At 36.0% G+C, this 405,665-nt stretch overlaps 1 protein-coding gene and 2 pseudogenes across 7 annotated transcripts; all 3 read left to right on the forward strand.

Moving 5' to 3' along the window:
- Positions 1–77,178: 77,178 nt before the first annotated feature.
- LOC150109296 (upstream stimulatory factor 2-like) lies at positions 77,179–337,921 on the forward strand. 7 transcript variants are annotated; one of them, XM_090407146.1, is made up of 11 exons: positions 77,179–77,621; positions 90,396–90,504; positions 111,408–111,465; positions 111,764–111,825; positions 134,079–134,161; positions 203,181–203,303; positions 215,897–216,073; positions 249,801–249,944; positions 262,984–263,078; positions 309,574–309,810; positions 337,812–337,921. In XM_090407146.1, the coding sequence occupies exons 5-10, from the start codon at positions 134,149–134,151 to the stop codon at positions 309,799–309,801; spliced, it is 780 nt and encodes a 259-aa protein (XP_090263272.1). In that variant the 5' UTR covers positions 77,179–77,621; positions 90,396–90,504; positions 111,408–111,465; positions 111,764–111,825; positions 134,079–134,148; the 3' UTR covers positions 309,802–309,810; positions 337,812–337,921. The 7 variants fall into 7 exon arrangements, with proteins under 7 accessions (XP_090263272.1, XP_090263265.1, XP_090263289.1 ...); XM_090407139.1 differs by lacking the exon at positions 134,079–134,161; XM_090407163.1 differs by lacking the exons at positions 90,396–90,504; positions 111,408–111,465 and adding an exon at positions 147,163–147,241.
- LOC150109297 (U2 spliceosomal RNA) lies at positions 142,187–142,312 on the forward strand (annotated as a pseudogene).
- On the forward strand, positions 145,940–146,112 carry LOC150109298 (U2 spliceosomal RNA; annotated as a pseudogene).
- Positions 337,922–405,665: the final 67,744 nt, after the last annotated feature.

The following is a 405,665-nucleotide window of genomic DNA, read 5'->3' on the forward strand; positions in this document are numbered from 1 at the left end:
AGGATTTTTTCTCCTGGAAACTTGGGTTTTTCATCCCACATACAGGCAAATCAGCCGTGAGATTTACAGACAAAAAATATTGTTGGTGGTGGGGGGTAGATGCCATTGATAGTAGTAGTGTCGTTGTATGTATTTTAGAATTAAGTACTAGGGATGTGTATAGTAGAGTAGAGTAGAGTAGAAGGCCTTCCCATGATGAGTCCTTGGAGATGTCACATAATAATAATAACATAATAAAGTATCTTTTTTGCCTTTCTGTAGTTCACACTCATCCCCTCCCAGAATGTATGGTTTACCAAAAATTTGCAGAACTAATTATCCTCTTAGCCATACAGTAGATGTTACTGATTATCACTCTTATAGATTATCCAAATAATTAGTGAAATTCTTTCTCTGCTCCTCCTCACTGGTCATACTGCTTCTTACATAAAAAATTCAACGCATTTTAAAGCTTCTGTGAAGAATTTAATTGTAAATATTGGAGTCATGAAAAAATGGTCAATAGAGAAAGCTAATAATGATATAATTTTTTCATTTAGTACTATCATAATAACCTGTATATCTTCTGAGGGTACATAGCAAGAATTTGATGATAAGTTTGATGTACTGGTCAACTTTGGGATCACTTCACTGGTTACTGATATTCCCTTGAAATGACACCTTAACATTTAAAAAACTTTTTCTTCCTGATATCTGTTTTCTTTTACCATCCATTTTGGTTAATAAATACTCTTGGAAGAACAAAATGTGCACACAGAGGATACCACTATTTCTCATGGCAACTTTTCTCAGAAAATTTTAAAAATCATGCTCTTGACTCAGCTCTTCTTAAGTTTTCTGTTTGAGATACATAGTTCATGTGCTCTCTGTCTGGCCTCATATCCTAGACACATTAGTGCTTTCCTGCTTTGCCTCATTGGTCAACATATCTGTTTCATCGAAAAGGAAATTAATAATAGTCTAGCCTTTCTAGACACCATAGTCGTACATCTTCCTGATGGTAACCTTTCTTTTGCAGTATAGAGAAAACCCACCCACATGAGCAAACATATTCACAAATTTTCCCCTCATTCCCTGTCCTCTTCCCCTTCAGTAGTATGGTATTATGCAAACTAACCAATAGAATCAGTAATCTTTGTTCCAATGAGGTGTCTCTTACAGCTGAACTCAATGTTACATGCTGTGCCTTTATATATCTATCTAATGGCTATAGAATCAACATAATACTTTATGTTGATTCTATAGTCTTTATGTTGATTCTTGAGTTTAACATGACCTTAATCAAAAGAGGTGCCATAGTACCAATTTACTGTAATAAAAAATACAACTTACAACTCCATGTATTCTGTTTCTGCTATTTATAAATCAAATTCAGTGATATTAAAATGTGACATGGAAAAAACATGCCTCATGATTGCATTACCCATTGCTTGCCAAAAAAAATTGAACCTTTATCTTCCACACAATCCTCAGCCTTCTCTTCATAAAGATTATAGTAGTGCTATTGCTATTCCCTGTGTCCAGGATATATCTGAAAAAATAACTAGTATTTTATAGAAATCAGCCTCTGCGCTACCTTCAAGTCTTACTTGAAACTGGCTAGCTTTATCTGCTCTCCTAAGAATCAACTTCCTCTCTTAGTTCCTGGTTTGTATAGAATTCCTTGTTCTTACAGGTTGGCTTACTATGCACAAAACAGGAAGATTAACTGCCATCTGCACAGAAGGACATAAAAAAAATACATCTATTATCACGACTATGAACAATCAGGTCTAGCAGACCATGATTTAGATACTCCACACAGAATGAAATGGGGGGAAAAACCACTTTGCTCCATTGCAGTAAGTTTAGAAATGAAAGACTTTTTTTAGAGTCTGCAACTTCCCTTTAAAACCAATTCAATCTGAATAAATGTGGATGTGTTAAGCTTCCCAAAATGTGGCAAGTATTAACTCGTAGGGATCCAATGTTACAACTGAGGCGTTTGACATGCCTACCTAGTTAGGATTCTAGACCTGTATTTATCAAGTTTCACTTTGTTTTTGTGATGCCTTGTATATGCGTGTTATAGTTTCGTGTTGTATTTCCTGAAAATTTCTCTGTGACTGAGATGAAATATTGGAGATAATAATTAATCCTTTCTCAGTGTTGCTTTCACTCTGATTAGTATTTAGGATATTTGCTGGTTTGAACTCATTATTAGGTTTTATGGAATGAATACAGCACAGAGAAATAATTTAATACAAGTTTAATGAATCCTATATTTTCTCAGCCACAGAAACATCATCAGGGATACTCTTAAAATTATAAAAGCATACACAAAGTGGAAAAAGTTAGACTAGAAGTTGATACATTTATGGCATGTTCTATTTGGCCATATAGCCTGAGACACATTAGACTCCCTCTTCCTCCACTTCAATAGCCAGTACCCCAGAATCTAGTCATTATAAAAAAAAAGAAAATAATAATAATAGCCTGCCTTTTTGAGATATTCTAATCATGCATCTTCCCAATGGTACTGTTTTTCTCAGTATATACAGAAAACCACCCACACAGGTAGATACATACACAAACTTCCTATCCCTCTGCTCTCAACAGTATGGTGTTATCAAAATCCTTGTCAACATAGCTTCCAACCAATACTCCACCAGGTTGAACCCTCCTTTATTTGCCAGATCTTCCCATTCACTGGGAAGATCTGGAAAATCTGCCAAAACATACAGACTCCACTACTACTACTGCTATTATATTCCCTATATAACAGCCCAGAGGGACACTTCAGAAAAAATAGCCAGAACCCTAAAGAAATATAATCTCTGCACTGCTTTCAAACTTTCAAAAATATGGTCAAACTGGGAGATCTGATAGCACTGTTTAGATGAACACAAGAAATGCATCTTCCACTATAGTTATGATCATTCAGGTCTAGCTGACCATGCATTGGATACCTTGCACGGAATCAAATGGGGGGGAGTGAAGCATAGCAATGCTATGCTTCACTGCAACAAATACAAACTTGAAAGACTTTTTCTTTTTAGAATCAGCAACAGATTTGAGAAACCAGCCTAATCTTAATAAATATGGTTATTAAACTTTTCATTCTTAGTTCTTGCATCCAAAGAGAGCGCAGGGTAAATACATGCACAGGTAGCCCCCTCCACACACACACACACACTCTTTAATAGAACTTGAAGCTTGTAGTCTAATTCTTTCCACTCAATTGTTTTGTGTGGGATTTTGCAATTTTAATATTATATCCCAATGATGTCTCTGTGATGGAGATAAAATATGGGATCCATTAAACCTAATGATCAGTTTTAATTCCGTTAAGCCTCTAACATGACCTTAATCGAAAGAGGTGCCATAGTACCAATTTACTGTAATAAAAAATACAACTTACAACTCCATGTATTCTCTTTCTGCTATTTATAAATCAAATTCAGTGATATTAGAATGTGACATGGAAAAAACATGCCTCTTGCTTGCATTACCCATTGCTTGCCAAAAAAAATGTAACCTTTAATGGACGGATGACTTGCAATATATATAGCTTCTCCCAGTGAAGTCAGCTTGCCTTCCCATACCATGGAAAGGCGAGCTGGTCCCAGAAATAGGGCTGTAGTAAGGCAAGTATTGTTGCCCCAAATATATCTTCTCTAGTTGGAGAGAATGCCAGCTGGACCTCTAGGTGACAAATTCCTCATTGTCCGTAAAAATACCATACCTACTTACTGGAGGCATGAACTCGCTACTACCAGGTTTCATCTCCAGAGTAGAGTCTCCTTTTTTCTCACAGGTAGTACATGATGGACTTGCTGGGTATGCAATAAATAATGAAGTAGGGAACCATTTTCATTCGGTATAGCAGAAAGCAATTTTGCTGTCAGCTACTCAGTAGTACGCTTGAGCAAACGATGGTAATGCATCTGGAGGCTTCCTAATCAGCTAGAAAGTAGTCCTATTGATGCTTATTAGGAACATGCTTATTGATGCTTATTACATGGTCTTGACAGTGCTCCCCCCCCCCTCCTGCAAGGATCAGAGACCAGGTGCCTAAGTCCTTCACCTCTATGAGGGTGGTCTGGAAAGTTCTCAACCATGGATGGCAACACTATTGGCAATTCCACTATATGCATGCGTCCTCTATGCTTACCGTATTAATAAGCAAAAATGGCGATAAAAGCCCAACGGCAGAGCTCATTGGGATTCGCCAATGCAGCAAACTCGAACACTGACAAGATAAGTTCATGCAGTTGCAGACCAGACATCGCCGTTGGATCTTATGTGTGATTTCTGTGTCAGATTGCATGCTTCCACTGCAGATATAGACGAATCAGTACATGAACTGCTTAACAACCTGAACCAGCCTTTTTTTTTTTTTTTTCTGTGAACGTTTCGTCCCTACAGTAAAACAACTGAACTTCGGAAAATCTTCTATTGCTGAAAGCAACACCTAATCATTATAAACGAGTCTCTTCCCCTGCAAAATCAAATCACTGGAAACCAAACTTGAAGTAGTAGGTGATCAGCACTTCAATGTAAATGCACCAGCTGCAGAAAACACTAACAGTCTCTGCTATCTCATTTCATCGACTAGATCGAGGAAGAAAATGAGTTCAGTACCGCCATTCATAACTTTCATGCAGAAAATGACCGTGCCCTAAGGAAATACATCATTAATTAGCTAGTGAATGTCTGCGATTCGGCAAAAATCGTCTTTTTGCACATAGCTTCCGACCCATGAATGAAAGAAACAGAACAAACCGTACCTCTTAAAAGTGACCTTTGAAACCGATAAGAACATCATGTTTAATATTGGCAGCGAACAAGTTCAAAGGCAATTCTCCCCAATCGCGGGTAAGGTAAAAAAGGGATATTAGTTAGAATATATAGTGTTACTAATAACCACTGTGAAAACTGTAACATAGGCGCTGCATAGGAAGCGTGTAAGACCCAAATTTGGACTTCAACAAGCCCCCCCCCCCCTCAGAACCTTCAAATGCACTTGAAAAATACACTTAACACAATCTTAAATTTCAACCCCTATAGCACTACTCATCTCAGTTTTTTCGCCAACACACTGACTCCTTTCAACTCAACATCTGTACATATATTTGCTCTTACAAACTATGCCGGAAAGCATCCAAATTAGAGTTGCCTGACTGATGATCTTTAAATCACTCCACACTCAGTGAAATTACTATGTCGTGCCACCAACCATTCTGAACTGTTTGCAGAAAACACTAACAGTCTCTGCAAGAACTCTGAATTTTCTCCAGTTCCACTTTCCCAACAGCAAAGTTATTTCCCTTCTTTTTTAATGTTTACAACACCAGCTGGCTTTCCTCCAGTAGCACAAATTAAGCAGTTAGAAATGATGAGATATTTGCCATCACTAATGACTTTATGCATATTGTTGACATACCTTCTAGAATACCAGATTACCCCAACCATTTTCCTAACACTGCAGATTTCTTCACTAGTGACCGATCATACATCGTGCCTTCATTCTCTAGATATTTCAGACCACAATTTATTGCTTATCACTTCTCCCATGGAACAACAATCAGCCGCTCTCTATAAATAGTTGTCTGGTGCTATAACAATGCTAATTTTTAACTTCTATATCTTATTCCCTTAGTTGGACTCGACTTTCAAATCAAACGTTTGAACTGAAAGCATCACCGAAGTTATTCTTAGTGGTATGGAAACATATTCCCCACTCCACTATATGAGTGGAGTAGGGAATAAGCCTTTCCAGAACGTGCACTCTGTACACACAAAGAATCCAGAATATTGCAACTGGCTTTTATCAAGTATTCCATCTTCATTCACCTCTTATACCAGTGCCCAAAACAGCTGCAAGAAAACTGGCTTTGAATCCAAAAGGTCTCCTGCCAAAGAGACCTTTTGGATTCTGGTCTCTTGCCAAAGCAATTGGTAATAATTTCTCTCAAACAAAACCTTTTTGATACATTCCTTCCACCCTTGTTACACCAGGTGGTTCTACTGCATCATAACACACAGAAAAGCTAATCTCCTGGCTTCATTCCTTCCCCCAAATGCACAAATAGCTGATCATGGTAATGCCCTCCCCCCAATCTTTTCAAATGCTCAAAACTCAGTGTCCCTCTGTCCTTTTATCAGAATCGTCGTATCCAAATTACACACCCAAAAGTCTGCTGGTTCCAGTGACATTTCTCCGATTGTCCTGAAGATTTGTGCTCCGGAGTTGATTCCTGTCCTATGCTGTTTTTTTTTTTTTAATGATCTTTTACTTTTCCTGCGTTTATCACATAGCTCTGAAAAGCAGCTATGCTCAACCCATTCCAAAAGTACAACAAATTCTCGATATAAAATTACTGCCCCAATCTCTCTTACCTCAATCGTCTTCAGAGTAACGAAAAGAACTATCAACACTCAGCACTTATGCTACCTTGAAGATGACCGAATAAAGAACGACCACCAGTATGTGTTCTGTCCCTTCCAATTAACAGGTAATCTACAGGGTGTTCGGGATAAATTTGACAGTTTCGTAAGGAAAAAGAAAATCTTCTTTGTATCTATTAAATTTAATGAATTGACAAAAAAACATTACAGGCAGAGTTAATTACAATACTATCAACAAGATTTACTCAAAATAACCACCATTAGCATCGATCACAGCTTCAATTCTGCTTCGGAACCTCGAACAAGCTGATGCTACAGTCTCCCTGGGAAGGGCCGCAAAAACTGTTTTAATTTTATCCATTAACTGGGCTTTTGTATTACTGGAAGTGCGATTGGTGTCTTTTTCAACTGCGCCCCATACAAAATAATCCATGGGGTTAAGGTCTGGGGAGTTTGGAGGCCAAACATTTGGACTGGTGAAGTCATAGAAATTTTCAGACAACCATTTTTGACTTTTCCCAGAGGTGTGGCAAGGGGCCGAATCCTGCTGCCATACATACGGCCTACCATTGGCTACCCTTGTTATCCAGGGCTTGACTACAGTTAGCAGCTCCACGAACAAAGCCCGAATTCCAATGCCAGGGTTCTTCAACACCTGTTCCTGCAGATTTGCGAGGAATTCTGCTGTACGAACGCAATCAGATCGTCTGCTAGGGATCTTTCTTCTTGCTACATCCTCATAGTCACCATTGCAAGTCTCTAGTTCATGCCTGATTGTTTTTACTGTATTCAGGGAGCATTGGGCAGCAGTCGTAATATCCTTATTTTGATGGCGGGCACGAATCATCATGATACAAGTTATTCTCTTCCATGATGCAGGTGGGTTCCAGCTATCCATCCTTTCTGACATCTTGTATATGAATGAAGAAGGGTCCAAACTTTTAAATGAAGAGAAGTGTGTGTTAATACATGTAACTTACGGAAAAATATAATTAATTATAAATATGTCAAATTTATCCCGAACACCCTGTATGTGTATGTACATCACTCGTCTCTGGAATAATACAATGGGAAACGTGAATCTCAAGTGGTTGCACTGGACATCTTAAAGTCTTTAGAGCAGATCTGGCACAAAGGCTTGTTCCATTATTCTCCCTGCCCCATGGCTTCTACATCCTTTTGGACTGGATGCACACTGCGTGTGACGGTGGATGGCTCCTTAAACACTTGCTATGCAACTAATGCTGGGATTCGATTAGACAATATTTTCCCAACCGCTATATGTATATATCAATGTCCTACTTAGGTTGATGACCAACTGAATACACAGTTTTACTGATGACAACCTATTTCTTTCTTCTTTTTCTCTCAACAACCATTATGTAATACAAATGAACACATCTTATAGAGCAGGGTTTCTCAAATTTTTTGTATGATGGAACACTTCACAAATCCTGAAATTTTAACGGAACACCTTGGTTAGAATCGAGTATCATCGGTCTCGTATTCAATGTAAATCTAAACGCACGCTATAGCCGCAGCAGGCTGTATCGCATCGCAAAAATGCGACAGCGCACACCACAGGCATGCCATGGCCGCATCGCATCGCATTGACCTTGCTGGTGACCGCATGTTTCCTAGAATAGATACCTCCGTACTTCAGTCGCGCTCGGAGGTGTCGACAATCGCGGGCTGCTGAGTCAAGGCCAGCACTCACTGTCCTTAATAGCACAGTCCACATACAAAGTGAGGATAGCCTGATTTTCAAACATGTTTGAACTTGTCACAGCATTTAAAACCATTCCAGGCTCATATTAATTTTGATAATTTTTCACGGAACACTTATTCACTATCCACGGAACACCAGTGTTCTGTAGAACTTAGTTTTGGGAAACGCTGTTATAGAACATCAACCTACATTACCCTCAATTCTTGTGTCCAAGCTATTCTTCAAAGGATGTCAAGTAACCATATCAATTACAATGCAAGAAAAGCACAATGCTGCTTTATTTTATATCAAAACAAAATTCTTCTAGTATTACTTTAGACAATTCTCAAATCTCTAGGCAACATGAAATTTCTCTTCTTGGCATTACCCATCATCAAACCTTTCTTGACATATACAGAATACAAATATTGCCTCTTCGACCTCCAAGAAAACTTGATAGCGCTTCTTTGCTTCGAACATTATCCTTGTACAAATTCGCCCAACTATCGAATATCGTTTTCACATTTGATGTCTTTTAAGATCTCCCTAAAAATACTTGGCTCAATGCAGAAGAGAGTCCTTAGGTTAATGCAAGACCCATTTCTTGCCAATTCAATCCACCAGCTTTCACACAGGCATTTGGTTTCTTCCGTAAATAGTTCCACGGCAGCTGTGCATGTGAATTAACATCAATAATTCCACCACTTTCTACTAAATTCATTGCAACATGCAAAGGCGTCCACCCCCGGTGGCACTTTGAACCTTTTTGAACTTTTGCAGTTAATTCTAAAATACAGTCCCAAGAACTCATTTCCAAATATTGTAATGCTACTGCGAATTTTCCTCACAATTGCTGTAAGTGTTGTTAGTTGTGAGAGGGGTTTTTCTAAATAACATTTATTAAGAATTACCTACATTATTATGAAATAGACTTCGCCAATGTCATCGATGATTTTACTAACAGAGAAGCCAGAAAAATAACATTTTAGAATGTTGAAATTAAAGTTTTACTTCAAAAATAAACATATTGTTTTAGTTTATTTCCCTATACGTCATTTTAACCTTTTGTAGTATTTTTGGTGTGTATTGAGAAGGGTGGAAAACTCAGGGACCGCCCCCAGACTGCAAAAGCTGTTTATTGTTTACCTACACCACTGGCACATGGACAGCTGCTATCCAATATCCCCTTCAAAGTTCAACTCCTAATTCATGGAACACATTTCTTCCTCCATTCCTACTACTGCTATATTCTGGCAGTGGCGCACCGAAGGAGGTGGGCCTAGGGGCCCTGGCCTTCCCCTAAAAGAAAAAGTTAAAATACACTAAAAATTTTCCAAAATACTTTTCCTAATTAAAATTCATTTTTTTATTTAAGTTTTGTCATGTCTTCTGTTTCTATACTACTAATGAATTAGGGGTCACATAAGGTGAGAGTACCCTATATCAGTGGTTCTCAACCTGTGGTCCATGATGATGGGACAGGTGGTTCACAGGCAGACTCAAATTAACCAAATAGATCTATATATTTTAATTATCCAAAGAAAATGAATTAAAATTGAATAAGTAAGTAAAAATTACTGAAATAAAATGGATACTTAAAAAATAAAATAAAAATAGCGGCAGAATGTTCATGGAATGAACATTCTTCCACTATTTTCATTTGTAGCGGCAAAATGACGAGTAATAAAAGAGGGATTAAATGAACAACAATATGATTTTATTGCTTCCACTTTACCTCTGTTTTTTCAGATTTGAAGTGAACATATGTTGTCCACATGACCACATTTCAACCAATTGCTTGTTTATTGATTTTTATTGTTGAAGGGTTTCCTCCTTCAACCAAGGCTCAATATATCTTCAGAAGTGCTAAGTAATACTTGGACAAAGTGTGTTGTGAGGTAACCCCAGGATTTATATATTTTTAGGCAATTGTGCATATGAAAGATAAAAGCAAGCTGCCAGTTGAGTTGAAATGCTAATTCTCTTCAACCGAATTCCATACGTGAAACTGCCATAACATTCACTATATATATATTTCTAACTTTTAACACATTTACGAATTTTAACACCTTTGGTTGAACTTTATTGCTGCTTTGGGGCAGCGAACTCGCACGCATCTAATTAATAACAATAGTTTTTGGTGAGATACTGTGTTTGCCAGTGCAACATATGGTTTTGCTTGAGTCTGTACAGCATAGTTTCTGTATGAAAGGACATGTGATTCATTAATTAGTGTCATTTTTATCCCAGTTGTCTCTAATTGTACTATTTGTTGAGAAATATATTACACAGACTGCTGGTACCTTATTCACTGACATAATAAAAGTACTTGTTTTTCTTGCCTCTACAGTATAGTGGCTATTGGGGAGGGTGTGTTGTTTCCCATGGGAGCAAATTATTATCCCCTGCTCTAAACGTGTCTCAGCTTTTTTTCATTTGCGAGGTACATGCGAAACTTTTTAATTTCTTTTTTCAAAAAGTAAAATCAGGGGTGCAAGTTATATGCGAGGGCGAGTTTATTTGAGTAAGAACAGTATTTCAATTATGGATAAGTAAATTCGTACCTTCCTTAAATGGAAAAATAGCTCAGATGACAGTGATAATACAAAACGAGTTTGTCAAGACAGTTTGTGTGTAGTTTCTGAAGAGAGAGGTCTGTAACGAATCCACAGAAACAAATCCCATCAGTTGCAATGTGATAATATTAATATACTGAACGAAAGGAAAGATTTGCTGACTTGCTGGACACTCGACCAGTGGATCTCATTCAAAGGTAAATACAACTGGTTATTTTGTAGGAACATTTTTCTGTTTTGTGACTTTTCTCCCTTTACGGTAATCATACCTACATTATTGTGTTATTCAACAATGGTTTACAGTTTTGAATGTGTATATAAATCAATATCAGCAGTAGCCTGATTACGAATGCATGATGAAAGGGATGGGGAGGTTTGGAGCTTCCCCAGATAGTATTCAAAAGGTAAATACAATTGGTTATTTTGTATAGGGCCCCGAAACTTATTAGTTTAGAACTTAACCACTGAGAAAGCATTTGAGTTCACCTCAAAACTGCAACAGAATTTGGAAACATTTTCCGAATAACTTTTATAAGAAATTTCTGTGGGTTCACAATCCATTTCAGGCTTGCAGTCACGAGAACGACCTTTCGCGAAAAAAGAACAACTAATTGAGCTTTCAAGTGACAGTGGGCTTAAAATGCAATTTGGATCTCGCCTTCACTGAGAAGTGAATTTCCCGAATTATCTGAAGAAGCATTGAAAATCGTGCAGTTTTCTACAACCTATCTTTGTGAGAAAGGATTTTCATTGCTCCTTCAAAAATAGAAACAAAATACAGAATTTGTCTTAGTGTGTGTGCCGATCTTCGACTGAAGTTGAACAATATTGAGCCAGATATTCAGCAACTCTACGATGCCGAGAAGCTTATCCATCTTATTGAAAGAAAATAGTAAATAATTATATCATATTATAAAAAAAAATCAACTATCGCCTTTTATTCCTTAATAGGAGTAGGCGAGGCCTTTATACCCTATCTAGCTTTTGGAGACTGAGTGGGCAGTTCAATCTCCACTGGTAGCCAATCAGAGATAGCTGGCCAATGTCAATCACTAATTATAGCAGCCACCGATGAAGAGGCTGGCAAACAAGTGCTGCCATCTCTTGGTACCTAACCCTAACAAGATATGTCACTGTTTGAAATAATGTGGGTACTACAGTCGATTTTCTTGAGTTTACGGGACGAAAAATCCAAGTTTCTGGGAGGTAAAACCCGCTTGCCTGTGCCAGAGATCGACTAACTCGGGAACCGGTTGAAGATAGGCTTAGAAAAAGTTCCTCCAGTCAGTGACTAGAACCTAGGTCTAACTTCAAGCGACCAAGTGCAGAGGATGCAAGCATCACTTCCACTGAGCTACACAGGCCTTTTGTTTAATACAAATTAAAAATTTGTTCGATGATGATACACTTTTACTCGTTTACTTCCAAGTTAATTATGTTTCCATATACAGTATATTCAAAACATGCTTTTAGATTTATTATGTTATAAATGGCACAGTTTTTCCCAAATGTTGGTAATCCCACATACGTTTTTAAAAAAATTACATAACTTAGTGGTCCATAGAATTGTTTTAGGCATTTCACTTGTCCTTGGGCTTAGAATGGGTGAGAAACGCTGTCCAAGCCAGACCAGGAGGACACTGGTATCATGTATTGGCGAATCATTGCAGATGCTCAGTCATAGGTCATGTGCGATACGCTCGTGTTCTGTGCTATTTTGAAATGAGTTTGTTGAAAAGCATGTCTTCAACTTGAAACTTCTTTCCATCTCTGAAGAGTAACCTTACCATACGTAAATTCTTCAATAACATTGAAGTTAAGTTAAAGTTAAATTTGTAAAAGATTTTATTTTGTTTTTTGGATTTTGTGCTTCAAATTATGGCTGAAAAACGTACACAGAGTATTTTATTGAACTATTTCAAAAAAACCATAAAAGGATTATTCAAATGTTAGTAGCAATGTTGGTGCTATTAATATTGTCATTACCGATTTTGATTCCATTTCCCCGGTCGTAGGTCTGACAAAACCATCGAATTATCCAGAGGAAAGTACTTCGATAGTTATTAATAATTCTCACGACATCGTATTTTGAAAGAACAAACATTTAATTCTGACGATAACTTAGATATTGTGAAATTGATTCGCCACAACAATTAGTCTCACAGGTGTTCAATGAGATTGAAGTCAGGACATTGCAGAAGCCAGGACAGTCGTTTAACACCTCCATCAATTCATACCATTCCATTACAGCTGCAGTTTTTGTGGCCTGGGGTATGTAGTCTTGAAAGTTACATGGGTCTGTTATATAAAACTCCACAGTGTAGATGGCACCTGATTATCCAGAATATCTATGTACTGAGCTGTCTTCATGGAACCATGAACAGCGACCAGTGGTCCCACTCTAAACTAGCTGAATGTACCAACACCATTACTCCTCCACCGACAAACTTTACTGTGAGTACAAGACAATGTAGTAATACGCGTTCACCATGCTACATCCACACCCTGCCGTCAGACTGGAAACAGGTGAACCTTGATTCATCGTTCCAGAGTACATTTTCCACTGGTCAATTATCCAGTTCAAATGCCCTTTGCACCAGATCAGATGAGCAACCTTGTTGTTCTTTTTGTACAGTATTAGTGTTCATCATGGTGTTACTGGCGCTCTGGAACTCATCACAGATGGTCTCAGACGATTGCAGTCAGTTTTTGCGTGCCATCCATTGTAACAATCTCCTGTCCCTGTTAGTATTTTTTGGCGGTCGCCCTGGGTGTTTCCCTACACCAGTGATGCCAGAACGTTTCCATTTGTTGATCACATTGCCAACCGCTGATTTTGGATGCTCCAGTTGAGCGGCAATAGCACATATTGACATGTCACCAATGTGAAAACCCAAGATGACACCTCTTTCGAGGTTACAGAGTTCACGTCCTGTTGCCATACCACCTGTATTCAACTAGTATGATGAATTACTGCTTCCTACTATCTGTATACTGGTTTTTATGTTATTAACAAAACCTAGAATGTTCCATAACTTCATATAACAGGTGTCTCTGTTATATGAAGATTATTGGTGGATTGGATTTTGTGTGTGTGTGTGTGTTAGAATTAAATGACTGGCAAAACGAGATAAGAAATAAAACAAATTTTAATGGCACGACTGGTTTCCAGACTCCTTCAGGTGCAAAAAAAAATATAAATAAAATAAACAACCAATAAGAACCGTAAAGGAAATAATTCTAAACAGCACAATAAAGGATAGTGTATCCATTTCAACGTTAATGTGTTGAAATGTATGCGCTCACAATCTCGTGTACGCCGATATTGTATAGCAGCGCAGTGACAGTCAGACACTGTTAACTTTTATGGCAAGATGGATGACAATCCCTTGGATTTTTATCCCTCTATCGCTAAAGAGTTGATTAAATGAAGAAAAATTATCGAGCACCTGGCTCGCCCAATTTAGGGCCGTGTGAGAGCGTTTGTGCCGATGAGCTGAGCTGCTTTTGGGTGTTTGTTTCCATCTGTCGTTCTCATCGTAGTTGGATGACTCTTGAATGAGTTGATTGGGGGTGGAGAGCTGCCTGAGCGAAGTATGTAGAGGCAGTCCCACGAAGCAACGTGGGTATATCCGGTATGTTAACATCTCGATAAAGGAGAACATTTCTAACAAACCACGGAGCATCAAAATTCATACAGAGACACTTGTTTTGAATTACTTGTAGTTTTTTTATGTGGCTGGGGGGAAGTGTGACCCCCCAATCCATATGTTAAAGTGGGCCTGATTATTGATTTATAAATCCATAGATTGTTTTCAGTGCTAACTTGGCTTCTCCAGTTGAGAAGAGAATACAGTTGGACAATTGCGGAATTGGATTAATTGCAGGTATATACAATATGAGGGTTAAAACTGAGGCGATTGTCTAGTTGTATACCTAGATATTTGAATTTGGATTGCCATGGAATAGCTGCATTGAACAGTTTAATTTCTCCGCAATGAGATGCTTTTGTTCTTGTAAAAAGTATGGCGGTGCTCTTGTCACCATTGACATCTATCCTCCATTTCTTAAACCATTTTTCCAGGTTTCTTGCTGCATTTTGTTATCACTGTGTAGCTAAGTGTGGCATTAGAGATCGGTTCAAAATTGCCATATCATCCGGTAGCAAGCCATGGTGGTTGATCCCGTGCTTGGGACGGCTGCAATGTAGATGTCGAAAAGCAGCGGGGATAGCAGGGAGCCTTGGAGAACACCTGCAGTGATTCTTTTAGCAGAGGATCTGAGTCCGTGCAACTTAACTTGCAATTTCCTGTTTTTCAGATAAGAGTCGATGAGTTTAGTAAGGTATACTGGAATTTTGGCTGTTATTAATTTGTAAATAAGGCCTTTGTGCCAAACCTCATCAAAAGCTCTTGCAACATCAAGAAAAATAGCTCCTGTATGTTGCTTCCAATTAAAACCAGTTGTTATAAATTCTATTAATCTGTGGACTTGCTGACTTAAATTGAATTGTGAATTGAGTTTTGGTTTTGGAGTCGGATTTCGGGAATGACTTTTGTAAGTGATACTTGTTGCAGATGAGTCCTGAAGATCTCGCTGTTTTATGCTAGTGCTTTTATCCTAGGAATTCAGAGTTTTGTGAGGATACTGGCCAAACTACAACTGCACGATAAGCGGTTTTTTTCAGCTTTTGACACTTCACATTGATAGACTTGAAAAAACAAATAGACGAGACGATATTTGAGGAAGCATATCGTGAATTATTTCACGATATACTCAGACTAGGTGAGCTGCTTAACAACAGGGAAAGGTGAAACTTTATGATACGTTTCCACCCTGCAAGCGTCACAGGCGATGACACCGCTAAAATGGAGGAACAGTTGGACTCAGCGATCTCTACTCCCTCAGATTTTAAAGAGGTTCGTGTCGAGATTCTCAAGGACAGCTTCTATTATTTCGTTCACAAACAGCCTTGTCAACCATCAATTCTTCAATATCTGCAGACGAAAAATCATCAAATCCTTCTCTGCCAACTGCATGTGCTAATCTGGTGATATTGGGATATTCAATTGCGTGCAAAGGATAGAGGATTTTTCTTTTTCACACATTCTGGCTAGTAGCTTTCCAGCATGCATTTAAAGTTGATGGTTTAAAGTTCTGATAACGCCAACTTAGCAAGTTTGATGCAATCTAAAATAGAAAATTTCTTCCACACCATAACTGTCACTAAATTATCCTTAACTAATTTATCCAAAATGTAGTGGAATGTTCCTCTTATGTAGAAAGTTTTGAAAGTAGTGATCACATCCTGGTCTTGTGGTTGTATTAAGGATGTTGTATTAGGTGGCAGAAAACAAAATTCCACATTCCGGTGTTCTAAAACATTATGGTTATGCGCATTGTCTATGATCAACAAAAACTTTCAAGTCCAGATTTTTTTTCCCCATCAAATAGTGTTTAACTTCTGGAACAAAACAATGATGGATACATTCATTAAAAATTTCTTTTGTAACCCAACCTTTTTTGTTTGCCTTCCAGTGCACTAGTAATGTGATAAAATCCACACCTTTCATTGCCCGTGGTCTTTGGGATCGATTAATAAGTAATGGTTTTAAACATTTCAAATTGTAAACAAGAAATGATTGTTTAGCAAAAAACTGAACTCCTTCCAACCTGTTTTATATAGGTGGGCCTCCAGTAACACACCAACTTAACTTTGAGGAATCAGGGAATCAGCATAGCACCCTTCTGCTTCCAGGAACCAATGGCAAGTGAATATAACGGATCATCTGTCGGCTTAACTTAGGGGTATCGTAATTACAGAAATTGATTTTTTTGTTGGCCACAACGGTCTGCATTCTGTAGCATAGAGTAATCCTTGATATTTAAAACACCGAGGGGGTTTCCCCAAAATTCAAGTTTAAGTACATATGTACTGTTCTAAGAAATAATAGTTATAATGGAAATACCCTTTTTAACAGAACTGACAAACAGAAACTTTAAAAATAAGCGCCATTTGAACCGTGTAAAATCAACATATGCCATGTAAAAAGATAATTAGCTGTATGTATATTCCAGGGTGTCTCTGGAAACTTTCCCGAACTTCTTCCACAACAGCACATTGGCAGCACATGGCCTTCCCGTTGACAGTGGATGATGCAAAGCACATCCTCTTTCCACAAAATTTTTGTACCACGTGTAGATTGTGCGCCTACTAGCAGGTTGTTTGCCAAATTGCATGCGGAAATTCCTCTGCACTTGTGTTGCAGACTTCGTTTTCTCAACTCAAACACGCTCGCCCTGTACCATCGAAAATCACAATTTTCAAATGGTGTGACGTATCCTGCCATCTAGTGTTGTCATTTGATAATAATGTTAGGTGACCAAAAATTAATGCGTTTCACTACATTATTACACTCATTCAGCTTTCTTCCGAGTAATCCTCTGTTCTCCTGCAAAGTTGTATACACCCTTTTGAAACACCGTGTTTATATATCCATGGTACTCAAGTAGTACCAACCTTTTGTGGATGGGATCAACACACACACACACATCATGGGCGTATATTCAGAGTGTGGTGCACACCCACGGAATGGCAATATCACCAATATTATAATTTTGCATTTCTTCCTGTTAAACATTCCCCAAATTGTTTCCTGGTCTCGCATGATTCCTAAAATGAAACAATATACTTCGAAATGCAAACATTGCATCACATTCGCGTTAATTCCTGGGTGTGCGGTTACAAATACGAACATCTTGGACCAGTACCGTTTTAACAGTATTGTAGGCCCCTGAGCAAAGCAATGCATTTTTAAAATTAATATATATATATAAAAAAATGAACTAATGCCTTTTTACTCCCGCATATAGGGAATAGGCGAGGCCATTTAGCCCTATCTAACTTTTAGAGACTGAGTTGGCAGTTCAATCACCACTGGTACCCAATCAGAGATTGCTGGCCCAAGGCTATCACTAATTAAGCTGCACGTAGTCAAGACAGAGATGGCTCAACAAGTGCCGCCATCTCGTGGTCCCCAACCCTAACACAATATATTTAATATCTGAAATAATGTAGGATCTATGGTCGATTTTCTTGAGTTTACGGGATGAAAAACCCGAGTTTCCAGGAGAAAAAACCCACTTGCCCATGCCAGAGATCAACTAACTCGGGAAGCGGTCGAAAAAAAGGCTTAGAAAAATTTCTTCTAGTCGCCGACTAGATTTGAAACCAAGAAGTCTTCCTTCATTCGGTCAAGTGCCGTGGTGTTCAAACACCACATCCACTGAGCTACACAGGCTCAATTTGATTTATAATATAGAATTGAAAGTATTTAGATATTGACGTATAGTGCGCCGTCTCCAGTTCTCTTTCTTAGCTCAATGTTCCAGCAAGAGTTCGAGTAATTTATACACTCTGCCAAGAGATCTCGCATGAACAATATGGCAGTAAACAATATGGCAGCATGGGGTACCCTGCACAACTGACCAGGGTGCCCATGCCTTAAGACAGCCCTGCCCTGCCTTGTACCCCCTCCCTTAGATAGATGGTGCAGTGGGTCAAATCCTTATAGTTTTAGTGGATTTTAAACCACCCAGGTGAGACAGGGTGTGCACTGAGAAAATAGCACCAAGAAATCAGTGACTGTGATTGGTTATTGTGTGAACTAATCCAATTGAACGTTATCATTAATTGCTGTTTTTTGTTTTCTGAGGTTGATCTGTTTTGTATGTGTGAACTGTGAACTGGCATGTTTGGGACACCAATATAGACCTGTAATTTTCTATAAATACACTATTCCCCATTTATTCGCCGGGGGATGGTAGTCGATAAGATTGATATATGAGAATTGTGATGGCAGTCAGTCGAATTGGAATGACTTTTGTAAGTGATACTTGTTGTAGATGAGTTCTGAAGATATCACCATTTTATGCAAGTGCTTTTATCCTAGGAATTCAGAGTTTTGCGAGGGTACCAGCCAAACTACAACTGCACGGTAAGCATTTTTTTCAGCTTCTGACACTTCACGTTGATAGACATGGAAAAACAAATAGATGAGACGATATTTGAGGAAGTATGTTGTGAATTCATCAAACTAGATGAGCTGCTTGTGCTTAATAACAACTGGCCTGGAAAGGTGAAACTTTATGATATGTTTCCCCGCCCAAAGATAAAGAAATGGAACAAGACGTCCAGTTTCAGACTATTTCTCCCAAAGAAAAGCTGCCTCCGTTCATACTAAGAGAAAAATACTGATGGTCAGCTCTAAGATCTACTATGTCCAGTTTATAAATTATTACACAAAGGACAAAAATGTAGACGAGGGTATCAAGATATAACCTGCAACGGTGACAGATTATAGAAAATCAACAAAGGAAATGGATGTCAGAGGTATTCAGTACCATACCATCTCACTCAGTTCAGAAAAAAAATTAAAAGAGGTGCCACCTCCGTGGCATCTGTGAAGACATTAATCCATAAGAGATAGTTGCTGATCTTAACTTACAGGATCTGCTTCCTAGAAAGGTCAGCAAAATGTATAGATCTGACAAGACTTCCATGTCGTGAGTCCTTGTAGAGATCCACAACATATACAAAAATATTTACAACTTAAAATCAATCTGCAGGCTCATCATCACACCAGAGTCACTCGGGAAAAGAGCATCTTCTGGGGAATGCTACAGGTGCTAAAAGTTTGGCCACCCAGAAACTGCTTAAAGTTGAGTTTAAATGTCTGAAATGTGGGGATAGCCACCCAACCAATATCTGTACTGAAACCACCTCGGGTAAATGTGCCAACTACGGTGGCTCTCACCCAGCCAACTATAAGGGATGTATTCAACACCCAAAGAACAGACGGTTGGAGACAGCTAAACAGTCTTCTTCCTCTAATACACGAATACCAGAGGCCCATGCACCACAGCTGGAGGCTCAGCTGCCATAATCAGAGGCCTTACAAAATAATGAATACCTAAGGCAAAGAAGAGTTATGCAGATGTGTCCCATTCAAACAAGTCAACACCAGAACAGAATCAGCCAACAGCACCTACAAACCTGACAGCTGTTATTACTGCCTCTCTAGCAAACATGCTACAAGACTTCAGCCTGTCAAACCCTTCAGCAACCTCCACTAAAAGATTCCTATGTAAAGCTCAAGCCATCCTCACAGCACTTACAGATGAATAGAAACAAACTAATTCCATCCTCTCTTCAGATTATTGCATGGAATGCAAATAACCTCAGAAAAAAACTTTTAAAGCTCAACGACTTTACCCATCTTATATATATCAGCCAAATGGTATTCTAATAAGCGAGACTCATTTAAGACCCTTGGACAGCCCTAAAATAAGGGGTTATCTTTTATACAGAACCGACAGGCTAAACTATAGAGGCGGTGTGCCTCTATAGTTTAGCCCGTCGGTTCTGTATAAATGTTGAAACCACATCCACATTTTCATTAAAAATTATATCAAGCACCATTCTGTAAAAAATCTTCCAATCACTAACCTTGAGGTCACAGGCGTGGAAGTATTCACTAGCTCAGCTAGCAGATTGAAACTCTACTCAGCTTACAACCCACCCTTAAAAACTCTACTGCATTCTGATCTAAATGCCATCTTAGGTGTTAGAGAGTCCATCATTATTGCTGGAGACTTAAACTCCAAACACCCTGCCTGGAATTGTAGAACCACCAACAAGAATGGCTGTATCCTTTCCAACTACATAGAATCAAGCTATGCTGTTGTGGCAGGCACCACTGAACCAACTGATCTCAGTACGATTCGCACTGCTGACATCCTGGATATAACTATCCTGCAAAATATTAAACTTTAGTCCAGCCTAAATCATTGAACGAGTTGTCATCTGATCATAACCCAATTCTACTACAGCTGGGAAAACAAGAATACCTGTCTCCTCCCTCTCACTCATTCATATCATGGGAAAATTGTCATAAGTACTCCAGGACTTGTTCCTCATATAAGTTTAAAAGTAAATGTTGAAACCACATTCACAAGCCTCACCCAACAAATTAACTCTGCTATAATGGCAGCCACCTCCTACAAATCTGTCCCCAAGCCTGGTCGTCTGCCCGAAGACATTATGAACTTCATCAGAGAAAAAAACAGAGCAAGGAAAAGATTTCACAACACCCACATGCCACAAGACAAAACTGTTCTTAATAGACTGAATGGTGCAGTGAGAGATGCATTCAAAGCATACAGAAATGAATTATGGAAAGAAAAGTTAGCTTCTATCTCACCTGCTGATCACTCTATCTGGGACTACTAAGGAATATCAGAAACAAAGGCAGATCCCTTCCCCCCCCCCCCACTGTACTGTCTGATGAGGGCCTTGTTCACACAGACATTGAAAAGGCAGAAGCCATAACAAAAAATTTAGAAGAGCAGTGAAAACCTTCATATGAAAACTTAGGCTTCGATCATTTGTATAAAATTCACAGACAGATCAGACACTCATTAAAACTCCCTGATACCAGTGTTGACTATATTGCACCCACATCATCTGCTGAAATATATGATATTAAAAAATTTAAAGAACAAAAATGCTCCTGGTCCAGATGACATCACAAATAAAGTGAACAAGCTGCTGCCCTGAAAAGCTGTAGTGCACCTGACCATAATCATAAATGTAATCTTTATGTTTCACTATATTCTTGCCACTTGGAAACTGATTGATGTAATCCCTCTAGATACGCCAGGCAAGGACCCACACCTGCCTCAAAATTATCATCTGATCAGTCTCATCTCCAACCTGGGTAAGGTTGCAGAGAAGGTCATCCTTTCATGACTTCAAGCTTCAGTAAATGAACTAAACATCCTTCTTAAAATTTAGTTCTCAGCAATACCATAGTACTACCCAGCAAAAACTTAGAATAGTTGAATATATTACCTCCAGCTACAACTGGCATCAATACACTGGAGCTGTTTTTCTTGATCAATCCAAAGCATTTGACAAAATATGTCACTTATGCTTCTCCAGCCTGGAGCCATACCTCCAATACTAACATTCTCAAACTGCAGCATGTACAACACAAGTGCTTGTGAATGATTCTAAATGCCCCATGGTTCGTCAGAAACAATCAACTTCATCGAGATAAAAATATTCCTTATATCTTCTCTTTTCTACACTCTTTAGCAACAAAGTTTTTCTTAAAACATCCATATATCCCAATGATCTACTTCAGCAAGCTGTAGCCTATGAGGCAACGGATATATTTAAACATAAAAGACCAAAAGCCATTTTAACTTCCTGTAGCGATATATAATCTCAATGCCCATTCAGGGCGAGCAAACTGCTCATAAAATTTTTCCTTCACTGTAACTGTAACAGATAGCAGGGAATATGAAAAGCATCTTACTTCACCCCTAAAGCCATTAATGTCAATTGTCAATCCACCAGGGATGCGTTCTAAGACACTATAGATAGTAGCGATATATATAGATATATTTATATACTGTATATCCTATGTTTTTTCCTATGATTTAATTTAATTTAAAGTTTAATTTATAAATTTGGCACAGTAAGAGATTATCAACAATAACTAATAATAGATTAGAATAATTACTGAATAATGACAACAATATACTGTAATAAAAGTAGCGCTTTAGATTATGATCATCACAAAGCAGGGAAATAGATCATTGTTCACCTGGTTGCTGAAGGCCAACTGTCAGGTGAAAGTGTACATACAGTTAATTCTCACCTTCCAGTCCTAATCTTGAGTAGTGATGACAGTCCTTTCATCAATTCAGGTGAATGTGTGCATAACAGTGTATTGTCAGTTTCTGATGCTACAGTTAATTCTCACCTTCCAGTCACAATCTTGAGCAGTGATGACAGCCCTTTCATCAATTCAAGTGAATGTGTGTATAACAGTGTATTGTCAGTTTCTGATGCTACAGTTAATTCTCACCTTCCAGTCACAATCTTGAGCAGTGATGACAGCCCTTTCATCAATTCAAGTGAATGTGTGTATAACAGTGTATTGTCAGTTTCTGATGCTACAGTTAATTCTCACCTGCCAGTCACAATCTTGGGTAGTGATGACAGCCCTTTCATCAATTCAGGTGAATGTGTGTATAACAGTGCATTGTCAGTTTCTGATGCTACAGTTAATTCTCAACTTCCAGTCACAATCTTGAGCAGTGATGACAGCCCTTTAATCAATTCAAGTGAATGTGTGTATAACAGTGTATTGTCAGTTTCTGATGCTACAGTTAATTCCAACCTTCCAGTCACAATCTTGAGCAGTGATGACAGCCCTTTCATCAATTCAGGTGAATGTGTGTGTAACAATGTTTTGTCAGTTTCTGATGCTACAGTTAATTCTCACCTTCCAGTCATAATCTTGAGCAGTGATGACAGCCCTTTCATCAATTCAGGTGAATGTGTGTGTAACAGTGTATTGTCTGTTTCTGATGCTACAGTTAATTCTCACCTGCCAGTCACAATCTTGGGTAGTGATGACATCAATCCTTTATTTTCTAATTTTGTTATGTCATCTGAGTCAACCATTTCTTCTGTAGTTACTAGGGATGTCAATGCAGATTACTTAACATCTTTATCAGCTTGTGTTTCTATGGTATCCCCTCTTGAATCTGATGTCAAGGTAGAAATGAAAGATTGTGCAGTCCATTTCACATCTTCCAATATATCAACTGTTTTGCCTGTATTAATTGATTCGTATGATCACAGAAGTTTTAGTGTAACATATGATCATACATCTGGTTTGACTAATATCCCAAGTTTAAGTGATCATCAAGACTTCGCAGTTAGCTACCATCAGCCTCATAGGGAACATACATGTTTTTATACAGCCATATCCCAATGTATCTGGTAGAAGCATGTGGAGTAGACTGTGTTGTGCAAGTTCTCCTGAAACAAATGAATGGACATTTTTAAATGACTGTAATATATTTTATAATTTTGATCGGACCAAATTGTATAATCTATCTTTCAGAATGCCAATATATTCTAATGTTTTTTATGGAATAGAAAGTATGGGGGGATTAAGAATGACAAAGTATGAGAATGACAGAAGTGAATATGTGCATGGAATAAATAGTGCAGAAATAGATACACACAGATTGCTGAGTGATATACTAAAGAATGTGAGAGATGATCAGGGACAAAAACAAGCATCAGTGGGAGTAAACTATGTCAAGTTAAGAAGAAGCAAAAAAGATGTGCTGTATGGGAATTCTATAATTAAGGGTGTGAAGGATGATAGAGTAATTAAAGCATGTTATCCAGGGTCAAAGATTAAGGATATAACGGGCTGTGAAATTGCAGAAAGAGTGAGTGAGATTATTGCAGTTATAGGGACGAATGATCTAGGTAGTGAAAGATTTTCTGTAAGACGGGATTTGAAGGATTTAATGATAGCAATGAATGCAAAGAGTGAGAGTGGAAAGATCACGAGTCTGCTACCATGATTTGGTAGTGATGAAATGAACAGAAGAGCTAGTAACTGGAATGGTGTCAAGATTGTGTAAAAGGTTTTGCAAAGAAATGAAACTGAATATTCATTTCATGAATGTCTGGGATGAGTTTGATAAAAGGAAGGAGTATTTTAAGAGAGATGGTTTGCACTTAAATGGATTAGGTGCTTGGCATTTAGAACATTTATTGATAAAGGACAGAGTAAAGGGTCATAAACAGGGAAATGGGATTTGCTAGGGAGGCAGGTGATAGAGTCAGCTGTAAATAGTACTAAGGTCATTAATCGCTGTGAATTTGGGATTAATTATTCGCAGAATGTTAACAGTATACAGAGTGGGCTAATTCGCACACAGGGAGAATATGGGAGGAAGGGAGTATTGCACTTTATGTATACTAATGCTCGAAGTATTAGGAATAAGTGTGAAGAATTTTTGTCATTACATAGCACAACATGGCCAAAAATTATAGGAATTAGCGAAACTTGGTTAACCAATAATGATATAGTTATTGGGATTGAATGTAAGGGGTACAGCATTTTCAGGCAGGACAGAGATGAAAGAATGAGGGGAGGGGTTTTATTTATGATAGATGAAACATTAAAGCCAAAAAAGATAGAAGTACCTCACTGTGACAGGTATGTAGAGGACAGTTCATTAGAGGCTGTTTGGTGTGAGATAGAGATTAACAAGGCAAAATATGTAATTGGTTTTTGCTATAATCCAAGGGGAATAAGGGAGAATGTAGATAGTGTGTATTGGCAAATTGGCACGATGAGTGAAGGTCAAGTAATTATTATGTGGGATTTTAACTTTGGGGACATAGATTGGGGGAAGGAATGGTCATAAGGAACAAAGGAAATGGGGTTTATACAGTTAAGAGATAATTACCTGAGACAGCATGTGATGGAAGGGACAAGAGATTCTAGAGTGTTAGATCTGGTCATAACATCGGAGAACATATCAATAAGTACTTTAGTTACAATGTCTCCACTTGGGGAAAGCGATCATGTGGTCTTGACCTGGGAGATTGTAAGATGTGCTGAATATTCTATTAAGAATGGATATATGTGGAATTATAAGGCTGGTGATTATGACAAGCTGAGAGGTCAGCTTTCAGCTGTACTATGGCATGAGAAATTCAAGGGGAGAGATGTTGATGGTGCATGGGAGATACTCAAGGAGTATTTGAAGAAAGCTGTATCAGACTTTTGTTACACCTGATATCTTGAGAATATAATATCCTCAGTTATCATGGTGTAACATGAAAAATAAATAACATAAATAAAAACCCCTGCATAAAAGGAATAATTTAATTAATAAAATATTCTTGCATCCAGTATAAATTGAGTAAAATGTAAAGGTCTATTGTTTAGTTAAGATAACAAAAGAAAAGAATGTATTAAGATGTATTATGACTAAACAAGGAATTTGTATTAAATAAGTAGCTAACTAAGAATTAATATAGTAATGCGATTAAGAATGAAAGAGTTAAGTACATAAGTAGAAAAGAATGAGTCATGAAATATGCTATGTGAGAGGCTACAGATTAAGCATTAAGTAGAATTCTGAGAAAGGTATTTGAAAGGGGTTAAGATAGAGGCTAACAAGAGAAATAACGGAATATCGCTTAGGGCCTATACCCGGATAGAAACTTCGTTGCGAGTTGCCGATCAAAATGACGTATGGCGGAAAAATGCTACCCAATTGGTAGGCAGACAGAAATCAAGTAGGAGGCGGGAAAAAGAAGTAAGAAAGGGTGCCGTTAGGGAGGCAGATATAAAAGGGTTGGTAAACCCCCCCCTCGAGGCTTTTCAAGGAGTAGGCACTTTTGGTTTTTTGGGGAAGACATTTAGATAGTCAAGGAGGCTTGAGGCCTTTTTGCCTTTTGCCAGAGGAGAAGAAACGTTTGGATAGTCGCGGTGGTTTGAGTTTGGTTTTCTAGTGGATTTCACGGTGTTCCTGAGTGTAGAGATATGGTTTATATCCTCATGCCACAACAATGAATTGAAGGTGAGTGGGAAAGCTATTCCCGTATTCCTATGTAGAAAGCGAAATATACCATAGAGTCATAGGAAGCTGTGAAAATATCGATATCCTCGTTTCGGATAGTACAGCCGACTGCGCAGATGTTTATATAGCCCTGAATTGCATGAAGTTATAGAAGCAAGTTCGTTCAGTAGAAGGTAAAGGCCTATAAGTGAAGCTAAAGAAAGGTATTGTGAATTTTGTCTTATGTTAACTAGAAGTTGTTTGTGATAGGTACCATTGTCATAATACGGAACTGTTAAAGTGATTAGGGAGAAATTATAATAGGACTTTAGAATTTGATAGTGTTAAAAGTAAGCTAGCTAGTGTTGATAATTTGTGAATAATTAATTGTCCTAAGAATCTTGAGTGCCTACTATATTGTAAAAGGAAAGTTAATGACATAGTTGTGTGTTAATGAAGTAAATGGTTTTGTTAATATTGAGTTTGATTAGTGTGAATTGAGTAATCAAGTAGCCTGAGGAATTTGAATGCCTAATGTGATGTGTAGAGAATCGGAATTGTCATAGGTATGTGCTAGAGTAGTTAATGATTTTGTTAGTGTACTTGAAGTTGGATAATCTAATAGTGTGTGGTAATCTGATTTGTCCATGTTATGTGAATTCATGTTTTGTATGAAATTTTGTGGCGGCATGTTCGTAGTAACTTTTGTCGAATCATAGCCCAACTACTTGTATTAAGCTAATTTTAGTGTGTAAGTAATTTAGTTGAGTATTTTGATATGTACCATGTTTAGAGAAATAATAAACCTTTTGCTTAATGAAAAAAAAGTTGTCTGATATTGCTAATCCAATGCACTGCTTAGAAACATTCAAGCCAAATCACGCGGGGAATTATTGTTAAGAAACGGGAAGTTTAAGGAATTAATGTTGAGTAACAAGAAATAGTGTCACGACTGCAATAGTTACACTTTCAGATATTTGAGTTCCTTTTCTCTGTTTATGTATAAAATATCTTAAACTAAATATCCCAAAGGGCGCAGTTAAAATACAAATACTAGGGATACTACAGGGAACAATAACTCAGGTATTAGTAGGAATTTTGGTGATGTCTTGAAAGTAGAAGTTAGAAGAATATAGACGAAGGAAATTTGTAAGACAAACAAAATCATAAGATAGAATAGGACATAACACTGTATTCCCAGAGTCAGAAGGAGAAATCAAGTAGGAGTAAAATGGATGAACAATACTATTAAACAGGAGTTGCAGATAAAGAAAAGGTTGTGGAGGACGTATAAAGAAAAAGGTGATGAGCGTTCCAATGAGCAATATAAGGTACAGGCAAAGAGAGTAACCTGTATGGTAAGGAAAGCCAAAGCTAATTATGAGAGGAAGCTAGCTGATGAATCCAAAAGAAACCCTAAAGAGTTCTTTCACTATGTGGCTAGTAAAAGTAAGAATATCCATGGAAAGATTACTTTAAAAAGTGTTGATGGTAGTGAAATTACTGAAGCTAATCAAATAGTTGAGTTGCATAGTGATCATTTCGCAAAAGTGTACCATCTTCGTAGTGATAGTGCTGTGTCAAATGTGCTATTGACTGATGAGAGTATAGAGATAGACGAAATTGAGGTGCTCAATATATTAAAGAACCTTAATGCTAACACTGCCATTGGGTTAGATGGCATATCGGCCCATGTGTTGCGAGAATGTGCAAGAGAATTAGCAACTCCTCTAACCAGGATGTTTAATTTAAGCCTCAGTTCTGGTAATGTGCCAATAGAGTGGAAAGAGGGGAAAATAGTTCCATTGCACAAGGGAGGCTCTAAGACAGAGGTTGCAAATTATAGACCAATCAATATATCTGGAGTGGTGGTTAAGATTTTGGAGAAATTGGTTAAAATTAGAATTCAGGACTGGGTGGACAGCAGTATGATACTTTATAAGGGGCAACATGGTTTTGTTAAGGGTAGGTCTTGCCTAAGTAATTTGCTTACTTTCTATAATAAAGTAACAGTGGAGTTGGATAAAGGAAATCCTTACTCAGTGATACTGCTTGACTTTGCAAAAGCTTTTGACAGGATTCCACATGGAACTCTGTTACATAAATTAGAGCAAATGGATACAGATCCGAAGATGGTGATTTGGATTAAAGGATGGCTGGTGGACAGATATCAAAGAGTGGTTTACGGAGGAGCTGAGTCCAGGAAAAGGCAAGTGACTAGTGGTGTACCTCATGGCTCAGTGCTTGGTCCTCTATTGTTTAATTTGTACATCAATGATATTGGAAATACCTTGAATGGAAATATCCACTTGTTTCTGATGATGCAAAATTGGGAAGAGCGATAATCAATTCAAATTATGTAAATATTTTACAGGATGATGTAAATATGTTGACGGTATGGACTGAGGTAAATGGCTGACAGTTCAACGTGACTAAGTGTAAGGTGATGCACTTCGGGAGGATGACATCGCATGCTGTCTATATTAACGGAACTGAACTGCAGGAAGTTGATGAGACAAGAGACTTGGGAGTTATTGTGGACAGAGAACTTAAGTTTAAAGGGCATATTGCAAAGATTGCCAAAACATCACATCAAATTACATGGTTGTTGAGGAACACTAACAAGGGGATAGGGAAGTTATTGTTCCACTCTATAAAGCATTAATAAGGATGCATTTGGGCTATTGTGCACAGATCTGGTCGCCAGGATTTCTTGGTGATGCGGAAGTGGTGGAGAGGATTCAGAGGCGGGTTACAAAGATTGTTGCAAGTCTGTGGGATGTTCCCTATGAGGATAGATTGATGATCTGTAGGCTCCAAAAACTAGCTGATAGATGTAGGTATGATAGAGGTATTTAAATTGTTAAAGGGATTTTACAGGATTGATACTGATATTTTTAAGATATTTATGATATTTATGATATTTTTAAGACCAGTGCAGGATGTGAAAGAACGAGGGGCCATCCCTGGAGATTGTGTAAGAGTGTGGTTAACAAGGGTGTTAGGACTAGATTTTTTACTTGGAGGGTTGTGAATGGGTGGAATGCTTTGCCAGAGGTGGTTGTAAATGCTTCAACTGTGAATGAATTTAAGGAGAGGTATGACAGGTATTGTGTAAATAATGGTCAGTGTGTCAATGTCGGGTCTCTCGCAATGAGTCTTTTGACTCCATGGAGACACCGTTAAAATAATAATAATAATAATAATAATAAAAGTTATCTGAATGTGAATGGAATATTAGAAACCTTAGCATACGTTTTATTATTATTATTTATTTATTATTTTATGAAGTCGAGAACTTTCACCTTTTCAAGTAAAACAAAGCAATTTACGGCTTCTCTTTGGCAAATTCGAATTTCCAGAATCACTACGCTTGCATTTTGGCCACTATTAAGTAAAATAAGGTTTACTTGAACACAAGCACTGTGATACTGCAACAGTCGATCTGATAACCGACTACTCCTCACAGCGTCGCACAATTTGAAACTTATTAATTGTTAATTTCTAAAATTTTTCATTTAATATTTTCGGATGGCTACTAAGTGACTAACGGGCCAGTGGTGTATACAGTACCTCGTGGATATGCTGGACAAAGGGATAATTCACGCAGAACGGTACTAGATTTCATTACGTTACTCAGAATAGCATGCAATTTAAAACGTATAAATTGTTTATTACTAAAACAAAGAGCCATAAGGTTTCATTTTGGCAATGTAAAATTACATAGGCAAAGTGGATACATAGTCTCCGACATTATTTCAAAGCGAAACATTTGTAGAAACTATGAAAGTTTCGTAAGTTGACATGAGAGCTTATGAGAATACAATCCTCGGCATCCCCAAGTTACTGTATCTTGCACTAGCACAGTGCAGGTGCCGAGGATTGTATTCTCGTAAGCTCTCGGGTCAACCTTACGAAATTTCCATGGTTTCTACAAATGGATCTAGTATCCACTTTGCCTATACAATTATAAATTGTTTATTTCTGAAATTTTCCATTTAATATTTTCGGATCGGGGTTGACCGGGATTAAGGGAGAACTATGGTATGATAATTTATAACTTTTTTGCCCATATTTACAATGGGAAACAGTGTTGACAATCTACTGAATGTCCCATTTTTTGCCATAGCTTTTACGGATTATATGATTATAGTTTAAGGAGGTTAGACTGTTGTTGTTGTTGTTGTCATGTGAGATTTTCTCAAATTTCCCCATCTATCCCATAGGACTGGTTGAGCCCTCCAATGAGGGATTTTAATAGGTTTTTTTACTGTAAATCCATGTCTTCAGAGGCCAATTTGCCTGTTCTGAGGGGAAAAAAAACCAAGTTTCTTGTAAAAAAACCCTCTACCTCTACAGGCTAACTCACCTTTAGTCATAAAGAGACCAGGTAAAGGTTCCTCACGTCATGGATGGGGTATCGAATCCAGGTCTTTCAGACCGAAGGGTTTCCTCTATACCGACTGAGCTACGAATGCTCTAGGAGGTTGGACTCGTGTCTATATAATAAGTAAAAATTATTTTATCCTTTCTTTGGTTAAATAATAATTTCTGGAAAAATAATAATTTCCCAAGTGATTATTTTTTCCAATTTCTGCACATATTATGTGGCTGTATTTAAAAATTGTATCAAAATTCAAACTATCACTGCAGTATTTGCCAATGATAATCTAAGATCACTACGAAGCATAAACCCTTTGTGCTTCTCATAAACGGTGCGAGTGAAGCATAGCTACTGTTCATTTGACCTTCATGCTTCCTATGCTTAAAATTTTATTAACTGATAAATTAAAATATTAAAAATTATTCTACAATTAATTGCATTGGACCAATTAAGATGAGCGCTGATGTCCTCTACACTCTTAAAACTTTCATACACCAATAAAAATGCAATCATATATCTTTCAGAGTAAAACGATGTAGATAGAAGATTGGGGTATTGTACTCTACCGGTACAAGAAACACTCTATCGGTCTCGTCATTGTATCATTTTCAAACAAATTTGGATAGTTGTTTTTTACTTGCTTCCAAAGGCTCTCTTAATTTCTGCATAACTGGATCAAAATGACGGTGGAGGTCATAAAGGAGAGTGAGAAAAGTAAGATATTCCAGAGATATCTACAGGCTGCATTACTGAATTGATTTTGACAATTTATTCATCAAATGTTTGTCTTATCTCATCAGGTAATAAATCATCTGTTTCATCTAAAAACCAGTGAATCTGATATGCTTAAAAAAAGCCAAGTACCGAAGAATGAAGAGGGTGGCGCTGCATTTAAATGTAGCTGCTTGGCGTACATTATTGATTTAATTGTCGAAAATGTAGCGGGGTAGCAAAAAGATTGCCAATAATTGTTTAATATAAGGACAATAGTAAAGTAAGTGATTTAAAAATGGCCATCTTCCTCCTTCAACAATACAGTCAACTGACTTTTGTACATATGTGTATTAGAAATTTTCTTAAGAGATACAATAAGCTGCTGTGATAATTATCAAAGTAAAGATTAGGCTCCATTTAAGGAAAATTAAACTGCTGAATTATTATTTTTTTATACCACATGCTTACGAATTCATTCAAGGAATGATTAACAAAATTTCTATGAGAGTGGAGTTTTTTATATTCCTTAAGTCAAATATGAGACGTTGTCAGTTTGTCCTCTTCTGAATAAATAATTATTATAGGATAACATGCCTTGGGAGAATTTGGTGTCTGCACTGGAAAATATGTAAGATATTGTCTCTTCTTCGTTTTGTTTATATACGACTTTATATATGATTTATATATGTCCTATCCATATATAGGACAACTGTTATGCATCAATAATTCTACTCAATGCAGATGGTATGTGGATTGTTGATGTAGAAGAGATTATTTGTTTCTATCATGAAAGGCGTTGAGTTGGCTTATGGAAAAGAATTACAACACCAGAGGAAAACTCACGGAAACAACTTTATTAGCATAGAATTTTCGCCGAAGTATCCTTAGCATCATCAGTACAAGATTACAGAATGCAATTAAAAAAATTAACAGTGATTTCTAAAAACCGGCACATAAGTAGCTAATGTAAGACAACTATAAAAGGACAGTAATATTCTAATATTTCTCAAAATTTGCCATGAAAGGGTCAGCTGAAGGAGGAGAGAGAGGAGACAGTCCATAGCAATTCCAAATATTTGTTTGTAAAGCATGTTCCACTAGAAACAATTGGACTGGGGGAATGTTCAAATATCAGTGACGTATGGTGGAAAGAGGTATACGAGTTTATTTGACTCTAGTTGAATAAAGTTTATAATGAGAACAATTTATATAATGCAGAACAAAGTTTATAATGCAGAATAAGTTGATAAGATTTATTTTAATTGACAACACGACATGTCATCCTAAATGCACAGGATTTCTTCAGGTCTAAATATACAAACTAGTAAACTAGTAGCCAAAACAGTAAGGACTAACAAAGGTGACAACTGTTACGTAGTTATAGAAGAGACTGATTATTTTTAAAATATTTCAGATTGTTCAGAACGTTGTGATTGTTTACGCATTCAAATGAACCTGTTTGACTAATGAAGGTTTGGATATACTGAGAAGACAAGTTAATACTTTGGGTTAATATTGAAATGTTTAGGATCTAATGCTATTACCAAAGACTCCCAGATTTTTCTCTCCGTTGTATTATAGCAACTGTGTAATATTTCCGATTTATCCCATAAAACTTGTCTCATGTGTGAAGCGTCTTATGGGTCCATTGAAGAGAGTGCATGTGATGACAAAGCTGTGGCTTCACTTCTTTGGTATTCAATATCTCGAACATGCTATGCAATTGATTTTTCTTACTATGGATTTTTCTGTCCATAGTAAGATGACTGGCAATCGCACCACAGCAGATAAACACCCGAATATTGAAGGGGGCTAAGTCGAAGTTTTGTGGATCTGAGTAGTGATCTTATCTTGATAAAAGGAGGTAAATATCATATTGATTTTATATTCCTTAAGTATTTTCCTATTTTTATGAATGCAGAGTTAATGAACAAGAGAAAAGACTCATGCCAGCTCGGACGTTGCCCGGTCAAACAAGGTCTGCATCCCCAATCGAGTAATCAGGGTTGGATCAAAAATCAGTTACTGAAAACAAAAACCAAAAAAAAATCAAATTCAGGCCTGTAAAGGATGGAATATCAAATGGTACATGGAATGTCTGTACACTCTGGGCAACTGGAAAATTGCAGTTGCTTCAAGAAGAAATGAAGAATTATAGATTGATATATTGAGTATTTCAGAAATGAGATGGACATTGTCAGGAGAATCAAATGGTGGAAGAGTTCTCTGGTCAGGAAATGAAAGTAAGCAAGAAGCAGGCATAAGTTTCCTGCTAAGTAACAAGGCCTGTCAGGCAATGATAGGATACACACCAGTTAGTGAAAGAATAATGGTTGCGAGATTCAGTGCCCAACCATTTAATATCATGACCATTCAAATATATGTGCCCACTGCAGAGAGTGCAGATGAAAACATTGAGAGATTTTACAGGGATCTACAACTAGAAATTGATGAGCTGCCAAAGCAGGATATACTCATCATTGGAGGAGACTGGAATGCAAAGATTGGCAAAAATAACATAGGTTGAGAAAAAAGTTATGGGAAATTTTGGATATGGCGAAAGAAATGAACTGGAGAGATGCTTCTGGAATTTGCCACGGATAATAACCTAATGATTTGCAATACTAAATTCCAACAAAAAGATTGTCGTAAATGGACATGGCGCTCCTTCGATGGCAAACACAAGAATGTGATCGACCTGATATTAATAGACCAGAAATGGAGAACCTCAGTTCAACAGTGCAGATCGTTGCAAGGAGCTGATATTGATTTGGACCACAGCTTAGTGATTGCGAATATAAGACTAAAACTGAAACAGAATTACAAAGGAAAGTTCCAAAAAGCTAGAGACATCTCAAAACTAAATGAAGACAGGTTAGAACACCATATCATAGCATATTGGAAACTAAGCTTAAGACCCCAAGTGAAAAACAAAATATAAATACAAGAGCAGAACGATTGACTACAGTGTTAAAAAAGGCAGTAGAGGAAGTAATTTCTGAAAGAGAAAAGGTCAACAAGAAATGGATAATTCAGGAAACTTTAAAATTGGTACAAGAGAAAAGAGAACTAAAACTTAAAAGAGATAATTCAGAGGCAGCAGATGAGTTATACTGTCAAACATGCAATGAAGTACGGAAAGCAGCAAGATCTGATAAAGCCAAATTGTTGGAGGACCAGTGCAAAGACATTGAATAGTACTATGGAGAACACAAAACTAGAGAGATCTACAAACTTATAAGAAATGTCAATAGGAAGTGGCAAACAAGATCAGTAGCAGTCAAAGATGAAGATCATAAAGTATTGATGGACAAGACAGAACTCATACACAGATGGACAAGACAGAACTCATACACAGATGGACAAGATATTGCAGCGAACTATATAAAAATCATTTCAAAGATCTATGCTGGTGGAGAGATTGCTTAAGTAATCAAAGAACTAAAGCAATCGCTCCACCAGCATAGATCTTTGAAAATGACATCTTGGAAGAGGAGGAGAATAAGGCTATAAAACATCTCAAGAACAACAAGAGTACTGAAGATGACAACATAATAGGCGAGATGCTAAAATATAGGGGAGAATCAGTTGTAAAAGAAATGCATAAGCTGTGTAATGAAATATGGAGATCAGGGTATGCCCCCGAAGAGTGGAAAAAATCGGTCTCGGTTGTTCTTCATAAGAAACGTAGTGCTTTAGAATGCACCAATTACAGAACTATTGCATTAGTCAGTAATCTTGGCATGCTGATGAAAATACTAACAGAACGCCTGAAGGGTCATATGGACGCACACCTTCCTGAGTAAACGAGTAAATGCGTAAGAACCTGCAACGGTACGTACTGGCGCTTTGAATGCGAGAGAGGCCGATAACCGACCTAATACATTTAGGTGATGAAAAGTAGGCGATGACAACTGCCTAAAACAAATGAATGCTATATGCGTCATAGCGGACAAAGAACGATCGAAATCAGTCAATCGTTAATCGATCGTGAAAGTATGATGAACGCTTATAACGTTTCAATAAAGTCTGTTTTTTTTTCTTGTTAATTGCATGTTAGTCGGCAGTACGTGCCGCTGCAGGTTCTTACGCATTTATTCGTTTACTAACAAGCGAGAGCGGTGAGCGCTCCGATTCTGATTTGCGCACCGCTTTGAATAATAGGCTATATCTTCGGGAATTTATCGAATTTCTTGATAAAAAGTTAGGAACAGATTTCTAAAAGTACATACTTTCAGAAAATAATATTAAAAGATCGAATTTTTTGATCCTCTAAATAGTACTGCCTCCTTAAAACTATCAAAAACTTACAAATTAGCAAAAAGAAAATGCCATAGAGGAAAAACCTGACGTGATAGAGAAAAATGAGTTTGATATTTGAAATCAGCGCACCCAACTTAGTAAAAAACAAGTCTCATATAAAAGTCAGCAAAAATTGTGTTGGCCAGTGTTATCAGTAAGAACATTGGTAAACAACTTAATTGCATCAAAGCTTGCTAAAATGTCATGCCCATCAAAGATAATATTGCTGATGCTTGAAACAAAATGCTCAGAGATTTTAACAAAGGGTGGTAATTGTCCTGTCATATCCTTTGTAGTTTATCTAGGTGATTGGCAAGAAGTTATGTCGGAGAACCTTTCCTTCCACTACTGGATGTAGAGATGTGTCTACTTAAGGGTTTCTCGAACTTTTTCTATGACGGAACACTTCACAAATCCTAAACATTTCACGGAATACCTTGGCTATTTTATAATGTATTAATTAATAATTAATTGGTAATTTAGCTGATTTATTATTAATAATTAATAATCGAAAATTAATTATTAATTATTAATTAACTAAACATCAATTAAACCATCATTAAATTAATTTGTGCTGATTTTCATTGGCATATCCTATTCTGATCACCAAAAATTTATATTATAAATACTTACGAGTGATGCAGACTTTTTCTCCTGTGTGCTGGAGTTTTCCCCTCCTTTTGTACATTCTGGAGATCTTTGTAGGCTTGAGGTGGATGACTCAGTATCTGTTCCATCACAAACACCTTCAATAAGAGATTTCTTAATACCAAAATTAAGCAAAGCGCCTTGTCTCTTATTCATGTCAGAATTTATATCTGTATTTCTATTACTTTTAAAAAATCACGGCACTTCGATTTCGAAACTTACCCTACAATACGAACTTGCGAAGAAAGTATTTAGTATTACTAGAGTTTAAGAACTGGATCTTCAATTCTAGCGGAAAAATTTTCTTTATCTTTTCCTACGACCGAACACTTCACAAATCCTGAAATTTTAACGGAACATATTGGTTGTTTTAGGGTAGGTAAATATAAATAATAAATAAAATAAATGAGTAAATCTAAGCGTTAAGAAAAAACAAACATTTATTGTCAAATGTCAAATGTTAATTATTAAAAACAAAATACATAAAAATAGTAAAATAAACTAGTGTATATACACATATATTGCAAATTAAGTTCTTAACGACTCCGATGTTTTTGGATCTTTGAATTACAAATTCTTTTGATATCAGGCACAATATTAGAAAGTTGAATTCTCATATTTGGTGTAGCATCGAGTCTGTTTCTGGACTTTGATTTGGTTGCAGCATAATGTGAAAATCCTGTCTCGCATAAATATGTCGTTGTAGAAGGAAGTAAAACAAGAATAGCTAGTTTTGACACTCTGGGGGTACTCTTCTGTTAAATTTGTCCAGAAATCATTTATTGGCAGTTCCTTGTATTTTTGTTTTAAATCAAAGTCACTAATTAAGTGAATTAGATTTTCACAATCACTTGCGCTGAAGCCTGCTGGCTTAGCTGTCACTGTAAATGGATTCAGAACTCAGGAATTGTCCTCATTGGATTTTGGAAAATATTACAAAGGGTTGATTGTAAGTCATGCAAGTGTTCTAAAATTACGTTAGAAACGTCTTCATTTACTTTAGAATTTATTTCAGTCAAAAATTCATGCAAGGTAGGAAAACAATCAAAATTATTTTGTTCAACAACTGTAGAAATCCAGAATTGCAACTTCCTATCAAAAGATGCAATTTTATCTCTTGTATTAAAAATTGTAATGTTCTTTCCTTGTAATTATAAGTTAATTTCATTGCACTTTGTAAAAATATCTACCAGATACGCAAAACTCATTAACCATGAAGAATTTCTTAATAATTCAATGAAATTTTGTCCTAAACTATGTGACGTCAAGAAGACCATTAACTCACTACGAAGTTCAAAAAGCCTCAATAATTTTCCTCTGGATAGCCATCTCACTTCAGTATATAATAAAAGTGCATTATGTGCACTACCTATTTCATCGCACAAAAGTTTAAATAATTTGCACTGAAGTGGTCGAGATTTTACATAGTTGATCATTTTTACGGCTTTATCCAAAATAGTTTTTAAATATGAAGGAATTATTTTTGTTATTAGTGCTTGTCTATACAAAACACAATGACTTTTGGTGGTTCTTGTAGGTACTTGCAGGATACGTGTTACGACTCCCTTCATCTTTCCTACCATTGCTTGAGCACTATCTGTACAAATATCAATACACTTCTCCCAATCGATTCTCTGTTTTTTAATGTAATTATTAATACAGTTGAATATATCTTCTCCGGTAGTTTATTCTTGTAGATATTCGCACATGAGTAAATCTTCTTCAATACTTTTATCAAATATATAACGGGCAAACACTAGTAATACAGCGAGTCCTGCGACATCTGTATATTCACCCATTTGCAATGAATATTCACTGAAAGTCTAAGTCGATGAATTAGCTCTTTCTCTACGTCAGCAGAAAAATCTTTGATGCGGCGTGAAACAGCATCATTTGATAATTGTACTGCATCTATTTATTTATAAACCTGCTCGTTTAACATGCATGATACAATGTCTTTCACACAAGGCTTAATGAGCGTCTCACCAATTGTATGAGCTTCACCATGAAGTGCAATGCAGTAACTCACGTGAAAATATGTCTCTGTTGCATTTTCAGTTGAAGCAATTGTAGCCATTTGAAGTTTAGATTTTCCTAGCGAGTCACGTCGTCTCTTAAAAAAAAATGTATATCTTTTCCTTTGTAATCAGTGTGTTTCGTTTCGAAGTGCCTACGAAGTTTAGCTGGGGCCAAAGAACTGTTTACTAGTATTACATTACATAAAACACACATTGCATTAGGAGCATGTAATATGCCAATACACGTAAATCCATAATTTAAATAACTTTCATCGTACTTCCGATTTGGTCTGTTCTTAGATGACTCTATTTTTTAATATTAGCTTTTGAAGAAACCATAGTTTATAATTCCATATCTTCTCCAATCATACGAGTAGATGTGTTAGCAGAAGTACTCGCTCCTCCTTGTGTTAAACTTCCTGTCTTTAAACAAGAATCCATGGTTAATTTTTGAATAATATTCAAATTCCAATATTTGTCAGAGCTATAATAAAATCAAATAGAACTGTGTTGTTAAGGTAACTTTAGTATGAAAAAAAGTAAGATTATAAATAAGAAATGTCGAATAATATAAAAGTAAACGAATAATGCAAAATAGTAAAAAAAGACTGCAACACACAAAAGTAAATATGAATTGTAACAATACTTGTAAGAAAAGTACTAAACCGTGTCAAATAATGTAAAAGCAATTGTAAGAAGAATGATTTGATAAAATGTTCAGTAACAAAAATTAAACAGTTCGAAATAAATCAAAAAAAAAAAATCAGCTAACGCCTATTTGTTCCCGTATAGGGAGTAGGCGAGGCCGTTTTCCCTATCTAACGTTTGGAGACTGAGTGGGCAGTTCAATCTCCACTGGTAGCCAATCAGAGAGATAGCTGGCCCAAGGCTATCACTGATTCATCGGCACGCAGTGAAGAAGGCGGCAAGCTAGTGCCGCCATCTCGTGGTCCCTAACCCTAACACAATATTTTTAATGTCTGAAAATAGTGAAGGTTCGACGGTCGATTTTCTTGAGTTTACAGGACGAAAAACCCGAAGTTTCCGGGAGAAAAACCCGCTAGCGCGTGCCAGAGATCGACTAACTCGGGAACCGGTCGAAAAAAGGCTTAGAAAAATTTCCTCTAGTCGGTGACTAGATCTGAACCACCAAATCCTTTCTTCGTGCGGTCAACTGAGCTACACAGGCTCTTCGAAATAAATCAGATATATTAATTATAAAATTAGTTAAAAGAGTAAGAAGAAGTCTTTTTTAAAAAGACGAGGGCCCGGTCCCAAGAAATTTACTCACAAATACCTTTCCAGTTTTTTTTTAAAGTTAACACATTAGCATAAGTATTAATAATTAATTATGGCATAATCATAAAGAGTATTAGTACACTTATGTATACGGTGTGGCATGTTGACAAATATAAAATTACATTTAAATTAGTTATCAATTACTGGACTAATGAAATTTTGTAGCATATTGTAGTTTCCCAGGCCAACATCATTAAATTAATTTGTGCTGATTTTCATTGACATATCCCATTCTGATCACCAAATATATTTATAATATTATTACAAGTACTTACGAGTGAATACAGACTTTTTCTCCTGTGTGCTGATAGTCCCCCTCCCCTTTTCTACATCCTGGAGATCTTTGCAGACTTCAGGAGGATGACTCACTATCTGTTCCATCACAAACACCTTCAATAAGAGATTTCTTAATACCAAAATTAAACAAACTGCCTTGTCCCTTATTCGTATTAAATTTTAAATCTGTATTCCTATTACTTTTAAAAAAATCACGGCACTCCGGCTTCAGAACAAGCACTTACACACTGCAATAAGAACTTGCAAAGAAAGTATTCAGTATTAATAAATTTGAGAAACTGATACAGACTACTTTGATCTTTAATCTCAGTGGAAAAATTTTGTTTATACTTCCTTGCTGATTGGTCACTGACATTTACAAGACAGATGTTATTTCGTTCAGTTTTGAGAACACGCCGCCCTTGTTATAATCGGCTTTCAGGCAATTTCTATGATTGGTCATAAACGGCGGTACTCTCTTTCCCGATTGTTGAAAGATTTCGATGTTTGAAAATTAACGATAATTCATGAATATTTCCATGTTTAAAATTATGCCGCTTACTCCCTATACGGGAACAACATAGGCGTTAGCTCATTTTTTTTTTTTTTTTTTTTTTTAAAGGTCGCCATTCTGATATTTGCACACATCACTCTACGTGAGACTGCCTGCCATTAAAGAAGTTTAGCCTCGTATTTAGTGTGGAATACTATGGCTACTCATTCTTTTTCTTGATTGTCATTGCCTGAATATAACATTTTGTATTTATTGCTCAAAAAGATCATACCAGTTTTTGTCTTTTTTGTTTCACTCACCCCTATTATGTCGATCTGGTACTTATCTAATTTCTCAGCTAGCTCCATATCTTTGCCATTCAGGCTTTTTATGTTCATAGTATACATCATAGTATCTACCAGAGTTAAAGATGGACTAAAGATAGTCCATCTTTAACTCTGGTGATGTTGAGTTGGGGTGTGCTTTCAGATTTGCTCTAGTAACTGACTTTTCGCTGTTCGCTCTGGTTCCCTGGCGAAAACAACGGGACCTTGTTTAACCGGGCGACGACCCAGCCGGCATGAAATTTTTTCATGTTGTACCATCATTTTGTATTTTGTTTTAAGCCAATAAGAATACAATTTGGTCGGCTAAATTCCAAATTGCCAGCCCATCCTCGTTCGATCAGTATCCCAGTAGATACCCAACAGGATGCACCACGAGTAGGTGAGGATTGGACATTAGTTCAGAAGCCCTGATCGGTTCTCCGCATTCCTTTAAAGGCTATGTGGAGGTCTCCTCTCAGTTATACAGCTTTGATCCTTAAGCGCCCCACTATAAAATATTTATTCATAAAAAATGCTTAGAAAACTAAAATGACAAATTCCAGAATTTCTCGCGGAACACCTGTTTACCTTCGGCGAAATACTAGTATTCCGCAGAACACAGTTTGAGAAACTTGGTCTGCTTTATGAATTTTGGGTGTTACATATAGATGTGGAGGAATCGTATGGGAGAGCTAGTCTGTTTCTAAGAGGTTACCGATGCGCTTATTTATATATAAGATGCTTGTAGACGATATTGAGAGAGAAATTAACCAAGTGCTTTCTTATATTACCATCAATATTCCACCACATGCTAAGAATTCTACCCATTTTAAATCTAATATATAAAATCTTATCCTTAGGATTTATGTGTAAATGACCAAAATGGTGAACTTATCCTATGAAAAGCAGATGGGAAAGTTTTCGGACCATAGAGTGCAAGTTACAAGCAGAAGTCATAATAGAAACATTCTACTGAAGGGATTTATAGAACCGTCGAGAAAGAAATTGTCCTTTATGATTGGATAGAGACAACAACAAGAAGAACTCATCCCTAGAAGCTGTGTAAAATGGCGGTTAGATATTTTTGCATGTGATGATCTGGATATTTCTCTATATAATTCCATTAACACCAAACAGCTTTTTTGTTTTGAAGCGTCTTCCACCAGTACTTCGCCTTTATACTTGGGTTCCTCTTGATTATTTGCTGGGGGGAACTCGTGCACAGGCACTGTGAAACTGCAGTACCCCAAGTTTTCTCGATATATATATATATATTTATTAATTTATTTATATTTGCTTGTAATATTTAATTTTATCATCAACAATCCTATACAATTCTCTTATTTTGTATAAAATATAATAAAAATCCATCTTATAGCACTTAGGAGGGCGAAGGACGAAGGATGCTAGCAGCATTGTGTTTACCACGGTGTTATATTGCTGGGCGCGCAAGCATGTGCACTTCATAATGAGATGTGGGCTATTAGCGTAATGCGGCACTGTCCGTTGCGCAGTTCCACTGTTTATATGCGGTTTCCACCAGTAGTAGAGTTTTCGTAGTGCTTATCGTGTTTACTCTGTCTCTTTAAATATTTGGCCATTACAATTAAAGGATTTAATTGTAATGTTAATTTAATTTAGTTGTAATATTACAATAATTACAATTAAAGGATTTAATTGTAATATCCATAAATTGTAAATCCATTCCTTTAATTACGATTAAAGGAATGGATTTTATTTTTAAGTAATTTTGAATTATACTAAACCGTATAATTTTATCGATAATAAACAATATATTTTGAAACAAAACAAGAATATATTTTATTTTTAAGTAATTTTGAATTATACTAAACTGTATAATTTTATCGATAATAAACTATTTTTTCATGAAACAAAACAAGACGAATATATTTTATTTTTAAGTAATTTTGAATTATACCCAACTGCATAATTTTATCGATAAGAAACAATTTTTTTTCATGTTTAATTTTTTTTTTTTAATTTTTACCATAATTTTGATATTTTATCCAAACACGTATACGCTGTACTTACAGTGTATACGTGTTTGGATAAAATACGTGTATGTATATTTCGAAAGTTGCAGCACCCCCACGATTTCAAGCCACGAGCCGCCACTGATTATTTGTCTTAAACACCTTGACAACCAATACTTGGCCGAAATCCAGCTCCTCAAATTTTACCATACATGTTTTTTTTTTTTTTTTTTTCGTCTTCTAATATATGTACAGATCGTTGGCGAAAAACTCGGCAAAGAAAGTCATGTTAATTTTCACACTGTTTTATTTTCCGTCATCCTTATGCACTCGGTATTTTTCACATAATCTTTTCTTATGAATCTCTTGATTAATTAGATGACACGACTGTCTCTATAGGACAGTTCACGACTATCCTATAGAGACAGAATAGTTACATCTTTAACTAATATCCCTTCTGACACTATAATCAGATCTCAAACTCTTTGACCTCGAGTTCCTTTTGTCACATGTTGCTTGAGAAAGTTGTCTCGCAACAACTCAATAAATTCAGATCAATTCTTTTTATGCGATTTTCCAGCTACTCAATCAGTGTTCGGATAATTAAATCTTCCATTAAAATTATTCGTCCTCATCCATAATCTTTCTTTGGTAAAGTATTTCTTTCTCACTAGCATCAGATATATTAGGTCTGTAATGGCACTCTACAATGTATTTGATCTTGCTAGATTCGACCCAATACTAGATGGCTTCAAAATCAGTGCTAGGTGAAAATTATTAGTATTCATAGTTCTCTACTCTAACTGGATTCAAGTCATCAAATATCATTAGTAACACAATCCCTTCTCTCCTATTACAGTCTGTCCTTCTTAAAAATAGTGCAACCTTTACACTCGATTTCAGTCAACATACCTGCTTCTGATAGCAGGTCTCACGGATACCTACAATATGAGGATCCAAAGTATTGACCAAGGCAACAAACTCTACCCCTTTGTTTCTGATACTTCTAGCATTCGTATACAGATATAACAAGTTAACTGCATGCTTTTATGCATACTCTTGTCTGCCGTCTGCATGATACAATTGGGCAGTTTCTTTTTCTCTGTACTCATCAAGTGCCTTACTTATGAAGACATCTTTACACATACTTGGTAGGTCGGAACCGGATGAACACAAAATCGTTATCTCCTCACTCCTAATACCAAACGCATTCAAGTATAGGTAGTCCCTTTTATACGAATCATTCATCCCTCAAATCCACACTACACATCCCAACACTCGCATCCATTTCTTCTACACAGACTGCACATCGAATCGTTCGCCATCATAGCCCTTCTTAATTCATTTCTGCCATGCCGGACTTTCTTTTCGAACCCTTCACCTTCGCTTCTTCCAGCAACCTTTTCAGATCCTCTCTCATACTGAATTTTCGTTAGTTCAGTCGTTCGTACCTACTAAAATTACGATCTCTTTTGCTTTTATTTTCTGTTTTATAATTGCATGTGTGCTATATTTTTAATTTGGAAGTTAAAACTTCAAGTTATAACCCACTCATCAATGCATGTTTTATGATAGAGTCTCCATACCAAATAACATCCTTTTATTTACAAACCAACTTTACTTACCTGATTTTCGTTACGCCTTAACTTACCTGATTCCGCTTTGTTGTTTTCCATTTGGATGCCTAACTTTCTTATTCTGTCCGTATTCCTCTAAACGCCACACGACTTTCTATAATTCCCTCTTCGTATGCTATTTTGGAGGTTAATTTATTTTCAATATCCTCTTCAGTATTGTCTTTAGCGTGAATAGCAACTTCTTCTTCTCTTCGCTGTTGTTGTTTTTAGCGTTCCGTTTCTTATGTTTTTGGTACCATTTTACAGCTGTAGTTAATATTACTATATCGCAATAAAAATGTGTTATGAAAACACTAAATATTCTAAAAACATGAGAATCTACTCTAAAATACTACGAAACATCAATTTTCTAAGAAAAAAAACACAGGGAAAAAAATCACCAATTTTTACACCGATTATTCACAATCATTTATTTATTTATTTATTCTTCATTTCAGCTTGATTATAGAAGTAAATTATATTTGACAATTAATTATATTATTGTGAGCCTGTGTAGCTCAGTGGATGTGGCGTTTGCCAACCACGGCGCTTGGCCGCACGAAGGAAGACTTGGTTTCGAGTCTAGTCGGCGACTAGGGGAAATTTTTCTAAGCCTTTTTTCGACCGGTTCCCGAGTTAGTCGATCTCTGGCACGGGAAAGCAGGTTATTCCTCCCGGAAACTCGGGTTTTCATTCCTGTAAACTCAAGAAAATCGACCGTAGAACCCACATTATTTCAGACATTAAATATATTGTGTTAGGCTTAGGGATCACGAGATGGCTGCACATTTGAGCCGTCTCTCTTCACCGAGTACCGCTTAATTAGTGATAGCCTTGGGCCATCTATCTCTGATTGGTACCAGTGGAGATTGAACTGCCCAGTCAGTCTCCAAAAGTTATATAGGGCTAAATGGTCTCGCCTACTCCCCGTATACGAGAATAAAAAGGCGTTAGCTGATTTTTTTTTTATATTATTGTATAATTCTTTACCCATGGGGACACTTCGTGAAGATAATTTACTCGCCAACCTTGTTTGCTTACACTTGGGAAGTACTACTAATGGAATCTTAATAAAGTTCGAAACCGCTGATGCGAAGTCATCGGGCTCTCTCTCTCTCTCTCTCTCTCTCTCTCTCTATATATATATATATATATATATATATATATATAGAGAGAGAGAGAGAGAGAGAGAGAGAGATTATATACATATATGTTAAAAATACCAAGCAATTTTTAAACCTGGTTTTACTCCATTTCCCAAGTAAGCAAACAGACAAACAAGTCAAGTTTGCACCTGCAAGTGATGGAAGTCTAGCTGATCCTACAGACAGTGCAGGACCAAGGCAACTCGTGGTAAAGGTGGAATAAGCTCTGATCACTAATCTTAATATTTACCCTTAATGCCAAAACATATCTCCAAGAAGGGGGATGTATGATGTTTTGTATTAAAGGCAAGGGAGCCACTACCCAGACCGGTTTCGACCTTTATTGAGGTCTCATCAGTGGGTGCCAGGCTAGAAATACCAAGATTTTAGTAATACAGAGCATATATGTATATATATATATATATATATATATATATATATATATATATACACACACCTCAAGGGCTCATTCTAGTGAATACGTGCACGGTGAAAACCTGAGACACCTGAAGCTGGACCACGCCTTACTTCATGTAATATATACCTGTTATATTATCTGTAGACTAGTCCCTACTCGTTTTTCCCTCTGTATTACTTTTCATCTTGCTCCTTTCCCCTAATGCTATTAGACTATTTGAGGGCTAGAGGTGATTCTTTCTTATTTTCATATTTTTCATCTCATGCATGTGCCCATCCCCAGTTATAAATGGTGAAGACAAATCAGAACTCTATACAGCATCGGTCGTCGCGCGGGTTACCAAGGACCTTACTGGATGTTAGTCTTCCTGGACATCCAGTGACAAATGGGCTACAGAAGCAAGATCCACAGAACTCGAAAGTAATTTCTAGGAAAACGTGGAGCATGGCCAAAAATCGACAAGTCATGCAATGCTTCTACAGCTCCAACCCCTCAGTCAGGAGATTTCAGAAACAAATGTTCCAACTTTGGCTTGAACGACGCAGCAACGCAGCTTCATTATCAAACGCAAGATATTTAGTGAACTTGAGCTGGAAGCAGTGAAACCTCAAGCTGTAAAAGGAGACTGTACTGACCCCGAAGTGACCAAGAATATGAATTGAGCAGAACCAGATTCCTACGTGCAGATTGCTGAGAACCTTGAAAATATACAAATAGCTGAAAGGAAGCTATCAGGGAAGAAACAAGAACTCGCAAGAAAAATTATCGAGCAAATGAACAGCAACCTGGAACGAGTTAGATTTCCAGTATTGAGACAAGTACCTGAACGAAAACTGAAGGAACTCCTACAAGAGGCCAATAAAGCTGCAAGGGCTATTCCTACTGGAACTATTGAAACGAATCAACTTATGTACTCAATAGCCTATGTCGTAACCTCTGAATTAGGATATTAAATTAGTGAACCCAAAAGCAGTAAAGCTCAGAAACCAAAATGGAAGCATCGACTGGAGAATAAAATTCTTAAACTCAGAGCAGATGTGAGCAATTTGAAAAACCTTAAGGAAAAGAAGCTAAAAAACACGAAAATCCGAAATAACCTCATAAAGAGATATAATACTGGAACACGACCTATTGATGAAGTATTAGAGGAACTGAAACAAAAAAATAGTTGCAGTTGCAGCTAAAATAAGAAGATATAGTGCACGCATTGAACAGTACAAGCAAACTTCGATGTTTCACGCAAATCAGCACCAATTTTACAAGAAAATTGATTGCTGCAGGAATGATAATCATAAAGAAACTATAAATATAAATACCAGAGACAAAGAAAATACACTTAAATTCTGGAAAAACCTATTGGACAATCCTAAGAGGCACGATAACAACGCAAAGTTGATTGAACAAATTACGAACGAATCTCAAGAACGAAAAATGGATCAATTAAAATAACACCTGAAATGGTTCAAAAGCAAGCTAAAAAGATAAAAAAAATTGGTCGACACCCGGGAAGGAAGAATTACATGGCTACTGGTTGAAATATCTAACAGGCTTACACGAAAGACTTGCTAACCAATTTTATGATGTTTTAGAAGGGCAAAGCAAAGAAGAGTGGCTCACAGCAGGGAAAACGTTTTTAATCATAAAGGATAAAGAAAAAGGTCCAAACCACCCAGAAAACCTCCGTCCAATAAAACCTGCCTGCCAACAACTTTTAAGCTACTCACAGGCGTACTAACTGATAAAATTTACAGCTATCTTAAAGCAAATTCTCTTTTCCCAATTGAACAAAAATGTGACAGCAAAAATTCAAGAGGCACAAAAGACCAATTGCTGATCGATAAAATGATTCTGAAAAACAGCAAACGTAGAAAAACCAATCTCCATATGCTTGATTAGACTATAAAAAAGTTTGATTCGGTGCCTCATAGTTGGAATTTAAAATGCACAGCACTATTCGGTATTAGCGAAAACGTTGCAATCCAGCATGAAAAACTGGAAAACAACGTTGGTTCTGAATACAGAAGAAATTGGAGAGGTAAACATCAAAAGGGGGTATCTTTCAACGAGACTCATTATCTTCTCTATTGTTTATCTTGTCATTGATCCCCTTAACCAGAATTTTAAATAAAACTGCTCATGGTTATCAAACTGCGCAAAAAAGTGCAAAAATATCTCACGTTTTATACATGGACGATCTGAAGCTGTACGCAAAATCAGAGAATGAACTCGGACCATTGCTTAATACTGTGCACATATTCAGTCAAGATATATCAATGGATTTTGGCTTAGACAAATGTGCAGTTGCTGGAATAACAAGAGGAAAGTTTGAAGATCTGAACGAAATTGAGCTGTTCAATGGTGAAATAATCAAGCCAATAAAATACGAAGATAGCTACAAATATTTGGGAATTTTAGAAGCATCAGAAATTTTGCACAATAAGATCAAAGAACGAACTAGAGCAGAATACATAAGACGACTAAGAAAACTCCTTAAGTCAATGCTTAATGCTGGAAATTTGATAAAAGCAATTAATACCTGGGCCATACCTGTTCTGAGATATTCAGCAGGCATTGTTGAATGGACGCAGCTAGAGATGGAAGATTTAGACCGAAAAACTCGAAAATTAATGACAATGCACCATGCCTTCAATCCTCGCAGTGACATTGATAGGCTCTATCTATCATGCAAAAAAAGGAGGCAGAGGATTATTACAAATAAAGCAAGTTATTGAAGAAGACAACGAAATTTCAATGATTATCTGCAGCAAACTACGGAAAAATTTCTAATTGATGTAAGGAAAGAGGGTTTATTTAAACCTATGGAGACAAAATTGGAACACAAAACCAACCAAGTAAAAGTGAGAGCTGAAAGATGGAAAAATAAGGCATTGCATAGAAAATACCTTCACGGCATAGAGGACGGCGCTGATAGCAACTTGACCTGGCAATGATTGAGAAATGGAGCACTAAAGGTAATTTTTGCAGCACAAGAACAGGTCATTAAAACCAACGTTATGAAAGCAAAAATACAAAAAATTCAAGAAGACAGTAAATACATATTTTGCAAAGAAAAGGAAGAAACGTTAGACCACATTATAAGTGGTGCAGCAAAATCGCACAAATTGAGTACCGTAAAAGGCATGATAACGTACCAAGATAATTCACTGGCATTTATGTAAAAAGTATGGGTTTAAAGTGTCTAAAGATTATTGGAAGTATAAAGTCCACCAGAAAGTGGCTGAGAATGAAAAAGCTAAAATACTCTGGGATTCCAAAATCTAGAGTGACAAAAGCTTGGAATGTAATACACCCGATATAACAATTGTTGAAAAAAGTGAAACAAGGGTGGTAAGTTTACCGAAATATCAGTACCAGGAGATAGTCGGATTGATCACAAAGAAAACGAAACAAAATTACAAAGTATCGCGATTTGCAAGTGGAAGTTGAACGAATCTGGCAAAAGAAAACGAAAGTTGTTCCCATAATAATAGGTGCTTTAGGCGCCATCCCTAAAATATTGAAAAAACATCTAGAAGCACTCGAGTTAGATGGGTTAAAAATTGGGCAGCTGCAAATAGCCGCTTTGTTCAGCACAGCATTCATTTTCAAAAAGTATTTCCACAACTCATAGGCCCTTGGGTATGGTTCGAATTAGGAATATAACCACCCTTTTACTTAAGACTGAGGAAGCAAATCAAAACAAGCTTTGATGAATATTATATACGTAGGCTGTTCAATAAGTTATAAGACTATACTTATACAGAAAACAGATTACCTTTAATCGTCATCATTTACATGGTATTTTTCGAAGTAACTACCGTGAGACGCGATGCATTTGTCCCAACGTTGCGTCCACTTCTTAAACACATGTGAGAGCCCGTTTTTTGAGAGTTCTTTCAAAACTACCTCCGCAGCTTTTACACATGCTTTGTTGCTTTCGAAATGGCGGCATCTTAGTGGTTTCTTGAGCTGAGGAAACAGCCAGAAATCGCACGGTGAGAGATCAGGACTGTATGGAGGGTGTGGTAGGATATCTATGTTGTTCTTCTGCAAAACGTCCACTACACCACCAGCAATATGTGGCCTTGCATTATCGTGGTGCAATAAGAAGCCATTATTCAGCAATGGACGCTTCCTTTTGGCGTGCTGTACCATTGTCCGTAAAACATCCGCATAGTATGAGCAGTTTACAGTATTCTCGGGTTCTACAGCGTGTTGGTAAACAATGCCTTCGTAGTCAAAAAACATTCTGGTCATAACTTTACCAGCCGATTTTACAGTTTTTGCTTTCTTGGGAGTAGGCGAAGACGGATCTTCCATTCACTGCTTTGTTGTTTCATTGTAGGGTCATAGTGATACAATCAAGCTTCATCTGCTGTAGTGATGCGTTTTAAGAAGTTGTCGCCTTCTTGTTACAGTCTTTCTTCCCATTCTGTGCACACATCCACTCGATGCTGCATTTGCTCCAGTGTCAAGAGTTTGGGAATCCATCGGGCGCAAACACGTTTCAGTCCCAAATGTTCAGCCATGATTGAGTGAACACTTCCCACAGAAATATTCAAGATAACATGCAGCTGGCATACTGTAATTCTGCGATCCTCCTTGATGATAATCGCTGCTGTGTTGATCATTGTCTCTGTGATGGCCGTTGAAGGTCTTCCCTCACGTTCAAGATCTTCCACATTTTGCCTTTCTGCCTTAAAATTTTTATGCCAGCGAAAAACACTTGCCCTCAACATTGCTTCATCGTGGAAAGCTTCACGTATCATGTTAAAAGTGTCCGATGCCGATTTTACAAACGCACACAAAAAAAAATTAATCGCATAACGCTATTCCAAGGACGCTTCCATTTTGACGACTGGTCGCGGTTCGTAGGCGCTCCGATGAGCACTTGCGTTTAGTCACGTGACACTCTGGCACATCAGCCCGAATATGCCATCTATCAACCTCTTTTGTTAATACAGACAGCAACATTTCTTCATTCCATAGAAATTAATATTGTGATGAGTGAGTGATTTTTTCGCGACAGTAAAATTGGTCTTATTACTTAATGAACAGCCCTCGTGTATATATATATATATATATATATATATATATATATATATATATGTCATCATCATTATCAGCCGTTGTCGGTCCTCCACTGCTGGATGAAGGCCTTTCCAAGATATAAAGTGAGAATTCTCTTTAGCCTACTTTGGGAAATGAAAGACATCATATGTTTGTGTTTTAATTTCTAATATTCCTCAAATTCAAACTAGAATTTTCAGGATATATATATATATAGGTGCTTATTCATTGCTTCTTCAAAGGTGAATTGGATAATTTTTTTTAATAAGTTAGGAAATTACTGACCTTTTATGCACATATATTTGATATATATTAAAATAACATAAATTTAAGAACGTTTAGCTGAATTAAAAAGTATCATTTCCACAAAAGGGATAGATGTAGACCAACCGGATCTGTAAGTTAGGGCAGTGAAGTAAAATTTCACAGGCTTCATTTATAAACTCTTGTCTTGTTCCAATGTTTAGTTTTGATAGCATGCTTCTCAATTTTAGACTGTTCAGGCTCATGATATTTAATATCAGGTTTGTGTAGCCAAATAAAAACAGGTCTTCCCGTCAGAAATAAGAAAACCCACAAGAGCAAGGAATCTAGTAGACTAGTAGGAGAAGCGAGAAAGATGGAAACTTTCTGATGGGGCAAAAAGTAACAAGAATATTCAATGGTTTTAAAACTTTCGCTGTGCTTTCACTGTGAGATTGGAATCCAAGTTTTTATTTCTTCTGTATGTGAAGAGGTAGAGATACCAAAACTGTTAAAAGTTCTTTTGTTCAAGCAATGCTTAAAACCATTAGATAAAAATGTGGAATTGATATGCTGTAATTATTTCTGTAATAGTTCGTCTGAAGAACATAAAGAATGGGCAAAATGTACTAGTGTTTTAATAGTTCCATCCTCTTCAGCATGGATATAACGGTCTGTGTGAGTCTTCTTCCTAAAAACTGAAAATTGTACGCCATCATTTGAGTAACAAAGAATTAAAAGATCTGAAAAGTCTAATTGCTTATTAATATTCTTCTCATAAGCTGAACTGGAAAAAAAATTTAATAAGTTAGAAAATTAGACATTATTGTCCTTTTATACACTCGTATCCAAAATCTAAGGACGGCCACTATTTCTGAAGATCACAGACCCAAATTCAGAGGAATCAGCTTGTGACAAATTGTGCAACTTAAGATTTCAAGAAGAAAGTGGGTTCGCATTCAAATTTTCGAATCGCGCGCAATGGGTTCATGTGGTAGCACTCAACAGGATAAAAGGCAAAAGGCTGTGCTAAGAAAACAGTGTAATGTCTCAAAGACATCATCTATATCATTTCGCGCTGGGTGGAATCATTGGAAAGCTCGAAGAAGGACACAGAATTGCTGATATCGTCAGAGAGTTTGGAATCTCACATAGCATTGTATCCAGGCTCTGGGAGGGTTTCAGACCAATGGAATGTCTTCCAGACGTTTGCTACAAGGCTGGCCTCGCAATAATATGCAGCACAAAGACAGAGTTTTGGTTATAGCATATCATCTATCCTGTGGATACTGTATTTCAGTGGAGTTGTATCCATACAAGTTGGACTGTACACCAATGGGCTAATGTACTTCTTATAAATGAGGCATTTTAGTCTTTGGTCCGATTCTAGTCAACATTTGATCCGGTGTGAAAATGGTACTGTTTACCATCGTGAGAATGTTCTTGAAAGAGATTGATACAGAAGTACTGGAAATGGTATGCGGAGGCGTTATGCTTGTTGGACGCACCAAGCTACAAGTGGTGAAAAAAAAACGGACTATGACTGATGAATGCTATTGCAGCAAAGTTCTTCAACGTTATGTTCGATGGTTTCATCGTGCTGCAGGCAAAGAAGTTATTTTTATGGATCGCAATGCCACACCACAAACAGTGGAGATACTTCTGGAGACCAAGGTTATTATCAGATGGGATGGCCAGCACGCTACCTAAATCCCATAGAACACGTTTGGGACGTAATAGAAAGACTCATTTGCTGCGAAATTCCCCTACAGAAAACAAGCAAATCATTATAATTGCTCTGATGGAGGATCGATTCAGTTTGCCTCAAAAACTCCTGAATCCCTTGGTGATAAGCATGTCACGACGTTGTGAGAGCTGCAATGCAATTCGCGATGGACATATTTCACACAATAGGATAACACATATGCCACAGTAAATAACTTGCTTTTTGTGTAAACATTTTGTCTTCTCTATCATAAGACATCATCCGTACAATTATCGAACAACAACTGCAATTGAATTAAAAAACAGTAGCGCATACTTTAAATTGGAATACCTCTACCTATATACAGTCGCATGGATTAACACTAATTTGCTGAAATTAAAACTAATTAAATTAAATTAAATCAAAATATAACAGATAAATTTATTTAATACGATTCAGGATAAAAAATTCCCAAACTTTTGGAATAGTGAAGCAGTCGTTCCGATTCGGATTAGGTCTATGAAGTTAGGCTTCACCACTCTCTTCATATAAACGTTTATGTTTATATATGGATCTATGTAGCAGCTTAGGGTTTTGCCATTGGATCCTATGGTAAACGTTTTCAATTCCGTGTTGTGCAAGGCCAGATTTGTGAGCATCAATAAGACGGATATGGTCTTCATGTTCAGAGATACGTTTATTCATAGATCTTGCTGTTTGTCTATTCCATTCCATTCACGTATCATCTCCTATCTAGGAGGTTGACTACCATGATGTGACTCATGGTTAACTATCGGCGTAACGACATGTGGTGAGGACTCTATCTCTTCCACATATTGTCGTAAGTATTCATTATTGTAATCCGTGTGTGTGTTTCACGAGACCGGTTTGCCTGTTCTGAGAAACGAAAAACCCGAGTTCCAGGTGGAAAAAAAAAACCTCTACCACCGTATGAGACCGGCTAACTCACCTTTAGTCCAAAGAGACCAGATAAAGGTTTTTCACATCATAGAAGGGAATCGAACCCAAATCTTTCCGACCAAAGGGATTCGTCTAAACCGACTGAGCTATGGTGTCTCTGTTTGTCCATAGTAAGACAAATTACATGAAAATGGTACTTCGTATATGCAATGTAGAATCATTGGTGACAGTTTCTCCTTTGGAAAAGGTATCAAGCTGTGTATTTGATTGACTGGTTTACAAGTAGCAATGAGTTGATATTCTTTCATAATTTTTACCACATGTTTAGAGATGCCTTTAATATATTATTACTATTATTATTACTATTATTACGGGCAACTCCAGGGAGTCCTTAGACTCATCTAGGGAGGCCCTAAACATCATGTCCACACAACTATTCGACATTCTCACAGCATCTATCATACCTTGCCTTGAACTCATTCACTGTCATAGCACCCACAACAGACTCTGGCAGCTTATTGCACTCATTTACCACTCTAAAAGTAAAGAACCCAGCTCTAACACCCTTGCTAATCACACTCTTGCCCAGCTGTCATAGATCTCCCCTAGTTCTCCCACCACCAGTTCTGATCTCAAAAATATCCTCTGAATTAATCTTATGGAAACCCTTCAATAATTTGAATGTCTCAATCATATCTCCCCTCTTCCGCCTATTAACTAATTTCTGCAACCCACAAATCGTCATCCTGTTCTCATAAAGTTCATTCCATACACCTGCTATCATCTTCGTCACTCGCCTCTGGATCCTCTCCACCTCCTACCCATCAATAAGAAACCTACGTGACCAAATCTGGGCACAGTAGTCGAGATGAGGTCTTATCAAGGCTCGGTACAGAGGTACAATAACTTGCTTGTCTCTGCTCGTCAAAGTATTTTTCAGCAACCAAGTGATTTGATGAGCTGATTTAGCCACTTTTGCAATGTGTCCCCTAAACGTCGTCTGCCTGTCCACCAACTCCCAAGTCCCTGGCCTCATCAATCTCCTGGAGTACAATTCCACCAATGTGGTATACTGCTGCTAATCTTTTCACTCCAAAATGCATAATCTTACATTTTGTCACATTAAATTGACATTCATTTTCCTCAGCTCAGAACTCGAATCTATCCAAATCATCCTGCAAGATTTTGACATCTTCTGCATTCACTATTGCCCTACGCAACTTTGCATCATCAGCGAACAAACGAACCGTTCCTTTTAGATCCTTCCCTATATCGTTAATGAACAAATTAAACAGCAGTGGTCCAAGAACATAATTACCACTAGTCACAAGCCGTCTATGGTATATGGTATCATAGTCCTGTGGGATTCTTATTGCCTGGGTTGATTTACAGAAGGGTGTCTGATTATTATTTTTTTGTGTTATTCTTGGATTATATCCATTTAGTAAGATTTTTCCTTGATAATTTGCAATTTTTATTTTAGAGATTCTTCGAATAACAAATCTTGTGTGTTCTTGATACTAAAGATTTTATGATGCTATATTTTTGAGATGGATGGTGAGTTGATGTATTGCGGATTTTTTAATTTAATTCCTATTGTTGTTCTATCATTGTACTGATGAAATTTTATGATGCATAAGACGAAATATTTGCATAAAAAAGTTATTTACTATGGAATGCATGTTATTCTATAGTTATGGATACTCACAGGTTTTACTATATAAGAAATATTCTGCACTGAAATGTCTCTCCACATAGTTTTCTATAAGCACTGTACATTATATCCATAACTACAACCTTATGCAATTTGTAACTTTTGTCAAAACGTATTGCAATTTAATTTGCACGAAATTTATAACACATTCTTTGTGTAATATAATTTACTTGTATGATACCAATAAATTTATGCCCTTCTTAGTTAAAGGATTGAAAGCCGATTTTATTAAGTCGTAGGAGAAATAAAACTTGTGTTAGGTCCAAATACCTGACACAGAGAAAAATCAGCTGAAAAAGTAGAGAAGATAGTTCCTTGAGTTATCAACTACAATCAAGCCTATAATGACGTTTTAAATATAAATAATTAATTTAAAAAAGGCCTGTGTATCTCAGTGGTAGCGGCGCTTGCATCCAATGCACTAAGCCGGCCGAAGATAGACTTATAATTCAAGTCCAGTCGCCGACAAGAGAAACTTTTTTCTAAGCCTTTCTTCGACCTGTTCCCGAGTTAGTCGATTTCTGACACTGAAAAGCGTTTTTTTCTCTCTCGGAAACTCGAGCTTTTCGTCCTGTAAACTCAAGAAAATCGATCATAGAATCCACATTATTTTAGACAGTAACACATCGTGTTACGGTTAGGTACCAAGAGATGGCAGCACTTATTTGCCAGTGTCTTCATCGGTGGCCGCCTACAATTAATGTTAGTCATGAGCTAGCTATCGCTGATTGGCTACTTGTGGAGATTGAACTTCCCCCTGAGTCACCAAAAGCTAGATAGGGTTAAAAGGTCTCTCCTACCCCCTATAATGGAATAAAAGGCATTAGCTTATTATTTCATTATAATTAATTAAACCCTCTAAAGTCTTTTGCTACCAAATAATATACACAGAACACTTAACCCTCAATGTTTGAAGATTATAGGATCAGTCCCCAACTTGAACGATCATTGATGGCTTAGCTTGAGGTATCAATTAATCAGGACTTTAGACTTTCAGGAAAAAAAGATTTCAACAGACAAATTACATAGTACTTGTCATATATGTTTTTATCGCGTGTCTAAAATACCATTAAGTTATAATCTATGTATAAGCTTACTGCCCATCACTATATCAGCTCTATTTATTGTATTACCTTTTATATTTAATTTGATGTTTTTACAAAAAATGCTACCTAAATAGTTAGAATAACTACCCTTTCAATAAATTCACTATAGACAATTCAGCCGAAGTTTGATATTTCCTTTCCTTTCCTTTCCTGTATATTCAATTATGTTATCATCAGTGGATCTGAATAGAGTCGAGCGACTTATGAGTGGTTTTTGAAAAGCTAATGGTTGTCATGAGCTGAACAGCATAGTACAAAAGGTTTCCATCTTCAGAGTCCCTTGCTGCTTAATGCCACTGTAAACAATTTCCATTAATGGTGTTGTTTGATACTCTTTTCCTAACACTTCTGAATCAATCAACATTAAACTTCTCTAAGCAGGTGTTTCTGATATGATTTAACCAACATTGCATCTCTTCAGCAAGATAGTTTTGAGAGATGGTCGAGCGAACCACCTATGAACTTCATCATTGTCACTCCTCCACAAAGTCCAAATCTCTCTGAGATACAAAAGAAAGGACTAGAATATTTTACAGGACTTTGTTCTGAGTGCTGTTCTGGTATCTTACTATACGGTTTTGAACATACTACATTAGCCATTCGTATATTTTCTCACTTAATTTCTCGCCTCACCAATATCAGTTACGTAAATGTTCTGGGATAACTGACGGAGTAAGATACTTGCTCTATACTGTATACTTGAAGAAAAACAGAAGATTCATCTTTACAACCTGTTTGAGTTACTTTTTAATACATACCGGATATCATCGATTTCAGCAATATAGGATTCCTTTTCTCCAACTTATTTGAGAATAAGGCGAAATCATCAGCAAAGTCCAGATCAAATGCTGTGAGATTCTTAGAACACTTTGGTTCCCAGGTTCCCAGTTCATTTGCAAATTTCTGTTTAAAAAAAAATCAACTCCAAGAATAAGTAGAAAAGATAACACGATATGTTTCTGTCTTACATCTATTGTTATTTTAAACTATTCGCTGTATGCGTAATCAACTTTGACACAAGCCTCTGTAATAGTATAAAGTAGTCCTAATACTGATATGTTTGCTATATATTCCATAAGATCCACGAATATTACCTATTAACCGAATGAGCAATCTTTTGGAAGTCATCAATACAGATTTCTGAATTCTGAACATTGCTCTATCTCGCTCAGTAAAATTATTTGTATGAATAAGTAAGAAGTGTAAGAAGTGTAAGACGGGTATGAATAAGCTTCATACCCTTCTGAAGGGAAGGAGGGGGGAAGTGCTTATATGCTACTTCAAATCATTTACTGTCTACACATTCACCACCTCTTAAACAATGCAGCTATGCATTTCCTATCAGTACGTCCAATATGTTGGGACATGTGACTAAATGGAGCCGACATAAAGGCTATCTCTTAACTCGCAGTACAACAGTAGAGCTTGGAATAGTTTCTTCAAAATGCACTGCGTATAAACTGTCCAGCGAGTTGACTCTAGAGTGCCTTTTATTGAGGTACTTTTTCCATTGAAAGGATGTACCTAACATATGTAACAACTGTATAGTTCTGTGAATGCTGAGGAGGAAAGCGATTTTGTATTACCTGCTAGAAAAGTCCGTAAATGTGATATTCGGGAAGAATGATGTATCATTGGAACTGACAACGTTATATGAATAATTTAGGATTAAAATTGGGAAGGAAACTTTGATATAAGAGTTTTTTTTATGTTTTACTTTGTTTTTTCTTTGTATGAGAGCACGTGGATTACGAAAGGTGAACAGTAATCCACCCAACTGCTTGGTTTATCTGAAAGAAAGGAGAAGAGGGATCAGCATTAATATACCCTGCATGGTCTAGAGAAGGTTATTTGGCATGATTATAGTGTTTTCATCAGCTAAAATCTTTATATTTTGTTTTTTGCTGCAATACTGAATGTATTAATTATTCTCCCGAAATCGTCTTCATCTTAACACAATTCTAGCATTATATCAGCATTCTCAATTCTTCCTCTTATTTTTATTATTATTATCACTACACAAACCAATTAAAAATAGGCATTAGAAATCATAAACAACAGAATCTCAAGAAATTAAACAGAGGTAACGTAGAGTAGCTACATTGGCCAGAAACAACTAAATCTGTGAAGCTGATGTACAGAGTGAACAAAATTAAAGTATCCCTGTTTAAGGCCTTGTGGAGCGTCACCCAGTGATCCAAATTCAGCAACACTTTGCAGAAATACCTTATGCTTCATGTGGAAGCGATATGTGAGAAGAAAAAAAAAAGAATCAAAAATTCAACACCAGGGGCGCTGTACAATGTACCGAATGTAGATATAGTAAGTATTTTTGTGTGTGTGTGTGTGTGTGTGTGTGTGTGTGTGTGTGTGTGTGTGTGTGTGTGTGTGTGTGTGTGTGTGTGTGTGTGTGTGTGTGTGTGTGTGTGTGTGTGTATGAGTATATAAGAAGGAGAAAGCGACACAAGCCTAACTAGCATATTTTAATTCACTTTATTTATTTATTCTTATGGCAAAGCAGCTACAGGTCAATGTCCAGACAAGAAAGGCAATCCAGGTACTCATCTGTCACTTTGTGGATGTCCTGGAGGCCACCACCATGAAATTGGCGCTTTGGGCCGTGATTCACAATATGAGTACCGGTAATTGTCTGGGCCACAGGGGAAACACTTACAATAAGGGTGGTCTGACAGTCTCCATTTATGCAGTAGGTCAGCGTTTCCCAAATGGTGGGTCACGACCCAGCGCCGGGTCACGAGAGCTAAATTACGGGTCGCCTAAAAAAACTCTCGAAAACCTAGGTGTTTCGTTTTTGGGGTTTCTTTTTTCAAGAAACTCTAAAATACTACTAAATAGCGTTTAATCGAGACTAATAAATAAATAATTTAATTAATAGAGTTGAAAAACGTGCTCCTTCCTCGTCCGCGTCGCCATTTCACATTCTCTTCGTTTGCTGTAAAGTAGCTCAACTAATGGCGAAGCTACGCGGCGGCAACCATGCCACCAATCGAATCGTTTGGCGGTATGGCGTTCGTTTTACTCACTCGCCAGATATATCATTTTTTTTTATTTACTGATTACGTGTACCTTGCCCGGTGGGTTCAGCTGAACAACCATAATTATTATAATTGTTTCTAAATAATTTATTTCATTCTTTCTTCATCTCGCTTGCCATTACCCATTTAACGATGGATAACTGGGTAATAAAACAACAAACAAATAACGTGGCGGTTACAAACTCTTCGATTAGCTCCAATGAACAATCGAGTGACGTGCAGCCGGGCACGAGTTCTGAGAACAGCACTAACAAACGGCCGCACAATGTGTTGTCTACTACTCTTGCAAAACAGAAGATGTACTGGACCCGATAGTATTCTGAGGATTACATACAATTCGGTTTCATTAAGGGTGCTGATGACAAACCATTATGTGTTATTTGTTGTGCGGCACTTTCAAACGAGTTCATGAGACTTTCAAAGTTGAAGGTCTCACGGACTCGATAGAATTGAAACATCCGAACTACAGCTACAGTAATAAGCCAATAGATTTCTTTATAAATAAAAAGAGAGAATAATAGCTACCAAGAAGACTATTGTCTTCTAATTTTTCTCAGTGAGCTCAGTCTGAAAGCCTTGTAATGGCTTCTTATGAAATATCAAAATTAATTGCTGAAACTGGTTATCCTCACACATTGCCGAGAAATTAATAGTTCCAACAATGAAAATGTTAGCATCTCGAATATGTGAAAAAAAAACAGCAGTGCCAAGTAAATATGCTGACGCTATCAAATAACATAGTGAAGCGTAGAATCATGGAGATGGCATATAATATCGAAGAAACTGTGATAGTTCACTTTAAAGAGTGCAATATTTTCCCCTTGCAAGTCGATGAAAGTACAGACATATCGGATAATGCCAATTTAATCTGTTTTGTGAGATACGATTGTGACAATACAATTCACACAGAATTTATTTTTTGTAAACCTCTGACAACAAGAACAACAGCTGAAGAAATTTTTAATTTGATTGCAAATTGCATTAATGAAAAGGGCATTGAATGGAAGAAATGTGTGGGACTGAATAGCGATGAAGCGCGCGCAATGGCAGGCGCACGTACTGGACTTTTTTCCGATGATCAAAGCCGTAGCACCAGACTGTGTATGGGTGCATTGTAGCATTCACAGAGAAGCATTGGCCATATATCAATTGGTAAAAATAATGCCATTGATTTTAAATGCAACTATGCAAGAGTGTATACAATTTATAAAATTTATAAAATCTCTTCCATTGAATTTAAGAATATTTTCTGCATTGTGCAAAGAAATAGGGAGTGAACATGACATCTTCTTTTACCCTGCGAGGCGATGGCTGTCAAGCGGGAATGTTTTAAGAAGACTTATTGAAATGAAGGATGAAGTTTTAATGTTCTTAGACCAATATCCCCCAACGGCTAGGGATTAAAAATCAGAAAAAATCAGCTAACGCCTTTTTATTCCCGTATATAGGGAGTAGGTGAGGCCATTTAGCCCTATCTAACTTTTGGAGACTGATTGGGAAGTTCAATCTCCACTGGTACCCAATCAGAGATAGCTGGCCCAAGGCTATCACTAATTAAGCGGCACGCAGTGAAGAGAGACGGCTCAACAAGTGCCGCCATCTCGTGGTCCCTAATCCTAACACAATATATTTAATGTCTGAAATAATGTGGGTTCTACGGTCGATTTTCTTGAGTTTACTGGACGAAAAACCCGAGTTTCCAGGAGAAAAAACCCACTTGCCCATGCCAGAGATCAACTAACTCGGAAAGCGGTCGAAAAAAAGGCTTAGAAAAATTTCTTCTAGTCGCCGACTAGATTCGAAACCAAGAAGTCTTCCTTCTTGCGGTCAAGCGCCATGGTGTGCAAACGCGACATCCACTGAGATACACAGGCTCTAGGGATGTAATATTTGAATTCAAAGACAGTTTTCATGATGTTAATTGGTTAATCAAAGTTGCCTACCTTTGTGACAGTTTTGATTTTTTGAATAATTTAAATCTGACATTACAAGGTAGCAATGTAACTGCATTTAAAGTGCAAGAGAAGGTGTAAGCTGCAACAAAAAAACTCAATTTGTGGTCCCGTCGTGTGGAAGCAGGGAATTACAAATCTTTTACAAAGCTAAAAGAATTACAAAAAGAGTATAATATGAGTTCCATGCCGGATGAGATTTCAGCTGTTATCAAGCAACATATGCTAGGACTGCAGGCAAGTGCGAAGGAATATTTCCGCCAATCAACAGCAACGAAGCATGGATAAGGAACCCTTTTAGAGTGAACACAGAATTTGAGGCAGTATTGCCGGATTCAGATATTCAATCTATAATTGAACTGTCGTGTGATAAGGCACTCAAAGACATCTTCAACACAATAACGCTGATGGATTTTTGGCTGTCTTGCAGTCAGGAGTACCCAATTTTAGCAGAAAAAGCGATAACATTTCTAATGCCTTTTGTCACAACCTATAAGTGTGAAACAGGCTTTTCAACACTGGTTTTTCTAAAAAAAAAATATAAAAATCGATTGGAAGTCCAACCGGATTTAAGAATAAAGTTATCATCTTTTCCTCCAGACCTGAAGTTTCTAATTAACAAACAACAGCATTACACTTCTTATTAATAAATTACTTGGCTTTAATTTAATTTCTTTACATTTTTGTAGGAGTAATTGTTTCTTTATTATAATAATAATAAATGAAAACTCTATGAACATTCAAATCTTTTTTATTTTACCTATTGGCCATAACAATTTTAGTGGGTCACGAAGATGAAGAATTAAAATAACCGGGTGTCACGGAAAAAATGTTTGGGAAACCTTGCAGTAGGTAATCTGCGATCCTGTTGAGGGATGACCAAATTTTCTTAGGGAGGGCAAAACCAGGCTGCGGAGCACAGGGATCTTCAACCAGGAAACCATTTCTTAGAAGATTTTCGGACCAGTGTTCTCTCCGCATGTCAGGTGTTGATGGTAAGGCAACTGAAGAGTTCGTCCATGGACCAGAAAGTATTTCATGATGTTATACGAAGACTAGGTAGATTTGTGAAAGGCTAGTGCAGGGGGAGAGAGAGAGTTGCTCATTACTTTATTAAATACTTTAATCGAGGCTTGTCTTCTCCATATGTTTGGTGGAGCAATGTTAGATAGGACAGGCAGCAAGGGGAGAGGCGGTGCTTCTCAGTGTCCCATTAATTGAGTCATGGTAGAGTTTAGGTGGGTGTCTATATTGCTAGTGTGCGCACTTCTTTCCCAGACGGAGGCACAGTATTCTGTTGCAGAGAATGCGTAGACTAGTGCAGACGACCTTAAGACCAGCACCACAACCACAGTTTGTTCTATCAAGCCGTGAGATGATATCATTTATTCCTTTAATTTTGTTGGACAGGTTGGTGATGTGCCTTTTATAGATTAGGCTTGTATCTAGGCTCACTCCAAGGTATTTCGGGTGACGTTCATGTTCTACCATTCTGCCACAGAAAGCAAGTTTGAGGTGTCGATTCGCCTCTGCAATATTCAGATAGCATGCTGTAGAGACAGACTTTGTTGTATTTGGCTTCAGGTACCACTGCTTGTAATACGCCTCCTGGATGTTCAGTTCTGTGTTCAAGTTTGTTTCCAGGTAAAAAGGAGGTAGATTGGTGTAGGATCGCGAGATCATCGGCGTATATATATTTGCTTGAGCTGGTATGGGGTAAGTCAGCATGTAGCTGTTAAATAGTAGAGGGAATAAGACAGAGTCCTGTGAACATTGAAAATATATTATTATTTTTTTTTTATTCACATAATTGATACACAGTCAAAACAAGATATCACATAAATAAAAAATATGACTGGTGATTCAGAACAATTCAGATTCTACCCAAGAATCTAAGAATAGTCCGTCAGGTAGCGTGGTAAAATATGGACTGTTCCAAATAATGCTGTTTTTCGAAGGTCATATGGGATCACTTCATTGATTATTAATTGCTGTAAATAGTTGGACAGCTTCTTTGAAGTGAACCAAGTGAACCGATAACTACTGGAATGACTTTGGTGTGTTTAAACCACAGTCGGCCAACTTCCATTGCCAGATCTCGATATTCAGTCATTTTTTTCAGTTCTTTGTTGTTGATATTGTTATCACTAGGTACTGCCTTATCAATAATCCAAACCTGTCGATGTTCGATAATTGTGATTTTAAGTCCATTGTGTTCCAAATGCCGATCAGTTTGTATTCTAATGTCCCAGAGAATTTTTGCTGTTTCGTTTTCCAATACAGTCTCTATTTTATGCTGCCACCAGTTATCAGAAGAAGGAAAGCCATATTTTTTGCATACATGCCAATGAACTATTTCGGCCACTTGATCATGGCGGTATTTATAGTCAGTTTGAGCTATTTTGCTGTGGGCACTGATTAGATGTTCTACAGTCTCATCTTTCTGATCGCATAATCTGCATTTGCTGTTATTATTGATGTTGAAAATTTTTGCTTTGATTGCATTAGTTTGTAATGCCTGTTCTTGAGCTGTTAGAATCAATCCTTCTGTTTCTTTTTTAATGTATCGGTGTTGTAACCATTGCTATGTCTTGTTCACGTCAATTTTGACCTCAATATCTCGAAGAAATTGGCCATGCAAGAGTTTATTTTTCCAGCGCATATTTTGTTGTTCCTTTTTGTAATCGGATTTGTTTCCTGTTGCTTTTAGAAGGCCCTCTTGTAATTGCTTGAAGCATTGGCTCAGAGTTATTGTCGATGTAATTTCTTAAACCAATTTCTTCTTCTTCCACAGTCTGTCTCACTTGCAGCATACCCCGTCCACCTATTCTCCTCAGTAGGTACAACAGGTCAACATTACTTCGTGGATGTAATGCATGATGCATAGTCATTAGTTTTCTAGCTTTGCGGTCTAGTTTATCCAGGTCTTCTTTTGTCCAATTTGTTATGCCAGCTGCGTATCGGATCACTGGTATAGCCCAAGAATTCACTACTCTAATTGTGTTTAATCCATTTGGTTTTGTTTTCAGAATATTTCTAACTCTTTTGATGTATTCTGATGCTGCCTGTTGTTTAATTTTCGAGTGGAGAATATCATTGGCTTCTAATATTCCTAGGTATTTATAGTGTTCATCAGCTGAAATTGCTTCTATATATTTCTCTTGATCAAAATTAAAATTGCTAGTGTCATTAATTTTTCCTCGTTTAATACATAAAATTGCGCATTTATCTAAACCAAATTCCATTTTGATGTCCTGACTGAAAATACGAAGTATGTTCAATAAAGAATCTATTTGCTGGGCCGATTTTACACATAGCTTCAAGTCATTCATATACAACAGATGGGAAATTTTAACATTACATTTGCGAATTTCATATCCAAGTTTTGTTTTCTTCAGAATCATAGACAAAGGTATCAAAGAAATGTTGAAGAACAATGATGACAAAGAATCACCTTGGAAAATTCCACGTTTAATGCTGATATCTCCAAATCCTTCATTATTCACTATTAACGTACCAATTAAAAATCAGAAAGCGGTCGTTTTTCTGCCAATTTTTTGGGCGAGGTTTGGGCGAGAGTGATTTGCTGGATCAAATTCATTATTATTTGAAAAATAATGATGAATTTGTGCAAACACAAACGAAATAGCCGATACACGCCGTTGGCAACTTTTCTCGGCTGAAAGGAAATAGGCACAAGATTGTCTAGCGTTTACATTCGGTTGTATTTATATGTGAAACCAAAATTCAAAATCAATTTTGGTGCACTAAACAAAAGACGTGTCACAGACGTTTTTGTATGTTAAGGGGTTAATGTTGTTTTCCATGATTTTATGATTTCATAGCAGTAGCCAGAAACGAACATATGTTTTTGCTAATTCCGAAATATTTTTAGTGATTTTAGGATCCAGGAGTGTGGAAGGGAATCGAATGCTTTCTTGTAAACTATCCATGCCATGTTTAAATTTGTTTTTTCGTCTTTTTGAGTTTCTGAGAATTATTTTATTAATAATTAAAAGAGCGCCTCCGTAGCGCAATTGGAAGAACGACGGTACATTGCGCCCTTCGATTGGAATAGGCCTAAGTTCGATTCTCGTCGCGACGGGAAGAATCTTTATCTGGTCGATTTCAATCGATGGTGAGTTAGCCGATCTCATACGGAGGTAGCAGGGTTTTTTCTCCCGGAAACTCGGGTTTTTCATCCCGCATACATACAAATCGGCCCTTCAGAACACACGCAATTTACAGACAAAAATTACTAGTTGTGGTGGTGTTGGAGGTGGGCGGTAGATGGCGTTGATTCGTAGTAGAGGTAAGGTGTAGAGACAGTTGAAGATGTCCTCCCGCGATGAGTCTTCGGACTCCTTGGAGGTATCAGGAATAATAATAATAATAATAATAAGGATCTGGTCTTTTGTTCCTCTAGATTTTTGAAAATTGCCTTTTTGTTCAATCGTATAAATCTGATTATCTGATAAGTAGTGATATATGGAATTTGCTATGATTGCAGTGAACAGTTTAAGCATAGTTGGTAGGCATGTTACTGGATGATAGTAACTTGGTCTGCATCCTTATCCTATCTTTCATGAAGAGAAAAGATATCATCCACTCTTCCACTAAGCCAGACTGCAACAAATAATTAAATTGTTCTGCCATAAGATCTTGTAGACTGGTTAGATGTTTTAACCAAAATCCATGTAGTTCGTATTTGCCAGATGCACTCCAGTTTTTTAATTTTCTAACTTGAGAACTGACCATTTCTTTAGTGAAAATAACATTTTGCATTTGATTTTGTTTCATTTCTGATTCTATTTCATTAATCCATGAAGCATCTTTATTGTGTTCAATAGGATTATCCCAGATTGACTTCCAAAATTTGCGTGTTTCTTCTTTTCCGGGTAAATGATGGTTTGCATTTGTATTTCTCTGGAGAGACTGGAAGAACTGACGTCGGTTCTGTCGAAATTGCATATTTTGTACATATTGGTTTATTCTTCCTTCATATCTTATAATTTTCTGTGCAGTCGCTGTAATTCTTTGTTTTTTAGCTCTTCGGTAACTTCAGCAATTGTTTTGTTGGCCAAATTATATGTTTTAATCAGTTTGTTTTTGATGTTATTATTTTTCAACCGTCCTTCTTTAAAACTCTTTAAGTTGCTTAGATCAGCTCGAAGCCTGTTGACCTTTCGTTCTAACCGGATTTTCCATGGTGCAGATTGTTTCATCCTCGGCTTTTGCTCTTTCGGTTTGCAACCAAGCTTCACTGAAATGATATAGGCTGTGCTGTATAGGATCTGATTTGTTTCCTTTATACTGTTGGTTGTGATGGTGTCAATTACAGCATTTGCGTCTAAGAGGAGCTGTTTTAGCTTAGATTGTCGTAAAGATTTTAATGGTGGTAGTCTTATATGGTCGTTTATGGAGTTCATATGTTCCAATATCCCTGACTTCATTTTACACTGCCCTTCTGTCAAAACATTCTGAGGTATGTCGTCAGTTTGATGTTTACTGAGTTGAATTCCAAAGTTTGATGTAGCTACCTCCTGATGATTTTCTGTTACTGGAGTTGTTGGTTTATTACATAACTCTTGCAGCTCAAGTTCAGTAAATATTTTGTTATGGAAAATGAAATTCTTTTGGTCCATAAATCTTTGTTGTGTTATTGCATATTCTGGGAATTTTTATTTCCAAATTAAATGCACACGCTTTCTGAAACCTCGCTTTTCTGGTGTTGATCTGTAAAAACATTTCATAGTGTCTCTGTTTTCTTCTACAGTCCATTTTTACGTTTGGTTTCTTCCGGTCGATTTTCAGCTTCCTGCCTGATTGCCCAGCAAGGAGAGCTGGGTCCTGTAGTCCACATGTCGCCTGATGCCCAGGATCCCCAACATCTGACTCAGTCCTTGATGACCTGGGCATCGACTGATCCGGTATGGATCTCTTCGTCCTTTTCACCATTAAGATGGGGAATGGAACACTGTTAGTCTGCCTCCTCATTTGAGACCTGCCTGACAAGGGTGGCCCTGCTGGCAGCTATGCAACCGCGAGAATAGCTCTCAACATCATTGAAGCATGCAAGCCCCTCTGCCACGACAATGCCGTGTCTCTTCGGGGGATTATTATTATTATTATTATTATTATTATTATTATTATTATTATTATTATTATTATTATTATTATTACAGGCAACTCTTTGGCATTCGCACAGTATACTTTGCTTTGAACTAATTTACAGTCATGGTACCGACAAAAACTCTGGCACCTAATTCCACTCATTTATCACTCTCTAACTAAAAAACCTAGTTCTAACACCCTTGCTAACTACACTCTTACTCAGTTTCCATGGATGGCCCTTAGTTCTCCCATCACCTGACCTATTCTGAAAATTTTCATCTGAATTAATCTTGTAAAAACCCCTCAGTAATTTGAATATCACAATCATATCACCCCCTTTTCTTGTTATCAACCAATTTCTGTAACTCACAGATCTTCAACCTGTTTTCATAAGGTTCATTCCATAGACCAAGTTCATCTTGGTCATTGGCCACTGGATCCTCTCTACCTCCTCCCCATCAGGAAGAAACCCAAGGGGCCCAGATCTGGGCAAAGTGGTCAAGATGGAGTCTTATCAAGGCTCGATAAAGAGGAAGAATAACTTGCTTATCTCTGCTCGTCAAAGTATTCTTCAGTAACCAAATGATCTTATGAACTGATTTAGCCACTTTTGCTATGTGCCTCCTAAACTTCAACTCCCTATCCACCAACACCCCAAAATCTCTGGCTTCTGTTAATTTTTTCACCCCAGAATGCATAACCTTATACTTTGCTATCATTAGCCCAGACTTCCAATCTATTCAAATCATCCTGCAAAATGTTGACATCATGTGCATTCACTATTTCCCTACCCAACTTTGCATCATCAGCAAATAAATGAACAGTTCCCCTCAGATACTTTCCCATATCATTAATGAACAAATTAAAAGCAGTGATCCAAGAAACAGAACCCTGTGGCACACCAGTAGTAACAGGCCTTCTTTTGGACTTCACTTCTGAATAAACTTCTCTCTGATATCTCTCCGTCAACCATGCTCCTATCCATCTGACCAACCCTATATCCATCCCCATGTGCTGCAGTTTACTGATTAGAATTCCATGATAACCTGTCAAAGGCCTTAGCAAAGTCCTGCAGTATCACTGTACATCCATTACCCTTATCCAGTTCAATAGTCACTGTATTATAAAACGCGAACATGTTACTGAGGCATGATCTACCCTTCACAAAACCATGCTGTCCTCCATACAGTATCCCATTTTCATCTATCCATTCCTGGATTTTGATCTTTACTAATATCTCCAAAACCTTGACAACGATTCCTGATCTGTCGGTAATTTGCAACAGCAGTTTTGGGACCTCTTTTATGCAATGGAATTATTTTCCCCTCTCTCCACCCCATCAGGACTAGACGAAATTAAAGTAAACAATATGGTCAAGGGAACTGACAATTCCTTTGCCGCTTCACGTAAGACTCTAGCTAGTGTACCATCCAATCCCACAGATGTATTTACATTAAGGTCCTGTAATATACTATTCACCTCCATTTCATTCACTTCAATTCCTGTATCAGCCATTCGTTCTCTCATTCCTGCAACATCACAGCCTGGATGATATACTCTTGTGAAGTGTTCACTTAGTAATTCTACTATTTCATCTGATTCAGTTACCTCCCTGCCATCAGGATTCCTTAGAATCATTTTGCCGTGTACATTTTTTTTTCTTTTACTTGGCATATCGAAAGAACGTTTGGGATTCACTTTAGCTTGCATTGCTAATTTACTTTCACAGTCTGGTTTAGCTTTTCTTAACACACTATTTACCCTTCTGGCCTGTTTGTGTACCTGAAAGCCACCTTTCTCCTTAAATTTCATCCACAATTGTTTCTTTTTTGTAGCTCAAGTTTAATGGTGATATTCATCCATTTAACTCCCACGTGATTTACTCCCCTGACTTTAGTTATGCAGTCAGCCCTTACCTCCGACAAACACTCCTTAATGACTTCCCATGTACTATCAACATCCAGCCCTTGCAGTTTATCATGCCATGGCACTAATCCAAGCAATTTCCTAAGCTCGTCATACTTACAAGCCCGGCAATTCCACATGTACCCTGTGTTAATTGAAAATTCCACACATTTAGCCACTTCCCAGCCCTTATGATCACTCTCACCAATTGGTGGCAATATGGTGATATTCATAATAGACATTTCTCAGATGCAATTACTAGGTCAAGCACTCTCAAACTCCCTAGTATATTCCATTATATGCTGTCTCAGGTAGTTATTCCTTAGTAACTGCATAAAATACATTTCCTTCCTCCCATTTGTCCTCTCCTCCCTCCAATCAATGTTACCACAGTTGAAATCACTCCCCCCCCCCATAATAATTACCTGTCCTCCACTCATTGAGTCTATTTGCCTATGCATATTGTCTCCGTCATCTATTCCATCGCCTGGTCTATAGCAGCACCGAACTGTATTGTTTTGCTGACCTCAATCTCACACCAGATAGCCTCAAATGTGCTATTTTCACTATCCTGAAATTGAACTTCTATTCTCTTTTGCTGCAGTTCATCAGCTATTATTAATACCCCCCCCATTCTTTTCTCTCTGTGTTTGATGAATACACTATACTCCACATTCTATCTCACAAATTATATCATCTTCTGTTAGCCGTGTCTCACTAATGCCAATAACCTGTGGCCAGGAAGAACTAAACAAGGCCAAAAATTCCCCCTTCTTATTCCGAATATTCCTGGCATTAGAGGACATAAAGTGCAGAAGTCCCCTACCCCCCACCCCTATTTTGATGCCTTATACTAACTATCCCATTTACGTAACATAATATTTAAAAAAATAAGTTAGCGCTTTTTATTCCATTATGTGGAATAGGCGAGGCCTTTTAAATGCATTACTAAAATCAGTGAAGGCCTTTTCTTTATAAACAGATTACGAGATTTTTGTGATGGATCTTGTCAATGAACCTGACGTTATGCAAATTTTACCATTACGTTTAACGAACCTAATGGTCAGATTGTTGTCCTTGGTTTTGAAGATGTTATTAAGATGTTCTTTGAAGTTAATTTAATTAATCAAAACATTTATATATTAAAAGTTAAGAGGCATACAATTAATTCATACGAGTGGTTGCCTACCTAGCCCAACATCTACTTTTGAGAGTGAAGTCTGGAATGTGAGAAAAGAAGATGAGCAGATATTTACATAAGCTGAAATTAACTTTCTGAAAACTGCGAGATTAGATATTACTAAATCAGATTAAAAAAATATAATAAATAAACAAATTATTTTCCAGCCTAATCGGTGGAATGGTCAGCGTATCTGCTCTCCATTCAACTGGGCTCCGGGTTTGAATCTCGCCATGGGAAAACATTGATGAAGTTACCTTCAGGTGGAAGTTCAATTTCTATGTCTGGTGTAAGACTATTGCTGTGCTGATTGGAGGTTTAAAGGATCCATGTTTAGTTTAGAGGACAGAGTTTCGGGATTATGTTAAAAAAATTACATAAAATATTAAAAGAAAATATATCCAGTTAAGTGTTTTATTCCTCAAGGGTAGGTATGCACGACCAGTTAATCCTAACTAATTTCTGAAGACTAGTTGGCAGCTAGCTGGCCCAGGATTATTAGTGATCTTCATTTGCAGGCGGAGAGTAATATATTATTGTCCGAAAACGTCAGACTACACCCATAGCACCAAGACTATGTATTGTCTGCAACAGTCTGAGCTCTACTTTTTTTTTAAGTTATTAGAGGAAAACCCACTTGCCTAAGCCAGAGATTCACTAAATTGCAAACCGATCGAATAAAGGTTTAGAAAAAGTTTCTCGAGTTGGCGATCACAATATTTTTTAAAATGATCTTTCTTTAATTTGTCTAGCGCTATGATGCAAACGCAATTTCCACAGATTTAAAAAGATCTTCTTATATAAAATACCTAAAAAAATAATAAATTACTGATGCTTAAAAGGGCGTGACAAGACTCATATTTAATCTTTATGACAGGCTTTCAGCATTAGATAAAAATAAGTACCAAAATATAAAAAGAAAATATATTAAATTAATAAAAAGGGAAAACGTTTCTCTCCCCAAGAATAGATGTACAATCTTTTGTAAATGTGAATCACATTAAAATATTATATAAATATAATATTATATTAATATTATATAAGCGCCTCTGTAGCGCAATTGGAAGAACGATGATAGATTGCGCCCTTCGATTTGAATAGGCCTAAGTTCGATTCTTTATCTGGACGATTTCAATCGAAGGTAAGTTAGCTGATCTCATAGGGAGGTAGCAGGGTTTTTTCTCTCGGAAACTCGGGTTTTTCATCCCGCATACAGACAAATTGTTCCTTCAGAACACACGCAATTTACAGACATAGAACAGCAGTTGTGGTGGTGGTGGAGGTGGGCGGTAGATTGCGTTGATGGAGATGATTCGTAGTAGAGGTTCGGTGTAGTGGTTGAGACAGTTGTATCAGTCAAGACAGTTGTAGGTGTTCACCCGCGATGAGTCTTCATACCCCTTGGAGGTGTCAGGAATAATAATAATAATAATATAGAATATAAATGTATTAAAATATTAAAAATCTACAATGCAATATATTCAGAAATACAGTCAAAAATTGTTTGCAGCATGTAAACGAAATGAATAGTATCAGGTACATGCACAGATTCTTGGATACATCGCAAAGGAGAATGATTGTCAGAATACCGACTAGGAAATGGTTTGAGAGTGTAGTAGCCTATTACTGTACATGATAATGATCATGTATCGACAGATGATAACAGAAATTTATTACTTTAATTAGAATATTGACTATCTCTCTCCCCCCCCACACACACACAGCGATTATTTAGCTGAGATGCAAATATAATAATTCTGATGGTCACTGAGAGTCTTCGAAAGAGCTTGGATATTGAGTGAAAAAATTGACTCCATGAGAATTCAGAAACACTCCACGAGAAGCTTCTCAGCTTCTCCAGGTACACGCGCTGAATTCCTTCAGTTCCATCCATATTGTATTAATTCCACCATATCTCAAAAATGTCTTGAGCAGCATGTGACTGAAACAATTAGAGGCTTTAATGTTTTGGATTTGTAATTGTAGGCACAATCTGTAGTTGTTAAAGTTGTTAATATCGTCACCGGTTGGTAAGTGCGATCATGAAGTACCTACTTGTTGGTGAAGTGGTGAAACAAGAAAAGGTTACCATCAAAAAAAGGATATATGTGGAAGTATAAGGGCGGCTCATTATGGTAAGCTCTGTAGTCGGTTTGTATCAATATGTTGGATAGATGAGCTGTACAGAAAAGATGTTGACAGTGCATGGAAATTCATAAGGCACTGTCTGACACATGCAGTGTAACTGCATACCAATAGTTAATCGATTAAATATGGTAGAAGTGAAATAGATGAAAAGTGAATTCAATCAAGCTGTGTTGGAAAAGAAAAGGTTGTGCAGGAGGTACAGGATAGCTGGTTGTAATCAATCTATGAAGAGTATAAAGTGCAGACTTTAAAGGAGATGGCAATATTAAAGAAAGAAAGAAAGAAAGAAAGAAAAAAAGAAAATGTGCAGTATGAGAGGAGACTGGCTGGTTAGGCCAAAGTTAATTCAATGGAATTTTTTCGATACATAACAATCAAGAGAAAGAATAATTGGGGCAGGTTGACACCAAGATAGTCATGGCAGCAGAGTGAATTGCAAAGGATGTAGTAGAATTATTGAATGAGTAGTTTATCAGTGTAAATCATACTAGTGTAAATGATGCCATGCAACATATAGAAGGGAGGCAGTTATTTGGAGAACTGGAAGTGAAATAATCATAGGTATATCAGGTCTTGATTGGGGTAGATGTTAATAAGGCTGTGGGAATGGCATGTCATTGCGTATTCTTAAGGAATAGGCACAACAGTTAGCTATGCCACTGACCTGGTTGTTTAATGAAAGTTTTGCAGAGTAGAATTCTTAAGGAGTGGAAACAAGGCAAACGAATTGGAGAGAAGTTTCCAGTTACAGACCATTCTGTATAACTGCATTGTAGTCAAGATTTTGGAGAGATTGTTTAGAATAGAATACAGCATTGGGTTGACTGATAGCATTCTTTATGATGGTCAGCATGGATTTCTAAAGGGTAGGTCTTCTTTTAGCAATTTACTTGCATTTTATGATATGGTAGTGGTTTGTTAGATAAGGGAAAAATCATCATAATTTCCTAGTTTACGCTCACGCGTTGACCTACATTCTTTACTGTGTAGGCATTCGGAACTGAAATCTTACGGAATAGGTTGGTTACTGCTTATTCCTGATAGTATCCTATGACTGTAGCCTGTGTGTTCACGGAGCCGGTTTGCCTGCTTTGCTGGATAAAAACATAAGATAAACTTGGGGGAAAACAATGCTGACCATGCCCAAGACCGGCTAACTTGGCTATGGCTGAGGAAGATCCTTGAGCACCTCACGTCGTCGACAGGAATCGAACCTAGGACACTCCTTCCCCAGGCATATGGTTGCGAAGCGCACAGCCACTAGGCTAACCGCACAGACGGGAAAATCATATGCAATGATATTCTGGGACTTTTCAATAAATTTGATCGATTACCACAGGAAACATTGGTGTACAAGCTGCACCAACGATGGCAATAGATAGTATATTGGTTAGATGGATGATTGATACCAGCAAGTTGTGTAAAAAAGGAGGTAACCAGTGGCATACCTCAGTGTTCTTGGGCCCACGTTGTTTAACTTGTTTGTAAATAATATGTCTTATCGACTGACTGGGGATCTTCAATTGTTTGTTGACGATGCGAAGTTAGGAAAATTATAAGTGTTCTGCAGATATTAATTCTCTTCAGGGAGACCTGGATAGACTTTTGTCCTGGAAAAAGGAGTGAGGTTGTAGTTTAATATTAATTAAGTATAAAGTGTTGGAGTACATAAACATAAGGCTGCGTACTATACTGTTGGTGCTGCACTGCAGGAAGTGGATGAGATTCGTGATTTTGGATTGATGGTCGACAGTAGACTGTAGTTTACGGGGCATATTTTCAAGTGTTGAAAAGACTGCACATTGTAGTACTGCTATGATAAGAAGTGCTCTAACTTGTCGGGATTAGGAAGTGGTTGTGCCACAATATAAAGCACTGGTCGTTCCACACGCGGACTGTGGTGATTAGATTTGATCACCTGGTTTTCAATGTAAATATCAGAGGATCCAGAGATGAATGACTAAGACAATATCAGGATTTTGGAATGCTGGCTATGGAGAGAGGTTGAAGGAATATGAATTACAGAGTTTTGTCGATAGGATGAAAAGAGGTGATTTGAGAGAGATGCTTAAGTTAGTGAGAGGATTTTATTGTTTTGCTAGATTAATCCAGAGGAGATTATAAAAAGAGTAGAAGGCGAGAGGGGAAGAACCGATGTGTAGTAAAGATGGGGGAGGGGGTATGTGGAATAGATTTTTTTACATGGAGAATTGTCAGTGAATGGAATGCATTACCAGAATATATTGTAAATGTAAGGTGTTTTAAGAATTTTAAGATTCGGTATGATAAATATGTTGAATGATTGAATCAGTTGAATGAATCTCCCATGATGAGTCTACCGATCTCATGTAGGATGCAATAATAATATTATTATTACTACTATGTGACACCTCCAAGGAATCCAAAGACTCATCGAGGGAGGGCACCTACTCTACAATTCTGTCTCCACCACTCAATCCACCAACTACAGCGAACCGCATCATCTACACCAGGGTTCGCCAAAATTATTTGCCCGTCGATCCCTTCAAGAGTTTCTTGACTTGTTATCGACCCCCTATATTTTTCTATTATGTAATTATAATAGGACAAGCAAAAAAAAGACGCTTTTGTGAGTTTTTAGATTGTTTATTTTATAGTTACAGTGTTTATTGTATGTATAATATAGTATATATTATTATATTACTATTACTATCACTAGTAATATTACTGGTATTACTAGTGATATTAATAAACTACTGGTATTAATATCACTGATATTACTACTAGCGCTGCTCAACTCTTCAACATAGAGAAGTTTAGTTCGTGAATGAATAACGATTGAATTATAATATGTATGTTGATAAATTTTAAAACATTAACGCTCACTTGTATATCGATGCGCAAAAATGAGACTGGGATCGAATACTTGTGAGTATCAGTAAATAAGAACCACGCACGTGTTGCAATCTCGCTTAGTATTGGTAAATTGGTAAATACGTAATTTTGGCCTACTTGATTGGCCTCAGTAACTATTTTCATGACCTTACTCCATCTTACAGGTCCATGAATAGGACCTGTAAGATGGAGGTACTGATCCCACGATTCACTCTTAATTGCGTTGTCATTACCTCCATGTCTTTTGTCATGGAGGTAATCCAAGTTAACCGAATTAAATATTACCCATACAATGATGTCTTATATTTTTCTGTCGACCCCTGAGCCCGAATTAACCCCTAACAATGTCATATCGATCCCTTTGGCGACCACTGATCTACACCAACGGCATCTACTGCCCACCACCACTTCCACAGACAATCACAAACATCCATGCCCAAAGTTTGGTCGATTGATAGAGCCTCTGCTACTAATATCTCAGTTAAGTAAGTTTGAGCGCGGTTAGTAGTTGGAAGGGACACAATCGTTCGATGCTGTTGCGACTCTCCCTCGATGAGTCTTTGGACTCCCTGGAGGTGTCAAATAATAATAATAATTATTTATTATTATTATTATTATTATTATCGGAAGTCTTGAGCTTCCTGTGAAGACTGCCCGCTCAGTCTGTTAATGTTAAAATAGGGCTAAAAGGGCCTAGCCTCTTTCCTATAAGAGACTGAAAGGATTAAGCTGATTTGACACCCACACCCACACCAGAGCTATTCTACCTACTTCTTTTAGGACTAAAAGTGTTAAGGAATTAATTTTATATTTGAAGTATAATCATGAAACTATGAAGTCATTATTTAAACTGGTGTTGGTTATACTCAACTTGGCTATCCTTTTTTTTTTTTTTTTTTTACTTTCTTTTGAAATATGCTTTTTAAAGAACTGAATAAACAACAACCTTACTTGATATTTCGTTAATTACTTTTTCTCACTTTTCTTTCCCCAGTAAGAAAATATAATAATAATACTAACTCTGAGTGGAAATGCGTAGATTTTTCCTTTTTGATTTGATTGACGATCATGTATATGTGCCATGTGCTACTTATTTTTCGTATTTTTTTTTATTTTTTTATAAATGAGTGTTTTATGTAATAAGTAATATTTATTTTATTGGTAATTTAATTGAATATAGTATTATCCGATACTTTCAAATATGCGAATTAGATGTATCTTCGATGCCCTAGATTTAATATCTTTATATCTCTCTATATGTCTTTACTCAGACTGAGCTTTTCCGTATTTTTTTTTTTTTTTTTTTAACTACGGAACTGCATTCTGAATATTAACGAATATATGTAATTCATCTATTATATCCAAGTCTTATAGTAAAGAAGTTTATAAGTATGACAGCATAAAAAGTGATGGTTGGAACGATGTGATGATGTAATTGTGCAAGTACCACATCACTACAAATGTTTGCTCGCTAAAAAGTACGCAATGAGAGAAATTGTGTAAGTGATCATTGTGTTATACTTCACTTTGGTATAATTCAAAAATTAGTTTCTCCTAAAGCCATGTTAGTAATTAAAGACAATTCTTAAATGCATAAACAGAGTGTTAACTGAGTATAACCATACGTTGCCAAACAAATTGTGGATAAATCTGCTATATTGTAGTTAACTGGCTTGGCGGATTGATACTTCGGAATCTGGACGGAAAGAAGACGTGGAAAAGTCGCCATATTGTCACATGTTCATTTTCGCTGCTCACATGACCTGTTGTTTGGCCCCGTGATCAGCCTTGCTCCACTTCCTGGCAAATTCAAAATATCAGATCTTCAAGTTTTTACTCACATGGATATGTTAGATCAGGCTTTGGATACGAGGTAAGTATCGTATTACCGATTTTTTCTAGGCAGTATAAGGTTGTTCTCGGCCTAGGTTCGTTTAGTTTTACGCATACGTTTTGGTGTTGCAACAGTTGAATAGCAGTCGGAAATAACACGCATTAAGCGATCCTATGTTTACAATTGATGAACTTTGCTTTTTTGATACAAATAAATAACCATTTCGTTGTATGTGAATTTTTAATTCTCAGTAATTGCATTGATGCCTATTCTTGAAGGTTGAAGCTTCCAGATGACTGGTATGAAAGAAGCTAATTTACGTTGGTGATCCAAACTTTTTTTTGTAGTCTTTTACTATTAAAATAGTGTAGGTGTGGCGGTGCAAAGAATGAGCTGTATTATTATTTAAAGCAACGTGAAGAAGATCTTCTATAACTTCAGTAATAATTCCAACGTGTCATATGGTTATGTAAAGGAAATTGAGTTTTATGTTTGTATCTCAAAATGTGTGTTGGCTGTGATATTACGATGAGAAATTTTTTGTCACTGTATTTTTATTTATTGTATGATTCACTTCATTTCGTACACAGCCGTGTAAGAGTATGCGATTTCAAAAAAAGGAATACACTGCAATGAAGCAAAAATAAATCCAGATTCTAATATGTAGAATGAACCGTTTACATGCCAGTTTGCTTGTTGAATATTTCACTTGTTGTACGCACTATTTGAATTGAGATAAAGCTTAAGAATGAGGTAATAGTGATAAGGAATTGGAAAGCGTTGTTATGTAGAAGTTTTAGAATATAAGATATCAAATAAAGCAAAGTAATAAATGATATTTTTACTTAAGAGATATTTCGAGTAGGTACACTGATCGCCAATCTAATACTAACGCCTTGAAATTGAAACCTAGATTTAAATATACAGTAGAAGTTTTATAATAACTTTTGGTTTAAATCCTTATTTCATAATCCATTTGATTAAAAAAAAAACTATGTTTTTGAATATTACGTAACTTTTTTTCTAATAAGTAGAATTTTAACTGCATGAAATGAGTCATGTGTAAATATGAAAGGCTACATTTAAATGAAATTATGGCCATACTTGTTCAGGAACTGATTAGGCTTTGATCCATACAGATCTTTGCATCTACTGCAGCTGCCTTTCCACATTTCAGATTTTTGATGGCGCTTCTACTTTGTCTGTTAATATATGCCCCCAATTGCAATTCACCTTAATATGTTCTGCCATTTGTCTGTCACTTGTTTTATTTTTAACAATATTTCAAAATAATTTAATTACAATAGATACTCAGAATGTCTTATCTTCAGCTTTAATGCTAGTTCAATTTATCACCTTTGATTTCCTTTATAGTGCTGTTTCTTCCATTTCTAAACCTTTTCACCATCTTCCAGAACATTTTGCTCTCTTTCTGATATTTATCTTTCCAAAATCTTCCTCTGACTTTTTAGCTACTTTTATGCATTCCTTGCTTTCTTGTGTTTTTTTTTCCTTCATTCTCTCACAGCACATGTTCACTTACTTGCTAGGAACTTTTGATATGCTTTCGTCTTTTTTATTTGTTTGACTGCCTCTTTAATATCTTGAGTTCACTACAGAGTTCTGATTTAAAAAAAAAAAAATCTTGTAGGCATGCTTTTCTGGCTAAATCAGTCAAGTTTTTTCTTAAGAGTCTGCTGGTTGATTGTTTTCAAAAACTTTTTTTTTTTCTTGAGTAGTATTTTTATACTGTAGTCTGTAGTTCACTTCTGAAAGCTGCTTGACTTTTTTATGTATTTTTCTTTTCAGTATGATATTTAGTTTTATTCTGCTTAAAACTAAATGGTTGTCACTTCCTATTTCAAATCCATTTTATACTCTTTCATCCTATATTAGTGTGAAGATATCATTATCCATAACAGTCAAGGAGACTTTTCTCCATGTAAATTTGTGCACAACTTTATGTCAGTGTATGTGTTAGTGATGACTGGTCCATGTCTTGAACAGGAATCTAATAGGTCTTTACCATTCCTTATAACTAATTAATAATGGAATCACTTACATTAAATATTTTATTTGTAGAATTTTGGGCTATGTTTCATAGCCATTTTCAGTATGATTATAGCAAAACAGTTGCACAAAAAGAGAACACCAGTTCAGTTGAAAGCATGTGATATTATATGCACTATTGGCTGCAATAGAATAACTCTATCTGCATTAATAGATATCCAGAAATAATTACAATTTATGGAACACATGAATGGTGAGTATTGGTTAGTATAACTTCCCAAAATGGAGAAAGTTCAAGACAGTAATTTTTGTTAAAAGTTTGGATTGTGAATGTACACTTCACAACTTTCTTTGTAGAGTCTTTTCAGAAGGAAAATTAATGTTTGTGTAATGCTTTGGTTTTGTTCCACTGAATCCTGTTCTGTAGATGAGTTGTTTGTGTAGATATTGAGATGAAGTTGTGTAGAACAACCAGTCTGGCCGTAATAACATGAGCTGTAGGAGCAGGGAATTCTGTAAACTCCAGGATGAGAAGGGAAGAATATTTGTCTTTAGGAGAGATAAGGAAGATATTAAATTTACAAACAGGACAGAAAGAGACTTGTGAGTCAATCTGTGAATTAGTCTTGCTATTTTTTCTGAAAGTCCTTTAACATATGGAATACAAATTCTTGTACTTCTTGAGGCAGGTTAAGATGACATCTGTAACTACTGATTATGAAACAAAAACTATCAATAAAATAGTCACTAAATGCCACACTTTATCTACAAAACACAGAATTCAGTGGAACAAAACCAAAGTGTTACGTAAAAGTTATTTTCTTCTGGAAAGACTGTATAAAGAAATATGTGAATCACACATTCACAATCCAAATCTTAACAAACATGATTGCCTTAAACTTTCTCAGTTTTGGGAGATTATACTGACTAATAGTCACCATTCATGTGTTTTCTGTAAATTGTAATTAATAACTTATTTATTTTATTGTAATTATTTTTTGATATCTATCAATGCAGATTAGAGCCCTTCTCCTGCAGCTGATAGTACATATAATATCACGTGCCTTCAGTTGAATTGATGTTCTATTTTGTGCGCTTTTTTTTTTACCATAACTGTATTGAAAATGGCTCTGAAGCAGCCAAAAATTCTATAAATAAAAATATTTAAATTAACGTAAATGATTTATTAATTATTTATAATGAATTCTTCTACTTATGTCTCGATTTTTAGATCAAGTGTTTACCATTATTATTAGCTTTGTTCTTTTCTCCAAATTTTCCTGAAATATTTTTGTCTGGTATTCATTTCCTACTCGCTGTTTAGATCCCCAACAAGGACAAACTTTTTCTTTGTCATCTGTCTTCTCTAATGACTTAAAAAATTTCCACCACTTCTTGAGACCATTGGCATGAATAAGTCTCTTTGTCCAATTTCCCATGTTGATTTTTATCCATATCACTACTTGCTTAGCTTTCAACATTATCCTTGTGTTTAGTGTCTAATTAAACACAAGGATTACATGGTGGTCAGCATTCTTAGTGAAAAATTTATGGAGCCAAAAACACACACATATTTGGAGTAATTACTTATAATTAAGAAAATAAAATTTAATGTTTCGAAATCAGGTCATCATCAGGAAAACATGCACAGGACAAAAGCTACATGACATTACACAAAAGTAAGGTAATTCAGAATGTTTTGTTAATTTCTATTTATGGAACACAAACATAGAATTAACAATGTTTTGTTAATCATTTACCTTAACCTGATCTCTGGTGAAAAAAAAAAATAAAATAAAAATAATGATGATAAAATATATATCAAAATAATTTTTTTAATACATAATTTTTTTAATAATTTAACCAGTATTCTTGTAGATAAGTTTATACATTGGTTACACACACTTGTAATTTTTTAGGAAGTGACAATGTAGGCTAAATTATTAATTATAAAATTTTAATTAATTAATAACTACCCATATAGCTACTTATTATTCCTTGAATCAGCTTCAGCTGATTCAAGGAATAATCTTTTATACTTGTACTTGCTGTGGCATAATGAAGTGGCCTTCTTCCGTTATATTCTGTTGTGGGTGTCCAATTCATGGTCAGCAAGTCCTCTCCCAACAATATTGGATTATGAAAACTCTATATAACAGGGGAAAATTAATCATTTCAGATAACATTGCCCTAACTACTGAAAATTGCTCTTCGTGTTTTTAACTATATCCTTAATACCTTTTTAGCCAATGGCTGCAACCCTAAAAAACATTAAAAGCAGTTTACCACAACTCCCCCCCCCTCATATCAGAGATTATTCTAAATCTATCACTATTCTATATATCCAGGGTACACCCGAAAAACTAGCTAAAATCCTATGAAAATATAACCTCATAAGTATTTAACAAACCACATAAGAAATTAGCATCTCTTATCTGCTCTACCAAAGACCAGCCACTTCTCCTAGACCTACCTGGAGTATACGAGGTCCCTTGCAGCTACAAACTGTCCTACTACAGGCAGAACAGCCAATATCAGGATATCCAAACACAAGGACTACATCTGGTTCCACCAGTACAGCCACTCAGGACTTGCTGACCATGCATTGGACACCCACCACAGAATACACTGGAAGAAACCCCACTTTATTGCATCGCAGAATACAAGTACGGAAGAATATGCAACGTAACATTGTAAAATATAGGTGCTTATTAAAGTTTTTACCTTGTCATTTTCCAAACAAATTAGATGATGGGGGGGGGAATTTCTTGCTGGAATGATGGTCTTCATAAATAAACACACACACACACACACACAAACCTAATTCTTTGATTGCTTAAACTTGAATAAACAATTATACTTCACAAGTGTCTCACTTTTTGGTATAATTCACAATATATCCCAATCCAGTCGCAATTTTTCTCCGATTTAATTTCTACTAAAAAATATTAAGGTTGTGTAAAATTTACACATTCACTTTTATGTGGTTTTTCCGACTGCTATATACTTAGATGTTACACTACTGTATATGTTGTTATGTGCATGTGCTCAGCATATTACCCTGTAATGATGGCACTACTTCACAATATTGCATATATAGATAACAGAATTTGGACATAGTGTGGACAAGGGTTGACTATGGGGATTAGTTTGCTGCAGCCAGAAAAGCTTACAAAACACTGGTCTTAGTGACCATTTATGCATCATCATCAAATTCCTGACATTTACTCTCAGGCTGTATGCATAATAATTATGATAGTGCTACATATAAAAGTTGTACTTTTACTAACTTGTGATCAGAATTTTCCTCCAAATTATCTGTTATCTTTCGCCAAATTATACAGTAAAAAGTGCCATAATATTTTATGGCACTTTTTACTGTATCAATCCATGTACATCTTTGTCTTCCTCTGGGTCTTTTTCTGGTCAACCTAGCAAAAAACTTGTTTTGTTAATTTTTCCATTCCCATTCTGTTTTAGTGACCATACCACCTGAAATTAGTTCTACTAACACATACTGAATGCTAACAATGGCAAGTTCTTATCTAAAATCCTCATTTTTAATGTGATACTGCCACTGATGCCATCTGTTCACTCCACTATAATCTTTCTCAGAACTCTCATATCTGACTCCAGTTTTGATCAAGTGTTTTATTTCTAACCCAGTTAACAAATCCAGAAGTTAAATTGGTTTGAATACTATCTTATATACAGCCTAGTTTAAAGTTTTAACAAATTTCTTTCTTATTCCATATAAATGTATTCAGCTGACTTCCTACTATACTAATTCTGTTATTGATTTCTATAATTTTACCTTCACTAAAAATTATGCTTAAATTTCTGGAATGTTTTACTTGATCTATAGGTTCACTATTCGGGTTACAGTGATGTTTTCATTGTTTCTGCCTATTTTCATTGTCTTTGTCTTTTTATTGCTGATTTTCATACCAAATTTATTACAACAGTTATTCAATTTATTCAGGAAATCTTGCAGACTTGTACTGGATTTATTCAGAATTATAACATGTGCATAAAGTAAAGAGCTAAGATTAACATTGCCAATTTTGATATCAGATTTAATACCACTTTCCTTCATAATGAATAGCAGTGGAGATAATGTGCACTCTTGTTACACACCTGATTTAACATCAAACCATTTTCCTATACCTCCTTCAATTTTAACTGCTGACTTAGAGCTTAATTAGAGACTATGTACTGCTCGATATTATTATCAGGGACGGTTCGTGCATAGGCACTGCGGAACTGCAGCACCCCCAATTTTTCTCGATATATAAGTATATTTATTAATTTATTTATATTTGCTTGTAATATTTAATTTTATCATCAACAATCCTATACAATTCTCTTATTTTGTATAAAATATAATAAAAATCCATCTTATAGCACTTAGGAGGGCGAAGGGCGAAGGATGCTAGCAGCATTGTGTTTACCACAGTTTCATATTGCTACGCGTGCAAGCATATGCACGTCATAGTGAGATGCGAGCTATTAGCATAATGCGACACTGTCCATTGCGCAGTTCCACAGTTTATATGCAGTTTGCACCAATAGTAGAGTGTTCATAGTGCTTATCGTGTTTGCTCTGTCTCTTTAAATATTTGGACATTACAATTAAAGGATTTAATTGTAATGTTAATTTAATTTAGTTGTAATATTACAATAATTACAATTAAAGGATTTAATTGTAATTTCCATAAATTGTAAATCTATTCCTTTAATTACAATTAAAGGAATGGATTTTATTTTTAAGTAATTTTGAATTATACTAAACTATAATTTTATCGATAATAAACTATTTTTTGAAACAAAATAAGAATATATTATATTTTTAAGTAATTTTGAATTATACCAAACCGTATAATTTTATCAATAATAAACAATATTTCTTCATGAAAGAATACAAGAAGAATATATTTTATTTTTAAGTAATTTTGAATTATGCCAAACTGTATAATTTTTTCATGAAACAAAACAAGAAGAATATATTTTATTTTTAAGTAATTTTGAATTATTCCAAACTGTATAATTTTATCGATAATAAACAATGTTGAAAGTTTATTTTTCACTTTGTTAGACTAATAAATTTAGTTTAATCCTTTATCCAAGTGTGAGCAAACAAAGTTTGCGCCTGATAGTATCTTCAGGATTGGGGTAAGGTGGCACAACACCGGGCAACTCGTTTTTATTAACTGAAGATCGATAGATAAGCAGTCTGCACAGCATTATGTATCACATGTGCAGGACAACCAATTTCAGTTAAATTGTTCATAGTGTTCTTGCATTTTGAAGTACAGACTACTTCTTTCCCTTTATGGCTAGTAGTTTAGAGTTCATAGATAAGTCTGTTATTTTATTCTTATTCAAGTGGACTTGGAATAAGGATACTTAGCATCTGTGGTGCAAAAATGGCTTAAATATTTCACATTTCTTAAGACTTTTTTTTCCTTCCTTTTCATGAAACAAAACAAAAAGAATATATTTTATTTTAAAGTAATTTTGAATTATACCAAACTGTATAATTTTATCGATAATAAACAATATTTTTTCATGAAACAAAACAAGAAGAATAAATTTTATTTTTAAGAATTTTGAATTTTACCAAACTGTATAATTTTATCGATAATAAACAATATTTTTTCATGAAACAAAACAAGAAGAATAAATTTTATTTTTAAGAATTTTGAATTTTACCAAACTGTATAATTTTATCGATAATAAACAATATTTTTTCATGAAACAAAACAAGAAGAATATATTTTATTTTTAAGAATTTTGAATTTTACCAAACTGTATAATTTTATCGATAATAAACAATATTTTTTCATGAAACAAAACAAGAAGAATATATTTTATTTTTAAGAATTTTGAATTTTACCAAACTGTATAATTTTATCGATAATAAACAATATTTTTTCATGAAACAAAACAAGAAGAATATATTTTATTTTTAAGAATTTTGAATTTTACCAAACTATAATTTTATCGATAATAAACAATATTTTTTCATGAAACAAAACAAGAAGAATATATTTTAATTTTAAGTAATTTTGAATTATACCAAACTGTATAATTTTATCAATAATAAACAATGTTGAAAGTTTATTTTTCACTTGGTTAGACTATAATAAATTTAGTTTAATCCTTTATCGAAGTGTGAGCAAACAAAGTTTGCGGCTGATAGTATCTTCAGGACTGGGGTAAGGTGGTACAACACTGGGAAACTCGTTGCAGAGGTGGAGTAAGCTAACATCACTCCTATCTTAGTATCTCCCATAATTCAAAACACATCTCCTTGCAGACATGTATAATGTTATGCATTAAGGGCCACTACCCAGACTAGTTTCGACCTTTATTGAGGTCTCTTCAGTGGGGTTTGCTCACACTTGGATAAAGGATTAAACTAAATTTATGATAATAAACAATATTTTTTCACGAAACAAAACAAGAAGAATATATTTTATATTTAAATGATTTTGAGTTATACCAAACTGTATAATTTTATCAATAATAAACAATAATTTTTCATGAAACAAAACAAGAAGAATATATTTTATATTTAAGTAATTTTGAATTATACAAAACTGTATAATTTTATTGATAATAAACAATATTTTTCCATGTTTAATTTTTAAAAAAAATTTACCATAATTTTGGTATTTTATCCAAACACGTATACACTGTACTTACAGTGTGTATGTACATTTCGAAAGTTGCAGCACCCTACGATTTCAAGCCACGAGCCACCACTGATTATTATTATTATCATCTCAGACCTCTAGGGAGTCAAGAAATCATTGAGAGAGGCTATCATACCTTCCTTTAAATTCATTCACAGTAGATGCACTGACTACCCATGAAAAGTGAGAGAAAAACCTAGCTCTAAACTCTTCGCTTGACTGAACTAACTTAACTTTCATATAGATAATGAATTGCAGTGGAGATAATATGCTTTCCTCTTGGTACATTGTCATATGCCTTTTCCAGATCTACAAAACTTAAATAGAAATCCTTGTTATATTCCCAAGATTCTTAACAATTTTTTTAAAATGTAATTCTAATCCTGACAACCACTGTTTGGCCTGAATCTTGTTCTTCACCAAGCTTCTCTTCTGCAAATTTTCTTAGCTGTTTCTCAAGTATACTTACATAAATCTTACCAGGGAGATACCTCTTTAGTTCCCACATTGAGTTTTATTTCCCTTTTTATAGATGGGTACTACAAAGCTTGTTTTAGTCATCCTAAATTCAACCCTCTGACCAGTCCTTTTGAATTATGCAATGCAGCCACTCTAAGACTTTTACTTCCATATTTGAGCATTTCTGGTGTTGAATCTCATCTACACCAGCTGTCTTTCCACATTTCAGGTTTTTGACTTTTTCTACTTCAAATATGGATATGTCTTCCCGACTGCATTCCTGTTTGGAGTTTTCTGCTACCATGCTGAGACTGCTTGTTTCATTTAGCAGTCTTTCAAAGTAATTATTCCAGACATCTTGAATATCTATTTTCAGTTTTCATGTCACCTTTATCATCTCTGATTCCTTTACAGGAATTTAGCTAGTTTTATACAGTGCTCCTCTTTCTTAATTTTTTTTTATTTTTCCTGTATTCTCTTAAGAACACAAGCTGAATCACTTGCCAAGAACTTTCAATATGCTTTCTTCTTTTCCTTGACTGCCTCTTTAACTTCCTGAGTCCACCATGGAGTACTGATTTTTATATCCTTTCAGACAACCTTACCACGTGCCTCTGTCTGAGTAAATGTTTTCTCAGTTTGCCATTGCATCTCCAAGGTCTGGAGATGTATTTGAGTCTACAATTCACTGTTGAAAGATGCTGAACATTGATTTGTTTTAAAACTTTCATACACACTCTTTTTATCAATATGAAATTCAATTTTATCATGCTCAAAACTAAATTTTGCTTATTATTACTTATTACAATGTATAAAACCATTTATACATTGTACTCAGGAAATATAATTTTATGTACAGGTAACCCTCGATTTATGTGGACTGTGTTCACCATCCATGATGGCCATTCTTCACTCAAGGACAAATAAAAAGCTTAAATATTATATTCTTTTAATTATAATTAAGTGCATTTGTAAATTAAAGATGAAATTTTATTCATAAAAAATGTAATCTTTTATCTTAAATTTTATTTTAAAATATTAAAATATCTACAAAAAAACTGAAAATAAAATTAAATCCAGTAGAAAAAAAGTTTTTTTTTCTTTTATTAAAATTTTTAAAGTAGTGTTTGCTGGAAAAATTTTTTCTGATTCAACAAGAGTTGAGGAAATGGTTTTCTGTATTAAATAAATTCATCATGTTCGAAATTCTTTTACTTATTGTCTCATATAATAGTTCTCACCTGAAATGCTCATTTAAACTTTGAGCCTTATCAGCTTCAAAAGAAATAGAAAATAAATAAAATAAAGCAAAGCATTAAATATACCTTACACTGTGGATGATGGATAGGTGAATCTATGGACAGTATTGCTAGAATATCACAGCTTAAATATTGTACTCAGAAAATTAATATGATTTTATGTGCAGGTAAAAGCAAATCAACATAAACTCCCAATTTATGTTGATTTGCTTTTACCTGTTTTTTTTTCCCTGCCGACCTATTTGTAGATGTCATGCCAGTGTTTATTTTTTTAGCATTTTTTTTTTTCAAATACAATTATTTCATTTTATTTTGAATAACAATTATTTGTTTCAAGATATTTTGTACACTGCATTAATATGAGAAGAAAAAAATCAATCAATAAAAACAGTCAAAAAACACATGAAAAAAATTTATTTTATTTTTTTCCATTTAATTGGTAAATTTGCTTTGCACAGATTTCTTGGCACTTAAAACTAGGTTACCAGTATTATGATTTAGTAATAGTAGCACACCTTATTTTGGTTGTAAAAAAAAAAATTAAATTTGGATTTATCTAGTTTGTGGATTTTTCAAATCCAGTAAAACAGGCAGGAACCTGCTTTCCCAGAGAAGAAACCCTAGTAGATTATTATTATTATGTGACACCTGCATGGAGTCCAAAGACTAATCGAGGGAGAGCACCTACTCTTCAACTCTCCATCTCCACCATCTCAATCCACCAACTGTACAACAAACCGCAACTACCATCTTCCACACCAGCGGCATCTACTGCCCACCACCACTACTACTAGTATTTTCACAGACGATCACAAACATCTATGCCTATGGCAGGATTTGAACCAAAGCCTTTTGACTGGAGAGCAGATATGCTAACCACTTGGCTATGTATATCAAGATGTGTATCAAGTTTTTGACATTAAGCTGTTTACCTCCCTCCCATTTTCTGGAATGTGTTTGTTATAAGCTGGAGATTGACTTTTTTGTACTTATAGATCAAATTCATATTTAGCTTCCTAATGGATATTAAGTGACTATTAGGAGAGTAAGCAGGAATGGGGTGGGAGAAATGACACTGATTTGTAAACTTATGTACAAGTATACATCTACATTAGGTACACTACTTGGAAAGAAAAAGTCAATCAATGGACACCATAGTGTGAGAAACAAACAGCCATGGCACCCACCTTAATAAGATGTAGGACCTCCTTTTTGCTGTGATGACTGCAGTATTCCTATGCCATACTTTCCACAAGTGTATGATAGCAATTAATGGGAATTTTTGGACCATTCTTTCTGTAGGCATGTAATGAGGTCCTGAACTTCTGTGGAGCGGATGTCTCTTGACCTCATCTGATGCTCAAGCTAATCCACAGATGTTTAATAGGGTTGAGATCAAGGCTTTGTGGAGCCCAGTTAAGTGTCACGATGTTTATGTCCAGAAACCACACAGGTACACTAGCAGCCTTATGACGTGGTGCATCTTGCTGAAAGAGGCAATGGTCCATTCTGTAGAAACTCCACAAAATAGGGAGCATTGCATTGCATTGTTTATACCTCTCGGAGTTCAGTTTTCATGGCACCACAAATGGAAGTCTGAGGCCAAAAACAGGATCATTCCATTGTACCCATCCATCTCTGCATTCAACATGTCTGCCAACAAATGGCAATTCAGTTCCCTTCTTGCAACCATTTCATCTGGACTCAGTTGCACTGACTTGGGAACATCATATTCCTCCAATTTATACTGGCTACAAATGTGACTCGTTATATGGCCCAATGCTTGCCCATGGGTTGACTTCTTTTCGAGTAGTGTATTATGATTACTAAATATTTTACAGTTTTGTTCCAGAATTAACTGATGGTGTAATAGCTTCAACAAATAAAGATGCCAAGAAATTTATTCTTGGTTTCATCCTTTATCCTAGTGTAAGCAAACAAACAAACAAAATGTAGGGGTAGGGATCTGAATGTTAATAGATACATAAGATAAGAACATGATAAACACTAAACTGGTTAGATTTCAGTACTTTAATTTCAAGCAAAAGTTTCAGTCAAGTTTCTAGACCATGTTTTAGTACATATGTATATGATATTTCCAGTTCATGTTGGAAGTTGACAGAAATAATCATTAAGAGAAACTTGGCTGAAAAATCTGAGTAAAATTGAAATAATTACACACCCACCGACCCACACTTACTAAACTTAACATTTTTAATTTGCTACATATTCAATTTAGCCTTTAGATTATGTATCAAAAATTAAAAACCTTAAGTTTAGTAATTAATGGGAATTTTGAGGTTGAACATCTGACTAATTTGTGTATATCAGCTTTTAAACTGGAATTCAAATGTGTAAGACTTGAACAATATTTATTTTTTCAATAGTTCATCATGCAATCACTTACTCAGAAATCTAAGTGCTACTCAGATGATGTGATAATTTTTGTGAATATCTTGATGTTGAAGTTTTCAGGGAGCCCTGCATAAAACTGAGGTAGGTTTCCCACAATGGAAGCATCATTCAGAGTTTATTTTGTAGTTCGGTTGTTCATGGGCCACATAAATTGGACTGAAGATCATGTGGGCTGTGTATTGTCTAGTCACTTCCTCTAACTTAGTGTTTTGGTGTATCATTTCAGAAGTTTAGTCCAGGGTGTAAAGTTTACTCTGATTTGCAGTAGCAGTTTTCCTCTGATATAGCAATGCCCTCACACAAACAGTAGAGACTCACTTTATCTCAATAGCTAGTACAATTTATTCCCCCCCCGCACGCACACACTCTGTTTGGAAAGAAGTCAATGGACACCTTCACGGAGCAAGGTGCATTATGCCATGTAATGAGTCGCATGTTTGTAGCCGGTTAAAATTGGAGGAATATGATGCTCCCAAGTCAGGGCAACTATATCCGGGCAAAATTGCTGCAAGAAGGAACTGATACTTTGAAAGAGGCATTGTGAAGGATGCCATGCTACAGGCCTATCTGTTCAGCAGATTGTTGACAGATTGGGCCAATCCAGGTCAACAATCAGTGATACTATATTGAGATGGAGTCTACTGCACCCACAGCAGATGTCCCACCACACTCACTGAATGTCACTGTAGGGTACTACGAAGGATAATATGTACAGACCACCATTTGTTGGCAGACACGTTTAATGCAGAGTTCTGGGCATCAGCTGAAACACAAATCTGCACAAAAACATTCATAACTGAGGCTCACAACACGTGCTTCCCTGGTAAGATTGTAATATGCAAGCCCCATATTATCCAAACCAACATGCATCGTCTTCAGTGGTGCAAAGAACGTGTACAGTGGGATGTGGAAGCTTGGAAAGCTGTATTATGGAACAATGAATCACAATACACCCTCTACTGAGCAGATGGATGAAAGTGTGGTGAATGCCTGGAGAATGTCTCTTACCAGAATGCGTAACCCCAGCTATGAAATTTGGAGGTGGCAGTGTGATGGTATGGTCCTGTTTTTTCTGGTTTTACCTTGGACCTTTGTGGTGCCACAATTGTTGAACTGCAAGCGGTATCTGAACATTCTGGACAATGCAACTTCCTACTTTGTGTCGTTTCTATGGAACTGACCATTGTCTCTTTCAGCAAGACAATGCATCATGTCATAAGGCTGCTACTGTAACTGCATGGTTTGTGGAGTGGACGCCACTACATTTAACTGGCCTCCACAGAGCCCTGATTTCAACCTTATTCAACATCTGTGGGATGAACTGGAGCATTGGGTGATGTCCACTCCACAACAGTCCAGGACTTCATTACATACCTACAGAAGAGTGATTCGAAATTCTTATTGATTGCTATTGTATGCTTGTTGGAAGTATGCCCTGTAGGATTTCTGCATCCATCGTAACAAAAGGAGATAGGTGGCATGCTATTTGTTCTTAACACTATGGTGTCTATTGACTTCTTTGCAATGTGTGTGTCTAATGCCTCTTTATTTCCTGCTGACATTAGTTAGCATTCCTTTAGCTTTAACTTTTAGAGCACAGCCATTACCAGTAGCTTTTGAAATCATCAGTAGCCATAGGGCGAGCATATAGATAATTGTCACTGCCTCATTAGCTCAAAAACTTTTATTTCAAACCTTATTGTTTGAAATAGAGTTCTATGATTGATTTTTGTAAGTTGTGGTGATTGTACAAAAAATCATTTTAAGAAGGGTGGGAGGAACCTAATCACTTTCATGAATGATTAGCTAAGTTTGAAAAAAAAAAAAAACAACCTTAGGGCACAGAAAAAACTAGTTGGCAAGCAGGATAGAACTATATTGTTTTTTCTTTCTTTTGGTATTCAAGCAACAGCAACATTATGATACTAGAAATGTTGCCACTAGGCTATATAGCTCAGTCTTGGCTATCTCCCGTTTCCATCTCTTTTCAAAACTGAAAGTGCAGTTGAAAGAATAACACTTTATCAAATGATGAACAACTCGATACTGAGGTGAGATCTGTCATCAAGATGCTCATGTTCCATTATAACTGACTTGTGAAACTACCTATCTAACTGTTGGTTGATGTGTGTTGGCCAGGGATGGTTATATAAGTTGAAAAAAATAAATTGTAAAATTACAAAATAAACTTAAAAGAAAGTATCTGCTTTAGATTTAAAGCAATATCTGCTTCCATTACCAGAAAAAGAAAAAAAAAGAATTAGAAAAAGCACTTGGGAAATTGCATCTTGACACATGTCAGAAAATCACTTATTCAGACAACTCAAGGAATAGCATTTTCTCACACTTGACTATCTCTCTGACAGAAGCAATTGTAAAATTAATTTTATTTTGTGTGTCAAAGTCTACTAAATTATAATAATAATCTGCAGTACTTTTAAGGCCCACAGCCTATCTAGATTTGGCTTTTGTAACCATATTTTTGGATTAAGTGGTTACTCATGCCTAAATATATAATTTTGTGAGTAAATTGCATGTGTTTTCCTGGCCAGTTTGCTTAGCTGTGGGATAAAATGTGAAGTTTCTGGATAGATATTGCCTCCGTATGAGACCAATCTTTCAGTTAAAAAGCTATGATAAATGCTCTTCACATCTTAGGTGAGATTGCAGCCCATGCTACCATCAAATCTGAATTAGCTATGTAGGCTCACTAAATTCTAATACCACATGATATTAGTTTTTCTTTTTTTATCAGCCATACTCTAACCACTCGGACTCGGCCAGCCAGGCTGGCCGAGTGGTTAGCCTATCTGCTCTCCAGCTGAAAGGCTGCGGGTTTGAATCCAGCCGCAGGCATGGACGTTTGTGATTGTCTTTGGAAAATACCAGTGGTGGTCGGCAGTAGATGGCATTGGTGTAGTTGCAGTCAGTGGGTGGATTGAGTGGCAGAGACAGAGTTGTGGAGCAGGTGCTCTCCCTCGATGAGTGTGGACTCCCTGGAGGTGTCTAATAATAATAATAACATAAAGAAGAGAGAGAGATGTTTCTATTTGCAAAATTTCTGTTGTAAATAGAAACATAGAGACTTAAATGATTAAACAATGGAAAATTTATATAGGATAGAAAAATTATTTTTTGTAAGAACTTAACTCTGGCATATGAGACATTACATATTTTTCATATAATTATAGAAAAATTACAGTACAGATGTGAAATCATGTTTGAAAGACCAGCATGGCATGATTATACATATGTTCTAGTAATTGCAGAGGGGATGAGAAAGCAAAGTTCATTAATTGACGTGAGAAATTCCTTGTGCCACTTAGCTGCATATCTACTGGAATAGCCAAAGTATCATAAACTACAGATTAAGAGGATCTGTTAAATATAGGAAAAACCTTTCTTTTTGTCAAACCTGTAAATGCAAAGAAACCAAAGTATCATCCTAACATGTTCAAATGTACCGTATTTGCCAGCGTATAAGACGCAATTTTTTTCTTTGAAAATAGGTCTGAAAAACAGGGTGCTTCTTATATGTTGATATTCAGTTTTTTATTATTTTAATTTCTGGAAATTTTCTCTGTTCCGAGTTACGCGATTTCTTTATTGCTTCCTTGTGTGTGCGAGAGCATTCCAGTTACGTAGAGCAGTGTTTCTCAAACTTCAGACATTGCGTTCATATGATTGGTGCAGTATTAACAAAAGATCGTGCTACTAAATGACAAACACAAGCCGACAGTTGAGTTGAAATGCTAATTCTCTTCAACCGAATTCCTTATATAATATCTGAAACACATTCACTATATATTTGTTCGTTTTAGCACATTCACTCAAACAAAACCATATGTTGCACCTGCAACATATGGTTTTGCTTGAGTCATACAGCATTTACTGTGGGAGGGGGACATGGAATTCATTAGTTAGTGCCGTTTTTATCCCAGTTGTCTCTGATTGCACTGTTTGTTCAGAAACATATTGCACAGCCTGCAGATGTCTCTGTTCCTTATTCAGTGATACAATACGAACATTTTGCGATCTCGAACTTCATGGATACATTTAATTTTATTCTATGCGTTAATGATGCTTAGCCGAAAATTGCCACGGATAATGATGCTTAGCCGAAAATTGCCACGGACCCCCCTGAGGACCTTTCACGTACACCCGGGGGGCATGCGTACCACACTTTGAGAAACTACGTAGAGTTCAGTGGATGCGCATGCGCTGTCATCGATGATCACAGCTGTGTTCTGTTCGTCTAAACTTTCCGATTGTTGTCGCAGTTGTGAACGGTGATAAATTTCTGCCGTTAAATTTTCTCTAAATTTCTTGGCAAATTTTGGCTGAAAAACATCGGCATTGTTACAATATTACATACAAGCTACGTGTGATTGCATATGCTAAAGAACATGGAAACAGGACTGCAGAGAGGCATTTCGGACCGCCCCCAACTGAGAAAATGATAAGAACTTGGCGGAATCAGGAAGAGGATTTAAAAAAAAGCAATTCACAGTAAACATAACCTACGAAGTGGAACTGCAAAATGTCCTGAACTTGAGGCAGAACTGAATACTTGGATTTTAGACCACAGAAAAGCGGGACTTTCAGTGTCTACAAAAATGATTATTCGTCAAGCGAAAGCGATGGCCACTAACAGAGGGATCGCAACTTTACTGGATCAACATCATGGTGTTCAAGATTCATGAAGAGAAACCAGCTATGTATACAGACTAAAATAAAAATCTCACAAAAGATGCCAGCTGAATATGAAGAAAAAATGATTGAATTTCATTGATTCGTCATTAATGCAAGGAAACGAGAATATTTTGAACTTGCGCAAATAGGAAACATGGATGAGGTTCCGCTGACTTTTGATGTGCCCTCAAACAAAACTGTAAATTCCAAGGGTGCTATAAGTGTTACTATTAAAACTTCGGGGCACGAAAAAACTCGCTACACGGTTGTTTTATCCTGCTGTGCTGATGGGAAAAAATTGTTGCCACTATTAATTTTTAAAAGGAAGACGCTACCCAAAGAAAAACTGCTTAAAGGAGTGCTTGTACATGTTCACGCAAAAGGCTGGATGGATGGAGGAGGAATGAAGTTATGGATAGATAAAATTTGGTCTAGGCACCCTGGTGGACCGTTGAAGAAGCCTGCCATGCTAGTATGGGATCAATTTCGTTCTCGTGGAACAGACGATGTTACAAATAAACTCAAGGAATTGAAAACTCATTTCGCTGTAATTCCAGGAAGTCTAACTAGTCAGCTTCAATCTTTAGATGTCTGTATTAATAAACCATTTAAGGGATTTATGAAGGAGAAGTGGAACAGCCGGATGCAGTCTTCAGATTTTGAGGTTACGCCATCAGGAAGAAGGAAGAGGCCTAGCATTTCGCAAGTTTGTGAGTGGGTCAAAGCTTCATGGGATGCTGTGAAAACTGAGACAGTGGTTAAATCATTTAAGAAGTGTGGAATTAGTAATGCACTGGATGGTGCAGAGGACAGTTTGTTGTATGAGGACTCAGATTCTAATTTAGAAGAGGTTTCAAGTGTCTCTTCATTTAGAGAAGAATTTCTGGGTTTTGATGATTAAAAGGTGGGTACTCTTTTCTAGTTAGATTAGGTATTTGTTGAAAGTAGACCTACTTATTACTTTATATTTGAAATACTATAAATTCATTATAATATTCAGTGATGAAGTTTTTTTCCTAAAAAATGTGTACAAAAAAGGGGGCGCATCCTATATGGGAATAAGACTCATGGTATGGTGAAGATATAGAGGCCTAAGTATCTTCTCACTATGATAGGATATGTCTTTAACACATTCATGTCAGGTTGTGGTGCACATACACTATTGCATAGAAGGGTCTACATTAGGCACAATATTTTTACAAGTTTGTGAACATGTGTCCTGCCTGTTTTTCCTGTAGAATTTTCATGTAAAATGAGTATTTATAAACTATCTTGATTGTAAAGAACATCTCAGATATATCAAGTGATTAAAAAAAAAAATTAAAAAATTGTAATTTTGACCATCATCCTTAGAATCAGCTGTGTGATGTACATGTTGTTCAGATAAGTCTTTATTTTTAGTAAATATTCACGATATTGCTAATAATTGTTAGTGATGTTTAATTGTGACTATTATTACACATTGTTGTTTCAAAAGCATTCGGTGTTCATGGCACTGAGGCATATCAGAAAAAGGGCTGCCAAGACTGATATTCATTGATATCACTATGCAGGATTTAGTGTGATGTGGTGTGTGTTTAATATATTAATTGCCTAGAGTGAATGGTTTGTGGTATAAAAAAGAGAGTGCAGAGAGCATGTGTTAGCAATGTGTCATGGGCGAGCACCAGAAATTACAGTTGTGTCGAAAACAGGAGAATAGCTGATGTGATGGATGTTTTATGCAGGATTATCAAAGTGTTATAGAGAAGCAGAGAATGATAGTTTAGAAATTATGAATCAGTAAGGAAGTAGATGAAAATAATAATATAGATGATAAGGTGACAGTGTGGAGCATGATAATTGGACAATTATCATGCTCCACACTGAACAAAATGTGAGCTCATGCAACTGGAGAAATTACTAGTGTGTGTGTGGTACAGCAGGCAGGACAATGAAAGAAAAAGTGGATGGGAAAAAGTATATAAAAGAGTGTGAGAAATATGCGAGAGAGAGAGGATATGAAAGAGTTGCTGAAAGAAGAAAAATGAAAAGTAAGAAAGTAAAGATTGCTGAGTCTTCTGCCTCGGCATGATAAGACAGAATCGAGAACGACCATGATTGCCATATTGCTATTTTATAACTGAAATAGCAAGCGAGTCGATGAGAAAATTGTGCAGTTTATAAATATATTGAGTGAATTTGATGGATGCATGGACTTATATATGTCTGTTGACTTCATTTTGAATGGTTTTGGAGAAAGTTTTGTTTAAGGAAAGTTTGGAAGTGCAAAACTAGGGAAACTAGAGATATTTGAATGGGGGAGAGGGACAAAATCAAGAATGTGTCTGGCCATACATGGGACAAATCGGTGTGAGTGCAGGAATGACTGAGCAACTGGCTTTAGTTTCCCAGGTTTCAGATCTAAATGGGCTAGTAATGACATTCAACTATAACTGTGGGTCCAAGGGGATGCGAAATGCTTATACACAAATGTGCCATAAATGAAGGAGTTTCTGGCATTGGTCAGCTCAACTTGGTCAAAAATTATCAGCATCAGCAAGACCTGGTTGACAGAATTATGCAGTTACAAGGATCAAATGTAAATGATTTTTTTCAGAGAAAAATAGAAGAAATAGGGCAAGAGGAGGGGTGTTATTAATGATAACTGAAGAACTTCAACCATCAAAAATTGAAGTAAGGTTTTGGTTGCTGCTATGGACCTGGTGATCCAGAGGGTGTGAATTCCATGCATTGGCATATTAGCATAATGAGTGCAGGCTAAACAGTTATCACTATGGGGGTTATAGATTGGAAGGAGAAAATGGCACATGGCAAGATGGAAATGTAACTTATTCAGTTACTAAGGGATAATTATCTAAAACAGCATGTGATGGAGAAAACTAGGAGTTTGAAAGTGTTGAATTTGGTAATAGCATCAGTTGCTATTTTATAACTGAAATAGCGACTCTACCTCCAATTGCAGAAAGAGTAGTCTTGTTTGGGGGAGTTTCTCAACATGTGGAATTCAGTCAAGAAAGGTTCGCATGGAACTTCAAAGCTGGTGATTATGACAAACTTAGGTGGCAGCTTGGAGCAGTGACATGGCATGGGATGTGGTCAGGGATTGTATGAGAGAGGCACTTTCAGACTGCATACCCAGGGTCATGAGGATAAACTGAATAGGAATTAAATGGAGGAGTAGCAATATAAAGCAGGAACTGCAAAAAAAGAAAGCATTGTGGAAGGAATATTAAAAGAAAAAAAAGTGATCAGCAAGCTCATGAGCAGTATAAAGTGCAACCAAGAAGGATTATAAGTATGGTAAGGATGAATAAATCAGATTATGCGAGAAAATTAGTTAAACAGGCCAAAGTAAATTTAACAGGTTTTTTCTATGTAGCAAGTAAGAGAAAGAATGATTATGAAAAGATAACCTTACGTAGTGCTAATGGTAGAAAACTGACAGAATCAGAAAAAATAGTAGAGTTACTATGTGATCACTTTGCAAGGGTGTCTTCCATGTAAAGACTGCAGCTACTATGTGACAGAGGCTGATGTTAGAATTGAGGTAGATGAACTAGAGGTACTCAACATATTGAAAAATATCAGTGTCAATACAGCAGTAGGACTGGATGGCATGTGCAAGAGAGCTGACAGTGTTCCTAGCAAGTGGAATTACATAAAGGCGGCTCCAAGACAGAAGTAGCAAATTACAGACAAATTAGTATCTCTGGAGCAGTGATTTAAGTATTGGAAAAGCAGGTTAAAGATAAAATTCAGGAATGAGTAGATAGGAATATTGTACTCTATAGAGAGAAGCACAGCACTGTAAAAAAGTAGGTTTTGGCTTAGTAATTTATTCCCATTTTATAATAAAGTGATAGCAGAATTGGATAAAGGAAATGGCCACACCATAATACTGCTGGACTTTGCAAAGATGTTGGACAGAATTCTGCATGGAAAACTATTAAATTAGACCAAATGAAAATGGACAGATCAGAGGGTGGTGTATGGTGGAATGGAATCAAAGTAAATGAGAGTGACTAGTGTATTGCCCTAGGGCCATTGACCAAGCTGGTGATACTAATTTGTACTAAGGTTACTATTTAATTTGTATATTAATGATATAGTGGAAGATTTAAGAGGAGGGGTATATTCAGTTATTTGCTAATCGTGGAAACACTGGGTAGTTGAGCAGTTGATAAAGGTGATGTAGATATCCTACAGAATGAATTAAATAAATTAGCAGTGTGTTGACAAAAGACAATTATTGTCCATTTAATGTTGTAGAATGTAAAGTAATGCCCTTCAGGATGAAAAGATTACATACTTTGTATCACATTAATGGGGATTACAGGAAATTGATAAGGCTAGAGATCTTGGGGGTGATGGTGAACAGAGAGTTTACAAAATAGCTCAAACTATTACTTAGATTTTGAGCACAATGACAAATAAAGTTAGGGAGGTCATCCCTCTTTGGCCAGGATTTGGTCACATCTTGACTACTGTGCACAGATTTGGTCATTGGTTTCTTTTGGAGATCATGAGGTGGTGGAGAGTTCAAAGACCATTGACCAAGCTGGTGACAATTCTGTGGGATGCTTAGTATGAGGGTAGATTGAAGGTTTGTGGGTTGCAGAGTTTAGTTGATGGGTAGAGGAGAGGGGACATGTTATCAACTTATAAGTTATTAAAGAGATTCTATAAGATTGACACAAAAGAAATTTTTCAATGCAATAGGAGTAGGGTGAGAGCAAGGGTTTATCCCTGGAAGTTGTGTAAGAGTAGTTAGAAGGATGTTTGGAATAGGTTCTTTGCTTGAAGAGTGGTGAATGGATTGCCAGCAGGACCGGCCTTCTCTATAAAGGGGCCCGGGTGCAAGAAACCTTTTGGAGCCCTAAAATATTTTTCAAAGGTAAAAATTAAAGGATTTGATATAAACGTATTGTAAAACCTCTTACTTGCAAATGATTTTGGCATGGGAAAACAAAAAACACACATTCGAAATATAACAGGTTAACATAATGTTTACTGAACACAAAACACTAATATAATAGAGAAACACAAAGATATTATTATTACCGGGGGCCATAAAATCCTGTCGATGAAATCCCTTTAGTTATAAGCAAAATTAGAAGAAGAAACAAAATAAAATAAAAAATATGTTTCCGCAAATGTGTACCGACTGTGCCACTCGATCTTGGGGCCCGGGTGCATTGCACTCAGTGCACCCCCGAGATGGCCGGCCCTGATTGCCAGAGGTAGTTGCGAGTATCCCAGAAGTAATTAAGGTATGATAGATATTGTGTGGGTCTCCTATAATGAGTCCATTGATTCTATTGAGATACACATATAATAATAATAATTGCTTATAAAATTATGCATTTCAAACTTCAGTTGGGTTTTTGCACTTAAAGTTGAAGGCCTGTAGCTCAGTGGAAGTGGCATTTACTCAGCACTAAACTGCCTGAAGAAAGTGCGTCATGAGTTTGATTCTAGTCGCCGACTAGAGGAACTAAGCGTTTTTTGACTTGTTCCCCAGTTAGTTGATCTCTGGCATGGGCAAGCAGGTTTTTTTTCTCCCGGAAACTCGGGTTTTTTATCCCATAAATTCAAGAAAATTGACAGGAGAACCAACACTATTTTCAGACATTAAAAATATTGTGTTAGGGTTAGATACCATGTGATACCATGCAGCACTTGTTAGCCATCTCTTCACTACTTGCTGCTTAATTATTGATAGCCTTGGACCAGCAATCTCTGATTGGCTACCAGTAGAGATTGAATTGTCCTCTTAGTCTCCAAAAGTTAGGGCTAAAAAACTGCCTTGCCTACTCCCTATTCGGGAGTAAAAGGTGTTAGCTGATTTTTTTTTAATATATGTGAATAGTGATATTTCAGTTTTATATCTTTGTATGTTATCTACAAAAGCAATAATAGAAAAATAGTGGTAATCATTATAGTTAGTATTCTCATCTCCTTGCCATTATTATTAACCATGTGACCACTTATATTTTGTACAACTGGAGATTTTTTTTTTTTTTAATTTAATCAAATACTGTGCAAAATGTATAAAAGCAGTCATTAATTTTATAAATTAGTCGTGTACTTTTCATGAATTCAATTACCAAAATATCAATTGTTATGATATTTCACATATTTCTGTATCAGACTTCAGGTATATCTGGTTTTGACAGGAATTAAAGTCTCACGATTTCATGGAAGACCTGAATATTGTGACGTAGCTAGAGCTGTTGCAGCCCCTCTCAATACACACCAAAAATATTACAAAAAGTCAAACCGATGTATAGGGAAATAAATTAAAGCACTATGTTTATTGTTGAAGCAAAACTTTAATTTCAACATTCTAAAATGTTATTTTTCTTCCATTTCTGTTAGCAAAATCATTGATGACATTGGCAAAGTCTATTTCATAGTAATGTAGGTAATTCTTAATCAGTTTTATTTAGAAAAACTCCTCTCACAACTAGCAACACTTACAGCAATTGCGAGGAAAATTCGCAGTAGCATCACAATATTTGGAACTGAGTTCTCGAGACTGTATTTTAGAATTAACTGCAAAGGTTCAAAGTGCCGCCTGGGGTGGTCTGCACCCCCCTAGCTACGCCACTGCCTGAATAATGATAATAATAATAAAACGTTTCTTATCTAATAAGTCGCTATGCACTCTGTGAGAATAAAAAGAAATGCATGGAAAGCTTAAGTCTATAAAAGTAGCAAAAAAAGTCATGGAATATTTTGGATCTAATTTGAAAGATTAGAACTGGAGGGAAACGTGCCATAAAAGGAATTATAGATTGTGAAGGTAATAAAAACTGAAACAAGAAATAACCATGTGCTTTTAGAGAATTAAAAAACTGAATAAAGAATCTGAGTTATGTGTAAAAGTAACTAAACAGCCATGGAAAATTTTGGAAAGAACATAGAATGTAAGTATTATGAGTGACTGAATATTATGGAGCTAATGACAAAGCTTAGAAATGGAGAAAACATTACCACAAAAGGGTTCAGAAAGGTGATAAAAACTGAAGTAAGGATATTTGGGATTTCTGAATAATTAATTTGAAAAATTATTAAATGACACCAAACTGATTTCACAGTTTGGTGTCATTTAAAGTTAAAAAAAAATGATGAAATGAGATGTACATATCAGTATTCTGGGACAAGATAATCATATCAGGTAATACATGGTAGAAAAGTCATAAAAAATCTGGAATGTGAAAAGATAATTGATCTAAAATGGAAATAAGGTGGTATAAAAGTTTTGCATTGGCTGCACTGCATAATCCAAGGTCAAATCCCAGATGTTTGGAATAGTTTTCATCATATCAATTTATATTAAAAAAAGAGAAATAAAACAATATGAGAATTAAAGGAATTTCCTTAAGTCGAGTTCCAAGAATATTTATACAAGCATATTTGTGAAGGTACCATGAGAAATTGTGAAAATTGAAGAGCAATCTGTATTTAGGCTATGCCAAAGTTATGCTTTTATCTTTATAGTTGAGAAATCCTAGAAAAATGACAGTGATCTGTATTTAAGCTTTATCTCAAAAAAAAAGTATATATGGCAATGCAACCAAAGGAAAAGGTATTCAAAACACTGAATCTCTTGCTGTAAATGGAACCATATACATAGCAGTCGATAGCTTATACATAAAAACCTTAGAACTTTTCTTGTTAAAAGTCCATAAGATTTAATGATTAAAATTACCAAGAGCCAACAAGTTTCACCATTGTTTAGCATTTTCAAGCTGTACTGGTGTGAAAACGAATGCATCAAGTTACATGAAAACATGCACTTTAGTAACTGCTAGGCCGTTACATTTGATAATTCGTGTTTGATGGCGTGCATGTGTTCGAATGCTTCAGTCAGAATCTGGTACATGACCATGTGTTGTGTAGTTTTTCGCATATTGTAGTTCTGTTAAGCTGAGAGAATTGATGAGATATTTCTATATGTCTTTAAGAATAGCACCTTGATTTCTATTTAAATTATTGCCTGTGCATGGCACCACTGCTGCTTCTTTGAAAGTTCTGTGTCTGTAGTCATTCTCGATGTAAGGCATAGAACTGTTTTTCCAATCTATAATGTGATTTGATGTTGAGAAATGATGAGCTAAACTAGATGTGATGATTCTATTGTGATTGACATCCCCCACATGTTCCTTCTGTCTTATTTCAAAACTTCTACAGGTCTGTCCAATGTAAGAAAGGCTACATGTGCATGGAATTTCATATACTCCAGGAAATTTGAAAAAAGGTACCTCATCTTTGGGTGATCTTAAGACCTCTCTGATCGTGGTAGTTGGTTTAAAAATCACTCTGATGTTATGAGCTTTTAACTTTCTCGCCAATTTTGTGGATACTGAATTAATATATGGAATGACAGCTGTGGACACATATTGGGACTCTGTTCCATGTTATTGGAGGTTGTCTTTAAAAAGCAGTTTGTTTAAAATGTTAGAAGGGTATCCATTCAAAGATAGTGTTAGCTATTTGTAACAGTTCTCTCTGTATATCTACTTCTTTAGAAATAGACCTTAAGGCTCTATTACGGAGCATATGACTGATGCTGTGTTTTTGTGATCTATGATGGTTAGACGAATAACGTAGATATCTACCTGTATCTGTGGGTTTCTTGTAAATGGACAGTTGGAATAAGGACACTACATCTAGACTAGCCATAATGTCCGTTTGTGATATTTTGACTCTTGATTTTTTTCACAAATTGTTGAGAGTTTTTAATGTAGGTCTCTGTTTGTCTAATTTTTCCTTTCATTAAATTTGCCAGATGCTTTGCTAGTAGGTACGTAGGTGAGGATCTTTCATCAACTATTGCACGAAGTGGTACGTTTTCTTCGTGAATCTTCGGTGCACCATAAAGGCGTGGAGTAATAGGGTGTAAGGATTTAAGTTGTTTTTTTAGTTCATCCGACCAACCAGTCATATTGCAGATAAGAGCGTTTAGTCTCCAGATGATTACTCATGATGGCATTTTTATCTTAGACTTGGTAAGTGGAACTGCCTGCTAGTAACAAGTTAATCTTATTAAAGTAATCTTTCAAGTTGAGAATGACTGTTGAATTTCCTTTGTTCGCTTTGGTTATTATAATGTCTTTGTTGTTATGTAATTTGCGGATTGCTTTCTTATCATTTGGAGTAGTATTAGGTATTGGTGGTTTTGCTGAGGCAAGAATAATCGTACTATTGAATCTGATAGTATATGCTGTAGTCTCTGGAAGATGATAAAGACTTTTTTCTATCCCACATATGAAATACATTTTAGGAATAAAATTTGGGGTGATAGCAAAGTTGAAACCCTTTTTAAGGATTTCTGATTCATGATTAGAAAGCCTGTAATCTGATAAGTTGAAAATCACTTTGTTGTTAGGGGGACCGTGGTGCGACTGGAATTTGTTTTATAAAGTACATCAAATTTTTTAATTTGTGTGATTTTGCTCACTCTGAAAGTTTTTTTGTAGCTACGATGTAATAAGTGGTCTATTATACTTATAGAAATAACATATAAGTAATATGTTATTCCAAGTCATGTAGTCCAAACTGTTCTCTGCACTTCGCGTCAATAATGTTAAGCTCATACCTGGTATGGTGTATCCTTTCTCTGATTAACGCTAACGAAGTCTTGTAGTATATTCTTTTGGCTGTTGCAGATTGAACATGTCCTTTTACTACTAAGAACTTCGGGATGACAGCAAAATCTCTACATCTGTTCAGAAATGTAAGGTGGTTTAGCAACTTAGCTTTTTTGCATTTGTCCTTTTCTAAGCGCCGAACTTTGTTTCATATGTGGAATTATATTGTTTGTATTTGGTCTAATGTATTAAAACTCATCATCATCATCATCAAATTCCTGCAATGTACCCTCAAGGGGTGTACAGGATATGACAGTACTACATGAAAAATTACATCATTACTAACTTCCTATCTACAATTTTCCTCCAAATCAGTGTGTTACTTGTCAAAACTCCAACATTATCAGATCTTATATTTCTATCATCTAAGGCACTTTGTACCGTATCAATCCACCTATATCTTGGTCTTCCTCTGGGTCGTTTTCCTGCCAACCTGGCAGAGAACACTTGTTTTGCTAATCTTTCCTCTCCCATTCTATTTAAGTGACCATACCATCTGAGATTAGCTCTGCTAACGCATTCCTGGATGCTGACAATGTCAAGTTCTTTCCTAATATCCTCATTTTTAATATGATATTGCCATTGATGCCATCTGTTCACGCCTCTAATCTTTCTCAGGACTCTCATATCTGCGGTCTCTAGTCTTTGGTCAAGTGTTTTACTTCTGACCCAGCTCTCAGATCCATAAGTTAAAATTGGTTTGAACACTGTCTTGTATACAGCTAATTTAGTGTTCCGACTAATTTCTTTCTTATTCCATATGAATTTAATCAATTGACTTCCCGCCATACCAGCTTTGCTGATTCTGTTGTCTATTTCTATATTTAGTTTACCATCTTCAGTAAAAATTGTGCCTAAGTAGCTGAAATGTTTTACTTGTTCCACAGGTTCTCCATTCACAATGCAGTTGATATTTTTACCAACGATTCTGCCTATTTTCCTTGTCTTTGTCTTTTTATTGCTGACCTTCATACCATATCTATTACAACAGCTATTCAATTTAGTCAGAGAATCTTGCAGACTTGTAGCGGATTTATTTAGAAGTATAACATCATCTGCATAAAGGAAAGAGCTGACATTAACATCTCCAATTTTGATATCAGGTTTAATACCACATTCCTTCATAATGTGATCCATATAGATAATGAATAACAGAGGGGATAATGTACATCCTTGTCTCACACCAGATTTAACATTAAACCGTCTTCCTGTACTTCCTTCAATTCTAACTGCTGACTCACAACTCAAATAAAGACTAAGTATTGCTTGATATAATGCCCCATTGACACCATATAACTGCAGCGTATTGAATAGCTTCTCTCTTGGCACCTTGTCATATGCCTTTTCCAAATCGACAAAACTTAAATACAGATCTTTGTTATATTCCCATGCTTTCTCGACTATTTGCCGTAAAGTGAAGATCTGACCCTGACAGCCTCTATTTGGCCTGAATCCAGCTTGTTCTTCACCAAGCTTTTCTTCCACAATTCTTCTCAACCGTTTCTCAAGTATACTTGCATAGATCTTGCCAGGAACACTCAGTAGGGAAATACCTCTGTAATTCTCACATTCAGTTTTATTTCCCTTTTTATATATGGGTACTATGAGAGCTCTACTCCAATCATCGGGAATTCGTCCCTCTGTCCAGGCTTTCTGAACTATGTAGTGCAGCCACTGTAAGACTCTTATACCACCTACTTCAGCATTTCTGGTCGAATATCATCTACTCCTGCTGCCTTTCCACATTTCAAGCCTTTGATGGCTTTTTCTACTTCAAGTATGGATATGTATTCCTGACTGCATGCCTGGTCAGTGTTTTTTATCACTGTGCTGTCATCACTGCTTGTTTCATTTAGCAGTTTTTCAAAGTAATTACTCCATACTTCAAGGATATCTTTTTCTCCTGTTTTCATTTCACCTTTATCATCTCTAATTCCTTTTACAGCACTCTTTCCTCCATTCCTAAGCTTCTTCAACAACCTCCAGAATATTTTGCCACCTTCTTGATATTTATTTTCTATATTCTTGCCAAAGTCCTACCATGACTTTTGTTTAGCTGGTTTTACACATTGTTTAGCTTTCTTACATTTGTCTCTGTATTCTGTAAGAGTAAAAGCTGACTTATTTGCCAGGAACTTTTGATATGCTTTCTTCTTTTCCTTCACTTCCTCTTTAACTTCCTGTGTCCACCAGGGAGTTCTGATTTTTTTATCCTTGCATACAACCTCACCACATGCCTCTCTGGCAGAATCAATCAATGTTTCCTTCAGAGTTTGCCACTGAATCTCCAAGGTTTGATTCCTGTTCTCAAACTCTTTCATTTTCTTTTCAATAATATTTCTGTTTTTTAGTCTACAGTTCACATCTGAGAGCTGCTCAACTTTTATTCGCTTTAAAACTTTCTTACATGTTATTCTTTTCAATATGTAATTCAATTTTATCCTGCTCAAGACTAAATAGTGATCACTTCCAATTTCAAATCCTCTGTACACTCTGGTGTCCTGCACCAGGGAGAAAACATCACTATCAACAATAACATAGTCAATGAGACTTTTCTTATTCCTAGCCTCTTCTCTCCATGTGAATTTGTGCACATTTTTATGTTGGAACATGGTGTTAGTAATAACCAGTCCATGTCCTGAGCAGAAATCCAACTAAGAACTTTCATTTTCACTTTCACCATAAGATTTAATGATTAAAAATTCAACGAGCTAACAAGTTTCACTAGCCACTGTCTAGCATTTTCAAGGCTGTACTGGTGTGAAAACAAATGCATCAAGTTACATGAAAACATACACTTTAGTAACTGCTAGGCTGTTACATTTGATAATTCGTCCATGATGGCGTGCATGTGTTCGAATGCTTCAGTCAGAATCTGGTATATTACCATGTGTTGTGTAGTTTTTCGCATATTGTAGTTCTGTTAAGCTGAGAGAATTGATGAGATATTTCCATATGTCTTTAAGAATAGCACCTTGATTTCTATTTAAATTATTGCCTGTGCATGGCACCACTGCTGCTTCTTTGAAAGTTCTGTGTCTGTAGTCATTCTCGATGTAAGGCATAGAACTGTTTTTCCAATCTATAATGTGGTTTGATGTTGAGAAATGATGAGCTAAACTAGATGTGATGATTCTATTGTGATTGGCATCTCCCACATGTTCCTTCTGTCTTATTTCAAGACTTCTAGAGGTCTATCCAATGTAAGAAAGGCCACACGTCCATGGAATTATTCACTAATGTACCAGTTGTAGAGGTGGTCAACATTCTAAAAGATCTCCTCCATCAGGACATCACTCTGTTGTTTCATCATTGCCTGAAATCAAATTTCTTCAAAGTAAATAACATAGTATACAAACAATCGGAAGGTCTAGCCATGGGTAGCTCCCTGTCGCCACCATGCGCTGACATATTTATGAAAAAACTTGAAACGGATATTATTTCCACTATTTCACCTAAACCATCGATTTGATGGAGATATGTCGATGACGTGTTCATCATCTGGAAGGATACCATGGAAAACCTCGTGTTTCTTAATAAAATCAACTCACTACATAATAAGATCAAATTCACTATGGAACTGGAGAAGAACAAAGAACTACCCTTTCTTGACATACTGGTGAAGAGTGAAGATGACAATGTCCAACTATCCATTTACAAGAAATCCACAGATACAGTTAGATATCTACATTATTCGTCTAACCATCATAGATCACAAAAACACAGCATCATTCATACGCTCCATAATAGAGCCTTAAGGTCTATTTCTAAAGAAGTAGATATACAGAGAGAACTGTTACAAATAGCTAACACTCTATCTCTGAATGGATACCCTTCTAACATTTTAAACAAATTGCTTTTTAAAGACAACCTCCAATAACATGGAACAGAGTAACAATATGTGTCCACAGCTGTCATTCCATATGTTACTTCAGTATCCACAAAATTTGCGAGAATGTTAAAGGCTCATAACATCAGAGTGATTTTTAAACCAACTACCACGATCAGACAGGTCTTAAGATCACCCAAAGATGAGGTACCTTTTTTCAAATTTCCCAGAGTATATGAAATTCCATGAACGTGTGGCCGTCCTTACATTGAACAGACATCTAGAAGTTTTGAAATAAGACAGAAGGAACATGTGGGGGATGTCAATCACAATAGGGTTCAGCTCATCATTTCTCAAAATCAAATCACGTTATAGATTGGAAAAACAGTTCTATGCCTTACATCGAGAATGACTACAGACACAGAACTTTCAAAGAAGCAGTAGTGGTGCTACGCATAGGCAATAATTTAAATAGAAATCAAGGTGCTATTCTTAAAGACATGGAAATATCTCATCAATTCTCTCAGCTTAACAGAACTACAATATGCGAAAAACTACACAACACATAGTCATGTACCGGATTCTGACTGAAGCATTCGAACACATGCACGCCATCAAACATGAATTATCAAATGTAACGGCCTAGCAGTTACCAAAGTGTATGTTTTCATGTAACTTGATGCATTTGTTTTCACACCGGTACAGCCTTGAAAATGCTGGACAGTGGCTAGTGAAACTTGTTGGCTCTTGGTAATTTTAATCATTAAATCTTATGGTCTTTTAACAATAAAAGTTCTTAGTGTTAATTAGACCAAATATGAACAATTTAGCTTATATATAAGTTGTAAATCTGCAATAAAAATTGAAGGATGCTAAAAAAGATAGAATATGGTTTTGTGTTAAACTAGGTGTAAGTCAGGGTTCTACATTATTCAAAATACTGAATCTCTTGCTGTAAATGGACAATACAAAAAAGACATACAATACAAAAGAGAACAAAAAATGGGTCTTGCTTTCCATACCACTTCCACTGGACACAATGTACTCTGGCAAAAAACGATGATGTCATACATAGAAAACAACAGTTATATAAGAAAATTTAAAGAAGCTGCTAATATGCTGAAAAACCCAATGCAATAAAAATCGAGGTTTAATTCTCCATCAAGTATGGTCAGTTCTAATAAAAAAATCTACCTCAATCTGAGCTCGGACTGTATGAACGAGAACAAGAACACGAGACATCGTCCAGTATTGTTCAACGTCAATAACGTTTTATATCTGCATTCTGTTATTTGAATTTATGAATAGCCAGACAGTTATGATTTGTATTTATTAATTCTCTTGTTTAAACTTTAAGTTATACTATTTACCCCCTGATGTAAATCCTACGATTTACGAAACTTGCCGGAACTATTATTTCAGTATTTTGTATAACTGAATAATAAAAAATGTGGTATAATCACCGAAATATATCTTTTGATATCAAATTTTGTCAAAACTGGTTAAACAATGTGAATTGTGGAGATGTTTGTAAAAGAGGTGACTCCCTGTTCCTTTATCCTTTTGAGCCAGTTGTTCAGAATTTTCTAGAGAACATTAAGCAGCATCAGAAACAAGTACATTCCATATTTGAAATGTGTTGAATGATGCAACATATGAGATCTATAGGATGCAACCCCTTCACTTTAGTTATATTAAGCTGAATTTTTCTGAGGAGGAACAATGTTAGAAATTGCAGCTATATTCTAAATTTGATTGAAATTGGTTCAACTTTATATCACCAAATGTGAAATATAGTTGTTTCTTACATAACTGAAGATACATGACAAATTCACCTTAACTGGCCATAAAGATTTCACCAAATGTGAAATATAGTTGTTTCTTACATAACTGAAGATACATGACAAATTCACCTTAACTGGCCATAAAGGATGTGGGAAGGGTTCCTCCATAGATATCTGTGTAGGATGCACTGTTAACTATGGAGGAACCCTTCCCACATCCTTTATGGGAAGGGTTCCTCCCATAAAGGATGTGGGAATTTGTCATGTAAAAGCAGCTGAGGAATAAAAATCACACTTGATTTGCTTTCTTCATTAAGTTAAGGGGATAATAAATCCCTCATTATTTCAAAGCCGAATAAAAAACTCTAAGATCGAAATTTAAGAGTTGCATGCCGAAAAACATACATTTACTGTATTCTTTCGTTTTTTTTTTTTTTTTTTGCATTTATTATTTTCTTTCACATTTTTAGTCTTCACAAAGCTAAATTATTATCCCCTTAATTTAATTTACGTCGCTGAAAAAAATAGCCTCTTGGCTCTTTATTATAGTAATAATATATGAGTATACCTTTCTGGCAGTTCATATAGTAAAGTATGTAAGTTCTGGTCACTTAAACCTTGGTATTATCCAGGTCTACCTACTCACTGATGAGACCTCAATAAAGGTCAAAACCGGTCTGGGTAGTGACCTTCCCTCATAATGTAAAACAGTAATACATCTCCGTGGAGCTGCATTTTACATTATGAGAAAATATTAAGGACAGTGATCGAAACTTGCTCCCCCCTTTCCTCTGAGTTACCTAGTGTTGTACTACCAGGTGTTGACTTATGCTTTGACTTGCCATACGTTCTTCGGCATGAAACGCTTAGATTTCGAGTTTCTTATTCGGCTTTGAAATAATGAGGGATTTATTATCCCCTTAACTTAATTTATGTCGCTGAAAAAAAAATAGCCTCTTGGCTCTCTATTGTTGCCTTTTTCATTTTCTAGTAGTTGATTTAATGTTTTGAATTTTTCAGTCTGTGTCCTGTTGAATACCTTGGTTGAATTTTGGCCCTGGTGAGTCTTGTAATAACGGTTAGTCAGAAATACACTACAGTATTTGTTTTGAAAATTATTGCCATGTTCCTTGATGAATGTAATAATGATATATAATTTTCATTGCATTCTTCAGTTTATCTCAGATAAGAGAATAGATAAAAATAAATAAATAAATACCTCAGTTTTAGTAAAAAGGTATTTTCAATTTAAATTGGTTAGCATAGTCAAAATATAAAAGTCAGTATATTTATTGCTTATTTAAATATCTTTCATTCATGATGTTTAAATAAAAATTATTTTTAAGGAAAAAATGTTTTTTTTTAACATTTCACAGTTCTCCTGAAAAAGGTAATGAGTCAGCAAACTCTGATGAACCATCTCAAATGACACCAGAAGGTGAGTGTGTCTTCTATGCAGAGATTAAATGTTGTTATTGCTTTACTACTTCAATTTTCCCTCCATATTAGTTAACTTATTCCAGAGTAAGTTTTATATGTGTAAAAAATGCCTTCAGTTTCATATTTTATTTAAAAAAAAAATATGAAGGACTGCTACTCGTGTTAGAGATTTGCCTATTGCTGCAATATAAACCAGCGATATATAGTGTTGTGTAATTTTTTTTTTCTTTTGTTTTTTTCTCTGCCATGAGGGCTTATGCTGTCTTTTCTTAAGTATTTCGATATCTCTGCACATCTGAAGTGAAAGATGAGCCAGATATATATGAAAAACGGAATGGGTATGAAAACTAGACAAGTAACAGATAATGTATCAGTATTTGCCAATATGGATTAATACAAGCAAGTTGAGTTTCAGAGAGGTTTCATTATTAAATGCCATGGTAGCAGTTTGTTACTGAATGATATAGCAAACTGATTAATCCTTAAAGGTTAATAGTGGAACAGTGTTACTAAAACATGGAAGATCGAGCGATGGTGTTAAGAAAAGATTGCATAATTATCATCCATTTATTATTTTGATGTAAGGTCACACCATACCATTTAGATCTTTCAAAACGTCATGGAAAGGATTAATAAGGGTGTAAGGACTGATCCTTATTCTAATACAATAGTCTTTTGTGTGTCTTATTGCATGTATCCTCTCTCTCTCACAATTTTAAATGTGAAAAAACAATTTCCTGAAGGAAAACCTTGCCCACTCCATATAAGGAATGACTGCTGTTACTTTAGATCAGTTGTCATTTTTAGTTTTTTTTTTTTACCAAAAAACTAAAAATGACAACTACTAAGCTGTGTGAGTAGGGGAGTGAGAAGCAGGTTTCTTTCATGCAGAGTTGTGAATGATTGGAATGCCTTGCCTGAGAGTGTGGTGCCTGCAGAGAATTTGAGTGTGTTTAAAGCATGGTATGATGAGTTGTGTGTTTGATAAAAGGACCTCCTAGATGAGTCTTTGTCTCCATGGGTCTTGGGTAATAATAATAATAATATATATCTTTAAAGGGGTAGGGTACATGATATTCTAATAGTGCTACATGAAAAAGTTACATCATTGCTAACTTCCTGTTGGCAATTTTCCTCCCAATTAATCTATCTGTCAGGACTCTAGTATTGCCCGATCTTATATTTAGTCTTCTAAGGCACTTTTTACTGTATCGATCTGCCTAGGTCTCAGTTTTGCTCTGGGTCTTTTTCCTGCTATCCTGGGAAGACACTTGTTTTGCTAACTTTTCTCTCCCATTCTGTTTTAAGTTACCAACTATGCCACCTGAAATTAGTTCTGCTAACACATTCCTGAATGCTAACAATCAAGTTTCTTCCTAATATTCTCCCTGATTTTTCTCAGAACTCTCATGTGTGGTATCCAATTGTTGATACTGCCAGTTTAGTATTCTGACTAATTTCACTCTTATTCCATATCAATTTATTCAGTTGACTTCCTGTTATACCAACTTTGCTAATTCTGTTATTTGTTTCCATATTTAATTTACCATCTTCACTAAAAAATTGTTCTAAATAGGTGAAATGTTTTTAATGTTCCTGCCAGTTTTAAAGTATAACTTATTATTGCTGATTTATGTAGTGTTTACAGCAGTTATTTTGTTTCATTACAAATCCTGCAGACTTGTACTAGATCTACACTGGTTTCCACAAATTAAGGAACAAAGAGAAATCATGATAACTCAAAAACTTCGATGAATTTTTATACAATTTGGTGAAGATTGCATGAAATTTCACTGAATCTTATGCAAAATCCACCGAATTCAGTGAAAACCCACAAAAATTGTAAAGAAATTGTTCATCATCATCAAATTCCTGCCATGTACCCTAAAGGGGTGTACAGGATATGATAGTACTACATGAAAAATTTACATCATTAGTAACTTCCTATCTACAATTTTCCTCCAAATCAGTCTGTTACTTGTCAAGACTCCATCATTATCATTATCAGATCTTATATTTCTATCATTTAAGGCACTTTGTATCATATCAATCCACCTATATCTTGGTCTTCCTCTGGGTCGTTTTCCTGCTAACCTGGCACAGAATACTTGTTTTGCTAATCTTTCCTCGCCCATTCTGTTTAAGTGACCATACCACCTGAGATTAGATCTGCTAACTAACACATTCCTGGATGCCGACTATGTCAAGTTCTTTCCTAATATCCTCGTTTTTAATATGATATTGCCATTGATGCCATCTGTTCACGCCTATAATCTTTCTCAGGACTTTCATGTCTGCAGGCTCTAGTCTTTGGTCAAGTGTTTTACTTCTGATTCAGCTCTCAGATCCATAAGTTAAAACTGGTGTTGTATACAGCTAATTTAGTGTTCCAACAAATTTCTCTCTTATTCCATATTAATTTATTCTATTGACTTCCTACCATATCAGCTTTGTTGATTCTGTTGTCTATTTCCATATTTAATTTACCATCTTCACTAAAAATCGTGCCTAAGTAGCTGAAATGTTTTACTTGTTCCACAGGTTCTCCATTCACAATGCAGTTGATATTTTTACCAACGATTCTGCCTATTTTCCTTGTCTTTGTCTTTTTATTGCTGACCTTCATACCATATCTATTACAACAGTTATTCAATTTAGTCAGGGAATCTTGCAGACTTGTAACAGATTTATTTAGAAGTATAACATCATCTGCATAAAGCAAAGAACTGACATTGACATCTCCAATTCTGATATCAGGTTTAATACCACTTTTCTTCATAATGTGATCCATATAGATAATGAATAACAGAGGGAATAATGTACATCCTTGTCAGACACCAGATTTAACATTAAAACATCTTCCTGTACTTCATTCAATTCTTACTGCTGACTTACAACTCAAATAAAGACAAAGTATTGCTTGATATAATGCCGCATTGACTCCACATAACTGTAACATATTAAATAGCTTTTCAGGTCGGCTCATTGAGCGGCATGAAGATCAAATGCTGTTAACGATATAGGCTTTTTGAAAGTGGTTTGATGTCCTGAGTGCAATGCAACATGTATGCGTGACAAAATGTGAAAGTTTGATTGTAGAGAGACTGAACAGGAGGCATGAGAAGGTATGAATTTGTAGAAAGTATGATATTTTGTTAGACTGAGTTAATGCAAAATGGACTGAATTAATGAAAGTCAGCATAAATGTTGGAAACAGAACAAAGGCTAGTGAGACTGAGGGTGTGAAAGAATGCAAGAATGAAGAAGCAAAAGTAAGTCATATGGGAGTGAAAGGATGTATGAATGAGGAAACGGAAGGAAAGAGCAGCAGAATCAGAGGTAGTGAGACTGTGGAGCGACAGACTGAAATTGCTGGGATGCAGATTGCATATGAATGACTTTGGAGTGAGTGAGTGAACTGGAGAAACTGTTTCTAGTGTGCAGTACAAGCAAGAAATAAGAATTGCATCTGATCTGTTGTTTGCATCTCACACACACACACACTGCACTGTCATCAGGAAAGTAGTATGTAAGCAACTGAAGTACTTGGCAATGAAAACAGTAGCAGTAGTAATATGAGAGATGAAGAGAGAAAACGGGAATGCAAGAGGAACATGGAAATGAAAGGAGCCTGGGTGGACAGGCAGACATGGCATAGGGAGAGTGGATGTAGGAAGTAGTAGTGAATGAATGAATGTATGGGATCAGATAGAAATGGAATAGATTGGAGTCTGAGTGGGGAAGTTGAGACCGAGCAGATATATGTGATAAGCAGTGATAAAGGTGATTGGGCAAGGGCAGGTGTGTGGTGGGAAAATCACAACCAACATGTGGCTTTGGTAGGACTAGTTATAGACCTAAAAGTGAACTGGTATGTTTATTTACAAATGCCAGGAGTATCAGAAATAAGGGAGATCAAATTGTTTCACTGATTGAATTTATTTGTCCCAAAATTGTTATAAGAAGTGAAACGTGGTTGAATGAAGATGATATCCTAATGGGAATAGAAATGGAAAGGTATGGAATTTTCATGAAAATAGAAAAGACAAGAATGGAGGTGGAGTGCTGCTGATGACAGCAAGAGAATTATGTCCACATAAGGTAGACTTGAAAGAGGGAAATAGTGGCAATGGTTTTGAGGCTGTGAGGTGGAGGTTGACAGGAAGAGGTGTGGCTATTAAATAGGAACGAGGTGTGGCTATTAAATAATGAGACTGGTTGCAAAAATGTGGTTTATTATTACAATTGTACAACTTAATTGTTATCCCCCTTCAACGTACTCTCCCTCCTCTATCTATACATTGTTGCATACAAATTTTCCATTGTTGGAAGCTGTGCTGCAAGTCATCAGGTGTTATCTGCTTCAGTAGTGCTGCTGTTTTCTCCTTTACCTTATCCACTGCAAGTCTGCATCAAACAGCGGAGCCTGATTTGCAGGAGAAGATCATTCACATATGATGAGACGTAGATTTTCCAGTACAATCCAGAAACAGAGAGACAATTGATGCATTGGAAAACTCCCACATCACTGAGAATGAAAAAAGCAAGAATGAGCAAGTCAAAACTGAAGGCAATGCTGATCTTTTTTTGATATCAGTGGCATGGTAATGGTTGAATGGGTACCAGAGGATCAGACAGTTAACCAACATTATTACCTTGAGGTTCTGGCCAAGCTGAGATAACAAGTGAGGAAGAACAATGCTTGATTCTCATCAGTACAGTGCTCCAACCCACAGTGCACTGTCTGTAAAGCAGTATCTGGCTGATAAGAAGATCCCAGTGTTGGACCATACACATTACTCGCCGGACTTAGCTCCATGCGACTTTTACCTTTTTTCCAAAGTTGAAATCCGCATTGAAGGTCAACCGTTTTCAGTCAGTGGATGAGGTAAAGAAGAAAACGGCAGCTCTACTGAAGCAGATAACACCTGAAGGCTTGCAGCACTGCTTCCAGCAATGGAAAATTTGTATGCAACAGTATATAGATAGAGGAGGGGGTATGTTGAAAGGGATAACAATTAAGTTGTACAATTGTAATAATAAACCACATTTTTGCAACCAGTCTCGTTATTTAATAGTCACACCTTGTATTTAGTTGGATCTTGCTATAGGCAGGGAATGTGGATGGTGGTGGTGATGAAGAATGTATAAGCAATAAGGGAAGTGTAATTATTGTGGGAGATTTTAATTATGCTTGTATAGATTGGAAAGAAGCGATAGCATTTGGGAATAAGGAAAATTAATTACTCAGTTTTTGTGAGATAACTATCTCTGGCAGCATTTAAAGGAGGGCATGCGAGGATCAAGAGTTTTAGATCTGATCGTTTCATCAGAGGATGTAATCGTAAGTGGGGTTTTGCACTTCATTCCGGGTAGTAAGAGATCACGAAGTGATTTTTGTGGGTTGTGGCTAGCTATATGAAGACTTCTGTGAGGAAAGATATATGTGGAAGTACAAGCTAGTGATTATGACAAGCATAGGAGACATCTTGGAGCTATAGCATGGAATGAGGTATTGAGTGGTAAGGAAATAAATAAACTGCATCAGTATGTGAATGTATACTAATATCAAAAGGCTGAATAGTGTAGTTGTAAAATGGTTGAATAAGGGGATTAATCTCCCTACAGGCCAGGATGTGTACACTATGTTGCCTCTCCTGTATGACACAGATCCACATCTGCAACACTATATAAGCATAGGCATTAGCAGTGTAGACGTTCTTTGCTGTCAGGATGAGTGGATGAAAAGAATAGAGTCCATTCAAACATTGCATGATAGTCTTACCCCCATGAGTTTGGTGATTTCTCTGAGATTCCAGCCACATTGCACGTGCCCTAGTCTACTCTGTCAGCGAAGTTGAAATGTGATGGAATCATTAAATCCCTCTCCAAACTGTTAGGCCCAAGTAACTAACAAATTGTGACTAGTGAACTCTCAAGCATGTTGTCACAGTAAATCATCAGTCAGCCGTAGTGACCATTGCAAACGATTTACACATGAGCTCTGGAATGGATGCCAATGACAGAGCTATTCACCAGAAGGTATTTGCTTTTGGTTTTCATGGTCGTGCTGCAGCTCAGCTCACAAGCCCTTGATTACACCTGCCAGTGTATGCCGTTGTCTGGAATGGTACAAACAACATGTCATTGGACCGTGGAGTGGTGAATTGTGGTACATAGTCTTGCAGTCCATTTGGAGGTGGTAGCATAATGGTCTGTTGCTGTTTTTCCTGGTTTGGACTTGGCCCATTGGGTTTTGTGTCTCGATCTTTAAATCTGATGCCTACCCTGACATTCTGAATTGTTCTGTTCTTCCCACACTGGGGCAACAGTTTGGAATAGGCCCTCTCCTATATTAACACAATAACAACCTACTCACAAAGTAAGTGCCCTAGCTCTTCAGTTTGAAGACATGGAGGTGGATGAACTAAACTGGACAGCCCAAGACCCAAGAAACAACAGTTCCTTGCTGTATGCTGGTTAACTGGAATCTTAAGTTATAGTAGCAAACAAATTAATCTGAACACTCACATTTTAAAGAAAAAATTTAATTTTGCAAGAAAATAAGTACAAAAATAAACTCCAACTTTACCTAATAATTTATATATGCTCCTCTGTTCCTAATAAGTACATTAATTCGCTTAGACAGGGACTCTACCAATGTAGAACAAATTTTTTTTATTTTTGCATCTTCAAACCATACTTTTATAATCGATTAAGTTATCCTTTATTTTCTGTGTTATGTATTAAGTTATCCTTTGTATCACAATTAAATTTTCTAAGTCTCTTTTTCACTATGGCCAAATTTTTCTAGTGGGTTAATGTCAGGAGAGTTACCTGGCCACTGAAGCAAATGGATGTTGTGATTTTTAAGGAACTTTTTTTTAACTTTTTTTTTTTTTAAGTGTGGCATGGAGCAAGATCCTGTTGGAAGATGAGTTCTTTGTCTTTCTGGATCTGTGGGACCACTCTTTTCTCCAATATTGATATGTATTGGTCACTTTTCATCATACCGTCAACAGGTACAAGTGATCTTGGATCGTCATGTGTAAAACAACCTCAGAACATCCTTTTAACTGGCTGTTTATGAGCTTGTTGAAGGTGGGCAGGAGAAGTCTTCTCAGTTACTGATTTGCAAACAAGAGAGTACTCGCTCTCCTTAGACAAAAAAGTGACTCTCATCTGGGAATATGACCTTGTTTCACTTCTCAACAGTGTAATCTTGTACACTTTTGCCCACTGGAGCCTGCATAGCCTTTGTCAACAGCCGTTTCTTTTTTTGGTCTGTGGGCAGTCCTCTTGCTTCCAACAGTCTTTGATGGATTGTCATATTAGAAACATTAATCCCAGTAGCTGCCAAATTGCTATTTAAGTCTACAGCAGAACAATCTTCAATTCGTTTTGCTTTTCCTAACTAGTAAACAATCTTGAGTAAGTGTAATTTTCCTTTTTCACCCACATTTCCTTTTTCTAGCATAAGAAAAGCAGTACCTGTCTCTTTAAATCTCTTTAAAATTGCATTAACACTTCCCAAACCAACACCGCACTCATTGCCAATTTGTTTTTGAGTCAGCGATGTGTGTGTGTGTGTGTGTGTGTGTGTGTGTGTGTGTGTGTGTGCTGAGAAAGAGTACATATTTTTGAACGATTTCTTGGAGATCTATCCGTTTTATAGCTACACAAAATAAATAAAACACTACGAATGTCAATGTCAACTTATTTACACTATTAAAAATGCACAACACTATTAATAAGCATCTTAGACAGTTAAAACATGCAGCACTCAACCAAAATAGTGACTAAAACCAAAACCGAAAATAGTAAACCAAAACCAAAATTATTGTGAACTGATTTATTTCATTTATTGTATAATTATTGCTTTTAATGCCAGGACAAGATCCTTTCATACATTCTTCACTTAAATATTGCATCATGTTGGAAAAGCAATATCATTATCAATTTTTTGTGATAATTGTATCTAATCTCTAAGTTGACAATACATTTATTTGTTCTCGAAGAACTTTATTCAAGATAATTATTTTTGTCAAACAATTATTTTATAATTTAATGAAAATCTAATCTTAAAAAAAAAAAATGGTCTCATATGTTCCAAAATTAAGCATTATTTATTTATTTATTTTTATTCATAATTATAGTTCTAAGAATACTTCACAGGTTGCTTTGAAGGTCTGTACTTCTACGATTTTTCTTCTAGAGATCATATCACAAAATGTATAATCTATAGTGTAATCTGCAGTTCTTTGTGCTTCAACTTTCTTGATTTCACAGAATTGCTCAATACAAATTGAAATAATCAGTTATGAAATAAATTGTTATGTATATATTTTCTGTTACTGGAGATATTTTTCAGCAATTTTGAAGTAGCAATACTTTCACTATAGTTTATCATTCAAAATATGTGTAGGTTCATGTGTCAAAAGTGAATTCCAAATTTCTGCACAATAGAATTATAATTAGTAGTAGTATTATTTTACTAAATGCAGGATAAAGGGACTCTTTTTATGTACATAAACCCCCCCCCCCCCCAGATCTGTAGCCTCATATCAATTTATATCAGAAAACTTTGTGTTATCATAAGATAAAATGTATTCTATTATAACAGTATAACAATATTTATAATATTCTGTTAAGCTTATTGACTCAGGAAGAGTGAATGAAAGTAAGATTAACTATTAATGTCATTATCAAATTTCATTTCTAATGGAAAAGAATGAAAATCATTTATTATTATTATTTATGTGGGCACTCCTTAGTGTCAAATGATGTGTCGTGGGAGACCCACTCTATTTATTAATACAATACCTATCATACATCTTCTTAAACCTATTCACTGTTGGGCACTCGCAACCATCTCTGGCAACCGATTCCACTCATTCACCACTCTCCAAGAAAAGATTCTAGTCTACACACACCCTTACTAACCAGACTCTTGGACAGCTTCCAAGTGTGAACCCCCCCCTCCTCTTTTCCTCCCTCTACTCCCCATGAATTGAAAAATTCCTTCTATGTCAATCTTATAGTATCTCTTTAGTAACTTATAAGTTTCTATCATATCCTCTCTCCTCTGCCTATCTCAGATGTAACATTACACAGACCTGTCACCAGCTTAGTCACTCCTCTCCAGATCCCTAAGAAAGGTAGGTATGTGCACAATAGTCAACATAGGCCAAACCATAGCGTGCTCGCCTCATATTATTCTTTATAAAGAAGAATAATAATTCCCCTATCTTGTCAATGTGCTCTTCAGCATCTAAGTAATTCTCTGAGCTACTTTGCCAACTCTTGCGATATGTCCTCTGAATTTCAAATCTATGTCCACATCACCCCAAGATCCGTAGCCTTATCAATTTCCTGTAAGCAAGTACCATCAATATGATACAAAGTATGTAACCTTTTCATCCCATCCATTACCTTACATTTTACAACACTGAATTGACAACCATTCTGGTTTGCCCACACTACCAATTTATTTAAATCATCCTGCAAGATATCTACATCACTTTATCAACTATTATCTTCTCTAGTTTTGCATCATAGGCAAATGACTGAATGTCCCCCCCCCCTTCTGTTCTTCTGTTATATCATTAATATACAACAGAGTAGTAGTCCTGGTACAGAGCCTTCGGACATTCCACTAGTCACACTCATTCACCTTGATTCTAGTCCACCATACATTACTCTCTGATGTCTGTCTATCAGCCACTCCCCCTATCCATGCCACCAGCTTCATATCCATTCCCATTTGTTCTAACTTATGTAATAGTTTTCCATGCAGTATTCTATCAAATGCCTTTGCAATGCTCAGCAGTTTTATGGTGTAGCCATTTCCTTTATTCCAGTACTTTAACCATCACTCCAGAGATGCTAATTGGTCTGTAATTGTCTTGGAGCCACCTTTATGTAATGGAACTATCTTATCCTCTTTCCACTCTGTTGGAACCGTGCAAGAGCTGAGACTTAGATTAAACAACTTTGTCAGGGACATTGCCAGTTCAGTTGCATTCTTGTAGCACACAAGCTTGACATATCCAAGCCTACTACTGTATTCATATTGATATTTCTCAATATACTGAGTACCTCCAGTTCATCTACCACAATACTTAGATCAGTCTCTGTCACATGAATAACTACAAAGTCACCACCTGGATGCAACTGGTTTTTGAAATTTCCCTATATAATCGGTTTTAATAAATAAAAATACAGTTTGCCGATAGTGAATGTTTGACTTCGAAATTTTTATAGCATGTGTACTACAGATGAGAAGTTTTGAAAGTAGCACTAATATTTTTATTACAAAATAGCAAAGAAGAAAATAATGTTATGGCATATTCAAATGACAAAAATATTCTTTATAAACAGAAGTGCAATCTTTTTTTAAGGACAGAAAATAGCATTAACCTTCATATCTAACTTTCTGTCATAAAGGCTTTTTAAGTAGACAGTAACATGTAATCTACACTGCTTAGAAAGAAGTCAATGGACACAATATTGTGAGGAACAAACAGCCATGGTACCAACCTTAATAAGATGTAGGACTTTTGTTGCGATGACTGCAGCAATCCTATGAGGCATACATTCCACAATAATTCCAGGGTTCTGTGGAGGCTAGTCAAGTGTCATGATGATCATGTCCACAAACTATGCAGTTACAGCAGCAGCCATATGACATGGCTGCTGCTGTGGCTGTGCATTGTCTTGCTGAGAGAGACAGTAGTCCAGAATGTTAAGATACCTCTTAGAGTTCAATGTTCATAGCACCACAAACAGAGATCTGAGGCCAAACCAGGAAAAACAGAACCATACTATTACACTGCCACCTCCAAATTTAATAGTTGGGCTTACACACTGGTAAGAGTACACCAGGCATCCACCACACCCATTCATCTGCTCAGTAGAGGGTATATCATCATTCGTTGCTTCATAACATGCTTTTCAAGCTTCCACATCCAACTGTACACACTTTTGTACTACTGAAGATGATGCTGAACATTGGTTTGGGTAATGTGGTCCTACCATGGAAACTTGGGTTGTGAGTCAATTCTGAATGTTTCTATGCAGATTATGCCTGAAACTCTGCATTCAACATGTTGTCGACGGTGGAATTTTTACATATTATCCTTTATATCACCCTACAGTCATGTGCAGTGAGTGTGGTTGGTTTTCCACTGCAGGTAGCACTTGCAGTTGACTCCTTGTGCTCACCAATTGTTGACACCTGGAGTGGTCCAATTTGTCAATAATTTGCCACTGCAACATGGCATCACAATTCCTCTTTCAAACTTTCAGTTCTCTTCTTGCAGCCATTTCACTCGGACATAGTTGTGCCAACTTGGGAGCATCATATTCCTCCAATTTATATTGGCTACAAATACGTGACTCATTATATGACACGATGCATCTTGTCCATGGGGGGTTGTACATTGACGTCTTTCCAATGGTGTATTTGTAAAAAATGCCATACTTTTACTCATCACAATTCCCTAAACAACTGAATACTGGGACTCAGAGAGAAAAGAAAGTAGTGGATGGAATAATCAAATAGCAAAGAAATAGTATGGATATAGATAAGAGAATAATTATTTTATTTCATTTCTCGACAAGTAAACAGAAGTTATATATTTCGTTTACTGAAATGTGAAATACACACTGTGAAAAGTATGAAATATGAAAGGATGAAGTGAATATTTATAATTCAGTTACTGTCTGTCTTGACAAGTGTGTGGAGAGATGGGGTTGTGATTGGAATACTTCAAAACGAACAAAAAATTTAAATGAATTCTGCATGGGACATATCTCAGATAATTTTCCATATATTTTACAGTGACTAAGAAGGTGAATTATTTTTAGTGAAATTAGCACTCTACAAATAACTACAATAATAATAATAATCTGTTTAATTTTCAATTGGGAGTTCATTTGAAATACTACTGAATATAAATTTGTGGTTTTAAAAATTATCCTCAAAATAAGAATGTAATGTAATTTAACATAGTTTCTTGTTAAGAAAAGTAGAAAGTATAAAAACTGCATATCTAAATCTGTAAGCATAGTGACATGACGTGCATATTTCGATATATCAAAAAAAAAGTGTTGTTCAAACCATATTTATTTCAATAAAGGATGTTTGCTAGCATAGTTTTTTAAACAAGTTTTACATAATATTTCAGTAACACATTTTCCAACATGAATATCTTGGAAACAACAAAAACGTTTCCTTGGAAATTCCAGGTGAAGCAGTTCACTCTTCAGCTCACGAGGTCATAATGTTGCAACTCTGCTATAGTTAAATTTCTGATGTTTAGTTGGTCAAAATAGCAACTTTCCACAATGATTCCAGGGCTCTGTGGAGGCCAGTCAAGTGTCTTGATGATCATGTCCACAAACCATGCTGTAACTGCATGGTTTGTGGACATGTAGAAAATAATCATGCACACTTTCTTTTCAAAAATAACCAATAGTGTTATCAACAACATTTCATTCTGAACCTCAATGAAAAAGAGAATATGACATATTTTCTTTAAATTATTATTATTATTTGGTACTTTCTTGTAGTATAAAGAAGAAATCACTGCATATTTGAAAAATACATTTACTGCTAATTTAGATGTTGAAAGTTTTGCACTTGGTTATACTATAAATTAAAGATGCCAAGAAATTACATTCTTGGTTTCATCTTTTATCCAAGTATAAGCAAACAAAGTTTGAGTGTGAAGTGACTTCACAACTGGGCTACTTGTATATAGAGGTTAATGACTTCACATCAATTGCCTTAGTATCTCATAATGTAATGCACATATTCTTACAGACACATATAATGGTGTGCATTATAAGAATGGCCACTACCCAGATCAGTCTCGACCTTTATTGAGGTCTCATCAGTGGGCGCCAGACCAAGAATCGATACCAAGGTTAAAGTAGTGCAGAAGTCATATTTCCATATAATGGTCAAAAGGTGCCACTCCTTATTACTAAAATATTCTGGATTAAAGTTAGATATTGAAAAATATACGAGCGGCCCAGTCTTGAAGTTACTTCATGGACAAACTTTATTTGCTTACACTTTGATGAAGGATGAAAACCAAGAATATAATTTCTTGGCATCTTTAATTTATAGTATAACTAAGTGGAAAAAACTTTCAACATCTATCTCTAATTCAGAGTATTTTAGTAATAAGATGTGACACCTTTTGACTAACTGTATATGGAAATATGACTTATTCATTACTTCAACCTTGGTATTACTTCTGAGTCTGGCTCACAATGATGAGACCTCAATAAAGGTCAAACCGGTCTAGGTAGTGGCCCTTCCCATAATGCATAGCATCATACATGTCCGTAAGGATATGTATGTTTTATTATGGGATGCTAAGGCAATTGATGAAGTTATTAGCTCCTATATACAAGTATCCCAATCGTGAAGTTACTTCACACACACAAACTTTGTTTGCTTACACTTGGATAAAGGATGAAGCCAAGAATATAATTTCTTGACATCTTTAATTTATGCTAGTTTAGATATATGGCATGTTTGAAATAGCTATACTTTTATTACTGATTTACACTAAAATTTATGAGCATGTTCCCCAAGTGAATTTGCATTTGTCTTGTGAACGCTTTTGAAAATAAATACCCCCCCCCCCCCCCCCAAATAAGGAAAGTTAAATGCTTAGGTTAAAACATATGCTTAAAAAAAATCAAATCCTGTATTTCCAAGAAAACTGTATCAAATAATTTATAATTTCTCGATAATAAAAGTGTAACTGATTATTATAAATTAAGAAATAATTTATGTTAGCATAAATATTGTATTAGCATATAAAAGAAATATCTATTTGTGTTTAGGATGTATGCTAATCAATCAATTGGAAATGAAACAAGACATTGCTGAGGCATTTTGCACTGGTGTTTGAGGCTCTTTAGCGACTTGTGAGGAACTGCTCTTTCATTTCTTTCTCATTAGCAGTGAGAGTAACCCAAGCTTATAGCCTTTTCCTCCAGATTATTATCTAGCATTTCTAAGATATAGCTTATTTCAGAAATGACAACTAAGCAGCAGCAGTAACACTACTGAACTTTCTTTTCTGTGGTAAAATTATAGCATAGTATTTATAAAACTCAAAATAATTTCAGTGGACAGATGAACAACTGAATATAGATTGCCAAGAAATAGTCTGGAATTAGAAATAATTCTGGACTATTCCTGCTTCGACAGATACAACAATATTATTGCCTTATTTCTTTCATCAGTACAGTAAAATGAAGTAGTAGGTTTTGAATACTATCTGTGATATTTATAATTCAATTGTAGAAGTGGAGAGAGAGAGAGAGAGAGAGAGGTAGATACAATTGCATATCTAAATTAGCATAAGTTTTAAATCTATCTGTATCCGATATCTTTCATCTATTAAAATACAAACTTATTTAATACTGACCATTTACAAACAAACTTACATTATAGCCTACCAGTTTTGCCAGCAAACTGTCTGGCTTTTTCAAGGCGTTTACGGAACTTGTACTGAAACTAGTACAGAAATGATGTGCTAAGCCGGCTTAGCACATCATTTCTGTACGTCTAACCATACGATAGAGTGGCAAAACAGCTCCATGCCATATCTGGATGACGACTACAGACATTGTTTATTCAAGGAAGCCACAATAGTGTTAATAACTGGTAGAAACCTCAACAGAAATCAGGGTGCAATCCTAAACAGTTCGTGGAAAAACCTGATCCCCTCTCTAAATCAATCTGAACTACAGCTAGCCAGTAATCGCATTATACGTTTACAACAAACACACATGCATGATAATGAATAAGAACAATAAGTCCTCTCTGTCACGCGAACGTGTAACCTTAGCTACTAGTTGGTTTACAACGTTTTTTATGTTCCTTTCAATTTGCATTTACTAGTTTTTGTCTTTCCGTAAACGCCTTGAAAAAGTCAGACAGTTTGCTAGCGAAACTGGTAGGCTATAATGTAAGTTTGTTTGTAAATGGCCAGTATTAAATAAGTTTGTATTTTAATTATAAAATGTCCAAATATGTTTAGTTTAAACATCTTTCATCTATTTTCATTGCATCTACAGTGGTTAAGCATTGGAGCAAAGGTTGGTCAATTGGTAGAGTCTCCACTACTAGTGGCTCACCCAAAAAGTTAAGCAAGTTTGAGTGCGGTTAGTAGTTGGAAGGGATCAATCATTCGATGCTGTTGGCACATTCTCCCTTGATGTGTCTTTGTACTCCCTGGAGGTGTCACATAATAATAATAATATTATATGAATTTGCACCAAACAAAGTAATTTTTAAAAAAAAATGGTCTTTTGCAATTTTAAATGAAAAGCATAGGCAAACGAGTTCATGATGAAATATCATTAGATATAAATTTTTGATTTTAAAGTCTCATAATTGGAAAGCAAGTAATGCAATTTAACATCATTTATTAACATCGTAATGGTATTTTTGCAATGACAGAAAACAAAAGTTCATATTTATTTTAATAAATATTATTTGGGGTAAAAAAATTACTATGGTTTTCAATGCAAACATTTGAAAATAGCGTGAAAGTAATTTCTGTAATATTGTCAGCAAAATGAAAAAAACATAAATTGTTTTGTTCTACTGCACTGATTTGAAAAATAAATGGCAGAAAATTTACTACTGATACTACTAAATAAATTCATTGCGAAGGCTGATTTCAGGATTGATTACCTAATTTCACATGTGAAATTCATTTTCATATTGGAAACAGACAATAAAATAAATTGTGCCACAAAATGTTCAAATATCAAAGGACAGCGAAGAAATTCCAAGTAACAGAGTATCCTTAAGTGGTACAAAGGTTGCTCCATTAGAGTTAATCCACTAATGGCGCTACAGTCATCGTTAAGGGATTAACAACAGAAGAGACTAATTACATGATGAAAAGCAAAATGCCAATGTAAGGAGTATTTCATCCACTTTGGCTAGTTGGGAGTTAAGTATGAAATCTGGAAGAAGACACTTTTTCTTTCTCTTTTTTTTTCCCCTCCCTAAAGATGTGAAAGCATGTGCAAGAGAGAGATAGGCAAGAAATTATATTTCTTTTGGATTTGAGTCTTGCTTTCACCTTTCTTATAATGCATTTGTCAAGTAGCTAATATAGAGAAATCATATATTTTGCAACATCATTAATGTTGGTGAAGCAATGTTTTTTGAAGCTTGGTACTGGAATCATCTTAAAGACCATGCTTTTGTGCTGAATCTGTGAAGTTGATGTTATTAAAGTCCTTGAGCCATTTATCTTTCCTAGCCTTATCAAGAAGGTATAACAATTCACCCTCATAAGTATTAAATTTAGAAAAATTAAAGATGAAAACTTAAACTTATGTGAAAGAAATTTATTAGCTGTAAAATTTTTGCCTACATAATAATAATCATCTTCAATATGTTGGAACACGATAAAAAATTACATATAAAGAATAATTTTTAAAAAGTGCCACTGTAGCATTAATAGGACAACAGACAAAATTTCTGAGTATTTAAAAATAATAATAAAAATAATACACTGTAATAATCAGGAATTTGCATAAAAATGATGTAATAATATTTCCCTTAAAGGGGATAACTGAAGACCATGAGATCTATATAAGTTCAATCGGTGTAGAAAGGTCTCACAACTCTCTCTCTATAAGGAAGAAAAGCTTGGTTTTCTTCTAAAATGTTATGTCGAGATACAGGCATTTCTGGTTCATGGTACTGGATGCAATATTTATGTTCTTCACAGCAGATGGCTCCAGATCTGCCAGACTTTCCAAAGTAAAACAAACCACAGGAGCATGGGATCTGGTAAACACTTGGAAAGTACAGTGAAGAAAGCTTGTCTTTAGTTGAAGAAAGGAAGGTAGAAATCTTCCTGACAGGATGAAGAGGCTTTGGGAGTGGAATCCGAGCGTTATCTTTAGGAGATCTGGAGACTGGTTGTCTAAAGCTGTTAAAGGCTTTCTCAATAAGAAATTCATTAAAGCCATTTTTCATAAAAGCAGATTTGATATAATTTCAATTCTTGTTGTAAAAGATTTCAGTGGAAAAAAATGAGTACAATATAACAGTTTTATGTACCTATATTAAAGCAGAGGTATTAAAGTTGTCTTGTAATTCTTGAAGTCTTTCACTTCATTATTCCATCCAGGAATGTAATTTCAGTAACCTCTTGGAATCTTGGTAGTTCCCACAACTGCAAAGAATTTCTCATTACTACCATTAGGTTTGATCTACCACAGAAGTTGGAGTCAGTTTGCTTTGCAAAAGATCTTCAGGTCTAGAGACTGAAAAAATGGCAAGCTTTATAAAAATTCAATCAAAGTTTGGCAGTAAACTCTGTAATCAGAATAAAATTTCCTACTATGTAGATGATAGAAAAATGTTATCTCTTCGGAAAGACAAGTACTTTTCTGTTTATAGGGAGTCATCTGTGATCATTGTTAAATGTGTAAAAGCAAAGAACAAGATTGTATCCTCTTTTCAATTAAGATGAATGTAAGCTTGGATTGTCTTTAGCATTGAAACCAAATGTAGGTTGTGACTTGACTTTCATCGAATTAACTAGCATGTCCCATTAAGGAACTTGGTATCATCATAAAGTGTGATGGTTGTTGAAATCACCAAGAAAATGATTGGGTGATGATGCTGATGAAGAACAGGATTATCCAGAGACCTCTACAGAAGTACTATAGATATTGGCATTGAAGTTGGTTGATAGACAGTATAGTAAGTGATATTATTCTTGAGGTATATTCCATATTTAGGATGGTTGCTGTTAAAGGTCTAGATATATCTGAGAATTTTTTCGGAAAACAGTGAATATCACTCTCTGTAACCCTGAAAGAAAGTATCATCCTCTATAAGTTTCTTGCAGCACAATAACATCAGTTTGGTGGTCATTAAAAATTTTTGTTTGGGTAGCCACATTTAGTTCTGGAATGCCTTCTATATATATTCAAGATTGGTCCAACATTCTTGGCATTAGTCTTCAAGAGTACTGTTTTCACTGATGTAGACTGTGGCTGTAAGTCCTGGACATTATTTTTGCATTATCCAGAGTGCACCATGAGGAAGAAGTCTGTTTTGCACCCAACAACCAGAATAAGAGTTGAGGCACTTGTGTTTTAGTTTGTAATGTGTATTACTTGACATCAAAGGTGCCAAACACTTTGGTACTTAAGACTGCTGCATTTCAGTTTCTGTGGTTGATTCAAGGATAATTTTAGAGGTTTGAATGTGGTTCTGATTTTGTAATTTTTGAAATTTTCCTAACTTGGTTGTAATGAAAATGATGTACACAAGAAGGTGTGTGTGTGGGGGGGTTCCTTTTTATTTCACTAGTATGAGTTTAATAGCATGTTTCTTGATGAAATAAAAGGCTTATATATATATATAAGCAAAGGAATGCTTATAATGGAATATATAATATATATTCTATTCTTCTGGAATGTCATAGCAAAAAAACTGAGTTATTTGGTTAATTTTTTTTTGACAGTGTGTTTGGGTTCCTAATGTTGATGAATCCTAGCTTTGCAATTTTTAATTATAGAATTGGTGAGAATGTAACATCTATTGGTGTGGGTTAGTTTCTTATATATTGTAATCTTAGCTTGTCCAAAGATGGAGAATTTCTGACATCCAGAAAGGGAAGTAAACAATGGTCTCCAGCTCTACTGTGAACACAATATTGGTTGTTCAGATAATAAAATCCCATGGAGGGTGTCTTAATCATAATTCCATATCAAGAAAATATCATCAAGATATCTTTACATAGTCAGTGTGCAATGTTTATGGTTCTTTTTCTTCAGATGTTTCACATCAACATTGGCAAGCACTGGAGATAGGAATTCCCCATTGTTAGACCTGATAGCCTGGATAGCAATGCTTTAGGAATGGCATAACTCTCCAGAAGAGTTGTCATTCCTGAAATTCATGTTCTAGTAGTGTTATTCCTTCAGCAGGTCTATATTTTTGATATTGGTCTCAGTGGATCATTTTCTTGGTATATTTTGAGTGCACTATTATAGATAAGGAATGAATGGATGAATATATCTTAGCAACACACTGGAATTCTCTTCTGAATTCCACTGTCATCTTGAATAGATTATTGGTACAATTTTGGAATAATTGTGTAGTATCTTTCTTTAAAGTTTTGAATAACTGTCTGTGTCAAGTAATTGCATCATTTTACAGTCCTCTATATCGAGAATTATAATGTCTTTTATCTTCTTGGAAAATAATTATTTGCAATATGTCTTATACTTTTAAGAGCTCTTCATTTTGCAATAATAATGTCATCTCTTTGTAATCTGACATTGTAATCTTTCATGCCATAATGAGTTTGCCTCTTGTGATATAAAGGTGGCTTTTTTTTTCTTTTTTTTTTTGACAGTAAATATTCTTCTAGTATTTTATATAGATAAATGGTGAGATCAAGTCCTTTGCTTAAGAATGTTTTCTTCTTCTGTTGTTAGATATTTTGACTTGTTTATTATGATGTCCAGTTTTACACAGTTCTTACTTTGTTTCTGTTCTTTGAAAGCTTCAAATTTTCTAATTAATTTGTCTTGTTTGCAAAATGAATTCTGCTAGTCTGGTGTTTAGCATACTTTTTGTATGCTACCTCATGTTGGTGACTTTTTTTTTTTTTTTGTAGAGGTTGAAAGGTAACTTTAAAACTATGTTGTAGGACTTTTAATATTTTGTCTGTAACATTTCTCATGTAAGGTAAGGAAACCACACTTTTGTAGTTATCAGGTTATTGTCTTGGAGTGTCTGATGGTTTATTCTAGATGTTAATAGTTTGATGTAACTTTTTTTTTTTTTTTTTGAAGAATATCTTTAGTATAAGATATTGTTTTGATATCACAGGGAACTCGCTGTTTAAGGACTTTGATGATGCCTTGTTTTTGTGCTGGCAGGAATTGACAACAACCTGATGACTACTAAGGCAGGGAAGGGAGAGAAAGGAACTGGAGCTGGAGTTCCTACTCTGAAAAACAAACATGACATAAGTAGAAGTACTTGTGACTTCTTACACTGCTATGTTATTCATGGGCTTTGTTTTGCAAATGGGTGCAAATACTCAAATGAGACTGACTAGTTCATTTCTAGTTGAGAACTCTTCTTTACATCCTAGCCATAGATTTGAAACTCAGATCTCTTCAAGGGCTGAAAGGTCTTGAAATGCCTTTCTTCAATAAAGCAGAAGTTCTTGTGACTTCTTATTCATGGCCTTTGTTTTGCAAATAGGTGAAAATACTCAGATGAGACTGACTAGCTTATTATTATTATTACACCCTCCATGGAGTCGACAGACTTATCGTGGGAGGTTCATTCAACTGACAATATATTTATCATATAGAATCTTAAAATCCTTAACACTCCTTGCATTAACAACACATTCTGGTAATGCATTTCATTCGCTGACAATTCTCCATGTAAAAAATCTACTCCTCACACCCTTCTTAACCACACTTTTACATGACTTCCAGGAATGACCTCTGGTTCTTCCCCTCTCGCCTTCTACTTTTTTTATAATACCCTCTGGATTAATCTGATAAAATTCTCTCTAATTTAAACATCTCTATCATATCACCTCTCGTCCTACTATCCACCAAATTCTGCAATCCACATTTCTTCAACCTTTTTCTCTCCATAGCCAGCATTCCAAACTCCTGATATTGTCTTATTCACTCATCTCTGGACCCTCTCCAATGTCTCCACATCACATTGAAAACCAGGTGACTAGATCTGAACATAATAGTCCAAGTGTGGACTTGCAACACTAGCAATATGCCCTCTAAACTTCAGTCTACTGTCAGCCATCACTGCCAAATCTCTAATCTCATCCACTTCCTGCAGTACGGCACCATCGATATAGTACACAGCCTTATATTTCTGCACTCCAAAATGCAACACCTGCACTTATATATTAAAACTACAACCCCTACTCATTTGTCCAAGTAAAAAATCTATTCAAATCTTCCTGGAGGGATTCAGCATCAGCAATGCTACTTATAATTCTTTCCAACTTTGCATCATCAAACTGAAGATCCTCAGTCAGTCTGCATGATATATCGTTTACAAATAAGTTAAACAGCAGGAGGCCCAAGAACAGAACCCTGGGGCATGCCACTGGTTACCCTTCTTTTTTGAGACACTGCTCCATCGTACACAGCCTGCTGCTATTGTTCAGAGAGCCAATCTCTGAACCATCTAACCAATATACTATCTATTCCCTCTTCTGCAGCTTGTACACCAACTTGTCATGTGATAATCTATCAAATGAGTTTGCAAAGTCTAAGAATAACACACTTTCATTCCATCATAAATTGCAAGTAAATTAATAAAACAGGACCTATCCTTTGCAAATCCATACTGACCATCATAAAGAATGCTATATCCATTAACCTATTTCAGGTTGAGAACATTCTTTACATTCTAGGTGTAGGTTTGAAACTCGGATCTCTTCAAGGGCACATACTGTTGTTTTCTGTACTATGGACATATCCTGAGATAAATACTGAAGAGTAATCACCTTAATTTTTTTTAATACTTTGATCGCCACAGATACAACAAATGGATAATAAAATGGATTTTATTATCCATTGCCGAACTGAGGAATGCATAAACTGTCTCTACATGTGTGTGTGTGTGTGTGTGTGGTAATTATAATTTTGTTTCAAAATAACTATTAAACAGTCATGTTTAGTAGTTACTTTGAAGATTCAGCTATCAAATAGCTGAATCCTTAAGAGCTTTGTTATGTACTAGTATAGTTTGGTCTGTTATTTTTACCTTTGGTTTGTATATTTGTATATGAACTGTAAATACTGATGTCATGTTTCATATACTCACCATGAAATCAATAATAAATGAGTCTGGATTATTTTATAGAATTATATTGTACTTGTACTATATCTGGTCAGTGTATCTGCTGAGTTATTTTGTCTTTAATAGGATGCTGAAGTCCAAAAGTATGAATAGGTGGATGGATATTTGAATTCAGATTATTATTAGCATTTTATGTCAAGGGTCCTTTAAACTTAATAATATGCTAATGGTTTTGTAGATTTTATTTCCCCATAGTATGTACGTGATGCAGATTTCAAAGAGCTATCCCATACATAGTAAACAGTATTTAATGTCTTTTATGCTGCTGTTTGTGAAGTATAGTCCAAAATATCTGTCATCTTGCTATTATATTTTAGTGTTGTGGTAATAAAATGCTCAATGAACCTAAGGATGCCAGCATGTCTTGAATTGCCCTAGAGAAGAAAAATGGAAGGCCTAGGTATGTGCATTCATTTACCAGTCAACTTGTCATTGCAGAACAACAGTGTATATTTACCCCTTAGACATTTTCTGAATACAGTTAATTCAGTTTGCTTGCAGCTTGGAATTATCTTGAATGCTTGAATTTTACTTTTGAGAAGTACAATGCCAACTGTAAGATTACAGCAAATTCCGCTTTACTTGCTTGCCTATTAATTGGTAGGAGCAGTTTCAATTTACATAATATTTTGTTAACTTTATTTTATAAATTAAATTCTTGACCAGGACCATACAAAAAATTTTGAGAAAATTTATTAACAGAGGCTTGCAGAGTTTAATCTGATTTTCCATTTATGGGATTTCAAGATTCTTCTTTGTTTATTGTTACACAAAATAATGCTGTTCATTTTTTTGTCATTTGTTATTGCAATCTGGAAAATAGTGAAATGGTGCTTTATAATACTATGTTGTGTTTTTCCATTTTGCATTTTTAAAAGGTGGGTGGCTTAACCCTTACACACCTGACAGAGGAAATGGTGTCAGAACGATCTGTCTAGGGGCATTAGGTAGTAGCCCTCCCACTGGACTTAACCCAGTGATAGGCTAGTAACCCCCTCCTAGAGAAATTTTATATACTTTCAACTCTCAGTCAAAGAAATGCCAAATGGATTATCAAGGGAAAGATAAATGAAATTGGAAGAATGAACACATAATTAAAATTGCAACATGGAATGTAAGAAGCATTACACACAAAGGAGAACTTGAACAGCTAAACCAAGCCCACATGAGAATATATGTAGTAACAGAAACAAAGAAAAAGCAAAAAAGGTACCAAAAAAGAATTGTGGAATAAATCTATATTGGAGTTAAAAAAAGAACAAAGAGCAAAGGCAGATGTAATGATCATGATGCATAAAAATATGAAGAAAAATATTGTACATTATACTGGAATGAAAGATTAATAGAAATTAGACTCCAAACATTGAGGACATGTAATAATAATTGGTACTTGTGCACTGGAAGAGAGGGCAAGAAGACAGTAATACCTTTTATAAAAAAATTACAGAATGTCATAAATATTACAGACTATTTACTTCTAACATGAGATTTAAATTTCAGAATAGGAAACAGAAAATACAAAACAAACATAGGGAGATTTGGTGAAGATATCTGTAATAAAAAATGGATGAAACTGTGAGATTTCATCACTTATAATATGAGAATAATGAACTCGATGTATGCACATAAAGAAACACATAAAATACATGGTCAGCCAGAGGATATAAATCAGTTATTGATTGCATAGTTAAAATATTAAACTAGCTTGAATTGATCCTAGATGTAAGAGCATATCAGGGTTTTGAATTAAACTGAGCAAAAATTTAATTTAAACCAAAATGATTAAAAATAAATAAAATGGAAAATATTTATCACCTGAGTTACAGAATTTCTTCATTACAAGCTTTCCATAATACTACACAACAATACCAAAAATGCACCGATGAAAAAATTGAAACCATACAAGAATCTAGTGACGAGAAATGAGAAAATCTGAAACAAATCTTGACAAAAGCAACAACAGAAAGCTTAGAAATAAAGAGTAGATGTAATAGAAAATGATGAATGAAACTGGAACACAGAAAAAGATGGTTACCAGAAATAGCCAAATTCCAAGAAATAGAGTACAAAAAAAATGGTGAAACTGCAAAATGAGAAGTAAGGAAAGAACAGAGAAAGATGGAACCGTTTTCTAACAGAACTAGAAAGAAAAGTATACATGTAAGTCACAACCACAAACCTATAAAATAATAAAATACGTGAGCATAGAAATAAAAGAAAACATAAAAATATGAACGATAGATTTTCAAATTCTATGAACTAGTGATAATAAAGAAGCAAAATTTTATGAAACAAAATAACCTACCAGAAAATATTACAATGTCAGAACTATAAAAAAAAAAAAAAAAATTACAGTAAATAAGATAAAAAATACGGAAACCACCAGGAGAAGACAGTATAATTATGGAACTATACAAAAATACAGGTGAAAATTTAATGAAAGACTCCTGAAATTCTTTAAGGTTGTGTTTTTTCTGGAAAAACTCACTCTTGGGAAGGGGGAAAAGAAAGAAAATAAAGATGATTGCAGTAATTATAGGAGAATTAGTCTATCAAATGCAGGGTACAAAATATATGCAGGAATAATAATGAAGAATCTAAACAGTGTTATAGAGGACAACTTACTAGAACAAAATAGATTCTGAAAAGGATGATCTTGCACATTCAATTTTTACTCTAAAATTAATAATTGAAAAGAGATGGAATTTCAAAAAGAAACATGCAACCATTATTGGTTACAAAAAAGTCTTTGATAAAATTGACCCAGCAAAATTTGTTTAAAATATTAGCCAATTTAAATATACCAAACCAGCTGATATAGTCTATTCAAGAAATATATGCAGGAAATAAAATCAAAACAACAATTTACAAAAATTGGTTGTCATTCAATAAAATTTCAGAACAATATAAGATAAGAATATCTCAAGTAAAAATTGCTTTCAAGGAGAAAACCCAGTAAGAAGTAGAATAGTCATAAATAATAAAATATTAGAATAAGTAAATACTTTCATATACCTAGCCTGTGATTTATCATATGAAGATGAAAAATGTATGGACATTAAAATATGAAATTTTGTTAAAGAAAATGACATAATAAATAATATTTATGCCTTCCCTGGTACAAAAACACATTTGAATCAGGCTGTATAAATATCCTGTCTAAACTAACTTTATTATTTGGAAAATAATGATAAAAATAAAATAAGAAAAATGAATTCAAACAGCATAAATGAAATTTTTCGAAAAGAAAAAAATAGTGATAATACCAAGTGAGACATAAAACAATTGAAGAAATTTTAAAATCCTTGAATATAAAACAAATTAACTATTATATAAGTAAATGGAAACAAAAATGAGCAGAACATTTAAATGAAATGGGCTATAGCTGACTGCCAAAAAATACTATACAGATATTAAAATAAATGGAAAAAGAAGAATTGGAAGACCATGAAACTGATAACATGAGACTGAAATAAGCCGCTTGGCCTAAAATCCATGATAGGAAGAAGTAGATGAATTTTTACAAGATATTTGTGAGTAAATAATATTTTGTTATAGTGTAGCAAAATGAAATGGCAGAATCAGTTAGTTGAAATTACATGATATTTGTAACAGAAATCAGCTCTGCTGTTTGCAGTATCATCAACATATAAGTGCCAGATTTTGCATGTTCTTGTACTAGACCATCACTGCCTATGTTGGAGTGGGGAAAACATACAAGTGCCATAAACTTTGCACGTCCCTGTACTTAGATCATCACTGCCTATTATGCATGCTTATAATATTAAATTTTAATCCCAAAATTACTATCAGTATTAAGACTAACCGCTTTTTGACAAACAGATTTTTATTTTAGAGACCAGTCAGATTATTACATAAATTGCACTACTCTCATAAAACAGAATGATAGTATAAATACTGAATATTACTACACATTTTCTACTTTCCCATATTTATGTATGTATTTATTAAGTATAGGTATGAAACTTTGTTTTTATTTTGAATTTTATAAAATTCAACAAAGTATCCAATAAAATAATGTTGGTCGGTCATGTTTAATGAGTAAAATCTTTATAAAACGCAATTAATTTTCTTAAAGAAATACTCAAGCAATCTTTATTGCATGAATTATGAGAGAGAGAGAATGTCGTTAAATGCTATTTCCTTGAAAGTAGAGATTATTCTGATCAATGTAGGAAAAATATAGTACAGAGGAATGCATAAGTAATAAGAGTCTACATCTGCTTTTTGTATTCTTCCCAAGGTAGATTGTCTAGCAAAAAAAACAAAAAACTTTGTGTTATGTTTTCATTATTTATTTATTTTTATTTTATTATTACTCTTTTTTCATATCCTCAAATTTCTGTCAGGCTATACAGTATCATTGTTTCCTGTAGCTCTTTCTTTTAATTTTCCCTTATGTGCATCTTTCAAAAATTGATTTCTTTTTAGAATATGTTCCATCCAGTTTATTTACTAAACAAATTTCTACTTGAACTCAGTTGGAATAGCTTAATATTTGTGATTTTAATATTCAAATTTATTTCTTCTTTTTTTCCACGTCTTTATTTATTTTGTGTGTGTGTTTACTATTTTACTATTCCGGTTCTCAAGCAGAACTGCTTTGGTTTATTATACCAATTATTAAATTTGGGGTGTTTTGATTTAAGTAAATCAGACCAGTCTTTATGACAAAATTAGGCAAATTCAAAACAGTATAAAATTGTTATGAATCACAATAAATAAACTGTGTGCAATTTTTTATATATATTAATCTCATACATGAGAGGTTGAAGGATTTATAAGCACATTTGTGCAAGGTGGATGAGGACTGAGATAGAAGTTTATTGATGCTTGGAAGAGTTCTAGGTTGTAGTTGTTTGGGAGTACTTCATGAGGAAAACTCTTCCAGCAGATAGAGGTGGATAGAATAAAAGAGGATGAATAGAAGCAGATCAGTGTGTTTGCATTTGCAGTTAGCAATATGTGTGAGTCTAGAGAGAGAGAAGGGGGAGACCACTTTTTTTGAGAGCTGGAGTTAATTCTTATGCAATAGATGTGCAAGAATGTTCAAAAAATAGAGCTGGATGGAATAATGGACGTTTAGTGCTGTAGCTTATATTCTTACAGGCTTTGAAGAAAGCAAAAGTATGGCGAATCATAATTTATGATTATCTTTTAAAACAGTCATATTATTCAGGCAATCTTCATCCTTTATCTCACAGATCACCTGCAAGACAGCTATTGAAGAGCATTCATGGGGGAGGGACATCATCAGTAATTTGTAAGGTAGTTTTATGTACACTGTGAACAGTGGTCCAGAAATCTGCTTGCCCACTCACCAGAGGCGAGTGATCAGAGATAATTGAATCATAATTTATGATTATCTTTTAAAACAGTCATACTATTCAGGCAGTCTTCATCCTTTATCTCACAGATCACCTGCAAGACAGCTATTGAAGAGCATTCATGGGGGAGGAACATCATCAGTAATTTGTAAGGTAGTTTTATGTACACTGTGAACAGTGGTCCAGAAATCTGCTTGCCCACTCACCAGAGGCGAGTGATCAGAGATAATTGACAGGTGAATTATTAGTCTCCTAATTGCATTAAAAATATATTATGTTCTTCATATAATTTACTTTTTTTTTTTTTTTTTTTCATTTTAAAATGTCCAGCACTTTTATTTCTATATGAAAGACTTCATAATATCTGCTACTGAGTTCCAAAAATTACTCATTTCTCTCACAGCAGTATTACAGTGTTCTTTTCAGTCGTGAAGCAAGAAAAATGAGCTACCATTACATGTTATAGTTAGGGCACCTTACTTGAAAATAGTAAACCTCACACACACACACACACTGATTAATGAATTACAATAAGGGTCAAAGCTGTACAACTGAGAGGAGACCTCCGCATAGCCTTAAAAGGAATGTGGAAATCCGACTAGGGCTTCTGACCTAACGTCCAATCCACACCTTCTCGTGGAGCACCCTGTTGGGTATCTACCTGGATACTGAACGGATGAGGATGGGCTGGCAATTTGGGATTTAGCCAACCAAATTGTATTCTTTTGGCTTAAACCAATTATACAAAATGATGGTACAACATTACAAAATTTCATGCCAGCTGGGGCGTTGCCCGGTTAAACAAGGTCCCTGTTGTTTTCGCCAGGGCAAACAGCAAAAAGTCAGCTACTGGAACAAATCTGAAAGCAAACCCCAACTCAACATCACCAGAGTTAAAGATCGGTACTATCAACATAAGAAGCCTGAATGGCATAGAAATTGAGCTAGCTGAGGAATTAGATAAGTACCAGATCGACATAATAGGGGGTGACTGAAACAAAAAAGACAAAAACTGGTGAGATCTTTCTGAGCAATAAATACAAAATGTTATATTCAGGCAATGACAATCAAGGAAAAGAAGGAGTAGCCATAGTATTCAACACAAAATACGAGGCTAATTTTGAATGGCAGGCAGTCTCAAGTAGAGTGATTTGGGCAAATATCAGAATGGGAAACTGGACAATGAGACTTATTTGTGCCTATGGTCCCACAGAAGGTTCTACTAAGTGGAAGAATATTTTGATGCTTTAGAGAAAGCATCTGACACAATGAAAAAGGAAAAGTTGGTCCTTGTTGGGGATTTAAATAGCAAAGTAGGAAATGATTGTCAGACATACAAAAATATTTTGGGAAAATTTGGAGAAAAGAGCAAAGCTAATAATAATGGCAAATACTTGTTGGATTTCTGCTCAGGACATGGACTTGTTATTACTAACACCATGTTCCAACATAAAAATGTACACAAATTCACATGGAGAGAAGAAGCAAGGAATAAGAAGTCTCATTGATTATGTTATTGTTGATAGTGATGTTTTCTCCCTTCTGCAGCACACCAGAGTGTACAGAGGATTTGAAATTGGAAGTGATCACTATTTAATCTTGAGCAGGATAAAATTGAATTTCATCTTGAAAAGAATGACATGTAAGAAAGTTTTAAAGCGAATAAAAGTTGAGCAGCTCTCAGATGTGAACTGTAGACTAAAATTCACAAAGATTATTGAAGAAAAAATGAAAGAGTTTGAGAACAGGAACCAAACCTTGGAGATTCAGTGGCAAGCCTTGAAGAAAATGCTAATTGATTCAGCCAGAGAGGCATTGTGCTCTTAGAGGATACAGAGACAAATGTAAGAAAGGTAAACACTGTAAAATTAACTAAACAAAAGTCATGGGAGGACTTTGGCAAGAACATAGAAAACAAATATCAATAAGGTGGCAAAATATTCTGGAGGTTGTTGAAGAAGCTTAGAAATGGAGATAAGAGTGCTGTTAGAGGAGTTAGAGATGATAAAGGTGACATGAAAACAGGAGAAAAAGATTTCCTTGAAGTATGGAGTAATTACTTTGAAAAATTGCTAAATGAAACAAGCAGTGATAAAAAAACACTTAACAGGCATACAGTCAGGAATACATATCCATACTTGAAGTAGAAAATGCCATCAAAGGCTTGAAATGTGGAAAGGCAGCAGGAGTAGATGATATTTGACCAGAAATGCTGCAATATGGTGGTATAAAAGTATTACAGTGGCTGCACTGCATAGTTCAGAAGGCCTGGACGGAGGGATGAATTCCCGATGAATGATTACCGCTCTCATAGTACCCATATATAAAAAGGGAAATAAAACTGAATGTGAGAATTACAGAGATATTTCCCTACTGAGCAAAATTTATGCAAGCATACTTGAGAAACGGTTGAGAAGAATTGTGGAAGAAAAGCTTGGTGATGAACAAGCTGGATTCCGGCCAAATAGAGGCTGTCAGGATCAGATCTTCACTTTACAACAAATAGTTGAGAAAGCATGGGATTATAACAAAGATATGTATTTAAGTTTTGTTGATCTCCGTAGACGCCTCCCTGGCACCTACGGCATCCCACCCCACCACTCCCGAGTTCTGGACTGGTAGGCCAGTTCTCCTTGAATTCTGATGACTTTAATTTTGAAGACTCGACACTCAGGGTAGCCTCCGAGTTTCAAAACGTTTTATAAAAAGGCTTATCATATAGGGTAGATAAATTCACCTTTCATTATGAACATTAAATGACAGAAAACAAACTGAGTTGTGATGAGCTGTGTTGTGCCATATACACCCTTCCAAAAAGAAACCAAACTTTTTGAAAATAGAAGAAAGTAGGTGCCACCTGTTGTATCTTTTTGTCGTCGAAAGCGGCAACCTTCATTAGCATTGTGTCATCTGTTTATGACATTTGTTTCATTAGAAGCTGAGTTATAGTGCCAAGAGCGACAGTGTTTTTTTGACGAACGGTCGGAAAATGAATTTCAAACAGAGATCCGTGATTGACTTTTTGTGTTAAACTTCGTAAAAGTTTTACCGAAAAAGTTTTCGGATCGATGGTCATTTTTGCTTCTCGGCCTTTTGGCTAAGATCAAAGTGTAGTATTTGTTCTTATCAGCTTAATATCTGATACGGGTTCCATTGGAGCCCAAGATGTTAAACTGATTTTTACATATAAAGATCAAACAATTATCCCTAATACAGTCGGAGTGCCCCGAAAATTAATCAGAATTCAGAGAGTAGCTCTTGAATTAAAAGATGACTGGATAGAAGAAACCTTAGCCGAGTACAGCCAGAAAATAAGTATCAGAAGGCAAAAGCATAAAGATTTCCCTTCCATTTTTACAGGAAACGTGACAATCGCTATGTTAATGGAAAAACAAGTCCCAAATATAGTCACAGTAGCTGGGTGGAAGTTAGTACTAAATTACCCAGGGGTAGTACGACATTGTACCAGGTGTAGTGCTATTGATCACCTAAGTACAGACTGCCAGGCAAAAAAAATGGGATAAAAATGATTGAGACCAATTTAATAGCAACAACAGAAGAGGAGGGAGGATGCGAAAAAAAGCACTGCACCTCTTATGGAAAGCCCAGAAACAAAAATAGTAGAGGAAGAAATGGAATCCGGAGAACAGTTAGAAAACAAAGACCAACCTAAACTCAAGATACTGATATTGAGACTAAAACAAATCGCAGACCAACCCACCAAAGAATCAGCAAAGAATAAGGAATTAAGAAAGGCAGACAAGAAAGATGTAGAGAAAAAAGGAGAGGAAGAAAAGCCCTCTAAACCAAAAGCTAAGGAAAAGGAAATGATAAAAGCAACTCAAGAAGAGCTTACATCCCTTTACAACGATGAAAACATCACCATCATGAATATAGGAGATATAACCATGAAACATTTCTCTGAGAAACGAACAAGTTTTTATAAACTAAAACTTTTAACAGAAATTAATGGGAAACCTTATCTTTTCATCAATGAAGAGCGTTTTAATCAAACCGTAGGATTAGTATTGTCAGACCTACTATTCTCCGACGTAAGAGTAATCAGCCCTATCCACCTTTTCGGGTTTGTGCAATTCCCCCAGAAGAAATAATGGAGATATACTATACCCTTGACAAAGTAATAAAAGACAAAACATTAGATTTAGTCCAAGAGATTGTACGGAGCCACCATGAAAGAATGTTAAAGCGTGAAAGAATGACAGAGGAAAAACTAAACTAACCAAGTAGTCAGATACATGTAAGAGTGAGTTGTTTTAAAAAAAAAAAAAAAAAATTATTTAATACTAAAACTGTGTGCAAGGATAGAAAAATCAGAACTCCTTGGTGGACACAGGAATCTAAAGAGGCGGTGAAGGAAAAGAAGAAAGCATATCAAAAGTTCCTGGCAAATAAGTCAGCTTTTACTCTTACAGAATACAGAGACAAATATAAGAAAGCTAAACAGTGTGTAAAACTGGCTAAACAAAAGTCATGCGAGGACTTTGGCAAGAATATAGAAAATAAATATCAAGAAGGTGTCAAAATGTTCTGGTGGTTGTTGAAGAAGCTTAGAAATGGAGGAAAGAGTGCTGTAAAAGGAGTTAGAGATGATAAAGATGACATGAAAACAGGAGAAAAAGATATCCTTCAAGTATGGAGTAATTACTTTGAAAAATCTGCTAAATGAAACAAGCAGTGATGACAGCATAGTGATAAAAAACACTGACCAGGCATGCAGTCAGGAATACATATCCTTACTTGAAGTAGAAAAAGCCATCAAAGGCTTGAAATGTGGAAAGGCAGCAGGAGTAGATGATATTCGACCAGAAATGCTGAAGTATGGTGGTATAAAAGTCTTACAGTGGCTGCACTGCATAGTTCAGAAAGCCTGGACAGAGGGACGAATTCCTGATGATTGGAGTAGAGCTCTCATAGTACCCATATATAAAAAGGGAAATAAAACTGAATGTGAGAATTACAGAGGTATTTCCCTACTGAGTGTTCCTGGCAAGATCTATGCAAGTATACTTGAGAAGAATTGTGGAAGAAAAGCTTGGTGAAGAACAAGCTGGATTCAGGCCAAATAGAGGCTGTCAGGATCAGATCTTCACGTTACGACAAATAGTCGAGAAAGCATGGGAATATAACAAAGATCTGTATTTAAGTTGTCGATTTGGAAAAGGCATATGACAAGGTACCAAGAGAGAAGCTATTCAATACTGCAGTTATATGGTGTCAATGGGGCATTATATCAAGCAATACTTAGTCTTTATTTGAGTTGTAAGTCAGCAGTTAGAATTGAAGGAAGTACAGGAAGATGGTTTAATGTTAAATCTGGTGTGAGACAATGATGTACATTATCCCCTCTGTTATTCATTATCTATATGGATCACATTATGAAGGAAAGTAGTATTAAACCTGATATCAAAATTGGAGATGTTAATGTCAGCTCTTTGCTTTATGCGGATGATGTTATACTTCTAAATAAATCCGCTACAAATCTGCAAGATTCTCTGACTAAATTGAATAGCTGTTGTAATAGATATGGTATGAAGGTCAGCAATAAATAGACAAAGACAATGAAAATAGGCAGAATCATTGAAAATGTCAACTGTGTTGTGAATGGAGAACCTGTGGAACAAGTAAAACATTTCAGCTACTTAGGCACGATTTTTACTGAAGATGGTAAATTAAATAAAGAAATAGACAACAGAATCAGCAAAGCTGGTATGGTGGGAAGTCAATTGAATAAATTCATATGGAATAAGAGAGAAATTAGTCGGAACACTAAATTAGCTGTATACAAGACAGTGTTCAAACCAGTTTTAACTTATGGATTTGAGAGCTGGGTCAGAAGTAAAACACTTGACCAAAGACTAGAGACCGCAGATATGAGAGTCCTGAGAAAGATTAGAGGCATGAACAGATGGCATCAATGGCAATATCATATTAAAAATGAGGATATTAGGAAAGAACTTGACTTTGTCAGCATCCAGGAATGCGTTAGCAGAGCTAATCTCAGGTGGTATGGTCACTTAAATAGAATGGGAGAGGAAAGATTAGCAAAACAAGCGTTCTCTGCCAGGTTGGCAGGAAAACGACCCAGAGGAAGACCAAGATATAGATGGATTGATAGGGTACAAAGTGCCTTAGACGATAGAAATATAAGATCTGATAATGTTGGAGTCTTGACAAGTAACAGACTGATTTGGAGGAAAATTGTAGATAGGAAGTTAATAATGATGTAATTTTTTCATGTAGTACTGTCATATCCTGTACACCCCTTGAGGGTACATGGCAGGAATTTGATGATGACTAAAACTTACCCAGAGGTAACTACGAAAAACACACTTCTATAGTAATCACTCAGATAGTATGTAAATTAGTTATATAGAAGTTTTGAAGTAATTTTTTTATTTAATTACTAACCTCCTGATTTATCATGCAGTCTCAAATTTAATCTGAGAATGCATGGCAGACAGAATCCAGGACAGGGACTGGCACCTTTTTCTGGAAAGAACCTCAACCCAAGTAAAGACAAATGTCTTAATAAATCCCACCATGCCCACCCTCTTCAAGCCCAGTTTTTCTTCAGCTTTCCTATCAGTCTTCTCACTTCCAGACCATAGTTTCAACAGAGCTCCTAGGTCTGTAAAGTCTACAACTCCCCTCTGCTGAAGCATAGCCAGAGTGGGCAAAGATGGAACAGACCAATGGGAGACCCAAAGAAGTAAAATGGTAATTAACAAAAGGTATAAAGTGTAATTAAAGAAGAGGAAGCTTAGGCTGAAACTTCAATAATTGCATTCTATCAATGAGGATGTCTAACAATAGTTAGATTAAACAGAAATGATACTCAAACAAGATCTGTTCTTATCAGCTTAATATCTGATACGGGTTCCCTTGGAGCCCAAGATGTTAAACTGATTTTTGGAAGCCGGCGGAGTGCTTGGGGCTTGGGAAATGCTTCAAAAAGCATATGGTGATGAATGCTTATCCCATACTCAAGTTTACGAGTGGTTTAAGCAATTTCAAAGTGGTCGTGAGACGCTTGAGGACGACGAAAAGCCGGGCCTTCCAAAAACTTGACTGAGCGAAGTTAACATCCAAAAAGTGCGTAATTTCATCAAAGAAAACCTGAAATTGTTCATGAGATTGATTGAAGATGAATTTGGGATTCCAAAATCAACTGAGCACAAGATTTTGACTGAGAGTTTGGGCCTTCGTAAATTGTATTTGCGATTTGTTCCCCACAAATTGACCGACGAGCAAAAAAATTGATCAAATTGAACACTGCAAGGACCTCATTAAAACCGCTCATAAGAGAATCAAACTTCCTTGAAACAATCATTACTGGTGACGAGTATGAGCCCGAAACAAAGCATCAGAGTGCTGAGTGGAAACTACCAGAAGAGGGGCATCTGAAAAAAAATCGCTTGGAGAAGTCAAAAGTAAAGAAAATGATGAATTGTTTCTCCAATTTCAAGGCCATTATCCACAAAGAATTCATTCCGCCTGGCCAATGGTGAGTTTTATCTTGAAGTTTTGAAGTGATTGATAGCAAGAACTCGTCGCTTTCGGCATGAATATCGTGACAACCGACCGTTCGTCAAAACACACTGTCACTCTTGCCACTATAACTCGGCTTCTAATGAAACAAATGTCATAAACAGTTGACACAACACTAATGAAGGTTGCTATTTTCAAAAGTTCGGTTTCTTTTTTGAACAGAGGGTGCATTTTAAACACATTAAATTAAAGCATATTTCTTTATAATTATGTATAATGAAAGTTAAAGAATGTATTACTTTGTTTATCATCATGATATTTATTTATTTTTTTAAAACATCATCTAATAACAATATTTATATACAAATTTGACCACTACTTTAGGCGAGTAAAAAAATTTTTTTGTGCCTAGTGGATTTAAGTTGTATTTCTGGAGCACTGACCATGCATATTTGGTATTAGATGTAAGTTTAAGCAGATTTAGGATGTGTACTTAAATAATTCAAGTGAGATGAACTTGATCTTTTTTTATTTTTCACTCTAGAGCAGAAAAAGATCAAGTTTTTAGGAGACCTAGAAAGCTATGGATGTATGATATATTTACACCAAGAAAAACTAGAGTTGTAAGTTAGCCAGAAAAGAGAAAATATATAATACCTTTAATAATACCTAGTTTATCACTGTAAAAAGCAGGGCAGTGTTTTGATTAGAATTAAAGTTTATTAGATTTCATTTCTCAATTGAAGAGAATGTCTTGGAGATTAGCATTTGAAGCATTGATTGTACATCTTGAAACTTGGAATGTTTCAGTACTTCAAGGTTTATGAAATAAAAAGATAGAATGAAATATTCTATTTTAAGAAAAACCTTAGAATTGGGGAAATGACGGAAAAAAGTAATGTCACGTCAAGGAGGGATACACAATGAAACAGAGCCCTTGGACACTCCTGCATTGGTTGGGAAATCTAAACATAATGATTGGCAACAGGAGAAACTATCTATCTAGTTGAAAAGAGTGAAAAGTAGATCGTAGTATGGTACAGTGATGTACCATTTATTTGACTCTGAAATAATTGGAACCTCAGGTTACCAATCCTCAAATAGATTCACTTGTCAGCCAACTCCTAGAACAGTACTTTGTAAGCACACATTCATTTAACCAACTAGCAAGTTAATTTCAATGTGAGTTCTTTGGTATCTGATTATCTAAAGTCTTTTAGATATTCAGAGATCAGTGTAGTTTGTCATAATAGAGATCAGGACTATTATGTCAGATTGATAAAATGCCTTGGAAGCATCGAGCAACAGCATGAGTTTCTCAAATCTTTCCATGGCATGTAGCTAGAAATGAATGATGTAGGGAAAGAGATTTGCTGTAGATCAAGAATGATGGAATTCAAAATGATTAACTAATGGCTAATCTTTTAATATATTCATTGACTGTTAATATGATTCCATTATTTGGAGATAACTGAGATCAGGACAGTGGTTTTATGGCAATTCTCCTTTTTTGGAATGTGATTATGAGCTTTCTTCTATTTTGTCATGGAATAAACCTATATTCAGTGATAGAGATGATAAAAACAGATGTAACAGTGGCTAGGCATTGCCTTGGGGGGCCCCATTATAATAATATGTCTCAAACCTCTAAAACAGAAATCTTGTCTTTAGTTAAAGGATGGGTGTTAGTTTCAGACCACAGGTTTTTAGCACACTTGTTGAAGAAGTGATTAGATGAGGATTAGAAGACTCTTTGTAATCTCATCTGCTCAAAATTCTTTTGATGTCCTTTTTGATGAATGATCATAGAGGATAAGCATTCTTTAGGTGGCATCAGTGTATGTGAGAAAGGCAGAATCATAGAGTACACTTAAAGGTATTTGCAAGGGGACCAGAATGCATGATAACCATTTGCACTCTAGGCAAGTTTCTTTATTTCAGTCTTTCAGAGTTATTGAGAAATTTGTTGATGCATTTCTTACAGCTGACACAAGCTTCAGTGTAAAGTGAAAGTGATGCTAAAACTTTTTTCTCTTATGCTGTATTTCTTGCTTGAACTCCTTGGCATGACACACTGCTTGCAGAACCAAGATTTGGATTGTGGATGGTGATTTTGAATATAATTCTATCAGGGTATGTGTTTGGATCAGGGAATAGAAATAACAGCAGACTCACAAAACTCATACAGAAATTGATATAGTTTGCTATAGTGAATTTCCTTAGAATATCATGTAACTATGACCTTTGATCCAGAGATTTTTGGTAGTTCATTAGAGTGAGCAAGTTTGTTATAACACCATTTGCTGTAGTGAGTTTTAGGCTATAATATATGATTGTGAAAAGATAGTCAAAATTGTAGAAGTCATTTCACTTCACAAAATTGTATTGCCAATCAATATGAGGCTGAAAGTGACTAAGTGTATGTAAATATTAATTAAGTATACTCTAAATGTGAGTCCTCCTGTTGGTAGTTGACCGCACAAGTGTTCTTTCCTAAAGAACTCCATTGATATTTGCAATCTACTTAAATGGAGAACTAAGAAAAAAAAAAAAAAATCAGTGTTGTGAGAGTGGTGAGGATTGTAGGTAAGTATTCTGTAGGTAAGTGAATGATTTGTGTTAAGTCATTGCAAACTTGGAAGGGAGAAACCAGTTGGAGAACTGCAATAAATAAAAGTTGAAGTGGTTTATTTCATTTTTTGAATTTAGTGATCAAAGACAACAAATGACACAGAGTATACTTAATAAATGAGACCAAATGGAGCAAGAAAATTTGGAGCCCAAAGGGGGAAAAAAAAGCAGATGAAGAAAGAAATCATACAGTGTTTACGTTAAACATTTAAGTCCAGTATAAATTCCACATGGAGACTCTTTGACAAATTATTTTATTGAGGTTTAAGCTTCTGCTGCTTTCATATTCATTATAGTACACTTCATCAGAAGAGTGAAAATAAATAAAAAAAAATACACTAAGTTAGCAATAAATTGGCAGACACTGGAATACAGAATATTTTAAACTAACCATTGTGGGTGTGTAAACGATTATTGCATTATGATGGTAGCAGCATGATGAAAAGAGTACCAGAGATCTTCATGTATCAGATTTTTATGAAAGATGACTATACCTTATGTAAGATTATACGTTTTTCTTGTTGCATTGTTTTTTTAACATTTCAATGCAACAAGAAACAAAGTGTAATCCTGTAGTTATTATGTGTTTATTTGTTTTATTTATTTTATTATTTGTGGTATTTCATAGTGTTGCAGAAGAGTGGAAAATTAGGCATATTCATAGATGTCTTCCATGCTGGATGCCTAGTGTTCCTATATAAAATGTAGCTTGAAAGTGACCCCCCCCCCCCATATACTACTTGGATGACTCCTCAGAAACATAGAAAAGCTTAGTTGTTGGCAGTTGTTCATCTTTGATTTTTTTTTCAGTTTAATTCACAACACAAAATAAGATATTTATTTGTAGATAATTCATAAGTAGACTTGCATGAATAATAATCAGATTTTAGCTCATAGATGTTTTTTATTTTTTTATTTTAACATGTTTCTCTGTTTATGGGCTAACAGTATCTCGAGGAGGTTGTTCCTATATAAAATGTAGCTTGAAAGTGATCCCCCCCCCCTCTATATACTACTTGGATGACTCCTCCGAAATGTAAAAAAGCTTAGTTGTTGGCATTTGTTCATCTTTAATTTTTTTCTGTTTAATTCACAGCACAAAATAAGATATTTGTTTGTATATAATTCATAATGAGTAGATTTGCATGAATAATAAATAATCAGATTTTAACTCGTAGATATTTTTTTTTAAAAAAAATTTTCTTGACATGTTTCTCTGTTTATCGGCTAATGATATTTTGAGGAGGTTTGCTTAACATAAATAAAAAATTAACAACTAAACATTTTCCAGTAGCCCCTATTTCTATAAATTGAAAAGACTGGAATGATAGTTTATTCACATGTATCATTAGGCATGTTACTTATATTCTCTACTTTGTTGTGTAACCTCTGTGTTTGAATACTGGCATAGGAGGTCTTGAATGTTACACATATTAATTAATGATTTCCAAATGTCATGAAAGATCATTCAATTCTTAGCATCTGGTTTTTTTTTTTAAATCTTTCTATGGCTCCAAATTTCCTTGCCCCATTTCATCTCATTTATTTGCTCTGTTGAAAAAATCTATTATTAATAAAAAAAAAGTCTGATTTAAAACCTGATTATTTATTATTCATAAAGATATTTATTTAGCTGCTAATATTATACTGGTTTATACCAGTATAATATTAGTATCTTTAGAAATACCAGTATCTTTAGAAATATTACAGCTAAATAATTAAATATTTTATTGAAACGTGTATGGTCTGGTAAAACATCCAAGCTTGGTGGTAACCTGTACATAGGTGAATTATGAAATAGCTGAGGAGAAAAGACTTATGCATTACTATCAGGTTTAGTGTCACTTAAAATCTAATGACCATCTTATGGAATCACTACCTTCCCCTCCAAGTAAGATGCTCTGGTTTTCCAGATATGTTTGGCTTGCACTTGAAGCTTGAAGACCAAAGGTTGCATTAGATATGAGGTGTAATAAGCAAAGTGGGGCATATTTTACCAGGGGATGGTTATCTGCCATTTAGAGGTCTTGTAGTTCAGATTTCCTCCAGCTGAGAAGATATGCTGTGCCAGCAAGACTCATCTGATTCACCATCATTCCCCTGCCTCTCCCCCCCCCCCCCATTTGTAAACCAGGGAACATTAGCAAGGTGAGGTTGGCTCATCAAAGAAAAGCTGTATGTTAATTTCCAGAAAAAAGTTGAATTAAAAGACTAAAAAAAAAAGGGGGGGGGGTTCTAGGTTTCATTGATAATGAATGACATCAATGTGCATGAATGCTGTCAAAAAATGGATCTTATGTTTATCTTAGATCATTTTTTTACTTGCTCCCTTAATGACTTTTAAAATAGATATTCATCTCATATTCCAGGTAAACTGTAATTATTCTGTCAAATAGGTTTTTAAAGACTTGCTTCACTCTCAGGACTTTGTCATTTGTATGTCTCATTGCCATAATCTATTTTTCTCACTGAACCTTCTAATATAACCCTTGCCATTGCTTCTATATTATATTAAAGAGGTGCAGATGATGCTAACATCATCATGACTTTCTCTTCCACTAAAATTCATTCCAATTCTTCTATTCATATCTTCTGTAACAGTTCATCCCACATGTAGTGAGACACCTCAGTCTCCTCTTCCAGTCATTTTCATTAGCAACATTATTTTATCCCATCTCACCATGTCAAATTCCTTTTCAAAATCAGTAATGAACAAATAATTATTTTCAATGTCTTTCTCATATATGGACCCTTAATATTCCAAAAGCAGGCCTCTGTTCCTTTTTTAGCTTCTGAATCGAATTAATCTTTGCACCTTTCAAACAGTGTAGTTGTGGTGGACCTTTGTTTCGAAGTATATGTCTGGTTCGGATAATTGTCCTCAGGGACTCTGTTTAGCGAATCTCTGTGGGTTGACTCAGGGCTGCTATACAGGATGATCAAATTAAAGTATCCCTGTTTAAGGCCTTGTGGAGTGCCACTCAGTGATCCAGATACTGCAAAACTTTGCAAGAATACAATTGTGTGTCATGCAGAGATATCTGAAAAGAAAAAGTAGTTCAAAAATTCACCACCAGAGATTGCTGTATGATATACAAAATGTGGATGTAATTTTTCTGTGTGAGTAAGGAGAAAATCGACACAAGCATAATAACACATTTTTATTCACTTCCATTCATGGGCTGTACTGCCCTTCCCATATGCCACAAATTGCATCCTTTGCATAGGCAGAGTGAAATAATGTTGGAGGTTTAATGGATTTTTTACAACACTCAGAAAGGATTAAAAAGAATTTAATTTATCGTATGCCCAACGCACAGCTCTCCTGATAAAAGTATCGTCATCACCAGAGCGGATAAGGGTAATGCCACAGTCGTTCTTAATACCAGTGAATACAATCACAAAATGAATATTATCCATTGTTATTATTATAATTACAGCCATTTTGCCTGCTTCAGTTTAGGAGTGCCCCTGTTAAAATGTCATTGGCTATTTACTCATGGATTCTTAGGGCATTGTGGGTGTAAATGTACCAAAAAGTATATGTAGCATAAGGAATAGAAATTTACACATACCTTTTTCTGGGTGTTGTGGCTTTTCCTCTCTTCTGCGATGTCGAAAAACTACTGAGTGTGTGTGTGTGGGGTAGGCAATTTGGTAGAATTAAGTTAGAAAAACCCGGGTTGTTTTCCCGTAATATATATAAACATATATATTATATAGGGTGGGGAAAAGGTGAAAGGGTTGATTTTTTAAAATAGGGAGGGGGGAAGGGGAAAGGTGGTTGACGGGGTGCGGTCCGTTTCAACTATTCGTGGTCGTCATCTGAACACATTGGGAAAGTGGATGCTATGTCAGGTCGGGTAGGTGCTTCTGATTTTGAAGTGTTTGTGTTGTCGCCTATTGGTCGGGGTTGTGACCTCAATTTTATGTTGTGAAGCTTCCAAACCTCGGAGATTATATAGGGCCTGGAATATTTTATCTTTAACAGTTACCTCTGAAGGTGAATATTTGATATGTTATGCATTCTGGAATTGAAATTTCACATATCCAATAAAAATTATCTATTACTCAACAGGTCTGCATGCTGTGCAAATTGCTTATCTTCATCAAATTCCTGTTATCTACCCTTTTGGGAAGGGGGGCATACAGGATATTATGATAGCACTACATGAAAAAAAAGTTACATCATTACTAACTTCTGTCGACAATTTTCTTCCAAATTAATCTGTTATTTGTCATGACTCCAACATTAGCAGATTTTATATTTCTGTCTTTTAATCCACTGTTTACTATCAATCCACCTAGATCTGAGTCTTTTTCCTATCTTCCTAGCAAAGAACTCTTAGTTTGCAAATTTTTCCTTTTCCGTTTTGTTTGACTATACCACCTGAGATTAGCTCTGCTAACACATTCCTCAATGCTAACAATGACATGTTCTTTCTTAATATCTTCACTTTTAATATGATACTGCCATTGATGCCACCTGTTCACTCCACTAACCTTTCTCAGAATTCTCATACCTCAAGTCTCCAGTTTTTGATCAAGTGTTTTCTTTCTAATCCAGTTCTCAGATCCATAAGTTAAAACTAGATTGAACACTGTCTTGTATACAGCTAATTTAGTGTTTCAACTAATTTTTCTCGTATTCGATATATTTATTCAGCTGACTTCCTGCTATACCAGTTTTACTAATTCTGTTGTCTATTTCCATATTTAATTTGCCATTCACTTAAAATTTTGCCTAAATAGCTGAAATGTTTTGCTTGTTCTATACATTCTCCATTCAGGATACAGTTGATTTTTTCAATGTTTCTATTTATTTTCATTGTCTCTGTCTTTTTATTGATAATTTTCATACCAAATTTATTCAATTAATCTTGTAGACATGTACTGGATTTATTTAAAAGTTTAACATCATCTGCATAAAGTAAAAGAGTTGAGATTAACATCGTAAATTTTGATATCAGGTGTAATACCACTTTCTTTCATAATGCCATCCATATAGATAACAATGGAAATAATGTGCACCCTTGTTGCAAACCTGATTTAACATGAGACCATTTTTCTGTACATCCTTTAGTTCTAACTGCTGAATTATAGCTCAGATAGAGACTGCGTATTGCTTGATATAATGTCCCATTTATACCATATACCTGTCATGTTTTTAACAGCTTTTCTCTTGGCATACACCTTTTGATTTTCAGATCCTTATTATATTCCCAGGGTTTCTCAACTATTAGTCATCAAATTCTTGCCATGTACCCTCAAGGGGGGGGGGGTGTACAGGATATGATAGTATTACATGAAAAATTACATCATTACTAACTTCCTAATCTACAATTTTCCTCCAAATCAGTCTGTTACTTGTCAAGACTCCAACATTACCAGAATTTATATTTCTATCGTCTAAAGCACTTTGTACCGTATCAATCCACCTATATCTTGGTCTTCCTCTGGGTCGTTTTCCTACCAACTTGGCAGAGAACACTTGTTTGGCTAATCTTTCCTCGCCCATTCTGTCTAAGTGACCATACCACCTGAGATTAGCTCTGCTAACGCATTCCTGGATGCTGACAATGTCAAGTTCTTTCCTAATATCCTCGTTTTTAATATGATATTGCCATTGATGCCATCTGTTCACGCCTCTAATCTTTCTCAGGACTCTCATATCTGCAGTCTCTAGTCTTTGGTCAAGTGTTTTACTTCTGACCCAGCTCTCAGATCCATAAATTAAAATTGTTGAAAGTTTATTTTTCACTTGGTTAGAGTATAATAAATTTAGTTTAATCCTTTATCCAAGTGTGAGCAAACAAAGTTTGCGCCTGAAGTATCTTCAGGACTGGGGTAAGGTGGTACAACACCAGGGCAACTCGTTGCAAAGGTGGAGCAAGCTACCAACACTCCTGTCTCAGTATCTCCTATAATGCAAAACACATCTCCTTGCGGATATGTCTAATGTTATGCATTAAGGGAAGGGCCACTATCCAGACTAGTTTCGACCTTTATTGAGTTCTCTTCAGTGGGAGCCAGGCCCAAGTTGAGATACCAGGCAGAAGCATTAGCAGGTCATCTCTACCTATAGGGGTTGCCAAATGGTGTGCCACCCTTTTTTAATAAATTACTCTGGATTTAAAAAAGGGTGGCACACCATTTGGCAACCCCTATAGGTAGAGATGACCTGCTAATGCTTCTGCCTGGTATCTCAACTTGGGCCTGGCTACCACTGAAGAGACCTCAATAAAGGTCGAAACTAGTCTGGATAGTGGCCCTTCCCTTAATGCATAACATTAGACATATCCGCAAGGAGATGTGTTTTGCATTATAGGAGATACTGAGACAGGAGTGTTGGTAGCTTGCTCCACCTTTGCAACGAGTTGCCCTGGTGTTGTACCACCTTACCCCAGTCCTGAAGATACTTCAGGCGCAAACTTTGTTTGCTCACACTTGGATAAAGGATTAAACTAAATTTATTATAAGTTAAAACTGGTTTGAACACTGTCTTGTATACAGCTAATTTAGTGTTCTGACTAATTTCTCTCTTATTCCATATGAATTTATTCAATTGACTTTCTACCATACCAGCTTTGTTGATTCTGTTGTCTCTATTTCCATATTTAATTTACCATCTTCACTAAAAATCGTGCGTAATTAGTTGAAATGTTTTACTTGTTCCACAGGTTCTCCATTCACAACACAGTTGACATTTTCAATAATTCTGCCTATTTTCATTGTCTTTGTCTTTTTATTGCTGACCTTTATACCATATCTATTACAACAGTTATTCAATTTAGTCAGAGAATCTTGTAGACTTGTAGCGGATATAGAAAGTATAACATTGTCTGCATAAAGCAAAGAGCTGACATTAACATCTCCAATTTTGATATCCTGTTTAATACCACTTTCCTTCATGCGATCCATATAGATAATGAATAACAGAGGGGATAATGTACATCCTTGTCACACACCAGATTTAACATTAAACCATCTTCCTGTACATCCTTCAATTCTAACTGCTGACTTACAACTCAAAGGGAGACTAAGTATTGCTTGATATAATGACCCATTGACACCATATAACTGTAGCTTATTGAATAGATTCTCTCTTGGCACCTTGTCATATGCCTTTTCCAAATCGACAAAACTTAAATACAGATATTTGTTATATTCCCATGATTTCTCCACTATTAGTCGTAAAGTGAAGATCTGATCCTGACAGCTGCTATTTGATCTGAATCTAGCTTCTTGTTCACCAAGCTTTTCTTCCACAATTCTTGTCAACTGTTTCTCAAGTATACTTGCATATATCTTACCAGGAACACTCAATAGGGATATACATCTGTAATTCTCACATTCAGTTTTATTTCCCTTTTAATATATGGGCACTATGAGAGCTCTACTCCAATCATTGGGAATTCGTCCCTCTGTCCAAGCATTCTGAACTATGCAGTGCAGCCACTGTAAGACTTTTATACCACCATACTTCAGCATTTCTGGTCGAATATCATCTACTCCTCTGTCTTTCCACATTTCAAGCCTTTGATGGCTTTTTCTACTTCAAGTATGGATATGTATTCCTGACTGCATGCCTGGTCACTGTTTTTTATCACTGTGCTGTCATCACTGCTTGTTTCATTTAGCAAATTTTCAAAGTAATTACTCCATATTTCAAGAATATCTTTTTCTCCCGTTTTCAGTTCACCTTTATCATCCCTAACTCCTTTTACAGCACTCTTTCCTCCATTCCTAAGCTTCTTCAACAACCTCCAGAATATTTTGCCACCTTCTTGATATTTGTTTTCTATGTTCTTGCCAAAGTCCTCCCATGACTTTTGTGTAGCGAGTTTTACACACTGTTTAGCTTTCTTACATTTGTCTCTGTATTCTCTAAGAGCATAAGCAGACTTATTTGCTAGAAACGTTTGATATGCTTTCTTCTTTTCCTTCACTGCCTCTTTAACTTCCTGTGTCCACCATGGAGTTCTAATTTTTCTATCCTTGCAGACAACTTCACCACATGCCTCTCTAGCTGAATCAATCAGGGTTTTCTTCAAGGCTTGCCATTGAATCTCCAAGGTTTGGTTCCTGTTCTCAAACTCTTTCATTTTTCCTTTAATAATCTTTGTCTATTTTAGTCTACTGTTTACATCTGAGAGCTGCTCAACTTTTATTCGCTTTAAAACTTTCTTACATGTCATTCTTTTCAATATGAAATTCAATTTTATCCTGCTCAAGACTAAATAGTGATTACTTCCAATTTCAAATCTCTCTCTCTGGTGTCCTGCACCAGGGAGAAAACATCACTATCAACAATAACATAGTCAATGAGACTTTTCTTATTCCTTGGCTGTTTTCTCCATGTGAATTTGTGCACATTTTTATGTTGGAACGTGGTGTTAGTAATAACCAGTCCATGTCCTGAGCTGAAATTCAACAGGTATTTGTCATTATTATTAGCTTTGCTCTTTTCCCCAAATTTTCACAAAACATTTTTGTATGTCTGACAATCACTTCCTGCTCTGCTATTTAGATCCCCAACTAGGACCAACTTTTCCTTTTCATTGTATCAGTAGCTTTCTCTAGAGCCTCAAAAAATTCCTTCACTTCTACCTTAGTAGAACCTTCTGTTGGACCATAGGCACAAATAAGTCTCATTGTCCATTTCCCCAGTCTGATATTTGCCCAAATCTCTCTACTTGACACTGCCTGCCATTCAAGAAGATGAACCTCGTATTTTGTGTTGAATACTATGGCTACTCCTTCTTTTCCTTGATTGTCATTGCCTGAATATAACATTTGGTATTTATTGCTCAGAAAGATCTCACCAGTTTTGACTTTTTTGTTTGTCACCCCTATTATGTTGATCTGTTCCTTATGTAATTCCTCCGCTAGCTCCATTTCTTTGCCATTCAGGCTTCTTATGTTGATAGTACCGATCTTTAACTCTGGTGATGTTGAGTTGGGGTGTGTTTTCAGATTTGTTCCAGTAGCTGACTTTTCGCTGTTCGCCCTGGTTCCCTGGCTAAAACAACTGAGGTCTTGTTTAACCGGGCAACACCCCAGACAGCATGAAATTTTGTCATGTTGTACCATCATTTTGTATTTTGGTTTAACAAATAGGAATACAATTTGGTTGGCTAAATCCCAAATTACCAGCCCATCCTCGTTCGTTCACTATCCAGGTAGATACTCAACAGAGTGCACCACGAGAAGGTGAGGATTGGATATTAGGTCAGAAGCCCTGGTCGGTTCTCTGCATTCCTTTAAAGGTTTTATTTATTTATCTACACAAGAATTCCTTTAAAGGCTTTGTGGAGGTCTCCTCTCAGTTATACAGCTTTGACCCTTAATCACATCCAACTATTAGTCTCAAAGCAAAAATCTTATCCAGACACCTCTATTTGACCTGAATCCAGCTTGTTCTTAACCAAGCTTCCCTTGTGCAGTTTTTCTTATCTGTTTCTCAAGTATATTTGCACAAATTTTACCAGGAACACTCAGTAGGGTAATACCTCTGTAATTCTCACATCCAGTTTTATTTCCCTTTTGGCACATGGGTACTATGAGAGCTCTGAATCAATCATCTGGAATTTGACCCTCTGACCAGTCCTTCTGAATTATGCAGTGCAGCCACTATAAAACTTTTATACCTGCATGTTTGAGCACTTCTGATAGAACTTCATCTACTCCGGCTGCCTCTCTACATTTCAGGTTTTTGAAATATTTCAGAAACATTTCAGACTTTTTCTGCTTTAAGTATGGATATTTATTCCTGTTGAATGTTTTCTACAACTGTGTTGGCATTGCTTGTTTCATATAGCAATCTTTCCAAGTAATTACTCCAGGCATCTATACATATCGGCCACTGAATTTAGAAACCTTTATGCAGATATATGCAAATGTCACGCAGCTTATATGCAAAATACTTGGTCACATGAGCCACCATGTGTTCTAGGCAGCTATTTAAGAATGCTGCTAGTGAGTAATCGTCAGTAGTGTTGATCATAATTGGGGTAAGGGAATCTTTCGAAGTTTGATTAAGCGCTTCTCATCATCTGGCTGGAGCCACAATTTTGAAAACAACAAAGCTGACTGGTTTCTCAAAAGGTGAGATATCCTAGGTGTTGAATGACTGGGAAAAAAAACCACATTGCTTGCCTAAGAGGTGTAACTGTGGTCCTAAGGCAGTCTGTCAGGAACAAGGTCACCGTTATCTGAGAAGGCTTCTACAGACAAACAGAACTTCCTGTGTGAAGCAATTAACCAAAGCATTGAATAAATGTTGCTCCTGACCCACTTTCACCAAACTATGCACAGGGAATTGAAGAGGATCAGTAGAATATATTTATCTTCAGTTTTCATGCCACCTTTATCATCTCTGATTCCTTTTTCACTAATCTTTCCTCCATTTCTAAGTTTTTTCAATAGCCTTCAGAATAGTTTGCCACCTTTCAGATAATTATTTTCTGTGCTCTTACTCAAGTCTTCCCATGACTTTTGTTTAGCTAGTTTTACACCATGCTTTGCTTTCTTAAATTTTTCTCTGTATTCTCTCAGCACACAAGCTGACTCACTTGGCAAGAACTTTTGAAACACATTTTTCTTTTCTTTGAATCCCTTTTTAACTTTCTGAATCCACCAGGGAGTTCTGATTTTTGTATCCTTGCAGATTACCTCACCATATTCCTGACTGGCTGAATCAAACAGTGTGTTCTTCAGGATTTTCCACTGAATCTTTACATTTGGTTTTTGTTTTCAAACATTTTTAATTTTTTCTTGAATAATGTTTGTGTTTAAATGGCAATTTACCTCTGAAAGTTGCTTAACTTTGATTTGATTTAAAACTTTTTTACACACCCTTCTTTTCAATATGAAATTCAATTTTATCCTGCTTAACACTAAATGTGATGACTTTTGATTTTAAATCCTCTGTATACTCTTGTATCTTGAGGCAGTTGGAAAACATCAACAATAACCTATTGAATGAGACTTCTTTATTCCTTGCATCTTCATAAATCTCAAACATGTTGCATCTTCTCTCATGTGAAATTGTGCACATTTTTATTAACATTTTTATTGAACATATCTAGTTTCATGATCCATCCATCCATCTGTTCATTGTACATTAACAAATGCCATATGTCACTATTGTATGCTTTTCTGGAGGCTTCAATTCTCTGAAGATCGTTCACTCCAGACACACCATTCATCCATCTCATTGCGGGTCTACCCCTTCCTCTTTTTCCAGGAACTTTACCTTCTATTACTGTTTTGATTCCAAAGTATTTCATCTTTCTTCTGTCAGTATCCTTAAGGAGCCTTAAAGTTCTACGGATCCTTTCTAGCACCCATCTATTTGTCTGCCTTTCAGTATATGATATTCTCAATAACCTTCTGTAATACCACATCTGAAAAGCAGCCTATCAGACTTTTTTAGTTTCCAAGTCTTGCATCCATAAGTTGTTGGAAAAACAGCTGCATCTAAAATCTCAATTTAGTTCCCATGGAGAGATCCATCCTTCCAGATTTTAGACAAGTCTCTGATTGTCTTTAGCCATTGTGTTCTCAGGATTTTCCACTGAATCTCCAGTAATAAACTAGTCCATGTCCTGAGCAGAAATCTAGCAGGTACTTGCCATTATAATTAGTTTTGCTCTTTTCTCCAAATTTTCCCTAAACGTTTCTATGTGTCTTATAGTCATTTCCTACTCTGCTATTTTGATCTCCAATGAGGGCCAACTTTTCCTTTTTTGGTATGAAAGCTCCAGTGACTTGAAAAATTCCTCTATTTTTTCCTTTAAAAAACCTGTGTAACCATAGGCATAAATAAATCTCATTATCTAGTTCTCCATTCTGATATTTGCTGATATTTCCATCTATTTTAGGGTCTTCCTCCTCTGCATTGGGTACCTTTTTGGTGGTAATTTAGAATTTGTTTAGGTATTCTGCTTCTATTCATTCTCAGTATGTGTTCTTTCCATTTTTCTCTATGGCAAATAACTGTTTCATTTAGGGAGTTTGTTATTCCAAGTTTATTTCTGATTTTGCTGCTTTTCATTTTATCCATTATTTTGACTCCTTCAGTTCTGCACAGAAATTTCATTTTGGATGATTCAATTCTTTTTTCATCTGCCTTTTTTATTGCCCATATCTCACTGCTGTGAAGTAAGGTAGGTTTAGCTACTGTATTGTAGATTCTTATTCATGTGTGTTTTTTGTATATAATTGGGTTTAAAAATGTTATTTATAATGCCTGTTACTTTTAAAAAGTTTGATATCTTTGGTTCTATATCAGCTTCATTTTCTTGTGACATTGTGCATCCTAAATATTTGAATGTATTTACTTGCTCTATTATTTGTTGTTTATTACTACTTTGCTTCTTATTCGATTAGCACATTTGAAGGCCATGACTTTTGTTTTGATATTTCCATATCATATGTTTTTATCAGATTATTCAGACTGCATAATAATTTTTGTAGTTCATCTTCATTGTTTCCAAGGATTATTTGGTCATCAGCAAAAAAGTCGAGTAGCTAATCTGTTGTTACAGTTTATCTTGAATCCTCCTTCATTAGTTGTCTTCCATTCTTTTATGATTTTATCTTTGTATATATTAAATAAAACTGGTGAGAGAGGACAACCCTAATGTGCTCCTCTATTTATTGATTTCCAGCTTGATGTTTTTAATTATTGTATTTCACAGATATTTTATTATCTTGAAATATATTAAATAAGACTCTAAAGAGTTGGTTTGGTATTTCATATTCTTCCAGGATTTCCCATAGCTTTTCTCCGATAATTTTATCATATGCTTTGGTGTAATCTATAAAAGCTGTGTGTTTCTCTGTTCATTTCTCTTATTTTTTGATTAGTAATTTTAACATAAATGCTGAGTCTATGCAAGACTTGCCTTTTCTGAATCCATTTTATTATTATTATTATTATTATTATCTGAGACCTCCAGGGAGTCGAGGATTCATCGAGCGAGGCTGTAAATTACCCAACCCAGCTATCATACCTTCCCTTAAATTCATTTACACTAGATGCACTCACTATCCCTAAGGACAAATATTCCACTCACTCACTGCTCTCTGAGAGAGAAACCTAGTTATTACCCCTTTCTTGATTGAGAACAACCTTAACTTCCATGGATGCCCCCCGTGTTCTCTCCCCGCCTTCCATATAACAAAAAATTTTATCATTTGAAATGCTATAACACCCATTCAAAAGTTTATAGACCTCTATCATATCACCCCTTTTTCTCCTGTTAACCAAGCGATTCACATACTCGCAATGTGACCTCATAATCTAAATCCCATAATCCAGATATAATCTTTGTAACTCTTCTTTGCACCCTTTCCACACCATTTTTATCCCCTTGGAACTCGGGAGACCAAATATGCACACAATAATCCAGGTGTAGTCTTATCAAAGCCTTATAAAGAGGCAAAATTACTTCCTTATCCTTACATCTCAAGGTTCGCTTCAACATACCAATTATCCTCTGAGTTCTATTTGCAACTTTTGCTATGTGACCTTTAAACTTTAAATTCTTATCCACCAATACACCAAGATCCCTTGCCTCTTCAGTTTCTTGTAGCATAACCCTGCTAATATAATATGCCGCTGGAACTCTAATAACGCCAAAGTGCATAACTTTACACTTACTAACATTATACTGACAGCCATTTATTTTTGTTTACCCAGATTTCCAGTCAATTCAGTAGCATCCCTGATTGCCCTGCCTATCTTTGCATCATCAGCAAACAATTACAAATCTGATGATAGACCCTGCTTGATGTCATTAATGTATAGATTGAACAATAATAGCCCAAGAACTGAACCCTGAGGTACACCACTGATTACCTTAAATCTGGCAGATTCACACCCACTGTATACCACTTTTTGATATCTGTCTATCAACCATCCCTTGATCCAAGTCAATAGATTATATTCCAATCCCATATTCTCCCGTTTATGCAACAGTCTATCGTGTGGTATCCTATCAAATGCCTTGGAAAAATCCAACATTTTCATAGTGTATCCATTCCCTTTATCCAACTTGGCTGTAACATTGTTATAAAATATGAGCAAATTGCTAAAACACGACCTTCCTTTAGTAAATCCATGCTATTCATTGCAGAGTATAGAATGCTTATCTACCCATTTCTGTATGCGAGTTCTTACCAACTTCCCTAAAATCTTCACTACCCCACCAGAAATACTGATAGGTCGGTAGTTAGACACATCAGTTTTTGCACCACCCTTGTGCAATGGAACTATCATACATTCCTTCCATTCCTGAGCTGAGACTCAAGTTCTATAAATGTGTGAAAGGCTAGCCAATTCAGCTGAACATTCCTTTAGCAAATGGGCTGATATTCCATCTGTCCCTATTGACAAATTCTTATCCAGGTTATGCAAGAGCTCTTCAACCTCATTTTCATGAACCTGTAACTCTTTATCCAACATACATTAGCACTGTGCACCATGCTGCATACACCTGGTTGATATATCTTAGCAAAGTGAGTACTCATTAACTGAACAATCTCCTTAGCTTCTGACACTCGTGTACCATGTGCAATCAATAAAGTTATTCTTCCACATTCATTCTTTCTTTTGCTTGCGGCTTAACGATAAAATTCTTTTGGATTGCCTTTATCTTGCATGGCCAATTTCTTTTCATACTCCTTTTTAGCTTTTCTCACAATACTCGTTACTTTTCTGGCCTGAGCTTTATATATTTCATAACTCCTCTCACTCTTTATTCTCACGATATTCTTTCCATATCAGCTTCTTCTTGTGGATCTTTTGCGTAATAAGGCTGCACATCCATTTCACTCCCAACCTATTTATTCTTCGAACACTAGAGATACATTGAGATACCACCTCATTTAAACACTTTTTCAAAGATTCCCATGCATTGCTGACATTTTTTCCATTCAGTAACTGATACCATGGGACCAAATATAGGATTCTTCTAAGTCGATCATAATTTCCAGTTTTGTAGTTCAGCATGATCACTGTCACCAATTGGTGGTGAAATAGCCATATTCTTGACAGAGATCCCTTCTGATGCTATGAGCAAATCCAGCACTCTTTGACCTTGAGTTCCTTCTTTCACATGCTGTTTGAGAAAGTTGTCTTGCAACAATTCAATAAATTCCTGTTCTTTCTTATTATGAGATTTTTCTTCTACCTAATCAATGTTTGGAAAATTAAAGTCACCCATAATGGTCGCTTCATACCCATAAGGCTAAATTGGTGATGCATTTCTTCGTCCCCTACAACTGAGCTGCCAGGTCTGTAGCAACATCCCACCATATATTTCATTCTGTTAACCTCCACTTCACACCAGATAGACTCAAACTCATCGCTACATGAGACATTGATACCATCATTGTTTTCTTGTATTTCTACCCTAACTGGATTTAAGTCATCTGATATCATTAGTAACACTCTCCTCCTCCTCTCCTATCTCTTCTGTCATTCCTAAAAATAGTATATCCTTTACACTCGATCCCACTTACCATATCTGATACTGATAGCCAGGTTTCACTAATGCCAACAATCTTAGGCCACATCGTATTCAATAAAGCAACAAACTCAACCCCTTCATTTCTAATGCTTCTGGCATTTGTGTATAGACATAATAAATTATGCCCTAGCCTATTCTTATAATGCTTATAATTAGATATGCAATCTATTTGGTGTTGGAAGTTTATTTTGCACACTTGGTTAGACTATAATAAATTTAGTTTAATCCTTTATCCAAGTGTAAGCAAACAAAGTTTGCGCCTGAAAATATCTTCAGGACTGAGGTAAGGTGGTGCAACACCAGGCAATTCCAAGCAAAGGTGGACCAAGATCTCATCACTCCTTGTCTCAGTATCTCCCATAATGCAAAGCACATCTCGTTGCGGACATGTATACTGCTATGCATCAAGGGAAGGGGCACATATATTGGTTTTAATTATCTATTTTCTTTTGGAAGCGTTGATGTTTTTGTGCCAAAAGTCATATATCATCTGCAAATTCCAGGTCACTGATTTTATTTGACCATCCCCATTGAATACCAATTCTTTCTTCAGATGTTTTCCTCATCACCCAATTAATAACAATTAGAAAGATGGTTGGGGAGAGTATACATCTTACTCCTGTATTTGTTGCAAAAGGTTCTGATAGTTTGCCATTATTTATTATTTGGATTTTGTATTTTTCATGAGTTTTTGTTATATTTATGATATTCTGAGGAATCCCTTAGTGCTTCATTAACTTCCATATAGTCTTTCTGTCTATGCTATCAAATGCACGTTCAGAGTCGACGAATCCCAAATATAGGCTACTCTGCCACTCTATTGACTGTTCAACAATTATTCTTAATGTTATTATCTGATCGATGCAAGATCTGTTTGGCCTGAACCCAGCCTGATCTTTCCTCACTTTAGTTTCAATTTCTTGTTTCATTCTTTCTAGCAAAATTCTGGTAAATACTTACAACATTTAGAAGTGAAATCCCTCTCCAATTTTTATAAAGTGTTATATCTCCCTTTTTTGGCAGTTTCACCAGGAGTCCCGTATTCCACTCTTCTGGCCATTCCTCCTTTTCCCATATTTGATTAAATAGCAGATGTAGCATTTCAACAGTAGTGTTTATATCTGCTTTAAGTAATTGTATAATGTATATTGTCTCTCCCAGCTGCTTTATTGTTTTTTGTTTTCTTTACTTTGTTTTCTTAACAGAGTTATTTTTAGTTTAGTTATAGTTCCTGTATTTATTTTAAGTATTTCTTCTTCTGGTGTTTCTGATATTTCTTTTTCTATTTCTCCATTTAAAATTTCTTCAAAATGTTATTGTTATTACGGGTGACTCCCTGGAGTCGCCCGTAATAATAATAATTAGTTAAACTCCCATCTATCACACCTCTTAATAACGAGTCACTGTGCAATACTCTTTCCTTCATTTCTGAAACTCTCCCACTCTTTCGCTTATTTTTCCTTTCAAACACTTGTTTATTTCTGTTAGCTGAGGCACTCTGGAAAGAGTTTTGCAGGTGCTCCAACTGCCACTGTGCATTGTGTATTACTCCGCGTAACCTTGCGATCTCACTCCTTACAAATAATTCCTCATTTTTTTTCATCATTTAAACCATTTTCTCTTTCTGTATAATTTCTTTCACTCTCTCTCTTTGATCACCGTTCTCATTGCCATCTTGTACAACATCGTAATTCCCTATCAAGCCACTATTTTCACTCACATTCTGACTTTCTTCAACCACAACAATCTCATGACCTGACACATACTTCAATTCCTCACTTTCCTTACACTTTCTGCACAGTCTCCCACCACTATCATGTTCTATCCATCTTTTTTCTATCTCTGCTTCATTTGTGAGCAACTTTCCTTGTTTAATTTTTACAGGCCCTTCTCTTTTAAAACTCTTCCCAGCTAACTTTCTTGTTATCTCAAACAACCTCTTTGGGTCAAATTTACTTGCTGCTTCTTCAGCCTCTTTACACATTTCCTCCAGGAAAACTTCTATATTTCCTTGCACTTTTTTTTTTTACCTGTCTGTTTTTAAGCCTGTAGAAGAGATAGAGATAGAAATAGAATGACCGATAGTCCTCAATTACGGTAATATCATTAGCGTCATGAATTACAAGAGTTGGTCGAGGAATGCCATAAAGAGCAAAGGGCCCACCTCAAAGAAGAGGGAGAAGAGAATTGATCCAGCTAGGGGACCATGGGAAAGCCATTTGCCTTGCTGTCAAGATGATAACTCCCTGTGGCCCTGTTGGTTACGAATCCTTATTCAACATATTCGGACCACCCCACCATATCTGTTGGACTCCCCTATCTGTCACCCAGGGGACACGCTCTCTAGAGGTTACAGGTAATTCAGTAAATAATGTAATTCACACCTCCGAGAGTGAATTACCATTATTTTGCATTATGGTTTAACTCAATAAGAATGCAATTTGGTCAACCTCATTCGTTCAGTATCCAGGTAGAACCTAACAGAGTTCCTCACGACAAGGTGAGAATTGGATATTACATCAGAAGAACCAGCAAGAATCCCTGGTTGGTTCTTCCATATCCCTTAAAAGGCTATGTGGAGGTCCTCTCAGTTATACAGCTTTGATCCTTAAGCATCCCAAATTACTCATGCCTATAAATCACGTGTTGCAATCACATCACTTCATCTTTTTTTTTTTTTTCCTTGCTCAGTGGTTAGTCTCAGTACCTTAAGGATTGAAGGTAATCATTGTTTGGGTGATTCTTCAAGATAGTTGGCTATTAGACAACTTGAAGCTGGACAGTTACGGAACAGAGGCAATAACTTTGCTTGATGTATCATAAGTATCAGTGTCAACTAGAACAAAATTTGACCCAGATTTTCTTTTAATGCACAGCAGTGTCATTGCTTATAGAGCTCAAATGTTGGAGTATCTGGAAATAAAGGATAGTCAACAACTGCCATGGCGAACACAATCACCAGACTTAATCCAATCAAACATGTAAATGCCCTTAGGTGTTACATTGCATGTGACAGCTACCACCTTGATAATTTGGTGAGTTAAAGTGTGCTCTGGTGGAAGAATTAGGTTTGTTACTACAGAATCATAGTTATAGACTCCCTTATATCATAATGCGATCAGTTCAGTAATTCTTGTACACCCTGTGTAATGTTTTGATGCTTTTTGCTGTCTTCCCATTTTGTTATTGTATTTTACACCACCACCATACAAAGTTTTGTCCTGCTTCATCACGAACTGCATGAGTTACACCATTTTTGTTTTTTTAAAGTGCTTTGTTAATTTTGTTGAGCAGGGTACACAAAACTCCAGGCAGTTGACATTGGAACAGTATAGTTTTCAGAATGTTGAGATGAAATAAATGAATTGCATAACATAACTCAACAAGTAATTTGTATGTGCAATGTAGTTCACAAATTTCATTCTGCATCAGCTTTTTTAATAGTGATCCCATACATGAGAAGTCAAGAGACCTATAAGCACTTCAATGTCATTGAGCATGGAATAGAAGTTTATTGATTTTTTTGAAGAGCTACAGGTTGCAGTTTGGAAATACTTCATGATAAAGGCTGTTCCAGACAACAGGTGGATAGAATAAAAGAGGAAGAGGATAAACAGGATTTGGTATGTTTGTAGTTGCACAGTAAAGTGATGCTGAGCAGCTGCTGCTCTTGTATTAACAGGTATAACAGAAAGTGGAGGAACAATGGTTGCCAATTTACTGGAGCAGTGACCATGGAAGTACCTGTAGAATAGACACAGTGCTGAAATAGAGATAGAGGTTGAAGTGAATCTATAAGAGGTATCATCTATGAGCCTAATTCATTGCCTTTGACAACATCAAGGATTTTAAGGGAAGTTTTAGGTGCACCACCACCCCTGACATATGTGTAGTACATAAGAAAGATTCTAGTAATTGGACCACGTTTATTAAAATAAATAATAAAAACAAACCTGACAAGTTTCATTTGACTTACGTCTTCAGGGGTTAAAGATAACTAAAAGTTTAAACACAAGAAATGAGAAATTACTCAAAATAGCTCATTCTAAGCAGTTGAGGCCGCCTAACTGTTCATTAAATTAAATATCCGAATGCAGATTCATTGCAGTGCTAAGTTTGAACAATACTGGATGCTGTCACGTTCTGTTGTTCACGTTCACATTGTCCGAAGTCTGACTTGGGTATATTTTTTATCAATGCTGACCAAACTTGGTGTAGAATTAGGCCCTGGTTTTTATTGCATTGCGTTGGAATTCTAAGTATGTTTGCAGCTTCTTTAAATTTCCTTGTGTAACAATTTTTTTCGATGTAAGACGTTTGTTTTTTGCCAGAGTACATTATTGCCGGTGGAAGTTGTATACTATGCTATGCCTGATTTGTGTTCTCTTCTTTTTTGCACGTCTTTTTGGTGTTCGTTCATGCGAATTTCCCCTGATCTTCCCGTCTGGTCTACGTAGCAGATGCTACAGAAACAATGAATTTTATAAACTTCTGGTTTTTTTTAAAGGATGATGTGGAGGTTTTGTGGGATGTAGAAATCTTGAAAATTTTTCCTGACTTGTCGGGTTTGTTTTTATTGTTATTTATTTTAATAAACGTGGTCCAATTACTGGAATCTTTCTTATGAACTGCTAAACCACAGAAACCTACACCTGCAAATATGTGTAATATTCTAAGCATGAGTGGATTTGGGATTTGTATATAGTTAAGAGTTTGAATGGGTGTAAAACAGCCTCTTGAATGAAAGAGAATGCCAGGTTTCTTGGATGCTGAAGAGGCTATTGATGTGATGTGTTTATGCCAAGAGAAACTGGAAGCAAATGTTTGCCAAATCAGAGAGATCTGATCTTTTCTGGTGAATTGTATATTGCTGAGGGTAGGAGTAAGTGACTGAGAACTCTATTCTGAGAGAAAAGGCAAGTCTGTGTTTTGGTGGCATTGAACATGACAAGGTTGTCCTTGCCCCATTGAAGAATAGTATGTAGATTAATGTTTAAGGTGGCCTGAAATGTGAGTACTGCATGGTTTGTCAAATGAGTAGGATGAGTGGAAAGTACTGTTGTCTGCAAAGCTGTGGATAGGACTAGTGGCCATTGCAAATAGGTCATTATGTACAGGACAAAGAGTTGGTGATTGGACAGAGCAGAGCCTCAAGCCACTCCAGCACTGGTGGTGAAGCTTGAAGAGAGGGAGCCTGCTAAAATGACCTGCAGAGAATGACAGAGAAAGCTGGCTACCCAACTACAGAGGGTGACAGGGAGATCAAAGGATATTCAGCAGGCTACAATGCTAGGCACAATCAAAAGCCCTGGAAATGTCAAGGTAATGGCGCATGTCCAGTGGTGGGTAATGTAAGCTAAGAGGTCAGTTTGATCCTGAATGGCAGAATCTATACCGGTGGTTGCTGATTAATTGGTGAGCCTCTAAGTATTGGAGGAGTTGGCTGTTGATGACTTTCTCCATTATTTTGAAGAGGACAGGCATGGCAGTTAGTTGTTCATTTGACAGCAGACTTATATCAACACTTTTTGGAATAGAATGGATATGAGATTGCTTCTATGCATTGAAATAAGTATGATATGTATAATAAATTGTGAAGACAATGCAGGATAGGTGTTAGTTCTCAAGCACAACATATGAGAATGATTGGTGAGATGCCATAAAGTGACAGACAGGATTTTCATCCTGAAACCAGCAAACATACATACATAACACTATTCTCTTCTTTCTTTAGTTATTTTGATCATAATTCAAAAGAATTAGTTCTTGCTCTGTCTTACAATAGAAGGTTAGAAAACTAGATATTTTGCCTATTCAGCATTCATCCCATGTTGAGTTATCATCTGAAAAATGCAGTCTATTAAGTAAGTAAATATATGATGCTAGTGCCTGTGTAAACACATTCACTAGTAGAAAGAAGAATTAGAATTCCATGTTGGAGACGGAGAAGTTTTTTTAAAGGAGTTGCATTTTAAATCTCATGAATTTTTTTTAATTAATTTTTTTTTTTAAGCAAAATAAACAAACTAGCCAATGAATGTTGACAGGCATAGCAAACTATGGGAATAGTTTTAACAGTGAGACTGAAGATTGATTTATAAAAACCAAGCGTCAGGACTGTAACAAGCCACTTCTGGTATGGGTGCTGAGACATTAATTATCACTAATGTTACTGTTTAGAGGAGGACACATATGTAGGCATTTATAACTAATAACTTTAATTATGAAATTATTAGATCAGTATTTCATCTTGGTTACAAACATCTGTATGCACACAAAGATGTAAACTATACTCATTCATGCAGGCATACCAGCACACCCTAGATTCCTGCATAAAGATTTTAGGGACCCGCCTTTTTTTTTTATATTCAATCTTTGTGCCCTTGACGACTTTCTGACTAAGTAAAATATTAGTCTAACAATTTAATTAAATAATAAGTTATTTAATAAATCACTAAAAAAACTTATTTAGTTATTAAATTATTAGATGTGCATTTTCTCCTCTGAACAGTAACATGAGTAACTAGTCATTTTCCCATATATATATAAAATAAGTGGAGTATGATATTTGTCTTTTATATAATTTGAGCTGGCTGTCTTCGAAACAGTCTATGTCCCCATCCTCATCCATGGTCATGATAGTTGGGTAATGACCGAAAGAATGCAGACCTGAATCCAAGCGGCTGAAAGGTTCCCTTGAGGAGGGTTGTGGGGCTGACAAGACAACAGAGTAAGAAGCTCTGCAATTTGAGAAACCCTCAATACTCAACCACTGCTTCTCTGTGCTGTGTTGAGAGATCACAGTTACGATGGTACAGGCACAAGAATGCCAGGCTCCTCCGGCAGGCCCTCTTTGCCAAGCCAAGGACACGCTGGATAGATTATATCCAAAACCTTGGGTGGACACATCTGGGAGTCCCACCAGAACACCTGAGTTTGGTGGCAGAGGATTGTGACCATTGTACTGCAAGTGGAAGTTCCTACAAGAGGAACATCCACTTGCAGCAGGAAAGGTGGGCCTTGAAGATGGATGGATGGATATAATTTGATTGCAGCAGCTTGCCACAGCTCTTTGAGGCTAGGTAACACAAAGTATTGATTTATGTCTGATTTATTTACTACATTGTAATAATGCAGTGCTATATATTTATTAGGAATATCAAGAAATGGCATAATCATCAATCCCCTCTATTTGATCAGCTCTTGCCCAAACTTTTTTTCACCACACTTTCCAACATTCATTTGCAGCTCTTATCATTCCCCAAATTCTGATAACTGTTCTCTTTGCTTTGATTACTATCTCTAATGTTTTATTTTGTGCAATTCAAATTCCAAACAATTGCACCATCTCAAGACTTCAACAGTCACAGTTCAAACTGATTTCCCTTCTCCAATTCTACTGATCAGGCTGATATGGTTGCTGAGGTATTTATTCACTAATGTCCCCCTCCAAAAATAAAAAATAAATAAAATCCTGTAACCACAACTCCTCTTGCCTCCCTCTTCAAAACAGAGATTACTAATATAACCTTACAACCACTTACAGATCACATAGAAAATTGGCATCCCTTACCTGTTCCACTAAAGACCAGCCACATTCCCTAGATCTATCAGGTCACTTGCAGTTGCAAACTGTCCTACTATGACCAAACAGGCAGGACAGCCAATATCAGAATTTCTTAACACAAAGACTACATCCAGTTCCACCAGTACAGCTACTCAGGACTTGCTGACCATGCCTTGGACACCTGCCACAGGATATGCTGAAGAAGGCCACTCTATTACACTGCAGCAAATACAAATATGAAAGGCTGTATCTCAAATCTGCCTCAGCCCTGAAAAAAAACGTTCCAAACCTCAACAAATTTGGGTACATGAGAGACTGTCCAAAATTTGGGAAGCATTAATACTCAGATCTTCAGCCTAATGGCCAAGACTACCAATTTAGCCCATTAGGGAGCACCATTTAGGACTCTAGGCCCAACTTTGGTTTCTTCCCTTCAGCCTCATTTGCCCAGTGTTAGTGCCTGCATGCACATATCATTGTTTTTTTTGTTTTTTTTTTTTTGTAATCCCTGATGATGGCAAAGTAGTGTTACCGAAATATAGGAAAATATTACTTAAAGTTTTTATAATTAATATTTTAGTATACATTTTTATTTCCACAAAAAAAAAAAAAAAAAAAAGTATGTGCTGTTAGTGCACTGGCCTAACACAAATAGTATATATACATTGGAATAAGACTTGCCATCCTGCCAACACTATTGACCTTTTCTTAAATGGCTCCCTATATCAGTTGGAAGCTTTTCCGCTTGGTTATACTATAAATTAAAGATACCAAGAAATTATATACTTGGTTTAATTCTTCATCCAAGTGTAAGCAAAACAAAGTTTATGCCTGAAATATAATCAGGATTGGGACAACTCGTATATATAGAAGCTGATGACTTCACATCACTTGCCTTAGTATCCCATAATGCAAAGCACATATCCTTCCTGGTATGTATAATATTATGCATTATAGGAAGGATCACTACCCAGACCGGTTTCAACCTTTATTGAGGTCTCATCGGTGGGAACCAGACCCAGAGGTGATACTAAGGTCGAAGTGATGCTGAAGTCATAATTTTCATATACGAGTAGCCAAAAGGTGTCACACCTTATTATTAAAATACTCTGGATTAGAGATAGTTGTTGGAAGTTTTTCCACTTGATTATACTATAAATTAAATAGTGACCCTTCCTATATATAGGAATAATGCATAGCATTATACATACTGAAAGGATATGTGCTTTGCATTATGGGATACTAAGGCAGGTGATGTGAAGTCATTAGCTTCTATATATACGAGTTGCCCCAGTCCTGATTATATTTCAGGCACAAACTTTGTTTTGCTTACACTTGGATCAAGGATTAAACCAAGTGTATAATTTCTTGGTATCTTTAATTTATACTGAAAATGTCAGTTTTAATCTTGGTATCTCAAACCATAATCTTGTCCAAGTATTCATATTCTTTACTGTGGAATATTCTTTGCCACTATACTCTGTGGCTCTTGCACCTCCTGTCCATAATCTTATTACTGTTTTCATTTTCTGAATGAAAGAAATAATTCTGAACTGAATGAAGGCCTGTCATTCCTATCCAACATCTTCAATCATCATCTAATAGCTAGAGTACATACCAAAAGAATGTTTTTGCTCTGTTCAAAACTCTAGCTTTGCTCTAATCAGACTACCCTGCTTACACAATAGCTCAGTGAGGGAAAAGATCTAATTTGAAAAGGACAAAATGCAGAAAAGTTGCCACCTCTTCAAATGGCAAATGAGCCATTTGAAGAAGTATTTCCTTGGTATTTCCCATTTTAAGAAAGTGATCAGAACTTAATCCATCTTTACCACGAGTTGCCTTGGTGTTGCACCACCACTATAAGTCTTGAACCACGTTCAGGTGCAAACTTGACTTACTTGTCTGTTTGCTTACTTGGGAAAAAGGATTAAAACCAAGGTTATAAAATTGCTTGGTATCTTTAACATATATTATACCCAAGGTAAAAAAACTTTTCACATCTTTCTCTCAACTGGAGATTCTTAATTAATAAGGTCAAAGCACCTTGTGGCAACTTGCATAGGTAAAATTGATAAGCTCTGTATTACTTAAACCTTGGCATTTCAGGATCTGCCTACTCACTGATGAGACTTCAATAAAGGTTGAAACCGGTCTGGGTAGTGATCCCCACCCACAGTGGCACACCCAGGGAGGAAGCCAAGCCCCCACCCCAAAAAAGAAAAAGTTAAAAAAACACTAGAAAATTTTCCAAAATACTTTTCCTAATTAAAATTCATTTTTTATTTATGTTGTGTCATCTCTTCTATTTCTATACTATTTATGAATTACGGGTCACATAAGGTGAGAGAACTCTATAACAGTGTTTCTCAACCTATGGTCTGCAGACCACAGGTGGTCCGTGACGATGGGACAGGTGGTCCACAGGCTTAAATTAACCAAATAAATCTATATATTTTAATTATCCAAACAAAACAAATTAAAATTGAATAAGTAAGAAAAAATTATTAAAATAAAATGAATACTTTAAAAAAAATATATAGTGGCAGAATGTTCATACCATGAACATTCTGCCACTATTTTAATTTGTAGCGGCAGAATGACGCATAATAAAATAGGGGTTAAGTGAAAAACAATGTGTTGTTATTGCTTCCACCCTCCCTTGCTGTTTTGTCAGATTTGAAGTGAACATGTGTTATCCACATGACCCACATTTCAACCAATTGCTTGTTGTTTATTGATTTTTATCGTTGAAGGTTTTCCTCCTTCAACCAACACTCAATATATCTTGAGAAGTGCTAAGTAATGCTTAGACAAAATGTGTTCTGAATTAACTCCAGTATTTATATATTTTTCCGAAATCGCGCAAAAAAGCAAGCTGACAATTGAGTTAATGCTAACTCTCTTCAACCGAATTCCAATAATATGTGAAACTGCCGTAACAGCATTCACTATATATATATTATATATATATATATATATAATCTTAGTTTTAACACGTTTACGAATTTTAACACTTTTGGTTGAATTTTATTGCTGTCGTGCAAACTCGCACAATCTAATCAATAACAGTAGTTTTTAGTTAGATACTGTGTTTGCAACATATGGTTTTGCTTGAGTCTATATGTACAGCATAGTTTCTGTATGAGGAGACATGTGATTTATTAATTAGTGTCGTTTTTATCCCAGTTGTCTCTAATTGCACTATTTGTTGAGAAATATATTACACAGACTGTTTATACCTTATTCACTGACATAATAAAAGTACTTGTTTTTCTTGCCTCTGCAATATAGTGGCTATTGGGGGAGGGCTTGTTGTTTACAGCGGGAACAAGTTACTATCGCCGTGCTCTCAACGTGTTTCAGCTTTTTTTCATTTGCAAGGTATATGCAAAACTTTTTAATTTCTTTTTCGAAAAGTAAAATCGGGGGGAGAGTTATTATTATTATTATTCCGGGCAACTCCAAGGAGTTGACAGACTCATCGAGGGAGACCCGAACATCATGTCAAGAACAACTATTCGACATTCACACAGTATCTATCATACCTTGCCTTGAACTCATTCACCACTCTCCAATTAAAAAACTTAGCTCTAACACCCATGTTAACCACATTCTTGCCCAGCTTCCATGCATGGCCACTAGTCCTCCCACCACCAGTCCTATTTTCAAAAATATCTTCTGGATTAATCTTATAGAAACCTTTCAGTAATTTGAATGTCTCGATCATATCACCCCTTTTCCGCCTATCGACCACTTTTTGCAATTCACAATCTTCAACTTATTCTCATAAGGTTCATTCCACAGACCTGCTATCATCTTGGTCACTTGTCTCTGGATCCTCTCCACTTTCTCCATCACGAAGAGACCCTGGTGCTCATAACTGGGCACAGTAGTCCAGATGGGGTCTTATCAAGGCTCGATACAGAGGAACAATAACTTGTTTGTTTGTCTCTGCATGTTAAAGTATTTTTCAGAAGCCAAGTGATTTGATGAGCTGATTTAGCCACTTTTGCAGCGTGCCCCCTAAATGTCGTCTGCCTGTCCACCAAGTCCCTGGCCTCATCAGTCTCCTGAAGTACAGTTCCACCGATGTGATATACTGCTGCTATTCTTTTCACCCCAAAATGCATACCCTTACACTTTGCCACATTAAATTGACATCCATTTTTCCTAGCCCAGTCCTCCAAACTATCCAAATCATCCTGTAAAATTTTGACATCCTGTGCACTCACAATTGCTCTACCCAACTTTGCATCATCAGCAAACAAGTGAACACTTCCTCTCAGATCCTTTCCTATATCATTGATGAACAAATTGAAAAGTAGTGGTCCATGAACAGAGCCCTGCGACATACCACTGGTCACAAGCCGTCTTTTGGACTCAACTCCTGAATAAACCACTCTCTGGTATCTCTCCATCAACCACCCTCCTATTCATCTCACCAATCCTATATCCATCCCCATCTGCTCCAGTTTACTGATTAGGGTTCCATGTGGTATCCTGTCAAAGGCCTTAGCAAGGTCCAGTAGAATCACTGCAAACCCATTACCCTTATCCTGTTCAGCCATCACTGTGTTATAAAACTTGAGCAAGTTACTGAGGCATGATCTACCCTTCACAAAACCATGTTGTCCCCCATACAATATCCCATTTTCATCTATCCAATCCTGTATTCTTTTCTTTACTAATTTCTCTAAGACCTTGACAACGATTCCTGATATGCTAATCGGTCGGTAATTTACAACAGCAGACTTGGAACTACCTTTATGCAGTGGAACTATTTTCCCCTCTTTCCACCCCCTCGGGACTAACCCAGACCTGAGACTCAAATTAAACAAAATGGTCAAGGGTACTGACAATTCTTTAGCTGCTTCTCGTACGACATGAGCTGGTATACCATCCGATCCCACAGATGTATTGACATTGAGGTTATGCAATAGATTACTCACCTCCGCTTCATTCACCACAATTCTTGTATAATCTACTGGTTCATTCATTTCTGCAATGGCACCACTGGATGATATATTCTTGCAAAGTGCTCACTCAGTAACTCAACTATATCAATTGATTCAGTTACCTCCCTACCATCGGCATTCTTTAAAATCATTCTGCCATATACATTTTTCCTTTTACTTGCAACATATCGAAAAAAACTGTTTAGGATTCTCTTTAGCCTGCATGGCCAATGTTCCTTCGTAATCCTTTATAGCTTTTCTTACCACACTCGTTACCAGGTTTCTTACCACACTCGTTACGAGCTATATGCAAGTAAGTACGGTATTTCAATTATGGATAAGTACATTGGTACCTTCTTTAAACGGAAAAATATCTAGGATGATAGTGATAATACAAAACGAGTTTGTAATGACAGTTTGTGTGTAGTTTCTGAACAGAAAGAGGTCTGTAACGAATCCACAGAAACACAGAATTCCCATCAGTTGCGATGTGATAATATTATACACTTAACGAAAGGAAAGATTTGCTGACTTGTTGGACTCGTGACCAGTGGATCGCATTCAAAGGTAAATACAATTGGTTATTTTGTAGGAACATTTTTCTGTTTTGCGACTTTTCTCCCTTTACGGTAATTATGCCGATATTATTGTGTTATTATTCAACAATTGTTTACAGTTTTGAATGTGTATATAAATCAATATCAACAGTATCCTGATTACGAACGCATGATGAAAGGGACAGGGAGGTTTGGAGCTTCCCCGGATAGTATTCAAAAGGTAAATACAATTGGTTATTTTGTATAGGGTCCCCCGAAACTTATTAGTTCAGAATTTAACCACTGGGAAAGGGTTTGTGTCCCCCTCAAACCTCTGAAACAGAATTTGGAAACATTTTCCGAATAACTTTTTATAAGAAATTTCTGTGATTTCACGATCCATTTCAGGCTTGCAGTCACGAGAACGACCTTTCGTTATCGAAAAAAGAGCAGCTAATTGAGCTTTCAAGTGACAGTGGGCTTAAAATGCAATTCCGTGATCGTGGTTTGGCTCAATTCTGGATCTTGCCTTCAGTGAGAAGTGAATTTCCCGAATTATTTGAAGAAGTCGAAAATCATCATGCAGTTTTCTACAACCTATCTTTGCAAGAAACGATTTTCATCGCTCCTTCAAATAAAAACAAAATACAGAATTCGTCTTAGTGTGTGTGCCGATTTTCGACTGAAGTTAATCAATATTGAGCCAGATATCCAGCAACTCTGCAATGGCGAAGAAGCTGAACCATCTCATTAAAAGTAAATAGTGACATAATTATATCATATTATTTATTTGTTTAATAAAAATTAAAACTTTGTTTTAATTGTGATTGTCTGTGAAAATACTAGTGGTAGTGGTCGGAGGTAGACAGCGTTGGTGTAGATGATGATTGTAGTTGTTTTTGGTGAAGAAGGAGAGTTGTAGCGTAGGTGCCCTTCCTCGATATGTCTTTGGACTACCTGGAAGTGTTATGTAATAATGATATCGACAAGCTTTATATGTTCATTGTGCATCACAGTTTGAATTTGGCACTTGGAAATGCTATATCTGTGACAAATAAGAAATTGCATTGGCATAATTGAAAAGGTACACAATTTCTTCAATTCCCCTAAAAGAAAGGACGTCCTTGTTGTTTATAATATTAATATCTTTATTTAGCTTTGAAAAAATATTTGCATGCACCTTACCATTGTCTAAAATAATGCAAAAATCTGACAGTGACCTCTTAATTACCCTAAATTTTGTTGATGATGTTGTGGCTCAATTAAATACTGTTCGTGAAACGCCAGATTCTTCATTTAAAGATATTTACAATGAAGCATGTATAAAAGCCAATAATTTTAATATTGACATTAAAAAGCCAAGGACTTCAGTCACTTCATCAAAACAAACATTAAGGTCCAATGTTCCAGCCAATTCTGTAGAAGTGTATTTCAGGAGAACTATTTCATTCCATTTATTGACCAAATATTGACTCAACTTCATGAATGTTTCACTCAGCACCGCAACATTTTGAAATATATTTTTTTCTCTTCTACCAAATGGAAAAGATGCTCCAACAGCAAGTGCAATGGAATATTTTTGTCAATTATGTGAATTTTATGCAGGTGATTTGCCTTATACAAATCCAGCAATTTTGAACGCCGAATTCAAGTTGTGGTATAAGAAATTTGAAAAACTGTTTGCAATAGCTCATGCAGAAATTCCGTTGATGCAGTTTCAAAGTGTGACAAAATGATATATCCTAACATCTATAACTTATTAAAAATATTTGCAACGCTTCCAATAACAACATGCTTCAGTGAAAGGTCATTTTCTAACTTATGCCTTTTAAAAACCTATTTAAGATCTACACTGACACAATCACGATTGAACTGGTTTTGCTATATATATATATATACACATAGAGAGAGATTAATGTAACCATGACTGAAATAATTCAAGAGCTTTGTAAAAATAAAAGAAAACTGGATTTTATTCTTTAAATAAATTTTTATAATCACCTAATGAATTTTATTTAATGAATGAAAATTAACGAATTTTAGTTGAATGGATAAAAATATTTCTAATGCAAATTCATTGTATTAAAAATATTTCTATCTGTTCAACTCAGCCTCCCCCAAGATTAAATCCTGGGTGTGCCACTACTTGCATAGGTAAAATTGATAAGCTCCGTATTACTTAAACATTGGCATTTGAAGGTCTGCCTACTCACTGTTGAGACCTCGATAAAGGTTGAAACCGGTCTGGGTAGTGACCCCCACCCTTGTAGCATCTTGTATAGGTAAAATTGATAAGCTCTGTATTATTTATACTTTGGCATTTCAGGGTCTGCCTACTCATGAGACCTCAGTAAAGGTTGAAACCGGTCTGGGTAGTGACCCTCCACCCATAATGTATAACATCATACATCTCCTAAGAGATCTGTTTTACATTTATGGGAAATACTAAGGAAAGTGATCAGAACTTAATCCATCTTTACTACGAGTTGCCTTGGTGTTGCACCACCACCATAAGTCTTGAACCACGTTCAGGCGCAAACTTGACTTACTTGTCTGTTTGCTTACTTGGGAAAAAGGATTAAAACCAAGCTTATAAAATGACGTGGTATCTTTAACATATATTATACCCAAAGTAAAAAACTTTTCACTCACACACACACACACACACACACACACACACACACACACACACACATATGACTATTACTATTAACTCGGAGGTTGGATATGTTCATTTTAATATAAACTGACTAAAAATATAACAAATTGAGATTTATTTGAAAACGCAGCATGTTTCGTCGGGATTGACTTCATCAGGCGTTAAGAACATAGAAAGCTGTTAAAAGACACTGGAAAAAACATTGAGACACTCTAAAGCTATACAATTATAAAGCTATAATATTCGACTGTAAATTACAATTATTATGAACTTGATAGTGACACACAGTATTGATTTTGACACTCCGGGTCCACAGCTACTTCACCACTCTCCCATTTACATTTTAACACAAGACAAGGAATTGATCTTTCCATTTCTAGAACATACGATAATGCTTCGAACAGAGGCCTACTTAGCAAGTACCATCTAATAGTTTGCTTTCTACCTTTTGCACTTGAGGTCATTAGTGTAGAGAAATTCCTTTAATTCTTGTACATACATTTTTCTCTCCCTTTCTCTTTTTAGATGGGTTCTGTGAGGGCTCTACTCCTTTTAACCTTCTGATGAGGTATTATGAATTATGCTACTATGAAATTTATGCCTCCATATTTGAACCTGCTTAGTTGAATGTCATATACTCTATCTGCCTTTCCAGATTTCCGATTGCTAGTAACTTTTCTGTTTACAGTATGTAAAATGTACCATGACTACATTTCTTCTTATTGTTTTGTACTGCTGTTCAGCCACTATTTTTTTCATTTAATAATTTTTCAAAGTAATTTTTAAAAATGTATATCAATTCCATACCTTCATAGGTTACAGAACTTCTAGTACACTACTGCCATGTGTTGGCATAGGTTAATGGAGAAGGTATCTATTGATATATTTCTTGAAAAGCTGGAGATTGTAGTTGTTGGGGAACAAGTTAAGGAGGACTCCTTCACATAAACACAGGCACACTTGAATGCAAGAGAGAAGAAACCATTGCAGTGAATGTTGGACAGCAGCTGCTCATATTTTAACAGGTTTGGTGGAAAGCAGAGAAAGAAGGATGCCAATTCAGTGGAGCAATTCCTATGGCATTGGAGTACCTGTAGAAGAGCTGAATCAAACTATGAGAAAGAGGATTCACTGATTAGGTGGATCTTATTAAAAATTTTTAGGGTGATTTTTGGTGCGCTGCTGTAAACATGTAAACAATATTGTAAGGTTGAGCAAAATTAAGATTTATAGCTGATTGGTATTGAAAAGTTAATTCTTGCCCCCCCCCCCCCCAAAGACAATTTTTTTAGAGGCCAAGTTAGATTACTGCCTCCACTTTTCTGATTCAAACACATGTAAGCGAGTCAAAGAAATTATTCTCACTTGTATGAATGCCTTTATTCCTCATTCCATCCAAAATTCCTGCTTACTTTCCAAGGAATGGTTTAGTGATAGGTTACCAAAGACATTTGAAGAAAAAAAATTGGCATACAATTTTTTCTGTAAATTTTTTCATAAAATTTGTTCATCAGCAAATCCAAATCTGACTTTGTAAGAGCCAGTACTAGAAACCTTTGCCTCTTGTCTAAACAGAAGTCAAGCCTTTGTGGATACCTTGTGAAAGACCACTGGGCACACTTATATTCACCTGCACTTTCCATCTCTTTCTCTCATTCAGATGGCATCACTGTTATAGTACCTGATGATAAAGCTGACATCCTGGCATTTTTCTTTTCCAACTCCTGCATAGATTACCAATGCAAATCAGCTCCTGTCATACCAAACAGAGTGCTGCATGCTTCTTGTGAAAGACAGAAGAATATTTAAATATTAAAGAAATATCATCAAATGCTAAAAAGGCTTTCAATCCTGATGGCATCTCCCCAGTTGTACTCAAATGCTGTGCTCTAGAACTATCACCTGGCCTCTGTTATCTCTGTAATCTTTTATACTCAACTGATACTTATTCCAATACTTGAGAGCAAACATACATCCAACCTTTTCCAAAAAAAAAAAAAAAAGCAATAAAAATGTTGTCAAATTTCCAATCAATTGCTCTCACCTTATTCCTTTTCAGAATGGAGAAAGTCATCTTACTACCTAGAGGCATAAGTAATAATCAGTGACTATCAGTATGTATTCCACCACTCTATCCATGCTGACCTTTAAGTCTACATCACCTGTCATTGGACATGCCATGGAAAAGGTTTGAAGAAACATGTCACTCTTGATATTTCCAGAACATTTGATCATGCCCATCATTGAGGCCTGCTGAATAAATTGTCATCCTTATGATTTACCTACCATCCTTTGTAATTGGGGAGCAAACCTTTTCTCGTTATTCATGCCACAGTGGATGGCTCCCTCTCTTTTTTAGCTTCTCCACTAGTGCAGGTGCTTTAGGGCTATGTTCTATCACCTGTTCTCTTTTTCCTATATACAGGGTGATTCAGAACTCTTGGGCCAAACTTTAAGGAGTGATAGAACACACCTAAACAAGCACTTTTTGTCATACAATGCATGGTCCGAACTCAAGTGATTAAGCGCTAGGGGTTAGCAACTACTGTGTCAGGAAATGAAGAAACATAAGGATGACAGAGGAGATTTTTTGAAACAATTGCAGAAATGACAGAACATAAATTTAAGAATTTTATTGAACAAATTACAGAAACTGTTCAAAAGAGCGACCACCAACATTAATGCAGGCTGCACACCTTCGACATAGTGATTGGCACACATTGGCAAAAACACCAGGCATTTCTCATACAGCGGCAATAGAAATCCTGGCAATAAGGTCCTCATTGGAATCGATGGGGGGGGGCTATCGTAGATCAGGCTTTTCATATGGCCCCATAGGAAAAAATCCAGACATGAGAGATTGTGGTGGCCAAGCGATGGGACCACCCCGACCAATCTATCGTCCTGGAAATGTTGCATCTAAGGCATTCGCACATGCACGCTGAAATGGGGATGGCGCTCTGTCGTGTTTGCTGGAACAGGGTTCAGTAATTCTGGCAAGACCTCTTGTAAAAATACGAGGTACATTCTCCCATTCAGTCGTGCTGGCAGAAGGTATGGGCCAATCAAATGGTCATGTAGGATTCCAGCCCAAACATTTATGGAAAAACGCCACTGGTACGAATGTGGACGTGTGGCGTGCAAATTTCTGCTTGCCCACACATAATTGTGGGTATTAAAAATGCCCTCACGTGTAAAGGTGCATTCGTCAGTGAATAAGACATGTCCATCAAAATCCGGCTACACTGCAGTCTGCTGCAGGAACCACTTGTGCAAAATCCACACGAGGCCAGTAATCTGCAGATGTCAAGGCTTATTCCTCTGTGCATGGTAGGGGTTTAATCGTTCATCTCGTAGAACTTGCCACACCATCAATTGGAGCACACATATGGCATGGGAAATCGTTCACGTGCTACATTCGGGATGATCTGCAACCGTACGTAGAATTTCCTCTGTAACACGTGGCGTCCTCACACCCCTTGCGCACCTCTCAGTACAGTCTTTGGGCTCTCCTCGCATTCCCATCCGCAGCTCCGTAAATGAAATGCATGTCAGCCTTCTCCTGATTTGTGAAAGAATCCATCCTTTTTGCACTCCACAGTAAAAATAACGAAGACTGCAAAAACTAGTGCTTATAAGTATTCACTGGAAAGCGCCCTCTAGCCTTCACCGCTTGAGTTCGGACCATGCATTGTATGACGAAAATTGCTTGTTTAGGTGTGTTCTAAATTTTGCCCAAGAGTTCTGAATCACCCCTGTATATAAATGACCTACTCTGACATATCTCTAATCCTGCCCACATCTTTCCCAATGATAATATGCTTCATTCCTCCCCCTCATTTGACAAATCATGTAGTGTTCAGACATCTCAAGCTTCAAGATATGTACACCCAGTGCCATGATCTCCATACCATCCTTCAATGAGACAAGAATAACCTAGTCATTTTCAGTGCTACTAAGATGCAGTCATGCTGCCCCCCCGTCCCCTCCCCCCCAAGGGATCCAGTTCACCTATTCTTACTCTCAGTAATACACAAATTACCACTTAGGATCAAATCTTTGTGGGTAGTACCTTGTGAAAGACCACTGGGCACACTTATATTTACCTGCACTTCCACCTCTTTCTCTCATTAAGATGGCACCACTGTTACAGGACACAATCTTCATTGTGTACCGTGATCTCTATACCAATCTTTAGTGGGACAAGAATAACCTACTTTTTTCAATGCTACTTGGGCTAACATTTACCTCCAGACAAAAACATCACATCGGTAGATGCTTCCCAAGTCTCTAAAAATATAGGCATTCTTTTCACTAAAGATAATATTTTTACCTATCCAGCTGTTAACTTGGAACAAATCCCAAATATGCCCATCCTTAGATGCAATCCTACACCCAAAACATCCTTAAAAATTCTTGATGCCATCTAGAAGTTAGTGATTAGGCTGATAAATGATCCCTCCCTCACTGACTCTCTTTAGCAGATGTTTTTAGCCGAGTCTTGCAGATGCACTGTTTCAGCTTTGTTTGCTACTTCCACAGGTTGCTCCACTGAATGATTGTCTGGCAACCATCATTCCTCTGCTTTCTGTTGGGCATCTTAAAACAAGAGCAGCAACTGCACATCATCCCTTTTCAAGCCAACTGCAAATATTGAATATACTTCTCTTTTTCCTCATTTATTCAATCTATCTCTTTCCTCTAAAAGAACAGTCTTTCTCGTGAAGTGTTTCCCAACAAATGCAACCTTCAGCTTTCAAGAAAAATGTCAGTTGATTTCTTTTCCATTCCTCTCCAACATAGCAATGGTGAGCTATTGTTTCTTTCACCTGTGTGAGACTGATATTAAAAGTTAATCTGGGAGCCCTGCTAAATTAAAAAAAAAACCAGTCATAGTAATTTTCCAAGATGCATCAGATCTCCAGTATGGTTGTCTAGGAGCCTGTAATTATATATGTGCTGTGAGATGTTTTTAATTTTGCTTTCCATTTTATGAAAGTTTGACTTTCATAAGAAGAGCGAGTTTAATATAAAGAATTTCATATAAAGTTCTTTATAAATAAATATCATTATTATTTATACAGGTACTCCATTGAGTCAAAAACCTAGTTTTGCACCCTTACTGACCACACTCTTAGGCAATTTATGAGTGTGATCTCTTGTTTTTTCCACTTTTCCCCTATCTTCCGGTGACCAAATCTGTGCTCAGTAGTCAACATGCAGCCAAATCATGTCCTTATAAAGAAGGACAATACCTTCCCTATCATTTAAATTGACAACCATTATCCTCTGTCCACTGCCAATTTATTTAATCATCTGTAAAATATTTACATCACCTTTATCAACTGTTGCCTTCCCTATAAATTAAAGATGCCAAAAAATTATATTCTTGGTTTTATCCTTGATCCCAGTGCAAGCAAACAAAGTTTGCATGTAAAGTGATTTCACGACAGAGCAACTTGTATATAGAGGCTAACGACTTCACATCACTTGCTTTAGTATCCCATAATGCAAAGCACATATCGTTACAGACATGTATAACGTTATGCATTATGGGAATGGCCACTACCCAGTTTTGACCTTTATTGAGGTCTCATCAGTGGGAGCCAGACATAGAAGTGATACCAAGGTTGAAGTAATGCAGAAGTCATATTTCTATATACAAGTAGTCAAAAGGTGTCGCACCTTATTAACAAAATACTCTGGATTAGAGATTGATATTGAAAAATATACAAGTGGCCTAGTCATGAAGTTACTTCACATGCAAACTTTGTTTGCTTGCACTTGGATAAAGGATGAAACCAAGAATATAATTTCTTGGCATCTATAATTTATAGTATAAACAAGTGGAAAAAAACTTTCAACATCTATAACAGTGTGGACACCTTTTGACTACTTGTGTATAGGAAAATTATGACTTCTGCATTACTTCGACCGTGGTATCACTTCTGAGTCTAGCTCCCACTGATAAGACCTCATCAAAGTGATACCACTGATAAGACCTAATACTATCAGGCTCTCTTACACCCCCGTATACTAATTAATCTAGGCCTACGATGAGCACACCTTTACTTTTTCACCTCAATAAAGTTTGAAAGCAGTCTGGGTAGTGGCTATTCCCATAATGCATAGTATTATACATGCCTGTAAGGATGGGTTTTGCATTATGGGATACTAAAGTGATGTGAAGTCATTATCCTCTGTATACGAGTTGCCCATTCTTGAAGTCACTTCACGTGCAAACTTTGTTTGCATACACTTGGATAAAGGATTAAACAAAGAATATAATTTCTTGGCATCTTTAATGTATAGTATAATCAAGTGGAAAAACTTTCAATATCTATCAGTAATCCAGAGTATTTTAATAATAAGCTGTGACACCTTTTGGCTACTTTTATGTGGAAATATGATTTCTGCATTACTTCAACCTTGGTATTACTTGTGAGTGTGACTTCCACTTATACGACCTCAATAAAGGTTGAAACTGGTCTGGGTAGTTACCCTTCCCACAGTGCATTATACTTGATCCATGTGTCCTCCCTAGTTTTGCATCATCAGCAAGCAGTTAAATGTTCCCCTTCAAATCTTCTGCTATATATCATTAATATAGAAATTAAAGAGTGGTGGATCTATTACAGTCTTTTGGCATTCCACTAGTCGGTCATTTGCCTTGATTCCATTCCACCATACACCACCCTTTGATGTCTATCATCCACTCCCCTATCCATTTCCATTTGCTCCAACTTATGTAATAGTTTTCCAAGTAGTGTTCTGTCAAATGCTTTTGCAAAGTCCAGCAGTATTATGGTATAGCCATTTCCTTTATGCAATGCTGCTATCACTTTATTATAAAATGTGAATAAATTACTAAGGCAGGACCCACCTTTTACCAAGCCATGCTGCCCCCAATAAAGTATCATATTCATATCCACCCATTCTGAGTTTAATTTTAACCAGCTTTTCCAATATTTTAACCACTACTCCAGAGATACTAATTTGTCTGTAATTTGCTTCATCTGTCTTGGAGACACCTTTATGTAATGGAACTATCTTACCTCTTTTCACTCCCTTGGAACCTTGTCAGAGCTGAGACTTAGATTAAATAACTTAGAGGCACTGCCACTTAATTTGTATATTATTATTATTATTATTATTATAAAAACCTCCATGGAGTCAAAGACTCATCATGGGAGGTCCACTGTTATACACACAGTTTATCATACTGTGCCTTAAATATATTCACTGTCTCTGCATACACCACACTCTCGGGCAAAGCATTCCAATCACTCACCACTCTCCATGCAAAAAACCTGCTCTCACTCCCTTGCTCACACCCTCCTTATACAGCTTCCAGGAATGACCTGTTGTTCTCCTGCTATCGTCACCCATTCTGTGCAAAACCTCCCCGACGTTAATCTGGTAATAACCACTCAACAGCTTATATGTCTCAATCATATCCCCGCCCCTCCTTCTATCCACCAATTTCTGCAAATTGCATTTTGTCAATCTGTCTTCATACTCTACATTCCAGAGACCAGAAACCACCTTAGTCAATTGCCTCTGAACTTTTTCCAATGCAATTTTATCTTTTTGAAAACCAGGTGACCAGATCTGTGCACAGTAATCCATATGTGGCCTGATCAAAGCCTTATACAAAGGAACCATAACATCCTTACTTCTACAAGTCAATGTCCTCCGCATCATTCCCATTATCCGCTGTGTTGTCTTCACTATTTTAGTAACATGTCCCCGAAATTTTAGGTCCTTGTCTACATTCACTCCCAGATCTCTCATTTCCTCTACCTCTTCCAAGATATTCGCACCGATTATGTACTTTACATCCCATCTCTGCTTCCCAAATTTCAAAACCTTACACTTTGAGACATTGAATTGACATCCCCACTTATTTACCCATTCAGACAGTGTATTCAAGTCCTCTTGCAAAGCTACAGCATCCACACTACTCCTTATAGCTCTGCCCAACTTTGCATCATCTGCAAACAACTCCACATCACCATTCAGACCTCTCCAGATATCATTTACATACAAATTAAACAGCAATGGACCCAAAACAGACCCTTGAGGTACACCACTAGTAACTTTCCTCTTCTGGGATATCGCTCCTCCATAGACAACTCACTGATACCTATCAGACAACCAATTTCCAATCCAGTGAACCAATCTACTATTCAGCCCCATCCGTTCCAATTTAATTACCACTTGTCATGTGGCAATTTATCAAACGCCTTTGCAAAATCTAAATATTCCACTGTATATGCAATACCCTTATCCAACGCATTTGTCACTTTATTATAAAAAATAAGCAGGTTGCTAAAGCATGATTTTCCTTTAGTAAATCCATGCTGGCCACCAAAGAGTATTTTTCTGTTGTCAACCCAATTCTGAACTTTATTCCTAACTAACTTCTCTAATACCTTGACCACAACTCCAGACACACAGACTGGTCTATAATTCAAAGCCTTACTCTTATCACCTCCCTTATGAATTGGAACAATTTTACCCTCTTTCCACTCTTTTGGAACTTGACCCAGTGAGAGACTCATGTTGAAAAGATATACAAAAGCTGTTGTTAACTCTCTGGCACATTCCCTCAAGTCACGTGGTGAAATAGCATCAAGTTCCACAGCCTTATTTACATCAAGTCTATTCAATTCCTCATATACCTCCTGTTCACTTACTAACAGTTCCTCCTCCTCTTCTCCCACTACTTTCAAGTTCTGCTTGATGTCACATTCGCAAGAATGAAATACTTTTAGAAATTGCTCATTAAATATCTCAACTATATCCTCTGCAGCGGTTATCATTCCTCCGTTTTCACCAATCATTCCCATTCTACCATAATCATTCTTTCTTCTACTGGCGACATATCGAAAAAACTCCTTAGGATTTTTTTTGGCTGCTTTAGCTAACTGCTGCTCATACTGCATTTTTGCTACCCTTATCAAGCTAGTCACCTTCCTCACCTGCTCTTTGTACTTCTCATGCAACTGGTTGTTATATATACTCATTTTGTGTTTCTTCCATAATACCTTCTTCTTCCATATTGCATACCTTATCTCTTGATTCATCCATTTTACACCCACTCTGTTTACCCTCTTGACCCTTGGAATACACTCTGATATTGCCTCCACCAAATAGTTCTTGAGTATGGCCCAAGCAGCATTGATATCCTTTCCATCCAGTTCCTCTTTCCAATTTATTATCGCAAGCTGTTTCCTGAGCTTTTCGTAATTACCAGTCTTATAATTCCACATATATCCCTTTCTAACAGACGTCCTCGAATGACTGGTCACCCTGCACGTGATCATCTCGTGGTCCTAATAGCACATGGGCAGATATACTATCCAGGCCCACTGCTGTATTCGCATTGATATTTTTCAATATACTGAGTACTTACTGTTCATCTACCACAATGATCACATCTGTCTCTGTCACGTCAGTAACTACAAAGTCATTACTGGATGATAAACCCTTGCAAAGTGATCACTTAGTAACTGAACTATTTCTTCTGCTTCTGTCACTTTCCTACCATCAGCACTGAGTAAAGTTATCTTTCCATAATCATTCTTTCTCTTATTTGCTATGTAGCTATGTAGTGGTTTTTAAAAAAAAACACATTTGGATATACTTTGGCCTGGTTAGCTTGTTTTGTCTCAGAATCTGATTTAGTACTCCTTACCAACTCATCACCCTCCTACTTGTGCTTTATATTGCTCTTGAGCATGTTGACACTTTTTTATTTTATATCCTTTTCAGTGTTTTCTTTTTTGTAGCTTCCTGCTTTGTTGCTACTCATCCACTTAATCCCTACTCTGTTTATCCTCCTGACCCTGTGTATGCAGACTGATACTACCTCGCTCAAACAATCCCTGATCTCTTTCCATGCACTAATGACATTCATTCCTTGTAGTTTCTTATGTCATGGCACTTTCCCAAATTGCATCTTAAGTTTGTCATAATCACCAGCTTTGTATTTCCACATAAACCTTTTTTTGACTGAAAATTCCACATGTTGAACAACCTGCCAGGTCACTTGCATGGTCACTTTCAGAGGTAAATTTGCTGCTGTAGTTATAGATATATCTTTTGATGCGATTACTAGGTCCAACACTCAAATCCCCGGTCCCCCCCCTCCCCTCCATCACATGCTCTTTAAGGTAATTATCTCTTAGTAACTATTTAATTTATATAAATGTAATTAATATAAAAGAATTCAACAAACACTTAAGCTTTCACCTAAATGCTTCACATATAATTAAACAGTTGAGATTGTCAAAAACATAAATAGCTATATCATTGTTATCATGTTGTTGACTGTACTATTTTAATTGCTCTCTTATATTTCTCAGAATGCATATTTCATCATTATATATTCTGTGTTATGTTCTGTATTAGGTTTTTAAAAATCTAACAATCGGTTAGATTTTAATTTTTCCTTGGAAATACCTTTTTAGATTTTGAGATGATTGAAATTTCTCTTCAGGTGTTGCAGGCATTTGAAAAAAAATCACTGTTTTTTTTTTTTTTTTTAATTTTCTCTATCCACTTATTTCATGAACTAAAACAATTGCACTTAAATCAGTGAAAAATTATAACAGTCTCACTCATTTTTATGGTATTTAAATTATTTTCACTTAATATTATTCTTTATTATGGAACAGCTGCTTCCTTTTTTTTTGGGGGGGGGGGGGAATAAAGCATCTTTTTCTCCCAGTGACTAAGGTCAAAAAGTCCGAATTTCTGCTGTTATTTTGTAATTACAGAGATTACATGTTGGCAGTAGTGTGATAAGGAGATTATTATCCCTTTTTGTCAGGTATTGATCTGGACCCATGCACAGGTTTGTGTTTCTTGGCGATCTGGAAGTGCTGGAAAGGATCCAGAGGCAAGTTGCCCAAATGGTCTGTGGAGTGCTGTTCCTTATAAGGAGAGATTCAAGGTTTGGTTGGGTGAAATTTTATTGCCGTTATTCTTAGTAGAAAACAGAGGTTATGACCATTTGTGCATGTGAAACACGACAGGCAAAAATTGTCTCATTATCCAAAATCCGATTTTGTAATTTTTCCAACTCATTCTACTTGAAATTGTCTGCCATAGAATGGCAGACAATTTCAAGTAGAATGAGTTAGAAAATCCCCTTCCTTTCTTTGATCTCTTTTGCCTGAACAAATCATTGTGTAGTTTTTTTATTTTATTTTATTATATTGCTTGTTTAAATGTTTGTTTTTTAACAGTATTTCTGTAATAACTTGAGATACGAGGGTAGTCTAAAAATTTCTTGGCCTTTACCATAGATGGTAACACTATCGGCAAGATTTTTTTTTTCTAAGTTGGTACATCTGTCAGAAGCATCCATGTGAAATTACAAGTCATTCTATCAAGTAGTTTGTTTTATACAGCTGTCTGAAGCAAAAGTGTTGTCTGTATCCCTTGAAATGGATACAATTGAGTAAACGTGCGGTTATGAAATTCTTTGTAAAAGAAGGTTTAATGGCAAAAGAAATTCATTCGAAGTTCATAAAAGTTTATGGGCACTCTTCTCCTATGTTTTCGACAATTAAGAAATGGGCTGCCAAGATTAAATGTGGCCATACCATTTAATATACAGCTGTCTGAAGCAAAAGTATTGTCTGTATCCCTTGAAATGGATACAATTGAGTAAACGTGCGGTTATGAAATTCTTTGTAAAAGAAGGTTTAATGGCAAAAGAAATTCATTCGAAGTTCATAAAAGTTTATGGGCACTCTTCTCCTTTGTTTTCGACAATTAAGAAATGGGCTGTCAAGATTAAATGTGGCCATACCAGCCTTGAAGATGATCCACGTGCAGGACATCTAAAAAGTGCAACAACACCAGAAATCATTGATCAAGTGCATGATATAGTATTGGATTACAGGCAAGTCGAAGTGCGTGAAATTGTTGAGACACTAGCTTGAAAAATCTCTGAACAGTGCTTGGAGTGTTTTAACAAGAATAAAACAGATTTGTGCGTAGATTTATTACTATGGATAAGACTTGGATTCACGATTACACAGCAGTCAAAACAGTGGACAGAAGCCAGTTGTTCAGTGCCATAGAAGACAAAGTCTGTTCCATCAGCAGGAAAGGTCATGGCATCAGTGTTTTGGGATGCTAAAGGCATTTTGTTTATTAATTATCTTGAAAAGAGTAAAACAATAACCAGGGAATATTATTCTGATCTTTTAATCAGACTAGATGAAAAAATTCGTGAGAAAAGACCCGGTTTGCAGAATAAAAAAAAAAAAAATCATCTTTCGTCAGGACAATACACCTGCCCACAAAGGTGTTTTGGCAATGGGAAAATTAATCGATCTGCACTATGAATTATTGTAACATCCACCCTATTCCCCAGATTTGGCTCCCTCTGACTTCTATCTCTTCCCAAAACTAAAATCCTTCCTCTCTGGTCAGCGTTTGTCTTCTAATCATGAGGTGATTGCAGCTGTAGAGGGGTATTTTGCAGATCTTACTGAGAACCACTACAGGGACAGGATAATAGTGCTTGAACATTGCTGGAATAAATATATTAGTCTTAAGGGGGATTATGTTGAAAAATAAAAATAATTTTGAAATCATAAATTCATTTTTTCATTGTTAGCCGAGAACTTTTCAGACCACCCTCGTATGCATCTCTTTTCTGTTGATGCCTCTTCTGATTATGCTCTCTTCACATCTATTGAGTTTGAGGTTGTTCCGATGGCTGACTTTTCAGTGTTTATTCTGGTTCCTTGATGAATATAATGGGAGCTTTGTTTGGCTGTTTAACTCCCATAACATGAAGTTGATCATGTTATCCACCTAATTTGTGTTGTTTTGACTAATAAAGAATACAATTTGGTCAGCTAAATCCCAACTTTGCAAATCCTATTTTCCATTTCTTATTTTAATACAATCATCATCATCAAATTCCTGACATTTACCCTCAAGGGGTGTACAGGATATGATAGTATTACATGAAAAATTTACATCATTACTAACTTCCCATCTACAATTTTCCTCCAAATCAGCCTGTTACTTGTCAAGATTCCAACATTATCAGATCTTATATTTCTATCGTCTAAGGCAAATTTTGTACCATATCAATCCACCTATATCTTGGTCTTCCTCTGGGTCTTTTTCCTGCCAACCTGGCAGAGAACACTTGTTTTGCTAATCTTTCCTCGCCCATTCTGTTTAAGTGACCATACCACCTGAGATTAGCTCTGCTAATACATTCCTGAATGTTGACAATGTCAAGTTCTTTCCTAATATCCTCATTTTTAATGATATTGCCATTGATGCCATCTGTTCACGGCCCTAATCTTTCTCAGGACTCTCATATCTGCGGTGTCTAGTCTTTGATCAAGTGTTTTACTTCTGACCCAGCTCTCAGATCCATAAGTTAAAATTGGTTTGAACACTGTCTTGTATACAGCGAATTTAGCGTTTTGACTAATTTCTCTCTTACTCCATATAAGTTTATTCAGTTCACTTCCTACCATGCCAGCTTTGTTGATTCTGTTGTCTATTTCCATATTTAATTTGCCATCTTCACTAAAAAATCGTGCCTAATTAGCTGAAATGTTTTACTTGTTACACAGGTTCTCCGTTCGCAACGCAGTTGATATTTTCAATGTGTCTGCCTATTTTCATTATTATCTTGTTATTGCTGACCTTCATCCCATATCTATCACGACAGTTATTCAATTTAGTTAGGTAATCTTGTAGCGGATTTATTTAGAAGTATAACATTATCCGCATAAAACAAGGAGCTGACATTGACATCTCCAATTTTGATATCAGGTTTAATACCGCTTTCCTTCATAATGTAATCCATATAGATAATGAATAACAGAGTTGATAATATACATCCTTGTCTGACACCAGATTTAACATTAAACCATCTCCCTGTACTTCCTTCAATTCTAACTGCTGACTTACAACTCAAATTAAGACTAAGTATTGCTTGATATAATGATCTACTGACACCATGCAACTGTAGCATTTTGAATAGCTTTTCTCTTGGCACCTTGTCATATGCTTTTTCCAGATCTACAAAACTGAAATGCAGATCTTTGTTATATTCCCATGACTTTCAACTATTTGTCGTAAAGTGAAATCTTATCCTGACAGCATCTATTTGGCCTTAATCCAGCTTATTCCTCACCAAGCTTCTCTTCCACAATCCTTCTCAACCGTTTCTCAAGTATATTGGCATAAATCTTACCAGGAACACTCAGTAGAGAAATACCTCTGTAATTCTCACAATCAGTTTTATTTCCCTTTTTATATATGGGTACTATGAGAGCTCTACTCGTCCTTCTGTCCAGGCCCTCTGAACTATGTAGTGTAGCCACTGTAAAACTTTTATACCTTAATACTTGAGCATTTCTGGTCTAATATCATCTACTCCAGCTGCTTTTCCACATTTCAGACTTTTGATGTTTTTTTTTCTACCTGGTCAGTGTTTTTTGACACTGACCAGGCATGCCTGGTCAGTGTTTTTTATCACTGTGCTGTCATCACTGCTAGTTTCATTTAGCAATTTTTCGAAGTAATTACTCCGAAAAACAACCTGCAGAATATCTACCAAAGTCTTCCCATGACTTTTGTTTAGCTAGTTTTACACAGCGTTTAGCTTTCTTACATTTGTCTCTGTATTCTCTAAGAGCACAAGCTGACTTATTTGCCAGGAACTTTTACTATGCTTTCTTCTTTTCCTTCACTGCCTCTTTAACTTCCTGTGTCCACCAGGGAGTTCTGATTTTTTTTATCCTTGCAGACAACCTCACCACATGCCTCTCTGGCAGAATCAGTCAATGTTTTTCTTCAGAGCTTGTCACTGAATCTCCAAGGTTTGATTCCTGTTCTCAAACTCTTCCATTTTTTCTTGAATAATGTTTGTATATTTTAGTCTACAGTTCACCTCTGACAGCTTCTCAACTTTTATTCATTTTAAAACTTTCTTACATGTTCTTCTTTTCAATATGAAATTCAATTTTATCCTGCTTAAGACTAAATGGTGATCACTTCCAATTACAAATCCTCTGTACACTCTAGTGTCCTGCACTAGAGAGAAAACATCACTATCAACAATAACATAGTCAGTGAGACTTTTCTTATTCCTTGCTTCTTCTCTCCATGTGAATTTGTGCATATTTTTATGTTGGAACATGGTGAAAGTAATAACCAGTCCATGTCCTGAGCAGAAATCCAACAAGTATTTGCCATTATTATTAGCTTTGCTGTTTTCTCCAAATTTTCCTAAAATATTTTTGTATGTCTGACACTCATTTCCTACTCTGCTATTTAGATTTCCCAACAAGGACCAACTTTTCCTTTTTCATTGTGTCAGATGCTTTCTCTAAAGCATCAAAATATTCCTCCACTTCTACCTTAGTAGAACCTTCTGTGGGACCATAGGCACAAATAAGTCTCATTGTCCAATTCCCCATTCTGATATTTGCCCACATCTCTCTACTTGAAATTGCCTGCCATTCAAGAAGATTAGCCTTGTATTCAGTGTTGAATACTATGGCTGAAAATGACGTGGTATTTATTGCTCAAAAAGAGCTCGCCAGTTTTGGTCATTTTTATTTCAGTCACCCCCTATTATGTCGATCTGATACTTATCTAATTCCTCAGCTAGCTCCATTTCTTTGCCATTCAGAGTTTCTTATGTTGATAGTACCGATCTTCGATTCTGGTTATATTGAGTTGGGGTGTATTTTAGGATTTGTTCCAGTAGCTGACTTTTCGCTGTTTGCCCTGGTTTCATGGCAGAAACAATGGGGAGTCTTGTTTAACCAGGCAACACCCCAGCCGGCATGAAATTTTATCATGTTGTACCATCATTTAATATTGTGGTTTAAGCCAATAAGAATGCAATTTGGTCGGCTAAATTCCAAATTGCCAGTGTCCTCGTCCGTTCAGTGTCCAGGTAGATAGATACCCAACAGGTTGCATCACAAGAAGATGAGGATTGGACATTATCTCAGAAGCCCTGGTCGGTTCTCCACATTCCTTTAAAGGCTATGTGGAGGTCTCCTCTCAGTTTTACAGCTTTGACCCTTAAGCACCCCCTTTTTTAAATTTAAGCACCTATTTTAATACAATGTAATTATAATTTATTTGAAAATTTATTATATAATCTCTCAGTTATCTGACCTTCAAATGAACCGAAACCTCCATTTAGGATGAAGCACCTGAACCATTAGTCAAAGATAACTGGCGAAAGATTAATGCTAATTATTATTATTATGACACCTTCAGGGAGTCGAAAGACTCATCGAGGGAGGGTACCTACTCTTCAACTCTCCGTCTCTGCCACTCAGTTCACCAACTACATCTGACTGTATCATCTACACCAGCGCTTCCCAAACTGTGGGCTGTGGCCCCCTTGGGGGCCATAAGTATGTTGAAGGGGGCCATGAAATAATGAAAACAAATTTAAAATGTTTTGAGACTAAGTAGTTTTTTTTTTCATCTTAAAAGAAACGTATTTAATTTTTATTATTTATTATTTCTTTTTTGTTCTTATATTTTAATGGAAAAAATCACACATTAGAGTGGTTCACAAATTTTGCTTTTTGCGTAGTTGGTGATTAATGAACATTATTAAATATATACTAAGTTAAGGGGAAAATAAATCCCTCATTATTTTAAAGCCGGATACGAATCTGGCTTTAAAATAATGATTGATACGAGTTGCCCTAGTATTGTACTACCCAGGTGATGACTTATGCTTGGACTCACTGATAGTTCTTCGGCATGAAACTCTTGGATTTTGATCTCTGAGTTTCGTATCCGGCTTTAAAATAAAGAGGGATTTATTATCCCCTTAACTTAATTTACACCGCCGGAAAAATAGCCTCTTGGCTCTTTAAATATATTCTAATTCATAAGTTTCATTTCAATGGTATTGATAAGAAACACAAAAAAGATTACAAATGCAAATTCTTGAATATAAATTGTATTGAATATAAATACAATAAATACAGGGTGTTCGGGATAAATTTGACAGTTTCGTAAGGAAAAAGAAAATCTTCTTTGTATCTATTAAATTTAATGAATTGACAAAAAAACATTACAGGCAGAGTTAATTACAATACTATCAACAAGATTTACTCAAAATAACCACCATTAGCATCGATCACAGCTTCAATTCTGCTTCGGAACCTCGAACAAGCTGATGCTACAGTCTCCCTGGGAAGGGCCGCAAAAACTGTTTTAATTTTATCCATTAACTGGGCTTTTGTATTACTGGAAGTGCGATTGGTGTCTTTTTCAACTGCGCCCCATACAAAATAATCCATGAGGTTAAGGTCTGGGGAGTTTGGAGGCCAAACATTTGGACTGGTGAAGTCGTAGAAATTTTCAGACAACCATTTTTGACTTTTCCCAGAGGTGTGGCAAGGGGCCGAATCCTGCTGCCATACATACGGCCTACCATTGGCTACCCTTGTTATCCAGGGCTTGACTACAGTTAGCAACTCCACGAACAAAGCCCGAATTCCAATGCCAGGGTTCTTCAACACCTGTTCCTGCAGATTTGCGAGGAATTCTGCTGTACGAACGCAATCAGATTGTCTGCTAGGGATCTTTCTTCTTGCTACATCCTCGTAGTCACCATTGCAAGTCTCTACTTCATGCCTGATTGTTTTTACTGTATTCAGGGAGCATTGGGCAGCAGTCGTAATATCCTTATTTTGATGGCGGGCACGAATCATCATGATACAAGTTATTCTCTTCCATGATTCAGGTGGGTTCCAGCTATCCATCCTTTCTGACATCTTGTATATGAATGAAGAAGGGTCCAAACTTTTAAATGAAGAGAAGTGTGTGTTAATACATGTAACTTACGGAAAAATATAATTAATTATAAATATGTCAAATTTATCCCGAACACCCTGTATAATGTATGTCTATATTACGCTTTTTTTTTTTTTTTTCGATGGGGGCCGTGAAATATTTTAATTTTTTCAAAGGGGGCCTTGACATCCATAAGTTTGGGAAGCCCTGATCTACACCAATGCCATCTACATAATAAAATATGCTGGTCAATTTTTTTTATATATGGAATTGTGCTAAAAACTATTAATTCTGAATACCTTTTTTTCCCCCCCCAAGAATTAAAGATCATTAAAATCGATGCAAAATTTTCATTTTGCATCAATTTTATAGTTTTTATAGTTTACATCGACAAATAATTACATAAAAAAAAACTAAAGGACGTTTATTGATGTAATTATTTGTCTCCAAGCTTTGCACACCCCCCTGGAAAATTTTCTGCAGATGCAAGCCCAATCATATGATCAAATTGACGTGTAATTGTAGCGTGGGTTGCATAACCCACATGACAGCATGCCCAACCGAAATTAGCACGCAATGCCACTGATATGTGTTGATTTGCTAGACCAGGAACAATCCAGTTTAGTACACTGCAGTGTTACTGTTGACCACCACCACACACACACACACATGCATCACATTGAGATGTTCATTCTCCTGATTATATATGGATTTTCTTTGAACCCAGAAGAACACATTTTGCAAATTGTTTTCCTCACTTCATCTGATAACTCTGGCATTGCCTATAAGTTCATGGATGAATTGCACATGTATGCGCAATTCATCCATGATGGTGTATGTCAATGGGCAAAATATTGGTTCTTCAACATCAGAATGCACACTATGTCATATTCATCTTCTGCGTGAACATGGTGAATAATTTCACATCCTATCTGAGCATTGTTCCATTAGAATGTCATATTCATCTTCTGTGTGAACATGGTGAATAATTTCACATCCTATCTGAGCATTGTTCCATTAGATGATGGTCCTGTGAAAATCAGTTTGAATTAGTCAGTCCCGTTCCAACCATTACACTTCACAGACTTGTGCTTGCTGTTAATATTCATCTTGTATATTACATCTCATTTTGGGTGGGAGGTTGGGAAAATTGAAATTTCAATTGTAGGCTAGTAGATGCGTTTCATTTTAATTCCTAAAATATGATAGGCATCTCAGTTCACTTTTAGTCTTTAACACTTAAATAACAAAATAACTACAAAACACTCTAAGTCCTGGCAAGTAGAGTACTAGTGTGTATTTGTTCTTTGATAGTTAAGTCCAACAGAACCACATACCACTCTACATAAATAATAACTATTATTTTAAGAATTTACAGCCGCTCCACAGCTTATGCAGATTTGGTTCTACAAACATTTCATTGCAATCTGAATTTTATGCAGTCAGAATTCATTAATTCATTACCTCATACTATAGTGAAATTGTGAATTTCTATACCCAGAATGATTTTTTTTTTCTCCTCTACTGACTGCACTGTACAGTGTAAGTACAGTCAGTGGAGAAGAAAAAAGATCATTCTGGGCATAGAAATTAAGGAAATTATTGAACCACTATGCTATCCTCTAAGTAAACATTAACAACAAAGTTCTCTAAGCAGCAGGAGCATTCCCAGTAGGAAATGGAGGGGTAGGTATCTAGCTGAGATATCAAGAACCTGATAATGTTTTTTTTTTTCATCCTAGATGGGATTTGAACCCAGATCGCTCCAACCAAAGGGCATTGTCAACACCGACTAAGCTGCTGAGGCTCTCATCTAACTGGATGCATTGAGATATGTCCATTATTTAGGCAGTTTTAATTTTCATTTTCTCTTTCTCGCCAGTACTGGTTCCATTTTTTCTAAAAAAATATTTAATAAATAGTTTTCATTTTAGAAATTATGGATTTTACAACTGCATTATAAATAACTATTTTAATATCCCGACGTTTCGATTTTCATGTTAAGATCATCATCTGGAGCATATACAAATATACAGGACAAGCTGAGTTACATTACATAATTTCTCTAGCTTACTTACAGTAAGCTAGAGAAACAATGAATTGATCAGAAGTTATTCTACTGGCATGACCTCTAGTGAAAAAAAAATGTAAACTACATCAAGCTGAATTCTGTTTATGATAACATGAATAAAAATTCTTTCTTACAGATAGTTTCTTTCAGTAACAGTGATGTCCTATTTTTAGCATTACAATTGTTATTTTTGATTTAGGATCCTGTATTTTCTACAGTCCTGTTTATAGTTGCTCTTAGAGAGGAAGGTTCTGTGGGTCGAATATATGCCTTCCATATGTTTGGGGTGGTTTGGTAATAATCTCACAGGCTTCCTGAAATTTGCATTCATACCATGTTTTGGTGTGATGCAGACAACTAGTGCTTTTCCAGTCAATTCTATGTAAGGTGTTCCGGGCATGATCAGAAAGACCAGCTTCACCATAATTATTATATTTAATGTGTCATTTATGTTCTTTTTGTCTGATAGGAATTGTGCGTCCTGTTTCTCCTATATATATATGGTATGTTACAGGTGCAGTAAATACGGTATACTCCAGGGTGGGCCAGCAGAGGGAGTGGGTCTTTGGATGAGCTTAGTAAGCTTTTGAATTTTAGCAGGAGGTTTAAAGATGGCTTTGAGGTTGTATTTTTGTAGTATTCCATTTATTTTATCTGATGTCCCTTTAATGTAAGGAATGGTTATAGTTTTATTGTAGTCTGGTTTATCTTTGTTTTTTGAGGTCTTATAGAGAATTTTGTTAATAGTGTTTTGGCTGTACCCATTTTTTTGAAAAGTATTGCTGATAACCTTAAATCCATCTTTTAGTGCCTGTTCATTGGAGCAGATCTTCAGAGCCCTGTTTTTTAGAGTATTAATGACACCTAGTTTTTGTGTTGGGTGGTGGTAGCAGTTTATGTGTATATATTGGCCAGTATGTGTTGGTTTCCGATAAACAGTGATGGAGAGATTGCCAGAAGGAAGATGTGTGACAAGTGTATCTAGAAATGGAAGTGTGTTCTGTTTTTCAATCTCAATTGTGAACTATATGCGTTTGTGTTGTTTGTTTAGGTGGCTAAGGAATGTGTCTAGTGTCTGGTGGCCATGGGACCAGATCCGAAAACATCCTCAAACTATCTAAGCCAGACTTTGGGTTTTAAAGGAGAGGAGCCTAAAGCAAGTTGCTCAAAATGTTCCATATAAAAGTTAGCAATTGGGGGGGGGAGGATCACCAATTGTTCATACCATGTTCTACCATATATATATATATATATATATATATATATATACTACTCTAATAAGTGATTTTATATGAGTATATAACTTAGTATGCTGGCTACCTAAAATTTAAACTTGGGGAGGTGTGTGTGTGTGCAAGGAATCTGCCAAACTGAGGGCTTGAGAAATTTTGAGGAAGTTAAAGTTTAAGGAAATCATAAAATCGTTTATTAGAAGAGTATATTTGCATATTAAATTACTATAATAGGTGCAGAATTAATTAGAAAGGGGGACTTTTACTAGGTAAGTAAACAAATATTCCCATAGTACACACACACACACACACACACACACACACACACACACACACACACACACAAAAAAAAAAAAAAACTATTAACATACAAGCCACCAAGACTTCTTAAATGTATTTTCAGCTACCATTAAGTATTATTATTATTAAAAAAAAAAAAAAAAAAAAAAAAAAAAAAAAAAAAAAAAAATAGAACGGTACAAGGAGACCAATGGTCTGATTTAAATTTGGAAAATTTTAAGTAACAAACGTCAGCATGTGGGCTTTTTTCTATTTAGATGCATATTACGTGCATCTTACTACTGCTTGCATTGTTCTCTCTCTGTTATTCTCTCTATTCTTGCATTCATCCAAAATTCTCCATTTCATTGCATTACCATCGTTCTTTTGAGCATATGTTAATGCTTTGTGATGCCAAATGCAGTGATCTAAAAGATCAAGCTCGGGATAGCTCTCAAAGAATAAAAATCTCAACCAATCTAGTGATTTCAGTAACGAGGATTCAGGTCATTTGAAATCTGGTGACAAAATGCAATGGAGCTCCATCATAATGAAATACTATAAAGAAGCATTCTCTTTAAGGCATATTTCTCTCACTGAGGCGAGGGGGAGAAAACATTATTTTGAATGTATTATATTTAATGTCACATTCAGGTACACTGTCACAGTGGAGAATTTGCTGTTGGCATTCCTCAACAGTCATTCTCACATTTCTTTCACTAAAAGCTTAAGTGAAGTAGTTAGCATACATACATCTCATTTAAAAACTTAGCTGGCATCCTTTCATTAAAAGCAGTACACAGTTAAACAAAACTAGTATAATAACACATAACAGAAAACTGTCATTGCATCATGAAATGACCATGTTTCTGCACCTGTACAGACTCCAAAAAATTATCCAAGTTTGGCATATTCTTTCCGAAATCATATAATTTACCATAACTTTAATTATTTTATCTATGATAAATAGTGATAGATGTAATGAATGTTGAAAGCTTATGTATTTCTTTTAGAACTATGTCAAATAATCAAAATTATTGCTAAAATTGAAATGCTTCTCAAATTTAGTAGTTTAATGTATAATATAAAACTCATTATTATTAATTTGATAATTAATACCCATTAATTTTATCATGTAACTAGAAATTCATAAAAGTTCCTGTATTTTTATTGTTTACCCTTTATTTTTTTTAAGAAATATTTTGTTTAATTTTTCAATATTTTTTACTGATTTATTTCATTTTATTTTATTTTTCAGATAGTGCCATGGGTGAATCAGTGGAGGAGCAGGCAGCAGCAATAGCAAGTGTGACTCCTCAAACAGCAAGCTTGCTAGATCCTACTGTACAGTATCAGTTTAGAGCAGAAAATGGTCAGGGAGGTAACAAAAGTTTCAAGTGGTTTAAATAAACTATATGATTAAATGTTATCAGTTTTTTTGGAAGATTTGAAACAACATTCATCTCATAATGCCACTTGCAATAGGTGTGAGCTGTTAATAATCACTTCTCCTAACAGGAAACTGGTAGTTAACAACCTGCAGAACGTTTTTTTCACTTGGTTATAAATTAAATTAAAGATGCCAAGAAATTATATTCTTGGTTTATCCTTTATCCAAATATATACAAACAAAGTTTCTGCGTAAACTATATTCACATCTAAGCTACTTGTATATAGAGGCTAAACACTACACATTGAGTGCCTTATTATCCCATAATGCAAAGCAGTTGAACCCAGACCCCAAAAGGATGTATGCTTTGCATTATGGGATACTAAGGCAATTAATGTACAGTCATTAGCCTCTTATACAAATAGCTCTGTTGTGAAAATACTTCATGCACAAAGTTTGTTTACTTACACTTGGATAAAGGATAAACCAGAATATAATTTCTTGGCATCTGTAATTTAATTTATTACCACGTGTGAAAAAACTTACAACAACTGGCTCTGATACAGAGTATTTTAATAATTTGTGAGTTTTTACTACTTGTATATGGGAAATATATGACTTCTGCATTACTTCTGGGTCTGGCCTCACACTGATGACAGTTATTAATGCTTGTCATTGGGTTTACTTACTTCCTGGGGGTGGGGTAGAGAAGTTCCACTGGGTGAAACTGCCACTGAGTTTCCTGTCCTGGAGTGATTCAGATCAGGAGTAATGCGTTTAGTGATCCTTTAGGGTCATTCAGCTAGAACACTCAGTTTTTGGAGAGGTAACCCACACTTAATTTTTACCTCAATAAAGGTCAAAACTGGTCTGGGTAGCGACCCTTCCCATAATGCTTAGCATCATACCCAACCAAAAGGATGTATGCTTTACATCATAGGATACTGAGGCAATTAATGTGAAGTCATTAGCCTCTATTTACAAGTAGCTTAGTCGTGAAGGTACTTCACACACAAACTTTGTTTGCTTATACTTGGATAAAGGATAAACCAAGAATATAATTTCTTGGCATCTTTAATTTAGCCTACAGGAAAATTACCATTATATGTAATCATTCACAGAAATATTATTTCCAAATACTTTATACTTTTATAGTTATTTGTGTTATGTTTTGTATTTACAGCTTTTAAGTGCATCAGTAATTTATACATATGTGTTTATTTTCTTTATTTCCATTCAGAATTCTTAATCCAAAATAACTCTACTCTGGATTAATTCAATTTGAATATATTGAAGAAAAAATGGTACCATAATAGTTGAATTTGTATTTATTTACTTTTTAAAAACAAGCCCTACAACGCTATACTAACTCATTCAGAGGAAGTTTTCACAAACATCCGTGACTTAGGTAGAATTTGAATCCATTGCCATATCAACAAACTATAGCATTTACCGATTATACTTTAGGCTTCAGTTTTCTTAGTTTATTATCCCACAGGGAATAATATTTATATGAAAGATTACAAATAATGGCAATTATATGTAATCATTCAAAATGAAATGTTTGATTTCCTGTCAATGTCATTTGAAAATTATCATCATCATTACACTCTCTATGGAGTCAGCAGACTCATCATGGGAAGTTCATTCAGCGGAGAACATATTTATCGTAGTGTCTTAACACTCCCTGCATTAACAGCATATTCTGGAATGTGTTCCATTCATCCACATTTCTCGATATAAAAAATCTTCTCCTCACACCCCTCTTCACTACATTCTTATACAACTTCCAGTGATGGCCCCTGGTTCTTCTCCTCTCACCTTCTACTCTTTTTTTATAATCCCCTCTGAATTAATCCAGAGGGAATTAATTCTCCCCACTAACTTAAACATCTCTACCATATAACCTCTTACTCTCCTATCCACCAAACTCTGCAATCCACATTCCTTCAACCTTTCTCCATAGCCAGTATTCCAGAGCCCTGATATTGTCTTTGAACCCATTCAAATGTTTCACATCACGATGAAAACCAGGTGACAAAATCTGAGCACAGTAGTCCAAGTTAGTATACTTCTATAGTTAATATATCTCCATGTTAGTATACTTCTTATCATAGTAGCACTATGATGTGCAGTCTTTGCAGCACTTGCAATATGCCCTCTAAAACTTCAGCCTGCTGTCAACCATCACTCCCAAATCTCAAATCTCATCAACTTATGCAGTACATCACCATCACTACAGTGCAGTCTTACATTTCTGCGCTCCAAAATGCAACACCTTGCACTGGTTAAAGCTGCAACCCCCATCCTTTGTCCAAGTCAAAAGTATTCAAATCTTCCTGAAGGGAATTAACATACTACTTGTTGTACTTTTGTTTTCTGAACTATTGTTCAGAGAGCCAATCTCCAATCCGTCTATCCAATATACTATCCATTCCCATCTGCAGCTTGTACACCAACTTATCATGTAGTAATTTATTAAATATTTTTTCAAAGTACAAGAATATCACTGTATATGATTCTCCCTTATCTAACACACTCATTATCATAAAATGCAAGTAAATGGCTAAAACAAGACCTGCTCTTTACAGATCCATGCTCATCATAAATAGTACTCTGTTCATCAACCCAATTTTATATTCCACTGTCTTTGTAACCAATCTCTCCAACACCTTGATGACAGCTGCAGTTATACAGGCTAGAATATAATTGGAAATTTCTGTCCTAGAATCATGCTTGTGAAATGGAACTATTTTGCAATCTTTCCACTCCTTGGGAACCTTATCCACTGCAAGACTTGCATTAAATAACCAGGTCGTACCTAACTGTTGTGCACATTCTTTAAAGAAATTAGTAACTGTGATGATATGTCATCCATTCTGACACCCTTATTAATGACCCAGTAAACACCTGATGCACCTCTGATTCATTCATGCTGTCCTGGTTGGCTGAGTGGTTAGCATGCCCATTTCTCAAATCAGCAGGTCATGGGTTTGAGTCCCACTGTGGCCATGGATTGTCTGATTGTCTTACCTTGTGTATTGCTATAACCTTTGATATGGCAATTACTTTTGCTGTCCCTGTGCCATTAAAATCATAAATCATCATCTTCTGATTCATTGACTTCCAATGAAATCAGAATTCTTGCCTCCTTTCTATATACAGCACAGTATCCTTTACATCAGTATGATATACATTGATGAAGTGCTAATTCAATAATTCTACTATATCCTTTGCAATAGTCACTCTGCCACTACGACTATCCACCATTGTCAACCTGCAATAATTCTTTATCCTCTTGCTTGCCGTATTATTCATAAGAATTCCTTTGAATTAACTTTGGTCTGACCTCTCATACTGTACCTTTTCTCTCTCTCTCTTTACTACATTCATCACCTTCCTGGCCTGTGCTTTATACTCCTCATAGTTTTGTTCACCACCAACTGTCTTGTATCTCCTCGGTAATATTTTCTTTTCCAACACAGCTGGCTTGATTGAATAGTGACCGAGAATTTGGAGTCGAATAGGGGATGAAAGCCTTCATTCCTATGAGAATGATTTCTGTTATTTGGTCTGATCAGGTGTTTGGATCTGAAGCTGTAGTTGGACCATGGGAAGGAGGAATAGAAGTCGCAGAGGTCTTCGCCCTTGTACTGCCAAAGTACACACGACTGTGAACTGGTGGATGAAGGTTGTATGAGGTTGTGGTCTGAGTTGCCAAGAGGAGAACAACCACAGTATACTTGAAAGGGAGCTTGTTAGGAAGACGTCAAGTATGTTGGCAAACTGGAGAAGGTTGTCAGGTATTCTGGTTGGAAGATTGATAATCTGAGATAGGTCATTGCAGGTGGTGGTGGTGGTACTTCACCGGGTGATGACATTTACCACCTAGAGGTATAGTTGGCACTTCCTCCAACTAGAGAAGATGTACTTTTGCAATGGCAATGCTTGATGATATCTTGTAATATATATATATGTAGAAAGTATTTTATCTTGGGTATAATATATGTTAAAGATGCCAAGCTATTTTAAACCTGGTTTTACTCTATTTTCCAAGTAAGCAAACAGACAAGTAAGTCAAGTTTGCGCCTGCAAGTATTGCAAGTCTAGGTGATCCCACACGTAGTGCAAGACCAAGGCAACTCATGGTAAAAGGTGGATAAGCTCTGATCACTATTCTTAATATTTCCCCTTAATGCAAAGCACATCTCCTGGAGGAGATGTATGATGCTATGCATTAAAGGCAAGGGGGCCACTACCCAGACCAGTTTAAAAAAAGGTTTAAAATAGCTTGGTATCTTTAACATGTGTGTGTGTGTGTGTGTGTGTGTGTGTGTGTGTGTGTGAGGGGTGAATATTCCTGGTGTGCGGTGCAACTCCCACAGAATAGTAATTATATTTTTGCATTTATTCCTGTTAAAGACTCCCCTAATCATTTCTTGTCTTCGGATTGCACCTGTGTGTGTGGGGGGGGGGGTAAAACGAGTTATTTCAGCTTTTTTTTTTTTTTGATTCATTCCGGAAAAATAATAATTTCTCGAGTGATTACTTTTTCCAATTTCTGAGTGTATTATATAGCTGTATTTAAAAATTGTATCAAAATTAAAATTATCCGTATCTCACTCTAGTATTTGCCTATGATAAGCTAAGATCACCATGAAGCGTAAAACCCTTTGTGCTTCTCACATAAATGGTGTGCATGAAGCATAGCTATTTTTCATTTGACCTTTATGCTTTTCATATTTAAAATTATATTAATTGATAAATTAAAGTATTTAATTTATCAATTTAATTCCTATTTAATTGCATTGAACCATTTAAGATGAGCACTGATACCTATTCACTCTTAAAAACTTTCTTACATCAATAAAAATGCAAACATATAGTCAAAATGATGTGAATTTTGTAGTGCATGTTGCACATAAGCCACATGACAGCACACCCAACCTAAATGAGCATGTGATGCCACTGATGTGTGTGTGTGTGTGTGTGTGTGTGTGTGTGTGTGTGTGTGTGTGTGTGTGTGTGTGTGTGTGTGTGTGTGTGTGTGTGTTAAAGATACCAAGCTATTTTAAACCTGGTTTTACTCCATTTCCCAAGTAAGCAAACAGACAAATAAGTTAAGTTTGCGCCTGCACGTAATGCAAGTCTAGCTAACCCTACAGGTAGTGCAAGACCAAGGTAACTCATGGTAAAAGTAGAATAAGCTCTGATCACTAATCTTAATATTTACCCATAATGCAAAGCACATCTCCTGGAGGAGATGTATGATGCTTTGTATTAAAGGCAAGGGGCCACTACCCAGACCGGTTTCGACCTTTATTGGGGTCTCATCAGTGGGAGCCAGGCTAGAAATATCAAGATTTTAGTAATACAGAGCTTATAGGTATTTTACCAGAACAAGTTACCTTATGGTAACTTGTTCTTGTAAAATACTTCATTGTGAATTAACTGGAATAGAGAAATCAGATTCATTTTCATTAAACTTTTATACCTGTGAAGTTTTTTTTTTTTTTTTTTTTATGTGTGAATTAGTTAATAGTAGTATTCCTTCATTTCAGTAACCTCAGTTTTCTGTATTTAGAAACAAAATCCACACTGGACGATATATCCATGGTCGTTCAAGTCAAAAATTTGGTACCATTAAAACTCTAACCCATCAAGTTCCCTATGCTCTACTGAGATACCGCTTGTGATATTTTAATAAAGAAATGCAGTTTATCAAAACTATATTTCTTCTGTCAGTAAAGTATCAAAATCATTTTCTTATCTAATGGCTTCACTGAATATTATTATTTGTTAACAATTATGGAGATTCTCCATCACCAGTCTCCCAGTAAATTATAATAGACAAGAAATTGTAAACATGATATCAAAATTGGAGATGTTAATGTCAGCTCTTTGCTTTATGCAGATGATGTTATACTTCTAAATAAATCCGCTACAAGTCTGCAAGATTCTCTGACTAAATTGAATAACTGTTGTAATAGATATGGTATGAAAGTCAGCATTAAAAAGACAATGAAAATAGGCAGAATCATTGAAAATGTGTTGTGAATGGAGAACCTGTGGAACAAGTAAAACATTTCAGCTACTTAGGCACGATTTTTAGTGAAGATGGTAAATTAAATATAGAAATAGACAACAGAATCAGCAAAGCTGGTATGGTGGGAAATCAATTGAATAAATTCACATGGAATAAGAGAGAAATTAGTCAGAACACTAAATTCGCTGTATACAAGACAGTGTTCAAACCAGTTTTAACTTATGGATCTGAGAGCTGGGTCAGAAGTAAAACACTTGACCAAAGACTGGAGACCGCAGATATGAGAGTCCTGAGAAGGATTATAAGCATGAACAGATGGCATCAATGGCAATATCATATTAAAAATGAGGATATTAGGAAAGAACTTGACATTGTCAGCATCTAGGAATGCGTTAGCAGAGCTAATCTCAGGTGGTATGGTCACATAAACAAAATGGGTGAAGAAAGATTAGCAAAACAAGTGTTCTCTGCCAGGTTGGCAGCAAAAACGACCCAGAGGAAGACCAATATATAGGTGGATTGATACGGTACAAAGTGCCTTAGACGATAGAAATATAAGATCTGATAATGTTGGAGTCTTGACAAGTAACAGACTGATTAGGAGGAAAATTGTAGATAGGGAGTTAGTAATGATGTAATTTTTTTCATGTAGTACTATAATATCCTGTACACCCCTTGAGGATACATGGCAGGAATTTGATAATGATGAAGAAATTGTAAATTATAATAGATAAGAAATTATATTGTTTTAATCCTCAACCTAATCATAAGCAAATAAGGTATCTTCACAACTAGGCTTCTTGTTTATAGAGGCAGTTGACCTCACATCAGTTTTCTTAGTATCTCATAATGCAAAGCACATTTCCTTTTGGATGTGAATATTGTTATGCATTAAAGGAGGGATCACTACATCCTCAGTGAGAACTAGATCCAGGAAGATAATGATTAAATCAATGCAAAATTATATATTTTCTATACAAGCAATAAAATAGTGGATCCTCAAATTTTTAAAATACTCTGCATCAGAGTTAGTTATAGGAATTTTATTTGCACTGGGTTATGAAATTATAATAGACATTATATTCTTGTTTTAGTCATAAAGATACTTCATGCAGTCTACTTGTATGTTGAGGTTTTGACCTTTATTGAATAGATCTCAAAGGTCAGATGATTTAGGGAAGTGTGCTTTGCATCATGGGATCTAAAGCAGTTAATGTGAAACAGCTCTTGTATAAAAAAATAATAATAAATAAATAAGTCATGAAGATACTTCATACACAAACTTAGTTTGCCTTTGCTTGGGCACAGTATTAAAACAATAATATAATTTCTTGTTTATTATATTTTTTTTATATAGGAAGCCTGTGTAGCTCAGTGGATGTGGCGTTTGCACACCACCGCGCTAGGCCGCACGAAGGAAGTCTTGGTTTCGAGTCTAGTCGGCGACTAGAGGAAATTTTTCTAAGCCTTTTTTTGACCGGTTCCCGAGTTAGTCGATCTCTGGCACGGGCAAGCAGGTTTTTCCTCCCGGAAACTCGGGTTTTTCGTCCTGTAAACTCAAGAAAATCGGCCGTAGAACCCACATTATTTCAGACATTAAATATATTGTGTTAGGGTTAGAGACCACGAGATGGCGGCACATTTGAGCCGTCTCTCTTCACTGCGTACCGCTTAATTAGTGATAGCCTTGGGCCATCTGTCTCTGATTGGGTACCAGTGGAGATTGAACTGCCCACTCAGTCTCCAAAAGTTAGATAGGGCTAAATGGCCTCGCCTACTCCCGTATATACGGGAATAAAAAGGCGTTAGCTGATTTTTTTTTTTTTATATATTTTTTTTTTATTTATTTATTTTTTTTTTATTTTATTTATTTTTTATTTTATTTTTTATTTTTTTTAAATTTTTTTTTTGTTTATTATATTTACTTAATAATCAAGCAAAAAAACCTCCTATGCCAATCACCCAAGAAGTTGTCAACCAAATTGCCCATATGTAAATGGCATATTTTCAAAATAACTTGGATCCATTGTTAACAGAGTGGCCTTTCATCTGATTAATAAACTGGCCTTCTTTCTAGACTCTACAGAGAGAGGACTGACATATCCTCCCTTTAACATATCCTGGCATTTATTAAATTCTTCCACAACTGTTGCATGTTTCACTCCAGCCAGATTGGCAGATCTGTGACTATTTGTCATAAGGAACACCTAGAGTATATTAAATTCCATAAGCTAGAACAGTCTGGATTTGCTGAACATGCCCTCTCCTTCAAACACAGGATCATTTGGAAGAAGACTGAAGTACTACTTAAAAGCTGTCTTTTTATGAAGTAGCTGTATAAAGAAATATGTAAAACTTGACTGCATTTCCCTAATCTGACTAGATCTGATGCTAAAGTTATCTTATGGGAAATTGTTATTCTTCATACCACTCACTCTAGTTAATTTTTTTAATAATTATATAGAGAAAACTAACATTGCTATGCATTGTTCTGACTGTGCCACTCTCTTTTGTTCTTGTGTGACTAACACACCCAAATCATTGATTTTTCAATTATGTTACTTGTGTCCTGTTTAATTTTTGAATTGATATAGAAGTTGCCCTTTATACATGAACAAAAATGTTATGTAAATAAAACTTGTAATGTAAGTCTTCCTTTGTATTAATTTTTCTAAAAATGGTATTCCTCTTCAGAACAACAATAGGCCCTCTCAGCAATGACAGCATCATTGGCTTGAAAGATCTAGGTTTTAATTTCACCTAGAATATTGAAGAACTTTTATAAGATATTTTCATCTAATGTAAAGTTACGCAGTTATATGGAGGTGGCAGGAATTTTTCTTCCAAAAACTCTGGAAAGAAAATGGAAAACACACAACAAACAAATCAGTTTAAAAATAAATGCAACTGGCTGAAAAAGCATTATGTTAATTAGATCTGTGTGATGCCCCATTACTTGTTATAGAACACTGAGCATAATGTGTTGAGGGGAAGATGGTGTAGTATTCTTCTCTTGTACTTAAATGCTACAAGTCTTTCTTGTGTAGAGGCTTAAGTGCTGTGAGGACATTATGTTGGAGGTTTGATGGACTTTTTACAGCACTCACAAAGAATTAAAATAGAATTTAATACTTCCTATATTTCGTCCTAGTCACTAGGACATCTACAGGGATTACAAAGACAATTAATGTAACATGCACACAAAAACTTACAATACTAAGCCCAACCACGTGGGTGACAATAAAGTCCTATCTAGGTGGAGCGCCCTCTAAGGGCAGTTGTAGGTGGCCTGGAATGTACGGTGGGACCTCTGGCGATGACTGTTTCCCAAATCTTCGGAAGCTTAATGCAACCGTATTTGTTAAGATTTGGTTGGTTTTTGAGAGCTGCTGCTGCTTCTAAGAAAAGTCTCTCTTTCTTGAATTTGCTGTGGTGGAGCATGGTGGTTTTTTTCCATGATACTCTGTGGGTGGTGTCCAAAACATGGTCAGCCAAGCCTGAATGGCCATAGTTGTGTTTAACGATGTACGACTTGTGTTCCTCTAGGCGGATGGATGCTGATCTGCCTGTCTGTCCAAAGTACGCAAGCTTACAGGAACAGGGTACTTTGTAAACTCCAGGCAGAGAGAGAGGAGGGAGCTGATCTTTCGTAGAACGGATAAGGGTAGCCAGTTTGCGGTAGGGCTTATATGCTGTGTGTAGGTTATACTTTTTTAGTATCTTAGCTATTTTTTCCGAAGTGCCACGGATGTAGGGTATGGTGATGGCATTTTTAATTTCTTGTTGATGAGAGGGATGGGGAATGGGGGAGGAATTGATTATTTTTTTGATACTGTGTTCGCTGTAGCCATTGGAGAGGAAAGTTCTGTGTATGTGGTTAAGCTCAGTAGTGAGGGCGGTTCCACTGGAACAAAGATTGTGGGCTCTCTTGGTAAGGGTTTTAATGATGCCATATTGTTGTGAGGGGTGGTGGTGGGAGAGTTTGTGAATGTATCTGCCTGTGTGTGTGGGTTTTCTGTATACAGTGAAGGCAAGTGTATCATTAGGCAGGCGCGTGACTAAGGTGTCTAGGAATGGTAAACAATTGTTCTTTTCCTTTTCCATAGTAAACTGGATTCTTGGATGTAGGCTATTGAGATGACCAAGGAAGGAATCTAACGTGTCTGGGCCATGTGGCCAAATAGAGAACACATCATCTACATATCTTAGCCAGATAGAAGGTTTGAGTGGGGCTGAGTCTATGGCTCGTTTTTCGAAATCTTCCATATAGAAATTGGCAAGGGGGGGTGAGAGGGGGGAGCCCCTGGCGGTTCCCTCTATCTGCTTGTAGATTTTGTTATTCCAAGCGAAATACCCAGAGTTGATGGCAAAGGAAAAGAGATCTAAGATGTCAGGGGGGAAAACGTTTTCTAAGAGAGATAAAGTGTCAGTTAAGGGAATATTAGTAAACAAGGAGGAGATATCAAAGCTTACTAATATGTCTGTATTATTCAAGGTTAAATTTTCTGTGAGGGCTTTAAAGTGGGTAGAGTTTTTTATATAGGAAGCTGAATTTCCGGTGAGGGGGGACAGAGAGTTGGCCAGCTGTTTAGACAGTCTGTAACAAGGTGCATTGGTGGCATCTACTATAGGCCTGAGTGGGGAATTAGGTTTGTGGATTTTTGTGGATTTGTGGAAAAATCCACAAACCTAATTCCCCACTCAGGCCTATAGTAGATGCCACCAATGCACCTTGTTACAGACTGTCTAAACAGCTGGCCAACTCTCTGTCCCCCCTCACCGGAAATTCAGCTTCCTATATAAAAAACTCTACCCACTTTAAAGCCCTCACAGAAAATTTAACCTTGAATAATACAGACATATTAGTAAGCTTTGATATCTCCTCCTTGTTTACTAATATTCCCTTAACTGACACTTTATCTCTCTTAGAAAACGTTTTTCCCCCTGACATCTTAGATCTCTTTTCCTTTGCCATCAACTCTGGGTATTTCGCTTGGAATAACAAAATCTACAAGCAGATATAGGGAACCGCCATGGGCTCCCCCCTCTCACCCCCCCTTGCCAATTTCTATATGGAAGATTTCGAAAAACGAGCCATAGACTCAGCCCCACTCAAACCTTCTATCTGGCTAAGATATGTAGATGATGTGTTCTCTATTTGGCCACATGGCCCAGACACGTTAGATTCCTTCCTTGGTCATCTCAATAGCCTACATCCAAGAATCCAGTTTACTATGGAAAAGGAAAAGAACAATTGTTTACCCTTCCTAGACACCTTAGTCACGTGCCTGCCTAATGATACACTTGCCTTCACTGTATACAGAAAACCCACACACACAGGCAGATACATTCACAAACTCTCCCACCACCACCCCTCACAACAATATGGCATCATTAAAACCCTTACCAAGAGAGCCCACAATCTTTGTTCCAGTGGAACCGCCCTCACTACTGAGCTTAACCACATACACAGAACTTTCCTCTCCAATGGCTACAGCGAACACAGTATCAAAAAAATAATCAATTCCTCCCCCATTCCCCGTCCCTCTCATCAACAAGAAATTAAAAATGCCATCACCATACCCTACATCCGTGGCACTTCGGAAAAAATAGCTAAGATACTAAAAAAGTATAACCTACACACAGCATATAAGCCCTACCGCAAACTGGCTACCCTTATCCGTTCTACGAAAGATCAGCTCCCTCCTCTCTCTCTGCCTGGAGTTTACAAAGTACCCTGTTCCTGTAAGCTTGCGTACTTTGGACAGACAGGCAGATCAGCATCCATCCGCCTAGAGGAACACAAGTCGTACATCGTTAAACACAACTATGGCCATTCAGGCTTGGCTGACCATGTTTTGGACACCACCCACAGAGTATCATGGAAAAAAACCACCATGCTCCACCACAGCAAATTCAAGAAAGAGAGACTTTTCTTAGAAGCAGCAGCAGCTCTCAAAAACCAACCAAATCTTAACAAATACGGTTGCATTAAGCTTCCGAAGATTTGGGAAACAGTCATCGCCAGAGGTCCCACCGTACATTCCAGGCCACCTACAACTGCCCTTAGAGGGCACTCCACCTAGATAGGACTTTATTGTCACCCACGTGGTTGGGCTTAGTATTGTAAGTTTTTGTGTGCATGTTACATTAATTGTCTTTGTAATCCCCGTAGATGTCCTAGTGACTAGGACGAAATATAGGAAGTATTAAATTCTATTTTAATTCTTTGTGAGTGCTGTAAAAAGTCCATTAAACCTCTGACATAAAGCTACAAGTCTTTGTTGATCGGAAGATAAAGCAAATATTTATCTTAACAAAAAATCATTGGCACAAATACATTTTCTCATCCTGATTTTGACATATACTAATTATTTATAATATGAATGTTTGAGTGAATTTTAATTTTTGGCGGTCAGAAAAATCATTATTGAAATCCTTTAAATTTCAGCATCATATCTGGAATTCAAGTAACGATCAATGATATAATAACAATAGCATACGTTTGTGCTAACTTGTCCTTTCTCTTTTGTTGTAGGTGCAGTAACATATCGTGTGGTTCAGGTGACTCCTCCAGAAGTTACCACAGATGGTGCAGCTGCAGGACAAGTGGTAACTACTGCAGCTGCAGCATTAGTAGGGCAGCAGGTTGCTCAGGCCATTATAACAAATCCATTCACTACAGCAAATGGGAATGGAAGTCCAACTGCAGAAGGTTAGCTTGCTTACTTAAATTATATTCAGGAAGTAATATCTGTCCATTGAATATTTTAATGATGCTGATATAACCACTAGTTTAACTAAAGAAACTTTTATTAAAGCTGATATTTCTGATTTGTTATGTTATCACTGATAACAGTGACTAAATCCAAGTCCCACATCCACATAAATCATGGTGGAAAATGTGAGGTATACTAAAGCACGCACATTCCTTTTCATTTTTTCTGTGACCCTCTATTTTATGACTTTGAAATTCTAATGAAAATGAAAAACAGAACACCAGAAGTGATGGAATAAATATAGAACTTTTTAAATACACTGGCTTAGAATAGCATAAGAGACTAAATCAATTTACTGAATAAAATGTTGCAATCAGGAACAACTCCAGACATCCAACTAGAAGAAATGCACCATTTTGCATATTTTCAAAAAAAAAAAAAAAAAAAAAAAGGAATAAATCAAAACGTCCAAATTATAGCGGAACAAGTGTGTTGGATTTCAGATACAAAATATACATATATATGAAAATATTGAAAAAAAATTATAATTATTTTTTAAATCGTTTAGTAAAAGAATAAAATGGATTTTGAAAGGATTACTCATGTATTGATCCAGTCTTCACTTTAAAACAGCTTATTGAAAAACAAAGAGAATTTCATAGATTATGAAAAGACCTTTGATCTAGTAAAAAGAAACAAATTGCTTGAAATGTTAGCTAAAATTAAATTATCTCCACAATTAATAAAAGTAATTGCAATATATGATAAAGTAATGCTTTAACAGTAAAAGCCATGTACAGATAAATTCACCCAAATTATAGGCATGAATGATATCTTTAAACCAAATTTAGTACAAAGAATAAAAGATTAAGGATATTCAAAATTTCAACTAAACCATTATGTTGTATGGAAGTGAAACATGAAATAATAAACCAACAAAGAATTACATCAGCAGAAATGAGATATTCTAAGAACAGCAGGTTACTAAACCAGATAAAAAGAAAAGAGACACAAATTTTATAAGAGCTTCAACAGGAATTCCCTTTACAAACATTCGATAATTATAGAAACAAATAGATTTAACATATGAACAGAATGTCACATGTTAAATGTGACAGACCACCAAAAAGAATATTAAAATATAAGCCAAAAGAAACTAAGGAAGATCCTTAAAGACATTGTGTGAGACTGGAACAGGCCAGTAGGCCTAATATCCTGAAAAGAAGGAAGTATGACTCTCTCAAACAGAAATTTGACAGTCATTCTTGTTCAGATATGAACGCATTCATTTATTTACCTGCATCTATTTTAAAACAACATATATTTATTCTAAGGTTATGAAATAAGTTATGTTCATACCATGAGTATTGTTTAAGCATTTCTGGTTTTCCTCCAGTTATCTACTTTACACTGTATACACTATATACACTTCTCCAAACATAGTCTTCATTCCATGTATTCGATTCATATCCTTAACTGAATAAATAGTTTTCTTCTCATCTTCAGTATTCTGTAATACACACATTATCATAAGGAACACCATTTTGAAGAGACACACACAACTTTTTACTTCAGATAAAATGTTCTGACATTGTTCCATTCGGTGACAGAAACAAATGTAGGGTCATAATAAATAGTAGATATACCTTGTGTTGGAACTTTCATTCACCAAACTTGAGCAACTGTTGTTCCTTACAACAGAGTTCTATTTGAGGCCTTCTTCTTGATTATTCTCTAGTGCAGTATTCTCAACTTCAGATATCCGTGGACACCTTCTTAAATTTTCATTATTGCTAAGTATCCCCTAATTAATTAATTAAAAAAATAAATAAATTGAAAATACATTCATTAACCAAAACAAATTAATTAATTAACCAAAACAAATTAATTAATTAAAAACAAAATAATTCATTAAAACAAATTAAGTAATTAATTAAAACAAATACATTTATTAAAATTAATAAATTAATTTAAAATATTAAAAAAATTAAATATCTATTTTATTTCAATTTATATGTTCATGTGGGCAAATATGAGAATGGGGAACTGGACAATGAGACTTATTTGTGCCTATGGTGCCACAGAAGGTTCTACTAAGATAGAAGTATAGGAATTTTTGGATTCTTTAGAAAAAGCAACTGACACAATGAAAAAGGAAAACGTGGTCCTTGTTGGGGATCTGAATAGCAGAGTAGGAAATGATTGTCAGATATACAAATATATTTTGGAAAAATTTGGAGTAAAGAGCAAAGCTAATAATAATGGCAAATACCTGTTGGATTTCTGCTCATGACATGGACTGATTATTACTAACACCACGTTCCAACATAAAAATGTGCACAAATTCACTTGGAGAGAAGAGGCAAGGAATAAGAAAAGTCTCATTGACTATGTTATAGTTGATACTGATGTTTTCTCCCTGGTGCAGGACACCAGACCATACAGAGGATTTGAAATTGGAAGCGATCACTATTTAGTCTTGAGCAGGATCAAATTGAATTTCATATCGAAAAGAATAACATGTAAGAAAGTTTTAAAGCGAATGAAAGTTGAGCAGCTCTCAGATGTGAACTGTAGACTAACATACACAAAGATTATTGAAGATTAAATGAAAAAGTTTGAGAACAGGAACCGAACCTTGGAGATTCAATGGCAAGCCTTGAAGAAAACCCTGATTGATTCAGCCAGAGAGAGGCATGTGATGAGGTTGTTTGCAAGGATAGAAAAATAAGCACTCCATGGTGGACACCAGAAGTTAAAGAGGCAGTTAGGAAAAGAAGAAATCATATCAAAAGTTCCTGGCTAATAAGTCAGCTTTTGCTCTTAGAGAATACAGAGACAAATGTCAGAAAGCGAAACATTGTGTAAAACTAGCTAAACAAAAGTCATGGGAGGACTTTGGCAAGAACATAGAAAATAAATATCAAAAAGGTGGTAAGATATTCTGGAGGTTGTTGAAGAAGCTCATAAATGGAGGAAAGAAGGCTGTAAAAGGAGTTAGAGATGATAAAGGTGACTTGAAAACAGGAGAAAAAGATATCCTTGAAGTATGGAGTAATTACTTCGAAAAATTGCTAAAAGAAACAAGCAGTGATAGCACAGTGGTAAAAAAACACTTACCATGCATGCAGTGAGGAATACATATCCATTCTTGATGTAGAAAAAGCCATCAAAGGCTTGAAATGTGGAAAGGCAGCAGGAGTAGATGATATTTGACCAGAAATGCTGAAGTAAAAGCTTGGTGAAGAACAAGCTGGAATCTGGCCAAATCGAGGCTGTTGGAATCAGATCTTCACTTTACGACAAATAGTCGAGAAAGCATGGGAATATAACAAAGATCTGTATTTAAGTTTTGTCGATCTGAAAAAGGCATATGACAAAGTGCCAAGAGAGAAGCTATTCAATGCGCTACAGTTATATGGTGTCAATGTGGCATTATAGCAAGCAATACTTTGTCTTTATTTGAGTTGTAAGTCAGCAGTTAGAATTGAAGGATGTACAGGAAGATGGTTTAATGTTAAATCTGGTGTGAGACATGGATGTACATTATTCCCTCTGTTATTTATTATCTATATGGATCACATTATGAAGGAAAGTGGTATTAAACATGATATCAGAATTGGAGATGTTAATGTCAGCTCTTTGCTTTATGCGGACGATGTTATACTTCTGAATAAATCTGCCACTAGTTTGCAAGATTCCCTGACTAAATTGAATAACTTTTGTAGTAGATATGGTATGAAGGTCAGCATTAAAGAGACAAAGACAATTGAAATAGGTAGAATTGTTGAAAATGTCAACTGTGTTGTGAATGGGGAACCTGTGGAACAAGTAAAACATTTCAGCTACTTAGGCACGATTTTTAGTGAAGATGGCAAATTAAATATGGAAATAGACAATGAGATCAACAAAGCTGGTATGGTAGGAAGTCAATTGAATAAATTCATATGGAATAAGTGAGAAATTAGTCAGAACACTAAATTAGCTGTATACAAGACAGTGTTCAAACCAGTTTTACTTATGGATCTGAGAGCTGGGTCAGAAGTAAAACACTTCACCACAGACTAGAGACCACAGATATGAGAGTCCTGAGAAAGATTAGAGGCGTGAACAGATGACATCAATGGCAATATCATATTAAAAAGGAGGATATTAGGAAAGAACTTGACATTGTCAGCATCCAGGAATGCGTTAGCAGAGCTAATCTCAGGTGGTATGGTCACATAAACGGAATGGGCGATTCACATAAACAGAAAGATTAGCAAAACAAGTGTTCTCTGCCAGGTTGGCAGCAAAAGGACCCAGAGGAAGACAAGATATAGGTGGATTGATACGGTACAGTATGCCTTAGATGATAGAAATATAAGATCTGATAATGATAATATTGCAGTCTTGACAAGTAATAGGCTGATTTGGAGGAAAACTGTAGATAGGAAGTTAGTAATGATGTAAATTTTTCATGTAGTACTATAATATCCTGTACATCCCTTGAGGGTACATGTCAGGAATTTGATGATATTCATGTAAACAAAAAATATGATTTATTTTTAATAGAACAAACTTTATAAAGATACTATATAGTTTTACTATATAGTATCTTTATAAATTATTAGTAAAAAATTATAATTTTTTACTAATAATTTATTTTTAATAGAACATACTTTATAAAGATACTATAAAGTTTTACTTACTTGAAATAATTTATCATCAATGAGAGGAGTGAGATTGCTGAAATTGCTTATGGTGAGATAAAATTTCAGCAAAATTTGTCTCTATAGTTGTTAATATCAATCTCAGATGCAGTTCGACATCTATAACGTTGTCTCTTCTTCTTCGTCTTAATATCTACAAGGGCTAAAAATCTACCTTCGCACAGATATGAACTTGGAAATAGAAAAATGAACCTTACAGCTTTATCTGTTAATTCATGAAATTCATTCTGTATTTGTAGCCAAAATGATGGTAACGTATTCTTGCTGTATTTATTTTTTAGGAAACCATCAGAAGCTAGTTCTAAAAGTTGTTCTTCTATTGACAATAGACCCTTTGGCTTAAATTTGTTTTTATTGAAAGGGTATCTTATCCACTCAATATTAATGTCCAATGCAGGGAAATACTTTTCTAGATTCATTTGTAAGCTTTTTAAATGCTGCATGATAGTAATTTTCACATCATCATCATCATCAATTTGTTCATTTGAACTTGCGAGCAATTCATGAAGCGATGGAAACTCGTCAGAATCTCCATTACCAACCCGCTTTTGCCATAACTTCATTTTTGCCAACATGGTGTTCACTTTATCTTGGACATGAAATATAGAAATTTCCTTTCCTTGTAAAGATAAATTAAGACTATTTAATACAGTAAATATAACTGCCAGGTATGTTAATTGACTGAGCCAATTCGAATTATGTAAATGCTTTTTCAATTCAAACTTTTCATCAAGAAAAACTTGTAGTTCATTCCGAAGTTCAAATAAACAAGTAAGGACTTTTCCACAAAAAAGCCAACGAACATTGGTATGGAAAAGAAGTTGTGTATAGTTGCTTCCCATTTCTTTGCAAAGTTGAGAGAAAAGTCTGGCTTTTAGAGGACAGCCTTTAATATAATTTATGATTTTTACAGCTTCATCAAGAACTTTTCTTAGGTCTGCAGGCATCATATGTGTAGCCAAAGCCTCCCTGTGTATGCAGCAGTGTGTCGACTTTGCATTTGGTGCAAGCTTGAATCCTTGAAACAAGTCCTTTTTTAGATCCGACCATGGATTTTGCTCTGTCCATGCTTATTCCAACACAACTTTTCCAATCAGGCTTGTTTTGATGCATGAAGGTATTTATACTGTTGAATGTTCTGGCAAGGGTTAGCAATTAAAAGGTCGTCATGAATTTTTTGATTTTTTTCGTACCTAACGAACGCTAGAAGATTTGCAAAATTTGTAATGTCGGTGGATTCATCTACCTGCAACGCATAATAACAACTCTTACGTATATCGGATAACAATGTTTGTTTTATATTTTCGGACATTTCGGTGATTCTTCAATGAACGGTACTATTTGAAAGGCAAATCCGATCAAAAGATCTTTTTGCATTATCTCCGATCATAATTTCTGCTATTATTTTTGCTGCAGGCTTGACCAAAGTTTCACCAATTGTTTCCGCTGCACCACTTTTTGCTATTAATAGTGACACACGATATGATGCTTCTAAAGCCTTCATGTTTTCACCTCCTGACACGATCGACATCACTTTTTTGAGATTCTTTTAAATTTTTTAGTTTATTTTGAAAAAATTCAACAAGTTTGTCCTTGCATTCATTATGTTTCAATTGAAAATGGCGATTTAAATTACATGGTTTCATGCTTTCATTTTTTAAAGTTTCACCGCAAATTACACATAATGGAATAGGTTCCTCTTCATTTCCTGTCCATGAAAATCCACATTTCAAGTAATTTATATCGTACTTATGAAGTTTTCTCATCTTCTTCCTGGCTGGTTCTTTAGAGATGTCAGGCGACACACACTTATCAATTTCACTTGATCCAGATACAATATCAACATTTTCTTGTTGCTGACAGCTACTTGTATCTACTATGTTTCTCTCTTTTGCGCATTTTAAAAATCCAGTCTTTAACCAGTGATCCATACTTAAGAATTTGAAAGCTAAAAAAAATTACCATATTTAACGAACAGTCCTTCAACAAATGGCTAGTGAAAGCAGAACTCGAAACAGACAGCAATGGTAGGCCAGTAGAGATAAAGCAGCTATGAAGAAGTTCATGTGATTGGCGTGGTATTAACAAAAGATCGTGCTACTAATTGACAAAGGCAAGCCGACAGTTCAGTTGAAATGCTAATTCTCTTCAACCGAATTCCTTATATAATATCTGAAACACATTCACTATATATTTCTTAGTTTTAACACGTTCACTCAAACAAAACCATATGTTGCCGGTGCACCATATGGTTTTGATTGTCAACTATACAGCATTTTATGTGGGAGGGGTCATGCGATTCATTAGTTAGTGCCGTTTTTACCTAGTTGTCTCTAATTGCACTGTTTGTTGAGAAATATATTACACAGCCTGCAGATGTCTCTGTACCTTATTCAGTGATAAAATAGGAACGTTTTACGATCTCGAGCTTAAATTTTATTCCATGCGTTAATGATGCATAGCTGAAAATTGCTACAGACCCCTTGAAGACCTTTCGCGGACCCCTGGGGGGTCCGTGTACCACACTTTGTGAAACTCTGCTCTGGTGCAGTGTTTCTCAAAGTGTGGTACGCGTACCCCTGGGGGTATGCAAACGGTCATTAGGGGGTACATGGCAATTTTTGGCTATGCATAATTAAAGGAGTCATATTTTTCAACAAACAGTGCAATTAGAGACAATCGGGATAAAATGGCACTAACTAAATAATCACATCCCCTCTCCAACAGAAAATTATTTATAGACAAGCAAAACCATATGTTGCCGGTGGAACATATGGTTTTGCTTGATACCACCCTCGTCGTTAACGTGTTAAAACTAAGAAATATATAGTGAATGTGTTTCAGATATTATGGAATTTGGTTGAAGGGAATTAGCATTTCAATTCAACTGTTGAACTGCTAATTTGTCTTTGGTTCACGCGATCTTTTGTTAATACCGCACCAATCATATGCATTTCTTCACTGCTCTACGTATCTGAAGTCTTGTAAATTACTGGTAATTTTTGCTTGAAATAATGGGAAAGAAGATGATGCTATTTGGATAGATGACTTTGACGATGCACACAAAAAAATTGTTCTCGATGCCAAAAGTAGTGATAGCGAGTAGGAGCTTTTTTGGTAAGTCGCACCATTTTCAGTTTTTTTTCTGAAAACTTTAGTTTCCGAAAATTCCCGCACTTATCTTGCAACACGATTTTTTAGCTTTAATTTTGGGGAAAAAAGTTAGTTATATTCGAGTAAATACAGTATTTTTTTTTTAGCTTTCAAATTCTTACCTACTAAAGTCAAATTCTTAACTTTAGTTTCCGAAAATTCCTGCACGTATCTGGCAACATGATTTTTTAGTTTTCATTTTGGGGAAAAAAGTTAGTTATATTCGAGTAAATACAGTATTTTTTTTTAGCTTTCAAATTCTTACATATGGATCATAACTTTTTCCAAAATTAGCAGTACTTCACAACATAAACCAAAGTTACAATTCATTTCATTAACAACAACATTTTACAAAATGAATGACAACTTTTATTTTCTGTGGAGACAGACAAGTGAACTTAATTACAATGTTAAATTAAATTCTTCAGTGGAGTCTTAAAGGAAACTATTGTGTGTGTTATGATCCATCGAGTCGTTTCCGACTCCTGGCGACTCCACGAACATACACTCTCCATTCCGATCTGTCCCTGACCATGTCTTTCAGAACCTCCAAGTGCACTCCAGTTGCTTCTTTAACTCCATCCACCCATCTAATTCTTGGTCTTCCTCTTCTCCTGCTTCCATCAACTTTAGCAAGCATCATCATCTTCTCCAGACTTTCATTTGCTCGCATAATATGTCTGAAGTATGATAATTTTTGCTTGATGATCATAGCTTTGAGGGAGCAATCTGGCTTTATTCTGTCTATCACTGATTTATTGGTTTGCTTTGCAGTCCATGGTATTCTTAAGCATCTCCAAACCCATAATTCAAATGCATCTATCTTCGTTCTTTCACTCTTTCTCAGGGCCCAGCTTTCACATCCATACAGCACCACAGGAAATACCATTGCTTTCACGATTCTGATTTTTGTTGTGAGGCTAATATCTTTAAAGATCTTGCTTAAATTTGTCATTGCTTTTTTTCCGAGTAATAATCTTCTAACTTCTTTGGTACAATAACCATCTTTATCAATTCAGGATTCTAGGAACACAAAATTGTTAACTGCTTCCATTTTTTCCCCATTCTCTTCAAAATCATTAAGTTCACATGTTGCCATAACTTTTGTCTTTTTGAGGTTAAGTTTAAGACCATATTTAGCACGTTCTTCTTTAACTTTTATAATAAGTTCCTTCAAATCTTCTTTGCATTCTGCTAGCAAGGTGGTATCATCTGCATATCTCAAATTATTAATATTTTTTCCACCAATTTTAATTTCAACTGTAGATTCCTTCAGCCCTGTCATTCTTAAAATGTATTTGCTGTTCTTCAGTTAAACAAGTTAAACAGGTACGGAGATAAATTACATCCTTGTCGCACCCCTTTATCTATTGTGAAATACTCAGTTTCTCCAAGATCTGTTAGGACAGTAGCTTCTTGTTCATAATAAAGATTCCTCAGAAGGATAATGAAATGCTCTGGGACTACCATTGTTCTTAACACATTCCACAGTTTCACATGATCTACAGAGTCAAAAGCCTTGCTATGGTCGAGGAAACAAAGGTAGGCATTCTTGTGATATTCTTGTGCTCTTTCTATTATCCATCTCACATTGGCGATTTGATCTCTTGTTCCTCTGCCTTTTCGAAATCCTGCCTGTTCATCTGGCATTTCTCTCTTCATGAATGGTTCCAGTCTTTTCTGAATGATCTTAAGTAAAACTTAAGGAACCTATTACATTACAGTAAATTAGGTGGGGCAAAGAAATCTGTTTTATTAATCCTATTTCTTTCCAATTCTTTTTATTAAGGTTGCTTGATATAAAGTCACCTACTAAAAAAAAAAATAATGTGGTGTATCCAAATGAAACTCATCAGATATTTCACAAAAGGCTTCAGAAGATGTATTGAACAATCTCACAAATTTATAAAACTATTAAGAAGTGTAGTTTCTTGATATGTATTCGCTGTTATGTATCTCAATTAGCTAACTATCATTTATTATGATAGTTAGCTAATCGAGATATTCCATGTTACACACTGACCAGAATTAGCAACCATCTAAGTTCATTCAGAAACACCATTCCATGCTACAGTGTGATTTAAATCCATATACTTTAAGTTGGGATTGTTAATTATTGTTTTAGTTCTAATGTTGTGCTAGCATAACACTAGAGAAATATTAGCTTGAATAAAAGCATGTGTTTACTTGAATCAGTTTTTTTTTTTTTGGAATCTGTTGAACATCATGATGTTATAATGGTGCATAAGCCTTTAAGGAATAATTTGTCCATAATGCATAATAGATAAATTATCTTTATGTAACGTGCAAGCTAATAATGCTCATCCAATTTAATGTTCCATAATGATTGGCACAAGTTATTGGTCTCGTTATATAGCTATTTATACACAGTTTCAATTAGAAATATCCCCAGAATTAGATGAGGAATAAATTGAACATAACACATTATTATTGGTCATCGTCATATTCATATTATGTTTTTTAGTAATTCCAAAATTCTCATGGCATCTTCATAACGATGTATATCAGGAGGCTTGAAACCCATGAAGACACTGAATGTTTAATTGCAATTGTTTTCAGTTATAATTGCCACTCTGGTCAGACTAAAAATAAACATTTTCTTTTGGATATATGTGGGTATATATGAGGTGGTATCAAAAAGTTTCGAGACTAGGTTTGTAACACGGCAACAGATGGCAGCACAAGGCTGCATGCACAGTCACAGGGAGCACCTACCTTCATAAGTCAGTGTGCCAAAAGATACCGTCCTGTGTACATCGGGAGCTGTGCAACTGATGCTATTCTGACCACCTGCATTACCACATCTGCGATTTCATCGTGGACAGCAAGTTAGAACAAAGAGCAAACGTGAAATTCTGCATGACACTGGGCAAATATGCCACAGAGACGTTTGACATGATTCGGCAAGTTTACGGCAATGCTACAATAAGTCGATCGAGGTGTTTTGAGTGGCAAGCGTGCTTCAAGAGCGGAAGAACATCACTGGAAGACGACAAGAGATCAGGAAGACCTTCGACAAGCTCAACCCCCCCCCCCGAAAATGTCGAAACCATTCAGCAACTTGTGCATGAGGATCATCGGAGAACACTCCACAACATTGCTGCCATTGTCGGTGTGTCATACGGAACAGTCTAGGCAATCCTCACGTGCGATTTGAACATGCGCAGTGCTGCTGCCAAGTTCATTCCCAGGCTGCTGACCCAGGAGCAGAAGAAATCCTGTGTTGAAGTTTGCCAAGAACTCCGTCAGTGTGCTGTGGATGACCTGTCCTTCATGTCAAGGATCATTACTGGTGATGAAACTTGGGTGTACAGGTACGACCCTGAGACGAAGCAACAGTCTTCACAGTGGAAGAGCCCATCATCTCCACAACCGAAAAAGGCGAGGCAGGTCCGCAGCTCGACCAAGTGCATGCTCATCGTCTTTTTCGACATTCTCAGCATTGGGCATCAAGAATTCGTCCCCATGGGGCCAGATCGTCAATAGCGAGTTCTACTGCCAGGTTTTAAGGCGTCTGATGGACATTCGGCATAAGCAACCAGATCTGTGGCACACGAAAAACTGGATACTCCACGACGACAATGCACCCTCTTAGACTTAGAACGCTGGGAGCACTGTATTGATATTGAAGGGGACTATTTTGAAGGTGATAGTGTGTAAACGTAGATAAATAAAGTAATTTCTCATAAACAGAGCTAGTCTCGAAACTTTTTGATACTACCTTGTGTGTGTGTGTATATATATATATATTAAGAATTGATTTTAACTCATGTAGGCAATTTAATGAAAATGAAGCACAGAGGAAAGTAATTAAATGTTAGGTTAATGGTCCCAGTATTTCACTTCTGTTGCAGAGACATTGGGGTACATTGTAATATCTCCATTGATATCATCTTTGTAATAGAGAAGAAATGTTGGAAATTAACATTTAATTGTATTCATCTATGCTACTTCATTTCCATTAAACAAACAATATAAATTATCCTTTGCACATGACTAGGTTTTGAATTTAAACTGTGATAATATTACAGATAAATTAAGAAAATACGAGGTAATATTTGTTATTACTACTTGACAGTTCTGAGAGATTGACTGTTTAAACTGAATTATAGTTAATGTCCATTTTATTGTATCCAGACTTTATAAACAAGAAGTACTGAAAAAGGAATACAGCCACGTAAGTCCCTTGTTTGGCTTTTATTGACTCTCTCTCTCTTTCTAAAATTAAGATTATTGAAAGATTTTTAGAAAAATACTGAAAACTAGTTTGTAATTCTAAAGGATACTTTAGAATTACAAACCAAAGGAATGAAGAAATAGGGAGAGACCAGTGAAATGCTGGGCTGAAACTGAAATGTGTTACTTAGCTTAAATTTGTGAGAGGAGGAGGAAGAAGGATTTTAATTAAGTATAATTTCTGGGAAATTCCCATGCTACTCCTCTAAAACATTATTAATATAATTAACGGCTATTTTAGCCTGTTTTTGTTTAGGAGTGTCCCTTATATTTAATACATTGGCTAACATAACTCAAAAGGGGTATATATATATATATTTTAGAACATTACGGGCGAGTGTAGAAGGCAATTATGGCAGAATAAAAAATGTTGAAAAATTAAGTACATACCTTGATTTTGGTTTAAAGATGCCTTCTAAATCCAAGCTCTTGTGGAAGGGGTGGGGAAGAGAGGGAAAGAACATGGGGATGTACTTGGGACACGGGAAATAAGTTTGGGAACCCAGGTTACTATTAATAATATATATATATATATATATATATATATGTGTGTTATTTTGTTGCGGGGAGGGGGGGAAAGGAAGGGGAAGGGTATCCTTATGTGGAAACTGGGGCAAGGGTTTACGGGGTGTAGACAGTTTCGGTCATCGTCGGAACTTTGTGGGAATGACTGTAGGGCTATGTCAAGGCTGCAAGATGTGTCTGCCAAATTTGGGCATTTGTTGTCGCTAAATGGCCGGAGGCGTGGCTTAATTTGTAAGTTTTGGATCGTCCACCATTCGGAAATTAGGTAGGGGCGGTGGACGTTGATAGAATTACCATCACATTTTATGGCAATAGTTTCAGATATTCTAAGCATCGTTTCGTTTTCTTGTTTGTCAATGATTATCCCAAATTGACAAAGCCATAATCATTGACAAACAAGAAAACGAAACGATGCTTAGAATATCCGAAACTATTGCCATAAAATGTGATGGTAATGCTATCAACGTCCACCGCCCCTACCTAATTTCCGAATGGTGGACGATCCAAAACTTACAAATTAAGCCACGCCTCCGGCCATTTAGCGACAACAAATGCCCAAATTTGGCAGACACATCTTGCAGCCTTGACATAGCCCTACAGTCATTCCCACAAAGTTACGACGATGGTCAGACGATGACCGAAACGGTCCACACCCCGTAAACCCTTGCCCCAGTTTCCACATAAGGATACCCTTCCCCTTCCTTTCCCCCCCTCCCCGCAACAAAATAACACATATATATATATATATATATATATTATTAATAGTAACCTGGGTTCCCAAACTTATTTCCCGTGTCCCAAGTACATCCCCATGTTCTTTCCCTCTCTTCCCCACCCCTTCCACAAGAGCTTGGATTTAGAAGGCATCTTTAAACCAAAATCAAGGTATGTACTTAATTTTTCAACATTTTTTATTCTGCCATAATTGCCTTCTACACTCGCCCGTAATGTTCTAAAAAATATATATATACGCCTTTTGAGTTATGTTAGCCAATGTATTAAATATAAGGGACACTCCTAAACAAAAACAGGCTAAAATAGCCGTTAATTATATTAAGAAGGATTTTAAGATTTTTTTTTCTCTGCTAGTGTGTCAGCTAATGGGCTTTGAAATCATTCAAGAGACTGCTTGGCATCAGCTTTTAATAATATATCTGCATGCACTTTAGTATAGGTATTGGCAAATATGTTATTCTATTAAAAGTTATAGGATATCTCTCCCATTGCTGGAAAATGAATATGACTCTATATATTTTGTTGCTAAAAGAGATCAGTAGCATGTTTGGAAGCCATTTCAATCTTGTGTACTGAATATAGTTTGTGGAAATAGTTAACAGTATTTTCAAGGAGAATGATAGATTTCACTTAAAGGAAAATGTCTGTGCTTGCTATTGTGCTGCAGTAAAATATTTCCCTGTCCACATTTGACAATGTTCTAAAGAAAATATGTTGGTGAAGGGATATCTGTATTATTCATTATAAAATAGTTACATGAAAACACAGCTGGATTTTATTCAACTAAGATTAGTTAAAGTGCAGTTATTTCAGTATATTTCTTGAAAAAATAGATGTTGATGATACTCCAGATATGGTAGCCTAAAATACATATTGGTGGGAACATATGTTCCTTATGAAGGTAAGATCTTTCTGTTAGATCTAGAGAATCTGTGTTTAGAGATCTGAACAAACAGTCCCAATTATTTCCACGATACAAATAAAGAGTTTCATGCTGGGAATTTTCATGAAGAAACTACAATCCCACAAACCTTTGTCAACAACAACAACAAATGCATAACAGAAATTGGCATGTGGTAAGGATCTCAGAACCTTGACCATGGACTACTGGAAATCATTTCAATAGGATGATGAGTCACATAATGTACTCTGAGTATGATGAACATCTTTGGTATGGATAATACCAGTAGAGTGAGAAACACTTATCTGAGTGTGTTATCCCAGTGTTTGAGTTTAGATGTAGCAGTTAATGATACTGGGTTGTTTAAAGTCCATGAGATGAGCATGACTGCTAGGTTGTGCACTGTTGTTTTGCAATGTGGCAATTTTATCATACTGGTCCTTCCTAAACAGTCACATTACATTTCATAAACATGACTTGAAGAGACTTTGTTGCTCTTACCACAAGGTTGCAGAACTAATATTACTTTAAATTAAAGATGCCAAGAAGTTATGTTCTTGTTTTAATCCTTTATCCAAGTGTCAGCAAACAAAGTTTGGGCATTGTCACTTCACGACTGGACTACTTGTATATGGAAGCTAATGACTTCACATCAGTTGCCTTAGTATCCCATAATGCAATGCACATATCCTTACAGACATGTATAATGCTTTGCATTATGGGAAGAGCCACCACTCAGACCAGTTTTGACCTTTATTGAGGTCTCATCAGTGGGAGCCAGACCCAGAAGTGATTCCAAGGTTGAAGTAATGCAGAAGTCGCATTTCCATACACAACTAGTCAAAAGGTGTCACACCTTATTACTAAAATGACTTCTGTCGTGAGCCCAGTCGTAAAGTTACTTCGCATGCAAACTTTGTTGCTTACACTTGGATAAAGGATTAAACCAAGAATATAACTTCTCATCTTTAATTTATAGTATAAATAAGTGGAAAAACTTAATATGACTTTATTTTATGACTTCATTTTAAGTAAAAAACAGAAGATTTTGTATAAATTTTTCAATCTTAAACAAAATATTTTATGCTCTATCTTCCAGCATAAAAAGCATTTGAATTAACATGAATACAATACATTTTGCTGTTACCGGTAGCATTAACTTTTTTTTTTCTTTTTTTTTTTTTACAGGCTATTAATATCAGTAGTCTTCTGCATATCGAGAACCAGAAGTTCAAAATATTGCCATCTAGTAATATATGTATATGCTCTTTGGAAACTTCTGTTGATTCAGTATTTGGACTTTGCGTTTCTAAGGTTATCTGCTTAACTGAAAAGCCACAGAATTAATATAATCTTTTTTACTTTTATGTTTTGCATTTACAGTAATAAGCTGGATTAGATCTTTGGATCTTAAATGGAATGTTTTATCCTCTACTATTCCTTTAAAAGAGGAGTGGGGGCACCATTTATGTGACTGATGATTTTCAGTGAAGTTCTGTGAAATGACTTTAAAAAAACACCTTGCTTGGTCTTGAGCAGAGGAACAGAATTATCTGCCCTTAGCCTACCGACATCACTAATGTATGTTTGGTGTACATCACTTCATGGAAAGATTTCCACAGCATTCAGTGAAACAATTATTGCAGCAGCAAGATGACAACACATTACTAAGTTTCTGTAAATAAAGACATACTTTAAATTAAAGGGATAAAAAAAAAAGCTGTTTGGCTTTTTATCAAAGACATGCTTTGTTTATATCTGTATGCTATACACCATTGGTAAGAGTGGGCCCTTATAATCATGTGCTGATTTTCCAACATTTTATCTAAGAATAACTCTTGCAGACAATGCTGAAACATATTGTTACAAGAAGTTAATAAAATTTTATTAAATCGGATATTGCAATCAGAATTTAACAGCTAATCTTTAATGAAATGATGTTTCAGTAAAGTAGAACTACATCAATGGATTTCAGATTATATGAGATGCACCATAGTGTAATGCAGTGCAGTAAACAGTGAGATGTAATTAAAAAAAATAAATAATAATAATACATATAACTGATAAGAATAAGACTCTGACAAATTTTAGATCAAGGAAGATGAGCATTATGGCTCAAATTCTGGCACTGTAGTAGAACTGAACATGGAAAGGTTCCCACAGCCAAATGCTCTTTGAACAAACAGTCAAATTTGAAGTGGCAACAGTGAAGTAGACAAGTTTCAGACTAAAAGATTCTGAGGTCAGTGTCAGCTCTATGCTGTGTTAAACTACACTTCTTAGATTTATTATAGATGATATAAGATTGGTGTTCCTGCCGAGCCCCCCCCCCCCTTTGCAACGGAATAGAGAGAGGGCAGTCACAAGGAACTTGGTAAACATCTGAGAGTGATATAGAAGACTGTTTAATCCTTGGTCAGAGGTAATGAAGAGAGTTTGTTAACAGTTTGTATGTTAACTAATGGATGCTAGATTATATTTCATGAGGATCTTTGAAATTGATTTGGAGATTCTAGCAAAATGAGTTAGAACTATAGAAATGTTATCTAGAACCCACATTTTTTTCTTGTCAGAAACTCTTATTTGTTATTTTCAACCAAGGATAAACAGTCCCCTTTATTGTTCCCAAGTGTTTACCAAGTTCTTTGTGATTACTATCTTGTTTACTTGGAGCAAATGGGATATTCTGTTGAGAAGAGACTACAGGAACATCAACCAATCTTATATTATCTATAATAAGTCAGTCTGGTTTAGCACAGCAATGAGTTAATGCCGATCATAGAATCTTCTAGTGTCTAAAACTTGTCTACTTACTTTAAATTTGATCATTTGTTCAAAGAGTGCTGAAGCCTACTACATCACCCAAAAATCATAATACACTGTCTTTCTTTACTATAAAATATCGGCGAGTCTTATTCATATTAGTTATAAGCAGTAATTCTTTTAAATCACATCGCTATCTACTGTACTGTATTACACTAACACATAGCTCATATCATATGAAGTCGTTATTCTGCCTTATTGAATTGTCATTTCATCGAATGTGACCTGTTAGATTCGGATCAAAATATCTTTATTTTAATAAAGTTTTATTAGCATCTGTGTCAACATGTTTCAGTGTAATTGTTTTCTATTATGTCACAAGTGCCATTAAAGATTCAATTGTATAGAGCACACTGTTATGAAGAACAGGGGCAGATAGAAAGAAGATGAGAAGTCAATTCAATAAGTAGGACTATACTTACTGAATTGACACAGGCTCAAGCTGAATGCCCCGATAAATTAGGGCCAATTTAAGGGCCCCAAACGATGAAGGAGGGGGATCTCAGAGCACTCTAGCACCGTGGGCCCTGCCTGCCCACCTTGGGAAAAGTGTAAGTACAGCCCTGTCAATAAGTTTGGGTTTGAATTGTTTGACCAATGGCTACTCATGTTCTTACATGATTAGATGAAAGTACTTGTGATTATCTATTAAGCAAATCATCCTCTTTTGTGAACAATTTATAAAGTGTTATGGGTTGAGTAGGAGAGAGAAGTAGTGATTTGAATGAATAATATCAATTTTTGAAGGCTGTGAATGTGATGAATTTGTGCCAGGAGAAGCTGGATGTGAAAGTCAACCCAAGAAGAGAAAAATAATCTTGTTTGGAGTTCAAAACACTATCAAACGTAGGAGAGAGTGATGCAAGATCTTTCCAGACAGTTAGACAGGACCTTGATAGCCAGTATTGAAATTCACTAGATTATCTTTATCCCACTTCAGAATGATGAAGAAATTAATGTAGAAGACAGTTAGTTATGGAATATCTTGAAATTTACAAGTTTTTTGAATGAAAAAAAAGGAACAGAGAATACTCCATCAGCAGAATTATGGTTAGAGAGAGAGAGAGAGAGGTCATTGATATTGAGGTTACTTTAATAATCTTCTTTCCAACCATTTTCTGTCCACTGCTGATCAAAGGCCTCCTCCAGTTTTTTCCACCTTTCTCTGTTCTTGGCCATGGTTGACCAATTTTCCCCAACAAAATTTGACAATTCATCACTCCATCTTCTTTTAGGACATCACCCCCCCCCCCCTTCTTTTGGAATCCTGTTTGTTAGTATAGTGGTCCATCGCTCATCTTCTCCTGTGGATAGATGTCTGGTCCATTTCCATTTTAGTTGCTTATGTTGAAAAATGATGTCAGTGATATGAGTCTGGCTTCTTATCCAGGTGTTTCGCTTCTTATATTTTAATGCGATGCCTAGCATCATCCTCTCCATTTTTCTTTGAGTTGTTGCTAGTTTATTTGCCGGCACTTTTGTTAGAGATCAAGTTTCACAACCATATGTGATGACTGGAAGTACATTGGTTAAGTGTCTTCCTTTTTAAACAGAGTTGAACATCAATAATAATAATAATATATGGAAAGAAGTGTGAGCACACACAGCCCAAGAGTACTCTATCATTCATTAAAAAAATGTGGTTAGTAGAAGCTGGCAATTCAATCACAAGGCAGGATAGAGAGTTAAAACTGAATCTGGCTAAGGTCTCTATGCCAGACATGATCAAATAAATACTTTGGAATTATTGACTGTTATGGCATGAGTTTCAATGACATGTGTCCAAAGATGAGTAAGGTTAGCGAGCAAGTCTGCTTTAGAACCTGAATGGCAGAATCCATGTTGGTGATCAGTAATTAATTGGATTTCCAGGTAGTGTAGAAGCTTAGCATTAATGACCTCCATTACTTTTGAGAGTGTTGAGGTGAGAGCAGCAGAACAGCAGTTTGATGGCCAACTTTTATTTCTCATTTTAGGGACATGCTGGATAAAGGCTTGCTTCAATACTGTTGGATATGGAAGTATGACTGCTTGCATAACCTGTGCTCTTCCTTGAAAACAAGGAAGAGATAATTTATACCCAACAGTCTTTAACAAGGGGACCAGATGGCTTAACTTAAGCAGGCAGAAAGCTTTTTTGCATTTGGTCCTTGTGAAGTCTGTTTTGGATTTGTTGATTATTTTCTTATGCTTGTTTCAGGCTATATTATAGACTGAGTTGAAAAGCCAGAAGTTTTTGGCTTAAGCCATTGAACATATGCTGAATTTTCAAAGTTGATTTCAGAAATTTTGAGCCAGAGAAAATCATATAGGTTTCCAGGTTTAATAGCCTTCGGCAATGAATATCAGATTTCACAAAAACATATTCTGTCCTTATGAAAAGCACCAGGCATGTAATTGGTATAGCAAAATGTAGTGTAGAGGATGCTATTTGGGAAGAAATAACAGATTGGTTTTGATGCCTGTAGGTGGCAATACATATCATTAATGTTTGCATTGATATCCCCCAGATGTTGATGAAATGGGCATGGAAGTACTTTTTTGATTGTATGAATGAATTTATTTTTTTATTTTTTAAATAACTGCAGTGGCACATACTTATTTGGTTACCTTTCATGGTTGAAATAATGCTGGAACTTGACAGAAACGACTTGCAGCTGAGGTGAAGTAGTTATGCTCATAACTCTCTCACAGAGTACATGCCCAGACTCTCCTGCAAGCTGGACTCAACAATCATCTTCGCATGCTGCTATACCTCGACTCCTTAAAGGCACAACCTAGCACAGTTTGTAGCACTGGTAGGAATATTCATTATCTGGTCAGATGGCTTTTAATCGATAAGCCATTCCCTCCATTAACATCTTCTTATCCACCTTCGAATGAAGAAGGTGCTGCCTCCTAGTTAAGTATACTGTGAACATTCCCTTCATGGCCATCACTGACCTTAATGCATATATATATATATATATATTTCGAGGGCAGTAGAGTTTAAGATTAACCGCGCTACCAGCCAAGACGTCTATAGACGTCAAGGATGCGAAGTGCATATTAAAATTGTAATACCATTGATATTACATTGAAATATATGATGGATACGAAGCATATGAGGATGCATATTTGATCCATAATGGCCGGTAAGGCTGTATCAATTTGGTTATATTAAACTTGGCTCTTTGCTTTATTAAGATAATATTATACCCCTAAATAAATCCAGCACAAATCTTCATGTCTTAATTTTAAACTAAGTACTTATCACTAAAATCCACAAAGGAGGTGGGAGATAGACCTGAGAAAATGAAGTTAAATCAATGCAGAAATCAAATTTTCTCTACCATCATCATATTCTATAGTATGCTTAAGGGCCTGTTACAGTTTCAAGTCATCTCTTGGCTGGTCTTCCTTTCCATAAGGATGTATCAAAGAACCTGTCAAGTTATTCTAGTCCTGTCCATTCTGTTTATGCGATAACTATTTTTGCTGTATTGGTGGATATATTATAGGTATCGTATTTAGTTTATTCATTATATATCTTTGTTTTTCATCTGGTCTAGTAACGTATATCCTGCAGTTCTTCTCATAAATTTCATTTCTACTGATGTAAGCCATTGTTCATCTTGTTTTCTGATGGTCCAGGCTTAATTTCTGTAGGTAAGTATTGATCTTTCTAATGTCTTGCATGCTTCATCAATTCTGGTTTTGTTGGATTAAAAATGTTTTTAATTATTCTAAATGCTCTGTTATACTTTTGAATTTTATTGTTAATGCCATTTTCTTTGTAAATCAGACTATAATCAAGATAGTTAAAGGAGTTTAAGAATTTGCTCAGGAAGTGTGCATATTTTACTTTGAATTTGTTCCTTTCCTTGAAAGGCTTTTTTTTTTTTTTTTAGTTGATATTTCTATATTAAATTTTTTAGCAGTGTATAGAATAATACATTCCATCTTCATTATTGTCCACAAAAACCCAATCATTGGCATATAATAACAGCATGTCAAGATGGCTGTCATTTCATAATGGGATATTTCCATGAACTCTGTGTTTAAAGTCTGAATGGCATTGGTGTATATATAGTTGACAGCCTTGTTGCCATAATTTATTTGGATTCCAATTTGATACTTTAGCTCCCGGTTTGACTGCTATAAAGTTATAACTATAAAGACTGCTACTATTTTTTGCTATTGGATTTCATTGTCAGCAAATGTTTCTAAAACTGCATTTCTGTTCATTCAGTCAAAAGCTTTCTTGTAGTCTTTAAATGCTGCATGTGCTTGTTTTTTTAATTCTTTGTGATTTAAATCTATACGTCAATGATATTGGAACAGAAGATCTTCAATTGTTTACTGATGATGCAAAGATTGGGCAGGATATTTAGAGATTGCTACTGATATAGAGCATTTACAGGATGATTTGAATAAGCTTGGAAGTGTTGGCAAATGATAATGTCTGCCAGTTCAGTGTTAGTAAGTGTAAAGTTATTCACATAACCTTAATGTGATATTCAACAGAATATTGTATTGGTGGGATTATACTTGCCAAGGCAGATACTCCAGCATAACTCCAATTTTGGCAGATAGAAACTTCAAATTCAAAAGTCACATAGCAAAAATTGCAAATGCAATTCAGAGGATAATGGCTATGTTAAAATGAACATTAACATGTAAGGATATGGAAGCCATTTGCCTCTTAAGGCCTTGATGTGACTGCACCTGGCCTACTGTGCACAGATTTCGGTCTCCTGTGTTCAAAAGGGATAACGAAGCTGTGGAAAGGCTGCAAAGAAGAAGAGTTACAAAGATGATATCAGGATTATGGAATTTAAACTACAAGGATAGATTGAGTATGTGGGCACAGATAGACAGAAGAAAGATGTGTGATATGGGAAAGAGCCTATAAACTTTTGAGAGGGTGTTATAGGTTATCTGTTGATAAAATTTTTCATTATATGGAAGGTGAGAGAGAAGACAAGAGGATATTTGTGGAAGTGAAGTTTGTGTGTAGTTAGGGAAAGGATGAGAACTAGATTTTTCATTCATAGAACCATGAGTGAGTGGAACAGTTTGCCTGTTGAAGTAGTGAGTCCATCGAGTGTGAATGAGTTTAAGAGAAAGTGTGACAGCTTGTGTGGATGTTGTATGGCCTCCCTCAATGAGTTCTTCACTCCCTAGGGGTCTAATAATAATAATTAGTGATTTCAGAGAAAAGTAACCATGCCCTTGCAGAATCCATTTTGTTTCCATCTGATCACTGTAATGATTCTGTAGTTTGCTTTTTATAATTTTTATATATATTTTGTAAACACTTTATTATTCCAAAATAATTTTCACAGTCTTTGCAGTTCGTTGCATTTTTTTTTTCTATGTTAACACCATGTTCTCCAAATGATTTATTGTTTTTGAAGTTATTTATCATTCAGTTCCTGTATAGAAATGTATTCTAATAGATTATTTTTGGATTATGGTATTTGTTAATTCTTTTGTAGTAAACTACTATAATCTTTAAAATATTATACATTCTCTCTCTCTCGTGTTATTGTCTCAAATAGTTAACATTTTATGTTACTAGACTGAATTTTGTTAAATCTCTAAATTACATATGAAATAATTCCAGCTATCTCTGTATCTTATCTTTATTTAGAAATCCTAAAAATATTGTTTTCCGCTTATGGGAAAAGGATATTTTTGCTTCTTTTTGTCTTAGCTTTCAAATTTTGCCTGTTTTAATACGCCACAAGTGTTCTTCTTTAATGAATCTGATGTATTTTTTACTTTTTGTTGAAAAAGCTACTTTGTACTGAAGTTTTTAATAGACTGGAGTGTATAAAATGCCCTGTAACTATAACATGGTCCACTGTGGACAGTCTGGACACTCTGCTAACATCCATGTTGCAGAATACATCACTGTCAGGGGACTCGACTAATTCTGAAAATCCATTCCACTCTTCACACAAAAAATCTAGTCCACACAACCTACTGACCATACTCCTACACATCTTCCAAGGATGACCCTAGTTCTCTATTTGTCATATATTGAAAAATTACCTGCATAAATCCTGGTAAGATTTATGTAAGTATACTTGAATCAGATGTTTGGGAATATAACAAAGATCTGTATTTAAGTTTTGTAGACCTACAAAAAGCATATGACAAGGTGCCAAGAGAAAGGTTATTCAAAACGCTACAGTTATATGGTGTCAAAGGGGCATTGTATCAAGCAATACTTAGTCTTTATTTGAGTTGTAAGTCAGCAGTTAGAATTGAAGGAAGTACAGGAAGATGGTTTGATATAAAATCTGGTGTCAGACAAGGATGTACATTATCCCCTCTGTTATTTGTTTTCTATATTAATCACATTGTGCAGGAAAGCAGTATTAAACCTGATATCAAAATTGGAGATGTTAATCTCAGCTCTTTACTTTATGCAGATGATGTTATGTTTTAAATAAATCCAGTAGAGGTCTGCAAAATTCCCTGACTGAATTGAATAACTGTTGTAATAAATTTCATATGAAAATCAGCAATAACAAGATAAAGACAATGAAAATAGGCAGAAACATTTTAGCTACTTAGACACAATTTTTATTGAAGACGGTAAATTAAATATGGAAATAGACAACAGAATCAACAAAACCGGTATGGTAGGAAGTCAACTGAATAATTTATATGGAATAAGAGAGAAATTAGTCAAAACATTAAATTATATGTATACAAGACAGTGTTCAGACCAATTTTAACTTATGGATCTGAGAGCTGGGTTAGAAATAAAACACTTGACCAATGACTAGAGACCACAGATATGAGAGTCCTGAGAAAGATTAGAGGTGTGAACAGATGGCATCATTGGCAATATCATATTAAAACCGAGGATATTAGGAAAGAACTTGACATTGTTATTATCCAGGAATGTGTTAGCAGAGTTAATCTCAGGTGGTATGATCACTTAAACAGAATGGTAGAGGAAAGATTAGCAAAACGAGTGTTCTCTGCCAGGCTGCAGAAAAAAGACCCAGAGGACTAAGATATAGGTGGATTGATACAGTAAAACCTGAAGACAGAAATATAAGATCTGATAATGTTGGAGTCTTGACAGATAACAGGTTGATTCAGGGGAAAATTGTCTATAGCAAGTTAGTAATGATGTAAGTTCTTCATGAAGTACTATCATAATATCCTGTATACCCCTTGAGAGTACATGTCAGGTATTTGATGATCATGAAAAATTTCCTTTGCATCAATTTTATGAAACCCCCTTTTAATATTTTTAAAGTTTTTATCATGTCCCCTCTCTTTTATTATTATTATCCCAAGACCCCATGGAGTCAAAGACTCATCTAGGAGGTCCTTTTGTCATACACGCAGCTAATCATACAATGCCTTAAACACACTCAAATTCTCTGCAGACAGCACACTCTCAGGCAAGGCATCACAACTCTGCATGCAAAAACCCATCATCTTTGTCCAGTGAAGTCACCATCTTATTGTAATAAGTAAGTAAGTAGATTAAAACATGATCTCCCTTTAGCAAATCCATGTTATCCATCAAAGATAATACCACTGTTGTCAATCCAATTCTGGATCCTGGTCCTCACCAGCCTCTCCAGCACTTTAACCACAACAACTGACACACAGATACGCCTGTAATTTGATGCTCGAGTTCTCTCACCTCCATTATGAAGCATAGTCTTGCCTTTCTTCCATTCCTATGGAACTTGACCCAGAGTAGGACTCATTAAACAAATATGTGAAGGCAGATGCCAACTCCATGGTACATTCCTTCAGAACACATGGTGATATGTTATCAAGTCTTACAACCTTATTAACATTGTTCAATTCCCCATATACCTCTTGCTCACTTACAGTCTCTCTCTCTCTCTCCTCCTCATCATCAACTGCTCTCACATTCTTCATGATGTTGCATTCACAAGAATAAAAGACCTTTATGAACTACTTATTAAATATCTCAACTATATCCTCTGCAGCAGTTGTTCTTATACCTTTTTCTTCAATCAGTATCATTTTTTTTTTTTTGTGTGTGTGTGTGTGTGTGTGTGTGTGTGTGTGTGTGTGCTGGCTACATATCAAAAGAATCCTGCCCCCTAGGATTCTTATTGGGTTCATTAGCTGACTGCAGCTCATACCTCACTTTTTCTCTCATTACCAACTAAGTCATCCTCCTTGCCTGTTGTTTGTAATCCTCATGGAATTGATTATTACCACTCCTCTTATGTTGCCTCCATAATGCCTTTTTCCTCTGTATTACATGCTTAATCTCTTCATTCATCCATTTCACACCTACCTTATTTAACCTCCTGACTTTTGGAATACATTTAGACCTTGCTTCTACTAGATAGCTCTTGAATATCACCCAAGCAGCATTGATCTCATTTTCAGCCGACTCCTCATCCCATGCTACACCTGCAAAACTGTCTCCTGAACTTCTCATAATCACCAGCCTTGTAGTTCCACATATACCCTTTCCTCACAGAGGTCCTCACACTATTGACAACCACCCAGGTAATCACTTCATGTTCACTCTCCAATTGGAAGATGATTTGACACTTCATTTATAATAACATCCCACTGATGAGATTATCAAATCCATGATCCTCAATCCTCATGTACCCTCTGATACATACTGCCTGAGGTAGTTGTCCCTCAAAAATTCGAGAAACTCATTTTCTTTACTTCTGGTTGATATCTCATCATCTCATTCTACATTGCCATAATTAAAATTGCCCATAATGATCACCCTTTTCTTATTTGCTTGACTAATTTGATTATACATTTCATGGTCACTAAATTCCACATTATCAGGTCTATAACAACATCTGACAAAGTATTTCATTCTGTGCACCTCTGTCTCACACCATACTGCCTTAAAACCTGTTTCCCTCTTGCATCTCTACCTGGTATGGACATTACTCTTTCTTTATCATCAATAGCCCTGCCCCCTCCCCTTTTTACTCTTTTTATTGTCACAAAACACATCATATGCTTCCCTCTCTATTCCTGTCAGGATGTCATCCTCATCCAACCATGTCTCACTTATTCCAACAATTTTTTAGGTGAACAGATTCAATTAATGCAAACATTTCATTTGCCTTGTTTCTTACATTTCTAGCATTTCTATAAACATAGCAGCTCATTCCTGGATTTATAACAAGTTTCACTGATACCACTTATTAGATGTGACTTCTCCATACTTAATTCGAGCCATTTCTTTTCTCCTTATTCATCATCATCAAGTTCCTGCCATGTACCCTCAAGGGGTGTACAGGATATGATAGTACTACATGAAAAATTTACATCATTACTAACTCCCTATCTACAATTTTCCTCCTAATCAGTCTGTTACTTGTCAAGACTCCAACATTATCAGATCTTATATTTCTATCGTCTAAGGCACTTTGTACCATATCAATCCATCTATATCTTGGTCTTCCTCTGGGCCGTTTTCCTGCCAACCTGGCAGAGAACACTTGTTTTGCTAATCTTTCTTCACCCATTTTGTTTATGTGACCATACCACCTGAGATTAGCTCTGCTAACGCATTCCTGGATGCTGACAATGTCAAGTTCTTTCCTAATATCCTCATTTTTAATATGATATTGTCATTGATGCCATCTGTTCATGCCTCTGATCTTTCTCAGGACTCTCATATCTGTGGTCTCTAGTCTTTGGTCAAGTGTTTTACTTCTGACCCAGCTCTCAGATCCATAAGTTAAAACTGGTTTGAACACAGTCTTGTATACAGCTAATTTAGTGTTCCGACTAATTTTTCTCTTATTCCATATGAATTTATTTAGTTGACTTCCTACCATACCAGCTTTCTTGATTCTGTTGTCTATTTCCATATTTAATTTACCATTTTCACTAGAAATCATGCCTAAGTAGCTGAAATATTTTACTTGTTCCACAAGTTCTCCATTCACAACGCAGTTGACATTTTCAACGATTCTGCCTATTTTTATTGTCTTTGTCTTTTTATTGCTGACCTTCATACCATATCTATTACAACAGTTATTCAATTTAGTCAGGGAATCTTGCAGAGTTGTAGCAGATTTATTTAGAAGTATAACATCATCTGCATAAAGCAAAGAGCTGACATTAAACATCTCCAATTTTGATATCAGGTCCAATATCACTTTTTTTCATAATATGATCCATATAGATAATGAATAAAAGGATAATGTACATCCTTGTATCACACCAGATTTAACATTAAACCATCTTCCTGTACTTCCTTCAATCCTAACTGCTGATTTACAACTCAAATAAAAACTAAGTATTGCTTGATATGATGATCCACTGACACCATGCAGCTGTAGCATTTTGAATAGCTTCTCTCATGGCACCTTGTGGTATGTCTTTTCCAGATCGACAAAACTTATATACAGATCTTTGTTGTATTCCCATGATTTCTCGACTATTTGTCGTAGAGTGAATACTGATCCTGACAGCCTCTATTTGGCCTGAATCCAACTTGTTCTTCACCAAGCTTTTCTTCCACAATTTTTCTCAACCATTTCTCAAGTATACTAGCATAAATCTTACCAGGAACACTCAGTAGGGAAATACCTCTGTAATTCTCAGATTCAGTTTTATTTCCCTTTTTATATATGGGTACTATGAGAGCTCTAATTAATCATCGGGAATTCATCCCTCTCTTTACGCCTTTTGAACTATGCAGCGCCGCCACTGTAATAAAAAATTAAGAAAAATTTAAGTATATCATGAATGCATGAAATATATATAGATATTTTTCACGGTATTAACAACACCACACAATTTTATCGAAGAGATATTTTATTAACGCTTATATTTTGCTGATTTTCAACTCAGCATCATGAGAGCAACAACACACTTGTACATGCGACAGTGAGTGAGTGAAACAATATAATTACAAAAGATCCAGAGTCCTATTTTTGGTGCCATCTAACGAAATAAAATAAAATAAAAAAGCCATGCAGGATTTTTCTTGGGATAACAGTCTCCCAAATTTTTGGCAAATTAATGCAATCATATTTGTTAAGGTTGGGAGAATTCTTCAAAGCCATTGCTGACTCAAAAAATAATCTTTCAGATCTATAACAACTCCTAAATTGCACATTCGTTTTCCTCCATCTAATCCTGTGTAAAGGAGTGTCCAAAGTGTGGTCTGCCAGTCCTGACTTGCCATAGTAATAGTAGTGAATGTATCTTTCATGTTCTTCCAGACAGATGTTAACTGATCTTCCTGTTTGCCCATAATAGGCCAAGTCACAGTCACAAGGAACTTCATACACTCCTGGGTGTGCTCAGTGGCATATTTAGGTAGGTATTCCACCCCCCAGGCCTGCAGAAAGTGCCACCCCTCATGACCTGCCTATGGGCAGGTCGTGATCCCAACCTCCAGTGACTGAATTTGCCGTAGAATCCCCACTGGCTTTACATCGCGTAACTTTATTCCATGTAATTTTCAATTACGGAAATAATTTCCACTTTGTGCGGCATCATCACAAGCTGACCAATGAGTAGGCGAAGGATGTTTGAAGTTTCCAGGTGCTTTCTTAGAACACTTCATCGATGTATTAAAGATGTGAAAAATACGTACAGTTTCTGAAGGACATCAAAAAATGCGGAAGAGTACGGACAGGATTCGGCAGCACAGGTACCAATTAGAGACAGAGAATGTCCAGTGCACAGTGTGAATTCTGCCAATGGATTTATTTCAAGAATTCTTGCTTGCAGTCCTGTGTACTTGCCTGATGTGTTATTAGTATTGTCATATGCCTGCCCTCTGCAATTTGCTACATCAATTCCAAGCGTGTTTAGTGAAGTCAAAACCGCCTCTCGTAACTCTTCAGATTTGTGGCTTACATTAAGAATAAAACTCAAGAAACGCTCCACAGGAGTTCCATGTTCTTTCTCATATCGTGCAATGAAGGACAGCTAATCAATCAACATGAGACAAGTCTGGTATTGAGTCAACACTTATGGAAGAATACTTAGCTATTTTAAGTTCTTCCACAATAAATTTGATTACTTTCTCGCCCATTATTTTTATAATTACTCATACGTGCCAAAGGAAAGATAGAAAACAAAATCTTTTCCTTTTTTCCCGCTTTTAGCAATGTGCTCAGCAAGAAAGGGATCAAATTCACTAATAACAATATAGTAGCTTTCCGTGCACGTGTCTCGGTCTGTATAGTTATGCAGAATCTGATGACAATCCAATATGCTTGCAGACTAAACTTACAATGAGGAAAAGAAAAATATTTCTCTACTTGTGAGTAGATGTGGTATTTAAGGAACATGTTATAATTACAAAAACGAGAGCCTGGAAATTTTTGCCGCTCTAGGCCCTATACCTAAATATGCTACTGGGTGTGCTAAAGGGTGAAGTTTATCCTTAGGCAAGCGGATCAGAGTTGCCAGCTTGACATGAGGTTTGAAAGTGGTGCAAAGGCCATGTCAACAATACTTTGGAAATGGTCATGTTGTATTCTTGTGTATCAGGGGAGGGCAGAGTAATCGGCCTGTGTAGTATTTTGTAGGGATTGTAGCCATTGGCTAAGAATGTATGGCGCAGATATTGGAGTTCTGCGGTCAGATCTGTATCGTTAGAACAAATGGCTCTGGCTCTGTGTGTAAGTGTTTTTAAAATGCCATACTGTTGGACTGGATGATGATGTGATTGTTTATGTAGGTATCTTCCCGTGTGTGTAGGCTTTTTGTAAATAGAAAAAGATAGTGATTCATCTGAAAGGCGGGTGACTAATGTGTCAAGAAATGGTAAACAGTTATTTGATTCTTTTTCTACTGTGAAGTGGATTTTGGGGTGTTGGCTGTTTAGGTAGATGACAAACGCATCCAAAGCGTCTTGTCCATGGGGCCAGATGGCAAACGCATCATCTACATAGCGTAACCACACTTGTGGCTAGTATGTAGCTGTGGTAAGTACTTTGTTTTCGAAGTGTTCCATGTAAAAATTTGCTAATATTAGGGGGTGACCCATAGCATTACCATTAATTTGTTTGTAGAATTCCCCCCCCCGTGTAAAGTAACCTGCATTCATGGTAAATTTAAATAATTCAAAAATATCAGGGGGAAATTTAGACTTGATTAAATCAAGAGTGTCTATAAATGGTACATTGGTAAATAAGGAGGTGACATTGAAACTAACCATTATGTCTGAATTTTTTAGGATTAGATTTTTAACCAGTGTTTTGAAATGGACTGAATTTTTTACAAAAGTAGAGGAGTTGCCAGTAAGGAGGGCAAGACTTGGCTAAATGCCGGGCCAGTTTATATGTGGGACTATCTATGCTATTGACATAGGGGGATATTAGTTTTGTGGATTTTTGGTAATCCATAAATACGGGGTGGTTTAACATTAATTGGTTTTATTTTCCTGATGATTTCTTTGGGCCATGATGTCACTTTTTTCAGTAATTTTCGGACTTTTTTAGGGTCTCGGTGTATAATTTGATACGTGGAACTGTCACATAGGATATCTTGCATTTTTCTGTTATACTCTTCTTGATTCATGATAGCTGTTGCATTTCCTTTATCCGCTTTTGTAATAATAATATTTTTATTATTATATAAATTTTTAGGACGGTTATTTGCTTACGTGGCATATTGCTTTTTGGAGGCTTAGCCTTGTTTAGAATACTTGCTATATCTAGTCGCACGTTATTGGCCATTGCCGGCAGAAGATCGTGGATACCCCTTTCTACTTTCATCTTAATTTCTAGTTTAGGAATTTGTTTGGGCATGACGTCAAAGTTATGCCCTAGATTGTGTGGTGTTGTTAATACCGTGAAAAATAAGTCATGAATAACCATCAGCACCTAAGCTTATCTGTTAAATATATAGACGCTAGTCTATTTTATTTTACTTCCATAAAATATACACAAATCTATTATAAAAAGTTAAAAAACTTATGCACACAAACACTTACAGACAGTACATGGCATGCACCATTTACAGTCGAGAGAAATGTAAACAAACGTATCGATGCAGTAAATCATAGCTGCTTAAAATTAACTGTTATTAATTAATTTGCATAAAAATTTTATAATGATTCGTTCATTAGTGTATAGGAAAGGCTATCGTGAGGCAATCATATTGCTGCTCTTCATTATCAGTCCATGAATCTTTATACCTGTAAATAAATATGAATTTCTTTTTCACATTATCTTTTCATTTTTAATGTCTAGTGTTAGTAATGCATATAACATCTACAGTATTTTGTATCATATAAGACATTATTAATGTTGGTACTGACAATCAGATGATTGATCTTGTAAACAGACGACGTAAACTTATGGTATCAATAAATACGGTACAGTACTGTAAATGCATATTCTCTTCCTTATGATTTCTTTAATAACATTTTCTTTTCTCTAGCTTACTTTATTGTAAGAATACAGTATATAATATATAGGAGGGTTTTTTCTCCCGGAAACTCGGGTGTTTCATCCCGCATACAGACAAATCGGCCCTTCATAAACACACAATTTACAGACAAAAAATATTAGTTGTGGTGGTGGGCAGTAGATGGTGTTGATGGAGATGATTGGCAGCAGAGGTGGAGACAGTTGTATAGTAGGTATCCTCCCGCGATGAGTCTTCGGACTCCTTGGAGGTGTCACGAATAATAATAATATATACCGGGTGATTATAAAATAACGTCAAGTGTTCAGAGCCCTCTAGCGAGTAATGTATTGGACGAAACACGCCAATATTCAGTAGACATAGACAGTGGAACGTGGGGATTCGATTTAACAGAAAAAAAAAAAGTACCAAAAGTCGCCAACAGGGGAAATTTTGGCACTGTTTACCGAGTAAAATGCATTAATTTGCATTATCGCGTTTCTTGTGAACGATCATGCAATAAAAGGAAAGCCTCTGAGATTTCTTATCATTCATAGACGAACTGCTTTTCGATGCCTCTTACCTTACGTGAGCGTGCTTTGTTAGTCAAACTCTATTATCAGCGGAACAATAATGCCAGTGCTTGTCTTCGTGATTTTCAGCGTATGAAAAATTTACCAAAAGGACCGATTAGTGTAACAAACTTACAAAAACTAATTCGGCGATTTGAAACTACTGGAACTCTAGCAGTGCAGGTAGGCAGTGGATGCAAACCAATCAATCACCAACAAGTTGCAACTGCTATTGTGGAACAGGAGATGATGAATGTGCAGGGTACCAGCAGTGCATGAGCAATATCCCGGCAAAAGGATATCGCATACACAACGGTGTGGAAAATCCTACATCAGATGTTGAAGTTTTACCCCTATAAAATCAGTCATGTTCAAGAATTGCGCCCTGGTGATGCAACCACACGAATTGACTTATCTTTGAGATTCTTAGCATGCAAGGGCATGGCAGATTTTATGGAGTGATGAAGTGCACTTTTATTTGAACAGCGATATTAACACACGCACCTGTCGCATTTGGACTGTAACTAATCCGCACGTGTGTCTGCAGATGCCTATCCACTCGCCCAAAGTCACAGTGTGGTGCGAATTTACGGCATCTTTTATCATCGGTCCATACTTTTACGAGGAAAATCACCAAAATGCACCAGTGACCTGTTCCGTCAATGCTAACAGGTATGCCAATATGCTACAGAACTTTGTGTTTCCACAGCTGCAGCAAAGAGGATGTCACGATTCGACCATCTTCATGCAGGATGGTGCACTACCCCACATCAGACTTCAGGTATAGCGTGTTTTGCGACAACATTTCTCTGACAGAAGAATCATTAGTCGTGCATTTCCCACGCCATGGCCACCGAGATCGCCTTATCTCAATCCTTGTGACTTTTGGCTGTGGGGATTTCTTAAAAGCATTATGTATCAAGGACATATACCCGATATTCCAACTTTGAAAGATCAAATAACGTTACATGTGAGACAAATCAATTCCGATATGTTGCGAGCTACTGTGGAAAATGTCGTGCACTGTATGCAGTTCCTGGAATATCAGGATGGTGGTCATGTTGAACCTCATTCGTAATTAACAATAAATGTCATGAAATTGATGTGTGCTGTCTCTCATTTGCCATTTAGTCATTCATTAGTCACATCTACTAAAATTTTGGCAGTGCCAAAATTTCCCCCGTTGGCGACTTTTGTTACTTTTTTTTTTTTTTCATTAAATCAAATCCCCACGTTCCGCTGTGTACGTCTACCGAATATTGGTGTTTCATCCAGTACATTACTCACTGGATGGCTCTGAGCACTTGACGTTATTTTATAATCACCCGGTATATAACATACAAAATATGTGTTAATCGATTGTTTATGGTATTGGTAAGTCTTTTAGTCAATAGTAGGCTATTAGTAGTTAAGTTTTCAGGGAGTCAAAAATTATATGCAGATTTTCGACTTCACAGGAGGTCGGCATCCCTAACCCCTAACTTTGTTCAAGGGCCAACTGTAATGCATTTTTAGACTCCCACATAAATCACACCTGGCAATAAAATTCACAATTCATGCTGCACAAACACATTTCCCTAAGAGCATACTTAATTAATGGATTAGCTTTTTAGAATAATTAAATATTTTCGATCTCACTGTTGACTTTCCAGCATATAATTTTACATGTGTTGTATGTTTGTTATAGGTCAGTTTTATGTGATGATGTCTCCTCAAGATGTATTACAGACAGGACAAAGGACCTTAGCTCCACGCACTCATCAATATAGTCCAAAATTAGATGGAGCTAGAACAGCACGAGATGAAAGACGAAGGGCAACTCACAATGAAGGTTAGTATCTACATCTGGGGAGGGCAGTAGAGGGATTAGGTATTGAATGTATAATTCATCTACCTGAATGTGAATAAGGGAAGATAATTTTTTTTTAAAACTACTGTCATGTTGATATCTCATCAGGCAGCCCTGATTACACATTCCTGTTTAATCTGAAATCGGAAAGATTACCAAACTCCTACAATACCATATCTATAATTCTGATGATTATATCCTTTTCAGAAATTTGACATCATTTATATGAGGAAACATCTTCAGATATTGAAAAGCATATTGTTTTTGCTTAAATAATTGAAGATGATGTTAAGCCTCCTTTCAGATACTATTATGACTAGAGAATATGGGTGGATTAAATGACTGGAATTTGGAGGAAATCAATTTAAAAATAGCAAAAATAATCTGCATAGACTTTTTCCTCTCTCTCATGTTCAGGCAGATAATTTATTCAATAAGTCCTATAAAAATGTTTAATAAAATAAAATGTTAGCTTTTAAAAATTATTAGAAAATTACTTACCTTAGATTCACGGTAACTCCAACATTGTTCAGCCACACATTTTCCAATTCCCACAGGAATCGTGTCTGTTAAATGGTCACTCATGAGACTTGCAGTGAAGCATTGCTGCAGAACTGTCATTAAGTAACTGCTTGGCAGAATTGACCACTTAGTAGTATCAACTGGAAAATGTGGGGCTAGATTAAGTCATTTGCTATATATTGAAATATAACAAGGATGTGTGAACTGTTCAGAATTCAGGCAAAGCCAAGTATTAAGCTAAGTTAAAAAAAATTCAAATTTTTTGATAAAACATTTACAGGAGCTACTGAAAATCAATGACTACTGACATTGCATGCAGTAAACAGTCTTTTTTTATTATTATTATAAACCACTGTAAATGAACTAGTAGTCATGCATTGATATTGAAATCGCCTACCTAGCATTAAAAAATTGATTTCTGTAGTTCTGGACGAAATCCTTTCTTTTTTTGTGTGTGTGCTAGATTGCTTCAGTATGGTTGCGCAAATCCTGGATATGTTCAAAGTAGTTCAGGTGTCCCCCCCCCCCCTTCAGCAGTACAGAAAAAATTATATACCATGTTGTCATTTATTCATTATAAGTAGCTCCACTGTTCCATTTCATGTTGTTAGCAGGATATATGTTTATTTAATATAATTAGGTTGCAAACTGTGTTTGTGGCAGTACTTTTTAATTCAGCTAGTTGGATTTCTAGAAGTAGAAATCCAAACACTCAATTTTCACTTTCCCACAATCTCTCTCTCTCTCTGTTGAATTCATGGTATATACCAGACATCCACAGAACATCTGTGAGGACATTTCACAATTTACCCTGTACTTGGAAAGACGTGGGTTCACATCCTAACTAAGATATGGGCTTTTCAGCTGAAGGTGAGTTAGCCATTACGATATGGAGGTGACAGTTTTTCATCTTGTTTGTCCAACAGTATTTAAAAAAAAAAAAAGACTGGCCACGAAACATGTGCACTTAACAGACATAAGATACTGGCCATATAGCCTGAATTGCTTTGCCATCATTACAATTAAAATTAAAATATCCCTATTCAAAGTATTTGTTCAGAAATGACTAATAGGAGAAATATGACACGAATAGGAAAAAATTACATTAATGTGAACCAAATGGTATGTGATGGTGAAATGATTCAGTCAGTGACTTATTTGATGATATTTATTTCTCTCATTTCATAAAATAATGTGATACAAAAAACACACACAGGGCTGACATGCTGCAAAGAGCCGTTCAAGAAGATATGGATGATCAATGGCAGCGACATTCAATTGTTGTTGGCCTTTGTGCAGGACCAGTAGCATACCACCACATAACATTGTCGATAGCAGTGCTTCCCAAACTTATGGATGTAAAAAATAAATCCCAAACTTATGGGATTTAATTTTCCCAAACTTTGGGAAAATTAAAATATTTCACAGTCCCCTCCCCATCAAAAAAAAAAATTGCATGTGATCTGTGCTATCAGCGCAGTCGTGCTGCACCACTAGCATTTCTTTCCCATGCATCGCTCGCATCTGTGTACACTAGCAATGAAACATTAATTTAAAGCGCAAAAAACTTGGCCATTTTAAATGAGTACAAGATTTTGCATTTGTAAGCTTTTTTTTTTTGCACTTGTTATCAATACCTTTGAAATGAAACTTATATGAATAAGCATATATTTACAAATATTCATTAAGCACTGAAATACTCAGGAAGCAAATTTGTGAACCAACACCAATCTGTGATTTTTTCCATTAAAATATAAAAAAAATAACAAAAAAGAAATAATAAAAATTAAATACATTTCTTTTAAGATAAAAATCTACTTAGTCTTAAAACATTTAAATTTTGTTTGCATTATTTCACTGTCCCCTGAACAAAACTAACAGCCCCCAAAGGGGCTGCGGCCCGCAGTTTGGGAAGTGCTGGTCTATAGCAGAATGCAATTGATCTGTCTGAATATGTGTAATTTTGTCTTTCAAATCTGTCAGATGAATGCTCCGATACAGCATGCTTTTAAGGTAAGCCAAAAGCCACAGAGGTTAAGGGCTGGTGGACACTTGTAGCCATTTTGTAGAAAATGAGTAACTGATTACTGTGTTCTTTGTTGAAACGTTGATGCAATAATTTGCTCAACTTCAAGTCCCATGAGGAGAGGTTTTCCATCTTGCATCAACACTGTTGTGTACAGTCACCTTCTTTGCTGCAGTTGTGGGAATGACGAAACTGCTCAGCATGTCCTTATAACATGCTGCCATGATTGTGCAGGCCACAGGATCAGCTCCGTGTGAGTGCCTTTAGCAAATGTAAGGTAGCCTGCTGAAATGCACAGGGGTTCTCTGTAGCCTAGATGTGGCAGCTTTCAGCATTTACTGTTCCACAAACATGAAAATGTGCTTCATCACTCCATATAATGTTTGAAGACCAATCCTCGTCCACCTCTATATGTGCCAGAAATGTCAATGTAAACCTCTCACATGCTGGCTTTTCCTGTTTGCAACTCTTGGCTGTGGCTGAGTTTATTCTGGTAGCATTGCAATGCTTTACTCAAAGTTCTCCATACCATTGTGTATAGCAAATCTAATTGTCTTGCTGCAGCATTTGCACTGCATGAATCTACAACATTCTCATTTGACTGCTCAGCAACTACTGTTACATCTTCAGTAATTTGAGGAATTTCAGATTTACGCCCTCTTCTTGGTTGGACCATCAAACCACCTGTCTCTTCAATTTAGCAAACCATGTTACACACATTTGGTGTCATTGGGTCTTTTTGCAATGTCTTTAGGCATCTATATTTGTGAAGTGCTGCTGCAGCATTTTGACTCTTTCATTTATACCACCTTGCAGCTCACTCACAATACCACATTTCCTCCCATCATTCGTTTTTTTTTTTTTTTTTTATTATCAAAATCTCTTCCCATGATCTGGTGAGGCACTCACCAATTTGAGGGTATTTCATCCACTCGTTCTTTCTACAGATTGCTCTGAATAGGGGTGCTGTAATTCGAAATACCTAGTGTAATATTTGGACGTAGAGAGGGAGAAAAATGCATTAAATGTGGCTTTGTTTTGTGCTTACCAAAAGGAACTTTCTTACATATTATAATTCGTTTATTCCTTTTGAAAAATTATTTTCTGATGGAAGTGCTGTTTAATAACACATTGGTAGTTCCCAATCTCCATAGAGATGAGTGCTAGCAGTCATTAAATTGATTCTCAAAAAAAAAATATGAAGCTGGAATAATTGAATAATGTGCATAAAGGAAACAAAATGTAGTGGAACTCCTGTGTTAGCCTTGTTACATGGTCTGAATTCAGTAACACTAATGCAAAGTTTATAGGTGTCAAATAATAAAAAATCTACAATCTACAACATTTTAAAGAATTCAAGTCAGTGAATTAACCATTCATCTTTAACATGAAAGGTACAATGTGCAAAATTCTAAGTGTATCACAAAACAATTCAGTAATGTGGTTTCAAAAGTGGTAGTAAATTTGGTATATAATCTGGCATTATGAAAGCAGAAGCATTACTCACAAAATTACAGACACTGCTGTGATCATGTGAAGAAATACATTCTGTTCCATTCTTTTCTGAAAGAAGCCCAAAATAAATTAAAAATGTGTCATAACTCGCCCTTCCAAAAAAAGTTTAAACACAGCAAATGAAAATTTTAGGCTTCTTTTCTCACATCACTGATTACAAGATACATGCAACAGCATCAGTTTCTTAGCTTAGGAGATTGTTGCATCTATGCATATTCAGAAGACTTGCAGGACCGTTTTTGCCATGGAAATTTCTTGATCATTATTCATTTGATCTTTTAGTAAGTTGACAACTGAACAAAAAAATTTTTAAATAAATAAAAATTCATCTTTAGATGTTTCCTTCTTTTATAATAAAATTTAGGGATATGCTGAACTATGTCTTGGCCAAAGTATATTGAATTAAATTTTATAAAATGTTTTTTTTTTTTTTTTTTTTTTTTTTTTTTTTTTTTTTTTTTTTTAAAGCAGCTCATTAATAATTGATAAAATTAATGGCTTTTAATGAATAGTTAAATTTTAATAAGTAATGAGTAGGAACATTTGTTTATGAAATATAAATCAGAATATTTAAAAAAAATTAATTATGCTTCAGCTGAAAATTCGGTACTTTGGCCAAATTATAGAATGAAGAAAGACTAAAATATATCTGTAATAATACCTCACCTAACCATTAAGCACATGAAAATGCAAAAATAAGAACAACCATCATGATTTCTATAAAAATAGCAATCTTTATTTAAGATCCAAATATATGTATAAATCTTGAAAATTTCAAAAATTGACCAGAGAAGCTTATGAGAATACAACCCTCAGCATTGGATTTGCCTTGGGTTGCATTAGACTTAGCCTGAGACACAACTGCTGCTCCACTTGCCTGTATATTTATCTTTTATTACTGCTTTTGATTAAGATTTATTGGCCTGATAACTATTTCGAATGTTGGTTCTCATTAGAGATCAGGTAGAAACATTAAAATAGCGAGCAACCTTATTCAGTACCAAAGTAATCCAATGTTAAACAGTTGTACCAGTGGGTGCATGACAGTAATTATCAAATAGGAGTCTAACAGTCTTCATTTTTGCATTGTAAAATAAACAGGTCATTTCATATTTCATGGCCAAATAGAATGTGTGTGTACACATTCTATTTGGCCGTGCATGCACCCACACACACACTGCTTGGAAAGAAGTCAGTGGACACCCCTCATGGACAAGGTGCATTGTACCATGTAACAAGTCACGTGTTTATAGCAGATATAAATTGGAGGAATATGATGTTCCCAAGTCAGTGCAACTGTGTCCAGGTTGAAGTGACTGTGATAGGATGCTATGTTATAGGCCTATCTGTTCAGCAAATTATTGACAAATTGAGTCACCCAATCAGTGATACCATACTGAGATGAAAACGCAGGGATTCAACTGCAAGTACTACCTACAGTGGATGACCCACCACGCTCACTGAACATGACCGTAGGGTGCTACGAAGGATAATATGCAAAAACTGCCATTTGGCTGACACATTGAATGCGGAGGTCTGGGCATCGACCGTAACAGGAATCTGCACAAAAACATCCAGAACCGAGGCTTACAACATGGATTTCCATGGTAGAACTGCAGTATGCAGCATTACTGAACCAACATGCAGTGTCGTCTTCAGTGATGCAAAGAGCATGTACTGTTGGATGTGGAAGATTGGAAAGCTGTTTTATTGAGTGACGAATCATATTACATCCTGTACCAAATAAACGGAGGGGCATGGCTGATTCCTGATGAACATCTCTTATTAGAGTGCATAACCCCAACTATTAAATTCAGAGGTGGCAGTATGATGGTATGGTCCTGTTTTTTTCCTGGTTTGGCCTCACACTCTGTTTGTGGTGCCACAAACATTGAACTCCAGAAGGTTTCTGAACATGTGGACAATGTAATGCTTCCTTGTGGCATTTCTATGGAAATGACCATCGTTGCTTTCAGCAAGACAATGCACCATGCACAAGGCTGCTGCTGTAACTGTGTTGTTTGTGGATATGATCATCACCACACTTGGCTGGCCTCCACAGAGCCCTGATCTCAACCATATTAAACATCATCTGTGGGATTAACTGAAGCATCAAATGAGGTCAAGGAATATCCTCTCATAACAGTTCAGGACATCATTACATGCCTACTGGAAGAATGGTCCAAAATTATCATTGATCGCTATCATATACTTGTGGAAAATATGCCGTGCAGGATTGTTGCAGTCATCACAGCGAAAGGAGTTCTGACATCTTATTAAGGTTGATGTCATGGCTGTTTGTTCTTCACACTATAGGGTCTGTCGACTTCTTTCCAAGTTTTGTGTGTGTTTATATTAAAACTGTTATATAAATTTATAGGAAACTTTTATTTAAAAAGCAGAAAAAATATTGCATTTATTTCCTCATAAAACAAAATAAAAGATGTATATATGAGCAAAAAAATGTATCAAATTATATATTAAAAACTTGTTTATATTATATATAAAAACTTGCCTACCATGTCAGTTCACACTTCATGCACGCACGCACAAACAGATGAAACTCAAAACAAAAACTGCAACTCACAACAAATGACAATGTTCAATTGAATTGGTTTGACACAATAACCAATCACAGCCTGTAGGTACTATTGTCTCAGAACTCATCTTCTGAGTGGTTTAAAACTACTAGAATGCTAAGATTTTACCCACTGTGCAATCTATACCTTTTCAATGGGCTTAAAGGTGTATGTGTTTTGAACACACACACCCACCCCCGACTATTAACACGAATGTGAGGCAATGTTTATGTGTCGAAAAGTGTCCTCTTCGTGAATAATTAGTATATTCTGTTTACTTTTAGGAATCACGCGAAGTCTGGAAACAATTAGTGGAGACATTAATGAGAATAAATGCAAAAATATAATATCAATGCTATTGCTATTTGGTGGATGAGCACCACACACCTAGCACACCCTGAATATTCACCTCTGATATATATATTATTATTATTATTGGCTTCCCATATTAGGCATTTGTGTGCCTGTAACATTTTCAAGGGTTTAAAAAGTCTTCTACCCATCTCCTCCCCTCTTGATCGGTGCCCCTTTGGTTTATATTTCCAAGCAATTTTTGGCCATCTGTCCTCATTCATTCTTTCTATGTGGTTTTTCCAGTTCTTTCTATAATTTGTGATGTCTTCTGTTATGTTAATTATGGATAACTTTTCTTATTTCTTATCTTGTGTATTCTTTTATAGCCTGCGAGCGGTCTTAGGAACTTCATTTCTGCATCTTCCACTTGTCCTTTATCTAGTTTTCCCCAAGTCCATGTTTCACTGCCATATTTCAGAATTGGTGTGGTTATATTTTATATAGTTTTATTTGGGTTGTTCTAGACATTGTTTACTGAAGTGTCTATTCAAAGTTCCAATGACTGCTAGGAATTTTTGCTTTTTATATGCAATGTCGATTTCTCCATTGGGGCTTATGTAATTTCCTAGATATTTAAATTTGTTCACTTGTTCTATTACTTTGTTGTGGATAACTAGTTTGCATCTTTTAATTTCTTTACCTTGAAATGCTGTTAATTTCATTTTATTTATTGAAATTTTCATGTCATACTCTTCTATTGTTTTGTTCAATACGTGTAGATTTTTCTGTAATTGGTCTTCATTTTCAGCAAAAATAACTTGATTGTCAGCATACAAAAGGCTGGTTAATTATTTATTTCCTATTTTAATTCCTCCATTCTCTTGAAATTTTTTCCATATATATATATATATATTGAAGAGTATTGGTGATAATCCATTTCCTTGAATGAGACCTCTATTGGTTTTAATTTTTTCGTTTGTTTCATTATTAATTTTAATTTTAATATAGCTTTCTTCCATTATATTTGCCATTGCTTTTGTGGTTTGAGGTGGAGCTTTCAATTCATACAGTATATTGATTAATTTTGTTCTGTTGATTAGATAATATGCTTTCTCATAATTTCTCATATAAGAATTTAACCTGCCAATTATGTTGGCAGGTCAAATTTTTTTTTTTTTTCTGTATTTTTTTCTTGAGAACTCATAGTGGTGGCTATCCATTACTCAAACCAGCTCTCATAGCTTCTCTTAAAATGATTCACACTAGATGCACTCACATCAACAGGCAAACTATTCCATACTCACTGCTCTGTGAGAGAAAAATCTAGCTCTTATCCCCTTTTTTAACCACAAAAAAAAAAAAAAAAAAAAAAAAATCCATGGATGTTTCTGTATTCTTTTACCACCTACATATAACATAAAATTTCATGAGACGATATGCTATAACACCCATTCAGAAGTTTTATAGACCTGTATCATGTTACCCCCCCCCCCCCCTCATTCTCCTGTTAAAACAGAATCTATAGTTCACATACTCTCAATCTGTCCTCGTAATCTACATTCCATAATCCTGATATAATCTTCGTAACTCTTCTTTGAGCCCCTTTTGAACTCAGGAGACCAGCTGCAGTCTTATCAAGGCCTTGCAAAGAGGCAAAAATGATTTCCTTATCCTTTTAGAAATCACCTATTAGTTAACTATAGATGCTTTGAAAGCATAATATGGAATATGCCTCTCTCATCAGGAAAGTGCTTGTTAGTTTATCACTTATTAGTCATCTCCATTTTCAGAAGATTTAGTGAAGGATGACTTGTTGCACCCTGTGATTTCTCCACTATTCATTAGTGTATTACCTGTATTCATTATTCCATTGGATACATAGCACTGAAAAAAAGGGTGATAAACAACAATTGCAGGTCAAAAAACTGTTGGTATCAAATTATAGTATTATTGTGATAAAGGATATAACTCAATGTAGTGATATCGAGTTATGATTTCCTGTAAAAATTTCCTTGGACTTCTGTATGATGCATGCATTTGTGACCAAACTTGCTCTCGTGGTTTGTTGTATATTCTAAACGAATGCCTATTAAGAGGTTGTCTGCATCCCAATTGCCCTTTCATATTTTTCTCACTCAAGGAGACATCCCTTTCAAAATGTTTGATTTCTTATGCTAACATGATGATTCCCTGCAGCTTTTCTACAAAAACTCATGCTTAACATTCACCATCTTGTTCAAACGTTTCAGGTTTCATGCTGAACTCTTATGATAATCCTATTATCATCAGTGGCTCTAAAAGGCACTTAAGTGCCTATTGACTTTCCAAGTATCCTTAGATTTTGTAATCATAACTCCAGCATAAGGTAGTTAGACCTATGCTTATAAGTATTCTTTGTCTGTAAATTGTGTGTGTGTTCTACTGGCTGGATTTCCTAGTTGCGGGATGAAAACCTGAGTTTTCAGGAAGCAGAAAACCTGCCATCTCCATATGAGAATGGCTAACTTGCCTTTCACTTGAAAAGCCCTGATAAAGGTTCTTCACATCCTAGATGGGATTTGAGCCAAGGCCTTTCCAATCAAAGGGTTTTGTCTGTGCCAACTAAGCTACGAAGACTCTTATGGTAATCCTACTTACAAAAAAATTGGTGGGCTAAGGGTTAGATAATCTGGGAATGCTACTTGAGACTAAACATACTATTTCAGGCTTTCAGTAAGTAGAGCGGTGGTCTCACACTGGTAACTAAAATAGGCACTCACCTAAATACTCTTGAAGCACAACTGCTTATATGAATGTAGTGCAGGGGTCGGCAACCTGCGGCTCGTGAGCCACATGCGGCTCTTTAGTTCCATACGCAAATATTATTTATTTTATCAAAAAAAAAAAATTTTTTAAATCGTTCTGAATCGATTAACGAGGATTAGGCACCGATTCTATCTCTCAGCCACTTGTACTCGCTTTTCACCGCACCCCTCCCCCTTGACACGCATCGTCACTGTCGTCAGTCCGTCGGAAGCTCTCGGAAGTTTATATGTTTGGCAATTTTCATTGATTTCGGCATAGCTGGGCATAACACCTTTACTCGTAAACTAAGTATCTAATATTTGCCAAAATTAAAAAAAAAAACTAAAATGTGCAGACTGCGCCGTGATAAACACGTTCTGACAAGTCCGTTCGTGCCAGTCGGCGATCACCGCACACGGGAGGCGACCACAGATGCGACGAAACTATGTACTTATAGTCAATCAGTACGTGAGAGAGTGAGACAAACAGTGTTTCATGTCTAAATTATTTATTTTAATAATTAAATTATTAGAGAATTATTTATTTTATTTAGGTAGGTATTTTTAATTGGGAAATATCGTTGTAAAATGTTTTTTAATAAATTATATTTCATTATGTCCAGCTTCTCGTATCCGCTAAAACAGTACAAGATAGAATAGCTAAAATGTCTTCAAATGTAACATATTTGCAGGTGGAAGATATTCAACCTTCTTCTGCCTTATCACTTGCTATAGATGAGTCTTGCGACATAAAAGACACGACACAAGTTGCCCTTTTTGTCAGGTATATGTCTTCCCAAGGTCCAAAAGAAGAACTTCTAGGATTGCTACCGCTCTCGGGACAAACTAGAGGGGAAGATATAGCGAATGCCTTGAAGACAATAAGATCTTGTGGCTCTTTAAAAACTTTGAAATTTTGTAAATTGTAATTTTTGACTCTTCCGACTCAAAAGGTTGCCGACCCCGGATGTAGTGGGATGACTTCTCATTGGCAATTTGCATATCTTTCACCAGCCAACTTGTTCACTGAGTAGTATAGCCTGTGGATTTGAATTTTACTGTGACGTGGATATTTCTGAATATCTTTAGGTGATTTTCATTTCTTTGAGAGATCGCCATTGCTTATTAGAGGCTTGAAGAAGTTCCATGTTTTGTCTGTAGAGTAGGATTCCTAGGACTCTTAGCTCACCCCATGGTAGTAATGAGCTGTAGGTTGGATTGTCATTATAAATAAATACAGGTAGTCATTTACTAATGAAGTAACAGGATCTAGACATTTGGCACTTGGTTCTCACTTAAGAAAGGCACTTGGCCTGTCTGGATGAAACAAAATTTGACAAGCACGTTTGATATGTATAACCTGAAAATGACAATGAAAAATTGTTTTCATAATTTCAAAATTTTTATTTTTCTCTGCAAGTGTATGCATGAATCCACTAGTTTAGATGAAGAGATAGCTCACGTGTTCCGAAAAATATTAGCTAACAAATATCAGCTAAGTTATCAGAGAGAGTGGATATTGTGTTCATCAAGTATTTAATGTGAGCAAAACTGGACTGTAGGGAATAAAATGCTATCCAGAACATGCATTGCAGAAGAGGAGCAGTTTTCACCAGGTTGCAAAACCTCCAAGGATATTCTTTTACTCAGATTAAGTACTGCAGATAATGAGCTTAAATTTAAGCTAAAACCCTAAGATGGATTTGATAATCCTCTAGAGCTTTCAAAGATCATTGAGATGGGACTGATTTGTTCAAAAAACAAATGCAAAGTTTTGAGTTATAGAAAACATTTTTCAGGACAGGTTTATCAATAATTTTGTTCCATCTGTTAAGGATTATTGCTCTGATATTAATCTTTCCTTTAAAGCAGTGTTTCCAAAACTTTCAGTATCCCATACCCCTTTTAAAATTTTAGAACACCAGCATATTCCCCTCTCAGGCAAAAGCAGTTTTGGGTATTTCATTCATTCATACACGAAGAATTATAATATTTATTTTTTAACATTTTCATTATATTAAATTACAAATATAAAACATATATTTATTGTTAAATTTTTATTATCTAAATCCAGTATACATACAATAGAAATAAAAATTATAAAATTTAAATTTTCAATAATAGAAAAAAAGTTTAACGAAACGGATGGAATTTAGAAGAGAGTTCCAACTGCATGGTTCAGTTTGAATTTAATCCTATTATGCAAACAGTTCAAACCATGTGAATGGAATGCAATCATGTTTTGTACCCTGATTTTGTTGTGATCCCCTCATGTTGTCATCTTTAATGTTTAGAACTTCCTTTTTTTTTAGATTTTTTTAGTTATTGAAAAAAGTACCACCTCTTAACTTCTTCGTATTATAAAAATTTTTATTATATACATTAGTGGAGAAAAATTAAGTGGATACCACTAGGATACGCTGGCCACACTTTGGGAAGCACTGTTTTAAAGTATTATTAATCCTTGATAATATACACTCAAATGTCAAAGCTGTGTATGTACCCCCCCCCCCCCTTTTAACAATGACATATTCTGCAACCTGTGAATGGATTGAGTGTGGGGGGGGGGGTATTGAATCTATTGAACTTTATTATTTCAGACAAACATTTTTTTCCATGCCATCAATGCAATCGGTGGCGGATAGACTATAAGATAATTTTGGAAAAGGTTACCCGTGGTGTAGTAAAAAAAATACAACTTTGCTTCATCTTATTCTATGAGTAACCCATCTGGTATGTGAAGAAAATTGTGCCCTGATTTTGTTTGTGATTCCCTGATTTCAAAGAATTATTTCAGTAGTTACTTGAAAATGTAGACATGGACAATAAATTCATCATTGAAGTTTATGAAAGCAGATGTAAATGAATTATTAGCATTACACTTCTGTCAGTTGACAGATAAAATGATTAATGTAAGAATTGGAAGAGGAAGGAAGAAGCTTTTGAGTGTTTGGAGTGTGCCAACTCTCTCTCCCTCCCTCTCTCTCTCTCTCAGCATCAAACTGCAATTTCCCACTCAAGCATTAACATATTCTCTGCAATGTATTGTTGTACTTGTGCCCAATTTCTAATACTTGTCAGATTGCATCCCCCCCCCATCATTGTTAAGATATTCTCTGAAATTATTTTTCCTTATTCTTTAATTACAGAAACAATGTTCATTTAGGAATCAGCTTGACTCAGAATTGATTGTTTTTCAATAATATTAAGTATTACCTGAAAAGACAGTTTGCACATCCTTAATCACAATGGCTCAAAAATATTACAATAAATTTCAGCAGTGGCTGTTATATTTCTTTTAGTTGAAAGGAGAAGAAGGGATAAAATAAATAATTGGATTGTTAAATTATCAAAAATAGTTCCTGACTGTGCCTCAGATCACACAAAACAAGGACAGGTAATTTTATATTATTACTTTTATTTATTGTAAATAGACTTTCATGCATTGTTTTATATATACATTTTTAATTATCAAGCAGCATGCAATCAAGAGAACCAAGGTTTATCCAGTATCTATGATGAGCATGTATGGATTAAGCTTTAGATATAATTGTCTGAGAAACTGCACATAGTCATTCATAAAATTTTTTATTCAGATCTTGGCACATTATTAAGAATGTTATGTCTTTTCTCTCTACACATCTCTCTCTTGCTACCACCCTAACTATATCTGACTGGGTGACTGAAAACACTGTGCCCTGCTGCAATTTGTCCTGTATTGGCAGACTTGCCACATATCATGATAGTTCTTTGATTTTTAACTAAATCTGCTTGCACACAGGATAAGACTAATGTGTTTCTTTTAGGATAGATTAGAAAACAGTAATTAAGGAGAATGCTATATTTGGTTGTTACGTTTAAATTACTAAAAGGTGTAAATATGTGAACCATTGTTAATAAGCCATGGGGAAATATAAGGAAGAGAAAGAACAAGTGTGAATAGAAATACATTCATTACTGGAAATATACTTCTAAATAAATCCAGTACAGGTCCACGGGATTCCCTTACTAAATTGCATAACTGTTGTGATGAATTCAGTATGAAAATCATCAATATAAAGACAATAAAAATATGCAGAAACATAAAAAAAAACGTGAAATGCATCTTGAATGGAGCACCTAAAGTAAACCATTTCAGTTATTTAGTCCCAATTTTTAATGTAGATAGTAGATCAAATATGAAAATAAACAAATTAGTAAAGGTGGTGTGGTTGGAAGTCAGCTGAATAAATTTATATGGACTAAGAGAAATTAGTCAAAATGCTAAACTAGCTGTATACAAGACAGTTTTCAAACAAATTTAACTTGTGGATCTGAGAGCTGGATTAGACATAAAGCACTTGATCAAGGATTAGAAAGAAAGATTAGAGACCACAGAGATTAGAGACTTTTGAGAAAGATTAGGGGAGTGAACAGAGGGCGGCAATGCTAATATTATATTCAAAATGAGGATATTAATGAGGCTTAACATTGTTATCATTCAGGTGTAATTTATATCTTTTCTTTGTCTTTCGTTTATCAGTTTATTTATCTGTTTACATACTTAAACTTATTCTTGCCCCTCTTTTTTTGTTGTTAGTTAGACCTCATGTTGTAAGTCTATCTAACATAACAGTCCCTGAGCAATCGCACAATGTCAATTAAGAAATTTATTTATCTTAACAACTGCGCCACTTAATTGACCTTTTTATGTTTGAAAGTCAGGTTGAGAAGATGACAAAATTAATTTAACACTTCTATACAAATTCTTTATATGCTAGTCATGGCTCATTACTATATTCTATTCCCACAGGCTCGTTAATATTTTCGGAATAGTGCATTGGCTAAGGAATGAGAACCAGGTAATTACAAAACAAAAACATGTTTATTATCAAATTAAAGGACATGATACAGAGCACATAAACGTTAAGAAAAGATTAACTTAATCAAAAGCACTTTAACACACACATTTACTTGCCATCTGAGCAACAAAAACTATAGTGCTTTCGCTATCAGAAAATAACTTAATCAAAAGCACTTTAACATACAAAATTACTTGCTATCTGAGCAACAGAAACTATAGTGCTTTCACTATCAGAAAAACCTATTGTGCCTTGATATAAAAGTGTCTTCTATGACACAACTTGGCTTACAAGCATGCATAAATATTCCAGGAGGGATTACATTAACTTTCTTCCAACATATTCAATACTTAATTGATAATTCAGACACTATCACAAAAAACTTATGAATTAGACTTACTTAACAATACATGTTCTTCCCTTATTTAAATTCAATCTAACCACCAGTTAACAAGTAACCTCTCTCAATCCTTTACGATATCGAGGTGCATACACATAGCATACTACAACAAATTTATGGCTTACATGCTAACAATCTTGAGAGGAAAGTCCAACATACATTCCATTATACACATTGGAACTGGAACGTCCAGTCGTGCTGGGGTTTTGCTGTAGCTACTGGGAGCATGGAGCAAGCTGACGGCGGTGAACATCGGGTGATGATGGCGGAGAAAACTGGATTTCGGGAAGGAACTTCGTAGAACAGTAGGTGAAGAGCCAAGGACCAAAAAGCCCAGAACCACGTGCTGTATTGCCTTTTATTCTATTCTCAGTCCTTTGTTCGTAGTTAGGAGTATTCCAGAATTAGCCAGAAGCAATGAACAAATTGATCGCTGGCTGCTTGACTTTACAATTTTGGTGGCATTCGGCACTAATCCGACTTAATTCTTATTATGCTCTTAACAACAAGTCTAAAGTGCAGGTGGATTTTAACAGCAATTTATACTTTTATATTTTTATTTATATTATTACAACTAAGTACATTTTTTTCTTATAATGTCAGACAAAAAATATTGTAAAATATTTAGCGAAAATTCTCTAAAAAAAAATTAATTTCTCATGATAGTTTACACAGGAATGTTTAGCAGAGCAAATCTCAGGTGGTGTGGTCATTTAAACAGAATGGGAGAGGGAAAGTTAGAAAAACAAGTGTTCTTTGCCAAGATGGCAGAAAAAAAAAGGCAGAGGAATATTAAGATTAAGGTGGATTGATACAGTAAAATGTGCCTTACAAGACAGAAAGAGCTGATAATATTGGAATCATGACAGGTAACATATTAATTTGATGAAAATTGTCGATAGGAAGTCAGTAATGATATAACTTTTTCACATAGCACTGTTGTGATATCCTCTATGTGCCCTCAAGGTACTCGTCAGGATTTGATGACGAAAATGGACAGGAGAAACATGATCACAGACACTTGAAAGTAATAGAATGCAAACTGTCTACTTCATTATTTTTTTAGTAAGTGGAAACTGTACGCAAGTTTTAAACAACAAACAGAATTCCAGCCAACTTGAAAGAACAACAAATTCCTTCCTTATGGCAGACATCAAAAATGACCTCTTATGCCAGCAATCACATAAAAAGTTTACACATCAGTGTGTAGACTGCACATGATTTGGCTAATGATACATGTTATTAAACTATTATTCCAGTATTTTTCAATTTATAGAAATAACAACCTGCAAGAATATCAGGATGCTTGAACAAAACAAGATGGAAAAATAAACATCTTAGAGTAAAGACAAAAACCAGAATTTATAAAGCAGTAATCAGGCCTATTATGACATATAATGCAGAAACAAGACCAGACTTGGAAAACAAGACAAATGTTAAACACAGGTGAAATGAATATATTAAGAAAATAGTAAATAAAACTAGATTAGATAAAATAAAAAATACACATATAAGAAAACAATGTGAAATACAAGCAATAAACAATTGGGTAGCAACTCGAAGAATAAAATGGATTGAACATGTGGAAAGAAGAAGTGAAGACAGAATAATAAAACAAGTCTAGTTTAATCCTTTATCCAAGTGTATGCAAACAAAGTCTGCACCTGAAGTATCTTCAGGACTGAGGCAACTTATGGTAAAGGTGGACCAAGCTCTCATCACTTCTTGTCTTAGTATCTCCCATAATGCAAAGCACATCTCCTTGTAGACATGTATAATGCTATGCATTAAAGGAAGGGCCACTACCCAGACCAGTTTTGACCTTTATTGAGGTCTCATCAGTGGGACCAGACCCAGAGGTAGTGATACCAAGGAAGAAGCAATGGAGAAGTCATATTTACCTGTACAAGTTGCCGAAAGGTGTCTCACCTTATTATTAATTACTCTAGATTTAGAGAAAGATGTTGGAAGTTTTTCCCCACTTGGTAAGACTATAATAAATTTTGTTTAATCCTTTATCCAAGTGTAAGCAAACAAAGTCTGCACCTGAAGTATCTTCAGGACTGAAGCAACTTGTGGTAAAGATGGACCAAGCTCTCATCACTCCTTGTCTTAGTATCTCCCATAATGCAAAGCACATCTTTTTGCAGACATGTATAATGCTATGCATTAAGGGAAGGGCCACTACCCAGACCAGTTTCAACCTTGAGGTCTCATTAGTGGGACTAGACCCAGAGGTGGTGATACCAAGGTAGAAGCAATGGAGAAGTCATATTTACCTATACGAGTTGCCAAAAGATGTCTCACCTTATTATTAAATTACTTTGTATTATAGGAGATAATAAGACAAGGAGTGATGAGAGCTTGGTCCACCTTTACCACGAGTTGTTTCAGTCCTGAAGATACTTCACGTGCAGACTTTGTTTGCTTACACTTGGATAAAGGATTAAACTAAATTTATTATAGTCTAACCAAGTGGAAAAAACTTTCCAACATCTTTCTCTAAAACAAGTCTATAGTTGGCAACCAAAGAATAAGAGAAGAACAGGAAGCCCTAGAAAAAGATTTAAAGATACTATTAAAGAAGATGAAGTCTTGGTCTCAATAGATACTACATCTAATGCGTGAAGAAGAAGAAATAACTGTTGGAAACATTTGAGCTACTTTTATATTCATGTTATTCAGGTGTGCTTTTTTTTTCTTTTTTTTTTTTTTTTTTTTTTTTTTTTTACATATTTCAGAACTTCTCCCAATTAGACCAATGTATGCTTTGCTACACATGAATGTGGAATCTTGTACACTCTGGGGTGGTTTTCAAAAAGAATTCTATCTTTAGTCAAATGTAGAAAATTCCTTATGATGCAAACTAATTTGAATACGTTTTTTCTTTCAAGGTGTGAAGATTCTTAGCTTTTGTTGTGGGTGATAAGTGAAGATATCACCATACCAACTTTTATGTGTTGGCTTCCTATAGTAATGATATTCCTCCATCATCTGGTTTTTCAAATTGAATGCCAAAAAATGGAAGTTTATTCTCCTTTTTCCAGTGTCAATTTAGTTTTAGAGTAACATTTGTTGTGAAAACAAACAAAATCCTTTGTCTTTTTAGTGTTTCCAAACAATAAAAAATAAAAAAGAGTTGTTTCAGTCCTGAAGATACTTCACGTGCAGACTTTGTTTGCTTACACTTGGATAAAGGATTAAACTAAATTTATTATAGTCTAACCAAGTGGAAAAAACTTTCCAACATCTTTCTCTAAAACAAGTCTATAGTTGGCAACCAAAGAATAAGAGAAGAACAGGAAGCCCTAGAAAAAGATTTAAAGATACTATTAAAGAAGATGAAGTCTTGGTCTCAATAGATACTACATCTAATGCGTGAAGAAGAAGAAATAACTGTTGGAAACATTTGAGCTACTTTTATATTCATGTTATTCAGGTGTGCTTTTTTTTTCTTTTTTTTTTTTTTTTTTTTTTTTTTTTACATATTTCAGAACTTCTCCCAATTAGACCAATGTATGCTTTGCTACACATGAATGTGGAATCTTGTACACTCTGGGGTGGTTTTCAAAAAGAATTCTATCTTTAGTCAAATGTAGAAAATTCCTTATGATGCAAACTAATTTGAATACGTTTTTTCTTTCAAGGTGTGAAGATTCTTAGCTTTTGTTGTGGGTGATAAGTGAAGATATCACCATACCAACTTTTATGTGTTGGCTTCCTATAGTAATGATATTCCTCCATCATCTGGTTTTTCAAATTGAATGCCAAAAAATGGAAGTTTATTCTCCTTTTTCCAGTGTCAATTTAGTTTTAGAGTAACATTTGTTGTGAAAACAAACAAAATCCTTTGTCTTTTTAGTGTTTCCAAACAATAAAAATAGCATCTATATACAGGGTGGGCAAAATGTATGTAGCAAATTTAATGCTGTATTATTTCTGAATGAGGAGGCATATGGATCTTATCCAAAGTGTATTAAGGTCTACATCTTATGACATTTATATTACAACAAAGAAAAGAATGAAATTGTTTTCAACCAAGTTTCGATACCTCAGTGTGGATATGGTCCCCTCAGTAAAAACAGGTCCAAAAATGCCAACTTTTGACAAGTCACACGTTTTGGGTGAAGACCTGAAATAACCGAAACATGTGGATTTTTAGATCCCCATATTTACCAGTTCTGCCAGTTCACGAACCCACCAAGCCAAAAGTGTGCCTCATCTGAAAACCAGATGAGACCAGCGTCAATTTTTTGGTTCTCAATTCTTCTGATCATTGCATCAACAAAGTCCAATCTTGCTGCCGTGTTAGTATCTGTGAGTGGCTGTTGGGTCTGGATATTTTACGGAAACAAATGAAGATCTTCCTTGAGAATTTGTTGAAGACTGCTGCATTTGATCCCTAACACTTAATACACTCTCCTGGTAGACCTTTTTGGGCTTCTTTCAAATGTTTCTTTCAGTCCTTGCTGTTGAAGGCCTGCCACTTTTAGAGTGATCATCTAACACTGACGCAGTCTTGCGAAATTTCTTGACGAGGTTTGAGGTTGTGTGTCTGTCTGTCTGGTCCAACTTTGACACCAGACTTTACCTGAAATGCCTTTCTAACCTTTTCGGGGCTTTCTGATGATCGAATGTACTCTTCGATGATGAATACCTGCTGCACAAGTAGTGTAGGCTGGCATTTTTCATACCCTGCAAAATGAAAAGAAAACACAAATGACTTGAGGGTTGTAATGTGTTGGCACAGTTTTTTTTTTCTAATTATACCATCTAATTGCAGAGAAAATTGGCAGGTACAATTTGGGCCACCACCATACATTGTGACTTTTAGGCAGCTTGTGAGTAGAACTTTAAATTTTTCGATCTAGAAATTGGAGTAAGATGATATTGGTAAGCTAAACCTTATTTCTGGAAATAAAATATTCAACTCAGTTTGTCAAGAGGATATTGGGCATCCAAATATACCTGTCAGATATTTCAGCCAGTTTAGACATTGTTCACAAACATGCCTTTTGAAGAAACTATAATCATCCTTGAATTGAGGATCTATTGCCACACATCTTTACATTCTTTTCATTCATCTTTCTTTACTTGGAAAGGAAATTTTTTATTTCCAGAAATACAGTTTAGCAATGGGCTCTCCACTATTGCCTCCATGGAAAAAATTGAATAAGTTTTGCACAGGATACATTAAAACCTTCATTTTTTTTTGTGTGTGTGTGTGGGTGTTGTTATTTAAAAAAAAAAAACAGATGATAAAAGAATACCCATAGATGTCTATAGGAAGCCAACTAGGAATCATCAAATCCATAAACCAATCTTCTATAATCATTAAAGATGATGAAACAACAAAATTATCTTAGCCATCTGTTCCACCAGTTTCTTCAAAATGGCTAAAAAGTTACTAAATAAATTACTCTTCTCTCTGAAACCAATTCATACAATAACAGTTGTAAAGATTTCAATTCCTTGGCAATGTCAATAAATTTTATATAAGAAATGATATGACCAGTGAAGAAGATATGAAAGTTTGCTAATTTATAACATGGGGAATTTGTAGCATCTGCTATAGTGGGGTGATGGGATAATGTTGAGAGATATAGTATATCACAGTTGTTAAAAAAACTCATTAGAATTGCTTTCACAGAATTTTCTACATTTGTTAAAAGACAGCTTTCATTTTGTTATCATCATCCCCAGACATAGGGGTAAGGATTGATTATTTTATTTATTTATCACAGATTGGGGTAAGGATTGATTATTTTATTTATTTTTTGATACTGGAACTGTAGCCATTAGATAAGAAGGGGATATATATAATTAAGTTCTGCAGTAAGAGAGGACTTATTGGAATAAAGGTTATAGGCTCTATTGGTTAATGTTGTGTTTTAATGATATATTGTTGGGGGGGGGGGGGGTAATGGGAAAGTTTGTAAATGTATCTACCTGTATGGGTAGGCTTCCTGTATACTGAAAAGGACAAGTTACCATGGAATCTAGAAAGGCTAAACTATTATTAGTTTCTTCTCCCATGGTAAACTGGATTTTAGGATGAAGACTATTGAGGTTGTGTCTGGATCATGAGACCAAATGGAGAACACATCATCCACATATCTTAACCAGATAGAAGGCTTGAGAGGCCTCAGTCGAGAGCTTGTTATTCAAAATATTCCATAAAAATAATTGGTAAGGAGGATGAGAAGGAAGAATCCATAGAAGTTCCTTCTCTTTGTTTATAAATTTTATGCTTCTAAGAGAAACATCTGGAATGAATAGTAAAGGAAAAAAGATAAAAAAAAAAAAAAAAAAAAGGGCAACTATGCATCCCATCGTGGATATCACGATGGAAAATTGAGTAATCTGATTGGCTTGCCTTCTCATCATTAGCAGAATTTGATTCTGCAGCAGTCAGCCCTTCCTCAATCAGCAATGCAGTGAATCATTCTGTTTTCCATGTTTCCCTAAGCCACAGTGGAATGACAATTGCACAACAGCCAAAAAAACCTCAGAAGAAAGCTTTGGGTATTTTTCGAAGATACCCCACAATTACAACAACAAACCTGCTTTCACACGTGTTTGAGCAAGACATATCTGGCATCATAGAAAAAAAAGGGATCTTGCATCCAATATACATCCTCCATAAGAACAACCAACACTAAAGGAGTCTGGGACAAAATTGGAAAATGAAGGGCAGCTATACCACCACTCACTGGCTCTCTATCCTTGAGCACAATAGTTGCACAGTTGCTGCCACACTTTTGCTTAAATGCTGTCCAACTGCTGTTTGATGAAACAATATCCATTACGAGATGATAAAACATCTGTTACCATCAATCAATCAACTGTTGCACCTTTACAACAGAATTTTTTGTGAGAGCGTATTTCTGGATACCTGCCAAAAGGCAATTATAATTTCCTTTCTGGTTTCTAGAGAGAAACCTTTTTTTTTTCCACAAGACAATCTGGCTTCCAAAAAATCATTCTACTACTGATCATCTAGTTTGGATGTCTCCAGCCAAACTAGATGATCAGCAGTAGAATGATTTTTTGGAAGCCAGATTGTGTTGTGGGGAAAAAAAGGTTTCTCTCTAGAAACCAGAAAGGAAATTATAATTGCCTTTTGGCAGGTATCCAGAAATATGCTCTCACAAATTCTTAAAATATGAGCATCAAGTATCAGTTTTCTTTGATATGGAAAAGCATAACACTGCATGGAGATTTGAAATACTGAAAGGTCTAGAGGGAATGATTTTATGTTAAATCTGGAATGGGAAAAGAGTGCACCATATCTCCACTGTTATTGATCATTTATATGGATCACATTATGAAGGAATGTTGCATTGGGCCTGATATCACAATTGAATATATTCTCAGCTCTTTATTTTATGCAGATGATGTACTCCTAAATTTTTTAACCCAGCTCTGAGATCATGAATTAAAACTAGTTTGAAAATACAGAGCTAGTTTAGTGATTTGACTTCCTATCATACAAGCTTTGTTAATTCTATTTCCATATTTAATTTGCTATCTTCACTAAAAATTGTGCCTAAATAACTGAAATATTTTTCTTCGGATTCTCCATTCAGGATAAAGTTGACGCTTTTGATGTTCCTGACTATTTTTGTAACCTGTCTCATATTGCTGATTTTCATACTTGAATTAATTACAGCTACGAGGTGGTATGAAAAAGTTTCGAGACTATCTCTGTTTACGAGAAATTACTTTATTTATCTACGTTTACACACTATCACCTTCAAAATAGTCCCCTTGCATAGCAGTATGATGTTCCCAGCGTTCCTGCCACTTCTAGAATGTGTCCTGGAAGTCTTCTTTTCGAAGTGTCAAGCACCTTCTGCAATTCGCACTGGATCTCCACAGTGGTGTCAAAACACCGACCTTTGAGCTGGATCTTCATCTTCTGGAAGAGGGCGAAGTCCGCAGGAGCCAAATGTGGCCAGTAGGGTGGGTGCGAAAGTGAGATCATGTTGTTTCTGACAAGAAACTCGTGTGAGGAGAGCTCGGTGACAGGGTGCATTGTCATCGTGGAGCATCCAGTTTTTTGCACGCCACAGATGCGGTTGCTTTCGCCGAATGTCCTTCCTCAGACGCTTTAAAACCTGGCAGTAGAACTTGCTATTGACGATCTGGCCCCTGGGGACGAATTCTTGATGCCCAATGCCGAGAATGTCGAAAAAGACGATGAGCATGCACTTGGTCGAGCTGCGGACCTGCCTCGCCTTTTTCGGTTGTGGAGATGATGGGCTCTTCCACTGTGAAGACTGTTGCTTCATCTCAGGGTCATACCTGTACACCCAAGTTTCATCACCCATAATGATCCTTGACATGAAGGACAGGTCATCCACAGCACACTGATGGAGTTCTTAGCAGACTTCAACACAGGGTTTCTTCTGCTCCTGGGTCAGCAGCACTGTGCATGTTCAAATTGCACGTGAGGATTGCCTGGACTGTTCCGCATGACACACTGACAATGGCAGCAATGTTGTGGAGTGTTCTCCGATGATCCTCATGCACAAGTTGCTGAATGGTTTCGACATTTTCGGGAGTTGAGCTCGTTGAAGGTCTTCCTGATCTCTTGTCGTCTTCCAGTGATGTTCTTCAGCTCTTGAAGCGCGCTTGCCACTCAAAACACCTCGATCAACTCATTGCAGCATTGCCATAAACTTGCCGAATCATGTCAAACGTCTCTGTGGCAGATTTGCTCAGTTTCACGCAGAATTTCACGTTTGCTCTTTGTTCTAACTTGCTGTCCATGATGAAATCGCAGATGTGGTAATACACATGGTCATAATAGCACCAGTTGCACAGCTCCCGATGCACACAGGATGATGTCTTTTGGCACACTGACTTATGAAGGTCGGTGCTCCCTGTGAATGTGTGTGTGTGTGCTGCTATCTTTTGGCGTGTTACAAAACTAGTCTCGAAATCTTTTTGATACCATCTCGTATTATTCAGTTTAGTAAGGGGGACCTTCTGCATATTTGTATTGGATTTGTTTAGAACAGGGGTGGGGAAGCTTTTTAGTATCAAGGGTGAAAATTGCTCATTTAAAAACTTCTGCGGGCAACTGGCAAATTTTAGCTCTTATATATAGTGTATGTAGTGTGCAATATATATCTCAATAAGTAAATGTGCGACATTCTCATCTGATATGGTATCTTTTAATTACAATTGTGTAGACATATAATTATAACAATCAAGCAAAGGCCATATTTAATTTATTTAAAAAATGATATTTATTTTATTTTAACTGAGAACTGTATTAAAGCAATAATAGCATAATAAATATTTCATCAAAGTTAATGAAGCTTACCTTTAATCTTAAACTTTTTAGTGAGAGGGCTGAAACTGCTTTTTTTTGTGAAAGCTTAGAAATATTAGCCACTCTTGATGAGATGGCTATTCGTAGTTCATTGGCGAGATTTTTGTCAGTGAGTCTTGTATGAAGGCGGTTTTTAGCCAGACTTAATTTTGAAAAAAAATTGCTCGCATTAATAAGTAGTAGAAAACTGAGAAGCTATTTTCAAGGCATTATTTTTTAAAGAAGGGAATTTCTCAGAATCAATAGATTTGTAAAAGTCCAATATAGGCAGATTACTATATTTTGATCTCAAAGTGTTATCACACTGCAAATCAATCAACTCTAATTGCAAGGAATCAGAAGCTTCCTCAGGGCATATATCAAAAGGTGTTTCAAATAGTTTTAACTCAATTCTTTGATTTTTTATATCTTCAAATCTCCTTTGAAATTGATTCAAAATACTTTGACACTCATCAACGTACTCATTTGTTGAGTTTGGATTGTGCTCACTTAATTTTGGAAAATGTATAAAGCGGTTTTTTTTCAGTTGGGTAAGAAATAATTGAAGCATCGATTCAAAGCTCTTGATATGAGTGAGCAGAGGTCATTAGCTGATTGGGGGCCTTGTAATTTCAAATATTAGATTATTCAAATGACTTTGAAACTTTTCATCCTCCAATTCTTTAATGAGGACACCTTTAGTGTCCAAGAAAATTTTCACTTCGTCTTTAAGTTCATAAAATTGCTTGAGCATTTGAGCTCTACTTAGCCACCTAACTTCACAATGGTACAATAAGTCCCCATATTCGGCTTCAAGATCTTGCAAAAATTCTTTGAATTCCCTGTTGTTCAACCCTTTACTTTTTATCAAATTAATGGCCTTTGTTACTACATTCATGACGCTATTCATCTTGAGTGACTTTGCACATAGATTTTCCATGTGAATGAAGCAGTGGCACACAATTAAAGTATTTGGGTTCAATACATTTCTTAAATTCATTCTTAATCAGAGCCATGAGCCCTTTTTCACGACCTACCATGGATGGTGCACCATCTGTAGCAAGACCACTCAGTTTTTCATACAGTAAATCGAAATCCTTTAATGCTGAATTGACCATTTCAAATAAATCTTCACCTTTAGTTGTTCCCTTCATTGATTTTAAAGCAAGAAATTCTTCTCGTATATTGAAATCTGTAGTTATTCCCCGTATAAATATAGCCATTTGTGCAGTATTTGACAGATCAGTAGTTTCATCGATGGCTAATGAGTAAAACACAAATTCTGTTGAATCTACTTTCAAGGAAGTTTGGATCGCATCAGCGATATCTTTAATATGGTCAGAAACAGTTCTTCTTGATAGACTAATTATTTTAAAACAAACTCAGTTTTTCTGGACATAAACTCTCGACGGCAGTAAGGATGCAATCTTTCACAAACTCACCTTCATTATGGGTTTTAAGTTTTTTAGCAATTTGTTCACAGAACGCATAACTAGCTTGAGTTACAGATGGTCTTTCCTGAATAAGCTTTTTAAGAAGAGATTGGCTTTTGATTATATTTTCTTTCAAAGTCTCTATCTTGTCTAATAAGACAAATGCACTTGTCATTAATTTCAATAAAGAAGTATAGTTCTGTCCATTTTTCACAAAACAGAGCACATTCACCACTTCTTTTATGCTTTTCACTACAACTTCCCATTTAAAAAAAAAAATTACTCCTTGTAATTAACCAGTTGTGAACTGGTTAGTTACAAGGCACTCACAGTACTGCATGAGAAAAACAAAGTCAAAAGGCGATATGTTTTGACATGCGGAAAAATGTCATGGTGGTAATTGGGAAGCAACCAATCAGAGAAAATCTGAACTTTGTCTGCGAGAAATGCTCCTGATTTCTTTTTATTTTAATGGCTGGTCTCGATTTGATGGTTGCCAGACGTATGACGATCATATTTCATGTAATATAGTTATTTTTGATTTTGTATATTTAATTATTTAATTATAATAAATTTAAGTTATTATAAAATTTTATTTACATGTACATACCAGTACATCAGCAAAGGGATGAATTGAAATAGACTTGCGGGCGAGGGGTTCCCCACCCCTGGTTTAGACGTACATCATTAGGAGTACAAATGTTGTTAACCAATCTTCTTTTCTCTTCCTGATAATGTCCTTTTTTAAAAATACACACACACACACACACACATATAGAAATATATGCAAGCTAATAAATTCTATCATTCTCTACGTGTATAAACCATTATTATTAAGAGAGCCCTCCAGGTAGTCAGAGACTCATCAAGGGAGACCACATACTACATGCACCAGCTGTCATACTTATTCTTGAATTCATTCACACTGCTTGTACGTACCACATCCAATGGCAGTCCATTCCAATTATGCACCACCCTATGAGAGAAAAATCTAGCCTTAGCATTCATTCTCAGCCATCAAGGATGCCCTCCTGTCCTTTCCCCACCATCCATAAAATGAATAATTCCACCAACTGAAATCCTGTTGTAGTCATATCACCCCTCTTTCTCCTGTTTGCTAGTGTCTGCAGTCTACAATTCTCAGTCTATCTTCAAAATCGGGATACATTCTGGTTGGTTGGTGAATTTAATGCTCCTGTGAAATTGGTGATTTTTGTCTGTTTTTATTGTGTTTTCCTTTAGAAAATTATTGCTTTGTAGTATAGTAGTGTAGATTTTAGCGTATTTAGTATTGTATCACATATTTGTATTAGATATTTCAATATTTAGTATACGTTTGAAATGTAATGCTAAACAAAGCACCACAGGCGAAAACAAGAAGGTTAGCCCTGCTAATGAAGTTATTCAGGAAGTTAATGAAAATGGATTAACCTTCAAATTAAGCAAAGTTGAAGCAGAGAGACAACATGAGAATTGCAAAAAGTCGAGAGGTGTTTAAATGAACAGAGGGGGGAAAAAGGAAATTAAACTGGAAAATAAAAAACAACAAAGCAAGGAAACAGATAAGTCGTGAAATAACAGAAATCAGGTAAGTGACAGTGTTAGTAAAAAGAAAGAAGTTATTTGGTATGGTGACTCTATAATACATGTAAAACATTAGACAATAAAACATTGTATTGATGAGTGAGTTAAAACATCGAGTTTTCCTGAAGCGAAAATTAAGAATATAAAGGAAGCAATTCAAAAACAAAAAAGAAAAATAAACGAAATCGTAGTTGTAGTAGGTGCTAATGATGGATATGAAAGGGTTGTTGAAAGAGGCAAGAGTGAAAATCGTCAGTATTTTACCTTGCTGTGATAAAAATGAATTAAGAAGAAGGGCTATGACAGCAAATGATTTGATGCATAGACTTTGTAGAAGAAATGGATGTGTGGAGCGAGTTTGAGGAAAGATTGGATTTGTATAAGAGGGATGGCCGACACCTGAATGCATTTAGTATCAGGAGTCTAGAAAAACTAATAACTGGTATTAGACCTAACACAGAGAGTCAGGGAAACTAAATTATAAAGGGAGGAATGGTGTGAATGTGAGAGCAAGAGCGACAATGTATATAAATGTGTTAATGATGGGGATGAGCTTTGTCATGGAAATATTGATGAGGAGAGAACGATTTTAGGTTTGTGTTCACCCATTTTGGACCCATCATGTGTGTGCAAAGATGTCTACATGTGTAAAGCATTAGACAATAATAGAGATCTGCAAGTTGTCCAACTGTGTCAGCAGACTGCAGACAAGACTATACAAAAGAACAAACAGGTAGATTATTATGTCTGTACTTGAATGCTAGGAGTATCAGAAACATAGGGATAGAGTTTGTTGCCATAGTCAATATGTTGCGACCTCAGATTGCAGGTATTAGTGAGACTTGACTATCAGAATCAGACCTACTAACTGGTATCGAGTGTCAAGGGTGCAGTATCTTTAGGAAGGATCAGGAGGATAGGAGAGGGGGGGTGCTAATGATATTGGATGACTTGAATCCAGTTAACAGTTGAGAGCCATGATTGTAGCACTACTACTATTAATAATATTTCATGTGGCAGTGAGTTTGAAGCCATGTGGTGTGAGGTGGAATCTAACAAGATCAATTACATAGTCGGGTGTTGTTACAGACCTGGTGGATCAGTTGCTAGCGATGAAGAAATGCATCACCATATAGAAAAGATACACGAAAAGAGTAATCATAATGGGAGACTTCATCATCATCATCAAATTCCTGCCATGTACCCTCAAGGGGTGTACAGGATATGACAGTACTACATGAAAAAATTACATCATTACTAACTTCCTATCTACAATTTTCCTCCAAATCAGTCTGTTACTTGTCAAGACTCCAACATTATCAGATCTTATAATTCTATCATCTAAGGCACTTTGTACCGTATCAATCCACCTATATCTTGGTCTTCCTCTGGGTCGTTTTCCTACCAACCTGGCAGAGAACACTTGTTTTGCTAATCTTTCCTCTCCCATTCTATTCAAGTGACCATACCATCTGAGATTAGCTCTGCTAACGCATTCCTGGATGCTGACAATGTCAAGTTCTTTCCTAATATCGTCAGTTTTAATATGATATTGCCATTGATGCCATCTGTTCACGCCTCTAATCTTTCTCAGGACTCTCATATCTGCGGTCTCTAGTCTTTGGTCAAGTGTTTTACTTCTGACCCAGCTCTCAGATCCATAAGTTAAAATTGGTTTGAACACAGTCTTGTATACAGCTAATTTAGTGTTCCGACTAATTTCTTTCTTATTCCATATGAATTTATTCAATTGACTTCCCACGATACCAGCTTTGCTGATTCTGTTGTCTATTTCTATATTTAGTTTACCATCTTCAGTAAAAATTGTGCCTAAGTAGCTGAAATGTTTTACTTGTTCCACAGGTTCTCCATTCACAACACAGTTGACATTTTCAATGATTCTGCCTATTTTCATTGTCTTTGTCTTTTTATTGCTGACCTTCATACCATATCTATTACAACAGCTATTCAATTTAGTCAGAGAATCTTGCAGACTTGTAGCGGATTTATTTAGAAGTATAACATCATCCGCATAAAGCAAAGAGCTGACATTAACATCTCCAATTTTGATATCAGGTTTAATACCACATTCCTTCATAATGTGATCCATATAGATAATGAATAACAGAGGGGATAATGTACATCCTTGTCTCACACCAGATTTAACATTAAACCATCTTCCTGTACTTCCTTCAATTCTAACTGCTGACTCACAACTCAAATAAAGACTAAGTATTGCTTGATATAATGCCCCATTGACACCATATAACTGCAGCGTATTGAATAGCTTCTCTCTTGGCACCTTGTCATATGCCTTTTCCAAATCGACAAAACTTAAATACAGATCTTTGTTATATTCCCATGCTTTCTCGACTATTTGCCGTAAAGTGAAGATCTGACCCTGACAGCCTCTATTTGGCCTGAATCCAGCTTGTTTTTCACCAAGCTTTTCTTCCACAATTCTTCTCAACCGTTTCTCAAGTATACTTGCATAGATCTTGCCAGGAACACTCAGTAGGGAAATACCTCTGTAATTCTCACATTCAGTTTTATTTCCCTTTTTATATATGGGTACTATGAGAGCTCTACTCCAATCATCGGGAATTCGTCCCTCTGTCCAGGCTTTCTGAACTATGCAGTGCAGCCACTGTAAGACTCTTATACCACCATACTTCAGCATTTCTGGTCGAATATCATCTACTCCTGCTGCCTTTCCACATTTCAAGCCTTTGATGGCTTTTTCTACTTCAAGTATGGATATGTATTCCTGACTGCATGCCTGGTCAGTGTTTTTTATCACTGTGCTGTCATCACTGCTTGTTTCATTTAGCAGTTTTTCAAAGTAATTACTCCATACTTCAAGGATATCTTTTTCTCCTGTTTTCATTTCACCTTTATCATCTCTAATTCCTTTTACAGCACTCTTTCCTCCATTCCTAAGCTTCTTCAACAACCTCCAGAATATTTTACCACCTTCTTGATATTTATTTTCTATATTCTTGCCAAAGTCCTCCCATGACTTTTGTTTAGCTAGTTGGAGACTTTAATAATCCAAATATTGATTGGGTAGCAGTAGAATCTCGAAAGTATCCTGAGAGTTCGAAGAATAAATAGAGTAGGAGTCAATTGAATGTACAATCCTATTAAGCATGAGATTCGTAAGAAAAGGACGATGTGGAAGGAATACCATGTACATAAGGATTACTTCTGTTATAAATGTTACAAGCAGCAGGCTAGAATAGTCACAACTGTTGTATGGAAAAAATGTCTGAGCATGAAAAGAAACTGGCTCTGCATGCTAAAAACAATCCACGAGAATTCTGTCGATATGCTGCAAGTAAAAGAAAGAATGAATATGAAAGAATAACTCTTCTAAATCCTGATGGCTTGAAGATTACAGATGCAGGAGAGATTGTTCAGTTAATGAGTGCCCATTTTGTTAAACGCTATCAACCTAGTGTACGCAATATTGAGCTCACTGTTACCTCTTCACTAGATGAAGAAATGCTAGTGTATGAGGACAAGGTATTAGAGCTGTTGCACAAATGGAATAAGAATTCTGCAATAGGGACTTATAGGATATCAGCATGTATGTGTGCTAAAAGAGTGTTCAGCTGAATGGGCTATTCCTTTGACCAGACTGTTTAATGTGAGTCTCAGAACAGGAAATATTCTGCAGGAATGGAAGGAATGTTTGGTAATTCCATTGCACAAGGGTTGGCCAAAAGACAGATGTATCCAACTATCGACCAATTAGTATCTCAGGAGTGGTTGTGAAGATTTTGGAAAAATTGAAAAATTGGTTAGGGCTCGCATTCAGAAATGGGTTGACAGCAAATCTCTACTTTGCAATGAACAACATGGGTTTACTAAGGGAAGGTCATGTTTTAGCAAACTTGCTCACATTCTATAACACTATTACCATGAACTAGACAAGGGGAATAAATACACCATGATACTTTTGGATTTTTCTAAAGCATTTGACAGAATGCAGCATAGAAGACTGTTCCATAAATTGGAGAATATGGGTTAGGATTATAAAATATTAGCGTGGATAAGAGGATAGCTGACTGACAGATATCAAAAAGTGGTATATGGGGGTGTGAATCTGCAAGATTTAAGGTAACTAGTAGTGTACAACTAGGATCAGTGCTTGATCAACTGTTATTCAATCTGTACAGTAATGATATTGGGAAGGATCTGACAAGTGACATACAGTTATTTGCTGATGATGCAAAGATAGGGAGGGTAATCAGGAGTGATGCTGATATGCAGTAATTGCAGAAGGATTTGAATAGGCTGGAATTATGGGCATGAGAAAATGGGTATAAGTAAATCTAAAGTGATTCACTTCAGGGTGAATCACTTTGATCCTAGTTGTACACCACTAGTTAGTTATTAAATCTTGCAGATTCACACCCATATTCTCCAATTTATGCAACAGTCTTCTATACTGTATTCTGTCAAATGCCTTGGCAAAATCCAAAAGTATCATGATGTATCCAAAATCTTCACCACCACTCCTGAGATACTAATTGGTCTATAGTTGGATGAACCCTTTCATATCCTCTCTCACACTGAATTTATCAGCAGTTAATAATTCCATATGTCTTTTGACCCACCCTTGTGCAATGGAATTACCATACGTTCTTTCCATCTCTGCAGAATATTGCCTGTTCTGAGAGTTCTCAGTATACTCCTCATATTAAACAGCATGGTCAAAGGAATAGCCAGTTCAGCGAACACTCTTTTAGCACACACACACTGATATCATATAAGTCCCTTTGTGGAATTCTTATTCCGTTTGTGCAGCAGCTCTAATATCTCGAACTCGCACACCTGCATTTCTTCATGTAGTAAAGTGGTAGCAGTGAGTTTAGTGTTGTATATACAGGTTGTGATAACTTTTAACCAAATGGGCACTCATTATCTGAACAACCTCTCCTGCATCTGTAATCCTCATACCATCTGGATTTAGATGGGTTACTCTTTCATATTCATTCTTTCTTTTACTTGCAGCATATCGACAGAATTCTCATGGGTTGTCTTTAGCACGCAGAACCAGTTTCTTTTCATGCTCAAACTTTGCTTTCCATACAACAGTTGTGACTATTCTAGCCTGCTGCTTATAACATTTATAACAGATGTTATCCTTATGCACGCAGTGTTCCTTCCACATCGTCTTTTTCTTACGAATCTCTTGCTTAATAAGATTACCCATCCATTTGACTCCTACCTTTTTATTCTTCAAACTCTCGGGACACATTTTTATCTCGCATCATTTAAGTATTGTTTAAATGTTTCCCATGCACTGTCAATATTCTTTACATCCAGCAACTCATCCCATTCCACTGAATTCAGTATACTCCTCAGTTGCTCATTATTTCTTGATTTGTAGTTCAGCATGTAACCTTTTCTGAATGGAACATTCATAAACTTAGTCACTTCCTAAGTGAGTACCACATGATCAGTCACCAATGGGAGGCAGAATAGTTACGTCTTTAACTGAAAAGCCATCTGATACTTTTTACCCTCGAGTTCCTTCTGTCACATGCTGCTTGAGGAAGTTGTCCCACAACAGCTCAATAAATGCATTTTCATTCTTCTCATGAGATTCTACTGCTACCAAATCAATATTTGGATGATTAAAGTCTTCCATTATGATTACTCTTTTCATGTATTTTTTCTATTTAGTGATGCATCTCTTCATCGCTAGCAACTGATCCACCAGGTCTGTAACAACACCCAACTATGTAATTGATCTTGTTAGATTCCACCTCACACCACATGGCTTCAAACTCACTGCCACATGAAATATTATTAATAGTAGTAGTGCTACAATCGTGGCTCTCAACTGTAACTGGATTCAAGTCATCCGATACCATTAGCAGCACGCCCCCTCCTCTCCTATCCTCCTTATCCTTCCTAAAGATACTGCAACCTTGACACTTGATACCAGTTAGTAGGTCTGATTCTGATAGCCTCGTCTCAGTAATACCTACAATCTGAGGTCGCAACGTATTGATCAAGGCAACAAACTCTTTCCCTGTTTCTGATACTCGTAGCATTCGTGTACAGGCATAATCTCAACACCTCTAATCACTTATACATGTAGACATCTTTGCATATACGTTTGATGGTTCCGAACTGGATGAACCAAAAGCCAAAATCGTTCTCTCCCGATCAACATTTCCATGACAAAGCTCATTCCCATCATTAACATTGAGACTCACATCCCCGAGTTATATAACATTATTGCTCTTACACTCATATTCATGCCATTCCTCCCTTTATAATTTAGTTTCCCTGACTCTCTGTGTTAGGTCTAATACCAGTTATTAGTTTTTCTCCACTCCTGATACCAAACGCATTCAGGTGTCGGCCATCCCTTTTTTGCAAATCCAGTCTTCCCTTAAACTCACTCGACACATTCAAAATCTCGTCTCCATTCCTTCTACATAGCCTCCGCATCAAATCATTTGCCATCAGAACCATTCTTCTTAATTCATTTTTATCATAGCGAGGTAAAATACTGACAATTTTTCACACTTCACTCTTGCCTCTTCCAACAACCCTTTCAATATCCTCTCTCTCTCACACTGAATTTATCAGCAGTTTAGTTGTTAGTACCTACTACAACTACGATTTCGTTTAGTTTTCTTTTCTGTTTTTTTGAATTGTTTCCTTTGTATTCTTAATTTTCGCCCCAGGAAAACCCGATGTTATAACTCGCTCGTCAATAACATGTTTTATTATAGAGTCACCTTACCAAATAACTTCTTTCTCTCGACTTTTTGCAATTCCCGCATCATCTCTCTAATGATCTGCTTCAGCTTTGCTATTTTGGAGGTTAATTCATATTCATTAATCTCCTCAACACCACAAATAATGTCATTAGCAGGGCTAACCTGCTTGTTCTTGCCTGCAGTGTTTTTTAGCATTACATTTCTTGCCCTTTTTTGTCATCGTTTAAACATATACTAATTGTTGAAATATCTTAATAAAAATATGTGGTAAAATACTAAATAGACTAAAAATACTAAAATCTACACTAGTATACTATAAAACACTTTTTTCTAAGGAAAAAACACAATAAAACATACAAATAACAAATAGCACCAATTTTACAGGAGCACTAAATTCTCCAACAACCATAATGTATCCTGGAACCAAAATTTCGATACCTAGCCCTATCAGTTTCTACTAGCATAATTCCACCAATATAATATAACATAGGATATCTAATCATGCCAAAGTGCATTAATTTACATTTACTGACATCCATTTTCCCATGTCCACAATTCCAGCCTATTCAAATCATTCTGTATATCAGTAGCATTCCTGATTACCCTACCTATCTTTGCAACCTACAATAGCTGTACATCACCTGTCAAATCCTTCCCAATATCATTAATGATCAGTCCTTGTGGTACACAAAGAGTTACCTTAAATATTGCAGACTCACATCCCCCTTATATCAGTTTTTGATATCTGTCAGTTAGCCATCATCTTATTCACGCTAATATTTTATAATCCAAACCCATATGTTCCAATTTATGTAATGCTCTTCCATGTATTCTGTCAGAAGCCTTACTAATATTCAAAAGTATCAAGGTTATCCATTGGCTTTGTCTAGTTCAGTGGCAACATTATTATAGAATGTGATCAAGTTGCTAAAACATGATGTTCCCAGTAAACCCATGCTGTTCATTGCAAAGTATAGATTCACTGTCAACCCATTGCCAGCTCTCACTAGTTTTTCCAAAATCTTCACCACCACTCCTGAGATACTGAGTAGGCGATAGTTGTATACATCGGTCTTTGCACCACCCTTGTGCAATGGGATTACCACACATTCTTTCCATTCCTGTATAATCTTCCCTGTTCTGAGACTCAAATTATACAGCTGGTCATAAGAATAACCAGTTCAGTTGAGCACTCTTTTTGCACCATGCTGATATCCTGTCAGTCCCTATTGCTGAATTCTTATTCAGTTTTTGCAACAGAGCTAATACTTCCTCTTCATACACCTGAGTTTCTTCAGAAGAGGTAGCAGTTAACTCAATATTGCATACACCAGGTTTGAATAACTTTTAGCAAAATGGGCACTTGTTAGTTGAACAACCTCTTCTGCATTTGTCACTCTCACACCATCTACATTCAGAAAAGTTATTCTTTCATATTCATTCTTTTACTTGCAGCATATCAATAAAATACTTGTGGGTCGTCTTTAACTTGCAGAGTCAGTTTCTTTTCATACTCAGAATTAGCTTTCTGTACAACAATTGTGATTCTTCTGGCCTGCTGCTTTTAATTTTCACAACTAGTCTGTGCTTTGACCCAAGTATTGCACTTTCTATCTAGAATGGTAATACTGAGTATTGATCTTTCCATTTTATTCTGGGTAATCCTCAATGTGTTGGGGATTCATGTCATGTTTCACTTCCATGTCATGACTGGAAATATACAACTGTTGAATACATCATCCATTTCTTACGAATCTCTTGCTTAATAAGATTACACATTCATTTGACTCCTACCCTATTTAATCTTTGAACTCTTGGGACACATAATCATATTGCATCAATTTAAGTATTTTTTTAAATACTTTCAATGCACTATCCATATTCTTCCTATCTAACAACCAATACCATTCTGCTGAACTCGGTATACTCCTCAGTTGGCCATAATTTCCTGTTTTGTAGTTTAGCATGTAACTTTTTCTAATGGAACATTCATAAACTTAGTCTCTTCCCAAGTGAGTACCACATGATCAGTCACCAACCGGAGGCAGAATACTTGTCTTTAACTGAAATGCTCTCTGACACTATAATCAAATCTAACACTCTTTGACCTCGAGTTCCTTCTGTCACATGCTGCCTGAGTAAGTTGTCCTGCAACAGCTCAATAACAGTTTCATTCTTCTCATGAGATTTTACTGCTATCCAGTCAATATTTGGATAATTCAAGTCTCCCGTTATGATTACTCCTTTCTTGCCCATTGTCTCTATTTGGTGATGCATTTTTTTCATCACTAGCAACCGATCCACCAGATCTGTAACAGCACCACACTGTGTAATTGATCTTGTTAGATTCCACCTCATACCAGATGGCTTCAAATTCACTAACACATGATATACTGTTACTAGTACGGCAGTCATAGTTCTCAGCATTAACTGGATTCAAGTCATCTGATATCATTAGTAGCGTGTTCCCCCCTCCTCTCCTATCTTGTCTATCCTTCTTAAAAATACTCTACCCTTTACACTTGATTCCAGTTAGTATGTCTGATTATGATATAATAAATCTGTTATTAAGAACATATGCAAAGGCATATGACAAGGTGCCAAGAGAGAAGCTATTCAATACACTGCAGTTATATGGTGTCAAAGGGGCATTATATCAAGCAATACTTAGTCTTTATTTGAGTTGTAAGTCAGCAGTTAGAATTGAAGGAAGTACAGGAAGATGGTTTAATGTTAAATCTGGTGTGAGACAAGGATGTACATTATCCCCTCTGTTATTCATTATCTATATGGATCACATTATGAAGGAAAGTGGTATTAAACCTGATATCAAAATTGGAGATGTTAATGTCAGCTCTTTGCTTTATGCGGATGATGTTATACTTCTAAATAAATCCGCTACAAATCTGCAAGATTCTCTGACTAAATTGAATAGCTGTTGTAATAGATATGGTATGAAGGTCAGCAATAGAAAGACAAAGACAATTTAAATAGGCAGAATCATTGAAAATGTCAACTGCGTTGTGAATGGAGAACCTGTGGAACAAGTAAAACATTTCAGCTACTTAGGCACAATTTTTACTGAAGATGGTAAACTAAATATAGAAATAGACAACAGAATCAGCAAAGCTGGTATGGTGGGAAGTCAATTGAATAAATTCATATGGAATAAGAGAGAAATTAGTCGGAACACTAAATTAGCTGTATACAAGACTGTGTTCAAACCAGTTTTAACTTATGGATCTGAGAGCTGGGTCAGAAGTAAAACACTTGACCAAAGACTAGAGACCGCAGATATGAGAGTCCTGAGAAAGATTAGAGGCGTGAACAGATGGTATCAATGGCAATATCATATTAAAAATGAGGATGTTAGGAAAGAACTTGACATTGTCAGCATCCAGGAATGCATTAGCAGAGCTAATCTCAGGTGGTATGGTCACTTAAATAGAATGGGAAAGGAAAGATTAGCAAAACAAGTATTCTCTGCCAGGTTGGCAGGAAAACGACCCAGAGGAAGACCAAGATATAGGTAGATTGATACGGTACAAAGTGCCTTAGACGATAGAAATATAAGATCTGATAATGTTGGAGTCTTGACAAGTAACAGACTGATTTGGAGGAAATTGTAGATAGGAAGTTAGTAACAATGTAATTTTTTCATGTAGTACTGTCATATCCTGTACACCCCTTGAGGGTACATGGCAGGAATTTGATGATGTTATTAAGAACATTGAAGGTAATCCTCTGAAGTATTGTAAACACAAGGCCTCTTGAATAGAAACCACGACTTCATATTATGTCACATTTGGAAGTCTGATTAGTTAAGCTTCCATTATGCCAATAACTACCTAAAGGCTTTTGCACAGTTATTATATTCAGTAAACATATGACAAAATACTCAGCCATACTAATATATCATAGAATATTCTGATTTTTAGTGGAACCTGTGGCATAGTAATTAAATAATAAAGCAACACATAAAAACCACAATGATATCTTTAATTAGTAAAAGGACAGATATTTTGTACTAAAATTAATAGTACATCTTCAGTGTCTGTAACAGTAATAGGAATGGAATACAAGCAAAACGTTCAGTGGATCACCTATTAAAATACAATTGTTTCTGCATGCTAGGAAATAATAGAAATAACAAATTTAATCTATTAAGATAAATGGTTTTTTACATAAGATAAAAGTCTCCCAGATCTTTGAGAGAGACATACAGTCATTTCTATTTAAATTCAGTCGGTGTAAGATAGTTTCACAACTTTCTTTGAATAAGCATTCATATTTGAATCTGCATCTATGGAGAAGAACTGCTTTATCCCACTGGACACTATGAGTAGAGTCAGTACTGTGCTGCGCCAGTCCAGACTTCAGAGGTTTGTTATAATCAATATAATATTGATGTTCTTTTATTCTTTTTTCCAAAGAACGGCCAGTTTGTCCAAATAAGAGACATCGCATTCACAAGGTATTTGGTAAACGCCAGCCAAAGATAGAGAAGACAGTTTATCGTGTGAAATATTATGGGGAAAAAAGGGGGAATAACTTTCTTTTGTTGTCAAGAATCTATATCATTTTCTCAATGATACACTAGAAAAGAGTGAACAAGATAATCTCTGGAATTTTACATAGCAATTAATTTAAAAAAAATAAATGAATATAAAAAATCTGTAGATGAGAGCTCATTCAACCTCGTTATGTGTGTGTGTATAGTACATTTGCTGTAATGCAGTTTGTTGTTTATGTGGCTCATAGGTGATTGCTAGTGTGGAAGAGATCTTGATATGCTGCATCAATGTATGAGTGCTTTTCAGGTACCATGCAAAAGCCTTGGTTCTTGTTTAGACTATCATATGAACTGATGACAATACCAGACTTTCGAAGAGACTAGATAAGTTATCTTTAATATAAGAGATCAGAGCCACATCATAATGTTTTATCAGGACATGAGAGGTGACCAGTGTTAGTTTTACTTCCCCCAACCTGATTACTATTAATTTGCAGGATCTATCTTATAGACGCCAAGATATTTTTGAAAGGAATGCCGTGGGGTTCTGAAAAGGATTCTTAATTATACAAATCAAGTAAATCCAGCATTATTTCAAAGCCAAATGCAGAAATTATGAAAGTTTTGTATGAAATTTGACCAGAGAGCTTATGGATGTCTTAATGTTTACTGTGTGTCAAAGAATCCCATTGGTATGTAGTAAAGAGATGGAATCTTCCTGGACTCTATGGTTTACCAAAAATTCATAATACTGGCATTTCCCCTCCCCCCCCCCCCCCATCCAGCTGATTCTTTCATTAGAAATTCTTCTTCTTATTATTATTATTATTACCACGGGCTACTCCAGGAGTCCTTAGACTCATCGAGGGAGGCCCTAAACATCATGTTCACACAGCTGTTCAACATTCTCACAGTATCTATCATACCTTGCCTTGAACTCGCTCACTGTCATAGCACCCACAACAGACTCTGGCAGCTTATTCCACTCATTTACCACTCTAAAAGTAAAGAACCCAGCTCTAACACCCCTGCTAACCACGCTCTTGCCCAGCTTCCATGGGTGTCCCCTAGTTCTCCCACCACCAGTCCTGATCTCAAAAATATCATCTGAATTAATCCTATAGAATCCTTTTAGCAATTTGAATGTCTCAATCATATCTCCCCTTTTTCGCCTATCAACTAGTTTCTGCAACCCACAAATCTTCAACCTGTTCTCATATGGTTCATTCCATAGACCTGCTATCATCTTAGTCACTCGCCTCTGGATCCTCTCCACCTCCTCCCCATCAAGAAGGAACCGAGGTGACCAAATCTGGGCACAGTAGTCGAGATGAGGTCTTATCAGGGCTCGGTACAGAGGTACAATAACTTGCTTTTCTCTGCTCGTCAAGGTATTTTTCAACAACCAAGTGAGTTGATGAGCTGATTTAGCTACTGCCCCCTAAACTTCATCTCCCTATCCACCAACACTCCCAAGTCCCTGGCCTCATCAATCTCTTGGAGTACAGTTCCACCAATGTGGTATACTGCTGCTAATCTTTTCACTCCGAAATGCATAACCTTACATTTTGTCGCATTAAATTGACATCCATTCTCCTTAGTCCAGAACTCCAATCTATCTAAGTCATCTTGCAAGACTTTGACATCTTCTGCATTCACTATCGCCCTACCCAACTTTGCATCATCAGTGAACAAATGAACTGTCCCACTTAGACCATTCCCTATATCGTTAATGAACAGATTAAACAGCAGTGGTCCAAGAACAGAACCCTGTGGCACACCACTAGTCACAGGCCGTTTTTTGGACTCTACTCCTGAATAAACTACTCTTTGATATCTCTCCATCAACCACCCAGCTATCCATCTCACCAACCCTATATCCATTCCCATATGTTGTAGTTTACGGATTAGAATTCCATGTGGTATCCTGTCAAACGCCTTTGCCAGGTCCAGCAGTATCACTGTAAACCCATTTCCCTTATCCAGTTCAGCCGTCACCTTGTTATAAAACTTGAGCAAGTTACTGAGGCATGATCTACCCTTCACAAAGCCATGCTGTCCTCTGTACAGTATCTCATTTTCATCAATCCATTCCTGTATTTTTCCCTTGACTACTTTCTCCAAGACCTTGACAACGACTCCTGATATGCTGATCGGTCGGTAATTTGCAACCATAGTCTTGGATCCTCCTTTATGCAGTGGAACTATTTTCCCCTCTTTCCACGCCTTCGGGACTAAGCCAGACCTGAGACTCAGATTAAACAACATGGTCAAGGGCACTGATAATTCATTAGCCGCTTCATGCAAGACCCGTGCCGGTATACCATCCAATCCCACAGATGTATTCACATTAAGGTTCTGTAATAGACTATTCACCTCCACTTCATTCATCACAATTCCCATATAAACTAATGGTTCCTTCATTTTTTCAACGTCACCACCTGGATGATATACTTTTGCAAAGTGTGCGCTCAGTAACTCCACTATATCGACTGGTTCAGTGAACTCTTTACCATCGTCATTCCTTAAAATCATTTTGCCATGTACAGTTTTTTTCTTGCTTGCAGCATATTGAAAGAACTGTTTGGGATTCTCTTTTGCTTGCATAGCTAGTTTCCTTTCATAATCGGCTTTTGCTGTTTTTACCACACTCGTTACCCTTCTAGCCTGTACTTTATACCGTTCGTGTGCCTGCAGGTCACCCCTTTCTTTAAATTCCCTCCATAGTTGTTTCTTTTTTTGCAGCTCAAGCTTAATGGTGTTATTCATCCATTTAACCCCTCCTTGTTTCACTATTCGGACCTTAGGTATACAATCAGCCATAACCTCCTGTAAATGCTCTTTGATCACTTCCCATGCTCTATCGACGTCCAGCCCTTGCAGTTGTACATGCCATGGCACTGATCCAAGCAATCTCCTAAGCTTGTCATACTTGCCAGCACGGTAATTCCACATATACCCTGTCTTAATCACAAATTTCACACCTTTAGCCACCTCCCAGGTCAAGACCTTATGATCACTCTCACCAATAGGTGGCAACATGGTCATATTCGTTACAGTCAAATTCTCAGATACTATTACCAGGTCAAGCACTCTCACACCCCTAGTATTTTCAATTACATGCTGTTTCAGATAGTTATCCCTTAATAATTGAATAAAATCCATTTCCTTCCTCACATGTGTCCTCTCCTCCTTCCAATCAATGTTACCATAGTTGAAATCCCCCATAATAATTACCCTCCTTCCACTCATTTCATCAATTTGTTTATGCATACCATCTCCACCATCTATTCCATCACCTGGTCTATAGCAGCACCCAACTGTATATTTTATTCTGCCAGTATCAATCTCACACCAAATAGCCTCAAATGAGCTCCTTTCACTGTCCTGCAATACTTCAATTCTCCTTGGCTGCAGTTCATCAGCTATCATCAATAACACCCCTCCCCCAATTTTATTCTCTCTGTCTCCCTCCTAAACATACTATAACCTACACATTCTATCCCACTAACTATATCATCTTCCGTCAGCCATGTTTCACTAATGCCAATAACCTGTGGCCAGGAAGAGCCAATCAAGGCCAAAAATTCTTCCTTCTTGTTCCTAATACTCCTGGCATTAGTATACATGAATTGCAGTGTTCCCTTTGTCCCACCCCTATCTTGATGCATTATTCTAAATATCCCATTCCCATTTTTTGTCCTTATTGCTGGCTCAGGTACATTATATACATTTTTACACTCAACTGTCTCACTGATGTCTGGATATCCACTTCCCCCCCTCCTTGGTAGTTCTAGTTTCCCTGGTTCTGCACATCCATTTTCACTTCATTCAGCAACACTTTTTCCAGTCTCCGCACACCAAGTCCATTCAAATGCAGTCCTCCTTCCAATCTTGTATAAGGGGGGGGGGGGGCGGGTAATCTCTGGAATTCAGATAAACTTTTCATGTTTTAGATAGCTTAGATGTCATGTTATTCATGAATATATTAGTAGAGGAAACAATCTCTTACTTAGACTATTTCTGCCAGACACTACTAAATGTTTTACATGCTGTCTTCAAGCTTCCTCCTTGTCCGAATGGGCAGGCAGAATCTATGCTCAACAGTGCAGGTTTTTTATTGTCACATTATGTCATTAATTCACATATGGAATTGTATGAAGATACAGTTTATCATAAGCTAATATGAAACCACCAACATAGTGGTGTTAAATAGATGATATTTATTGTTTGGAAATATAGCATGGTAATCTAATGAGATCTAAGATCTCCATCACTCAGTGATTGAGGAGAAAGTTTAGGATTATCACCACTTTAAAAACTAGGACTGTAGACATACTGGCAGAGCACATTGTTAAAAGAAGCAGAAGAATTAGCCTTCTTTACAACAAGAGTTTCTTCAAAATGGCTATGCAACATAAGTTATTCACTAATTCTTGGATGCTGAGAAGCCTGTCCATAATCATACCATACATCAGGTATGATTATGTGCATGTGATTTCTTGGCATGTAGTTTCTACATTTCAGAACTCTAATACAAAGTTCTTAAAGCTAATACAGAAACAAATATGTTAAAGCTTTTTCATATTCCCCAAAGATATTGTTCCTGTTCCAACAATATCCTGGTATTTATAAAATCTCCTGTTCCTGTGGTAAGGTCTGACTGAGAGAAATTTTGAAATTCAGAAAGGTGAAAATCCCGCACTCGAAGATAAATCAGGTCTCATCTTCTGTGGCCTTGTAGAACACCATGACATGGACTACTCGTCAGCTTAAATGCCTTATCTTGAGGATAACTTCTTGTCCCATCTTTCCATAGATTAGTGAGGTCATTTGTTTGCATGGCAGTCTAAACAAGAATCAAGGCCTCTTTTATATGACACTCCTGTGATGGAAGTCACTCACTCATTTATGCAGTATCTTGGATCTTTTCTATGTCAGCAATCATCTTTGAGCCAAAAACAATTTGACACAATACCACAAGTGTGCTCTCATCTTTGGTCTTGTCCTGGGCTGCTTCTTGCCATGCCATTCCAGTGCATTTCCTGATTTTTTCATTCCTCCATCAGCTAAATTGATCATCTTGTAGGTCTTTTACAGTCTCTGGGGACCCAGCTTATTATTTCTGTAGTCCATCATTGGTCAGATCTTATAGCAATGCAACGTACCTATTTCCATTTTTAAGGTTTTCACACAGATAATGTCTTTACTCTTGTCATTCATCTTATCCCTTGTAATTCCATCATGCATCTCTCCATGCTTCTCTTAGTGGTCTCTAGTTCTTAAATGTCTTTGGGTAAGGATCCAAGTTTCTGATCTATAGATAAGAATCGGTAGGAAGCAAGGATTAAACATTTTTCCATTTAGAACTAAGGGTAGGATGCTCCTAAATATACTATGGGTTTTATGAAATACATTCCATGCCAGTTTCATGTGTGTGTGTGTGTGTGTTCCTCCCTGGATTCTGCCATCATTTGTAATCTTTTGACCCAGGTAGATGTAGTTATTCACATTTCCCAGCATTACATCCCCAACATATACGAGGGTGGTCTGAAAAGTTTTTGGCCTAACAATGAAAAAAAATGAATTTATAATTTCAAAATTATTTTTATTTTTCAATATAATCTTCCATAAGACTACTACATTTATTCCAGCACCATTATCCCGACCCTGTAGTGGTTCTCGGTAAGATCTGCAAAATACCCCTCTATAGTTGCAATCACCTCTTGATTCTAAAAAAAATGCTGACCAGCAAGGAACAGTTTTAGTTTTGGGAAGAGATAGAAGTCAGAGGGAGCCAAATCTGGGGAATAGGGTGGATGTTCCAACAATTCATAGTGCAGATCCCTTAATTTTCCCATTGCCAAAATACATTGTCCTGATGAAAGATGATTTTTTCTTCTGCAAACCAGGTCTTTTCTTACGAATTTTTCATCTAGTCTGGTTAAAAGATCGGAATAATATTCCCTAGTTATTGTTTTGCCCTTTTCAAGATAATTAATAAACAAAATGCCTTTAGCATCCCAAAACACTGATGCCATGACCTTTTCTGCTGATGGAACCGACTTTGTCTTCTTCTTTGGCCCTGAACAACTGGCTTCTGTCCACTGTTTTGACTGCTTTTTGGATTCTGGTGTGTAATGGTGAATCCAAGTCTCATCCATAGTAATAAATCGATGCAGAAAATTAGTTTTATTCTCCAAGCTCCAAGCACTGTTCAGAGATTTTCATGCAAGTGCATTTTTGACCCTACTGTGAGCAAGTGCAGCACCCATCTTGCACAAAGCTTTTTCATTTGCAATTCTTCATGCAAAATATATCCTACACATTCTTTTGAAATGCCTATAGTCTCAACAGTTTCACTCACTTTGACTTTCCGGTCATCCAATACCATATTTTGCACTTGATCAATGATTTCTGGTGTTACACTTTTTGGCTGTACGGCCACGCTTAAACTTGTCAGCCCATTTCTTAATTGTCTAAAATGAAGGAGAAGAGTGCCCATAAATTTTTATGAACTTTAAATGAATTTCTTTTGCCATTAAACCTTCTTTTACAAAGAATTTTATAACCGCATGATACTCAATTTTATCCATTTCAAGAGATACAGACAACACTTTTGCTTCAGACAGCTGTATAAAACAAACTACTGGATAGAATGACTTGCAGTTTCACATAGATGCTTATGACAGATGTACCAACTTAGGAAAAAAAAATCTTTTTGATAGTGTTGTCATTCTATGGTTGAGGCCGAGAACTTTTCAGACCACCCTTGTACCTATCTGATTTATCTGTGAAATTGTACGTTACTTTAGTCTTCTCTTTTGTCCCACTTCTCTACTTTTGTGCTAGTTCCTGAATCATGTTTAGTAATTCAGATGGAGTATTGGCAAAAATTATAATTTCATCAACAAAATGTAAATGGGTAAGGCAGTCTCCATTAATCTTGATTCCTTTTCCTTCCCAATTCATTGCTAAAAAAATACTCTGTTGGATTCTCACAATGTTGGCAATAATTCTAATGTAGTTGTCATCTATGGAGCAAGAAAGGGATTTAGAACACCAATGTTCTTAGGGAATCAAATGCTTTCTCATAGTCAATGAATGCCAAGCATAGTGGGAGTCTGTATTCATATTTATTTCAATAACGAAATACCGTGAGTTGGCATATCGAAAAGAATTATAACAGTGGAGAAAACTCGCATAAAAAACTTGATTGAAAAATTGAAAAAAAATCATAGCCATTGTTAGTACAAGATCACAAAATGGCAGTTAAATATTAACAGACAATTCTAAAATGTGCCACCTAAGTAGCTAATGTAAGATAACTATAAAAGGTCAATCATTTCTTAACTTATTAAAAAAAAAAAAAAAAAAAAAAAAAAAAGATTAATGATGCCTATGATACTTAGGCAAAAATTCTACACTAATAAAGTTTTTTATGAGGGGTGATTGAAAAGTTTGGTAAAAAAAATAAGTTAAACAGATTTTTTTGGAAAAAATCACTTTTATTTCTCAACATAGTCTCCATTGAGGTCTATACATTTGATCCAGCAAGTTTCCGATTTTTTTAACCCATCTAAAAAGGATTTGTTTGTCAAATTGTGCAAAGCAGTCATTTGACAGTCTTGATGACATCCTTGTTCGAAGAAAATTTTTTTCCACCTAGCCCTATTTTTAAGTTTGGAAACAAGAAGTCACACAGGGCCAAGGCTGGAGAATATGATGGATCAAACCTCAATTTGTGCAATTTTGCCATTGCTATGGCCGATATGAGGGACGGTGCATTGTTTTGATGAAAGAGCACTTTTTTTTGTGCTTTCTTGGCTGTTTTTTCTTCAGTTCTTTTAAATGGTCCAATAATGATGCATAATAGATTCCTGTTATTGTCTTACCCTTTTCCAAGTAGTCTATCATGATAATTCCTTCGGAATCCCAAAAAACAGTGGCCATCACCTTCCAAAGCAGTCTTCGCTTTTTTTGGTGCTTTTTCACTGGGCATTGTCCACTGTTTTGACTTCTGGTTAGACTCAGGTGTGTAGTGGTGGATCCAAGTTTCATCTACAGTCACAAATCAATGCAAAAAATCCTGAAAATTGCAATTAAACATTGCCAAACACTGTGTTGAAATGTCTTTTCGCATGTGTTTTTGATCGACAGTCAACCATCACACACCCTGCTTTTTCATGTGCAATTTTTCGTGCAGGATATTATACACCCATTCAGTTGAGATGCCTGCAATCTCATGCACTTTCACTTGGTGGTCTTCCATAATGATGGCATGGATTTTGTCAATCATTTCCTTCATAGTGACTTGAGTCGGGCGTCCGGAGCACACTTAATCTTCGATGGACTTACAACCACATTTAAACTCATTTATCCAAAAATAAATAGTCTCTAATGCTGGTGCAGAGTCCCCATGAATGGCATCTAACTCGGCTTTAATCTGCACGGCCATCCACTTCTTCAAATAAAAGTGTTTTATCAATGTACGAAACTCGTTTTTCTCCGTTTGTATGAAAAATGCGAACATGGTCATTTTAAATGTTTTCCAAATGAGAACTCTGTGTTGCACGTGGCTAAAATTTTGCCAGGGATGAAAAAGGTTATATGTGCCGACACTAGTATGAATGAGCGAATTATGTTGCCATCTATCGGAAATTTACCAAACTTTTTAAACAACCCTCGTACATGAGTTTTCTTCCAGTGTTATAATTATTTTCAACTGCTATATTAGTTCTGATGTGGTGCAACAACACTCCTGTGAACACTTTATAAATTAAAGGTAAGATAATAATAGGTCTGTAGTTTTTCAGGTCTTCTCTGTCCCCTTTTTTTTTATATAAAAGTCACTGTACTGTTGTACCATTTGATGGGAATTTGGCCTTTGTCAAGGCATTTAGTAAATAATTTGGCAAGTACTGTCTCCACCTCTGGATTAACAGCTTTTAAGACGTCTGCAGTAATATCTTCTCCTGGGGCTTTTCCTTGGTTCCTCTCACAGTACTGCTGGTACTTTTTCTTTAGGTATGATTTTTACTGTGTCATTATCATCTTTACTGTTCCATAGAATTCTTCTACAATCTTCAAAATGTCCTTTCTGTTTTTAGTAACTTGCCGTCATTTTTAAGGGCAATTATTTGCTTCCTTCCATTTTCCAGATAATGCTAGGTTTTGTGCTGCCTGTGGTTATTTTCAGTTGTTTTCTAAATAAGCTTACAGTTGCACGATATTATGTTCTCTGTAATACACTTCTATACAGTCTTGAAAGTTTCAGCACACTCTGCTGCAGGTGATAAATTTTCTTTGTGTCTGCATGAGCAGTTTGGTATTTTCTGAAAGCTTTTTTTTCCAGGTTTTTTTTTTAGTTTCTTTTCCTCCTATCTTTGTGGCCACCTCCATCAGCATTTTGGTAATTCTCCTGTTAATTGTTGTTATGTCATTTTCTTCTTCAAGATATTTTTCTAGTGGTGGGAAATGGTTTTTGACTTCCAGTTGAAATACTTTACAGTTCTGAAGGTTTGTTGTATTGATTTCAGTATCATTTTCTATCTTTCTAATTGTATGTTCATGAACATTTTACATCTCACCATTTGATGATCATTGTTTGTGTTCAATTTGTTAAGAATATGCAGTCTAGTGTGGTATGTTTTTTGCTAGTTGAGATGTAATCATTTCATTTGTCTCTCCATTGAGGTTGCACCATGTCCACTTCCTGTTTGTTTGTTTTTCTTATAGAAGTTCATAATAAAGAGTTCCTGATTCTGCAAATTCTACTAGACAGTTGCCACATTCATTTCTTTCACCATAGCCATATTTACCAACTGATGTTTCATCTTTTAATTGTTGACCAATCCTTTTATTGAAGTTTCCCATAATAATTTTAAACTGTTGTACCCTTTGTTACTCAAGTGTCAGATGTCTTCATAGAAAGATTCAACTTCATCATTATCATAACTTGTGAGTGCATATGCATGGATGAGTTGTAACTGATATCTATTGGATAGCTGGATCGCTAGCTTTTAATCTCTACAATAATGTTCTTCAGTTTTTCTTTCAGCAGACAAGTAGTAGAATACTTCTCCGCTATGTAGTTCTCTAAGGTCTCCTCTCCCTTTCTCTGTATTTCACTTAATTCAAACAATGTCCAGTTAATTTTACTAAGTTCCTCCTCCAGTTCAAGAGGTCTTGAGTCAGAGGAAAGGGATCATCCATTATACATAGCCAAGGTCACTATCAAATAGCAGCTCTGTTCATACCTCCGGGGATTCTTAGTATCCCATCTCCCTTCATGCACTGGCTGCTCCTTGACCAGTACTGATACAGCCTCCCGAGAATGAAGGCCAAGTTTTTTTGTTGTACTATCATAGTTGTGAAAGATGAAGTAATCTTGTAAGATAGTAGCTGTAATCACCATGCTGGCTAGGTGGATTGGTGATGTGGATTAGCATTTCCTCAAGTCCAGATGGAACAGGTACACCATCATGAGTCAGTCACCAGATCCCTTTTTGTTGGAATGGGCTGCACCATGTGAAGGTGGGCTGACCGTAGGTTAGGAGAGACTATGTGTTGCACATTGTGTAGCCGAAACTAGTTATGCTTAGCTGTCAGCATTGGCTGCCCCCAAACATTCATTATGAGAAGCATAATGGGAAAGGTGTGGGATTTCACTGCATTTGACAGTGGGCAGATCGTAGATGCTTGACAGATGGCTCATTCGATCTCTAAATTGTCAACGAACTTGACAATTTTAGGAGTGTTCTGGGGAATATGAAAATTCTGGCAAAAAAAAAACAAGCACCTGAACAAACTACAAAAGAGAACCAACCTTGAATGATCATGGCTTCGCCATCTGACTCTCATCGTATGGACCAGTGGGGGGCCAGACATTATCTCATATCACCTCCCATCTGAACGAGGGTTTCAGCTGGAAAATCAGACCATGCAATGTTCATTTCACTGTCTCAACTTTGGGAGCTGCCAACTAAGAGGGTCTCACTTCTTATGGCACGACACTGGGCTTGAACGCCTAGCCTGAGCTAAAGAACATAGAAACTATATGATTGAAAATTGGTGACGTGTAGCCTAGAGTGATGAATCGTGATTTAAACTTCATGACACTGATTGGAGACTGAGGATGTGGCACCAACCCCATATAGCCACGTATATGGTCAGAACTGTACAAAGCTAGTGGTGGCTCAGTGATGACTTGGGGGTGTCTTCAGTTGGATGTCTTTGGTACATCACCAACGACTCTCATTGCATCCCAGTATGCAGAACTCATGGCTTACCATTTACACCCATTTATGGCCATCATGCATCCTAATGAAGACTGCATCTACCAGCAAGACAGCTGTTCATCTCACAGGTCTATGAGCATTCTGTTGACTTTGAAATAATGAAGTAGCCACCTAGAAGCCCTGATTTAATTGGGATTAAATCCCAATGAAAATCTTTGGGATACCGAGCAGAGTGTTTGGGCCTGCGTCCCATCACCGCCAATCTTGAGTGAATTGTGGACAGCTCTCACCATACCTGTGGAACATTTTTTTTTTCAGCTTGGATTTCTTGCCTCATAGTGAGCCATTATCAGGACCAGAGGGTTTCCAACACATTACTAGGTAGCTATCCCTAATTCAGTGGCACTTTGGTGTGTGTGTTTATTTTATTTATTTATTTATTCCCTTTCCTGGAAAAAGAATTCAAGTGGATTAGTAGAAACCATTTATGACAAAGGAAATGTATGCTGGTGTCTAAAACTTAACAAGCACTATTTCTGAGGATTACAACTTCAAATTTTCGAATCACGTACAGAGGGGTCATGTGGCAGCATTCAACAGGATAAAAGGCAAAATGCTGCGATAATTGAATTGTGTTTGAAGAAAGCTCTTTTCGCAAAGGAATAAAGTTGCAGACTTCGAGGTCATGTAATGTCTCAAAGACATATCTAGATGATTTCATGCAGGAAAGAATTATTGGTAAACTTGAAGAAAATAATAAATTACCACATTGCTAGAGTGTTTGGAATCTCATAGCATCAGTCTCTGGGCAGCATTTCAAACCAACGCAATTGTTCCAGACATTTGCTAAGAAGTCACACTTGCTCTACCACAGATCATGGAGACAGATTTTTGGTTATAACAGTGAAATGTAATTGACATATCATGACAGGTCAACTAGCAAGTTGGCTCCATTCAAGCACAGGTATGCAGATATCTTGACAAACTGTTGCAAGACATCTGTGTCAAATTAAGCTATATGTTCAAAGGCCTGTAATCTGTGTCCCTTTATCCACAGCTTATCATAGAGCACATTTTCAGTGGTGTTGTATCCATAAAAATTGAATAAGACACCAGTGGGGTATTGTAATCTTTACAGATGCGAGTTGTTTTAGCCTGTCTTCTGATTTTAGACGACACTCGATCTGGCATGAAAGTCTTACTGGTTACCATTGTGAGAACGTTCTTGAAAAGGATAGATGCAGTGGTGTTGGGGTCATGGTGTGGGGAGGCATTATACTTAATGGATGCACCGAGCTACAAGTGCTGGAAATAGGGATTATGACTGGCAATTGATATGCAACAAAGTTCTTCACCATCATTCGACTGTTTCATGGTGCTCTAGGAAAAAGTCATTTTTATGGATGACAATGCCACACCACATTGTGCACGAGCAGTTGTAGTACTTCTAGAATACGTTTGCGATACAATGGGGAGATGCATTGCTGCTTGAAATTCCCCTCCAGAATACAAACAAGTCCTTATTCTTCCTCTGAAGGAGGAGTGGGCCAGTTTGACTCAAGAACTCCTCAATCACTTGGTGCTAAGTATGATATGACACTGTGAGAGCAGCATTGCAATTTGGGGTGGACATATTCCATACAGAAATGTCTCTCCATAGTTTCTGTAGCACTGTACATTAATTCCTTCTTTAGGAAATTTGTAACTTTTGCCAAAAACCTATTGCAGTTTAATTTGTACGAAATTTATAACATACATAATGTAATTCATATGTATGCTGGCAATAAATTTATGTCCACATTTGGCTGTAGTCATGAAAATTTTTTCATATACAGGTAAAAATGTAGTTCTTCCTTAACTGTGGACACCAGTGTCTACTTTTCTCAAGATCAGTTTGTCGGCAGTTCATAATTAAAATTATATTATAATTCAGGAGATAATTCATTTATCTTTGACATATACACATGCAGACAAAGAAATTAGTGCACCAAGAAGGAAGCATAGGATTCAACTGAAATTTTATTGGTGTAATGATACAGGTGAGTGATGCACGTGATGGCAAAAACTGAGCTGAAGGACTAAAGGGATCTGTGGTATGCAATCCAGTCATCATCAATAGCGCATTGCACCGCCTCATGCGGCGTTACATGCTGCAATACAGTCCGGCATGGTGACGAACAGACGCCTGATGTTGTCCTGCGGCAGACTGGCCGACATGTGTTGGATGCTGTGCTCCAAATCCCGGATATTGTGGCACGGTGGGAGCTGGCATTTCAGCTGCTCCCAAACATGCTCGATAGGGGACAAGTCCAGGGAGCAGGCAGACCATGGAAGTGTCTATACATGACGTAGGCAGTCCTGGGCAACCCGAGCCGTGTGCAGACTTGGCATTATCCTGCCGGTGTAGCACTCCTGGTATCCCTGCCAGGAATGGGAGAACGTGGGGGCTGTAGGATGTCGTCCACATACCACTGCCCCATCAATGCGCCACATACCACTATGAGGGGGTGATTGGCTATCGTAGGCTATGGCTCTCCAGACCATAATGCCTGCAGTGTGGGAGGTGTGGCACTTGATAGCGAGGTCGGGATTGTGTCCTTGACCAGGGGTCCTCCACACCCAGACACAATGTTCATCCGTCCCCAAGACAAAGCGGAACTCATCGCTGAAGACCACACATCGCTCTCGCCTGGCATCACTGCAAACGGAGTCATTGATGTTGTGGTGTTAATGGGAGCACATGTAAGGGGCGCTGGGATCGTAGATTCGCCTCCGTGAGCCGTCGGGAAATGGTTCGTGGGCACACAGGAGCCCCTACATCTGCCTGTATAGTGGACTGGGTCACTGTGGGATCCCTCCGTGCTTGCCGCACGATCCATCAATCCTCTCTAACGTTGGTCCTCCTGATCCAACCGGTGCCACTCTGCCATGTGGCAGTGCTGGAACGTGTCCACAGCTCCCAAAACTGTCGGACGGTATGGTCAGAACAGTTCATGTGCATGCCTATACGACGTGCCGACCACCCTCCGGTTTTCAGGTTGATGATCATGCTTCTGTCAAAGTCCGTACGTTGCTTAAATCAATGTCTCTGGCATTATTGTCACTCTATACTCTAGCTTGCATCGGCCGGTGCTTTTCGCTTTAATCAGCTATTGACTACACGCCGGCTTTATGAGGCTGCTGGTTCGTGCTTGCAGCACCACCGCAGGGTGTGTGGGCATGTGCAATTGCACCAAACTTGGATCATTTGCATACCACCCCGCACTCTAACTATTTGCTTAGTTTCGTCGTTGTACCATGTTTTCTTCCAGGTGCACTAATTTCTTTGTCCATGTGTGTAGTTTAGTGGTCCTTTCGCATTCTTAATTCTAGTTCTGTCTTACTGACTGTGTAAGGTGAATTGCTCCTTTTAAGAAGATTCTTCTGTTGCTTGTAACACACTGATTTATGCAATTTACTCCAATTTCTATTAATATTGTGATTTGAGAATTTTATGATCAAAGAGATAAAGGGAACCAAAATACCAAATAACACACCAAAATTGCAAGATTTATATCACATTAAAGCTATCCATGTACATGGGAGTAAGAGGTAAAGAAGCTGAAGACGAGTGCAGCTGTTCCAGAGGGCACATAGAGGGAATGAAACAGTGTATTATGAGACAGGTAACTACCCAGACTGGTTTCAATCTTGATCGAGGTCTCATGTGTGAGATAAATCAATGTAGATTTTTCATATACACACATGCTTTCTAAACGTTAAAATTTCTGAGGAAGATGACCTTGTTAGTCAAGTTGCGATGAGTAGTGCTTGGAAGTTGTAATTTGGGTTTCTGTTAGGAAAAGCATGTGAGGTTTTACAGACAGGAGAGGGAAATAGACATTATTAAAATTGGAATTGTTTTTCATTCTGGCTGTTAAATGTAGCACTTGCTTTTCGTAGCAGCATTCCTTTTATAGTCGGTGGTCCACACTTCATCATCTTTATGGAATTTATACTGTTGATGACTTTGTTCCCACTAGGTGAAGCTAAGTTCCAGATGAGCTCATGCACATGGAGAGGGAGGGGGGGGGTGCCTTTGAATATACTATTTACAGCTGATATTTATTCTGATTTACTTGTTGGTATGTTGCAGATCACTTACCCATTCATGGGAAGTGCATTCTGTTTTTGGTTTTATATATTTACTTGAGTCTGAAAATAAATTAAAGATACCAAGAAATTATAAACTAGGCTTAATCCTTTATCCAAGTGTAAGCAAACAGAGTTTGCGCCTGAAATATTTACAGGACAAGGACAACTTCTGAAAATACTTCAGGCTCAAACTTTGTTTGCTTACACTTGGGTAAAGGATTAAACCAAGTGGAAAAACTTCCACCAACTCATACCCCTACCAACCACACCTTTATTCAACTTTCAGGGATTGACCCCTTATTCTAGTCCCTTTAGACTAGTGCCGAAACATTTCACCTGTATCTATCCTTTAAAACCCTTAAAGCAACGTAAATATTTTTATCATATCCTCTCTTTTTCTTCTGTCAACCAACTTCTGCGATCCACACACCTTCAATCTATCCTCATAGGGAACATTCCACAGACAGGTCACTCACCTCTGAATCCTCTCCACCGCTTCCTCATCCCCAAGAAATCCAGGGAACACCAGACTTGAGTACAGTAATCCAGATGTGGGCATATCAAGGCCTTATAAAGAGGAATAACTTCCTTATCTCTACTTGTTAATGTGTTTTTCAATAACCTTTAATATTATTAATGTTGAACGTGTGGCCATGAAAAATAGAGGAGAACGAAATGGACGTTAATAAAGAAATAGTGCTCTTGAATGTTATCCTTCACAGAACAAAGTATGAAATTAAAAAACTGCAGAAGAATCTCAAAAAATTAGCAGGGCCAAGAAGAGAAAGAAGCGGTCAATCCAAATTAGCAATAAAAGCCAAGTGGACAAATTAAGGAGAAAGTTATTTATGGAGACTCAGTGATCAGAAGAGTACTTAATGAAAGTGTGACAAAATTGTGTTTCCCTGGTAAAAATTCATGAAATTGATCACGCCATCTGGATGCAAAAAAAAAGGTAATTGGAAGGGAATGATTGTCTTGGTTGGCTCAAATGATTTGAGAGATGAGAAATATTCTACGAGAGAGGATGTAAAGGAGTTGTTAAAAGAGGCAAAACTGAAGTGCAAGAAGGTTGAAGATTGTATCTCCTACCACACTATGATAGAGTTGAACTGAGGAGCATTGCTAGCTACTGAGTCTATACATAGGTTGTGCAGAATGAATGATATTAGGATTTGTGGATCTGTGCTGTATTTGATGGAAAGAATGATTTATACAATGCTGATGGACTGCATCTAAATGGTTTTGGTTTTAGGTGTCTAGATAAAGCTTTGTTCACTGAGCATGCTGAAGCACAAATTCAGGAAAACTTAAGCAATTAGGGTGGGAAGCAGGTATGTTTGTGTGAAGGCACTCATGAGGCAAGTGAGTGTGAGAATGACCAAGTGCAGAATCTAGTCTGTCAAGCAAAAATATTGAATAGGGCAGTCATTTCAGGAAGTAAAGTTGGGTGGGAGCCTAAAGGGATGCTGCAGTGTCTATATACTAATATCAGGAACAAGAGGGGAGGAGTTTTTGGCATTGGTTAGTGCAACCTTGCCAAAAGTTATAGGCATTAGTGAGACTTGGCTGACAGCAGATGATGTAGTTACAGGGATAGAATGTGGAGGGTTTAGTATTTTCAGTAAAGATTGGATGAGGGGGGGGGGGCAGGTTACTGCTGATGATAGCAGATGAATTGTAGCCAAAATGAATAGGATATAGGCAGGAGGATGGCCGTTCATTTGAAGCAGTCTGGTGTGAGATTAAGGCCAGGGAGTTCCACAGATGATCTGGATGATATGCATTGGCAAATTATTACAAATCAGTGCAGGTTGAGTAATTATTATGGAGATATAGACTGGAAGAGAAAGATCACATGGCAGGAAGGAAATACTGAAAGATAATTACTTAAGGCAGCATGTGTAGAGGGGGAATAGGGGTGTGGTCATAGAATTAGAAGAGCTATCCATAACCAAGGTGACCACATTGCTTCTGATTGGTGAGTGGCTATGCAGTCTTGACTTGAGAGATTGTACAACATGAAGAATATTCTGTTAAGAAGGGATATATGTGGAACTACAAGGCAGGTGATTATGACAAGCTTGGGAAGAATGTTAATAGTGCATGGGAGATGTTAAGAATCATCTAGAGGAAGCAGTATTAAATTGTATACATAAGGTAAGGAGGGTTAAGGTTAATCAGGTAGGAGTTAGATAGATATATCATTAAGCATGAGCTGCAGAAGAAGAAGAAGAAATGCTGTGGAGGATATATAAAGGGAAGGGTGACCAGCATGGCAAGGAAGGCAATCAGATTATGAGAAGAATCTAGCTGAGCAAGCCAAAGGAAATCCCAAAGAGTTACTTAGTGACCACTTTGCAAGGGTATATCATCCTGGTGAGGTTATTGCATTAATATTTGTGACAGACACTAATATAGGGACAGAGGTGGATGAATTTGAGATTCTTAGGATATTGTGGAATCTCAATTTAAATACAGCTGTGGGATATCAGCCTGGGTTTTTTGAGAATGTGCAAGGTAACTGGCAATGCCTCTGGTTCTTTAAGTCTCAGCTCTGGTAGAGTTCCAAGGGAGTAGAAAGAGAACAACATAATTCCCTTGCATAAGTTCTAAGACTGCAGTAACAAATTATAGCCCAGTCAGCATCTCAGGCATAGTGATAAAATTACTGGAAAAATTGGTCAAAAAGAGACTGGTTGGATAAAAATAGTGTACTGTATGAGGGTCAACATGGCTTTGCGAAGGGTCAGTCATGCCTTAGTAATTTACTATCTTTTTATAATAGAATAACAGCTGAGTTGGATAAAGAAAATGACTACATGATGATTCTGCTGGATTTTGTAAAGGCATTTGACAGAATATCACTTGGAACTCTGTTACACAAATTAGAACAAATGGAGGGTGGATATAACACTGGTTAAGTGGATAAGTGGGTGGCTGCTGGACATATCAAAAAGTGTGGTATATTGAGGGGCAGAATTGAGGCAAAAACAGGTGACTAGTGATGGGTGATGCAAGGTTCTCTGCTGGGTCCATCACTGTTTAATTTGTACATAAATGATTGTTGATGATGGGAAATTAGGTAGAGTAATAGTTAATCAAGACAATGTGAAGAGCTTGCAGGATGATTTAAATAAGCTGTCAGTATGGGCGAAAGATAATCGGTGTCAGTTTAATCTGGAGAAATGTAAAGTTATGCATTCTGGGATAGACAGATTATAAGCTGTCTATCTGGCACTGTATTCCAGGAAATAGATGAAGCTAGAGATTTAGGGGTGGTGATAGAGAGATAAAGTTTAAAGGACATATTGCTAAGGTAGTCCATAAGATTACTTGGCTATTGAAGGATACACTAACAAATAAAGATTAGTTGTTATTCCTGTTTTTAATAATTTTGATATGTCCACATCTGGATTACTGTGCTCTGGTGTGGTCTCTTAGGTTTCTTGGGAATGAGAAAATGGCAGAGAAGATTCAAGATGGTAAGTGGTCAGTGGAATGTTCCCTATGAAGATAAATTGAGGTTGTGTGGATTGCAGAAGTTGGTTGATAGGAGAAAAAGAGGGGATATGTTATAAACATTTAAGTTGCTTAACACGTTCATTGCCAAGTTGAAAATTGGAATTTTGTGTGGTGGCCAAATTTTTTTTATTTTTTTATTTAGTTTTTATTGTGCTCAAAATAAGTTAATATATTATTATATGCTTTTATTATTATGTACATAGGATTCATGTACTCTAAATATCTATTACGCGATATCGCGTGATATGTAATTCGGTCAAATAAGTTATATATTTTACAAATAAAAAACATTTAAATATAATAATTATAACTTTAATTATCAGTCTTTTATAATCACATAGAATTTTTAAAAATAACGTGCAAATAGAAAAAATAATTATCAAAAATCAACTTACTTAAAAAAAAAAAAAAAAAAAAAAAAAAAAAAAAAAAAAAAAAAAACAATACTCAAAATAAATAAAAAACCAAACTTCAAGCACGCTAAATCAACGAATAACTAAACAAAATCGTCGCGTCGTCGCCTTGTCCGAACGCCGCCACTGTGCGCACTGGCTAACATAAACAATAGACAATGGCTGGCGGCCATCCCCACTCCACGAAAGTCGATCCCATCCCTAGTGGCCAATATAAATATTACGCGCCGTTTCGCTGTGGCCGCTATTCCGCTTAGAAACTTGATAGCGACGTCTACGCGATAGCGTGTGATCGGCCGACCGGTGAGAACTCGCATCGCGCGATATTGCGTGATTGGCAATGAACGTGTTAAAGGGTTTTATATTTATTCCTCTCATCTTGCAATCAAACACTGTTTTGCTAACCTTTCCTCTCTCCCATTCCACATAAGTGACCAAACCACTTTAGCTTAGCCCTTCTCACACATTCTTGAATGCTAACATTCTTAACTTCTCTCCTGATATCTTAATTTTAAATAGAATTCTGCCATTAATGGCAGAATGGCATAGACCATATAAAAGGGAAAATAACTATAAACAAATTAAGCATAACCAGTGCTTCAGGAACAGATTTGAATGATTTAGCTCTCTGATTGTAAAAGAATTCAAGTACAGTCAAACTTTTTAAAACAAGCATGGAAATATGTTGGAAGTTTATTTTGCACTTGGTTAGACTATAATAAATTTAGTTTAATCCTTTATCCAAGTGTAACAAACAAAGTTTGTGCCTGAAAATATCTTCAGGACTGATGTAAGGTGATACAACACCAGGCAACTCCGAGCAAAAGGGGGGGGGGGGGGACCAAGCTCTTGATTAGAATAATCTCTTGATATTTTTAAACAGTTGATTAAAGTATCTGAATTTTTAATAAGGAAATTTTTATCCAATGGATGATGTGGAGCATTTAGTTACATTAAATAATTACTCTCAGAATATTGGTATTTCTAAATGTATAAAAAAGTTGTTCAAAAATTTCTTCTAAAGTGATATGATAAATATTCACTTTAGAAGAAATTCCATTCTTAAGTAAGTGCATATTTTGGAAAACAGGATTCGAGACTTAGTACCTTTATTGTATATCATCTCATTATTATTTTATTACAATAGCAATGAAAGATTTTGATGTGAGTGGCAGGCATGATATTAATAATAGAAACAGAAATTAGTTAAGGAGAAAATAACTTTTAATGAATATAAGCTTTGTTCAAGTTTCTTAGAAAGGAAGGAAGACTTATTGTCTTCTAACATTATTATTTTCCCAGTTGAATTGCTTTTTGGAGTCTAATGTTATTACTATGTTCTCCTCATGTATATAATGTAACATCATACAATCTAACACTTACTTGTAATTGTTATTCTGTTCTCTTTAACTTGTTTAGATAAGGCACTGTTGTATTGTAGGTCTTGTGACCTTGGATGTGTTGGATCAATTTAAAATATAAAATGAAAAATTGAGAATGATTGAAAAACAACTAAAAATTTTGCATTCATTAAAATTTATTTTCTAAATAAGTAATTTTTGTTTTTATTATTAATAATTCTGAAAGCATTTTCAGAAGTACAATAGCTTAGCATCTGCGAGTTCCTAATAAGGTCATATTACAATCTGAAGACTTATTGTGTCTTCAGTTTTTCATTTTCTATGTAATATGAATGAAAAATCGTGATGATTGTCATTAATTTCTCTTAACTAATTGTCAGTTTTACCTGCAGAGTAAAGGTGGTATTCTAGCTAAAACATGTGACTACATCCAAGACTTAAGGAATGCAAATGCAAGACTGGCAGAATATGTGAAAGAAAATGAAAGGCTGACAATGGATGTCGATTTGTTGCGACAACAATATGAAGAATTAAAAAATGAAAACCAAATGTTAAGGGCACATTTACAACAGCATGGCATAACTGTTGATATGGGTGGAAATTCCTAAAGATAGGAGGTGAGTTGATGTTAGTAAATGAGATTACTTCATTAATGTTTGCTTTTTTTAAAGTTATATAGTACAACTTTTCTATATGTCTACAAACAGCATATGTAGCATGTACAGATTCCTTGGTAAAGAATGCTACTCTTATAAGCAAACTGGTAACTGAAACCAAGTTTTGTTCAAGCAAACAACATTTTATACAACATAGAAAATGTTTTTTTTTTTTAAAAAAAAAAAAGTATTAAAAAGAAGCAAATCTACATCATGAACTATGATCATCTTAATTACCATCTACTTATCAACCTCTGTCTAAAACCTTACTGCAGAACATTGTAAATTGTTTTGACATCTAAAATAGTAAGCAAATTGCTCTTTAAATAAATTACACAAACTGGTATAATTCTTCTGAGATATATATTTATATATCTATGATGCTTCTCTCAATTACTAAGAAGCTATAAAATCCCTAAACCTTACAGAATAGTGAACTATTTACAAATAAACTGCTACTACATAAAAAATAAAATAAATATAAAAATAAATGCTTTAGATATGGCTAGATTAAATTCATAGGAATTAAACTATTTATGCAAGCACAATGCATTTATATTCTGCAACTTGCATCCTAGCAAATTCAAGTTTAGTAAGTTAAAGATTATCTGTTTTGCATTAAACAAATTCAAATTGCATGAACATTTCCATAAAATTGCTTATTGCCCCCCCCCCCCCCCCCCCCAACTTATAATGTTTTCTAAAGTTCAGAAGAACTGAATGAAAAAATAAACTGTTAATTAAATGCTTATATGGTCTGAAATCTTGAGTGAGAGGGTATTTCTCTATATGTTACACTACAGATGCACAAAATTGAGCAGGTCATTTGAAAACTTTCTCATCAAGAATGTATTTTTACTATATATAACATTCAAAACAAAAACTATACTGATTTCTTTCTGCTTTACATTCATAAATACAAATTTGCAAGTACGCTCTTTTCACACTTGCTAATGTTGAACAACTTACAGTAACTGTGAGGGCTTACAACAAGGCCTTCTCAGCATTTTCTGCATAAATAACTTTCTGTAACAGGAGTTAATGATGATAGATACTCCTTTTTTGTTATCATGGCTATATTAATATTTTTAGTTGTTTTGCTAATTCCTTTGTTGTTATGCTTCATACATTCCACTTGTCTACTTTTAAAATGCCTGGCATTTCTAATTTTTTGCTTTTATTCTTTCTTTGTTATTTTTGAGTAAAAGGCATCTGAGTTGTAGAAATTTTTTCCTTGGTAAGGCAACAAGCCTTATGCAAAACTCCCAACCTGGCATACCAGCGTCTCTCTCTTTGTCTGGCACCTACCTCTAGACCTGTCCAGTAGGGAGGCCTTACCATTAGCTTAGCTTAACTACCACTGACATAGCTCTTGAGGTCATGGGTGTGCTCAACCCTCCTCACCATATCAAGATGGAGATACCATTAAGGTGATCTTAGTAAATGGCAAAGTAATATCCAAACTGATATGATTCTTGAATTATCTTGGTTATTGTTTTTGTTCCTCTGATGGTCTTTATACTTCATAAAAGTAATCAATATCTATGCTTGTTGTTAACATTTATATTGCTACTCTGCTTAGATCTCCAAGTAATTGCTTTTTTGTTTCTTGTTTATCATAGATGACAAATCTTCAACTTTTCATTTCATCCTGTGCAGGTAGCATGGTCACATATAGCACTCATACAGTACATTTAGACATTGTGGGAGGTGCCCACATGATTATTAAAAAGCAGATTTAATGATTTAATATAAAGAAAGATTTAATATATAAAAAAGGAAAGTGATGCAAATGTGCCTGTATTAAACAAAAGCAACAATAGTGATCTAAAAATTTACATATTTGAAGTCTTGAAGGCAAATGTATTGCTGTTTTACATATTGATTTTATATTTTAAAAAATTTTTTTATTAAAGTTCAATTTACACTTGTGTTTGCTTTTTGCATTCATATTTTCTTGAATAAAGAATAATTATGAATACTTTTAAATATATATTTTTTATGAAAACACCATCTATATTTATAGAGAACCATTTGGCAGGGGGGGGGGGGGGATGCTTTCTCCATTGCTCACAACTTGTGCAAGTTGCTTATGACATTATTTGGGTCCTACTAATCATGGTATCAGACACCCACTGCATTCTTGTTTAATGCTTTACCCAAATATGTGCAAACTAAGTTTGCAAAAGAAATATCTTATTAGGCTATTCATATACAGAGGCTGTTGATTTTATATCAATTTGCCTCATATCCCATAATGTACAACACACACTGTTTTGGACATGTATATTGCTGTGCATTATGGGAATGGTCAGTTTCTACCTTTATTAAGGACTCATCAGTGGGAGCTAGAACTGTGAAAATAACAACAGCTTAATCAATACTGGAATACCATGAGTTGGTATAATCAAAAGAAATATAAAAATGGAGGAAAATATCTGTAAAAAACTTATTTAATGTACATTTTTTTATTAAAATTAGCCTTTTTTAGATCTTCTAATTTTTTTGTCAACTAGAGGAAGGCTTACAATTTTTTAATTTTTACTCATTCAAGCCATTATAACCATGCCGAATCTCTGCACCATCCTAGTCAAAAGGTCCGAACTATTAAGACTTTAGTACATAATTCTCATTCTTTGCTCTTCAGACAAACTTTTACAGAAAGAATTTCAGCATGTTAAATCCACCTTTTTTTATCAAATAGTTTTAAGGATTCTTTCATCAAAAAAGCATTTAACAGTTATGGTATCTTTACCTTTTCCAATACAGAAGAAATAACACTCATTCCCATTCCTTATGTGCAAGGCATTTCTGAATGCATAGCAAAAGTTTTAAATGACTGAATGTTTTTGTTGCCTTTCACCCCATCAGAAAACTCTCCACCATTCTTGTTTCTCTTAAGGACAAACTTTCACATCTTGGTTTTCCAGATATCGAACTGATTCTTTGTTCTTATGGGTTATCTTATTTTGGACAAACTAAAAGATCTGCTTTTATTGGTCTAGAAAAACACAAGTCTTATATTAAATACCATGAGCCTGAATAGTCTGGACCTGCTGAGCATACTATCTGCACTAAACATAGCTTATTGGAACAAGATAAGAGTTCTTCATAAAAGTTGTTTCCTCATAGAATGTCTTTATAAAGAGATCTGATGGTCTACTTCTATCCTCTTTGTGGGAGATAGTATTTTTTCATTCTATTAATCATACCTAGCATTATTTGTGTGTGTGTGTGTGTGTGTGTGTGTGTGTGTGTGTGTGTGTGTGTGTGTGTGTGTGTGTGTGTGTGTGTGTATGTGTGTGTGTGTGTGTGTGTTATATTTTATCTTTATTTTTATTATTATTTTTTTAAGTTAGGAAATTATTGACCATATTCAGTTATCTTACATAAGCTACTTACATGCCACCTCTTAGAATTGTCTGTTATTGTTAATTACCATTCTATGATCCTGTACTGAAAATGTTGACACTTACTTGAAAATTTTACATGAAATAAGTTTTTTACGTGAGTTTTCCTCCTTTTCTTTTTATATGTTTCAGCACTTGGATGGATTGACTAGAGCAAGGGGGTCATCCCTGGAAGTTGAATAACGGTCTAATTAGTAGGGGGTGTGAGGACTAGATTTTTTGTTTGGAGAGTTTGTGAATGAGTGGAATGGGTGGCCAGAGTCAGTTGCAAGTGCTTTGTCTGTTAATGGGTTCATGGAGAGGTATGATAGATTGTGTGGATAGAAGGGTCTCCCACAATGAGTCTTCGGACTCCATGGAGGTGCCCATATGATGATGATAATATTTCTTTTGATTTTGCTAATTAATACAGAAGTCATTTTTGATGTTTAGTAACATGCATCTAGTATTTTAACATGTTACCATTTTATTAAATTACTCTCAATGAGCAGTTGTTCTGGTAAGATTTTTTGCTTGGTCAGAAAGTAAATTATATTGAAGAAACAAAAGTTTGCACTAAAGTATCTTTACAACTTGAAGAATATTTTAATAATATGATGATACACCATTTTGCTACTTGCATATAGAAAATATAACCTCTGTATTGATTTAGCTGTTAATACTCCAGGTTTAGCCTCCACGATAAGACTTCAGTAAATGTTAAAGTAAATCTGGGGGTATGAGCCGTGTGCATCCTGGGATTCTGAGACAACATGAAGTCAGCTACCTCTAAAATATAATTAATCTAGTCAGGAATGTATTCAAACTTTTTACTCAAACTAGAACATAATTTATAATCTTTGTATGTCTTGAAAAGTTCAAAACAATTAAAAAAAAAAAAAAAAAAAGAAGAACATTATGATGAAAAATAATGCTGTATTTCATTAAATGAATTTATTCTAGTATTCATATTATGTGTCATTTTGAAATAGCTTAGCTATAGTTTTTTGTTTCACAATCAGAATATAGATATATGCTTCCAAAATGAGAGAGAATCCCACGAACAAAAGACTGTAAACTCCATAGAACATAAGTGATGTGAATAAGCTGAAGTTCTGGGAATGCTGGTCTAGAGGCATAATTTTTCCTACCATTTCAGACCTACAATAAGCATGGTGATGATGGTTAGGGCATCAGGTGATAAATAGAGTTATCACTTACTATTATCTATGCTCATGATGAAATTTGAACCCACAGTCTGTTGTTAGTTGTAGAGTAGACTAGAGATACTATCTGCTCAGAAAACCAAGCCAGCAAATCTTGTATGAACAGTTTGAAAATAACTTATTTTCAAGAGTGTTTTTAATTCATAGTGGATATCTTTATAAGAAACAGCTCTTACTTCCTATTATTTGTAACATACATCTTGAATTGTTGGTTAAGAGTCTTCACTAAATACTCAGATATCCATCATTTTATGAAAAGGATGTATATCTGGATGCTACTATAAGAATAACATTCACACGGTCAGAGCAATAGTAACTAAAGTAAATAATCAACAATTCAAATCACTTAAAAAAAAAAAAAAAATCACATTTAAAGTGATATTATAAGAGAGAGAGAGACAAGCTAAAAATTACTATTATATTTACGGCTATTTTGCCTGTTTCTGTTTAGGAGTCATTGGCTTTTTTACTCACGGATTCTTAGGACATTGTAGATGTATATTTACCAATAAATATATGTAGCATGAAGGAAGAGAAATTTACACATACCTTTTTCTGGGTGTTTTGGCTTTTCTTCTTTCTGTGATGTCCAAACTACTGTGTGTGTGTGTGAGGGGGGGGGGGGGGTAGGCAATGTGGGAGAATTAAATAAAAATGGGAAAAAAAGGGTTTTTTGAATAATATATATACATATATATTATATTATTAGGGATGGGCGGAGTGTATTTTTATATTTATATAGGGTGGGAAAGGGTGAATGGGTTGAAAACAGCAACTGATTTTTAGAGAGGGGGTTGACGGTGTGCAGTCCGTTTCGACTATGCTTGGTCGTCGTCTGAACACATGGAGGAAGTGGATGCCATGTCAGGTCGGGTAGGTGTTTCTCCTTTTGAAGTGTTTGTGTTACTGCCTATTGGTCAGGATTGTGACCTCAATTTTATGTTGTGAAGCTTCCAAACCTCAGAGATTATATAGGGCCTGTGGACATTGATAGAGTTCGCATCACATTTTATGGCTATTGTTTCCGATATTCTAAGCATTGTGTCATTGTCTTGTCTGTCAACTATGATGGCCTTGTCAATCTGCGGGGTATGTTTTTGTTCAAGCGCGTGAACAGCTATTTCCGTTTTTTCCTGTGTTGTGTATTCGATTTTTTTTCTTTTTGATGTTGCGTTTTTTAGTGTTTAAATGTTCTGGAATAGGGATGTTACAATCGTGGAAGTGTTTTTGTAGTCTTGCCCATAAAGACCTGATGGTGGAACCTGTGTAGGTGATATCACCTACACGGATCCTTTAAGAAAGAATTCAGGAAGCTGTGAAAGGTTCAGATCGACTTACGACCTGTCAGCCAGAACGGAAGTTGGTCGTAAGTCGACGACCAAGTGTATTCTGTTTATTTTGTCTGATATTCCTTTAATGTATGAAATGGTTACAGTTATATTATAGTCTTGTTTATTTTTGTTTTTAAGTGAGGTTTTGTACAGAATTTTCTTCATAGTATTTTGGCTGTAATAATTTTTAGGAAGGTATTGCTGATAACTTTTAATTCATCTTTAAGTGCTTGTTCATTGTAGCAAATCTTCAAATTCCTGTTTTTAAGTGTATTAATGACCCTCTAGTTTTTTGTGTCGAGTGGTGGTAGTTGTTTTTATGTATATATTGGCCAATACTTGTTGGTTTCCGGTAAAGAGTGAAGGAAAGACCACCAGAAAGAAGACGTGTGACAAGTGTATCTAGAAACGGAAGTGTGTTCAGCTTTTCAATCTTGATTGTGAATTGTTTGTTTAGGTGGCCAAGGAAAGTGTCTGGTGGCCAGGGCCAGATAGCGAAAAGATCGTGAATGTATCTAAGCCAGACTTTGGGTTTTAAAAGAGAGGAATCTAGAGCACGTTGCTCAAAATGTTCCATGTAAAAGTTAGTGATGGGGGGGAGGTAATGGTCAGCCCATGACTGTGCCTTCTTTTTGTAGGTAGAAAGTGTTTCACCACACAAAATAGCCAAAACATAGTACATGCACAAAGAGTGCTGTGATATCAGGTGCGAATTTGTCCTGTAATAGAAGGATTGTGTCATTGATTGGGACATTTGTGAAGAGGGAAGAGACGTCAAAACTGACTAATAAATCATCTTTTTCCGGTGTAATGTCTTTGATTTTTTTTACAAAGTGTTGTGTGTTTTTTAATATAGGAGGGGGAATACCTACCAACTCCTTGAGTGCAGATGCTAGTTTCTTGGCTAGGTGATAACTGGAGCTGTCTATACCAGTCTTTCCCAAACTGTGTTCCTCAAGAAGTTCTCCTGGAATTTGTAATTTTAGTTTTCTAAGCATTTTTCATGAATAAATATTTTACAGTAGAAATATTCTGAGGAGAATAATATTCGTGAATATGTCGAAAAGCTCAGACCCAGAATGCCTAATAACATCTGTGTAGCAAATGTTGTGACCAAGCTGTGTATTTTTAAACCTGGAAGCATTCATGAATTATCGTTAATTTTCACACATCAAAAGCTTTCAACATTTGGGAAAGGGAATACCGCTGTTTATGACCGATCATAAAAATTGCCTGCAAGCAGATTATAACAATGAGTGGCGTATCCTCTGTTCTCAAAACTGAAAGAAATAACATCTATGGTGCAAATGTTAGTGACCAATCAGCAAGGAAGTATAAAGAAAATTTTTCCACTGAAATTGAAGATCAAGGTAGTCTGTATCCGGTTCTCAAAACTATTAATACTGAATACTTTCTTCGCAAGTTTGTATTGCAGTGTGTAAGTGCTTGTTCTGAAACCGGAGTGCCATGATTTTTTTAAAAGTAATAGGTCTACAGATTTAAATTCTAATATGAATATGTAACAAGGGACTTTGTTTAATTTTGGTGTTAAGAAATCTCTTATTGAAGATGTTTGTGACGCAACAGATAGTGATTCATCCACCTCCAGCACACACATGAGAAAAAGTCTGCATTCACTCGTAAGTACTTATAATAATATTATAAATATATTTCGTGATCAGAATGGAATATGTCAATGAAAATCAGCAAATTAATTTAATGATGTTTATGTTTAATTGATGTTTAATTAATTATTAATACATTACAAAATAACCAAGGTGTTCCGTGAAAATTTCAGAATTTGTGAAATGTTCCATCGTAGGAAAAGTTTGGGAAATGCTGGTCTATAACTTCAACTATCAGCAGGAGTGGTGTGTTTTGTTTGTGAATCTTCAGAAGACTGTAAATTTTCGGGGAACAAGCATAGTGTGGAATTAATTTTTTAATGGTATCTTCGGCCCACGTGGTGATGGATTTAAGTAGCTTCTCCATTTTCATTTTTATTTGATTGGTAGAGTCATAGTTAACTAGTTGATATGTGCTGTTGTCTGAGGCTATTAGATTCATTGTTTCCAAATAACTAGTTTGATTTAGAATAGTCTGCGCGGTTAGCCTAGTGGCTGTGCTCTTTGAAACCATATGCCTGGGGAAGGAATGTCCTAGGTTTCATTCCCGTCGGTGACTTGAGGAGCTGAAGGATCTTCCTCAGCCATAGCCAAGTTAGCCGGTCATGGGGGGTGGACAGTAGGGTTTTCCCCCTCCAGTTTATCCTGGGATTTTTCATCCCGCAAAAGCAGGCAAACTGGCCTTGAGAACTCAAGACTACAGGACATAGGATACACCGGGGCATCGGGCTGACCACCTTATCCTGTGAACGGTTTGAGGTCCGATGATTAATAAACCCTCGACACCACAAGGTAAAAGAGGGTATAAAGAAGATGAGATGAGATTTAGAATAACTATGGTACTGCCTTTATTGGCTCTAGTAATTACGATGTCTGGATTTAATTTTAGTGACTTTACCGCTGTCAATTCCGATTTTGTTAGGTTTGCTGGTTATTGTTTTAGTATAATTTGAATTATACTAAAATTATTACTGTTAGAGGTTTCCAAATGTACTTCATCTGCTATGGTGGTAGGGATAAATCTTAAGCTTCTTTCTATATGATAAATAAAATCAAGTTTGTTGATTGTTTTTGGTTGTCACGGCAAAGTTTAAGCTTATGTTCTTTCTTGTAGCCTGAATCTGTTCTCTGCGTAACACTTTCTCCATGCGGTGGTATATTCGTAGTGCTTTCATCGAGTATATGATTTTGTTTATCATATAGAAAGAAGCTTAAGATTTATCCCTACCACCATAGCAGATAAAGTACGTTTGGAAACCTCTAACATTTTAAATTCAAATTATACTAAAACAATAACCAGCAACCTAACAAAATCAGAATTCACAGTGATAAAATCACTAAAATTAAATCTGGAAGTCATAATTTCTAGAGCCGATAAAGGCAGTGCCACAGTTATTCTAAATCGAACTACTTATTTGGAAAAAATGAATCTAAGTCTCAGACAACAGCACATATCAACTAATTAACTATGACCCTAAAAGAAAGTGAAGAAGCTACTTAAATCCGTCACCACAAGGCCTGAAGATACCATTAAAAAATTAATTCTGCACTACTCTCGTTCCCCGAGAATTTACAGTCTCCCGAAGATTCACAAACAAAACACACCATTCCGGTCGATAGTCGACGGTATAGACAGCCCCAATTATCACCTATCCAAAAAACTAACATCAACACTCAAGGAGTTGGTAGGTCATTCCCTTCCCCTCCTATATTAAAAACACACAACACTATGTAAACAAAATCAAAGACATCACACTGGAAAAAGATGATGTATTGGTCTGCTTTGACATCTCTGCCCTCTTCACAAATGTCCCAATCAATGACATAATCCTTCTATTACAGTCCCTCCCGACATCACAGAGGACTTTGCGCATGTACTATGTTCTGGCTATTTTGTTTGGCGAAACACTTTCTACCTACAAAAAGAAGGCACAGCCATGGGCTCATCATTATCCCCCCCCCTCACCCCAACCTATTGCTAACTTTTATATTCACCATTTTGAGCAACGTGCTCTAGATTCCTCTCCTTTAAAACTCAGAGTCTGGCTTAGATACGTTGATGATGTTTTTGCTATCTGGCCCCAATGGCCGCTAGACACTTTACCTCAGCCACCTAAACAAATAACACAAACGCATACAATTCACAATCGAGATTGAAAAGCTGAACACACTTCCATTTTCAGATACACTTATTATAGTCTTTCCTTCACTCTTTACCACAAACCGACATGTACTGGCCAATATATACACAAAAACTAGGGGTCATTAATACACTTAAAAACAGAGATTTGAAGATTTGCTCCAATGAACAAGCACTTTAAAGATGAATTAAAAGTTATCAGCAATACCTTCCTAAAAAATTATTAAGGGGATGCCAAAATACTATCAACAAAATACTGTACAAGACCTCACTTAAAAACAAAAATAAACAAGACTATAATAAAATTGTAACCATTCCATACATTAAAGGGATATCAGACAAAATAAACAGAATACTACAAAAATACAACCTTAAAGCCATCATTAAACCTCTTGCAAAATTAAAGAACTTACTCAACACATTCTAGGATCCACTGGCCCACCCTGGGGTATACCATATTCATTGTACCTGTAATTTGTCCTATATAGGGGAAACAGCATGCATAATTCCTATCAGAAAAAAGGAACATAAACGATACATTAAATATGATAACTATGGTCAAGCTGGTCTTTCTGATCATGCCCTGAATACTTTTCATAGAATTGACCTGAAAAGCACCTGTTGTTTACATCACACCAAAACATGGTATGAACATAAATTTAAGGAGGCCTATGAGATTCTTATCAATCACCCTAATCTTAACAATAATGATGGTCCAAAAATCCCAAACATATGGAAGGCACATATTCTACCCACTTAACCTTTCTCCCTAAGAGTTAATTTTAAATAGAATTGTAAGTAATCCATGATCCTGAATCTAATATAACAATGGTCATGTTAATTTAGGATATCATTTTCACTGTAACAAAACTATCTATATGAAAGAATGTTTCTCTGATGTTGTCTTAAATAGAATATAGCTTTGATGTAGTTAATTTATTTTATTTTATTTCATTTATTTATTGTAATTTTATTTTGTTTTTACTAGAGGTCAGGCTAGTAGAATAACCATTGATCAAATCATTGTCTCTTCAGCATACTATGTGAAATGTAATTTAGCTTGTCTATATATATATATGTGTATGTGTGTACTCCAGATGATGACCTTAATATAAAAGTCAAAACATCTGGAAATTAAAATAATTATTTATAACATGGTTGTAGAGTCATCCATAATTTGTGTAAAATGAATGCTGATCACCATGTAACACTAAAGGAAAGGAAAGGATTAGCAGAATAAGTGTTCTCTGCTGGGTTGGCAAGAAAGGGGGCCCAGAGGAAGATCCAGATATAGATGGATTGATACAGTAAACAGTGCCTTAGAAGACAGAAATATAAGATCTGATAATGTTGGAGTCTTGACAGGTAACAAATTGATATAGAGGAAAATTGTGGATAGGAATTTGATGATACTGATGAGTCGAATAGGACATTCAACATAGATTTGATGTGAAGTACACACAAATCACATCCATTTCCATGAACTTGATGTGTCCAGATTAGGTGATTATACAATTAATATAGATCAGTTGTTATATTAAAGCTCCTCCATAGCGCAATTGGAAGAATGACGGTACATTTTCCCTTCGATTGGAAAAGGCCTAAGTTAGATTCTCGTCATGACGGGAGGAATCTTTATATGAACGTTTTCAATTGAAGGTGAGTTAGCCCATCTCATACAGAGGTAGCCAGGTTTTTTCTCCTGGAAACTCTGGTTTTTCATCTGGCATACAGAAAAATCGGCCCTTTGCTGAAACACATGCAATTTACAGACAAAAAAATACTATCTGTGGTGGTGGTGGTAGTGGCCAGTAGATGGTGCTGATGTTGATGATTGGTGGTAGAGGTGGAGACGGCGAGTTGTACAATAAGTGTCCTCCCGCGATGAGTCTTCGGACTCCTTGGAGGTGTCACGAATAATATTAGAATAGGACATGACCTCTTTACCACCATTCTTTTAAATTTGTAAGATTATCAAAGAATTCAGGTTTTTTACATCAACCAATCTAAATAAAACTAATTACATATCCACCTCTTGCATTGTTGATTGTTTACTTTTTAGTTCCTGTTACCTTAGAGAATTTAGAGAAAGAAACAGACAAACAAAAAAAATTACAAGATAAGACCAATATTGCTAAATATCAAGAGTATTAAAAAAATAAATGAAATACACAACAAAAGAAGACTCATAAGACAGAAATGTATGGAGATCATCCAAAATCAAACAAAAGAAATTGTGAGCATACCAGTCATAGAAAGAGGACAGTGGTAAAACTATTTTACCAAATTATATGAAGGTGAAGAAGAAATAAAATTGCCAGAAATACTTACAGGCAGAAAACACAGATAAAACTAAAGTAAATAAGAATTTAATAAAGTCAGTCATAATTTTCTATTTTTCACTCAAAATAGAAAAATAAGAAATCGTCTGGAATTGATGGAATTTATGATGAATTGATAAAATATGGAGGTAAGGAAATGACTGAAACTGGAGAAATTTAATCCAACATAGCTTTAAGAAAAAAACAGATCCCAAATGAATGGAGGATGAATATTGCAATACCAGTTTTTAAAAAGGGAATAAAATTTGAACTCTGAGTATTAAGAAATACTTATTGTGCACTATTCTAATCTACAAAAATTAGCAAAGAAGAATTAGGATCAAAACTAAATTATAATGATGTGCAATAAGAATTCCATAAGGAAGATCATGTACTGATGCTATATTTGTTATAAAGCAAATAATAGGAATAGTTATAGAATCTAACAAACCAATATTTATGTTTCATTGACTTAGAGAAGGCTTTTGACAGAATCAGATTACATGATGTCCTGAAACTACTAGTATCGAGCCATACCACTGGAAGTTATCAAATGATCATATGCTATATGCACACACACACACACACACACACACCAAAAAAAATGAAATAAAAATCAAAACAGAAAATTTAAATTTAATTGGATATGCAGATGATATAGTATTACTCGAGTGAAATGAAGATAATCTGAGCAGTTTTAACATGAAAATATCACAAAGAAATCAAAAACAAAGTGTTGTGGGACAAAAAAAAAATCAGGCTGTTTATTACATAGATGGAACTGCAGTATACAAGAAATTGGGGAGGCTAAGGATTTAGAGGTAATGGTATATAGAATTCAGGGTCAGGGACTTTATTGCAAAAGTGGGCAAAATAGCTGGAGCAATCACTTGGATGTTAAGAAACATATTGAGAAGCAGGGATAAGGGTGTTATCAATTCCTTTTTTATAAGACCTTGGTATGACCACCTCTAGACAGCCATTGTGCACAGATCTGATCATGTTAATTTCTTGAGGATTGGTGGAAAATTCAGAGATGAGTAATCAAAATGGTGGCTAGTTTGTAGTGGGCTACCTGTGATGATAGACTGAAAGTTTATAAGTTTTAAGCATGATTCTAGGACAGATGTTTCCAGTTATAGACCAATCTGTATAATTGCAGTTGTAGTCATGGTGTTGGAGAGATTAGTTAGGAATAGAATACAGTACTAGGTTGATGGACATGACATTCTTTATGATGGTCAGCATGGATTTATAAATGCTGATATGCATTTATAAATCCATTTTTTAAATGGATTTACAAATGAGATAGTAGGTCTTGTTTTAGCAATTCACTTGCATTTTATGATAAGGTAACAAGTGTGTTAGGTAAAGGAAAATCATATATAGTGATATTCTTGGACTTTGCAAAAGTGTTTGATAGATTATCACATAATTAGCACCTTTCAACTGGAAAAGTCACGAGTTCAATTCTTGTCGTGACAAGAGGAATCTTTATACAGGTTTTTTCAGTTGAAGGTGAGTTAGCCAATCTCATATGGAAATAGCAGGATTTTTTCTCCCAGAAACTTGGGTTTTTCATCCCGCATACAGACAAATCGGCCTCGAGAACACGCTCAATTTACAGAAAAAAAATACTAGTGGCATTGGTGTAGGTCAGGGGTCGGCAACCTGCGGCTCTTTGGATGTGAAGCTGCTGCTCTTTAGTTCCATACGCAAATATTATTTATTTTATCAAAAAAAAAAAAATTAAAAAGCGTTCTGAATCGATTAACGAGGATTAGGCACCGATTCTATCTCTCAGCCACTTGTACTCGCTTTTCACCGCACCCCTCCCCCGTGACACGCATCGTCACTGTCGTCAGTCCGTCGGAAGCTCTCGGAAGTTTATATGTTTGGCAATTTTCATTGATTTCGGCATAGCTGGGCATAACACCTTTATTCGTAAACTAAGTATCTAATATTTGTAGTATCTAACAAACTAGAGGGGAAGATATAGCGAATGCCGTGCAAAAATGCCTTGAAGACAATAAGATCTTGTGGCTCTATAAAAACTTTTTAAAATTTTGTGGCTCTTTAAAAACTTTTTAAAATTTTGTGGCTCTTTAAAAACTTTTTAAAATTTTGTGGCTCTTTAAAAACTTTGAAATTTTGTAAATTGTAATTTTTGACTCTTCCGACTCAAAAGGTTGCCGACCCCGGGTGTAGGTGATGATTGTAGTGGCAGTTCACTGTAGTTGGTGGATTAAGTGGTGGAGACTGAGAATTGTAGATTAGGTGCCCTCCCTCAATGAGTCTTTGGACACCTTGGAGGTGTCATGTAATAATAATGATAAGTTAGTGTACAAGCTGCGGAAGATGGGAATAGATAGTATATTGATTAGATGAATCAGAGATTGGATCTCTGAATGATATACCATCAAGTTTTGTATGATTGAGCTGTCTCAAAAAAAAGGAGAGTAACCAGTGGCATGCTCCAGGGTTCTGTTCTTGAGCCCCTGATGTTTAACTTGTTTGTAAATGATATATCATATAGACCGACTAGGGATCTTCAGTTGTTTGCTGATAATACAAAGTTAGGGAGAGTTATAAGGCACTGCTGTTGTCATTTCCCTCCAGGAAGATTTGAACAGACCTTTGACGTGGCAGTGGGGGTTGTTTTAATATTGATAAGTGCAAGGTGTTGCATTTTGGAGTGCAGAAATATTTAGGCTTTGTACTGTACTGTTGGTGCTGTACTGTAGAAAGTGAATGAGATTTGTGATTTTGGAGTGATGGTTGACAGTAGGCTGAAGTTTACAGGACATATCGCAATTGTTGCAAAGACTGCAACATTGTAGTACTGTTATGATAAGAAGTGCTCTAATATGTAAAAATAAGGAAGTGATTGTGCCACTATATAAAGCATTGGTCGGACCACACTTGGACTATTTGTGCTCAGATTTGGCCACCTGGTTTTCAGTGTGATGTGGAAACGTTGGAGAGGGTCCAGAGACAAGTGACTAAGACAATATCAGGACCAATGCTGGCTATGGAGAGAAGAAATGTGCAGAGTTTGGTAGATAAGAGGAAAAGAGGTGATATGATAGAGACATTTAAGTTAGTGAGAGGATTTTATCAGATTAATCCAGATAGCATAAAAAGAGTAGAAGGCTAGAGGGGAAAGAACTGGAGGCCATCCCTGGAAGTTATGTAAGGATGTGGTGAAGAGGGGGAGGGTGTGAGGAGTAGATTTTTTACATGGTGAATTGTCATTGAATGGAATGCATTACCAGAATATGTTAATGCAAGGAATGTTAAGGATTTTAAGATTTGGTATGATAAATATGTTGTCAATTGAATGAACCTACCATGATGAGTCTGCTAGCTCCATGGAGGGTGCAATAATAATAATAATAAAACTTAGCTGATAGGCATAGATTACATAAATTACTAAAGGGGTATCTATAGAATAGATGATGCAAAAGAAATTGTTCAGTGTGTGATTGGGCATGGGGGGGAGTTAAAAAGTGGAATGGGGTGCCAGAGTGCTTTGTTGGTTGATGAGTGAGTTGAATGAGAGATTTGTAATATTCATTGAATGAATAGTGGTTAGTGTAGGTCTCTGACCCAAGAAGATGTCTAGTATAATAATATCTCCTGTGAATATACAATATGATAATATATTGGAAAAAAGTTGAAATATTGAACATATCTAAACGCATGGATAAGCTTATGTGTTCATCAGACATGTTGTAATAGATTTAACGGTATTGATATGAACATAGATGGATAAGAAAATAACTATTTATTAACTTAAAAGCTAATATTTTGCTGGTATTATATCCAGCATCTTCAGAGCACACAACACAAAGTTTGTTACAAATGCAAGACAACCACAATCCAGTCTAACAGTGGGGTTAGTATAAGTAATTGCAGCATGCAACACAAGACTCAAGTCCTAATAGGGTGCCATCTAGGTAAAAAAAAAAAAAAAAAAAAAAAAAAAAAAAAAAAAAAAAAAAGTAGTTCAAAGTTTTGAAATAGTAGTCCAAATAATAGTCTTAGAAAGTTTAAAAAAAATAAAATTAAATTAAAGTAATAAATATTAATTTGGTCTTAGGATGACTGTCTCCCAAATCTTTGGTAGATTTATACAGCTATGCTTGTTAAGGTTTGGAGTATGTTTTAAGGCTTCTGTTCATTACAGGAACAACCTCTCTGACTTTTAGAAGCTTCTGTGTATTACTTTTGTTTTTTTCCAATTGATCCTGTGTGCTGGGGTATCCAGATGGTGCCCTATTAGGACTTTAGTCTTGTGTTGCATGTTGCAATTACTTATACTAGCCCCACTGTTACACCGGATTGTGGTTGTCTTGCATTTGTAACAAACTTTGTGTTGTGGTCTCTGAAGATGCTGGATATAATACCAGCAAAATATTAGCTTTTAAGTTAATAAATAATTATTTTCTTATCCATCTGTGTTCATATCAATACCGTTAAATCTATTACAACATTGAACATATCTGTATACTTAGTCTTTAAATGTAGTCTTTAAGGTCACATCTCTCTATCTCTTGCAGAATTTACATTTGTTCAACCTCTCCCAACATTCCATGATTAGTGTATTGCCTTAGTTACTCATTAATATACCCGATGTAGTTTCCACATCACAGTGAAATTAGGTGACCAAATTTGGACACGTGCAGTCTGACTAGTGCTTTGTATAGTAGCATAACCATCTTCATATTCCTACTTGTCAGGATGCTCCTCATCATATCACAGTGCTTTTTGCTCATGTACTATGTTCGGGCTATTTTGTGTAGCAAAATACTTCTTACCTGCAAAAAAGAAGGCAAAGCCATGGACTAACTCCCCACCCCTCCAATTGCTAACTTTTATCATCAATGTATCTGGCTTAGATACGTTGACAATGTTTTTGTTATCTGATCCCATCACCAATAGACATTAAACGCTTTCCTCAGCCACCTAAACAAACAACATGAATGCATACAATTCACAATTGAAATTAAAAGTCAGAACGTACTTCCTTTTCTAGATACACTTGTCACATGCCCTTTCCAGTAGTCTTTCCTTCACTGCTTACCATAAGCCTACACATCCTGGCTAATATATACACTATCTACTAATAATTGTCCGAACACTCCAGCACAATTGATACCAGTAGGTGAACTAGGTGAACCGTAATATTGGGGTGATATGATTGAGACATTCAAATTACTGAGGGTTTTTACAAGATTGATTCAGAGGAAATTTTTCAGAACAGGTCTGGTGGTGGGAGAGCTAGGGGCCATCCATGGAAACTGAGCAAGAGTGTAGTTAGCAAGGGTGTTAGAACTAGGTTTTTTACTTGGAGAGTGGTGAATAAGCTGCCAGAGCCTGTTGTGAGTGCCATGACTGTGAATGAATTCAAAGCAAAGTATTATAGATACTGTGTGAATGTTGAATAGTTCTTGACATGATGTTCAGGGCCTGCCTCGATGAGTCTAAGGACTCCTTGGAGTTGCCCGTAATAATAATAATATCCACCTTTGGCTTTGATCACCTCCTGCACCCTTTGAGAGAGGCTTTCCACCAATGTGCAGACATCGGGTGGAATTTGTCTCCATTCCTCCATGAAACCAGCACTGAGTTCAGTGATGACAGATAGAGGACTTGCTGCTCTGGACATCAATCGCCACTCTCTAATTTGTCCCACAGGTGTTCGATGCAGGTAAGGTCAGGACTCTGGACAGGCCAGAACAGTGGTTTAACATCCATCTCTTCATACCATTCCATAATAGCTGCAGCTTTGTGGCATGGGGTATTATCATCTTGATAGTAACACGGATCCATTCCATAAAAAAAACTCTGCAGTGTAGGCAACACCTGATTATCCAGAATATCAAGGTACTGAGCTGCCTTTATGGAATTATGGATAACAACCAGTAGTCCCACTCCAAACCAGCTGGATACACCCCATACCATTACTCCTCCACCACCACCAAACTTTAGTGTGAGCACAACACATTGTTGTAACAAGCATTCATCAGGCTGCCTCCACGCCTACACCCTGTCATCAGCTGGTAAACAGGTGAACCTTGATTCATCATTCCAGAGTACCGTTTTCCACTGGTCAGTTGTCCAGTTCACACGCCTTTGCACCAGGCCAGACAAGTCGTCTTGTTCATTGTTGTGATATTTGGCTTGTATGCTGCTCTTCCATGGAAATCCAGCAAATGAAGTTCTTTTCCTACAGTATTAGTGCTCACCATGGCATTACAGGCATTCTGGAACTCATCAGAGGATGGTCTGTGCCAATTGTAGCCAATTTTTGCATTCCACCTGTTCCTGTCAGTCATTTTCAGCGGCCACCCTGGGTGTTTTCATGCACTAGCGATTCCAGGATGTCTCCATTTGTTGATCACATTGCCAACCATTGATTTTGGATGCTCCATTTGAGCAGAAATGGCACGTATGGACATGCCACTAATGTGACAGACCACAATGACACCTTTCTTGAAGTCACTGAGTTCACTTCATGTTGCCATACCACATGTATTCAACTGCTACAATGAAATACTGCTTCCTACTATCTATATACCAGTTTTTATGTTATGAGCAAGCCTGGAATGTTCCATAACTTCAAATAACGGGTGCCTGGACAATTATTTGGTAGATAGTGTACACAAACTCTTACTGCCACCCAACACATAAACTAGCTGTCATTAACACACTAAAAAAAAAAACAGGGCTTTGAAGATTTGCTCCAGTGAACAAGCACTAAATATGAATTGTTATCATCAATACCTTCCTGAAAAATGGTACAGTAAAAATATCATCAACAAAATTCTTCACGAGACTTCACTTAAAAATAAAAATAAACTAGATTACAATGAAACTGTAGCCATTCCAAATAACTCATTGCACCATACATTAAAGGGATATCAGATAGAATACTTCAGAACTACAACTTTAATGCTACCTTTAAACCTCTTGCAAAATTAAATAACTTATTCAGCTCATCCAAAGATCCACTTCTTCTGCTGGCCCATCTTGGAGTATACCTATGTTCATTGCACCTGTATTGGTGAAACATGGCTATACTCCTAGCCAAAAAAAAAAAGAAACATAAACAGCAGATCAAATTTAACAATTATGGTAAATCTGGCCTCCCTGAATACTCTACGTAGAATTGACTGGAAAGGTGCCTGTTGTTTACATTACACAAAAACATGGTATGAGTGTAAATTTAAGGAGGCCGTAGAATTCTTATCGACCACCCTAATCTTAACAATAATGGTGGTCTAAAAATCCCAAGAATTTGGATGCCACGTATTCTATCAGCATCTGCTACTAATGGCTCAGTTAAGTAAGTTTCAGCGCAGTTAGTAGTTGGAAGGGGCCCAATCGTTCGATGCTGTTGGCACACTCTCCCTTGATGAGTCTTTGGACTCCTTGGAGGTGTCAAATAATAATAATAATAATTAGGCCACCACTTTTGCTGTATTAAAATTATCTATATGAAGTTGTTTTGTGATGATGATATAAATAGAATATATTTTGATGTTTTTTTTTTTTATTCTATCTAGTCGATAGAATAATGTAGGTAAGGGAAGTCGGCAAGACGGATCCGTAACCTCGGGACAAGGATTGGCTCTGAGGATTGGGCCGGTCAGGCTGGGGTCCGAAGTGGGTATGGCACTGCACCAGGACTGGGCGAAACTGTCCAGTGATGGAACGGTTGAGCCCGACCAGCATCGGGGCCTTCTTGTGGAATGCCTCAGCTGTGCGGCGCGACCGTTTTGGCCGGCAACTAACAGCCGACTCAGAACTGGCACGGACCAGGGGAATCTGACTGTCTAATTAAAGCAAAGCATATTGCGAAATGGTTGTTTAGAGTTGTTGACGCAATGTGATTTCTGCCCAGTGCTCTGAATGTTTAAGTGAAAGAATATCAATTAAGATCGTGGGTGATCGGTGGGAGTAAACATGATTCTCATTGAGGTGGACATATAGTTATTGATTGTGAGAAGTTTTTATAAATAACAGGATAATATTTGAATGAAGTTTAACTAGCCAAATTTTTATTGTGAGATGGGAGAGTGCATAATTCACAGAAACTAATTCCCGGAGACAGCTCACGCCACACCGGGTCCGGCTGGCCTCACAGAGAGGTCCCAAAGGTGTTTGCTATTAGAGCAGCACATGAAATGGAGAAGTGGCCTCCAGATGTCCTGTAAAGGCATCATTTTGATTTTCCTTTTTCAGTAGCATAATTCGTTGGTGTGAGTCCATTGATGACTGCTGTAAATCACCAGGGGAGGCCTGGTGAGTGCTCTTAGCACAATTGATAATTCCTGGAGTCACTTTGTGATAATTCAGGTCCTGCTGGCCTCAGAGAGAGGCTACCTAAGGAGTATGCCCAGTAGAGATGTTGCTACTGGAATAATGCTGCTCTTAACGTGGGGAATTGCCATCCCACCCGTGCACCTATGCACACGAGCTTTATCGTAGGGAATTTGGCTATCTGACTACCATTGTCTGTGGTTGGGAAGAGGTGAGAGTGCCCTAAAGACTCTCGCTGCTCCCCTATGAGCATATAACGTAGGGAATCTGTCTTTTATCCCGACCTCAGTGGCACTGGGCCTCTCATGTGATTGTGGATTGTGGAACTCTCTGAGTTGGCACATCAAATTATGAGTTACTCTAAATGAATATATAGAAAGGCTCTAAATAGATAAAGAGAGAAGTATATAGAATGAAGCTGGTGATGTTTTGAATGAATAAGGAAGTATGTATGTTCAGAGATAGGGTTAGGGGGAATTTAGTTAATAGTTTTAAGTTAGTATGTAAGTTAGTTTTAAGCTAGGTTAAGGAAATGAACATACAATGAATTGGTGAAAAAAGGAGTAATTAGAGTCTTTCAGAAAAAGTTCTAGTGGCCTGGCATAGGCTGGTGCATCTTTTGACGAGAGTGAGAGCAGGAATTACACAGGTCTGTAGATTTTATTAATAGTGGCATGTGCATGAACTGAAAAACTCTAGGTTCACGTACCAAATGCAATTAAGCACATTGCCAAGAGAGTCTGAACTGATTTCGTAATAGTGGAGGTTGGGATGGTGAACCTCAAGGTTGAAGCAATTGTATACTGTAAGAGAACACTAGAGTGAGCACTAGTGGAACTCAATATTGATGCAGTTGTGTAATGTAAGAAATTACTAGTCTGGGGTATGAACCTCAAGGTTGATGCAATTGTATACTGTAAGAGAGCACTAGTGTGAGTGATGGAACTCGATATTGGAGAAATTGTGTAATATAAGAGTACTAGTGTGGGATATCAACCTCAAGGTTGATGCAATTGTATACTATAAGAGAGCACTAGAGTGAGCACTAGTGGAATTCAATGATTAAATTGTGTAATGCAAGAGAGCAGTGGTGTGGGATATCAACCTAAAGGTTGATGCAATTGTATAATGTAAGAGAGCACTGGGATAAGCATAGCCTGATGATAAAGATTACAGGTGAGTTTTACCCTACTGATGACTAGTCTTTGCGATAGTAATCCTGCTCAGTATGAGAGGAACCGCAGGTTCGGACACTTGGTACATGTGCTTGGTCGAGTGACCAGTGGTGCAAAGCTACCATCCGTGGGATTATGACTGAACACCTCTAAGTCAGAATCCCGTCTAGCCACTGCAACGATACCGTTTGTGCCTCGCGCGTTAAAAGGCAGCGCTAGCCAGAGTTGCTTTCGTACTGTCACGGTGCGATCGCTCTGGCGATGAGGCCACTAGAACAGAAGCATCAAGGCAGCCGTTGAGACTATGCGGCAGCTGCTTCCTACGCCGCACCAAATCGTCCGCAGACGACCTAGGTACTGGTCTGGGTGTCGTGCTTAGAAGAGCAGCCACCATACTGCGATCTATTGAGACTCATCCTCTGATTACTGCATATATCAAAATCGTGTTAATTAAATATAATAATCAATGGTAAAAATTACAATTCGTCCTTGATCGATTACTGTATTAATAATTCGTTTTTTATGGTACTCTTTTAGAAAAGATAAAAAAATGAATGCAAAGTAAATGTTTAATAAATGCTTGTACCTAAATTAGTTTCTGCAATTTTGTATTATTTTCTTAGCATAAATTCTATGATAACAAGCAAAACGACTCTCCAGACCTCGGAAGCATTCTTCGATTAACATCTGGATCCATATCCATTACTTGCTGCTTAAGCGATTCTAAAGTGCAAAATAGTCCATCGAGTTTTTTGATTGTTATCTCCTTTGGAACCTCATTTTCACATCCATTTGTTCGTTGTCTTCATATGCCCGTTGTTGTTCAATTTCAAGAAGATCGTTGTCACTGAAATCTTTTCAATTTGAAGCCAACAATTCTTTAACATCTTCTGCATCAGCACCATCAAAACCAAGGTCTTCACCAATTGCAATGATTTCTTCAACCACGTTGTTCACAGGATTCTGAAAACCACCTAAGTCATTAGTGCATTCTGCCAGAAAGGTTTTTTCAAACAGCTCTCATGCAGCTAGGATGAAATAGTCTGTATTGTAGACTCGTTAAAACCAAATTCGCTTGCAATCTTACTTTTACTTTCACCACGTTTAAATCTTTAAATTATGTAAAGTTTTGTATCTAAGGTAATTACTTTCCTCCTCTTTTTTCATTGATTGACCCAGTTGTGGAATGACGTCATCATGCTCATGACTTTCGTGAGCATGGTAAATTTAAATGTGTGTTAATTAAAACTCTTGCCACATATATAAAGGGATTGTGGCAATTAATTTTTCTGCATTAATCAAATCTAGCGTTAAGCAAGGGATACCTGTATATGTATATATGTATAAGCATCCAGTTAAAAAGATTCCAATAGTAACAGTCCTCTGTTTAATTTGTTTATCAACAATTTAGGAAATTATTTGACAGGATATATTCAGTTTGCTGACATTGCTAAACTGGGAAGAGCAATGGTAAATGAAGGTGATGCAGAGATCCTGCAGGAAGACTTAAATAGACTAGAAATATGGGCTACCAGTTTAATGTGGCCAAGTGTAAGGTGAAGCACTTTGGGAAGAAGAGATCACAAGCCAGGGACTTGGGGGTGACTGTGGACAGGAAGAAGTTTAGAGTGCATGTTGCAAAGATAACAAAAACAGCACATCATATTATGTGGTTGTTGAACACTCTAACAAGCAGGGATAGAGAGGGTATTTTTTCCACTATATAAGGCCACATCTGGACTCTCGGATTACATAGTGATGAAGAAAAGTTGTAGAAAGGATCCAGAGGTGAGTTACAAAGATTGTGGCAGTTCTGTGGAATACTCCCTATGAGAATAGATTGATAGTTAATAGGCTTTAAGAATTAGCTGATAGACAAAAAAGAGGAGACATGATAAAAGCGTTTAAGTTATTAAAGAGGTTTTATAAGATTGACACTGAAGACTTTCTTTTTTTTTTTTTTTTTAGTACATGGCAAGAAGAGAGAGAGATGGAACAAGGGGTCACCAGTGGAAGGTGTATAAGTCTGTGTTTAGCAAGGATATTAGGACTAGGTTTTTTGCTTGGATGGTGGAATGGGCTGCCAGAGGTGGTTGTGGATACTTAATCAGTTAATAAGTTTGAGGAGAGGTATGATAGGTATTGTATTGAATGATGGTTAGTGTGTGAATAAATGGATCTCCCATGATGATTCTTCTAACTCCATGGATATACCTGTATAATAATAACAATAATTATAGCCCTTCTAGTATATAGAAGCCTCAGTAGCTCAATCTATATCAACAATGTCCTTTGGCTAGTAAGATGTAGATTCAAACATCCATCTAGGATGTAAATGACTTTTAACAGTACCCACAAAACAGGCTAACTAACTATAAGAACACATGATTAACAGACATGATACGGTAGTCTTAGCCAACATCGATCTGTTGTTAGTCGATTGTTGTCCGAGTTATTTACTGTATAATTTAAAGCTATCTGTAAGCTCTAATAATGATGGAATGAATTAATTATTGCTATTTTTTTTTTAATTTTGATAACATGTTTATTGAGATTGTCATAACCAGGAATATCATTGAAACCACAAACTCTCCATAAAAAATTGATTAGTCATCAAGACTTATGAACTTACTAATATTCACAAGAATCATCATCATCATCAGATTCCTGCCATGTACCCTTAAGGGGTGTACAGGATATGATAGTACTACATGAAAAATTTACATCATTACTAACTTCCTATCTACAATTTTCCTCCAGATCAGTCTCTTACTTGTCAAGACTCCAATATTATCAGATCTTATATTTCTGTCATCTAAGACACTTTGTACCTTATCAAACCACCTATATCTTGGTCTTCCTCTGGGTCGTTTTCCTGCCAATCTGGCAGAGAACACTTGTTTTGCCAATCTTTCCCTGCCCATTCTGTTTAAATGACCATACCACCTGATATTAGCTCTGCTAACGCATTCCTGGATACTGACAATGTCAAGTTCTTTCCTAATATTCTCATTTTTAATATGATATTGCCATTGATGCCATCTGTTCACGCTTCTAATCTTTCTCAGGACCATATCATAACACTAATTTAGTGTTCCGACTAATTTCTCTCTTATTCCATATGAATTTATTCAATTGACTTCCTACTATACCAGCTTTATTGATTCTGTTGTCTATTTCCATATTTAATTTACCATCTTCACTAAAAAGCATGCCTAAGTAGTTGAAATGTTTTACTTGTTCCACAGGTTCTCCGTTCACAATGCAGTTGACATTTTCAACGATTCTGCCTATTTTCATTGTCTTTGTCTTTTTATTGCTGACCTTCATACCATATCTATTACAACAGTTATTCAATTTAGTCAGAGAATCTTGCAGACTTGTAGCGGATTTATTTAGAAGTATAACATCGTCCGCATAAAGCAGAGAGCTGACATTAACATCTCCAATTTTGATATCATGTTTAATACCACTTTCCTTCATTATGTGATCCATATAGATAATGAATAACAGAGGGGATAATGTACATCCTTGTCTCACACCAGATTTAACATTAAACCATCTTCCTGTACTTCCTTCAATTCTAACTGCTGACTCACAACTCAAATAAAGACTAAGTATTGCTTGATATAATGCTCCATTGACACCATACAACTGTAGCGTATTGAATAGCTTCTCTCTTGGCACCTTATCATATGCCTTTTCCAGATCTACAAAACTCAAATAGAGATCTTTGTTATATTCCCATGATTTGTCATAAAGTGAAGATCTGATCCTGACAGCCTCTATTTGGCCAGAATCCAGCTTGTTCTTCACCGAGCTTTTCTTCTACAATTCTTCTCAACCGTTTCTCAAGTATACTTGCATATATCTTACCAGGAACACTCAGTAGGGAAATACCTCTGTAATTCTCACATTCAGTTTTATTTCCCTTTTTATATATGGGTACTATGAGAGCTCTACTCCAATCATCAGGAATTCGTCCCTCTGTCCAGGCCTTCTAAACTATGCAGTGCAGCCACTGCAAGACTTTTATACCACCATACTTCAGCATTTCTGGTCGAATATCATCTACTCCTGCTGCCTTTCCACATGTTAAGCCTTTGATGGCTTTTTCTACTTCAAGTATGGATATGTATTCATGACTGTGTATGCCCATTGAGTGTTTTTTACCATTGTGCTATCACTGCTTGTTTCATTTAGCAATTTCTCGAAGTAATTACTCCATACTTCGAGGATATCTTTTTCTCCCGTTTTCATGTCACCTTTATCATCTCTATCTCCTTTTACAGTACTCTTTCCTCCATTTCTGAGCTTCTTTAATAACCTCCAAAATATTTTGCCACCTTCTTGATATTTATTTTCTATGTTCTTGCCAAAGTCCTCCCATGACTTTTGTTTAGCTAGTTTTACACAGTATTTAGCTTTCTTACATTTGTCTCTGTATTCTTAGAGAATAGAGCACAAACTGACTTATTTGCCAGGAACTTTTGATATGCTTTCTTCTTTTCCTTCACTGCCTCTTTAACTTCCTGTGTCCACCATGGAGTTCTGATTTTTCTATCCTTGCAGACAACCTCACCACATGCCTCTCTGGCTGAATCAATCAAGGTTTTCTTCAAGGCTTGCCACTGAATTTCTAAAGTTTGTTTCCAGTTCTCTAACTCTCATTTTTTCTTCAATAATCTTTGTGGATTTTAATCACAGTTCACATCTGAGAGCTGCTCAACTTTTTTTTCGCTTTAAAACTTCCTTACATGTTATTCTTTTCAATATGAAATTCAATTTTATTCTGCTCAAGACTAAATAGTGATCACTTCCAATTTCAAATCCTCTGTACACTCTGGTGTCCTGCTCAAGCTACAAAACATCACTATCAACAATAACATAGTCAATGAGACTTTTCTTATTTCTTGCCTCTTCTCTCCATGTGAATTTGTGCACATTTTTATGTTGGAACATGGTGTTAGTAATAACCAGTCCATGTCCTGAGCAGAAATCCAACAAATATTTGCCATTATTATTAGCATTGCTCTTTTCTCCAAATTTTCCCAATATATTTTTGTATGTCTGACAATCATTTCCTACTCTGCTATTTAGATCCCCAACAAGGACCAACTTTTCCTTTTTCATTGTGTCAGATGCTTTCTCTGAAACATTAAAAAATTCCTCCACTTTTACCTTAGTAGAACCTTCTGTGGGACCATAGGCACAAACAAGTCTCATTGTCCAGTTCCCCATTTTTATATTTGCCCACATCACTCTACGACTGCCTGCCATTCAAGAAGATTAGCCTCGTATTTTGTGTTGAATACAATGACTACTCCTTCTTTTCCTTGATTGTCATTGCCTGAATATAACATTTTGTATTTATTGCTCAGAAAGATCTCTCCAGTTTTTGTCTTTTTGTTTCAGTCACCCCTATTAAGTCGATCTGGTACTTATTCTAATTCCTCAGCTAGCTCCATTTCTTTGCCATTCAGGCTTCTTATGTTGATAGTACCGATCTTTAACTCTGGTGATGTTGAGTTGGGGTGTTTTTTCAGATTTGTTCAGTTTTTCAGATTTCAGATTCACAAGAATTGACTCCACAACTTCCTTTTTTATGGGTATAATACATAGATGCATAGAGCAAAAATTTGAAGACAAGTTTCAGAAAGAGATTTCTGAATTGATGAAAAGGCTAAAATGTATTGAATTTAATATTAAACTCCATTGTTTAATAAACATTAATGTTTGAGATGATCGTGTTGCTTTATGGGTAGATATATAATAAAATTGGTTTAATCCTTTATCCAAGTGTGTGCAAACAAAGTTTGCGCCTGAAAGTATCTTCAGGACTGGGTTAAGGTGGTACAACGCCAGGGCAACTTGTTGCAAAGGTGGAGCAAGCTACCAACACTCCTATCTCAGTATCTCCTATAATGCAAAACACATCTCCTTGCAGATATGTCTAATGTTATGCATTAAGGGAAGGGCCACTACCCAGACTAGTTTCGACCTTTATTGAGGTCTCTTCAGTGGGAGCCAGGTCCAAGTAGAGATACCAGGCAGAAGCATTAGCAGGTCATCTCCACCTATAGGAGTTGCCAAATGGTGTGCCACCCTTTTTTTAATAAATTACTCTGGATTTACCCAGTCCTGAAGATACTTTCAGGCGCAAACTTTGTTTGCTCACACTTGGATAAAGGATTAAACTAATTTTATTATACTCTAACCAAGTGAAAAATAAACTTTCAACATCAATATGGGTAGATAACAATGATCCATATGTAATTTCTTGGCATATTTTTCTTATTCCCAGAAAATTGACTTTGTCCTGCATTCATAATTTTTTCTTAATTATCAGTAATATGAATGATTTATATATATTTTGATATTATTTCCATAACTATTGTTAACTTGCACTCTTTCATTACTATTACAGGGAACTTCAGACCGGGAAAAGAAAAAAAAAAGACTTATGGACAACTGTGAAATAAGTGTATAGTTATGTGTGTGTATGTGCGTACAGGTATGCATGATGGAGGAATTCATATCCTGGATTTATGAATATTTTATATATATATATATATATATATATATATATATATATATATATGTATGTATAAAAATACTTCATAGAATACACATATATATATATATATGTATATATATATATACACACACACACACAGCAGTTTCTTAAGCAAATAGGAAAGATTACCAAAGATGGTACTTTTTTGGTACGCTGCTGATTTTTTCCTCTTTTCCTACATACCAGTGATTTGGTATTTGAATTTGAAGAACCATCCTAAGAGCATTGTACATATAACTCCATGTTTTCAGTTGCACAGGAACAGGTAAAACAGCCTTTGATAAACTATGTATTATAGTTGGCACATACAAAGTACTTTCTTCGATTTGTGCATGTGCACTTGTTAATCTCTTTATACATATTAAAATATGACTGTCATGTAGTTGATAATGTAATACTGCAGGTATGTAGTATAATTCCCATCATCAAATGTTGAATAAGACTTATTTCATATTCTGAAGAAATGGGTGAAGGCATTTAATTTGTTTTTTTCTTTCAGTTCTTTGGCATAATCCTTGGTTGATTCTGATAACCATTATACAAAAATAACACCATAATATTTTAATATACCATCTGATAGCTGAACATATAATACACAAATAAATTATATAAATGCACTTTTGAACGTAGTGTGACTATTGTATTTGTTTTAAAATTTCTAAGTTATTTACTAAACAATAGCTTCATAGTGGTATAGCAATTTCTGAGAAATTTCTGGATGATATTTACTTTAAATATCTGAATATGAAATAGTAAATAATTTCACTGTTCATTTGTTTTTTTAAATAAGATCACTTAGTCAAACATGAGTTTTATTGTCATATTGTATTTACATATATATAAATTGTTTTATAAAATGTACAGAATGCGGCAATCAATATTTAATCTAAAGTGGTAATATATAGTCATTTGAATTTTGTAAACTATGTTCAAGTTATGTACATTATTTTTAATGTGCACTTCAGAATTAGAGATTTCTCCTTTGTAGTTTGTCAGAGTTATTATTATTAAGGTAAACTGATAAACTGGTTGGATTTTTTGTTTGAAGTAGTAGTGATTTCACTTTATATTTATAATCCTGAGGACTGATATTTTAGAAGTAAGTTTGTGTTATTAGCAAAATGGTGTAATAGCTTTATAAAAAGTTTTGTAATTGAGAAATTAAGACAAGAAACCAGGAAAGATAAATCACTGACCATGAAATTTTGTGTATTTGAGGGATGATACATTTTATCTTAACTCATGTAATAAAGAAAATGCTATTTAATATATTATAATGAGTTGAATACTAACATTTAAACATATTTTATTAAAATGAATTTTTTTCCTTTAAAAAATATGTTTATTTTATAATTATCCAATACACAAGAGGTAGAAGTACTTTATAGTGCATGTGCATTTTTGAAAATTATGGAGCCAACTACCGTGTTTGAATAAAAACTTTAGTTTAATATAACTAAAATCTACATTCGACCTTTATGTCAAAGTCATCTTCTGGAGCATACAACTATACACAGAAAACAAGCTACACTACAATTGAACTGGTTTGTTAAAGATACTGACCAACCGCTACAACAATTGTTGGCCTGACCTCTGGTAAAAAAAATAAATAAATAAATAAATTATACATCAACACTAGTCCTGTTATTAGTGTTGATGTATAATTTTTTTTTTTTCCACCAGAGGTCAGGCCAACAATTGTTGTAGCGGTTGGTCAGTATCTTTAACAAACCAGTTTGATTATAGTGTAGCTTGTTTTCTGTGTATAGTTGTATGCTCCAGAAGATGACCTTGACATAAAGGTCGAAACGTCGAATGTAGATTTTAGTTATATTAAACTAAAGTTTTTATTCAAACACGGTAGTTGGCTCCATAATTTTCAAAAATGCATTCGGATTACCGTGTAAGCTTAAAAGAAAGGATTATAGTGCATGTGTTGTGTGGGGTAAACACTGCAGTCAACTTCAGTTGGAATTATAAATGGTTTTGGTTCTAATTTCTTATGTTTGTCAAAATTTATTTTCCACAAAATGTTAAGCCAATATGTAAAATTATTAACTCAGCATGTACTGATGTTATGATAACTTTATATTGATATTTATATTTATCATATGAAATAAATATGAAGTCTGCAATATGATTTCTGTTTTATAATAGCTTTGGTACTAAATTTTATTCACTAAATGTTGATATGGTTCTTGGTTTAGATATTTAAGAAAATCCACTATATTTTTTAATTCATTTCAAGCTAGTGCCACTCTTAAATGCATACTATATATATAATAATGACCTACTGAAAAGTCTCAGCCAAAGCATCATAACATATGATGCTTTGGCTGAGACTTTTCAGTCTCAGCCAAAGAATACTCTAGCTATTCTTTTAAAAAAAAATTACATCAGCAGACTTTCCATTACAATATTATCTAATAAATATTAGATAATATTTATTATCTAATCTTAAAATTAATATGCATCTGTTTTAAGTATGATATTATATTCAGAAAGAATCATTTGGAATTCATTTTACATGATCTTATTTTTTGCTACTCCTTTCTAGGTGTTATAAAATTAGAATATTTTGATTATCCCCTCGTTTCGCTGTTATGCCTTTCAGAAGAGCTGAATATTAAATTTATGTTCATTTCTGCCTTCTGTTTATAATAAGCATCATAGTTTACTTAGTTAAAAATCTTGTATGACTGTTATTATCTCCAGAGGTAACAGCTATTGTTTAATTTCACACTTCATTACGTATATCAAATGTAAAATAGTAAATGTTGAGATTAAGTTTGAACATTTTGCAACATTCATTTTCACTTCTGTAATGCACTATCCAAAACAAATAATATGACTTGAAATTCTTATTGTTCCTGAGTTTGGTATGCTGTTTTTTTTTTTTTTAAATAATATCCCTTTTAATTTTCTTTAAAAATAAATATTACTTATACCGAAATTTGAAAAGCAATGCTCATTAAGAAGTGTTGCACTTTTTTTCAGTTTTCACATTTTTTATATTAACAAGTTGTACTGTTATCTCATTGTATATGCTTAAAAATATCTATTCAGTATTTAATTTATTGATCGAAATACATGTATATAATATTTAGGTCTCAGAAGTGTGAATATTATTCTCCCAGTAGGAGAACACTGTTCTTATGGGATAGATGAATTAGAAGGATGGATTAATAAATTGATTATACAGAAATGCTAATGTACATGCATCTTATCAACCTTTGTCATCTCTCTCTTTCTGGTTTTAGTTAATTTCCTGTGGTATTTATTCAATTGGGCAGCTTTTCAACTCTTTTTATATACTGTTATGCAAAATTTGTTCGGTGTGTATATATTTAACATTCAAGAAATTGACAAAGAAGTTATTCCTTTAATTTTTTACATTTTAAATAGTTCTGTTTTTCTATCCTCATGTAAGACTATTCTGTTCCTGTGGTGATTAGCACATCCTATAATCTATCAGCCTGATAAATTCTCTTGTGGAATGTATTAAATCCATTTGATTTGTTGAAACAGAAATATATAATTTCTTCATATGCAGTACTTCAAGAGTCTACATAAGCTGCCTCTGAATATTTGTTTTCGTATTCGTAACATGAGGACTGTTCATTTACTCTAATGAACAAATATAAACATGAAAAACATGGCTAATATGCATATTACTTTATCACTAAGTTTTCCTTATATGAATAAAACAATTCTATGCATTGGAATACAAAATTTATAATGTTCATGAGAAGGTTGTTTGTTGTCACTATGTTTTTGAAAGATATTTAAACTTTTTTTTTTTCTTAAAAGTAAAATTTGGTGGAATACTAAGATCTAAAAGTAGGAATCTTTAGGAATATTTGTACGCCTTTTCAAAATGAAATTTTGAGTAAGAAGAAGACTAAACTTTATGCTATGAATGTATTTGTTACTGGAGTGGGTTTATTTGCTCCTGAAAGTTCATATTTATAAACTTCATTGATGTTCTTCTAGTGCATCTTACTATATACTATATTTCAATGTATATAGTATGCAATATAAACATATAATATTGTTGATTGCATGAAAACATTGGAGGAGATTTTTTTAAAGACTAGGCATTATAGTCTTAAACATAAGATTATCTAAATATTATCATATAATCTTATATGCATATTTCCATGTTATTGTTACAGGCATTAAGATTGGACTGGTCAGTTATATTTGTAATTGATGGTTTCTAATAAGGCAGCAAAAGCTTAGCCCACTCACTCCTCATGTGCTACTTCATAGTTTGAATAACTTTTTTATATTTTTATAAACTCTGTTAAAAATAAATAAATAATACTTTAGATATAAGCTGAAAAACTAAATTAATATGAAAATCAACTCCTAATGATATAATACTAGGAGCTAATTGATAATGTCACAGGCAAACCAAACTTTTAAGACATACACTTCCTGTGCTATAAAAACGGTACTATACTACTGAGAATAGATTTTATAGTTCATAAACTGAATTAATTTTTGCTTTTTCATTGTCAGTTTAACAATCCTACTATTTTCTTACCAAAGTTCAGTTAATTTTGTCAGCTTTTCATTACATAAAATACTGCATCTTGAAGTGCTCAAAGATTGACTTGTTAGACAAATGAACTATATTATTTGTCTTACCATCCAAATGTTGCCTTTACCAACATGTTACATATAGTTGTGTTAATTTGTATATTTAATCTCTCCCTCATTTTTTACTCATTGTACTTGAAATGTTTGATTCTTTGGCTAATGCTCTTATTAGAAAAAAAAGCTGTCTTATCAATACAAAATTCCTTTGTAAATTAAAGATGCAGTTTAACTGTACAGAACTGGAATAGACTTTACTCCAATTTTGTTGTACATCTTTAAATTTATATAAAAATAAACTTTTATAAAATTTATTTTCATGTAATTGCAATCAAGCTAAACTCTCAGAAAAACTCTCATTTTGTAGTAATTTTAGGACCGTCAGTATTATAGTTCTGAGTATGCTTTTACATTATTAATATATTATTGTTTGGGGGCTGTCCATAAAATTTATCAATTCTTATTCATTTATGCATCATTTAACATGTTTTAATTTCTTATTTCACTTATTTCCTGAGCATTAAAGTATTTGGTATTTTTGCATTTTGAGAAGGAGTGTGCTCCTTTTCAAGAGTTCAGTTTTTTGTCTGAAAATAATTCTCCACTTAATCATTTTAGACATCTTAATCTGTAAGTAGGTTATGTAATTTTACATATATTATTAAATGATGCAAATATTGTGTGATTATTTGATAGTGGCAAATTAGCAATTTGAAAATTATTATTGAAAACTGATGTCAAGCCATGATAACAGACATTGGTTGGCACACATTTCTTGGAATACATTGCATTATACTGAAGTATAGAAGTTTTCAGTCTTGTGCATAAAGCGGGAAAAAGTGGGAGGGGAGGAGGTTATAATTCATCAAAGTAAGATATTATTACTTATAGAAAAAAATACTTTTGTAAAAAAAAAAATAAAAGAAATAAATACTGTGCTGCTGTACAGAATCATAATGAAGTGAAATTGATCTAGGACTCTTACAGTTTTAATAATTGAGAAGGAGCACTACTTACTCAAGATCGGACACTATTCCTGAAGAATACATCATTATTACTAGCTTTTGATCTTAAGCGTGCAGCTGGTGAAAGAAATAAGTTACAAAAGAGTAAGATAATATATGCTAGTACAAATTATGACACAAAAACGTAAAGTCTAAATATAAGTAATTTCATTAATTTTGATTACCTTACCACACACATGCACACAGATCTTTTTCTAGCAGTGTGAATAACAGTGTACTAATATCTCTTTTTATAAATTAAAATAATTCTTTAATAATGTTTAAACTTTTATTTGTTTGTTCCTTTTTCTAAAATAAAAAAACAAAAAAATTAATAAAAACAAATGTTATTTTAAAGGACTTTTTTATTTAAATCTCCTTATCTTGCAAGAATTGATTAAATTTGCATATGGGATATTTTTAATAGAAAAATCAGTTTTATATAATCCTTAAGCTATTTTTTATTGCATGATGAGTTTTTTTTAACTCCAAATTACTCTTTATCTCAACTATGTTTTTGTGAAATTTTTATGCAGAAAAATTGTTGAGCATATCACTGCTGACAAAAGAAATTGTACATCCTAAATCATTATTTTATTTACCAAATTCTTAACAAATTTTCCTAGTATTTACATAATGTGTAAAATTTAACTGTTATGTTAAAATAAACTTTATCCTAAAATGTGCAAAGCAGGTGTAGAAGGGTGGGAAGCACAGTATTCTGCTGTGTTGTTGCAAATGTGGTCTTTAATTAATAAATAAGAGCTACACTTTTTCTTAAATTAAACCAAAGATATGAAACAGTTTTCTTAGGAAAGAATGTAAAAGTAAGGAAAATATCTACCCTTTCCATTGATTCCCTTGTATTGTTTAGCATAATTGTATATATTGTACAAAGGTTTTAATAAATAAAAAAAGGAATATAATAATATAGAGATGCTTGCATGGATGGTGACTACAAGCATAAATGTAAATTAGCTTGTGAGCATGCAGTGAGAGTATTTGTAGAAATTGTAAACATTTCATTGAACTGCACATTTATGTGCTCATTTGTTTATAAGTGTAATGACTGAAGGACTTATTTCATACCACTAAAAACAATGCTACTGATTTAAGAAATATTGTATTTAGAATGTAAATAATGGACATAGGTAAATGCTTTCTTACAAGAAAATAAAAAGTGAGATGGAGAAAATTGTTTAGTATGTCATTGTAATTTTTAGTGGATCAGAAATTGTACTTTCTTTGTCTCCTTTCCACAAAAGAAAATAGAACTGCCATCTGTTGCTTTGTGGTCTCTGGTTATTTCATTTAAGATTGTTGAAAGCTGTACAGTTTAGTAAGAAATTAATAATCCTGTGTTTGTATAAAGTGCACATTATAATTCTTTGTTACCAATGCTGTTTGTGATTCTGGTAATAAAAGTCTTATCAGTAGTGTTCATTTGATTCCAGATACACAAACACTTCTTGACTTTTTTTTTTTTTAATATATATATATATTTATTTAAAGGGTGGGGATGTTCTTAGGATTAAACACAAATGTGGAAAAAAAAACAGGTTGTACACATTTCGTACATTCGGCACTAAAAGTGGCCTGAAGTTAGATAACTACGGTTAAATGCTTGGGTAAAAGTTCTGTCATCATAGATGGATACACATGAAGTGTTTTTAGTTGGGAACAACTCTCATGGGGTGAACAGGATATTGTGATAGTACTACATTAAAAAAAGTTATATCGTTACTAATTTCTGATTGACAATTTCCCTCCAAATTAATCTGTTATCTGTCAAGACTCCAGTATTATCAAGAGATCTTATATTTCTATCTTCTAAGGCACTGTTTACTGTATTGATCCACCTAGATCATGGTCCTCTGGGTCTTCTTCCTGCCAGCCTTGCAAAGAACATTTGTTTTGCTGATGTTTCTTCTCCCATTCTGTTTAAGCAAGCATACCACCTGAGATTAGCTCTGCTAACAATGTCAAGTTCTTTCCTAATATCCTCTTTTTTTAATACAATATTGCCATTATGCCATCTGTTCACTTCCCTAATCTTTCTCAGAATTTTCATATCAGTGGTGTTTGGTCAAGTGTTTTATTTCTAACCCACCTCTCAGATCCATGAATTAAAATTGGTTTGAACACTGTTTTGTATACTGCTAGTTTAGTGTTTTGGCTAATTTTTCTCTTATCCCATATAAATTTGTTCTGTTGATTTCTTACCATACCAGCTTTGCTAATTCTGCTGTCCATTCCATATTTCACACACAGTGATTCAGAACTCTTGGACCAAACTTTAAGGGGTGATAGAACATACTTAAACAAGCACTTTTCATCATGCTATGCATCATCCGAACTCAAGCAGTGAAGCGTTAGGGGGTTAGCAACTACTGTGTCAGGAAATGAAGAAACACAAGAATGACAGAGGAGATTTGAAACTGCAGAAATTACAGAACATAAAGAATTTTATTGAACAAATTACAGAAACTGCTCAAAAGAGCGACTGTCAACATTAATGCAGGCTTCACACCTTTGACGTAGTGATTGGTGAAAACACCAAGCATTTCTCGTACAGTGGCAATAGAAATCCTGGCAATAAGGTCCTCATTGGAATTGATGGAGCTGTCGTAGATCAGGCTTTTCATATGGCCCCATAGGAAAAAGTCCAGACAGATCGGCCGATGGAACCACCCTGACCAATCCATCGTCCTGGAAATGTTGCATCCAAGTGTTCTGTGCATCCACGCTGAAATGGGGTGGTGCTCCATCGTGTTGGAACCACATATGTTTGAATATTTGCTGGAACAGGATTCAGTAATTCGGCAAGACCTCGTAAAAAATACGAGGTACGTTCTCTCATTCAGTCATGCTGGCAAAAGGTATGGGCCAATGAAATGGTTATGTAGGATTCTAGCCGAAACATTTATGGAGAAACGCCACTGGTGTGAGTGGCATGCGGATTTCTGCTTGCCGACATGATAATTGTGGGTATTAAAAATGCCCCCACGTGTAAAGGTGCATTCGTCAATGAGTAATCATTTGTGCATTAAATTCTGGCTGTAGGAACCACTGCAAAATCCACATGAGACCAGAATCTGCAGGTGTCAAGGCATGTAATCGTTCGTCTCGTAGAACTCGCCACACTCAATTCAGGAGCACATATGGCATGGGCAATTGCATGCGAGCTACATTCGGGACGATCTGCAACCCTACGTAGAATTTCCTTTGTAACACATGTCCTTGCATGCTGCTGACAAAGGAGCCCATTTTACACAGATACCGGTGCAATTGCTGAAAGATTTTACGATCAGGCATGCATTTAGTCGGAAAGCACTCTCAGTACAGTCTTTGGGCTTCCCTCACATTCCCGTCTGCAGCTCTAAATGAAATGCATGTCAGCCTTCTAATTTGTGAAAGAATCCATCCTTTTTGCACTCCACGGTAGAAATAACGACCGCAAAAAACCAACACTTATAAGTGTTCACTGGAAAGTGCTTGAATTTGGGCCGTGCATTGTATGACAAAAAATGCTTGTTTAGGTGTGTTCTATACCCCTTAAAGTTTGGCCCAAGAGTTCTAAATCGTCCTGTATATGTATGTGGGTATATATGTTACCGTTAATGTGCACATTACCTAGCTAATCTGCAGATTAACTGATTTGCTCCGTTAACGTGCGGAATCAAGAGTTTTCCGCATTTTACCTAGGTAATGTGCACATTAACGGTTTCCGTATCGTTAAAGTTCAAAAGTTTGTTTCTCTCATTTCCTTTCCCTACTCCTTCCCTCCACTTTTAGTTTGGTTTTTTAATAAGTAAACATAATTTTATCATATGTTTTTTTTTCTTAATTGTAATAATATTTTAAACCGTTTGATTCCTTGTATTATATTAATTGATTGATGATTGATTCTATCAACTAATTTGTTGATTGTTTGATTGTATTAACTTGATTCTTTAGATATCAAAAAATAAATAAATAACATTATCTTAATTTAAACATACAGAAACGTTGCTGTTGTTCCAGCAAAGATCTTATTTTCACTTTAACGAGTGCCTAGTAGGTAATGTGCAGATTACCTAGGTAATTTGAGAAATGAAACAATTTTCCGCACATTAACGGATCACCGTAGTTAATCTGCACAATACCTAGATAATCTGCAGAATAACCGATTTCTGCACTTTAGCGGTAACATATATACACACACTGATTTTATTATTAAAAAATTTAGGAGGTTGCTAAAATTGCATTGTTTATATAAGAATCGCTTCCATTTTCTCAAATTCTGCATCATCTTTAGATGTGGTGTGTAAATCTGTAAAACCAAGTTTTGTCTATTAATTTCATTAAATGTGAAAATTTCTTTTCTATAATGAATGCAACTCCTTTTCTAGACTCACTTCCTCTACTTCCCCATAACTATTCCTTTCCATTTGGAGGATAAATTAAAAATTCCATATCACCTTTCCCGAATGTCTCCGAGAATCCAAGTATTTTAACGTCTAATTGTTCTGTTTCCTACTTTTCCAGAGTGATTCAATCCCTTCATGTTCCATGTACAAGTTTTAATATTTTCTTGGTTTCTGCAGTGATCAATTTCTTGCTTCCAGTCTGACATTCCTGGACAGTGATGAGGGCTAGTACTGTAACTGGGGCTCCCAAGAACCAGTTTCAGTACAGCGTTTAGAATAAAGGCAGAACTTCTCGCCCTTGATTACTCTTATTGCTTTAACAGGTTCATTGCCAATCGCGCGATGCGAGTTCTCACCAAACGGCCGATCACGCGTTATCGCTAACGTAATAAAAAAAATTGGCCACCACACGAAATTCCAGTTTTCAGCTTGGCAATGAACGATATCACGCGATGCGAGTTCTCACCAAACGGCCGATCACTCGTTATCGCGTGGACGTCGTTAACTAAATTAAAAAAAATTTTAATTTGGCCACCACACGAAATTCCAATTTTCAGCTTGGCAATGAAAGTGTTAAGGGGGAAATGAGCAGAAAAATAAGAGTACGGACCAACCTACAAATAATAGTAAGGTTTCTATTATTCAACATAAGGGGACATTACAAGATTCATTTTTCTCCATAGAAAAATTATTCAAAGATGTTCGAACAAATTCTCACATCTTTATACCATCTGTTGGATTGGAACTTGTATCATATGGCAATAGAATGAGGGAATAAGAAATTATTTGGGGGGAACGAATTGCAAATTCAAGAAACTTGAATAAAGAAGCGACAGTCAATAAGATGTATGTATGGCTGACTCATCATCATATTCATTCAGGGAGGGTATATAGGATGTTAGGACTCAACATTTTCAGATCAGATATTTTAGTTTTCTAAAGCATGTACTGTATCAATCCACCTAAATCTCAGTATCTGGTCATCATCGCAAAAAAAAAAAAAAGCGGTTGCTAACATTTCTGTTTCCATTCTGCTTAAGTGATCACCTGAGATTACCTCTGCTCATTCATTTCTAAAACTGTTTCTGGGTAGTGACCCCATAATGCATAGCATTATACATACCTGTAAGGCTATGTGCTTTGCATTATGGAATACTAAGGAAAGTAATGTGAAGTCTAGCTTCTTTATCTTTATACGAGTTACCCCAGTCCTGAAAATAGTCCAGGTGCACTCTTTGTTTGCTTACACTTGAATTAAGGATTAAACCAAGTATATTATTTCTTGGCATCTTTAATTTATGTCAAGTTCCTTATTTTATATATGATAATATTATATATGATAGCTTAATGAATTTCATCTTATGGTCTCTGTGGTCTCTAGTCTGATCAGTTTTATTTCTAACTCAGTCACAGATCATAAGATCACGGAGACCATAAGATGAAATTCATTTAAGCTATCTTGTATACAGCTAGATTAATGGTTTTACTAATTTCTTCTTATTCCATCAGCTTTACAAACTCTGTTGTCTATATTTAATCTGCTCTCTTCAACTAAAAATTGTGTCTATATATATATATATATCTAAATATATATATCTAAAACGATTTACTTGTTCTACATGTAGAACACTTTTCTAAATTTTTCCTACGACGGAATACTTCACAACTCTTGAAATTTTCACGGTACGCCGTGGTTAGAGTCGAGTATCGTCGGTCTCGTATCGTATTCAATATAAAGCTAAGCGCATTATCGCCGAAGCAGGCTGATTTTCTTCGCATTGACCTTACTTGTGACCGCACGTTTTCTAGAATAGATACCTTCGTACTTGTGATCGGAGGTGTCAAAACCGCGGGCAGCTGAGACAATGTCAGCACGTGATATCCTTAATTGCATAATCCACACGCAAAATGAGTAGCGCCTGATTTTCAATTTCAAACATGTTTGAACTTGTTGCAGCATTTAAAACCATTCCAGGCTCTCATTAATTTTGATAATTTTTCACGGAACACTTCACTTTCGCAGAACACAATTTGGGAAACCCTGATGTCGAACGTGTTTACCATTCCAGATGCAGTTGATGTTATCAATTGCATCTGGAATGCTGCCTTTTTATTGCAGATTTTCATACCGAATTTTTTTTTACGACAGTTATTCAATTACTTGTGGAATCCTGTAGACTTGTACTACTTGATTTATTTAGGAGTATAACATCATCTACATCTAAAGAATTGAGATTAAATGTCCAATTTTGATATCAGGTTTAATATTCACCCTTGATTTGACATCAAATTACCTAAAACTCGTAGACTGTATTGTTAGATATGTCGCCCTTCATGTTGGAGGTTTAATGAAATATTAATGAAATATTTACGACAGTAGGAAAGCATTAAAATTAGTTTTAATCCTTTGCTAGTGCTGTAAATAAATATTCCTTTAAACCTGACAGCATTTAAGCCTTAACACACACGGATATATGTCCCATTTACAACATGTAACTATAGCGTTTTTAACATATTTACTCTTTGTTCCTTGTCACATTCATTTTCCAGATCAACAACTTAAATAAATACAGAACATTGTACTCTGTTCATAGAGGATGACAGATAGACCAAGGTAAGTTGCTTTCTAAGCAGGCCACAATGTCAAACAATCCAAAGCGTTGGAGATGTCTGGATACACATTACATGTATTTCTGAAAATTAACCATTAATTTTTCCGCCCGGAAACTTGGGTTTTTTTTATCCTGTAAACTCAAGAAAATCGACTGTAGTACCCACATTATTTCAGACAGTAACACATCTTGTTAGGGTCAGGTACCAAGAGATGGCAGCACTTGTTTGCCAGCCTCTTCATCGGTGGCTGCTATAATTAGTGATAGACATGGGCTAGCTATCTCTCTCTGATTGGCTACCGGTGGAGATTGAACTGCCCACTCAGTCTCCAAAAGTTAGGATATATAAAGGCCTTGCCTACTCCCTATTAGGGAATAAAAGGTGCTACTGATTTATTTATTAATTCACCACTATTACTTTTATTTGCAAATTCGTATTTTTTTAAAAATGTATGCAATCCAAAGCGCAAATTTTTGGTTTTTGTAACATTAAATCTGGAAAGGGTTTAAATATTTGATTTACTTAAGTATTAAGTAAATTAAGTATCCTTAAGATTGAAACTACTGCAATTTAGGCTCATACTTTCATGTCGAGTGTTATTTATATTATCCTCTGCATGCATTTTTTACGGCTTTTTATTTCACCTCTGTTTTGGACTGCAAAAGCTACTTGTTATCACTGGCGATGTATACGTTGTTCCTCTTTGCCATTTCAAGTTAGCATTAGCTGCAAGCATGTCCTTTGTTTCTTCCTTTTTTCAATTCGATTTATTTCAATTTCCTGTGCTGTGCAGATTCTGTTTCCAGTATATTTATACTTTTTAATGCTTTTCTTTGTTTTTCTAATTTTTTTTCACTCTCTTGTCCAGATTGTGTTTCGTTTGTCGATTACTTGTAGTATATAGTTATTCTAGGAAATTGACTTGGGTGTTGACAGATAGAGAACTAAAGTTCAGAGGGGATATTGCTAAAGTGTCCAAGGTAGCTGATAGGATTACTTGGTTATAGAACATGCTAGCATGTGCATACAAAAAAAAAGAAGTTATCATTCCTGTTTATAATGCGTTGATATACGTCCACATCTGGATTACAATGGTCAGGTCTGGATTTCTTGGAGAAGAGAAGAGAGTGGAGATTCAGAGGTGAGTGATCCGTGGAATATCACTATGGTTAAGATAGTTTTTGGGTTGCAACAAACCTTAATCAATATGGAAAATATATAAATAAATATTTAACTTATTAAAATGGCATTATAGGATCAAAAGATAGCAAAATATTTCAACAATTAGATACAGGTGATAGAACAACAGGCCATCCCTGTAAGAGTAAGAATGTTTTTAACAAGCAGGGGTGGCTCATGCATAGGCACAGTGGAACTGCAGCACCTCGAATTTTTCTCGATATAAATATATTTATTTATATTTGCTTGTAATATAATATTTAATTTAATTTTATCATCAACAATCCTATACAATTCTCTTATTTTGTATAAGAAATAACAAAAATCCATCTTGTAGCACTTAGGAGGGCGAAGGACACTAGCAGCACTGTGTTTACCACAGTGTCATATTGCTATGCGCGCAAGCATATGCACATCATAGTGAGATGTGAGCTATTAGCGTAATGCGGCACTGTCCGTCGCGCAGTTCCACTGCTCGTTATATGCAGTTTGCGCCAGTAGTAGAGTGTTTATCGTGTTTACTCCGTCTTTGTAAATATTTGGACATTACAGTTAAAGACATAACATTTGTTATAGTTTTTATTTTAGAACATTATTGGGGTTATTGACAATTATGACCTCATAATTGAGTTTTTAAGTAATTGTGAATTATATTAAACTGTATAGTTTTATCGATAATATACGATATTTTTTCATGAAACAAAACAAGAAGAATATATTTTATTTTTAAGTAATATTGAATAATACCAAACTATAATTTTATCGATAATAAAAAATATTTTTTTCATGTTTAACTTTTGTTTTAATTTTTACCATAATTTTGATATTTTATCCAAACACGTGAGCCTGTGTAGCTCAGTGGATGTGGCGTTTGTACACCACGGCGCTTGACCGCACGAAGGAAGACTTTGTTTCGAATCTAGTTGTTGACTAGAGGAAATTTTTCTAAGCCTTTTTTCGACCGGTTCCAAAGTTAGTCGATCTCTGGCACGGTAAGCGGGGTTTTTTTTTTTGGAAACTCTGGTTTTTCATCCCGTAAACTCAAGAAAATCGACTGTAGAACCCACATTATTTCAGACATTAAATATGTTGTGTTAGAGTTAGGGACCACGAGATGACGGCACTTGTTGAGCCGTCTCTCTTCACTGCGTGCCACTTAATTAATGATAGCCTTTGGCCAGCTATCTCTGATTGGCTGCCAGTGGAGATTGAACTGCCCACTTAGTCTCCAAAAGTTAGATTGGGGGTCAACAGCCTTGCCTACTCGCAATATATGGGAATAAAAAGGCGTAAGCTGATTTTTTTTATATCCAAACATGTATACACTGTACTTGCAGTGTATGTATGTTTCAAAAGTTGCACCCCCCCACACACAATTTCAAGCCACGAGCCGCCACTGTTAACAAGGATGTGAAGGAGTAGAATTTTTGGCTGGAGAGTGGTGAACAAGTGGAATGCATTGCCAGAATCAGCTTTGAGTGCTTTGTCTATCAATGAATTCAAGGAGAGGTATGATAGATATTATGTGGATAGTTTAGGACCCTCTAGTAGTTCTTTGGACTCCATGGAGGTGCCCATATAATAATAATGTTGAGCATTTGTTTCTGTTTGACTTAAAAATTATGCGTACATTTTAAGTCAAATTTGGCAAATGTGAATAGTTTATGGTGAAAAAGGACACATCTGTGCTAGAATTTGCCAGAAGTGTAATAATTAGGCAGATCGAGGAAGATGAGGAATGAATGTGAGCGCAAATTGAAATGAGATTATGTGTTGTAAGTAGAATGAGAGCAAAAATGAAGGGGTGTTAGAATACAAGATGACTGCGGCTTGGAAGAGGTCAGAGAGTATGTGAAGGTAGATATGAAAGAAATGTCGGGGACGGGGGGTATCAGCACGATGTTGGAAATTTTGGAGCTTCGAAGAATGCTGCATAAAACAACGAATATTACTGGATAATTAGAGAGATAAGGGATGTAATTGGTAGAGACCAGGAAAAAGGGACAAAACACGTTTTAACTACAGGAAGGTTCTAATAAAAAGAAATGGCATAAAAGAGTATAGCGATTTCATGATCAGATGAGCGGAAACAGAATAGTGATTTCCAGGTGAAAAGTTTTTCACACGATTGAAGAAAAATGCAAGGAAGTGGAACGAGTGAATTATATGATTGTGTTGGAATAACTTTAAAATCAAAAAAGGAGTAAGACAAGGATGTGTCTTATTATCCTTGCTGTACAATATATATAGTGAGCAAGTTTTCAAAAATATTTCAGAACTGAAGGCGTAAAAGTTGATGGTACGAACGTCAACAACTTCAGGCATGTAGATGATGCAGTCCTTATAGCTGAATCTGAAGTTGATCTTCAAAATTTAGTCACAGAAATTTACAACAGAAGCTTAGACATGGGATTTAACAAAAAGAAAATTGAACAGGGTCAGTCTTTTATATATTTTGGACAATTGTTTACAGACAGAGAAATTCCCATAAAGAAATAAAAAATAATAGAGATAGCAAGAAAAGCCTTTATTGATATGAAAACTGTTCTAACATCCAGAGACATTAATATAGACACAAGAAAACGATTAATAAAATGCTATATCTGGTCAAGCCTTCTCTACAACAGGAAAACTTTGATTCTAAATAAAGAAGCAGAGAAAAAATTAGAAGCTTTCGAAATGTGGACCATCAGAAGAATGTTGAAAATACCATGGACAGAGAAAATAAAAAACGAAGATGTTTTAAAGAAAGCAAAAATGAAAATTAAGAACGAAAACTTAAATATTTTGGACATCTAACTAGACAAGAAGGCATTCAGAAATTAATATTAGAAGGGAAACTGGATGGAAAAAGAGGGAGAGGTAGACCCAGAAGAATGTGGTTTGACAACATTAAGGACTGGACTAGCTTGAATTACCATAAATGTTCCAGAGCAGCAAAAGAAAGAAAAAAGTTCCATGACATGGTTTCCAATCTCCTTCTAGGAGATGACACTTGAAGAAGTTGGAATAAAACATCTGAAAAAAAGTGTGGTAATAAAGACGCATAAGTTTATTGACTGAAGTATAAATGGTGTGCAGTATTTAAATGCGTGGGTAACTTTGATGGCCGAAAGGATTTACATATACAAGATTAAATGATTGGTGATTGATGATAAAACCATTCAAATGGTTTTAGCATCAGGAACCTGTAGAAATTGGTTGGTTAAAAAGTGTCAAATGTCAGGGGAACTAGACACATCTGGATGACTTTATGAAAGCATGGATGTGTGCATTAAATTAAGTGGCTCAAATTGTAAGAGTAATCAGAAACATATTAAGATAGAGAGAATGGTGGCTGTTAGGAATGATCCCAGAAAAGTATTAAGTGTGGAAATAGAAGATAAAAAGAAATTAGCTAACGCCTATTTCCCCCTTATGTGGAGTAGGCTAGGCTGTTTTAGCCCTACATAACTTTTGGAGATTGAGTGGGCAGTTCAATCTCTGCTGGTAGTCAATCAGAGGTAGTTGGCACAAGACCTTCACTAATTTTAAGCTGTGGAAAACAAGTGATACCATCTTATAGTTCCTAATACAATGTGTTATCTGAAATAGTGCTGGTTCTGTGGTCGTTTTTTCTTGAGTGCAGGAGACAAAAACCAAGTTTTCGGGAGATCGACTAACTAGGGAACCTGTCAAAGAAAGGCTTAGAAAAAGTTCCTCTAGTCGGCTACTAGAACTTGACGTCTTTCTTCGGATGACTTACCGCAAATGATGCAAAAGCCATTTTCTCTGAGCTACACAGACATAAAGGAAGTTTTGCTTCAATATTTAACTTATCAGCCCAGTAGTCAGATGTCATGAGTATACGCTAGCGTCAAGAAACATCGCGAATTAGGAGGAGTTCTGAGCATTAGTAGATGTAGGGACACCAAAACAAAAATGGTAGACATGACTGACTACTGGGCTAAGTTGAATATTGAAGCAAACCTGCCCTTATATGGTCTGTGTAGCTCAGTGAAACTGACTTTTGCATTAGGTCACCCAAAGAGAGACCTTAATTTCTAGTCTAGTCGCTGACTAGAGGAACTTTCTGTTCTGGTTGGATTTAATTTCTCAGTAACAATTAGCAAGGCTTCCCACATTTCTTGTCTGTCTTCACTTAACCTCCCATGACGTATATATACGTCCCAGTTATCATGGATGCGAAGTGTATATTAAAATTGTAATACCATCGATATTACATTGAAATATGTGATGGATACGAAGTATAGAGGAGTGATGTATTTTATCCATATTGACGGCGACGTGGTTAATAAACTGAATCCCTCGTATTCTATTTCTGCAATAATCTCCAATGGTGGTGATAGTATCAGTTTGAGGTTGTTTAATGTGAGACAGAGGTTAACAGGCGAAAATAAACAATTGAGTTATGATTCACAATAGGGTTATTTCAAGAAGGAGGAGAACTGCATTGACAGATCAGTTTTAGGATGGAGTATGCATGCAAGATGAGGAACATAACCTTATAGAATTACTCTGGGATAATTATCTTACGCAGCATGTAATGGAAGAGTTTTGTTGTACAACAACACTCAGTCTAATAACAGTATCTCTCCATCCAAGTTGACCATTATTTCTCCAACTCGGAAAGTAATCTCGCAGTTTTGACTTGGGAAGTGACAATTTATGTGAGAGCCCTGAGAAAGAAGAGGCTTGCGGAACTATACGATAGTTGATTATAATAAACTAAGGCAGCCAGGAGACAAAAATGCTTTATCAGAAGAATCTGCGGAATCAACACTGCATTGAATCAGTCAGAGGGTACCAGCATGGAAGTATTTGACTATATCCCAAAAGTTAGATGCAATAATTGCATTAAAGTGAAATAAATGAATAACACTTTGGAGCTAAAGCTGCATAAAATGAGGATATTATGAACCAAATATTGTGAGAAGAGTAATGATGAGACGTGAGTAGGCTAGGAGAGCGAGGAGGGCGAAATTATGAAAAGAAGTTATACACACATCCCAAAGAAACCCGAAGCAATTTTTAATATCTATGTTTAAAAAAATCTAAATAAACTTAGGAAACGGGAATAGTACAATAAGAAAAAGCTGAGTTGTTAAGTTCTCTTCTACTTCTCATCATGAATTTCAGGCTAACTGGCCTTTTCCAGTCACGTGCCATCACTTTCTTGGTCTTCCAGTTATTATTTTTCCGTTTATTTTATATCCATATAGAATTGTTGAAAGTTCATTCGATTTATTTGCTGAGCTAAGTATATTTACTTATATTTACTTAGCAATTAATTGGTTTTATATTCAGAGATAAAGTTTCATATTTTACGGTCCAGCTTGGTATATCGAGCTGTTTATTGACAAATTTCATCTGATTGTTTGAATCCGTTTTTCATTCTTCTTTTTTTATACTCCATGTTTCATTCCATATAATAAGATTGGTTTAAGGTCGTTATATAATTTGATTATGGCGTGTTTTTGTATCAGAGAGGGCGTAAATAGTAAATAATTTATTAACTATGCCATTTAACAAAATTTGATGTCTATACGTTTTTCATAAGTTACAGAGCCTGTGCACTGCTCAGCTCTAGATCATCCGAAGTAAGAGCCTCGTGATTTCAATTCTAGTCGCCGACTAGAGGAAAGCCTTTTTACAACCGGTTCCCTAGTTAGTCAATCTCTGACACGGAAAAGCGGATTTTTCGTCCCATAAACTCAATAAAATCGACTGTAGAATCCACACTATTTCAGACCTTAAAAATATTGTTAGGGACCAAGAGATGGCGGCACTTCTTAGTCGTCTCTTCACTGTGTGTCACTTAAATTAATGATAACCTGGGGCCGGCTATCTCTGATTGGCTACCAGTAAAGATTAAACTGCTCACTCAGTCTCCGAAAGTTAGATAGGGCTAGAACGGCCTCGCCTATTCTCTATAAGGGAATAAGCAACAACCGATGAAGAGACTGGCAAACAAGTGCTTCCATGTCTTGGTACCTTACACTAGCAAGATATGTTTCTCTGAAATGGTCCGGGTTCTACAGTTAATTTCGAGTTTACGGGGGGGGGGGGGAACCCGCTTGCCCATATCAGAGATCCACTAACTCTGTAACCAGTCGAAGAAAGACAGAAAACGTTCCTTCAGTGAACGACTAGATTTGAACTTAAGTCTATCTTTGGCAGCCTAATTCAGAAGATGCACTCACCACTTCCACTGAGCTTGTAAACCAGGTTTATATTATATCTGTTAATATTTTAAAGAAATTTTGGCTATTAATTTATCAAAAGCTTTTTCGCAATCATTGAAGGCCACGTTTCTTTTTGAAATTCTCTCCTCTTTTTAAGAATTTGAGAAAAATTGCGTCTATGCAAAATCGACCTTTGCAGAGTCCACTGCTCTTCTAATAGTTTCTGCACAATACTGTTTAGTAGTATCTCTTAATATTCCTATATGTTATACCCTGCCACTTAGCAGGGTATAAAATATACAGGAATAAATATAGGAGAATAATTAGCAGACTAATTATTCTCCTATAGTTATTACTGTCATCTTTATTTCCTTTTTTTATTATAAATTCTGTTGTGTGTGTTTTTACCTGTCATTTATTTCATAGTTCATGTATTTTGTAGGTATTTGGTTGTGGCCTAGATATATCCTTTTGCAATTCGGTTACAAAATTGTTCTATCAGTTTTTCCCTTACTTCTCCTTTTGCAATTGTACTGTTTCTTTTATACTCTATTTTTGCCTCTGCTGTCTTAGAATTTAAGTATTTATAATAACTCTTTTTTGTTTGTAATAAATTTTTTATTTCTTTGTTCCAGTTGTATAGACCTTTTCTCTATTCAATTTGGTCTTTATTCCTAAGCTTCCTGTTGCTGCTTTTGAGTTTGTTATCACTGTAATGAAGCTTATTTCATCGGATGCCAGCAGAGAAATGAACAAAGGCTATAAAGCTGTTATATGAACCTGTGAAAGGGAACAATGTAATTTTATTATATACAGCTAATTCTCTTTTTGCACGATTTCGAAATAACAGGTTACGAAAACACGATGAATTCTATTTTTGCACGGCATATTTTGATTTTACACGGTTCAAATAGCGCTTATTTTTAAAATTTCTGTTTGAATTCAGTTCTGTTAAAAAGGGTATTTCCATTATAATTAGCATTTCCTAGAACGCTACATGTGTACCTAACTTGAATTTTTGGGGGAATCCCCTCAATATTTTAAATATCTGGGATTATAGAATGTAGCAATTGTGACGGCAACAAAAAAATCAAATTTTGTAAGTACGATTCCCAGAAACCACGTTCACTGAGCTACATAGAGCCTGTGTAGCTCAGTGGATGTGGCGTTTGCATACCACAGCGCTTAACCACACGAAGAAAGATTTGCTTTCGATTCTTGTCGGCGACTAGAGGAAATGTTTCGAAGCCTTTTTTCGACCGCTCCCGAGTTAGTCGATCTCTGGCACGGGAAAGCGGGTTTTTCTCCAGGAAACTCCGGTTTTTCGTCCCGTAAACTCAAGAAAATCGACCGTAGAACCCACATTATTTCAGACATTAAATATATTGTGTTAGGGTTAGCGACTACGGCATGGCGGCACAGGTTGAGCCGTCTCGTGGTCTTCACTGTGTGTCACTTAATTAGTGACAGCCTTGGGCCAACTATCTCTGATTGGGTACATGTGGAGATTGAACTGCCCACTCAGTCTCCATAAGTTTGATAGGACTAAATGGCCTCGCCTACTCCTCCTATATGGGAATAAAAAGGCGTTAGCTGATTTTTATTTTTAGAAGCTAATATGACAGATGATCCATTATATCCATTTGCCATTGGTTCCTGGAAGCAGAAGGGTGCTTTGCTGACTCTTCGAAGTTAAGTTGGTCTGTTGCGGGAGGCCGGCCTATATATAAAGCTGCTTGGAAGGAGTCAAGCTGTTTGCTAAACAATAATTTCTTGTTTACACTTGTGTTTTGTTCGTGAAAGTTTACTTCGTGCAAGAGATACAGGTATGTATTCAATTTTGAAGTTTTGTACGCATAAAATAAAATTAGTAAAATTAATTATTGATTATTTCAGATATTTTCGTAACGTTATCCCATTAATCACGATGTCTGATAATAGACAGAAGAAGAAGAAAAGAAAAGCTATTTCTTTAGAAATTAACTGCACTACCGGCCAAGACATCTATAGACATTAAGGTCATCATGGATGTGAAGTGCATACCATTGATATTACATTGAAATATATGATGGATACGAAGCGTATGAGGATGAATATTTGATCCATAACGGCCGATAAGGTGTTTAAGATCAAAATTTTAGATCGTTTAGCAGCTGGAGAAGGTTCAACATCTTTAGGAAAATATTTTAGACTAAACGAAGCTACCGTGAGAACGATTAAGAAAAATGAAGAGGCCATTAGAAAATCTGTTCTTTATAGAACAAAATTAGGTGTCAAGTCGTTATTGTATACGAGAGACATTATAAGATGAAGATGGAAAAGGTCCTAGTGATGTGGATTGAAGATCGCTCACAAAAAGGAATACCTTTAGTCGGAAATATCATCAGGCACAAAACATTACGGTTGTACAAACAGCTTCAGGAAAAGGAACCAACAACAACATCAAACAACAAATGTGATTTTTATGCAAACACAGGTTGGCTCACAAAATTTCTCCAATGATCACTTCATAATGTAAAAATAAAAGGAGAATCCGCATCTGCAGATGAGCCGGCAGCTAAGGAATTTCTTTCAAAACTGTCTAAAATTATTGAAAATAGTGGCTCCGCTCCTGATCAAGTTCGGAACGTAGATGAGACTGGCCTTTTTTGGGAAAAAATGCCAAGTAGAACTTATATAGTGAAATCACAAAAACGTGTTGGTGGCTTTAAAGCAGCTAAGGATGGTGTGACTATTATTTTGCAGCAATGCTTCAGGAGATCGTATATTAAAACCATTACTCATTAATTGATCCCTAAGACCACGGACAATGAAAGGTGTGGATTTTAACATGCTACCAGTGTACTGGAAGGCAAACAAAAAAGGTTAGGTTACAAAAGAAATTTTTAATGAATAGGTTCATCATTGTTTTGTTCCAGAAGTTAGAAGCTATTTGATGGAAAAGAATCTGGACTTGAAAGTTTTGATTATATACAATGCTCCTGGCCATCCTGTTTTAGAACACCTGAAAGTGGAATTTTGTTTTCTGCCACCTAATACAACCACTAGACAAGGGTGTGATCGCTACCTTCAAAACTTACTACATAAGAAGAACATTCCAATACATTTTGAATAAATTATATAAGGGTTGGAAAGCTACTTGGCCAGAATGTGTGAAAAAGAAATACCCGGAACCTTGCATACAACTGAATATCCCACTATCATCATCAGGTTAGCACATGCAGTTGGAATAGGATTTGATGATCTTTCGTCTGCAGATATTGAAGAATTGTTGGTTGAAAGGCTATTAGTGATGACGAAATAATAGCAGTTGTCCTTGAGAACCGCGATGAAAAAGAAAAAAGTGATGATGATGAGATTCCACTCACTGCAGGATTAATTAAAGACTGCGGACTTGTTGATGGATTTAAGTTCTTATATCCGATGAAAACGGAATTCACACACTTCGCTCCAGGCAATGCATCTAGAATGGATAGAATCTTCATTCCAATCTAACGAGGTATAACTGTTAAAAGCGTTAAACATATTCCAGTCATCTTCAGTGATCGCCACATGGTAGAGTCCAAACTGCAGTTTTCTCAAAAAAAATAAATAAATAAATAAATAAAAAATAAAAGACTTATTAATCGGAACTTTCCATTATGTAAATTCAATCAAAAGCTAACTGAGAAAAGTGAATTTAATATAAAAGTGGAAAAAATAATAGCAGAAGCAGAAAAACGTGAAAATGCAATAAATGCACGGGAAAATTTTAATTAAATATCCAAAAGGCAGCTACCCGAATAGGAAGTAAAATAAGCACAGGGGGAAGAGAAATCAGAAGAAGATCTAAAAATATTATCTAGTCTATATATTCAGAAAACAAACAGATAAGTGAAAACAGAAATAGATATGTTAAAAAATAAAATAAAGAACTATAATACAAGAAAATAGAAGGTGCGTGATTAAGGGCACGTTTAAAAGGTGTAGAAAATAATGACAGAAAGAAATAACAAAGAAATAAGAATGAAAGCACTACATTTTCAAGAGGAAATATTGCAAGAAGATGCAGATTTACCGAAGGTGTGTCAGAAACATTTAATAGCTCTATTCACTGAAAAAAGACAGTTACCACCCAACGTAATAAATTGTTGTCCTTTTTACCCACGGAGAGAGGCAGAAGAAATTAATACCCCCATTACAAACGCAGAATGCAACAATATAATAAAGCAACACAAAGTCATCAGAACAGCAGCTGACAAAGAAAATTGAAAAAGTGGTCCTTAGTGACCTGAACAGCAGAGTAGAAATGAACCCCACTAGATATTTAGGAACATTTTGGGAAATATTGAAGAAAAGGGCAAAGCTAATAATAATGGTAAGTATTTACTGGACTTCTCAGGATACAGGCTAGTCATTACTAACACCATGTTTCAACATTAAGATGTCCACAAGTTCACAAAGAAAGAAGACAGGAAATGAGAAAAGCCTCATTTAGCCACCTTAGCAGCCATTACGAATCAAATATGCATCCTCATACGCTTCGCATCCATCATATATTTCAATGTAATATCAATGGTATTACAATTTTAATATGCACTTCGTATCCATGATAACCTTGACGTCTATAGACGTCTTGGCCGGTAGTGTGGTTTTAATACGTCATTGGTGATAGTGAGATATTCATGCTCGTTAAGGATACAAGAGTGTACAGGAGATTCAAAATTGGAAGTGACCATCACTTAGTACCAACGAGGATAAAAATGGATATCACATTGAAAAGAATAGCATGTAAGAATGCTTTAAAAATAATTAAAGTTCAGCAGCTTTTACAAGTAAATTGTAGACTCGACTATGCAAACATTATTGAAGAAAAATGAAAACAAGAACCAGACCTTGGAATCTCAGTGGCAAACTCTGAAGAAGACATTGATTGATTCAGCTAGTGAGGTATGTGATGAAGTTCTTTGTAAGGATAGAAACTTAAGCACACCGTGGTGGACACAAGAAGATAAAGAAGCAGGCCTAGTAAATAAGAAAGCATACCAAAAGTGTTTAGCAAATAAGTCTACAGATGCTCTAAAAGAATACAAAGAAAAATGTAAGAGAGCTAAGTGGTGTGTAAAAGTAGCTAAACAAAAGTCATGGGAAGGCTTTTTGGAGTGTGGAAAATAAATATCAGGAAGGTGTCAAAATATTCTGGAGGCTATTGAAAAATCTTAGAAATAGAGAAAAGAGACTGTAAAAGGAATCAAAGATGATAAAGGTAACATGAAAACTGAAGATATGGATATCCTACATGTCTGTAGTACTTTGAAAGACTGTTACGCGAACCAATCAGTGACAGAACTGAACTAGGAAATTTTCAGGAATGCAAAGTGGAATGTATCAATACTTGAGGTAGAAAAAGCTGTTGAAAACTTGAAATGTGGAAAGGCAGCTGTAGTAGATGATATTCGACCAGAAATGCTTAAGTATGTATGTATGAAAGTTTCACAGTGGTTACACTGGATAATTCAGATAGCGCCTGGTCAGAACGTCGAATTCCTGATGATTGGAGTAGAACTCTCATAGTACCGATCTATAAAAAGGGAATAAAGATGAATGTTACAATTACAGTGGAATTTCTCCACTAAATTTTCAGGTAAGATTTATGCAAGCATACTTCAAAAGAAATTGAGAAAGATTGTGGAAGAGAAACTTGAAAAACAAAGTCGGTTCATGCAAATAGAGGTTATCAGGATCAGATTTTCAATTTAAGACAAATAATTCAGAAATCGTAGGAATATGACAAGGATCTGTACTTAAGTTTTGTAGATCTAGAAAAGGCATACGAAAAGGTGCCCAGAAAAAAAAGCTTTTCAAAACACTATAATTATAGTCATACCCCGAAGTTACGCGGTAGGTGGGACCAACAAAAAGCGCGTAAGTCGAATTCGCGTAAATCGGGTATAATTTTGCATACAAACATACAAAATATTAGTTAATTGAGCCCCAAGGTTTACAAAAACACCTATATTTTTTAAGAAATATAACCATAATTGTAGTTTTTCGTACATAAAAAAAAGAAAGCTATTTCGATATCAATGGTTTCATAAAATCTAATAGATTCGTCTGACTGCATAATGTCTTTTTCTTGTCACACAAATTTTCTTCATAGCAAGCTAATGATTTTTTTATTCCTTACCTTGTGGCTACAATTCGTTCCTCGTCAGAATCTATGTCCTCCAAAATCTGTAAACCTTTCTTTTATGATTGCTCTTACTGTGGATTCCTGTAGATCGAACTTCTTTGCTAGCTCACAAATTTTCATTACGCCTTCAAAATCCTTAATAATGTTGAGTTTTGTTTCCAAAGTCAATGTTTTTCTTTTCTTGCTAGTTGTAGAAGAATCGGACTTGCTTCTTTTGGACGATTTTGCTATTTTCTGTGATAAAATTTTTATCAAGAACATAACATTAAACAATCGCAAGATTTGTAAACTATAAAAAATCGTGAATGAATGGAGACCACGCGAAACACGTCAGTGTGCTTGTTCACAGCATGTGCGACACTGGCGAATGCGGCCGGCGCCGGAAAGATACGACTAGTGGTGAGGCGTGAAGCGGGACGGGAATACGTACATATACGAAACCGCGTAACTCCGGATTCGCGTAAGTAGGGCTAGTGTAAGTCGGGGTATGACTGTATATAGGAAGCAGTATTTCATCGTATTCATCATCTATTCAACCACAGTAGCAGTTGAATACATGTGGTATGGCAAAATGAAGTGAACTCAGTAACTTCAAGAGAGGTGTCATTGTGGTCTGTCACATTGGTGGCACGTCCATACCTGCTATTGTCGCTCAACTGGAGCGCCCAAAAAAATGGTTGGCAATGTGAAATTGGAGACATTCTGAATCGCTAGTGCATGAAAAACACAGGGTGGCCGCTGAAAATGCTTGACAGGGACAGAAGGATGTTAAAACAGGTGGCATGCAAAAATTGGCAACACTCGGCTCAGGCCATCCGTGATGAGTTCCAACAGTGCCAGTAACACCATAGTGAACACTAGTACTGTAGGAAAAGAACTTTATTTGCTGGGTTTCCATGGAAAAGCAGTGGCACACAAGCCGAACATTACAACAATGAACAAGACGGCTCGTCTGGCCTAGTGCAAAGAGCCTCTGAACTGGACAATTGACAGCCTGGAAACAGGTGATCCTTCACTCATCGCTCCAGAGTACCGTTTTCCACTTGTTAATTTCCAATTCACAGGTTCTTTGCACTAGGCCAGACGAGCCGTCTTGTTCATTGTTGTGGAGGCAGCCTGATGAATGCTTGTTACAACAGTGTGTTGTATCCACAGTAACGTTTGGTGGTAGAGGAGTAATGGTGTGGGATGTAATCAGTTGGTTTGGAGTGGGACCACTGGTCGTTGTCCATGGTTCCATGAAGCGAGCACCTGATTATCCAGAATATCAAGTACCTTGATATTAGGAAAAATTAGGTGATGCCCACACTGTGGAGTTTTTATCGAATTGATCCATGTTACTATCAAGACGATAATACCCCATGACACAAAGCTGCAGCTATTATGGAATGGTATGAAGAGATGTGTGTTAAACCACTGCCTTGAGCTATGCAGAGTCCTGACCTGAACTGCATCGAACACCTGTGAGAGGAATTAGAGAGTGGTGATTGAGGTCCAGAGCAGCACGTCCTCTATCTATCACTGAACTTAGTGGTGGTTTCATGGAGGAATGGATACAAATTCCACGTGATGTATGTCGCACATTGGTGAAAAGCCTCCCTCTAAGGGTGCAGGAGGTGATCAAAGCAAAAGGTGGACATACCCGTTATTAGGGTTTACCTACTAGTAGCAACTGTAAATTGCTAAAGTTTCCAGACAATTATTGGTAGCGTATATCAGTACTATCAATTGACCAATAGGCCATGCATATTACTAACTCTAGACATCGAAAGAGCATTTGATACTGTGAGCCATGGGTTCATTTTCGAAGTAATAAAGGAAATAAGTTTTGGGGGAAAACTTTAAGTTCTGGCTGAAATTTTTTTATGAGAATGCAGAAACGAGCTTGTGTAGCTCAGTGGATGTAGCGTTTACACACCACGGCGCTTGGCCGCACGAAGGAAGACTTGGTTTCGACTCTAGTCGACGACTAGGGGAAATTTTTCTAAGCCTTTTTTCGATCGGTTCCCGAGTTAGTCGATCTCTGGCACGGGCAAGCAGGTTTTCCTCCCGGAAACTCGGGTTTTTCGTCCTGTAAACTCAAGAAAATCGACCGTAGAACCCACATTATTTCAGACATTAAATATATTGTGTTAGGGTTAGGGACCACGAGGTGGCGGCACATTTGAGCCGTCTCTCTTCACTGTGTACCGCTTAATTAGTGATAGCCTTCGGTCATCTATCTCTGATTGGTACCAGTGGAGATTGAACTGCCCACTCAGTCTCCAAAAGTTAGATAGGGCTAAATGGCCTCGCCTACCCCCCGTATACGGGAATAAAAAGGCGTTAGCTGATTTTTTTTTCTGAATGCAGAAAGCCATATAATAATAAATGAAAAACTCTCCGCAGCTTTCCAAATCAACTGTTCCTTGCGACAAAGTGACTCTCCCCATATTAGCACTTGAACCATTAAGTAGGGCAATAAACACAAATAAATCAATTCAAGGAACTAATATTCGTGGGGAAATTAAACTAAAACGTTTAGATTACTCCAATGATATAGCACTTAGTCTCCATGGAGGAAACAACGAAAAATAGTATTCCTTCGGAAAGGCTTCAGTTCTTAAATTAAACTGACAAAATCTTACTGTACAATAATTGGCAACGGGAACAAGAAACCTAAAATACCGGCAGGAATGTCAAGAAGAAAAACGCTTTCCAGTGTTAGGAATGAAATTTGGAGGCCAGGATACTTATGTTGATCGGTGGAAAGAGTTGTATAAAGCAATATGTGAAGAAGACATCTTTCTGGTTAGTAGTTGGAAGGGAATCGATCATTCGATTCTGTTGGCATACTCTCCCTCGATGAGTCTTTGGACTCCCTGGAGGTGTCACATAATTATAATAATAATAGCGAAGGTCGTGGTTAATATATTCCCATAAAAACAATAAGGTGTTTTGCTTTTGTTGTAAGCTTTTTTCGACTATTCAGTTTGCGTTGTAACAGTGGGTAATAGTAGGTAACAGTGACTGGAAACATTTATCAGAAATTTTAACTGACCATGAAAACAGCAAGAATCATTTAATAGTTCATGACAAATGGATAGAATAGAAGTTAGAGTAAAGTCCGAAACAACTATTGATGCGTCACAACTTTAGTTTAATCTTTTATCCAACTGTAAGTAAACAAACTAGTGTAAGCGACACTTGGATAAAGGGTAAAACTAAATTTATTATAGTCTAACCAAGTGGGAAAAAACTTCCAACTATTGTTGCGACCCAACACAGAATCCTGAATGAAGAAGCGCCACTGGCAAAATGTATTGGAACGGCTTTCGGCAATTGTGGAATTTTTGGGACAGTAGTGTTTATCCTTTCGTGGATCAACAGATAAACTCTACGAACACAATAACGGTAATTTTTTTTAAAACTGGTGGAATTAATAGCAAAATTTGATTCAATACTGTCCGAACATATATTGAGAATTCATGGCAAACAATTCATTCAACATTATTTGGGCAAAGATATACAAAATGAACTCATTCATTTGGTAGGAAAGAACATAAAACAGAATATATTACGTGGGTAAGAAACTCAAAATATTATAGTATTATTGTAGATTATACAAGTGATATTAGTCATCTGGAACAAATGTCTATCATTTTGCGATACGTCTCTATAAATAAGAAAAATGAGAAAGAAAGAAAAAAAAGTACAAATTTGTGCGAGTTTTTTGTGATTTGTACCAGTTAGTACCACCACTGGAGCTGTATTATTTCAAGTAATAATCGAACAACTGGAAGTAAATGGGTTATCAATTAATAATTTAAGAGGGCAGGGTTATGACAATGGCTCAAACATGAAAGGGAAAAATTCTGGCATTCAAAAACGCATTGTTGATATTAATTCTCGAGCCTTTTTTATTCCATGCAGTTGCCATTCTCTTAACCTGATAGTAAATGACGCAGTAATGTAATCAAAAGAAGCAATTTCATGTTTTGATCTCACACAGATGGGATGTATTAAAGACACATACTAAATTAACATTAAAACCACTATCTGCTAAGCGGTGTGAAAGCCGTATAGAAGCCATTCGTCCCATTCGACATCAACCGGGAGATATTTATGACTATTTATTGGAAATCGCTGCTGACGAGTGTATGGATAAAATGGCTAGACATGAAGCTGAATGTCTAACATTGAAATTTCATATTTTCAATTCTCTGTTCTATTGTTACTTGGCATAACATTTTAAACGTATTAGTACTGCCAGTAAAGTGCTACAACAAATTAATATAGATATTTCGGCAACTGTATGTAAGTTAGAACAAGTTACATACAGTAATAATTTCCAAGCCATCAATATATCTCCGCGATATACTGATGTACAAGTTTTGTCCAGTCAGGCATCCAGACGTAGCGAGACTCCTTTACCATCATTTGATATATCTTTTCATGTTTCGTAAAGAACGTATCCGTTTTCTAAAGTGTATTTGGATTTGAATTTTATTAAATCGTAAGTCATTAAAATATGGATTGGAAGTATTTATTGTCAATTAATATGCTTAACTTATTAGATATAAAAGCAAATTTCCTTTACATTGATTTTCGGAAACTAACGTTTTCAGTTTTTTTTCGTAAAATCCCCGCATATATTGCAATTGCTATTTCCTGCCTAGAGAGCAATTTCCTTGTGTGCATCCTACCCAAATAGCACCATCTGCTTTCCCATTATTTCAAGCAAAAATTAGCAGTAATTTACAAGACTTGAAATACTTAATGAACAATTCTTCACGAATGACTAATGAACACACAACAATGGTACTAGGCCAGTAAAGATATGTGCATATGATTGGTGCGGTATTAACAAAAGATCGCGGTATGTCAAAGATAAAAGTCAGCAGACAATTTTTGAATTGAAATGCTAATTCTCTTCAACCAAATTCAATATCTGAAAGTGCCACAACAATATTCACTATATATTATTATTATTATTATTATTATTATTATTATTATTATTATTATTATTATTATTATTATTATTATTATTATAACGGTGTCTCCATGGAGTCAAAAGAATCATCGCGGGAGACCCCACATTAACACACTAACCATTATTTACACAATAACTATCATACTTCTTAAATTTATTCATCAAGCATTCACAACGACCTCTGGCAATGCATTCCACTCCTTCACAACCCTTCAAGTAAAAAATCTAGTCCTAACACCCTTGTTAACCACACTCATAAATAATCTCCAGGAATGGCCCCTCGTTTTCTCTCTTCCTGCACTGGTCTTAAAAATGTCATCAGCATCAATCCTGTAAAATCCCTTTAATAATTTATATGCTTCTATCATATCTCCTCTCCTACGTCTATCAGCTAGTTTTTGGAGCCCACAGATCTTCAATCTATCGTGGTAGGGAACATCCCACAGACTTGCAACAATCTTTGTAACTCGCCTCTGAATCCTCTCCACCATTTCTTCATCACCAAGAAATCCAGGTGACCAGATCTGTGCACACTAGTCCAAATGCGGTCTTATTAATGCCTTATAAAGGGGAACAATAACTTCCTTATCCCTGCTTGTTAGTGTGTTCTTCAACAACCATGTAATTTGATGTGATGTTTTGGCTCTCTTTGCAATATGCCCTGTAAACTTAAGTTCTCTGTCCACAATGACTCCCAAGTCCCTTGTCTCGTCAACTTCTTGCAGTTCAGTTCCGTTAATATAGTAAACAGCATGTGATCTCATCCTCTGATAGCCATTTACTTTAGTCCATACCGCCAGCCTATTCAAGTCATCCTGCAAGATATCTACATCATCTGAATTGACTATCGCTCTTTCTAATTTTGCATCAAGTGGACATTTCCCTTCAAAGTATTCTCAATATCATTGATGTACAAATTAAACAATAGAGGACCAAACAGTGAGCTTTAAGGTACACCACTAGTCACTTGCCTTTTCCTGGACTCAGCTCCTCCGTAAACCACTCTTTGATATCTGTCGACCACCCATCCTTTAATCCATATAACGTGCTTCAGATCCATACCCATTTTCTCTAATTTATGCAACAGAGTTCCGTGTGGAATCTTGTCGAATGCCTTTGCAAAGTTCAGCAGCATCACTGAGTAAGGATTTCCTTTATCCAACTCTATTGTTACTTTATCATAGAAAGTAAGCAAGTTACTGAGGCAAGACCTATCTTTCACAAAACCATGCTGTCCCTTATAAAGTATCATATTGCTGTCCACCCAGTCCTGAATTCTAATTTTTACCAATTTCTCCAAAACCTTAACCACTACTCCAGATATATTGATTGGTCTATAATTTGCAACCTCAGTCTTGGAGCCTCCCTTGTGCAGTGGGATTATTTTCCCCTCTTTCCACTCTATTGGCACTTTACCAGAACTGAGGCTTAAATTAAACAGCCTGGTTAGAGGAGGCGCTAATTCTCTTGCACATTCTCGTATCACATGGGCCGATATACCATCTAACCCAATTGCAGTGTTAGCATTAAGGTTCTGTAATATATTAAGCACCTCTGTTTCGTCTATCTCTAGACACATTTGACACTGCACTATCACAACCAAGATGGTACACTTTTGCAAAATGATCACTAAGCAACTCAACTATTTGATTTGCTTCTGTAATTTCTCTACCATCAACATTTTTTAAAGTAATCTTTCCATGGTTATTCTTCCTTTTACTTGTCACATAGTGAAAGAACTCCTTAGGGTTTCTTTTGGATTCATCATCTAGCATTCTCTCATAATTAGCTTTGGCTTTCCTTACCATACAGGTGACACTCTTTGCTTGTACTGCTCATGGGAATGCACATCACCTTTTTCTTTATACTTCCTCCACAACCTTTTCTTTATCTGCAACTCATGCTTAACAATATTATTCATCCATCTTACTCCTACTTGATTTCTCCTTCTGACTCTGGGAATACACTCTGATACAGCTTTCTTTAAATATTCCTTAAGAATCTCCCACGCATCATCAACATCTTTCCCTTTCAAATTCTCATGCCATAGCATTGCTGAAAGCTGACTTCTCAGCTTGTCATAATCACCAGCCTTGTAATTCCACATATACCCCTTCTTAACAGAATATTCAGCACATCTTACAATCTCCCAGGTCAAGACCACATGATCGCTTTCCCCAAGTGGAGACAGTGTAACTAAATTACTTATTGATATGTTCTCCGATGTTATGACCAGATCTAACACTCTAGAATCTCTTGTCCCTTCCATTACATGCTGTCTCAGGTAGTTATCTCTTAACAACTGTATAAACTCCATTTCCTTTGTTCCTTGAGACTATTCCTTCTCCCAATCTAAGTCCCCAAAGTTAAAATCCCCCATAATAATTACTAGACCTTCACTCATCATGCTAATTTGCCAATACATACCATCTACATTCTCCCTTATGCCCCTTGGATTATAGCAACAACCGATTACATATTTCACCTTGTTGATCTCTATCTCACATCAAACAGCCTCGAATGAACTGCCCTCTTCTGTCACCTTGAGGGGCACTTCTTCCTTTTTTAGCTGTAATGCTTCGTCTATCATTAGTCAAACTCCTCCTCCCATTCTGTCATCTCTGTCCTGCCTGAAAATACTGTACCCGTTACATTCAATCCCTATAACTATATCATTCTTAGTTAACCAAGTTTCACTAATTCCTATAATTTTTGGCCAAGTTGTACTAAGTAATGACAAAAATTCTTCGCACTTATTCCGAATACTAGGAATATTTCCTAGCTTTAACACGTTTACGAATTTTAACACTTTCTGTTGATTTTTATCGTTGCTCTGCATTTGAGCTAGGGAGACAGACTCCCACACATCTAGTTTTTAGTGTTTGCCAGTGCAGCATGTGGTTTTGCTTGCTGCTAAATAGCATATTTTTTTGGGGAAGGGACATGCGATTCATTAGTTAGTGCCATTTTTATCCCAGCTCTCCCTAATTGCACTATTTGTTGAGAAATATATTACACAGACTGCAAATGTTTGTACCTTATTCAGTGATACAATAAAACGACCTGCTTTTACTTCCATCTGCAGACATATTGGCTAGTATGGAGGGCGCATGGTTTGCCACAGGATCTATTGCATGAGCGAGTCACTATTACCATGAGGTGAACGTGATTAAACTTTTTTTTTCTGTGCGAGGTTACACGAAACGTTTCAATTTTTTTTTTTTTTTTCGCAAAGTAAAATCAGGGGTGCGAGTTATACGCGAGGACCAGTTATATTCCAGTAAATACGGTAAGTTATTTTTAAAGCTATGTGAAATGTATTATCAATATTTAGGATTATAAAGTGTTGTCTGCACGTGATTAGATCTCAAGTACGTTAATTTCAACTCAGTTAATAGTGATAGATAAGGGTGAAACTGATGTACTGAAGTAAACAAACGAAAAAAATAAACACATGCTTTGCGTGTTTCTAAAATTTTTAATATTGTAAAAAAGTATGTACATATTTAGCTTTTTGTTAATTCATGGGATAAAAATATTTAATATTACTTACTTATTCGACAGGCAAAGCCTAACAAGAAAGTATCCCTCTGGGTGTCAAAAAAAAAAAAAAAAAATCAGCAGAAAAGAAAAAAGAAGAAAGGCAAAATCTCAAAAAGTCACAAGTAGATTTGGTTTCATGGCTATAAAATAAATCTGACAACGAATTTGCAACGACTTCAGCAGTTGCGATTCAAACTTCAAGTGAAGAAGAAAACTCCAAACAAGCTACACAGCTTTTTAATGAAAATGTAAATACTGTGGGATTCGTCGAAAAAGACGCATCTGATTCTACAAACGTTTTGGATACAGCAAATAACAATGAAAGCAATAATAACGATGGTGATCAAGTGAATATAAATGATCCAGGTTTGTGGCCAAATATAATAACTGATAAATTTAGATTATTTGTGTTAAAACCTCACCTAAACAACATCATCAAGACGCATTCGTTAAGAATGTTGAAGGTAGATCATTTTCTACATCGTACTATTAAAAAAAAAATGCCAGATCGCGAAACTCAGCTTCGCAGCTGGTTAGTTTACTCAAAAGCTCAAGACTCAGTATTTTGCATTTGTTGTGTATTATTTTCCAAAAGAAGAGGAAAAGATCAATCAATACGATTTATATATGGTTTTAATAAATGGAGAAAACTGTCATCTGTAATTCGAGATCATGAGATTTCTGTTGGTCACTCTAATTCTTTTATTGCTTGGCAAGAATTATTAAAATGGCTTAATTTATGTTCGACTGTTGACAGAACAAATCAAATTAATATAAATAAAGAAACGGAACGCCTAAAATTACTATTCCAAAGAATTGTAGATGTAATTCTATTTTTAGCAAGTAATAATCTGTCATTTCGAGGAGCCCATGGATATGGGATAACAATAGGAACGCCGAATAATGGAAATTTTTTAAGTTTAATAGAATTATTAAGTAAATATGATCCTGTGCTAATGGATAATGTAAACAGAATTAAAAATATCAAAAAAAGAATTGTGCATCATTTGGCACATAGATTTCAAGAGGAAATTATTGCTGCATAGGTAATGAAGTCCTTAATAATATTAAAGACGATATAAAAGCAGCCACCATATATTACAGGATCCATATGGATTGTACTCCTGATATTTCTCACAAGGAACAAACTTCAATAATTATTAGATATGTAAATTTTGTAGACAAAAAATTAATTATAAATGAGTCATTTATAAGATTTATTAAAGTAACTGATGTTACTGGTGAAGGACTAGCAAATTCGCTTTTAAAAATAATAGGTGAGCTTCATTTAGATATTATGAATTGTAGAGGGCAAGCATACGATAACGGTAGCAAACCGTAATCGTATGCTTGCCCTCTACAATTTATTTTTTAATGTGCTTAAATTAATTTTTTTTATTACTTTTTATGTTCCCTGTTTTGTCAGGGAACATATAAAGGCGTACAATCTAGAATAATTAGTTTAACCCTCATGCAATTTATGTACCTTGCTTATCACATTCTTTTAGTTTGATAATTTGTTATGCTGCTTCCAGTAGTATATATATCGTAAAAATGTGTTTCGGAATATTGCAACGTTTATACTGTATTTTCTGCACCTATAAAAAGGTAGGAAATTATACAAAAGTATTTAAATATTATGCTTAAACCATTATGCGATACTCGATGGGAAGCCAAAATAGACGCAGTCAAAGCAGTGTATACACAATTTGAACAAACTTATAATGCCTTAGAAGAATTTATTGGTGCAATTAACGATAACACAGTATTTGAAGCTAAAAGTCTACTAGATTCATTACAAGAAATGCCATTTATTTTAAGCTTATCGGTGTGGTTTACAATATTGTCAAAAATTAATAGTATCAATAAACTATTTCAAGCAAAAACAATTGTTCTTGACTCTGCTTTTAATTTAGTGAATAAAATTAAAAATGAAATCCAAAATTTAAGATTAAAATTTAACACATTTTTAGACGACGCAAAAATGATAGCACGAAACTTGAATATTTCCGAAGACTTCCCTGAAAAAAGAATTCGAAAAAGTAAAAGATTATTTTCCGAACTAGCAGAAGATGAAGTTTTATTAAACCCGGTAGAGGAATTTAGATATCACTTTTTTAACGTTGTGATTGATACTGTTATTGTACAAATAGATGAGAGATTTAAAAATATAGCCAGTGTTATTTCTTATTTTAAATTAATCGCTGATATAAAAACATTAGAAAAAAAAAATTAACTACATAACTGCTCAAAGGATTTTGTAAAATATTATAGTAAAAATGTAAATGAAGACTTAATCCAGGAAATTGATTTGCTACGAGAATTGATCTTGAACCTAAAAAATGTAAATAACGCGCAAGACATATTGCAATACATATTAAACAATAGTTATAATGAACTATTTCCAAATGTGCTAACTGTATTGAAAATTTTCTTTACGTTACCAGTTACTACAGCAAGTGCAGAGCGTTCTTTTAGCAAATTAAAATTGATAAAGAATTATCTTCGGTCAAATATGTGCGAAGAACGCTTAAATACACTTGCTATATTAAGCATCGAAAAGGAAATTGCCAAAAATTGTAATTTTTCGGAAATGATTAATGACATAGCAAAAAAAAAAATCGTATATTTAAATAAATACATATTAAGCAATATACGTGTTAGTAAAACTAGGCCCCTTAAGAGTAAACCTTTTTTTTTTTTATGTGCTTAAATTAAGTTTTTTTATTACTTTAAACAATAATTAATTGTAAATAGTTTTTGTGTACTAGTTGGTGAGTCAGGTTACTTTTGTTTGTGTTAAATATTTATTTATTTTAATTATTTAATACTTTTTTTTTTTTGTGTGTTCAGTAAACGTTATGTTAACCTGCTATATTTCGAATGTGTTTTTTTTTTTTTTTTCCTGGGCCAAAATCATTTGCAGGTAAGAGGTTTTACAATACATTTATTTCGAATCCTTTAATTTTTACCTTTGAAAAATAATTGAGGGGCCCAAAAGGTTTCTTGCACCCGGGTCACTTTATAGAGAAGGTCGGCCCTGCATGGTATCACTCAACAGGATAAAAGGCTGTGCTAAGCGAATTGTCTTTGAAGGAAGCTCTTTTCATGAAGAAATAAAATTGCAAACGTGGATGTCTTGTAACGTCTCAAAGACATCATCTAGATCAGTGTTTCTCAACCTGTGGTCCGCGGACCACAGGTGGTCCCCGACGATGGGACAGGTGGTCCGCAGGCAGACTTAAATTAATTAATTAAATATTTTTTTTAATTATCCAAACAAAACAAATTAAAATTGAATAAGTAAGTAAAAATTATTGAAATCAAATGGAGACTTAAAAAACAACAACAAATAGCGTCAGAATGTTTTTATTGCTTCTGCCTTCCCTTGCTGTTTTGTCAGATTTAAAGTGAACATGTGTTAGCCACATTTCAACAAACTACTTGTTGTTTATTGATTTTTATTACTGAAGGTTTCCTTCCTTCTACCAAGTCTCAGTATATCTTCAGAAGTGCTAAATGATACTTGGACAAAGTGTGTCGTGAGTTAACCCCGGTATTTATATATTTTTAGGAAACGTTTTTTTAAATAATGGAAAAGTGGCTTAGGACTAGGAATTTGAAAAGAAGAGCAAATGAAACAGGTGATGCTAACCCTAATTGTGATGCACGTGTTGTAACGGCGAGTAAATCTGATACTATTAAAGTAGAAGAAACAAGCAATTCAAAGAAAAATACAGTAGGAAATATGACAGTTCATATTTGGAATTCGGGTTTACTTGGTGTGGAGATGAAAGTGAACAGAAACCTCAATGTGTTTTGTGTTATGAAGTGTTGTCGAACGAGTGCATGAAACCTACGAAACTCCGACGCCATTTAGAAACATTGTGGTGTGAAAAATAAGCCAAATGAATTTTTTCAGCGACGCTTAGGGACATTAAATCATTGGAAAGATATAGTTTCGGCCATTGGTTTCATTAATAAGAAAGCACTGGAAGCATCCTATCTCTTAAATTTGCGCATAGTGAAAACAGGGAAACCTCATTCTATCGGAGAAAATTTGTTACTTCCAGCTATAAAAGATGTGGTAAAAACTATGTTTGGCAACACGTTACTAAAAGACGTTGATTTGATTCCGCTTTCAAATAACACTGTCCGTCGCAGAATTAATGATATGGCAGGTGACATAGAATCTCAGTTAATCGAAAGAGTTAAGAAGAGCCCTTACAAATAAATGAGACTACTGATGTTACAAATGATGCGCAGTTAATATGCTACGTAAGATATGTGCATGATAACAATATTCATGATGATATTCGGTTTTGTAGAACTTTGCCATCCCGAACAACTGGAGAAGAAATATTTCATACTCTCAATGATATGAATTGGGTACATTGTTTCATACATTGGGAAGCGTTAGCCTCCAAAGGAATGCCACTAGAATTTAAAACTCTGCTATACAACGTATAGCAGAGTTTTAAATTTTGGTGGCATTCCTTTGGAGGCTTTGGTGGCTTTATTAAATTAAGGTAGTTAATTTATTAAAGCTCGACATTAAATAACAGATTATTTTCAGTACTCTGTGATGAAATGGACAGTGAATATATACAACTTTTGCTTCATTCTTAAATTCGCTGGCTTTCCAGGGGCAAAGTACTAACAAGGTTATTTCAGTTAAGGCACGAAGTTTTATTATTTGTAAATGAATGTAATATCTGATTTTGCATCAGTCCTTGTTGACGAAGCATGGTTATCAACACTGTCCTATCTTTCAGACATTTTTCCGACAAAATAAAGGCATTCGAGAAAAGACTGGTTTTATGGATTAATTATGTAAAAGTGTTTCTCAAACTTCAGATATCCGCGTACCCCTTCTTAAATTTTCATTATTGCCAAGTAATTCCTAAATAATTAATTAAAAAATAAATCCATTAATTAATTAAAAATATTAATTCAAATTAAATATTTAGAGCCTGTGTAGCTCAGTGGATGTGGCGTTTACATACCACGGCGCTTGGCCACGAAGGAAGACTTGGTTTCAAGTCTAGTCGGCGACTAGAGGAAATTTTTCTAAGCCTTTTTTTTCGATCGGTTCCCGAGTTAGTCGATCTCTGGCACGGGCAAGCGGGTTTTTCCTCCCGAAAACTTGGTTTTTTAGTCCCGTAAACTCAAGAAAATCGACCGTAGAACCCACATTATTTCAGACATATATTGTGTTAGGGTTAGGTACCACGAGATGGCGGCACATTTGAGCCGTCTCTCTTCACTGCGTACCGCTTAATTAGTGATAGCCTTGGGCCATCTATCTCTGATTGGTACCAGCGGAGATTGAACTGCCCACTCAGTCTCCAAAAGTTAGAAAGTGCTAAATGGCCTCGCCTACTCCCCGTATACGGGAATAATAATAAAAAAATAATAATAAAAAAAAAGGCGTTAGATGATTTTTTTTTTGATTTTTGATTAAATATCTATTTTATTTGAATTTATATGTTCATGTAAACAAAAAATATGATTTATTTTTAAATTTTGGTTCTCTAGAGGTGTCAGACAACACACTCTTATCAATTTCATTTGATCCAGATGCAATATCAACGTTTTCTTGTTGCTTACAGCTACTTGTATTTGCTATATTGCTCTCTTTTGGGGTTTTTATAAATCCAATCTTTAACCAATGATCCATACGTAAGAATTTAGAAGCTAAAAAAAAATAATGTATTTACTCGAATATAACACTAACTTTTTTCCCAAAATTAAAACTAAAAAAATCGTGTTGCGAGATACGTGCGGGAATTTTCGGAAACTAAAGTTTTCAGAAAAAAACTGAAAATGGTGTGACTTACCAAGAAACTCGTACTCGCTATCACTAATTTTGGCATCGAGAACAGTTTCTTTGTGTGCATCGTCAAAGTCATCTACCCAAATAGCATCATCTTCTTTCCCCTTATTTCAAGTAAAAATTACCAGTAATTTACAAGACCTTGAGATACGAAAAGCAGCGAAGAACTGCATATGAGGTGCGGTATTAACAAAAGATCGCGCGAACCAAAGACAAATTAGCATTTCAACAGTTGAGTTGAAATGCTAATTCCCTTCAACCGAATTCCATAATATCTGAAACACATTCACTATATATTTCTTAGTTTTAACACGTTAACGACGGGGATGGTGTCAAGCAAAACCATATGTTCCACCGGCAACATGTGGTTTGACTTGGTCTATATCTATACAACAGTTTCTATTGGAGAGGGGATATGATTCATTAGTTAGTGCCGTTTTATCCCGGTTGTATTTAATTGCACTGTTTGTTGAAAAATATAATGACTCCTTTAATTATGCATAGCCGAAAATTGTCACGTATCCCCCCCCCCCCCCCCCCAACGACCTTTCATGTATCCCCGGGGGTTCGCACACCACACTTTGAGAAACACTGATGTAAAAGACAGACAATTTGCACCTTTTCCAACATTAGAATCTTTTTTAGTGGAAAATGATATTTTTGTTGATTCTGAGTTTCTGGAAAGGGTTTGTGACCACCTCAAAATTCTGAAACGGAATTTTGAAACAAATTTTCCAAATAACTTTTATAAGAAATTTCTGTGGGTTTGCGATCCATTTCAGGCTTGCAGTTACGAGAACGACCTTTCGTTATCGAAAAAAGAACAGTTCACTGAGCTTTCAAGTGGCAGTGGACCTAAAATGCAATTCCGTGATCTAGGTTTGGCTCGATTTTGGATCTCGCCTTCAGTGAGAAATGAATTTCAGGAATTATCTGAAGAAGCATTGAAAATCTTCATGCAGTTTTCTACAACCTATCTTTGTGAGAAAGCAAGACGTTTCTGACTATAAGGGTGAAGCAAAATGCTTTTATAATTCCTGCTATCTGATAAGGTTGCTGTGTGAGGAAACGTTTATGAGCTAAGTGCTCTGCCTGAGTGGGTGCGATTCAGAGATCTTCATTTGGAAGTAGGATGGCCTTGGGTCTCCTATATTTTGAGAAGTCTGTTTCATCATAATTTGCTGCTTGTTGCACTAATTCATTTGGATGTAAAGAGGATGCTGAGAAGAACTTTACTGCTGAAGACTGCAAGAAAGAGTAGATGTAGGGGATATTTATATCCCAGTGGAGTTGGACATTTCTGATATATATCATGGTGCGTTTAAGATCATGCGGAGACATTTGTTTGCACTCTTTGTAGTTTGAGGATATTTGTACATGAGGTGTGGCTCCAGGCTGGGGACAAATAAGTAATAATGGGTCGAATCATCAACTGATAAAGAAGCAGTTTTATTTTGGTATCCAGCTTGCTATTCCTATTGATAAGAGGGTAAAGCTGTGCAATGACTCTTGATGCTTTTGTACATGAGGCTTTTATATGTGAACTGAAGGTTAGTTTTCTGTCCAGCAGTACACCCAGATATTTGGCTTCTGCTTTCCAGGGAATTTTGGTATTAAATAGGAAGCTGTCATCTTTGGGAGATATTGAGTTTTTAGTGAAGAGCATGGCGATACTCTTCTGAGGGTTTACTTACAATCTCCACTCCGAGAACCAGTGCTCTAATCTCTGCAGGTTTTCTTGCAGTTTCTTGGTGACAAGGTGTGGTTTAATAGATCTGGTTAGTATAGCTGTGTCATCTGCATATAGGGCAATGATGGATGACATTGGATTGTGCGGAATGTCTGCCATGTAAATCGTGACAAGTATCGGTGCCAGTAGGGACCCTTGAGGAACTCCTGCCAAGATGCGTCGCTGGGTAGATAATATATCATTTAGTTTGATTTGTGAAAAAGGATTTTCATCGCTCCTTCAAATAAAAACAAAATACAGAAATCGTATTGGTGTGTGCCAATCTTCGACTGAAGTTGACCAATATTAAGCCAGATATCCAGCAACTGTGCAAGGGCAGAGAAGCTCAACCATCTCATTAAAAGTATATTATATTATTTATTTGTTTAATAAAAATTAAAACTTTGTTCAATGATGATACACTTTTAATCGTTTACTTCCAACTTAATTAATTATGTTTCCATATGTATTCAAAACATGCTTTTAGATTTATTATGTTATAAATGGCAGTTTTTCCGAAATGTTGGTAATTCCTACATAAGTTTTTTAAAAAAAAAATTACAAAAAGTCAAAATGACGTATAGGGATGTATAATGTTTATTTTTAAAGTAAAACTTGAATTCCAGCATTCTAAAATGTTATTTTTTTTGCTTTTCTGTTCACGAAATCGTCGATGACATTGTCAAAGTCTATTTTATCACTCAGTTGCTGTTTTATAGACAGTATGGCAAGATTCTTTAAACGCCAAAAAAAGTGTTCCCTGGGGTGAATCCCCCCCCCAGCTACAGCTCTGTAACTTAGTAGTCCGTGGAATTGTTTTAGGCATTTTACTGGTCTTTGGGCTTAGAAAGGTTGAGAAATGCTGATCTAGATGATTTCACATGGCGAAAGAATTATTGGAAAGTTTGAAGAAGGCTGCAGTATTACTGATATTCCCAGAGAGTTTGGAATCTCACAAAGCATTATATTCAGCCTCTGAGCAACATTTCAAACAAATGGAATGTGCTAAAGACATTTGCTAAGAGGTCACCCTTGCTCTACCATGGAGCATGAAGACAGATTTTCTATAATAGCAAAACATAATTGACACACCAAGGATGATCACCTTGCAAGTCAGCTCCTTTCAAGCACAGGTACATGGATATTTCGACAAACTGTGGCAGTTTTTCTGCAACAAGTAGGCATATATATACCCAAAGGCCTATAGTCTGTGTATCTTTATCCATAGCTCATCATATGTTTTCAGTGGTGTTGTATCAATAAAAATTGGACAGGACTCAAATGGGTGAATGTACTCTTTAAAGATGAGAGTCGTTTTAGTTTTTCCTCTGATTCTAGACGACGCTTGTCTGGCGTGAAAGTGGTACTACTCACCATAGCGAGAATATTCTAGAAAAAGATAGATACAGTGGTGCAGGGTCATGGTGTGGGAGAGGCCTTATGCTTAATGGATGCATCGAGCTACAAGTGCAGGAAAAAGGAACCATGACTGGTGAATGATATTGCAATGGAGTCTTCAATGCTTTGTTTGGTTGTTCCGTGTGCTGGGTGAAAGATTCATTTTTAATGGATAACAGTGCCACACCACATTTTACACGAATGGTGGAGATACTTCTGGAGACTGAGGATATTAATCGAATCAAGTGGCAGCATACTCCCCAGATCTCAATCCCACAGAACACAATTGGGATGCAGCAGGGAGATAATGCTGCTCAAAATTTCCCCTCCAGAAAACAAGCAGTGCCTTATCCATGCTCTGAAGGAGCAGGAGGAGTGGGCCAGTTTGCCTCAAGAACTCCTGAATTACTTGGTGCTAAGTGTGATACAATGTTATGAGATCTGCATCGCAGTTTGGGGTGGACATATTCCATAAGGAGTCTAATGTGTCTTAGCCATGGCTAAATTCAACAAGAGGGACCAGAACAAGGGATAACCCCCTTGTTCTGGTCCCTCTGGCCAAGTGCTGAAACATTTCCCCCAGCGCTGGCCCGAGCAAATTTTTGAGTGTGTGCAAGATTTTTTTTTCTGCCCTTCGGTCTCATATTTATATTATTTATTAATATGTCAATTTTTTTATATTAAAATATTAAATTACTAAATAAAATTTTCTGATTATTTTTGTTTTTTAAATAAAAATATTCTGTTTATAAGAGAATCAAATTTTCTCAATAAAATTGGATATAAATGTTTCTGTCCCAAGGATTATCAAAATAAAAATAATTATTTGGAGCTTATATAATTAGAATAAAATATAATTATCTTCATATATGTATGTATAAATTTAATATTTTTGAAATATATGATATATCCAATTTAATTATTGTTTTTATTTTTAATTTTTTCTGCCAGTATAATTGTAACAAACCTTTGTAAGTTTTCTGCACTTATAATTTTCTGCCTGCAGCATTTGCCCATTTCGCCCCTGCCTCGAGCCGGGCCTGATTTCCTTTACATCAATCCTATAAAACCCTTTAAGCAACTTAAATGTTTCTATCATATTCCCTCTTTTCTCCTATCAGCCAACTTCTGCAATCCACACACCCTCAATCTAATAATAAATTTAGTTTAATCCTTTATCCAAGTGTAAGCAAACAAAGTTTGCACCTGAAAATATCTGCAGGACTGAGGTAAGGTAATGCAACACCAGGCAACTCTAAGCAAAGTTGGACCAAGCTCTCATCACTCCTTGTCTCAGTATCTGCCATAATGCAAAGCACATCTCCTTGCAGACATGTATACCGCTATGCATTAAGGAAAGGGACACTACCCAGACCGGTTTCAACCTTTATTGAGGGCTCGTCAGTGGGAGGCAGACCCAAACATGGAGTTACTAAGGCAGAAGCAATAGGAGAGGTCATATTTACCTATAGGAGTTGCCAACAGGTGTACCACCTTATTATTGAGGTGGTACACCTCAATAATAAGGTGGTACATTGTTAGACTATAATACATTTAGTTTAATCCTTTATCCAAGTGTAAGCAAACAAGGAGTGATGAGAGCTTTGTCCACTCGGAGTTGCTTGGTGTTGCACTACCTTACCTCAGTCCTGAAGATATTATCAGGCACAAACTTTGTTTGCTTACACTTGGATAAAGGATTAAACTAAATTTATTATAGTCTAACCAAGTACAAAATAAACTTTCAATATCTTTCTCTAAATCCAGAGTTTTGAGTAATTCAATAATAGGGTGGCACACCTGTTGGCAACTCATATAGGTAAATATGACCTCTCTTATTGTTTCTGCCTTAGTATCTCCATGTTTGGATCTGCCTCCCTCTGACGAGACCTCAATAAAGGACGAAACTGGTTGGAAGCTTGGGTGATGAATGGCAATGCTGTAGCCCGTGAAGTTTTAACTGAGGCTCAGCTGTTGCTGTCACCCAGGGCCTGCGTGGTGGGGTAATGAATGGCAATGCTGTAGCCTGTGAAGTTAACTGAGGCACGGCTGTTGCTGTTACCATTCCAGATGAGCAAATGAGCGTTTCTGACTTTCTGATCCTGCGGTCACTCATTATTGGGTGATTTGGGGATTTTACGAGTTTTGTGGAAAGGTATCCCCGCACTTAAACAAAGGGAAACTGGTCTGGGTAGTGGCCCTTCCCTTAATGCACAGCAGTATACATGTCTGCAAGGAGACGTGCTTTGCATTATGGGAGATACTGAGACAAGGAGTGATGAGAGCTTGGTCCAACTTTGCCCGGAGTTCCCTGGTATTGCACTACCTTACCTTAGTCCCGAAGATATTTTCAGGCACAAACTTTGTTTGCTTACACTTGGATAAAGGATTAAACTATATTTATTATAGTCTAACCAAGTGAAAAATAAACTTCCAACACCCTCAATCTATCCTCACAGGGAACATTCCACAGCCCACTCACTTGGTCTTGGTCACTCACCTCGGAATCCTTTCCACTGCTTCCTCATCGCCAAACATGAGTTAACATCATTTATAACTCTCTTCAACTTTGCATCATCAGCAAACAACTCATGAATCCTGTCAGTCTACATGAAATATCACTGAAAAAGCAGTCAATAATATTTCATATGGAATTATTATTATTATTATTATTACGGGCGACTCCAAGGAGTCCTTAGACTCATCGAGGGAGGCCCTAAACATCATATCCATCACAACTATTTGACATTCACACAGTATTTATCATACTTTGCCTTGAACTCATTCACTGTCACAGCACCCACAACAGACTCAGGCAGCTTATTCCACTGATTGACCACGCTAAAAGTAAAAAACCCAGCTCTAACACCCTTACTAACCACACTCTTGCCCAGCTTCCATGGATGTCCCCTTATCCTACCACCACCAGTCCTGTTCTCAAAAATATCTTCTGAATTAATCCTATAGAAACCCTTCAGCAATTTGAATGTCTCAATCATATCTCCCCTTTTTCGCCAATCAACAAATTTCTGCAACCCACAAATCTTCAACCTGTTTTCATAAGGTTCATTCCATAGACCTGCTATCATCTTGGTCACTCGCCTCTGGATCCTCTCAACCTTCTCCCCATCAAGAAGAAACCTAGGTGACCAGATCTGGGTACAGTAATGTAGATGGGGTCTTATCAAGGCTCGATAAAGAGGAACAATAACTTGTTTATCTCTGCTCGTCAAAGTATTCTTCAGTAACCAAGTGATCTGATGAGCTGATTTAGCCACTTTTGCAATGTGCCCCCTAAACTTCAACTCCCTATCCACCAACACTCCCAAGTCCCCGGCCTCATCAATCTGCTGGAGTACAGTTCCACCAATGTGATGTACTGCTGCTAATCTTTTCACCACAAAATGCATAACCTTACATTTTTCTACATTAAATTGACATCCATTCTCCTTAGCCCAGAACACCAATCTATCCAAATCATCCTATAAAATTTTGACATCTTCTGCATTCACTATTGCCCTACCCAGCTTAGCATCATCAGCGAAGAAATGAACCGTTCCTCTCAGATCCTTTCCTATATCATTAATGAACAAATTAAACAGCAGTGATCCAAGAACTGAATCCTGTGGCACACCACTAGTCACAGGCCGTCTTTTGGACTCTACTCCTGAGTAAACTACTCTCTGGTATCTGTCCGTCAACCACACCCTCCTATCCATCTCACCAACCCTATATCCATTCCCATATATTGCAATTTATGGATTAGACTTCCATGTGGTATCCTGTCAAAGGCCTTAGCCAGGTCCAGCAGTATCACTGTAAACCCATTACCCTTATCCAGTTCAGCCGTCACTGTGTTATAAAACCTGAGCAAGTTACTGAGGTATGATCTACCCTTCACAAATCCATGCTATTCCTATACAGTATCTCATTTTCATCAATCCATTCCTGTATTTTTTCCTTGACTACTTTCTCCAAGACCTTGATAACAACTCCTGATATGCTGATCGGTCGGTAATTTGTAACAGTAGTCTTGGATCCTCCTTCATGCAGTGGAACTATTTTCCCCTCTTTCCACCCCTTCGGGACTAAACCAGACCCCAGAGTCAGATTAAACAATAAAGTCAAGGGCACTGACAATTCTTTAGCCACTTCACGTAAGACCCTTGCTGATATACCATCCAATCAAACAGATGTATTCACATTAAGGTTCTGTAATAGACTAGAATAACATGAAATATCACTGATTTGAACATGGCAGTGGTAGGATTGGGTGGGATATCTACAAGAGCAGAAGCCCAAGGAAAGAATGCTGTGGCACAACACAGGATTCTTTGGAAAGAATCCTGATACCTTTTTTTTGGGGACACATCTCCCCAAAAACAATCTAAGCAATTTTGTTATCCATCCCATCTTCCCAAGTTTATATACACCAACTTCACATTTGATAGTCCAAGCAAGATCCAAGAATATCACTTGTATGAGTTTGTCTTATCCAACACATTCATCACCTAATCATAAAAAACAAGTAGACTGTTAAAGCATGATGGATACTTTACAAACTTATGCTGACTATAATAAAAACTTACATCTACCAATTCAACCTTCTAGTCTATTCCTAACCAACCTCTCCAACACTTTAATTACAACTGCAAATAAACAGACATATTATTTCTCTACTTCTCCTCTACTTTTGTAAAAAAATTCAGTCCATTTCAAAACACTGGTTAAAAATCTAATCCTAAAAGATTCACACATAATGGTTAGTTTCAATGTCACCTCCTTATTTACCAATGTACCACTTATAGACACTCTTGATTTAATCAAGTCTAAATTTCCCCCAGATATTTTTGAATTATTTCAATTTACCATGAATGCAGGTTACTTTACATGTGGAGGAAAATTCTACAAACAGATTAATGGTACTGCTATGGGTCCCCCCATCTCTCCTCCGTTAGCAAATTTTTACATGGAACACTTTGAAAACAAAGTACTTACCACAGCTACATACAAGCCACAAGTGTAGTTACGCTATGTAGGTGATGTGTTTGCCATCTGGCCCCATGGAGAAGACACTTTGGATGTTTTTGTCATCTACCTAAACAGCCAACACCCCAAAATTTACTTCACAGTAGAAAAAGAATCAAATAACTGTTTACCATTTCTTGACACATTAGTCACCTGCCTTTCAGATGGATCACTATCTTTTTCTATTTACAGAAAGCCTACACACACAGGAAGATACCTACATAAACAATCACATCATCATCCATTCCAACAGTATGGCATTTTAAAAACACTTACACACAGAGCCAGAGCCATTTGTTTTAACGATACAACTCTGACCACTGAACTCCAATACCTGCACCATATGTTCTTAGCCAACGGCTACAATCCCTACAAAATAGATAAAATACTACATAGGCCCATTACTCTGCCCTCCCCTAATACACAAGAATACAACATGACCATTTCTATTCCCTATATCAGAGGTACATCGGAAAAGATAGCCAAAGTATTGTTGAAACGTGGCCTTCGTACCACTTTCAAACCTCATGCCAAGCTGGCAACTCTGATCCGCTCGCCTAAGGATAAACTTCACCCTTTAGCACACCCAGGAGTGTATGAAGTGCCTTGTGACTGTGACTTGTCCTATTATGGGCAAACAGGAAGATCAGTGAACATCCGCCTGGAAGAATATGAAAGATACATTCGCTACTATTACTATGGCAAGTCGGGACTGGCAGACCACGCTTTGGACACTCCTTCACACAGGATTAGATGGAGGAAAACGGATGTGCTATTTAGGAGTCGTTATAGATCTGAAAGATTAATTTTTGAGTCAGCAATGGCTTTGAAGAATTCTCCCAACCTTAACAAATATGGTTGCATTAATTTGCCAAAAATTTGGGAGATGGTTATCCTAAGAAAACTCCTGGATAGCTGCTGTTTTTTTTTTTTTTTTCGTTAAAGGGCGCCAAAAAAATAGGACTTTAGATCTTTTGTCTTTTACAATTGTTTCACTCACTCACTGTCGCGTTTACAAGTGTGTTGTTCTCTGATGATGCTGAGTTGAAAATCAGCGAAATATAAGCGTTAATAAAACATCTTTGTGATAAAAGTGTGTGTGGTGTTGTTAATACCGCAAAAAATATGTCACGAATAACCATCAACACCTAAGTTTATCTGTTAGTTTGGCTACCAAGGAATTTTATAATTTCAATCAAGCGTTCTAAAACACTCGTCCAATGTTTCTTTTTCATTTCATACATGCTTTGAGTCTGGCAATAATTAGTAGTTTTGTTTTTTAAATTTTTATCAAGTTCCTTCCATTTTAAGAAATTTTTCATGTGAGCTAAACTAGTCTCATGTCTATGCAAAGTTGTACTTACATTTCTCCAATCGTTATAACCTTCTACAAGACTACTTGATTCAGTAGGTGCAAAAAGTTTGCAACAAAAGCAAAAAAACAGAAATTAAAGTTTCGGAATAAATGAGCCATGTTCTTGGCACGAGCTCCCCGTTTTCTATTTTTCTATTATGATACATATGGTCACCAAATTTACGACCATATGTATCTCTGGGATATATTATATTTTTCTTTTGAACAGGCCCCATTTCAATTAAAACAACTCGTAATTTTTCATCAATATTTCCCCATTCACCTGGATCTTCTAAATTTACAGAGACTAACAATGTGTTAGTTTCGTGGTCAATTACAACTAAATCTTGTCCTGTTTTTCACTTAAATCCTGCATCTTGTTATCTTGTTCAACAGTTGTAATAGTACTTTCATTCAAACTGGATGATGTGCATGGTTCTCAACTCTGATTTCTGATGTATCGAGTTGGTTACAATCTGCATCAGAATATTTTAATATTTTAACAAATTTATTAAGAGCCCCAGTTTGTTTCTTAATATCTGCTTCTTTCGCAGCATGATGCTTACGATTTTGTGCACCAGGTAACTTTTTTTAATTTTTGATTCCATTTCTATTTTATACCCACAAGAAATTATTACACAACACAACACAGAGACGAAACAATAGTACACACTGCACTACTGTCAGTAACCCATTGAGATGCATACTCTTATAAATCTACTGTTGCTATCCTGTCATTACTGCAACATCGTAAAATTTTATTATTATTTTAACTTTGTATACTTGTAATATCTATTAATTACTTGTGATGTTTTTTCTTTACTTTATACTTTATTCTCCGTTATTCTAATGTAGCTGTGCATGCTTTCTCTCTCTCAGAATCTCTCTTGTTTATATTATTACGTGCTATGTTTACAAGAAAGTCAAATAACATTTATTTACATTACTATGAAATGTACATGAATTTAAACATTAGGGAGATTGCTTTCTCTATCCTTCTATAAAAACTCTTTAGCAAAATTTAGAACCTTTTTTCTTAAACTTTAAAATACTTTCTTTAACACAAAACGTTATCTGCTCTCAGTTTACAAATTTTACTTATTAAACTCCAAGCTTACTAGCAAAGAGGTTACCTAAATCTCTCTGTTAAGTTATCTTTACAAATTTGATATCAACTTCTAACATGCCAATTGATTCTCTTAAGGACACTTCTTAACCTTATTAAACATATATCTTAAAAGTCTTTCTAATACAACTGTAAGAGGAATTATATAAAAGTTTTGAACTTACAAAGGCTCTGTATCTCACAATTAGTCAAAAGTCTTTCACTAAAAGTTCTATGGCAATTCTTTCATCTCAGATCTTCATCTGGAATTTTGGCTTCGGCTATATCAATTGGGAAAGTAGCGGGACTCGTACAGTTCTGGAAAAATGATATTCTCCCACGGCGAAAAGAAAAACTTACAAGCAAAGGTACTTTGGGAAATTTGCCTCTCCTTTTCTCCTCTACTTGGGCTCGCCGAAAATGCCTGGACGACTGCCGTCTCAAGTAGCTTGAATTGCCGTCTCTAAGAAACTGAAAATGCTGCCTCCAAGAAAAATGAAACTGTTGTCAACTGTCAATCAGGATCCCTCTGGACTGGAAACTTTTCTCTTCTACAGCATTTGGGACTTCTCCCTTCGGGAATTTGGAAGCCCTGTCTGTGGCCTAGAAGTCGTTTCTCTCTAGCGACATCTCGAACCAAGAAGCTCCTTTCTGGAAGCGGAAAACTCCTCTCTCAACCAACATCTGGATCTGGGATGCTCACTGACGATGTCTATAACTGAGCAGCTCTGTCTCTCGTTGGCAATGTCTGGGACCAGGCAGCTTTAGCAATGTCTGGAACCGAGCTGCCTCCGCTTTGACAGCGTCTGGAACCGGGCAGCTTCTCCTGTCTCTCTGTGGACATCTCTGGAACCGGGCCCCCCCTACTTCTGCAGCAATCTCTGGATCCGTGCAGCCCCTTCTGTTTGCTTCAGTCCCTTTTTATTATACCTCCTCTGAGACCTTGCATGAAGTTTGGCAACCCCCAAAGAATCAGTATGATTCTTTCATCTTAAGTTTCAAGTTTGGCATGCCTTTTGTTCTCCTCCACTTTCTTTTAATTATAAGTTGCCGGCCATCGGAAAGTTGTTTGAACCTTTCTGACTGACTTAGCAGATGTTTACACTTAGAGCCTGCAAGCCTTTTTCATACAAACAAATTTTAATAACAATCTTTCTAATGCTGCCATGTAGATCTATTACATGCAGCTTCAGCGATATAAACATTGCCTTTGTTTTTAACACTTTAACATATTCTTATTAAAACAGTATATACAGTTAACTTCCAGAGTGTTATTTACAATAACATCTAAAACAAACTATACAGAGACAAACAAAGTTTATTTTTACAATATTCACATGGGACTTAACCTAAGTAAACAATCAAATGTAATGTGCTTTGGAATATGTAAGCTACAATCGAGTTTTTACAGTACCATATGACTGGTTACGTAGCAACAAATGTTTTGTATGAAAATTCATTTCTACGCATAAAAAATGTTCACCATTTCACTTTAGATTCTGGAAGCAAGCATTTAGCCTGCTCTTGCTGCAAAATTGTAAACAGCAGGCAATATACAATTTTTTTAAAATTTTTATTCGGTGTATCCGGCCTTATTTATTTTAATATTGATCATTCTAAGAATTGTTTGTTTTTATGATAAAAATTTTGTTTCTTAAAAATGAACTTATGACCCGTGCCCCGGCACCCCCTTCATAGCGGTGCCCGCATGCTCTGCATGCCAGCTTCCGCCAGCCCTGACTATAAGCGTGATTGTGACATTGAAGCAGTTTGAAGCAGCACCATGATATGAAGGAATCAGGTTTGGAGAGTGGTCAAAGGATGTTTGAAACTATCAAATATTAGCTCAGTTAGCCATATCTGACTGCATCCCCAGAGTTAGGAGAATAAATCACATGGGAAATAAATGGAAGTACAAGACTTTGAAGCAAGAGCTGTTTGAAAAGAAACTTTTGCAGATCCAATATTGGGAGAAAGGTAATGACCAGGTTCAGGAACATGATAGTTGTGGTGAAGGATGCAAAATCAAACTATGAACAAGAGTTAGCCATATAGCCAAAAGGAAATCCAATATATATCAAATAATGGAAGAATGACTGTGGAAGAAGAAGAAGAATGCAAAAGGTAGGAAAGTGTCAGATGCTTTAGGAATAGTAGTTGTTAGGTGATCGCTTTAGCAGATTATTAGATCTTTAGCATATCTAGTAGCATTGTCTGTCAGGATGCTGAGGTGGAACTAGATAAAAGGATAGAGATTGATGAATTGGAGATATTAAAGCTATTGAAAGAAAATTTGAACACAGCAGTAGGACTGGATGGGATATTTCAAGAGTGCTGAAATAATATGTGCAAGAAAATTAGTTATGCCTCTGATTTGGTTGTTCAGCTTGAGTCTCAACATGAAGCACACAGCTCCTAATGAGTGGAGAGAAACCAAGATAATGGAGCTAGGATAGAAGCAACCAACAGAAGTCCAATCAGCATCTCTTGAGTAATTGCTGAGGTGTTGGAGAAGTTAATTAGGATCAGCCAGCCTGGTTGGCCGAGTGGTTAGCATACCCACTGTCCAACCAATGGGTCGCAGGTTTAAATCCTGCTGTGGGCATGGATGTCTGTGATAGTCTTTAGGTGGGAGATCACTGCCCTGCTTATTGGAGGCCTGAAGTTGGTTGAAAATTCCATGTTTGGTATTTGGAGCAGGGTTTCTGGACTATGTAAAAATAAAATTATAAAAAATGTATAAAACTGATAAAAATTGGGAAAAAAAAAATCCTTAGCCCACCTGTGATACAAATGTACTATAAGTTTACTAATAATCTTTCATGAGTGGGAACCACATAAAACATCCAGAGGTGGGTATATAACATCTTGAACCACTGGAGGACAGCAAAGGATTACCATAGGATTCTGTACTTAGGCCATTGTTATTTAACTTGTACATTAATAAGTATTGGGATTGGTCTGGATAGTATTATGCAATTATTTCCAAAGATGCAAAGTGATAAGGGACATTTCTAATGGTTGCAGCCCGATCTGAACAAACTAGTTCTATGGACAAATGACTGAATATCAGTTTAATGTAGCAAATGCAAGGTTATACATATTGTATTGAAGACGCAGCAGGCAGAGTATTTTGTTAATGGTGTTTTACTATAAGTGGTCAATGATGCTAGAGACCTAGGGTAGTAGACAGAGAGTCACAAGTGGACTCTACAACTGAATCTGATATATTTCCATCAGCAATTCTCTTACCTACTTCTCCAACATAGATTGAGGAAAAGTGGTCTTGAAGACTTGATAGAAACCTAAGTTGGTATGGCAATCTTACAGTATAGACACAAGTGAGATTTTATAGCCCATGGAAGGTGGGAGGGAAAAAGAAATTTGGATGATCTCTGACTACTACAGGTATGGTCAGGAAGCATGTGAGATTCAGGCTCTTCTCATGGCATGTGGTGTGTGGAATGGGTAACCAGTGAATGTTTTCAAAGGAAGAAGATGACAGATACTTATGTACTGTGTGATTTGGAAGAAGTCCATCCTCAATAAACCCTTGATTTTCTGGAGGAGCTTGTATAATTTCTTAAGAATTGTATTGCTGGCCTGGTTGGCCGAGTGGTTAGCATATCTGCTCTCTAGAGGTTGCAAGTTCGAATCCTGCCTAGGAATAGATGTTGGTGATTGTCTTTCACCTTCATACAGAATAAACACTCCTCCAAGCTGGACTGGGTCACAATGGGGGATAGTAGACCCAACTCTCCCACAATGGGGAAAGGTCTTCACCCTCTAGTGGGTAGAAAACCAGCTGAATATCATCATCAATAATTATATCAACTTCACACCTTAAAGCCTGGCATACACCCATTTTTCTCTTCATATTCTGTTTATCATTAATAGTAAATCTTCTTCTTCTTCTTTTTTTTTCTTCTTATTATTATACCAGAAGTTTCTGCATTCTTCTATTTCTCTTTAGAGTTAAATCTCATCCCCGCTTAATTTGAAAACTCATGAAGGTTAAGGTTTACTATTATTCTCTTAGGTTACCTCACTAGTTTAAAACCTTACCAACCTTGTGTCTTTCCCATCACTACACTTCCATACTTTCCTGGATATGAGCACTCCCACTCTGAAGCCTCTCTCTCTCTCTCTCTCCCTCACCCTGTAGCTACTGTACTCTATGCTATCCCTCTCTGTGTGCTAACTTTTATTTGCCTGTTCTTTCACTCATCAATATTAAATTTAGTTTAATCCTTTATCCAAGTGTAAGCAAACAAAGTTTGCACCTGAAGTATCTTCTGGAATGAGGCAACTCGTGGTAAAGGTGGACCAAGCTCTCATCACTCCTTGTCTTAGTGTCTCCCATAATGCAAAGCACATCTCCTTGCAGACATATATAATGCTATGCATTAAGGGAAGGGCCACTACCCAGACTGGTTCCGACCTTTATTAAGGTCTCGTCAGTGGGAGCCAGACCCAGAGGTGGCGATACTAAGGTGGAAGCAATGGAGAAGTCATATTTACCTATGCGAATTGCCAAAAGGTGTCTCATCTTATTATTAAATCACTCATCAACTTTCTCATTCTTATTTATTCTTTGCTCTTGTGTCCACATCCTGTTCTTCCAAACCTTTCATGCTCTTTTGTCTGTCTCTATATATATGAAAAAGATGTTATGTTTTCTACTACAATTTGAAAGAAACCAGAAAGTATATTTGGACATTCAATTTTAATAACCTATGTAAGATTTGTTCACTATGATGACAATACAGTTAAACAAATCTCCCACAACATCACCAACAAACTGAAAAAATATCAAAATTGTATAAAGAAATTTCAATTGCTGGCCTAGTTGGCCAAGTGGTTAGCGTATCTGCTTTCCAGCCAAAAGGCTGCGGGTTCGGATCCCTCTTTGTGCATGGATGTTTGTGATTTCTATGAAAATATTAGTGGTGGTGGTGGTGATGGGCAATAGATGGTGTTGGTGTAGATGATGATGGTAGTTGGGATTCGCCGTAGTTGATGGATTGAGTGGTGGAGACAGAGAGCTGTAGAGTAGGTGCCCTCCCTCGATGAGTCTTTGGACTTCCTGGAGGGATCACATAATAATAATAATAAATTGAAAAAATCCAACAAAACATCAAAATTCTACCAAAAGAAATCCCTTTCAGATTAACCTTACAACATGAAGTTCTCAATTCTAATATTGATGATGTTATTCATCAGTGGACTCAACTGGCAGCCTCTGTGATGATCTCACCTCAACTTTCTTCATTGCATCATGCATGATGTCTTCTGCTAGAAGGAACAATTGTCAGGTCTAATATCCCCATGTCAAAGGTTATTATATCTGGAATTCCCTTTATATGATCTGCTTTAGCTCAAGATTTCCTTACCTGACTATCACTTTCAACTGCTGCCACTACTCTTGTAACTCCGATGACTTTATGAATCTAATTACCTCTGAAAGTCAATCACATACAGTCTACTATCTTAATAGTGAGATAATCGTCTTTGGGGATTTCCACGTCACAATTCAGACTGGCTTCCTTCCTCCAATTTTACAGATGGAAGAGAAGCCAAACTGTTTGCTGTCAGTAATGATTTAACACAAATTGTTCAGCAACACAAGAATTCCAGATAATCCTCATCATTCTCTCAATACCCTGGACTTCCCTCCAAATATACCACCGATATTAGCACTCCAAGAACTTGATAAGTCTCATCATAGCCTTGCCATTCTTTCTTTTCTACAAATTATCCTTCTCCCACTCAATCTTGCAGACTTTTGTAAGGGCAAAATATACTAAGCTTATTTCTTGCTCAAATGGCATTTTACATTCTGATCCCTTACCAAAAACTGAGGGATGCAACTTTTGCCCTTCTATCTTTCCACTTCTCTCACATCTTGATTGTTCAACAGTAACATCTCCTAAAGATAAAGCAGACCTCTTGGCATCATCAGTTTTTCCCACCCCTACAACTCTTGTATAGATGGCAAAGCTAATTTTCTCCCACTATTCCATGAACTATCCAAAGTATCTCATCTGATCTTTTGTCAGAAGGGCACATCAGAATAATACTCAGTAGTCACAATGCTAATAAGTCTCCTGGACCTGAAGATATTCCAGTTGTACTAAAAGGTTGTGCTCCAGAACTAATAAGAACCATAAATCTGTCATAATCATCTGGTGAAGGTGAGTTAACTAGTCTCATACAGAGGTTGCGGGCTTTTTCTTCTGGAAACTCGGATTTTTCATTCAACAAAACAGGTCTACATGTAAGTGGACCAATATAGGAAAGGAATAGGAAGGGTAACAAATGTCAGAAAGAAATTAAAACTAACCACCAACATATAATAGAATGTTGATTGATTGTATGGCCAACTAAACACTGCTTTCAGAAGATCGAATAATATGGACATCATCCATATATATGATGATAAAATCAAAATAAGGATCTTCAACAGTACTGTGGAGACCATATTATTATTATAAAGATCAGAGGCATAAAAACTGACAAAGAAATAGGAAGGCAAATTAAACAGTTTTCAAACAGAGTTGAACCAAATTATTTTTCTATTCAGAAGGTTCTATAAAGTACAGATGCAGACAACCAATATTAGAAGACATCCTTTCAATTTCCACTACCTGCATAAAAGATACCTATGAAAAGATTTTAGATATTCTAATAAGATTTAACTCCTATATATTATTTTCACCCCTCCGAGGATATTTTATCCTCCATCCCATATATGCTTAAAAATAAAATTCCTCCATAGTCTCTTCCAGCTTCTATGAGCATGTGGAAGAGACCTTGTTCTTAAAACTTGAATTATTATGGTCGAACTGGACATACTCCTTAAATAAGAAGAGAAGAGTACATGCATTACATTCACTTTTTCAACATGAGAAATCTGCTTATCTAAAGAGACCAGGTAAAGCAGGGCCATCAAGTGATGATGTTGCTTCAGTGTAGTTCTTTACTATTTGAGGAATTTTTTAAAGTCTTGTAAAAGTATTTAATTGGTGTATTTTTTAGTATGTTGTAATTAGTGGGTTTATTATATTCAGTGCATTTAATGATATAATTGCAGACATATTGCTAATTTTAAATAGTTTTAAAACTGGTGCCAAAATCCCATCAAAACAAAGCAGTATCAAAAGCATAAGTTAACACAGATGCCAGAGATTATTATTATTATTATTATTACCCCAAGACCTCATGGAGTCAAAGACTCATCTGGGAGGTCCTTTTATCATATACACATCTCATCATACCGAGCCTTAAACACACTCAAACTCCTTGCAGACACCACACTCTCAGGCAAGGCATTCCAATCATTCACAACTCTGCATGGAAAAAACCTGCCTCTCACTCCCCTACTTACACCCCCTATATACAGTTTCCAGGGATGACCTCTGGTTCTCCCCCTGATCTCCCACTATTCTCTGTAGAACTTCTCCACCATTGATCTTATAACAACCCCTTACCAACTTGTAGGTCTCCATCATATCTCCCCTCTTCCTCCTCTCCACCAGACTGCAAATTACATCTTCTCAATCTTTCCTCATACTCGACATTCCAGAGGTCAGAAATCTTTGGTGAAACACCTGGGTTTTCACTGGAAGTGAGTTAGCCAGTCTTCCTGCAAGCTTTTTTTTTTGACCAGCAGAACACACAATTTACAGACAAAATACATTATAGCCATAGTAATATACTTGTTTCATAAGATGGTGCCAAATGCCTATGTGGGCATCTCAATTATTGTGTTATCATACGGTAATGAATAAATAAATAAATACACAACACTTAAAATACCGATTGACCAGAGAATTAGAAAAAGTTGAGAAATGATTCAAGAAACTCAGGTAGGATTAAAAAAAAAAAAAAAAAGCAGAACAAGAGGCAGGAAAGTGCTGAACTAAGTAAGATAATAATTGTTATCTTCAAAAGTTAGTCCAAAATATACAAAGGAGTTAGTATAAGAAAAAAGAAGTCATATGGTGTTGTCACTTCATAATTAAATTTGCACTTGATCAAGTCACTACATCAAGCTTCCCAGTAGCTGAAATAAAAGATATGACAAAGACAACAGAGAAACAGAAAAGAAAATTAAAAGAGATGTTAAGGCTTGTTGAAACTAATAATTTAAATAGTGATAAATATTATTATTATTATTTATTTGACACCTCCAGGGAGTCCAAAGACTCATCGAGGGAGAGTGTGCCAACAACCCTTCCAACTACTAACCACGCTCAAAACTTACTTAACTGAGCCATCAATAGCAGAGGCTCTACCAATCGACCAACCTTTGCTGGCTATAGTATGATAGAGGATATGAAGGGCTTGATGGAAGACACAAGAATGAAAATGAGAAAGTAAAAATTGTTAGGAAAGTTACAAGAGCATTAGATGAGGGAAAGGCATATACTGCCATTTTCTTAGACTTAGCGAAGGCATTTGACAGGGTGCCACTTGATAAGTTGATATTTAAGTTGCATCACAGGGGTCTGGATGTCAGATTGGTCAACTGGATTCAGGATTGGCTGTCCAATAGGTATCAGAGAGTTGTGTATGGTGGGCAGTTTCAAAGAAGCAGAGGGTTACAAGTGGGGTCCTACAGGGCTCAGTACTGGGACCTATATTGTTTAACCTTTATATCATTGTCAGTGGATTGCAAGGGGATATTCAGTTGTTTGCAGATGATGTGAAGCTGGGAAGGATTATTAGTAATAGTGCAAATGCGGCAGCCCTGCAAGAGGATTTGAATAAGCTAGATAGATAGACAAATGAATGGGGGGGGGGGTCAGTTTAATGCAGCAAAATGTAAGGTGTTGAGGTTTGGGACATATCGATGGAACACTGCATACTCTATGGGAGAAGTTATACTGGAGGAAGTAGGAGAGACAATAGATCTGGGGTTGATGATTGATAGAAACCTGAAATTTAGGGGACATATTGCAAAGGAGGTGAAGGTAACACAGAGGATTGCTGCAATAATGAGAAGGACACTGACCTGCAGAGATAAAACAGTTATCATTACGTTGTATAAGACCCTGATCAGACCACACTTGGACTATTGTTCTCAGATTTGGTCCCCAGGATTTGAAGGGGATAAATTAACTGTGGAAAGGGTACAAAGGCAGATAACAAAGATGGTTTCAGGACTGTACAATGATAGTTATAAAGATCGGCTGAGGGAATGTGGACTGCAGAGTTTGGTGGATAGAAGAAGGAGAGGTGATATGATTGAGACTTTTAAACTGTTGAGAGGTGGTTACAGGGTTGACACTGGGGAGTTCTTTCACTTGGTTGAACAACGGGAAGGAGTCATGACAAGGGGCCATCCCTGGAAGTTACGAAAGGAAACTGTGAGAAAGAGGGTGAGGAGTGGTTTCTTTGCATGGAGGGTGGTTGAACCATGGAATGCATTGCCTGATGGAGTGGTGAGAGTGAGAATGGTCAATGAGCTCAAGGAGTGGTATGATATGTGTTTCTTGGGGGGGGGGGGACCTCCCCTCGATGAGTCTTGATAGACTTTGTGTTTCTTAGGAAGTACCTCCCACGATGAGTCTTTCGACTTCATGGAGGTCTGAATAATAACAATAATATAACAGCATTGAGTTAAGGAGAAGGAGGAGGGCTATGATAACAAATGATTCAATGAATAATTTTCTAGAAAAGACTTGTATAAGAGGGATGGCCTGCACTTGTATGGATTTTGCATCAGGAGCCTGGAGAACTTATTTATTGGGTTGAGACCTAATGCAGAGAGTCAGGGAAACTAGATCATCACTGGAGGAACCATGAGAATATGGGTGTGTAAGTCCAGCTTTGGTATGCAAATATGGCAATGACATGAATGTTGTTGAGCATGGTTATGGATTTGGTGAATAAATAGAAATGTACACTTTAGGTCAGAATTTCTGAATGTATCTCTGGCAGAAAAGAGAAATTTGCCCAGTGAACCAAGCAGAGCTGGGAGCATCAAGAGCAAAAGGGTCCTAATAAAATAACTTTAAAATTATTTTATTAGGAACTTAACATATTTAGACCATGTCACTCTATATCATGTACATGCAATTCAAGCATTTCCACTGTTGAATGTTTCGGTTTCGGTTTGCGTTGTTTAATTTAAAAGTCATACTGAAGATGCCCTTGACAATATGGCAAAAATTCTATGCTAATAAAAATTATGTAAGTAAAATGTAAGTAAAATCCATATTAAGTTTAATTAATTAATCAAACTCTGATTGGATAGAATAGAAATTTTACCATAAGAATGAAGGAGAATATATTGAGCTGTTGCAAGACTACTTTCTCAAGCAGCATATCAAAGAAGAAACTGAAGGTCAAAGAGTATTTGATTTGATCATAGCAACAGAAAAGGTCTCAGTTAACTATATAAATGTTCCAATTAAAACAGGTTACATGCTGAATTACAAAGTTTGAAATTCAGACCAACTCAAGAGAATATTGTAGGGAAATTGTGGGGAAATTTTGCAAAGGTGCTTAAATGAGACATATCTGAATATGTCCCTAGAGTTCAAACAACAAAAATGGGGTGGAAGTGATGTGGATGTGTAATATTATTAAGTAAGAAATAAGAAGATGATCTGGAAAGAATATTGTGAGAATACGAGTGAGAGAAATTATGAAATATAAGTGCAGGCAGAAAAGTTATGAGCATTGTGCAGAAAGCTGAAGTATGAATCTTTGACTCCATGGGGGTCTTGAATAGGTATAATTAAAACTTTACGAAACAGGGAATACAATATATCAAGTGTCAACCAAAACCTTTACATCACCCCATGAAAAAACCAGGAACTATGAGATTAATTATGCTTGTGGCATTTGTTATGTAGGCCAGACAGGAAGGTTGGGAGAGATCTACATATCTGAACATGTAAAAGACATCAAAGAAAGAAGAGCATCAATCAGGCCTGGCATTCCACACAATCACTGCTGACCATCAAGTACTCTGGCAACAAACAAAAAAATGTCATATGTTGATCATAACATATTTGTTAATGAAACCTCACAAATGCTTAAGATCCCTACATGATGCAGGGTTTATTTTTCATTTGGTTAGACTATAATAAATTTAGTTTAATTCTTTATCCAAGTGTAAGCAAACAAAGTTTGCACCTGAAAATATCTTCAGGACTGAGTTAAGGTGGCATCCCCCCTGGCAACTCGTAGCAAAGGTGGACTAAGCTCTCATCACTCCTTGTCTCAATATCTCCCATAATGCAAAGCACATCTCCTTGCGGACATGTATACTGCTATGCATCATCCCCTGGTAACTAATAGTGTTGCCAGGGGATGTACCACCTTACCTCAGTCCTGAAGATATTTTCAGGTGCAAACTTTGTTTGCTTACGCTTGGATAAAGGATTAAACTAAATTTATTATACCTACATGATGCAATAAACATCAAGGCTTAATTTTACATCAAGCATGGTCTGCTCTCATCAAAAATTTAACTGCCACAGACCTAGGATATAATACATGCAATACCACAGAACGTGATAGCAACAACTAGCAATGTTCCAACATGCATACAGTAATGAGTTTACCATTTGTATGCTGGTTTATCAATTATATTTAACAGTTGTGAAGTTAATAAATTTAGTTTAATCCTTTATCCAAGTGTGAGCAAACATAGTTTGTGCCTGAAAGTATCCTCAGGACTGAGTAAGGTGGTACAACACCTTTAGAACACTGACGAGTTGTGAAGTTATCAAAAACATCTAACATGTGTAATTAATTGTTAATAGGCTTTTGTTATGTAAAACGTTTATGTACCCCTGGTGATGTAAGTCTTATGACTTACAAAACTTGTCAGGTAATTGCTTATTTTTATTAAACTCTATTTATATTATGATGTGGTCTCAATACCAAAAACTTTACACAGAACTACTAATCCACAGAAACTTACATTTGAAACTTGAGTCTCAGTTCAGGAAAGATCTCACAGGAATGGAAAGAATGTATGATAATTCAACCATACAAGAGTGGTACAGAAAACAATGTGTTTAATCACCAACCACTCCAGAGATACTGAAGTGGTGGTGAAGATTTTAGAAATATTGGTAAGAACTTGAATGCAGAAATATGTTGACAGACAAGACATACTTTGCATGGAACAGCATGATGAGTTTACTAAAATTAGTCATGTTTTAGCAATTTGCTCATATTTTATAATGTTATGGCTGAGTTGGATAAAAGGAATGGATACACTGTGATATTGCTGGATTTTGCTCAGGCATTTGTTTGAATACCACATGAATGGTTGTTGCATAAACTGGAGAATATGGGATTGGAATATAAATTGTTGACTTTTATAAGTGGATGGGTGATAAACAGGTATCAGAAAGTGATACATAGGATGATGTGATCTGCCAGAGATGTATGTAACCCAGGGATCAATCCTTGTACCATTGTTGTTGGGTCTATATACTGCTGATATTGGAAAAGATCTGATAGGAGATGTTCAAGTTTTGCTGATAATGCAAAACTAGGTAAGGCAATTAGGGATGCTACTGATATACAACACTAACAGAGTGATTTTGATAAGATGGAACAGTAGGACAAATGATAATAGCTACCAATTTAATGTTAGTAAGTGAATTATGCACTTGGAATGATGAGATTTCCAATAGCATATTATGATTATGCTACAAGAGAATGATGGGGGGGGGGGTATTGGAGTTCTGATGGATAAGCAATTTGAAGTTCAAAAGTCACAAAGTTGCAAATACAACTCAGAGGATGACTGTGATGTCGAAATGATCACTAAAAAGATAGAGAAGTCATTTTGTCTCTTTACAAGGCCTTGATTAGACTGCACTTGGACTACTGTGCACAGATTTGGTCTAGGTTTGGAGGGGAAGAAGCTGTGAAAAGGGGTGCAAAGAAGAAGAACAAAGATGATAATATCAAGATTATGGAACATAGGTTATAAAGAGACAGACTGAGAGTATGTGAACTCTGCAGAGTTCACATACTCTCAGTCTGTGAACTCTGCAGACACTAGTAAACAGGAGGAAGTGGGGGCTATATGATAAAGGTATATAAACTTTTTAAAAGGTATAATAAATTTAGTTTAATCCTTTATCCAAGTGTGTGCAAACAAAGTTTGTGCCTGAAAGTATCTTCAGGACTGGGGTAAAGTGGTACAACACCGGGCAACGCCTTGCGAAGGTGGAGCAAGCTACCAACACTCCTATCTCAGTATCTCCCATAATGCAAAACACGCATTTTGAAAAGGTGTTATAGGTTATCAACTGATGAAATTGGTCATTATATGGAAGGTGGGGAGAGGATAACGGGTCATCCATAGAAGTTATTATTATTATTATTATTAAACAAGACCTCATGGAGTCAAAGACTCATCTAGGAGGTCCTTTTATCTCACACACATCTCATCATACCATGTCTTAAACACATTCAAACTCCTTGCAGACACCACACTCTCAGGCAAGGCATTCCAATCACTCACAACTCTGCATGGAAAAAACCTGCCTCTCACTCCCCTACTTACACCCCCTATATACAGTTTCCAGGGATGACCTCTGGTTCTCCCCCTGATCTCCCACTATTCTCTGTAGAACTTCTCCACCATTGATCTTATAACAACCCCTTACCAACTTGTAGGTCTCCATCATATCTCCCCTCTTCCTCCTCTCCACCAGACTGCAAATTACATCTTCTCAATCTTTCCTCATACTCGACATTCCAGAGGTCAGAAATCTTTGGTGAAACACCTGGGTTTTCACTGGAAGTGAGTTAGCCAGTCTTCCTGCAAGCTTTTTTTTTTGACCAGCAGAACACACAATTTACAGACAAAATACATTATAGCCATAGTAATATACTTGTTTCATAAGATGGTGCCAAATGCCTATGTGGGCATCTCAATTATTGTGTTATCATACGGTAATGAATAAATAAATAAATACACAACACTTAAAATACCGATTGACCAGAGAATTAGAAAAAGTTGAGAAATGATTCAAGAAACTCAGGTAGGATTAAAAAAAAAAAAAAAAAAGCAGAACAAGAGGCAGGAAAGTGCTGAACTAAGTAAGATAATAATTGTTATCTTCAAAAGTTAGTCCAAAATATACAAAGGAGTTAGTATAAGAAAAAAGAAGTCATATGGTGTTGTCACTTCATAATTAAATTTGCACTTGATCAAGTCACTACATCAAGCTTCCCAGTAGCTGAAATAAAAGATATGACAAAGACAACAGAGAAACAGAAAAGAAAATTAAAAGAGATGTTAAGGCTTGTTGAAACTAATAATTTAAATAGTGATAAATATTATTATTATTATTTATTTGACACCTCCAGGGAGTCCAAAGACTCATCGAGGGAGAGTGTGCCAACAACCCTTCCAACTACTAACCACGCTCAAAACTTACTTAACTGAGCCATCAATAGCAGAGGCTCTACCAATCGACCAACCTTTGCTGGCTATAGTATGATAGAGGATATGAAGGGCTTGATGGAAGACACAAGAATGAAAATGAGAAAGTAAAAATTGTTAGGAAAGTTACAAGAGCATTAGATGAGGGAAAGGCATATACTGCCATTTTCTTAGACTTAGCGAAGGCATTTGACAGGGTGCCACTTGATAAGTTGATATTTAAGTTGCATCACAGGGGTCTGGATGTCAGATTGGTCAACTGGATTCAGGATTGGCTGTCCAATAGGTATCAGAGAGTTGTGTATGGTGGGCAGTTTCAAAGAAGCAGAGGGTTACAAGTGGGGTCCTACAGGGCTCAGTACTGGGACCTATATTGTTTAACCTTTATATCATTGTCAGTGGATTGCAAGGGGATATTCAGTTGTTTGCAGATGATGTGAAGCTGGGAAGGATTATTAGTAATAGTGCAGATGCGGCAGCCCTGCAAGAGGATTTGAATAAGCTAGATAGATAGACAAATGAATGGGGGGGGGGTCAGTTTAATGCAGCAAAATGTAAGGTGTTGAGGTTTGGGACATATCGATGGAACACTGCATACTCTATGGGAGAAGTTATACTGGAGGAAGTAGGAGAGACAATAGATCTGGGGTTGATGATTGATAGAAACCTGAAATTTAGGGGACATATTGCAAAGGAGGTGAAGGTAACACAGAGGATTGCTGCAATAATGAGAAGGACACTGACCTGCAGAGATAAAACAGTTATCATTACGTTGTATAAGACCCTGATCAGACCACACTTGGACTATTGTTCTCAGATTTGGTCCCCAGGATTTGAAGGGGATAAATTAACTGTGGAAAGGGTACAAAGGCAGATAACAAAGATGGTTTCAGGACTGTACAATGATAGTTATAAAGATCGGCTGAGGGAATGTGGACTGCAGAGTTTGGTGGATAGAAGAAGGAGAGGTGATATGATTGAGACTTTTAAACTGTTGAGAGGTGGTTACAGGGTTGACACTGGGGAGTTCTTTCACTTGGTTGAACAACGGGAAGGAGTCATGACAAGGGGCCATCCCTGGAAGTTACGAAAGGAAACTGTGAGAAAGAGGGTGAGGAGTGGTTTCTTTGCATGGAGGGTGGTTGAACCATGGAATGCATTGCCTGATGGAGTGGTGAGAGTGAGAATGGTCAATGAGCTCAAGGAGTGGTATGATATGTGTTTCTTGGGGGGGGGGACCTCCCCTCGATGAGTCTTGATAGACTTTGTGTTTCTTAGGAAGTACCTCCCACGATGAGTCTTTCGACTTCATGGAGGTCTGAATAATAACAATAATATAACAGCATTGAGTTAAGGAGAAGGAGGAGGGCTATGATAACAAATGATTCAATGAATAATTTTCTAGAAAAGACTTGTATAAGAGGGATGGCCTGCACTTGTATGGATTTTGCATCAGGAGCCTGGAGAACTTATTTATTGGGTTGAGACCTAATGCAGAGAGTCAGGGAAACTAGATCATCACTGGAGGAACCATGAGAATATGGGTGTGTAAGTCCAGCTTTGGTATGCAAATATGGCAATGACATGAATGTTGTTGAGCATGGTTATGGATTTGGTGAATAAATAGAAATGTACACTTTAGGTCAGAATTTCTGAATGTATCTCTGGCAGAAAAGAGAAATTTGCCCAGTGAACCAAGCAGAGCTGGGAGCATCAAGAGCAAAAGGGTCCTAATAAAATAACTTTAAAATTATTTTATTAGGAACTTAACATATTTAGACCATGTCACTCTATATCATGTACATGCAATTCAAGCATTTCCACTGTTGAATGTTTCGGTTTCGGTTTGCGTTGTTTAATTTAAAAGTCATACTGAAGATGCCCTTGACAATATGGCAAAAATTCTATGCTAATAAAAATTATGTAAGTAAAATGTAAGTAAAATCCATATTAAGTTTAATTAATTAATCAAACTCTGATTGGATAGAATAGAAATTTTACCATAAGAATGAAGGAGAATATATTGAGCTGTTGCAAGACTACTTTCTCAAGCAGCATATCAAAGAAGAAACTGAAGGTCAAAGAGTATTTGATTTGATCATAGCAACAGAAAAGGTCTCAGTTAACTATATAAATGTTCCAAT

This window comes from Typopeltis vanoorti, chromosome 2 (assembly GCF_054136105.1).
Source record: "Typopeltis vanoorti isolate ZY-2024b chromosome 2, IOZ_Tvanoo_1.0, whole genome shotgun sequence".
In the NCBI taxonomy this organism is placed as follows: Eukaryota; Metazoa; Arthropoda; class Arachnida; order Uropygi; family Thelyphonidae; genus Typopeltis; species Typopeltis vanoorti.

What these genes read in the sequence shown, in the direction of transcription:
- LOC150109296 (XM_090407121.1), top strand. Translation starts at nt 77,590, where the DNA reads ATGGATATGTTAGATCAGGCTTTGGATACGAG. An exon ending in GATCAGGCTTTGGATACGAG is followed by an intron (nt 77,622 to 111,763) that starts GTAAGTATCGTA and finishes AACATTTCACAG; the next exon opens with TTCTCCTGAAAAAGGTAATG. An exon ending in ATCACACAAAACAAGGACAG is followed by an intron (nt 263,079 to 309,573) that starts GTAATTTTATAT and finishes ACTAATTGTCAG; the next exon opens with TTTTACCTGCAGAGTAAAGG.